The 576,716-nt window shown below is 41.1% G+C and overlaps 5 protein-coding genes across 14 annotated transcripts; 4 read left to right on the forward strand and 1 right to left on the reverse strand.

The window, feature by feature from the left end:
* The first annotated feature begins 24,171 nt into the window (after positions 1-24,171).
* LOC140121563 (T-box transcription factor T) lies at positions 24,172-43,861 on the forward strand. 3 transcript variants are annotated; one of them, XM_072141280.1, is made up of 9 exons: positions 24,172-24,386; positions 38,351-38,634; positions 39,763-40,027; positions 40,138-40,272; positions 40,433-40,494; positions 41,600-41,658; positions 41,751-41,927; positions 42,813-42,945; positions 43,430-43,861. In XM_072141280.1, exons 2-9 carry the CDS (start codon positions 38,429-38,431, stop codon positions 43,695-43,697), a joined length of 1,305 nt encoding a protein of 434 aa, XP_071997381.1. In that variant the 5' UTR covers positions 24,172-24,386; positions 38,351-38,428; the 3' UTR covers positions 43,698-43,861. The 3 variants fall into 3 exon arrangements, with proteins under 3 accessions (XP_071997381.1, XP_071997383.1, XP_071997382.1); XM_072141281.1 differs by lacking the exon at positions 24,172-24,386 and adding an exon at positions 37,549-37,830; XM_072141282.1 differs by lacking the exon at positions 38,351-38,634.
* Positions 43,862-75,997: 32,136 nt separating this feature from the next.
* LOC140120493 (T-box transcription factor T-like) lies at positions 75,998-83,309 on the forward strand. The gene is made up of 8 exons (XM_072139516.1): positions 75,998-76,238; positions 77,264-77,528; positions 78,138-78,272; positions 79,133-79,194; positions 79,288-79,349; positions 79,475-79,651; positions 81,577-81,709; positions 82,532-83,309. The coding sequence occupies exons 1-8, from the start codon at positions 76,033-76,035 to the stop codon at positions 82,794-82,796; spliced, it is 1,305 nt and encodes a 434-aa protein (XP_071995617.1). The 5' UTR covers positions 75,998-76,032; the 3' UTR covers positions 82,797-83,309.
* A 45,559-nt stretch (positions 83,310-128,868) lies between these two features.
* On the forward strand, positions 128,869-375,452 carry PDE10A (phosphodiesterase 10A). 5 transcript variants are annotated; one of them, XM_072141287.1, is made up of 24 exons: positions 128,870-129,313; positions 129,421-130,046; positions 249,381-249,515; positions 308,011-308,136; positions 323,117-323,142; positions 331,137-331,260; positions 333,190-333,239; positions 335,873-336,013; positions 340,715-340,870; positions 343,349-343,399; positions 344,110-344,168; positions 346,659-346,710; positions 347,681-347,823; positions 347,909-348,001; positions 350,226-350,412; positions 351,952-352,094; positions 352,681-352,764; positions 354,271-354,421; positions 355,631-355,786; positions 357,555-357,727; positions 358,855-358,966; positions 359,145-359,225; positions 361,477-361,565; positions 365,408-375,452. In XM_072141287.1, the coding sequence occupies exons 4-24, from the start codon at positions 308,112-308,114 to the stop codon at positions 365,517-365,519; spliced, it is 2,208 nt and encodes a 735-aa protein (XP_071997388.1). In that variant the 5' UTR covers positions 128,870-129,313; positions 129,421-130,046; positions 249,381-249,515; positions 308,011-308,111; the 3' UTR covers positions 365,520-375,452. The 5 variants fall into 5 exon arrangements, with proteins under 5 accessions (XP_071997384.1, XP_071997385.1, XP_071997388.1 ...); XM_072141283.1 differs by lacking the exon at positions 249,381-249,515 and having other exon boundaries at positions 128,869-129,313; XM_072141284.1 differs by lacking the exon at positions 249,381-249,515 and having other exon boundaries at positions 128,869-129,313; positions 331,140-331,260.
* Positions 375,453-388,038: 12,586 nt separating this feature from the next.
* On the forward strand, positions 388,039-414,263 carry C3H6orf118 (chromosome 3 C6orf118 homolog). 4 transcript variants are annotated; one of them, XM_072141291.1, is made up of 10 exons: positions 388,039-388,164; positions 392,920-393,621; positions 399,074-399,196; positions 403,248-403,307; positions 403,407-403,531; positions 408,284-408,348; positions 408,519-408,784; positions 410,569-410,622; positions 411,704-411,765; positions 413,747-413,846. In XM_072141291.1, exons 2-10 carry the CDS (start codon positions 392,971-392,973, stop codon positions 413,754-413,756), a joined length of 1,416 nt encoding a protein of 471 aa, XP_071997392.1. In that variant the 5' UTR covers positions 388,039-388,164; positions 392,920-392,970; the 3' UTR covers positions 413,757-413,846. The 4 variants fall into 4 exon arrangements, with proteins under 4 accessions (XP_071997392.1, XP_071997393.1, XP_071997389.1 ...); XM_072141288.1 differs by lacking the exon at positions 413,747-413,846 and adding an exon at positions 413,950-414,263 and having other exon boundaries at positions 388,040-388,164; XM_072141289.1 differs by lacking the exons at positions 388,039-388,164; positions 413,747-413,846 and adding exons at positions 388,318-388,830; positions 413,950-414,263.
* Positions 414,264-476,150: 61,887 nt separating this feature from the next.
* LOC140121567 (scavenger receptor cysteine-rich domain-containing protein DMBT1-like) lies at positions 476,151-542,496 on the reverse strand. The gene is made up of 28 exons (XM_072141293.1): positions 542,394-542,496; positions 539,377-539,409; positions 536,577-536,606; positions 532,361-532,393; positions 529,800-530,114; positions 516,740-516,784; positions 515,045-515,086; positions 514,814-514,967; positions 510,283-510,494; positions 508,911-509,225; positions 507,596-507,628; positions 504,217-504,258; positions 503,986-504,142; positions 500,440-500,651; positions 499,209-499,526; positions 498,571-498,603; positions 493,065-493,106; positions 492,834-492,990; positions 491,486-491,697; positions 489,804-490,118; positions 485,692-485,721; positions 483,960-484,113; positions 482,729-482,949; positions 482,301-482,439; positions 481,681-481,901; positions 479,723-479,898; positions 477,517-477,905; positions 476,151-476,553 (listed from the first exon to the last, which is right to left on the reverse strand). The coding sequence occupies exons 1-28, from the start codon at positions 542,446-542,448 to the stop codon at positions 476,292-476,294; spliced, it is 4,347 nt and encodes a 1,448-aa protein (XP_071997394.1). The 5' UTR covers positions 542,449-542,496; the 3' UTR covers positions 476,151-476,291.
* Positions 542,497-576,716: the final 34,220 nt, after the last annotated feature.

A 576,716-nucleotide genomic window follows, 5' to 3' on the forward strand; every position in this document is an offset into this window, starting at 1 on the left:
TTCCTTAGTGATGTTTACACAATAAATATTATTTTAACCCCCTTACTTTATAATTTTACTCAGTTTTATTGCTGTTTTAGCTCTTATCACTCAGTGATTTTAATTGTAAAATTCCAGAGTGTGGGTGGGGACACTCTAAGCAGACACTTCATGATTCCTCTGTGCTATAAGATGCAGTGTGCTGACAGTGTCCTTATATTATCAGGGAACAGGGTTTATCCACACTTTTACTTAGTTTCTGAACATTCTACTGGTATCTGACACATAGAAAAAGAGATGATACAGATCAGAGAAGAGAGATGAGGATATCCATGAGATGGCTATGAAACATAATAACACTCTCCGCCAGGGGCGTTGCTTGGGTAGTAAAAGATTCGGGGCACAGGCCCCAATGCATGTGTATTGCATTTACAGTGATGCCCCCTCCTGTACATAACCCCCTCTATACAACTACAGAAACACAGGAGAAATCCCTACTTGTTACATCCAGTGACTGCATGTGATGTGTCCTCCGTCTTCTCCATTAGTCATCACCACGTCTTATGTTCCTCATTGTCCCTACATCTTGGTTCCCTGATGGCGTTATCCTGCTGCTGCCCCTAACAATCTCCCCCAAATACTGTCAGGCTGCACTCACACATTTGTCTTGCATTCAAACAACACCATGTGCTTGTTACCAATCACATGTGTTTCACTGGAAAACATGAGAGATCAAACCGAGGCCTGTCCTAGTGTCACATGTGAACGTGCCCAAAGAAATGTGCCCCACACAGTTACCCCCAGTAATGTGCCCTACACAGCCACCCAGTAATGTCCCCCACACAGCTCCCAGTATTGTCCTCCACACAACCCCCAGTAATGTGCCCCACACATTCCCCCAGTAATGTCCCCACACATCTCTCCCCAGTAATGTCCTCCATACAGCTCTCTCAGTAAGTAATGTGCCCACATAGCTCCCAGTAATGTCCCCCATACAGCCCCCAGTAAATAATGTGCCCCTCTCTGCCCCCCAGTAAGTAATGTGCCTACACAGCCTCCCAGTAAGTAATGTGCCCACACAGCCCCCCAGTAATGTGCCCACACAGCCCACCAGTAAGTAATGTGCCCACACAGCCCACCAGTAAGTAATGTGCCCTGCACAGCCCCCAGTAAGTAATGTGCCCACATAGCCCCCCCAGTAAGTAATGTGCCCACATAGCCCCCCAGTAAGTAATGTGCCCACACAGCACCCCAGTAATGTGCCCACACAGCCCACCAGTAAGTAATGTGCCCACACAGCCCACCAGTAAGTAATGTGCCCTGCACAGCCCCCCAGTAAATAATGTGCCCACATAGCCCCCCCAGTAAGTAATGTGCCCACATAGCCCCCCCAGTAAGTAATGTGCCCACACAGCACCCCAGTAAATAATGTGCCCACACAGCCCCCCCCAATAAGTAATGTCCCCCACACAGCCCCTCATGTTCTCCCCCTTCCCTAGTCCCTATCATGGCTCCCCCCTCACCTCACAGATGCAGCTCTGTGCCCTATTTTCCCTGGCAGGTCATGTGATCATTACATCATCACAGGTCCTTCAGCAGGAGACAGAGAGCACTGCAGTGTGCAGATAAGAGAAGCTATTCATGAGAAGAATGTGACCATAGTCCTAGTGTCACATGTGAACGTGCCCAAAGAAATGTGCCCCACACAGTTACCCCCAGTAATGTGCCCTACACAGCCACCCAGTAATGTCCCCCACACAGCTCCCAGTATTGTCCTCCACACAACCCCCAGTAATGTGCCCCACACATTCCCCCAGTAATGTCCCCACACATCTCTCCCCAGTAATGTCCTCCATACAGCTCTCTCAGTAAGTAATGTGCCCACATAGCTCCCAGTAATGTCCCCCATACAGCCCCCAGTAAATAATGTGCCCCTCTCTGCCCCCCAGTAAGTAATGTGCCTACACAGCCTCCCAGTAAGTAATGTGCCCACACAGCCCCCCAGTAATGTGCCCACACAGCCCACCAGTAAGTAATGTGCCCACACAGCCCACCAGTAAGTAATGTGCCCTGCACAGCCCCCAGTAAGTAATGTGCCCACATAGCCCCCCCAGTAAGTAATGTGCCCACATAGCCCCCCAGTAAGTAATGTGCCCACACAGCACCCCAGTAATGTGCCCACACAGCCCACCAGTAAGTAATGTGCCCACACAGCCCACCAGTAAGTAATGTGCCCTGCACAGCCCCCCAGTAAATAATGTGCCCACATAGCCCCCCCAGTAAGTAATGTGCCCACATAGCCCCCCCAGTAAGTAATGTGCCCACACAGCACCCCAGTAAATAATGTGCCCACACAGCCCCCCCCAATAAGTAATGTCCCCCACACAGCCCCTCATGTTCTCCCCCTTCCCTAGTCCCTATCATGGCTCCCCCCTCACCTCACAGATGCAGCTCTGTGCCCTATTTTCCCTGGCAGGTCATGTGATCATTACATCATCACAGGTCCTTCAGCAGGAGACAGAGAGCACTGCAGTGTGCAGATAAGAGAAGCTATTCATGAGAAGAATGTGACCATAGTCAGAAGATTTACGGTTGAATCCAGGGGCAACCAAAATTGTAAACACCGGGACTGATAGAGACAGGTTGAAATTATATCTCTGTAGTGCTGATATTAGAGAATATTTACTTTGCTATCCTGTGTATATTTAAGAATCTTGTCTTTGTTGGTATAGCCCTTTAATGCATTTATATTGGAGATGTCCTAATCTGTTCAGATACCGAGAAGAGCTAATTAAAAAGGTAGAAATAGTGGTCCAGATGAAGTTGAAATTATATCTATTTATGTGTATTTTTGGTCACATGGGGGCAACACGGTTTGGGACCATTAATCAGGCTTGATATAATGCAATATATTGTAAAAATGGGTTTTTGGTGCACGCAATCCGATTGTGGCGCATTGCCGCAGGCTTGCATGCGACACAAATCGGGGGCAAGGACGCCGGACAACCCGACTGATTCGGACAAACCGCGGAATTTAAAAACCAAATTGTGTCGCAAGATCAGCACTCACATGTACCGGGAAGAAGAAGGTGAACTCTGGTGGACCTGAGCGGGGAAGCGACACATGCAGGAAATTGGACGCATGATCTTAGTGAATCACGTGAGACCCGAATCCTCGTCAGACATTCCGGACCGGCGGCGTCAACGAGACGGGTAAGTAAATGTGCCCCATTATATCATAAGCATCAGTATGCAATCAATATCTTACCCATGTAGTAAAGTGCCTATGAGTGGAGGTGAGGCACTGGAACTTTATGGATAACAATAAGATTGACTGTTCAAGATATTAGGCTGCTGCATTGCCTGAATTTATCAACCAATGAAGAGTGTGGTGCGGTAATGTATGGAACTGCTATTGTATTGTTTTAAATGTGATAAAATTAACTATTTTTTTTACCAAAAAGGTTTGTGGATTTGGATTTGGACCAGCGTACATTCGTTTTTCTATTCGTTTTTTTTGTTGGCTGCAGCTATTGCTGAAGGGGTTTCCTGGTGGGATGTTTCTTGTTTTTTTATCCATTATTTTCTGACGTGCTCTCTACCAGTATGATAGGCCAGTATGGTTGAATATATATTTTGTTATTAATGGAGGAATGTTTCCTCCCTTGCTACTGCAAAGACATATACAACAAACACAATACAACACAAAACTTTATTGATCTCAGTTGGGAAATTGTTTTGTACACACTGTTGAGCCAGGGAATTGGGGAAAACAATGTAAACACGTAATACACAATTAAACAATTAAAAAAAAAACAATAAAAACAGAAAAAGAAAACAAATAATACGGCATGGTAGCAATAGGAGCACTAGGAGAACGTATATGTGTGCCGGATATTGGTGGCGGGGGATGGGGGCGTTGGGGTACGCGGCGGTGGGTGCTTTCCTTCATTTTGTGGGTGTCGATAGATTTATTAAATATTTGAATCGCCTTTTGGATGAAGGAATTTTGGAACCTTGTGGTTCGGCAGTTTAATTGGCGGTAACGATCACTAATTGTACTTAGTTGATTTGCTATGATTAGATACAGCAGATGCAATTTGTTGCTTATTATTGCATTGACCTTGGACGGTGGCCTAGTGGATCGCATTACAGCCTTGCAGCACTGGGGACCTGAGTTTGTATGTTCTCTCAGTGTTTGCATGGGTTTTCTCCGGGTCCTCCGGTTTCCTCCCACACTCCTCGTAGGTTGACAATATTGTGAGCCCCATTGTGGAAAGGGACTAATTTGCCAAGTTCTTTGCAGCGCTGCATAATCTGTGTGGGCTATATAAATAACGGAATTATTATTATTGTGGGTGCATCTATTTTCCAAATTCTCCAAACATAGGGGTAGGGGTGTGCCAACTATGTTCTGAGCCTTCTTAATGATTTTTGAGATCCTACCCTCATCTCTTTTCTTGATGGAGCCCCAGCAGGTGACAGCAAAGAAAATTACGCTTGCAATCAAGGACTCATAGAACATTTTTAGGATCTTGTTGCATACAATGAATGATTTGAGTTTCCCAAGGAAATACATTCTCAATGCTGCTTTCTTAACAGCAAGGTTACAGTTTCCTGCCCAGTCCAGTTTGACACCCAGGTACTTGTAGGTACTGACTTTTTTGACGGCTTGGCCCTTGATGGAGACAAGTTTTGATGCTGATTTATTCCTTCGTGGGTCGATAATCATTAAAGGGGTTGTCCGGGTATAAAAAGTTACTTAGGGCTGGGCTGGGGCGGGCTATTTGGAAATAATAAACGTGTACTTACTTACTCTGGCCCCGCTGATGTCCCGTGCCATGGTCCATCTAATCCGTGCCCCTGTTTGTTTACAGGTGCACAGATGCCGCGTACAGGGAGATTCCGGACGGCGATGTGGCCAGCTCCTCCCATCCGTCCCTATCTCTCAGCATTGAAAGCGCTGGGAGATGGTGTCGGATGGGAGCTTCCAGCCATCCTTGTAAACAAACTGGAGCACAGATCAGAGGGACCACGGTGCTAGAGGAGATAAGCACAAAGTATTATTTTTAAATAGCCCGCCCCACCCTGGCCCTAAATTATCCCCTAGCTCGGATAACCCCTTTAATATCATATATTATCATATAGTAATGATAATATAATTTGATATTTATAAGAAATATTAGATCTGTGCTTGCACCACCTTCACCTCTACCCCTCCTGGAATGATCCACAATGTCAGTTTGAAAATATTTAATTGTATATATAGTGAGATTCCACAATTTCTGCCTAAGGCTCAACTATTGGTAATACAGTATCCTTCTTGAGAGATGTTTGGATTCACCATAACGATTTCTTAACTTCTCCATGAATCTATTCAGAGAACAGGTCACCATCCAGACTTGAAACACTATTTGTTTTTTCTCTTTATTGCCCCAAACCAGAGATTGCACTCTTCCAGTGTTTTTGCATGAAAACATGGCATTGCCTGTATTTGTAAAGTAATAATTATTTACTTACATTTAAAACATGTAAAATGTGCATCTAAAATCCTGTATACAAGTCATTTGCCAGCCATACACACCCTTTATGGCTGGTGAATGGCTCATATAGAGGATTTTATATGTGAATTTTACATGTTTTTAATGTGAGTAGACTACAATATGTATAACAAGATCTCCCCAAATGAGCAAATGAGATTCATAGAAAATGTTTTATCGTTTTATCATTTAAGGAATCATTTAAAAAGATGAATGGAACATATAGGAAATCAAATATTTTTATGGAGAGACTGCATCAGATGTACTACCTGTCCCATAGCAACATGGCAGTAACCAGAAGGTAAGGCTGTCCATTTTTATTAAGGCTATCATCAAAATTGAGTATTATAAACTAGGGACACTTGCTCATGGAACCAAACATGAGCCAGAGGGGCTCTAGGGGGTATTATTAGCGCCCCTCCTGCTGTACACTGTTTCGCCTTCCACCTGCACAGCCTATGAAGCTACAGCACAGAGGGGCTCTGGGAGCACCCCCCCCCCAAGCCCTTATGACTCATTAGCATAATTTTAAAAGTTGACAGTGCATGGATCTGTGAGTAAGTGTCCCTGGTTTATCATTCTCAATTTTAAAGGTAGAATTTCTTTAAGGATATACAGTGGTGCCTAGAGTTACTCCAGGGAAATATTTTGAGTGCCGTCCCTTGAGTTAGGATATATTGTTTCTCTTAAAGGTGTTGTCCCAAGTATATAAGTTATCCCCCTTCCACAGGATGGAAGATAACTAGCTGATCAGTGATGGTCTGACTACTGGGAGCAATCACAGGAAGCTCTCCAGAGAACAAGGATACATTTCTCACTAATAGGTGGATTGATGCACCCTTGCCTCTCCATTCAGTTGAATGTGAATGACGTTAATAGCCAAGCATGGTGCTCAGCAATGTCCAACTGCTCTGACAGTGCATGGAGGAAAAATTCTCTGGATCCTTATTCTCTGGGAAACCGGATCGCCATTCTCTAACTAGCTGGATACCCAAATGAATTGAATCCTCATTCTCTGGGGAGCCTGGGTTCCTGTTCTCATGATTGTGAGGGTCCCAGTAGTCAGACCCTCACTTATCAGCTAGTTTACTTGTACTTGGGACAACCCCTTTAAAGCAATTATACAGTTGGCAAAAACTTAGTTTTTGTACTCCTCTGGCTCAACGCTGTTGGATAATAAACAATAACTGATGGACTAATTTTACTTAATTTCTATACATAAATCTCATTGACAAAAAAATACATACAACTGTTAAAATAGATAAATGCAACCAATCAAACTGCTTCAATTTTCCAAAAAAGAAATGAAAGCAAAAATCTGATCTGGTGTGGACATAGACATTGTATATCAGGGATCATTATGTAGAGTGAATCCCAGACAGTAGCTGGTGGGAGTCCTTGTAAATTTTAGGAGAAAGTTTTTGACATTCTGGTGGCTAATTCACATTTCATTAATTTGCAACTGAATACAAATTCTGCTGTTGGTTTAACTTAAGAGAGCAAGACAGGCTTTTGTTGCCCCAAGGCTTTAGCTAGTGCACAGTGCAAGCTATCAGGAGGAACAGACAGGGAAATGGCAATGGCAAGTGAAGTGTGCCAGGGTCAGTGTTATGTAAATGTCTTTTGTCTTCTCATTAATGTAGTTCAGAATTATAACAAAAGGGGAACAGGGATAGGAAGTTCATTTTGTTATGTTTTAGCAGCTTTCATTTCAAAGGGAAATTCAGCTTCTTCAGCGTGGAGACTTGGGAGAGTGTCTGGAGTCTAAATACCATAATAAACTGTCTGGGCATAAAGTGCCCAGGGGAGCTACTATATGATGCTGCAGACACTACATTAGGAGGCCTTTATGGGAAGGCACATCTACGTTGGGGTTCTTTACCTAAATGACAGACGTTATTTTTCCAATTCACATGAAAGAAATGTAGTTGTATTTATGGCATTTTGACACCCAGTGTGCTGGACAATGTTGACAGCATCAAATGTTCAACATTGTGTAAAATATTGTAAGTTTTCATTTATAATGTACACCATGTAACCCTGCACATCCAAAATATTTGAGTAAGCCAGAACCACCAGTTTTACAATACAGCACATTAGACTTTTTCACATTTCTCCATCTACTAACAAATCAGCAAATGTTCCAGTTTCAATATCTATTCCTGTGGTTTTATTGCATTTGTAAAAAGGATGCCCTGGAGCTGTAAAAAAAAAACCCAGATAAGCTATAAAAAAATCAGAATATCAGTTAACTATGACTGCAAATACACCTTTGTATACAAAATTGTGCAAATCAATAATATAGTTTTTATAAACATCTTATGTTTATAAAGCATAGTATTATTATTATTATTATAAACATATCTCTTTGGTTACAGACTACAAATAAACTATGTAGTCAAATCTTGTAGACATGTGTCAGATTTTTTCCTTCTTTCAAGAGAACCCATCATGCAAAATAACCCCCCTAAACTAAATATATTTTCATAAACTGCCATTAGAGAGCATTGCCTCTATCCCTTCATTGTCCCTCTACATGCCTGTAAACCTAAGCAATGAGGTCCTAAAGCTGTATGCAAATGACCTGTGAAATGTCCAATGAAGCATTAGCATATTCAAGCTGTCCACTCTATTCATGAGTGGGAGGTACAGCCACACCCCCAGTGCATGACTGACAGCCTGTATAATGAATGATGTGAGGCTGTATAATGATGTGCTTCCAGGTGCTGGTGGCCACGCCCCCTGCAGCCTGTGTGTGCATGTGTGTGTGTGTATAGGAGAGATACAGCAGCTCCAGGCAGCCATGTTACAGCAGAACATGTCAGATTCATGTGTAGCTGATGTCTGTGTCTCTCACCTGTATATTAGGAGGATGCAGCATGTCAGCAGATGCAGCACACACACTAGCCATGCTTTACTATACATTACACACAGACATGAGCAGGGGGAGGAGAGGGGAGGGGGAACAGGGGTGACATCACTGCCTCTGACCATGTGACCAGCCTCATTTACATGATAAAAAATAGATGATTTTACAATGATTAATGTATGAAATAACTAGATAAAGGCTGGGATGGGATCCTTGTGAGCTGCTCCAACAGGTAGTAGTGCCAGGACAAGTGACACAGACCCGATGACAGGTGTCCTTTCAGTTCTGCACATCCTACAGATAGGAATGTTTTTATCTGTACAGAAGGCATAAGTTATGGTGCCTTTTTTCATTAAGATAAATACATTGGGGGGAATTTATCATACACCCGTTCTGACCCGGCGTAGTTTTGCAAGAGTCTCCATACACCGGCCACACCAAGAGATATAACGCACTTCATTTCTCCATTCCTTACTCTTATCCCCAGGGGGTAACTAGGAGAGTTACAGAATTTACCACTGGGAATAACTGTGTTTATAATTTTTTTTTAACTTTTTTTTATGATTGTTTTTTGTGTGTTGGAAGCTTTTGGGACTTTTTATTGATTTTTAATTTTATTTTGAATAATTTATTTCTTTTTTATTTTTGTGTTATTTTTAAACTTTTTTTTATTTCTACTATAATGCTGCATGAACAAATGATTATATGACCACTTGTTCATACTGATGCACTGCAATAACCATGTATTGCAGTGCATTAGGAATGTCAGCTTATGCACTTGCATAGGCTGACAGGCAGACTGCCTGGTCCAGCCAGGGGCTGGATCAAGCAGGCACATGTGGTCCAGAAAGAAGATGGCACCCAGCAATTGCATTGTGGGGTGCCGTTGGGGAAAGGGAGGGAGCCCCCTCCCTCACCAGGTATGTAAATCTCACTTCACAGCATCGATCATAGGATCTAATGGGTTAAACAGTCCAGATTGGAACTTATTAGAGAACCCTCAACTTACAGATGACCCCTAGTTACAGATGGACCTGCTTTATCTCTGTGACCTCTGATTAGGCTGTCTGGATGCTTTACTTTAGTCGCAGGCTGCAATGATCAACAATGTCTGTAATGAAGTTTAATAAAATTTTTTTACAATTATAAAATATACTAGTTCCGACTTACATACAAATTCAACTTAAGAACAAACCTAAAGAACCTTTCTTGTACGGTCAGTCAGTTGGGCCCCTCATTTCAGCACTGAGATCCCCACTGATCAGCAAGTTAGGCCCTATCCTGTGAGAAAACTCCTTTAACCCCTAGGCGCACCAGGACGTTATAGTACGTCCCCGAGGCTAGATGCTTAGCGCACGGGGACGTTCTATAACGTCCTGCTTCTGGCACCGGCTCACGAACGGAGCCGGTACCAGAAGCAGCGGCTGTCAGCTGTCTAGTACAGCTGACAGCCTGCGCTAACACCCGCGATCGGAGCCGGCTCCGATCGCGGGTGTTAACCCCTTACACGCCGCGGTCAAACATGACCGCGGCGTGTAAGGGTGTTTGCGCTATGGATCGGATCCCCCGTGCCGCTTACCGGGGGATCCGATCCACTTCTGGGCAGCTCCGAGGACTGGCATGTGCCCCGGAGCTGCCCGGTCTCCATGGCAGCCAGACCCCTTCCGGGTCTGACTGTAAACTGTCTGAGCATGCGCAAGCTTGCTCAGACAGTTTACACTGCTCTACAATAAAATGGTATTGTAGAGCAGTGTATTGAACTTAAACCAGTGATCAGAGCATCACTGGTTCAAGTTCAAGTATGTATAAGTAAAAATATGCAAAAACACTTAACACTACACATTATAATAAATAAAAAATAATTACATAAAAATATAAGCCCCTAAAATGTCACTTTCCCATAAAAACACTTAATAAAGTATAAAAAACACAAAAACACAAAAAACCCTGCATATTTGGTATTGCCGCGTCCGTAACAATCTGTATAATAAAACAGAATCATTACCGGACCCGCACGGTACACGCCGTAGAAAAAAAACGCAAAAACGTTCCGAAAAAAGATAATTTTTAATTAATACCCTATAAAAAAATGCTCTAAAAAGTAATTTAAAAAATGTTATGCACTCCAAAATAAGCCCACTAAAAATAACAACTCTTCTCGCAAAAAATAAGCCCCTAACCAGATTTGTCAGCCGAAAAATAAAAAAGTTATACATATGAAAATATGGTGATGCTAAAATGAATAAGATTTTCTCCAAATTGGTTTTTATTCAGTACAATTGAATAAAATACACAAAACCCCCACATATTTGGTATCCCTGCGTCCGTAACAATCTGTATAATAAAACAGAATCGTTATTAGATCTGCAAAGTGAACCCCGTAAAAAACAAAACAAAAAAAAGCTCCAGAAAAAAGATCATTTTCAATTAATACCCTATAAAAATGCTCTAAAAAGGGATTTAAAAAATGTTATGCACTCTAAAATAAGACCACTAAAAAGAACAATCCTTCTCGCAAAAAATAAGCCCTTAAACAGATTTGTGAGGCGAAAAATAAAAAAGTTATGCATATGAAAGACGGTGATGCTAAAATTAACAACATTTTTGCCAAATTACTTTTTATGCAATAAAAATGGGAAAAAAATAAAAAATCTATATAAATGAGGTCTTTTTGTAATCGTGGCGACCCATAGAATAAAAATAATATACTATTTTTATGGTATGGTAAACAGCCAAAAAAAAAAAACCATAAAAATCTTCCTGAAAAGTGATGATTTTCATTTCCTCCACCAACAAAGAGTTAATAAAATCTCACCAATTAGCCTATAGATTCCCCCAAATTACGTACCAGAAAAGTGCATCTCATGTGGCAAAAGAAATAAGCCCCTATAGGTCCACAATAAAAAAAAGAAAAAAATTATAGCCTGTACAATGTGACATAGCAAATCTGATGTGGATGGCGCCTCCTTCCCTTCTATGCCCGGCCGTGCGCCCATACAGCAGGTTACCAGCACATATGGGGTATCCGTGTACTCGGGAGAGATTGGGTAACAAACTTTGCGGAGCCTTTATTCATTTAATCCATTGTAAATGTTTAATTTTCCACCCAAAATGGGTGTATTGTGAAAAAATATTACAATTTGGAGACTGCACCTCCATTTTGTTTTAACCCCTATAAAACACGTAAAGCGTTAACAAACTTCTTAAAAGTGGTTTTTCATACGTTGAGGGGTGTAGTTTCCATAATGGGGTAATTTATGAGTCTCTCTATTATTTAGGCCTCTCAGTGTCAATTAGAAGTTGAGCAGGTCCATCTAAATACAGGTTTTGGTGATTTTACAAAAAATGTGAAAAATGATACCTAAATTCTGAGCCTCAGAACATTCTAGTAAAATATGTGGAATCTTAAAAAACCATGCCAGCATAAAGCAGACACTTGGGAAATGTAAGTTATGAATTTATTTGGGAGCTATGACTATCTGCATCAAAAGTAGAGAATTTAGAACGTTGAAAATAAAGAATTTTTCCAAATTTTTGCCAAATTTTGTTTTTTTTCATAACTAAACACAAAAGATTTCATCCAAATTTTTTAACTAATTTGAAGTACAATGTGTCACGAGAAAACAATCTCAAAATCCCCTGGATATCTCATAGCGTTCCAAAACTATAACCACTTATAGTGACACAGGTCAGATTTGAAGAATGGGGCCGCGTCCTTAAGGCCAAAAGAGGCTGCGTCCCAAAGGGGTTAAGCAGAGTGTATATTGTTCAGAAAATTATGGCGATTCTGCTAAACTTTGTAACTTACTAAATTAAAGTGTAACAAAATTCCATAAATCAATAGTGCAGATGATAATAGTAAACTTTGTAGTATATATTCTTAAAAAAATATGTTCTGTTTGGTTAAAGAAACATTTAACCCTGGAATTGTAACTCTAAAATTCAGACCCATATGATAATAAAATTAGTACTAATCAATCATTATCTTGCTTATGTGTCTGATGTGGCTGGACCACAGATGATTCAGATAAACTGCTCCCTGCAGGAGATAAGAAAGAAAAGTTGCTTTACTTGAAGTTAACTATCATCACCTGAATGATTAACTCCTGAAATAAAAGAAATTGATTTTAACATTTATTTACACTTTAAAGGACTTCTACCACCAAAATGAAGGATTGTAAACCAAGCACACTGACATACTGGTGTGTGCCCCCTCTGCAGGATCCATTATTCTTTAAGCTTTCTATGCCCTTGTTTTTAAGAAAAAAAAGGCTTTAAAAATGAAGCAAATGGGCCTAAGGGACTCCAATCTCCATTAACACCTATGGAGCCTGGAGCTTCTCAGGCTGATTTGCATAATTTTAAAAGCTGTTTTTTGTTTAAAAAAAAAAAACAGGGCATACTAAGCTAAAAGAAGAGCAGAGAGGCACAAACCACTATGTCAGTGTTCTTGGTTTACAATCCTTTATCCTGGTGGTAGATGTACTTTAAGGAAAGAAGCTACTGTCTGCTGTTTTCTTATTCTTCTTTCTACGGTAGTAAGTATTGTATCTGAATTTCATTACATAGTTTAGACATAAGGAAATCAGACTGAAAATCTGTCCAGTGACTGTCTGCAAAGAGTTAATTTATTGGGAACATCATCAGGTTCCTTTTTCTTTCAGCTGTCAGTAGTGTATCAGGGGAGAAATCTTATTTACACAAACTGCATATACAAGGAAGAAAGGCATGGTTAAAGAAAGGACAAGGAACATAGGAGGTGATTTATCAGAAGTGTCTGAAAGCAAACCAATGAAAGCTTAGCTTTCATTTTCCCACAGCTGTTTTTAAAATTATAGGTGACCTCTGATTGGCTACAATGAGCAACTAGAACTGTTTTGCTCTCAAACACTTCTGATAAATCTTCCCCATAGTTCTATAATAATGTATATTATCCCCTTGGTGCACCTGGACATTATAGTACGTCCTGGTGGCTAGATACTAAGCGCACCAGGACGCACTATAATGTCCTGCTTCTGGCACCGGCTCACGAACGGAGCCGGTACCAGAAGCAGCGGCTGTCAATCACAGCTGACACCGCGCTCTAACACCTGCGATCGGAGCCGGTTCCAAGCATGACCGTGGCGTGTAAGGATGTTTCTGCTATGGATCGGATCCCCCGTGCCACTTACCGGGAGATCCGATCCTCTTCCGGGCAGCCCTGAAGTCTGCCTAGTGCTCCAGGGCTGCCCGATCTTCTGTGCAGTCGACCCCTTTCGGGTCTGACTGCAAACTGTCTGTGCATGCTCTGCATGCTCAGACAGTTTACACTGCTCTACAATGAAAAAGTATTGTAGAGCAGTGTATTGAACTTGAACCAGCGATCAGGGCATCACTGGTTCAAGTTCAAGTTTGTATAAGTAAAAAAAAAAGTGAAAAACAGTAAAGTTAACACATTAGAATAAATGCAAAAAAACCAAACACACCAAAAACCACCACATATTTGGTATTGCTGCGTCCGTAACAATCTGTATAATAAAACAGAATCATTACTGGACCTGCACGGTAAACGCCAGGGAAAAAACGCAAAAAACGTTCCAAAAAAAGATAATTTTTAATTAATACATTTTAAAAAAAATGCTCTAAAAAAAAGATTTAAAAAAGTTACGCACTCTAAAATGAGACCACTAAAAAGAACAACTCTTGTCACAAAAAATAAATTCCTAACCAGATTTGTCAGCCGAAAAATAAAAAAGTTATGCATATGAAAAGATGGTGATGCTAAAATAAACAAAATTTTCTCCAAATTAGTTTTTATTCAGTAAAATTGATTAAAATACACAAAACCCCCACATATTTGGTATCGCTATGTCTGTAACAATCTGCATAATAAAATGGAATCGTTATTGGACCCGCACAATGAACCCCCGTAAAAAGCAACCTCAAAATTGCTCCGTAAAAAGATAATTATTGATTAATACCCTTTAAAAAATGCTCTAAAAAGTGATTTAAAAAAGTTATGAACTCTAGAATAAGACCACTAAAAAGAACAATCTTTCTCGCAAAAAATAAGCTCTTAACCAGATTTGTAAGCCGAAAAATAAAAGTTATGCATATGAAAGTCGATGATGCTAGATTACTTTCTATTCAGTAAAAATGGGAAAAATTTTCATTTCCTCCACCAACAAAGAGTAAATAAAATCTCACCAATTAACTATAAATGCCCCAAAATTATGTACCTTAAAAGTGCATCTCATGTGGCAAAAAATAAGCCCCTATAGGTCCACAATAAAATAACAAAAAAAAATTATTGCCTGTACAATGTGACATAGCAAATCTGATCTGCATGGTGCCTCCTTCCCTTCTATGCCCGGTTGTGCACCCATACAGCAGGTTATCACCACATTTGGGGTATCGGTGTACTCGGGAGAGATTGGGTATCAAACTTTGTGGAGCCTTTTTTCATTTAATCCATTGTAAATGTTCAATTTTCCACCCAAAATGAATGTATTGTCAAAAAATATTACAATTTGTAGACCACACCTCCATTTTGTTTTAACCCCTATAAAACACCTAAAGGGTTAACATACTTCTTAAAAGTGGGTTTTCATTCGTTCAGGGGTGTAGTTTCCATAATGGGATCATTAACAATTCTAGCTATTATTTAGGCCTCTCACAGTCAATTAAAAGTTCAACAGGTCCATCTAAATATTAGTTTTGGTGATTTTCCCGAAAATTTGAGAAATGGCACCCAAATTCTGAGCCTCATAACATTCTAGTAAAATATGTGGAATTTTAAAAAACCATGCCAACATAAAGCAGACATTTAGGAAATGCAAGTTATTAATTTATTTGGGTGCTATGACTATCTGCATCAAAAGTAGAGAATTTAGAACTTTGAAAATAAAGAATTTTTCCAAATTTTTGCCAAATTTAGTTTTATTTCATAACTAAACACAAAAGATATCATCCACATTTTTAAACTAATTTGATGTACATTGTGTCAGAAGAAAACATTCTCAAAATCCCTTGGATATCTTATATTGTTCTAAAGCTATAAGCACTTATAGTGAGTGACACAGAGCAGATATGAAAAATGGGACCGCGTCCTTAAGGCCAAAAGAGGCTTAGTCCCGTAGGGGTTAACAGATTTATTATATACTAGTTATCATCTGCAAGATTGATTTAAGCAATTTTAATAATAGTTAAGTTAGTTAAGTTAACTTTTTAAGGAATGTTTTTTTACAATTTTTTCCATTTAATGGCCCTAACTGCTTTTTGTGTTAAGCTGTCCAAAAAGTGTTTGATGTATCTTTTTAGTGACACATAACGCTTGTTATTACTATTTCTGGTTACAATTTTTATTTTCTTTGCATAACTGTAAAAAAAGTGTAACACAGTGAAAAAAGGTGCCAAGCAGCTTGTAAATACCTTTACACCAATTTGGATAAAATTAGAGCTAAATGTGTGGTATAAATTGGCTTTTGGTGCATTTTCATTTATGATCCTTTTCATATTGAATTGCAGATTTTCAATGTTTTGTTATTTATCTTAACATTTAGTCATCATAAATTACAAAAATACTTTGTAATATAATAGAGCTTTGCGTAATTTGCTGGGCATGACTCTCTTTACCTAAATTTGCTTTTCTCTGTTTGGTGCTAATTTGGACAGACTACTTGAAAAAAATGGCAGGTTGCAGACTCTAATGAAGAACACAGTGTCCATGGTCTGGTCAGTCATCTGCTGGTATTTGTCTCAATGCTTGTTCCAGTTATTGGATTCTAATAGATAACTAACAACAATATTTATCTATGTAATTGTTTCTGAAATATACAGGCAGTCCCTAGGTTACATACAAGATACATTCTGTAGGTTTGTTGTTAAGCTGAATTTGTATGTAAGTCGGAACAGCTATATTTTGTATGTGTTACTGTGGACAAAATTTTTTTGTTCCCTGTGACAATTTGATTTACTCAGTTTAGAGTTGTTACACTGATTAACAATAAAGCCCCATTGCAGACACCTTTGATAAAACTTACAGCTATTCATTGGAGCCAGAGGCCAAAGTTGAGTACACTACTAGCATCCAGAGCTCCTTCTGTAACTAGGAGTCTTCTGTAAGGTGCGTGTCCTTAAGACTGGAACTGCCTGTATATATCCTTTTTGCCAGTAGCATTTGTTCATGTAATAACCAGTTATATGTGCATTCATTTATTATTATATTTCCTGTTATATTATCCAGTGTATAGTAAATATGGGAATGTGATTTATAATTCACCCATTTCATATACTGTATATACTCAAGTATAAGCTGAGGCACCTAATTTTACCACAAAAAACTGGGAAAACTTATTGAATTGAGTCAATAAGCGAAGGGTGGGAAATACAGACGCTGCTCTGCAACAACATATCCAGCAGCCTCCCATCACTAATGAAATATCCAGCATCCTCGCCTCACTAATGAAATGTCTAGTAGCAGCCTCCTCTCACTAATGAAATGTCCAGTAGCCTCCCCTTACTAATGAAATGTCTAGTAGCAGCCTCCAATCACTAATGAAATGTCCAGCAGACTCCCTTCATTAATTAAATGTTCAGTAGCCTATCCTCATTAATACAATGTCTACAGCAGCCCCCCATGAATGAAATGTCCAACAAAGCCATTCCCCCAGGAAAGAAATGTCCAGCAGAGCCACCCCCCTATCAATTATTGAAATGTCCAGCCCAGCCTCCTTAAAAAAAAAATTAATACCCACCCTCCGGTGTGCACCCTCCGGTGTTCTCCCCCAACTCTTCTCTTCTGGTCTTTGCGTTCGCCAGCAGCACTGGGAGATGCATGTCTGTGCGTTCTCCCTGCGCACACACTATGATGTTACCAGACAGCAACATTGGGGTGGCATATAGAGCGCATAGATCTGCATCTCCCTGCGCTGCTGGCGAATCCCAAGACCAGAAGAGGAGAGATGTTAGAAGAAGAGGAAGAAGGAGATGAGCGCCAGAGGGTGAGTATTAAGTTTCTTTTTTTATAAGCCATGTATGGCTTTTTCAGCAAAAAAATTGTCTGGCTATATACTGGGGGGGGGGGGAGGTTGTTGGCTGGCAGTCTATATACTGAGAACAGAGGCTGCTGGCTATACACTGGGAGAGGGCAGGGGCTGGCAGGCTATATTATACTGGGCTGCAGAAGCTGGCAGGCTATATACTGGGGGGCAAGAGCTGGCTGTATACTAGGGGCAGGGGCTGGCAGGCTATATACTGGGGGGCTGGGGCTGGCAGTATACCTGAGGGGCAGGGGCTGGCATGCTATAAACTGGGGATATGGGCTGGCATGCTATATACTGGATGGCAGGGGCTGGCTATATACTAGGGATGCAGGGATTGGCAGGCTATATACTGGGGGCAGGGGGCTGGCTATATATGAGGGAAGGGGCTGGATGTATACTAGGGGGAATGAACTGGCTGGCTATATACTGGGGGACAGGGTCTGGCTGTATACCTGGGGGGTAGGGGCTGGCAGGCTATATACTAGGTGGCAGGGGCTGGCTATATGCTAGGGGGGGAATGGGCTGGCTGTATACTGGGGGGCATGGGCTCGCTGGCTGTATACTGGATTTCCCAACCTAGGCTTATACTAGAGTCAATAGGTTTTTCAATTTTTTTGTGTTAAAATTAGGTACCTCGCCTTATACTCAGCTCATCTTATACTCAAGTATATATGGTACTTTTTGACAAATTACAAATAATAAGAGAAACAAATGCAAATATATAACATAAAGGATGGTATGATGATAAAGAAATTAGTGACATGGCATTTAACATTATCAATTGATTTCTATATATGAAAATAACAGTCGAAGGAAATAGGTTTATCACTAAAGCCCATTTCGGTATTTTGGTTATTTTGGTCAATATTTTTCAATAGTATTTGAAAGTAATACTCAGAAATGGACCCTACATAGAAAATACCTACCTCTGGTTGTCTATAACAAATATTGATGTAAAATACTGACCAGAATACTGCGATGTGAAACAGGCCTTTTATGCGATGTACAGTAATAGAAATTCATGATGGATAAGACATTTTGTACAGAGTTTAGTAGGCCTTATATCAACTCACTTTTTAAATATTTTCCTGACAAAATATTACCTTAATCCCTTACTTAAATATAGATTGACTACTTTTATCTATATGGAAATAATAAAATGGATGCCCCGCAAAGTACAACTAAGGACAAGACTTCACCTTCTGAACAATATCCACAACTTCTGGTGTCTATGGGTCAAGAAAAAAAACAAAAATATGTAATGGAAGAGAAAGCAAATCTGGAACCAGTGAAGTGAGTACTTAAGCTAAGAAAAAATAAAATAAAATATATATATACATATATATATATACACAATACTATATACAGTGCCTAAAAGTAGCATTCAACGGGGGTTTTTGAGATTTAGCAGGTTTGATAAGAAGCAAATAAGTTAGAGCCTTCAAACTTCAAACAAGAGCAGGATTTATTAACAGATGCATAAATCTTACAAACCAAAAAGTTAGGTTGTTTAGTTATATTTTAATAAATTTTAAACATAAAAGTGTGGGTCAATTATTATTCAACCCCTAGGTTTAATAATTTGTGGAATAACCATTGTTTGCAATTACAGCTAATAATCGCCTTTTATAAGACCTGATCAGGCCGGCACAGGTCTCTGGGAATCTAGGTTCTTTGGGTGTCTCATGTGGACTTTAATCTTGAGCTCCTTCCACAAGTTTTCAATTGGGTTAAGGTCAGGAGACTGACTAGGCCACTGCAACACCTTGATTTTTTCCCTCTTGAACCAGGCCTTGGTTTTCTTGGCTGTGTGCTTTGGGTCATTATCTTGTTGGAAGATGAAATGACGACGCATCTTAAGATCCTTGATGGAGGAGCGGAGGTTCTTGGCCAAAATCTCCAAGTAGGCCGTGCTATCCATCTTCCAATGGATGCGGACCAGATGGCCAGGCCCCTTGGCTGAGAAGCAGCCCCACAGCATGATGCTGCCACCACCATGCTTGACTGTAGGGATGGTATTCTTGGGGTCGTATGCAGTGCCATCCAGTCTCCAAACGTCACGTGTGTGGTTGGCACCAAAGATCTTGGTCTCATCAGACCAGAGAACCTTGAACCAGTCTGTTTCAGAGTCCTCCAAGTGATTATGAGCAAACTGTAAACGAGCCTTGACATGACGCTTTGAAAGTAAAGGTACCTTACGTGCTCGTCTGGAACGGAGACCATTGCGGTGGAGTACGTTACTTATGGTATTGACTGAAACCAATGTCCCAACTGCCATGAGATCTTCCCAGAGCTCCTTCCTAGTTGTCCTTGGGTTAGCCTTGACTCTTTGGACATGCCTGGCCTCGGCACGGGAGGAAACTTTCAAAGGCTGTCCAGGCCATGGATGGCTAACAGTAGTTCCATAAGCCTTCCACTTCCGGATGATGCTCCCAACAGTGGAGACAGGTAGGCCCAACTCCTTGGAACGGGTTTTGTACCCCTTGCCAGCCTTGTGACCCTCCACGATTTTGTCTCTAATGGCCTTGGGATGCTCCTTTGTCTTTCCCATGTTGACCATGTATGAGTGCTGTTCACAAGTTTGGGGAGGGTCTTAAATAGTCAGAAAAGGCTGGAAAAACAGATAATCAATCCAAACATGTGAAGCTCACTGTTCTTTGCCTGAACTACTTCTTAATACTTTAGGGGAACCAAACAGAATTCTGGTGGTTTGAGGGGTTGAATAATAATTGACCCATACTTTTATGTTTAAAATTTATTAAAATTTAACTGAGCAACATAACTTTTTGGTTTGTAAGATTTATGCATCTGTTAATAAATCCTGCTCTTGTTTGAAGTTTGAAGGCTCTAGCTTATTTGCTTCTTATCAAACCTGCTAAATCTGCAGGGGGTTGAATACTACTTGTAGGCACTGTATATATATATATATATATATATATATATATATATATATATATATGAAAATTCAGCAGCACAGTCCTCAGCAACAAAATGTAACGGGTTCTATCCTTCTACTCACACCAGTCAGAGTCGATTTGATATCCGGTAAAAAGAAATACGCAGCACTCCAATGTTGTGAACAAACAAATAAAGTGTTTATTCCACCTCCAGCAACGTTTCGGCTGTTAACTCAGCCTTTGTCAAGCAATGTGTGTCAGGTTTTTTACAGATATATATATAGTCACAGTGCAATGACATCATACATACACGTAAACATTATATACAATGCATGATACATATAATACAGTGCATCAGTGATTCAATTTTCAACAATCAATTAATAGTGCATACATATAATAGCATTTCATGAACATATATACTTGTGATCAAGTGACCATTTGTGTACAAGATTAGATTTTGTTATAAATAAGTGTGTCTGTTAAGGAGGTCGCACTGGTTTCGGGCGCCATCTTGACTACTGTCTGCCATCTTAGATACAGCGGCCACCTTGGGGGGGGGGGTATGCTTCCCTTTTAGAAGCTATAGAGTTAAATGTTTTAATTCAGCTATTTTTCTCATTTAAACTGTTGTTTGCCTTTTCACAATATCCTTGGCATTTCTTACTGTCCTTCAGGCCTCTGTATTCTTGTTATTTATTTTGGTTATGAAGAAGCTTCTAGGAGCCATTGTGTAGATAAGCATGGCTGTAAACAAGGCCTAGTCATTTTTCCCAGAATGTGCTGGTACAAAAACATAATGGCCAATAGAATCTAAGTGTCTTATCAACACCCCAAATGCTGATCTCTATGTGCTAAAATATAGCTGTATCTGTTTGAAATAAACAGATTGATTTGAGTGCATCGGAAGACCGACTGTGTCTTGCATTTACTCATCCTCCCTCAAAGGGTTAATTAGGACTCACCTTACAAAAGTCAAGAGGGCTGTTGGGGCCCTGCATAAAAATCCCTAACAGTGTCGTTCACTTGTGTGGGGGCCTCCTCCTGGCTGTAAATCTTTTTCTGTTAATAGCCCATACTCTGCGGTGAGTTTGTTAGGTTCTAGGTATCCTTTGGGGTACCGTAATCACAGAATTGTGAGTTTAATTATATTTTGGCACCTTACTTGTCAGCACCGCAAATATCTTTATAAGACTTATTCCTCATACTCATTATAGCCTACATACCGATACGATAACTATATTTCCCGATATATTTCACATGGGTCTTGCCAATAGTTTCTATTCCCTTACCTAATATGGCACCTTCAGATACACAGATTAGGCGCACGCATGAGTGAGAAAACAGCTAGTGTTAGTTTTCCCTATCAGAGGAGATGTAAGGGAATCCTTATCCAAGATGGCGCCCGCTGGAGTCACAGTTGACTATGCGCATGCGCGACATGCGCATTGGGTGATCTGCTCTCCACTACATTTCTCTGACATGCGCAATGATGTTTGTGGGACACAGACAGCGTCGGATCTGTTTTGATTTACAGCCAGGAGGAGGCCCCCACACAGGTGAATGACACTTATTTATAACAAAATCTAATCTTGTACACAAATGGTCACTTGATCACAAGTATATATGTTCATGAAATGCTATTATATGAAGGTACTATTAATTGATTGTTGAAAATTGAATCACTGATGCACTGTATTATATGTATCATGCATTGTATATAATGTTTACGTGTATGTATGATGTCATTGCACTGCGACTATATATATCTGTAAAAAACCTGACACACATTGCTTGACAAAGGCTGAGCTAACAGCTGAAACGTTACTGGAGGTGGAATAAACACTTCATTTGTTTGTTCACAACATTGGAGTGCTGCCCTATTTCTTTTTACTATATATATATACATATCTATATATATATATCTATATCTCTCTCTCTCTATATATATATATTTTATATATATATATATATATATATATATATATATATATATATATACACACAAAACTATCATAGGACATTTCAGTGTCGATATGCACCACACAGGGTGAAAGAGTATAATCAGACATCAAAATATTAAAGAACACATATACAGATGTCACAGCAGTATACATATTCACACTTTAACCATCCAGACTACATCCATTTACATATGAATTTAAACTATTTCTTTGATCTCTTTCTCTAGTTGTCATCGAGAAAACAAGAAAATGCATGCAGACATTGAATCTGTTCCTCTATCCATGAAAGAAGTGCAGATGACATGCTCTGTCTTGGTAAATATAATTAAAAAAAAATAACCTTAAAGGGAACCTACCACCACAATTCTACCTATAAAGGTAGAACGGGTGGTAGGTGGATGTAAGGGACATGAGGATAGCACACGTTACTCCTCCTACCCTGATGTGTGCGGGGCGCAGCTCCTCGTAGCTGTGCGCGCTTGTCCAACAAGCCGGCTTCTGCGCATACGCAGTAGCTCCGGCCTCGGAGCTGTGGCTCCTCAGCCGCGGGCCTGAGGAAAGTTTACCAAAAGTTAGCGGGGACATGAGGATTAGCTCTAAAAAGAACTATCCTCGCGTCCCTTACATCCAGCTACCACCCGTTCTACCTTTATAGGTAGAATCGTGGTGGTAGGTTCCCTTTAAGGTGGTTACAAATAGACAAACATTCTCTGCATAATGATGTGCTGCTGTATTGGCTGGGATTGTTACCCCCTATGGCCTTATTTGGGGGGCATCAATTTACTGCCATGATAGCTGACAGTCTCTTAGCCTAGTCATAGAATAGTCTAAATTAGACCCTGACAGAGAAAGACACAATATAGACAATCAGTGCCTGCCCCCGAGTATATTGCAGCCAGTACCTGCCCCCCAGTATATAGCAGCCAGCAGCCCTCTCCCCAGGATATAGCAGCCAGCAGCCCCCCGAGGATATAGCAGCCATCAGTCCCCCCAGGATATAGTAGCCAGCAGCACACTCAGGATATAGCAGCCAGCAGCCCCCCCATTATATAGCAGCCCCCCCTATATAGAAGCCAATAGCCCCCTAGTATATAGCAGCCAGCAACCCCCCCCAGTAAATAGCAGCCAGCAACCCCCTGTCCCATTTTACATCCAGCTGTCCGAGTTTCCCAAATTCATAAAAAAAAATAAGTGAAAACACACCTTTCCGGCGCCCCCCGCAGGTCTTCTGTTCTATCTGTATGGCAGAAGGTTCGTGCGCCCCACAGCTCTGATGTCAGCCGCTGCTGACATCAGAGTGTGTTTCGGCTGTGGACACACACAATACTATTGCAGCCCGGTCAGAACCTGTGATGTTGCCGGGACCTGCCGCCACTGCCAGACAGATCGTGGAGAAGACCTGTTGGGGGTGCCGGAAAGGTGAGTTTTCACTTATTTCACTTTTTTTTTACTCGAGTACAAGCCGAGTTTGAATTTTTCAGCACATTCTTTGTATATATGGTATTATTCCCTGAGGTACACCCTGTAATAGCAAAAAAGCATCCCAATGCTTGAATCAGTACTATTTAGCCACATATGAAAATTTTAATAAAAAGGGATCAAAATGTCATACTATCCCAATATTGGTATAAATGAAAATAAAAGCTTGTCCTGCAAAAAATGACAGCTTACACAGCATCTTCAGAAAGTGGTGATACAATGAAAAATATATACCATATATATTTGAGTATAAGCTGAGTTTTTCAGCCTAATATTTGGCTAGAAACTCCTTTTCTAGCCATTGATATCCCAGCACTTGCCCCCTCTCTCCGTGCGATGCTGTCGTTCTAGTCGTGACGTCAGCGGCTCGCTGACATCATAATGTGTGTGCCGATGGCGACACACACACTAGAATGTCAGCGAGTAGCTGATGTCACAGCTCAAGCAACAGCACCGGACGGAGAGAGGGATCCAGATCCAGAACATAAATGGCTAGAAAAAGCCCTGCCAGGAGTGGGGCGTCGGAAGGTGAGTGCAGTGCCATCGCTCTAGTCGTGACGTTAGCGGCTCGCTGACAACACAGCTTGAGTGACGGCACCGCACAGAGAGAGGGAACTGGAGCCAGAACAACGATGGTTAGAAAAGGACCTGCCAGGGGGGTGTACACTTTTTTTTTTCTTAAAAGCTGGGCATCGGTGAGGGGCTGTATACTGGGGTTACAGGCTGTATAGTAGGGACAGGGGGCTGCAGGGTATATACTGGGGGGCAGGGGCTGCAGGATGTATACTGGGGGGCATAGGCTGCAAGCTGTATACTGGGGAGCAGGGGCTGCAGGCTGTATACTGGGGGGCAGGGGCTGCTGGCTGTATACTGGGGGGCACGGGGTTCCTGGCTATATACGGGGGGGCAGAGGCTTCAGGCTTTATACGGGGGGGGGCAGAGACTTCAGGCTATACACTGGGGTTCAGAGGCTGCAGGCTATATACTGAGGGTCAGAGGCTGCAAGCTTTATACTAGGGACAAGGGGCTTCTGGATATATACTGGGGGAAGGCATTTCCTACCCTTGGCTTATACTCGAGTCAATTGTTTTTCCCATTTTTTTGGGTCAAAATTGGGTGAGGAATGAAAAGCAATTGTGCTACAAAATGGCATCGGGTAGCAGGGGATGATCTAGTTCTTTACCTTTACCTGTAAGCCATGAATAAGATATCTAGATTACTGTGATGAATAGCTAGGAAACCTAATTTTTGGGTGGAAATTAGATATTTTACCATAATTTTTTTGCTGCAGCTAGACAATCATTTAACCCCTTGACAACTTGGCGAGCATATGTCAGACTTCCTAGGGTAGTTTAACTCTAGGTTGTCTGATTAATCAGACCATATGCTCCAATACTACAGTATGTCAGTATATAGGGATTTAACACATCATCTGTTACAATGTGCCACTAGTACATTGTAACAGATCTACTTAAAATACAGAGTCTTATAAAGATGATGATAACTTCACAGAGAGCGACTAACTAAACCAAGATCCTAAGCGCTGCCAGGCGTTGACTGCTGCCAGCAGCTTTGGCGGCGGCAATCAAAAGGAAAATACCCACGATCCGATCTAGCACTGATCACAGTGGTTATCGGTAGGTGTTTGTTGCAGTATGCAGCTATCACCTAGCCTATATGGAGAGGGCTCACTGTTACCGATGTGTCACGTACTGATAATTCATATGTCCGTAAGGGGTTAATAAAAGTTGGACAAACAAAAAATATATAAAACAATAAACATTTAGCTATTGCAATGTCCATGTACATAGATTGCATGATATTTGATCTCCACAGTAAAAGGCATAAAAAGAAAATAAACCACATTGCTAAGAACAAAATTAAATTGTTGAACAATAAAAATCAATGAAAACGTCAAACCGTCACATATCCTAACACGGTGCCATCACAAAATAACCTTAACTCCCAAAAAACAGGACTATGTGGGTGGGCATTTTGGCCCAAAACAGGATGGTCACTTAATGTTTAACCCCTTAACGCTCTGCGCCGTAGCTCTACGGCGCAGAGGTATAAGGGATGTATGAAGAGGGCTCACGGGCTGAGTCCTCTTCATACAGAGGTGGGGGTTTTTGCATTTTGCACAAAACCCCCACCGCTAATAACCGCGGTCGGTGCTTGCACCGATCGCGGCTATTAACCCTCTAAACGGCGCCCGCAAAGTCGCGGGCGGCGTTTAAAAGACGGCGGCGCGCGGGCGCCGCCATCTTTTTTTCGATCGCCACGCCCCCGAACGTCATCGGGGGGCGGCGATCGGTTACCATGGTAGCCTCGGGTCTTCTTTTGACACGAGGCTACATGGTTTATGCAGGTTCGTTACAATGAGCCAGTGGCTCATTGTAATGTAAGACCTGCAAAAACGCCATATATTGCAATACTGTAGTATTGCAGTATATGGTAGGAGCGATCTGACCATCTAGGGTTAATGTACCCTAGATGGTCTAAAAAATAGTGAAAAAAAAAAGAAAAAAAAAAGTTTAAAAAATAAAAAAAATTAATAAAATATTAAAAGTTCAAATCACCCCCCTTTCCCTAGAACGGATATAAAACATAACAAACAGTAAAAATCACAGACATATTAGGTATCGCCGCGTCCCAAAATGCCCGATCTATCAAAATATAAAAACGGTTACGGCCGGCGGTGACCTCCGAGGCGGGAAATGGCGCCCAAATGTCCGAAATGCGACTTTTACACCTTTTTACATAACATAAAAAATGAAATAAAAAATGATCAAAATGTCGCACAGACCTCAAAATGCTAGCAATGAAAACGTCGCCTCATTTCGCAAAAAATGACCCCTCACACATTTCCGTGCGCCAAAGTATGAAAAAGTTATTAGCGTCAGAAGATGGAAAAATTTTTTTTTCTTTTTTGTACACATTCGTTTAATTTTTGAAAATGTATTAAAACACAATAAAACCTATATAAATTTGGTATCACCGCGATCGCACTGAACCAAAGAATAAAGTAGGCGTGTTATTTGGAGCGAAGAGTGAAAGTCGTAAAAACTGAGCCCACAAGAACGTGACACACGTGCGGTTTTTTTTCAATTTTTCCACATTTGGAATTTTTTTTCAGCTTCGCAGTACACGGCATGTTAAAATAAATAACATTACGGGAAAGTAAAATTTGTTACGCACAAAATAAGCCCTCACACAGGTCTGTACACGTAAAAATGAAAAAGTTATGGATTTTTGAAGTTGGAGAGCGACAAATTAGCCGAAAAACCCTCCGTCCTTAAGGGGTTAAAGGACTGACAGCAAAGGTGTGACTGATTGGGGAAGAGGGTATAGATTAAAATTCACTAGTGACTGCTAATAAAAAAAATGTTCCATAATTTCTCAAAAAATTGGTAACAAATGTGCACCAACTTTATGATCCAGGAATCCAGGATGAATGACTGGAATTGATTTGGTACATCTTGGCTGCCTGTCCATGTTTACATCAATTATGTTTTAGCCAATATTAGTAAATCTGCTTCACTGACTTCCCCACAGACTTTAATCACTGCTAAGTTCCAGGCACAATCATATTCAGTTTAGGTCACAATAGGGTGAGTCTGAGATACCCTGCTTTATACAATGGCATGAATTGCTATCCTGAGATTTTCTTCTGTTCCAGGTGTCAAGACAAAACAAGTTCTGGACTAATTACACATAAAAAAAACATGTTTCATCTAAGATTAACAATTGTCCCAATAAAATATGTCTATTTTTAAAGAGATACATAATTTACTAAGAACCAAGTGACTTTGACCTATTCTCTATGTTGAAAAATATAAATGAATTCATTAAAGGTCTCACAGGGAAAAGGTATTTTTAACATTGGAAATGGATTCACAAGAAGAGATGAGGTATACCGTTCAAGAAATTATATATTTAACTTTACAGACCAGATGGCACTTTTAACCTTTTAACAGGAAGACATACAGCAAAGGATATTTAATATGTCTAATTTCTACTTTTATCCTCCCCAATCTTGGGACAATGTTATGGACAAATTTCAAGAAGTGATTGAGCTTGGATTTAAAAAGTTGTATAAACACTCATAATTTGAATGAGAAACAGCTTTGAGCACTGTAGGAATTAAAGGACAACATGGATCAATACGATGGCATACAAGGCAGGTACTGTCGTTATGTCTAGAGTAATGTATGAAACCGAACTGAAATATTATTACTGGACAGTGTCACCTATAAGTACCTTCCTGACAATCCTATTCCAGTGTTTTCCGAGACCCTAAATGAATTATTAAATGATGGTGTTGGTATTTTTGTCATCTAAGCAAACTTTTAGTGGATACCCCGGTGATCTCTATCTCGCACAATGTAAAAAATGGGATTATCTCTCTGTGTTTGGAACCTTATTAAGGAAATAGTGAAGCACAACCATATACGATATTGTTGTTCCCTTGTGTGTGTGGTTCCTTGCGGATGGCATAGTAAGCCGTTCATACATAAAGGTTACTAGATTGGAAAACAGAGGCCCACATTTACTAATGGCCGTGAGCCAGTTTGCCGTGCAAACTGCTTGCACTGCTTGGTGCACCCTGCACACTACTCAGGCAAACTACACCTTGTGCATTTTGCACTGTTCTTAGTAAATATGCCACAGAGTGCTTTAACACTGACAGATTTAACAAAATACATAATGTGAACAATATGTTATATAATATGAATTGCTTATCTCAAATAAAGGGAGTAGAGCTAAGTTTTTCCAATGTAGTTTCTATAGTGTTGCAGCAATTATAATAATCAATATTTAGAGAATGAGCTGTTATAATTCTAATCAATGTTATTGGAAATGTTGAATATGTTATGTATAGTGTTGAGGGGACCCATCAGGTTCAGTGGAATCAAAATTAAAAAAAACTGTTGGATCCAGGTTCGGGTATCAAACCCAGACCTCACACCAGTGACACTCGTAATCCGTGTCATCACTGGTTGCGGGTGTTTACTGTTTAAATGTTGCTGGCAAAGTCGCATTTAAACTACTGTGGGCAGCACTGCGCCCAACCATTTTGTGGAGGATCATTGCTTACGGTGATGTTATCAGAAAGCAGCGATCCACCCCAAAATGGCAGCAAATTGAGCCACCAGCATGCTGCTGTCGGTGTGCGGGGCTTAGACATTTAAATGGCGCTGACAACTTTGCGTTAACAGCAGGGGATTTGAGACAAACCCGCACCCGGTCAGAAACTGGTACACTACCCTACATGCATTAGTTCTTTGATCGATCAGCACACCACTGCTGTAAATGCAATACTCTATAATGGATCAGTGCCCACGGACAGAAAGTCAGGTAAATTTTTCATTGGTCACTCATGGAAATTTGCAGAAAACTGGTGTAGAACCACTGAAAATTCTCCCGTCTAATTGATTATTGAAGTACAGTAATGGAAGGTAGCCACCCCCCAGGCACTACGCTTCATTTTGCGTGAGCTGTATTGGACTTGAACCAGTGATCAGAGCATTGCTAGTTCAAGTCCAAGTTTACATGGTTCCCTTGAACTTCGGTTCTCCCGTATGAAGACTGGTGAGATCAAACCTGTTTCTTCTTATATCCCATATGTTATTTGCCCTTGATTATGCAAAATTGTGACTATTGTGATTTTGGTGGCTGTGAGACACAGAAAATGTGCTTACTATACTAGGTTATTGTTTTTAAATTGTTGCAAATACATATTTTATATGATAAGTTATCAATTAAAAGTTAAGTTTTAAATTTGGTGGCATCTTGCTATACATACCTGATTTTCCATTTGATTGCGAGGCCATTAGCTTGTCTGATACATAATTGCCGTGTGGGGCAGTGGTGACTAGCTTTATTGCTTACTTCTTCAAGTCCAAGTTTGTATAAGTAAAAAAATAAAAAAAATTTGGGCACAAATACCCAAACACACACACATATTTGGTATATGCACTTCTGTAACAATCTGTATATTAAAAAAGAATCATTACTGGACCCACATGTCAAACGCCGCAAAAAAGACCCCCAAAACTTTCAGAAAGTAGATCATTTTTAATTAATACCATTTAAAAATTGCTCCAAAAAGTGTTTAAAAAATGTTACACTCCACAATAAGACCACTAAAAATAACAACTCTTCACACATAAAATAAGCCCTTCACCAGATTTGTCAGCGGAAAAATAAATAAGTTATGCATCTGAAAACAAGGAGATGCTAAAATTACATTTTCTCCAAATTAGTTTTTATTCAGTAAAATTGGGGTAAAAATAAAAAAATCTATATAAATGAGGTATTTTTGTAATTGTGGTGACCCACAGAATAAAAATAATATACTATTTTTATGATATGGTAAAGGCCAAAAAAACAGAATTAAAAAAAATCTTACCAAAAATTTATGATTTTTATTTTTTCCACAAACAGTTAATAAAATCTTATCAATTAACTATAGATTCCCCAATATTGTGTACCAGAAAAGTGCATCTCATATGGCAATAAAATAAGCCCCTATATGTCCAAAATAAAAAAAAATAAAAAAATTGCAGCCTGTACAATTTGACAAGGCAAATCTGCTCTGAAAGGCACTCCTTCTATTCTATGGTCAGCCGTGTGCCCATACAGCAGGATACAACCACACATGGGGTTTTGGTACACTCGTAAGAAATTGGGTATCAAACATTGATTTTTATTTAATCTATTGTGAATGTTTAATTTTCTGCCCAAAATGAATGTATTGTCCAAAAATATTACAATTTGTAGACTGCACCTCCATTTTGTATTAACCCCTATAAAACACCTAAAAGGTTAACAAACCCTTGTGTAGTTTCCATAATCGGGTAATTTATGAGTCTAGCCATTATTTAGGCGTCTCACAGCCAATTGAAAGTTGAGCAGGTCCCTTTAAAAACGGGGTTTGCTGTTTTTCCAAAAGATGTGAAAAATGGAACTTAGCCCCATAACATTCTAGTAAAATATGTGGAATCTTAGAAAAACAAAGCAACATAAAGCAGATGTTTGGTAAATGTAAGTTATGAATTAATTTGGGTGATTTGACTATCTGCTTCAAATGTAAAGAATTAACAACTTTGAAAAAAATTATTTTTCGGAATTTTTTCCAAATTTCCGTTGTTTTCATAACTAAACACAAAAGATATCAACCAAATTTTTAAACTAATTTGAAGTACAATATGTCAGGGGAAAACAATCTCAAAATCCCCGGGATATGTTAAAGCATTCCAAAACTATAATCACTTAAAGTGACACAGGGCAGATTTGAAAAATGGGGCCGTGTCCTAGAGGCCAAAATATGCGGAGTCCTGAGTCCTGAAGGGGTTAAGAACTCAAACAGTGAAACACACAAAAACCGAATCGATGTGCTGTAGATCAGCATCTCTCATGCTCTTTTGTGTAATAAAAAGTGAACAAATGATAACTCCAAAAGATGTAAAATGTTCATTTGGTAAACTGGAGCTAGTGGAATTTAGAGAAGGAAAGAAATCTTGTGGTCCAAAGGAAGGAAGTGCACGTCTCAGAAGTAATTAGAGACTGATTTCTAAACATAGAAGCCGTCCTCATCTCATTGTTATTCAGAAAGGCTGAGGCACTTTGCTAAGAAGTGTGGATGTAGTGCCCAATGTTTGTCTGCATTTAAAAGACCATAGTGATGCTGGGATTCCTGTGAGGCAGACATCCCTCGATTTTGCATGTCCTGAATTGCAGGAATAAGTCTAAAGTGTCAAGTGTTCGAAGGAATCAAACGATTTGTAAATTTATTCTTATGGGTTATCAAGCTTTTTTTTATTTTCTGTTTCCATTTCTTGCTCCCCACCCTTTTTTTTTATTTTTCTGTGTACAGAGCTGTATGAAGGTCTTTTTTTTACTCAACAAATTGTCTTTTAGCCATCGTAGCACTTACAGATGTTCTCAAAAAACATAGCCTGTATCAGGACAAAATAAAAGAGTTTTTGGTTATGGCAGTAGTATTTCTTTTACAACTTTTATTATTTATGTTCAATGGCAATTATTATTTACAGATCCATGGAGCCCGCATAGGGGCAAAATTTTTACCTTCCCTGGCGAATATTTTTATGAGTTGATGGGAAGAATAATTTATTTTCACAGAAAATTCTTTGGAGATGTGGTATGGCCGTTACATCAACAACCTCCTCATTATTTGGGGGGGGGGGGGGGGGGTCGTCGATGAGATGCCCAGAACCTCATCACACATATGAATGATAACAATTATACTTTATCATTAACTGCCCATATTGATCCATTAACAGTCCCTTCCTTGATTTAACATTCAAGATATCTCAGAATAAGATTGTTGTAACTACATATCATAAACCAACTTCTGTTAATTCTATTTTACATACAGATTTTTGCCATCCTTTCCATGTTATAAAATATCTACCCAAAGGCGAATTTATTCGTTCAAAAAGGAATTGCTCTGACAAAAATGTCCTATAAGACCTATAATTTTGTAGACATAACAAATATTTATTTTTCTAATAATACCCAGAAATATTACAGGATTTCTAAATATATCAACTGTAATACTCCTTGATTTGATCGCTGGTTCAAGTCCAATACACTGCTCTACAATACTTATTCATTGTAGAGCATTGTAAACTGTCTGAGCATGCAGACGCATGTGCAGACAGTTTACAGTCAGACCTGGAAAGGAATCTGACTGCTGGGGAGATCGGGCACCTCGGGGCTGCCCATAAGTGAATTGGATCCCGGGTAAGTAGCAAGGGGGATCCGATCCAGAAGCGGGACGCTATAGTACGTCCCTGTGCGGGAAGTATCTTCCCGCGAGGACGTACTTTTGCATCCTTGTGCCCACAGGTGTTAATGAATGTCTTGTTAGTCAGTATTTGTTGGGATATACTGCAATATTTTGTAACATTGCCAAGTATTATATATTATAATCGTCCTATTAATCGATCATGGTTTAGTATGGTTATCTGTCAATCCAACCCAAAGTTTAACTTATTCTCACTCATGTCTTTCCCCTCCCTTATGTGATGTCATTCTCTAATGTTTCCCTAATTGGCTGTCTCATAGTACTATTTCCTATTTAATATGTTGCTCGGAACGCGTCTGTAAATGTGTTTTTACCTTGTGATGTGAAAGAATAAACGCTACTTTTAACGAAGAATCTGCTTGTGCTGGAAGAATTTTTAGTTTTTCCTAAATTGTCCTTCCAGCTGACAGTATTTAACCCCTTGGCCCACCATGGCATTCCCCATGGTGCGCCAGTGGGTATATGAAGAGGGCTCGCAGGCCTTATACATCCAAATTTATATAGGTTCTATTTTGTTTTAATAGATTTTAATAGATCTTTGATGCCAGCATTTGAATCGTTAAATTCCTCTAGTGATTGGTATTTGCTGCATTATGCAGCAGATACCCATTAAGTATGAAGAGGGTTCAGCCTGTGAGCCCTTTTCATACTTCCCCTGCCACAACATGACATTCAGGAACATCCAAATGCAGGAAAAGGGCAAAAGAACTCCAATTACCAGATTTTACCCTCTTAAATTACTGGCCCCCTCAGGTAGATAATGAAATATCCTTTCTAGCCTCACCTGCTTACATCTCCTCCAGGGTCATGTGAAAATAAGAAGAGTCATATTTTACCTTAGTTAAGTCACATTTAAAGGCTGCGGGAGGAGCATCACTTCAGAGGTTCTTAGGTTCTATAGTAACTAGAAACATGTTTTGGAGGTTCTTATTAAATATATAAATAAGAACCTGTGAGCAACAGAACCAGCAATATATACAATTAAAGAAATAGGCAGTTAAAAAAGGTAAGAACTAAACCATAATCTGCAGCTGGCATTTCCAACTATGTCTTTAACTGCCTGTATCTCTGGTTCTGTAGCTCACAGAATCACAAACCTGATATAATCTGAAAGCTGAGATTCCTATCTTTAATATGACACAATGGTGAGCATTCATTATTTTTGACACTTCTTTTTTTTGCACCTGATTTTTAGCAGTGATTTATACAGTTATATGGTGGCGCACAACCTTAATGTATTTGGGGCACAGTCAGAAGAACAAATGAGTGTCAGAGATGTGTAACCACATAGATTACGAGGTTTAAAAGTTGGTAGGCTTTCCTTTTGGAGCTAGAGGTGCAGAAAAATTGATATGATATATGATTCTTCTGCTCATTTTGACATGACTAAGGAGAAGATGTTTTATAGGTAAATGGGGGGCCTAAAGGGACTGGTAGTTTACTGGGGTAAAATTTGGTGTCCCTTTAACCTGTTAGCAACCACCCTAGAGGTCTAAGCATCATCAGATCATAACTTTTACATTTTCAGTCATTAGCTGTATGTTTTTTTTTTGTTTTTTGCAGGTTGAGTTAAATGGCACCATTTTAGGGTACATACATTTTAATGATGAATGTTTATATTTTATTGATTAAAAGAGGATTGGGAAAAATTGTGTTTCCTATCCCTTCTTAGATGTTGTTTATGTACACCATGGGGGATATTTATCAGAATATTCTGCTTTGCTTTCTCAAGTATTCAAATTGTAGTGCAGCATATCAAACCCTGTCAGTATTACTTACAGACAGTCCATAAGACCCTACTTATGGTCTAAAACAAAAAAAAATACTAATTAAAAAACCTTGGGCCATCATTATGTCCCTGGCATCGATGTAGTTAAAGTCATCATACCTGTGTCCAGCAGATAAAGTGCTCCGATTCCAAAGTTAAAAGAAACTGGAAGGTGCTGACTAGGCTGGGGCCAAACCAAAGTAGCTAAGACCAAAAAATGAATTTCATTACTTTCCACTTTTTATATGAGACCTCTTGTTTTATGACACACAGATACATATTATTAATATGTATGCTACTGTTGAGAAGTTAGGTATCTTCTAAGAATTTTTTTGTTTGATTTAGCAGCCATCTATCTCTTTCCCATGGTACTGAAGGTTTGGAACTGTTGGTCATAACTATGCAAACACAAGGCTGTTCCCCAGAATATTTCCTCTTTGAAGAATATAGTCCACATCTAGAAATTATAAACCATTTTAGGGGTTTGAAACTTTCCATAAATGCTATATAAACTATACTAATAGTTCTAAGGTCCTGTATAAAATAAATGGAAATGCCAACATATATCTAAATACCAAGTTTCATAATAAACACAGAGGGGCAGATTTATCAGGACCTCTGCTCCACGTCAGCGCCCCACGTCAGTGCGCCACGTCATGTCATCTTTTTGCTAGCACTTGCAATTATTTGCCCCAATCCGCCACCTTCACGCCAGTGGGGTGTGAAGGGGGGCATAGCCAGCTGAGTGAAGGGTTCGGCCTGCAGGGAGTGGGCCGGCACGGGGCGTTATTGTCACCACGCCAGCGCACTTGCTGCCCCTGGTGACTTTTCACATGTGCAAAGTTGCCGGCTGCGCTTATCTCTATGCTAGGACCTGGCGGCAGCCTGCCCGATACATCAAGAGGTGGATGCATATGATAAATGTCCCCCAGATAGTCTATCCATTTACTTTAAAGGGTATTCTGGGAATATGAACGTCTGATATAAAAACCCATAATACTATAAATAAATGAATACAACAAAACTCAATGTCAGTATTCATTAAACAGAGCTTAAATAGTTTGCTTTTATGATTCACAGAGTTTTATGGGCTTTCTAAAGTAGTCGGAGTTATGACTAAGATGGCCACCACAGGATACTACAATTCCAGTTCTCAGTAACAGCTCCACCCTCTTAAGCTCTGCTCCCAGTGATGGTATAACAGACTGTCATGCTCTGTTACCATAGTAATGATGTATAACTACCATCACTGCACATTGCCCCACTACGATGATGTCTTCCCACTAAACTGGCAAATACACTGCAAGCAACCAAATAACATAGTGATGATTTCATGACCTGTCCAGGCAGGTGCAGGACATGTGATGTGGACATGTGACCAGCGGTCATCTTCTGTCCTGTGTCTCCTCCACAGGGACAAAATCAATGGACTGAATAAAGGTCCAGTAGCATTTTAATTCTCCATTACAGTGTATGTCCACAGCATTTTTCTGCTAAGGGGAGCAAAAATTTAAATAACAAATATCGGTAATTATACATAAGCTTATATTTTAATCAACCTTGTGAATATTCATTATGATTATTCCTGGGATATCCCTCTAAGAATCACCAAGGTTCATCCAAATGGCTTCTTTGATGTCTCTGTATACATTGTGACCAGACACGTGCTCTGAAGCTCCAAGCTGCTCCACTAACACTTGTACAATGTATGTTGGTTACCTTACAAACAAGCAGCAGCAATGCAGTTCAGTAGGAAAGGTTGAGTTGTGACCATTTTATGTGATAAATTGACTATAATGATTATTATTAGGGATAGTTCACACAGAAGTATTTTACAATGGAAAATACAGGGTCAAAATCCATTGTCAAGCTTTCTGCAGCAGATTTTTAACCAATGCCCTATATAGAAAAAAAAGAATCATAGAAAAAATTTTGGGTGGCTGCTTTCAATGGGAGAGGGAATGCGGCATGGGATTTCCTAGAAGACTAGGAGCTCTGAAACATCAAGTCAGAAATTTAGATTTTAGCAAAATATTTCCATTCTTGGATATCAAGCAGGATCTTAAAATCCTGAGGAATAAATCATTTACTAGCATTTATACACTATGAAAACATGGAGGGTCCGGGATACGTCAAGCTGCAGTTTTCTGAAAATCTTTGATATTTGTCAGAGGCAAATTAAATGCATATGATACAATAAGGCACAACACAATTCTAAAAGTTTTTTTTACTGCTTTGTACAACTTTGAAGTTCTATGAAGCAAACACATAACCACATGAACGGCATTGAATCAATTTAACTATGTCCAGCACTAAAGCTATTAGTACTTGTAGGGCTGCATAAGCTAGTCTGTACCCATGAAAGCATGGGAAAAAACGTTGTCTGCCTGTCTGAAAATACCCTACTTTTCCATGATAATAAAACAATATATAAACTCATAAGCAATGATAGCAGAGCACTTCTGTAAAACATAGTAAATGAATTATTGCTACTTTTAACAGAAAGTATTGCAATACTTTCACATAAAAAACAAAAAAATCATAGGTTTTACACTACATTGCTTTTTATCTTCAGCTTGTGTGTAGAGAGGCTGGAATGTTTAAAGAGATCCCATTGAACTGTTTCCTGTCCATTGTCACCTTCTCCTTTCCATCCACAGATTCTCACAGAAAGTAATAAACCACCCCCACCACATACACGGTAGACACAGACAGAGAGACTATTTTCACATGCATTATTTTGGGAGATGGGAAAAGACCCACAAAGTTAATTACAGTTATAAATTTTGTGTCCTATCACTTTCACCTGGATGTTCCAGTGAATTTCAAAACATGTGAAGAAAGTATAAAAAATATGATCTAAGTTGCTGTCTCTAAATTCACTTTGATTCATGCATCTTCCACAAGGAGAGTAATCATAGCATGCCATGGAAATTATGGCAATAATATGACAATCTATTTTTCACGTTCAGATCTGGCTGGATATTTCACCTTACGTTGCAAAGAGTTGGGGATATCCATAGTTAGAACCCACAAAATAAACTCAAATTCCATTGGATATAAAAATGCATAACGCAAGTAAATATACATACATCATTTTCTAGAGTGTGTAGATGACATTTATGCTTCTGCTGAAATACTAATAAGATATATACTATAAGATAATACTATAAGGTACTTGGATGTTGCTATGGATAAACATACCCTTAAAGCGCCTTTGTTTAAGGCAATAGTAAAGTTACTAGTAATAGAATAGGTCTGTACACTATCTACTAGTTCACTTCAATAAATGTGTAGAATGAAATGTGCTATTCCCACTTTATATGGTTATGGCATGTCTTTTAGGAATTGCCACCATTTTTTGATCACAGGCATCGAAACCTAAGGGACCCTCTTGGAACAGCATTTACTTGCATTAGCACATGACTAAATTATCACTGTTGAGCCTTCATTCTGAAGATAGGTGGACATCCTAAAGGTCAGATTTGCACTCATGATATCTCAACTCTTTAGATCTAAAGGAAAATCACACAGAATTTAGAAATTACATTTTCTATTTCTAATGTTTTGGTAATTGTGAAATTGGATGTTGATTTTTGGCAACTTAAAACTTTTAACAAAAAGATTTAAAATTAAAATTTTGGCCAGGTGTTGTCCTTACTTAATTGCTATTGGGCCTCTCACACCATTTCCTCACTGCAGCACTGGTCTTTGATAAAGGTGCAAACATTTGGAGATTTGCATAAAGTACCTCTGACTTGCAATTAACTTCAGAAGATTATCACAGTGTGAAGGCTTCACCAATCACAGTTCTCACAAAGGGACATCAAAGGGAGCCCTAACCAATCACTGCTCTCTTTGCTCTGTGAGTGATGTCACCACTCCTTGGGCATGACTATTTATTGGAGTGTAAAGCAATGTAATGTTGATTGGTGAAGTCTTTGCTACTGAGGTCAAGTGGATTTACTATCTCCAAATACATTATCTACTGATCACAGACAATTGACAGCAAACTGATAAGACTTTTGGATCTGTGGAGAACATTTTCATTCTTGGTGGAGGAACAACCTTGAGGGATGAGTTTAAGTGCAACTGAGAATTGTGGAAAGAACCTACAGTACAGAGTAGATCATCTTCTCAGTGCAGTGGAAAATGAGCTTCAAGCTGGCAGCGAGAAGGGGGATCCCACAGAGAGAGAACTCAAAGTATCTTTGGAAGACCAAGACCTTTGGTTGAGGTTCAAGGAGCTTACCAATGAGATGATTGTCACTAAAAATGGCAGGTAGGACTGGTCACAAAATTGACAATATTTATCTAACTTGCATTTGAAATGTTTATTTTACTTTGTGAAGTTGTTGCTATGTTCATACTCATTCTAGTGTATAACAATAATTCACTGACATGTTTTTTTCTACAACTGTCTATTCAATATATATGTACAGCTTTTAAACCGATTCCTGTAATTGATGTATAGCTAATGCACCCTATAATTTTGTGCTATTATTATATAAATATTATAAATGATAGCACTCATACTTAATAACACTTCATATTTTACATTGCCTATTAAAATAGTTATCAGTCAGACTATGTGACTGCAATAGCATGCAGATAAATAGTTATATTTATAGTAGAAATAATTCTTGTGCAATATAAATTTAGAATGCTCCTTTAGTGACAAACGAGCTGTAAGCCAGTCATAAACCAAAGGAGCACTGCAGCGAAAAACTTCTGCCAACATAAATGGATGCATGGTTACTAATGACACTTTAAACCTATAACACTCTTACCAGTAAATGCACAAACAATGACATAGTTTTAAATACAATAATAATAATAACAAACCGTTACACAATAATAATACACAGTTACACATTCTGTTTCATACAAACCAAAACACATGAAAGAACATGAGGCCCTATAGATCATAGAATACATTAGAGTCAAAAGCTTCTGAACAGGTATGGCTGTAAACTAACTATAATCTGAGAAACCTATCCATGTATGGCTGAATGGCTGATAAAGGTGTTCTGAAAGGTCTTCGAGATATTGTATTACTTCAGTAGCAAAGTCATTAAAGTTACTTCCCGGCAGATGAGTTGTTTGACCCCAAATTAAAGACAAAGGAAGATACTGAGCTCAAAGGAAATTAAAGTGGGAGGATAGTTCATTTCCTTTTTAACGCCACCTTTTCAATGACTTTATTTGTCTTTGGATAAAAAGACTCAGGTACATCCCACCCACCCATAGAGAAGGTAAGCCGCCTGTTGGCTGGTGCTACTGTATCTACTGTACTGGATTTCATCTTCTCTATGCTGCATATTATAGGACTCTTATTAAATTCATTATTCATACTTTGAAGTTAATATATAGAATTTTTCTGTAATCACGTATTTCCTTTTCTTTTTAGGAGAATGTTTCCTGTGCTAAAAGTGAGTGTGTCTGGCCTAGACCCTAATGCTATGTACACGTTCCTGCTGGATTTTGTGTCTGCAGACAACCACCGATGGAAGTATGTCAATGGAGAATGGGTTCCTGGGGGGAAACCTGAACCGCAAGCTCCCAGCTGTGTCTACATTCATCCAGATTCCCCAAATTTTGGAGCCCATTGGATGAAGGACCCAGTTTCTTTTAGCAAAGTCAAACTCACCAATAAAATGAATGGAGGAGGCCAGGTAAATAATCAGAATAATTTTCTATATTGTAATGGTATTTGAAATAATCACTGCTTTTACTGTGTAATTTCTTACAATAATGATCATTCATTATTATTTTTTTGTTCCAGATTATGCTAAACTCATTGCATAAATATGAACCCCGAATTCACATAGTAAGGGTTGGTGGACCCCAGAGAATGATCACCAGCCACTCCTTTCCTGAGACCCAATTCATTGCTGTGACTGCCTACCAGAACGAAGAGGTGCCTATCATGGACACTTTATTTTACTCATTAACTTAACATTAACTCTTTGCTTTTAATTCCTAGTCATAAAAGGATCTAATTATGAAACTGAATGTGTGTTCCACATTTAAAACGTCTCTAATGTTTTAAAGATGTCATTTTTTTTGCTCTTTTTTAGATTACTGCTCTTAAAATAAAGCACAATCCCTTCGCCAAGGCATTTCTGGATGCAAAAGAGAGGTATGACTTTTATTGCAGTTTTTTTTATAGGTTCGTGGACTTGGGGCATATCTCTTCCAGACTCAAACTAAATTTAAAGCAATAGTCATTTTACTCCCATCTCTTTAAATAATTAGAAGAAATGATGGTTAGATATACAGATTCTATTACAATCCTGTATATCTTGTGTTTCATTTTTATGGTTTTACTATATGAACCTGGGGGAGCACATTCTTCCTATTAGTCACTCTGCTACTCATATACTTCTGTGCGCTCATACACTTACTCAATTGTAGCAATGTGAGGGCAACCAAAGGTTCCCTTATGTTCAGCATCTGCCTGGTACAAAAGGCAGAAACAAAAGACACTTAGAAATAGAGGAATGTTTTAGTCCCAAAACAGCTGCTGTGCAGGTGTGTTTTGTAGAGTGCAAATAATAAGGCTTTGCTGCAGAAGATAGTGGAATGACTTTACATAACAATGATATAAAATGCCATTTAATTCTATTAGTACAGAAACCCTTTAATGGGAACCCGTCACCAAGTTTTATCCCAGTTAAACTAACCCCCTATGGTAGGGGATGATCTATCTAGAATTCCCTCTTTTATATGAAATCTCACCATCTTACCTATAAAAAAATCATCACCAAATGAATGTTAAAATGAATAGAGTAGAGAAGAGTCAAGTTTAGGGGTTGCATGGATATTGTAGCTTCAGACCCCTCTATTTTTGGTTTTATAGTACCTAGAAACTTGTTTTTTATGTCACGTAAAGATAATCTCGTCTTGCCTCAGGATCAGGCAGTAAAAAAACATAAAAATTGGATTTTTATCTACAGCTGAAATTTTAAACTGTGTCTTTAACTTTCCATATTTTTGGTTCTGTAGATCACAGAACCACAAGCCTAATGCAATCTGGAAAGGGGAGATTCTTATCTTTACTATTTTACTAGGTCCTATAAAATTAAAGATAGGGATGTTTAAAGTGACATCCCCCCCTGCAGCCTCAAAACTTGAGTTTAGGGTAAATTTGGTGGCAGGCTAACTTTACGAATAGATTTTAATCCATTGTATTGATTTTGTGCTGATTTTTTAAGACTAAGTAATAAAAAAATGTCTGTTTTTAGAAGTGACCACAAAGAACTTTTGGAGGAAGCTATCGATGGTCAACAAAGCTACTCACAAAGTAAGTGTACATCTCATAGATTGAAATTATTATCTATAGGTAAATTTAATATGTTTTGCACAAAAACTTAATGGATTTTATTGTTACTTTAGTAGGCAGCTGGCTCATTCCTGGCACCGGATCTTTATGTTCTCCTGCAAATCCACATTCTCAATTTGGAGGCCCCATCGCTTTGTCCTCTTCTCATGGCTGTGACCGATACTCCTCCTTGCGGAATCATCGAACAGCTCCATATCCAAACCCATATTCTCACAGAAACAATTCTCCAAGTAAGTTCCAATGATTTAAGAGGGTACCATTTACAATTTTAAATCAATGAGGGATGCAATAAATTCTTTACTATCTCTTTTATGTTAGTTCTTAAGATGAATTTGTAAGTAAGTCAAAACTGTATATATTTATAATTGTAGATCCAGACAAAAATTTTGTTGTAATTGGACCAAGGATTATCAATAAAGTAAAGCAAGATAAAAAAGGGGGATTTCACATACCCTGGCTTATCCTGAAGTAGTTGAGGCTCACAGAGGCGGAGTGCACACATGCAGCTGGCTTCATACATAGGTAATCTATTTGTAGCACATCCAGGTAAAACAAGTTTATATTCCTTTATTTATCATCTTTAAAAATGTACAAAGGTGTACATGTAGGTCCAAACATCTACGTGTTGTGGCTATTGCTTAAGCCTTACTCTATATACCATGAGTAAGGCTTAAACAATAGACAAAACGCATAGGTGTTTGGACCTACATGTACAACTTTGTACATTTTTAAAGATGATGAATAAAGGAATATAAAATTGTTTTACCTGGATGAAACACTTCATTTTAGATTACACTTTACAGCTGATTATTGCAGTCTGGGACTATCCAGAGAACTTCACCGGAGGTCACAGTGGGGAGAGGGGTCCGTCTTTAACTAGGTTATCTGTAAGTCGGGTGTTCTTATGTAGGGGATTGCCTGTACATGTTTTCTTTTATCAGACATGAGAAATTAAATAACACATTTTAGAAGAATAAATTGCCATATTATGTATCTGCATAATGCTTTAATGGGTACCTTTTGGGGTTTTTATGGCGTAAACAATGGATGCAAAGATGCAGATTTTTTGTGCAGCTTTTTTCTTGCTTCTATTATTATGGGATTTTTATTTTCAGCAACGATACAAGATAATTCATCTTCCTGTCTGTCTATGCTCCAGTCACATGATAACTGGTCTACTCTTCAGATGCCTGCTCATACCGGAATGCTCCCAATGACCCACACCACTGCAACCTCAAATAATTCCAGGTAAATATCTGTGTGCCTATCTATCTGTCCATCCATCCAGCTCATGTATTAACTCATTGGGGGAGATTTATCAAAACTGTTTGAGAGAAGAACTGTTCTAGTTTCCCATGGTTACCAATCAGAGCTCAGCTTTCATTTTCCCACAGCTGTTTGCATGGGTAGCTACAACAGTTTTACCTCAGAAACTTCTGATAAATCTCCACCATTGAGTACAATAAATTAAATACTCCTATATGAAATTATGTATCTTTGTGAAAAATGACAAATTTTAAATTCTTTTTACAATTTAGACATAGGCATAACATCATATACATGACATTTAAACACACACATATTATATATTATATATGTATATATATATATATAAAAACACATATTAATATACATAATATAATACAAACATGTAAAATTGTAATTAGAATTACCATAGTAAGACACAGTATCCTGGAGAAATTTCTAACTTTAACAATTTTAAATTTTGCAGTCAGTATCCAAATTTGTGGTCCGTAAGCAATAGCACCATTGCACCAGTTTCTCAGTCAGGAGGAATTTCTAATGGATTGGGTTCCCAGTACTTACGAGGATCTACAGCTCATTACTCATCTCTTTCCCATGGAGTTTCCTCACCATCTTCTGGATCTCCATTATATGAACATGGGGCAACTACAGATATTGTTGAGAACCAATATGAAGTCACAAACCATTCAAGATTATCATCACCATGGACCCCTGTCCCACCAACTTCAATGTAAAGAGACACCTTATGTGACTTTATATGAGAAACCGCCATGTATTTAGACATGGTTCTTCAAGGCCAGCGGAGGACTTGGGGTACTGAGGCACTATATTAATTTTTTGAAGAGCAGACTACTCAATGAGGAATTGTAAACCTATTGTAAATATAGACTGAAACCAATTTGACTCTCTCCTTTGTCAATATTCAAAATCTCGTTCTGTATTTCCATTATTGTTTTATATATTTCTTACAAGATACTTCTACTTTCTTTACAGCCCTAGAGTGATAAGTCATGTATGAAAAATTATTTATTTACTGAAATGAGATTGTTCTCATAATTGTTCATTGACCTCTAATGAAAACAATTCCAAAAATACTTCAAATATTTATTTAATAAATGTAATTGCAATGTTTTAACTGTAGATAAGTCACAAAACCAACTACAAGATTTCCAAAGATTGACTTTACACTACTTCACTTTAGTGGTATGAATATCTGTTTGGATAATGTACTCAAACATAAATCTATGGTTAGAGAAGAATCTAAAGCAGGCCACAGGCATTAGACAATTTAGCCTTTATATGGACCAAGTCAGAAATTGCAATAAGCAGTTTTGTGTTTTGGTTTCTGAATTTGGTATCTGTGACCAGTTTCAAGATTCCCCTATTTATAAGAAAGAAAACAAATAATTAATAACATTATAAACATTTCTGGCATCCACTATAGTTTAAGATTTGCAAGGTCTATTTTTAGAGATTTTGTAATTGCACATTTAAAAGACTCATTCCTTTTTATGTTACAGTTATTTCTATGTCAATAGTCGATGTGTGTAAGTTTGTCTAATTATTCTGTGCTTTGTCAGTGCAACTGACCTAGTCTTGTATTTATACCTGATGCAATGTCAAGGTTTGTGTGTATTTCTGTAAATATGTTAATGTATGCTCAGTGACAATCAGATAAAAAGAAAACATGGACAAAGCATATTGTACATCTCTTAATCATTTCTGGTTGTATTTCCAACATTGGGACAAGCTTATGGAGGATTTTCCATAATTGTAGCCAACTTTAAATCTTTGCATCCTTAAAATTGGTTGTCCGACTGTTTTTAAAATCCTGCAGGTGGGCTGGGGAGGAATTTACAAAGTTGTACTCCTGATACAGCCCTGGGAATAGGGCTGGCCGGAAGCTGAACTTCCGTGACCCTAGAGGATAGGAGCATGGTCCAACAAGGTGGTGGCAGGGTACACCGGGAGCGACGGGGAGGTGAGTACAACTTTGTTTTGTTTTTTAAATCCCTCCCCCACCTGCCTGCAGAATTTTAAAAAACTGTCGGACAACCTCTTTAATACTGATTCACCTTTTTACTTAGCCCAACCATTCCTGAGAAAGCAGTGCATTTACATCCTGCGTACAATGGTCCATGCCCTTTTGGGCACACTTCTTTTAGAAAAGGGAGTTGTGAATTCCAGAAAACTGGTGCACAAGGCTCCAAAGTTCTCATCAGGCTTTCTAGTGCCATGTGGCTATCCAATGCTGACACATATCACTGCCTGCATGACAGTAGAGAGCCTAACCATGCGTGGATAGAATGCTCAGCTGGTGAAAAAAAAACCTGTTTTAAAGGAATCAGGATTGGCACCTGATGCAGGGGAAAAACAATGCCCTCACAATTTAGAATACTTATCACTTATGCCCCTTGTGATACATGGAATGCAAACAAATGAGAAAATGACGCTTTTGTTGCATTTACAAATGTAACACAAGCACTGCATCAGAGCTAGGTCCCACAGCATATGCGTTTCCATGGAAATATATGCGATTTGTAAACAGCACCCTGTATCTTGCATTTACAGTAAACAATGCAAAACACCAGGTGCTGGTTATCGATCATGTGCATTTCCATGGAAACGCATATGTAATTGGGTCAAGCCCCGCCCCCGAGTGCTTACTTTGAATTTGTAAATGCAAGTACCACCTTTGACTGCACCCTAAGGGGTTGGGTTTTGGATTTATGACAAACAGCTGTTTTTTATGCTGGAGAATTTTCCTGGAGGATCCTCTACAAAGAAAATATAGATTACATGTGGATGTTCAAAATCCATCTAAAGCGAGGATATCCTAGATCTACCACAGCAGCCACTACTTGGACAACTTCTTTCACACATCAATAATTTTTTCCAGTACTTTCCATCAGAATTGACAAATAAAAAACATGAACTTAAATAGAGATAAAGATATAGCAAAAAGATTTTTATTTATTACTTTTTACTAATAAGATACAAATGATACTATATACTGTACGTGAAGACTCAGTGCTCAGGGAACTTGTTTGATCCGAAATCATAAATTTCATCAGGTTTCCGATTTATTAATAAAAAAGCTACGTGTTTCAGTGCAGAACTTGTACCATCATCAGGCAATACATCTGCACAAGCATCGGTACTGCATATGCACCATGCACATCATGTATACCCAGACATCTCCTATGTTGCTAATTTCTTAATCACTCCCTGTTCCTTTTCAGCAGTGTCTGAAGTCAGGTCTGTAAGTACATGCTGTACAGATGCTCCAGCCACAATAGTAACATAAAGTGCTGGGGAGCGTCATGGCTGGCACTTAGGGGAGTGACTACAGCAGGGTTATGGAGTTGGAACAGGAGCTTTGCAGAGACACCCACAAAACAGTTTTGTGGTTATTTGTGTTTAAATAAAAAGTGCTTTTGGGGGGAACAATGATATATGGGAGTAAAAGGTACAGGTAGATTGCAATTAGGTATGTAATGAGCCCTACATAACATTATGATTTGTTTGGGTCAGTAAATCATGCTGACAGTTTGGACATCTACAGTGACACTCAATATCTACTTGTCCCTTTATGTAAGGCTAAGTGCACATAATAACAGTTTTTTGGGGTTTGAGAGGGCCACACAAACAGCCACCAGCTCACAGCCCCAATAGACCTCTATTGTGCACGGGCATGTTGTGGTGAGTATACCGTGTTTCACCGCATTGTAACCAGACCGGGTTGCTGCACCGCACATTATAGAGCAGGTTCAAATCCTGCCCCAATTTTCTGCCCAGCCTTTTCTTCCCTCCCATTTGCACCTGGTGGAGAAATATGCACAGCAGGCAAACTTTTACAAGTGTTGCAAGTCCTCCACTGGCCACGTTGAGGTGGTGTAAAGGGGGAAATAAATGCAATTGCTGGCAGTTTGCTAGCAACTGAAATTACTTCAGGGCTGCTGCATCAGTTTTCTGGCTTAGAAGCCCTTACAAATCTCACCCAAGGAGGGAGAATTGTCATATGCCGGCACTCCTGCTGATAACGGTCATTCCCCCGTTTGTCAAGCCGGATACATTTGATGTATCCAGTGGACAGCACAGTAGGCGAGAAAAACGATGCCAGGTCTGCTGGTGAACACCACCCGCCCCTCTATGCTCCCTCCAAGCCCACATAACACAGCAGTACTCCATGGATACAGTAAAAAAATGAAATATTCCATAATACAGGATTTCACTATCTACATTAAGAATATTTCTTATAGGTAAAATAATAAAATCTGTTTTTTGGTGGCAGCCTTTGTTGTTGTTTATTGATGGCTTATCTGTAGGATAGGTCAAAGGGTTAGAATAGGGGACTCGTGGAATCAGATGATGTTGGCACACAAGGAACGGAGCCAGGCACCAATCTCCCTTCCCTGTGTGATGGCTGGTGCAGGGAAACACTCCTATACACACATTCCTATATATTTAAATATGAGCTGAGATGCATTCCCTGTCGCCAGTTATAGAGAATGGAATCAGATGATTGGTGGGGGAGTGTCGCTTCCCAAGTTATCTGCTATTGATGATCTATCCTATGGATAAATCCAATATCAAATATACATCAATGTAAAAGGCTTTTTAGTCTTTGTGGTCATGTACAGTAAAGTAATGTTACTTCATTTAATATGCATATAATATGACAACTTTAGCTTATTGAAGATAATGCTCTAATTATATTTATTAATCAAATTAAAAGAAAACATGTTATTTATTATTCAAAGGGTATAAAAACAAAGTTAATTAAAGGGGTTGTCCGAGTTTAAAAAAAATATATATGTGGCCGGGAGCGGACTGACTAAAATAATAAAGCTGTACTTACCTTCCGGTGCCCTCCCGTATCCGGCGCTGCTGTCGCTCCGTCCAGGCGCCATGTAAACAAACATGGCCGCCGGAGCAGCGCTGCGTTCAGCTTCCGGCCGGCCGTGGCCGGGTACGCCTATCAGTCCCTATACACAGCATTGTGTATGGGGGCCGGAAGGTTGTCGTGTCCGGCTGGAAGCTGAATGCAGCGCTGCTCCGGCGGCCATGTTTGTTTACATGGCGCCTGGACCGGAGCGAAAGCAGCGCTGGATACGGGAGGGCACCGGGAGGTAAGTACAGCTTTATTATTTTAGTCAGACCGCTCCCGGCCACATATATTTTTTTATCAAAACTCGGACAATCCCTTTAATGTTATCTTTTGGCTAGTGTATGTTAGTATGATAGTATGAAATGAGGGCAGGTTGCAACAGGACTCATCATTTCAACACACAATATTTTGGGTGGTAACTAAGGTGGAATTTCAATCCACTTTTGTCACAGGCTCCTTATGACTAATATAACATGCCCATGCTAAATGTTTGCATTGCTTCTGTGTAGTCATCATGTGGGCCCACCAAATATTTGTCAAGCTATCCATCCATTTTCATTGTGCTCTTTTTTAAATGTTAAAACTTTTTACCTGAAATGATTAGTAGACCTATTTTTTTTTAGAATAGCTTTATTTATCACTTTTCCAGAACATTTAATATATTATAAAACATGTATCAAGTCTTTGGTACTTTCAGGTAATTTGTGTCTACAATTTGGTTAGTGTCAGATGTAATATGCTTTCTTTGCTAAGGAGTAGTTCAATTAAAGGGTTTCCTGTACCTTAAAATTATTGTAACAAGTTTTCAAGTTGGGGGGGGGGGGGGAGTTCAGGGTATATCAAGCTGATAGACCAGCAGTCCAGTCCAACAGTCCATCTATTGGGACCCTCACTGATCACACAAAAGGGACCCCGAGGCAATCCAGAGAAAGCTTCTCACTGAAACAAAAATCAAACAAGATACATACTTAATACCTGGCAACTTACACCTCAAGTAACTTGATGTTCACTTAGTTTGAAGAAAACTTTTACTTTACTATAACTTTATAGATCCATAGATGGCAGAAGTAGAGGCCATTGACATTTTGGGAAGGGGGCCCGATCTTCAGAAACTGTTCCCATCCCCATAATCTGCTATTGATAACTTATTCTTTTGATCAGGCGTTAATATTTGAATCAGGCAGTAAAAATGTATCATATTAAAGTCCCATTTTCAGTCCCAAATTTTTAAATGTAAGCCAAAGTGGACTAGATGGTTTCAGTGGGAGGTGATGTGGTCTCCTGTGGCCTGACAAATTAGTGATTAAGAGAATTCCCTTTATTGCCTTTGGTACACATATCACTAGAACCTGGATGGCAGTACTAGTAAGCTTCTGTCTGCGTACAGATCAGTGAGGTATCACTGAGGTTTTCATAGGAACACTTTGTTCAGACATGTTAAACAAGCCATGTGATTTACATAAAGCCTCTGCGATTTGGAAAGGTCAAGCAGGGATGAACCCGTAGCAGATTTGTTCACACAATGAAAATTTAAAATGATCACACTATTAGCGCTTTTAGTGTATTTTTAGTGCAAAAAACACATCTGTTTCCAAACTGTTTGTGGACATTATCGTATCTGCATCAGTTTTTTTTGTGTTTAACCACAGTTTTGGCAACATTTGGAACCCATTCAAATGGCAGGAAAAACACATCTGTTTCCAAACTGTTTGTGGACATTATCGTATCTGCATCAGTTTTTTTTGTGTTTAACCACAGTTTTGGCAACATTTGGAACCCATTCAAATGGCAGGATTGTAATCAGTATATTTCTTCAGTATTTGAAAGCCAAAACCATCATGGGACATAACATGGGGAAAAGCTGCAAATACTGTATTTCCAATCTAGCTTTTCTCTGTTTCTCTGGTTTTGGCTTAAGAGTCCAGATAGGAATAATGTTATCTGATATTGAACTTCTTTTCATTTTCAGGTATAGGATAAAAGATTTTTAAAAAATGTGTTATACTGTCTAAGTTAAAATAGACGTTTTTAAAATGTGTTGTTATTTTCAGTGTGGGCGATGCTACATTTGGCACAGTTGCTGGTTATATATTCTGAGCGGGACATTAATTATAATTTTTTAGATTGTTTTCAAAGGACCCGAAGATGCACCGGAGCATCGAAAGCAAGAAGAGGACCTGTGGGGGTCGTCAGAAAGGAGAGTACAGTGTTAATTTTTTTATAGACTCTAAGTTAGGGTTTTTCAGCACAATTTTTGAATTTTTTTTTAAAAAACTCAGCTTGTACTCAAGTATATATGGTACTTATTTTTTATAGGACATCATATAATGTCAATTATATGTCAATCTTAATGTGCAGGCTCCATTTCATATACATTATAATACAAAAAAAGGCAGATACGCATTTGAGCAAAAAAATGTATATATATATATTTTTTTATCACATCTTTTAGTCTCTACACTTACAAAAATGTATAGTCTGGACATTGTACATGCATTCACTTTTTTGTGGAAAAATGAAGCTAGGAATGTTCTATCACATCTTTTCTCAGTATAGATTCCTTTTGGTCGCAAATAAAATTTACTTTGTAGGGGAATAATTTGTGACAAATTAGGTGCAAAATTAGGTGCAAATGAATCGGTTGTGCGACAATTCAAAACGTATTTCCTAAGTCAAAACAAGATCAATCACAAATGACAAGACAAGAATGGAAAAGGAACAAACCAGTTGCAAAAATAGGCAAACTTGAGACACACTGGGGCAGATTTATGAAGCTGTCTGAAAGTCAGAATATTTCTAGTTACCCATGGCAACCAATCACAGTTTCCCTTTAAAATTTTCATGAGCACTGGTAAAATGAAAGCTGCACTCCCCCAATGTATATCATACAGCTCACCTCTCCACATATAGTAAACAGCCCCCTGCATAGTACACCCCCCCCCCACATAGTACAAGGGTACACAGCCTCCCCACATAGTAGACAGCCCCCCCACATAGCACATAGTGCCCCCACATAGTACACAGCTCCCCCACATAGTACACAGGCCCCCACATAGTATGCAGCTCCCTCACAATCTGTACAGCCACCCCACAAAGTATACAGCTCCCCCACATAGTACACAGCCCCCCCCCCCACATAGTATATACCCCCCTCCCTCAGCACATATTATACAGCTCCCCCCGACTCACCGGCACATAGCCACCAAAAATTTGAATAAAAAGTGATAACAATCCCCAATATCTTGTCAATTGATGAACACCTTAAAAGGTCCATACATCAAGGTGTGAAAAATTTGTCGGCTTCAGGATATGGCGATTCAGCTTTTTTTCTCTTAAAAGGTTTTAATTTACAGAATAATTAATCATTATTTATTATTAAAATATAACAAAACAATATACATTTTATATCTACTTAATTATACTGACCCAAAGAAAAGAGGAGATTTGCCATTTGGTCTGCATAGTAAAAGCCACAAATTCAAAGCACATAAATACAAACCGAACTGCAGAATTTGGAATTTTTTCCAGCTTCCAAGTACAGAATATAAACAATGACACTAGGAAGTACAATTTGTCCCATGGATAACAAACCCCTCATATAGTTATGGTTTACGGAAAATATGGAGCAAAAAGTGGAAACTAGAAAATGGAAATGCAGGTTCAGTGAGACAGATTTCCAATAGCTATTTAAAATAATGTAAATGGTTCAGTTCCAATTTTCTAAATACTATACAGTTTTTTCTGTATTATATAGGCACATGTTGTTTAGTATGTAAATAAATGTATAGTGGAGATGAAAAATTAGTTGAAAGGAATTTTACTGACATCTACTGGTGACTTTTAAACCTTGAGCTACATGCAATGCATTTAATGGGATCTTTAAGAGGCGAACTTTAGGTTCATCAACATCAGATAGTGGGGGTGCAAGACCTAGCAACAACACGATGAGCTAAAGGGGAAGAGAGTTAGTCTTGGTCACGACAGAGTATGTTTTGTATCTGCATCCACCCAAATTGTATTTGAACATACCTTTATTCTAGACAACTGCTTTGTGGAAATATGTATCCAAAATGTTCATAACACAATAATTAAAATTAAAGGAAACCTACCACTTGTAGTGGCAGGTTTCCGATGGCAATACCGGGCACCAGCTCAGGGTGAGCTGGTGCCGGAGCTTATTTTAGTTAGTGTTTTAAACCGCGGTATCGCGGTTTAAAACACTTTTTAAACTTTATAGCCGGCGCAGGCAGGTACGCGCTCGGCGCTTACCGTGCATGCGGCTACATAGGAAGTGAATGAGAGCCGCGTGCACGGTAAGCGCCGAGCGCGTACCTGCCTGCGCCGGCTAGAAGTTTAAAAAGTGTTTTAAACCGCGATACCGCGGTTTAAAACACTAACTAAAATAAGCTCCGGCACCAGCTCACCCTGAGCTGGTGCCCGGTATTTCCATCGGAAACCTGCCACTACAAGTGGTAGGTTTCCTTTAATGCATATTAGATGGTGCCGATCGGTTGCCATGAAATCTGTGGGCCTTTGTTGGCAGTTATGTTGCAGTGTATTTGTATCATCGAGAAGGCCACCAAAGGTTCAAACAGCCAAGATGATCTAAACAGGTCAACATTAAACATAATGTAAATACCTTTACCTACAATGCATGTAACCTAAAGTCTCAAAATGCTTGATCCATCAAAATATAAAAACCCCTATCCCATTTGGTAAATATCATAGTTGAAAGTCCAAAATACACCACTTTTTCACCATCTTACCAATATGGTATCACTGAAAACGTTGGCTCATCCTGCAAAAATTATGCAGCTCCATTCTAATGCACTTTTTTCCAGCTTCCCAGTACATTGGACATGCAATTCATCCTGCAGAAAAAAGGAGCTCTATAAACTAGATAAGTAAAACAGTAATGGCTTTTCCTGACAAAATCCTCTGTTTTGTCCAAGAAGTTGGCTTTTGTTTGCATGCATTTAAAAAAAAACATGTTAATTGTCTGTGCTGCTTACTTCTCAGCTCTCAACTTTGTGCTCCTTCCCAGGTGCAGAGCTCACAGCGGTGAGCTGATATCAGTGTGGGAGGGAGGAGCTGTAGAGGAGCACAAAGATGGGGGCTTAGTGTTGAGGAGTAAGCAGCACAGAGAAGTCTGGTGTTCTCTTTTGAAATGTATACAAACCAAAGCCAAGCTGGGGATTTTGGGAAGCCAGGTACTTTAAAACCCATAATCATATTGTAATGCAAATGCTTAGAGACGGCAGAAGGGCATATTTGCACTGCAGGTGTGATGTGCTTATCCAACCTGTCTTTCATGAAAATGAAGTCCCTGGTGACAGGTTCCCTTTAGTCCCTCCCCAAACTAGGATGTAATTGTATCATTGTATCCTTGTATCATTGGGGGAGTATATCTCTGTGATTTCTTTAAAGCACATGCTGTGTAAGGGACCATTTTGACAATCTGCAATGGACCTGGTATTAAAGTACTTGAAAGAAAAGATTATGAAACAGCTCTAAGATCAGTATTCTGGTCAGTATTTTAAAGAATATTGAAGTATTTTGTTACATATTGAAGTATTTTAAATCAATAGTTTGAAACCAAAATCAGAAACGTAGCTTAAACTCAAAAGATGTTCAAGTCCTTCCTTGAAACTTTTTTGCTGTAGGAACTACTCTTTTTTTTAATTTTAATAAACTGCACTTTTAGTTTTGTACTGAAACTTCTAAAGGAAGGTTAAATTATATTTCCTTAATCTGAATTAGTTGAACTACTATTATATTTTAAACTGGGGATGATAGTACATAAATTATAAAGGTATGTGGTGAATGATGGTGGTGTATGACCTTCTTCTGCAATGATCATATATGGTGTCTATATTACTGGGAGAAATGGAGGCTGAGATTTTTCACACAATGCTGTAATGTGCTTTTCTCATCTTCAACCTATAACATTGACATGGATCATTCTGTCATCTTGTTAAATTAGACGGCAAGTTTAATTTACACTTTGCATTCTTTCCTCAAATACTGCTTTCTGGAAAAAGATCACATGATGATCAGTAAACCTGAAAACTATCCTCAATTTGCAGCCGCAGAATTTTGTGAAAGGTGTGTCAATTACAGTTGTCCACTGCAGTTTCTGTATCTCAGTGATTTTCAACCAGTGTGCCGCGACACATGGTCGGGTGTGCTGCGGGGAAAGTTCCCCAAACTATGGTGCCCCCTGTGTTTTGTTTCCCGGCGATGCGCAGTCACGCCTTCTTACAATGTAGGAGACGCGTACAATAACACATGTGCAAGCTTTGAAGCTCGCGGAACAAAATGACGTCACCGAGGTCGGCGCATCATCCTGAGAGCGGAGAGACTCTCGCATTTGCCCGCCGCCAAGGTAATGCCCACCAATAATGCTGACTATATGAGCTTTTGCCTGAGTATATGAACTGTTGGCAGAAAACTCAGCATATGAGCTGGTACTTTTATTACTCCAGCAGTATACTGCATATAACAATGAGAAAAGTAAAATGAGAAATACTATAGTCATGAGGCTGGAGTACTACAAGTACCAGCTCATATGCTGAGTATATGAGCTGGCACTTGTACTCTGGCCTCATGGCCATAGTACTTCTCATCGTACCCCTTTATTTTGCAGTATATGAGCCACATAATAATCAGCACCATATACAGTACTAAATACAGGGAGAAACTGAGAACTGTTGAGGAAGAGCTTTGTGTGTGTCTTTCCACCATTCCTGCCAGGATATCCCTTTTGTGTTTATTGAAACAGGCCCAGGTTTCACACTGAGTGAGTAAAATAAATTTAGAATCTATATTATTAACTATATGTATAATATGACTGTTTTAGTGTCATTTTGGCTATTTTGGTGGGTGGTGTGCCCCAGGATTTTCTAAGTATAAAAAGTGTGCCGCGGTTAAAAAAGGTTGAAAATCACTGCTGTATCTAATGGCTCATGCCCATGTTAGTGAGTCTGTTCCGTTTAAAAGAAGAGCATGTCCAAGTGTAAACCGTTTTCATGGACTAAAAAGTACAATAAAAGTCAATAGGTCAGGGAAAAAAAAATCGATGTTCAAGAAAAACGGATGGTTGCTAGAATGTACTCTTGAAATTCATCAGATTTCTTATGGTACATACACACGCAGTATGCTCGCTGTGCGGGCATACCGCCGTTTGCTGGAGAGGAGGTGACCCCTCCTCCCTCCATAAAAAACAGTGGCTCACGGCCGCACACTCACAAAAAGATAGAGCAGGCTCTATCTTTGTGCGGTGTGTGGCCCAGATCGTTGCCACACATGTGTGGCACCGTATGCCCGCTGTGCCGCTATTGCCATCTATGGGGACGTATATGCGGCCGCATGTACGTCCCCGCAGACGGCCATGTGAATAAGCCCTTACAAACAGGAAAAAACTGATGCCAAATGCTTTCTTATATCCGAGAATCAGCTTGATCATAATTGGAAAGTTAACATTCTTTTAATTTGATCTCCAAAACAATTTTTTAAATATTTTATTAAATATTAAAATTTTCACATAATACACATAGCTATAGTACCACTAGTAGACCCAATGATAATACATCCAAATAATGCACCTGGAAATGTGTATGTTTTTAGATAATAAAAACTTACAAACACATGGAAAAGGTTAAAGATAAGGCAGCTGTCATGGGTGCCCCTGCAACCTGTTCCAGCAGTGTCTCCTGTGGCTCAGAGCACCTGTCTCCGAAAATTTAAAGGGCCAGTGCGCCACTAATTGGCGTTGGCTGGCTGCCAATTCTGTTAAATAGCCAGCCCATTCCTGTGTTCCTGGCCGGATCTTTGTGCCGGTCCTGACCTACCGCTACGTCCCCGACTCTGATCCTGTGCTGTCTGTCTCAATCTCCTGCCTGCCCCTGATTTTGCCTTACAATTGTGTACTGCCCCTTGGCCGCCACCGCAGACAAAATCGGGACTATGGAATGGCCTGGTGGTACCACACCGCAACAAGTCCAACCTGCTTTGCGGCAGGCTCTGGTAAAAAACAGGTACCACTTAGACTCCGGTCCCAGGTGTTGGCTTCTGTCATCGTCCGCAGTGGTCCAATGGGTCCCTTACCCCTGGTGCCTGACAGCAGCAACGGGTGATTACCTAGGCCCCCTGGCTGTACTTGGTGTATCTTATCCTCCTGTTACACCCTGCCTGTGCTGGGACCTACTTACCCTGTGACATAGGCTTCTGACAGGTTATATAGTGAGGGTTGCTTCACTTGTTTATTTTACTCTTGTATTGCATGTTGACTTTTTTATTTACAAAATTTGTTTACATAAACACCATGTAAATTTCTAACAGCCAGAGGGGGTTTGTGAGGTTGACTATATTGTACTCACCTCACCGAGTCGTGTACAGTGGGCTTCATTGCACCTTTTAAGTGACACTCTCTTTCTTTCTCGCTATATGAAAGCAGCAACTACACATTTCGGTGGGTTTTATTTCCCATTCCTTTTTTTTACCACAGCTGCAAAACCTTCTTAAAGGAATTTTAGTGTAAAAACCATGTGTACAATGTTAAAGAGAACCCGTCAGGCAAAATAACCCCCCTAAACTAAATATATTTTCATAAACTGCCATTATAGAGCATTGCCTCTATCCCTTCATTGTCCCTCTACATGCCAGTAAACCTAAGCAATGAGGTCCTAAAGCTGTATGCAAATGACCTGTGAAATGTCCAATGAGTCATTAGCATATTAAAGCTGTCCAGCTTATTCATGAGTGGGAGGAACAGCCACACCCCCAGTACATGACTGACAGCCTGTATAATGATGTGAGGCTGTATAATGGTGTGAGGCTGTATAATGTTGAGCTTCCTGGTGCCGGTGGCCACGCCCCCTGCAGCCTGTATGTGTATGTGAAAGACACAACATCTCCAAGCAGTCATGATATAGCAGATCCTGTTAGGTACTTGTGTAGCTGATGTCTGTGTCTCACACCTGTGTATTAGGAGGATGCAGCATGTCAGCAGATGCAGCAAAGACACTAGCCATGCTTTACTATACATTACACACAGACATGAGCAGGGGGAGGGGAGGAGAGGGGAGGGGTAACAGGGCTGACATCACTGCCTCTGACCATGTGACCAGCCTCATTTACATAATAAAGAACAGATGATTTTGCAATGATTAATGTATGAATTGACTAGATAAAGGCTGTGATGGGATCCTTGTGAGCTGCTCCAACAGGTAGTAGTGTCAGGACAAGTGACACAGATCTTATGACAGGTGTCCTTTAAGAAAATTCTGTTCTCCTAAGGTGCTACGTGCTACAATACACTAGTATAAATTAATGTGGTTTCCAAAACTGAATATAGCAGAAGTATCAGGTATTATGGAGTTTTCCCAAATATTTTATTCTCAGACTAACTGCTGTATAACAATCTGAAAGGATAACCTCCAACCTGCTAGTAGGGGATAGCTTATCACACAAAGTACCTCAACTTCCCACCAATGGCTTGCCCTGGAAATTACTCATGGGGGGAGAGGGTGCAACCCACTAAGATGCTATGGCCTCTGCAAACTCTGGAGCAGCATTAGTGAAACCGACGCAGGGGTTCATAAAGGTCTCTCCTCTTCACCTATCTTTATCTCAGCAGATTCACCACCTTTGTTCTCTGGAAAAGGCTTCTCCTATACCACCAAAACATTGGCTTGGATTGGCAGGCATGAAATGAAAACATAAGTTAGAGGTGTCTAATCATAAGAACAAAGGCCAAAAACTGATCAACCGATTGAAATTGATCAAATACACAGCTCCTGTAGGACAGATTTCTAATTCCACAGCTCTTGTAGGATCAAAGATAAGGAAGCCATACACAATGGTGCTAGACAAGGGTCACGGGGACACCCGTGACAATGACGTTTTCATTGCTACCATTTTGAGCACTATATGACCTTTTGATCACTTTTCATTACATTTTTTATGTGATATAAAATGGTGTAAAATTGGCGTTTCGGACATTTGGGCACATTTGGTTATAGGGTTCACCATTGGGATTCATTGTTTTTATATCTTGATATTTTTTTGCGATGCGGCAATACCGCGAGAACATGTTTGTGATTTTTACTATTTATTAAGCTTTATATTAGTTATAGGAAAAGAGGGGTGATATGAATTTTTTTTTTTTTAAGTATTCCTTTTTTAACTTTTTCTCCTTTATTTCTTTTATTCTGAGACTTTTTGGGTACATTTGATATATTTGCGCCTAAATAGACAAGCTGCCTGATATATCAACCTCTAATATAAATAAAAACTCATAAAGGATAATCTCTCACTTTATAGCATCTCTGTGAAACAGAAAGGAAAGCATCTTACTTTTGCCCCATACATGTTTTACTGGATATGGAAAACAATTCATTTGAATTGTGAAACAATTTAATACTACATTGTCACCGGCAGTAGAAATGTCTGATCAGCTGTAGCCATTTTCAGCCGAGACACCTAAAATTATTATTAGGGGTGTATCATTGCAGTTTTCTAGGGTATAAATTTTGCTAAATATTTGCACCTTTTTCTGTGACCTTTATCCTACCCACACCACTCTTTACATCACTTAACTTTTGCCAGATTTATCAAATGAATCCAGATGTATAACACAGATTCATCAAAATGTACAATGCATCGTTCCAGAGAAGTAAAAGTAATAAATATGTACACATGTAGGTGAGGTAACTAGTAAATTTTTATTTTAGAGAAAATATTGGGGGTCATTTATCTTATCTTTGTTTGTTTTGGCTAGTTTTTGCTTTTGTGTTTTTTCCGTTTGCTTCTTTGGTAATTTATCAAGATCTATCAGATTTCTTTTTGCGACATTTGTTACGAATGTCTCAAGTCACTTATTTCCATTTTCTAAGTTTTCCTTAAGTATAGTTTTGTCTGGAGTTTTTTCGCCAAAAAATGTTCACCATTTGAGACTATTTGGAAAGATAAATGTCATTTGCAACATTTAGTACATCTGGAATAGAAGATAAATGTGCCTTACTGGTGATAAACAAATGTCTGGTGGACTTCAGTGCACATTTCAAAAAGTCTCCACAAAACCACAAAAATTGCAATGCACCAAAAAAAAGTCTAAAAAACACAGAAAAAAAGGAAGAAAAATAAAGACCCCTATTGGCTTCCTTTACATATTTCCAATTTTAAGGATAAGAGGGTATAAACCCAGGATGAATGTACATTTCATGAATTGGGTCATTTGTTCACCTGTATACTTCCACTTACTCGTTCTGAAATGAGTGAACCTCCAGAGAATGGCACCAAACTGTGAGTAGGCATTTTGTAGGCATTGTCAGCCTTTCATCTCGTCTTCTGACTTATGGAATTGTAGACCACATGTCCTGTGTTTGCATTGACTGTTTGAATGTACTGTACACACAGCATGTATTAGTCTTTCCTAACAGAGTATGGGTTTTTCTGCCTTTGGAAGAATGGCTTCCCCAAAAGTGAGGCGAAAGATTGTATTACACATAATTTCTAATCCAATTATCGGAAAATGATCTCATCTTTTTTGTAACAGCTGTAATATAATAATACAGTAAATATACCATAAAATATTGGGCCAGATGTATCACAGCGCACTAGTTCTGTTTTTGCGCCTAAATGAGGCACATTGTTGCACCTGAATTATCACAAGCTACAACCATCTGTGATGAGTTGAGTTCATGCTTGTTATTAATCACTTGTGAGTCTCAAGTTGATTTTGTGACTGCACTTTACTTTAGGTGCAATATGCTGTATATGCCCATATAGGTGCCCTATGCTGCATATGTATATGTACCTGTGGACGCATCTCTGCCCGCTGTTACAGCAGAGAGAAGAAAGAAGAGGACGGGGACGGGAGCATCAAGGAGCCACGCCGTGCATTAGGAGCGCCGCAAGGTGAGTATGTAAGTTTATTTTTTTAGACGACAAAGGGCTGCAGAGGGAGTTTCATCAGAAGAGGGGGGCCTGGCTGCATTGAGCATTTGATAACTGGGGTGGGTGGCTGTATGGGGCATTTAATCATTGTGGGGTCTGGCTGCATGGGGCATATCATAACAGGGGGTCCTGGCTGCAAGGGGCATTTCAAAACTGGGATGGCTGACTGCATGGGACATTTAATAAACGGGGGGCTGGCTGCATGGGCCATTTCATAACATGGGCGGCTGGCTGCATGGGGCATTTCATAACTGTTAGGGGGCTGGCTGCATGGGGCATTTCATAACAGGGGGGGATGGCTGCATGGGGCATTTCATAACTGTGAGGTAGGCTGGGAGGAGGCTGTGACCAATGCATTTCCCACTTTAGGCTTATACCGGAGTCAATGGGTTTTCCCAGAAATTTGTGGCAAAATTAGGGGCTTTGGCTTATACTCGGATCAACTTAAACATGAGTATATACGGTATGAACAAATATGTAGCCTCCTACAAGCTCCACTCTGCTTCTCTCCCACACCCCAGCATAGAAATGGCACAGCAGAGCCCAGGTGTGTGTCTAGCTGCACCCAGCGTTGCTCCTCAGCAGTGGATTCTCCTGGAAGGGAATCCTCCATTCCTTATCTTCTGCTGCCCCCCTGTAATTCTGGCCAGTATTCCTCCTCAGACACCAGTCTGGTCATCCACAAATTCTATGTCTCTGCCCCACACACTTCTTTGTGCTGTCTGCAAGCTCCCACACTTCTCTACTATCCTGAACTATAAACAGAGGCTGCATATAGTGTGAACACTGGTTGAGCTCTGCTGCTGTACTATACATGTGCTACACTGCTCTGCACAAGAGCTCAGTGCTTGCTTCTCAGTCTATGCCAGATTCAGGCTGGAATGTTTTTTTACCTAAATTGCACCTAAATAAAAAGTCGCTAATAATGAATTTATAGTAGGTGCAGCAAAACATCTGGGTTGATAGGATAAATGAGGGAAACATGGTTATTTTTCATGTGTGGCTAGTTTGGTGTTTAGGCACAAAACAACAAAAAAAAAACAAACAAGTAATACATCTGGCCCATTGTCACATAAAGAAATCCAAATTTGCTGAGGAAATCTTCCTGTCTCTAAATAAGCCCTCATGTTAAATTGACAAACTGGGTATTAACCCCTTATCACCGACACTAGTTTTCAGCTCAATGACCAGACTCTATTTTTCAAATCTGACATGTATCATAATAATTGGTTATAACTTTGGAACGCTTTAACATATCGAGGTGATTTTGAGAATGTTTTCTCGTGACACATTGTACTTTTTTTAGTTTTGCGTTTCGTTCTGAAAAAAAATGAAAATTTGGCAAAAGTTTGTCAAAATTCTTCATTTTCCAAGTTTGAAATGTTCCGCTTTCCAGACAAGAAATAAAACTACCCAAAAAGCTTGATAATTAACATTTTCAGAATGTCTTCTTTATGTTGGGATGATATTTTATGCGTCCTGTCATTTTTCTATGAGGCGCAGAACTTTAGGTGCGATTTTTCTCATTTTCATGAAAATTGCTAAAACTCACATTTTGAAGGACAACTCAGCTTTCAAGTGACTTTGTAAGGCCTATATGATAATAATACCCTATAAATTACCCCACTATAGAAACTTCACCCCTCAATGTATGTAAAGCAACTTCTATTGAGTCTATTAACCCTTTAAGTGTTTCACATGGGTTAAAACAATATGGACCCGCGATTTAGAAACTTTTGAATTTTTTTGGAAAATACATTAATTTAGGCAAAAACTGACAGTTTCATAATAAATAAAATGATGAAATGCTCTGCAACGTCTAATGCCCAATTTCTCCCGAGTGTACTGATACCCCATACTTGGTGGTAAACTGCTGTATGGGTGCACGGACGAGCATAGGATCAAAGCAGCGCTATTCACAGCAGATTTGTATTGTCACATTGTACAAGCTATAAATTTAAGTTGTTTTTGGTAATGCGAACATATGAGGGCTTATTATTTACGTGGTGAGATACAATGTATAGATAATTAATTTTGGGGTTCTATAGCTTATTCATGAGATTTTATTAACTATTTCAAGGGTGACACAAACAAAATCATCAATTTTTATTTTGGATTTTTAGCACTTTTTTTCCCCGCTCGCCGTAACGTAAAAATAATATTTTATCTTTATTCTCTCGTTCACTACGATTACGGTGATACCTCATTTATATCCTTTTTCTTATCTTTGCTCAATTTTGCTGAGCAAAACCAATATTGGAGAAAATCGCATTGTTTTTACTATTGACAACTTTTCAGGCCATATTTTTCTGTTTTCAGATCTGGTTGAGGGCTTATTTTTTGCAAAAAGAGTTGTTCTATTCAGTCATATTATATTAGGGAACGTAGCTTTTTTTATCACTTTTTAGAACATTTTTTGTGATGGTGTTTGATGAAAAATTGTATATCACGGGAAGTTTTTCGTAGTTTTTTTTTTTCGTCATTCACCGTCGTTCAATATTGATTTAGATTTATTGTACAGATTAATACGGACGCGGTGATACCAAATATGTACATTTTTTGTGTGTTTTTGTGTTTTATATACTGTATTTGCATTATATGTGTAACTGGCGAGATTATGGGACTTTATTTTATTTATTTAATTAATTATTATTATAAAATGATTTAATCTTTTTTTTTTTTTTTACTTTCATACATTTTCATACATATCTGATCACTTTAACACGAACGAAACTAAGCTCCGGCACCAGCTCACCCTGAGCTGGTGCTCGGTGTTTACAGCTTACACCTACCATTTGAAATGGTAGGTTTCCTTTAACGTACACTCTGCACTCCATCTTGCCAAAAAAGCCCCATAAATGAAGATGTTTTTTTAAAAACTGAATGATCACATGGTCATAACTATTCAGTAGTAGTGATGGGAATTACAGCTCTTCTTAGTGAGCTGGCTCATTAGGCTCTGCCTAAGAAGAGCCGTTCTTTTGGCTCCTGAACGGCTCCCTATTAAATGCATAATAGGGAGCCGCAGGCCAGTTAATCACCCCCACACCACTCCACTTTTAACCCAATTTGATCAGGTTAAAAGGGACATGGTGAGCCATTTTGGGGGCGGGGTTTAGGGAGCCATCGGCTCGCTGAGGTGAGCTGGCTCACGTCATTCACATGAATAAGCTGGCTCTTTGTGCCGGCTCGTTCGCGAACAACCCATCACTATTGAGTAGAAGCACCTTTTGAGCTAGTATTGCCATGAGACTAGTACAGCCATAAGCAGCTTTGCAGCCTGGTTGAACAGCCAGCAAGCTGCCCTGAAAAGTCTGCTCTTTTGAGTATTTTTGAACTAGACTTTCTGTAGACCACCTTGGATCTTTATATTAACTCTTATTATTATTATACTATATTATATTACTGTCTCTGAGCATGCAGTATACTGACATTAATCCTAAAATTACCAAAAACCATCAAAAATACATACTTACACCAACCACCATTAATGGTAGTACATCTGTAATATGGAAACAAACTTGTGCATCCTCACAATGTAAACATATATATGGTGAAGCGCTAGAAAACAACGTCAAATTACCTTCAAGAAAAAAGAGCCAGCGCCATAAATCAAACTTAATCTCAAAGATATATGTATAATAAAATACAAATGCTTTATTGGTATACATTAAAACCATCTAAAATGCACTGAGAGTTTGCTTCATTGTAACACTGTGGAATATCGCAGTGTACTCCCCTCTCTATTGCCTATAATGAAGGCTAAATGCGGGCTAGGACAAAAGTGCAGATAAATATGCTCAGACCATCAATACAAATATTGCACAAGATGACATGAAAAAAAATTTAATAAGTAAACATGAGTTATATCAGCACAGACCAATAGCCTGGAGGAGAAAGAGATCCCTAGTCATTTATATATAATGGGGAACATTTACTGACCCGTCCGAGAAGTTCACCGATGTGATGTCCGAAGTCTGACAATCATGCACTCTGCTGCGATTCACTAAGATCGTGCTGCCGATATGCTGCATGTGTCGCTTCCCCGCTCAGATCCACCGGAGTTCACCTTCTTCTTCCTGGTGCATGTAAGTACAGGCGGTCCCCTACTTAAGGACACCCGACTTACAGACAACCCATAGTTACAGACAGACTCCTCTGACCTCTGGTGAAGCTTTCTGGATGCTTTGCTTTAGTCCCAGATTACAATAATCAGCTGTAAGGTGTCTGTAATGAAGCTTTATTGATAATCCTTGGTCCCATTACAGCAAAAAATGTTTAAACTGCAATTGTCACTGGGGCCAAAATTTTTTTTGTCTGGATCTACAATTATTAAATATACAGTTTCGACTTACATACAAATTCAACTTAAGAACAAACCTCCGGACCCTATCTTGTACATAACCCGGGGACTGCCTGTACTTGATCTTGCGACACAATTTGAAAGTTAAATCCCGCGCTCAGTCCGAATCAGTCCGATCGTCCTGATATCTGTTGCATGAAAGCAGGCACAGCTGCACCACAATTTGATCGCGTGCGACACAATCCCCTGTTAAATACAGTCGTGCAAAATGGAAAACAGCATAAAATCCAACTAAAGTGCGGACCCTTAGTAAATAATCCCCAATGTGTTCCTGTTCTGTATTTTCTGTGTCTCATATATTGTAAAATAGGTTTCTAAATTCTTTCTATTTTCCATTTAATTTAATACCTTAATTCAAACCTCTTATGCACATATTCAGGACTTCTCCCGAACTGCACCTATTCTCTGGAATGCCCTTCCTCAAACTATCAGACTAATACCCAACCTCCAAAGTTTTAACTGTGCTCTTAAAACCCATCTTTTTAGGCAAGCCAATTACGGGACGGAAAAATAGCCAACAATAGGATCATTTCCATTACATACAGGAAATCTTTTTCCCATTAATCTACTTTTATACAAATTAGATTATTAGAAAATGCCAAATGATGGTAGGAATATGAATGGGTTTGTTACTTCCAAACAAAGCAAACTTTAAAACATGTACTACACAAAAAGCCCTAATGACATTTACAAAACAAAATATGATATGCCATTTCATGTGTAATAAGACAGATAGCTGTAAGAAACATTTTCCTTTTATAACACATCGTTTGCCATTTTACTACAGATCTTAAGTACAGTTTACAAAAAAGAATGGTTACCGGATGGTTAAAGGGCAGCTGAGCACACAAGGGCACATGTGACTTTCTGAACTGTTTAAGGGTTAATTGGATAGAAGTTGTTTCATTAGATAATGGTTGTTCTCACATAGGAGCAAAATCTCTACAGATGGGATGGAAACAGAAAAGTTATGTTACAGATGTGGGGTGCAAGAAGTAAACAGTCACCTTGTGCACCACGTAACATCCTGCCAGAAGACTTTCTTCTCCTGATTTACTACAGCAAACATTATCTTTAAGACACACTTTTAGATAAAAAGTAGGTTGTTAAATAGGCTATAACTTGCACAGGTGTCATCCTCTAAAAAAGAACACTGTCTTTAAGTCTTAAGATACAGGCCGCTTACATACATAATCACATCACTGTACATTACTGCCCCTTATCTGAAAGATCTGACATCATAGTGATTTATTTTAAGGATGTTGTAAAAAAAATGTAACCACTGCCTGCCACAGCCAGTGTTAAGTTGCTAATAGAGCCCTATTTTTTTCAAATATGCTTCACTTGTTTTTGGTAATAACTTTGGAACACTTTACCTAAAACATGTGATTTTTACAATTCTTTCCTTTTCCATTAGATATTAACTTACATTTACTGTATGCTGGTAATTTACAGGCCTATATCATAGAAACATTTCTCTTCAGCTCTTTTCATTTCATTTGCATATGGTTTTTTAGGTGACTTATTTTAGGTAAATGGTTAAGTTTAAACATAAAATATGGAATAACAATACTGTTAAAGGATACCATAAGGAATCTACATATTAATGTAGTTTTGATGGTAGGCTTCTCCTAACATTCTTTGCCCTAATCTATCGTTCCCTAATCATACTACCTGATCTAAACTTTATCTAACTAATATGAAACTTTTCAGCAGAGCCTACTGGGGTGTAGAGAAACCTATCAGAGCAAAGGCTACTCCATGGCCCAGTAAACTATAATATCCCATGTCCCTTTGCATCCTCAACACGTTGCTGATACTGCTTGTGCTTCTTCATTCTCTGCACATGTGTAGTAGTTAAATCCCTTAAGAATTCATCTGTAGAACACAGTCCGAATATTCAACAAACCCTCAGTACGCAAACACCTGGGAAATGAAGAGTATTTATAAAAATGGTTCGGGAATGTGCATACAAGTCCCTATGAAGGGGAGGATAAAAAAAGAGTTCCTGGTGACAGATTCCCTTTAAGGACATTAGTAATGACATTAGTAAAGAGAAATGGTCATTTGGAGTGCATAGTGAAGGCCAGGAGTAGTTTCTAAAATGTTGTTACTTTCTGTGGATTCCACTACACTAGAAACTCAGCGGTTTGCAAAAGGGTCATGGTATTCAAAAAACTATGCCAAGTAAATCTGTGATCTATAAGCCACGTAAATGCATGTTTCCTTTTCTGCCCTGCTGTGCATCCAAAAGCAGTTTATACCCATAAGTATAAAATGAAGTGGGTTTTCCCGGATACAATACAGTCATATACACTCACCGGCCACTTTATTAGGTACACCTGTCCAACTGCTCGTTAACACTTAATTTCTAATCAGCCAATCACATGGCAGCAACTCAGTGCATTTAGGCATGTAGACATGGTCAAGACAATCTTCTGCAGTTCAAACCGAGCATCAGTATGGGGAAGAAAGGTGATTTGAGTGCCATTGAACGTGGCATGATTGTTGGTGCCAGAAGGGCTGGTCTGAGTATTTCAGAAACTGCTGATCTACTGGGATTTTCACGCACAACCATCTCTAGGGTTTACAGAGAATGGTCCGAAAAAGAAAAAACATCCAGTGAGCGGGAGTTCTGTGGGCGGAAATGCCTTGTTGATGCCAGAGGTCAGAGGAGAATGGGCAGACTGGTTCGAGCTGATAGAAAGGCAACAGTGACTCAAATCGCCACCCGTTACAACCAAGGTAGGCAGAAGAGCATCTCTGAACGCACAGTACGTCAAACTTTGAGGCAGATGGGCTACAGCAGCAGAAGTGCCACTCCTTTCAGCTAAGAACAGGAAATTGAGGCTACAATTTGCACAAGCTCATCGAAATTGGACAGTAGAAGATTGGAAAAATGTTGCCTGGTCTGATGAGTCTCGATTTCTGCTGCGACATTCGGATGGTAGGGTCAGAATTTGGCGTCAACAACATGAAAGCATGGATCCATCCTGCCTTGTATCAACGGTTCAGGCTGGTGGTGGTGGTGTCATGTGTGGGGAATATTTTCTTGGCACTCTTTGGGCCCATTGGTACCAATTGAGCATCGTTGCAATGCCACAGCCTGAGTATTGTTGCTGACCATGTCCATCCCTTTATGACCACAATGTACCCAACATCTGATGGCTACTTTCAGCAGGATAATGCGCCATGTCATAAAGCTGGAATCATCTCAGACTGGTTTCTTGAACATGACAATGAGTTCACTGTACTCAAATGGCCTCCACAGTCACCAGATCTCAATCCAATAGAGCATCTTTGGGATGTGGTGGAACGGGAGATTCGCATCATGGATGTGCAGCCGACAAATCTGCGGCAACTGTGTGATGCCATCATGTCAATATGGACCAAAATCTCTGAGGAATGCTTCCAGCACCTTGTTGAATCTATGCCACGAAGAATTGAGGCAGTTCTGAAGGCAAAAGGGGGTCCAACCCGTTACTAGCATGGTGTACCTAATAAAGTGGCCAGTGAGTGTATGTGAGAATAAATTACAGTTTGGGCACCCAGCGGGGCACAGAAGGTATGGAGTGAAGATTATACTGGACTAGACATTTGATTAGTCCCTGAGAAACAAGATCAATGCAAACCCTAGAGAATGACCCTCTTTTTGAAACCAAATGCTGGAAGTATTTTACAAAGGAGTAAAGTTATAATTTTAGCCCAGAGATGTTCCATTGATTTTTTTTTTACATGTAGAATGTGGACGCTTTACAGAGTACATTGGGTACCCCAAATCATATAAAGTTTTGCCACTATCTTCTAGTTTGGGGGTGTGAATAGGTGGGGCATTCTAGGGGGGTCAATTCTGGTTCCCTTTTCTTTTCTGATGTAATCCCACGAAGTATATACATGATAAAAAAAGGAGTATAAAAAACTCCTTAAAACCTTGGATTTTATTCTTAAAAGTTATACTCACAAGAGTATGTTTAAAATGCGCATAAAACAGTATACAAAACGGGACGCCAGCTCCACTCGCTCGCCCAGCTGGTGTTCCGTTTTGTATACTGTTTTATGCGCATTTTAAACATACTCTTGTGAGTATAACTTTTAAGAATAAAATCCAAGGTTTTAAGAACGTACTATGCGATTTGACGCCTACCTTCTCTTTTAGTTTTTGCCACCACACTGTTGAGTGAGTTTAAGGAGAAAACTGCACCTTAAGGACGTTCTGAATAGTGACCTACATTTTGTTGCAAAACTTTCTTCATCGGTAGAATATAATTGAAGATCTATGAAGGAATTTTGAACAACAGTCGTATTGGAATCATTGGGAGCGCCGGTCAGAGTTTTTTATACTCCTTTTTTTATTGTTTAAAGTGGGACTTGTTGGATCGGTCTCGGACTGTGGTGTTAGCTCCTGTGGTATGGAAGTGTGCTGCACTGTGTTTTTATAAGTATATACATGGGTGGAAATAGCCCATTGATTAAATATTATTAACCCATTTTTCTGTTATAGTTTTCTAACTTTCTTTCACAGTAGCATATATAACATATTACTTTTTTTGTATGGGTCGGCACAATTATGTATATAGTTTTTACTGTTCACAGTAATTTAGTATAAATACTAAATAGGGGAGAAAGATAACATATACATTAACATGTATATGAATAACAGATAACAGACAACATTTACATTACTTGCTAATAGATTTCTTGCAGGACATGTTGTACCTTTTTTAATTAATATATATTTTTTGATTTTTACATTTTTTTCCCAATTTTTTTTACAGATTTCACAATGCAGGTTCAGTAATGATTTTATTATGCCGTACACCCTCCCTGTACTTGTCACTTTGAAATAAAGGAGTTCTGTCACACAAGAGCTGGTGGGTCTTTTTGTATTGCGTACAGGTTATTACAATTTCCACAAAAACAAATATGTGTTGTCCGTGTCCTGAGTTCACTTTTTAAGGTGATCCATATAAGTGATCAGACCCCATAGGGCTAAAATACCCTAGGGGACATGCAATAATTGCAAAAAGAAAGAATTATAGAACTATCTAATTTCTAAGGGACCATATGGGACTCCACAAGACCATAATGTAATTGTTGTGTACAGTTAATTCCCTTTGTATGTCTTTAGCAGTGTGACCTGATGTCCACTGGTGGTGAGGCATGCTCCCAGACTAAATTACTGTACATATCACAAGACTGTTTGCTGTCTTCAACAAATGAAAATACAGCTGTATTTGCAACCCAAGAGGTTAACACAGCTAGCAGCTAAAGGCCATGCTTTATTTGTCACTATTAGAACAAACTATTTACTGTCTGCCCATTTATAAAGCACACTGTGCATTTACATTTTATCTAAATTATTGTGTCCCATCGAAGAGTAGAATGTATAGCTTTACTTTAAAATGGGAGAACCTCATTTTTTTATTCCTTATTTCAGATTTTTCTAACAATAGAATAAAGACAAGACAGAGCACAATGAAGGGAAAAGGTATCAATACCAAAACAAGGGAAATGGGGGAGGGGTTGAGGCATACAACAGGTAACAGGAAAACAGGCATACAAGCCATGATTTAGTCACTACCCCCAGACCAGAGTCAGGAATTGTTACTTCTCTGCCCTCTATGCCAATTTCTGCCCTGTCACTGTGCATTGCCTGTAGCGTATGCTTGTCCAGGCTCAGGCTATTATGCTATTCAATGCTAGGTCAGATCTGATGTAGAAGCCTGCACAGATTTATCAAGGGGCTGAGACTCTTTATAGTTCCAGTGAGTTTTTTTTTTGGGTGGGGGGGTGTAATAACAGGAGGTAGACATGTGATCCATACTTTGTGACTAGTTAGGTCTCTGTTACAGACAGTTCTTTAGGTGGACATAATAGGGACATTTCCCTTATGTATGCAATGTTATCAGCCATGCAACATACATGCGGCAGGGTTACCCTCTGGAGCACTGCACTGCATTAGCTCCAAAACCCTCAATGCCACAATCCACAGTTTGTAGTAACATGTGCAGTTATAGAGAAATGCCATTTTAGTAAATTCTATATCTGTAAATGTGTTTTGCATAAGAGTTGAGGAGTGAGGGAAATATAGTCGCAAAATACTGTTGAAACTAGGGATTTCTGCATGTAAGCATGAAAAATAAGTTTTATTAAGAGACAAAAAATAGTAGAATCCAGAAATGGCAAGGTTTCTCTAATACGAAAAACAGTGAATTTATGGAATAGCCATCCTCATGTGCTGGTCACAGCAGGGACCGAAGAAAGCTTTGAATAGGGAATACACACCGTCTTACAGCAAATAACATAGATGATATGTAATAAAAAATTCTGGACTGGTTTCGGCAAGGTCTAATTCAAGGTAATTTCAAATGTATTGCAGTATATTGTATGAGAGTTCAGACCCCCTTGGGTAATTGAACCTAAAAAATAAAAATAAAATAATAAAATTTCAAATCACCCATCTTTCCCTAAAACAGAAAAAAAAATAAACATACACATGTGAGGTATCGCCAGGTCCCAAAAATTATTATTCTGTGTGGTATGTCCCATAAAAAAAAAATCTTTGCCAAAAAAGTGATCAAAAGGATGTTCAGTTTACCCTGGAAAAATGACACCTTACAAAGCTCCGTACATTAAAGTATGAAAATGTTATTGGCGACAGCATATGGTGAAAGGCAGACTTTTTTTGTGCAAAAGATTTACATTTTTAATTGTATTAAACATATTAAACTACGGCATATACTCGAGTATAAGCCCACCCAAGTATAAGCGAGGCCCCTAATTTTACCAGAAAAAAAACTGGGAAAAGCTATTGACTCGAGTATAAGCCGAGGGTGGGAAATGCATTGGTCACAGCCTCCCCAGTATATAGCCTGCCAGCCCCTGCCCCATAATGTATATCCAGCAGCTGCCCCCCAGTATATAGCCTGCCAGATCATATTCCCTAGTATGTAGCCAGCCCCCTGCCCCAGTATATAGCAGGCAGCCCTTGCCTTAGTATATAGCCAGCAGCCCCAGCCCCAGTATATAGCCAGCAGCCCCTGCCCCAGTATATAGCCAGCACCCCCAGCCCCAGTATATAGCCAGCACTCCCAGCCCCAGTATATAGCCAGCAGCCCCTGCCCCCAGTATACAGCCTGCAGCCCCTGCCCCTATATATAGCCAACCACCAGTCCCGTCATGCAGCTGCCCCCCTACCCCGTTGTGCAGCCAATTGATTAAAAAAGGTGCGGCGCACACATGTGACATCACACGGACTTGCCACTGTTGCCCCTGTGCCGCTCTGCGCCTGGACAGATCGCACAGAAGACCTGCGGGGACCACCGGAAAGGTGAGTTTAGATTTTTTTTTTTACTCGAGTTTAAGTCATTTTTTGTGCTGGAAAACTCGGCTTATATGGAATATACATTTGGTATTCCCATGATCATACTGACCCACAGAATGAAGACTATAGGGCTCATTTACTAAGGGTCCGCAGAGTGCATTTTCGTTGGGTTACCCGACGATTTCCATTTTGCGACACATTTAAAAGGGGATTTTGGTGCACGCGATCGGATTTTGACGCATCATCGCCGACTTGCATGCGACACAAATCGGGGGGGGGGGGGGCGTCCGAATCGGGGATCTCGACAGGACCAATTAAGTAAATTTTCCCCAATGTGTCATTTGTGTCACAGTGAAATCCATAAAAAGATCCCGCTAGAAAATGGTGCAAAAGCGTTTTTTCATCAGTTTTACTGCATTTCGAATTGTTTTCCATCCTCTCAGTACGTTGCATGGGATATTAAATACTGACACTGGAAAATACAATGGGGGAGGATGTATTAATGCACTTGCGCCACAATCCTGGTGGTTTTGTGCCTAAATGTGAAAAGCCTTCACCACACTTATCAAGGCTTTTTAGACCTGTTTTTAGCCATTTTCCAACTTGTCCGACTGATGGGGCATGGTCTTTGGAAAAAGGGCATGGCCTATTTGAATGTTCCGTGCGCCAAAAAATTGTGGCACAGAGTTTAGACCACTTTAAAGTAAGTCTAAAGTGGAAACCAACAGTCTTATCCTACACCAGATTTATTAACACTTTGATAAATTTGGTGCAGAAAATGACTAGGGTTTTCCTCCACTAAGCTGACGGAACCTGGGACACATTGATAAATCCCCCCCAATGTGTTACACAAAAAAAAAAAAACGCTCTGTAAACAAATGAAAAGTTATGGCATTTGAAAGGAGGGGTGTAAAGGTACTTAAAAAGGCATCTACAGCAAAGGGTTAAACTGCTAGCCTCTTCAATTAGGGTATAAAATATCCTTTCTACAATTCCTTCTTTTATGTGAAATCTTTCCCATTTACCTATAAAAAAAATCTCCTCCAAAGTCATGTAGAAAATGTGCAGAAAAGAGTCATATTTTTCCTGCGATAAGTCAACTGTCATATTAACTATCTCATCAAGAACTGAACATACAGATAGTTGGACGTAGTTGGAAATGTGAGCTACAAATAAAGATCTAGTTTCTACCTATTTCTTTAACTTTTGTTCAGTAGCTCACAGAGTCAACAGCCGGTTGCAAACTAAAAGATGAGATTCTTTTTCTTAGTACACAAGTCTCACATTTTAGGGCAATTTGCAAATTTGCTAATTTTTTGTGACTCGTGGCACACATGTCCGAGCAGGACTCGCAGTATTTATCTTATAATTCCAGATGTTTAGTTGCAGGTTTGTTGTATTGACTATATGTGACTTTTTAAAATGTCGCCAAAAAATGTGCAAAAACTGTCTGGTCTCCGGTGGTGAACCTTGCACCGCATCCCCCATTACAGGCAGCAATGTTAGTCTAATAAGCACAGGTCTAATTTAACACAAGGAAAATCTACCTAAGGCTGAATTTACACAAATGTCCAGAGCGATGGAGAGAAGAAATGCACAGTGTATGGGCCATCTACACGAGGGAATGGGACATGTACTTTGTGTGTGGCATCGTATCCCCCTGTGCGACCATTGCCATCTATGGGGCATATATGTACGGCAGCAAGCTTGCGGCGGCCATACATACGCCCCCCCCCCCATACGGTCGTGTGAATGCAGCCTAAAACGAATAAGACTAAAAACTAGAAAGAGAATAAATAAATCTCCTGCATGTTTCTAGGCACTATAGAACCAAAGATAACAGCGTCTGAAGTCACATCATCAGCCCTTACCTACAGCCTTCAAACTTGACCCCTCTCAGGAAAAATATGACTCAGCTCTGCTTATTTTGATATAACTTTGGAGGAGATTTTTTTTATAGGTCAACTGGAGAAATTTCACATAAAAGAGGGAATTCTACAAAGTATTTTTAAGACCCTACCTAAGGGGGCTAGTAGTTTAATAGGGTAAAATCTAATGACACAGCAGAATCCCTTTAAAAGCAAATCCTAAAACCCTTTCCTCACAAGCAACCCGTTTCCTCAAACAAGTACAATATCACATTCCCTTAAAAAAAAAAACTAAGTAAAATAGAAAACAAAAAAAAAAATATCCATACAATTAGATACAGTTGAACTGCAGTTATTTTCTTTTAGTTCAGCTCTCAGTTTTACATTTAAGCATTTTCACTAGAAAGAAAACTTTTCAATTACTCCCTTGGTAATTACTAGCTAGCCATACAGCAGATATGTATATGGTTTGCTTATGGATTTGCATACTTCAAAGCCATAATAGGGAACTGCCTAGGTCTTATAAAAGACATTCATAAATATTTAATTAAAGACATTGTGTCAAATTTCAATCTGAGTAATTTCTAATTCTTTTTCTGTATGGTTTTCTTTCTCACTACTGTATTAACCTCAAACTCATTTCTACAACAGGAGGTATTTGATGAATTCTCCTCGCATACAATGCTTCTAGTACAATGGATTGCAGTGCAGTGAAAACACCTTTGCTAGTCTAAGCCCTTAGTGTATTTTGATCTCCTAAGGCAGTGATGGCAAACCTTTTAGACACCGAGTGCCCAAACTACAACCAAAACCACGTATTTTTCGCAAAGTGCCAATGTGACAATTTAAGCAAACTGATTACTCCCCGATCTTTCACAGGTTTGAATTGTATAGGCATCTGAGCACATACAGTAGAAAGAAGGAGAAGTTTGGATTATCATTGTAGCTTCCTTCTAGAGTCCTGGGCTGCAAGAGGCCTTAAGTCCTGTCTGAGAAACACTGCCCTTGGGTGATGGCTCGGGTGCCCATAGAGATGGCTCGGATGCCCACGGAGATGGTCTGAGTGCCACCTCTGGCACCCATGCCGTAGGTTCGCCACTACTGTCCTAAGGCTTATATCACATTGACATACAGAATCACAATCTCCTTTCTTGCTCACAACAACTGTAGCAAAAAACACTTTCCCAATATATTCTGTATGTGACACAAATCTTTTACCATTTTTTAAGAAAATTATCTAGGTATGTGTAGTGTATGTTTAAAAGTAAGAATTCAGTATTAAACAAATCTGCTATTAAACCACAATGGACAGAGTTTTACCCTTAAACTTTCCAATTTTTGCTGCATTGTGTGAATGGGATTTTTAACAATCCTATTCATTCCAATTGCTTACATGGACACTGTAGCATTTTACATGACAAACAACACATCACAATACAAACCAAAAACAGAGCAGGTGAATTTTAATTATCACACAGTAAAATAAACAGCTCTTGCATTTACTGAGTAAATGTGCACATTGATTGATGTAGTTCCCAATTTTCTTTTATCTATTTATAAATGATAAAATATAAAAAAAAACAAATGACCCTAAAACTTCCCTTTAAGTAAACATTTATTAGCATATGTCTAACATTCCAAGTATTTCAGACTTGGTATCTGTACCAAAATGTTGGAACTTCTAGAGTGCTGCCTGCTTTTTATTTTATTTTTGTATGAATTATTGCATTTCTTAGAGCTTATTTAAAAAGGTATGTCTGTTGAGGATCAGCTTTATCTCTTTTTTTGTCCATGTAGGTTTTTTTTTTTACATCCGCTCGGTATATGTTTTTCCTTCTTTTTTTCCATCCCAAAAAAGAAAGCCAATGGTTTGCATTTATTAAAAGACAAAACACCTTGCTCCCCAGCATCATCAATGGAAAAAAATTAAATCAATTTTTTTTTATGATTGGAAACTCTAGAGAGCCGCAGTCACTCCCACTTCTTGATATGTAGATTCATTTGTTGTTACACTGCAATGTCTGATTTTATCTATGTAAGAACCAAATAGGAACTTATCGGTTAGATAACTGTTCTTGTTTTGCCTTTTCATCCATCTATCTAAAGCATATAATGTATGTCTTTATTCATACGTTCAGTCAGATAAAGTAGTTTCTTAGAGTCTAAGATTTCCCATAGAGGACTACAGATTTCTTTCCTTTTGAAGCCTTAAGGGAAAGGAAGAGAATTATTTCCTGTTTTTCCCAGGTGTTAGAAGGTAGCCAGCACACATTCACCTAGACACCCTTTGCTAGATTTAAAATTTTAATTCTGCCGGGTGTTAATTCCTAATGAAGGCTATTACACTGAAAGAGGGTTATGGTGGCTTGTGACACACCTCTTCCTCATGGCACCTGTGGTCTTCCTTGTAGGTGCAAACATTTAGATATTTACATACACTCTCACTTAATCTGATGGGTAATCAATGTGAGAATTAGGTGAGATGCTGAATTCACCAATCACAAAAGACATAGACTAAGATCAAAAGAAACTTTGCACCAATCATGACAATCTCTGCAGGGTAACTGAGTAGTATGTCAGTGTGATCACAGCTACAGTAGACCTAAGTGCACTCTGGTCTTGGACAGGAGCTAGTCTTGTCATTGCATTGTGCAATCTGATAACCATGAGTACTAGTGGCACTGAAAACTTTGCTAAAAGTTTACCATGCAGGACTGATCATCTTCTTACTGCTGTAGAAAATGAGCTTCAAGTGGGTAGTGAGAAAGGAGACCCTACAGAAAGAGAGCTTAAAGTTACCCTAGAGGAAACCGACTTATGGAAACGATTTAAAGAGCTGACGAATGAAATGATAGTCACCAAAAATGGAAGGTAAGTGTATGCTTTAGGGCCTGTATTTGTTATTCTTAGGCAATAGATATAATAAACCGAACACTAACATAGATTTAAATTGTTGTAACTCCTTTGCATCAGTTTGTGTATATAGTTTGTGTTAACATATATCTATAAAACAATCAAGACAATTGAGCCTAATAATAGATCACTTTATATACTAAATATTTAATGTTTAACAATAAAAACAACTACAGTTATGTACAAGATAGGTTCTGTAGGTTTGTTCTTAAGTTGAATTAGTATGTAAGTTGGAACTGGTATATTGTATAATTGTAACTCCAGAAAAAGTATTTTTTGGTTTCGGTGACAACTGGGTTTTCACAATTTTGGGCTGTCATGGGAGTTCAATAAATTATCCGCATCAAGAGAGCTTAAGCATGGGTCATAGCATGCAGAAAGGTCTGTTTGTAACTAGGGCTTGTCTGTAAATCATGTGTCCTGAAGTCAAGAACTGGCTCAGGCAGTCCCTGGGTTTTGTACAGGATAGATTCTAGTGGTTTGTTCTTAAGTTGAAATTGGAAGTCGGAACAAGTATATTAAGTAAGTGTATCTCCAGCCAAATAATTCCTGTAACACCTTACAGTTGATCACTGTAGCCTTAACATAAATTACCAGAGCTTCACCAGTGGTCTAAGCGGACTGAGAAGTCTATAAATTGGGGTTGTCTGTAAGTGGGGGATCCTTAAGTCGGGGACTGTCTGTATTTTACTATTTAAAGACAGTATACTTCTATTGGGATTTGGTACTTCTTAGCTGACAGCAATGTATTGATTAGGAAAACCTATTTGTCCCCATGAAAAGTGGCTATTTTGATTTAATCAATGTTGAGGAAATTGATCATTCACATAAATTAAAAACATTTTTTTGCATTGAGCATAGGCTTCTGAGTATAGAACAATATAACTTCTAGAAGTTGCTTATTGTGATCATAATATTTCTGACAGATGTATTCTTTTATTACATATTTTATAGTAAAAATAGTTTTTTTAATATTATTTTAGGAGAATGTTTCCTGTTTTAAAAATAAGTGTCACTGGTTTAGACCCAAATGCTATGTACTCCTTCTTGATGGATTTTGTGACAGCTGATAACAACCGGTGGAAGTATGTCAATGGAGAGTGGGTGCCAGGAGGCAAACCTGAGCCACAGGCTCCAAGTTGTGTCTATATTCACCCAGACTCGCCCAACTTTGGAGCCCACTGGATGAAAGCCCCTGTTTCCTTTAGCAAAGTCAAACTGACCAATAAAATGAATGGAGAAGGACAGGTAACATGTTTTTTTTTCCCTTTGTTACTTATTTCATAAAAAACAAGAACCACAGGAAATACCTACTATATATTATACATTTTTTTAAATCAAATGTTTTTATTTTATTAGTTACTATTATATAACACAGGTAAAATTCCTATTCCCTTTGTAGAACATGGAATGGTAATCTTTTCGTCATAAACCTGGCATTTACAACGTTAAATTAAAATATTTTTTAATAGGTATATTATTTGATTGAGTTTGTTTAATAATATTTCTTTGACATACAATCATAACATCACATAGATTTTATTTTTTCTTACAATGTATTCTACATATACTGGGTGTGGCCTCCTAGATAACACTGCTGTATAGCAGTATAATATGTAAAAAGGATGTGTACAAGAGGTAAGACAATACCTTTGAGAAATGATGCAAAGAAGTCAGTATGTCAATGTATCATACTAGTATCTGGGTAAGTCAAGGTGCAACCCATGAGGCTAAGTTATCAATGCTTACTAGGCTTATCATAGCTACAGTAGCATCCCATTGAGAGACCATAACTGACCTGCACCCTCACATGTGTAAAAACTTGCTAAAATAATAATGTGTTATACTGTTTTTCAGATTATGTTAAATTCATTGCATAAATATGAGCCCAGAATTCATATAGTACGTGTTGGTGGTCCACAAAAGATGATCACCAGCCATTCATTTCCAGAAACCCAATTTATTGCTGTGACCGCTTACCAGAATGAGGAGGTAAGAATGGAATTATATGTGTATGTCATACTTTTATCTTAATACAACTATTTGAGACTTTTATGTTTTTTGTTAATTGTCTCTTTGCTCCTTTTGAGAAAATATTGCAGAAGTATTGAACTATTTTAATAATGTTTTGTAAGCATGTCACATTTTACTTTGCAGCTGCTGGCTAGTTGGATCACCTTATAACTGTGTATGATGTATTCCATAGTTTATCTGTCTAGATATCTTTACAAAAAATTTTTTGGTAATGTCATAAGCAATAAGTAAGATTACTCATAGTTCTCCATTCCAATGGCGTAGTTTATGAGAACCTACACCCCTGAATCCTCACCTACTTCTGAAAACTCACACCTATGTGTTGGGTAAACAGACTTTTCTCCATAACAATTTTTCCACCTAGACATCTATTTATTAGTCCGTTTTTCGTCATTTCAGATGTCACACTTTTAAAAACTCATCATTCTTTTTTAATGCCTGGAATTTGCATCATTAGGAATCCAGATTTAAAAGGGTTGTCTGAGAAAAATATGGCTGGTCTCTTCCAGTAACAGTTCACTAGCTCAGCTCCATTTAATTGAAAAGGTCTAAATTGCAATACCAGAAACAGTCCATGAATTACTCCATGCATGAGAGTGGCCTCCCATTTATTTAATAAACGCCATAGAGGGCGCCTTCCGTTCTCTGCATGAGGCTTATCTGTATGCGAAACCAGGACAGAAACTGCATATATAATATTTATTGAATCAGATTTTAAGGTGAACAAAATTTGATTAAACATTTTAGTTTAGATGCCCATTCAGTAAATAACAGATCATTGATCTGATCAGTTGATTATTGTGTTTTCTTTCTTTCAGATAACAGCCCTTAAAATCAAGCATAATCCATTTGCAAAGGCTTTCCTTGATGCTAAAGAAAGGTTAGTGTATATGGAGTTACTATAGTATGCTGTAGTGTGTTAAATCAGATTAAGTAAGGAAATAATAATTCAGTCTTTTTGGGGATTTACTAGGACTGATCACAAAGACTTCATTGATGAAGCAGAAAACAATCAACAATCGGGATATACTCAATGTAAGTGTCACAAATATCTCTTTTGGTAAATAGTGTGATAGTAACATAATTATGTATCCGTGACACAATTCGGTAAAAATAAATAAATATATTTATAAAGAATAAAATGATTCCTTTTTTCCCAGTGGGCAGCTGGTTGATTCCTGGATCCAGCTCGCTATGCTCTTCTACCAATCACCATTCTCAGTTTGGAACTCCATTACCACTTACCTCTGCTCATGGCTGTGAAAGATATACCACACTAAGAAATCACAGAGCATCGCCATATCCAAGTCCTTATGCGCACAGAAATAACTCTCCCCGTGAGTATGCTTCAAGATACTGAACACAAAATATGTTTGAATTGTGACAATAATATTAGGATTGTAAGGGTTACACACAATGGAATAATAATTCCTGCCTCCCTAGCTGTCATTTAAATAATGGGGCAGATTTATTCAGTGTCTCAACATATGATGCACTAGATTTGTCAAAGTATCTAATCTGGAATGGTAAATATGGAACTCCTCCCCTCCGTGCTACCAATGGCATGACCATTTTACCAAGATCACACCTCTTTTGAAGCCACAGTCGCAAAAGTGTCGAAAGACTGTTGGAAACCTTTTGCTCCAAGTGTTGCTAGGTGTTTCAGACAATTTTTTTGCACAAATTATGACAGAATTTTACATATTGATACACTGCCACAATATAGAACACTTGCTGTTATTAGGGGTCATTTATTTTTAGTCATTTTTCATATTTCATTTCTTTTTTTGGTTATTCTGGGTTTTGGACTTGCTTGATTTCTCTTAGAGGTTGATATATGAGGCAGCTGAGTCTGTGGGGGTTTTGCGACTTTTTGATAAAGAGTTGCACGAAAGTCACACAAACTCTTCTACAACCCCTACAATCCCTAGTTTTATCCTACACATAATCGGGACTGGAGTTTACAGGCGGTCCCCTACTTAAGGACAACCGACTTACAGACAACCCATAGTTACAGACTGACTCCTCTGACCTCTGGTGAAGCTTTCTGAATGCTTTACTATAGTCCCAGATTGCAATAATCAGCTGTAAGGTGTCTGTAATGAAGCTTTATTGATAATCCTTAGTCCCATTACAGCAAAAAATGTTTAAACTCCAATTGTCACTGGGGCCAAATTTTTTTTTGTCTGAATCTACAATTATAAAATATACAGTTTCGACTTACATACAAATTCAAGTTAAGAACAAACCTCCGGACCCTATCTTGTACGTAACACGGGGACTGCCTGTATTTGCAACTTTTTAACAATGGTTTTCCCTTAAATTTGCACCATTTTATACATCCTTTTATACACCATTTTATACGTACACGTCTGTATTTTGGCCCCTTAACAACCAGGCTCTTTTTTGTTTTTGCATTTACATTTTTCAGTCCCCCCCTTCAAAAATGTATAACTTTTCTATTTTTCCATGTAGAGAGCTGTGTGAGGGCTTGTTTTCTGCGCAACAAATTGCGCTTTATAGTGACAGTATTAATTATTCAATGCTGTATACTGGTAAGCGGCAAAAAAATTCCAAATGCAGTGGAATTGGTGAAAAAAACGCATTTGCACCGTTTTCTTGTGGGCTTGGATTTTACGAGTTCCACTGTGCACTCCAAATGACATGTCTACTTTATTCTTTGGGCCGGTGTGATCATGGGGAAATTTGTATAGGTTTTGTAATGTTTTCATATATTTGTAAAAATTAAAACCTCCTGCACAAATGTATTTTTTCATTTGCCATATTCTGGCGCTAATAACTTTTTCATACTTCAGTGTATGGAGCTGTGGGTAGTGTCATTTTTTGCAACTTTTGATGACATTTTCAATGGTTCTATGTTTAGGACTCTACAGCCTTTTGATGACTTTTTATTGAATTTTTTATATTTTTGAAAATGGTAAAAAAGGGCCATTTTCGACTTTAGGTGCTATTTTCAGGTATGTGGTTAAATGCCATGAAAAAACGTTATTATATTTTGATAGATCGGGCATTTTAACACGCAGTGATATCTAACTTGTTTATGATTTTACTGTTTATTTATTTGACTTCTAGTGAAAGGGGGTGATTAGAATTTTTAGTTTTTTTTAATCTAATTTTGCTAGTTGAGTGGCAAATATGCAAATGCACCAAAAAAAGAAAATGACGCATCTGTTATTATATGTAAGTGGAATGTATTCTGATTTTAATATAGATTTTGTATTCTGTTTTTTTTTTCCTATAGCAAGTTACACAGATAACTCATCGGCCTGTCTTCCAGTATTTCAGTCCAATGATCACTGGCCTGGCTTGCAAATGCAGACCCACAACGGAATGTTATCTCTAAACCATGCAAATGGCACTCCATCCAGTTCCTGGTACGTATAGCTGTGTTAATAATAGCAAAGGTTTTTGTAGAATGTAACAACAAAAGTAAAAGATCACATCATCCTCTAAATGCTACCTTATTACAGAGTACATTCGCCTTTAAAGGCTACCTTTAAAGGCTACCGATTATAGGCCTGCTACATCACAATTTCTTGACATTTATTACAAATTTATTTTTACATGAAGATAGTGTATTTCATGTAAATTTATAAAAACATCAATAGGATAATACATATAAAATACATCTGACAATATCACCTGGTTTGTAATATGTAAAAACTGGCAGCAAAAAATAAATAAAGCTGTAGTATATACAAACAATAATAACATCCCCCCCTGTGCTCACCCTATAACTTTCAAGTTAAGTTAGTGTGTAGAAGCACATAGTTTTGTATAAAGGTCCTATAAAGCACAATCCTAAGTATTTCAACACTAGATTTGTACCAAAGAGACTTTGAGAAAAGATATGTTGTGACTTGCTGCTTTTCAATCACAGATCACTATCATAACATTATAACTAACTACCATCTACTGTATACTTGTGTATAAGCCAAGTTTTTCACATTCAAAAAATGTGCTGAAAAGCCCCACCTCGCTTATACGCAAGTCAATAAAAAAATAAACTTACATATTCACCTTCCGGTGCTGCCGATGCTCCACGCAGCTCCCTGATGCTCCTGTTCCTGAGGGTCCTCTTCTTCCTTCTCTCTGCTGTTTGAATGTATAATTTTTCTGGAGGATTCATCTCAGCCATGTATATTTTCTATTTAATATTCAATTCATTAGTGAATAATTTTCCTCATTTTTTTCAGTCAGTATCCAAGCTTATGGTCTGTGAGCAACAGTACTATTGGATCATTGTCACAAACAGGAGGTATTGGGAATGGTCTTGGATCTCAGTACATAAGAAGCTCTTCTGCCCACTATACACCATACAATCAAATAGTTCCGTCACCTTCTCTCGGATCTCCTTTATATGAAGGTGGAAGCACAGACATTGAAGAGAATCAGTATGATGTCACAGCACATGACAGACTGGCACCATCATGGGCACCACTGACACCACCCTCATTGTAAATGCAAAAGACAATTTATTTAATGGACCCTAAAAGATGAATAGCAGGTGGTTGTTATGAACATATTACTATTGCTCACATATTCATTCAATTTTAAATAGTTGCAGAAGGACAAGAAAATCTCTTGAGACATCCTCCAAGCTGCTAAGTTCAAGGATTCGCTGAAATGCAAGATGTACAATACACAATACAAATCATTGGTTATTATTTGTTTCCAAAGCTGGTTCTAAGTGATTACATTTAATTCTCTAGCTTCTGATTTTGGAGGCAGAAGAAGGTCTTGTCTAATGGTAGCCTTGTGGTAAAGAGTCAGATTTAGGCATAAATCTTCTTATGCCTTCAACTATACTGGTTTATGACATACGTGCACACATGTGATATAGATCTGTGCTGTCAGATTTGAAATTCAGGTAACTATAGATTAAATTCTAGCTTCAGATCCTAATGTGACTATAGGCACATTACACTTGTGGATTTTGTAAATTATGAAACATGCTCCTGCTTTCTTTTTATATAAAGAGACTATTTTATGTGTAGTGTTCATGCATGTAAGTCTGTTGCCTATAAGTGTTATGTAAAGTTCTTCTAAGTTAAATGTTTTTGTGCAGTGTTATTGTTTTTGTCTGAAAAAGACAAAATTATCCTATCAGTTAAAAGTAATAGGACAACAGCATAATGCGCCATTTTTCTGCTGGACTTTCTAGTGCAAACTGCTTGCAAAAGTATTTAATAAGTGTCTGCACCACATTAGTGGCCCAAGCTACTGTTTTGTGGCACGGCTGCACTATCCTTCATGCAACAGAAATTTCTGCACTGAAGGGGGCATTCTGGTGCTCAGTCAGACCGTATGTTACATTTAACATGCAAAGTCCGACAGAAATGTGTCTTGTGTCCTATGTTAAAGGTGCACCAAAATAAAAGTGCAGTACAGATGGCACCAGATTCATGCAGAACAAGCGCCAGAAATCCTTAATCTAGCGCCCCCTGCACAAGACACAGGCAATCTGCATATAGTGCAGTTTGCACTGTTCTTAGTAAATGAGTCCCGATGTGCTCAAGAAGTTTCCCAAATGGAATCCATGTAATAGTCAGTAGTCAAAAATTGCTGGATTAATGGTAAAAGTAGCCCAACTTTTAAAACAGCCAGATTCCAGGTGTCCCATACAACTCGCAGTCAGCTGTCACAGTTGAAGTTGGATACGACTCTCAGGTTGCATTTATACCTTGCAGTAAAAACTGGATCTCAACTGCATTGTAATCAATTTTGATGTGATTTTAGGTGCATTTCTTAACGTAAAAGGTGAAATATATGAACAGGTAAATGTAGTTAAGATTTAGTTTTAACTGCAACATGTGAACGCACACTAATCCTAACAGATTACATTGAGTAGCTGGCTGTCCCGTCAGTCTACCAGCAATGACTGGGAGCTAAGGGTTACTATGGGGAATGGAGACCTGGTCCTCCAGGTCTTCTGTAAATAATGATGAAAAAGGGATCAATTGCTGATGCATTCAAGTTTTAAGCCCTCTCATAGAATATAACGGACATATTGTTGAGGAAAGACAAACAAGGATATGGAGCCTTTTTCAAATACAGACATGAAAACCATAGGTGTATCCACTCAGTGTGCATGGACGAGCCCGAGATCATGATACCGGACAACAACGACGAATTTCCAGCACTATACTTCATGGATTCTTTAAAATACATCAATCCTTTATTTTGTTCTCTAAAATCTTGACAATAATAGCAGTGTACCTTCTAGTACAGCAAACAAATATGTACGAGTGACGTGTTTCCACCCATGCCGCTTTAGTCATGATCTGACTAGGTGAAATCTGAGAGCCTATCGTGGTACCCCACCTCGTGACAAATCTGACACCTGCTGCTAGGATACCATAAAACTCCGGATCTTGTGAAAGAATAGGTACATTTTTGCTGATGATAAGATTTATAGCAGTAAACAGTTTACTGTATGTTGTCACAAAAGTGATAGGCATGTCTTTTTTACTGTTCCTGGATATCTGTGCTTTATCCTTAAAGAGGACCTTTCACCCTGAAAAACGGCACTAGGAGTTGCTTACTAAAGCGCTAAAACAGACGCTAAAACAGATGTTTGCGTTATTGGATCCGATAACGTTAACAAACACAGCTGCGCTATACACTACAAACTTGGCCCCGCTCATTAAATAGGCCATGTCAAGCGGCAGTCACGCCCCTAATCCCGCCCCCAGACCCGCCCCCTTATAAATATGCCGGACTGCTTTGAGAGCCCGGTGTTTGTTAGTGTTATCAGAGGTTTCCGATAAGGCTAACATTGTAACACTGCTGCGTTTGTTTTAGCACTAGAGTAAGCAGCTCCTAGAGCCGTTTATCAGGGTGACAGGTCCTCTTTAAGTAGTTCCTCACTAGTTACATTATTTATTTTTCTTTTCGCTCTGTTAATCCTGTAATCATTGTAACTCCTGTCTGAAAGTCTGTTTTTGATTGAATGTACTTCTTTCCTATAATCTTCAATACTAGAGCTATTCCTCTTCACTCTGACCATCTCTCCATATGGGATGTTATCAATTACATGTTTGGGGGGCTAGATGAGGCTAATAAAATTGAATTCCCTGCCGTTTCTTTTCTATATGGACAAGACATAATAACCCCTGTTGATCCCTTTAACCTAAAATCCAAAAACATGATTTCCTCTTTTCCAAATATATGAATAAATCTGAGATTCATGGTATTGCAGTTATAGTATGCCATCATTTGTTCAAATTCTTGTTCTGAGCCCCCCCAAATCCAGACTAAATCATTTATAAAGCTGCCCATCCATTTGATAAGATGTTTAAAGGGATTGTTAGGGGAGAAAACAAATATTTCCTCCCACTGGGTCATATAAATATTTGCAAGTGAGGGGGAAAACCTGGCACCCATAGATGCCCCCTCACCTGCAAATAATATATACCATAAAAAATTGAAAAAATTATGGTTCAACAGAAATGTAGTAATCATGAGGATAAATAATTTCAGTTCTGGACTGTAAGTACTATATGTATTGAGATGTTTTTCCAAAAAATAAATCATGTGGTATGGATGGGTATAATGCCACTACATCACAGGTGGCTAAACCATATCCATCCTGCCATTCTAGATGTTTGGGTGGGTGGTGGAAACACATTTTTATGGCTTTTTGGGAGTGAATGAAATACATTAGTGACTGGACAATGCACATACAAATAGTCCTTTAATCTCTTGTTGATGGCTCCTAATTAGAGATGGGCGAATTTGTTGAAATTCGGTTCAACCCAATTCGCCAATTTTTTAAAAAATTTATTTGACCTGAAACTAATCAGGAGAAATCATGTTAAACAGGTATTTCCTGGGTGCAGAGAGACTGTAGGGTGTTTTAGGACAATGTGCCATATTCAAATATGTAAAGGGAGCATGGTTTGGTCTTCAAACAATGTTGTGTTTTAGTATGACACACATGACAGCCGCCGCTATTAGAATCGCTTCACTCTTCAATTCCATGGGCACTTACAGAGGCCAACTTCACCAAATAAGTGAAACGGGAACACAACCTGACAAGATAACATCTGTGCCAGCTCGAAAGGACTGAGCTGAGGTCCAAGATCCCACTATAACATCAAAGATTGCACTCTTTTTACACTGCCATCAGAAGATTCCATAGATTATGACAGAACCTGTTCTGTTAAACGCGGATACATGTAGAAACCCCCCAAAAGAGTGGAAAAGTTGTCGGCAGTAATTTTACATTGATGTCAGTGTCCGCTTTCAATCGGTCAATAATCCATCAATATTGCTAAAGCCAAAAACAAGCAGGAGTGGATCAAAAACAGAGACGACCAGTAAATGGGGTATTTGCATGTCCTCTGTGTTCTGTTTCCACTTCTGCTTTTGGCTATCAATCCTGAGGCTTTTCATTCCTTCTGACAGATGAAATGAAGGGGAAATCCAAACATGGTGGCAACGTCATAGAGTGGTGGAGTGTGAAAACAGCATTATGGAAATTACAGGGTTTTCCAGGGAGACAGGGGTCACTTTATTCTACATGCACATGTGTTTGTGCTACAAGGTGAGCACTTTTAAACTGTTCTTTTAGACCTTTTGCAAGCAGCTTTTACAATATCACACGAGGAGAGCGCTCCTGTCTTTTTTTGTCTCCCTTCCCCCAACTGGAGATCTGGGGTCGGTATATCTACTGATCACCTAACCCCCGATCCCTCTCTCAGGTATCATTCGCAGAGTGTGGAGGTGGCAGCAACCTGGTAGGCCACAGAGTGGCACAATGACAGAGTGTGGAGGTGGTGGCAACATGGTAGGTCACAGAGTGGCACAATGACAAATTGGGGAGGTGGCGGACATTTCCAGTCACTGGTAAAGATGGTGGGAGGCAGATGGAGCAACTGGCAGTAGATGTGTGGCATCAGGTGGGTGGCAGAATCAGAACATTTGGGGGAGGTATCATGGCTGATCTAATCTGAAGCATAAGGAATTGTGTGTTGAAATCCTAGCCGATCCAAGCCTGATTCATCTTGACAAAGGTCAGTCTCTCCACATTAAGGGTGGAAAGAGGGTTCTCCTTGGGGTAACGATGGCCCCTGCCACACTGAACACCCGCTCTGATGCCACACTACTGGCTGGGCAGGACAGCTTCTCTACTGCAAACTCTGCAAGGTGGGGTATACAGAAGCACAAGAATTGACACCCTGCGATATGAGCAGAAATCACTACAGAAAGTATGTGGATTTTACACAGATTTCTTCCCTTTAGCAACAAAAAAGAACTACAATTAGGGGTATACAGATCCCCCAAAACGGACACCATGGGATACGAGCGAAAATCACTCCAGCAACTATATGGATTTGACACATATTTCTTCCTATTCAGTTCAGCAACAAAAAAGAACTGCTAGTTGGGGTATACAGATCCCCCAAAATGGATACCCTGGGAGTGGAGCAGAAATCACTACAGAAAGTAGGTGGAATTTACACAGAATTCTTCCTATTCACTACAGCAACAAAAAAGAACTGCTATTTGGGGTATACAGATCCCCCAAAACAGACACCCTGGGATTGGAGCAAAAATCACTCCAGAAACTAAGTAGATTTGACACGTATTTCTTCCTATTCACTTCAGCAACCAAAAAGAACTGCTATTTTGGGTATACAGATCCCCCAAAACGGACACCCTGGGATACGAGCAGAAATTACTACAGAAAGTATGTGGATTTTACACAGATTTCTTCCTATTCACTTCAGCAACAAAAAGAACTGCTATTTGGGGTGTATAGATCCCACAAAACGGAAACCCTGGGATTGGAGCAGAAATCACTACAGAAAGTATGTGGATTTTACACAGAATTCTTCCTTTTCACTTCAGCAACAAAAAAGAACTGCCATTTGGGGTAAACAGATCCCCCAAAATGGACATCCTGGGATTGGAGCAGAAACCATTACAGAAAGTATGCAGATTTTACTCAGAATTCTTCTTATTCACATCACCAACAAAAAAAGAACTGCTATTTGGGGTATACAGATCCCCAAAACGGACACCCTGGGATAGGAGCAGAAATCACTCCAGAAACTATGTGAATTTTACACTGATTTCTTCCTATTCACTTCAGCAAAAAAAAAAAGGAACTGCTATTTGGGGTATACAGATTCCCCAAAACGGACACCCCTGGATCAAAAACCACTACAGCACAGTACAGTACAAGCAGCTAGAAGCTGGAGACAGCACATGCAGTGTGAAATGCCAAGATTGAAAATGGCTGCCTGTTTTTATAGGGCTGTGTGACATCACATTAGCCTGCTGGCTTATGACTTACTTGCTGATTGGCTTACAGGTCTGCAGATGTCATCGTAGGTGTTCCTTTCTCCTTCTTAGAGCTGTGATTGGTTGCCATGGGCAAATATTCTGACTTTCAGACAGACACTTGATAAATCTGCCCTATTGAGTATTACCATAACCACAGACTGCAGCTCAGTGCAGTCAATATGTCTTCCCGACCCTAAACTCAGAATATCCAGGGTCAGGTCCAGGGGCAACCAAAATTGTGTACACCAGGACCACAACAGGTTGGAATTATATCTGTAAAATGCTGTATTTTTGATAATAACAGTGAATTAGAGAATGAGTTATCTTGTTATCCTGAGTACATTTAACCCCTTACCGACATGTGACATAATACTACGTCATATGCCGGGTGCGGTGCATGGAGAGGGTGCATATTGCAGCAAAGGCTTACCGGTAGCCCCCATGATCGGTGCCAGCAGTTCCTGATCTGTCGCCATGGCAGCCTCGGGTCTTCTGAAGACCCGAGGCTGCTTCGGGTTAACCCATTCATTACAATTACATTACAATCCCCATATACTGCAATACTGTAGTATGGCAGTATATGATAGGATCGTACAGACAACCTAGGGTTAAAGTACTCTATGGAGTCTGAAAAATAGTAAAAATAAAAATTTAAAAAAAGTATAATAAAAAAACCTAAAAACTCAAATCACCCTAAAACTGATATGAATATAAATGAACAGTAAAAATCATAAACACATTAGGTATCGCCATGTCCGAAAATGCCCGTTTAACCCCGTAACTGAAAACCGTGCCCAAAGTCGAAAATGGTACTTTTTTGCCATTTTAAAAAATTCTATAAAAAGCGATCAAAAAGGTCGTACAGTCCTAAAATGATAACATTGTAAACGTCATCAAAAGTCACAAAAAACGAAACCTCCCAAAGCTCCGTACACCAAAGTATAAAAAAGTTATTAGGGCCAGAAGACGGCAAAATCCCCCAAAAAATTTAGCACAGGAGGTTTTAATTTTTGTAAATGTATGAAAACATTATAAAACCTATACAAATTTGTTATCCCCGTAATAGTACCAACCCAAAGAATAAAGTAGACATGTAATTTGGGGCATACAGGGAAATCCGTAAAATCAAAGCCCCCAAGAATACGGCACAAATGCGTTTTTTTATTTCTCGTGTCAGACTGCCACCTTGTGGGAAATTAGTGAAAGAGTAAAAAAAAAAAAAAAACAGGACTTTCAAAGGAATATTAGTAGTGTAGACTGATGGAACTAAATCTATAGATATATATGCAGATGTATACAACACCCATAGGCCCATTAGCAAAAATAGCCCACAATACACTGATTTATACTAAGAATGGACACAGCAATAATATTTGTGTTGAATATTGCCATAAAGTGGTTTTGGTAAATTTCCTTACCTATGCAACCTAAATATAACAAATTAATGTCATTAGTTCTCTTATAGGAGCTATAGTGTTCTATCTTGGTCTAATTTGTACAAATTTTTTCTAAAGTGTACAATTTATAATTTACATGCATCAAAAAACTTTTTAACTTATTTTACTCAAATATAGATATATTATTAATCCACCAGGTGACATACCAATACACTATTAAAAACATATATACATTAGACATATTGATTAAAAACAGTGAAGGGACAGGGTTTCACAAAATTGATATAATTAAAATGATATACAGGCAATCGCATGGTTACATACAAGATAGGTTCTATACATTTGTTCTTAGGTTGAATTTGTATGTAAGTCAGAACTTACATACACGTCAGATACTGGCTGAACTTTACGGTGTTGTCGCCCAGCAATCTCAGCAGATTGCTTCCCAAGGAGAACTTCTAGGCAAATTTGCTACCGCCCTTCAATAGCTGCTTGGCTCTCAGCCCCAGCATCAGGCTCCTGTGACTACTCCTGCGGCAGTTCCAGCATCTGCCCCTGCGACTTCTCCTGTCATCCCGGCTTGTCCACCGGCACCATAGCTTAGGCTAAGACTTTCTATGCCTGATAAACACAAAAACTGTGCAGAGGTTTCATTACACAGTGCTCGCTGCATATAGAGTTAATGCCATCTCAGGTTGTCACCGAGTGCTCCAAGGTGGCATTCATCCTCAGCCTCCTCTCAAGGAAGGCCCTGGCCTGGGCTACTCCTCTATGGGAAAGAGTTATGGTCACCCATAGTACTGTCCTGGCTGAATTATGGTCTGTGTTTGAGCCTGCATGAGCCTCCTCAGTAGAAACAGTGCTACTGAACCTACGCCAAGGAGACTCATCTGTGGGTGAATAAGCTGAATAATACGGCCTTATCTGCGACCTTTAAAAAAGGACTGCCTTCACGGGTCAAAGATCCATTGGCCGCCCATGATCTGCCAGCTACTCTGAGTGGTCTCATCACCCTGACCACTTGGATAGATGTGCGGTTCTTGGTATGAGCTGTAGAGTTGTTTCACGAGCGACCTCTAGTCCGGCTTCCACGTCTGCCTCGATTGGCTCCAGTTTTTCAAAAGCCGCTCCAGCCTCCGGTCGCACAGTCTGCAGTGGAACCTATGCAGGTTGACAGAGCCGACTCACGCCTGGGGATCATTCCAGACATTTTCAAGAAACCCTCTGTTTGTACTGTGCCAGTTCCAAGCACCTCATCAGGACTTGTCCAGTCCATCCCCAACATCCGGGAAACAACAGCAAGACTGGTGAGATCCTGCGTTGGGGCCCTGAATGCCAATCTCGATACATGGTGGAATCACTTCTGGTCCTGTGTCTTCTGTGTCTTCCAAGTCTCTGGAGGGTCTGTCAGCTTGTTACCAGGACTTTGCGGATGTTTTTTCTAAGAAACAAGCAGAGACTTTGCCACCGCATGGTCCCTATGATTGCCCTTTGGATCTCCTTCCGGTTGCCACTCTTCCCAGAGGTCGTGTCTATCCTCTTTACCAGGACTTTGCGGATGTTTTTTCTAAGATACAAGCAGAGACTTTGCCACCGCATGGTCCCTATGATTGCCCTTTGGATCTCCTTCCGGGTGCCACTCTTCCCAGAGGTCGTATCTATCCTCTTTCTGTTCCTGAGACGGCTACACTGTCCGAGTACATCAAGGAGAACCTGCACAGGGGTTTCATATGCAAGTCCTCCTCTCCAGCTGGTGCAGGTTTTCTCTTTGTCACCAAGAAGGATGGCTCCTTATGTCCCTGCATAGACTTTCGCGGGCTGAACAAGATCACGGTTAAAATACGCTACCCCATGCCGTTGATTACAGAACTCTTTGATCGCCTGCGCGGTTCCAGGGTGTTCTCCAAGCTGGATCTCTGTGGTGCTTACAATCTCATCCGGATCCGCAAAGGTGATGAGTGGAAGACGGCGTTTAATACCCATGACGGGCACTTTGAATATTTAGTAATGCCCTTTGGATTCTGTAATGCCCCTGCCAGACAGCCCAGCACCTGAATCCCAGGCAAGCTCAGTGGTCATTGTTTTTCTCTCGCTTAACACCTAATTTCTCTGGACCAGCTTGTCTGGTGGATCTTCGGCAGCTACCTCCCGGCAAGAGGTTGGACCTGCTTTCCGGAAGAGGATTCTGTCTTGGGGGCATTCTTCTCATGTGTCTGGGCACCCAGGGGTGCAATGCTCTGTGGCCCTCAGCTCCCGCTGCTACTGGTGACCAGACCTGGTCAAAGATGTTCAGGAGTTTGTGGGATCCTGCTCCTCCTGTGCCCGCAACAAAGCATCTCGGCTGGACTGGACTGTTACTTCCGTTGCCGATACCCAGTCAACATTGGGCTCACGTGGCATTGGACTTTATCACCGATCTGCCTGTCTCCTCAGGCAGTACTGTCATCTGGGTGGTGACGGACTGGTTTTCCAAAATGTCCCATTTTGTTCCCTTTCCAGGTCTTCTGTCTTCCCCACGGCTTGCCAGTTTGTTCTCCAAACATATCTTCCAGCTGCATGGTCTTCTGCTACACATTGTGGCTTATTTACTAAGGGTCCCGCGGCCACATTTCCATCAGGATTTCCAACTTTTCGGGGACAGGTATTTAGTAGGGAATTGTGTCGCACGCGATTGGATTTTGATGCATCGGCGCCGGCTTTCATGCGACAGAAACCGGTGGGTGGGCCATCGGACAATACGACGGATTCGGACTGAGTGCGGGATTAAACACCCACTTCCGCCTTTATCCGCCTTCCTCCATCAATGCGCATTCCAGTTGTCTTGAACCGCTTCTCTCAGCAATCTCCTCCTCCTGCTCCTGAGGCAGTTTCCCAGTATGGCTATGAGGTTAAGGAGGTTCTGGACACAAAGATCATGAGGTGGAAGATCCTGGAGAGATCCCGGGCCTGAGGAGAGATCCTGGAAGCCCTAGGAGAACATTTTTGATCGGACTCGCCTCCAGAGGTTTCTTGGGACCAAAAAGAAGAGGAGGAGCCCAAAGGAGAGGAGGGGCACTGTCACGGGCACCCCCGTGATCCATGTTGCGGATTGCAGGTGTTTTCATGCCCCTTAGGACCTGCATAGAGAAAACATACCAAAAAAGTGTTTACCTGAGGAATAGACTAATAACCCACATGTGGAAAATTAAACCACCTCCTGCAAAACTGATCACAATGCAGGCGACAGATGCAGTCTCTTGGGTCTCTTTAATGACCCACCAGAATGATACAGAAGAAATCCTTCCCCAAAATATACCAATAAACCTACTAGATATAAATATAGAGAATTTAAACACCACATCATGGTACACTAAAGGCATACATTCATTTGCAGAACTACTTACAAATGGCAAAATCTCCTCATTCAATATGCTCATGCAAAAATACTTTGTCCCCGTAACAGACTTCCACAAATATCTGAGGATACGTTGCCTATTGCAAGTCACCACACATAAACTATTGATCCTGCGATGTATACAAAGTTTAAAATTGCACCAGACATAGAAAAGGGTATAACCTTTTTTACAACATAATGGAAAATTCAAAAAAATTCACAAAACTTTCATACATGCACCAATGGGAATTAGATTTAAATGCTACCTTCTCAGACACCCAATGGATAAAAGCAATTCAAACAGCAAACACTTTACTTAGATGCTCCTCACACCAAGAAACCATCACAAAAACACGCATGAGATGGTATTTCACTCCTTCACGTTTAAACAAAATGTTTCCTACAACTTCCCCAATGTGTTGGAGAAGCTGCAGTGGCAGAGGTTCCCTACTACATATTCTATGGTCATGTCCAGTAATACAATCACTATGGCAAGAAGCATATAGAATACTGTCCACCTTATTTAAAACAACCATACTGTTTTCCCCTGCTTTGGCCTTGCTTTTGATAGGAATAGATAAACTCCCTCAACCCTATAGAGTGGTAACCACACACACCCTTATGGCCACCAAGCTTGTCATAACTAGACATTGGAAAGAGGTAACCTGCACGAACATATGTGACGTAGTGAACCAAATGAACACCAACTGCGTTTATGAAAAATACATACATCTCCAAGAAAACAGATACCACAAATTTAAAAAAGATTGGTACTTATGGATAGCGAGCCCTTACCACCAAGAGTAAATTTTGAGTTTTCTCAGGTCACTGTTGTTATGGTTACTATTTTTGTGTTTACGACCGTTTACATGTTAACCTATGTCCATTATGCCTTTGAATGATATGCAATAAAATATTTGATTGTATTATTAATGCCAGCTTTAACATACAGAACATATCTATGCAAACTAAACCTGTACCAAAGCAGAGAGAAATCAAGCAACAAGACTCAAGGTGATGGACTATAAATAAAATTAAAGACAAGAATCCCAATGTACAAATTTTTATGTTGGAATATTATATGTATGTTTATGAAAAAATAAATAAAAACAAGTTTAAAAAAAAAAAAGAACTCAACTTCCATTTTCCCACAGCTCTTAACAAAATGAAATCTGTGCTCTGAATGGTTGCCACAGAAAACTAGAACAATTCTGCTCTCAGACACTTCTGATAAATCTCCCTCATAGTGTGAAAGCTGCATAATGCCATGTTCACAACATTGGATTGTGTTTTGAAATATCTACTCCCCGAACACAGATGTGTGTAGACCTAAATGCCTGTGTCTGAAAAGCAGCAACAAGTCTTTTCTTAGCATAGCAAAACATGTGTCGCTACTTACCAAAACACAAGCATCTAGGTCTGAAGATATCTCTGCTCAGGGAAGAGATTCTCTAGATGCGCTTGATATACATTTCAAAAATACAGTTCAATCATGTCTTGTGAACGTGGCCTTAAAGTAGAGCAATTGATGCCTCCCCATCTTATTGTGCCCCTCTGATCTCCTACTCAATTATGACTTCTTATCTCTCCCTCATTTTGTGGCCCCTCATCTACTCCTCATATTGTGGCCCCTCATCTACCCCTCATATTGTAGCCCCTATCATCTACCCCTTATATTGTAGCCCCTATCATCTACCCCTCATATTGTGGCCCATACCCTTCCATGTTCCACAGCAGCTCCTCTCTTCTTCTTCTCTACTGCTGTGTAAAGCAGGCCGGCATGGCATCATCATATTGCGTCCGCCAACCTGCTGCAGATAGCAGTTGAGAAGCACAATGATAATGTGGAGAGCTCTTAGCTCTCTGCAACATCATTGCTTTTAACTTCATTGGAAGAGCATAGAGGGAACAGCCCTGAACAGCAAAAAGAGGCAGTGTTGACTTTTCCACTCACCTAGCAAAGTTAGATACACAAGAATTTTTCAGTGTTGCACCTGATATACACTCACCGGCCACTTTATTAGGTACACCATGCTAGTAATGAGTTGGACCCCCTTTTGCCTTCAGAACTGCCTCGATTCTTCGTGGCATAGATTCAACAAGGTGCTGGAAGCATTCCTCAGAGATTTTGGTCCATATGGCATCACACAGTTGCCGCAGATTTGTCGGCTGCACATTCATGATGCGAATCTCCCGTTCCACCACATCCCAAAGATGCTCTATTGGATTGAGATCTGGTGACTGTGGAGGCCATTTGAGTACAGTGAACTCATTGTCATGTTCAAGAAACCAGTCTGAGATGATTCCAGCTTTATGACATGGCGCATTATCCTGCTGAAAGAAGCCATCAGATGTTGGGTACATTGTGGTCATAAAGAGATGGACATGGTCAGCAACAATACTCAGGTAGGCTGTGGCGTTGCAACGATGCTCAATTGGTACCAAGGGGCCCAAAGAGTGGCAAGAAAATATTCCCCACACCATGACACCACCACCACCAGCCTGAACCGTTGATACAAGGCAGGATGGATCCATGCTTTCATGTTGTTGACGCCAAATTCTGACCCTACCATCCGACCCTACTCATCAGACCAGGCAACGTTTTTCCAATCTTCTACTGTCCAATTTCTATGAGCTTGTGCAAATTGTAGCCTCAGTTTCCTGTTCTTAGCTGAAAGAGTGGCACCCGGTGTGGTCTTCTGCTGCTGTAGCCCATCTGCCTCAAAGTTCGATGTACTGTGCGTTCAGAGATGCTCTTCTGCCTACCTTGGTTGTAACAGGTGACGATTTGAGTCACTGTTGCCTTTCTATCAGCTCGAACCAGTCTGCCCATTCTCCTCTGACCTCTGGCATCAACAAGGCATTTCCGCCCACAGAACTGCCGCTCACTGGATGTTTTTTCTTTTTCGGACCATTCTCTGTAAACCCTAGAGATGGTTGTGCATGAAAATCCCAGTAGATCAGCAGTTTCTGAAATACTCAGACCAGCCCTTCTGGCACCAACAACCATGCCACGTTCAAAGGCACTCAAATCACCTTTCTTCCCCATACTGATGCTCGGTTTGAACTGCAGGAGATTGTCTTGACCATGTCTACACGCCTAAATGCACTGAGTTGCCGCCATGTGATTGGCTGATGCAAATGAGCGAGCCAGAGGGGCTTCAGGCTCCATTAACACCAATGGAAACTGGAACCCCTCGGGTTCATTTGCATAATTTTAAAAGCCATTTAAAAAAAAAAACGTGGCATAATAATCTAAAATAGGAGGAGATCTTGACAGAGGCGGCATACACCACTATGTAAGTATGCTTGTTTTACAATCCTTGATCCTAGTTGTAGATGTCCTTTAATGGAAGAAGATCTGAGGAGTGATGACGATGTCCTAGACCCAACATGACTTAAAGTTTGGAGGAAGTGGCTGTGGTCATAAAGCACTAGGTAGCCAGCAGAAGATGTCGAAGGATGGAAAGGCGCATCGGGCATCGCATAATGTTGCCTGCTACCACCCACTGTGCCCAGGGCAGAGCACACAAAGGCTGTCGGAGACAATCTGTCATGGTATTGTATTAAGCAATGCACAGAAGACAAAAAATGTGTCATTGGCATGCCACCAGTCCATGAAGCAAGCAACAATCTGAACACCAAATGTATGACCAGGCCACAACAAACAAAACACCGGAGGTGAGTGACACACCAAAAAAAAAAAAACATGGAAACCTGTGGCTCCCTCTGCTGCTTCGGTTGTTTCAGCCTATAAAACTGCCTTCCGAGTGACAAGGCCACTGTCTCCCCACAAAGGGAGGATGTGACAGCATCACCAAACCTGTGCACACCATTCCAGGGAATGCCGTGTGAAATGAGAATGCTACGGATGTTAAATTTATGTCCCTCCCACGCTATGCAAGGATCAATACTTTCAGTTGTAGTCGTATCAAAATGGGCAGAAATCGATTTGTCTGATATCTTCTAATACCAAGGGATCCTCCAGGAGAGAGGCGTTGAGCTTCCACTGCCACTGAAATTCTGAGGGGTTTGGGTTTCAAGTGACAGTAGGTGCTGTTTCCAAGACACTTGTCGTCGACGTCAGCACAAACTTAGGCTTCTACGGGTAGTGCCACTGATTGTCCCAGTGGGACGTTATCCTCTGTGGGAGCAGAATCAGGAGGGTCTGCAGCAGATATGGAGGATATGTGACGTCGTCTCAGTGAATCTCTTCTTCTTCTTGGTGGTGCAGAAGCATTTCTTGAGTGGTCAATTGTGAGGCAGTCACGGACTGTGGGCGAAGGCATATTCAGAAAAAGGAATAGTCCTGGCAGGTCTTCCGGCTGCCTCAGGAAATAGTTGCTGCCATTATGTTTGCCAATTAAATGAAATGGGTGTCCCCATCTGTAGGTGGCCTCTAGCTCTTTTATGCCCTGCAGAAGCGGTTGCAAAAGATGTCTCATGTCCAAAGTGTGAGCTAAAACGTCAGGGTAAATGTGTATCTCGGAGCCCTCCACCTGGATAGTGCCCTCCGACCAGGCAGCTCTGATGATCTTTTCTTTGTCAGTGAAGTAGTGAAATTTAAACACATCTCTAGGCATGGTGGAATCCAAAGTAGTCATGCGTAAAACTCTGTGGATAGGGTCTATAAGCAGCTCCGCTGGGGAGCGACATAACAATTTGTTAAAGATAGTTGACACACCTTCAGACAAGTTGTCATTAGGGAGATTTTCAGGAAAACCTTTGATGTGGACATTATTTCTCCTGCCTCTATTTTCCTGGTCATCCTGGAGGAGAGTCACATGCTGCAAGTGCTGTCTAGAGCTGCTGATATCCCGCTCTAGCACAGAGAATCTTTCATTTAAAGAGACATTTTCAGTGTTCACAGTGCGGGTTGTTACTGTCTCTAAATCTTCTCTAAATCCCTTCAGTGCATGCTGGTGAGATGTTTCCACTCTTTGTAGCACAGAATCATGTGGTAGGGTGTGGAGAGAGGGAATGGCTTGCTGATAAGGCCAGCTCCAGTACTTGAGGTGGTTGTGAGGAGCGTGTGTCCTCACACGGAGTGCCAGCAGTGTTCACCCGCTCGTCTCCGCTGTTCCCCCGGGGAGATGTCTGGCTGCAGGAGCGGGCGCTATATTGGATTGTGCCAGCAGGTTCGGCGTTTCCCGCAGCTGGCACATAAAGAGTTCCAGGCTCGTTTCTAGAGCCGTCACCTTGCGCCCTCCGGACCCGGACCGTCCCGCGCTCCTTCCCTTCCTGTTTGGCATGCCAGGTGTCAGGGAGAAGTGTCAGTATTAGCGCCTGTCATCGCCTTACTCAAGCCACGCTCCCCCCCCCCCCCCTCCTTTTGATCATTTTTTATTCAAATATCCATGGGTCAGAAAAAAGGGGAAAAAGTGGCGATTCGGACATTTGGGCGCCATTTTCCATTTGCGCTATTTCCATATAGCAATTTTACTGTTGATGTCTAATAGCCTTCCATCTGCTGGCTATTAGAAATCATTACACTTGGCAAGCCTACAAGTCTGACGTCACGGGGGGAGGCGGACGGCCATCCACGATAGTGGCGCCCATGGGATGGTAAGTTAACAATAGTAACAGCCGGGTGTCAGTTATTTTATACTACAGTGTATGTCTGGAGGTCTGGAGGTCTCTGTAAACTACTGTATGTTATGTTGGATTTGGGGTACCTTGTTAAAAACTAATTGCTAGTAACACGATATAAACTTGAGTGGTATAAATAATGAAAAGCTGTTAAATAAAGTGTTAAATTAGTAAGTATATTGAACTCATACGATTAAGACAACAGCTGGTGTACATAGTGTGGGTTTGAGTAAAGTTCCTTTGCCAAGAATGATGTAAGCCATGCTATACCAGTTTGATTTTGTTTTGTTGTGTTCGTAAATATGTCATTATTATATTGTTTTATTATGTTAGCATTTTATTGCTTCAGATGTATCTGATGACATATATGCAATATGTTTAATAGGTTATGTGGACATTATCACACATATTACTTGTCTTTAGGATTAATGACATTTTGCATCAGAGTTCAATCAGTTTTCAGTCAGAGTTTGTTCAGTGTCTCAGTTTTTCACACATGTTTTTTTACCATTTCAATGCATTTTCACTTGCAGATAATGCACATGAAAAGGACTCAGGACTGAGCTCTATCTTTTCTATTGTAATTGATGCATGAAAAAGGCATTGCACTTGCATGTGTCACAGAGTGCAATGTGTTTTTGATGTGTCTCCATAGACTTGTATGGTGCATTTTTCATTCACGTGACTTGCAAAAGTAGAGCATGTCGAGATTTAAACGTGCGTTAAAAACGTGTGTGCGTAAAAAAGAATGCAAGTCTGAAAAAATCCATAGATTACAATGGGTAAAAGTGCAATGCAAGTTCTGTGCATCAAAAGCAAGCGCAGAACACATGCGTGAAAAACTCAAGTGTGAAAGGGGCCATAGGCTTACACAAGTCATGATATAGGATTATATCACACAGTGATCAGATAACAGATTGTAAAAATAACTGTGTACATCTTAGCCATGGATGTCAGTTCTTCTTTAAAGTTTGACCATAAAGTATTGAACTGTTAACAATGCAGGACAAATAATCAGTGGCGTAACTAGGAGAGACAGGGCCCCCTAGCAGGCTAATGCATGGGGGCCCCCCTTCCCACTTAAAAAATATACATATTAGTATACTCACACATGCGTGTGGACTGGAGTGGGCCGGCGCGGGGCGTTACTGTCCCCGCGCCTGCGCACTCGCTGCTGCCGGCGAGTGCCCGCGACTGCAGCTGGCAGCCCGATACATGAAGAGGCAGAAGCCTCTTCATGTATCGGGCTGCGAATTTGCAGCGGTGGGGCTATCATACGCTGGCGCACGAGCGCCAGCGTATGATAAATATCCCCCATACAGTGTATACAGACACCATATACACATCACAGATACTGCATATATACATCACAGTATACATTATATACATATTATGCTGGATAATGTGCAGTACAATATAGATATAATGGTGCGCATCCTCCATTCTTTATTGTGTCAGGTCGGATGACGGGGCCCCCTGACACTGCGGGCCCCATAGCGGTTGCTATGGCTGCTACCGCTGTAGTTACGCCCCTGCAAATAATGATGTCCTGCAAATCACAACTACCACTCCATCTTCCCATAACTTCTGAGGGCACTTTAACCCTATGTTACCATCACCAATATTCACTGCAGTAGATAAGGAATTATTCAGCGAGGTTTTTTGCACTCCCCCAATAGTTAAATAATTATAAGGCTAAGAAGGATGTAATAAAGTAATTATAAAAACATTATAAAAAAAAAAAAAAAAAACGACTCTTCAGGGCTAGTTTTCCAAAAGTTTCCCCATTGCCGCCAGAGTTTAAGCATTTTAGTTCTGTGCTTCATGATATTAAAAAATAAATAAAAATTAATCATGAGCAGAATCTCTTCTTTCAAATTAATTTAAAATTATGTTTCCAGGTGCCATGGCATCCAGCAAACCGCGCAAGCACAACCAGGCATGGCGCTAGCTGTCAGACTAGGTAAGTGGTGGCGAACTTACCCTGCGACATCCCTGCGGGCTAAGGCCCTGCCTGAAGCAGATAAACCGCCCTGATAAGGGCGAACCCACTATCAGGAACCTAACTGATGGTCCCTGAGCGACCCTACAACATGACAGGGGAAACTTACTTTGTCTGGCAGCTGCTGGGTGGTGAAGTGGACAGGTAATGGAAATACAGGTATAGGTCAGTGTTCACACTGGTAACAGAAACCGACACAAGACTAAACAGGTAAACGGAATACAGGAATAGACCAGTGTTCACACTGGTGCACAGAATACTATCACAGGACTGAGACAGGGACAAAACAACAGATATATACAGGTCTTCAGGCAGATAATCACAGGTCAGATCCAGATACAGGTACAGGCCGGATAGGGTACATTCACACGCGGTATGCCCGCCGTGCGCTGGAGTGGAGGAGGAGGTGACCCCTCCTCCCTCCATAGAGAGTAGCGGGACACGGCCGCACACACGCCAAAAGATAGAGCATGCTCCATCTTTTTGCGGTGTGCAGCCCGGATCGGTGCCGTGCCGCTATTGCTGTCTATGGGGAAGTACATGCGGCCGCAAATTTGCGACCACATGTACGTCCCCGCAGACGGCCATGTGAATAAGCCCATATACACAGGTCAGGTCAAGATCAAGCGGGTTATATAAAGGTCAGTTACAGATCAAGAGGGTAATATACAGATCAGGTACAGATACAGATACAGGCAGACAAATGGAGACAGGTAAAACTGAACTAGAAACACAGGGAAAATAAGACTCAAAATAACCAGCAAGGTGAGATGGGAATGGGCAGGTATATGAGACCGATCCCGAACACGCCTCCAGCAGCACACTGGGGGAACTGTCCATCAGGCTAGTAACCCTTGCTGGGCAGGAGAGAAATGCAAGGAGCAGTGTGTGGCTCAGTTAATCCAACCACAAGCAGTAAGCCACTGTTCACATACAAATAAACGCCTCTATTCCGCCAACTATGGATAGTGCGGCATAGGCATGGACATTACACATGGATCCAGAGATATTTAGGTTTAAAGTGAGAATATCAGGGACAATTTTTATATATAAAAATCAATCCTGACGGCATTTTAACAGTTAATATCTCAGTTTTTTGGACACTTATAAACACAAATATGCATTCATATAAAAGAGGAGACTCTCTTCTTTCATACTAAAAATGAAGTGAGATTCTAGGCGTCACGGGGCCAGAGATATAGCCCCCTGAAGTGTGCCAGATACCTAGCCATCAGGCTACAGGGAGAATTTGCTGCACACAGGAGCTGCTGCACCTCACAGATAATGGAAATATTCACTTTGTATGTACATTTTGATAAGGGATAATATCAACTAATATTCTGCGAATTTTTGCGAAAATTGAGTGATATGATGAACATTTGATCCTCTTTGCCTAATGTGGCTACATATTAACACCGCTAACCCAGAACATGTCCATAAAGTTATATGTAAAACCAAAAACACACACATGTTCTGGAATAAATACAATGGCGCACATCTAAAAGTGACTTTTTCTATCTCATTAGAGGGGTTTATGGATACAAGGCAGCATACAATGATAGATCTGTGTGACGTTCAGTGCAGTTTTCTAGTTTGGTGTCCCCTGTGGATTTAACGTTCCCTTTGCTGCATATTTTGGTGAATATACACATGTGGGGTAGGTATGATCTCCTCACATCTTGCTGGATTAGGAAAGTATGTTTTCTTTATATAGGTATTTTGGATTTGTACATATTTCAGAGGAACTTTTGAATATTCATGCAAATTTAGCATTTTATTGCCGCTGAATTTAAAAGTTATTCTGGTTTACATGGTGATTTCTGGAAAAAATTGATTTTGACAGAATAGAAGCTTTTTATTTTGTGTTTGATATATTTTTAAACACATTCGTGGATAGCAACCAAATATTAATTCCCAGAAGTTGCCCAGCTCCTATCAGGTTCTGGAGGTGGGGTTGTGGCTGCATAAATTGCAGCTTCACTAGTCACCTGTGCCAGTGTTTGAAATCCCTTCATTGCTTGCTCCTTGCTATAGGTTTAACTTGCTCTGTGTCTGAATTGTGGTGACCCCAGCTAGTTTTTGACGTCGACCCTTTTGTAAATCTGTTCGTGTTTTCCCTTCCTGCACTTATCCAGTGTATTTCGAGTCTTCAAGTAGTTGCCCCACGGTTTAGCGTGGAGGGGCTAGAGGAAGGGAAAGAGGTTGGGGCAAGCTCAGGGCACACTATCCCCTGTCTTCTGTGTTACCCAACCTTAACACGTACGTTATCAAGGCATCTTCAGTGCACTTTTTGTTTAATAATTTGTGTTTGTCACAAAGTTACTTGAAGGTGGTCAAATGTTAATTGTCAAACGCATGGTTGCCAAGACTGGTTGTCTGCTTTCAAAATTATAGGTTTGAGGGGAGCTTTTACTTTTTAATCTGTTTTATTATAATATATTGCAGGTTGTGACTGTCTTAAAAGTTCTAGCTGAAAAGCAGATATTTAGTTATTTCAGTTTTAGTAATATTATGTTGATTTATTTTTGTGAACATATCAATATGGGACATTTGTGAACTCTAAACATGTCCATCTATTACATTTAGGAGATGTGAAGGTAAATATTTTCAGTTTGGAGCACATTTTTGGCCATCAAAGTAAAATTTTAAGTATTTTTTATAAAATGTTTCAGTTTGAATCAAAATTGCGCCTCTGTCTATAAACTCTTATGCAATTTTGAAAATGGGGCAAGTGTCTGCTTTCAGAAAATATGTGGTTTGCTGCAGTGTACTTTAATTCTTTTTGCTGTAATTTTGATTTTATTCTAAACTTTAACCCCTTAACGCTCTGCGCCGTAGCTCTACGGCGCAGAGGTATAAGGGAAGTATGAAGAGGGCTCACGGGCTGAGTCCTCTTCATACAGAGGTGGGGGTTTTTGCATTTTGCACAAAACCCCCACCGCTAATAACCGCGGTCGGTGCTTGCACCGATCGCGGCTATTAACCCTCTAAACGCCGCCCGCAAAGTCGCGGGCGGCGTTTAAAAGACGGCGGTTCGCGGGCGCCGCCATCTTTTTTTCGATCGCCACGCCCCCGAACGTCATCGGGGGGCGGCGATCGGTTACCATGGTAGCCTCAGGTCTTCTCTTGACACGAGGCTACATGGTTTATGCAGGTTCGTTACAATGAGCCAGTGGCTCATTGTAATGTAAGACCTGCAAAAACGCCATATATTGCAATACTGTAGTATTGCAGTATATGGTAGGAGCGATCTGATCATCTAGGGTTATTGTACCCTAGATGGTCTAAAAGATAGTGAAAAAAAAAAGAAAAAAAAAAGTTTAAAAAATAAAAAAAATTAATAAAATATTAAAAGTTCAAATCACCCCCCTTTCCCTAGAACGGATATAAAACATAACAAACAGTAAAAATCACAGACATATTAGGTATCGCCGCGTCCCAAAATGCCCGATCTATCAAAATATAAAAACGGTTACGGCCGGCGGTGACCTCCGAGGCGGGAAATGGCGCCCAAATGTCCGAAATGCGACTTTTACACCTTTTTACATAACATAAAAAATGAAATAAAAAATGATCAAAATGTCGCACAGACCTCAAAATGGTAGCAATGAAAACGTCGCCTCATTTCGCAAAAAATGACCCCTCACACATTTCCGTGCGCCAAAGTATGAAAAAGTTATTAGCGTCAGAAGATGGCAAAAAATTTTTTTTCTTTTTTGTACACATTCGTTTAATTTTTGAAAATGTATTAAAACACAATAAAACCTATATAAATTTGGTATCACCGCGATCGCACCGAACCAAAGAAGAAAGTAGGCGTGTTATTTGGAGCGAAGAGTGAAAGTCGTAAAAACTGAGCCCACAAGAACGTGACGCACGTGCGTTTTTTTTTCAATTTTTCCACATTTGGAATTTTTTTTCAGCTTCGCAGTACACGGCACGTTAAAATAAATAACATTACGGGAAAGTAAAATTTGTTACGCACAAAATAAGCCCTCACACAGGTCTGTACACGGAAAAATGAAAAAGTTATGGATTTTTGAAGTTGGAGAGCGAGAAATGAGCCGGAAAACCCTCCGTCCTTAAGGGGTTAAAATTGCTCTGGACAATAACACGACAGAAATGCCTGGCAGTGAAAGGGTTAATACTAGAGATGAGCGAACATACTCGACCGAGCTTGATGCTCGTTCGAGCATTAGCGTACTCGAAACTGCTCGTTGCTCGGACGAATACTTCGCCCGCTCGAAAAAATGGCAGCTCCCGCCGTTTTGCTTTTTGGCAGCCAGAAACAGAGCCAATCACAAGCCAGGAGACTCTGCACTCCACCCAGCATGACGTGGTATCCTTACACGTCGATAACAGTGGTTGGCTGGCCAGATCAGGTGACCCTGGGATAGACTAGCCGCTGCCCGCGCTGCTCGGATCATTCTGTGTCTGGATGCCGCTAGGGAGAGAGCTGCTGCTGGTCAGGGAAAGCGTTAGGGTGTTCTATTAGAATAGTGTTAGGCAGGAGTGATTCAACAAGAACCCAATAGCCCTTCTTAGGGCTACAAAAACGTTACACTTTTTTTTTTGTTGTTTGCTTGTGGCTGGGCTTGCTGGCACTAGTAGTGCAGCTAGTACCATATTGTGAGGAATTTGCAGGGGGACTTGCTACCGTTGTGTTTAGCTCTTAGTGACACACATATCCACCTCAAACACCAAAGTGGGAAAATTTATTAGGGGTTTGATTTCAATTAGGCACAGTCTGGCAGTTTCTTTTTATTTTACGTTTATTTTTTCATAACTCAGCGTCATCTCATCAGTGTGCTTTCATACTTGGCTAGAAAATAGCCAAAGGAGAATCCAAACGGCTTACTTACGCCTACAATAGCGTTATATATATTTTATTTCTGGTTGATCTGCTGGTGGCTGTCCTTGCTGCAGTGCATATACTAGCCAATTGTGAGGAATTTGGAGTGAGACTTGCGACCGCTGTGTTTAGCGCTTAGTGACGCACATATCCATCGCAAAGACCGAAGTGGGAAAATTTATTAGGGGTTGGATTTCAATTAGGCACAGTCTGGCAATTTCTTTTTATTTTACGTTTATTTTTTCATAACTCAGCGTCATCTCATCAGTGTGCTTTCATACTTGGCTAGAAAATAGCCAAAGGAGAATCCAAACGGCTTACTTACGCCTACAATAGCGTTATATATATTTTATTTCTGGTTGATCTGCTGGTGGCTGTCCTTGCTGCAGTGCATATACTAGCCAATTGTGAGGAATTTGGAGTGAGACTTGCGACCGCTGTGTTTAGCGCTTAGTGACGCACATATCCATCGCAAAGACCGAAGTGGGAAAATTTATTAGGGGTTGGATTTCAATTAGGCACAGTCTGGCAGTTTCTTTTTATTTTACGTTTATTTTTTCATAACTCAGCGTCATCTCATCAGTGTGCTTTCATACTTGGCTAGAAAATAGCCAAAGGAGAATCCAAACGGCTTACTTACGCCTACAATAGCGTTATATATATTTTATTTCTGGTTGATCTGCTGGTGGCTGTCCTTGCTGCAGTGCATATACTAGCCAATTGTGAGGAATTTGGAGTGAGACTTGCGACCGCTGTGTTTAGCGCTTAGTGACGCACATATCCATCGCAAAGACCGAAGTGGGAAAATTTATTAGGGGTTTGATTTCAATTAGGCACAGTCTGGCAGTTTCTTTTTATTTTACGTTTATTTTTTCATAACTCAGCGTCATCTCATCAGTGTGCTTTCATACTTGGCTAGAAAATAGCCAAAGGAGAATCCAAACGGCTTACTTACGCCTACAATAGCGTTATATATATTTTATTTCTGGTTGATCTGCTGGTGGCTGTCCTTGCTGCAGTGCATATACTAGCCAATTGTGAGGAATTTGGAGTGAGACTTGCGACCGCTGTGTTTAGCGCTTAGTGACGCACATATCCATCGCAAAGACCGAAGTGGGAAAATTTATTAGGGGTTGGATTTCAATTAGGCACAGTCTGGCAATTTCTTTTTATTTTACGTTTATTTTTTCATAACTCAGCGTCATCTCATCAGTGTGCTTTCATACTTGGCTAGAAAATAGCCAAAGGAGAATCCAAACGGCTTACTTACGCCTACAATAGCGTTATATATATTTTATTTCTGGTTGATCTGCTGGTGGCTGTCCTTGCTGCAGTGCATATACTAGCCAATTGTGAGGAATTTGGAGTGAGACTTGCGACCGCTGTGTTTAGCGCTTAGTGACGCACATATCCATCGCAAAGACCGAAGTGGGAAAATTTATTAGGGGTTGGATTTCAATTAGGCACAGTCTGGCAGTTTCTTTTTATTTTACGTTTATTTTTTCATAACTCAGCGTCATCTCATCAGTGTGCTTTCATACTTGGCTAGAAAATAGCCAAAGGAGAATCCAAACGGCTTACTTACGCCTACAATAGCGTTATATATATTTTATTTCTGGTTGATCTGCTGGTGGCTGTCCTTGCTGCAGTGCATATACTAGCCAATTGTGAGGAATTTGGAGTGAGACTTGCGACCGCTGTGTTTAGCGCTTAGTGACGCACATATCCATCGCAAAGACCGAAGTGGGAAAATTTATTAGGGGTTGGATTTCAATTAGGCACAGTCTGGCAGTTTCTTTTTATTTTACGTTTATTTTTTCATAACTCAGCGTCATCTCATCAGTGTGCTTTCATACTTGGCTAGAAAATAGCCAAAGGAGAATCCAAACGGCTTACTTACGCCTACAATAGCGTTATATATATTTTATTTCTGGTTGATCTGCTGGTGGCTGTCCTTGCTGCAGTGCATATACTAGCCAATTGTGAGGAATTTGGAGTGAGACTTGCGACCGCTGTGTTTAGCGCTTAGTGACGCACATATCCATCGCAAAGACCGAAGTGGGAAAATTTATTAGGGGTTGGATTTCAATTAGGCACAGTCTGGCAGTTTCTTTTTATTTTAAGTTTATTTTTTCATAACTCAGCGTCATCTCATCAGTGTGCTTTCATACTTGGCTAGAAAATAGCCAAAGGAGAATCCAAACGGCTTACTTACGCCTACAATAGCGTTATATATATTTTATTTCTGGTTGATCTGCTGGTGGCTGTCCTTGCTGCAGTGCATATACTAGCCAATTGTGAGGAATTTGGAGTGAGACTTGCGACCGCTGTGTTTAGCGCTTAGTGACGCACATATCCATCGCAAAGACCGAAGTGGGAAAATTTATTAGGGGTTGGATTTCAATTAGGCACAGTCTGGCAATTTCTTTTTATTTTACGTTTATTTTTTCATAACTCAGCGTCATCTCATCAGTGTGCTTTCATACTTGGCTAGAAAATAGCCAAAGGAGAATCCAAACGGCTTACTTACGCCTACAATAGCGTTATATATATTTTATTTCTGGTTGATCTGCTGGTGGCTGTCCTTGCTGCAGTGCATATACTAGCCAATTGTGAGGAATTTGGAGTGAGACTTGCGACCGCTGTGTTTAGCGCTTAGTGACGCACATATCCATCGCAAAGACCGAAGTGGGAAAATTTATTAGGGGTTGGATTTCAATTAGGCACAGTCTGGCAGTTTCTTTTTATTTTACGTTTATTTTTTCATAACTCAGCGTCATCTCATCAGTGTGCTTTCATACTTGGCTAGAAAATAGCCAAAGGAGAATCCAAACGGCTTACTTACGCCTACAATAGCGTTATATATATTTTATTTCTGGTTGATCTGCTGGTGGCTGTCCTTGCTGCAGTGCATATACTAGCCAATTGTGAGGAATTTGGAGTGAGACTTGCGACCGCTGTGTTCAGCGCTTAGTGACGCACATATCCATCGCAAAGACCGAAGTGGGAAAATTTATTAGGGGTTGGATTTCAATTAGGCACAGTCTGCCATTTCCTTTTTATTTTACGTTTATTTTTTCATAACTCAGCGTCATCTCATCTGGCATAGCAGTGTGCTTTCATACTTGGCTAGAAAATAGCCATAGCAATAGGATAGCATTGTTTGGTTTTAAAAAGTAAAAAACACAAAAAAAAAACTAAAAAACACAAAAAAACACAAAAAAAAGTTAAAAAAAAAATTAAAGTTATAACTTTCATTTTCAAAATGTTTAACCCGAGGGCTAGGGGTAGAGGACGAGGACGAGGGCGGGGACGTGGGCGTCCAACTACTGCAGGGGTCAGAGGCCGTGGTCCTGGGTGGGGTGAGACACCACCTGCTGATGAGGGAGCAGGGGAACGCCGCAGAACTACACTCCCTAGGTTCATGTCTGAAGTTACTGGGACTCGTGGTAGAGCACTGTTGAGGCCAGAACAGTGCGAACAGGTGATGTCGTGGATTGCCGACAATGCTTCGAGCAATTTGTCCACCAGTCAGTCTTCCACGCAGTCCACCCATGTCACCGAAATCGGCACTCCTCCAGCTCCTGCACCTCAGCCTCCTCCCCCCCAGTCTGCCCCCTCCCATGAAAATTTGGCATTTGAACCGGCATACTCTGAGGAACTTTTTTCTGGACCCTTCCCACAGTCACAAACCACTTGTCCGGTTGCTGCTGAGCAATTTTCCGATGCCCAGGTTTTCCACCAGTCGCAGTCTGTGGGTGATGATGACCTTCTTGACGTAGTGGAAGAAGTGTGTAAAGAGGTGTCCGACGATGAGGAGACACGGTTTTCAGACAGTGGTGAAGTTGTTGTCAGGGCAGGAAGTCCGAGGGGGGAGCAGACTGAGGGATCGGAGGATGATGAGTTGACAGACCCAAGCTGGGTTGAGAGGCCGGGTGAACACAGTGCTTCTGAGACGGAGGAGAGTCCTCGACCAGAACAGGTTGGAAGAGGCAGTGGTGGGGCCAGACGGAGAGGCAGGGCCAGAGCAGGTGCATCAGCGCCAAATGTGTCACGTAGTGAAGCTCCCGTGGCGAGGGCTCCCGCGGCGAGGGCTAGATTTTCAGAAGTCTGGAGGTTCTTTAAGGAAACACCGGATGACCGACGGACTGTGGTGTGCAACCTTTGCCAAACCAGGATCAGCAGGGGTTCCACCACTACTAGCTTAACTACCACCAGTATGCGCAGGCATATGAATGCTAAACACCCCACTCAGTGGCACCAAGCCCGTTCACCTCCGGCCGTGCACACCACTGCTCCTTCCCCTGTGTCAGCTGATAGTCAGCCCCCTGCCCAGGACCCTGGCACAAAAACCCCATCGTCGCCTCCACGATCCTCCACAGCATCCACCAGCGTTCAGCTCTCCATACCCCAGACGCTGGAGCGGAAACGGAAATATAGTGCAACCCACCCGCACGCCCAAGCCCTTAATGTCCACATCTCCAGATTGCTTAGCCTGGAGATGCTGCCCTATAGGCTAGTAGAGACCGAGGCCTTTCGCAACCTCATGGCGGCGGCCGCCCCTTGGTATTCGGTCCCCAGCCGCCACTACTTTTCCCGATGTGCCGTCCCAGCCCTGCACCAGCACGTGTCAGACAACATCATCCGTGCCCTGACCAACGCCGTTTCTGACAAGGTCCACCTGACCACGGACACGTGGACGAGTGCTGCCGGGCAGGGCCACTATATATCGCTGACGGCACATTGGGTTAACTTGGTGGAGGCTGGGACCGAGTCTGACCCTGCGGCTGGTCATATACTGCCGACGCCGAGGATTGCGGGGCCTACCTCGGTCCAGGTCTTTCAGGCCTACTATGCCTCCTCCTCCTCCCACCCCTCCTCAACCTCCTCCTCCGAACTACCATCCGTGGGCATGGCGCCATCAGTCGGTAGCTCTAGGCACAGCAGCAGTGCCGTCGCTAAGCGACAGCCGGCGGTGCTCAAACTGCTGAGCCTAGGCGATAAAAGGCACACCGCCCAAGAGCTATTACAGGGCATCACGGCGCAGACTGATCTGTGGCTGGCACCGCTGAACCTGAAGCCAGGCATGGTTGTGTGTGACAACGGCCGTAACCTGGTGGCGGCTCTGCAACTCGGCAGACAGACACATGTGCCATGCCTGGCCCATGTGTTAAATCTGATAGTTCAGCGTTTCCTCAAGACATACCCCAATCTGTCTGATTTGCTCACGAAGGTGCGCCGCATCAGTGTGCATTTCAGTCCACCACAGATGCTGCCACTCTCAGGGCAGCGCAGCGCCGCCTCCAACTGCCCGCTCACCGACTGTTGTGCGACGTGCCCACGAGGTGGAATTCAACATTAACCATGTTATCCAGAGTTTACCAGCAGCACAGAGCGATTGTAGACTGCCAGATGTCAACTTCCGCCAGAACTGGTAGTCAGGTCAGTCAGCTTCCTCAAGTCTACAATGAGGAGTGGACGTGGATGTCTGATATCTGTCAGGTGCTGAGTAACTTTGAGGAGTCAACACAGATGGTCAGTGGCGATGCCGCCATCATCAGCCTCACCATCCCGCTGCTTGGCCTGTTGAAAAACTCTCTGATCAGCATGAAGTCGGAAGCTTTGCGCTCGTCACAAGAGACGGGGGAAGAAGATTCCCTTGTTGATAGCCAAAGCACCCTTAGGTCTGTTTCTCAGCGCATATCGGAGGAGGTGGAGGTGGAGGAGGATGAGGAGGAAGAGGAGAATGTTGGCGAGACACAAGAGGGGACCATTGTTGAGTCCTTCACTGTTCAGCATGTATGGGCAGAAGAAGAGGAGTTGGAGGAGTTGGAGGAGGAGGAAATGGACAGTCAGGCCAGTGAGGGGAGTGAATTCTTACGCGTTGGTACTCTGGCGCATATGGCAGATTTCATGCTAGGCTGCCTATCCCGTGACCCTCGCGTTCAAAGAATTTATTCCAGCACCGATTACTGGGTATTCACTCTCCTGGACCCACGGTACAAGCAAAATCTTTCCACTCTCATCCCTGGAGAGGAAAGGAGTGTGAGAATGCATGAATACCAGCAGGCCCTGGTGCACAAGCTGAAACACTATTTCCCTTCTGACAGCGCTAGCGGCAGAGTGCGTAGTTCTGCGGGACAAGTAGCGAGGGAGAGTAGGCGAGCAGGCAGCTTGTCCAGCACTGGCAAGGGTACGCTTTACAAGGCTTTTGCCAGCTTTATGTCACCCCAGCAAGACACTGTCACCTGTCCCCAGTCTCGGCAGAGTAGGGCTGATCTTTACAGAAAGATGGTGAGGGAGTACGTAGCTGACCATACCATCGTCCTAAATGATCACACAGCTCCCTACAACTACGTTTCAAAGCTGGACATGTGGCACGAACTGGCGCTGTACGCCTTGGAGGTTCTTGCCTGCCCTGCCGCTAGCGTGTTGTCCGAGCGGGTTTTCAGTGCAGCTGGTGGCATCATCACCGATAAGCGTACACGCCTGTCGACTGACAGCGCTGACAGGCTGACGCTTATTAAGATGAATAAAGCCTGGATTTCTCATAATTTCCAATCTCCACCAGGTGAAGGAAGCTCAACCTGAATAACGTATCCACTCCTCCTCCTCCTCATTTTCCTCCTTCTCCTCCTCTTTGTACACTAAAGCAGAGGAAACTGGCTATTTTTTGACAGGGCCCACTGGCTCTAGCTATAGTACTTTATGCATTTAATTTTTCTGGAGGGCCACCTACCCGGTCCTCTGTTTTAAACAATTTTTGGGAGTGCCACATACAGGCACTCAATCTATTCAATTTTTCTGGAGGGCCACCTACCTGCTCCTCTGGTTTGAAAACTTTTTTGGACTGCCACATACAGGCACTCAATCTATTTCATTTTTCTGGAGGGCCACCTACCTGCTCCTCTGGTTTGAAAACTTTTTTGGACTGCCACATACAGGCACTCAATCTATTTCATTTTTCTGGAGGGCCACCTACCTGCTCCTCTGGTTTGAAAACTTTTTTGGACTGCCACATACAGGCACTATCCAAATTAAATTGTCTCCATAGCAGCCTCCACACGTTGTCTCCATTGCTACCTCCAAAAGTCGTCCATATAGCTGCCTGCATACATCGTCCCCTTATCAAACGAGGTGTGTCAGGCAGAAATTTGGGTTGTTTTCATGGATTCCACATCAAAGTTGTTAACTTTGTCGCCACCCTGCTGTGTTATCCACAAAATATACTGGCAAACTTTTAACATTTACAGATATTATTTCAGCGCTTCTTGCGCATCTGTTTACATTCCCCTCACCCGCCATATCCCAAACTTATAAGAACGCTACTACACTTAACTTGGTGCAGGCTGGGACCGAGTCTGACCCTGGGGCTGGTCATATACTGCCGACGCAGAGGATTGCGGGGCCTACCTCGGTCCAGGTCTCAAAGGCCTACTATACCTCCTCCTCCTCCCACCCCTCCTCCACCTCCTCCTCCTCCGAATTACCATCCGTGGCCATGGCGCCATCAGTCGGTAGCTCTAGGCACAGCAGCAGTGCCGTCGCTAAGCGACAGCAGGCGGTGCTCAAACTGCTGAGCCTAGGCGATAAAAGGCACACCGCCCAAGAGCTGTTACAGGCCATTCCACATCAAACTTGTTAACTTTGTCGCCACCCTGCTGTGTAATCCACAAAATATACTGGCAAACTTTTATCATTTACCGATATTATTTCAGCGCTTCTTGCGCATCTGTTTACATTCCCCTCACCCGCCATATCCCAAACTTATAAGAACGCTACTACACTTGATCTTATACAAAAGGTTCTTAGAAGTGCTGTTTGGGGAGTAGCCTAGAGACAGGGGCTTGGATTGGCGAAAGCTCGCCTGGAAGCGGAGCGCCAGCTCCATGCCAAGATCCAACTAACATAGTTTTAACTGCAGCACCTTTAATCTACTACTAGTTCACTGCCTCCATACATGGTCCCCTTATCAAACGAGCTGTGTCAGGCAGAATTTTGGGTTGTTTTCATGGCTTCCACAACAAACTTGTTAACTTTGTCGCCACCCTGCTGTGTAATCCACAAAATATACTGGCAAACTTTTATCATTTACCAATATTATTTCAGCGCTTCTTGAGCATCTGTTTACATTCCCCTCACCCGCCATATCCTAAACTTATAAGAACGCTACTACACTTGATCTTATACAAAAGGTTCTTAGAAGTGCTGTTTGGGGAGTAGCCTAGAGACAGGGGCTTGGATTGGCGAAAGCTCGCCTGGCAGCGGAGCGCCAGCTCCATGCCAAGATCCAACTAAAGAAGGAATATGGAAAAAAATGAGCACTATCGGGGCGCCAATTAGATACTCCACTGAAACAAAAATAGTGTCTAGGATATTAAATTTATTGTTAAAACAAGCCAAAATACAAAAAAAAACATAAATAGATATGATAAAAGACAAGTCCTAAGACGCGTTTCGGGTGCTTGGACCCTTTTTCAAATATGGACAAGTAATCTTTACTTGTCCATATTTGAAAAAGGGTCCAAGCACCCGAAACGCGTCATAGGACTTGTCTTTTATCATATCTATTTATGTTTTTTTTTGTATTTTGGCTTGTTTTAACAATAAATTTAATATCCTAGACACTATTTTTGTTTCAGTGGAGTATCTAATTGGCGCCCCGATAGTGCTCATTTTTTTCCATATTCCTTCTATACAATACTGGTGGTCACCACGGCTACCGGTCTCTTTTGAGCACTGGGAGCGACTATTTACTCCTCCTTGGATACTAGTGTCATACCTTTGGATTTAATTTGGAGCTCATATTAAACCCCAGGTTGGGTTACCTATGCATACCATCAAGGATTTTAAAAGGTGAGCACATTTTATGTGTATATTATCCTCCAAATACCCAGACGATATTACTCGAGGCGCCGTCCTCTGTACCTTTTCTTTTTTCTTGCTCTTGTGTAAGATCCAACTAACATAGTTTTAACTGCAGCACCTTTAATCTACTACTAGTTCACTGCCTCCATACATGGTCCCCTTATCAAACGAGCTGTGTCAGGCAGAATTTTGGGTTGTTTTCATGGCTTCCATGTTAACTTTGTCGCCACCCTGCTGTGTAATCCACAAAATATACTGGCAAACTTTTATCTTGTACCGATATTATTTGAGCGCTTCTTGCTCACCTCCTTTGGTTCCTCTCTGCCACCCATTGGTTTGAAGCCTGAGTCCATTTAGGGTATGTCGCCATGCCACTCTCTAGCCTGCCGCTGCTGCCGCTGCCTCTGCATGCCATCCCCTATAGTGTCAGGGTCAATTATTGGATGTTTTAGATGCTATCTGGCTTCATTCTGTCACTCTGTCATGGCCATGCTGTTGCCCATAATTTTGGCATAATGGTGCGATTAAGCAGCCTCAGAGGCATCCATGCATGCTGCCCCTGCTGTTTCCTGTCCATTTCCGTGGTGTTTCCATCCTTTTCTGAGGTTCCCAGGTGTTTGGCCAAGCTTCCCTGTGCAGAGCCTTGGTCCCCTTGAAAAATGCTCGAGTCTCCCATTGACTTCAATGGGGCTCGTTATTCGAGACGAGCACTCGAGCATCGGGAAAAGTTTGTCTCGAATAACGAGTACCCGAGCATTTTAGTGCTCGCTCATCTCTAGTTAATACCCCTTGGTTGAATTCCTGGGTGAAGATGCTTATAATCTATCTCATATAATCTGACCATTTATATATCTCACTTTTTCTCTATCTATTTTTCAATCAATCTTCTCTCTCTCCTACTGTATTTATAATATATACCGTATATACGCGAGTATAAGCCGACCCAAGTATAAGCCGAGGCCCCTAATTTTACCACAAAAACCTGGTAAAACCTATATATTTTTTTACTCGAGTATAAGCCGAGTAAAAACTATGAAAAACTAGGCTTATACTCGAGTATATAAGGTATATATATTTCTACTTTATAGTTCTGCATCTAGAAATCTTTCATATTGATCTTCTATCATAATAATTATAATCAATAATTCCTTTACTGATATAGTGCACACAGATTATGCAGCACTGCACAGAACTTGCCTAATCATTCCCATTTCCCATTGGGCTCACAATATAATCAACCTACCAGTAAGTTTTCGGAGTGTGGGAGGAAACCGGAGGACCCGGAGGAAACCCACACAAACACAGAGAGAACATACAAACTCTTTGCAGATGTTTACCAGCGCTGTAAAATGCAAGCAGTTTGCACTAAAAAAATGTGCAAAGTCCAACAGAAAACTGGTGCCTCAAAGAAAAAGTAGAAAACGCAAACAGAGGACGGTGCCTTGGGTGATAACGCTGGGCGATGTGAATAGAAGAAATGCAAATATAATAATAATTGCATTTGCATAAGAAGAAATTATTATTGTAGTAATGTACCATATATACTTGAGTATAAGCCTAGTTTTTCAGCACAAAAAAATGTGCTGAAAACGCAAACTCGGCTTATACTCGATTAGAAAAAATATATCTGGCTTCCCCCCGCTGCTGGCTATATACTGGGGGATATGGGCTGGCAGGCTATATACTGGGGGGCAGGTGCTGGCTATACACTATGGGGCAGGGTCCAGCAGGCTTCCCCCGCTGCTGGCTATATACTGGGGGATATGGGCTGGCAGGCTATATACTTGGGGGCAGGTGCTGGCTATATACTATGGGGCAGGGTCCAGCAGGCTATACCATTGCATTTCCCACCCTCGGCTTATACTCGAGTCAATAGGTTTTCCTTTGTTATGGTAAAATTAGTCCTCGGCTTATACTTGGGTTGGCTTATACTCGAGTATATACGATAATTACATATATATCCTTTAAGCTGTATGTGTATATATATATATTTTTTACCTATACTTTATTTATTTACTTTATCAATGTAACACCATGTATTATCGTTTATTATTATTATTACTATTTATTCATGTTAATGACTCATATTAATTTATTTCCTATCCCATTTATTCATACTTCCCAATCCCTTATTTATGGTTTTATATTCCATAACATTAATTCTACTCAGCCCCTGTTTTCCTTCCATTATTATTCACCTCTATCATCTTGGCTGCTGCTTCAGCCATAATCATTGGCCATTTACCGGCTACCTAGCCACTATACGGCATGTCTAAAGCGCATGCGCCAATGGTCAGTGCCGATACCCGCACGGCTCGGCTCCTCCCACTTCCGGTCTTTGGCACAGTTATGCTCCATCTATCGTAATATAAACTCCTCCGCTAGCCCACTGTTATGCCTCAGAATCGACGCTCTCTGCTGCATCTTCGGAGTAAGCACCGCTTTCTCTTGCTAATATGCTGATTAAACGCCATCACCTTTGTATTTACCTTTAAATGCTTGGGATATAGAAAAGGGCAGGAGGTCAGGCGGAGCCGCTAACTGAATGCCCGCCTTGACCTGTGGTAAATTGGGCCGGCTTAAGGTTAGGGAGGGGTTAGGGGTCGGGTGGAGTGTAAGGAAGTGAGGTCAGTAAAGGGGAGGGTAAGGAGGAACAAAAGCAGACGGCAGGTACCACGTGGCAGCGCGCCCGGAGGTTGCGGCCTCCAGAGCGCCTGAGTCCGTCGCATCGGGACGCCGGCAGCAAAGTGCAGAGGTGGGAGCGGCTTGCTCTAGCGCGGGCTCGGCGGGGCAGAGTCAGGCGGCGGGGGGGGGAAGCATGGCCAGCCTTCCTCCAACCAGTCACCAGTGCGGTCTCAGAAGACCAGACGGAATGCTGTAGGAGGGAGCGGGCGCAGCCGGGGGAGGGACGCTGGAGCTGCGGCTGCGTCCTCGCTTCAGGCACTGAGCGATGGGAGAAGGCAAACCAGGAGTACGGTTTGTCAGGTCCATCGGCGCAGGTCTTCATCTCGCCATTGCGTTCCTCAGGCCAGGAGCGGGGGAGGAGGCGGACGCCCCGGGTGTAACCTTCCACCAGAGCCGTTTCACTTCAGACACCGGATGATAGTGCGCTGAGCCTTGCGGCCAGCCATGCATCAGCGCTGCAGACGGCAGAGGAGTCGCACGTACAGCAGTCGGCGCTAGTTGATGATGCTGTTTCACTTCACGCCGTGGAGGAGGTCGAGTCCCAAGTCGAGTTCGAAGATTCCTCTCGCCCTGGCCCAGGCCCGACGGCTGCTCCGCTTCCTACGCGTCAGCCTGGTCAGTTACTTATAGCACCTATGTTGTCTTGTCCTGTTATGTCGTCTCCTTGTCATGTGCTAGCCAGTCAATCGCAGGGAGTGGGTGGGGGAGGTGGATCTGCCAGTCAGTCAGATAATCAGTTGACACAGTTCTTTCAGGGTATGCAAGAGTTATTGCAAAAATGCGCGCCGGCTGCGAGGGCAGAGCGGCCCGCAACTGTATCTCCAGTGCAGGTGTGGGCGGTGGAACCACCAGTGCAATTACCACCCGCATCACCCCTTCTAGTGTCGCCCGTCGCACCGTCCGCTGCCACACCTGTTGCGTCGGATGTCAAGTAAGATGACGCAGCGTGCAGGGAAATTTACGTGTGCTTCGGAAGCGCGTTGGGATCGCATTTGAAGCAGGAGGTGAAGGAGAAGATATGGAAGGATGAGTATGTCGAAATATTTTCATTGTTGCCTGGAAAAGTTTAATTTGGATCAGGGAAGGCCTGACGACAATAAGGAGGACGAGGAGAAGCGCCGTTACCGGTTAATCCCTCTGACTTTTTCGAATTGGTGGCAGGCGTTCGCGATCTTGGCTAGCATTATCGGAGAGAAGACGCCGGAGCATTGTTCGGCTCTTTTTAAGTACATGGATACGATTGGTGAAGCGTATAGACTGTATGGCGGACTAGCTTGGCTCCGATATGATGAAAAGTTTCACCAGCAAAAAGCTATTAGACCTTCCCTGCGTTGGGACCAGAAAGACATTGACTTATGAATGAGTTTGATGACGGCAGCATGGGATGGGGAGCAGTCCTTTCGGAGTAGCACCCCCAGAGCAGGCCAGCAGCAAGAAGCGTCCACGGCGGGGCCAAGGCCAGGATGCTGTTGTCAATTCAATGAAGGCGCCTGCCGATTTGCCAATACATGCAGGTTCAAGCATGAATGCTCCCACTGCGGGGGCAATCATGGTTACAACAGATGTTTTAAGTGACAGCGACCGGGTGCCGCCGAGCCTGCACGAAAAGGGGAAGACACCAGTGAACCTAGAGCCCATGCTGCCGTGGCTAAATAAGTACCCGAATAGGAGGGCGGCGGTTTTGCTGCAGGAGGGTTTTCAGTTTGGTTTTAGTATCCCAGGTGAGCAGAGATTTGATCGTAAGGGTGGGGGGAATTTGAAGTCTTACAGCATCCGGGAGTGGTAGGGGAAAAATTAAGTAGAGAGGTGGCGTTGGGGAGGATGGGGGGCCCATTTTGGGACCCTCCTTGGCCGGACTTACAGGTGTCACCTTTGGGTGTGGTGCCCAAGAAGGAGCTCAATAAGTTTAAATTGATCCATCACCTGTCCTATCCTCATGGCGATTCAGTGAATGATGGGATAGGGGAGGATATGTCATCGGTATCTTATGTATCATTTGACAAGGCGGTAGAGTTGGTGAGGAAGTGCGGGCAAGGAGCGCTGATGGGTAAGACGGACATAGAGGCGGCCTTTAGGTTGTTGCCGATGCATCCAGATTCTTTTCACTTGTTGGGTTGTGTTTGGGATGGGAGTTATTATGTGGATTGTTGTTTGCCTATGGGTTGTTCCTTGTCCTGCTCCTATTTCGAGTCATTTAGTACCTTCTTGGAGTGGGTGGTTAGAACGGAAGTAGGGGTGGATACTATTATCTACTTTTTGTGCATAGGACCGGCTGGTTCTAGGGTCTGTTCAGTTCTGTAACACACCATGGAGCGGGTAGCGGCTTATTTCGGGGTGCCCTTGGCCCATGAGAAGACAGAAGGGCAGACGACGGTGCTTAGTTTCCTAGGTATTGAATTAGATTCGGTAGCGATGGAGTGCAGGCTTCCACAGGCGAAGCTGGTAGATTTACGCCAGGCTGTTGAGGACGTCAGATCATTGCGAAAAGTTGGTCTGAAGCAGCTCCAATCAACATTGGGCAAGCTGGCGTTTGCCTGTTGAATAATTCCGATGGGCAGGGTCTTTTGCCGCCGCCTGGCGGTGGCCACGGCGGGGTTGAAGCACCCCGTGCATTTCATTCGCATGACGGGAGCTCTTCGGGTGGATTTAATGGTGTGGTCGCAGTTTTTGGAGCAGTACAATGGAAGGTCGATGTGGTTGGAGGATTGGGTGAGTAATGCGGATTTAGAGTTCTTTACTGATGCGTCGGGGTCATGGGGCTTTGGTGCCATTTTTAAAACCCATTGGATGGCGCACGAGTGGGCGGTGTCTCGGGTTGAAGCGGGGTTTTCTAGGAATCTTGCATTGTTGGAGCTGTTCCCGATCGTGGTAGGTATCGTGGTATGGAGGGATGAGTTTGAAGGGAAGAGGATCAATTTGCATTATGGCTGTGGTGCAGTGCATCAGCTTCTTCGCCTCCTGTAGTGAATGTGTTGCGTTTTTTGGTGTTGGAATGCTTAAAACGTCACGTTTGGCTGTGTGCGGTGCATGTTCCGGGGGTCAGGAATTGTGTTGCTGATTCCCTTTCTCGTTTCCAGTGGGACAGATTCCAGCAGCTGGTGCCGGAGGCGGATCGGTGTCCTCATACCTGTCCTCAGCGGTTATGGGACCTGCCGTTCGGGCAGCGTTGCCCTTTTTGAGATCATCAGTGGCGCCATCTACGTGGAGTGCTTACTCGGCTGTGTGGAATGTTTGAGCGGAGTTCTTGAAGGAAATGGGAGTGAATCCAGGTGCAGGTGATATGTTGCCGGTTCTATTTTTGTACGTAATCAGGTTGTTCGAGGCCGGGGTCACGCCATCGGCAGTAGTGAAGCAGTTAAAAGCGATTGCTTTTTGTTTGAAATTTCACGGTGTGGAGGACGTGACTAAGGCGTTTGTTATTAGGCAGGCCCTAAAAGGCTATAGGAGATCTCACCCTAGACCTCCCGACGCAAGGAGGCCAGTGTCATTTGCCTTATTGGGAAGGTTGGTGGAGGTAATGCCTAGGGTGTGTCGAGATGAATATGAAGCGGTGTTGCTATCCACAGCTTTTTCGTTGGCATTCTTTGTGCGTTCAGAGTCGGGGAGTTGGTGAGCAGCTCAGCGAGGAGCCAGGACAGGTTGGGAATGCAAGATGTGCGTTTGCTGGGGGACAGGGTTTGCTGTAAATTGAGATCCTTAAAAACTGATCAGGAAGGGAAGGGGGCGGATGTGGTGCTTTATCAGATATCGAGGTCTGTGGTGTGCCCGGTAGGGCTGCTGTGGCGCTTCCTGGCTGTGCGCCGGGAGGACCCGGCAGCTTTGCTGGTACATCGTGATGGCTTGGCTCTGTCATGGTACCAGTTCACTGCAGTTTTTCGCAAGGCGCTGGGGGTACTGGGGCTTCGGGCATAGGAGTTTGCAGCACACTCGTTTAGGATAGGGGCTGCTACAGAAGCGGCACAATGGGGCCTTCCAGCGCAAAGCATTCAACGGATAGGTAGATGGAGGTCGGGGAGGTACAGGTTGTATGTTCGTCCTTCTCTGGTTATGTAGTGATGTTGTGTTGTATTCTTTTTCAGATCCGGCCCCTCCTTGCCTCGTTTGGATCATAGGGCATTCCTTTGTTTTTTGGGGAGCTAAGAGGGCTGAAGTACGTCCGCAAGGTCGGCAGTTGGGTCTAGCAAGACAGGATGCCGTGGTCAGGTGGATTGGGATTAGAGGGATGGTTTGGGGATCTTTACTTCACCAGGTGCATTATTATTCGCGCATGGACGCTGCCCCCGACATTTTAGTTGTCAGCCATCTCATGATTCAGCCGCCATCTTGTGTAATCTGCCTGCTTGTCCCTGACTCTTGTCTTTCTCTACAGCTCCAGCCTGAAGGTCACGTTTTGATTAGTGGGACGCCTTCACATTCTACATTTAGTCATAAAATCCTGTTTCCCTTGAGAACAAGGTTTCTAGAAGAAATGATACATACATTTCATCAACATTATTTTGGTAAAGGTAGGCTAAGTGGAGGTGCTCAAAGTATATTCAAGCTACCCCCTGCCCTCACTTACCTCTCCTGGCTCCTGTCTGTGCTTCGACTCCCAGTGTGTAGGCCACACGCTCCTGCCCCTAAGGGGCGCACACGCAGACTTCTCAAGCCTTAAAGGGCCAGCGTCCTCCTGATTGGCTCCTGCTTATCCGCCTCGCCCTTATAATCTGGCAGCTCCCTTCACTCCCTGCCGGATCTTCAAGTCTTCCCACTGAAGTGAAAGCCTCCTGTGTGTTTCCCGAGGTCCTGATTCCTGTGCGTTTCCAGACGCCTCCGAGTTCCTGTGCGTCTTCAGACGCCTCAGAGTCCGGTGGTCCGCGGCCTGTGCTCAGTATCCTGTGGTCCGTGTCCTGTGCTCAGTATCCTGTGGTCCGTGTCCTGTGCTCAGTATCCTGTGGTCCATTCCCGTACAGCTGTGCTCCTGCTGTGCTCTCCAGGGTTCCAGCCCAGTGGTGGTTCCGGCCCAGAGGCAGTGGTGACCTACTGCATTCCTTTGCTTTTGCCGTGCCTTCTAGGGTTCCAGCCCAGCGTTTCCAGTGCTCCTCTGCGTTCCTGCTGTCATCTCAATTTGTGACTGTTTTCTGCATCCATTGCCTTGGCCGCCACCGAGGGTCCCATACCAACCCCCACAGTGGTCCAGAGGGTCCACAGACTCTGCCCTCAGAGACTCTTCCTGCACCCCTGTGCGTGATAATGAACATGTATGATTTATACTAAAATTGCCCCTATGTACATAAATGTCACTACTATAATACTCCCCCTATACACAATAATATAACTCCTATAATTCTGACCCCCTACATACAAGAATATAACTGCTATAATGATCTTTTATTTAAAAACTTGCATCAAAATATACAATTAATTCACAATAAAATCATAAAATAAAGAATACAGGTAGAAAGTAATTTCACATAATAATATAACAGACATCACACAATTCTCATCAGCCTAAATCAGGTTCCAGTGCCCCCAGCTCCCCACCTTATGCTCACACGGCCAGCTTCTCCTCCCAGTTTACTTTCCCTTCATCAACAGCTCCAAACACAACTCACAGAATATTTATGTTCTCCTCTACTGTCCTGAAAGGAAGAGAGAACCCCACTGTCATCACGCAGTCACAGAGCCTCACTCTTCTCCATGTTCACGGCTGAGTTAGACACCTTGGAGAAAGCTGCTATCTGCCGCTGTAGAGCCACACACAGTAATTTCTAGAAGACATAAAGACTGTCACCCCTTAAAAAGGCATCTAGACTAAAGACATATAGCATGGGGCTGAGAGAGCTGCCTTGTCTCACACCCGACATGATCCTGACGGGTCAGCAAGGTGACATTAACTAAAGGCTAGCTCTTTGCCTCCTCATAGAGGACCTGTAGTCACATGACAAAACATAAAGTAAGGTCATAATCTAACAGCAAATAGTACAAGCAGCCACGGTGGACTCTATCAAAGGCTTTGCTCTGGGCTGACAATGTATGCCCCAGTATGATGCTGCTTCACGTAGGCCACCGCTTCCCTCACCAGCAGTAATGAGTCCTCTATAGTCCAACCTCTCACACCACGTCTCGTTGTCAATGATCAGCTCAGCTTCCACCTCACTCAGCCTGAAATATAATATCTTAGACAGGATTTTATAATCTGTTGGTGATCCTGTGGATAGGACCTAACTTCTATTTGTGGGAAAACCTCTTTCAGGTTTCCCTTCTTTGCCAAGAGAAGGAGAACAGATTTAGGTGCCATGCAAACGACCGTATAAAAATGGCTGTATAGAAATAGGTCTGTAATTCGGCCCCATGCATTTCAATGGGCAATACGGCCATCCATGTACATGGCTGTATTGTACACCGTACCATAAGCAAGCCTTATAAAAATTAGAGCATGTCCTATTTTTCACTGTATTTCCGTTCCGTATGGCCCATAGAACTCAATGGGAATGTATAAAATACAGGCTAAATATGTGCCGCATAAGGCTGTGCACCGAATGCTGCCGTATATACCTGCAGTATCCAGAACCAGTGAAAGGTGCATTCTGTCATCCAACCAATAGTCAGCCATCCACCATCATGGGTTCATTGCAAAGAGGCCCACTGAGGCTCTGTTGCACGGAGGCCTACTGAAACCTGGAGCCGTCCCTGATTATTATTGTAGTAAAGTCTCGGGTCACCTTTCATAATCAGGGAAAGCTGGGTGATAAATACCTCCCACCCTCTGGGTTGAAGAAAGAGGGACAAAAAGAGTGCCACACCATATATTTTTTGCATAATAAATAACGCGCCTTGCTCCTCCCCTAATCCCAACTCCTAGCATGCCCACACAGTATAATATTTAGAATAAGGTCTCTTGCACAAGTATATTCTCATCCTGTATAATGGCCATTTCTCCTCCCCTCCTATTGTGCTCCCTTTCTCTGCTCCCTCTCTTATTATGAACCAGTCTCTGCTCCCCCTCCCCTTTCATTGGTCCCCATTTCTTATTACCCATCCTTATTATGCCCCTTATCTGCTCTCCCTTTTATTGTGCCCCTCCCCCTCTCTGCTACTCTTCTTATTGTGCCCCCCCCCCCTGCTCCCCTTTTACCCCCTTCTCTGCTCCGGTTCGTATTCTGTCCCACCTCTTTGCTCCCCTTTTTAATGTCCTTCTCTGCTCCTCTCCAGGGGCTCCAAGATGACGAGGCAGAGGGGGCTAGATCAGCCACCGATTGCCCCTCCCCTTGATAGCCCCCACCTTCCGCTCCTCATTATTGTGGAGCCCTAGGGAGAGGAGAAAGAAGGACTGCGGGGGAACAATGGAAAGGGGAGTAAAGTTTTTTTTTAAAAAACAGAGGAGGCAGCACACTGAAGGTGCAGAGACGAGGCCAGGAGGCGGGACAGCACAGGAAACTCTCCAAGTAGATAGTAAATAGTCCAAGTGACTCTTGGCTGATATTAATTTAGTAAAGTCTCAAGTCACTTTTCGGAAGCAGGGGAAAGCTGGGTGATAAGCCATGAGGGAGTTTCTCCAAGGTCACTGATAGTAGGTACATGTGAGCTGTGGTAGATAGTTACCGTGCCTCTCGGATGATATTAATATATTAATACAGTGAAGTCACCTTTCAGAAGCACAGGAAAGCTGGGTGATAAGCTATGAGGGCGTTTCAAGCAAGATGAGATGTGATGGATAGTTACAGTGCCTCTTGATGCAATAAAATCTCATATCACCTTTGGGAAAATGGGAAATTTGTGTGATAAGCTATGAGGGAGTTTCTTCAAGGTCACTGATAGTAGGTAAATATGAGCTGTGGTAGATAGTTACCGTGCCTCTCGGATCTTTTGCCCGGTGCCCCGGATCTCCCTGGGTCAGCAAGCCCCGCTGCCCGGGTATCCACCTCTCTCTCTTCACGATCCATGTCCTCCGGACATAGATCGTGATGGGAGGCTGCACAGTGTACACTGCTTTCCCTGCAGGACCTGTGATGATGTCACGATCACATGACCTGCAGGGGGAAGCAGGGCACAGAGCTGCACTTTGAGGTGAGAGGGAGAACATAGGAAGGGCTATGATGCACATTACATGGGGATCTGTGTGGGGCACATTACAGGGGCATCTGTATGGGGCACATTACAGGGGGATGTGTATGAGGCACATTACAGGGGGATGTGTATGAGGCACATTACAGGAGGATCTGTATGGGGCACATTACAGGGAGATCTGTGTGGGGCACATTACAGGGACATCTGTATGGGGCACATTACAGGGGGATGTGTATGAGGCACATTACAGGGGGTTCTGTATGGGGCACATTACAGGGGATCTGTGTGGGGCACATTACAGGGGGATGTGTATGAGGAACATTACAGGAGGATCTGTGTGTGGGGCACATTACAGGGGGATGTGTATGAGGCACATTACAGGAGGATCTGTATGGGCACATTACAGGGGGATCTGTGTGGGGCACATTACAGGGGGATCTGTGTGGGGCACATTACAGGGGGATCTTTGTGGGGCACATTACAGGGGGATCTGTGTGGGGCACATTACAGGGGGATCTGTGTGGGGCACATTACAGGGGGATCTGTGTGGGGCACATTACAGGGGGATCTGTGTGGGGCACATTACAGGGGGATCTGTGTGGGGCACATTACAGGGGGATCTGTGTGGGGGACATTACATGGGGATCTGTGTGGGGGACATTACAGGAGGATCTGTGTGGGCACGTTACAGGGGGATCTGTGTGGGGGACATTACAGGAGGATCTGTGTGGGCACGTTACAGGGGGATCTGTGGGGGCACATTACAGGGGGATCTGTATGGGGCACATTACAGGGGGATCTGTGTGTGGGGCACATTACAGGGGGATCTGTATGGGCACATTACAGAGGGATCTGTGTGGGGCACATTTCAGGGAGATCTGTGTGGGGGACATTACAGGAGGATCTGTGTGGGGGACATTACAGGGAGATCTGTGTGGGGGATATTACAGGAGGATCTGTGTGGGGGACATTACAGGAGGATCTGTGTGGGGGACATTACAGGAGGATCTGTGTGGGGCACATTACAGGGGGATCTGTGTGGGGCACATTATAGGTGGATCTGTGTGAGGCACATTACAGGGGGATCTGTGTGGGGAACATTACAGGGGGATCTGTGTGGGGCACATTACAGGGGGATCTGTGTGTGGGGCACAAATGCAGGGGGATCTGTGTGGGGCACATTACAGGGGGATCTGTATGAGGCACATTACAGGAGGATCTGTATGGGCACATTACAGGGGGATCTGTGTGGGGCACATTACAGGGGGATGTGTGTGGGGCACATTACAGGGGGATGTGTGTGGGGGACATTACAGGGGGATCTGTGTGGGGCACATTACAGGGAAATCTGTGTGGGGGACATTACAGGGGGATCTGTGTGGGGAACATTACAGGGGGATCTGTATGATGCACATTACAGGGGCATCTGTGTGTGGGCACATTACTGGGGACATTACAGGGGGGATGTGTGTGGGGGACATTACAGGGGGTATATGTGTGGGGACATTACTGAGGGACATTACAGGAGGGATGGATGTATGGGGCACATTACTGAGGGAGATTACAAGGGGGCTGTGTGTGGGGACATTACAGGGGAGCTGTGTGGGGCTCATTACTGGGGGACATTACTGGATGGATGTGTGGAGACATTACTGGAGGACTGTGTGGAAGACATTACCTTGGGGGAATGTGTGGAAGACATTACTGGGGGCTGTGTGGAAGACATTACTGGGGGATGAGTGGGTGACATTACTGGGGGGGACATTACTGGGGGCTGTGTGAGGACATTACAGGGGGTATATGTGTGGGGACATTACTGAGGGACATTACAGGAGGGATGGGTGTATGGGGCACATTACTGAGGGAGATTACAAGGGGGCTGTGTGTGGGGACATTACAGGGGAGCTGTGTGGGGCTCATTACTGGGGGACATTACTGGATGGATGTGTGGAGACATTACTGGAGGACTGTGTGGAAGACATTACCTTGGGGGAATGTGTGGAAGACATTACTGGGGGATGAGTAGGTGACATCACTGGGGGGGGCATTACTGGGGGCTGTGTGAGGACATTACAGGGGGGCTGTGGGGACATTTCTTGGGGCGTAATCACAACTGGCATCAGGAAGGGCCTAGGTTTGATCCCACATGAGTTTCCAGTGAAATAGATAAGAGCGCCTGGTCTCTTGTATTTGTTGAAATGCAAACGTGTGAGTGCAGCCTTACAGTATTTTGGTTTTAGGTGCAGTTTTGTTAATTTAACAAGTGAAAGACATGAACTGAACAAGTGAATTTGAGTTTGAAGGGGAAAACTTCCACAAATGTCTTTCACTTGTTAAAATAACAAAATTGCACCTAAAACCTTCTCAAAGCTGATTGCGATGCATTTGTAACTGCAACATGCGAACATAACTTCGGAGAACCAAGATTTTGGGACAATGAAGGACATAAGATGTCTGTGTGGTGAACTCCACAGGAAGGAGACGTGGTGATGCCGGGCCTAAGGGTGGTGGCACATGTGACGTTTTGAACCCATTTTTGTCCATTTTTAATTAAGATAATTGGATAAAAAAGGAAGCGTTTTCAAAAACGCATGCGTTTTTCAACGGACTGAAAACGCATGACTAAAAACGGGTTCAAAACGTCACGTGTTCCACCACCCTAATAGTGAAGTGGACATTTCACCACCAGTCACTGGATGTAAGTCAGGATTTCTCTGGTGTTTCTGTAGCTGTATAGCCCCTCAATAAGGTTGTTATTGACACAACCACATGTGAGGGGGTTATTTACAAGAGGGGGCATTACTGAAAGTCTGATACAAATGCATTGGGGCCCGTGCCCCGGATCTTTTCCCACCCTAGCAACGCCCCTGATATTAATACAGTGAAATCAACTTTAAGTAAACTTGCAGTAAAATCTCATTTCACTTTTGGGAAGATGGGAAAGCTGGGTGATAAATTGTGAGGTAGAAGATACCCTTGAGAACCTCCTGGCTGTTATTTATACAGTGAAGGATCAAAGCGGAAAAAAAATAATAATAACATTTTGACACTAAATGCAATCTGAGTCCCAAAACCTGCAAATATATATAATATTTTTATATATATGGGGTTGATTGTCCTTAGTAGCCTTCAACAAGGTGAAGTGTTTGCTAGTCCAGTGTCTCTGAGGCCAGCTGTTCACTTCTGACAGACTGATAAAGCTGTGCCCAGTGTTTGCGATCTGTCCCTTTTAGTCAGGAGGTAAATGGCAGGCATTGTGCAATGGGCAGCAGAAGTGCTCTGATTTATAGGGATAAGAAAAAAAATCCCATTAGGCTCGCATTCAGAAAGGAGAGCGGGGGCCATTTATGTCACTGGAGGCGGCATTGACGCAGACAGCTCTGACGTCAGCACAGGCTGAGAAGGAGGGGGAGGATGGGGCTGCAGGCACTGAGTGCTGCGCAGAAATGTCATACAAAGCAATGGCACGTCTAACATATACGTACATAGTCGATATGTAGAAACTCATACTGCAATACAAATATAATTCCTAGACAAGGAAACTTTCTGCTTCATGACACAAGGAGCTATATGGAGCATTTCTTATGGATGCTCCGGACACAGTGACGTGATCAGACTGCTTGCGTCTGTGCTCCATTAACATCTCAATGACTGGCAGTGGAGCTGCTGACGTCATTGCCTCCTGTTGGACTTGAGATTCTCCTGAACCTCGGCTTCTTGTAGAAAGTCTCAAGTTCACAGAGGATCCAGGCTGCTACAGAGACAAGACTGGCTGGAGATTTCCCATACATACACATTGCTGGACGCACAGCCGAGGATCCCCTGCAGTGTATAGCAATGAAGGCAGGAGGCGATGCATCATTACCTCAGGTAACATGAGTTGCAGGAATAGCCACCTCTGGATGTGTGAGTATATAGAGCTGTGCTGGTGCACTTTAGAGTTATACTTGAGTGATGGCTATTTTCCCCCCAAACAGAGCACACTGTTGGCTTTCGCTGGAAGGAGGCTTAGGGACAAGTTGATGGTTCCAGCATCTAGAAAGTCCATGGAGATGACAACTACTGACTCCTTATGCAGTGTTGGACCTTTATGTGGCGCAGGCAGCAGGACACAGTCCCCTCTTTACCTAAAATATGGTCCTATCCCGGTGAGAAAGACACGTGACCTGCTACCAGGAATTTGGGGAAGCACATTCTACTGACAATGTTCTGGTTCTTATCCGGTTTTCCAGTAAAGAATGCCCAATGCTAGTAGTAACCGTGTCCGTGGCTAGACTCCCATTCACTCCTGTGTGTGCTACTTTCAGCAGCTGGAAAACAGGAGAGAAGAAGAAGAGAGAATCGAGAATTGCATTGATAGAATTGTGATTTGTAGAATTTCTCCTCATAGTCCCTGCCTCCTACTTGCTCTCCAGCCACTCTAAAGTCTCTCTCTCCCCATATCGAAGCGAGTTCTTGTCACATTACACCACCACTCAATCAATCCATCATCCCTGAAGCACCATAATCTCAAGATCACTCTGATCGCAGATGTCGAAGAAACGCAAAGCAACAGATAGTGAGTGGGCTATCCCCCCGATGGGGCTGGACACGGCCGAGTCAGGTACAGAATGCCATCCTCTCCCTTTCTCTCTGCTGGTATGTTTCAGGGCACTCTCCGGTCAGCAGTACTGTTTCTGCACATTCTTGGTTGTGTGCTCAGTGGCGAAAGGTGTTTTCAATTCTATGGGGGAAGACATGAGTGGGTGGAATTGGGGGACCTTAGAGGGGGTTCTACTGGTCTAAAGAGCTGACAACTTTCAGAAAGAACAGTGAAAATGGGATCTGCCAGTTGTTGTATTACATGCTTCCTTGTATTTTATTCCTCTGGTGTTTTATGGGTCTTTAGCCTTTTGCTTGTTCGTAGGCCTAAGCATTTTTTACAAGAGACGTAGTGATGTGAATGTAGTGACGGTCACTAGGACTGTTGGCAGTGAAGTTGGCTGGGAGCTTTTTGCCATATTTATGTTTTATGAATATATGAGATTTTCAGCAATATGTTTCTTAGTGAAGAAAAATAGTAGAGCTACAGTAATAAATTGTATCAGTAAATACATCACAATAAACATTTTCCAATAAAATGTACACTGTCTCAATTACATGAGGTGGGTGAGTTCAATACAAAGATCTAGTTGTCTTCTATTATAAATGGGAAATGTACTTAAGATAATGCCTACCTATAGTGTTTCTCTCTACGATACATCTGGAGGCAATAATGCAGATGAAGTCAGCTGTCACTGTGTATGACTCCATTTTACACTGTCTGTTCTGGTGTTCTGATAAAATAAAGACACTGTAGGACTGTACACATGAGGATTTGATGGTCAGTGGCAATTATCTGCATTTCTTCTGTTGTTCCGCTTTGCCTGATCAGCAGGTGGTTCCAATGTGTAGATCTTCTATTTCCTCAAAATGGAGTCAATATTAGACTAGTCAAAATAGCATAGATAGATCACCAGTTTTGTGCCAGGCTAAATATATACAATACAATATAAATATATACAATATAACAGTATAACAGTTATCATATATTTAGGAATAATTACAGAAATTACCCTAAGACTACATTCACACAATGTGTGTCCGCTGTACCGTAGCACGGCAGGCACGTGTCGGTGCCGGGGAGAGGAGGAGCGCAGCTCACCCACGCCCCTCTTCATAGTGATATATGGCACACGGCGCCATATTTTGGGTAAAGGTAGGACATGTCCTATCTTTCTACCGCCTACGGAACGGAACAGTGCTGCACCGTACCACTCCCATGCGGTGCAGTGTTCTATGGGGGACTTATTTGAATGTAGCCTAAGTGTTTTCTACTAGATGTAAAGGTGCTATTATAAAAAGGTTTTGTAGCATGCTTTATTCTGTAGTGGATGTACTAAAGGAAAGTGCCACATTTCCTTAAGGGTGCAATCAGGGTCGGACTGGGGTGCATAGGGCCCACCAGTGAACTTGATTCTGGGGGCCCACCTACTGCTACAAGTCAATATTGCATGTACAATATAAGGCTATGTATTTTAAAACACAATTCAAGTGCAACCTCCAAATATAGCATATAGCTATAATAACAACTATTAGTGCCAAAAGACGCAAAATGAAGATTTTTTTTTTGTACAGGGGGTTTTAATTTTTGTAAATGTATAAAATACACAGGAGGTTTTAATTTTTGTAAATGTATGAAAATACACAAGAGGTTTAATTTTTGTAAATGTATAAAAATATTATAAAAACCTATATATATTTGGTATCCCCGTGGTCGCGCAGACCCAAAGAATGAAGTAGATATGTTATTTGGAGAGCATAGTGAAAGTGGTAAAATCCAAGCCAAAAAAATGGCACAAATGCATTTTTTCACTAATTTCACTGCATTTGGAATTTGTTTCCCCACTTCCCAGTACACGGCATAGAATAATAAATATTGTCACTATGAAGTGCAATTTGTTATGCAGAAAACAATCCCTGCATAGCTCTGTACATGGAAAGATTAAAAAACTTATGGATTTTTTTTTTCTGCTGGTGACGTATTTATGTTGACGTGTTTTTATTTATATAGAACCAATCTTTGCAATATTTTTTTTTTTTAATTTCTTTTATTTCACCATCATAGTATTTTTACAGAAAGTCTGGGACAAAAGACAAATACATCTTTACACATAGGTACATATTAAAGCCTTTGTTTAGACTGCTACTATGTACCTTGTATTAACAATATTATAAAAATTGCATTATCATTGGCTCTCCTTTAATTCTACCCTGCCCTCCTCACCCTAAAGAAACGGTTTGGGGCATTTCCCCCTATTACTCAATATACCTTTCCCAGAGAGGACCAAGGAGAGGAAGTGGATCCGTCGTTATGTTCCCCAGACTTCCGCCATGTCCAGAAAAAAAAAATTTCTACCTCCCTTCCCCGAACCCCCCCCCCCCCTTGTGGCTGGTGGTCTTTAACTGTCTATACCTCCTTCTAAAAAGGAAAAAAAGAGAGAAAAGTAAAATTAATAGATAAGTAAATAAATAAAAATTTTTTTTAAAAAACATGCCAGTATGGTTGCTTCGAAAGAATAAGGCTTTCTAGATCCTCTGGTCCTGGGGGGATACAGATCCAGTCCTATTCCGATATTACTTATCCCCAGACCGCTTCCCCATAGGACCCCTTGCCCAGTGACCTATAATATGTCTTCTCATAGATCCCCACCTGTTTAACCAGCTCTTCCCAGTTCCTGAGAGCTGGTGGATCCTTGCTTCGCCATTTCCTAACCACTAACAATCTACCTAAAAACAGCATTTTGTTGCACCTCTCTCTTTCCACCCCCGGGGAGCCACTTCAGATCGACCATCCCAAACAGAGCTTCTATTCCTGAGATTTTCCTGTTCCCCGTACACCTTTTCTCCACTTCTCCTATGACTTTCCCACAAAAAGGTCGGATTTTGGGACAATCACAGATTTTATGGAGGTAACCTGCTTTTGGATTCAGACATTTCTCGTAATTATCGTTTTCCCTCAATCCCATTCTATGCAGTCTCAAGGGTGTGTAATGTAGTCGCTGAACTATGTTGAATTGAACCAGTCTGTGGTTCCCACTTAGTGACGAGCGTTTAATATTCTTGTACACCTCTAACCAATTTCGATCCTTCAATACTACCAACTCCTTTTCCCAACCTTTCCTAGCAGGGCAGAGGCTGGTGTTCTACTTCTTTTTCCAAAAACTTTTATATAGTCGTGACATAACCCCTCTGTGACCTATGCCTAATCTAATAAATTCCACACCCTCATGGATCTCCAGGTCCAATCTATCCCTTTCAATTTTGTGACCCGCGTGATACAATTGGTACATCCTAAATGCTCCCAACCTTCTTACTTATGTTACTTCCTGTAGCCCCTCCAAAGTGATCTGGCCTTCCTTTACTATTTGTGCTATGTGTTTAACCCCTTGCTTAATCCATAAGTGTTGCTCTGGTATGGTTAAAAATTCCTGAAAGTTCAAATTGTGCCAAATTGGGCTGAAAGCCAGCACCCCCTTAATATTCCACCACTTCTTTGCTGTGACCCAACACTTATTCAAAATATGACTCATATCTATGTCCCGGTATATACTTTGTGTTAGTTCCCCTACTCTCTAATAACTCCAATATATCCCCAAATTTCCCTTCACTCATACCTAATAAGTTTTTAAATGCTGCACACTCTTTTTTGGTAACCAAAAGACTTAGTTGAGATGCCACAAAATATCCTCCAAAATCTGGTATCGCCAGCCCCCCTAGTTCTGATGGATTATACAGGTAGGAAATTTGTAGTCTAGCTCTTTTTCCTCCCCAAATCAAATCCCCCAGAATACTCTCTATTTTTTTAAATACTCTCTGTTGGATCCATACCGGGGAGCAGCTAAGCGGGTACAACAGTTGCGGGAGTACCACCATTTTAATCAAGCTTCCTCTGTCTGCCTTGGAAAATGGTATTTTCTTCCATCCTTTAGCTCTTTTCTTTTCAATTAGTGGGGTAATATTTAAATCAGTAAATCTGCCTACTTCCTCGGAGACCTGGATCCCCAGATATTTAAACGAGCCCCCTCTCTCAAGCTTCTTCATTCTGCATTCTTGTAAATTTAGTTCTGCCCCTATTGGGAGTACTATTGATTTTTCCCAATTTATCAGTAAACCGGAACATCTCCCACACTCCTCCACCACCTTAATCACCCTAGGTATCCCTTCTCTCGAGTCCTGCAACATTAGCAGCACATCGTCTGCATATAGTGATATCTTATCCCTCTCCCCGCCACTCTAGGGAGTGATCCCACCGGAGGGGGTTTCCCTGGCACCCTGTGGGCCCGTTCTATTGCAAAGGTTTTAGAGAGTCCCTCTACTTTTAGCTCATCCGCTAACCATTTTTCCAGGAAAGACTCTAAATCCTTTCCTCCTGTGTCCTCTGGGAACCCCACAAATCGGAGATTGCCTCTTCTAGACCTGTCCTCCAAGTCTGTTAACTTTTCTTTGAGGTATTTATTCTTCTTCTCTAACTTCTCTGTCCTTTTACCTATGGCTCTTTGCTCTTTTTCTAGAGCTTTCACCTGGTCCCTTGTTTCCGATGAAAACTCGAATCTCGAATCCTGCCAAGGTCTCCTCTAATTAGGGAAATGTCGGTTTTCACGTCACTGGTTTCTTTTTTTAGTTCCTCTAGTGAGGAGTTCAGCTTCTGAACATTGGCCATAATTTCCCTCAAGATAGGATTGGACTCTCCATCCTCTTCTTCCCCCCGTAATGCCTCATACCTAGAACCACCGCCTGCGCCCCCCTCCTCTTGGGGGTCAGGCTGAGTCTGAGAGGATTTCCCTAGGTGTCTAGTTTTGATGCTAGGAGATTTCCAAAGTTTGTCTAGCTTCCCAGCCTGGTCTGCTTTCCCACCTGATTTATCTTTCTCCTTGGGGGAGGATAAGCCCCCTGATTTCCTTCCTTGAGTTTTAGGAGGCATGTTTACCAACCTCACACTCCCCGATCTCCTAGAGGGGGGGGTATACCGGAAGAAAAAAAGCAAGCCAGCAAAGCAACACAAAGAAAAAAACAAAATCGGAAAAAAAAACAAAATCGGAAAAGAGGCAGTGCAACAAACACAAATGGGGGAAATACAGTGTTCAATATGTAGGACCGCCTCTCAAACGAGGGGCTCCCCTTCCCTTGTTAAACACACAGAAATAATACGTTGGTTAGTAGTCCTAAACCAGTCCACTTAGCACATTGTTAGAGAACCACTGGTGTTAGTAACGGATATTCCATGACAGTTCACTAGTAGACGGCCGTCTTTGGGTTTGTCGTTGGACCCCCTGCCGGCCGCAGACTTTAGCCAAGCAATATTTTAGCAAGCTGGGAAAAGAGGATAGCGTAGACAGCCGATAGTGGGGTTAGAAGAGCCCGAGGAGCTTATCCGACAGTTTAGTGTCCGTAGGCCAGCCCCCTTGACAGATTTTCGTCCGGGTTTTCTAGAAGGGGAAGACCAATTTTGGCAAGCGGTAGGTAGGCCCGAAAGCCCCCGCTAGGGTTAATAATAGATGTTCCAAAGCAATTAGTCGCCAGTCAGTGGACACTGAACCATCAGTTGGCAGGATAAACCATCTCCTAGCTGTGGGACGTTTCCAGCCCAAGTGCAGTTAGTACAGGAAAGAAATCCACAAAAGGTTAGTGGCACGGCAGCATAAGCAGCTAGTAATTGCATTAAAAACCGCCTCTGAGAAGCGCCCAGCTTTTTTTCATTGGTGTACTTTGCTTTGGTTTCTCCAGTTTAGTTTAGTCATAGTCCCTGGTTTGGACAGGATTTTCGGGCACAAAGCAATCTGTAAAAAATGGACACATTGGGGCAGATTTACTTACCAGGTCCTGTCTTGATCCCGGCCTGATTCACTAAGATTGTGCGCCCGAGTTCCCCATTAAAACGCATTAAGGCCCAGGATGGAACTTGGCAACGAGTTGCAGATCTACAAAACAAGGTGGCGCAGGTGTTTAATACACAAAAAAACTGACTAGTAATATATCAAAGCATGCTAATTTTTTTTAACATTATTTTTTTTAACAGGTCTTTTCTTTGCATACCATATCATAAGGTTAATTAAAATATTCTTCCTTCTGGGAAATGTCACGGTATAGATAATTATCCTTTATCTATAGGATACATCTCAGAACAGTTGAGTTCTAAGTGACCCGACCACTAACCAAACTACAACCACAAGAATAGAGATTGCTTTGCCCCATATGAATGGAGAAGCAGTTTGTGCACGCGGTTACCAATCCATTCACTTCTTTGATACTGCTGGAGCCAATTCTTATGATGGGGATTCCTGCATTTCAACTTTTACCAAGCAACCAATTTTCTAAGTAAAGAAAGGTGCTATTGATATGAAATTATCCACTATTATCTGTAAAAAGCTATCCAGTGCACAATATGAAATAGATCCAACCATAAATGTTCATAAATTATGTATAACAATTCCAAAAGATCCCATATGTATAATGATCCCAAAAGAAGGAATGAGAGCAAAATTGCAAAAATTATTAGGAGGGCTGAGGGAATACTTGGCTCGCATCTAGGTTGATTTGAAGAGGTCTGGGACGACAGTTGCATCAATAATTTTGCTTCGGTCACAATTAACAAATCACACCCGCTGTATCTATTCATTCAGCGAGCACTACCACCTAATAAACTGCCGTACTGCAAGGTTTCGGAAATCTTTTGTCCCAATAGCTAAAATATACAACAATCCATTATTACCAATATATGTAGTTCAGGCAGTTTGTGTATAACATAATGTCCCAAAAGGGATCGATAAAGTTATATTGTATTGTATTAACAGGCAAGTCAGACGAAGCGCTGCTGCGCGAAACAGCTGTCATGCACCCTGTATATTTGTGAGTCTCTGCGTCTATCCCTCCCTTTGCATGTATTCTACACACCATGTTTTTTGTGAGTATCACTAATAAACTGGAATGAAATAAGGAAGAACCGTGGTGAGTGCCATTCTACTGTTGTTTCCATTTTAAAGAGTTTACGGTTTCTGTTGAATAAGAGCACCACCTGCTTATCCACTGAGTCTGGCTTATCCTGTACATAAATCCGGCATTTATAAAAATGGACATTTAATTATATGAAGTAGTGCCATCCCACCTATCCTTCTCCCTCCATTTATATTGTATTGTATTGCATTGATTTAACCAAGGGAAAAAGGAAGGGAAGGCACAGAAGGTGAGCCATAACAGTACAAACACCAAGCTGTTCCTCACTCCTTGTTAATCCTAACCTAGATATTGTACCAAAATGGATGAAAACAAAGTGGACTACCAATAAAGAAACAAACGGAAGGTAAGCTGTTGAACCACAATAAAGCAATGCAAAATATGCTAGCAAGCTCCAGAGAAGACTTATAGCAAGCACTAGGAAGAGGGCAAATAAAACTGTTGTGGAAGTTCAAAGTACTGATAATTGGACCTAACATCTAACCCAAACAGAAAACAGACCAGCAGGGAAGAAGAGTGAATGGTTTTACCAATCATGAGATACAAAAAGGACTCAAAAATACACTCAATTCTTCACTCAGTCAGCCTGCAATTTTAATGCAGGAAAATGCTCCCATCACACAGCAAGACGTGTAAAGAAGTTCATTAAAACAGAAAACATTGAAACAATGAAATGGTCAGCCTAGAGTCCTGTTCTAAACCCAATAGAAAACCTCTGCTAAATACTTGGTGGCAAAGTTATGGCCAAGAAACCTACAACTGTCACAGAACTGTGGAAAAGACTGGTAGAAGAATGGACCAAAATCCCACCATAGTGTGAGAGACTAGTGATGTCCTGGGGCCACAGGTGTACTGATATAATTCAAAGCAAAGGCCAACACATATGCCACGTAAACGCAAACGTCACATGAATGAAAGTGCAATGCAACCATCACATGAATGCAATTGCAATGCAAACGCACATTAACGCTACACGAATGCAAATGCAACACAAACGCCACGTAAAAGCAGATGCACCACAAACACCACATAATCGCAAATACAACAAAAACATGACACAAACGCCACAAAATCACCACGTGTCTGCAAATGCAACGCAAATGCCTTGTAATTGCATAAGCCACGTGAATTCAAATGCAATTTAAACACCATGTAAATGCAAACGCTACATGAATGCTAAAGAAATGTAAACGTGACACAAACGGCATGGAAACTCCACATGAATGCAAATGCCATGTAAATCCAAACGTGACATGAACTCAAATGCAACGCATGCGTCAAGTAAAATGCAATGCAAGCGCCACGTAAACAGAAGGCAAACTGCAGGTACATAGAAACGGCATGTAAATGCAATGTAAGCGAAAAACGAAGCCCAAATGTAAACATCATGATTGCGCAATTGTCATGTAAATACCTTTGCATCATGTTTATGTTTGCAGTAACATTGCGTTTTGCGTTCCCATCACGTTTACATCATGTCGTCAATTGCATTTACATCAAGTTTGCAGAATGGTAGCGCTATGTGTATGAGCACAGCCGATAGATGAGCATAGAGATATCCCAGTTCACTACTGTTCATAGCAGACAACGCCTGCTGCTGATTGGACAATATAAGAGAAGATTAGCCTAACACACTTCCCCTCCTCCAGCTCCTCCTCCTTTTTGATAGAACACAGATTACAATACTCAGATACCAGCACTGATATCTCTGCAATCATGAGGACTAGAAAGAAATTCAGTGCCCCTGAATTCTAATCTCCATATATTTGAAATAGCAAAAGATACTTAGAAAGATTCTAAGGAGACTGAATAAAGAAGCGAGATTCTAGGTGCCACAGATCTGAAGTTATACCCCTCTAAAGTATGCCCCCCACCAACACCGATGAAGAGCCAGCAGAATGCAGGGAGAATTTGGAGGAGGCTACACACAAGAGCTGCTTGAACCTCACAAATAAGGTAAATATTGACTTTACGGGGGTCATCTATCTTTATTTTTCTTCTTGTTTTTTCTGTCTTTTTAGAGACATTGTTTGGCGCTTTGCAATTTTTGCGCCTTTTTGTGGACATTTTTAAATGTCCACAGGACATTTGTTTTTTGTCAGTAAGACACATTTATCTTTGATTCCAGATGTGCTAATTGTCGCAAAAAACTCCAGACAAATCCATACTTAAAAAACTTATAAGATGGAAAGAAGTGTCTTGAGACATTTGTGCTAGTTTTTTGAAACATTTGTAACAAATGTCGCAAAATGAGATCTGAAAAATAAAGACATTTAACACAAGGAAAAATTGAGATTGATAAATTACCAAAGAAGTAGACAGCAAAAACTAGCCAAAACAAACAGAGATTAGATAAATGACCCCTTATATATTGCTAAACTTTGATAAGGTATAATGGGCCACATTTATCACTTTTGTGCGCCTAAGTGTAGTAGTTGCGCCTAAATTCTGGCACACTGTTTTTCCAGAATTATCACAAGCTACAACCATCTGTGATAAGTTAATTTACTGCCTCTTATTAATCACTTTACTTTAACACAGTTTAGGCACAATTTTGGCACAGTTTCGGCGCAATGTTAGATTCGGGCAGTTACATGTGATCCTGCTACAAGCTCCACTCTGCTTCTCCCACATCCCAGAATGAAGATAAGGCCCCTTCCACACTTGCGTTGCAGATAACGTCAGAGTCTGATCAGGGTGCGATCAGGGTTTGGTCAGTGAAAAACTGACATTTTGCATCAGAGTGCAATCAGTTTTCAGTCAGAGTTTGCTCAGTGTCTCAGTTTTTCACGCGCATTTTCAATGCAATGTCAATGCGTTTTTCACGCTTTTCTATGGCAATTGATGCGTGAAAAACACATTGCACTTGCATGCGTCTCCATAGACTTGTATGGTGCGTTTTTCACGCTCATGACTTGCAAAAGTAGAGCATGTCAAGATTTAAACGCACGTTAAAAAATGCAAGTCTGAAAAAGCCCATTGATTACAATGGGTCAGAGTGCAATGCAAGTTCTGCACTTCAAAAGCACGCGCAGAACACGCGCGTGAAAAACGCAAGTGTGGAAGGGGCCTAACACTTACAGCAGAGCCCAGGTGTGTGACACCCGGTGCAGCAAAGAATAACTGGGTGCACAGTTATTCTTTGCTGCACCCCATGGATTTAACGTTCTACTGCTTATTACCGTGAATATACACATGTGGGGTATGTATGAACTCTTAACATCTTACTGTTTTTAGGAAAATACATTTTCTTTATATAAGTAGTCTGGATTTGTACATATTTTAGCTGAAATTTTGAATTTTCATGTAATTTTTATATCTTAACACTGCTTACTGCAAGGTTGCATAAAGGTAGTTGTGTGTGATTTCTGAAAAAATATGATTTTGACATAATGGGAGCCATACATTTGTGGATTCAAACCAAATATTGCATGGTTTTGTTTTAGCATTTTTGGGAGTGTAAATTCTGGTGTGTTGTGTTTTGTGTTATATACAAATATGCTAACTTTGTGTAATTATTTTTACATCCCTATTTGTAAACCTCTGCTTTGATTTAAGTTTTAGGTAAAAATGTATGTTTTTATTGCATTTTCAATTTTTTTTTATAATTTGTGTTTGTCACAAGGTTGCATGATGGTGGTACGAGCTGTTAACTGTTAATCAAGGAAAATGCAATCACCAGGTTGTCAGCTTTCAAAAAGTATATAGGTTTTGTGGGTGCCTCTACTTTTTAACCAGTCTTATTGCTATATTTTGCAGGTTGTGACTATCTTAAAATTTCTAGGTGAAAAGCAGATTTTTTATTATTTAAGTTTTAATGAAACTATGATGATTTTTTTATGCAATCATATGACTATGAGGTAACTGAACTCTATACTGGTTCGTCTACTACATTTAGGAGATGTGGAGCTAATTATTTTGTATTTGGGGGAAAATTTTTGCCATGAAAGTCAATTTTTATGCGTTTTTTAAATAAACTTTTACAATTTGAATTGATATTGCATGAAGGTGCCTATGTCTATAAACTATTCAATGCAATTTTGAAAATGGGGCAAGTGTCTGCTTTCAGAAAATATATGGTTTTTTGGGGTTTAGTATAATTCTTTAATTTTGTTTTTATTCCCTGATCATAAATAAAGTAAAAGTAATGAGTGTAAACACCTCCATTTTTCATAAAAATATACCGGTAGTATAAAAATGCATGCAGTAAAAATTAGCTGGGTTCCACATCTCAAATGCCATGTAAATGATAGACCTTAATATTGCAATACAAACTATGAGCCAAAACCTAATTTACTGCATACAAAGTCTTGTATTAAGAGTCTTAAAGGACATCTACCAGCAGATTTAGGAGTGGTAGAGAGTCACCAAAGCAAGGCGTGCAGATTTTATCCTCAGACGGAGCCAGGAGGCGCTCAGCTAGTAGAGGCCTGAACGCCTCTGTCTTATTTGCATATTTTTATAAAGTACTTTATTTGGTGTAGTGGATGTGGAGGAACAAGACCGAATTGCTGCCACTTAACCCCTAAGGTAACGAGCATTGCTTTGGTGACAGTCTACCACCCCTAAATCTGGTGGTAGATGTCCTTTAAATGTGCTGTCCAATTTAAACATCAGCAAAAGATTGGGGCAAGAAGACCCCACAGTATACTATTATACCATGTATACCATGTGCATTTAGAATAATAGGCCATGTAGTATATCATTTTGTCAGGACTTTTAGAGTGACAAATGCACAGAGAATCCCTGTTAACACATAACAGGGAGGGTTGTCATATAAAAACTAACATGAACGTGCTTGGTCCATGGAAATAGGACCATGTACTTGATGGATCCCATGGTCAAGTGCAGTGTAGTAGAAGGGAGTCTTTGCATCTTAGTGATATATTATACAAGGAGTCCCTGTCTTCAGGGCAGAACCAACACTAACACCATTTTAACAGACAGGGACTTCCTGTATCATAGTTAATTTTTCACTGTGATGCAAGGACTCTGTGCACCGCACTTTGCCTGGTACATGAGATCTGACTAGCACATGGTCTTGTTTCCATAGATAGAGCACATTCAAGTGTAGGTAGCTTAATGCAGAGGATGTAGAATAAAACAAATACAATACAGCATGCCACATTTGTAGATGCACTACAATGTGGAATGCCAAGGGTATGCCATTGTTTATATTTTATGCCTTTGTCCAGAAGCATCTTCTATATTCACATGTAATAGAGTTAGTGTACTGACATCATATAGTAAGTTACTGTCACTAAGGTAGTGAATCTGGTTGTCAAGGAAACCTCAAGGCTGTTCTGCAGTCTACATTGCCTCACATAGTTGATGGATGAGGAAGAAATGTCATAGTAGATATTTTGATATTAAAATAAGAGGCTCAGACCATATTCTTTTCAATTTTGTAAGCAATTTTTTAAAAACTATCGTTGAGCAACTTGGTAATTAATCATATAATGGGGGATCACCATGCCTTGTCCGCATGTAAAAAGCCCTATTATCAGCATTTTTGTTGGTTTCTGCCTCACACGCCGATTTGGGTCTGACAGGGTGGGGAGCAGAGCGGGGTTGGGCTGGCCGGCCAAGGCCTCTAGGATATCCGCATACTGTATGCCAGCTTGGGGAATATTAACTGGGGTTCAATCTGCCGGTCTAAATAAATTCCTCCCAATATCTTTAGTGAAGTATTTAGAATCCACAGTGCATAGGGGTTTTGGTGGCAGACCCAATTGGGCACATTTTCTTGTTTCTGTTTATAAAGTAGTGGTCACGACATCTAAAACATATAACAACATTTTGAAGATGTCTTATTTGACAGTTAATGAGACTTATTTGCATTAATTTTCAGCTATTTTCCCACCTAATGGAAACCGAATTACCATATATACTCGAGTATAAGCCTAGTTTTTCAGCACAAAAAAATGTGCTGAAAACCCAAACTCGGAAAAAAATATAGGTTTTTCCAGGTTTTTGTGGTAAAATTAGGGGCCTCGGCTTACACTTGGGTCGGCTTATACTTGAGTATGTACGGTACCTGTAGGTCTTTGCTTTTTTATCACTTTCTTGGGCTCCCTAGGGGTTTTTAACCCTATGCGTGTGATCTTTCATTCAATGTATTCTGGCAGACTGTAATAGGATGAAGACAAATAAGTTAAGAAATGTGTTTTTCCCATCAGAGAGAAATGTATTTACTGTTGCTGAGAGTATTTGGTAGTGTTCACTGTCCTTCTATGAGAACATATGGTATTAATGTAAAGTGCTGTTGTAGTGATTTGTATTTGAGTATTTGTATTGTAATATGCTGTAATAGTCTACTTTATGTTTTGACGAGCACAAGCGTATGATAAATATCCCCCTTGGTTCATGCAGCTAAATTGTGGTGCACATAATTAATAAATGTGGTGCAAACTCCAACTTAGGCTACATTCACTTCTCACCCCCGCCCCTCTTCATAGGAATATACAGCGCAGGGCGCCATATTCCGTAGAAAGATAGGACATGTCCTATCTTTCTACGGGCTATGGAATGGTACGGTGCTGCACGTCTGCTGCGCCTTACTCTCCCGTAGGGCATCGTGAGGCCATAGAAGTGTATGGGGGACAGATATATGCCGCATAATCCTCCGCCATACGTTTGTGTGAATGTAGCCTAAGCACTACACTCCCCTTTTGGTGCACATTTTTCTGCCTTGTCAGACAGAGAAGACAGTTTGCAGGTTCATTTCTGTGCAAAGTCAAGCGCAAACACTTTAATAAATGTGGGCCAATGTATATTATATGATGTCCGATTTCCTACAGAGGGCATGTACATAGGTGCTTTCTTTGTAAGAAAAATTATTCTACTTATTGTATAGATTGATGTTGTTGCCATCTTCTTTCATTCTTTCCAATCACTTTTCCATAAGAGGATTTTCATGAAGCTTTGGTTAAAGCTGTTTTATCCTCAGTACATTAAATCGCATAAAATATGAAACAAAAAATTATTGCATCAAGAATTCAAATATTTACTATTTTGTGGCAAAAAGAACACAAAGAATGTTCTCATATTCTACATATGGATACATAAAAGGTAGATTTTATACTAAATCTGAATGTGTGTCAGAATTCCAAATTGTAAAAAGAAGATAAGCCTCTTTAGGATATGTGGAAAATGAAGCTTAAAACTAAGAAGATTAAGCAATGTTTGGTTTACAATTTCTTATAGCAGGCGCAGACATGGGGCAACTTAGAGCACATGTAAATCAGACGTCTTTCATGCACATTCTAGATGAATATAATAAGATAAATAGAAATGTATGCTGTGCTATGCAACTACCTGGCACAGGATAGACCTGTGAGTGGAGAAGGAAAGCCTTCTGTTTCACTAAAGGTTACAATTTTCATGCAGAATGACATGCTCTGTGCAGCGCTGCGGAATCTGTGTGTGCTATATAAATAAAGGAATTTTTTATTATTATTTTACACAATGCTGTGCACTGACCTATATAAGGACAAGACATGCATTATGTGGCAGAAAGCAGAATGCTATGGTCCATGTCCCACTGTACAGGTTCTGTAAACCGCATCTCTTCATTCAATACTACAGAGCTCAGATGTGATGCTGTACTGTGTTCAGTGAAGAGATCTCACACAGCAGTGCAATCAGGGACGTAACAATGACGGTCACCACGACCAGGCCCATTGGGGAGAGGGGCCCGCACCAGCACACTGCCGTGTGGACTCAGCGAGATGACAGGTGCACTTGGGCGTAGCAACACGCCTGCCTGCACACTTTTTTCTGTGACCCGCCCACTTTCTTTTTCTGCTCGCATAACTCCAAGGCAAGCTGCCTACCTGCCACCATTGACACTGTTTTGTCCACCCGCCTGTCCGCTGCCATGCCCACCACCACGGTCTACCTACTGCCGCCAGCCCACACAAGCCACGGCCCGCTTGCTCGTCTAATGCCATGGTCCGCTTGCTCGTCTAATGCCATGGCCCGTCCACTCACCCATTGCCACGCACCACCCGCTTCCACAGCCAGCCAACCGCCCGCCACCACAGACACCTGCCTGATAGCGTGCGTGTATATGGTGTGTGTCTATGTGCTGTGTGGGTGTATGTGCTATATGAGTCTATGTGGTGTTTGTGTATATACTTTACATATGTGTGTATATGTTTCATGTATATGTATATGTTATGTTATATAGAATTGTTTCCCCTAAATCCCTTCCTCATCCAATCCCTACCCTTCCTTGGTTGAACTTGATGGACAAGTGTCTTTTTTCAACCGTATAAACTATGAAACTATGAAACATGTCTGTATATACTGTATGTGTTTGTACGTGTATAGAAATGTGTGTATATGAAAGTGTATAAATGTGTGTGATTGTGTACACATGTGTACAAATATGTATATATATATATTTATTTTTTTTTAAGGGGAAGGGGGGCCCCAAGCAGAAGTTTGCCATGGGGCCCAGCCTCTCCTAGTTATGCCACTGACCAGAGTGATCCATCTTCGTCTTGCAACTATTAACAATTCACACAAAGGTGTGGTTAAACTTATCCTGAGGGCTGCAACCTGATAATGTAGTCAGAGCCACCAACAGGGGGAAATACTGAGACTTGGGCAGTTTTAGAAAGGGGTGCAAGCTTCCCAGCTCAGGATTGAGGCCCCACCCACTAGACCTCACATACTGTTTAATAAGGAGCTTTCTTCACTCTGCTTTCTACTTACCTCTTCATACATCAAACTTACAAAGGAAGCAGCTCTCCGCACAGACCTTACCCCACCTCTGTAACATGACACAAGCTGCAGTTGGAACTGAGTTAAGGGTAGGAGGAAGTAAGAGAACAGGCAACATGACATTTAGCCAACAGGGAGAACTCAAAATTTGTGCCCTCCCAAAGTTATGTTGAAAGTTGTTGCAGGACCTCATAATATTCATCTCAGCTGAAGAACAACCTGATAATAAACTCCTCAGCTGCAGCAGAACATCACCATACATTCCTCAGCTGTTGCAGAACCTTGTAATACACACCTCAACTGCTGGAGAACATCACAATATACACCACAACTGCTGCAGAACGTACCATGCATAGACAAACACGTAGAAACAAGCATGCTGACACACATGAATGTATATGAAACAAGTGACTATATCCTTAGCACTCCCCTGTGCTATATTCTGTGCTATATTATGTCTGCTCATTGTCTTCTCCAAATGACACCTCTCCTTTATTAGGTCGGTAATATTACATGGATACCAAATTTATATAGGTTTTATTAGGTTTAATAGATTTTTTAAATATTGAAACCTTCTGTACAAAAAAATCATTTCATTTTGCCGTATTCTGCAGCCCTTTTTCATACTTTGGTGTACACAGCTCTTTAAGGACAAAATGCTACCATTTTGGAGGCCGTATGACTTTTTGCACTATTTATTATAAATATATTTATTAACTTGGGGAAAGTCAATAGCTGTTTTTTTATTTCATTTGTTTATTTTATAAGCGTTCCAGGGAAGAGGAAGGTGATTTGAAGTTTTGACGTTTTTAACATTTTTAAAATAATTTTTATTAGTTGTATTCATTTTTTATTTACTCTTTTAGATGATCTAGGGTGTTTATTGCTTTTGCAATAAACTGCAATGCAACTGCATATTGCAGGCTGTGATAAAGAATATTAATTGGCAGCCATAGGAGCCTTCAAGAGGCTCCCAGCTGTCATGGCAGCCAACCAGTAACCCTTGAAAAGTTCAGCCCTTTACTCCCATGCGATATTAGAGACTCCTGGTATCATACAGAGTTGGATTAACAGGAGGTCACCCAGAGCGTATCCCCCAGGGCCCCTGGCATCCTGCTGCATCATCAGCAGTATTAGTATCTTTTGTCCAATATAGTACAGTCTCCCTGTATAATGCTTCATCCTTGCTCCAAGTCTATGAGCTGAGCGACAGGAAGTGGGCAGAGCCACATGCGTGACTGGGGGCAGAGTTTTGCAAATAAAGGGATGTGTCCTCCAAAGGCAGTCGGGACCATGGAAAAAGGAGGAGTGCGCTGTGCAACTAAATGGTGAGAGTAGCAGGAATGTGCAGAACTCAGATGTATATAATGTGTGTGGGACTAAACAGACTACTGGATCATGTTCTTGGGGAGGGGAAAGTTTGAGGTAGGAGTGATTTGCTTTTTGGTTTACATGGGATTTGCAGGTAGCAGTCTATTTTAGAGGGTAAAAGAAGGAGTGTTTTTATTTTACTCATTTGGCATGGTGTCACCCGTTACTACCTAGCTCTGTTTGTGTACAGAGGCTGGCAGGGATGTCACATTCACAGTGCATGTGCTGGCTTCAATCTGTGACTGCGCAGCTGTTGACATCACTGCCAACCTCACAGTGCAGATGTTGACACCACATCACTGCCACTACAAACAAGCATCAGTGGTAATGGCCACTGAGCTGCAGAGAGAGAGTGACTAGGTGTATTTTTCTAATCTTGGAAACCCCTTTAAAGGGGTCTATGTTCTATGCAAATGCTCAGCGTCAGTGTTCCATCAACAGAGATATACTGGGGATGGGCTGGATGACTATATACTGGGGATGGGTTAGCTAGCTGTATACTAGGCGCTGGCTGACTAGCTATATATTGGGGAATGGGCAGTCTATATACTGGCAGCAGGGGATTGGCTGTCTATATACTGGGTGCGGGAGGGTGGCTAAATACTGGTGGCATGGGCTGACCGGCTGTATACCGAGGACTGGCTGGCTATATACTGGGGACTGGGTGGCTATATACTGGGGGGGCAGTGGGCTCGCTTGCCATGTACTGGGGGGCAGGTGGTTGGCTAGCAATAAATTGGTTGGAGGCTGTGACCAATGCATTTCCCAGCCTAAGATTATATTCGAGTCAATAGGTTTTTCCAGTTTTCAGTGATAAAATTAGGTACCTCGGCTTATATTCAGATCAGTATATATGGTAAAATTGTATCTTTCTCGTTTATTGCTTGCCTAGTACTAGATAACCACATTGGCTTTTCCTTGTTATTCTTATGCTTTTTCTAATATAGTATATGTTTTTCACAGGACCTACTTAGAATAATTTTGAAAATGTCCCATTCTTTTGGATGATTTTGGTTTTGAGAACATTGTCCCAGATTATGCCGTTAAAGCGGTTGTCCCACGAAGCAGATTGGTGGAAGTCTCTGTGATGCTACCACCACGGACCATGAGAACACTGGTCTGGTGTACCCTGTAATATCCCGAGATGACTGAAGAATGTGGTCGCACATGCGCAGGCTGCCCTGTTCATCTCTATAGAGCTGACGGATATTGCTGAGCTCTATAGAAAGGCAGCTAGTCTCCTCTTCGACATGTACAAAGTATCTGCCATAATAACATCCTGCTGCAAAGAGTTCCACAGTCTTACTGCTTTTACAGTAAAGAACCCTCTATGGAGGTTGTAAAACCGCCTCTCCTCTAGGCAAAGCGGATGCCACTTTGTCCTGGCTTATATTTGAGTAAAAAAATGAATACTCACCTTTCCAATGTCCCCTGCAGGTTCTCTTCCTTCTTCCGGCAGTGGCAAGTCTGGGTGCGCTAAAGCCACGTGCACACTATGACATCAACCGCCGCTGACATCAAATAGTTTGCACTCCCAGCGCAGGACCTATCATGGTTGGCGCTCACACCATTATGTCAGCAAGCGGCAGCCTTCAGAGTGTGTGCTACCAGCGTGCACGGAACTGCCGAGTATTGAGTTTACTTTTTTATATACTGGGGCAGGGGCTGGCTGTATACTGGGAGCAAGCTGGTTGGCTATATACTGGTGGCTGGCTGATTAGCTATATAGTGGTCGCGTGCTGGCCAGATATATACTGGGGATGGGCTGGATGGCTTTATACTGGGGGCTGGCTCACAGGCTGGTTATATACTGGGGACATCCTGGCCAGATATACACTCACCGGCCACTTTATTAGGTACACCTGTCCAACTGCTTGTTAACACTTAATTTCTAATCAGCCAATCACATGGCGGCAACTCAGTGCATTTAGGCATGTAGACATGGTCAAGACAATCTCCTGCAGTTATAACCGAGCATCAGTATGGGGAAGAAAGGTGATTTGAGGCCTTTGAACGTGGCATGGTTGTTGGTGCCAGAAGGGCTGGTCTGAGTATTTCAGAAACTGCTGATCTACTGGGATTTTCACGCACAACCATCTCTAGGGTTTACAGAGAATGGTCCGAAAAAGAAAAAACATCCAGTGAACGGCAGTTCTGTGGGCGGAAATGCCTTGTTGATGCCAGAGGTCAGAGGAGAATGGGCAGACTGGTTTGAGCTGATAGAAAGGCAACAGTGACTCAAATCGCCACCCGTTACAACCAAGGTAGGCAGAAGAGCATCTCTGAACGCACAGTACGTCGAACTTTGAGGCAGATGGGCTACAGCAGCAGAAGACCACACCGGGTGCCACTCCTTTCAGCTAAGAACAGGAAACTGAGGCTACAATTTGCACAAGCTCATCGAAATTGGACAGTAGAAGATTGGAAAAACGTTGCCTGGTCTGATGAGTCTCGATTTCTGCTGCGACATTCGGATGGTAGGGTCAGAATTTGGCGTCAACAACATGAAAGCATGGATCCATCCTGCCTTGTATCAACGGTTCAGGCTGGTGGTGGTGGTGTCATGGTGTGGGGAATATTTTCTTGGCACTCTTTGGGCCCCTTGGTACCAATTGAGCATCGTTGCAACGCCACAGCCTACCTGACTATTGTTGCTGACCATGTCCATCCCTTTATGACCACAATGTACCCAGCATCTGATGGCTACTTTCAGCAGGATAATGCGCCATGTCATAAAGCTGGAATCATCTCAGACTGGTTTCTTGAACATGACAATGAGGTCACTGGACTCAAATGGCCTCCACAGTCACCAGATCTCAATCCAATAGAGCATCTTTGGGATGTGGTGGAACGGGAGATTGGCATCATGGATGTGCAGCGACAAATCTGCGGCAACTGTGTGATGCCATCATGTCAATATGGACCAAAATCTCTGAGGAGCTTCCAGCACCTTGTTGAATCTATGCCACGAAGGCAGTTCTGAAGGAAAAAGGGGGTCCAACCCGTTACTAGCATGGTGTACCTAATAAAGTGGCCAGTGAGTGTATACTGGGGATGGTCTGGCTGGATGGCTATATACCAGGGGTGGGGAGGATGGCTATATACTGGGAGCTGGCTGACTAGCTATAAACTGGGGACAGGCTGGATGGCTATATACTGGGGGCTGGCTGGCTATATACTGGGGGCAGGGGTCTGTCTGGCTAAATACTAGAGACAGGCTATATACTGGGGACTGTGGTGGCTATAAACTGGGGGCAGGGGGCTCACTAGTTATATACTGGGTGCAGGGGACTGAATAGCTTTATACTGAGGGGTTGGCTATGTATGGGGGGGCAGAGGGTTGGCTAGCTATATACTGGGTGGAGGCTGTGAACAGTGCATTTCCCACCATCGCCTATACTCGAGCCAATAGGTTTTTTTTTTGTGTTAAAATTAGGGGTCTCAGATTATATTCAGGTTGTCTTATACTCATATATATTCAGTGTCATTGTATTCAAAATTCCCCTAACAGAGCTTGGTTGCTCTCCTTTCCAACCGTTCCAGTTGTACTACCGTATATTCTGGCGTATAAGACGACTTTTGAAGACAGAAAAATCTTCTGTCTTCTCTGGGGTCGTCTTATACGCCGGTAATCCCGACCGCCCGCCGTGTATTCACGGCGGCGGTCGGAACTCGGTGCATGGAGAGGGCTCACGGGCTGAGCCCTCTCCATAGCCGGTAAGTCTTTGCTGCATATTGCAGCAAAGGCTTACCGGTAACACCCGCGATCGGTGCTAGCACCGATCGCAGGTGTTTTCACAGCATGGGCTGCCGGCAAAGCTGCCGGCAGCCTCAAAGAGATAGCGGCGCATGGGCGCCGCCATCTTACCTGGGATCGCTGCTCCCCGTGATGTCATCGGGGGCGGCGATCCGTCTCCATGGTAGCCTCGGGTCTTCCGAAGACCCGAGGCTATTTCGTTTTAACCCCTTCATTACAATGTGCACATTGTAATGAATAAGGAAAATCCCAATATACTGCCATACTGTAGTATGGCAGTATATGGTAGGATCGATCAGACAACCTAGGGTTAAAGTACCCTAGGGAGTCTGAAAAATAAAAAAATTAAATAAAAATAAAAAAAAGTTAAAAAAATAATAATAGAAAAACCTAAAATTTCAAATCACCCCCCTTTCCCTAGAACTGACATAAATATAAATAAACAGTAAAAATCATAAACACATTAGGTATCGACGCGTCCGAAAATGCTCGATCTATCAAAATATGATAACGGTTTTTCAATGCGTGTATCCCCGTAACGGAAAATAGCGCCCAAAGTTGAAAATGGCACTTTTTTGCCATTTTGAAAAATATAAAAAAATCTATAAAAAGTGATCAAAAGGTCGTACAGTCCTAAAAATGATATCATTGAAAATATTATCAGATTTCACAAAAAATGACACCACCCACAGCTCCGTACACCAAAGTATAAAAAAGTTATTAGCGCCAGAATTTGGCAAAATAAAAAAAAAATTTGGTATCCACGTAATTGTACCAACCCAAAGAATAAAGTAGACATGTCATTTGGGGCGCTCAGTGAAAGACGTAATATCCAAGCCCACAAGAAAATGGCGCAAATGCGTTTTTTCACCATTTTCATTGCATTTGGAATTTTTCTCCCGTACATGGCATGGAATATTTAATAAAATAAAAATTTAAGGTACAGTATGGTAACATTTACAGTAAAATGGACGATGGTAATGTTGTTGTATGCCTTATGTTTATGAGCGACAGTTTTCCTGCTATATACCTGCATGTCATAAGAATATAAATTAAAAAAAGGACCATGTTAAATTCAAATCTGTTTTTTTTTTAAAATTTTTACCGGTGTTTTGTATGCGTGGAAAAGGGGTAGTCTTGTTCGGCGAATATATCTTAAACTCTATATTTTAAACAGGAAAGTAGGGGGGTCGTCTTATACACCAGGTCGTCTTATACGCCGGAATACACGGTAGGTCCTTTTAATACACTGATGCCCAAAGCTGTACACAATGGGACACATTTACTAAGGGTCTGCGGACCGCATTTTCATCGGGTTTCCCAACTTTTTCCGCTTAGCGCCGCATTTGACTGGGGTTTTTGGCACATGCAATCGGATTTTCATGCGACACAAATCGGGGGTGTGGTCGTCAGACAATCCGACTGATTCGGACTAAGCGCGGGATTTAACTTTCAAAATTGTGGCCCTTACATGCACCGGGAAGAAGATGGTGAACTCCCACGGACCTGAGCGGGGAAGCGACACATGCAGAAAATTGGACGCACGATCTTAGTGAATCATGGCAGCTCCGAATCCTCGTTGGATAACGACGTATAAAAGCAAAACTATGTCCTTATCATGAGAATCTATTCCTCTCTTGATACATCCCATAATTTTATCTGCTTTAGCAGCAGCTGCGTTGCACTGGTCACTAAAATTAAAGGGGTATTCCCATCTGGGCATTTACATTTAATTTAATTAATTTGCCACATGTAAACATTTTTTCGATTGGATGTTATTAAAAAAAAATGTTCCTGTGTAAAGATAATTTCTCATAAATGTTGCCATGTTGTCCCTTAGAAACGAGAGAGCTTCCTCGGATACGACCACCTCACATTTTGGCAGCAGTGGCTGGAAATGCGCTATTGAGTCATGCCTGACCACCTGGATTCAGCGATCATCACCACAGGACGGCTGTGGACCTGCAGTAACGCCCGAACTTTTCATATACAAAAACCTTTTGTTTCTTTGGGCAGTCCCTCCAGCAGAGGTGGCCATATCCAAGGAGTCAGTCTTGTACATTTTTTTTAATAACATATAATTGAAGAAATGTTTATATATGGCAGATTGCTCAAACTGAATGTTAATGCCCAGACGAGAATACCCCTTTAAGTTTACCATCCACCAATACCGCCATGTCTTTTTCAGCTGCAGTTTTACTAAGTATTTGACTGTGTAAAACATAATTATACCTTTTTTTCATGGCCCAAGTGCAAAACCTTACATTTATCTACAGTAAACCTCATCAGCCGTTTCTGTCATCCCACAGGATGGGCTTGAGGCAAGATTTGACATATACCCAAACCCCTCCCCCCCTTTTTTTACACAATCATATCTAAAGAGACTGTAACAATCTATTTTAATAGCCTAGTCATAGCACTGCCCAGCCATGTTTCACAGATACCCTTGCTATCATATTTGACCTCCAACATTATCTGGCATTAGTGTACAAAGACTCTACATGGTTTTCCCTTTTCCTTTTGTTCTTATTCGCTGGTCTTACCCCAGGCGCCCTTCTGCCCCCGTTTACCATGAATCTTCTCAGTTTTCCATCAACACTTTCTTGCTTAGTACACATGTAGTTGTTCTCCCCCATAGGACTTTAGTTTAAACAATCCTCCAAACTTCTCGCCATTTTTCCTCCAAAACAGCTGCACCCTCCAGCCATCCTATTGTAAAGCCTGAAGCAGACAGCAAAGTCAGCCCCGAAATAATTTTTGAGGACCTTTCACCTACCTCTTACTTTGCATTTGTGCCAATGTGGACCATGTTCGATGTGCATAGTCTTTCTGACAGATTGCCCTGTCAGTTCCCCTAATAATGGAATCTCCCACTACCAGCACCTGTCTGACCTTGCCTGTGCTCCCATTACCCTTCTTACTGGAGCAGACAGTCCCCTGGTTGCTAGAAGCCATGGCTTGCTACAGCATCTCTACCCCTGAGCTGATATCCCCCTTATCCTCAAGCTAGGCAAACTTATTAGGATGCACCAGATCAGGACTAGACTCCCTACAACTCTTCTTTCTACCTGCCTTCTACATGTTACCCAACTAGCTGCCCCCTCACTCTGTACCTCCATACTTCCATCCCCACAGCCATCTTCCCCAGAGAGTTTGTGCTCAGGGAGCAGCAAACTCTGTTCCATATTGTCAATTGCCCAAATCAATGAAAATTGCTCACTTCCACTTCCAGTTTACCAATTTTCACACATCCCACACAGCAGTATGCACCCTTGTTCAAGGAAAGCATACATGGAACAGGATGTACTCTATGTAGCATTGGTACTTATGAAGTCCATTACACTAATGGGGAGTACACAAGTAATAAGGATTTAGCAAAGTAGAGTTCACAGGAAAAATATCACATAAATTCAGCAGTTACCTCCAAAAGTCCCTCAATCTTAAGTCTCTTAATCAGGGTCGGACTGGCCCAATGTTGTACAGGGGAAAGCACTGATGGCCCTGTATGCGTTAAGATAGTGTTAACAAATGTAAATGGTAATATAATTTGGCAAATCACCTCGCCTCAGCTGTTGTAACGCGTCTGAACGCAATGAAAAAACAACCAAAGAGCAACGTGTGAACACGCCCTCAGGCTGGTGCCACACATGGCATTTTGATCCCCTTTCTGGGCCGCTTTTAAGCAGCCCGTTAAAAAACGCATGCATTTTAGACCCATTTTAATTGAGATAATTGGTAAAAACGGTCACAAAACCGAAAACGCAAGCGTTTTTTTAACGGACTGCCTTAAAAAAACGGCCCAAAAATGGGTTCAAAGCGCCACGTATGCCGCCAGCCTAAGTCACACTTTGGACACCGTACACACTTTAATGCACGCTTGCAAATGCTCCCACACTCTTTTTTCTGTTTGCTTTTTAATGGTTTAGATGCCAAAATTAAGCTCCTCCTTTCTTTTCAAAAAAGCTCTGTTATTTTAAGAGGCCAACATTTACTTTATAAAATAAATATTAAAAATTGCCAGGCCCCAGCTATTTATCGGCCACCTTTAATTTGGCCCTGACATCATATATAACAATTATATACGGAGTCCCGTCCCTGGGGTAGTGTTCAGTCCATGGAATCGGGCCACCACATGATCATTGTTTCACGGATTGAACACAGTCAAGCACACAAGCCTAGCAATGTAGTGTGGCCTTTGTGGGAAATCTTTTTTCTTTCTTGTATCTAATCCTTTGTGCGTTACGGACAGATGCAATAATTATTTGATATTTAATTTGAACATAAAATAAAAAAAAGAACTATCATACCATATTACTTGTAAAACGTCATGTTTGGAATGGTTAAAATAATATAAGGGATTATATTGCCACCTAGTGGCATAATACTTTAGAGACAACTCATGCGTTCATAAAACTTACTAAATTAACATTTTTGTCATGTTTTGTCATTAGATTCATAACTTTTATGACATAGAATGATCTAAATTAGAACCTACCAGGTCAGATGTAATTTAGATGTAGCAAATTCTCTCTATATATTTTAAGGACCTAGATAAAATAAAAAAAGGAGAAAAAAAGGAAAAATATAGAAGTTCAAATCACCCACCCTTTCCCTAGAATTAAAATATTAATAAACAATAATAAACATGCTAGGTATTCCCAAAATAACTGATCTATCAGAAAATATAAAAATGGTTATTTCCTGCAGTCAGCACCGTAATGAAAAAAGTATGCATTGCCTGAATTGGCCATACTAAATTATAAAAAAAAAAGTGATCAAAAGGATGTTCAGAGCCCAAAATAGCATCAAAGGAAATGGTAGCTCATCCTCATACAAAGCCTGTAAGAAAATGGTACAACTGTGTGTTTATTTTTTAATTCTACTACTTTTGGAATTGTATCCAGCTTTCTAGTACAGTGCATAGGATATTTAGAGCCATGGTTGTAAAGGCTCAAATGTCCAATACACATGATATAGTCATTACTGCAGTCCCCGAACTCCAAATCACCTGACAAATAAAATCAGCAGTGTGTTAGACACTTAGAGGAAATCAAACATGCATAAATCAGGGTCACTTACTCATAGCCCGCGGTCACATGTACCACTAGGCGTCCGTTCATAACGCAATGGTAGCAAACAGGGGGCAGTCCTCGGCCCGAACGCACATGCGTTTCTCTGGAAAAGCATGTGCGTTCTGGCCGAGGACCTCCCCCTGTGCGCTAGCATCGCATTATGAACGAACACCTAGCGGTACGTGTGACCGCGGCCATAGATCCAGGAACTGGGGCTGTGGTTATCTTCTTATATTTATTTTCTATGGCCTTCTTCCTTCTAAAATCAACTTAAAATTATGCTAATGAGCCTGTAGGGTCACTTGGAAGCCCCTCAGTTTCAGATTTACAGGCTGTTACACTTTCTTACCACCTTTTGTTCCTGCTCGGCACCCCGCCTCCCTCTTCTTGATGTAATCTCACAGCATCAGAGGTGCTCATTAGAATAATTTTAAAAACTTTTAGAAAGAAGTAGGTCATGGATAAGAAATATTAGAAGATCTGCACAGTCACAGTGCCTGAATCTATAGGTAATAGCTCCTGGTTTATCTATCTTTATATATATATATATATATATATATATATATATATATATATATATATATATATATATATATATATATTGTGGCAGGGAAAGCTGCCACTATAGTAGATTTTGGTATAGAATGAATATGTTGTTGGATGGATGTGGGAAAGCTGGGTGTTTTGCTAATGAGGATTAATTTGCATCCAGGTGAGAGTCCTGCATAACTACCTGGTGCAGACTTCCCAGATTATCTCCATCCTGAGGGCGCCTTCCCACGTGGCGTTTTTCTTGGGTTTTGAAAAGCATCCAAAACAAAAGTTTGAGGGAGGTCTGCCTGAAACACGTGCGTTTCATTGCAAATACATGCGTTTTTTTGCAAACATATATGCGTTTTGGCCAAACACCCTCCCACTTTCGTTTTGGATGCTTTTAAAAACGCAAGAAAAACGCAAGAAACAAAATGCGTTTTTAAACGCATCTAAAACAAAAGTGGAAGGGTGGTCTGTCTGAAACGCATGCGTTTTGGCCAAACCCCCTCCCACTTTAGTTTTGGATGTGTTTAAAAACTTGAGAAAAACGCACCATGAGGAAGAGACAGGCTACGTCAAAGACCTGTGGAGCTGTGGCAGTGAACTGCCTGGCCAGGTTCGGAATGGCCCAGCGGAGGACCGGAGAATTCTACGATGGGCCCCAACAATGGCGGGGATCACCTGGGGAAAGCAACGACTGCAATGCCGTCCTCAGGGAGGAGGGGCACAGGATGCCCTCAGGTAGAGCTGCCATGTGTTGCTGAGGTATGTGAAGCTGAGCCAGTGCAAAAGGGAAATGAGGGGGTGCAGTATAACATGTATGTAATGGGGGGGGGGTTTGCAGGGGTGTGTTGGGGTGCAGTGTTACCTGTATTTAATGTGGGGTGCAGGGGAGAATATGGGGTGCAGTGTGACATGTATTTAATGTGGTGTGCAGGGTGGCATTTATAAAATGTGGGGTGCAGGGTGACATGGATGTAATGTGGTGGTGCAGAGTGACATGGACGTAATGTGGGGGTGCAGAGTGACATGGATGTAATATGGGGGAGCAGGGTGACGGAGATGTAATTTGGCAGTGCAGGTTGACACGGATGTAATGTGGGGGTGCTGGTTGACACGGATGTAATGTGGGGTGCAGGGTGACACAGATGTAATGCAAGCTGCAGGTTGACACAGATGTAATGTGGGGGTGCAGGTTGACACAGATGTAATGTGGGGTGCAGGGTAACACGGATGCAATGTGGGGGTGCAGTGTGGCAAGGATGTAATGTGGGGGTGCAGAGTGACATGGATATAATGTGGGGGTGCAGAGTGACATGGATGTAATTTGGGGGTGCAGGTTGACACGGATGTAATGTGGGGTGCAGGGTAACATGGATGCAATGTGGGGGTGCAGGGAGACACGTATACAATGTAGGGGTGCAGGGTGGCATGGATGTAATGTGGGGGTGCAGGGTGGCATGTATGCAATGTGGGTGCAGGGTGACATGGATGTAATGTGGGGGTGCAGAGTGACATGGATGTAATGTAGGGGGTGCAAGGTGACATGGATGTAATGTGGAGGTGCAGGGTGGCATGCACTGTGGCTACTTGGGGGGGGCAAGCACTGTGGCTATCTGGTGGGGGGCAAGCACTGGGGCTACTTGGGGTTAAGACTGGCTACTAGGGGCATCCCTGTGACTTCTGGCTACTGGAGCATCATTGGCTTCTTGGGGCTACCTTGTGACTACTTGGGGGCAGCCATGTGACTACTTGGGGGCAAGCACTGTGACTACTTGGGGACAGGACTATATGCACTATAGGAGAATAATTGTGATCTCTAGGGGAACAATAGAACACAATTACATTTGTCATAAGAAGGTGGAGGAGATGATGATAAAATTTCGGTTTCTAAATCTTTAGAGCACAGTTCTGGCTCCTAGAAGCTAATGTATCCTCCAGATAGAAGGATAGAGAAAGTACAGAGAATTCCTCCGACTATGGACGTCATGTGTGAGTTGCTGGATTTACAGTATTTGCTGGTGTTACACAGTGTCTCCCCCATCTGCCTGTACCCCCCTTCTCCCCTGGTCTGTATGTATACAGAGATACAGCAGTGATGTCACCACCACAGCACCCCCTGTGCAGCCTCTGCCTGCAGCCTTTGTAAGTGTTACACTGACCACAGCCAGGACCTGCAGCGCTGCCAGTTGTGATGTCACTGCTGCGCCTCTGTATACATACAGACCACAGGTGATGGGGGGCACAGCGATGGACTGAAGCGCCAGAGGGGGGTAAGTACAACTGCTTTTTTGTTCTTACACCCCCAAACCCCTTGAATTATGGAGAGCACTGTAAATGTTAGTGGATCAGTAGCTTAGGGTTAGTGGGGCTGGGTATAATTGGCTTAGGGTTAGTGGCCACATTTAGGTTCCTGATGGTTGCATTCACACACTGCATTTAAATTACATTTAGGAACACAATTTGGGGAGGAGTGTTTCCCGATCGCATGAGTACAACGCACATTAGGGCATGTTCCATCTTTCCCCGTAATACGGTGCCGTGCGCCATATGTCACTATGGAGAGGGGCAGGGGCAAGCAGCGCTCACCCCCTCCTCCTCTCCCAGGCGCCGCCGTGCTACAGTATGGCGAGCACTCATCGTATGAATGTAGCTTAAAACTGTACAACGTTATCTGCAACGTTTTACACTTCTATTAGTAGTCTGGTATTCTTTCTAGCAAAAAGATAGGGTGGGCCCCAAAAATTACTTCCTCTGGTGGGCCCAACATACTCCAGTCCGACCCTGTGCCTGGCAGTAGGCCAGCACCTGGTGTGGTAGGGAACCCCGATATATAGTTAGTGCCGGAGACGCTTAGGCTTTATTTTTGTTGTTTTGTTTATTTTGTTTAACTGCTGAATAAAACTGGCTGAGATCAGTTGTACCCAAATCACACAGAGTGGACAGTGAACTTAAGTCACGGGTGCCCCTGTGATCCATCACCCGAGTCGTAGGTGCACCCGTGCCTCTCTCCGCTACGCCCGGTTTTCCACTCACCTCCCCAGGATCCAGTGATGACTCCAGCAGTGCGGCACGTGCGTCCCCGCCTCCTAGGGTGTGCAGATGGCAGCTTCAAGAAATTTAAAGGGCCAGCACGCTGATAATTGGCGCTGGCCGGCCAGCCATACTGCTTAAATTCCAGCCCATTCCTGTGTTATGCCAGATCTTAGTGCCTCACTGTCTTAGAGAAAGCTCCATAGCGATTATCCTGTGTTCCTGTGTCTCCTGCATTCCTGTGTCTCCTGCGTTCCTGTGTTACCAGAGTCCCTCCGTGTTCCCGTGTTACCAGAGTCCCTCCGTGTTCCCGTGTTACCAGAGTCCCTCCGTGTTCCCGTGTTACCAGAGTCCCTCCGTGTTCCTGTGTTACCAGAGTCCCTCCGTGTTCCTGTGTTACCAGAGTCCCTCCGTGTTCCTGTGTTACCAGAGTCCCTCCGTGTTCCTGTGTTACCAGAGTCCCTCCGTGTTCCTGTGTTACCAGAGTCCCTCCGTGTTCCTGTGTTACCAGAGTCCCTCCGTGTTCCTGTGTTACCCGAGTCCCTCCGTGTTCCTGTGTTACCCGAGTCCCTCCGTGTTCCTGTGTTACCCGAGTCCCTCCGTGTTCCTGTGTTACCCGAGTCCCTCCGTGTTCCTGTGTTACCCGAGTCCCTCCGTGTTCCTGTGTTACCCGAGTCCCTCCGTGTTCCTGTGTTACCCGAGTCCCTCCGTGTTCCTGTGTTACCCGAGTCCCTCCGTGTTCCTGTGTTACCCGAGTCCCTCCGTGTTCCTGTGTTACCCGAGTCCCTCCGTGTTCCTGTGTTACCCGAGTCCCTCCGTGTTCCTGTGTTACCAGTGTTCCTCCATCTTGCTGTGTCCTGTGGGCCTGTGCTCCCGTACCCATCTGCCTGGAACTGCCATTGCTGACCCCACATTGGACCTGACATTGCATCTCTGCCGCCTGCCCTGACCTTGTGTCTGGATCTTACCAGGAGACTGTCTCCTGCTAGGGTTCCTTGACCTCGGCTGCCACCACGGGCTAGTCGCACCTGTGGAACAACCTGGTGGTACCCTACCACAGCAAGTCCATCCCGCTTTGCAGCAGGCTCTGGTGAAGACCAGGTGCCATTTAGACTCCGATCCAAGGTGTCGGCTAGTACCACCATCCAGAATCCTGACAACTTACTTGTGTGCTGGTGAATTGTGGCCGGCTGCCCCAGGAGACAACGATCCCGGACCTGATCCCTTACAATATATATATATATATATATATATATATATATATATATATATATATATATATATATAAAGAATATACTTTATATAAATATACCAGGAAGTGTATATATTAAACTGGGGGGGGGGGGCTTTATATGAGGGCCGTATTTTGATTAAACCGGGGTCTATATATTGAGGCCTTTGTATGTATTAAAAGAAGCTGTACATAAATAAACTAGAAGGGGGCTTTATAAAAATAAACTATGAGGATATATATAAATTAGGGGGGCTGTATATAATTAAGGTAGGTGAACTATTTAAAAATTCATTAGTCATGGTAGTAATGTATATAAAATCATTAATTTATTGACTGTATTGACTGGCTGTATATAAATTTATTATAGAGTGGCATATATAATTATTAAAGGAATTGATATATTATTAATGAAACATAATATAGTATACAGGCAGTCCCCGGGTTACGTACAAGAAGGTTCTGCAGGTTTGTACTTAAGTTGAATTTGTATGTAAGTCAGAACTGTATACTTTATAATTGTAGCCCCAGTCTTAAGTAGGGGACCGCCTGTATATTCTAGTACATTGGGAGGGCCACACTGGATATTTTATATATGGGGGACAGTGATCAGTTGTGTTGGGAGGAGATATTTAGGAGTACTGGTGACATTATACTGTAAGTAACTGATATTTTTACAGATAAAGTATGGGAGATGTTCTGCATGGAGCTTAAAAAATCTGGCAGCAAATTCAGCTGAGATAAGTTATGGCTAGAACTCTTCCTGATGGAGCAAATTGTCACCTAATGAACTAATGTCTGTGTCACTGACTGACTACTAGTGTGTGACAGCATCGGGCTGTGTAGTGTCAGTGAATCAGTGCCTACTGATTGGGAAACTGTTATCGATAGTTAGTAATGTTATCAACTTTTTTAACATTTTAATCAGGTTTTAGATGTGTTTTAAAGATTTGCCTGTAAATGTACTGGTCCGAATAATCCAGGGGATCAGGGGTAAACTGCAGGATAGGAGTGGGGGGTCGCCATTCCAATTTTTGCTACAGGCAGCAAAAATGCTAGAATCGCCATGCATGCGCCAAATGTTAAAAAGTGTCATAGGGAAAGACTTAGAAGCCACTAATGGAAGTCCTGTAAGTACTGCAGATAAGAGCTATATAAACGCCACCCACGAGCATATCATTTATAAAGCCCTGTGCCCTGTATTCTTCTAAAGTTTATATTCATTCATACATTACAATCTTTCCAATTTCAAAGGGCTTGTCCACTTTCAGCAAACAAAAATATTAAAATAATAATATAATTTATTTTTACATATACTTTTGGTTGGGTTATGGGTATGTGTGATTTATTTTTTTACTTTCAGCAAATAATTGATATTGTTTGTGTAAGTAAAAATTATACAATTTTCCAATATACTTTCTTTTTCAATTGCTTGCAATTCTCTAGATCTCTGCTTGCTGTCCTGCTATAGAGAGCTTCATTGTTTACTTACAGTGGATAGAAATCTGTCTATGGTCATGCGATGAACTTGTAGGTGCACAAGCCTTAATATCACACAGCTCTGATCACTCTCTGTGATACTAACTGCTTGTGGTGAAGGTCTCAGAAAAAATTCTTTAACAGAAAGAGTAAGCTCGTTTCTGCTACTGTTATCAGACAATAATCTTTTAGCATATCTATACGGTAAGCTTGGTTCTGTTGCTGCATCTAAACAGTAGACTTGGTTTTGTTACTGTGTTTAAAGAGTAACCTTGGTTCTATTTCTGTATATACTGAATACAGTGAGCTTGATTATGTTGCTGTATTTATACAGGAAGCTTGGTTCTGTTATTGTTTAGAAACGTTAAGCTTGGTTATATTACTATATCTATACAGTATGCGCGATTCTGTTGCTGTATCTATAAAATAAACTCACTTCTGATATTGTATGTAAACAGTAAGCTTGGTTCTGTTGCCATATTTAAACAGTGAGCTAAGTTCTGTTACCATATCTTAATTGCTTTAGGTTTTGTATGTTTATATGTATTGAAGACTGAGTCACCAGACCTATTTTTAAAAGGAAGGATTCCTTGTTCATACAGAATAAAAACTACTGCCTTAGTGTACCTGAAGCATATTGAACATTAACAAGAGTACTGCTGGCAAAGCATGCATGTACATGGGAGAATAGAAGGACTTTTTAATGCTTTATAAAGAGTATTGTAGAGGAATTAGCTGTACATCACCAATACAGTCAGGGCAGCATCAACTCCAGATAAGGTTTTGACCATAAATTCTAATTATTTACTCTAAGCATAGAGATAAAATACAAGAAACAAAGGTGTGTTTCACATAATACATGTATAATAAAATGCTCAATTTTATTCTGTGACAATAACTGTTAGGTTTTTATTTGATTATACACAAATAATCTGTAAAATTGACCACAAAATGTCTGTAAAAGTGTAGAATATAAGTATGTCCACTAGAGGGTACTATCACATTGAACATTTAAATAAACCATTCTGCTAAAAAAAATTTCTATATCTAATGTTTGAACTAGGTAAACTAGGTATATGTAAAGACTGTAGTAATCCAGCACTACAGGACTAAGAATTTCAGAGTAGTGTTCTCCTTTATTCAAACTTAAATAGCATGAGTGAAAACATGAACTTCCACAGTGCACACTCAATGGGCCTGATACATTATTGTTAGAGATGAGCGAGCACTAAAATGCTCGAGTGCTCGTTATTCGAGACGAACTTTTCCAGATGCTCGAGTGCTCGTCTCGAATAACGAGCCCCATTGAAGTCAATGGGAGACTCGAGCATTTTTCAAAGGGACCATGGTTCGGGAATAAAATGTGTTAATTAATTGAAAAAGAATGTCTTCTGATAAGTTAGCAGATGTATGCAAACATCTGCAATCTATTCTTCACTGTTCCGCGCGTATATTATCTCCCGACAAGTTAACAGATGTGAAGAACAGTGAAGAATAGAATAAAAACAGTGAACACAGGATCATTTAAGTGAAAAACACAGTGAAGAATAGATTACAGATGTTCTGCACATCTGCTTACTTGTCGGGAGATACGCTGTCCCGGGATCCGCTGCTCTTCTTCCACTGAAGTCTCCCCGATGTCTCCGTGCCCCTCGATGTCTCCGTGCCCCTCGATATCTCCGTGCCCCTCGATGTCTCCGTGCCCCTCGATGTCTCCGTGCCCCTCGATGTCTCCGTGCCCCTCGATGTCTCCGTGCCCCTCGATGTCTCCGTGCCCCTCGATGTCTCCGTGCCCCTCGATGTCTCCGTGCCCCGATGTCTCCGTGCCCCGATGTCTCCGTGCCCCTCGATGTCTCCGTGCCCCGATGTCTCCGTGCCCCGATGTCTCCGTGCCGCTCCCTGATGTCTCCGTGCCGCTGCCCGATGTCTCTGTGCTGCCGCTGCCCCATGTCTCCGTGCCCCGCTGCTCTCCGTGCCCCGCTGCTCTCCGTGCCCATGTCTCCGTGCCCCATGTCTCCGTGCCCCGCTGCTCTCCGTGCCCATGTCTCCGTGCCCCATGTCTCCGTGCCCCGCTGCTCTCCGTGCCCCGCTGCTCTCCGTGCCCCATGTCTCCGTGCCCCGCTGCTCTCCGTGCCCATGTCTCCGTGCCCCATGTCTCCGTGCCCCATGTCTCCGTGCTGCCGCTGCCCCATGTCTCCGTGCTGCCGCTGCCCCATGTCTCCGTGCTGCTCCCCGGTGTCTCTGTGCTGCTCCCTTGTGTCTCCGTCCTGCTCACCGTGTTCTGCAATGTCTTCTTCACACATATATATTGTTCTTCACATGCTATTTTGTTCGCACCGTTCCGCGCGTATCTTCCGACAAGTAAGCAGATGTGCCGAACATCTGTAATCTATTCTTCACTGTGTTCTTCACTGTGTTTTTCACTTAAATGATCCTGTGGTCACTGTGTTCACTGTTTTTATTCTATTCTTCATTGTTCTTCACTGGGTTTTTTTAATTAAATGCTCGATCTCGAGCAGGGGAAATACTCGTCCGAGCAACGAGCCGTCTCGAGTACCTTAATGCTCGAACGAGCATCAAGCTCGGACGAGCATGTTCGCTCATCTCTAATTATTGTGGAAAAAATACACGTCACTCAATGTTTCGGAGTACATGGGTGCACAAGTAGGTTACTACACCATATATATAGAGAAAAGATAATGTGGCACTCCTTATAGGTCAAAAATTGAGGACAATTTATTTAATCCAGAATAAACAGTATAGCAATCCAACAAAAATTATTATTTTGCAACGTTTCGGTCTTATAAAATCAGACCTCCGTCAGGCACTAGAATAGAAACAATGAATACATGATTATCTAAATGTTGCAGTCTCATCTCCATTTCTACTTATACCTTGCAATCCGGTAATTTACAGCCCACTTGGGGTCATTTTGCTCGTTACCACCATTGATGTACCACAGTATATCAGATACAATACTTTATTTCATGTGTCTTATCTTGGGAACAGTCATCCATTGTAATATTGTATTTCACCGCTGTACTGCATAGCTATCTTTTGATATATGACATGGGTGTCAGTTTTCTGACACATAGACCTGCATTATTTAAAAAACAGGGATTGGCAGCACTCCAGATACCTCCACACGATAACTTCATTAAAATTCTTCTTTATTAATTGAAATTACCGCACACATGTAGAATGGACAGTACAATGATCTACGCGTTTCGACACGACCGCGTCTTAGTCATGATCCTATTGTAACAAACACATTAACAGAAGTATATATGCACTAGCTTACCCACTGAAGAGATCATCCGGGCAGGAGGGAGGTGCTCGGTCTTTGCCGGAAACCAACGGAAAAATTCAAGGTCATAAGGCGCGGGTAAACCGAAAGAATGAACACACTTCCGGGATCCGAGAAGTCACATGATCTGAAACAGATCACATGATATGTACAAGCCCCCTCCGGCTTGTACATGTACATATCCGACATGAATTTGAAGTTTACCCATTCTTTTGGGGGGTCTTGTGTCAATTTTTTGGATATTTGTCTGAAAGGGAAAAATGAAACTATCATAGCCAGTCCCTACAGAAAAGACACGGCTGGGAATTCCACCTTGCTAGCCTCCTCATTTCACCCACCACATGTAGTTAAAAACATCCCATACGGGGAGATGGTGAGGCTCCGTAGGAACTGTACAGAGGACAGCACCTTCCATAAAGAAAAGGACATTCTAATAGATAGGCTTAAACAAAGAAAATATAAGCACTCAGATCTGAAAATTGCGGTAGATAAAATATCTGAAGTACAACAACAGGAACTCCTCAAAGATAAAAAAGCACCTGTACCAAAGCCCAAACATAAACAGGGGTCTCAAAACCTAGTTTTTTCGACCTGTTATAGTAAACAGTTTTCCAGAATTAAACAAATTATATACAAGTATCTCCCGATACTATACGCGACATTTGTCGGACATAGACAGTGAGAACATTAACATTTCAACACTTTCCAAACACTTTAGGGATGAACACAACAAAAATACCAGGGGATTCTTTTGGTGTGGCATTGAAAAGGTTTTCAATCATAAAAGAGGAGGCGATCTAAAACGTAAATTACTTAACAGGGAAACCTTCTGGATGTTTGTACTCCATAGTCGACATCCAGAAGGATTGAATAAAAGGTTGGATTTGATCTTGACTTACTGACATTCAAAATTCTAAATGTTGTTATAATCCACAAATATAATATCCTTTCATCATATATGGTTAATTCTCTTCCAACCTGCGAAATCAAATGCATAAACTTGTAGATATTGGCAAGATACATGCAAAACATATAATTATTCATTGGTTCTACGTCCACCTTGTATATCCTCATAATAAATTTATTTTAGGATCGATAGTACCAGATTACCAATATATATTGAACTATCCATCCCATATCTGATGTAAAGGATTAGGAAACAAGGGGTGGACGTATTGACATCAGAGCAGTAAATCAGATCGCTATTTGCCTTTTATAGAAAACTTACCATACTTTCCAACTAACTTGGTTCCATTTTTTCTTTTAACATGTGAATCATACTACAATCGATTTTAACATATTCTTATATTGTTTCGTGAATGTATTTGCACTTTTACATTTATGTCTTACATGTCCGGACCGGAGGGGGCGTGTACATATCATGTGATCTGTTTCAGATCATGTGACTTCTCGGATCCCGGAAGTGTGTTCATTCTTTCGTTTTACCCGCGCCTTATGACCTTGGATTTTTCCGTTGGTTTCCGGCAAAGACCGAGCACCTCCCTCCTGCCCGGATGATCTCTTCAGTGGGTAAGTTAGTGCATATATACTTCTGTTAATGTGTTTGTTACAATAGGATCATGACTAAGACGCGTTCGCGTCGAAACGCGTAGATCATTGTACTGTCCATTCTACATGCGTGCGGTTATTTGAATTAATAAAGAAGAATTTTAATGAAGTTATCGTGTGGAGGTATCTGGAGTGCTGCCAATCCCTGTTTTTGAAACTATTTCGATCCGGCAGTCGAGGATCCAAGGAGCGTGCACCACTCACACGTAACTATCAACCAAGAGGAGGTTCCATGTGATTGGGTGAGCGGACAGTTTTTCTTATTTTTTGTTTCCATGAAATAGACCTGCATTACGTTATAACTTGTGTCTCTGGTTTATTACAGTGTTGTTCATACCAGCATCTACATGCCCGCAATGCCATACAATTTCAAAATTATTTAAACCAACTATTGCCACCACACTGGCCATTTTCCAAGTTCTCTATATATCAATCTGTTGGACCATATCACTGTTATTATACTCTCTTGTTTACTTGCAACATTTATATAATCATGTATTCATTGTTTCTATTCTAGTGCCTGACGAAGGTCTGATTTTATAAGACCGAAACGTTGCAAAATAATAATTTTTGTTGGATTGCTATACTGTTTATTCTGGATTAAATAAATTCTCCTCAATCTTTGATATATTATTGTATCTGCCAGTTGTTTTGTTCCGATTTGCGTATAAAAAGTGTCTTTGGAGCTTTGGAGCACATGTATTTTTTATGTTATGTATTTAAAAGTGTCGTGGTTGCATTTTGTCAGACATATTATAATACAGTGCACTTAAAGGGGCGCTGTAGTGCACCAAGAAAATTAAGTGCAACTGACCAGATTAACTAAATGTGTGCAACATTATTAAATAATGGGCCAGATTTATCTTCTTCTGTTTCTTTTCAGCAAGCAGAAGATTGAGGAATTGATTCAGAAATTATATTGGAAAATTGTAGAACTTTTTACTACACAAAAATATATATATTTATTTATTTGCTGAATATGAACAACCTCTTTAAAGGGGTTTTTCCACAGGACAGGGCCTAATTTGCTGATCGGTGTGAGACCCCCATAGATCAAGAGAACAGGGGGTCCAACGGGGTCTGAGGTACTTCCGTCTGACCACTCGTTTCTCCCCAAGATGAATGGAGCAGACAGTCGCACTTGTCCGTTCTGCTCCATTCATCCTCTATGGAGCTGAAGGAGATTGCCAACATTCTGGTACAGTGGGCAGGTAAAGGGCGGGAGGACCTGGGTAGTTTCATATAATGTTTTCTAAAAAACAAAATAAAAACTTGCAGTGTGACCTCTCTCTTCCCACTCTAGGAACTGCTACTTGGATCACATTTCCCCCAATTTCTCCCTCCTCACTAGCCCCAGAAGGATATTGCTGTTCCCTTGCTTTTCAACTCATAAATCTACAATAAGTAGAGATGAGCGAGCACTAAAATGCTCGGGTACTCGTTATTCGAGACGAACTTTTCCCGATGCTCGAGTGCTCGTCTCGAATAACGAGCCCCATTGAAGTCAATGGGAGACTCGAGCATTTTTCAAGGGGACCAAGGCTCTGCACAGGGAAGCTTGGCCAAACACCTGGGAACCTCAGAAAAGGATGGAAACACCACGGAAATGGACAGGAAACAGCAGGGGCAGCATGCATGGATGCCTCTGAGGCTGCTTAAATGCACCGTTATGCCAAAATTATGGGCAACAGCATGGCCATGACAGAGTGACAGAATGAAGCTAGATAGCATCTAAAACATCCAATAATTGACCCTGACACTATAGGGGACGGCATGCAGAGGCAGCGGCAGCAGCGGCAGGCTAGAGAGTGGCATGGCGACATACCCTAAATGGACTCAGGCTTCAAACCAATGGGTGGCAGAGAGGAACCAAAGGAGGTGAGCAAGAAGCGCTCAAATAATATCGGTACATGATAAAAGTTTGCCAGTATATTTTGTGGATTACACAGCAGGGTGGCGACAAAGTTAACAAGTTTGATGAGGAAGCCATGAAAACAACCCAAAATTCTGCCTGACACAGCTCGTTTGATAAGGGGACCATATATGGAGGCAGTGAACTAGTAGTAGATTAAAGGTGCTGCAGTTAAAACTATGTTAGTTGGATCTTGGCATGGAGCTGGCGCTCCGCTGCCAGGCGAGCTTTCGCCAATCCAAGCCCCTGTCTCTAGGCTACTCCCCAAACAGCACTTCTAAGAACCTTTTGTATAAGATCAAGTGTAGTAGCGTTCTTATAAGTTTAGGATATGGCGGGTGAGGGGAATGTAAACAGATGCGCAAGAAGCGCTGAAATAATATTGGTAAATGATAAAAGTTTGCCAGTATATTTTGTGGATTACACAGCAGGGTGGCGACAAAGTTAACAAGTTTGATGTGGAAGCCATGAAAACAACCCAAAATTCTGCCTGACACAGCTCGTTTGATAAGGGGACCATGTATGGAGGCAGTGAACTAGTAGTAGATTAAAGGTGCTGCAGTTAAAACTATGTTAGTTGGATCTTGGCATGGAGCTGGCGCTCCGCTGCCAGGCGTGCTTTCGCCAATCCAAGCCCCTGTCTCTAGGCTACTCCCCAAACAGCACTTCTAAGAACCTTTTGTATAAGATCAAGTGTAGTAGCGTTCTTATACGTTTAGGATATGGCGGGTGAGGGGAATGTAAACAGATGCGCAAGAAGCGCTGAAATAATATTGGTAAATGATAAAAGTTTGCCAGTATATTTTGTGGATTACACAGCAGGGTGGCGACAAAGTTAACAAGTTTGATGTGGAATGCCCTGTAATAGCTCTTGGGCGGTGTGCCTTTTATCGCCTAGGCTCAGCAGTTTGAGCACCGCCTGCTGTCGCTTAGCGACGGCACTGCTGCTGTGCCTAGAGCTACCGACTGATGGCGCCATGCCCACGGATGGTAATTCGGAGGAGGAGGAGGTGGAGGAGGGGTGGGAGGAGGAGGAGGTATAGTAGGCCTTTGAGACCTGGACCGAGGTAGGCCCCGCAATCCTCTGCGTCGGCAGTATATGACCAGCCCCAGGGTCAGACTCGGTCCCAGCCTGCACCAAGTGAAGTGTAGTGGCGTTCTTATAAGTTTGGGATATGGCGGGTGAGGGGAATGTAAACAGATGCGCAAGAAGCGCTGAAATAATATCCGTAAATGGTAAAAGTTTGCCAGTATATTTTGTGGATAACACAGCAGGGTGGCGACAAAGTTAACAACTTTGATGTGGAATCCATGAAAACAACCCAAATTTCTGCCTGACACACCTCGTTTGATAAGGGGACGATGTATGGAAGCAGCTATATGGACGACTTTTGGAGGTAGCAATGGAGACAACGTGTGGAGGCTGCTATGGAGACAATTTAATTTGGATAGTGCCTGTATGTGGCAGTCCAAAAAAGTTTTCAAACCAGAGGAGCATGTAGGTGGCCCTCCAGAAAAATGAAATAGATTGAGTGCCTGTATGTGGCAGTCCCAAAAATTGTTTAAAACAGAGGACCGGGTAGGTGGCCCTCCAGAAAAATTAAATGCATAAAGTACTATAGCTAGAGCCAGTGGGCCCTGTCAAAAAATAGCCAGTTTCCTCTGCTTTAGTGTACAAAGAGGAGGAGAAGGAGGAAAATGAGGAGGAGGAGGAGGAGTGCATAAATTATTCAGGTTGAGCTTCCTTCACCTGGTGGAGATTGGAAATTATGAGAAATCCAGGCTTTATTCATCTTAATAAGCGTCAGCCTGTCAGCGCTGTCAGTCGACAGGCGTGTACGCTTATCGGTGATGATGCCACCAGCTGCACTGAAAACCCGCTCGGACAACACGCTAGCGGCAGGGCAGGCAAGAACCTCCAAGGCGTACAGCGCCAGTTCGTGCCACATGTCCAGCTTTGAAACCCAGTAGTTGTAGGGAGCTGTGTGATCATTTAGGACGATGGTATGGTCAGCTACGTACTCCCTCACCATCTTTCTGTAAAGATCAGCCCTACTCTGCCGAGACTGGGGACAGGTGACAGTGTCTTGCTGGGGTGACATAAAGCTGGCAAAAGCCTTGTAAAGCGTACCCTTGCCAGTGCTGGACAAGCTGCCTGCTCGCCTACTCTCCCTCGCTACTTGTCCCGCAGAACTACGCACTCTGCCGCTAGCGCTGTCAGAAGGGAAATAGTGCTTCAGCTTGTGCACCAGGGCCTGCTGGTATTCATGCATTCTCACACTCCTTTCCTCTCCAGGGATGAGAGTGGAAAGATTTTGCTTGTACCGTGGGTCCAGGAGAGTGAATACCCAATAATCGGTGCTGGAATAAATTCTTTGAACGCGAGGGTCACGGGATAGGCAGCCTAGCATGAAATCTGCCATATGCGCCAGAGTACCAACGCGTAAGAATTCACTCCCCTCACTGGCCTGACTGTCCATTTCCTCCTCCTCCAACTGTTCCAACTCCTCTTCTTCTGCCCATACACGCTGAACAGTGAAGGACTGAACAATGGTCCCCTCTTGTGTCTCGCCAACATTCTCCTCCTCTTCCTCCTCATCCTCCTCCACCTCCACCTCCTCCGATATGCGCTGAGAAACAGACCTAAGGGTGCTATGGCTATCAACAAGGGAATCTTCTTCCCCCGTCTCTTGTGACAAGCACAAAGCTTCCGACTTCATGCTGATCAGAGAGTTTTTCAACAGGCCAAGCAGCGGGATGGTGAGGCTGATGATGGCGGCATCGCCACTGACCATCTGTGTTGACTCCTCAAAGTTACTCAGCACCTGACAGATATCAGACATCCACGTCCACTCCTCATTGTAGACTTGAGGAAGCTGACTGACCTGACTACCAGTTCTGGTGGAAGTTGACATCTGGCAGTCTACAATCGCTCTGCGCTGCTGGTAAACTCTGGATAACATGGTTAATGTTGAATTCCACCTCGTGGGCACGTCGCACAACAGTCGGTGAGCGGGCAGTTGGAGGCGGCGCTGCGCTGCCCTGAGAGTGGCAGCATCTGTGCTGGACTTCCTGAAATGCGCACAGATGCGGCGCACCTTCGTGAGCAAATCAGACAGATTGGGGTATGTCTTGAGGAAACGCTGAATTATCAGATTTAACACATGGGCCAGGCATGGCACATGTGTCAGTCTGCCGAGTTGCAGAGCCGCCACCAGGTTACGGCCGTTGTCACACACAACCATGCCTGGCTTCAGGTTCAGCGGGGCCAGCCACAGATCAGTCTGCGCCGTGATGCCCTGTAATAGTTCTTGGCGGTGTGCCTTTTATCGCCTAAGCTCAGCAGTTTGAGCACCGCCTGCTGTTGCTTAGCGACGGCACTGCTGCTGTGCCTAGAGCTAGCGACTGATGGCGCCATGCCCACGGATTGTTGTTCGGAGGAGGAGGTGGAGGAGGGGTGGGAGGAGGAGGCATAGTAGGCCTGAAAGACCTGGACCGAGGTAGGCCCCACAATCCTCGGCGTCGGCAGTATATGACCAGCCGCAGAGTCAGACTCGGTCCCAGCCTCCACCAAGTTAACCCAATGTGCCGTCAGCGATATATAGTGGCCCTGCCCGGCAGCACTCGTCCACGTGTCTGTGGTCAGGTGGACCTTGTCAGAAACGGCGTTGGTCAGGGCACGGATGATGTTGTCTGACACGTACTGGTGCAGGGCTGGGACGGCACATCGGGAAAAGTAGTGGCGGCTGGGGACCGAATACCGAGGGGCGGCCGCCGCCATGAGGTTGCGAAAGGCCTCGGTCTCTACTAGCCTATAGGGCAGCATCTCCAGGCTAAGCAATCTGGAGATGTGGACATTAAGGGCTTGGGCGTGCGGGTGGGTTGCACTATATTTCCGTTTCCGCTCCAGCGTCTGGGGTATGGAGAGCTGAACGCTGGTGGATGCTGTGGAGGATCGTGGAGGCGACGATGGGGTTTTTGTGGCAGGGTCCTGGGCAGGGGGCTGACTATCAGCTGACACAGGGGAAGGAGCAGTGGTGTGCACGGCCGGAGGTGAACGGGCTTGGTGCCACTGAGTGGAGTGTTTAGCATTCATATGCCTGCGCATACTGGTGGTAGTTAAGCTAGTAGTGGTGGAACCCCTGCTGATCCTGGTTTGGCAAAGGTTGCACACCACAGTCCGTCGGTCATCCGGTGTTTCCTTAAAGAACCTCCAGACTTCTGAAAATCTAGCCCTCGCCGCGGGAGCCCTCGCCGCGGGAGCTTCACTACGTGACACATTTGGCGCTGATGCACCTGCTCTGGCCCTGCCTCTCCGTCTGGCCCCACCACTGCCTCTTCCAACCTGTTCTGGTCGAGGACTCTCCTCCGTCTCAGAAGCACTGTGTTCACCCGGCCTCTCAACCCAGCTTGGGTCTGTCACCTCATCATCCTCCGATCCCTCAGTCTGCTCCCCCCTCGGACTTCCTGCCCTGACAACAACTTCACCACTGTCTGACAACCCTGTCTCCTCATCGTCGGACACCTCTTTACACACTTCTTCCACTACGTCAAGAAGGTCATCATCACCCACAGACTGCGACTGGTGGAAAACCTGGGCATCGGAAAATTGCTCAGCAGCAACCGGACAAGTGGTTTGTGACTGTGGGAAGGGTCCAGAAAACAGTTCCTCAGAGTATGCCGGTTCAAATGCCAAATTTTCCTGGGAGGGGGCAGACTGGGGGGAGGAGGCTGAGGTGCAGGAGCCGGAGGAGTGCCGATTTCGGTGACATGGGTGGACTGCGTGGAAGACTGACTGGTGGACAAATTGCTCGAAGCATTGTCGGCAATCCACGACATCACCTGTTCGCACTGTTCTGGCCTCAACAGTGCTCTACCACGAGTCCCAGTAACTTCAGACATGAACCTAGGGAGTGTAGCTCTGCGGCGTTCCCCTGCTCCCTCATCAGCAGGTGGTGTCTCACCCCGCCCAGGACCACGGCCTCTGACCCCTGCAGTAGTTGGACGCCCACGTCCCCGCCCTCGTCCTCTACCCCTAGCCCTCGGGTTAAACATTTTGAAAATGAAAGTTATAACTTTAATTTTTTTTTAACTTTTTTTTGTGTTTTTTTGTGTTTTTTTTTTTTTGTGTTTTTTAGTTTTTAAAACCAAACGATGCTATCCTATTGCTCTGGCTATTTTCTAGCCAAGTATGAAAGCACACTGCTATGCCAGATGAGATGACGCTGAGTTATGAAAAAATAAACGTAAAATAAAAAGGAAATGGCAGACTGTGCCTAATTGAAATCAAACCCCTAATAAATTTTCCCACTTCGGTCTTTGCGATGGATATGTGCGTCACTAAGCGCTAAACACAAAGGTCGCAAGTCTCACTACAAATTCCTCACAATTTGGTAGTAGATGCACTGCAGCAAGGACAGCCACCAGCAGATCAACCAGAAATAAAATATATATAACGCTATTGTAGGCGTAAGTAAGCCGTTTGGTTTCTCCTATGGCTATTTTCTAGCCAAGTATGAAAGCACACTGCTATGCCAGATGAGATGACGCTGAGTTATTAAAAAAATAAACGTAAAATAAAAAGAAACTGGCAGACTGTGCCTAATTGAAATCAAACCCCTAATAAATTTTCCCACTTCGGTCTTTGCAATGGATATGTGCGTCACTAAGCGCTAAACACAAAGGTCGCAAGTCTCACTACAAATTCCTCACAATTTGGTAGTAGATGCACTGCAGCAAGGACAGCCACCAGCAGATCAACCAGAAATAAAATATATATAACGCTATTGTAGGCGTAAGTAAGCCGTTTGAATTCTCCTTTGGCTATTTTCTAGCCAAGTATGAAAGCACACTGCTATGCCAGATGAGATGTCGCTGAGTTATGAAAAAATAAACGTAAAATAAAAAGGAAATGGCAGACTGTGCCTAATTGAAATCCAACCCCTAATAAATTTTCCCACTTCGGTCTTTGCGATGGATATGTGCGTCACTAAGCGCTAAACACAACGGTCGCAAGTCTCACTACAAATTCCTCACAATTTGGTAGTAGATGCACTGCAGCAAGGACAGCCACCAGCAGATCAACCAGAAATAAAATATATATAACGCTATTGTAGGCGTAAGTAAGCCGTTTGGATTCTCCTTTGGCTATTTTCTAGCCAAGTATGAAAGCACACTGCTATGCCAGATGAGATGACGCTGAGTTATGAAAAAATGAACGTAAAATAAAAAGGAAATGGCAGACGGTGCCTAATTGAAATCAAACCCCTAATAAATTTTCCCACTTCGGTCTTTGCAATGGATATGTGCGTCACTAAGCGCTAAACACAAAGGTCGCAAGTCTCACTACAAATTCCTCACAATTTGGTAGTAGATGCACTGCAGCAAGGACAGCCACCAGCAGATCAACCAGAAATAAAATATATATAACGCTATTGTAGGCGTAAGTAAGCCGTTTGGATTCTCCTATGGCTATTTTCTAGCCAAGTATGAAAGCACACTGCTATGCCAGATGAGATGATGCTGAGTTATTAAAAAAATAAACGTAAAATAAAAAGAAACTGGCAGACTGTGCCTAATTGAAATCAAACCCCTAATAAATTTTCCCACTTCGATCTTTGCGATGGATATGTGCGTCACTAAGCGCTAAACACAAAGGTCGCAAGTCTCACTACAAATTCCTCACAATTTGGTAGTAGATGCACTGCAGCAAGGACAGCCACCAGCAGATCAACCAGAAATAAAATATATATAACGCTATTGTAGGCGTAAGTAAGCCGTTTGGATTCTCCTATGGCTATTTTCTAGCCAAGTATGAAAGCACACTGCTATGCCAGATGAGATGACGCTGAGTTATGAAAAAATAAACGTAAAATAAAAAGGAAATGGCAGACTGTGCCTAATTGAAATCAAACCCCTAATAAATTTTCCCACTTTGGTGTTTGAGGTGGATATGTGTGTCACTAAGAGCTAAACACAACGGTAGCAAGTCCCCCTGCAAATTCCTCACAATATGGTACTAGCTGCAAATAAAAAAAAAAAAAGTATAACGTTATTGTAGCCCTAAGAAGGGCTGTTGGGTTCTTGTAGAATCACTCCTGCCTAACACTATTCTAATTGAACAGCCTAACGCTTTCCCTGACCAGCAGCAGCTCTCTCCCTAGCGGCATCCAGACACAGAATGATCCAAGCAGCGCAGGCAGGGGCTAGTCTATTCCAGGGTCACCTGATCTGGCCAGCCAACCACTGCTATCGACGTGTAAGGGTACCACGTCATGCTGGGTGGAGTGCAGAGTCTCCTGGCTTGTGATTGGCTCTGTTTCTGGCCGCCAAAAAGCAAAACGGCGGGAGCTGCCATTTTCTCGAGCGGGCGAAGTATTCGTCCGAGCAACGAGCAGTTTCGAGTACGCTAATGCTCGAACGAGCATCAAGCTCGGACGAGTATGTTCGCTCATCTCTAACAATAAGTAATATTTTCTAGATTTGCTAATACTGTTATAACGCTGTGTGGTCTCTTACACTTATGTTATACTCTTTTATAGCACAGTAAAATTGCAGCAAGAGAGAGATGGAGGGGTGGGGATTTCATCATATGCTGGCAGGCCCAGCGCCAGCTTTTGATAATACAGGCAGTCCTTGGGTTACGTACAAGATAGGTTCCATAGGTTTGTTCTTAAGTTGAATTTGTATGAAGTCAAAACTGTATATTTTATAATTGTAGTTCCAGACAAATTAGTTTTTTCTCCCAGTGACAATTGGAACTTAAAAAATTTTTGCTGTAAAGGGACCAATGATTATCAATAAAGCTTCCTTACAGACACTTTACAGCTGATCATTGCAGCTATGGTAAAGCATCCAGAGAGCTTCCCCAGAGATAACAGTGTGCACAGGAGTCCGTCTTTAAGTAGGGGTTGTCTGTAAGTCCGGTGTCCTGTAAAGTAGAGGACCACCTGTAAATCCCACAGTTTTTTTTTCTTCTGTGTTAACTTCATCTTTTGTACTTGAGGCAGGTGCATTGCTTTACATAAAGATTTGGATTGTTTAGTCTCTAACTTGGCCTATTAGGCAGATACTGATAGTAAACCTGGCTGGGGTTAGGGTCCAGGGATCAAATTCGCTTGGGTCCAATGGTTACCTATGGGCTTAGCAATCCCAGATCTGAGGTTTTTCCGATCTTTCATTTCTCTGCCGTTATTAAGAAGCTTTGACTGTAGGATCATAAATGACAGTATTTCCTAGTCCTTTGTGCTTTTGGAGGGCAGATTTTGCAGGAATAGATTTCAGGTGCTATTTTGTACTTGCAGAGCCCCTGAGATACCAGAATAGTAAAAGCCCTCATAAAGTGAACCCATTTTGGAAACTTTAACCCTCCAGGAATTCATAAAGTTATATAGTAAGGATTTTGACCCTACAAGTCAAAACTTCTATTAGCCAAAATAGCATAGGATTATATTCTGACAGCTGTGCTTATTCGTGCTGGATGGATTGAGAGCAACTAGTAATATTTGTTTGTGCTGGATGGATTGGGGCAATATTTGTTGCGCTGTTTTGGCTTTTAGGAGTACAGACCAGCTCTATAGCCTGAGTTAGAGATATTTTGTCCCTATAGCCTGCTACTCAAACAGGATATACCAGATTTAAGCATTCCTCTTGAGAGACAATCACTTTTGTAGCTGGTGAAATATACCATTCAGAATGCACATGGGCAAATCAGTCCATTTTTAAAGAAATTTGTCTGAGAATTTTCACTTTGACTATTAAGAGCTAATAATTCTTCCTCATATTTGTGAGAGTAAATGGCAGGCAGCCATCTAATCAGACCAAACATACACAAAAGGGGAGACATATTATTCCCTTGGTGTGAACATCCTGTCCAGAAGCACCCCTCCTGCTCCAAACAATAGAACCTGCAGAAAACACACTGGACTCTCAAGTATGCAAAACTATTGTCATGTATGAGTGGAAAGCAGACGGGATACAATGTGATACTAATAGGCGATCGCTAGAAACGTAAGGAATGATACAAAAATCCTGTCTGCCTTCACAAATAAATAGCCACGATTAAGAAATTCCACGTTGTGCTACTAATCTGTATTAAACATAAAGTTGATAACAATATGCACACATCCATGTACAACTGTCTCCCTAAAAAAAAGTATTAAATAAATAATGGCAGAGAGGTTTCTATTTATATAAATAAACTGAATAAAAAAAACCCTGAACCAATAAAATGAGCAAAGATGCATAAGTAGGTCAATGATCACTGCTTAGTGGTTACAGGATGCACGGCTTATGTATACCGAAGAAAACAAAACTTGTGGCCAAAAATGATGTATTTCTGATCAGAGCTCAGTAGTCATAGAAGGCATAAAGGAAGGTTGCATCTGCACAGTTTATGTTAATGCAGATGGAGGAGAGGAGGGTGGGTGGATGTTGTTGGGAGGGTTTACCAGCACATGCACGCTCATGATCAGTAGAAGGAGAATATCAGTCCCGGCAGCATGCGTAACGCTTCAGGACTAATCACATGCTTCAGGTCCTCCAATTACTTACCAGGAATGTATACATCCCAACTTTTCAGGAAGAAAAAGAGGCACAAAATCTGATCCCTAGGCCATGCCCCTTTTCTGCTTATACATAAATTCACAGTCAATCTTTTCCTTTTTTACCAATATGAAACTGTGCCAGCTTATGTGTTCCGACATGTACCCCCACCCTGCACTCCACTATTTGTGACATCTAGTTATTTGTTCCTTGTGTTCTCCTTTACTTTCATGCATTGGTACAGTATATTTACTTTGTATACCTTGGGGACTTTGTGCATTTTGACTTCTTTGATATGGTGGGTTTATTGCATTTAGATTCAGGGTAAATTTATATATTTGCTTGGGTAAGGTATAGGGGAGTGGATCTGGAGCCCTGCCTTGTACCGTCAGGTGCCCAGTTTTGTAACATGTACATTACATATTTTAGATTTTTGCACAAAAGCTTTCCAATCCCAGTACCACATTATAGAACCCAACAAAGTTGTGGGAAATTTGACTTTCATTTGAATTATGCAGTATTCAGTGGATTTTTGTAAAAAAAATCCCCTGCCTGCTTGAGAAATAACACCAGTCAAATTCCAAAACCCAGGAATCAGCTAAGCAAGAAAAACAGGAATCAAAAGTCACAAATGATAAATACCGCCATTGACTACTTTTCAGTCAAAAAAAAGTTTGCATTTCAATAAGGGTAGAAGATCTCACAGCAGCTGTGTCTGGATATTCTCAAAGAAAGTTTGGTTTTGCTGTAACAAAGTGTATATTTTATCTTTGTATTGTGCCAAAAAATTACAGTTCTCACACTCTTGGTTGCTGAGATGATCACATTGAAAGTGAAGACATTCTCTCGAATCATTCACTGGCAGTCAAATGTCTTAATCCCAATATTGCATCCTGTGGGCAGGAGGGGTGCTGTTTCTGGAAGAAAGCAACTATGTTTTTCTAATTCTGGATAACCTTTAACCCCTTATCACCGACACTAGTTTTCAGCTCAATGACCAGACTTGATTTTTCAAATCTGACATGTCTCATTATAATTGGTTATAACTTCGGAACGCTTTAACATATCCGGGTGATTTTGAGAATGTTTTCTCGTGACACATTGTACTTCATGTTAGTTATAAAATTTAAGTGATAAGTTTTGCGATTCGTTCTGAAAAAAAGTGAAAATTTGGCAAAAGATTGTAAAAATTTTTCATTTTCCAAGTTTGAAATGTTCTGCTTTACAGACAGGAAGTAAAACTACCCAAAAAGCTTGATAAATTAAATTTACGGAATGTCTTCTTTATGTTGAGATAATATTTTATGCATCCTCTCACTTTCCTAGAATGTTAGGAGGTGCAGAACTTTAGGTGCGATTTTTCTCATTTTCATGAAAATTGCCAAAACTCACATTTTGAGGGACAACTCCACTTTCAAGTGACTTTGAAAGGCCTAAATAATAGTAAAACCACATAAATTACCCCACTATAGAAACTTCACCCCTCAACGTATGTAAAACAACTTCTATTAAGTCCATTAACCCTTTAAGTGTTTCACATGGGTTAAAACAATATGTGTGAAGGGGAGCTTTATAGTTTTATACATGAAGGGGAATATTTGTATATGAGCTTATAGTTTTATATTTTTATACTTTTATACTTTTATATAGCTGGCAAATACTAAAGTTTTTCCTCCTCAGCAATATGCTCAGATATATTACTTAAGATGGCGCCGGCATCCACACAGCCAAAACCCTATTTCCAGGAATAGAACAACATTCCCGATTCCAAGAAGGCTTCATCACTCATATCGAAACTCAACGCCCAGGACATTATCTGCCCAAATACTGGAACTGACCAATCAGGGCACATCGGATGCTAGAAACATTTGCTTAATCCTTGCCCACTATGATGCTGCATGATGTATAACCACACCTTTCTCTCTTCTGTATAAATCTGCTAACACGGAAATAAAGTTAGTCTTGCTGTCATGAAAGCAGTAGTGCGGAGCTTGTTTGAGATTGAGACTGAATAATCTTATATCAGATTCTATCTTGAAAACGTGCACACTTGCTCTGTCTAATTTGAGGTGACTGACGGGACCGGTTAATTGTCTATTACGACCCTGACATATGGACCTGCGATTTAGAAACTATGGAATATTTTGGGAAAATACATTCATTTAGGCTAAACTGACAGTTTCAGAATAAATTAAATGATGAAACGCACTGCAACGTTTGATGCCCAATTCCTCCCGAGTGTACTGATACCCCATATTTGGTGGTAAATTGCTGTACGGGCGCACGGCCAAGTATAGAATGAATGGAGGCGCCATTCACAGCAGATTTGTATTGTCACATTGTACAACCTATACATTTTTTTTTTTTTTTTGGTAATGCAAAAAAAATATGAGTGCTTATTTTTTACAGGATGAGATACAATGTATAGATAATTCATTTTGGGGGTCTATAGCTTATTCATGAGATTTTATTAACTATTTCAAGGGGGACACAAACAAAATCATCAATTTTTATTTTAGATTTTTAGCATTTTTTTTCCCCCGCTCACTGTAACATAAAAATAATATTTTATCTTTATTCTCTAGTTCACTACGATTGCGGTAATACCATTTATATAGTTTTTCTTATCTTTGCTCAATTTTCCTGAGCAAAACCAATATTGGAGAAAATCACATTGGGGGTCATTTACTAAGGGCCCGATTCGCGTTTTCCCGACGTGTTACCCGAATATTTCCGATTTGCGCCGATTGTACCTGAATTGCCCCGGGTTTTTGGCGCACGCGATCGGAATTTGGCGCATCGGCGCCGGTATGCACGCGACGGAAATCGGGGGGCGTGGCCGAACGAAAACCCGACGTATTCGGAAAAACCGCCGCATTTAAAAAAAAATTTGTGTCGCGAAAATTTCACTCACCTTCATCTTGGATAGGCCGGTGTATTTCGAGGCATTCCAGCGGACTTCAGCGCAGCAGCGCCACCTGGTGGACGTCAGAGGAACTGCTTTGATGAATCCCGGCCGGACCCGAATCCAGTGCAGAGAACGCGCCGCTGGATCGCGAACGGACCGGGTAAGTAAATGTGCCCCATTGTTTTTACTATTGACAACTTTTTAGGGCCATAACTTCTGTATTTTTCTGTTGTCAGACCTGGTAGAGGGCTTATTTTTTGCGAAAAGAGTTGTTCTTTTCAGTCGTATCATATTAGGGAACGTAACTTTTTTTGATCACTTGATCAATTGTGCAAACATTTTTAAGGTGCTACGCTAAAAAAGGAAGTTATGGCCCTGCCAAAAACGCTGTTTGGCCGGGGTGTTTCTGTAATACTGCAAATGTATTTATCTTTTTTTTTTCCACAATGTAAAGCTTTAAAAATCTAAAGTCAATTTTTGGCAACTTTATATAATGGCCCGTATTTCAAAAGCAGGAGTGGATCCTACAGAGATAAAGTATAATGTAAAGATCTATGCATTGGATATGTAAGATTCACTCCTGGTTTTGGCTCACAAATACTACTCTCAAATTACTTCTGGGTGAAAATGTCATAAAGGGGTATTTCCACGAAGATAAGTTTCTTAAATATACTCAGGATAACAAAATAACACATTCTCGAATTCACTGTTATTAAAAAAAATACAGCATTTCACAGATATAAGTCTCTGCACACAATTTCAGATGCCCCTGGTTTCCGACCCTTAAATTGTAAAGTGAGGGGTTAAAAATGAACTTTATTGTGTAAACATCACTAGGGGATTGAAATCTAATTTAGGGCTCATTTAGATGTATCTTTTCACCCAAGTGTAACTGTAAATGCTGTGCTTATTCGGTTTTACAAGCAGTTTGCCTCACTAATGTGCAAGGTGTGCCAGGTTGTTTTATACTGGCTCACAGTCTCCCCACATTTCTGTTGAGTCACTATAATAATTGTGCAGCACAGACTGACTCTGCATTGGAATGCCCCATTAGGTGAAGAATTTTGTGGCGTGGCGGACACAGTGTAGCCGTGCCACCAAACTGGTGCAAACATTTCATAATTATATGGGCAAGCACTCAGTCCATTCTTTTCAGTGCAAAGTATGACAGAACACTGAAGCAGCCAGTTTAATCGATCGGGCACAATGTTTTGATTTTTTGGGGGATTACATGTTAATGGTACATTAGAAAATTGATAATAAACTTCTACCATTCATTTTTAATGTGTCTGGTAACCTTTAAATTAGCATTTTCTAAATGTTTGAGAAAAGAAAGTGAGGTTGATAAAATGTATGTTTTTCCATAAATCGAAGTTTAGTTTAAAAATAACTTTGGTTTTCCTACACTTTTGCAGCAATTCGATCTTTATTGGCAGATATAAAAATAGACCACTGCCTGTCATCAGGAAGCAATATTGTAGTTACAATCTTGACCTTGGCAAAGAAATACTCAAATAACAAGAAACTGCTTCTGTTCAGTAATCTACAGTCCAGATTACTGTGGTTTTGCAGTGCAGTACATATGGGATACCATCAATATATTAGCTTGTTGTCTTTCATTTATTTTATTATTAGGTAATTGTTATATTGAAAACAAATTGCCTAAAATGTTTCTTATGATTTAAGGGCTTTTTACAAAAAAACTAAATTTTGCAAATAGATACGATTACTGTACATTTGTTTGGTTCATAAAAAGTGTGGCACTGGTATCAATGGCTGATTATCATGTACATGTGTTGAGCAGCTGCCCAGTGCTAGATGGAGCCCATGGCATCTTAAACCCCTAATCAAACTAGATATGGTCTAGAGCAGTGGTGGCGAACCTATGGCACTGGTGCCAGAGAAGGCACTCGGAGCCCTCTGTGTGGGCAACCAGGCCATCATCCCAGAATGAAGTTCACCAGACAGGACTCAAAGAATCTTCCTGGAGAATCTTCCTACAATATTAGACAAATTTGCCCTCCTCCTTTCAACTGTGTTGGTGTCCTTAGGAGGCTGAACGATTGAAAATTGTCAAAGAAAAAGAAATAAATTACTGCTTAAATTGCTGTGCTGGCACTTTGCAATAAATAAGCGGCTTTTAGTTGAAGTTTGGGCACTCCGGCTCTAAAAGGTTCGCCATCACTGGTCTAGAGTGTCCAGCCATATAGACCTTTTTTCTCTTGCTACATTTGTTATGGCTCCTAACATGCAGGACACATTAAGATGCACTTCTCTTATAATATTTACACAAATATACAGTCATATGAAAAAGTTTGGGCACCCCTATTAATCTTAATCATTTTTAGTTATCAAAATTTGGGTTTTTGCAACAGCTATTTCAGTTTCATATATCTAATATTTATGTAACTTTTCTGTTGAGGTGCCCATACTTTTGCACCTGTCAAATTTTGTTTTAATGCATAGTGCACATTTTTCTGAAATATTACTATGTCCATCAGTTATTAGATGTATCAAACTGAAATAGCTGTTGCAAAAACCCAAATTTTGATAACTAAAAATGATTAAGATTAATAGGGGTGCCCAAACTTTTTCATATACAAACACAAACTTAGGCCTCACTCATACGGCCGTTATGAAGGCTATGATTTGATCGCATCATTTGCGACCAGATCACGGCCCCCATAACTTTTATGGTCCCGCTGACAGTGGGGTGAGTACACAATGTGTGTTACCTCACCATCACCAGGTCTGCCTGTAGAGGGAGGAGGAGCTTTCATCACCCCTCCCGACTCTGTGCTCACCCCGGATCCAGACCAAGCGAGTACACAGCAATGTGAATGTACCCTAAATGTGAGCCTTGTATTTATAAGGGTTTTCTAGGAGGAAGACTGTATTTCATACTCATGACCTATCCAGAAGTGTAAGCTATACATGGAATTGAGTCCATGCAAGGATACCTGAATAAAGGCAGAGCTGCAGTACTCCACAGCAACTACAGTGCAGTGGATGGAGCCTCCAGATCATCCACTGTTTAGCTTATGTGGGTAAAGGCAGTGCAGAAAAGTTAATTGGTACAGGGTTTAGGTGTTGTAACCCACCAATCTGATACAAAGGATAAACCATCAGGATCTAATACTGCCCAAATCTTTTTCAGATCCTAACCTGTAACATATAAACCCACAAATGTATTTGATTCATTATTAAGGAACCTCAGATTACCCATTGAATATAGATTTTGTATATAGTAAATAAGAATTAGTTTCTACTCAACCTTCTACCTATCACGTTATTCCCAGAATTAAATTGACTATAGTAATAAAGATGTTTTTGGAATATGTCCACATACTTTTACTTGCATCCTACATTAACATTTGTAGTATGTTCCCAGAACTACTTTTCAGCTTATTGTCATTTCTAAATCCCTTACAATCTGAGATTTCCTCTTGTGTATCCCATCTACTGTCATATGCATAGGATGATGTATTACAACCTAAATGGACAGTACTATGTTTAGCATTTTTTTTATTAATCCTTCCCTACTGAGATTCTATTTTTCTCTTTAACCGGTTAAGGACCGGGCCCTTTCCTGTTTTTTCATGTCCATTTTTCACTCCCCACATTCAAAAATCTATAACTTTTTTATTTTTACACGTAAAGAGCTGTGTGATGGCTTGTTTTCTGCGTAACAAATTGCACTTCATAGTGATGGTATTAAATTTTCCGATCGCGGGTGTTACCAGTAAGCCTTTGCTGCAATATGCTGGTTAAAAACTTCTACATCACTGAACTGCGTAGTACAAATAGCAGATATAAACAGTGTAATATTCCAGCAGCATTTAACAAGACATCGATTGCAAGACAATTACAGGGACACTGAACGTAGAGATACATTATAAAAGTACTAAATAAATATAGCTGCCCTCACTGTCTTCACTCACTGTCTGAAATTTCTACATAATCTTGATAGAAAAATGTTACATTTCCAGAACACATTGGTTAGTCTCCTTCTGATCCATCTTCCACTAGGGCCGGTCGGAAGGACGAGTGTCAGGATTCGAGGTTGTGGATCCTCTGGACCACTGCGGATGATGACACAAGCCACAACCTGGGACCGGAGTCTAGGTGGTACCCGGTTTTCACCAGAGCCCGCCGCAAAGCAGGTTGGTCTTGCTGCGGCGTGGTACCACTAGGTCGTTCCACAGGCGTGACTTGTCCGCAATGGCAGCCAAGGTCGAGGTACAGAAACGGCAGGCAATCTCGTAGTCGGGGACAGGCAGGAGGTCAGGACGGGCAGCACAGGATCGGAGTCAGAGACGTAGCAATAGGTCAAGGCAGGCGGCAAAGGAGCGAAGTCAAAAGCAGAACCAGGGTCACAATGGGAAATCACATAAACAGCACACGGCATAAACAAAGCTTTCTCCAAGGCACAGAGCACAAAGATCCGGCAGGGATCACAGGAAGAGGCAGGAATAAAAGATTACCTGAAATGGCCAACGCCAATTAGCGGCGCGCTGGCCCTTTAAATCTGCAGAAGTTGGTGCGCGCACGCCCAAGGAGCAGTGGCAGCCAGAACTGAAGAGGCCAGGACAGGAGCCGGGACCAGTAAGTAGCGTTTGCGGCGCACAGACGGGGAGCGAGAGGCACGGATGACCCCGCGAGATGGATCGCGGGACCACCCGTGACGACGAGCTTATCAACAGGAGTGGGAATGAACAATTTGTTGCTCTACCTTACTCTGTAAATTTCATCTATTTAGCCAACAAGCATCTCTTGTAACTCTCACATATACATATGCTGTAGGCTTTAAAGGACATTTACCACCTGGATGAAAGACTTAATGCAAATGAGCATGAGGGGCTCTAGGCTCCATTATCACCTATTGAGTCTGGAGCCCCTCAGGCTCAATTGCACACAGTCCTTCATTCTGGTGGTAGATGCCCTTTAAATGAGGTGAGCAGAATAAGCCTTGGCCAGGCAAATCTCCTGTGAGAACAAAGGATCAACCATTTTGAAATCCAATGTACCTGATTCCTATTTCCTATGAAAACTTTGGGCCAGTCGGGTGATCTACATGCACATTCAGAGGTGGGATCCAAGTAGCAATCTCTGGCTTGCACAAGATGTTTGCAGCAGGCCTGTGACTTTGGAAGCTGCCGACCTCCCCCCTTGTACAGGCAATGCTTAAATAGGCCTTTGAGCTGTGATACATCTGGTCAGGTATAGGGGCCCGCAATTATGTCACCATTATAACTCCTGGCTAAGGGGGCATGATAACTACTGAATTGTTATAACTACTGGCTTCAGAGGGCATTATAACTACTGAGTACTGGTGACATTATTACTACTGCCTACTGGGGCATTATTGATATTGAGGGTATTTTAACTGGTTACTGGGGCATTATAACTACTGAATATTGGGGGCATTATTGCTATTAGAGGAACTGCTGGCTACTGAGGACATTATAACTACTGACTACTGTAGGCATTATTACTTCTGGTTATTGGGGGCATTATTACTACTAGTTGCTGGGGGCAATATTGCTACTGGGGGCATTATAACTACTGCGTACTGGGGTCATTATTGCTATTAGTTGCTTTCTAACTCCATTATAACTAGTGGCTATTGTGGAGCATTATTACTACTGGCTACTGGGGGCACTGTTACTACAGGGGACATTGTTACTAGTGGCTACTGGGGGCATTTTTATTACTGGCTACTGGGGGAACTGTTATTATTGGGAGCATTATTCTACTGCTGGCATTGTTACTAGTGAATACTTGTGGCATTATTGCTACTCGGGGCATTGTTACAAATGGCAAATAAGGGCATGGTTACTACTAGCTACTTGACGCAATGTTGCTACTTTCAGGCTTGTCTACTGTGAGGGTATAGTTACAATACGGGCTACTGAGGGGGTCTTGTTGTTATTTTATTAATTAAGGTGTCCTAATACTATATTGTCTACAGTGGAACCCTGTTGCTATCGTAGCTACTTTGGGGGTACTTTTACTACATTGCTTACTGTGAGAACACTGACACTATATTGGCTACTGTGGGGCACTGTGACTATTGGCTACTTTAAGGCACCATGACGACATTGGCTACTTTCTGGCTCTAGTTTATGACTATATTGGGTGCTGCTGGAGCAATGTTACCACATTGTCTGCTAACGGGGTCCTCTCTATATTGGCTACTGTGAGGCATAATAGCCATCTTTAGGGGAGCCAGAGAACATTTACAGAACAAATTACATTTGTGATAAGAAGGTGGAGACGATGATAATGAAGTGAGGAACCTAAAATGGAAATGAGGAACTTTAAATGTTTGTGTTGTAAAATCAACAGAGACCAGTCATGTCTAGAAGAATCTAAATTTGTGGTCTAGGTCTAGATGAGAGAGAAATCCCGCTACTGAACACATCATATGTGTTTCACCAGATTTACAATAAGTCTTTGTATTACCAAAAGTAGGGATCAGCAGGATTGCTTTTTATCCCCTGCAGTCCTTTTTTGTTTTTGCACCCCACCTTCAAAAATTTCAATGTACAGAGTTGTGGAATGGCTTGTTTTCTGCGTAAAAAATGTCATTTCTAAATTATGGTAATATTCTATGCCATGTACTGAGAAGCAGGAAAAAAATGGCAAATGCAAGTGAAATTGGTGAAAAAAACGCAGTTGTGCCGTTTTCTTGTGGGCTTGGATTTTACGGATTTCACTGCAATATGCAGCAAAGACTTACCCACTGTGGAGAGGGCTCTCCATGCACCCGACGTTTGACATACTATAACGTCACATGTTGGGAAGGAGTTAAGTTTGGGTTCAGGTGTGCCCCAAACGACCGAACATATTGCCAGATGCAGCCATACAAATCGATGCCCTTGCCTACTATACATGGCTGTGATTGGTTAGGGGGGACACCCTGGACCCGAACCCCCAAACATTTACATATTATATTTACATAAGTATTATTTTAAGTATTGTAATTCTTTATTGTAGTAGGTATTGTTTTCCATGCAGAGCAGTACACAACTTGTTACAAATTTTGAATCCTACCCTTGTGCACATTCGTCATAGGTTGATTCTGTCAAGATATGCCAAGTTTTATCTATAATTGATAGCAGCTGATTATCAAGATCATTCTCCAGTAGTGGAATAGTGAAAGAACTTTATTTATAAACAGAACTCACAGAATTTCTCAGCATACAGATTAACAAGGGGTCCCCAAAATTTTTAGCTAGGGGGCCCTCTCAGACCGTTGGAGGGCCGGACTAAAGTTTAAAAATAAATAGTGGTACATGTAACCACACCCGTAATACACTGGGCCCCCCTTCAATTAATTAATTAATATACTGCACCCCCTTGTGAACTATTTTATATATTTGCCCAATGAATTAATTAATTGGATTAATTAATTATTAAATAGACTGGGACCCCTCTCCATTAATTATTGAATATGCTGCTCCACCCATTAATTACTAGACTGCCCCTGATAATTATTTATTTCATATGCCCCCACCATTAATTATTTCCTATGCTTTCCCCCACCATTAATTATTTCCTATGCTGCCCCCACCATAAATTATTTCCTATGCTGCCCCCCACCATTAATTATTTCCTATGCTGCCCTCCACCATTGATTATTTCCTATGCTGCCCCCACCATTAATTATTTCATATGCTGCCCCCTACCATTAATTATTTCATATGCTGCCCCCACCATTAATTATTTCATATGCTGCCCCTCATAATTATTTCCTATGCTGCCCCTCCACCATTATTTCAAAAGCTGCCGCCACCATTATTTCATATGCTGCCCCCCACCATTAATTATTTCATATGCTGCCCCCACCATTAATTATTTCCTATGCTGCCCCCAACATTAATTATTTCCTATGCTGCCCCCACCATTAATTATTTCTTATTCTGCCCTCCACCATTATTTCCTATGCTGCCCCCACCATTAATTATTTCATATGATGTCCCCACCATTAATTATTTCATATGCTGCCCCCACTATTAATTATTTCATATGCTGCCCCCACTATTAATTATTTCCTATGCTGCCCATCATAATTATTTCCTATGCTGCCCCCCCACCATTAACTATTTCATATTCTGCCCTCCACCATTAATTATTTCCTATGCTGCCCCTACTATTAATTATTTCATATGCTGCCCCCACCATTAATTATTTCCTATGCTGCCCATCATAATTATTTCCTATGCTGCCCCCCCCCCCCCACCATTAATTATTTCCTATGCTGCCCCTCATAATTATTTTTTTCCTTTGCTGCTCCCGCGTCTTCTTTCTTCTGGCAGCTGCCGTACAGGAAGGGGTAATCATGAGGCCGTGCATACAGGTTCAAAGAGCGATCCATCCACAGTAATAGTGCTCGGGCGGCTGTTTCTGGCCACATCAAGCACTATTCTGTGACAGGCAGGAGCTTCTTGTCTGGACGGAGGCCCCTGCCCGACTGCTGAAGGCCGCATGTGGCCCACGGGCCGTAGTTTGGGGTCCCCTGGATTAACATGTCTGTATTGCTATCAGTCCATCTGCAGCAAGCAAGGAAATGTGTCTGTGCTGTTTCTTCCTGTCTCAGAGTTTTGTTGTTTTTTTAACAGCTTTTTTTTAACTTTTACACTGAAATATTCCTAGACAAAGGCTCATAAATGCAATACATACAAAAGTAGGTGTTGCATACAGTAATACAGTACCGTATATACTCGTGTATAAGCCGAGTTTTTCAGCACAAAAAATGTGCTGAAAAACGTCCCCTCGGCTTATACACGGGTCTATTACCCAAAAAAATTACCCACTTAAAAAAATAAAATTAAATACTCACCCTCCGATGTCAGCGCGGCTCCCCAATGTCGGCGCGGCTTACCGATGTCCCCGATGTCAGCACATCCCGTCTTCTTTCTTCTCCACGGCTCCTCTTCTCTCTTCTTTCTTCTATCATCGATGCGGCCATGTATTCTTCATGGCTGCGCATACTATGACATCAGCAGCGGCCGCGTCATAGTATGCGCCTGCTAGAAGAAAACATGGGCGCGGGAAGAGTGAAGAGGAGCCGCGGAGAAGAAAGAAGACGGGACGCGCTGACATTGGGGACATCGGTAAGTCGCGCCGACATCGGGGAGCCGCGCTGACATCGGAGGGTGAGTATTTAAGTTTATTTTTTTAAGGGCCGTGGGGGCAGGCTGTATACTACTAGGGGCAGGCTGTATACTACTAGGGGCAGGCTCTATACTACTAGGGGCTGCTGTATACTACATGGGGGCTGCTGTATACTACAGGGGGTCTGCTGTATACTACTGGGGGCTGCTGTATTCTACAGGTTGGCTGCTGTATACTACTGGGGGCTGCTGTATACTTCTAGGGGCTGCTGTATACTACTAGGGGCTGCTGTATACTACTAGGGGCTTGCTGTATACTACAGGGGGCTGCTGTATACTACAGGGGGGCTGCTGTATACTACTAGGGGCTGCTGTATACTACTAGGGGCTTGCTGTATACTACATGGGGCTGCTGTGTACTACTAGGGGCTTGCTGTATACTACATGGGGGCTGCTGTATACTACAGGGGGGCTTGCTGTAGACTACAGGGGGGCTGCTGTATACTACTGGGGGCTGCTGTGTACTACTAGGGGCTGCTGTATTCTTCTGGGGGCTGGCAGGCTGTATACTACTGGGGGCTGGCAGGCTGTATACTACTGGGGGGGGGTTTGACCAATGCATTTCCCACCCTCGGCTTATACTCGAGTCAGTAGTTTTTCCCAGTTTTTGGTGGTAAAATTAGGGGTCTCGGCTTATACTCGGGTCGGCTTATACTCGAGTATATACGGTATTATTATTCAAACAATAATAATGGTTAATCTTATTTAAGGTGTTTTTATACAGATCCTTGTTGTAATGCATAACATGGCTAGATGATAAGTAGTTATTAGAAATTTGCCTGTACTGTACTGCTTTATTAATATATAACTTTCCTCATTTTTTCCTGATATTGCTGCCTCACATATAGACCAAGTATTTTTTGCATTTACTTTTTCATGCATTCGTAGCACTTTTTATTTTAGGCATGGCTTCTATCTTTGTTGATTGGAATTTGAAGAGCTTTGTGAGGTTTATTTTTTTTTCGAGTCTTTTTGAGCTTTTCTGTCATTGCATGCACATTGAAATCAGTGAAGCATCAGCTGAAAAAAAACCAGACAAAACAGGACCTAAAGATTTTCAACGCTGATGTAATAAACAAACAATAATGGCCACGATAGAACCGCATTACCTAATCCAGAGAAACATGTTTTACCAAGAAGGATAAACAGACAATAGACAATATCGACAAGATGACAAAAAATGTGACATAGGATACAAACCAGAGGTTCAAAAGCAAGATGTTCAAGTGAACAGGAAATGAATGTGACCAAGGCATGTTTGAAAAATCTGAGCAAACACTGTGAACTGGAAGGGAATTAGTCATCATAATATAACAAAGTGTCATAAATTGAACTTTTATGGAGCAAGATTAGTTGAAGCTGCAGAACTGTGTATGATTTGTTATTTCTCATATTCATTTTCCTTCAAAAAGGTCTGACTGCACAGTAATTAACTTTTATATTGTGTTGCACGCCCTATGTCAGTGGTGGCGAACCTATGGCACGCGTGCCAGAGAGGGCACGCGGAGGCCTCTCTGCTGGCACGCGTACCATCTCTCCAGTCTCATCAACGATACCTACGCGACCCAGTTCACTCCGATGCCTGCCGGGTCCCAGCGCTCTGTTGAACGCACGGCCTCGGCGTCACGCTGCCTACTTGTTCGCGCCGACGTCTGTGCGGCACCGGCTCACTGCCTGCGGAGTCCCAGTGCGCTGCATGCAGAGTCGCGGGGTCCCGGCGCGCGATGCCTGCTTGTCCCCGTCCCGCTGCCTGCGGAGTCGCAGGGTCCCGGCGCCCGATGCCTCCTGCCTGCTTCTGTGCTCCGACGGTGACGTCACCCCATCCTCGCCGACACTTGTCACGTTTCCGCTGCTGCTGCACTTAGTGAGGCCCTCTATGTGTGTCTGTCTATACTGGGGGGGGGGGGGGGGGGTTTAGGCCCTATTTCTATTCTGGCATGGGGGGGTGAGGCCCTATTTCTATACTGGGGTGGGGGGAAGGACCTGTCTTTATCCTGGGGTGGGGGTGAGGCCCTGTCTCTATAGTGGGGTGGGGGGAGGCCCTGTCTTTATACTGGCTATTAGGCACTGGGTATTACCCCTAAACTCACAACGCTGCAGCATTTCTTCTGTGTTGTGTATATTATTTTCGGAGAAAATAAAACTTTTACTTAAAGAGCGACAGCCGCAGTACACAGCCATACATGGAGCTACAGCCGAAGTACACAGCCATACATGGAGCTACAGCCATAGTACACAGCCATACATGGAGCTACAGCCGCAGTACACAGCCATACATGGAGCTACAGCCGCAGTACACAGCCATACATGGAGCTACAGCCAGGGGTCAGGAACCTTTTTTACTGAGAGAGCCATGAACGCAACATATTTTAAAATGTTATTCCGTGAGAGCTGTACCATATGCACATGCCCCCCAGTAGACAGGTAGTCCCAGTGTCACGGGGGCCCCTGCTATCTAGGTCTTGGATAGCAGGGCCATAAAGGGCCAGTGGGACACTGATTGGCCTGCCCACTCCTGGGTTCCTGTAAAGACCGACAGCTCCCAGCATTCCCCGTCGGATCTTAGTGCTTCATGCCTATAAGGAAGCTTTCCACAGTGTTTCCTTCCCAAGTGTTGACCTCCTATTGTGACCACGGAGCTGTTTCTGATTTGGCTCCTTCGCTGCCAGCCCTGACCTCTTGCTCCGTCCCCAACCTCGCATCATTGCCGCCTGCCTTGACTGTCTGCCTGTTACGGACCACAAGACTGCCTAGTGATCCTATACCTCGACCCTGGCTGCCACCGTGGATAATTCGCGCCTGTGGAATGACCTGGTTGTACCACGCTGTAGCAAGACCATCCTGTTTTGTGGTGGGCTCTGGTGAAGATCGGGTGCCACTTAGATTCCGGACCCAGGTGTTTGCTTACATCATTGTTCGCGGTGGTCCAGGGGGTTCACTACTCCAAATCCTGACACCCACCACATGCCTCCCTGTAAATAGGTAGCCACAGCACGTGCCCCCCCCCCCAGTATATAGATAGCCACAGCACATGCTTCCCAGGAGAGAGGTAGTCACAGCACATGCCTCCCAGTACATATTTAGCCCCAGCACATACTGACAGTAGATGGGTAGCCACAGCACATACTCCCAAGTAGATAGGTTGCCACAGCACACACCCCCAGTATATGGGTAGCCACAGCACATAATCCCACTAGATAGGTAGCCCCAGCACATACTCCCAGTAGATAGGTAGCCCCAGCACATACTCCCAGTACATAGGTAGCCACAGCACATACCCCCCAAGTAGATAAGTAGCCACAGCACATGCCCTCCAGTGGATAGGTAGTCACAGCAAAAAAAAATTAATATTCACTTACCAGTGCTACCTGCAGCCAGCTCCTTATTGCTCCCATGCTCTTCTCTTTGACCCAGGCTTATGCGATGGCGCCAGGGTCATACAAAGGACGTAGGCAGCGGTAACATCGCTGCCTGTGTCCAGTGATCAGTCTAAGACACACAGCAGCCATCACTATTTATTAAAGATCTGTCTGAGAGCCAGATGCAGCCAACAAAAGAGCCATATCTGGCTCCCGAGCCATAGGTTCCCTACCCCTGGATTATAAGTTTATATTTCATCAAAGACAATACTATATCATGTAATAAAAAGTTCTTTATAAAATGCAGAAGTTGAAAGCCTGGTGAGTAATAGGCGTCTACCATCAGTATACCTGATGGTAGATGTCCTTTCAACATTCACAATATAATAAATAATGAAAAGCTCCACAAAGTTTGATACCTAATGGTGTATGCTGATATCCCATGTGTGGTGGTAACATGATGTATGGGCACACAAGAATGGAAGGAGTGCCTTTCAGAGCAGATTTGCTTTGTGAATTTGTACAGGCTATAAAAATTCTATATACAGGCGGTCCCCTACTTAAGAACACTCGACTTACATACGACCCCTAGTTACAAACGGACCTCTGGATATTGGTAATTTATTGTACTTTAGTCCTAGGCTACAATAATCAGCTATAACAGTTATCAAATGTGTCTGTAATGAAGCTTTAGTTATTCTTATGACAATCCAATTGTCACAGAGACCATAAAGTTCTGGCTGGGATTACAATGATAAAATATACACTTCCGACTTACATACAAATTCAACTTAAGAACAAACCTACAGACCCTATCTTGTATGTAACCCGGGGACTGCTTGTATTTTGTAATGTAGACATGTAGCGGCTTGTTTTTTACAGGACGATGGTATCAATGAAAATGTTACTTTGTTATCACTTTTTAATCTTGTTTTTATGAGTTGGATGTGAAAAAATTTTCATACAAAATATTTATGGTGAATTTCTCTTTTTATATGTGGTTTTATATTAGAGGGCATATGAGGACTTTTATTCTTTTTAATGATTTTTTTTTATTTGTACATTTTTTTTTTTTACTCTTCTTACTGGTGGATCATGCTTTTAAGCTGAAGGCCTTCAATTACTGGCACCTAGGCCAGTGACGATCAAAATGATAGGCACCCCTGGCAATGACAATCATTGGCACCCCTGGTAGTCTCAGAAAAGCGCTTTAAACACCACCATCTCCATAAAGTGCAGCGCCAAAAGGGCTAAATAGCCAGATCCCAGCTGTTACTGTGGGAGCTGATCCCACAGCTTCTGAGCCTTGTGATCAGCAAAACGTAATTATAAGTCTAATCGCCGAAACTACCTGCAACCTTAGATGTACGGGTAGGGGTTAATATGGTATTTCCACCTTTGAGAAAGTGAGAGGTGTTGTTTGGGAGAACCACTATCTGTCATACAGACTGGCATTAAAGATGCATGGTAAAAGCCCTGGATTTGTCTGCAGTAACCCAAGGGTTAATGCAGACATGTAGTAAGCAGGAGTAGTCTGTTAGAAGTAATAGTACTTTGCTGTGCCCATACATAGTTGATAGGAGTAATAGAATGCGTGGTATCCATCTATACAGGATAGGAGTAGTAGTACCGTGCTGTGTTGGTATATATAGATTAGGAGTAGCAGTACTGTACTGTGTCCATATACGGCATACAGATTGGAAGTAATAGTACTGTGTTGTGATCGTGTATACAAGATAGGAGTATCAGTACTGTGCTCATAAACACCTCACTGGAGTAATAGTACTGTGATATGCCTATATTTGCAGGATATGAGTAATAGTATTTTGTTGTGCTATACTCAAAGTAGGAATGGAGATTAAAGATACACAGACAGACACATATACACCTACCGGCCACTTTATTAGGTACACCTGTCCAACTGCTCGTTAACACTTTCTAATCAGCCAATCACATGGCGGCAACTCAGTGCATTTAGGCATGGAGACATGGTCAAGACAATCTCCTGCAGTTCAAACCGAGCATCAGTATGGGGAAGAAAGGTGATTTGAGTGCCTTTGAACGTGCCATGGTTGTTGGTGCCAGAAGGGCTGGTCTGTGTATTTCAGAAACTGCTGATCTACTGGGATTTTCACGCACAACCATCTCTAGGGTTGCAACGCCACAGCCTACCTGAGTATTGTTGCTGACCATGTCCATCCCTTTATGACCACAATGTACCCAACATCTGATGGCTACTTTCAGCAGGATAATGTGCCATGTCATAAAGCTGGAATCATCTCAGACTGGTTTCTTGAACATGACAATGAGTTCACTGTACTCAAATGGCCTCCACAGTCACCAGATCTCAATCCAATAGAGCATCTTTGGGATGTGGTGGAACGGGAGATTCGCATCATGGATGTGCAGCCGACAAATCTGCGGCAACTGTGTGATGATATCATGTCAATATGGACCAAAATCTCTGAGGAATGCTTCCAGCACCTTGTTGAATCTATGCCACGAAGAATTGAGGCAGTTCTGAAGGCAAAAGGGGGTCCAACCCGTTACTAGCATGGTGTACCTAATAAAGTGGCCGGTGAGTGTAGACAGACAGACAGACAAAAGGGCAGACATGAGGACACACATCCCTACTTATCAAAACACTTTTCCTGTGTCTTCTTCCTCATACAGTACTGCCCTTCCAGGACCTTTGGAGGACTCACAGGTACAGTTATAGGTACATAGAACTACATGAACGATGGGGAGTGGCCCCCCCCCCCAAGGTTCCAGGGCCTGGAGCCACCAACCACATTGACCCCCTGGTAGCTATGCCCCTTGTAAGGCTATGCTTACATCAGAAAAACAACAGAAGATTGATATGCCTCATTAAAATCCTGCGCATGGCCAGTGCGTGTTTCTCCCACATTGCGAGATTTTTAAAAAACTGCTGGAGGACAGGGAGGAAGCAGAGATACAGGTAGCACGCCAGGTACATGCTTAACGGAGGGAAGTAGGCAGGGTTTTCATGATGAGACCTGGTGGGTGAGTGTTTAACTCCTCTACCCCGAATCCCACCCCCCTGACTGTTACCTGTCTGTGAATGTAAGTTTATATTTCAACATAAAGTCAGCTTTATAGGATTATAAGGACATGCCTGGACAACACTGAAGAGCCCCTATAAGGTATGTTTGTGGGTCCACCAGCCATGTGGCTGGTGACAGGTTGCCTTAGATTTTACCTCTGCTGGCACAAGATGACATGGGCAGGGTGGTCCTATCTCCTATGGTGTGTGTGATCACATGTCGGTAAGGAGTTTATTTTAATAAGCAGTAAAATTATATAAAACTTTAACAAAATATTTTATAAATGTGTACATTGCCTCTAAAACTGGAATTGGTGACTTATTGACAGAGGCAGAAGGTGCATGTACTTTTGCGAAGTGTCTTCAGCAGATCCTTATGTTTTCTGCCTTCAGCAGAAACACAATTCCGGTTATGCTATTAAAGATCCATGTTTTTTAAACATTGGAAGGGTTTATGTGAGTGAAAACACGTTAAAAGGGTCATTTGGACCACACAATAAAAGTGAACATAAACCTTGCCTAGTGTATGTCATAACTGTGTTTTTTGTGCTACATTTGGAATATTTTTATGTTTTCAAGTACAATGCATGCAATGCATTAACATAACAATGCACTGTTATACAGCAGCAATATATTGTATGAACAATCAGATCCCAGGGGGACTGAAATAAGAGTAAACACAATAGTGAAAATTTTTTTTTTATTAAATTAAAATTAAATTTGACACATTACACAAGTTTGTATGTTAATGTATAAAAATTTGCCAAAATACCCACAAGAAAATGCATTTTTTATGACAATTTCACAGCATCTGGAATTTATTCCAGCTTTCCAGTGCATTGAATTGTGCCACAGGTAAATAGCCCTCATATATTTCTGTAAAAGGTAAAATAAGGGGAGTAAAAAACAGAAAAACAAAAAAGAGTGGAAGCCTGAACGAGTTAAAACGGAAATTAAAAAAAAAAGCTTGGTCTTTAAGGGGTTAAATAATAGGCAGTTATGTACCACAGAGTTCATTTTTGTCATGAAAGTTTTTCTTATCGCTAGGAAATGGCATTGCTATTTGATCAGTTAGGGTTATTACATTAGGGCCCTTGACTCATTCTGAGAGTGAGTGTGCCTCAGGAAAGTTTAGGAGTAACTTTTGATATGTTGTTGGGCATGCAATTTAAATCCCTTCTGCAATTGGATTAGTTACTCATATCTTGCTCCTTCCTCTTATAATCAGCAGTCTTCCCTTTGCTATCAGCCTCTGTCAGTGATCCCTCAGATGGCCTTTGCTATGCACATTCCATCCCCACTGTACTGAATACGGGGGTAAGAATGTACATGTTAGCTCCACCCCCTCTCTCCCTGCAGTCATGTGCTAGCAGGAGCCCTAAATAATGTAATAACAAAACACCTACATTCTTACCTCTCCCAATACACCATCAACTTTCCTTATACTTGTATACTGTATAAACAAATGATCCACCAGAAGCTGCAGCTCTCGATCACAGGAGTGTCCACTCCCCTCCCCCATTCACCTCACACTCAGCAGCAGAAAATGGCAGACAGGAAGCTTGAGAAAGGCTTCAGCTTCACTACGGAATAAAGTCCACAGATTTTTTTTCCCTATATCGGAGTGCTGTTATTTCTTTCTTTTATAGATAGATAGAATGAATAGATGCACAAGCTATGGTCTTATTGGTCAGCAGCACATGATGTGATGACATCTACTCATTGTAGATCCTTTCAGAGCTGGAAACCATGGTTGTTATGGCCCAAAAAGGTACTAAATGGGTACAAAATACTTTGAGGGATGTTTTTTTGTTTGTTTGTTTTTTTGCTCAGAATGTCTGTTACACTGTAAGATTAAATTACTAAGGAATTTCATAAGAAGATTAAGAGAAACTAGGACATGCAATGGACAAGATTTGCTTTTATGTATTTTTACATAGAGAAAAAAATGAATGAATAATGCAGAATTGTACAATTACATGGTATTATATTATTATACCATTCTTAACCTACGAGTTAGCTTCAGAGGTCCCCAGAACAGAATAGGCCTACTTGAAACTCCTGGAATGAACACACCTTTAATGCTTCTATTCTTCATGCTCTGAGGAAGGATGCTATTTTCCAAGGCAACAGTCAGCATTTTGTCTTTATCACCATGGGAATCTTTCACAGGTTTTATATTGAATGGCATCCTTTCAATAGTGTAGTCTACAGTGATGTTTGGAAATCCTGCTTTTTTTTTTTTTTTTTTTTTTACAGAAGACTGCTTCCTTTTTTTACAAGCATGATAAGCAAAATGCAAAACATAATCTTGCAAATTGAAAGATTTCACTGTCCACCTTAGTACAGGCAGTCCCCGGGTTACATACAAGATAGGGTCTGTAGGTTTGTTCTTAAGTTGAATTTGTATGTAAGTCGGAACTGTATACTTTATCATTGTAATCCCAGCCAAATTTTTTTTGGTCTCTGTGACAACTGGATTTTAAAAATGTTGGGTTGTCATAAGAACCAGGATTAACACTAAATCTTCATTACAGGCACCATTGATAACTGTTATAGCTGTTTATTGTAGTCTAGGACTAAAGTACAGTAAATTTCCAATTACCAGAGGTCCGTTTGTAACTAGGGGTCGTATGTAAGTCAGGTGTTCTTAAGTAGGGGACCGTCTGTAATAAAACAGTTTCACCTCCCCAGCTTGAGGTATAGTTCAACAATGAATTTTATGGTTCGCGAGAACAAGAGTTGCGCAGCCACAGATTGAGGATCCGTCTGTCAGAAACAGCAGGCTACAATGATCAACTTCACAGTGTTAAATAAGAACCGTCAATATGTTATAGCAGTCCCAAGGGAGAAGGTACCGGAAAGTAGATCATAAAATAATTACGTTCATATGGAATTCAAGTTCTATCCCTCCTGGATTCTTAAGTTGCATTTAATAAATGAAAACTACAAAATAAAAGTTAAAAAATAAATCCCCTAAATGTTTCTATATTTTGAGCGATATGTTACAATAAAAACAATTGACAGTCTACTAAAAACTATACACAGATAAAATACACACATGACAATAGAAAAAGACTGCCTGTGCCACAAACACGTGCAGGAATAGAACCTGGCTCAATCTTTGTCATATATATGAGCCTATAGAAATGAATGGGCATGTGTGCTGGCTGCTAAAACCACGGCTAGCACACATCCCGATTACACGTTCATGTGCTTTAGATCTTCCTTATACAGTAGCCAACAAATACACAGTGGTCTCTGAAGTAACAATTGCCCTGGGGCTAAATGAAATACACGGACAATCCCTTAAAGACCAAGTTTTTCTGTTATTTTGTTTTAGCATTTTTTATTCCGCTCCACCCACAAGCCGTATCTTTTTAATTTTTCTGTTTAAAAAACTATATGAGGGCTTGTAATTGGCAAAACCGATTTGCACTAATTGCAAATTCCAAATGTGGTGGAAATAGCATAAAAACACAGGTGTGCCATATTTCTCTAGGCTTTCTTTTTACAGCTTTGAATGCGTGGTCAAGATGACACCTCTCCTATTGTTTGGATCAGTATGATCACAGAGATACTAAATACATTAATACCTTTAAAAACACGTTCAAAAACCTTGAATTAAAAAAATGCCTTGCATCACCTTATTCTGACACCCGTAACTTGGTGTCTTTGTTTGCTGGAAGTGATTAGAGTTTCATATACGCCCCCCCATAAAGGGCAGTGGACGCACGGCGCCGTATAGGAGGCATGCGCCATATATCGCTGTGGAGAGACGCCGACATGTGCCTGCCGTGCTACTGTACGGTGGACACATTGTCGTGTGAATGTAGCCTTATTCCAATTTTTATCTGTTGCAAAATGACAAAACAGTGCCCATTCTGACATTAGGCGCTATTTTCTGTTACCGGGTTCACTGCCAAGAATAATTGTATTAATTATATTTTGATTGGAGATTTTGGGATGCGGCTATACTGTTTATGATTTTACTTTATTATTTTTATATGTGTTCTAGGGAAAGGGTTTTTTTTAGGTAAAGGTTTTTTAATGTTTTTAAAAAAAATTTTTTTGCATTTTTTATGTTTGTTTTTACTATGGTTTAAGGCCCCCTAAGCTACTTAAATCATAGGGGTCTGATCATGTATACAACTGTATGGCACTGTGTGGATAGCGGCTTGTAGTGCAGGCATAATATTTAACAACTTTTTCTTGCTAAAAAGTGTGTCATATGGCTCTTAAAGTTTCATTTGATATAGATGCTTTTACAAACTATTGATTGAAAGTGTATAAGGTCATCAGTATATTTATTCTAGAAGACTTTTCAAACTTCTGGCTTTCAAATTATTAGTGACAATGTACATACCACATACTGTCATAATGCGTGAGAACCTAATTTGTATATATCCTCTAACCCAGGGCTACAAAAATAGAGGAAAGTTTCCATAAACTATTGTAAACTATTGTTCCCAACTGACTGTATGCTAGCTATGCTGTCTATCACCTCTATACTGTGCTGGAGAAAATTTTTCCTGAATTGGAAAATTTGAACTAAACTGAACTAAATTTAAACTAAATGTAGTTTTTATTATCATTATTTTACTAATTTGCACCCATATTAAGAGCTATTTTATAGAGGACACATATTGCTTTTCCACTGCAGAAAAGTACTACTACGGTAATTAAACCTACTCCAGACCAAGTGCCATCTGAAGCAGTACTAAAGTGTCATAAGTCAGCTCTGATTGGTCAATACCAGCTCTATCATCAGATGGAGCAGCAGGTAGTTCCTGCAGTCAAAGACCAACCATATGGTTAACAAGCCGAGACTGAGACACCCCATATTTTGCAGTGGCAAAGATTTGTTAGATACTGACAAGCTACTTAATGACTTAGTTTTGCCTGGTCTATTAATATGCAACCTACATGCTTTCACTACGCTAGGAAAAAGCATAATGGGCATATTAACTTTTTTTTATGTATAAGGTATTTTTTGCTCCTTCATTCATGTATTTCATAGACACAGGAGGAAATGTACCTACACCCTTCTTGGCTGAAAGGTGGACACCTCTCAGCACTCTTACACTCTTGTAATTTCATGCAATTTTTATAACATGGCTGATTCATGATATCAAAGGGGGTGAAGGGGGGGTGTCAGCCCTCAGGCCAGCTAACCTGTAGAAGCCGACCGTGACACCTAATAGTGCTTCCGATGGGCGTCACCATCTAAAATGGCAGTCATAGTCATCACCTACGTACTGACATATGTATCTATATTTATGTTGTCTTCCATTGAAGTCTTTGACAGCCCCCTTATATATGTACCCCCCTCCCCTCCGCCCCCAAATATTGACAGTCCTCCCAGATCTAATTTGATAGTGCTGAGAGGGGAAGAAGGAATAGCTCTTGTGCCAAAGAGAAATTCTGGTTAGTATACAGTAGAAGTTTTGTATTTTTAAATACCATGAAATTTAGTAAATTGGTTATATGGCATAATCTACCATTTGCAATATTGAAATTTTTTTTATTTTGCTGGACAAACTGTTACATGTTACAGTTTCAGTAAACATATTTCGTTCTAGAAAGGTCACTTTAGGCAATTTAATTAGGGCTGAAACACTCACATTGCAGTAAATTTCACTGGCTGGGACTTACCCGCACCTCCACATCCACTTTTAAATATATACTCGTGTATAAGCCGAGTTTTTCAGCACAAAAGATGTGCTGAAAATCCTCAACTCGGCTTATACACGAGTCAATAGGCAGCCCAGCACTTATAAAATAATAAACTTATTATTGTCCGCGCTGCTCCCCCGATGTCCGCGCTGAACAATGTGTAATAACACCCCCTCCCCCCATAGATCTTAATTTTTTTTCTAAAATATGAATGAAATATTCTCTTTGGGAATTTATTTTTTCCTAATGAAGTTCTCTGGAATTTTCTATTCTTTGTGTTGTGTTGTGCACAGCAATTGTCACAGCAGCCAGGAGTGGTGGAGTATATTGTAAGAGGATAACACATTTAATCATTTATTTCAAGGGATTAATCTCTTTTACTATACACTATCACACACTCTGTTTGTCCCTTGCATCTGGATTTCATCAATTTCTATCTCTGGCAGACAGTCCCACAACTGATTTATTCAATGGATTAGATAATATTTACATATGTTACCTTTGGCCATTGTCAGAATGTATTAATTATTCTGTCAGAGTGTTGTTTCTATTGTACATTTTGTACTAAAAGTCTTCTAAGGTATTTCAGCTATAGTTTAGTTTAGCACTGCGTATGTTAACAAGATGTAAGAGATCCAAAAACCAGTTTTGTATTTCATTTTTCTTTGTCTAAGTGAACATGGTCCAGTTTTTTTTTCTAAGTTTCCTTCCATACTCCAAAACAAACTGGTAGGTTGATTAGATTGTGAGCCCCATTTGGCACGCGGACTGATTTGGCAAGCTCCATGTAGCGATTCGGAATCCGCAGGCGCTATATAAAGAAAGGAATTATTATTAATAACAATAGTTCCAAGTTCCCATATCTTATACATTTTTTTAGGTTAAAGAGAGTAGATTCATAAGTCTCTTCCATTCTCTGATATTAGGAGGTATTATCTATAAATGTTGTTACATTTTGGTGTATATAAAATGTTGTTACAGGCTTCCTGGCCATCAAGCATCCATTTAGAATTACCGTATATTCTGGCGTATAAGACGACTTTTGAAGACAGAAAAATCTTCTGTCTTCTCTGGGGTCGTCTTATACGCCGGTAATCCTGACCGCCCGCCGTGTATTCACGGCAGCGGTCGGGTCCCGGTGCACGGAGAGGGCTCACGGGCTGAGCCCTCTCCATAGCCGATAACTCTTTGCTGCATATTGCAGCAAAGGCTTACCGGTAACACCCGCGATCGGTGCTAGCGGTTGTTTTCACAGCGGGTGTTTTCACAGCGTGAGCTGCCGGTAAAGCTGCCAGCAGCCTCAAAAAGATAGCGGCGCATGGCGATCCGTCTCCATGGTAGCCTCGGGTCTTCGGAAGACCCGAGGCTATTTTGTTTTAACCCCTTCATTACAATGTGCTGATAGCACATTGTAATGAGTGAGGGAAAATCCCCATATACTGCCATACTGTAGTATGGCAGTATATGGTAGGATCGATCAGACAACCTAGGGTTAAAGTACCCTAGGGAGTCTGAAAAATAGTATAAATAAAAATAAAAAAAAAGTTAAAAAAAATAATAATAATAAAAAAACCTAAAATTTCAAATCACCCACCTTTCCCTAGAACTGACATAAATATAAATAAACAGTAAAAATCATAAACACATTAGGTATCGACGCGTCTGAAAATGCCCGACCTATCAAAATATGATAACAGTTTTTCAATGCGTTTAACCCTGTAACAGAAAATAGTGCCCAAAGTCGAAAATGGCACTTTTTTGCCATTTTGAAAAATATAAAAAAATCTATAAAAAGTGATCAAAAGGTCGTACAGTCCTAAAAATGATATCATTGAAAATATTATCAAATTTCGCAAAAAATGAAACCACCCACAGCTCCGTACACCAAAGTATAAAAAAGTTATTAGCGCCAGAAGTTGGCAAAATCAAAAAAATAATTTTTGTACAGGAGGTTTTCATTTTTGTAAATGTATGAAAACATTATAAAACCTTTATAAATTTGGTATCCCCTTAATCGTACCGACCCAAAGAATAAAGTAGACATGTCATTTGGGGCGCTCAGTGAAAGACGTAATATCCAAGCCCACAAGAAAATGGCGCAAATGCGTTTTTTCACCATTTTCATTGCATTGGGAATTTTTTTCCCGCTTCTGAGTACATGGCATGGAATATTTAATAAAATAAAAATTTAAGGTACAGTATGGTAACATGTTGTTTTATTTTTACCGGTGTTTTGTATGCGTTGGAAAAGGGGTAGTCTTATACGGCGAATATATCTTAAACTCTATATTTTAACAGGAAAGTAGGGGGGTCGTCTTATACACCAGGTCGTCTTATACGCCGGAATATACGGTAGTAGCTTTGTAGTTTTTCCCCAAGTGAGACCCACATTTGAACTATATATACCAATTATTACCACATTTTTCTGACTATAGGAAGCACCTTACTATCTGGTGGTCACACACACATCTCTTCACAATTTCCTCTCTGCTACATGGACAGATCTGCTAGTATAAAGAGCCACCACTTCTCAAGCATAACCTCCTCACCACCTGTCTAGAATCACACACCACCCTTCTTCCTCGCCACCTCCTGTGTATAATCAGTCCCCACTTTTCTTGCACAGCTCCCTCCACTATTCCAGCTTTCCTGCAGCCCCACAGCTACTCAGCAGCAAAACACAAAGATGGCTATGCTTCCGGGTCATGTGACCAAATGGTGTCATTCAAGATCCTACACAAGTATGTTGCATAAGACTGTGAGTGAGAGGGATCAGTGCAGATTCTCTGCTGCAAAATCCGGTGCAATGGATTATCAGCATTTCACTCAATCTCCCGGGGCAGCAGTCAGGAGGGTTTAAAAGTACTGGATCCTCCTGACTTTGGGCCATATGACACAGGCACTTTTTTAACAAGACATTTACTTAAAAGTGTGTCTTAAAGGAAACCTACCACTTGAAATGGCAGGTTTAAAAAGAAAACACAGAGCACCAGCTCAGGGTGAGCTGGTGCCGGAGCTTATTTTTGTTAGTGTTTTAAACCGCTGTTTCGCGGTTTAAAACACTTTTTAAACTTTATAGCCGGCGCAGGGAGGTACGCGCCCTGCGCCGGCTATAAAGTTTAAAAAGTGTTTTAAACCGCGATACAGTCGGTGTTTTCTTCTTAAACCTGCCATTTCAAGTGGTAGGTTTACTTTAAAGTGGGAAAATATGGTATATTCATCAATATCTCCATATCGTCCCTATACAAACGTTTTTTTTATTGAAATACAAAATACTACACATAAAAGGCGTCCCTAACAAGTCAAACATACCAATGTTGCAAAATAAAAAGCAATCAAAAAGATGTATGAAGCAAAAAATGGAATCAATTAAAACAAAAACACATTCTGAAAAAAACAAGCAATTCCACATATCAGTCAGAAAAATAAAAATATCATGGGTCTTGTAAGGGGACAACACATTATCATGAATAAGCAATCAGACGATTGCTTGTTCATGTCCCATGGTGGAACAAGTAAAAAAGTAAAAAAAAATGTTTTTCAATAAAAAATAAGTTTATAAATCAATAAAAATGCCCATAAGCCCCATATGGGGCTTATAACATATAAAGAGACATATAACGCTCCAAAAAGTCTAAATCATAACACAAACCCCACATATATAGTATCATCGCGTCCGTTACAACCCGTAGAATAAAATTTATTAACTATTGAACCTGTACAATGAATGCCGTAAAAAAAACTTTAAACACCTGCCAAAAATTACCTATTGAATCCCACAAAAAAATGCAATAAAAAGTAATCAACAAAACATATGTACTCCAGAATGATACTGTTGCAAAGTACAACATGTCCTGCAATAAACAAGCCATCAAACAGCTTTGTAGCCAAAAAAGTAAAAATGTTATGCCACTTGGAAGACGGCGATGCAAAAATGATAGATTTTCCACCACATTAGAGATTTAATTGGCAAGTTAAGTAAAACATAAGAAAAAATATTAATGTCTGGTATCTTCGTAATCGTATCAACCCATAGAATAAAGATAACATGATTATTAGGCTATACGGAGAACACAAAAAAGAAAAATTAAAAAATCCAGTACAGAGTTGATGCTTTTCTACGCGTGACCTCAAAAAAAGTTCCTACATTTTCAACAATAAGGGATATCAACCCCAAAATGGGCCAATGAGGAAACTAAAATTCTTCCTTTCTTCGCCTTGCCGTGCGCTCATAAAACAAGTCACGGCCACGTGTGGGGGGTCTTTGTACTCGAGATAAATTTCATAACAAATTGTATGGTGGGTTTTCTTTTTTTATCTTTTGGAAATGCGTAAATTTTAGGGCTAAATGAATGTATAACTGACAAAATTTCACCTCCATTTTGATTCAATTACTATGAAGATCTCAAGGGGTTAACAATCTTCCTAAAAGCTGTTTCTGATAGTTTGAGGGGAGCAGATTTGCAAATTGGTTGATTATATAGGGGGTTTTAATGCTAAATATGTAAAATTTCATTTAAAAAAGTATTTATCCCCAAAACAGTAAATTGTGAAAATACGGGGGAAATGTTATTCAGCAAGTTATTTAGGTGGTAAATCTATCTGCCTGAAAACGCAATGATTTCGAATTTCGAAAATGGCACATTTTTCAAAAAATTCATCATTTTTTTTGTAAATAAACGCAAAACTTATAAGCCAAATTTTACCACTAAAATGAAGTACAGCATGTGGGGGGAAAAAACAATCTCAGAATCGTTTAGATAAGTAACAGTGTTCAAAAGTTATAACCATATAACCAGACGCAAGTCAGAATTCATAAAATGGGACTGAGCCTTAAGCTACAAAATGGCTGCAGCCTTAAGGGATTAAAATATAAGCTAATGTGTAATTTGTTATTTAAAATTTTGCTCCCCTTCGCAGAAAAATGCTGCTGACATACAGTGTAATGAAGAATTAAAATGCTGCTGACCCTTTAATTAGTCCATTAATTTCTGCTGTGCAGAGAAGAAACCGGACAGAAGATGGCACACTAGGTTTGGCTGTAGTGGGTGTTTTTGCAGTGCAAGCAGTATGGTCAGTTTTGTGGTGACACGTCATCTCAGTGAGGTAATGTGCAGTGATGGCAGTTACACATCAATAATACTATGGTAACAGAGCAAGAAAACCTGTTAGATTATCACTGGGAGCAGAGCATAAGAAGGAGGAGGAGTTACTGAGAACTAAAGGATCTTGGGAGTGGTAGTTTTATGTGGCGGCCATCTTGGTGATAACTCTGTATACTTTAGAGAGGCCATAACATTTTCTTAAATCATACAATGAAACTATTTAAGCTGTTTTGTGACAGATGGTATTGATTTTTGTTATATTCATTTATTTATAGCATCATATGTTTTTGTATCAGACGTTCATATTCATGGAATACCCCTTTATATGTCCCTGGTGACTTTTCCAGCAGCATTTAAACAGTTAACAACCAAGATTGGTGGCATCACCAATAGGTTTTACTGGTTTTTAAAATTTTTAATTTTGAAGGGCCAACCCCTAATTTTAATGGGTCAGCTCATTATTACCTTCAAGTAACACATTGATGTCAAAATTTGAAAAAAAGCTAGTGGAACTTACCCATCTCAAATCTCAAAACTGTCTTAACAAGTTTGTCTATAGTTTTAAAGAATTAGAATTGGTCATCTATATTGGTGAATTTTGAAGGAAAAATAATATTGGGAGAAGCCAACTCTGTAACTGTATATTTGAACCCAAGCTTCTAGTTACCGATACCCTTTCCAGAACTTTTTCTTATTACAAAGATGAATGGGGGCTCGTTTTCTGTGTAATATTTTGCACTTCCTGGTGGCACCATTTAATATTCCATGCAATAAACTGTGAAGCTGGAAATAAATCCAAGTGTGGTAAAAGCTCATTTGCGCCATTTTCTTAGGTGCTCTGTTTTTATAGATTTCTCTGTACGGTCCAAATGACACCTCTTTTAATTTTTTGGGTCAATGCAATTATGGATGTACCATATTTGATTGACCCAGAACCCAAAAGGCCCCAGTTATTTAAAAAGTTTTGTTTTCAGACTTTATTCACTTAAGAGCACGGTTGTGCTTGAAATGCGTGATATGATGTTACCTGTACCCTGTACCTGTGCTAGATTTGTTTTATAAAACAATTGGAATAAAGTTTTAAGACAAAACTTTTTACATAACTGGAGCGTTTTGGTGCTGGATCAATCTGATATTTTGCTGCACTTCTTACTCCGAGGAGGGATCTACAGCACATTCTGTTGTTGCCAGTGACTGTCCCTGAAATTCTGGTAAGCTGGACCTTTTTTGCTAATATGTACCATATTTATATGTGGTTTATTTTGTTTTACACCTGAATAATTGAAAAATCTTTTGTACAAATGTTTTTCAACACATAGAATAATCATTTTTATAATTTGATGGGTTGGGCATTTTAGGATGTGGGGATACCATACATGTATATGATTATTCTTGTTTTTATTTATCTGTGTCCTAAGGAAAGGTTTCATTTTAACTTTTAATTAAAAAAATTATTTTTAATTTTATTTTTCCTATTTTGTTTTATACTCCTAACGTTGAATGCCAGGGGGTCTAAACTCTCATATAAAATACTGCCTCTTGGTGCTAATTCAGATCGTTTTGACAGGCCAGGGAGCCTCAGAGATACTCCCTTAATGATGTCACTGGAGGTGACAATTGGATCCAAGGTGGAAGCCCCATTGAATGTGATTGTGGCACCTAAAGGGTAAACACTTACGTGTTAGCAGGGGCGTAACTACAGTGGTAGCAGCCATAGCAGCTGCTATGGGGCCCGCAGAATTATCTGCACTTTCTGCTTGTAAATTCAGAATTTTTCCATGTATTTTGTTAAATAATTACTACATTTGGTAAATGTGTGTGTTAAAATTTTCATTTGCTGAGCTATGCTATGTTATGTATCTTGCATTTTATTAATTTATTTTTAAGTAGATGGTGGGGAAACTAATCTAAGCATTATTGCATCAAATCTTTACTGTCTGAAAAAAGGCTAGCATGGGAAGGAGTAGAAGTAGAAGCTCTGTGGAAACCTACTAACTGTATTTGTGAAAAATGTGGTGACAGGTTCCCTTTAACTCTTTATGTGTATTTTGACAAAATTATTGTTTCTTTAACTTTGAGCATCATAATCCACAATGACCTTTAGTTGAGAGTCAGGTAAATAAAAACAATGTCTTATACATGCCATTTTCTAGACAACTAACTGCTCAGCAGGAATTCTCGACTGCTGTACTCATGGTATTTTGCTTGCTCACCAGGTATATCTATTTCTGCTGTGAACCTTCTGCCTGCCACTAAAATCTAAACATTTCCCTAGTGTGTAAAAAGGTTACATTCATTCAAATTCATTGGCAGAGTTCATAGTTCCATTATATAAAATATGTCTGATTTTGCTTATTTGTATTTTTTTTTAAACTAATATTTCTGTTATTCCATGATGTAAAATGTTACAGAAGAAAATAAAAAAAAAATAGTAAGACAATAGCTCACATTTATTAAAGTGTTTTCTGTCTGACTTTGTACTGAAAAGAAAGTGTAAACTGCAGCACATGTATTTATAAAGTGGCTGCACCAGTTTTGTGTGGTGGCTGCACTGTGTACGACAAGATAGAATAAAGGGGCGTGTAAGTACTTAGTTGGAGCTTGCGCCACATTTATCACTGATGCGCGCCACAATTCTCTCTGCGCCACAATTCTCCAGCATAAACAGAGTGCACCATAAATAGTGACTGAGAGTGGGGGAATGGGTTAAAATCTCCCTGCTGTGTCCTATACCCGTGCTCACTCAGCAAGTATTTTCTCTTATAATTGGTGGAGCAGTGATCCTATGCAGTATTGAGCCGGTAGCAACCCTGGTATTAATCCTTCTACGCGTCTACTGTCTTTGTTGCGGTTTTATTCAGTGTTTTTGCTCCAGTATGAGGATGAAGCTCAACCCTTGTGCAAAATTAATTGACTTTTTGTAGATTCTAAAACTGCGATAGAAACCAGTTTTCAGGTTTTTATGTATCATGTAGATGCAATTTGTATAAACCCTCTATAGTACTCATACTGTACAGTAAATAATTGCAGATACGCAGCAGACATTTGTATTGTGGTGAATTCACAGCATATCTATACTGACCTCGGTCGGCCAAAAGATGTCTTTATGTAAATAAATGTTTTAATCGTGTGACTTGTGACTTCACAGTGTACTAAACGCATATTGAATAATAAACCTCTATTTTCCACTGGATCTTTACTATAGTGCTGGAATTATTTATTTTCTTTTAAATTCTTATAACCTTGGACCAGGCTGCAGTTTCTGACATCCTCCATTACAAAGAGTGCTGCTGACCATTATTATTGGTTTCTATGTGCAGAAATGTCAGCTGTACAAGGAGGGGGATCATTCTATGATACATGGATACACCCGAGGAGGAGTTGTTTTGCGAATATCCTATAATGTTACTTTCTGTTGCTTTTAGTTACTGCAAGGTAAACATAGACATTGTCATGGTTATATTTTAGATTAGAATATATGGACATTTTTGTAATATCTATCAATATCCAAGGAATTTTAAAGCAAAACATCCATGCTACTGCATTGATGGTATGAAATGAGCTGTATGGTGTAACTAAAGCTATGTATTCTTAGGCTAATCTTGCTATAAAGACACTCAAAGCAGTCATTCAATTCTGTCTGCTAGGTTTGGAAATTAACAGTGCCAATAAAAATATTGTCTGCTACACATAACCATTGCCAAAACTGAGCAGAGGTAGGGCCCTGATGAATCTGTTCCAGCTCTCTGACGTACATTTTCCACCCGGCTTCTGAACTGAGCTAAGGAGTGGTAGATATAACATTTCATATTCTCTCAAGAGAGCGAGGTAAAAAAAGGAAATGAGAGAAAAAAGGATATAATGGACAAACACGATGACAGTGCTGACTGTGGTGGCTACTGTTCTGACGTAGGCTCCCTTTTGCCTTCCCTCTCCTATTTGCTTACTTCATTACAGTGATATACTTTTATTCATCAGCCCATTCTTTTCAGGTTGCTGAAACTAGTGACTCAGAAAATATGCTCAATAAAGAATTCATTAACGGAGATTAACGTCAGCACATACCTTACATTTTTTTCTCTGCTTAATTCAATAAATTGCTGTTATGTGACAAGCAGGAATCAATTAAAAGAAAGAGTTAAGAGGATCTAAGAGTTCCTCCAATCCTCCTACTCTATGATTTCTGCTGTTGGAGAAATGCAGTTAGTGTAAATGAAGTTCTGCACTGCGTCATTGAAAGAATTTAGCTATTAATCTAACACTTTAGGGAAGTCAGATCATTTATCATACTATGGCAACAGAGAATATTTTCTTTATTATTTGAGAAAATTATCAATATATGCCAATTTCCATTCATTTAAGCTTTTATGGACCATATCATAGAACACTAGATGTGTTACCTATCTTTCTACGATGGTTATTACAATTTTTAACATTTACTTTCATGCTAAAAGAATGTGTGTGACCTTATTATGTACATTAAATTTATAATACATAGTTTCTGTTTTTTATTCTTTTATTTGATGGCTCACTATAAATAACACTTTACATATATTACTCAGGTGCTGGTGATATGTGGATATGCAATTATGTATGTTTTTTATCTTTTTTAAAAGTTACTATTGTCCAGGTAGTCCCATTGAAATCGGTGGAGCACAGGATGAGCTTTTCTCCTATGTTTCACTGGCTCCTATAGGATTTCAAATTTTTAAAGGACAGTATCACAAGGAATATTCCTTCAATTGCTTCCATATGCAAATGATAATTTAAAGCCTCTGTCCACATTGATCAAGTCAGGGCCACTGGCATCTTTCCAGAACCTAGGAATTATCTGAAGAACCATATGAAGGTGTTAAAGGTCTTTCTTAATTTTATAAATGGAACCTGATAAAATAGACAGTAGAGCCTGCACAGGTTTACCAGAAGTCAGCACATAGGGTTGTCAAGCTGTATAACTTATCTCTGTAGGGGCCATAAGGTGGCAACTTTACAGGTTATCAATCCTATATAATTTTAAAGGGGTTCTAGATAATATTTTATTATTTTGCTCTTTCAACCAACAAGAAACTGATTGTTTAAATATCAACATAGATTAACTTCCTACATATTTCAAATTATATTTCCTCTTACAAAAGAAATCTCCATCACATTTCTGATACAAAAAGTATTCTTAATCAAGTCTATGGGCCACTTGTATCTTTTTTTGCTTGCCTTTTTCTTCCTTATTTTCACCATGGTTCAGTTTTTTGCAGTGTTCCCTGAGTTAGCACCCGATTCCAGATGTGTTCAAAAAGTCTTTTGGTTTTGCGATCCCTAAGTAGGGGAGAACACTACCAATGGCAGGTTGTGTAAATTAACCAACTTACGATAGGATCCAGTTGGTGTCTAATTTAGGAACAAAGTGCATGACATAGTGTAAGAAGCAGTGAAACTGTTAAAATCATAAGGTAATGGCAATCATTAAACTGTTAAAATCATAAGGTAATGGCAATCATCTAAGAAAAACTGGATGATACAGAGTATTACATCATCCACAAAATGTGAAGAATCAGAATACATTAATAAATCCTTTGTAGATGACACTATTGATGTTGCTCCCCAGTAATATTCACACTAGCCCCTGTCTTCCCTGTGAAAATGCCTCTCTTAGTTTTGGTGCCCATTATGCAAATTAGCCTCCAAAATGTCAGAAAACCCTAGGCTATCTACTCCAGCCCAGGACCACCCACCTGACAATAACACGCATAAAATGGGGTTAGAAAACCAAGAAAAAGGCTGGCACAGTGCTATTATGGAGAGAGTCTTCTGGTAAGTTTAAATTGTTTATTCCAAAAACTGTAAACACGTTTCGGGCGGAACACCCTTCTTCAAGTACAAATGGAAATAGCTAATGGATCCAGCGCACAATAGCACTGAATGGATCCAGCGCACAACGATTAGCTATTTCCATTTGTACTTGACTGACAAAATTACTATACATTAATAGGATTAAAACTTACTACACTTTCAAGGTGGATTTTTATCAATGTTATTACAGTTTTTCCCAGGCAGTTCCTTACATTGAGAAAGCTGTCCACAAGGCATTTTTCTGTGAATGGAAAGAATGTTACTGAAATTAACAACATCCCTTTTATAGTACATGGCATTTGGGCAGAATACTATTAGTTTGTGCAGTTACGTAAAAGAACTTGTATACTTACATTAGTAATTTTGTCTAATGTGTCAATATGTAATGGAAGAAATCTTGAGTTATCGAGAAATGAAAGCAAGAGAAGATTGTCTCATTAATGTGTAAAGTACAAGGTGGCCACGCATGACCGTTCTGCTCCATTAATCTCTATGGAGCTGACGGGAATTTTCGAGTGCTGCGGTCGGTGAACTCCGTCAGCTCTACAGAGAATAGTGGGACAGAACGGTCATGTGCGGCCGTCTGCTCCATTACTCTTATGGAGCGATGAGTGGTCGGCCGGACCCCTTGTTCTCGCGATCTGTGGTGGTGTCAGCAAGTTGGGCCCTATCCAGTGGGAAAACCCCTAGTACTGACAGTAGTAGTTGTATATAAAAGAAGTATAAAATTGTCCACATGCCAAACTCCTCTATTATGAGAGCAGGCAGAATTTGTGTTCGCTGAGCTTGGCCCTTGGTATTGAGCAGTTTGAGGCAAGTGACTGGGGGCAGTGTTCTAACCTTTTTTGTAACAAAAGTCTGTTTAGTTGTGATTGTGTTTACATAGGCAAAATGCTTCACATTGAATTTCAGAAGCTGACAGCTTTGCTTAGATATGCTCAAAATCTGTTTGGAAGTTGTCACTCAGGGGGTTGTGTTTTTGTGTTAAACATTTGCTTTATTTTTGCCGTATATATGAAAATGTTGCATGCCATTTCTGACACCTGTAAATCATACCCTATAATATGCCTATACAATATTTTAAGAGGAAACCTAATATATCTGGACTTGCTTAAAACTGTCTCAAGAACCTTTCCTATGTAGTTAACATCTAGATAGTTGTATCTTTTTTTCTTAAAAAATTGTAAACAGAGCCTGTAAGCAACATTACAGTATATGTTGGTTAACCCAGATGGAGGGGTTGTCCGAGTTTTAAAAAAAAACTATAGGTGGCCGGGAGCGGGCTGCTTAAAACAATAAAGATGTACTTACCTTCCGGTGCTCTCCGGTATCCAGTGCCGGAGCAGCGCTGCATTCAGCTTCCGGCCGGCCGTGGCCTATCCTATCCATCCCTATACATAGCATTCTGTATGGGGGCCGGAAGTTTGTCGGGTCGGCCGGAGCGACAGCAGCCCTGGATACCGGAGGGAACCGGAAGGTAAGTACATCTTTATTGTTTTAGGCAGCCCGCTCCGGGCCACATATAGTTTTTTTTTCAAAACTCGGACAACCCCTTTAATGTGAGATTATTTGGAATTTTTAATAAATCTGGTATTTCTTTATTCAGATGTAAATAGAAATTCTCCTTCTATAATACTCCATAACTATTGTTGCCTGATCTTTCTTCATGGTATCACTATTGGGGCACCTGGATTTCTGTCTGAATTATTAATGATGCTTATTCTATCACATTAAAATCGCAAGAATTCCCAAGTTTTTCTTGTGCAAAGCTGGACTGGGTTTGTGTTTTGGCACAATTAAGCAGTGATTTGCTATTTTTGTCTCTTCTATGAGCAGAAAAGAAACATGTAAATATCTAATGCAGCTCTATTACTTCTATACATTGAAAATCATATCATTTTACCTTCAATGCTTTAGTGTAACATAATATAACATAATACATTGGCTTCTTATTGAATTAACTGTCCCAGGTTGCTCTGAAGGATTTAGTATGTAAAACAGGGACAACTCAAGGGAGCATGGTTGGGTATTGGTTTTCTACAATGAGTCTGTGTGATAGCATTGAGTTTAATGGGGATATTTATCAGGGTTCCTGTGCCCTGAAATAATCGCAAATGCTAGCTTATAGCTAGAATTTGCAATTATTTTCCCCAGTCCGCTACCTTCATACTAGGGGTGCGTGGAGCGGCGTGAAGAGGTGGCGTGGCTGAGGGGGTGGAAGAATTCGGCAGGGAGTGTGCTGGAGCAGGGCGTTCCTGTCCATGTGCCTGTGCACTCTGCAGACAGCATCTGCATTTATTTCTACGCCAGCTAGGGTGCATTGCAGAACCCAGGCGGATATATCAAGAGCCTCTTGATGTATCAAACTGGGCAGGACGCACAAGCGTCGCAACATGATAAACAACCCCCTAAGTGTAAATTCTCTACATTTCATGTTTCATTTACCTTCTTGGTCACTCAGAATCTCAGCTTGCTTTCCCGAAATTGCTGATTTGCCAATTGCATAGATATTTCTGCCTTCCACCACATCAAGCTGTCCGACAGTGTGTAGATCTTTTGTTGGCACGCCTATTTGTCAGGTCTTCTATGCTACTCTGAGATCATCATAGGGTTGAGTTATAAACATTATATGGTTTAGTAAATACACAGAAATGGCGGGACATAGAGAACACTGCTTCTCCACTCACAAAAAGTGATTGACAGATTATGTCTGAGTATATGCAGTATGCACAAAGTCCAATCAATCAATCTCTGTTTCAAAAGTGTCCCGTTTTACATTCCGACCACAGTGTCCAGGATGGGACTATTTTCATCATAGTGATCTAGATGCATGGAGCCCCTTTTAACCCAGTAAACAGCAGCAGCATCAAACTGTAATCATGTAACCATGTAACCATGATCCATTACTATATAACTAGGTAAGAAGTCCTGGACACTGTAGTCAGTCCACACTATAATAGTGTGGTTTATACTACAGGTCAGCTCCTACACGAAAATAATGAAAATAACCTTTACTGCCGTTATGCCAAACTATTAGGCCGAGTAAGGTTGCTAAAAATTTACATAACCCCTGAAATGTACCCATATAACGGATAGGTAAGCCAGGGGATAATGGATAAATAGCTGCTGGATTTCTATTTAGTTTGTGTGTATAGCTGGCAGGCTATATACTGGGGAAAAAGGCTCCTGGCTATATTCTGGGGGGCATGCACTGGCTGGCTATATACTGGGTGGAGGCTGGGACCAATGCATTTCCCACCCTAGGCTTATACTCGAGTCTAGGCTTTCCCAGTTTTTTTTTGTTTTTTTTGGGGGGGGGGGCTTTTAAAGAACATCTACCACCAGGATCAAGTATTGTAAACCAAGCACAATTACATACTGGTGTGTGCCCCCTCTGGCAGGATCTCCTCTTCTTTTTTGTTTTGGCTTATGCACTGGTTTTTACAATTATGCAATTTACCCTGAGAGACTACAGGCTCCATAGGTGTTAAAAGGACATCTACCACAAGGATCAAGGATTGTAAACCGAGCACCAGTGACATACTGTTGTGTGCCCCCTCTGGCAGGATCTCCGCTTCTTTCTATGCCCTTCTATCTTCTCACTTTCTATGCCCTTGTATTTTTAGAAAAAAAAGGCTTTAAAGGACTTTTCACTAATAAGGCTTATAACAAATTCCCATAGCACTATACTGTGGCCACACTGTTCTTAGCTAAAAAAAGAAAAATGCATAGTTCCTGTACTAAGAAAATGACGTTTGTAAGCCTACCTGGCACCCTGCCCACGGGAGAGGGCAGGAGGGACTTGCTAGAAGACATGAGGAAAGAAACACCCTGCCTTGCATGAATAGCTCACGCACTTGGACTACCATGCTACTACAGGCAGGGCGCCGCTGCCAAATAGGCTTACAAATTTCATTTTCTGGGGATAGGAATATGCATTTTTTAGCTAAAAACAGCTGTAATAGACTTATTAGTGAATCAGGATCTTTTTAAAAATCATGCAAATGAGCTTGAGTGGATCGAGACTTTAAAAAGCTTAATGAAGAGCAGATCCTGCCAGAGGAGGCACACACCAGTATGTCAGGGTGCTTGACTTACTATCCTATTCTCCCCAGCCCTAATTTTATCTAAAAGTAGTCAACCCCTTTAAGAAATTATAGAGGATAAATGATAAAACAGGAATGTAACAGTTTACATTTGGGCCCTGATATTTGTAGTATTTATTTTGTCTTGGCCTTACCTGTGTATGGACTATTGCACAGGCAGCTAGCAGTGTTTTCCTGTTGAGTGAGCTGTGTCCTCTTAGTTATTCAACTGTCCAACCAGTCATTCCAGTTGGATAATTAGCAGTTTTAGCTTATTTACATCTAATGTGTGGCCACAATTTATTCAGGAATGGTTATTCTACCAAAAGTACTTTAAAGATGCAGCAATAATATTAATAAATCAAAGAGCACCAAATCAAAGAAACTGTAGCCTTGGTATAAACAAGTCCACAATAAAATAGTATATCTGGTAAACCAGGTGGAGCTAAACTTGTATTGCCTGCTGTACCATTTCAGAGGCATATTAGTTGTAGATCATTGCTTTAACAGCTGTTTGGTTCTCTCAGGGCCATTTCAGTCAATTAACAGTAGGGTTTCACCTTTGTAATCATAGCCAGGAAAAACAGTTCAATAGCAACACTACGTACTAAAGCAGACATTCATAATTTACATGTGACCATCCTGGACAGCAACAACACTTAGCTTACGATAATGGCACTGTAAAGTTCAAGCCATAGATCTGCAGCTGTGTGCGTCAAACATGCACCTTCGAGTTCTTACCGTTATGTACATAAAATGTCTAGTATTTGCATCAACTGTTTGATCATCACTTTCCTGATATCATTATCACTATCATTATAGGCTAAAATATTATATCCTACCAATCTTATTTATGGAGGGCGACACTGCCCACCATTCTAGTTTCTTAAGTTTGTATGTGTGGACTTTTTCTGCCTGTATGGCATTGTGCACGCAAACTCATGCCACAAATAACATCTTTAGGCGCCCATGGCAGGAGAATAGTAATGCCAAGCCTCAAACATGGGCAGGAGTAGGACATACTCTGAGTTGTGCAGCTTGGGCAGTTGGTTTATACTCAGAGGCGAGGAAACATGAAAAGTTCTTTTTATTATCTCCTTATATATAAAAAACTAAAATTTCTAATGGGGTCTATTTCTTTTTATCATGACTGTAGTTTTATTGTCATACTACGTTTTGTCTTCTATGCTGCATGGAAATATATGGATTGTCTCTGTATCTCAGTACTCTGCATACATTTGTTCACATAAACCTGTGTTGTATGTTAAAGTGAACCTGTCACCAGGAATGTCATTTTCAGCTGGTGCCAGGTTCTAACAGCTTATGCTATGCTGATATTAAAATGTCTTTGTCAGCATTCTGAATACTGCAACTACTCTATAAAACTTCACATTCACATTCCCCCACCAGTCCTGGTGCAGCAGCCTAAGTTTCAGTCTCCTCATGCATTCTTCATCTCCACCGCCCTCATCCAGGTCCTTCCACCCCTCCCATCATCCTTTCATGTGCATTGAGCAGGCAGGGGTGGGAGCTGGTGAGATATAGATGAAGAATGCATGCGGAGACTGAGACCCAGGCTGCTGCAGATGATACCCCACCCCCTATGGGATTCACCACATGCTGCTGGCAGTGAGACAGAATTCAGAATGCTGACAAAGGCATTTTAATATTAGCATAGCTTAGGGTATTGGAACCTGTCACCAGCTAAAAATGACATTCTTGGTGACAGGTTCACTGTAAGCAGTCATCAAGCAGCCCTATATAATTTGTAAACTATTTATATTACTTTCCCCCAATTCTGATTTATAAATGTAAGACAATGTATTTCTTGTTTACATCCCTTTGTGTAACCCAACCTCCTTTTGTTAAGATTTACGGTAATGAAAATTGCTTACCAGTTCTGTCTCAAACTTCAATGGCACACTTCACATTTCTGTACATCAATGTAGGGCTGTGAAACTTTTATTAACACAAATTCATAGCAGCCATGGATTTTAACAAATTCCCAATGAATAGTAAAGGGCAGCATCTGGAAAAGGGCCGTCGTGCCATGTGTAAAGTTCTTTCTTTATTAATGCCCACACCAGATCAAACTCCCCATGCGGCCTTTGTTGCTGCCGATCATTGCCATAGTAGACTGGTCTCTGATTAAGTACCCCAGACCTGCCCAATGATAGTGCCGCAAGAACCTGATAAAATAGAATATGGTGAGGTGCTTTCATACTAAATTCATGAAAAAAATTGGGTTGTAATTTCTCCTTGAACCCCTTACAAAAATTAAAACTTTCGTATCAAGGTGACTTGGTAAGGGTTAATCTCATTATATAACATTATGACTAGAGATGAGCGAGCACTAAAATGCTCGGGTACTCGTTATTCGAGACAAACTTTTCCCGATGCTCGAGTGCTCGTCTCGAATAACGAGCCCCATTGAAGTCAATGGGAGACTCAAGCATTTTTCAAGGGGACCAAGGCTCTGCACAGGGAAGCTTGGCCAAACACCTGCGAACCTCAGAAAAGGATGGAAACACCACGGAAATGGACAGGAAACAGCAGGGGCAGCATGCATGGATGCCTCTGAGGCTGCTTAATCGCACCATTATGCCAAAATTATGGGCAACAGCATGGCCATGACAGAGTGACCGAATGAGGCTAGATAGCATCTAAAACATCCAATAATTGACCCTGACACTATAGGGGACGGCATGCAGAGACAGCGGCAGCAGTGGCAGGCTAGAGAGTCTCATGGCGACATACCCTAAATGGACTCAGGTTTCACCAAAGGAGGTGAAATTATTTCCTATGTGAACAAAAGGTTGACGGTATATTTAGTCGATAACACAGCATGGTGGCGACATAGTGACCAAGTTCCATAACGTATTTGGTGAAACACCCGAAAAATGAGCCTGACACAGCTCTTTTGATAAGGGGACGACATGTGGAGGCAGCCATGGAGACGACTTCCATGATTAAGAGCGACAGTATGGGGCATTCATATTGCGCTGCTATGATTGCAACTTCAGGTCTCCAGCATGGCGGCGACAGATGGGCCGAGTTCCACTATGTATCTGGTGAAACACCAGAAAATTCTGCCTGACACAGCTCGTTTGATAAGGGGACCATGTATGGAGGCAGTGAACTAGTAGTAGATTAAAGGTGCTGCAGTTAAAACTATGTTAGTTGGAGCTTGAGATGGAGCTGGCGTTCCGCTGCCAGGCGAGCTTTCGCCAATCCAAGCCCCTGTCTCTAGGCTACTCCCCAAACAGCACTTCTAAGAACCTTTTGTATAAGATCAAGTGTAGTAGCGTTCTTATAAGTTTAGGATATGGAGGGTGAGGGGAATGTAAACAGATGCGCAAGAAGCGCTGAAATAATATCGGTAAATGATAAAAGTTTGCCAGTATATTTTGTGGATTACACAGCAGGGTGGCAACAAAGTTAACAAGTTTGATATGGAAGCCATGAAAACAACCCAAAATTCTGCCTGACACAGCTTGTTTGATAAGGGGACGATGTATGGAGGCAGTGAACTAGTAGTAGATTAAAGGTGCTGCAGTTAAAACTATGTTAGTTGGATCTTGAGATGGAGCTGGCGCTCCGCTGCCAGGCGAGCTTTCGCCAATCCAAGCCCCTGTCTCTAGGCTACTCCCCAAACAGCACTTCTAAGAACTTTTGTATAAGATCAAGTGTAGTAGCGTTCTTATAAGTTTAGGATATGGCGGGTGAGGGGAATGTAAACAGATGCGCAAGAAGCGCTGAAATAATATCGGTAAATGATAAAAGTTTGCCAGTATATTTTGTGGATTACACAGCAGGGTGGCGACAAAGTTAACAAGTTTGATGTGGAATCCATGAAAACAACCCAAAATTCTGCCTGACACAGTTCGTTTGATAAGGAGACCATGTATGGAGGCAGCTATATGGACGACTTTTGGAGGCAGCTATGGCGATGACGTGTGGAGGTAGCAATGGAGACAACGTGTGGAGCCAGCTAAAAAGACTACATGTGGAGGCTGCTATGGAGACAATTTAATTTGGATAGTGCCTGTATGTGGCAGTCCAAAAAAGTTTTCAAACCAGAGGAGCAGGTAGGTGGTCCTCCAGAAAAATTAAATAGATTGAGTGCCTGTATGTGGCACTCCCAAAAATAGCTTAAAACAGAGGACCGGGTAGGTGGCCCCCCAGAAAAATTACATAGAGTACTATAGCTAGAGCCAGTTGGCCCTGGCAAAAATAGCCAGTTTCCTATGCTTTAGTGTACAAAGAGGAGGAGAAGGAGGACAATGAGGAGGAGGAGTGCATACATTATTCAGGTTGAGCTTCTTTCACCTGGTGGAGAATGAAAATCCGGAGAAATCCAGGCTTTATTCATCTTGATAAGCGTCAGTCTGTCAGCGCTGTCAGTTGACAGGCGTGTACGCTTATCGGTGATGATGCCACCAGCTGCACTGAAAACCCGCTCGGACAACACGCTAGCGGCAGGGCAGGCAAGAACCTCCAAGACATACAGCGCCAGTTCGTGCCACATGTCCAGCTTTGAAACCCAGTAGTTGTAGGGAGCTGTGTGATCATTTAGGACGATGGTATGGTCAGCTACGTACTCCCTCACCATCTTTCTGTAAAGATCAGCCCTACTCTGCCGAGACTGGGGACAGGTGACAGTGTCTTGCTGAGGTGACATAAAACTGGCAAAGGCCTTGTAAAGCGTACCCCTGCCAGTGCTGGAAAAGCTGCCTGCTCGCCTACTCTCCCTCGCTACTTGTCCCGCAGAAGTACGCCCTCTGCCGCTAGCGCTGTCAGAAGGGAAATACTGTTTCAGCTTGTGCACCAGGGCCTGCTGGTTTCATGCATTCTCACACTCCTTTCCTCTCCAGGGATGAGAGTGGAAAGATTTTGCTTGTACCGTGGGTCCAGGAGAGTGAATACCCAGTAATCGGTGCTGGAATAAATTGTTTGAACGTGAGGGTCACGGGATAGGCAGCCTAGCATGAAATCTGCCATATGCGCCAGAGTCCCAACGCGCAAGAATTCACCCCCCTCACTGGCCTGACTGCCCATTTCCTCCTCCTCCAACTCCTCCAACTCCTCTTCTTCTGCCCATACACGCTGAACAGTGAAGGACTGAACAATGGTCCCCTCTTCTGTCTCGCCAACATTCTCCTCCTCATCCTCCTCCACCTCCTCCGATATGCGCTGAGAAACAGACCTAAGGGTGCTTTGGCTATCAACAAGGGAATCTTCTTCCCCCGTCTCTTGTGACGAGCGCAAAGCTTCCGACTTCATGCTGACCAGAGAGTTTTTCAACAGGCCAAGCAGCGGGATGGTGAGGCTGATGATGGCGGCATCGCCACTGACCATCTGTGTTGACTCCTCAAAGTTACTCAGCACCTGACAGATCAGACATCCACGTCCACTCCTCATTGTAGACTTGAGGAAGCTGACTGACCTGACTACCAGTTCTGGTGGAAGTTGACATCTGGCAGTCTACAATCGCTCTGCGCTGCTGGTAAACTCTGGATAACATGGTTAATGTTGAATTCCACCTCGTGGGCACGACGCACAACAGTCGGTGAGTGGGCAGTTGGAGGCGGCGCTGCGCTGCCCTGAGAGTGGCAGCATCTGTGCTGGACTACCTGAAATGCGCACAGATGCGGCGCACCTTCGTGAGCAAATCAGACAGATTGGGGTATGTCTTGAGGAAACGCTGAACTATGAGATTTAACACATGGGCCAGGCATGGCACATGTGTCAGTCTGCAGAGTTGCAGAGCCGCCACCAGGTTACGGCCGTTGTCACACACAACCATGCCTGGCTTCAGGTTCAGCGGTGCCAGCCACAGATCAGTCTGCGCCGTGATGCCCTGTAATAGCTCTTGGGTGGTGTGCCTTTTATCGCCTAGGCTCAGCAGTTTGAGCACCACCTGCTGTCGCTTAGCGATGGCACTGCTGCTGTGCCTAGAGCTACCGACTGATGGCGCCATGCCCACGGATGGTAATTCGGAGGAGGAGGTGGAGGAGGGGTGGGAAGAGGAGGAGGCATAGTAGGCCTTTGAGACCTGGACCGAGGTAGGCCCCGCAATCCTCGGCGTCGGCAGTATATGAGCAGCCCCAGGGTCAGTGGACCTTGTCAGAAGCGGCGTTGGTCAGGGCACGGATGATGTTCTCTAACACGTGCTTGTGCAGGGCTGGGACGGCACATCGGGAAAAGTAGTGGCGGCTGGGGACCGAATAGCATCTCCAGGCTAAGCAACTTGGAGATGTGGACGTTGAAGGCTTGGGCGTGTGGGTGGGTTGCGCTATACTTCCTTTTACGCTCCAGCGTCTGGGGTATGGAGAGCTGAACGCTGGTGGATGCTGTGGAGGATCGTGGAGGCGAAGATGGGGTTTTCGCACGGGAGGTGTTTGGGCCGTGGTCCTGGGCAGATGACACAGGGGAAGGAGCAGTGGTGTGCCCGGCCGGAGGCCGGAGGTGAACGGGCTTGGTGCCATTGAGTGGGGTGTTTAGCATTCATATGCCTGCGCATACTGGTTGTAGTTAAGCTAGTAGTGGTGGAACCCCTGCTGATCCTGGTTTGGCAAAGGTTGCACACCACAGTCCGTCGGTCATCCGGTGTTTCTTTAAAGAACCTCCAGACTTCTGAAAATCTAGCCCTCGCCACGGGAGCTTGACTACGGGCAACATTTGGCGCTGATGCACCAGCTCTGGCCCTGCCTCTCCGTCTGGCCCCACCACTGCCTCTTCCAACCTGTTCTGCTATAGGACTCGTCTCCGTCTCAGAAGCACTGTGTTCACCTGGCCTATCAACCCAGCTTGGGTCTGTCACCTCATCATCCTCCGATCCCTCAGTCTGCTCCCCCCTCGGACTTCCTGCCCTGACAACAACTTCACCACTGTCTGACAACCGTGTCTCCTCATCGTCCGACACCTCTTTACACACTTCTTCCACTACGTCAATAATGTCATCATCACCCACAGACTGCGACCGGTGGAAAACCTGGGCATCGGAAAATTGCTCAGCAGCAACCGGCCAAGTGGTTTGTGACTGTGGGAAGGGTCCAGAAAACAGTTCCTCAGAGTATGCCGGTTCAAATGCCAAATTTTGCTGGGAGGGGGCAGACTGGGGGGAAGGAGACTGAGGTGGAGGAGCTGGAGGAGTTCTGATTTCGGTGACATGGGTGGACTGCGTGGAAGACTGACTGGTGGACAAATGGCTAGAAGCATTGTCCGCAATCCACGACATCACCTCTTCGCACTGTTCTGGCCTCAACAGTGCTCTACCACGAGTCCCAGTAACTTGAGACATGATGAACCTAGGGAGTGTAGCTCTGCGGCGTTCCCCTGCTCCCTCATCAGCAGGTGGTGTCTCACCCCGCCCAGGACCACGGCCTCTGACCCCTGCAGTAGTTGGACGCCCACGTCCACGCCCTCGTCCTCTACCTTTAGCCCTCGGGTTAAACATTTTCAAAATTAAAGTGTAAACTTCAAATTTTTTTTTTGTGTTTTTTTTTTTAACAAAACGATGCTATCCTATTGCTATGGCTAGTTTCTAACCTACACTGACAGCACACAACTGGATTTTGTGCTGTGCCAGATGACTTTGAGTTATAAGATAAATAAATGTAAAAAATAAATAAATCAGCAGACTGTGCCTAATTCAAATCAAACCCCTAATAAATTGTCCCACTTCGGTGTTTGAGGTGGATATGTGTGTCACTAAGAGCTAAACACAACGGTCGCAAGTCTCCCAGCAAATTCCTCACAATATGGTACTAGCTGCACTAGTAATGCCAGCAAGCCCAGCCACAAGCAAACAAGAAAAAGGAAAATATAACGCTATTGTAGGCCTAAGTAAGCCGTTGGGGTTCTCCAATGGCTATTTTCTAGCCTACACTCAAAGCACACTGCTTTGCCAGATAACTTTAAGTTATAAAAAGAAATAAACGTAAAAAAAAATAAATCAGCAGACTCGGCGTAATTCAAATCAAACCCCTAATAAATTGTCCCACTTCGGTGTTTGAGGTGGATATGTGTGTCACTAAGAGCTAAACACAAGTCTCCCAGCAAATTCCTCACAATATGGTACTAGCTGCACTACTAATGCCAGCAAGCCCAGCCACAAGCAAACAAAAAAAAGGAAAATATAACGCTATTGTAGGCCTAAATAAGCCGTTGGGGTTCTCCTATGGCTATTTTCTAGCCCACACTCAAAGCACACTGCTTTGGCAGATTACTGTGAGTTCTAAAAAGAAATAAACGTAAAAAAAAAAATCAGCAGACTCGGCGTAATTCAAATCAAACCCCTAATAAATTGTCCCACTTTGGTGTTTGAGGTGGATATGTGTGTCACTAAGAGCTAAACACAAGTCTCCCTGCAAATTCCTCACAATATGGTACTAGCTGCACTACTAATGCCAGCAAGCCCAGCCACAAGCAAACCAAAAAAAAAGGAAAATATAACGCTATTGTATTGTATTGAGGTGGATATGTGTGTCACTAAGAGCTAAATACAAGTCTCCCTGCAAATTCCTCACAATATGGTACTAGCTGCACTACTAATGCCAGCAAGCCCAGCCACAAGCAAACCAAAAAAAAGGAAAATATAACGCTATTGTATTGTATTAAGGTGGATATGTGTGTCACTAAGAGCTAAACACAAGTCTCCCTGCAAATTACTCACAATATGGTACTAGCTGCACTACTAATAGCAGCAAGCCCAGCCACAAGCAAACCAAAAAAAAGGAAAATAAAACGTTATTGTAGCCCTAAGAAGGACTGTTGGGTTCTTGTAGAATAACTCCTGCCTAACACTATTCTAATAGAACACCCTAACGCTTTCCCTGACCAGCAGCAGCTCTCTCCCTAGCGGCATCCAGACAGAGAATGATGCGAGCAGCGCGGGCAGGGGCTAGTCTATTCCAGGGTCACCTGATCTGGCCAGCCAACCACTGCTATTGACGTGTAAGGGTACCACGTCATGCTGGGTGGAGTGCAGAGTCTTCTGGCTTGTGATTGGCTCTGTTTCTGGCCGCCAAAAAGCAAAACGGCGGGAGATGCCATTTTCTCGAGCGGGCGAAGCATTCGTCCGAGCAACGAGCAGTTTCGAGTACGCTAATGCTCGAACGAGCATCAAGCTCGGACGAGTATGTTCGCTCATCTCTACCCAAGACACATAATTTTACCTTCATTAACTTTGAAAACATATTGACTTGAGTATAAGCCAAGGGTCGAATATGCATTGGTCACAGCACCCACCCCCTGGAATATAGCCAGCTTTCCCACAGTAGTATACAGCCAGCACAGCCTGCCCCAATAGTATACAGCCTGCCCCCAGTAGTATACAGCAAGCCCAGCATTTTTTTTTTTTATAAATTAGATACTCACCCTCCGGTGGCCGCACTATGCAGCGCTGGTCGTCTTCAGGGCCATCTTGTGTCTTCTGCTGGGCGCCGCCATTGATATTCACCCGGCCGGCGCCTAGTATGATGGGCTGCTGCTGACGTCATGCTAGGTGCCACCCGGGAGAAAAACAATGGCGACGCCATGCAGAAGACAGAATACAGGCGCGGATGCCTGAAGAGGAGCCGCACGAACATCGGGGGAGCAGTGCTACGCATCGGGCCCACCGGAGGGTTTTTTTTTTTTTTTAAAAGAAAACATTGACTTGGGTATAAGGTGAGGGGACGTTTTTCTGCCCTTTTTTTGTTTCAAAAAGCTCAGCAATCCATTAAGCCATGAAATTCCCCCCAAAAAAAAAACAGGGAAGATTTGAAACCTGAAGCATCATAAAGGCAAAAATACACTGAGTACCATAGGGGATAAAGTAGCACACCATTTACACGAGACCATTGCCAACATGAATTTGATGGAACAACAGGTATTCCTTCTGAAGGGAAAATAACAAAAAAAAAATGAATTTTGGCAATGAGACACACATTGATCATCAAGTTAGGTATCAATCACACCGACGTTCATGGGTATTCGTCCGAGCAACGAGCAGTTTCGAGTACGCTAATGCTCGAACGAGCATCAAGCTTGGACGAGTATGTTCGCTCATCTCTAATTATGACATAGTGCAAGAAAAAGCAGTGACTACCTATTTACTGAAATGAGCACACCCTGCTTCTTCTCTGGTTTTTAATCAACTGTTCATGAGTAAATAATGATATTAGGATTTTGTATTAGTGTTACAAACCATTGTGTAAGGTATAGGAAATGTCAACCAGTTTCTTCTTGTCAGTTAAGTTACAGGATGTTGCCATTGCATCATGGAATGCCACAAGACAATGCTTCACAGTAAAAGCAAGTTATATAACTACCGTAAACCCAATATTCCTATTTCAGTTTTACAAAGCATCTATTATTTATAGGGAAACAATAAGGTATACATAGAAGGTTATCAGCTTTATCAATTAACCAGTAACTTTTAAAAAACATTTTCAATCTGTTTGCCACCAAATTCTGTTGTAATTTGCAAAAGCCTTGAAACTGTCTTCAGCACATTTAGCAAGGATTTCTGACACTTTTATGAAATGTATGACAAAAGGGGCATGATCTACAAAAAGTGGCATGACTTGGTGACGAAAAGTGTGCGCCACAAATAATGCTACTGCATCAGAAATTTGGCAAAAATTTTTGCACACCTATTACAATTGACCACCTCCCCAAGCCATGGTAATATGCTACGCTACATGTTACGCTAGATATCAACATACATTTTGTATATTCATCCCTGCATGACAATGGTAACTTGGTACAGCTCCAGCCTGCCATATACGGCCACGTATATACGTCCCCCATAGGCCGGCAATGGGCTCACGGTGCCGTATGGAGAGGTACAGTTTTGCATACATGCAGCATTGCATCGTTCCATAGCTGGGAGAATGATTGACGTCCTATCTTTCCCCGGAATGTGGCGCCATGCCCCATGTTTCTCTATGGAGAGGGGCGACATGTGCCCGCCGTGCTACAGTATGACAGGCACACCATAGTGTGAATTTAACCTTATGTAAAGACTCCTTTTGCTGTGTCATCAAGTTTACCCCATTCAAAGCTTTCCACATGTGAGCCAGTTCTACGGGTCTTTGTTTTTGTAAAAAAAATTCTCTTTTTGTTTAGTTGTAAAATATAATTTAAAAAAGACAACTAAAAATGAAAAAAGAGAGTACAGATTGAGACGGAGGAGAGCAGAATAGCATTGTTTGGCCTCATTAGAGGCGTTTCTGGAATGACAGGGTTGGAAACCAGAGTGAGATTAGATTGTTAAAGAGTGAGGTTCCCCTGCACACAAAAGTAGTCCATAGAATTATATCAGTGTGCTGGTCAGATTCCACAGACCAAGCAGGATGTCATAAATGGGTGTCCTTGCATCATAGTCAAATATCATGTAACAAGTCCCTGCCAGCTGCCAGAACAGCAGTGCAGTTGGCGGATAGACTATTCCTTTGGCCAGGTGGCACTAAAACCCTTTTACACTGTAATGTACATTTTGCTTATGTGGAAGTTTTCATATACCAAATAAGGTACACAGATATAATGATAACTAAGCTTAATCAAGTCATCATTACAAAATTAAGATTTTAGTAGAATATTTCCTTCAAACATTAGTTGACAACAAACTTATCCTTAGGTATAGTCATAAATAATGTTCACATTTTTCATCAATTTAGTTAAAGCCATGAAGATGATGCTTCTAATGTGCAACTGGATCTACTTTATTGTGATGAAAAAGTCATGTACAAGTGTAATGGAAGGATAATCAATTACAGAGCATCCTGTATGTCTGCGGTGATACAAATAATGTACTTTTCTGTCCTTCTTACAGACCACAATGAGTGGCAGATAAAGCAAAATGCAGATAGCAAACAGCAGCAGAGATTAAGACAAATGGAAAATTGTGAAATCATCATGTTATTCTTAATGGTTTTAGTTTCAGTAGAGAATATCAATAATTGTAGTGCTGGAAAAAGACATACACATATTAAACAGTGAAATCTAATCTGTGTACATAGTAAACTGGGCTGATCCTTTGGAATTTTGTTTTTATGTGCCAATGTAGAAATAGAAATTCCAATGTAGAAATAGAAATAGATATTTCTGTAAAAAAATAAATAGGTTTATAAGTATCCAAATTGTGACCTGAATTGCAAATATTAAATTATTACACCTTTGTAGACCCCTACAATTTTGCAACTCGTTATTTCTGTTTTGGGAAATTACAAACAGTCTTGGCTAAAAATCTTCCACTGTTTGGTTTCTCCAACTCCTGTGGGGATCTATTTGTTTCCATGGTAAAATACAAGCTGAAACAAACTCTAGATACAATTATTTTCATGATTACCTGATATTTTATTGTATTAAAGTCTGGACCCATCTAAAAAATAGCCCACAGTCAATCTTAATAACTGGTTATCAAAACATTCTCATTCTATACAAAAAAGTAGCCACATTAGACATATGAACAATGTGTCCCAGACTGGATATAAATGTTTGAATAGGCCCTAAAAGGTATCAGTTACTCAAACTATTTATCATTCATGAATTTAGATTTGCTTGATTTAGCGTGATAGAAAACCATAGGATGACATTGCCATTTGCTAATCTATTTCCATTTCAGCAGGATAAACAACCTATGTTCATCAGAATTGCTGAGAGCTTGTACAGTTTCCAGGCCCAAGCATGCATACAAAGACAAAAACATATGCTTGATTCTTTTGCTCGTCAACCCTGGCACATGGGAAAAGCAATCTCATAGTGATGGTTGTCCCAAAGCATCATCATTGCATCTTTTGAGACCATACGAAAGAGCAGTGAAGTCATCAGCTGATCCAGTTAGACTCATATCGTCTCTGACAAAATGCCCTTAGTGAATTTACAGCTCTAGAAACTAGTCAACACAGTGAAAACATTATATTATACACAAATAAGCACACAATATTAAAATGTTTCATTTATATAGGTATACTGTTAGGAACTGTGGAGAAAAACTGTGTATTACACAAAGCACATTTTTGTCTTGCAAAATCTAGGGGTTAAAACTTCTATGCCCAAAAAGCTTGCGTTCCTCCAATCCTGTAGAGATTTTGGATTATTCCTGCCTACTCTAAACAATTTGCTTTCAGTATTGCTCTTAATGCTGCAGCTGGAAAGGCAGCATGTGTGCAAAATATAAATTAAACTAATAACATTCAACCTCCGTTGAACCTTTAAAATTAAAAAAAAATGATTGCATTTGTATTTTTAGAAACTCTTTTCAAAGCAGCAGTAACTCTCAAAATACGGAGGCAGGTCATTCAAATCTATACAACTATGTAATAAAATAGAGGAAGAAAAATTTTAATACATTGGATTAGAATGTATGCAATTTCCTTACAATTATAAATATCATATATTACACCCCACTTGTGGACGTTACTTGTATGGGTGCACAGCGAGGTGCAGAAGGGATTTAGGGCCATGCATTATTCAGTTTTGCCGTACAGAATATAGTGTTTTTTAGTTGGTTCACAGACCCAATTTATGAGCTAAAAAATGTTGCCTTATTTTTTGCGGGATTAGATGCATCTTTCAGTTATTCTATTTTGGGGTGGCTATTCCCTATTGATGACAATGTATAACATGTTATCTTTATTCTATGGGTGAGTACCATTATGGTGATACCAAATTTATATGGATTTTTTTGCTTATGTTTTACTTATTTTGTAGAATAAAACCTAGTGTGTGGAAAAATTCTATATTTTTTTCATTTTTGTCATAACAGCTGGTTGAGAGCTTGTGCAGGACATTTGGTGTGCTTTCTAACAGTGCCATTTTTTTAAAGATACTTTTTGCTTCTAATAGTTTATTTTTTGAGACAAACATCTTTAAAAATTATGCAAATGAGCCTCAGGGGTTGTCTGGCTGTGTCACAGAAGCCCCTTCTGGCTCAACTGTTTGCTAATTGCCTCCTTTAGGAACACACCATCATGTAAGAGTGCTTGGTTAAGAAGAACACCCATGCGCCAGAGTTTATAGCTACTCTTAAACTACTCTACGCTCAACCAGTAGCCTATCCAAAACTCCCCACACTCAACTCCACCTTTATTAAAATTGCCAGAGGCACACATCATGGATGCCCATTGTCTCCAGCACTTTTTGCTCTAGCAATGGAACCCATGGCGGCGGCAATAAGAGCAAATCCCAACATCCAAGGCCACTAAACAACACATGATACCTATAAGGTCAGTCTCTTTGCAGATGACTTACTTCTATCCATCACTAACCCCCACACATCTCTCTCAAATTTACTACAGCTCCTCAATAGATTTTACTCAGTTTCTCTGTGTATGCATCTAACTCAAGGGACACAATCAGCTCTAACTGATTCCTTTGGATTCAAAATACAATGTCACTATATCACATACTTAGGAGTACGCTTAACTACCCACAAGTCCACATTGTTGCGCTGGAATTACGCACCACTAATACAACAATTTCAAGCAGACTTGAATAATTGGTCGAAAGCTTCGCTCTCCTGGCTAGGCCGGATTCACACAATAAAAATGATGACCCTACCTAGGTTTTTATACCTCTGCATATAATTACCCATTCCCATACCGGTAAAAACATTTAAACTCATTCACTCGCAAATCTCCAAATTTGTATGGGGCAACAAATGCCCTTAGCACTCTCCACACAAAAGGCTAGGTGGCCTACAAAGCAGCACAAATTGCTCAATTTGCCACCATTGCAACTCTCAAAAATGCCCCCAGATGGATCTCACTTGAATCGCAACTCATATACCCAGCATCCTTGCCAAGCCTGTTCTGGATGACAGGTCCCCTGCCAACCTCACTACAAGCCACTTCCCCTTTCTCACTACACTCATTAAAGCTTTGGCGTTCCATTAGATTCCAACAAAAGCCACAATCAAACCCCTCTCCATTACTACCATTGTTTAATAACCCTGCCTTTCCCTAGGCATGGACCGTGGGGTATTCAGGTGGTGGGAGGCAAAAGGTAATTCCCACATTATGCACCTGATGTCTAGGGGCAAAATTCTATCCAGCAATGAAATTATTATTAAGCTTGTAGTACCCCCCTCTGAACACTTTCAGCTTAATCAATTACTACACTTGTATGATCTATACCCCAAGGCACTGCCAAAGACTCCTGAACGGCAATCAGAAGCATTTGCCCGAATAACCCATTCGGTCTAGGGACAATTTCCCTCCTTTACTCAAAGTTGCAATTCATGGATCAGTGGGAATCAAATTTAAGCTGTGAACTGTCCTTGGCAAGATGAGGACATTGTTGCTCCACTCTGGCGAAGGGCAGCCAGCAGGTACAATTGAACAGAAACCTCTAGATTATAGAGTTTATTATGTTCCCACCCATCTGGCCAATATGCCCCCCCCACCTACCCAATACCTGCTTCAGATACTGTAATGCCCGGGGTGATATGGCCCACATATGGTGGGACTGTCCCCTGGTGGCCTCTCTCTGGAACAGCGTTAAGACCCTTATCCGCTCTGTATTAGGTAATGCAACCCCTGGTAACCCCAGCTGTATGCCTTCTAGGGGATAAACCAGCAAGGGTCAAAAATAAAGCCCATTGATTGACTCAGTTTATAGAATTGGCAACTAGAATCCATATAGCGGCAAAATGGAAAATACCGGATCTGTAATTTATTGCGGTGAAAAACCTATTGATGTTGTTCGAGAGGATAGAGGCAACCAGGACAGACATACTTCCTGTATTTGAAGGTATTTGGAATTCATGGATTACTGCACAGGGTTCACCTACCCTTGAGAGGGCTCTGACTTTGCCCCCCTAAGGAGATTGGTAGATTTCACATGGCTCACCAATACGTATGCTTGTTACCACTCTCACCTTTAGCGACCACCTTTACTTATCTTGTACTACCTCCATTCTCAGGTTGCTCCAACCCCCCACCCAACCCTTTGCCCTCCCCCACCCTCCTTCCCCATTCACTTGTTCAGTTTGTTTAATACAGTTGCTGATTATGCATCACTGTGAAATAACTTCTATGAGATCCCCCTTCGAGGGGCATATGTAATGTCATGACCTATTGTAAGGCACTGTTAAGCTTTTAATTCAATAAAATCTTATTGAAACTAAGAAGAACACTAAGAAGGGAACCATTTCTGGGAAATTCCCAGAACATTCTCCCTTTTATTACCTGATTCACAATAAGTTGAAGAGTAAATGAGCAAATTCACCCCCTTATCAGTGAATAATCTCCTAAGTGGTTCAGTAACCATTGCTATTACTATGCAGGAAGGGAGGTGAGTAGGACAGTGGAGCCAGCAGTTTACTCTTTAAATGCTGTGGTTAAAGAATTATATATATAACAAAAGAATGATAAAAATATGCTGTGGTCAACCTGACAACACCATCTAAAGGAGTTCTTTTACAGTACCATCACTGACTGCTGTCTGCACTGGAAAAATGTACTTCATTAAGCCTCCTGGTCTGTCCCCTTCATTAGACCTACAAGGAGGGTCTTAAAGGGAACCTGTCAGCAGATGGCGCAGTTTCACTGGTAACATGCTGCAATGCCTAGTACATTACATAACTGTTAATTTCAGATCTCTGCTCCCCTCCATTCCTGAAATATCCCCTGATAAAGCTTACCTGGCTCCCTGCCAAGCAGTTCTGGCCAAGTCCCGGGTTCATGGCTCTTTTCAAATCTAACGTTCCTTGGTTTATCAACATAGCGCTAGGCACAGCCCCTGCTCGAATATTTTATTTCTAACCCTCCCACATCCTATCAGTGGTTAGGAGCTGATAGGATGTGTGAGGGTTAGGAATAAAATATTAACGAGCGGGGCAGTGCCTATCGTTATGGTAATTAACCAACAATGTTAGATTTGAAAAGAGCCATACACTAAGTTATATAATGTACTAGGCAATGCCTATTGCAACCTGTCGCCAGTGAAATTGTGCCTACTGGTGACAGGTTTTTGCGAATTTTGATGGCGTTTTCATTGCTATAATTTTTGGGACTGTGCGACCTTTTGATCACTTTTTATTAATTTTTTTATATTTTTCTAAATGGCAAAAAATGCAATTTTCGAATTTGGACGCAATTTTCCGTAACGGGGTTAAACGCAGTGAAAAAACGTTATTATATTTTGATAGATCGGATATTTTCGGACGCTGCGATACCTAATGTGTTTATGATCTTTACTGTTTATTTATATTTATATCAGTTCTATTTTTCAAACTTTCTAGGGTAATTTAACCCTAGGTTGTCTGACCGATCCTACCATATACTGCCATACTGCAATATGGCAGTATATGGGGATTTTACTCATCATTCATTACAATGTGCTGATAGCACATTGTAATGAATGGGTTAAAACGTAGTAGCTTCGGGTATCCGGAACACCCGAGGCTACAATGGCGACGGATCGCCGCTCCCCATGACGTCATCGGGGAGCGACGATCCGCAGCAAGATGGGGGCCGCTTTGCCGGTGGCGATCGAGGTGAAAACACCCGCGATCGGTGCTAGCAATATGCAGCAAAAACTTACCGGCTATGGAGAGGGCCCTCTCCATGCACCAGGACCCGGCGCACGCCGTACTAGTACGGCCCGCGTTGGGAAGGGGTTAAAGACCTGGCCCTTTTTTTTGTTTTTTCATTTCCATTTTTCACTCCCCACCTTGGTGAAAATACACATTAGCGCCGTTTTCATGTGGGCTTGCATTTTACAGCTTTCACTGTGAGCCCCAAATGACATGACGTCTTTATTAATTGGGTCAGTGCAATCACGGGAATACCAAATTTGTATAGGTTTTATAATTTTTTTCATACATTTACAAAAATTAAAACCTCTTGTACTAAAAAATTTGGGGGGATTTTGCCATCTTCTGGCAGCAATAACTTTTTTAGACTTTGATGTATGGAGCTGTGGGATATGTAATTTTTTGCAACTTTTGATGATGTTTTCAATCCATTTTTCGGACTGTATGACTTGTTGATCACTTTTTATTGAATTTTTTATCTTTTTCAAAATGACAAAAAAAGGGCCATTTTCAACTTTGGGTGCTATTTTCTGTTAACGGGTTTAAACGCAGTGAAAACCCATTATTATATTATTTATTGTGTTTATGATTTTTACTGTTTATTTAAATTTATATCAGTTATAGGGAAAGGGTGGTGATTTCAATTTTTGGGTTTTTTATTACAATTTTTTTAAAACTTTTTTTTATGTTTACGTTTACTATTCTTCCGACCCCCTAGGGTACTTTAACCCTAGGTTTTCTAATTGATCCTACCATATACTGCCATACAACAGTATGGCAGTATATGGGGATTTTCCTCCTCATTCATTGCAATGTGCAAATAGCACATTGTAATGAAATGGTTAAAACCAGACATCCTTGGCTCTTCGGAAGACCCAAGGTTGTCGTGGCAACCAATTGCCACTCCCCAATGACCTCATGGGGAGGGAGGATCATCACCAAGATGGTGGCGCCCATGCCCCACCATCTTTTTGAAGCCACCATCAGCTTTGCTGTCGGAGATCGACAGGATAACACCCTACTAGCACTGATCGCAATATGAAGCAAAGACTTACCGGCTATGGAGAGGGCTCAGCCCGTGAGCCCTCTCCATGCACCCGGCATGGGCGGTACTATTACGGCACACATCGTTAAGGGGTTCATGAATTAACCCTGTTAAAAGAAACCATGAAGAAAGGAAATACAATATAAAGTAAATCCATGACATCTGTTAGAACCTGGCTTATGTGCAGGGCTGGACTGGCCCACTGGTGTACTAATGGAAACATCTGAGAAATAAAGGAGAAAAAGGTGTGAGCCTATCTGCTCATGAAGCTGTAGCAATAGCAAGTCTAATCCATCTGGATATGATAGGAGATGCGGCTACACCTATTTTTTCTTTCAAAAAGAATAAAGACTGTCAGACTTTCGCAAACTAGCTCTTCTGTCTAGGTATTGGATAAGAGTATGTATAAAATTTAAAGAATCTCTAGGAGGAGCGGTTTTGCCTGACATGGGTCTATACTATGAAGCCTCTATATTAGCCTGTATAGTAGACACAGTTCTAAGCTCACCATCTAAGTTATGGGTGAAGTTAGAAGCCTCCTTAAACTCAACATCTTTGGGGGCGTCCCTATGGCTTTCTACCGCAACACGTTCTCCATCCACGGTCCACACACCCCTCTATAAAACGCTCCTTAGCACCTGGGACCTGATGAGGAAACGCCACTCATTGACATCCATACCAGGCCCTATGTCACCAATATTCTTAGATCCTAGATGCCCCTTGAGAGACATGACACCAGAATTGTTTGGACTCCCACCGAACACGGTGGTGCAAATAAGACATGCACTGGTCAATCGGGATATGCAGTCCCTAGAGGGGTGGTTCCCCACAGATATGAGGGGTAGTAGATGGTTTATGACTAAACAGTTGGGTAGTTTTATCCAGTTTTTAGGCCCTACACAATCCCTCACTCAAGAATTGACATTTATAGAACAGATTTTCACGAATAAAGACGCACCTAGACACTTGATCTCTACGGTCTACGGGTGGCTGCTGAGGGAAAGGGCTAAGAAAACGCCAGTCCCATATAGACAAGCATGGGAGAGAGCTCTGAACAAAACATTCTCCGAGGAGGATTGGGATAAGGCGGCTATCTTGACTCACAAACTCTCTGTATCATCACAAATTCAAGAGACAAATTTTAAAATCATGGCTAGGTGGTACCGAACCCCAGTAAAGTTACACAGGATGTTCCCCTCGGTACCTGAAATCTGCTGGAGGTGTAATCGGGAGCAGGGTTCCATGCTGCATATCTGGTGGTCTTGTCCTGGGGTCCGGGACTTGTGGAAGGGAGTTTGTGCCCTGTACAACAAATTGTGGTCGGATACTATTGCGCCACTTCCAGAGCTTGGGTTATTGTCTATGATTCCTAGTTCTATCTCAACGGTGAAGAAAGGCTTTCTGAGACACTGCATTGCTGCTACTCGCCAGATAATTCCCAGGCTCTGGAAGTCAAGTGTGTGCCCATCAAGAGCCCAGTGGGCAGAAGCCCTGAACAAAATAATGAGGATGGAGGAAATGAGAGCCATGGAGGGATTGGTGGACTCACAATTTGATAGGTACACCAAGGTTTGGTCTCCTTGGATAGAGTTCCGCAGCTCAATGGAATTTGCTTCTTGGATAGAGGGAGTATAGACTGAACAGGTAAAATTTAGGATCAAGTGGGCGAATCCTCGTACCCCTTACCCCCCCCCCCCTTCCCTATTGTATTCCCACCCCTGACCCTTTCCTATCTCCCTTCCCATTGTTCCTAATGTGTTTTCCCGGTATATGTTCGTTTTATGTTTTTTTTTGTTAATGTTGTTAGTTTTGTTAATCAAAATTGGTCTTTCACAATACCCTTAAATATAGATCTTCATAGAGGGATGGCCTCTTTGGTGGCACTCACACAATGTTTTTGCTTTCCATGAAGCGGCTATCCATACTATGTTAGTTGTACCATTGGTTGTATGACATTTGTCTTATGTACACTAAGATATACATGCTGATATGATGAGTACCCGATTCACCGTTGTCACTTTGAACCTTGTTATTTGCCAATTTCAATAAAAGTTTATTGAACAGAAAATCTAAAGAATCTAAATCTAAGGAAACAGCTTATCTTTTTCTAATGATGGATTATTACAAAATATACATTTGAAAACCACACCCTTCAAGACCAAAATCATGTTCCCGATTTTCTTCAGTGCTCTGAGAGGCATATAAAAGTCTGTAGTGACTTCTGAGACAGGGCGTCTAGGGCCCATTACCTGTTCTGATTTAAATGGGGAAAAAAAACCTCTTGACCTGCCTCTTCTGAGTGGAGGCAAAAAAATTCTAGGCGTTTCCCATAGTCTGGATATGTTGAGAATGACATCACAACATCCTGAGTGGTGATTAGAGTGTGGGGGGGGACTGTTAAGGTAGCACTTTAACAGCTAAGTGTAAACACTCCAATAACATCGATTAGCTGCTGCAGCCGCTGACGTATGCAGCTCTCCTTCCAATGTCTCTGCCATAAAGAAGTCCTCTTTTAGCATTATTTTACCACTAGAAAGGGGGCTCTTCGGAGAAATGTAACCCCTAAACACACACACTAATGCCAGCCCAGCTTGAAATGTATTTGCTTTGTTCCGTCAATCTTCTTCCGTCATACAGAGACTGAGGCTGTCAGAATTTAACCATTTCATCACATTGTGAAATTGAACATTTTAATGAATGATGAGGAAAATCCCCATATAGGGCCATACTGTAGTATGACAATATATGAAAGGATCAATCAGATAACCTAGGGTTAAATTACCCTAGGGAGTCAGAAAAATTGTAAAAAATAAAAAAAATGTTAAAAAGTTAAAAATAAATTTAACCCCTTAACGCTGAAGCCACTTTTCACCTTCCTGACACGGCCCATTTTTTTAAATCTGACAAGTGGTTATAACTTTGGAACGCTTTAACATATCCAGTTGATTTTGAGATTGTTTTTTCGTGACACATTGTACTTCATGCTGGTTGAGAAATGTAATCAATATATTTAGTATTTATTTATGAAATAAATGGAAATTTGGCAAAAATTTTGAAAAAAACAATGTTTTCCAAATTCAAAATTTTCTACTTTTTGGAAAGTTGGTCATATCACTAAAATAACTTGATAACTAACATTTTCCATATGTCTGCTTTAACTTGGCATCATTTTTCAAACATCTTTTCCTTTATTTAGGATGTTAGGAGGCTTATAACTTTAGATGCAATTTTTCAGATTTTCACGAAAATCATCAAAACCTACTTTTGGAGGGTCAATTTAGTTAGAAGTGACTTTATAAGGCCCACATGACAGAAAACCCCCACAAATGACACCATTTTAGAAACTACACCCCTCAAAATATTCAAAACAACCTTTGGGAATTTTGTTAACCCTATGAGCGTTTCATGAGGGTGAAAGATAAATGAAAGTGAAATTAGAGAAATGTAATTTTATCTTACTATAGATTCATTGAACACTAAAATTTGCACCTTTACAATGGGTTAAAAAGGAAAATGCATTTTACAATGTTTAGGGCAAAATCTCCGATCACGGGTGTTAGAGGCGGGTGTTAGCTATAATATATAGCCGACACCCGCAGCTTCTGGCGCCGGCTCCGTTCAGGACGTAATAGTACTGCATTTTGCGGGAACGCACCTCCCGCGATGCAGTACTATTACGTCAAATGTCGGGAAGGGGTTAAAAACACCCTAAAAATTCTAATCACCCCCTTTTCCCTAGAACTGATATAGATAAAATTCAACAGTAAAAATAAACATTTTAGGTATCCCAAAATGTCCAATCTATAACCCCGTAACAGAAAATAGTGCAATTTTTTTGCCATATTGCAAAATCTAAAAAATTTTATAAAAAGTGATCAAAAGTTTGCACAGTCCTCAAAATGGTAGTATTGAAAACATCTCATTTTGCAAAAAAATGACACTGTACACAGCTCTGTAGCCTACAAGAAAATGGCACCAATGCATTTTTTCCCACTATAATAAATTTTTCCCGCTATAATTTTTTAAAAAAGTATAGGTTTTTGAAGGTGGGGAGTGAAAAATAGAAACATAAAAACAAAAAAGGGGTTAAGGAGGAAGGAGGCCATGTATAACAAATACTAGAAGATTACCACAGTCACAGTGGTAATATTATATAAGATTACCACAGTCACAGTGATTTATCATGATGTATTTTGATGGTATATCTTCTTTAACCCCTTCCCGACGCGCGCCGGGTCCCGGTGCATGGAGAGGGCTTGCGGGCTCGCTTACCGGTAACACCGGTGCGATCGCCGCCAGGCAATGCTGCCGGAGGCTTCAGAAAGATGGTACCGCATGGGCGCCGCCATCTTGCCGCGGATCATCGCTCCCCGATGACGTCACGGGGAGCGGTGATCCGTTGCCATGACAGCTTCGGGTCTCACGAAGGCCCGAAGCTGTCTCGTTTTAACCCATTCATTACAATGTGCTATCAGCACATTGTAATGAATGAGGAGTAAAATCCCCATATACTGCCATATTGCAGTATGGCAGTTTTGGTAGGATCGATCAGACAACCTAGGGTTAAAGTACCCTAGAGGGGCTCAAAAATTGTAAAAGTAAAAGTAAAAAAAAGTTTAAAAAAAAAAATTATAATAAAAAAACCTAAAAATTCAAATCACCCCCCTTTCCCTAGAACTGATATTAATATGAATAAACAGTAAAAATCATAAACACATTAGGTATCGCCGCGTCCGAAAATGTCCGATCTATCAAAATATAATAACGGTTTTTCGCTGCGTTTAACCCAGTAACGGAAAATAGCATCCAAAGTCAAAAATGAAATTTTTTTGCCATTTTGGAAAATATAAAAAAATTAATAAAAAGGGATCAAAAGGTCGCACAGTCCTAAAAATCTATGTGAAAAGAGCACAGTGTCCTGGCACCATACGACCAAACACTCCTACTCCGGTTTACACGGGTGAGGGTCCTGGCAGGTGAGGTGAGCCCAATAGCACAGTCTGAAGTGGTGCTCAGCTGAAGTGGTATAGCAACATAAATCAATAATTTGAAGAAGACGAAGCGGCACTCACCGGTAGCGTGCAGAAACTCTTTTATTAGCGGTGTGTACAGAGGCAGAACGGGGCCTGGCATGGGCCAGGCCCCGTTCTACCTCTGTACACACAGTCCTAAAAATGATAGCAATGAAAACTCCATCAAAAGTTGCAAAAAATGACACCACCCACAGCTCCGTACACCAAAGTATGAAAAAGTTATTGCCGCCAGAAGATGGCAAAATCAAAAAAAAAATTTATGTACAGGAGGTTTTAATTTTTTTAAATGTATGAAAACATTATAAAACCTATACAAATTTGGTATCCACATAATCGTAGCAACCCAAAGAATAAAGTAGACATGTCATTTGGGGCACACAGTGAAAGCTGTAAAATCCAAGCCCACAAGAAAACATCGCAAATGTGTTTTTTCACCATTTTCACTGCATTTGGAATTTTTTTCCCGCTTCCCAGTATGCAACATGGAATATTAAATATGGTCACTATGAAGTGCAATTTGTTACGCAAAAAATAAGCCATAACAGAGCTCTTTATGTGGAAAAATAAAAAAGTTATAGATTTTTGAAGGTGGGGAGTGAAAAATGGAAGTGAAAAAACTAAGTCGGCCAAGTCATTAAGGGGTTAAATGGTGGCTCTAAGAAGTGCAATTTGTCATGCTTATAACAAAATATTACGGAATTTGAAATGCAGGAAGTGAAACATGGAAAAGCAAAATCTGAAAAGTGACAAATCCTGAAGTGGTATATAAAAAAAATAAACAGCCTAGAAATGTGGTCATAGAAAAGCCTTTTTTTGTAATGTGTTGTCATCATTAAAATATAGAACAAATAAATATTCATAATTGGTTTCTCCATAATTGATCTGACCTGGAGAGTAACATTATGATCTCATTTATACTGAACACTAAAAATTAAAAAAAAAAGCGCCAGAATTGAATTTTACCCTCAATTTTGGGTTAACAGTTAATCAAAATGGTAGCATTAAAATTAAGCAAAATAAAAAAGCCTCCTAAGACTATCAAGAATGAAAAATGTAAAAGCTATAGTTTTTTAAAAGAAATAACAAAAAGAGCCAGATAATCTCCAAGCTCTTCCATGTTAAATTGGCATAATTATTAATATATTCTGCTATGCTGCTCTTTAGTCTGGAAGTAAGAGTTCTCCATGCAGACACTGCCAATTAAGGCTGCTGTGCAGACATGTGGAGACTTATAGCCACTGACGCTCCACTATGGGGATTCTGGGAAAATATGCAAATATGTTTCCCAGGATGGGATAAAGAAAACCACACCTCTTTTAATTACTTTATAAGGCTGCTCTTTGTTATAAAAAGAAAAATGATAACCTGGCAGATCCATCATCCAGTGCGTTCTATTGCACAAAGCATATGTCTCATAGCCTGATAATGTTTGACAATCGGATAAGCCTGAATAAATAAAATGAAGAAATAATTAGGATTTCTCCACAATAATTGTTTGTAACAGTGATTAGGATAAGGGTCCAGTTAAGATAATGCACTATACAGAGTTATTGCTACAACATTACATAGATTTGTCCCATAGTAGCAAGGAACACTTGACCTTTATATTGTGTTCAGTTCCTGTATACTAATCATTGTCTATTTGGCGTTTTCAGGGGAAGCATATGAAAGGTACTCAAGAGATTTCGGATACAAAAGTTTTACATCGACCGTACTTTATTTACTGTCCAAGAAGTTACTGACCAAGAAGTTAAAGCAACAACCTTTTGTTTTCTAACTTACTGATTGTATGCTAACAAGATGAAGGCTTTAAGTGTACTGGGAAAAAGCTTTTGGTGTCCACAAAAAAAAACTAATTCAGTAGATTTGAGGATCCAGCTTTGTATTCATCTTATAATGTGAAGTAATGATTTGTTAAATCATATGCCTGATAGCAAAATTACAACCACAGCATATGCTCAGCTGGATTGCAATAGTGACATACGCTGTCATTTGTGCACTAAAAAAATAAAGAAGCAGCCAAAATGCTTACTTTACCAGACATATGCCAGGTGACATCTAATTTGGCTTTCCAGGAAGGCCTGCATATATTCACGTTACATGTACAACTTTTTGTGATTTTTTTTTTTTTGAAAGTTTAATCTGATAAGATGAAGGGAGATTCTCTTAGGTGTAAAAAATGTTATTAAGTAGAAATATGCCACAAAAAGTTTCAAACAAAGAAGAAAAAACAATCCAAATATTAGGTACATGTGTCCCAATGACAGATGATTTATGGGTTATATACAGTGGCATATAAGAACTTAACTCCTTAAGGCAGGGACGCCAAAATCATTTTCACCATTGACCACATCAGCCTCATGGTTCGTCCGCGAAGCGGGAGGTTCTGCGCATGTGCAAAACACAGGTCAGCGGCTGCGTGGTATCGGCTCCAAAGCCGGAGTTACTGCGCATGCACAGAAGTACGGCTTCGTGCTGCGCACTGAAGATGTCTACGTAGGAGGATCAAAGAGGCTATTGGGGGGTGGATATTACCCTGTGGGGTGTGGGTATTTGCATATTACCCTGATTAAAGATTAGCAAAGATAGAGGGGAGCAAAAGAATTAGCCCTAAAAAGGGCTATCCTTACATACATTAGATGCACCTACCACCGGATCTACCTTAATAGGTAGATCCGTAGTGGTTGGTTTCCTTTAAGTATACAGCATTACCATTATAATCAGCCATTTCAGGGAGGCCACAAAGCTGAACATATTGTTAAATAACCAGCGACACCCTAATGGCCAGTATGTGCCCTTATAGTAGCAAATAGTCGCATTGTCAACTGGTAGCCAATTGTGTCAGTGCCCCCAAGAGTCAAAGAGCCCTACAGTAGCCAATAGTCTAAGCCATAGAAAAGGGAACATTTTTATGGCCTCTTTTCTCTGGCCCCACATATAAAGGCCCCCTTTCTGTAGAATCCCCTTCTCTCCTCTCCCGATGTATGTTGTTCTCCCGGTTTCAAAGCCACGTACAGCCGCTGAACAGAGGAGAAGATAAGAATGCTGCTGCTTCAGGGTATTTGAGTAATTGAGCACCCAAAGTCCTATGGTGCTCTCCAGAATAGAGCAGCATAGGGGCAGGGGGATGGGCCACCCATAACTTAAGAAAACATGCATAACTTAAGAAAAAACACTTCTATCGGACAAAGCCCCATTTTTCAAATCTGACGTGTGTCATTTGGATCAGTGCTTGTCTCCGTTATCTTAACAGAACATGTGACTGATCTGTTTTTAAAAAAGAGCATGTCCTATTTAGGGCCCTTTTTCACTGATCGTTTAGTAGGGTGAGACATATCACAACTCTAAGGCGTGTTTTTGAATCCTAAAAAGTTGCACTTATTTCAATGGACTATTTTTGGGTGCAAAGATTGTGCCGGAATGGTGCAATTTTTGGTTCGCAAGAGCACACCTCAGTTTGTATTAAAGTTCATGGAGTGCTGGATTGAACATTATCTTGTAAATCAGTTGGGAAAAAAGAAAATAGCCCATATTTATTAATAGCGAGGCAAACTGCACTGCGGAGTGCGCCAGATTATTGAAGACTTTTCAAGTGATAAAGAGGCGGGCACAACTATAGTAAAATGGCCATGCATCAGAAATAACAATACAATATGAGGAAAAAAGTACAGGCAGTCCCCGGGTTACATACAAGATAGGGTCCGGAGGTTTGTTCTTAAGTTGAATTTGTATGTAAGTCGAAACTGTATATTTTATAATTGTAGATCCAGACAAAATAATGTTTGGCCCCAGTGACAATTGGAGTTTAAACATTTTTTGCTGTAATGGGACCAAGGATTATCAATAAAGCTTCATTACAGACACCTTACAGCTGATCATTGCAGTCTGGGACTATAGTAAAGCATTCAGAGAGTTTCACCAGAGGTCAGAAGGGTCTGTCTGTAACTATGGGTTGTCTGTAAGTCGGGTGTCCTTAAGTAGGGGACTGCCTGTAGATACAGTACATGGCCCCAAATATTATATAAAAAATACAAAGCTTTATTAATCAATCAAAAGCACCACAAGGCACACACAACACACAGAATATAAAAACACTTAAATAGGTTTTTCAAAAACACACCTGCAACCAGAGACAGAGATGTCCCTTTAAATGCCCCTCACCCCTGCTAAATAACATGTATCAAAACAAATGATAATGAAACAATTGACAGATTGTAAGACAAATAGATTAGAGCAGCAATGAAACCGACCAATTTATGCAAACAGTACACAAGAATATAACTAAATAGAGCACATAATTAAGGTCGGTCCAGCAGATAAAAGGATAAATGCAGGTTAGATGTGAGAGCATCCGAGGAAATGCACCACACAAGTTGTTACAATCTTGTTCCTGAATGCTAAACTCCACTACACATGGTCATGAAGGGACATAACACCAAGCTTGGAAGGAAAAGAGACTACGTGGATTTGAGAGGGCTGATTTTGCCAAAATAGATTTCAGATAGTCTATTGCAAAACCCTTGACAGTAGTGGATTATAATATAGGCGATTTGGGCTGTAGCCTAAGGCCCAAACCTTCTAGGGGGCCACCCAACTACTCACCAAATTTTATACTGAGAAGGACCTTATAGTACTGATTCTAGTACCATATGTAGGAAGTGAATTCCAGACTTGTAGTGGTTCTAATATTCATACGGCCCAGGGTCCATGGCAGTCTTATTCTGCCCCTGACGCTTGAGATAATGTCAGGCGTCCCTGGAACACCGCGGGATATGGTACTAGCCGACACCTGGGACTGGAATCTAAGTGGCACCTGGCCTTCACCAAAGTCCGCCACAAAGCATGATGGTCTTGCTGCGGCAAGGTGCCACCAGGTCATTCCACAGGTGTGACTAGCCTGCGGTGGCAGCCAAGGTCGAGGTACAGAATCAGCATTTATGCTCATCAGGTCAGGTACAGGCACGATGTCAGGGTTGCAGAGTCACAGGTCAGGTCCAAGGTCACAACAGGAATTCTAGGCAGAGCGGAAATGGGCACAGGAACAGGGAGCTTTCTCTAAGGCTATGAGCTCAAAGATCTGAAGGGGAGTGATGGGAGCCGCCGGTCTTTATGGGAAACCCGGAAGTACCCACAGTTACTTTCTAAAATGTAATGTACCATAGCTTAATACCCAGTGAAAAGAAGTGAGATGGTACAAAAGAAAAATGAATATTTTTCTACAAGTATGTCATGAGTGGCTCCTGCCACTGTGAAACGTCAACCCTCTGGTTATTATTTTGTGATTATGGATTTAGAGAGCATACTTAATATTGCCCTATTCTTTTTTTTTCTAGAAATATAACAAAGAGCAGGAGTGAGATATCACCATGCACACAGGAGACCTAATTTGGTCATTTACACTGAATGATGAGAAATTGCAGTCTCTTAAATGGAATAAAAATGTAACCCTCAGCATACGACCTCATTTTAGAAACTACAACCCATAATAATTTTTTTCAAGCATTTTCACTTCAGGGGTGATTTTGAAGTTTTAAACTACTAAGGATATTGCAAACTGAAAATTGCAATCTTTCCAGATGTTCACCATGCCAATGATTAATAAGTTGTGCCCAGAATGTGTAGACTCTAAAAGCTGAACATGGGTTATTCCTGGTGAACACTTTGGGGCAAATTTACTTACCCGGCCCATTCGCGATCCAGCGGCGCGTTCTCTGCTCTGGATTCGGGTCCGGCCGGGATTCATGAAGGCAGTTCTTCCGCCGTCCACCAGGTGGCGCTGCTGCGCTGAAAATCATCTCCACGCGCCGGAATGCACCACCTCGGACCAGGTGAAGGTAAGCGGTCACCAAGCGACACTTTTTCGGTTTTTAAATGCGGCGGTTTTTCCGAATACGTCGGGTTTTCGTTCGGCCACGCCCCCCGATTTCCGTCGCGCGCATGCCGGCGCCGATGCGCCACAATCCGATCGCGTGCGACACAATCCCGGGGCAATTCAGGTACAATCGGCGCAAATCGGAAATATTCGGGTAACACGTCGGGAAAACGCGATTCGGGCCCTTAGTAAATGACCCCCTTTGTGTTCTTTGTTGACACAAGGTGGGCAAAAGATATCACTGAGTGAAAAATGCAATTGCGACTTTTAGGCCCCTTCCACACTTGAGTTGCAGATCACGTCAGAGTTTGATCAGGGTGCAATCAGTGTTTGGTCAGTGAATAACTGACATTTTGCATCAGAGTTCAATCAGTTTTCAGTCAGAGTTTGTTCAGTGTCTCAGTTTTTCACGCACGTTTTCAATGCAATTTCAATGCATTTTTCACGCGCAGGTAATGCACGTGAAAGGACTCAGGGCTGAGGTCTATCTTTTCAATGGCAATTGATGCGTGAAAAGCTCCATAGACTTGTATGGTGCGTTTTTCACACGCGTGACTTGCAAAAGTAGAGCATGCTGAGATTTAAACGTCCGTTAAAAAAAAACGTGTGTGTTTCCTTAAAAAAAAATGCAAGTCTGAAAAGATCCATTGATTACAATGGGTCAGAGTGCAATGCAAGTTCTGCTCTTCAAAAGCACGCGCAGAAAACGCGTGTGAAAAACGCAAGTCTGAAAGGGGACTCTCTTTTTGATTGTTCAGCTGCTCATTTACTACTGAAAAATAAATTAATGTCACACTAGGGGGGTCAAAATGCTTAATGAACTACTTTATAAATTCCTTGAGAGTTGCAGTTTCCTATCAGTTTAATTGTCTGGAGATTCTACTACAATGGCAACTAAGAAGTTTTTCAAGAAACTCCTTCCCTTCATGGTCTGCTGAATAGCCAAAGTGCAGTTTATGCCCCTATATAATATAGCATAGGAAATATGTCCCCTTTAATGTTTGAGTCAGCACCAAATGCTTTTTACAGTATATTCAACAAATTTAGCAGTAAAAACTCCCCTTGTTTGAATATGCAAAATCATAAATTTTGTCTGGATTTTACTTTGGCTGTTTTTGTTGTAGTTTTTCTGTGTTTGCTGTGTGTGTTGAGAATGTGTACCATTTTAAAGTACTTTTCTGAAGCAAAATCTTACTACTGCGCCGCATCAGCAGGAGATTGCAGCCCTTTGTGTCCGGCTGCTGCCCTGGCTGAGCTGTATTATCACAGCTTAGCCCTAGTACATCTGAGATCGGAAAAAAAAGTTTAAAAACATACAAAAATCCCCTGCCCCTTTTAAATTAAAAACATAAAATCACACATATGGTACCCATATCAACCCAGGCTAAAAATCCATAATAGTATTTTATTCCCAAAAGGATTTCACTATTCAAATAAAGGTTGTTAAAAAACCCTATAAATTTCATATTGCTGTGAGCATAATGACCAAGAGAAAAAAGTTTTAATGTTATTTAGGTCCCTTAAATTATTATGTATTAGAAAAAAACAATGTCTGATTTGCGTTCTTTTTTAAATATACCGCACAGAAAGGGTGAATAACAGTTAAATACTTGGGCATATGAAACCCAAAACTACATTTTGTCCTGAAAAAGCAAGAACCTCATACAGCTACGGTGACCAAAAAATACAGCTTGTGGAAGGCATTGATAAAAGAAAAACTATATCCTGGTCCTTAATATATTAAACAAATGCCGAGATAAGGGTCTACATTTTTTTGTATTTTTTATAATGGCTAAGGCATGTGGGAAACTTTAGTTTTTTGTATGTGCATCTTTGATCAGTCTTAAATCAGTCTATGAATAAGCAAAGACTGAAATGTCAAATCCTGTCTTAGGCAGGACCCGGCAACCATTTACATCAGTTCTGATACCAACAGCTGCCATGACTATGATCGGCACTATCATGGATCTGGCTGTTAGCTTTGCTTCTTAGCCCATGCAATCTCCATGACATACTGGTACATCATGGTGCGCTAAGGGGTTAAAAAGCAGAGTTACTTTCTGGTCACTAAAGCATAAGATCTATAGTACTCACCAGGAAAATGACCTCATGGGAAAGAGTTAACCCAGACTATTTGCATTTGCTTAATTTTTTCTTTTTACTTTAGATGCACTAGAGCAATAGAAAGGGTTGCAAAGATGAACAAAACCTTCAAGATTCTGAGAAGATAATCCATCAGTTCTAAGAAGATAAAACAAAAGGTTACATCCAGTATGGCTGCACTTGCATTGACAATGCCCCTGTAAGTAAAAGAAATGTAATTAATACATTTTGGTTGTTGCTTTAGCTTCAGGTAAAAGTATATATATGGCCATATTTACTTTTGGGTGGAAATCTTAACACATCTTTGCATGCAGAGATATAAGTGCTTCATGCTCTACAGAGAATTTCTGATGATAAAACTTCCTAATCTAATTTCTGTTAGGTTCTAATTTTATTGGGAAGTTGTGTCAAAGGACATCTACCATCAGATCCACTAATAGTAGACTAACCCTACCCACAAGCCGGTAGTCTAGATCAGTGGTTTTCAACCTTTTTTGAGCCGCGACACACTTTTTATACTTAGAAAATCCTGGGGCACACCACCAGCCAAAATAGCACAAAATGACACTAAAACATTCATATTATACATATAGTTAATAATATAGATTCTAAATGTATTTTACTCACTCAGTGAGTGAGTGTGAAACCTCTTCCTCAACAGTTCTCAGTTTCTCCCTGTTTTTAGTTTATGGTGCTGATTATTATGTGGCTCATATACTGCAAAATAAAGGGGTACTATGAGAAGTACTATGGCCATGAGGCCAGAGTACAAGTGCCAGCTCATATACTCATATGAGATGGTACTTGTAGTACTCCAGCCTCATGACTATAGTATTTCTCATTTTACATCGCTGCACATTGCTGGGAAACATAACACAGGGGGCACCATAGTTTGGGGAACTTTCCCCGTGGCACACCCGACCATGTGTCGCGGCACACAGTTTCGTCTGAAATATAAACTCAAATCCCTTACAACAATCTCAAACGCCTTCGGATTTCTTCTTCTCTGAACTTCTTTTATAATAATACTGAACCTTTCAATTTCGCTAAAAAGGAGTTTTAAAAATTGTGCTGAATACCAAAGCATCTCACGCATTCAGTCCCACCTGGTGTCGCTCGTTGAGATTGCAAAGAGCCAGTGAAGTCAAGGACCAGGCGGGACTAGACGAGTGAGGGGGTTGAATAAATTCTAAGATCAGTGGCGCTCTTGTGTTGTAAGGTGGGTCATCTCTATCTATTTAGCATCATTGTTAAAATTCTTTTTTAGTAAGGCCCCTTCCACACTAGCGTTTTTCAAGCGCGAGTTCTGCGCGTGCTTTTGACGCGCAGAACTTGCATTGCACTCTGTCCCATTGTTTCCAATGGGTCTTTCCTCATTTGCGTTGTTTTGCACGCGCGTGCTTGCGTTTGTTTTGACGCGCGTCAAAATCGCAGCATGCTCTACTTTTGCGTTTCACGCGCGTTTTTCCCGCCCCATTCAAGTCTATGGAGACGCATCAAAAATGCATTGCACTCGCAAGCATTGCAAGTGCAATGCGAGTGCAATGCGTTTTAAATGTATGGGTTGCTAGGTGACATGAATAATTCCCCTGCTCGAGCATTTCATTAAAAAAACACATTGAAGAACAGTGAAGAATAGAATAAAAACAGTGAACACAGTGAACACAGGATCATTTAAGTGAAAAACACATTAAAGAACACAGTGAAGAATAGATTACAGATGTTCGGCACATCTGCTTACTTGTCAGGAGATACGCGGGGAACGGTGCGAACAAAATAGCATGTGAAGAACAATATATATGTGTGTAAAGAACACATTGCAGATGTTTCCATACATTGTGTTCACTGTGTTCACTGTTTTTATTCTATTCTTCACTGTTCAGCACATCTGCTAACTTGTCGGGAGATAATATACGCGCAGAACAGTGAAGAATAGATTGCAGATGTTTGCATACATCTGCTAACTTATCAGAAGACATTCTTTTTCAATTAAATAAAACATTTTATTCCCGAACCATGGTCCCTTTGAAAAAGTCCCATTGACTTAAAAAACGCAAAAAAACACGAACAACACGCGCGTGAAAAACGCAAAAACGCTAATGACTCCAAGGAAAAATGGAACAAAAACGCAGCCAAAAACGTCAGTTTTTCACGCATTGCACCCTGACCTGAAATGCAACGCTAGTGTGGAAGGGGCCTAAATCCCCACATTTCAGGATTATAAAAAAAATATGTTCAGAGAAGAAGAAATCTGAAGGAGTTTGTGAGTAGGACTAGTCTACCATGAGTGAATGTGATGGTAGATATCCTGTAAACCAAAGCATCAATTGTGTTAATCTATATTTTAGACACAATTTACTACCAGACTACCAGTAATTCAACATTTTTAGAACCTATGCTCCCAAATATTATTGCTTAAATTTAACAATATATAATCCCTTATGATTTACCAATGTAAGATGCATTTGTTTTATAGGTGTAAATTCTAATGATCTCATACCACCCAAGCAAGAGATTCCATAATCTGTAGGCGATGCCATTTCACGACACTTTCTCTACATTAGTACAGGATGACAATTCGGACAATTGCTGGAAGAAATGCCTTAGACACAGCATCTAATAGAAGAGAGGCAAGAGAGTATGTAGCCTTTTCAGGCAATTATGTAAACTAACCATTCAAAGGGAGGACTCTTTTTGGGTTCTGGTCCCGCGTCAGACAGACTGATTACTGCTGATGCCTTGGAAGCAGCTCAGGATGTATTGTATCTTCGTGAAAAGACATTTCTGAATATGCACGCTGTATGTTAAACTGCAGCGTGTTCTAGACGGATAAGGGCAGCTCCAAAAGAGATGAAACATTTTGTAAATAAATCATCCCCATTTCAGAAGCTTGTGCCCTAACATCAACAATCAAACATATAAGGTGAGGAGTAAATTAATTCTGCCATGAATTAAATTTTATTTACAGACCATTCAGTCATCTCAACATAAGTTGAAGAGTAATTAGCTTATACATCAAGACACAGGTCTGAAACAAAAGAAAAGTCTACATCAGAATAGCTATAGGGAGATGTGAAAGAAGATGCCATGAAACAAATAGAGAGACTGCGGCACCTTCAGGGTTATATTGGTTATAATTTCTAGTATTTACCTTTGTGCCACAATTAATTAATTGCCACTTACTACTGAAAAGATATCATAAACATCATCATAAAAATGCATGTGAGGTTGTGTACATATAGTGCAGTAAGAGATGCACCGTAAATAACTGATTTTAACTTTGGTGTGTAATGTTTCATAAATTAATATTTAAGTTAATTTACAGTGTATCACATGTAAATACATGTGATAAACATTTTTTATCACATAGTTTAAATTGTAAAGTACCTCATTTGTCCAATGCACAGGACCTCATTTATACTTCAACCTCACCCATATGAATAGGACCCAATCAATAAGGACACACGAATAGGTTACATGGTCAGCCTATTGACTTCAATAAAAATAGTGCAAGGTATATTTTCTCTGTGGTGGCAGTACAGGTATATTGAACACTTGCTGCTTTTCTTCCCCAATGATTAGAGATGATTATAAGGTGCCCAAGTGGCAAAGAAAACTGATCCTGTGTATCATCAAGCGATTCTCTTTCCAAAAAAGAGACAATTTTCTTTTTTTATTATTATTTATTTATTTTCTTTCATTTTTTAGCACCATTGACTCTAAGGCTCTCTTTCTGTAAAACATATTCTACTATCCTAAATAAACCAAATAGTATAGTATTTTGCATACTTTTTTTTATCACATTGAAATATATATAAATAGCTCTGCTTATGTAAAAACTATTTTGATGATGTAGCACAAAAATCAGCCCAACCATTCTTTCTGTAAATAGAGAAATATTAGATTGTTATTAGAGGAAAGCTCGCATTTCCTGCTCGCATGAAGAAATAATGCGAGCACACCACCCTGCAGTCTATTCAACACTGAGCAAGGCACATACTTTGGTTAGGGTCATCAACCTATAGTCTATCTAAAAAATCGATTTACTCACATATGCAAATGAGTCTCCAGTGACACCCCTACATCACTGTCACAATTTCGTTCCCAGACTAACTTTAATTATGCACACCTCCATCTTTGTAAGCGCCCTCCTTCTGTTGTCGAGAGCCGTGACGTCACTTATCGCTCATGGGCGCACACAAACTATTGCGCAGCTTGGCGTTTCTCAATGCTCACTGAAAGCTGCAACCTCACCCAGCTCATCCAAACACATGCACACTCAGTTCAGCCAATGCCTTCTAAACAGACAGAAAACTGGGCTGATTGGATTAGGCAGAAGATTTTGAATCAAGGGGAAATAGGAGGTATGCACCCATTTAATAGCCGATTTACATCTGGCTAACATACATCCAAAAGCATATTTCCCATGGTTCTGGCTATAGTCCAGACACCATTTTATTTTTATGCTTAGACGGAACATATGTTGACTGTTTTGTAGCATGAATTTTACATTTCCATTAATAAAAACCTCCTTCTCCAATCTTTAAATGCCAACTAGAAGAAACACTGCTTATGAATTAAGAGGGCTAAGTTTTGGGATCAACCCTTATCAGGTATAGTAGTTATATAATGTTGGCAGGCATAATAATCACCTGTGGTTGTTGTGAGCGCTTCCTTTCTTTGTCACATCACAAATTAGTTAATTTACAGGACTTGTCATTTTTTCTGATAATAACTTGTATTCCACATCAAATAACAATTGTGGAGCATCTATTTTTACTTTTTGTTGTGTTGTTTACAACCATCTGCTACCTTTTCTTTAGTTAGAAAGGTTTGTCCCTGTTGTATTAAGATTTTTATTAAATCAAAAGTCAAGGTGAACCTGAGAAACTTTCAAATACTGTAATTATATATTGTTACAGAAAGTACCTATTTCTCCTCTTCTGGTCCTTTTCTCCAATATCTCCGATACCAAAATTTATTTAGAAATCTTTCTTTAGCCCATTACTGCTGATGCCATTTTTTTGTTTTTTCATTTTCATCCATAACTTTTTTTTTCTGTGCACAGAGCTGTATAAGGGTTTGTTTTCTCCATAACAAGTTGTACTTCCTAGTGACAGTATTTTTGTTCCATGTTCCATGTACTGAAAAAAATACAAATGCAGTGAAATTAACAAAAAAAAAACAAAACCCACATTTGTGCGATTTTCTTTGACCTCATGCTCCATATGACACATCCACTTTATTCTTTGGGTTGGTACAATCACAGGTTTACCAAATTTGTATAAATTTTATTTTTTAAATAGACTTTTAAAAAAATAAAACCTTTTCTACAAAAAATGCCTTAGTTTTGCCATTTTCTGATGCTTATAACTTTTTCATATTTTAGTGTAAGGAACTATGTAAGTTGTCACTTTTTGTGGGGACTGTATGACCTATTGATAACGCTTTTTTTCTCATAAAAAAGTAGTGGATTCAGACATGTGGCCACTATTATCTGTGATGTGGTTCACCGCTGGGAATAATTATTTTTATATTTTGACAGATCGGGACTAATGAGACACGGGGATACCTAACATGTTTATGATTTTATTTGTTAATTTTTATATCAGTTCTACGGGGGGAGGTTTGATTTGAACTTTTAGTTAATTTTTTTCATGCGACTTTGGGTACTTTAACCCCTCTGATCACTCATGCCCCACAATGCAATATGACTATACTCCGCCATGGGGTAGTTTTGTACATGATCTGTATTGGCTTGGCACATACAGGCCGTTACAGATCTATACGTATCAAATACGTATGAAGAAGGCTCAACCCATGGGGTTTAAGGAGAAAAAGGCAATAGAGGTTGCTGGAGCTAAATAATAAGTTTCTGATCTCACCTAAGTGCATTTTTGTACCTGTACATGTGCAGATTTCCTGCGCATCATGCAGTAAATCCACATGTATGAGATCTATGAAAAGCCCATATACACATTGCAGAAAAATTCTACATTGCATATTTGTGATCCACAGAAAATAATTGACATGTCTGCACAAAATGTGTCTGTTTACACTGGCTGGAGTCTGTAGCCCATACACTGCCCAAGGTTACCACCATCTTATGTGTGTAGGTTTCAATGTAATGTGGTCATCACCTTGCAGGGAAAGCAGGCAAGTCATGCTGTAAGCAATCATTCATTCACACAGCAGTAAGCACAGCAAACCTAGTACTAAACAAAGATAGCAGGAACTTCCTCGTTGGGAAGACACTCGGAAATAACATTGCTGATGGGAAGAAAAACTAAAACCACTTGTGAGCTGAGGAATGATATACAAGTGCTACATTGGCTGATATTTCTATTCTTTAGCCTTGGCTGCTTATTAGCTTAGCTAGGGTGTAATGGGAGCCTGAGGCTGCTGCTCTGTCCTCCCCCCATACCTTTCAGTGTCATGCAATGCTGCTGTGTTCGATCACGGAATCTCTCTTGTCCATAAATGCAGTGAATCTAATACAAAATGTGGACTGGGAAATGCAGATACCTGCAATTTCTTAATCTTTGAGCAGAAAAAATATATTTCTTAAACCGTCAAATATGTAATTTCAATAGTTAATAGGGTTGTAACGAAAAGTAGTACACAGAGCCCCAGTCCTAGTTCAGAGAGCGAGTCTGTATGTCTTTGGGATCTTAAGTAGTCAAGCTTTTGTAAACCAATGTACCCCCTCCTTTCCTTCCTTCTCACAGCAACTTCTTGAATTTTTAACCATTAATTTAAAAATTATAATGTATAATAATAAAAGATTGAGTTATTTCTATAATAAAATAAAAAACAGGTAGTAAAATGTAGTTGCAGAATTTATTTATGACCATTGTATAATTTTACAAAAAATCTAAATTATTTTTCGCGTGAAAAGATTTAATTAATAATATATAAATATGCATAAAAGTAACTATTTATTGGCCACTTCTGCAGGATTTTATTTCTCGTTTACCTTCAATCCATCAGGTTTCTTATCTTTAAGAAGCTGCCAGTCCTTACAGAAAACACATAGGCACAACATTGGCATGGTTTCCCTTGACAAATATTGATTTTATATGGCAGCATACCGTAGTTATCTTTGTTAAAAAACCGTTAAAAAGAATTAATTAATATTCCTCTATGTAAATAATTACTGTTTTAATAATTACAATAATTATACACTAATTATTAATTATAAAATTAGTGTGAATGTGTGAATATAGAAATATATATATGTGTGCATTTTAATTCTCTCTAAGAAATTATTTTAAGCGTGGCAAAATCATTTACAAATATCACATTAATAACTAAAATATTTTTGTTTTAAATATTTATGAGAATATTGGACATTAATTATTATATATTTGAGGCAGGATTACGTCTAACACTATACAAAATTATACTAACAAACTGTACTTAAAAACAATAAATAAAATATGAGACTGATTGAAAACATTTACCTATAAGCATAACCTGAAATCTTGATGTGCTACATACAAGTAAACCCAAACCTGCAATTGATTTTTCTATAGATGACCTGACTGGCATTTGTGTTTCACGGGAAATACCGTATATACTCGTGTATAAGCCGAGTTTTTCAGCACAAAAAATGTGCTGAAAAACGTCCCCTCGGCTTATACACGAGTTTATTAACCCAAAAAAATTACCCACTTAAAAAAATAAAATTAAATACTCACCCTCCGATGTCAGCGCGGCTCCCCGATGTCGGCGCGACTTACCGATGTCCCCGATGTCAGCGCGTCCCGTCTTCTTTCTTCTCCCACGGCTCCTCTTCTCTCTTCTTTTTTCTATCATCGACGCGGCCATGTTTTCTTCATGGCCGTGCATACTATGACGTCAGCAGTGGCCGCGTCATAGTATGCGCCTGCTAGAAGAAAACATGGGCGCGAGAAGAGTGAAGAGGAGCCGCGGAGAAGAAAGAAGACGGGACGCGCTGACATCGGTAAGTCGCGCCGACATCGGAGGGTGAGTATACTACTAGGGACAGGCTGTATACTACTAGGGGCAGGCTGTATACTACTAGGGGCAGGCTGTATACTACTAGGGGCTGCTGTATACTACATGGGGGCTGCTGTATACTACAGGGGGGCTGCTGTATACTACTGGGGGCTGCTGTATACTACTAGGGGCTGCTGAATACTACTAGGGGCTTGCTGTATACTACAGGGGGGCTGCTGTATACTACTGGGGGCTGCTGTATACTACAGGGGGGCTGCTGTATACTACTGGGGGCTGCTGTATACTTCTAGGGGCTGCTGTATACTACTAGGGGCTGCTGCATACTACTCGGGGCTTGCTGTATACTACTAGGGGCTTGCTGTATACTACAGGGGGGCTGCCGTATACTACTGGGGGCTGCTGTATACTACTAGGGGCTGCTGTATTCTTCTGGGGGCTGGCAGGCTGTATACTACTGGGGGCTGGCAGGCTGTATACTACTGGGGGGTTTGACCAATGCATTTCCCACCCTCGGCTTATACTCGAGTCAGTAGTTTTTCCCAGTTTTGGTGGTAAAATTAGGGGTCTTGGCTTATACTCGGGTCGGCTTATACTCGAGTATATACGGTACATGTACAGGAGACCTCCAGGATCACTTTATAGATTGGAATGTGGGAAAAGTTCACCTGTAATAGGATCTGTCCCCATGTTTCCAGTGTCCATCATGACAGGGAAAAAAACCCTATTGATCTGTATGTATAATGTATCTGCCAGGGAACAGGAATATGGTGGATCAATGCATTAGTATTGAACCTTAACTCATATCTATGACAGAATATACTGTACATATATACATATATATATATATATATATATATATATATATATATATATATATATATATATGATGGGGTACATTGTGTGGTACTCCATTACAGCAGTGAGCTCCTGCCACTATTACCTATGGATGTAGAGGCAAAGATGCTGAAGAATAGCTCTCATATATGATAGTACAATGCAGGCCGGCACTGTCCAGCTGCTCCTGCTGAGGAGTTGAGTATAGTGTTATCTGCCATTATGACACCGTCTGCTTATACCAAGCTCAGTGGCTCCTCCTGGGATAAGATGTTAGGGTGCAGTGGCGGATTAAGACAACCATGGGCCCTGAGCTGTATAAAGATGTTGTGGGAGTTTTAAACACATTGGTATAGCCTGTTACCCCTGAATTGAATACATAAAGCACTCCTTATTCATTAAAATAGAGCTCTCCTAAGGGGGTTGCATTCACACATGGCACCGTGTCTAAAAAAACACAACACTAGTATCCTAGGGAAGGCCTCAGCCCGATCACATATGCATTTTCAGTACGTATGCGATTGGTAACCAGCACCCAGTGTTTTGCACTTCAAAAATACAAGACACCGGATGCTGGTTACTGATCGCATTCGTTTCACTGGAAAACCATATGCAATTGGGCTGAGGCCCGCCCCCAGATGCTAGCATTGTGTCTGCAAACGCATTGCTAGTGCCATGTATGAATGTGCCTTAAGGCGTTTGATGTGTTTTGAAATGCATTACAGACACATCTGTATGAGTAACAAAATGTGATTTCTTTTTTTAATATTAGTAATGATGAATGATGTGAAATGTTGTTACATACAAAATACATGTTTTTTTTTCCTGATGCGTTTGCAATGTGTTTCAAAACAAAATGCAAACGCATCATGTAAGTTTAGCCTAAATAATATATTGTGTCCTCTAATTCATATATACAGTACAACCTATTATTACTTTATGTAACGCACCCTGCTTATCAATAATCAGCCCCAATGATTTTATTTACTGCGCCACCCTAATAAATGAATATTTTTAGCACCGAGCACTATGAATTTATATATAGCCTGCTTATATTTTTTATTTAGCCACCTTATTTACTTACTGCCCCCTTGTACAGCCACCCCAGTTTAATTATATACAGCCACCCCATACATGCCCCCCTTTTTTCCAGGACAACTATATAGCTCAGACAGCCCACAGCTCTCCCCCCCCCCCATCCCAACTAACAGTTCTCCTCAACAATAAGCATCCGACACCCAGGGCCCCCATCAAACTTACAACCCATCCCCTAACCACTTACTGGCTTCCAGAAACCTTTTGAACTTCCAAGGAGAGCTGGCAGTCTGCTGAACATGTCCTGCATATAGCAGCGGAGACTGACAGGAAGCAGGGGAAGTGCCGGACACTCTCAGTGATGCACGAAGTACAGCACTATATATTAACTGTTTAGTACCCTGCACACAGAGAGTGTCTAGGAACAGTTGTGCCGCTAACATTGCAGAGCTCAGCCCAATTTTTATGGGGTATGGGCGGCAAAGGGGCCCCTGGGGAGCCGGGGGCCCCGGGCGGTCACCTATACCGCCTATATGAGGATCTGCCATTGTTAGGGTGTGTATGACAAGTAGGGTGAGCCTTCCTGACCTCTGAGCAGTATATGTGTGACCGTGTACATGGTCCTGCCAGCAGCTGTTCCCCCTTTCACCATGTAGTCCATTCACAGCGTACAGCTGTGGTATATGAAGGCTGGAGCATTTAGGATGGAGTTGCTCCTGGCAGGTTCTCCCACCAGCAACTCCATTCTATGCCATTCACTGGTGAGGAGGCTAGAATGGAGCTGCTTACAGGAGTTACCAATATGAACTCCATTCTAGGACCTCTAGAAAAATATCAGCATAAGAGATCACAAGCTCGCAAAAAAAATATATATATAACTTTTTAATTGGTCTTAATTAATTTCATATATTTTCATTCATGTAATAATTTTGAATGATTGCTAGAACCTAGAAGATTTTTGTGCAATTCAAGTGGCAGTTTTTCCCCATTTTGCAAATTTACACTACACATAAAAAAGACTTCAATTTTTTTTGCATTGTCGATTGTATTATATTAAAATAATTGCATTGTATTATAAAAAACTTAAAATACCATTCTCTTTACATTGTTGAAAAAGTATGCAAATCATGATATAAAACTAAAAACCCCCTGTGCAATAAGGAAGGAAGGAAGGAGGTAGTCCATACATCCACTCCGTTCTAACTGGCTTTCTACTGATCTGACTAGAATGGAGTCAATATAGGTTTTATGATGTTGGTGTTTTAAGGAGATCCTCCCAGCTGCATCTCCATTTTAGCTAGATCACTACTGAACTTACTAGAATAGTTGATTTGTACGGCGCTGCAGAATTTGATGGAGCTATGTAAAGATTTTTATTAATTTTTTTATTTAGTTATTATAAGGAGGTTCATGATCTTGCTGCAGACTGTAAGTGTTATAAGAAGGTCCTCCCTACAGCATCTCCATTCTAGCTGGATTACTATTGAACTGACTAGTATGAAGTTGCTATAGGGAAGTTCATGATCTTTAGACTATAGGTGTCATAGGGAAGTCCCTAGCACAGTGATGGCTAACCAATGGCACTGGTGCCAGAGGTGGCACTCAGAGCCCTTTCTGTGGGCACTCAGGCCATCACCAGAGATGACTCCAAGTATCTTCCTGCAGTCCTAGACAGCCCAGGACTTGCTGTGCACAGGGGTTCTTTTAAAGTGACAGCTCTACCAGGGTCTATTTTCTGCTGTATTGGTGTCCTCAGAGTGCTGGTATCAATGAAATCTGACAGAGAAGGGAGTATAAATCACAAATTACATTTCTGTGTTGGCACTTTGCGATAAATTAGTGGGTCTTTGTTGTAGTTTGGGCACTCAGTCTCTAAAAGGTTCGCCATCGCTGCCCTAGCACAATAAAATAAAATGTGTCTATAGGACCCCACTGACTTTTCATATGGTATTTTGGCTTTCCATCATTTTATTCAGAATTTGTGACAAAGAAAATGTCGATGTGAACACAACCTAATGTAAATATAGAAATATACAGCTAGGGGTTGGGTGGAGGGGGCACATGTTAGGCTTCTTTTCTTTTTCATTAGTGATATCCCCAACCTATACCCAATACATTAACTGTATAGTCACATTAAAGGATAAGTACCACTTCACATGAAAAAAAAAGAAAACCCTTTATTGTCACACAGGGAGGGGATGGCACTATTTCTTTTTGTGAAACTCCTAAATTTCCTACCTGTTTAGCCCCATGGCAACATCCACTCTGAGCTCCACAGTAAAGTGCATATGGTTAACTCTATATGTCAATTATGGATTTATGGTCCATCCCGGCCAGAGGGCAAATAATATCTGGGTCAGAGAAGAGGGGAAAACATTTACCTGGGTCTCAGTCTGTTCTTAAGGCCTTGTAAGAGAAGATATACAGAACTCTCAATGGGAGCATAGTAAATAGGTCATGTTTGGTCTCAAAAGCCACTGGGGATCCAGATAGGTCTGATGGGAACAGAAATAATGATGTGACCTCCCATTAAGAAGTTAGAACTTATCCAAGGTCCTGGGTCTGGTCCAGGTAGGAGATTTTCTAGAGCCATGTACGGGAATTAAGGGTTGTGTCTATGCTTCTAATAAAGGTAAGTCGCCTCTTCTGCCCATATTTCTTACCCTGGGAGATTACCATCACAAGATCATAGAAGGCAGGAATTATTGTAAAGTCTGGACTATTCTTTCTTCATTAGTTCAGCACAAGGAAACTGACTCACTGAGTTGTTTAGACTTGTAATACTTCACTTGTAATCTATACTCTGTTAACTGTATATATATTCTATTATGCCCTTAAGGCAATTTAATATTTAAATTTACCTTGCATTGTTCTTTTATCTGGATCCACAAATATATACGCTACTTGGGTTAACTTCTGTCCTGATATAATCCCATCACGGACCAGGCTTATATTAAACGAGGGTTGGTGACAGTCTACTGTGTTGAAAAGTCTCTGTGTCACTGAATCTAGTGAAAGGAGACTTCCAGCAGTTCAGGGTTGTGGGAAAGTTTTGTGCCATACCAGAGGGTGGACAACTCCATTTCACTTCCTGTGCCTCCCAGAACCCATGCTTTCAGGAGGGGTCTATGAAAACAATAACTAATTGACCTTGCGTAGACTAAGGTATAAGGTCTAGAGCATCACACAAGGTATAATTGCTCAATGTGCGATTGCCCAGTGTAGTCAGGTGGGAGGTGTTACCTTTATTTAACCCCTTAATGCTGCAGTCCTTTCCCATTTTCTACTCTCCACCTTCCAAAATCCATAATTTCTATTTGTCATTTAGAGCAGTATGAAGCTTTTTTCTGAAGAACAAACCTTGTGGTACCATTCAATGTTCCTGGAAAAACATTTCCTAACGCGCAGGTATTACAGGTTTGCATTTACAACTTTCATTCTGTAGTCCATATTACTCATCCCCTCTATTCTTTGGATCAGCGAGATCCTGGACATATGAAATTTTTATTATGTTTTAATACCACTACTTACAAATGCCAACTGTATGACTTGATATCTGTGGTACACATAGCACTTCCTAGTGGCGTAATTTCATATTAAGTGCAATATACTCAAAAATAAAATAAAATTTTAATTTTTCAAATGAAACCTATGGTTGGAGATTTCAAAATTTTTTATTAATTTTCAGTTTTCATAAACTTATTCAAAAAAATAAAATGTTGGGAAATTTTTTTTCTTTATATCGCCATATTCTAACCCCAATAAATATTTTACAATTTGGTGTGTGGTACGAGAGGACGTATTCATCAATAACATTTTAGGAAACGTACAAATAATTTTTATTTAATAACCAAACCCACAACTTTTTTTTTTTTGTACAAATGTACTGAGCTGTGTAAGACTGTTTAACACACTCCATGACCAGCTTATGATGACAGACTGTCCTGTGTCGTGGGCTGGCTCACTGCACGGATGGGACTCCTGAAACAGCCTTAAAAACCCCTTTTTCGTATTTCAATTTTATTCTCCACTTTTCCGTTTTTTCTGTTGTTTTCGGGGATCGCGCCGCTGGGACAGAGATTTAGAAGGGGACTGTGTTGCACCCGATCGGATTTTGGCGCATTGGTGCCCGACTTTCATGTGACCGAAATAAGGGGGCGGGCCGTCGGGCAACCTGACTGATTCTGACAGAGCGTGGGATTTAACTTTAAAATTGTGTCGCAAGCCATGCACCAGGAAGAAGAAGGTGAACTCCGGTGGACCTGAGCGGAGAGCGACACATGCAGGATATCGATCGCACAATGTAGGTGAATCGTGGCAGAGTTCATTCTCGTCGGACACTCCAGATTGGGTAACAAGCAGGACCGGATAAGTAAATGTGCATTTAACACACCCGCAATAGGTTCCAGTACCAACCATGGGTGTTACAGGTAGGATGTTTGCTGCAATATGCAGCATACACCTGATCTGTATGGGGAGAGCTCAACCTGCACATCCTCTCCCTTAACAGCCTTGTGAATAATAACAAACATAAAAGGATTTTTTTCATTTTTAGTTTTACTTGGGGTTAAAGTTGGTACAGTAGTTTTTTTATTGGTCAAATTGACTCAAAATTTCTTAGTGTTGGTCATTTTGATATGCAATTTGTATAGTTGTAAGTAAAGGGGGCAGATGTGTGTGTTGGGGGGGGGGGGGGGGTTGTTACTAATTTGTTATTAAAGGGAATCTTTCACCATATGTTTCACAAATACAGTTAGTAGTAGGTTCCCATACAGCCCTATTACACTCTTCTTTTAGCTAAAAAAATTGTCTTTCTTAGAGCCCTCATATAATCAACTTTATAATTTTACCTGGTATCCAAGGATATCTATAGCGAGTTGAGAGGGGCGTGGCCTATCTGGCTAAATCCAGAAACTTATCCCCATTAGCATGTAGCAGTAATGTCATGTGACCATGGAGACATCATCTCAGGTATTTTAGCCTCCTAACATTAGCAACCATTTGCAACTGTACACCATGAATATATCTGATCACATGAAATCAGCGTATGCCTGAATGGAGAGAAGTAGAAGTCTATGGAGGCATGCCACTAGCTGTATGTGTGAAAAATGTGGTGACAGGTTCCCTTTAATGTTTCTTTCTCTATATTTATTTATCTTTTACTTAAGATGTCCCCCATGAGGGCATGTTTTATTCATTTTTATCTATAAGGGCCCCAGTTACAGTTGAAAGCAGCCCCTTAATCCACACCTGAATGTCATTTTTAGCTGATGATTAGCCTATGCTATGCTGATTTAAAAAATGTCTCTGTTAGCATTATGAATACTGTCACCACTTTATACAACTTTTTTCACATCTTCAACCTGTGTGTGCTTGTGTCAGTCTCCTCTCCTCCACACTAAGCAGCTCTTTCCTCATTTCCTGTCATGTGCATTGAACAGGCAGAGGGGGAAGGGTGATGTGAAGTAAAGAAAGGATATTTTAGACTGACACAGGCTACAGCTGCCCCTACCCCAGGACTCCCCACACACTGCTTACAGGGAGCCAGGTAATGTGAATTAAACTTATATAAAGTACTGAAATGATTCAGAATGCTGAATCATTTATTATTATTTTTTATTTACTTAGAGCTTTGCCCCTCTGCCACAGGCATTTTGCAGTATGAAATGCATCAGATGATTTTGTCTGGTTTCTGATCCATGTGTAATACCTGCAGACTTAAAGGGAACCTACCACCACAAATCTATCTATAAAGGTAGGTGCATGTATTAGATGTGAGGATAGCCCTTTTTAGAGCTAATCCTCACATCCTGCTATCTTTTTTTAAAATCTTTATTGCCCTAATATGTAAATTTTCTAAAGAGGCTACTGGGGCATAGAGTAGCCGGAGTTGAGGCTACACGTCTCGGCTACTCCACACCCCAATAGCCTCTTTGTTCCTCCTACCCTGACATCTTTGGAGTTGGGCTCCTCGTAGCTGCGCGCCCTCGTCAGAGAAGCCGGAGTTCTGCGCATGCACAGTAGCTCTAGCTTCAGAGCAGTGGCCGCACAGCCGCGGGCATGCGTTCTCCCCACACCTCAGTAGCCTCATATTAGGGCAATAAAGATTTTAAAAAAAGATAGCGGGGACATGAGGATTAGCTTTAAAAAGGGCTATCCTCACGTCCAATACATGCACCTACCACCCGATCTACCTTTATAGGTAGATTCGTGGTGTTAGGTTCCCTTTAAGCCCTTTTTGCCCACAAGAAAGTTTGATGACATGCTGAGACATCGCTGAGAGTTAAAGAGATCAAACTCGCTTGTGCGCATGAGGCCTTACTGCTGCTGTAAATCCTGCAGCCATTAACCCCTTAAGGACGGGGGGTTTTTCGCCTCATTTCTCGCTCTCCAACTTCAAAAATCCATAACTTTTTCATTTTTCCGTGTACAGAGCTGTGTGAGGACTTATTTTGTGCGTAACAAATTTTACTTTCCCGTAATGTTATTTATTTTAACATGCCGTATACTGCGAAGCTGAAAAAAAATTCCAAATGTGGAAAAATTGAAAAAAAACCGTCACGTTCTTGTGGGCTCAGTTTTTACGACTTTCACTCTTCGCTCCAAATAACACGCCTACTTTATTCTTTGGTTCGGTGCGATCGCGGTGATACCAAATTTATACAGGTTTTATTGTGTTTTAATACATTTTCAAAAATTAAACGAATGTGTACAAAAAAGAAAAAAATTTTTTTGCCATCTTCTGACGCTAATAACTTTTTCATACTTTGGCGCACGGAGATGTGTGAGGGGTCATTTTTTGCGAAATGAGGCGACGTTTTCATTGCTACTGTTTTGAGGTCTGTGCGACATTTTGATCATTTTTTATTTCATTTTTTATGTTATGTAAAAAGGTGTAAAAGTCGCATTTCGGACATTTGGGCGCCATTTCCCGCCTCGGAGGTCACCGCCGGCCGTAACCGTTTTTATATTTTGATAGATCGGGCATTTTGGGACGCGGCGATACCTAATATGTCTGTGATTTTTACTGTTTGTTATGTTTTATATCTGTTCTAGGGAAAGGGGGGTGATTTGAACTTTTAATATTTTATTAATTTTTTTTATTTTTTAAACTTTTTTTTTTCTTTTTTTTTTCACTATCTTTTAGACCATCTAAGGTACATTAACCCTAGATGGTCAGATCGCTGCTACCATATACTGCAATACTTCTGTATTGCAATATATGGCATTTTTGCATCACATTCATTACAATGAGCCACTGGCTCATTGTAACGAATATGCAGCTGCCAGATAGCCTCATGTCAAAAGAAGACACGAGGCTACCATGGCAACTGATCGCCGCCCCCCGATGACGTTCGGGGGCGTGGCGATCGAAAAAAAGATGGCGGCGCCCACGCGCCGCCGTCTTTTAAACGCCGCCAGCGACTTTGCCGGCGGCGTTTAGAGGGTTAATAGCCGCGATCGGTGAAAGCACCGACCGCGGTTATTAGCGGTGGGGGTTTTGTGCAAAATGCAAAAACCCCCACCTCTGTATGAAGAGGACTCAGCCCGTGAGCCCTCTTCATACATCCCTTATACCTCTGCGCCGTAGAGCTACGGCGCAGAGCGTTAAGGGGTTAAAGGAAACCTATCTGAAGGAAACCCATCACCAGATATTACCCATTTAAACTAAAATCCTGCTCATCTAGGGTATGAAATGTCCCCTAGATACACTTTTTAATGCAAAATCTCACCCTTTTAAATCTTATCCAAATTCACGTAAAAAGGAGCCGAGAAGAGTTACCATATAAACTGGAGTATAAGCCTAGTTTTTCAGCACAAAAAAAATGTGCTGAAAACCCAAACTCAGCTTATACCCGAGTAAAAAAAATATACATCAAAACTCACCTTTCCGGCTTCCCCCGCTGCTGGCTATATACTGGGGGAGGGGGTTGGCTAAATACTGGGGGATATGCGCTGGCAGGCTATATACTGGGGGGCGGGTGCTGGCTATATACTATGGGGCAGGGTCCGGCAGGCTATATACTAGGGAGCATTTCCCACCCTCGGCTTATACTCGAGTCAGTAGGTTTTCCCAGGTTTTTGTGGTAAAATTAGGGGCCTCCGCTTATACTTGGGTCGGCTTATATACGAATATATACGGTATATTTGCCAGAGATTAGTAAAGTTTAGAGGCAGCCGGAGGAGTGCGACTTCAGACCCCTCCATCTTCAGTTCGATAGCACCTAGAAACATGATGTTTTTTTACAAATTAAATATAAGAATCCCAACATAGGCCCCTCACACTGACACGCTTGATCAGTGCACATCGCACCACACTCACAGCATGTGCTGGATTAAATGTCCAACCCAAACAGCAAGCAACCGGAACTGGACTCATCACATCAATTCAGTTCCAGTTTGCAACGTTTGGGCCAGAAATTCCTGCCAGCACACGCTGCGAGCGTCAGTGTAGCTACAGCATTCTTAAGGTATGTTTGCTTCATAATGCATGAAATCAAATGGTAGATTTCCTTTAATACCCGGCCTGAGGGGTTAATAGTTTAATGGGGTAAAATCTAGTGACAGGTTCCCTGTAAGTTGCATATACACTGACCATTAGATAACATCCGTGATATTTACACAAATATTGAATCTTTTCTTCATGCCGCTTAGCCCCCTCTGTGCAAATAATCTCTGAGGTCACCAGTGATATAAGGGTAGGCATGGTCCCATGTAACTTTCACCTCATAGCCCTCCCAGGTAATGTACACCTCATGACACTGCAGCTCTCCCCAACAGACATGCAGTCCCATGCAACGTACACCTCATGACACTGCAGCTCTCCCCAACAGACATGCAGTCCCATGCAACATACACCTCATGACACTGCAGCTCTCCCCAACAGACATGCAGTCCCATGCAACATACACCTCATGACACTGCAGCTCTCCCCAACAGACATGCAGTCCCATGCAACGTACACCTCATGACACTGCAGCTCTCCCCAACAGACATGCAGTCCCATGCAACGTACACCTCATGACACTGCAGCTCTCCCCAACAGACATGCAGTCCCATGCAACGTACACCTCATGACACTGCAGCTCTCCCCAACAGACATGCAGTCCCATGCAACGTACACCTCATGACACTGCAGCTCTCCCCAACAGACATGCAGTCTCATGCAACATACACCTTATGCCACTTCATCTGCATGACATGCAAGTCCCATGTAACATACACTTCACTCTACTTCAGCCCTCAAACAGACATGCAGTCCCATGTAACATACATCTCATGACACTGCAGATACCCAGACATGCAGTCCCATGTAACATACATCTCATGACACTGCAGATACCCAGACATGCAGTCCCATGTAACATACATCTCATGACACTGCAGATACCCAGACATGCAGTCCCATGTAACATACATCTCATGACACTGCAGATACCCAGACATGCAGTCCCATGTAACATACACCTCACACCCCACATGGAATCCCATATAAATACATTACACCTTTTCAGCCCCCAAACATAGATGCAGCACTATGTAAAATACACCTCAAGCTACTGCAGCCCCCCCCCCCAAAGGACCTGCAGTTCCACATAACATACATGTCATTCCACTTCACCCCCCCCAAAAAAAAAAAAAGATTTGTAGGGTCATTTCCTCCCAACAGACATGCACTACCGTTCAACATACACCTCATACTACCTTCGCCCCAGCAGACAGGCAGTACCGTGTAACATACACCTCATACTACCTCAGCCCCAGCAGACATGCAGTCCTATGTAACACACATACGAGCAGACATCTCCTCCACGTGTAATGAGACGTTACAGCGCCTCTGCTTCCTGCAATGTGAAGAGACAGCGTACAAAGCCACACCCCTCTTTCCCGAGAGCCCCCGCCCCATGACGTGACGTCATACCTACCAGGAGCAACTTCATTCTAGACACGACCCTGCTGCCACCCCACCCTCTTCCCTTCACATCATCGCCGAGGAGTGCGGAGGGAAGCGTACAAAGTCTGGTGGGTGGAGGCAGCTGGAGTCCCAGGCATCACAGGGCAGCGGTGCCCGGCGTCCCGTCAGTACACACTGCCCAGCTGTGCCCAGTGCGGACATCTACAGGGGGGCTTCTTCCTCTGGATCCCGCTCCACGTCCTATCAGTGGGGGCAGACATGGAAGATGGACCCTCTTCTGAAGGCTGCTTTAGGAGGTTCACCGACTGCTTTTTAGGCGCCAGTAAGTAGCCCTCCATCATCTGAAGCATTGGTGCGCCCAGCACTGCTGCCTGTGTTATGGTGCCAGTTAGGTGACATGGTGCTGAGATTGTGGGTGACGATGGTTGCCTGGTGCCATTGTGCCATCTTCTGGGTGTGTGCTAAACAATCCCAGCACAGTCCAGCAGCTCAATGCCTGCTATCTTTGCCCATTGTTTACACAGGGGGTACATGTGCATTTGGCATCTGGTGCAGGACCTTGTTCATTTTGGGCATCTGTGATTGGGCCAGCGTATGGCGCCGCTCTTGTCTTTGCATTTTACCCTAATGCTAATTGCTACTTCACTTTTTCGTGTGTAGATGAGAAAGTTTGGCATGACGTGGTGTGCCCCGTCCAGTTACAGTGATGCTGGGCACTTTGTGATAGTAGTTGCAGACCCGATCTGTCATTTTATCATCTTATATGTATTTACATTTCTGGGCATTTCCACATCTGCTAACTGTCCGCCAGACGTGTGCAGACCTGACATGTCACACATCTACCTGCTTAGTATTATCTATGATGGATGTGATATTACGTGTGTGAGGAATACATGCTCTGGGTGCTTTTCTGCCTCTGCATGTAAACAAGAAAGTTTTCAGTCATTGACCTGTTATCTAGCAGTGACATACAAAGAGTATCACATTTTTGGCCATTTTTTCCCCCCTTATTTACAACTATTTTAGGTGCATGTGCACTTTTACGTCATTCTCCCTACAAAGCCACGGTTCAGTTTGTTGTTGCAGTTATCGCTTGGTTCCAAAAAAAAGTTGCTAAAAAGTCATACATTTGGTTGAAAATCCACACCTGCTCCTGACCAGGTGGAGGAAATGGCTTACAGATGTTTTATAACTTTTTTAAGATTTTTTTTTTTTTTTTTGAGACATTGGTAAGTCACTAATGACCTTAACACCTCAACAGATGTGTATTAATAACAAAAAAAGCCATTAAGATATATCTTATAATCAGACCCCCCCCCCCCCAAAAAAAAAAAAAAAAAAAAAAGAGCCACCCCACAGAGCCATACTTAATACATGTGCCCCTATGTGTGCAGGAAACTTGTAGAAGGTTGCATCCTATCATATAAATCTTTCACAAAATTCCTGTGCATGATGGACACCCAAGTGGAAGCCCAATGGACTGTTACAGTCAATAGAATCTTTCTTTATCTCTGTTTTCTATAATGGAGCAGCACATTGGTATGGATGTGAATGAAGCCTGTATTTACATAACACGTCATGACAGTTTATTTATGTATCTAATTTAAATAATTGTTACCACATAAAAATGAAATGGAATTGCTGCTCTTTTTATAAAAGCAGTACTGGGACGGTAGTCCTTGTGATCTGGATCGTGATAAGTAAGGATCCCAACCACTTGTGCACATGAGCGTGCTCAATTTCAGGCCAGACGGACACATGGCAGTGTGTGAGATTCACTTACAGCCAATGAACCCCCTCACAGGCACCAAAATGTCATAAACAATGGGCTATGTTTATCAGGGATTCTATGCATATCCGTGATATCCCTGATATTCTATAACGAACCATCAGCAATTGTGATCATTTCGCCCTTCACGCCATCGCCACAGCAAGGTGATGAGGTGCGTAAAGGGGATAGGGAGTGGTCTGGCGTGGGCCATTTTTGTAATGCAGGTGCGCACTCGCTGCCATTTGAGAACGTTCATTAGTGAATGTTTGCATTCTATGTTTATTTCTATGTCAGGTAGGACCTGGCATAAGATTAAAATATATCCAGACCCGCTGCCGGATACATCAAAAGGCGGCGCCAAAGGTGGTGATTTCATCATACGCCAGGGCACAATAAATTTCCTCCAATGTGGGTACGCAGGAGGCATTATGTCATTCTAGAACAATGCCTTTAAGACTATATTTAAATGTGGAAAATGTGTTGCAGAATTTTCTATGGCTAAAAATCGGTGACAGTCAGAGAAATTTCTGTAAAAGCCTGTTTGGCAGCAGTCACATAAATCCCCACATCTTATTTAAAAGACATCTACCACCAGGATAAAGGATTGTAAACCAAGCACACTGTCATGCATGTGTGTGCCCCCTCTGGCAGGATCTGCTCTTCTTTTAGCTCCTTATGCCCTGGTTTAAAAAAAAAAGAAAAAAAAAAACACTTAAACATTATGCAAAAGAGCCAGAGGGGCTCCAGGCTCCATTAACAGCTAAAGAACCTGGAGCCCCTCAGGCTCATTTCCATAATTTGTAAAGCTTTTTACTGTTAAAAATAAGGACATAAGGAGCTACAAGAAAACCGGATCCTGCCAGAGGGGCCACACACCAGGATGTCAGTGCTTGGCTTACAATCCTTCCTGGTGGTAGATGCCCTTTAATGTCCCTTATAAAGGCTTGTTGGTGACCCCTATGTTGGATTTGGGAAGGGTATTCAGATCATAAGGTATCTACTGTATTGGTGATATTTTACCACGTCTTCAGTCAGAATAGGTAGCAAAGTTGTTGGCTGGAGGCAGTTTATCACATAGTGGTCACACCAGGTCACTGAGCATAATAACTTATCGCTCAGTGTCCGATATATCGGAAGCAGAGCTAATGCCGGCTCAGCATCAGATCGGAGCTGGGCGGGCATCAGAATACACTGGGTGTTAGCTGTAACTAGCTGACACCCCAGTGCAACACGCATGGTCAGAATGATTACTTGTTCGTGCCCCATGGGGGAAATAATAAAAAAAGTTAAATAAAAATTAAGAAGTTGATAAAAATACCCCAAGAACTCCACATATATATCATCACCCCCTCTGTAACAACCCATAAAATAAAAAAAGATCATTATTGAAAATTATGATTTTACCTTACATCCTTCATCCCACAAAAATGCAATAAAAAGTGATAAAAAAAAACATATGTACCCCAGAATGATACTGTTCAAAAGTACAACATGTCCTGAAAAAAAACAAGCCATCATCCAGCTCTGTAGCAAAAAAAAGTAAAAACTTTAGGCTACCTGGAAGAAGGCAATGGAAAAATAATAGATTTTTTTCCCCCCACATTAGGTTTTATTTGGCAAATTTAGTAAAACATAAGAAAAAATATCTAAGTCTGGTATTCCCGTAATCGTAATGGGTAACGACCCATAGAATAAAGATAACATGATTATTAGGCTATACTGTGAACACAAAAAAAAATCCAGTACAGAATTGATGTTTTTCTACTTCTTCCTTAAAAAAAAGTTCAAAAAATTTTCAACAATAGGGGGGATACCTACCCCAAAATGGTAACACTGGAAAATGGATCTCAATTGCCGTCACATGGCCCCTATAACGAAAAAGCGAAAATTGCTGCAGGGCTCTCCTTTTTTTCTGCGCCTCGCAGTGCCCCCATAAAACAAGTAACGCCCACATGTTGGGGGTCTCTGTTTTCTGGAGAAATTGTAGAGCAAATTGTATGGTGGGTTTTCTCTTTGTCTTTTGGAAATGTGTTCATTTTAGGGCTAAATGAACGTATAACCAGCACAATTTGACCATTCTAAATTTCACCTCCATTTTGATTTAAAGGGAACCTACCACCACGAATCTACCTATAAAGGTAGATCTGGTGGTAGGTGGATCAATAGGACGTGAGGATAGCCCTTTTAAGGGCTAATCCTCACGTCCCCGCACTTTTTGATAACGTTTATGAGCTTTATATGCAAATTTTGTTATGTGGCTACTAGGGCATGAAGTAGCCGCAGCTGAGGCTACAAGGCGCGACTACTCCACGCCCCAGTAGCCTCTTTACTCCTCCTACCCCCAATCTTCTGCATGCGCAGAACAGCAGGCCCGCGACTGCTTGATCAGTGCTCCGAAGCCGGAGCTGTACAGGCGTGGGCCTGCTGTTCTGCGCATGCGCAGACAGCATGGTCGTCGGATATTGCCGCCGAACATTGTGGGTAGGAGGAGTAAAGAGGCTACTGGGGTGTGGAGTAGCCACGCCGTGTAGCCTCAGCTGCGGCTACTCCACGTCCCAGTTGCGCATAACAAAATTTACATATAAAGCTAATCAAAAAAGTTATCAAAGTGCGGGGACGTGAGGATTAGCACTTAAAAGACCTGAATGTGCAGGTTCTGGACTGAGCACAGTACTGGGAGCCCTTGCATCATAGTGAAATATAATGCAAGGACTCCCTGTCTGCTGTGGAACTGCAGCGCAGATACTGTAACAGTGGTTTGAGTTCATCTCTAGGCAGCTGACCTATATGTGTAGTCTGAATTTAGGGGACAACTTTGTCCTTTTTTTATCTAGCTGGAAAAATACTTTGATGCCCATTGTGTAAGGATGGTGTAATTTGTCCAATAAAAGGCAATGTAATGTCTGCACCTACCGCTGTATACATAAATGATGTAACTGGTTTAATAAATGATGAAGACTTGTGAATTATTTATCAGCCATTTGGAAGTTTTATTACATTCCTGAAATCTCTGATAATCTCTGGCCACAATAATTGTTGCTTTTGTGGTGTTGATCACTGCTGAGGTAACCTTCCCACCACTCTGATTTCTACATGTAATCTTCTTTGATTTATAAAACCTCATAAATGTAACTAATGTGCTTGATAATATGGCGCGCACGTCACTCACCCCTAAGACGTTGGAACGTTGTGTGGAGAAGTATTTGTATACACAAGGCAAGATGTGCTTTTGGATAACTGCACATGACAATATACATGGAAAGGTATGAAGAACCGGTATATTGCTGGCAGATTGCTGTGTGTGATGGATTACATTGTGTCACTTCAGAACAGGACCTGGAGAAAGCCACCTCTGTCTTCAGATATTTTCTCTTATTCAGAAAACAGGTGACTACTTTTTACTGTTCCTTTAGCTTTCTTCTTATTCATTTTTTTTCTTTCATTGGGAAAAAATAAGCACTCTCAACTATTGCCATAAAAACAAACCAAAAATCTGACAAACCCCACTGCAAGTTGATGGGAATCTTTTAGAATTGATTAGGATTTATATTAACCCCCTAAGGACTAAGCCATTTTATCAGGTATTCGGACCAAGCCCTTTTTTCTTTTTTTTTTTTTTTTTTAAATGTTCCCCGTGTCATATGTGGTCATATGTTAAAACTTTGGAGCGCTTTGACATATTTTTTTTCATGTTTAGTTATGGAACAAACCCTGAAACGCACACCAGGGCGTAATAGTACTTCCTTGCGGGAAGATACTTCCCACACCAGGACATGGGACATGATATTACGCCCAGCTTATGTGTGTCATCTGTATATTCCAGCTGTCACCGCTCTCTGACACTCGCCAACAAGGAGCTTCCCAATGTCCTGAGCAGTCAGATCCCTTCCGGGTCTGACCTTAAACTGTCATGTGTGAGCATGCCAGACAGTTTACACTGATCTTTAATAAATTAGTATAGTAGAGCAATGTATTGGACTTGAACCAGCGATCCGGGCATCACTGGTTCAAGTTAAATTTTTTAAAAAGCAAAGAAAGTAAAAAAAAAAAAAAGTTTAAAACAAAAAAATAAAGAATAAGACCCTAAAATGTCACTTTCCCATACACACTTAATAAAGTATAATAAAAAAAACAAATACCGTATTTTCCGGGCCATTAGGCGCACCGGAATATAAGGCGCAACAGTCCGATGCGCCTTATATATGTAATAATTCCATATATAAGGCGCATCGGACTATAAGGCGCAGGGTTCGGGGGTGTGGCGGAGGTCTGGGGGCGGAGCGGATACCCGATGAGAAGAGACGCGACGCGACCCGGAGACGAGACCCGACGAGACGCGGCGACGCAGAGAGGTGAGCGGGGGAGGGGGAGGATGGCAGCGGACCATACTTACATAGGTCCCCGCTACCGGAGACAGCAGATCTCCAGCGGGAACTGCAAACCACGCGGCAGAAGTTGTTCGTGCCGCATGGTCTGCAGTTCCTGCTGGAGATCTACTGTCTCCGGTAGCGGGGACCTATGTAAGTAGGGTCCGCTGCCCTCATATAGGGTGCACCGGACTATAAGGCGCACTTTGGATTTCCAAGGAAATCCAAGGCTTTTAAGTGCGCCTTATAGTCCGGAAAATACGGTACACGAAAAAAACCTGACTTATTTGGTATTTTCGTGTCCGTACCAGTCTGTATAATTAAACAGAATCATTATTAGACCCGCACCCTTAAAAAGTTATTAAAAATGTTAAAAATAAGACCACTAAAAAGAACAACGCTTCTTGCAAAAAAAATAAGCCCTTAACCAGGTTTGTCAGACGAAAAATAAAAAAGTTCTGCATTTGAAAAGACTGATGCTAAAATTAACGTTTTCCCCAAATTGGTTTTCATTCAGTAAAATTGGGGGGGGGGGAAATGAGGAATGTTTGAAATCCTGGTGACCCATTGAATAAAAATATAAAATTTTTATGGTATGGAGAACAGACAACCCCCCCCCCCCCCAAAAAAAAAAAATCTTTCCAAAAATTGATGATTTTCATTTCCTGCACGAACAAACAGTTAATAAAATCTCACCAATTAGCTATAGATGCACCAAAATATGTACCCGAAAAGTGCATCTCATGTGGCAAAAAATAAACCCCTATAGGTCCACATTAAAAAAAAAAGAAAAAAATTATATCCTATACAATGTGACACTGAAAATGTGATCTGGATGGCGCCTCCTTCCATTCTATGCTCGCCTGTGCGCCCATACAGCAGGTTACCACCACATATGGGTTATCAGTGTACTCAGGCTATCAAACTTTGTGGAGCCTTTCTTCATTCAATCCACTGCGATTCTCCACCCTAAATGAGTGTTTTGTCCAGAAAACATTACAATTTGTAGACTGCACTTTCATTTTGTTTTAACCCCTATAAAACACCTAAAGGGTTGACAAACTTCTTAAAAGTGCTTTTTCATATGTCGTTCTTAGTTTCCATAATGGGGTCATTTACTAGTCTAGCTATTATTTAGGCCTCTCACAGTCAATTGAAAGCTGAGCAGGTCCCTCTAAATACGGGATTTTGAGATTTTCCAAAAAATTTGAAAAATGGCCCCCAAATTCTAAGCCTCATAACCTTCTAGTAAAATACATGGTTTCTTAAAAAAAACATCCCAACATAAAGCAGTTATGTAAGGGAAATGTACGTTATGAATTAATTTGGATGCTATGACTATCTGAACTTTAGAACTTTCAAAATTAAGAATTTAGCAAATTTTTTCCCCTAAATTTATGTTTTTAAATAACTAAACACAAAAGATTAAATCCAAATGTTAAAATTATTTTGAAGTACAACTTGTCACGAGAAAACGATCTTAAAATCCCCTGGATATGTTAAAGCGCTCCAGATCTATACCCACTCTTAGTGACACAGGGCAGATTTAAAAATGGGGCTGTGTCCTAGAGACCAAAATAGGTCCTGATGGGGTTGAAGCCGGATTTGAATACAAAAAGATTTATCTCAAACAACTCTATCTCAAACAAGGAGAAGGCTGATCAGAGATGGAGCCAAAAGGCCCATGAAGACTCTGGAACTGTAGAGATCTACATCTGAGGAGGGAGAGTCTGTCCATAGGACAACAGTCAGTCATGTACTGCACACATCTGGCCCTTATGGATGAGTGGCATTTCTCAAAGATATCCATAAAAAGACTTGCTCAAATTTTACCACAAGCCACCTGGGAGACGCCAAACATGGTGGTCACACATGGTGGAGGCAGTTTTTACATTGGCTCGGGTAATTATTGTTAATTTAAAAAAAAAAATATAACTGTTTATTTTGTCCCATTTGATCACTTGTGTAATATACTTCCGTACTGATGTTCAGCAGCATATTACATTAGTCAGCCTATGAATTCTGAATGGGCTTGCAACATTATCTAACAGGCATTTACTGAAGGGAGCCCTAAGGTCCTTTACAGGACTCCAGGCTGCCATGGAAGCAGTTAGCACCCCCCTTGTCTAACGTGGAGGATGCTGGCGATCCCAGCTGTAAGTGCAGAAGCCACTCTCTGCTTAGCCCATTGCTAGGACGTACATCAGGATGAGGCAACATAACGCATTTCCTGATGTACATGTATGTCTAATTGTGCACAGAAATCTCTCCCTCTATGTCTATACTTTACGGATACATTGTTTATAGTTCGTGTTTTGTAGATGAGCAAAATGTTTTCCCATCCTTTACATGAAGTGCATCCATTTTATATCGGATAACAATGTCTGCAAATGTGTGCTGTTATACTGGAAATTCAATTCATTTGCAAATAACCTTTTGCCTACTTTAGCTCTTCTTACCTGATCAATAACTTATGGAAAGTTCAGAGTATATAGAAAACGTGCTCCTCCCTTATCCTTTCCAATAGATTAGTTCTAGTCAGTGTAAAATGTACATACATTTGTGGTGGAAGATCATTCTGTACATGTACACTGGAGATCAAAGCAATGTATGATCAACACCAATGTTTGTATGATTCTTTTCAGAAGTCATGTTGGCTCCATTGATCAACATTTGATGGATTTTTTGTAAGGCATTCACCGTGTCACAAGAACAGTGTTGCATTCACTCTTACATGTAGCTGTATGAGAGCTCCCACTCCTGCTGCATAAAGTAATCCCTAAACCCTGACACTTTCTCCACCACCTTTCACTAACTTTTTTACACACTTTTGGGTTTGGTCGACAAACATACGGGCACGTTCACTAGGGCACGTCCGCCAGTTTTCTGGCAGACTTTGCACGTTCTTTTAGCTGTAAACTGCTTGCACAGGTATTTAAGACCAATTTGTGGCGCGGCTACACTATTCTTCATGAGACACAAATTTCAGCACTGAAATGGGCATTCGAGTGCTCAGTTGCACCAGGCGCCACATTTAGCATGCAAACTCTGACATGTTAAAGGTGCACCAAAAAAAAGTGCAGAACATGCGGCAGAAATCCTGAAACTGGTGCACTCTGCACACTACAGACAAACTGCACGCAGTAAGTTTGCACTGTTTTTAGTAAATGTGGGCCATAATGTTTCCCATCAGATTCAAATAAATGAAACTTACTTTTGTCACTAAAATGAACTGTGAACCACTTTTCCACTGTCCACACAACATGCTACTAAACATTTTTGATTCTTTTTTTTTTTTTTTTTGCTAATGAGAGGTTTGGACTTTCAGTCCAAATCGAGACACTATATGATGAGACAGATCCTTACCCTGCTGACCCAGTGAGCAATTGTTGAAACAATAACCCGTGGAGATTCTCCACAATATCCTGTATTCTCTTGCATTTGTCTTTTGACGGCCACCAGCCTTCTTGGGGAACTTGAACAAGTGTGTGGACTTGGAATGACCAACTTTTCTTTCTATGGCTGATGGGGCCACCCCTTTGTTTTGCAGCTTGTGAAAACATCACGTTAACACATGTTTTTTTGTTAACACAATGTTAACATGTTGGTTAACATCACTTTAGTTTTTGCGCTTTGTAAACTCAAATGTTAACAGCATGTAATTAGGCAATTCACTACTACTCAGCTGTTGTATTGCGTTTCAAAATGCAATGTGAACACAGCCTCAGGCTGCCACTTAAATAGGGTTTGTCAGATAAACTGGCACCTGGTGCTAAATTCTTTAACACCAGATGCCAGTATTAACCCTAATGACTTAACCCCTTAACGCTCTGCGCCGCAGCTCTACGGCGCAGAGGTACAGGTAATGTATTAAGAGGGCTCACAGGCTGAGTCCTCTTCATACAGAGGTGGGGGTTGTTGCATATTGCAGCAAACCCCCACCGATAATAACCGCGGTTGGTGCTTGCACCGATCGCGGCTATTAACTTTTTGATTGTCGCCGGCAGCATTTAGAAGACGACGGCGCGCGGGCGCCGCCATCTTTATACCGATCGCCGCTCCCCCGAACATCATCGGGGCGGCGATTGGTTGCCATGGTAGCCTCGGGTCTTCGTTTGACCCGAGGCTTAATGGCTTCTGCAGATTTGTTACAATGAGCCAGTGGCTCATTGTAATGCATCATGTGCAAAAATGCCATATATTGCAATACAGAAGTATTGCAGTATATGGTAGGAACGATCTGTCTATCTAGGGTTAATGTACCCTAGATGGTCTAAGAATTAGTGAAAAAAAAAAAGTTTAAAAAAAGTTTAAAAAATAAAAAAAATTAATAAAATATTAAAAATTCAAATCACCCCCCTTTCGCTAGAACTGATATAAAACATAATAAACAGTAAAAATCACAGACACATTAGGTATCGCCGCGTCCCAAAATGCCCGATCTATCAAAATATAAAAACGATTACGGCTGGCGGTGACCTCCGAGACGGGAAATGGCGCCCAAATGTCCGAAATGCGACTTTTACACCTTTTTACATCACATAAAAAATGGAATAAAAAATGATCAAAATGTCGCACAGACCTCAAAATGGTAGCAATGCAAACGTCGTCTCATTTCGCAAAAAATGCGCCAAAGTATGAAAAAGTTATTAGCTTCAGAAGATGGCAACATTTTTTTTTCTTTTTTGTACACATTCGTTTAATTTTCGAAAATGTATTAAAACACAATATAACCTATATAAATTTGGTATCACCGCGATCGCACCGAACCAAAGAATAAAACTGACGTGACGCACATGCGTTTTTTTTTTTCAATTTTTCCACATTTGGAATTTTTTTTCAGCTTCGCAGTACAAGGCATGTTAAAATACAAGCACAAAATAAGCCCTCACACAGGTCTGTACACATAAAAATGAAAAAGTTATGGATTTATGAAGGTGGAGAGCGAGAAATGAGGGAAAAAAAACCTGCGTCCTTAAGGGGTTAAAGGTATTTTCGAGTGTTTTCCACTTTACCCTTCAGTATGTTGGGATAAATATTCAACTAAGGCTACATTCAAAAGGGCGTTGGGGGACGTAAATACTTCCCCCATAGGCTGGCAATGGGCGCACGACGTGGTACGGTGCTGCACATGTGCGGCACCGTACCGTTCCATTCCATGTCCTGTCTTTTCCCATATTTCGGCGCCTTGTATCTCTATGGAGAGGGGTGGGAACGTGCAGTGCTCACCTCCTCTTCCGCGTGCCCGCCGTGCTATGGTATGGCAGGCACACGTGTTTGTGTATGTAGCCTAAAATTACTTGAAGCCACAAAACTAATGGTAGGTATATCAATAGAGATAGCCGCTGCCACGTCCAGTCCGCTGAGGTGGAGTTCCACAGATGAAAGTAATCCAAATGAGTGGATCTCAACAAGAAGATTCACATGTACAAATCTTTTTACTGATTTCATGCCATTCTCTTAACTGGCCTTTGGCTGCTTTAACCATTGGCTGATATTTTTAATAAACCACAATTAGCATCTGCTTTATGGGATTCACTCATTTGGAAAACCTTTATCCAAGTAAGCGATGATATACCATATATACTCAAGTATAAGGTGAGTTTTTCATCACAAAAAATGTGCTGAAAAACCCCAACTCTGCTTATAATAGAGTCAAGAAAAAAACCCAAAAAGTGTACTCTCCTTCGATTGCCCCCACTCCCCCCCGGCAGGTCCTCTTCCATACATCGGGCCCTGGCTTCGGCTCCATGTCCTGGTCTATCAGAGGTACCGATGGAAACTCGGACCCGATGCTGGAGACGCAATGGATAGAAGAGGGCCTGCAGGGGGTTTGGAACGTGAGCACACTTTTTGTCTTTTTCCTACAGCAATTATATTGGGGGCAGGGGCTGGCAGGCTATATACTAGAGGGGGCTAGCAGGCTATATACTAGAGGGGGCTGGCAGGCTATATACATATATGCATTTCCTACCCTCGGCTTATTCTAGAGTCAATACGTTTTTCCATTTTTTTGTGTTAAAATCAGGGGTCTCTGCTTATACTCGTATTCGGTATTCTGTCTATCTGCTAAGATGAAGCCATCAATGCTCAAAAAGGGAGGGGGCTATTACTATTTACTATTACTAAATTTGGTATTGTTAGAATAATAGTTATTTCATCAGTGCATTGTTACACAGTGTAACAGTGCAGAGTTACAGTGTAATATAAAGTTTTGCACATGTTCTGTATGCTGAACTATTTTATCTTGCAATAACTGATAAAAGAACTGATGAAATAACCGAGATGTAAAATGGCCCTTATCTTGTTTATGTCCTACATAAATAACAAGTCAATGGCAGTCATGCTGCCCAAGTTTCTTCTCTCTCCCCAGAAAATGTTAATAAATCCACAATGTATATTCCATTTAAAAACTACTGATGGTCCAGCAGACAACAAGCTAGGATGAGGGAACTATGCCAGAAAACTATGGCTTCTGGTTGGATACTACAGCTGTCACACAGATGGATGGGTAAAGAGATGACTCTTTAAGTAGAAATACCGGAAGCACTTTTAGAGCTGCAGTCTTGGATTCTCAAGGTTATGTTACTACTAGCTACTACACTAACAAAGTATTCTATAATTTCATTACTCTCACAGTTCTACACAGCTCTTAGTTCATCCGAGAAAACAGAGTCAACCCCGAGCATGCAATAGATCATGAGGGGATGCACATGTTTAATTTCACACATTCCTTTTGAATGTGTATGTCGTGTGTATGACGGAAGTGATTTCTCGCAGTACCATTATCCATATATAGTAGGTGCTGAAAAAACTACCACATCTCAAATGAACACTTCCTAAAGTGTGCATTAATGCTTCACATTACCTCCTGCAATCTTTCAAAGGTTTATTATTGGGGAGAGCTGTAGTGCATTGCACATGGGCTTATGCAAATGTAAAAATGTAACATAAGCAAAACCTATTGCTAATTCAATACCAATAAAGGAGCTAAACAAAAACATCTTACTGATCAATCGTCTTCAATTTTTTCTACCCAGGGGGTTGTTAACATAGTCCAGTGGTGGTGAACCTATGGCACGGGTGCCAGAGGTGGCACTCAGAGCCCTTTCTGTGGGCACCCAGGCCTAACACAGAGTTTGCCAGATAGGACTCAAGGCTGCCTCCTGTGGTCCAATACAGCCCGGGACTTGCCATTTTAAAGCGACATCCTTGGCTGCCAGGGTTACAGCAGGAACAAGAAGGTGCGGATAGAGAGAGATTATTGTTGGCGCTCCTGCTCTGAGAGTCCTGATTCTTCCTCTTCAGGGAACCCTGGAGGGAAGCTAAATTCCATATTTCTCCATCTTTCTATTGTATTGGTAAACTCATGACCCCAATACGATTGAAACGTGATACAGCAGGGATTAATAAGTTACTGCTTAATTTGTCATGTTGGTACTTTGCGACATATAAATAGGTTTTGGTTTTACTTTGGGCACTCTGTCTCCAAAAGGTTTACCATCACTGGACATAGTCCAGCTGGGTCATATGGACTGACAGAACACCGTAACCTCTAATCTATCCATATAAAAGTTCCTGGCTGGGGTGTACTTTAGGTGTGTGTGTGTGTTGTGTGTTTTTTTTTTTTTTTTTTTTTTTTTTATTAACCCAACTATGCAAAGTTGATGGAGACTTCAAGAAGGTTTTGAATATTTGTTCTAGTAAAGTGCAATTCTGAGTGAAAATGTAATTCTTTCTAGCAAAATGTTGTTGATTTATAATTCCTAGAGTTGTCAGAGTAGTCGGTGGAATGGGTATTAGATTTGTCAGTACTTGTAGGGCAGTATTGAGCTGTGGGACACATTCGGATTGCAATTTACTTGTAAATTTCCAGAATTGTTTTTTCAGGAGAGGGGAAATGTCCTTTATCACCGTTTTTTTTGTTCAGACTGTAAGATGCACTTTTTAGCAAGAAGAAATCTTGCTCTGCTAGTCCAAGGGTCAGAAGGATCTAGAACTGACTGCTATAATGGAGATTGGGTAAATCACTCTCTGGTTGTCCCGACAGGCTTATCAGGGTCCTGATGTCCAGATGTGATGTGCAATCATGTGACTGTTCAGTGCTTCCTGCATCATTGCAAGGCCCTGTAACCCTTTCATTGATCTCTGATATAAGTCGGGACAAAGCCAGTGGATGCGGCCAGAGAGCAAATTGCAGCTAGGCCAGTATAAAATAAAGGTGAGGGTGTGTGTGTCTGTCTTAGGTTGTTCATGTGAATGTGTCTAGCAAGGCTGAGTGTGCTGTGCTTGTGTGTGACCAATTTTAATTGGTGTCAAATATATATTTTTTCTTTCTTTGGATGACTTAATCTGTGATGCATCTTATAAAGAGGATTTATAGTCTGAATAATATGGCATACCTATAAATGATATAAATCATAGTAAAATATTGGGGGTCATTTACTAAGGGCCCGATTCGCGGTTTCCTGACGTGTTACCCGAATATTTCCGATTTGCGCCGATTTCCCCTGAATTGCCCCGGGATTTTGGCGCACGCGGTCGGATTGTGGCGCATCGGCACTGGCATGCAAGCAACGGAAATCGGGGGCGTGGCCGAACGAAAACCCGGCGGATTCAGAAAAACCGACGCATTTTTAAAAAAATGTGTCGCGGAGCTTGCACTTACCTTCACTCAGCCCGGCTCGGTGTATTCCAGTGCGTTCCGGGGAACTTTAGCGCAGCAGCGCCACCTGGTGGAGGGCCTTAATAAATCCCGGTCGGACACGAATCCAGCGCAGAGAACGCGCCGCTGGATCGCGAATGGACCGGGTAAGTAAATCTGCCCCATTGTGTCCTAAGTTTTGTTTAAATGGAATCGGTGGCTTTTATAATGGGCACAGGCAGAGGTTGCATCAACGCCTGTAAAAACGTCCACGATTCTTGTACTGGCAGTTTTGCTCCTCAAAGAAACTTTTGGGTGAATAAATTCACCTGAGCGTTTCCTGCTTGCTGAAGCTCCCAATCCCCATAGATAGTCATGTGACCATAACAGTGTCATTCCGTATTGGCTGGCCATTCTCCGGTCACATGACCTTGCACAGCTTTGGCAGGAAGGAGCCCTGCATACAGAGCCATAAACCAGCGCCAGCCCGATCATTTCTTGTAATGAGGCTGATACAACCACTTCCCTGTCACAGCAGTTCCCTGTCCCTGGGATTCCCTATGTAAAGGGGTGACATGAAATCTTCTCTACATGCCTGTCGTGGTTTCATCCATAGTCTGGTCTGCGTGGCGGCCATAGTCAGGTGTGGGAGGTTGGAAACATCATCCATAGTCTGGGCTGGGGGGAGGCAACTTCAGCCATTGTCTGGGCTGGGGGGTGGTAATTTCAGCCATAGTCTGTAGGTCGAAGTTTCTGTGGAGATGAAAAAATGGTTGTGCACCCCTTGATTAACCCGTTGATTGTTTTAGACGGTATTAACAACTGTAACAAGTAACAATTTTTTCCAGCAATGATACCTTGTAATAGCACCTAAATGTCTGAATCATTTTTTTTTTTTTTTTTTTTTTTTGCTATTTTGCCTCCAATAAAAATTTTAATTAAAAAAATCAAAAGGTCGTACAGTTTTCAAAATGGTTTTGTTGAAAACTGCTTCCTATTCAACAAAAAGCGACACCTTACACAGCTCCATAAAGCAAAGTGTGAAAAAGTTACGGTTGTCAGAGCATAGTGATGCAAGGCATTTTATTTTTAATGCAAGGTGCTTTTTTAAGGTATTGAGACATTACTAAACTATATAATATGCTTTTTAATCCTAGTTTTTATCAAAGTATTCATTTTGGGTTGGTTAATTTGTATGGCAGGTCTCTTTAAGCACAGAAAGCACTGGCTTTAATGACTTTCTTGTATAAATAACCATTTATTAAAAAGGACCTGTTACCTATAAAAACGGCACTTGGAGCTGCTTAGATGTACCTAGCAGACACTGCCGCGATGTACATTAGAAACGCCGGACCGCGCCTGAAGCGGTCCGAAGTTTTCATGGGGGGGGGGGGGGGGGTCCGAAGCGCTGACTCTTCCCTGGATTGCCCTGCCTACTCCATAGGCCAGCAGTGACTGCCCCTAAACCCGCCCACTCATGAATATGCCAGTCTGCTTCCAGCGCGGTCCAGCGTTTCTAGTGTACATCACGGCAGTGTCTGCTAGTGTTATAGGAGGTTTCCGATAACACTAGCAGTGTAACACTGCTACGTCTGTTTTAGCGCTAGTAAGCAGCAGTGACGTTTTTACAGGTGACAGGTCCTCTTTAACATTATTTACGGCAATGAGTTATATACTCCTTGGCTAAAAATAGTCTTCAAAAATGGTAAGAATAGTATTATTACTCTTTTTGAAAAATGTGACCTTTGGATACAGGAAGCTAGTACAGGCGGTCCCCTGCTTAAGGATTACAGGTGACTGCTAGTTACAGATGGACCTCTTTGCCCACTTTGACCTCTGGTGAAGCTCTCTGGATGCTTTACTTTGGTCCCAGGCTGCAATGATCAGCTGTAAGGTGTCTGTAGTGAAGCTTTATTGATATTCATTTTTCCTATGACAGCACAAAGCTATGAAAATATAATTGTTTGTCTAATCTAATTTAGTTTGGAGTTTAAATTCTAAAATATACAGTTACGACTTACATTCCAATTCAATTGAGTCAGAATTAGAATCTTATTGATGTGTGCAAATATGTGAGCTTGAAGCTATGTATATTGAGAAAGTATTTGGTTATTAAAAAGCTGCCCAGGCTCCTAACTCCACCCGCTAAAAGTAGTTTTTCCAAATGGAAGTATGTAATGGTGCCTGAAAGCTGGTGAATCCTTGAGAATTTGACACACAAGTAATGAAGGAAGATAAAGAGAACCATATCAAACAAAATTAGGCATAGGACATGTTAGTACTTAATTCTAGAGCCAATTCTGGTGGTAATCCAGCTGGGATTGGACCAGAATTGGTAAATATGGTGGTGCATCTTTACTGTTCCATCTTGGACATGATGGTTGGCAGAGTTGGGAAGATGCTGTGCCTGGTGTAAAGCGTCCATCATTATACTTCCAAGCTCCTAATGTGTCAGATCAGGACATCGGGATGGAAAAGCAGATTCATCCTATAGCACATGTCTATGTAAGCATTTTCTCTTGGGTTTATAAACTTGTGTAGTTCCTGTAATGTCATCATTCTATGGTAGCGAGTATTGGTTAACCCTTAGGGTACACTTATTCTCCAAGCTGTACGGCTGACACGCAATGCAGATTTATTATGTACAGGAAACACTTTACTTTGTCTAAATCCTCATGGAATAAACTGCTCTTGGCTCCACAAGCGTCACACGTGCAAAAATAGTAGGATGCTCTTCCGCTGCAACCTTAACTGCAAAAGGTGTAACCACAAGTGTCCAGAAGAGTGGAAACATTTTGATATCTATTACAATATAGCTGACATTCACCATGCTACTTTGTATAACAAAGCTGAGAAACCTTAACCCCTTAGTGACTATGCCTGAAATAACGTAATGACCAGACACCTTTTTTATTTTGTGCATGGGATGGTTTAAAGTATCAAGGCATTAAAGGCAGCAGGAGGTATAGGGTCATGATGTCAATTACCCTGTGTTGGTTGATACTGTTGCTTCAGTGGCCACTTTAATAATAATAATAACTTTATTATACCAAAGGGAACTTAAAGTGTCACATCCGCAAATACACAGTACAACCAAAAAAGGCAAAAACAATAAGACCTGCATACAACCACATGCACTATAAGAAAAGCAAGGTACACATAATTAGAATATACATGTAGGTATATACAGTTAAATTAAATAAATCCCCCCAGCTGACCTTTCTAAACACATTGCACACAATCCTGACTTGGTCTACCTTTCCTCATATTGTTCGACAACTTGAGAGGAGCTTTTTAAACCTCTGACCTGCACCGCATAAGAATAAAACGGCAACTGAAACCACTCCTCTGCGACTGGATTACCTCATACATAGGGTGGTTGATATTATCTCTGATCTTAGCTAATTTCCTCAATATTCCGCACTGTACCAATTTCTCCCATTTCTCAAAAGACGTGCCCACTATCGAGGAAGCGTTCTTAATTATCTTGTCCAACCTTTGGCAATCTCTACTAGAGTTACAGTTACCCCAAGCTGCTAGTGCAAAAGCAAATGCACTCATCATAACATTAAAGGGTTCAGAAAAAAAGTTTAGAAATGTCAATCCCCTAGGGATCCTAACATGCAGAGGTCACACTAAGATTTTTCCAGGAGGGTAATAATGCTCCTCTCACCATTTTTTGTGGAGTACAGGCAGTCCCCGGGTTACATACAAGATAGGGTCTGTAGGTTTGTTCTTAAGGTGAATTTGTATGTAAGTCGGAACTGTATATTTTATCATTGTAATCCCAGACAGAACTTTTTTGGTCTCTGTGACAAATGGATTTTAAAAATGTTGGGTTGTCATAAGAATCAATATTAACACTAAAGCTTCATTACAGACGCCTGTGATAACTGTTATAGCTGATTATTGTAGCCTAGGACTAAAGTACAATAAACTACCAATATCCAGAGGTCCGTTTGTAACTAGGGGTCGTATGTAAGTCGAGTGTTCTTAAGTAGGGGACCGCCTGTAATTTCAGCCAAGGAGGAGTATGAAATTTTCAGTAATACAAATCTATAACTCCTAGTTGTATATAGTGTTAATAGACTATTGTTCCATTTGACTGTTTGTACTCTGCAATGCCTTATTTTAGGTAATTTCCCCTTCCAATCTTTCAACTAGAATATTGAGATTGTTCTTGCAGATATTGATTTAAATCGAACAATATGGATCGGAGAGAAAATGGTTTTTGACAGCAGCCTCTGTTGGCCTACAACTTTCCTGCCCCCCCCCCCCCCTTTCGATAGATTTCATTGGGCACATGTAATCAGATACTTTAGTGAGGTGACAGTCTGTCTTGGGTAACCAAGAAAGATTCGGCAGACCTTTTTCATCTGTTTTGGAGAACAGGAACAGGTAGGGCAAAAAGAGCCATATAAGCACAGGGTGAACGTTCTGCAAGGTAAAGGATCTATGTATCGATTGTATAGTCGGTGCTGGCATAGCTTTGCGCCACTTTACGCCCCAGAATATTTGGTTGATTAGCCTCTCCCACTATGGTGTCATGTAAAACTTCCAGAAAGTGGTAGATTTCTCACTAATTCTCCCTCACTAATTTGTTCTGTTTCTTTGGAAACTTTCAAGCTGTATTCATTTCTGAGCAGCTGGAGTTTGCATTTGACTTTCCCTGAGTTCCCTGTTGGCTTGACTGCTGCATAGAACAGCTGAACTGCAACAAAAGGAATTTAGGAAGTCTACTGAAAGCCAAGGAAAATTTCCTACAGCTTTGAGTAAATAAAGAAACAAGATTGTTTGCAGTGCAGGAGAGATGTAACAGAAATCTGTGGATGGAAAGATCCAGTTCCTGTAAAATTTCACCAAATAATTACAAATATTCGGGTATCCACCTGTACAAGAAAGATTTCTTAAAAGTGATTTTTTTTTTTGGCAGAAACTGTGGTTATGGTTTAACCCCTTCACAACTGCCATACAGCTATATACGCCCTGTTTGCACATGTCCCGTGCAGCACATGTATCCGCCACATGGTAAACGGTCGTATCATCGGAACTATAGCACCTAGAAACGCACATCTGGTGTCCTGGTAAAGAGGAGAATGTCCACTTAAAAATATTATTGTGTTTCAATGTGAAATTGAACAGGAGATATCCACTGTTAAAGTTACAGTAAAAAATGTGATTTTTAAATTCAGAACTTGATTCCTGACTGTAACTTTAACAGTGGATATCTCTGGTTCTGTTTCACCTAGAAACACAGTCCTGACATTATCTTACAGGGGAGACTCTACTCTTTAATGGTAATGAATGTATTCGGGGATGGATACCATCACAGGATCCACAGAAGGACTGGTGTAATCGATAATGTAGATGCTTCATTTATTTTGTAAAAGACATGTGTTTCTTCTCAGGACTAGAGCCTTCATCAGGTGTACGGCACCTTTAACACACTTTTACCAAACAAAACTAAGCATTTACATCCTCAGTTGCTCCAGACCTTCTGTGGTTCCTGACAGCTATGGCATTCCATGGGTGTATCCTGGGCACTGAGTTTCAGACCAGGACCCGGGCTACGAGGCTGCACCAGTCTGTTCATATTCAATGATGCGCTTATCCATAGTGCCTGAGGTAAGAGGCCAAATCTAAGTGGCACCTTAGGTGTTAATAGTAATCACTTGAAAAAAGAAGGGGGAATTAGTATATTATGTAGTAGACACAGTACATCTAGCATTAATAATATAGTTACATCCTGTCTTTTTTGTATATGCTTGGCTTATGTGCCAGGAAAATCCCTCCACCTGCACAGTATACATTGTATACTATGGAAAATGCACAAAGGGAAGGCACAACAAGCGGAGTCCTTCCATCATGCTCCTCAGCGCTCAGCAGAGGCCATTGGAGCCTTCTCTGGCGGATGCAAAGTATTGCAACCCTCCCCCGACCATACGCTCAGCAATCCCCAGTGATGTCCCTGTCCATATAAGGACAGTTGTGTCACTAGGGTGTCACCAAACTGAATATTGGTAGTGGCCAATCACAGCCCACTGCCGACGTTCACTCCTCCTCCCACTAGGGGTGGAGGAACATAACTACGTAAGCCACTGTATGAGCATATAGTGGGGTACATCCGACCTCTCCATTGTAGGGGTACATCAGGAATCCTCCCAACACAGAGCACTTACAATATATCAAATATTGGCATACTGTGATATCTCAATACTTGACACAGGCTTGCTCAGCGAGTGAATCAAGTCTTTGAGCAAGTTGGTACAATTTTCCAGCATATATCTGCACAAATGTTATGTAACATCATAACCTCAAATAGCCCTATCCTAAGCTAGCTTGAGAGATTGTGCTACATATGTCTGGCTCAATTAATCCTGACTCTTTTTGGAGAAGATGTGAAATTTCTGCTGCATTTGGCTGAACTTGTGTATTTGAATCTCCTGACCATCTTTGGCATTGAAGGGTATGGATCCCTCCTTTAGTATTAATGCATTCTTGTGAAAATGTTATGGCTATACTCAGATTATTAGGTTGAGGTGCAGTTAAAACCTAATCATCACTTTATTTGATGGTTTCATTGAGAGATATATTACCTTTTTGTTTTACCTCAGGCACTATGGTAATATTATATATTACCTTTTTGTTTTGGAGGAATTCCCATCTATCTTCTTTAGTCTTCCTGTCTCCAAGCAGTGATAGTGGACTTCCTATTTCTTATCTTGGAGTTTCCTATGTAAAGGGACAATTGTTGTTCTATTTTATTTGAAATAATGACGTTGCTCACATCAGTGAACATAAAGGTATGGGTAGCTACTGGTTTTGTCCATTATAATAAACAGCATATCAAGGTAATCCCCCGATCTTGTACTTCTAAAAAAGTCATCAGTTTCTATCAATTCTATTTCCCATCCGAATTGGGAAGAGGGGTCCTTATAGAGAGCAGGGTCCTGTGCTCCTTGCAGAGTTTCTCAGGGAATTTGCGGAGAATGCCATTGCTCTATATTTGGAATATGTCTGCCGTTTCCTTAACAGTGGCATTAATAACCCATCAGAGAATAATGAAAATGAGAAAATAAAGTTTTAATAAGTGCTGGATGCTGTGTAATGTTATTCTTGAATTTTAGAATCTAGTAACATTTGGTGATATACAGTCCTAAGAACAAGTCCATCCTCTTCAATCTCTCTAGTATAATCTTGTGTATAGACGGGACAGCTACATTTTCTTTCTCCTAAAGTTTAATTGAGGAGAACGCTTGACCATATGATGTCTCCCTATACATGGGTAGCATGTTGCAGATCAAAAGAGAATATTCATCAAGATTGACTTTGTGTGTAAAGTGTATGCATAGCAGGATGAAAGTACATATGGAGCTGCTCTCCATTATTCTTCCGTCCAGTTAAGAAAAAGCAGGAAACCACACATGGACTCGGGATACTGAAGATCTACCATAACTACTGTACAGTATTTCTTCATACTGCAGTCTGTTTTCCTGCATTGATCAGTGTAACTTTCAACCCTGATTTCTCACTGTTTAATTTTGGTTGCATGTGCCACGCTTTGCACTCTGATAAGATAAGAACCAAATGGTACGGAGCCATAAGGCTTGGGGTCCCCACTGAGTGTGTGACGCACACAGCTCTCCCCTGATGTCTAACAGCTGATAAGTAACAGCCTGGCTATGTGCCTGAGCTCTGTAACATGAGGGAAGAAAAGGCTCTTTGTACGAGGCACGGAGGTCCTGCTGAAGTATATTTTTCTTTAACATCTTGATGCTTTTGTTTGATCTTAAGTCAAATTGTATTCCGCTTCAACTTTGAATTAAATATTATTTATAAAAGGTTTAGTAGAGCGGGTATTGTGCTTTCCAATGCCATCCTGGTTAAGTACATGACCACCAAATCAATAAGGACCTGTTTTTTCCCTAGTGACTTGGTTCTTACTGCACATACAGAAATGGAAACGTTTGTTAAAATGTGGTGGGAATTCTTTTTAATCCTTAAAAAAAAAAAGTATAGAGAGAGACCATTATCTCCTGTTATCTAACCACTTTAGCGCCATTTTTATCATGAATTAGCTCAAGGTATGTCATATATTTATTCTTAGATTTTTTGTAGAACATTTTTATTTGATTTTGCTATCCATTAAGGCATTTTACATGGTTACATATCAAAATTTTAAAAAGACATATTCTGTAATGGTATGCTTTCAGTCTCAACAAGGAATTTCTAAATTGAAAACTGTATAAAAGGGTGCTGTAGACGTTGAAGGGGAAGGTCCATGTTTCCCTATTGCTAGTATCCTTACTGGAATTGTCAGAGTTCCTAGCTGGGAAGGGGGTCAGTGGGTCGATTATAATTGGAGCGCTCCTAAGGTACCCTTTTGGTATGCATTGTTGTACCATTTTGTCAAATGTGGAAGGGTTGTACCAGTTCTATTATTTCTGCTCTTTCCATATGAGAAGTGATGTAGGTTCCCCATTTATGAAAAAAGTCTTAGCTTGTTTCTCTTTATGGAGTAGCGATTCCTACATATCCATTGTGAGCAAGAGACCCATTTGTGCCTTCACTTCCGCTAATGTTGCTGTGGCTGGTGAGATAAAGTTTTTCATGATGCATCATTTTGCCATCAGAAGAAATGCATGTATGTTAAGTCTTATTGTGGGCAAAGTATCTCCCTGTACAGGGTCTAGTGGCATCTCTGTTCTCCAGAATGTGGAGATGTGCCTTTTTATTGCTTACCAGAAAGCTTCTATTTGCTCGTATTACCAAAGTCCATGCCACAGATCTGTTCAGTACATTGCACTTTGGGCAGGCGATTATTCTATCAGTGTGCCCAGGTGTTCTGGGTAAGTTCTGCACAGTGCATAATTCTGGAAAAGGTTTCTCTCCACAGTTCACTAAAGACACATTGGGGCACATTTACTTACCCGGTAGTGCGCCCGATGTCCACTAGGTGTCGCTGCTGCGCTGAAGTCCGCCGGAGTTCACCATCCTATTCTGGGTGCAGGTAAGTGCGTGTCAAGCGACACAGGTTTTTTTTTTTTTTTCTTAAATTCCGCGGTTTTTCCGAATCTGTCGGGTTTTCCGGTGGCCACGCCCCCCAATTTCCATCGCATGCATGCCGGCACCAATACGCCACAATCCGACCTCGTGCACCAAAAACCCAGGGCAATTCAGGGGAAAACGGCGCAAATCGGTAATATTCTGGAGACCCGGCGAAAAAAACCCGATTCGGGCCCTTAGTAAATGACCCCCATTGTTTGACTTTCTATCAGGAAATTTAGGGGCCCAGCTTTTGCTGTAAACTTTTGATCAATAAGGGCTTTTTAATGTCCTAATATAAGGTAGATATGGTGTGTGTGCTCTGACCAGGCGCTAGTAACAATGTAAATGAGGTTTCAGAAGCTTTTCTGGTAATATCCCTAAATATTTTATTTCTAGGTTTTATCATTTGATTGACTCATTTTCTATGGTAGATGAGCTTTTATACATGTAACTGCTTCAAAAGAACAACAATCTCTAAATTATCTTAAAGGAAAATGACTGCTGCTTCTACCTACAATGGTTACCCAGTATATTTGGGAGATATTTTTGCATGATTTCTTCTCCGCTAACCATCTTTTGTCTTTTGTTCTTTTTTGGGCCAGGAACTTGATTTTGCCTCAGGTTTGTGTGTTAAAAGGTACGTGTCAGTAGGGGGTTAATCCGTTGAGACCCCTACTGATCATGAGAATGTGGGTCTTGTTCCCCTAATGACAAATAAGCACCCTGCTGTTTTGCCTGTGCTTTGTGGCAATGCTGGAGAAACCTAAGTACAGCTCTGCTATCTATACAGTGCTATAGATAGAGGATAACCTGCCAAATATGATGCAGTTGAAATTGTTCTGTATAAACATGGATGTAATGCTAATAATTTCCAGCTGAATGGTTGAGGCCCAGTCGCTGTTGCAACCTGTGTAAAAGGTTAGTGATGATTTCACATACAGGTTTGCATGTGACTGCAAAGGCATTTTCTGGCCTTAGTGAACCGCTAATGACCACCAAGACATGACTCCTGAAGCCATCTATTGCACACCATCATGTGCACACTGTACTGATGGAATTATATCCAGGACAGGCCACAAAACCTACCCACTTAGGTTCATATGTACCACAAACCCTTAGAAAGTGTTCTGTGAGCCTTCTGTGGACAATCCGTGGCCCATGTTTGGCCCAGTCAGGACTGCACTAACTGGGAACAGGAGCTGCATTTTTGGTTTGTTTTTCTTACCTCTGCCCTGACAACTCAGGATTTTTCCTGAGGATTGATTAAATCCAAAATAAAGCACCCATCAGAATTCCTAGTATGTTCTCCCCCCCCCCCCCCCCACTTAAAAGTGCCTTTCCGTATACCGCTCTTACCAATATTTCTGTAAATGCACCCCCAATGTCTCTTTTTCTCTAGCAGGCCTCATTTTAGTAAAAAAAATCTAATATATATAAATGATATTCTCGCCTATGGGCAATCCACCGCCACAGCCCTCACCTCTCTTGTACCCTCTGTGGCGCTGTGAAGCTGGCGGACACAATGGCATCATCACATCACACCTATAATCCTCTGCTTCACACAGCAGTGGCAAATGGCCACTTTCTTTGCCACTATTGCAGTCCAGTCTGAGGCCTGAGGATGAGCTGCTGTGGCTGCTACTGTTGAAGTTCCACCAGTGCTTATCCAGTATGTTGAGAGTAGGAAGCGGTATTTGTCAGGGGAGAAGGATGGCCCATGGGGGGATAAATGTTTAACCTGTTCTCCGAGATTTTACAAAGAATGAAATCTAGATCAGCTACCGTGGCTCAACAAGCACTTACTTTAAACTATCAGCAGTTGTATTCTTTATGCGCTTTTACATTTTACGTCTTAAAACATCTAATGAAATGTGTGAAAGCTCTCATGATGTAAACTATGACTTGGTAAATCGTTGTAGTTTAACAGAAAAACAAATCGTTTTGAAACTCCTCTCTGCAGTATACTTCTAGATAGCATAAATGTATCTGGTTTTATGGATTACGTAAGGTGCACATACCCCGTGCAGGTACCATGTGTGTAGACGTCATGACATAGCACAGCCTGCTATATCTAAACACAGTTCTCGTGTCATTTTAAAGAGAAGATTGTGTTTCTAGTTTTCACCAAACTGGAGATATCTAGGTGTCACTGTTCTTAATTTATTACCGTTGGAAGTGTTATCCCTGCAGTTTGTAAGTGGGAAGCGGTGCAGTAAAGGAGCTGCACAAAGACCGAGCTGCCAGTTTGTAGAACTGCATGCATCTGCTGCTGAACCTGCGGAAGGATAATAGATTGAAGCTGTACATAATTTATTATGATATTTTGATAAAGGTTTATTCAATTTTACTGGGTATTTAAAAAAACTAAAAATTGAAAAACAGATTAAAAAGCATATTTTTTTACCTTTTTAGTTATTTGTAAAACTATCCTAAAGCCTGACTTGGACTTAGAAACAAAATATAAATTGTTATGATATACAAAGCTCCACAAATATCATCAATTTAAAAAGAGCAGAACAGAGCAGAACTGCAAAAATGAAGCTGGGCATTCAAGTACCAATTGTCATTTATCCTTTTAATGATCCGTGTCCAATTAATCTTTATCTGGCACTTATATTTTCTAACCATCTACCAAGTGTTATACTGTCCTGAAGATGATATAGGTATAGATGTGTCCAGCCCTCAAATCCTCATAAATGTGTGCCACCTCTTAGCACAGACATGTACACAAGCTCAGGTCCCATCAGAGGTCGCACTCACATTTTTCCAGAAGGGTAAAAATACTCCTCTTATTATTTTTGAGGAGTATTTTTAGCCGAGGAGGAGTATGAAAATTTTGGTAACTCATAGCTCATAATGTGAATAGACGCTATTTATACGAAAAAAAAATCTGTCAGTATCTTCTGTGCTACTCACCACTCACACTCACAGCACACAAAGCCGCGGCTCACACTCAACACTGCTCTCAGGTCCCGCCTGGATCACATAAACGCTGGTCGCTGTGGGCAGGCAGAGCTGGAGCATGATGAGGAGCAGCAGCTTCGCGGCCCACATGTCTCCCCTAGGGCTGGCGCTCACTTAGCTCCCACAAATCGTTGCATCCTGCTGAGCGGTCCGGGAGCCGCACCGCACCGCACAGCCTGCGCGCTACAGGGAATAATGGCCAAACGTAAATTTACGCATGGCAATTATTTTGGGGGGGTAATGGCGCCTCATTATGCGTCTATAACGCGTGGTGAGGCGTTAATGTGATCTCTGGGTCCCATAGCAGTCTGATTCTAGGACCGAGCACTGTTGTATGTCTCTGACCTATTACAATTACAGTTTGGGGCTGCTGTTCTCCTTTCATCATATATCACTATGTTGCTCAGTCTCATCTACATTGTGTTCAATTTGTGAATTGTGGCCAGGTCAAGGATTAACGGACCAAGCCTTGTGTATCTCCAGACTTAATCTGCCCTGGTGACTTTATATGCACAGGGGAAGTTAATCCTCTCAAACCTCAAAAAAAGCCTCAAAAATCCATTTTTTACTGAACTATCAAATGGTGTAAAACATTGTTGAACAGAGTAATAAATTTGGTACAAATAAGTAACCTTCTAAGTTCTAGCTTTTGGCATGCAAACAAAGCAAAATAAAAAAAATGGTTTGGTCATTAAAGTCTGTTTAACCCTTTAACGACCTGGCCCTTTTTTGTATTTTCATTTTTCACTCCCCACCTTCAAAAATCTGTAGCTTTTTAATTTAAACATGTAATGAGCTGTGTGAGGGCTTGTTTTCTGCACAACAAATGGCATTTTATAATGGTGGTATTAAATATGCCATGCCCTGTACTGGGAAGTGGGAAAAATTCCAAATACAATGAAAATGGTGGGGAAAAAAACCCCTTATTTGCGGCGTTTTCTTGTGGGCTTGGATTTTACGGCTTTCACTGTGCGCCACAAATGACATGTCTACTTTATTCTTTGGGTCGTTGCAATCACGGTGATAACAAATTTGTATAGATTTTAAAATGTTTTCATAAATTTACAAAGATTTAAACCTGCTGTACAGAAAATTAAGGAAATTTTGCCATTTTATGGTGCTAATAACTTTTTTATACTTTGGTGTACGAAGTTGTGGGTTATGTAATTTTTTTTTTTGTTGCTTTTGATGACTTTTCCAATGCTACCATTTCTCAGACTGTCGACCTTTTGATCACTTTTTATTGAATTTTTGTTTTTCAAAATGGCAAAGTGCCATTTTCAACTAGTGCACTATTTTCCGTTATGGGATTAAACGCAGTGAAAATTTTTTATTATATTTTGATTGGGCATTTTTGGATGTGCCGAAACCTAATGTGTTTATGATTCTTACTGGGTGACTTGAATTTTTAGGTTTTTTAAATAGTAAAAATAAAAAAAAAAAAATATATTATAATTTTCAGACCCCCTAGGTTACTTTAATCCTAGGTTATGTGATTGATCCTACCATATACTGCCATACTACAGTATTTGCTCCTCATTCATTAAAATGTGCAAATCTGACCACACCACGCTCCATGGACTTCTACTCCTCACCATCTTCCATGAAGGCTGCTGTGATTTCATTTAATCACATACATGATGTACAGTTTGCTATTGTTAGGCTAAAGTACCCACGATGATGTCACATGTCATGAAAGTAACACAAGGCTCTGTGTAAAAGAAATTGACACAATATTTCCTATAAGTAAATAGAGCTTTATATGTCTGTAGTTGAATATTCGCAGACAGTCCCCAAGTACAAAGGGCAGAGCAGTGATTTGAAGAGACACCGAGCTGTCAGTCCGAATAATAAGGGGGGTGGTTCACTGCTGGAGAGAAGAGTCAAACCACTAGACATAAGACAGCAAAGCTAATTTGCATATCAGAAAAAATGACTGTAATTAAGGTACAGTGCCCCACTGCCAGCTACTTTTAGGTGATATGGAGAGGACTTGTAACCCTTTACCAGCAGGAATTGTTAGGGCAGTAAAATTCTGGTGACAGGTCTTCTTTAACCCCTTAGCGCTCCGCGCCGTAGCTGTGCTGCGCAGCTTCCCACTATTGGCGCTCAGCGCAGTACAGCTACTGCGCGAGCGCATACTATTTTAGAATTGTCACCACGTCGCGAGACGTGGTGACATCGGGCTGAAATTTGGGTGACAGAGGCAGGAGGAGTTCCTGTCTCCGTCACCCGACCAATCAAATCGGTCCCGCCCGCCGATCGCCGTGATTGGCCAGTCAAACCTGACTGGCCAATTACAGCGATTTTAGGCTAAAAAACGTGCTTTTAGCACTTTCCTCTTCCTCCAGCGGCACCATTTTGGTTTGGTATCGCTGGAGAGAGGAAAGAGCGTTACTGTGTGCACCAAAATACACTTTTACACTATAAATAGTGTTCTGATCCTTATCTGATCCCTATTGTTCCCTACAAATTCCCATCCCTATCTGTTTTTTCCTGTGTCCTGTGTGTTCCCTGTGTGATCGCCTTGTCAGTGCGCCGTGTGAATAGCGCTGCACAGAATCTTTAGCAATCTTAGCGGTAGTTAGTTTGTCTTAGGGCAAGCTAGGTGCATTTGTAGCGCCTTTTTGCGCGGTGCACATAGGTTTTTTTTCGGTGCCTGGTAATATTTTTTTCCAGAACGCCGTAGGTGTACCCATACTTAGCTATTTTTTGTGTGTGCCATCTGTGCGGCTGGTCCGTGTGGCTTGGTGTGCATTACCTTTTTTTTTTGTGTGCTATCTGTGCGGCTTGTCCGTGTAGTTTAGTGCGCATTATTTTTTTTGTGTGCTATCTGTGCGGCTTGTCCGTGTAGTTTAGTGCGCATTATTTTTTTTGTGTGCTATCTGTGCGGCTTGTCCGTGTAGTTTGGTGTGCATTACCTTTTTTTTTTGTGTGCTATCTGTGCGGCTTGTCCGTGTAGTTTAGTGCACATTATTTTTTGTGTGTGCCATCTGTGCGGCTTGTCCGTGTAGTTTGGTGCGCATTACCTTTTTTTTTTGTGTGCTATCTGTGCGGCTTGTCCGTGTAGTTTAGTGCACATTATTTTTTGTGTGTGCCATCTGTGCGGCTTGTCCGTGTAGTTTGGTGCGCATTATCTTTTTTTTTTGTGTGCTATCTGTGCGGCTTGTCCGTGTAGTTTAGTGCACATTATTTTTTGTGTGTGCCATCTGTGCGGCTTGTCCGTGTAGTTTGGTGTGCATTATATTTTTTTTTTTGTGTGCCTGCTAGACGGTTTATCCGTGTAGTTTGGTGCACATTATCTAATTTTTCTTGTTCTCTATTTTTTTTTGTGTGCAATGTCTCAGAAGACGTACACCGTGTTGGAGGCATATAACATGCTTGCCTCTGACACCGAGTCAGCTAGTGGGGATGATGGTCCCTTTTACCTATCATCATCCTCCTGCTCATCTTCCAGTGACCTGGAAGGACCCCCAAGAAGGCGCCGTAGGGTTCCAGGGACTTCTGCAGGAGAAGTGCCTGGGACTTCTGCAGGAGAAGTGCCTGGGACTTCTGCAGGAGAAGTGCCTGGGACTTCTGCAGGAGAAGTGCCTGGGACTTCTGCAGGAGAAGTGCCTGGGACTTCTGCAGGAGAAGTGCCTGGGACTTCTGCAGGAGAAGTGCCTGGGACTTCTGCAGGAGAAGTGCCTGGGACTTCTGCAGGAGAAGTGCCTGGGACTTCTGCAGGAGAAGCGTCTGGGGCTTCCACTGACCCCACATGGGTAGCCCCAGATAATTATACCCCTCAGGTCCCTGACTTTTTGGGCCATCCTGGCATTAACTTTGACACGACAGGGCTCAGAGCTGTAGACTTTAAGTTTTTTTTTGATGAGGAGCTGCTAAATATTATTATATTTCAGACAAATCTCTACGCTGCACAACATATTGCCCAAAACCCCACGTCCTTTTATGCACAACCCTACAGGTGGACCCCTGTCACTGCAGCAGAGATGTACAAGTATTGGGGCATAATACTCCTTATGGGGATAGTAAAGAAGCCTTCAATCAGGGACTACTGGAGCACAGATATACTGTACCACACCCCCATGTTCCGCATGGCAATGAGCAGGATGCGCTTTGAAGCCATCCATAAGTTTTTGCACTACACTGACAACACACAGTGCCCACCCAGAGGTGACCCCAGTTATGATCGGTTATTTAAGGTCAGGCCCATATTAGATCATTTTAGTGCCAAGTTTGCCCAGGCATATACTCCCGCCAAACATGTGAGCATAGACGAGTCCCTGGTACAATTCAAAGGGAGACTTCAATTCCGCCAGTACCTGCCCAATAAGAGGGCAAGATTTGGTGTGAAAATGTATAAGCTGTGCGAAAGTTCATCAGGGTACACATACAAGTTCAGGGTATATGAAGGGAAGGACTCCACTATAGTGCCCCCAGAATGCCCCCCCTTCCTGGGTGTTACAGGGAAGATAGTGTGGGATTTAGTGCACCCACTGCTGGACCAGGGCTACCACCTCTACCTGGACAATTTCTACACCAGCACCACCCTGTTCAAGTGCCTCACTTCCAGAAATACTGCGGCATGCGGCACTGTACGCAGAAATCAGAGAGGTCTCCCTAAGTCGCTGCTTGGGCAAAAACTTAAAAGGCACGAAAGCAGGGCACTATGCAGCGACTCTGTATTGTGTGTTAAGTACAAGGACAAGAGAGAGGTCCTTGTATTAACCACAATACATGAGCACACCACCACCCCTGTCCCAGTACGAGGTGCCAGTACAGAAACCCCCAAGCCAGACTGTATTTTAGATTATAACAAATACATGGGAGGGGTGGACTTGTCTGACCAGGTGCTTCAGCCGTACAATGCCATGCGGAAGTCGAGGGTGTGGTACAAGAAGCTGGCCGTGCACATCATGCAGATGGCATTGTATAATGCTTATGTGCTGCATCGATATGCCGGCCAGAGGGGAACTTTCCTGGAATTTCAAGAGATGGTAATAAAGTACTTTCTTTTTGGAGACCAGGAAGGGGGGAGTGCTAGCACATCTGGAAGTGAGGCCACATCACGTATTGTACCAGGGCAGCACTTTCCAGCAGGGGAAGGTCACAAAAGAGGTGCAGTGTGTGCTCCAAAAATGGCATTCGGAAGGACACCATTCATCACTGTGAGACATGCCCAGAAAAACCAGGGTTATGTATGAAAGATTGCTTCCGAATTTATCATACATCCCTGGATTTTTAGAGTACCCTGTTGTTACCCTGACGCACAGCTTATACATCATGCCGCACCTTCCCTTCTAAGCCCTGCCATGTGCCCAGCCTGTAGATTACTGCCCCGTATGCTTTTTAGGGTGTTTGTCTCCCGTGGCAGCAGCTGGGCACAAAATGACATAATAGATATTTTTTTACTATGCACTATCCATTATGCACTTTTTCAGGGGTCCACCTGTGGGGTTAAAATGCTAACTATACCCCTAGATTAATTCATGGAGGGGTGTAGTTTCCAAAATAGGGTCAGTTCTTAGGGGTTTCTACTGTACTGGCCCCTATTGGCATCTACAAATCTTTCATGATGCCAAAAAGAAAAAGTACAATGTCTGTGCTCCAACAAGTTATTCCCTTTTGAGCCCTGCCGTGTCACCATCCTACAGATTATTGCCTCCTATGGGGTATTGCCCTAACCGGGGTAACCCGCAGAATGATTTTTGATGTGTTTTTCCCCAGTGGCATGAGTTGGGCAAAATACTTTTGTCACTTCAATGGCATATTTGATAAATTGCAATACAACTGTTTCTCTGCACTACTCACTTTGTATTACATTTGAGCCAGCACCTTGGGGGTTAAAATACTCATACAAGCCTACATACATTCTTTGAGGGGTGCCCTTTCCAAAATGGGTTCACTACTTGGGCTTTCTATTGTACTGGTACCTCGGGGGTACCCCCCATTACCAATCTAGTGAAAACGAAGCTTGAAAACCTAAATTGTGCTTCTTTCTTCCTGACCCCTGCCGTGTGCCCAGCCTGTAAATTATTGGCACATGTGTGGTATTGCCGTACTCAGGACAACCCCCAGAATGATTTTTGGGGTGTTTGTCTAAAGTGGCATGGGTTGGGCACAGTATATGAGGCACAAAAATGACTTTTTTGAGATAAAAACGCAATTTTCACTCTGCACCATTTACTTTGCATTCAATTTTGACCAGTGTGTTGGGGGTTAAAATGATCATACAAGCCTACATACATTCTTTGAGGGGTGCCCTTTCCAAAATGGGTTCACTACTTGGGAGTTTCTATTGTACTGGTACCTCGGGGGTACCCCCCATTACCAATCTAGTGAAAACGAAGCTTGAAAACCTAAATTGTGCTTCTTTCTTCCTGACCCCTGCCGTGTGCCCAGCCTGTAAATTATTGGCACATGTGTGGTATTGCCGTACTCGGGACAACCCGCAGAATGATTTTTGGGGTGTTTGTCTGAAGTGGCATGGGTTGGGCACAGTATATGAGGCACTAAAATGACATTTTTGAGATATAAACGCAATTTTTACTCTGCACCATTTACTTTGCATTCAATTTTGACCAGCGTGTCGGGGGTTAAAATGCTCACCACAACCACCGATAAATTCTTTGAGGGGTCTAGTTTCCGTAATGGTATCATTTATTGGGGGTTTCTATTGCACTGGCACCTCACGGGCCCTGCCAACATGACATGGCACTCCAAATCCAAACGTGTGAAAACGGAGATGGAAAATCAAAATTTCACTCCTTCTGTTCTCATCCCTTCTGTGTGCCCAGTCTGTAAATTATTGGCACATGTGTGGTATTGCTGTACTCGGGACAACCCGCAGAATGATTTTTGGGGTGTTTGTCTAAAGTGGCATGGGTTGGGCACAGTATATGAGGCACTAAAATGACATTTTTGAGATAAAAACGCAATTTTTACTCTGCACCATTTACTTTGCATAAAATTTTGACCAGCGTGTCGGGGGTTAAAATGCTCACCACAACCAGCAATAAATTCTTTGAGGGGTCTAGTTTCCGAAATGGTGACATTTTGGGGGGTTTTCTATTGTACTTTTACTTCAGGGGCTCTTCAATTACACTGTGGCACCACAAAATATTTGCAGCCAAATTGGCTTTCCAAATTCCCAGTATCGCTAACTCTGTTCTGGACATCGCTGTGCAGGGAAACAGCAGCTGACATCCACATGTCTGGTATTGCCGTACTCGGAAGAAGCAGGGCAAGAAATTAGGAATATATATTTACCTCAAATTCCTTCTGAATGTATCCATTTTAGGGCTAAATTGGAAAGATTGAAATCAAAAATTGAAATTTCAAAATTTCCACTCCATTTTCATATGCTTCCGGAAAAATAATTAAAGGGTTAACAGACTTCTTAAATGCTGATTTGAATAGGTTGAGATGTTAGGTTCATAAAATGGTGTTACTTGTGGGGGTATATAGTACATAAGCCTTTATAGAGCACTTCCAAACTGAATTGATCACCAAAAAGTTCGCATTTTTCAAATTTCAAGAAAATCTGAGAAGTTGCTACTAAAACTTCAAACCTTCTCACATCCATAAAAAAAATGGAAACTTAAAACAAATAATGGATATAAAAAGAAGACCAATGGCAAAAGGTTTCTATCAAAAAAAATTTGTGGTATCACTTTTTGTCTAAAAAGTATAACATTTGAAACTTTGAAAATAGTCATTTTTTTCAAATTTTTCCTAAATTTTTGAATTTTTACCCCCCAAAAAAGGAACGGATCACCGAAATGACACTACTAACATAAACTACAATGTCTCACGAGAAAACAATCTCAAAATCACAGAGATATCTTAAAGCGTTGAAAAGTTATTACCACAGGAAGAGACACTGGTCAAATTTCCAAAAAAAGTTGCGAGCCTTAACCTGCAAACAGGCTGCGTCCTTAAGGGGTTAAGAGCTTTTTACTTTGTGTGTTATATATTTGTAAACACATTTGTGGATTGCAAACAAATATTGCATGGCTTTTGGGAGTAAACATTTTTGATGTTGTGGTATATATAACATGCTCACTTTGACTTATTTATTTTAGAAAGTGGTTTCGGAAATGGCACTTTGTGTAATTCTTGATGTTTCCTAAGCTGCCAGTTACTTGGGGTCGGTGAGGTGTAAGTATGAAAAAACAAGGAGGAATTTCAGTCTGTTTGCATTGCATGGTCGCCAAAACAGGAAGCTTTTTGGCGACCGTGTTGAATTTTTTGTCATTGACACGTATTTATTTACATGAATTCACAGGACAATGGATGTAAAATGTGTGGAAGTAGACTGAAGGCCCGAGAGTACATAGGCAAGCCAGTCATTTGGGTGTTTTGAGCGTTCCTCACTGTTATTCTTCTATTCTTCAGTTTTTGTGACTGTATTCCTGAAAATAAAGTTCTTATTCTGTAGGGGTAATTGCGAGTGATTTTGTCCTTACTTCCTTGTGACAAAAGAATCTTCTGAAATTGTTTCCTGGAATAAGTCTGGGGCTAAATCATGGGAAGCAGTAGTTAGGGTTAGTAGTTATTGGGGAAGATTTATTCAAATTGGCAAGTTCAGCAAATCTCATCTCTTCCACCAGGATGAAGCATAGTAAACCAAGCATACTGGTGTGTGCCCCTCTGTCAGCATTTGCTCTTCTTTTAACTTCTTAAGCCCTTGTTTTTATGACAAAAAAAAAAGATTTTAAGAATTATTAGGTGTGAATGGAGCCTGGAGCCCCTCCAGCTCATTTGCATAATAAAAAGGAAAACAGGGACTTAAAGGAAAACTACCATTTCAAATGGTAGGTGTAAGCTGTAAACACCGAGCACCAGCTCAGGGTGAGCCGGTGCCGGTGCTTAGTTTCGTTAGTGTTAAAACCGCGGTATCGCGGTTTTAACACTTTTTAAACTTTTTAGCAGAAACTGCTTCGGCGCTGCGTGCGCACGATCGTGCGCGCGCCAACATAGGAAATGCCGCAGGCGTTGCGCGTGCAAGGTCGCGCGCAGCGCCGAAGCAGCTTCTGCTATAAAGTTTAAAAAGTGTTAAAACCGCGATACCGTGGTTTTAACACTAACGAAACTAAGCACCGGCACCAGCTCACCCTGAGCTGGTGCTCGGTGTTTACAGCTTACACCTACCATTTGAAATGGTAGGTTTCCTTTAAGAAGCTAAAAGAAGAGCTGGTTCTGCCAGATAGGGCACCCACCAGCATGTAAATGTGTGCTTGGATAAAATCCTTCATCCTGATAGTAGATGTCCTTTTAATTTAATAAAAAAAATATATATACAAATGTACATATTGGGGGACATTTACTTACAGTGTCGGTGTCTGCATTGGCTTTGTTACCGACCTGCTCTCGGTAAGAAGACACACATTTAATATTGTAGAGCTGTGCAGAGACATTTCTGGCGCCGAGACTATTTTCTGTCCCTGGGACAAAATCTGTCCGAGCACCAGAAATGTGTCCAACAGTCCCTGCTAGACCAGTTTTCTTTTGGTCTACTTTCCGTCAGTTTACACCGCCAAAAAAGGGCTGCGACACATAGTAATTGTGTCTGAGTTTCCACTCCGCCAAAGCCACGCCCCTTTTCGGAGAACAGTCGGAGCAGACGGAAAAAGTCATTTTTTCTGTCCCCGACAGGTAATAAATAGGTCTGAGAGCAGAACATGTGGTGAGAGCGCCACAAAACTGGCGGAAACGCCATAGTAAATGTCCCCCATTGGGTATTGACACATTCATTACAAACTGTCCTATGTGCAGCACACTGTTTAACTGCCAATGTCTGCCTAACCACTGCAAAAAATAAAGAAAAAGCAAAGCGAGGTTTGATGTACCAAGCAAGGACGTTTGAGACATCTACCATCATGAAATCGGATGGTAGATGTCCTTTAACCCCTTCCAGACATTTGACATTATAGTATGTCACGGGCAGCAGGGATTAACTGCATTGTAACATACTATTATGTCAAGCTCCTGACACCGTCTTCTGTTCGATCCGTCGGACAGCGGCATGTCTGTGTGGGGCAGCTGCTGACATCACAGTGTGTGCCAGCTGTCGGCACAAATAATACTGTTCCAGTGGCGGCTGACGTGAGCTGCGATCGGAGTCGGCTCCGATCGCAGGTGTTAGCGCAGGCTGTCAGCTGTGATAGACAGCTGACAGCCGCTGCTTCTGGTGCCGGCTCAATTCATGAGCTGGTGCCAGAAGCAGGACGTTATAGCACGTCCCCATGTAGCCCCGGGGACGTGCTATAACGTCCTGGTGTGCCTAGGGGTTAATTACAACTGTTTTTATGATATGCAAATTAGTAGATTATAGTCAATTTATCCAAATTGACAGTGCATTGTCTCTTTAAATCTCTTGCCCGAGTAGACAGGAAGTCCTCTCCCTGTCCACTTCCTGCCCTTACCAGAATGCTGTCCCTCTCACTGCATGGTGAATTTAGCATTGTGCACTGTGTAGTAATCTGCAGACCTTCTCACCATTTCAATCACCATGCGATGGGCCAAGCGGCAGTTCGCGGACAATATAGACATGGGCAGATTAGGTTTGGGGAATGATTTTAATGGTAGGATGAGGTGGATTTGAACAAAGACACAGTGGGGGTGGCAAGTAAGATTTCTTGATGACAGTTTCACTTTAAATAAAATGGTGAAAAAATTACATCATTATAGTAGGTCTTGTCTGACCTCATGGCAAACTTTTTCTTAAACGCAAAACAACACAAATAACTAAATAAAAAGACTCCAAATATAGGAAAAGCTTAAAGCATTTCCATAGTTTTTCCAATTATCACAAGTCATAGTTACATTTAAAATGAAATCCTTTACGTTAAGACTTTTTTTTTCACTTTTTGTAACATAAAACCAAAATAAAACAGAAAAATTTAATTCTAGTGAAAATGACAATTTATCAAAACTAGTGCAAACTGCACTATTTGTCTTCATTAATCTGGCACACCCTGCACTCCTCGGGAAGTGTGCACCTTTAACATAGAGCGTGCGACACAAATCTGACGAGTCACTGTAAGAAATGTGGTGAAGGTCCAAATCTGCTCTGAAACGTCCCTTATAGGTGCAGAATTTTGTGGCAATTTCCAATGCAAAGTCAGAGAGAAAACGTGCGCAAAGACTTTAATAAATGTGGGCCAGTGTGTACACTTATGTAAGCTTACTGTATGCTTTCTGTTTATCCTTCCAATTGTTAGGGAACACTAGAACTTCCGTCCCCAACAGAACTAATTAGCTGCTGTACATTCAGCCTCTGTTTATGAAAACAACCGTGCGCTCCCCAGAGGAGGTCTGCTTTATTCACATCTCTCTTCATTCTTGTTTCTGTAAAGAAACCTTCTGCACATAGATTCTTGACCGTGTCCCACCCTACAGTCTACAACAAGAATACGTTCTGGGCACAATGTTTGCAAATGGTGTAAAAATCTAATTGAAAATTTCGTTTTTCCAATTCCCTTTTAATTGTTTTTGATGTACTGTATTTTGATATTAATAAATAGGAACAATACTTCAACAACAAAAAAAAAGTTATCCACCGAGTACAAACCTGACTCACTGCAGAGAGACTTTTCAAGTATACGTTGGTCATCTGAAATAGGGCTTTATAGCAGCCTTACTTATCAAACATCGCTAATGACTGTTTGTTTCCTTGAGACCAAAAGGATAAGCCAAGTTATAGCCGTATGACTCAGCATCTGCTTTTGAGGAAGGATTTGGGATACCCCAATAAATATTATATCGCTGGATAGTCTTATTGAAATCTGTTGCGTCAACTGACCTACTGTATATAATCTATGTAATCTAATTTGTATGGTAATCTTAAGTAGTGGCGGTAATGATGGTGAACTTTGCAATATACTTTTATATAAAGAAAAAGCTTCTCTGTCCCAAGATGTTGCACAGCAGATGGATAAGGAGAGAAGGCTAAAGATTAAAATCCAAATTATGTTTTGGAGTTGGTTGGCTCTAGTGCTGTATACATTTCCTTCTACCCTTACCGGTACATAATCCTGGTTATAGGGATCAACACATGTGTGGCCACCTTTTTTGGGGGAGAATGTGCCAGAGAGTCTGGTAACTTCATGTCCTGTCATTTTATTTTAGATTTGACGGATGAGAAAGTAAAGGCATATCTGTCTCGCCACCCCCAATTGCTGGATGAATTTGTCTCAGAAAGTGTTGCTTCTGAAACTGTAGAAAAATGGATGAAGAAGAAGAACCTAAAGGAAGGTATGAACTGATCTTACAATTCTCCTTGTTTATTTGGTATAAGGATAGCCATCTTACTGTTTGTCCTGAAAAGCCTGCCACATCCTACAGAAGAATGTCCATGTATCTGAATTCTTTCAAACTGCTCTCTATGTTTTGTCCTCCTAGTCTAGCCCTTCTAACCTGATTTTACTTAGACCTTTAAAGGAAACCTACCACTTACAAGTGGTAGGTTTAGACACATATACATGGCACTAGCTCAGGGTGAGCTGGTGCCAGATCATATTTTTGTTTGGGGAACAAAGCCCCTATCACCGTTTTATAAGTTATATTAACTTATAACTCGGCGCACTGCACTTGGGCACAGCGCACCATGCGCGTGCCCGTGCGTGCGCCGGATTCTAAAGTGCTGGAGAGCCGGTGACGTCACCGATCTCCCCGGCACATGCACGCCTGCGCAACTTAGCACGGGGAAACAGATGGTGCTAAGTTGCGCAGGCGCGCGTGTGCCGGAGAGCTCGGTGACGTCACCGGCTCTCCATCACTTTAAAATCCGGTGCACGCACGGGCACGCGCATGGTGCGCTGTGTCCAAGTGCGGTGCGCCGAGTTATAAGTTAATATAACTTAGAAAACGGCCATAGGGGCTTTGTTCCCCTAACAAAAATATGCTCTGGCACCAGCTCACCCTGAGCTGGTGCCATGTATATGTGTCTAAACCTACCACTTTTAAGTGGTAGGTTTCCTTTAAAGAAAATCTACCATCAAAATCCATCGTAATAAACCAGGGACACTTGCTTATAGGTCCTGGGACAGTGACTAAGATAATCTTCTTATATTTGTTATCCATGGCCTCCTTTCTTCTAAAATTATGCCAATGAGCCTGAGTAACTCTAGCTGGTGTAACCAGAGCCTGTCCATGCTGTAGCTTCCCAAGCTGTTATGGTGTTCTGGAGCACTTCCCCCTCCCACTGCTTCCTGAAACCACCTCTGCTGCATTACAATTACATTAGGCAGAACGAGGGGGGGGGGAAGTACTGAGGAAGCAGAGGGGGAGACAACGTGACATCCTGTGAAGCTGCAGCACGGAGCACCCCATAGGTTTTGTTATATAGTTGAACATGGGGGGAATGTGAATTATTGGGCTGAGGGTGACTAAGATTACACAAAACAAAACACTTATGTGTTGAATTGTAGTAGTTTGGTATTGATAAAGAAACCAATGTATATTTCTTTCAGAATGTATTCACACCTGGTGTTTTCAAGATGTGTATAATTATAATGCGTTAACATAGCGTTTATGTAAATGTAATGTTAATGGAATGCAATTAGGTAAAACTCCTACAAACAACCTTTTGCATTGTGTTTCAAAACCCAAGTGATCAAATAATCACGTGTTCATGTCCCATCCTTTGACAAAATAAAACAGTAAAAAAAAGTAAAAAATAAATGGTGCAATTAAAAAAAATTATTAAAAAAGAATAAAAGTCTCCTGAAGTCCCATACCATATAAAGATCAAATCCAACCCAAAAAATTGAAAACCGTAACACGGTGAACACCGTAAAAAAAAATGCAAAAAAAAAAAAATTCTCATCTGACCTTATAAAAAGCTTGTCACATAAAAAATAAGCTGTAAAACAGCTCTGTAAACAAAAAAATACAAATGTTATGCCCATTGTTACATGGTGATGCAAAATCAAGCTAATTTCTAACAGTGGCCTAAAAACGCCACGTGTGCCCTTAGGTATTTTTAATGCGTGTGTTTTAAAACGCATGGCAACAGCTAAAGAGAGTTTTTCCTAATCAAATAGCTGTTTATATTTTTGTTTATATAACTGTAATCAATGTTAATAAATGTATTAACATAATGTTAACGCATGTGTGTGTTAGCACAATATTGATACGTGTTAACTATTGCGTTTTGTAAGTGCAATTCTTAACAGCTATTTAATTAGGCAAATATCTATTTGAAACGCATGCATTAAATGCCTTGTGTGAGTGCACCCTCAGATGGTCACACTCCACTCCAAAGAGCTGAAACTAAATTGTACACTGCACCAGGCTGGAAAGACTGACCTGCAATAGGCAAGCAGCCTAATGTAAACAATAATTAGAAAATGGAAGACATACAAGACCTCTGATAATCTCCCGCGATCAGGGGCTTCACGCTGACTAAATACTTTTTTCCCAACTGCAAATAGCCTTTGCATTGCGTTATAAAATGAAATGTAAATCCCATGTGTGAATGCAGCCTGATACATAAACACTAAAATATGATTTATTTATTATTGACTTAAAGGGGTTGTCCGGGAGTTGTGAAAAAAAACTTGTTGGTTTCAGCTTCCGGCCGGCCTATCCGTCCCTATTCACAGCATTGTGTATGGGGGCCGGAAGGTTGTCGGGTCCGGCCGGAAGCTGAATCCCGGAGGGTGCCGGAAGGTAAGTAGATCTTTATTTTTTTTAAGCAGCCCCCTCCGGCCACCTTTAGTTATTTTTCACAACTCTCGGACAACCCCTTTAAATATTGAAGAATGATCTATCTGGCTTAAAAGAAGTTGTTGTAATATTGTAAAGGTTGGGAACGTAACTGTTAATTGCTAGGAATTGCTGAAGAAATGAGCAGTAGTTGTCTGTAGTTTGCATTTGTTATCTGGATGACGTCTAGTAGCAGTTCATCTGTGCGTAATGCAACTTTGAGTGAACTATGAGCTCCCAGCTGTGTTTATTTTTATGTCTCTGATCAGCATTATGACATGAAAATTGCTCCAAGTAATGTACCATAAGCAGCATTTCTTTTAATGGGAGCACAAACATGATTTTTTTTTTTCCCAGGGAAAAATACTAGGAGTTCTGGGAAGAAAATAAAATGTGTTGCCTAAAAACACAATTTAAAGAGATCCTGAACCACATCCATCTAGTCCGAAGCTTAAAATCCTTTAATAGGTGCCAGTGTATACCTTTACTTTTTTTAAGGGCACAGTCACATGCAGCAGTTGAATTGCATTTAAAAACACAATACGAGCCCACCAGGGTGCTGGTTACCGATGTCTTATCTGCCAGAGTTTGTGTAAAGAATCACAAAGCATGGACAGTTCTCTCTGGTTAGCAAGTTTTCTCATTCATTAATATTGACTTGTCACTAATGAACTATATAGCTTTTTGCCTAGTGACAAGTCACAACTTGTGTATCATGACTTCTACAGGTCAAGGATTCACAATTTACTACTTGTTCAAAGCTGGCCTTGACAGAGGACTATGAAATGGCACAGTACAGCACAGGGACTTCTTTTTCTCTCCTGTTATTTTGAGCAGAATAGCTGTTTTGAACCCTTTTTCAGAATGTAGTATTTTATGTATGTATAAGGCATTGGTTTTGGTTTTTTTACCTTCTGACATCTCTCATAATTCCTGTACAAAGACACCTTGCAATATGTAACAGGAGGCCAACGTACTTCTTGCATCCACACTAGTTACTATCTTGTAACTCTCTATCCTGAGGGTACATCCACACATTCAGTTTTTCAGATGCAGTTTTTGAAGCCAAAAGCAGATGTGGGTGATAATGGGTTAAGACAAATAACTAATAAGTGCTCCTCCTCCTACTTTTACTCCATTCCTGGTTTGGACATCAAAAACTGCATCTGAAAAACTGAATGTGTGGTCGCACCCTAAAGATATGACTTTTTTATGTTATCAGTCAAAGAACGGAATCAAACTCAATCCAAGCCCTGCAGTAAAATCCTTTGTAAACGGAATATTATAATATTACCTATGAACTTTTCTCTACAGTTTATTAACAGTAACAACAGTTTTGCGTGTGCAGTGACTATTAAATAAAATGTGTTTGCTAATCCATGTCACATTTTTCTGCTTGTTTCACTGGGAAAACAAAGTTATGGTTGTAGAAGATGAGAGCAACAACAGTGTTGTCTTTCAGAATTGCTTAGGCAATACACACAGTAACTAGATGTTATATAATCCTGAGTACAGTACATGTTACTACTTTCCTTTTTTTAAAGAGCGAGATAACATCTTCAACATTAATACTTTATATTTAATTCGGGAAACTTTTTCTTTCATCTATTTTCCATTGATCACTACAGGTTCTCCCCCCCCCCCCATTTCCGGTTATACTAGTTACAATAGCAAAGGATATTATCAGGAGATTTGCTGGAAAATAATGAACTCATTTGAACTTTCATTTCTTAGCATTGCCAATTAGTAGACGTGTAGCCTATAGAGCATGTCATTTCTTAATACTCTTGGCTGCACAGTGTCAAGAAATGATCGATTATAGAAAAACTATTTACATTTCTATTGTATTAGCAATACAATCGCAAACCTTATTAGCGATTTGCTGAAGTTGCTGTTCTATTGGTTCAGATTAACTTTTACTTGGTACATGCCTTAATGAGTTTTGGGCACCCATGATCCTGTTGCACATTCAATCTTTCATTGGGCCACTTTTGTTAAGTACTTTCAAGTTAAAGTGGAGGAAAGTCCAGCACCTAATGGATAGTTTTAAACTTTCCATTTATATAAACAAATTAGTAGATACAGAATGCGTGTACAGCCAGAAAAATGGGCTGACGTGGTCTTGTTTCTGCTTATGCCTTTCTTAAATATACTCAGGATAACAAAAAAAAAAACGCATTCTCAAATTCTCTATTATATATCCAACCAGTCTCCTTCAGTCCTGGTAACAATATTTTTGGTTGTGCCTGCATATGACAGTAAATCTATGGCCAGATTCTTCTCATGAATAGCTTCTTCTATCTGCTCACTGCAGTGCTCTCTGCCCTCCCCCCTACATTACAAGACCAGTTTGGACACAGGCCTTTCCTGCCAGCAAGCAGCAGTTTGCAGAGACTTAGGCTACATTCACACTAACGTATGGGGGACGTATATACGGCCGACGTATATACGGCCGATATACGTCCCCCATACACTTCTATGGGCGCACGGCACCCTACGGGAGCGGTACGGTGCGGCACCGTACCGTTCCGTACCCGGGAAAAAGATAGGACCTGTCCTATCTTTTCCCGTAATACGGCGCCGTGCGCCATAGGTTGCTATGGAGAGGGGCGGGGGTGAGCTGCGCTCACCTCCTCCTCCTCTCCCCGTACACTGCCGTTGCCCGCTACGGTACGGTACGGTACGGGCGGGCAACGGCAGTGTGAATATAGCCTTACTCTACAAACTACAGACAGATAAGGCATTTAAAGCAGAGCTGTGTGTTTTATTGATTTGGTGAGGTTGCAGAGATGAAGGGTCATTGTATCCATCTCATGACTCTGATTTCTCTTTCCGGCAGTCAGACTCCTTCCAGGTGTGACTGTAAACTTTGCACTGCTCTACAATGAATTAGTATTGTAGAGCATAGTATTGGACTTGAACCAGCGATCTGAGCATTGCAGGTTCAAGTTTGAATGGAGTAAAATAAGTTAAAAAAAATAAATAAAATATAAGCCCCTATTATAACACATTCCCATACAAACACTTAATAAAGTATAAAATACACAAATACGCAAAACAACCCCCACATATTTGGTATCAACTTGTCCGTAAAAATCTGTATATTAAAAGAGAATAGTTACTGGACCTGCACGACAAATGCAGCAAAAAATTTTGGAAAAAGATAATTCTAAATTTAATACCCTTAAATTCGTCAGCTGAAAAATTAAACAAGTTGTGTATCTGAAAAGATGGTGATGCTAAAATGAACAAGAGTTTCTTCACATTAGTTTTTATTCAGTAAAATTGAATAAAATATACAAAATCCACACATATTTGGTAGTGCTGCATCTGTAACAATCTGCATAATAAAAGATATTCATTACTGGACCCCCACGGTGAACCCCGTAAAAAAGAAAATAATAATTCAACAAATTTTATTTAATCAGCTGAAAAATAAAAAAGTTATGCATTTTAATAGACTGTGATGCTAAAATAAGATTTTTATTCAGTGAAATTGGGAAAAATAAATAAATCTATATAAATGAGGCATCTCCATAATTGTGGCGACCCACAGAATAAAAATAATATACTATTTTCACGTCGAAAAAAAAACGAAACAAAAAATTCTTACCAATTGATTTTCATTTTATCAAATTGTACAGGCTATAATTTTATAAGGCAAATCTGCTCTGGATAGCATTCCTTCCATTCTATGCCCGGCCGTGTACCCAAACAGCAAGCTACCACCACATATGGGGTATTGGTAAGCTCAAAATAAATGTATTGTCCAAACATATTACAATTTGTAGACCATACCTCCATTTGTTTTAACCCCTATAAAACACCTAAAGGGTTAACAAACAGCTTAAAAGTGCCTTTTCATACATTCAGAGGTGTAGTTGCCATAATGGGGTAATTTACGAGTTTTGCTATTATTTAGGCCTCTCACAGTAATTTGAAAGTTGAGCAGGTCCATCTAAATAGGGGATTTGGAGATTTTCCAAAAAATGTGAACAATGGCCCCCAAATTCTAAGCTTCATAACATTTTAGTAAAATAGGTGAAATCTTAGCAAACCATCCCAACATAAAGCAGACATTTGGGAAATGTCTGAATGTTATGAATTAATTTGGGAGCTATGACTATTTGCTTCAAAAGTAGAGAATTTATAACTTTGAAAATAAATAATTTTTCTACATTTTTGCCAAATTTCTTTTTTTTTTCTCATAACTAAACACAAAAGATATCATCCAAATTTGTAAACTAGTTTGAAGTACAATGTGTCACAAGAAACAACAATCTCAAAATCCTGCGGATATTTTAAAGCGTTTCAAAGCTATATAGTGCATAACAAAAAATGCCAAAAGGCCAATTTAACCCTTTTTGTGCTAACTAAAATTTAACTCTTATTTTCTAAGTTTAAAATATTTGTAAGAAGACATTACATTAGTAATGTACATTTGGCTCAGTATTTTTGTTTTAAAATATATCAAGGAGGAGGGACCGTGCCACCTGAAATTTTTATCTCTTTATCTCCTTATGAGACTATTTTCTATACATGGGTGCAGTGTCTTTTCAGCCATTCACTCTGATTGTCACACAGACAAGGGAAGACAACAAGGGAGGGGGAATTTTTAGGATTGGGGTAGGGTGGAGAGGTAGGAGCACACAGGTCTGTGTATCGCTATTAGCCCAGTGTTCAGTAGTTTTCGGTATTCATTCAGACCATTCCTAGTCCTCCCTCTCAGCAGCTTGCTTCGTATTTAAACCCTGTTCTGGTGGCTACCTCAGTTAGCTGTATATTGTGGCCGTCTCTCATTCCTTGCTTTAAAACCTGAGCAAGGGAGGACTAGGAATAGTTAACAAGCACCAGAGACTACAGGACAGTAGCGAGTATGTGATCTATACCCAAATAGTCGAATAGAGTGGATGCTATGTGTTAAACATCGGATAGAGGAGAATAGGGGTTAATAAACACTTGTAGAGAAAAGAGAGAAAAAGCTATTTAACTAGACGCCCTGAACAGGGTCTGAATGAATACCTAAAACTACTAATAGCGATACACAGACTTGTGTGCTCCTACCTCTCCACCCTACCCCAATCCTAAAAATTCCCCCTCCCTTGTTGTCTTCCCTTGTCTGTGTGAGAATCAGAGTGAATGGCTGAACAGACACTGCACCCATGTATAGGAAATAGTCTCATAAGGAGATAAAGAGATAAAAATTTTAGGTGGCATGGTCCCTCCTCCTTGATATATTTTAAAACAAAAATACTGAGCCAAAATACTAATGTAATGTCCTCTTACAAATATTTTGAACTTAGAAAATAAAAGTTACATTTTAGTTAGCACAAAAAGGGTTAAATTGGCCTTTTGGCATTTTTTGTTATGCATTGAAATTGAGTTAACCCAGCTACAAACAGGTTCAATTACTTGTCCGGAAAGCGATGTAGTGAAACGGGGCAGATTTGAAAAATGGGGCCGTGTCCTAGAGGCCAAAATAGGCTGGAGGCGGAGGGGAGTCCTGGAGGGGTTAATTGTTCTAATAAATAAACTGAAGTTTTAAGTTCTCCACTGGGTGCTGGACTTTTCTACCCTTCTGCTTGAAAGTTTCTTTGTAGGACTCGATTTGTCCGTGCCTGGACGGAGGTGATAATGATTCCTGTTGAGGGCTACCAAATTTTTTTTTTAGTTTTACATCTGTTGGGTAATAGCACCTGTACAGACAGAATTTTGTCAACAACATTGAGTCATTCAACTGGGTACCTGAGCCTCTAGGGGTGAACGCTAAATAAAGCAGATGGTCTATATGCTCTACGTTTAAACATGGAAGCATTGATCCATTTAGTTAACGCATTCCAGGCACTCGATAACCTTTCATTGCTCCATATAATGATGGATAATGACCAACTGGCTCTGCTTGCTCTCCAACTATTCATAATGTGTTCTAGTGGGTGTTTGTTTGTTCTGTGCATGCATTTTAATAAGGGAAGCCATCTATGTCTTGATCCATGGGGAGAACAGATAATACAGGTAGGAACCTCAGGTTTCCAATTAAATTCTACTTGGTGAAAGGCTCTAAGGAATGTTACATGATACCCTCCTCTCATTCAACCCATTACTAAACACACTGCTCCTTTAGAGGGCACCAAAATGGAGACTCAGTAAGATGATCAAAGGATTGATAATTGAGAATAGAGTCGTTAAATATGTTTTTCCATATAATGTTCATATTACTAATGTATGAGAAATCTGGAACTTAGCAGCTTTATAATGTGTAATATATCCACCAGCCATAAAGATAAATATTTTTTATGTCATGTGGCTTAGCAACATTAATAACATCCCACAGTTGTGGATTTGTGTCCCTGAAGCAATTCAAAAACAAATCTCAATCGTAAATGTGCACAAGTTCCAGTAGCTTTGGCTAATTTTCCCATGATGCCTGTGTTACTCGGCGGATTGCTCCAAACTCTGGTGAGAATTGACTTTATGCTGGCCACTAATTATTCTGCTCCTCTTCTGTTCATGTTGGCGACCAATTCCCATATGAAACGGCAGTTTATATATTCCTTCTACTTCCTCATTAGGTGAATGAGACAGTTGATGACGCATTAAACATTGATTAAATATTTTTTGCACGGTAACTCAACAAAAAATATTTAATGGAATACAAACAAACAAACCTTAAAAAAGAGGTGACGTAACTTTGTCATTGTGCCTTCAAAAAGAAATGTAACTTCAACTTTTAGGTTTGTAAGTAATATTTTAATAATTATCAGAGTTTCAGTTTATAAAAACTTCCCAAATTACTTGCAGTGCCAGTTCTGCTTTTAAAGGACTTCTACCACCAGGATGTGGGATTGTAAAAATAGCACACTGACATACTGGTGTGTGCCCCTTGTGGCAGGATCCACTTTTCTTTAACCCCTACGGGACACAGCATCTTTTGGCCTAAAGGACGCGGACCCATTTTTCAAATCTGCCCTGTGTCACTATAAGTGGTTATAGCGTGGGAACGCTATGAGAAATCCAGGGGATTTTGAGATTGTTTTCTCGTGACACATTGTACTTCAAATTAGTTTAAAAATTTGGATGAAATCTTTTGCGTTTAGTTATGAAAAAAAACAAAATTTGGCAAAAAATTGGAAAAATTCTATATTTTCAACGTTCTAAATTCTCTACTTTTGATGCAGATAGTCATAGCACCCAAATAAATTCATAACTTACATTTCCCAAATGTCTGCTTTATGTTGGCATGGTTTTTTAAGATTCCACATATTTTACTAGAATGTTCTGAGGCTCAGAATTTAGGTATCATTTTTCACATTTTTGTAAAATCACCAAAACCTGTATTTAGATGGACCTGCTCAACTTCTAATTGACACTGAGAGGCCTAAATAATAGCTAGACTCATAAATTACCCCATTGTGGAAACTACACCCCTCAACGTATGAAAAACCACTTTTAAGAAGTTTGTTAACCCTTTAGGTGTTTTATAGGGGTTAAAACAAAACGGAGGTGCAGTCTGAAAATTGTAATATTTTTTCACAATACACTCATTTTGGGTGGAAAATTAAACATTTACAATGGATTAAATTAAAAAAGGCTCCACAAAGTTTGATACCCAATTTCTCCCGAGTACACCGATACCCTATATGTGGTGGTAACCTGCTGTATGGGCGCACGGCTGGGCATAGGAGGGAAGGAGGCGCCATCCAGATCCGATTTGCTATGTCACATTGTACAGGCTATAATTTTTTTCTTTTTTTATTGAGGACCTATAGGGGCTTATTTCTTTTGCCACATGAGATGCACTTTTCTGGTACATAATTTTGGGGCATCTATAGCTAATTGGTGAGATTTAATTAAAGCTTTGTTGGTGGAGGAAATGAAAATCGTCAATTTTTAGGAACATTTTTATGTGTTTTTTTTTTTGGCCGTTAACCATACCATAAAAATAGTATATTATTTTTATTCTATGGGTCGCCACGATTACAAAAATACTTCATTTATATATATTTTTTATTTTTTCCCATTTTTACTGAATAAAAAGTAATTTGGCAAAATTGTTGTTAATTTTAGCATCACCGTCTTTCATATGCATAACTTTTTTATTTTTCACCTCACAAATCTGTTTAAGGGCTTATTTTTTGCGAGAAGGATTGTTCTTTTTAGTGGTCTTATTTTAGAGTGCATAACATTTTTAAATCACTTTTTAGAGCATTTTTAAAGGGCATTAATAAAAAATCATCTTTTTTTCAGAGAGAGTTTTTTGAGGTTGTTTTTTACGGGGTTCACTTTGCGGATCTAATAACGATTCTGTTTTATTATGCAGATTGTTACGGACGCAGGGATACCAAATATGTGGGGGTTTTGTGTATTTTATTCAATTGTACTGAATAAAAACTAATTTGGAGAAAATCTTATTCATTTTAGCATCACCATCTATTCATATGCATAACTTTTTTATTTTTTGGCTGACAAATCTGGTTAGGGGCTTATTTTTTGCAAGAACAGTTGTTCTTTTTAGTGGGCTTATTTTAGAGTGCATAAAATTTTTTAAATCACTTTTTAGAGCATTTTTTATAGGGTATTAATTAAAAATTATCTTTTTTTCGGAACGTTTTTTGCGTTTTTTTCCTCCGGCGTTTACCGTGCGGGTCCAGTAATGATTCTGTTTTATTATGCAGATTGTTACGGACGCGGCAATACCAAACATGCGGGGTTTTTTTGTGTTTTTATGTTTTTTATACTTTATTAAGTGTTTTTATGGGAAAGTGACATTTTAGGGGCTTATATTTTTATGTATTTATTTTTTATTTATTATAATGTGTAGTGTTAAGTGTTTTTGCATAATTTTACTTCTACATACTTGAACTTAAACCAGTGATACTCTGATCACTGGTTTAAGTTCAATACACTGCTCTACAATACTATTTTATTGTAGAGCAGTGTAAACTGTCTAAGCATGCTTGCGCATGCTCAGACAGTTTGCAGTCAGACCCGGAAGGGTTCTGGCTGCCATGGAAACCGGGCAGCTCCGGGGCACATGCCAGTCCTCGGAGCTGCCCAGGAGAGGATCGGATCCCCCGGTAAGCGGCACGGGGGATCCGATCCATAGGGGGAAGACCCTTACACGCCGCGGTCATGCTTGACCGCGGCGTGTAAGGGGTTAACACCCGCGATCGGAGTCGGCTCCGATCGCGGGTGTTAGCGCAGGCTGTCAGCTGTACTAGACAGCTGACAGCCGCTGCTTCTGGTACCGGCTCCGTTCGTGAGCCGGTGCCAGAAGCAGGACGTTATAGTGCGTCCTGGTGCGCTAAGTATCTAGCCACCGGGACGTACTATAACGTCCTGGTGCGCCTAGGGGTTAAGCTTGTTATGCTCTTGTTTTTAAGGGTATATGGCTTTAAAAATGATGTAAACGTATGGAGCCTGGAGCCCCACAGGCTCATTTGCATCAGTTTAAAAACTTTTTTTAAAAAAAGAGAATAAAATCTAAAAGAGCAGATCCTGCCAGCAGGGGCACACACCAGTATGTCAGTGTGCTACGTTTACAATCCTTCTTCCTGGTGGTAGATGTCCATTAAGTCCCTGCTGGTACTTTCAGGATGATGTCCATTTTAGATGAGCACATTAGCCAATAACTGGCCTTGGCTGTTATACATTCAAGTGTTACTGCTGACCCAAAAAGTGGCTGTAACATTCTTGTGAAGTATTAGTATTACCTAGAAGGACCTGGACTGTAAGCAGATAAGCAATTTCCATGAAGAGTAATATGCACTAGCCAAACATATAAACAAAAATACTAAGTGGACAACCTGTTTAAAAAGAGAGAGGGGATTCCCTGGAGCAGGGTCTACTGCCAGTGATTTTGTGATAGAAGAGAAGCTTTTATGATACATAGTGACGCTAAAATAAATGCAGTGAATTTAAAAAAAAACTCTTATTAGGTCAAATAAAGTACACATAACTAGTTAGTGTCACTATTGTGTCTCCACCATTACCCCAATATACTCTGACCTGCAGATGAACTCTTTATATCTTGCTCTCTTCTGCCCACTCATCTAATAACCTATGCCAGTGATGGCTAACCTATGGCACTGGTGCCAGAGGTGGCACTCAGAGCCCTTTCTGTGGGCACTCAGGCCATCACCAGAGATGACTCCAGGTATCTTCCTGCAGTCCCAGACAGCCCAGGACTTGCTGTGCACAGAGATATTTAAAGTGACAGCTCTACCTGGGACTCTTTTCTGCTTTATTGGTGTCCTCAGGTGCTGGTATCAATGAAAACTGTAAAAGAGTAGAGCTATAAATCACAAATTAAATTTCTGTGTTGGCACTTTGCGATAAATAAGCGGGTCTTTGTTGTAGTTTGGACACTCAGTCTCTAAAAGGTTTGCCATCACTGACCTATGCCATCACCTATCTAAGTGTTAGAGTCCTGTATCGCACACCTCATTCTCTACACTCCCACATCATTCTCATCTTTGTCTCTCTTTACTGCCCTCTTAACAAATCCCACCATAAGAATCTGCGGTTGGTCACCAATCTATTACCTGTGCATTTGATCAAATTCCATTTGCATCCATTCCCAACCTTTTAATGAAAGTTCGTGTCGGCTCTACTCAGTTCAATACTGTCGACCAAAGAGTTACGCTCACGAAACTGCCCAGGCAGGGGTTTCATCTGTTACGCCTTAGTCATGATCCATGAATGGAATGGATCATGACTAAGGCGTAATAGCCGAAACGCGTTGATCGTTTCTTCACTGTATCTGTACCCAAATTTGCCGATGCACGAATAAAGGATATTTTAGACCGTTTGGAGACTTGCGTTGGAATCCATTTTGTTCTATCAAGTTATTCCCAACCTTTTGTGTTTTTCTCAGCTCTAACTCATCTGCTAAACTTTTCGCTAACCACTTGCACGAGAACTTATTCTAAAAAAAGCAATCTCTGCTGAACGATTACCCTATCCCACTACTTCCGATTGCTTCAAAACTCTTGAAGCTACATGTCCACCTGGAACGATTGTCTTGCCTTTCCTCTAACTCATCCTCAGTTCACACCTGCGCTCAGCTCGTGCAGTTTCTTATTCTGTTGTAATTAGCTTAACTCCTATGCTAATGAGCCTCAAATATATATCTATGGCTTTGACCATAGATATGCAGCCACAACTCCATAGTTTCTCATTTACATATCCTCCTTCTCCTTTCACTTTTTAAAACTCAGTATGGACAGAATATAGCTCAATAGCCAACAGGCCTAACAACACAACTCATGTCTCCACACTCACCCCATTCCCAAAAATCCACAACCTTGGAGTAACTTCTGACTGCCTTATCCTTTAAACCCCCACATCCAAACACTCAATTCAAACATCCGACTTGACTTCAAGAACATTTCTCACACCCAAATCGACAAACTTACAAGTCCACGCCTTCATCATCTCATGCTTGGACTACTGCAACGTTTTTCTGTGATCTCTCAGCTAACTTTTTAACACCCACCCATCCAAACCATCCTTAACTCTGTTGCCCAGCTAATCCATCTCTCTCCACATTTCTCATCTGCCTCTCATCTCTGCCAGTCTTTCCACTGGTTGCCCATTGCATACCAAATTCAGTTTAAAATGTTAACAATGACTTATAAAGCCAGAACCTGTTCCCTCCATATATCTCTGATCATCCAATACTGTCCCACACTGTCCCTTCTGCCTTTGTCTCCTGATATTCCATCTTTTTGCAATCGTCTCTAGGACTTCTCCCCCTTACTGTAGAACTTCCACTGCGGGGGTCAACCGGTATTCTCTGTCCCATAAAGCTTCACATAGGACTTTCCTCCATTTGGCTTATATCTGATATTGATTGGCAGAATAAAATTTGTAATTCTTAAAGGGCTTGGCCACTTTCAGTTTATAATTGATATTTTTTGTGTAATGAAAAGTTATACCATTTTTCAATATGATCTCTGCTTGCTTTGCTTCTATAGAAAGCTTCACTATATACTTCCAGTGGATAGAATCTGTCCATGGTGTGTATGGGACACGCAGGTGCAAGAGCCTGTTTCGACGTAGGAAGTTGCGCAGGCGCGCGTGTGCCGGAGAGCTCGGTGACGTCACCGGCTCTCCAGCACTTCAGAATGGTGCGCTGTGCCCTAGTGCGGTGCGCCAAGATAAATGTTAATATAACTTATAAATCGGTGATACAACTCACCCTGAGCTGGTGCCATGTATATGTGTGTAAGAACTACCACTTTTAAGTGGTAGGTTTCCTTTGACACGTGTTGGAGCAAAAGATTGAGCATGGGCCTTGCCGTTCCATTCTTTGAAGAAATTATGTCATGATTTGCCAAGCACAAGTCTCTGATATCTCTTGGACTTTTACCGTGAACTGGAGTTTCCACAGGATGGGTCTAGTCAAACTTTATACAATTACTTTTAAATATCTGATACAAAAAGAAAACGGCTTCTGTCATTGCTACATTTTATGTTATAGAAATGTACTATATTTTGTATTTATTTGTTTCAATTTGTTTTACAGACATGATCCCCGCAGAAGTCAGCAGGGTAAGCAGCTTAATTTGATCAGTTTTCATCATGTAAGTTGCTTAGGTAAATGTACTGTCATTGTGAATACGAGAAGCCTACACTTGTGTAGTATGGTGTAAGAAAGATCCAAGAGCTGTGATCTGCACTACATTTATCTTTTAGCACAAACACAATGGTGCCAGATTTCTCTAGAGTACTACTTGCTGTTGTGCCAATAATCTTTATGTCAACAGATCTTTCAGTTTTCTTTGTACTAACACGATTTGGTCACAACTGGATGGGCATTGAGGTCACTTGTAAGATCCTAGGCAGCCAAGCAAGTTAAAAGCTACTTAGGCTTTCATTGAAGCAGTCCCTAAATCTGTTTCTGTTGAAAGCTTGGCATGAAGAGACCCCAAGCAAGCAAAATAAGTCCCCACATTTTCTAATTTTGACCTTTCCAAACAGTCCAATGTTTATGTGGCCTAAATGCAGCTTGATACATACAGTATATTTTATTCATCCCATTAACGGGGAACGTCAGTACTGACTTGCGATACACTTTTTATGGAGTAGGGCCTAGTATTGCAACGAGGCTCCCCGGCCTGTCTCTTAGTAAGATCTGTAGTGTTCTGCTCCCAGCAGAAAATCTCCATATACTGCAATACAGCTGCGTCAGACACCCAGAATTCTGGTAATCTAGGGGGTCCTAAGATAAAGTAAAAAAATTAAAACGAAAAAAAAAGGGTTTTGTATTTTTTACACCCCTTTCCCTAGTTCATAAATAAAAATAAACAAATTACAAACCTGTTGGTTATTGCCATGTCCCAAAATGCCTCAAATGGAAAAATTATTCCCAACAGCGAACTGTGTAATCTGACATTTTTTTGCCTTTTCACAACACCTAAAAATTTTAATTAAAGGTGATCAAAAGTACCCTCTAACCCTGAAACTCAACACCTGACTTGGTAAGACTGTCCCTTTTTAAATTGTCTTTGATCAAATTTTGTATTAAGTTTGATCATTGCAGTTTGTGGTAAATGAATTGCACCATTTTTAAATGTAAATGGTAAAAGTTTAGTTTTACAGCCAGTACCTTGCTGCTTTGATCATTTGATTTAAGTTGGTACACATATTATGTGAATATAATACTAATAACACTTAAAACAAGACTTGTAAATGAAAATACAAAAATGGCTGTGGTCTTAAGAGGTTTCAATAGTCAATTCTCTGAAATTCTGATTTTATGTCATTTTACCACCCACAACAATTTAATAAAATTATCAAAAGTTTGCACATTTCCAAAACTAAAAATGTCAGCTTGTCCTGCAAAAGCTTACACCTTTGGCTTCATTCAGACACCTGAATGAGGGAAGTTTATATGTCAGATATATGTCCCCCATAGACAGCAATGGGCGCAAGTGCAGCACCGTACCGTTCCGTACCCGTGAAAAGATGGGACATGTCCTATTTTTTTTCCTGGAATACGGCGCCCTGCGCAATGTTCCTCTATGGAGAGGGGCGGAGAGCGCTGCTCACCCCATCCTCCTCTCCCATGCACAGACGTGTGCCCGCGGTGCTACGTTACAGTGGGCACATGTCAATGTGAATGTAGCCTAAGACCTAGGACAATTTTTACACACTTAAAAATATAAGTCCTCCCCTGAAAAAAAGACCTAGCGGCGGTCATTGCTACAGCTCCACCCACGCTGTACATTAGTATTAGTAGATCATTTAGATACTACAAGATGCTGTGACATGGGGGAAGAATTCATGGGATAAAATCACTGCGTGTTGCTCTGAAAATGCTACAAGCAACTACCTGGACAAGAAGTGTTCATTGAAAAAAAGTGCTAAACATAAAAGATTGGGGCCAGTGATTTAAATCAGTCACAAGAAATTCGGCATAAAATTTGGAAGTTCGGAGAGTTATAAGGATATTACGGGAGTTTAAAAAAAAAAAAAAAACCCTCACCAAAAAAAACACACAATCAGTGCTGGCATCAATCACAATTGTTATCTGTTTAAATGCTGCTGGATCGTAGTGACCTCATTGGAGAGAGGCAATCCTCCCAAAAACTATGGCGGCCTTCCCCCATCAGCATGCTAGTGTGGTGCGCGGCATCAGTACTAGTATGGCGCTGAGCCGATGCCGGTATCGGGGTTCACGAGATGTCAGCAGTAATCTACTGCTGACTTCCCCGAGTAACGCCCGCGGTCGTTGTGGGCCATTTAAACTCCCTTCTGGGGTCTTTTCCCCACGATTAGGGGGTGCCATTTGTTCCTATGGCAGCCCTTAAGTCCGATCAGGACCCCAGGGTGCCTGTAGGCAGTGCCATTAAGATGGTGTTTCTGACATCATCTGAAAGGCATGGTGTCAGCCTATGTATGTGCATAGGTGACACTGCTAATACCCTGCATTACATCAGTATTGCAGAGTATTATCATGAACAAGCAAACAGATGATTGGAACTGATAAAAAAAGTAAAAAAAAATAAAAATTATTCAATAAAAAAAATTATAAATCAATAAAAATGGCCATAAGCCCCAAAACATATAAAGAGTCATATAATGCACAAAAAAATCTAAATCTTAACACAAACCTCACATATATAATATTACCGTGTCCGTAATAGCCGGATGAATAAAAGTAAATAATTATTTAACCTACTCAATGAACGCAGTGAAAGAAAACTGTTAAAAACCCGCCAATTTATGATTTTTACCTATTTGATCCCACAAAAAATGCAATAGTGATCAAAAAACATCTTTACTGAATTATACTGTTGCAAAATACAACATGTCCCACAAAAAACAAGCCATCAACTAGCTCTGTAGTATGCCACTTGCAAGTGCACAAATATATATATTCAAGTCTGGTATTCCCGTAATCGTATCGACCCATAGAATAAAGATTACATGATAATTAGGTTATACAGTGAACACCAAAAAAAAAGTAAAAATCAAGTACAGAATTGATGCCCCAATAAAGAAAAAGCGAAAATTTTATAGCCTACAAAAGGGGCCAATGAGGAAACTAAAATCCTGGCAGATGCAGGTCCCTCCTTCCCTTCTGCGCCTCGCTGTGCGACCATAAAACAAGTAACAGCCACGTGTGTGTGTGTGTGTGGGGGGGGGGGGCCGCTGTACTCAGGAGAAATTTCATAACAAATTGTAAGATGGTTTTTCTCTTTTGAAAATGTGTAAATTGTATGGCTAAATAAACGTATAACCAAGAAAATTTGACCATTCTAAATTTCTCCTCCATTTTGATTTAATTATTATGAAAATCTCAAGGGTTTAACAATCTTCCTAAAAGCTGTTTCTGATAGTTTGAGGGGTGCAGATTTGAAAATGGGTTGGTTATATAGGGGGTTTTAAATGTAAAACATTAAAAAAAATGTCATTCAAAACTGTAATTATCCCCAAAATAGTCAATTTTGAAAATACAGAAAACTGATATTGGATTTGTAAGCCGCGTGACATCAAAATAAATTATCCAGACACTTAAAATTTTTAGAAAATTTAAAGTGTACATATGGGAAATGTAATTCAGCAAATTATTTAGGTGGTAAATCGATCTGCCTGAAAACACAATGATTTTGAATTACGAAAATGGAAAATGTTTCAAAAAATTCATAATTTTTTTTCCTTTTTTTTGTAAATAAACTCAAAACTTATCAGCCAAAATTTACCACTAAAATGAAGTACAACATGTGAGGAAAAAACAATCTCAGAATCGCTTTGATAAGTAACAGTGTTCAAAAGTTATAACCATATAAAGAGACGCAGGTCAGAATCCAAAAAATCGGGCTGAGCCTTAAGCTGTAAAATGGCTGCGTCCTTAAGGGGTTATAGAAAACTACCATCACAATCAAGCGCAACAATTTAGGGCCATTTTACTCATAGATCCTGGCACCACGACTGTGGTAATTTTATTTGTTATGTCGGCCTCCTTCCTTCTAAAATCAATGAAATGACGATAATGAACCAGGACTCTAGGGGGTATTTCCAGAGCCCCTCCATGCTGCAGCTTTACAGGCTGTTTCACTATGCAGAAGCTATTACATCAGACAAACGGAGGGGGAAGTGCAGGGGGGGGGGGTTCTCCGTCTTTGGCATGTGCCATGAATGTCTACTGGATACATGGAGCACATCAAGACAGTGGAAAAGGTAATCCAGCACCAGCTTAGGGGGACAGTTTAAAACATAGCCTATATCTTTCTTTTATTGAAAAAGTGTTAAAAAGACATAAGAACCAGTTCTGGAGTAGCCACCAGTGTAGACAAAACAAATCTACACATTTCAAGCACTATTCTGTGCCCTTATGTGCAACTGCGTATACTGGGGAGATAAATACGGAACTTCTCCTTTCACTAATTACACACCTTGACATGTGCCGTTGTTTCTCTAATAAAATACAAGTTCACATATATAAAAATCACTACAAGTGGTCCTTTACTTAAAGTAAACCTACCAGTAAACCTACCAGTTAGAATGGTAGGGGTAAGCTGTAAATACCGAGCACCAGCTCAGGGTGAGCCGGTGCTTACTTTTGTTAGTGTTATTAACCGCTGTATCGCGGTTTTAACACTCTTTAAAGTTTTATAGCTGTAGCTGCTGAAGCATCCGCGATACAGCGCTTAATAACACTAACGAAAGTAAGCTGCGGCACCAGCTCACCCTAAGCTGGTGCTCGGTATTTACAGCTTACCCCTACCATTTGAACTGGTAGGTTTCCTTTAAGGATACCCGACTTACAGATGACCCCTAGTTAAAGACCTCTGGTGCAGCTCTTTGAATCCTTTACTTTAGTCCCAGGCTGCAATGTCCAGCTGTAAGGTGTCTGTTATGAAGCGTTATTGATAATCTTTGGTCCAATTATAGCAAAAAAAATGTTAAACTCCAGTTGTCATTGGGGCAAAATGTTTTTGTCTGTATCTACAATTATAAAATATACAGTTTTGACTTGCATACAAATTCAACTTAGGAATAAACCTCCGGACCCTATCTTGAATGTAACCCGGGGACTGTCTGTATAACAAATTTGCTCAATGTTACATAAAAAAAACAAAGAGTAAATAAAAAAACTCTTAACACATTCATTGTCTACATGTAAACTATGTACCTGTAAGGCTTTTCCTGTAAACAATGAATTTGGGAGTTTTCTTAGTTTTTTTTTTATTGGAACATTGGGAATTTTTTTTTTTTTTTTAATGGGAACTTGTGTTTTACTAAAGAAACAACGGCACATGTCCAGATGTGTAATTAATGAAAGGGGAAGTTGCCTAATTATCTCCCCAGCATACACACTTGTATATTAACCATGTGTAAAAGCCAGAGCATGGAGGAACTCTGGTAACACCCCCAAAGTCCTTCTGCCTCATTAGCATAACGTTAGAAGTGATTTTAGAAGGAGAAGAAGTTGATTTATAGAAGAAGGCCATGGATAACACATATAAGAAGATTACCACAGTCGCTTTCTCCTATAGTGAGCAGTGTATTGAAGTCCCATCCACATCATATAGATAAGCAGTGGAGGCTTATCTATAAACTTTTTCCATACCTAGGGTATATTTCACTAAAAGAGTCAGCTCTCTAAGCAGTGTTGACTATTCAGGGACTGTCTGTAAAGAATTAAAGGAAACCTACCATTTCAAATGGTAGGTTTAAGCTGTAAACACCGAGCACCAGCTCAGGGTGAGCTGGTGCCGGTGCTTAGTTTCGTTAGTGTTAAACCTGCAGCATTTCCTATGTAGGCGCACGCACGATCGTGCGCACGCAGCGCCGAAGCAGTTTATGCTATAAAGTTTAAAGTGTTAAAACCGCGATACCGCGGTTTTAACACTAACGAAACTAAGCACCGGCACCAGCTCACCCTGAGCTGGTGCTCGGTGTTTACAGCTTAAACCTACCATTTGAAATGGTAGGTTTCCTTTAAGTCATTAGTAAGATCATTGGATACCTTTTATTTATGATCTGTCGGGACAGAAAGATGCTTGGATAAGGAAGAAAGTCAGGGAAAAAGAAGGGAATATGAAGATATTCCTATTTATAAAGTATATTACAATGTTTACTATTATCATATGCATCATTGCTTTATGCAAGTTTTAATAGTTTAGTTGTGCTTTAATATAATGTACAAAAGCCTTTGGTGGTAGTAATAGCTTCAAGGTGCCTCCTTTATGGAGAAACTAATCACATGCATTGCTCAGGTGGAATTTTGTCCCATTCGTCAGTTGGTTCAGTTGACTTCTGCTATGACCTTTCTTAAATTTTCTTTAGATTTTCTGGTGGATTATGGGAGGGGACATTATAGGTTTTTAAATTTTTTTATTGAGTTTTCACCTCAGGTGTGTGTGGGGTCTTCCTCTCATAATTCTGGTAGATGGCAGCAGATTTATATCAAGATTGCCTCAGTACAATTGTCAATTCATCATTCTTTCAATTACATGATGCTAGGCAGTACAGTAAGCTGAAAACTGAATACCACAAGGTTCCCACCTCCAAACTTCACTTTATGTTCCCCCTGCCACTTTGCTCATGCTGGATATATCTAGAGGCTCCAGCTTCTTTGTAAATCCAGCAGATGGCCGTGTGGCCTGGCGTACAATTGCTCTATAACCTGCTCTAGGAACTGTGGTATAGTATAGAGATAGCAGTATATTACGGATTGACAATAGGGTGATGCTTTAACTGGGAGCCAACAGGGCACAATCTTCCATAGACATCTTTACCACAGAAAAGAATGAGGAATTTGGGGAATCTGCTGTTGCCTATGGTCTTTAGATTGGAATTTATCTTAGTCATTTTTGTCTTGGTAACTACACCAAAATTCCAGTTTTTATATTCCAGTAGTTTTCTTTTCAGTTTCTTACAATGACAACTTGCTCCATGTAGGGCTAGACTATTAATGGGGTCATATGATTCATATATTTATCAAAATCGCCCAGAATAAATGACAAAATAGGCTGAGAGCTCATTTCTCATCTCTTGGCCTTCCAGAGATAGGGGAATATTGAACTTGGCTTCCCCTCTGGGGCAGAGCTAAAGGAGGGGGGGGGGGTATCAAGCTAACATCAGGGTTTGATAACTTATCCCTTCAGCTCTTGGAGGATGTTTGTGTGTTTCTTTCTCTAGAGATAGCGGATAGCAAAGAAATGAAAGGCAAAGTGAAATAGGGGGCAACAAAGTCAGATGTGATCATAAAACAATGGGGTGGTCTAATTCCTGTCTCTTTCACCATATGGTTGGCACCTTTATATCTGGATGTTTTGTGTCTTTTTTTTCATTTGCATTGTCAGCTCCATTTAGCAAGTTGTATACCTTTTTTTACTGTTTCTGTCCTCCCGTCAAAATAGAGAATTGAGCTACCTCAGTTTCACTTGGAATAACAAGTTTTTAAACCCATAGTGTGAGGGCGCACAAAGTGCCAAGAACAAAATAAGGGCTTCTTGCAGATGACGATTCGACTTTTCCAGTTAATATTTGGGTTTCCCTATTTCTCTATAGCAATGTGATTTTTTTTTTAAATGTTATTTACATACAATGCCACTTTTTATTGTATATTTTACCTGTTTTAAACCATATCTTGAAAAAGGACACAAATTGGATGATGTTTCTAGTGTAGTGGCCTGGTATAAGCCTGCAGTGATTGGCCACTAGACACTTGTTCATTACACTTGAAGCATTCACAAGCAACATAACTTTGTCACCAAAGTATGATATCCTCGCCCAGATTCAACCTAAAGTTAACAAAAAATAAAGTCCCTAAGACATTGCTTTTCTATAAACTTGAAAATAAATACTCAAATCTCTGGTCGGCTCCTCCTGGATCTCAAGTCGTCATGGATCCTGGTCCCTTTAGAGCGGAAATGTTATTGCACGGGGCTGGGGATAACTGGCTCAGGAGAGGAGAGTATTTGTTATAATATTTCCGAGTCTTGGGAAAACATTTGTAGGCACAACATTGCAGCAGTTGTAGACGGCTCCTGTGTGAGCATGTTGTAACAGTGTTTCTTTTCTCCCTTCAGCAGTACCAGGACACGAATATGCAAGGAGTTGTGTACGAACTAAACAGTTACATGGAACAGCGGCTAGATGCTGGAGGAGACAACAAGTTACTTCTCTATGAATTAAGTGATATTATCAAAACAGGTAAAGCCACCAGTGTACAGGTGTCATTTATTTCTTTTTTTAAGTTGGAAGTTGGACAATTTGGCAATTAGCGAATTCTAAAAAACTCTTCATCTTTATTCAACTCTTCATTTTAGCATGTGCTTTAGCTTCTGTCTACACCAGCTTGGAGCTGTGGTAAATTTCTGCGCAGGAATTATTAAGAAATCGGAATCTCTTAGTAAATCCGACATGTCCTGCACCAGCTTCCCGTAGACTTTCTGTGCTCCTGACGTTTAAAATAAAAAAAAAAAAAAACTGGTCGGGGGCTGTACTTTCCTTCTCCGACGCTCACGCTGTCCTGCGTTTGTTTACAGAGGCAGGCACACTCCACTTTGACAACGTCCGCCCGTCTGGCTCGGCAACCAGTCCCCTTCTGCCACACCTGATGCACATTGAAACTAATGCTATAGCAGGCGTAGAGGCAGTGGAACTCTTATGTTGTGCTGCTGATCGTTAAAATCTTTAAAATATCTAATTAAACTGACAGCAATGCAAATGATAAAAAACATTTTTGATTTACCAATACTTTTCTAATAGGAATAGTAGAGGAACTTTTCGAAGTTCAAAACTGGTGTTCGCCATATGTGGCTTTTGTATGCCATGAATATGCCTTCCAAACTTAGGCTACATTCACATGAACATATGGGGGATGTATATATGGCCGAAGTATATACTGTGTATATACGGCCCCCATAGACAGCAGTGGGCTCACGGCGCCCTACAGGAGTGGTACAGTGCGGCACTGTCCGGTTCCGTAGCCAGGAGAAAGATGGGCCATGTCCTATCTTTCCCCCGTAATATGGCGCCGCGGCTATTTAGTTGTTACATCTATACAACATTACCATTACAATCAGCCATTTGAGGGCAACCACAAAGATGAACACATTGTTAAATAACCTGAGATACCGGCATGGGATGTATGTGCCAAAGAAGCAGCAGTCGTCTTCTTAATTTCTTTTTGCGCCTGCGGTAAGCATCGGCTCAGAAACAAGCAGACCTATTATGTCACCACATCACTTCTGCTGGCACATACAACTGTCACACACAGGACAAGAGAAGACTGCCGCTGCTTCACGGAGGCAGGGAAAGGTGAGTATCTGAGTGCAGCATAGTGGCCAGGGGATAGGCCGCATAACATAAAGCCGTGGGCTGGAATTGGCCTGCGGGCCTTGTGTTTGACACCTGTACTGTAAAGAATTTTCCAGCTCCCCAGTGGACCAAGGTTGTTTAATGGAGGAGTCACCACTGTGTCCTGTTATTCACTGCAGTGGTGACTCTGACTGGAATATCAAAACTTGAATGGGAGATGCTGCTTTTACTGGGTGTTGATGTTTGATTGGATTTAATGTTATTTTAAAGGAAATCTACCATCAAAGATCATAGATTCAGGCAATGTGACTGTGGTAATCATCTTCTATTTATTATCCATGGCCTCCTTCATTCTATGCTAATGAGCCAGATTGGCTACTGGGGCAGTTCCCAGAACCCCTGCATGCTGTAGCTTCATGCTGCTCTTTCATCACTTTCCCCTCCCTCTGCCTAATGCAATCTCACTGCAGTAGAGGAGGTTTTAGCACACAGTGGGAGGGGTAAGTGCCCGTTGCACACTGTAACAGCCTGCAATACTGAGGGGCTCTGGGAACTTCACCTGTAACCTTTTGTTAGCATAATTTTAAAAGTTGATTTTAGAAGAATGATTACCACAGTCGTGGGACCTGAATTTATGAGTGCCTCTGGTTTATCCACACTTGTTTTGATGGTATATCTCCTTTAATACAATGCAGTTTTATGTATGAGCTTTATGATCCCTTTAATTTTTTAATATTTACTAGCACAGATAATTTTGCATTATGTTTATGCCTAAAGGTTGTAAGTTAACTTGTTTACTCTCTCCCTGTCTCTAACCAGCAACTAAAGCGGATGGATTTGCACTATATTTCCTTGGAGAATGCAATAATGTAAGTTCTGTGTGTATTTATGTATGTGTGTATATTATAATATATTCTCCTTATCTGTGTTTTTTCTAAATAGCAGCATTATTTTATGTACATTTATAATGTAAAGGGTTATTCTTGTCTGGACACTCAAATTTAATTTTACTCACCTGCCATCTATAAAGATAGATACTGAAATAAGAAAAACAGCAACACAGTCTTTAGTAAAGTCTCACCCACCAAATAGTGTCCAGATAAGGATTCCAAAATGGTAGAAAAAAGTTGTATTTATTCCACCACCAGCAGTGTTTCAGCTGTATATCAGTTGGATGTTATTAACCCCCCCCCTTTCTTTCTCTATCGTGTCATTACACATATAACACACAAAGGAAAAAAAATACTATCCTAGATATATAAAAATACAACTTTATAATTCATACTGTTTATATGAGCAGAGCTCCTTCTAAACATTCACAATCACTTTGCTGGGAGCTACCCAGAATCTTTAAGGGGGAATAAAGATATATCTTTATAAGCAGCGTATTTGATATGAAACAAATAATGAGAAACTCTGGGCAGTGAGTATATAAAAACAAAAGATCTTCTACTCAACACGCAATGAATATGTATGTATGGCTTTTCATATACAATATAATATTTATATAATATTGCAATGAAAAGCCATACATACATATTTATTGCGTGTCGAGTAGAAGATCTTTTGTTTTTATATTCTCACTGCCCTGAGCCATACATAAAAGTTTTTTTTTTTTTAATTCTGGACTACCCCTTTGAAACAGATTTTATAGTTATGTATTTTTCTGTTTCTCATTATTTGTTTCATATCAAATAGGCAGCTTATAAAGATAAGGTGTGCTGATTTTTACCGTGGAGACATCAGAGTATCTGTTACAAGCCATCTCATTCTCTGCATATGTTGTTCATGCCATTCTGTCAGATTAAAATTTCCTATAAATAAGTTACAAGAAAAAAATCCTAAAAGATAAGCTAATTTATTCCATGTACCTAGCTCAGAATGGCAGCTAATAAAAGACCATAAGGCTCTAACTTTTTAATTATATATTGCAATATATTTACTGAAACATGTCCATTGCGCTGTTTTACAGGCTTTCAGCACCATCTAGTGGTTTAAAGTAATCAGTGCATTTTATTTGATCAGTTTGTATAAATACTATATTGGTAAAGTCACAAGGAATGTTGAATTGCAGGTGAAGACTTGTTGGTGAAACAGTGAAAGAAACGTCAGGATCCCTATAATTATTAATCTTCCACACCATGAGGACATGGGGAGATCCATAGTATCATTGATATCTGAATGACCATATAAATCTATAACAATCCTTGTGTATGTTTGTATATATATGTGTGTGCATATAATATATGTGTAAATACATCGTCGGATACATAGATTAGACATATTTTTAAGGGTGCTTACACAGTGTGGATACTTCTAGACCTGATCCACAGGTAAAATGCGTAATACATGGGGATTCATTGTTGCAGATCTCCTCTCTTATTAAAAAAGGAAATATGAGGAATATTGAGAAGTTGTGGAACGTCTCAAACCCTGGACATTTTATCATCTTTCCTTTCTATGTATGAGCATACATACCAGAAACTAGTGTGAACATAGCCTAAGAACATATGCTCCATTTCTGAAGTCTCCTCTAGCAATTTACTATACATTACACACAGACAAGAGCAGGGGGAGGAGAGGGGAGGGGGAACAGGGGTGACATCACTGCCTCTGACCATGTGACCAGCCTCATTTACATAATAATGAAAAGAGGGTTTTAGAATGTTTAAAGGTCTATTCCCACGAAGACAAGATTCTTAAATATACTCACGAATAATGCAGCATTTCACAGATATAATTCCAGTTCTTGTGTACACACTTTTGGTTGCCCCAGTAATACATTTCATCTGCATTTTTTTTTTTTTTTTTGGGGGGGGGGGATTTCGGAAGGGGGCTGATTGTGAAACCTAACTTTGGCCAATTAAATGAGTGGTGTCAAACTGGAAGAGTAAATGATAATATGTACCAGACTTGTATAAATGGTTACTCAGAATTCCTTCCTGTATAGTGCAGAAAGCATGTACTGTATATTGTAAGTTTTATTATCTGATAGAACATGAGTAGGAGGAAGTGAAGGGAACTCTATTTGTCATAATGTTTTTTTTTGTACATTCCTTGAATCTGAACCCCTGACTTGTATGAGGCATTGACGTCAAAGTAGCAGATGTATACAATTAAAGTGCCAGTAGCTCACAGAACAGGAGGAGCGTACTAAGTGCTCAGGGCCTAGTATAGTGTGGAAATATGTATTGATTTGGGGTCAAATAACATTTTATCTAAAAAGATATCCATTGTCCATGAATTACATGTGATTTGTATAAAAACTGTAAGGTAAATTAGTGTTAATTATTTAGACAATAGTATAATTGGTAATAGTGGAGCAATGGCAGTGTTGCTGGATCTGTGTTTTGACTGCAGAAGATGCAGTATTTATGCTTATTTTCTAATAAGAAGTTAACACTAGTATACAGTGGACAGAGGCATACTATGTTTTGCTGTATGTTACAGTGTTGTTTATCATGCTATGTCTCATTTCTAATTGTTTATTCTATATTTTCAGAGCCTATGTTTGTTCACACCTACTGGAACAAAGGGAGGACAGACACAACTTATTCCTGCTGGACCAGTTGAATATGGCACCACAATTGCTGCCCATGTAGCCAAATCTCGAAATACTTTGTTACTAGAAAATATTATAGGGGTATGTATGTTATTTTCAATTTTGAATTGGGGTTTTTCCACAAAAGAAAATTCTTACATCTTAATCCCCTAGTGATTTTGACACAATAAAGATCATTTTAACTTACTTTACAATTTACTCATTGTTACTGCTGTTTTAGCTCCTATCATCCTCTATGCTGCTCAGTGTAAAATCCTACGGTGTGGGCGGGGCCTCTCTAAGCAGACACATTACTGAATTATCCATCTAGTTCTGTGAGGTGACAGTGTGGTTATATTATCAGAGTACAGGTGTATATGCACTTTCATCTGGCTTCTGTACGTACACACTGACACACAGAGAGATGCATGAGATTGCCTATTGCACACACAGCACTGCTACATCTCAGATCATGAGATCCATTAGATGCCTTTTAGACAAAAATCTCTCCTACATCCCACAGATATGCGCCTGCCTCCCCTTCCCTGGATCACTTATCTCCTTTCAGTTTGCAGCCTCTCTCTCTGCTCACCATGTTCTGACAGGCTGTAAATCAGTCACTGGGGGTCATTTACTAAGGGCCCAATTCGCGGTTTCCCGACGTGTTACCCGAATATTTCCGATTTGCGACGATTTTCCCTGTATTGCCCCGGGATTTTGGCGCACGCGATTGGATTGTGCCGCATCGGCGCCGAAAATCGGGGGGCGTGGCCGAACGAAAACCCGACGGATTCAGAAAAACTGCCACATTTTAAAAAAAAAAAGGGGTTGCGGGACTCGCGCTTACCTTCACCAGGAATTCACCTCGTGCATTCCGGCAGACCTCGGGGAACTTCGGCACAACAGCGACATCTGGTGGACGGCGGAGGAACTACCTTAGTGAATCGCCGGAAGACCCGAATCCACCGCACAGAACGCGCCGCTGGATCGCGAATGGGCCGGGTAAGTAAATCTGCCCCAGTGTCTCTGAGCTCCGTGCAGGGGGCGCGGCTACAGACACGCAGAATAGACAGATCAGTAGCACGATCTCGCACAAAAATCCAAGATGGCTGCCGATCCTAAGTAAGAAGTAACTGGATTGTGTCTAGGGACCACTGAAATTGTGTACAGTAGGACTGATAGAGACAGGTTGGACTTATGTCTGTGAAATGCTGCCTTTTTGTTAAAAACAATGAATTACAGAATATGTTATTTTGTTATGCTGAGTACATATAAGAAACTTTTCTTCATGGGAATACCCCTTTAATTTGTTAGCACATTGTTATGCATGTTGTGTGTACAATAGAGAAAAAAAGAGAACACACAGAGGAGATCCAGACAACCCTACGCAATTGTAGGGGCTCACCTCGATAAATATATAGGGTAACAGAGAGGGCCATGTTCATAGCTGCTAGGGTGAGTGCTAAAGCCCACTACCTAAATGCCGAACACCTTCCCAAAAAATGGGGGTCAGATCATTGTAAATAAAGCAACAGAAAAACACAGCATTGCATACGAGCGCTTACATCATATAGTGAAGATTCTTCAATGGTAAAGATGAACTAGTAGACTCCTCTTCATAAGGTGTCAGAAGGGTTTAATGATATAAAAATGATAAATTATAAAATAAATGCACACAGTCGTAATATGACACAATCCCGGTCCTCGTGGCCCTCCCCCAGATACAAAACTGTAGTGATCAAAGCTATCAAATAACATGTGTTCACTGGCACCTAGAGGAATTCTGGAGGCAGCGTTCCACATGGAAGATGGAGGACCAGTATGTGAGTGTACCGAGCCTGCATTGTGTTCAGAAGGCGTCCTGGTTGCTAGAACATCCAATGTATCTACCAGCACACAAGGAAAATGTCTATGTTATGAACAAAACATTGCTCTAGTATAGTGGTGGCAAACCTATGGCACAGGTGCCAGCAGGGCCACTCAGAGGTCTCTCAGTGGGCACCCAAGCCAATACCCCTAACAGTGCTACTTTAAAGTGACACATCCTGGGCTCCCTGGGCAGGCAGGAGGAGCAAGGAGGTGTGGACAGAGCTAGATTATAAATGGTGCTACTGATCCTGGCCCAGCCAGTACACCAAAATGAATCGAAGCAGTGAGCGAGCAGAGAGCAACACATTACTGCTTAAATTATTATGTTGGCACTTTTTAATAAGTAAATAATGGATTGTAGTTTGTAATAAAGAAAACCTGTGAGGAAAGGCAGTATTGGAATAGATGTGGAACATACTTAAGTGATAATATAACAATAATGAAGAATAATAAAGGAAAAAAAAACAAAAAGGAGAGGATAAAAAGGGGAGCAATCAGAACACATTGGGGCAGATTTATCAAGCTGTCTGAAAGTCAGAATATTTCTAGTTGCCCATGGCAACCAATCACAGCTCCCCTTTAAAATATATTTATGAGCACTGGTAAAATGAAAGCTGAGCTGTGATTGGTTGCCATGGGCAACTAGAAATATTCTGATTTTCAGACAGCTCAATAAATCTGCCCCATTGTCCAAACTGTCATTCAGGCCCAATGGTATTAGACTCTGAAGCTTAACGTATTGAATTTTTTTAAGCTTCAGAGTGTAGGACGGCCTGTAGAGTTTGGAGAATGTGTTCTGATCCTCTTTTATGTTCCCCTTTTTTGTGCCCTTTTTTATTTAATTTTTTTTTTTTGTGATTATATGTATTGTGTATTCAACTCCTATCACCTAGGTATGCTCCACAGCTATTCTCGTACTGGCTTCTCTCACAGGCTTTATTGTATGCTAATATAATGACTAGGGCAATGTATTTTTCAAAATATATTCAATTTTGCTGTGTGCTGGTAGTTGTTCTAGCAACCAGGATGTTTAGTTCTTATACCATTTGCAGTAACCTAGCGATTGAGTGCCTTCTGATCCCGGTGCATTCAGGTTGCACTCTGCTTCCGGTTTTGTGAATTTTTATAATGCCATTATGTGTTTTATAAGGCTCTCAGATATTTTTTTTTTTTTCTGTTTATGCTTTCTTAAAGCTGTATGTATGATACTTGTAAGTGGGAGGGTGGGGGTGCAATTGGGAAGCCCACCCTAACAGATGCCCAGTCATATACAGTGGTGGCCAAAAGTATTGGCACCCTTGCAATTCTTTCAGATAATACTCTGAACAAAACATGATCACAATCAGAAATTCTTTGGTATTATCTTCATTTAATTTGTCTTCAATGGAAAACCACAAAAAGAATAGTCAAAAAGCCAAATAGGATATAATTCCTCACCAAACATAAAAAAGGGGACAAAAGTATTGGCACTGTCTGAAAAATCATGTGATGCTTATCTAATTTGTGTAATTAACAGCACCTGTAACTTACCTGTGGCCCCTAACAGGAGGTGGCAATAACTAAATCCCACTTGCAGCCAGTTGAAATGGATTAAAGTTGACTCAACCTCTGTCCTGTGTCCTTGTGTGCACCACATTGCGCATGGAGAAAAGAAAGAAGACCAAAGAGCTGTCTTGAGAATCAAAATTGTGAGGAAGAATGAGCAATCTCAGGGCTACAAGTCCATCTCCAAAGACCTGAATGTTCCTGTGTCTACCGTGTGCAGTGTCATCAAGAAGTTTAAAGCCCGTGGCACTGTGGCACCTCCCTAGATGTGGACGGAAAAGAAAAATTGATGAGAGATTTCAACGCAAAATTATGTGGAAGGTGGATAAAGAACCTCGACTAACATCCAAACAAGTTCAAGCTGCCCTGCAGTTGCAACCCGTACCATCTGTCGGCGTCTGAATGAAAAGGGACTGTATGGTAGGATACCCAGGAAGACCCCACTTCTTACACAGAAACATAAAAAAGCCAGGCTGGAGTTACCTGAGAAAGCCTAAAATGTTTTGGAAGAATGTTCTCTGTTCACATGGGACAAAAGTAGAGCATTTTGGGAAAACATGACAGAGGTTCCCTGATGTTTTGGGGTTGATTTGCTGCCTCTGGCACTGGACTGCTTGACCGTGTCCATGGCATTTAAGTCTGAAAACTACCAACGAATTTTGCAGCATAATGTAGGGCCCAGTGTGAGAAAGCTGGGTCTCCCTCAGAGGTCATGGGTCTTCCAGCAGGACAATGACCCAAAACAAACTTCAAAAAGCACTAGAAAATGGTTTGAGAGAAAGCACTGGAGACTTGTAAAGTGACCAGCAATGAGTCCAGACCTGAATCCCATAGAACACCTGTGGAGAGATCTCACAATGGCAGTGTGGAGAAGGCGCCTTCACATCTCGGGGACCTGGAGCAGTTTGCCAAAGAAGGGTCTAAAATTCCAGCAGAGCAGTGTAAGAAACTCATTGATGGTTACCAGAAACGGTTGTTCGCAGTTATTTTCTCTAAAGGTTGTGCTACCAAGTATTAGGCTGAGGGTGCCAATACTTTTGTCCGGCCCATTTGATTCTTTTTTTCTCATTCTCTTTTGTGTTTTTTTATTGCAAGCAAAATAATTGAAGATATTAATACCAAAGAATTTGTGATTGCAATTTTCTGGAAGAAAATGATTATTATCTGACAGAATTGCAGGGGTGCCAATACTTTTGGCCACCACTGTATATGTCAATTGAAAGTATTCTTGTATTTGAGAAATGCATTTCATAATTTTTTTTTATATCAGATAAGTCTACTTGTTTCTTTTTACGCCTATACTGGCAACTGACATGTAGGCAACAGTAACATATGAATAAATATATATGTATCGGTAAAGTAACATGTATTAAACCATCTGTATTTTAGGATGAAAGGTTTCCAAAAGGTACTGGACTGGACTCAGGGACTCGTATCCAGTCTGTTCTTTGCTTACCTATAGTTACAGCAATTGGCGATCTCATTGGAATTCTGGAACTTTATAGGTATTGGGGAAGGGAAGGCTTCCGGTTATGTCACCAACAGGTAAGCCTAGTGTAATATTTCTCTTATTCCTGCATCTATCGCAGTTGATGGTATTCCTGACTTTCTGCATGCATTTTATTGTATAGATTGGGTTAATTTATTGCAATCATACCAAAAAGAAACCAGAATGGCCACAAAACACCAATGTATAAAAATATAATATTCTTTATTTGGAAATACATACATAGGTTTGACATATATACCCTCAAATGGGAAAATGTAAATACATACAATACATGGGGGACACAAGTAGCCCAAGATGAAAGAAAGGGCAGCACAGGAGACCAGTGGCTACCCCTGTTAGCCCAGGGTCTGAGTAAAGTTGTTGGTAATAATAATAATGCAGTCAAATATTTAGACTCAAATAAATGGGGGAAAAAGTGGCAACAAAGCATTAAAGGTAAACCGTACACAGCACTGGAGGATCCATCCAGTGTTGGAAAATAGTCATATTGCTATTGCACACTCACCTGAAGTCATGTTGGACTGACACTGGGCAGATCAGGGGAAAGCCAAAGGATGCACCCCGACGCGCGTTTCGCACAAATGCTTTGTCATTTATTTGAGTCTAAATATTTGACTACATTATTATTATTACCAACAACTTTACTCAGATCCTGGGCTAACAGGGGTAGCCACTGGTCTCCTGTGCTGCCCTTTCTTTCATCTTGGGCTACTTGTGTCCCCCATGTATGGTATGTATTTACATTTTCCCATTTGAGGGTATATATGTGAAACCTATGTATGTATTTCCAAATAAAGAATATTATATTTTTATACATTGGTGTTTTGTGGCCATTCTGGTTTCTTTTTGGTATTTTTGACTTTATAGTTGGAGAGGCCCTGATGATCTGCAGAGAAGTGTAGGGGTAAAATCTCCCATTTTATGACTTTACAGAATATTTTCACAACTATTAGCATGTTGTGTAATTTATGACATTAAAAGCGCCTTTTCATGAAAACCAAATTACATATGATATGGCTTAAATAATTTTTTTGCCACACTGACTGGACAAGAGAAACATAATAACCCAACACCAAAACGATCTCAACAGCAAAGCACAACACTATTTAGATCTTGAAGATCTATAGGGAGAAAGCCAGTTTGTCTGATAAGACAATAAGATAAGTCTTATAATAAGATAAGTCTAATAATAAGATAAGTCTGGCCACAAGAGGCTGTAAAAGAGTTTACCCTACAAGGTTATTGTGGTAGTGTAGTGTACCTCTTGGAGAGATTGCCAGAAGTGCTTCTACAATGCATCTGGAGACATTTTACGCATTTGACAGACTTTAAAGAGGGGGGGGGGGGTCCTCCTTAAACTGAGAGGAAGAGAATGATGGTTATTCCAATAAGGATATACAAAGTCTAGAAAGATTGCCAGTAGGGTGCATTGCACAATTTCCCCCCAGTAAACGTCCTTTTGCTGCAGTATTTTAGTCCTTTACTTATATCATTACATATAAAGTGTCATTCGTTTCCATCTTCTCCTCATTTCTCTTGTTTGCTCTGTGTGTGTGTGTTATATTATATATGTGTGTTTAAAACTAAAAGATTACTCTGTTGAATGGGGTATTAGCTTTCACAGCCTTAAAGTATATCGACTATAAAATCTAGTTTTATAAACCAGGTCTTGCTCATAGATCCAGGTACTGTGCCTGTGGTAATCTTCTTATATTTGTTATCCATGGCCTCCTAATTTCTAAAATCAACTTTTGATATAATACTAACGAGCCAGAATGAGCCTTCATTACGAGAGGAGCTTTGTGCTGCAGCTTCAAAGGCTGTTACATCGGGCAGAGGGAGGGAAGAAGTGCTGAGGGAGCATTAGGAGGGGATATTGGTGTAACAGCCTATGACACTGCAGCTTGGAGGGAGATTAAAGACCCCCAGAGCCCTTCTGGCTAATTTAGTATAACTTTACAATAAGGTAAGGTTGCTCATGGACAGTTGGAGATGACCCTCCATCTTACATAGTTTATACAGTTGAAAAAAGACACCTGTCCATCAAGTTCAACCAATGAAGGGAAGGCACTGGATGAGGAAGGGATTTAGGGGAAACATTTCTGTATAACATAACTGTAAATGTTATTTAGGTGTAAAAAGGCATCTAGACCCTTCTTGAAGCTCTCTGCTGTCCCTGCTGTGACCAGCGCCTGAGGCAGGCTATTCCACAGATTGACAGTTCTCGTAGTAAAAACGCCCTGTCGCCTCCGGTGATTAAACCTTGCTTTCTCCAGACGCAGACAGTGCCCCCTTGTCTTTTGAGTTGATTTAACCTGGAACAACTTTCCATCATATTTTTTGTATGGATCATTCATATATTTATATAAATTATGTCCCCCTTAGTCATCTTTACCCTCTCCAGGGCATCCTTTTTATGGTGCTGTTTCCTTCTTTGTATGTATTAATTTCTACTTGTAGGATATGAACACTGATCTTATTCACTTTTTATTGTTTTCTCTTTTATAAATTAGGTGGCGACTGCTAACCTTGCATGGGCTTCAGTAGCAATACATCAAGTACAAGTAAGTACCTATGCCCCTTTCCCAAATTCTTAAAGGGAACCTGTCATCAGAAATTGGCCTAATAAACCACTACTAGTACGTTGTCAAGCAGTTTAACAGCTTTTAGATCATGTTTCTTTTATGACCCAGCTTGGTGGCATTATCCAGAAAATCAGCTTTGAAGTTAGATGCATAAAGTCAAGGAGGCGGAGAGTTTAACATTGAAGTCAAGCTCTTCCTGCCTCTGAACACCTCCTCCAATGTGATTGACATCATGTACCGGACTTCAGGTGATCTAATTAATGATGTCCCTGGACGCAGGACCATCAATTACAGTGAAGCCGGGTTTCATGGTAGGGAAAACTTGACTTAAGTGTTAAACTCTCAGCCTCCTTGACTTCATAAAACCGATTAAATCTCACTTCAGAGTTGATTTTCTGAATGATGCCGACACAATTGGCCATGAAAGAAACATCATCTAGAAGCTGCTCAGCTGCTTGATAATATACTGCTAGTGGATTAGTAGGTCAATTTCTGATGACAGGTTCCCTTTAAGGTATTTTTTGATCTTGTAGGTGTTTGTATCTGTTGTGTATGAGGGCAGCATGACTGATCCTTTATTCCCTCTCAAGCTGAATGCTGACAGCAGTGTTGGAGCTTTTCTTATTCAGTAATTGTAGATGTCCAAACTTTATAGGGTTTCAACCAACAGCTTTCATTTTTTATTTTAGGTGTGCAGAGGATTAGCAAAACAAACAGAGCTGAATGACTTTCTACTAGATGTGTCCAAGTAAGTCAGTTACATCTCTTATTTTACTGGTCAGCATGGTCCTATAGCAGTGTAATGCTTTGAGAAGTCAGAACTGGTATATTTTTTAATTGTAACTCCAGGCGAAACTTTTTGAATTTCATTGAATTTTCAAAATTTTGCTCTGTCATGGGAACAATGATTCTCAATAAAGCTTCATTACCTTTATAGCTGATCATTGCAGCCTGGGACTAAAGTAAAACCCCCAGAGAGCTTCACCAGAGGTCACTGAGGGCAGAAAGATCCATCTGTAACTAGGGGTCGTCTGTAAGTAAGTCTGGTGTCCTAAAGTCGGGGACCACCTGTAAAGCCCTCTATGACTTTGTCCGACAAATGGAAACCATTTGCATTTTATCAGTAACACACTGGGGCTCATTTACTAATGGTCCGTCGGACGCATTTTCGGCGGGTTTCCTGACCATTTCCGTTTTGCATCGAATTGCCCCGGGATTTTGGCGCATGCGATCGGAAGAAGAAGGTGAACTCCGGTGGACCTCGGCGCAGAAGCGACGAATGCAGGAAATCGGGCGATTTATTTGAATAAATCTGTAAAAAGATGGAAAAATATGGACTCTTCCCCAAATACTTTTATTTTTTAAATACTTGCAAAGGATGATAGGGAACTACTCGTTGAGGGAAAAAAAAATATTAAGGTCGTATGTTAACTACTTGTTAAAGGGAACCTGTCACCAGGGACCTCATTTTAACTAAAGACAGGTTGCAAAAGCCTATTACTTCTCTAAGTATTTGCATTACAATATAATTGTGTGTTATTTACCTTTCCCCCTGACAGAATCAGTTAAATCTAATGAACAGGCTCAGGTATAGAGGAGGCCTAAAAGGTCTAATAAGGTTAGTTATTACACCTACACAAAGTCCATAACCTGCTCACATAGTATGGCCCCCTATATAATGATCCACACCTGGACTAATGCCCCACAAGCTCCTCAAAATGTGGTCCAAAATTACCCCTCAAAATGAAGGGAGGAAGGGCGCTATTAAAGTCACAAATAACTTGCCATGAAATATCATAATCTTTATTAATACCAAAAATTAATGATAACATTAACAAACCATGAGAACAAATAGTGGCCTCAGTGTTGAGGGTGTCCACGGGATACAGTACAGAAATAGATGGTAAAACACAGAAAACAAAAGAAGATAGTCTAAACCCGGACAAAGTGAAGGTGGTACATATTTATATACAGCGTATGATAAACCAGGCAGTCAAAAGTATAAAACCTGGGAAATGCTGTCTTATATATGCAGTGTATGCTCAGCTTAGAGATGGTCACTGGGATATACTAAGGTGTGCAGGGACCTCTCAGTTTGGACTGTCAGTTCTTACCTAGTAGGCGTGATGTACTCCACTGTCCGGGAAGACCACCGCCCCGAGGCGAGTTTCGGCCCTCACTGAGCCTTTGTCACCCCATTTTGTGGACCACATTTTGAGTTCCCTGACAGAATCCTCTGTGTATTCCTAGGGGTTGGGCTCTGGTTTGGATGCATTGCAAAAAACAACACGTCCATGTTGCAGACTGCTCAGCTCTTAGCCCCCACCTAGTGCTCCTGTACAGCTTCTCCCTCTCCCACTGATGTCAGCTCACCAGGCCATGAGCTCTGTGAAGGAGCAGGAGGGAGGAGCTTTACAGGAGCACAAAGGTGGGGAGAAAGAGCTGAGCAGTCTACAGCATAGACAAGAAGGCCGGTTTTAGACCCTGAAAAAAACTAAAAATGGGGCCCCAAAATAAAATATGAATAGCCACATTCAGTAAGATGCTCCTTGAGATGTAGATATATAGATAGACAAAAATCGAGATAGAAAAATCGTTTTGATAGACAGATATATAGATAGGAAATAGATAAAAAGACAGATGATAGATATATAGACAGGATATAGATGATAAGCATCTTCACCCGGGCATTCAACCAAGGGATATTAAAGGAGCAATACATCCTGCAAATGCCCAGACTCATGTAGTTTTTTGAAATGCATCTAAACCCGATGCAACCCGAGCACAACCCTGGGACTACACAAAGGATTCTGTCAGGATTCTCAAAATGTGGTCCAAAATTACCCTTCAAAATGAAGGGAGGAAGGGCGCTATTAAAGTCACAAATAACTTGCCATAAAATATCATAATCTTTATTAATACCAAAAATATAACACACAATTATATTGTAATGCGAATACTTAGAGAAAGCAGAATGGCATATTTACAATGCAGCTGTAATGGGCTTCTGTAACCTATCTTTACTGAAGATATGAGGTCCCTGGTGACAGGTTTCCTTTGACATCTGACCATAAGTTGCTTGATGTAAAGTGGTTCTAATCCTGCAGTGAGATACCCTGGCAAGTCATTTAGCAAATTATTGATAATGAGTTCGGTGCCTACGTGTAATTATTTGGTTAACAGGTTTGTGTTTTTTCATAAGTGTCACCTTCTGAAATGTAATTTTCTTCTCTTGCAGAACATATTTTGATAACATAGTTGCAATAGATTCTTTACTTGAACATATTATGGTGAGTAAAATTTTTGGTATAGATCTCATGTAATTGACCTTTTATATACTACTACCGTATAAACTCGAGTATAAGCTGAGACCCCTAATTTTAGCACCAAAAACTGGAAAATCCTATTGACACGCGTATAAGCCAAGTATAAGCCTGCCAGCCCCCAGTAGTATCTGCCGGCGGGCAGATCGCATGGACGCGTCTCTGCCAGCTAATACAGCATAGAGAAGATAGAAGAGCAGCCGTGCCGAGCATTGGGGACGCCGGAGGGTGAGTATGTAAGTTATATATACAGTATATTGATTTTGTCCCTACAATACCATATTAATGCACTTCCATTTAAAGTACGGATAGGGCTGCTTGGTGACGTTGGCAGATGCTGTGTGTCAAACAATTGCTGTGTTGTTCTGCAACAGAGCCACAATTGTAAGTAACTGCTGTCTGTTAGCTGCATCTGGAGCCTGAGAGTTTTGGGTGTAGTGTGACTTTGCATGGTATCATGTATTTAAAATTTGGACACAGCAGTTGTAGTGGCTAAAGCTGCCATGTAGCCCTAGACGAACAAGCCTGTTGCCTTTGTCAGGGGAATACATTTTCATTGTAGCACGGTGGGCACACGGCAGCGCGGGGAGAGGAGGAGGAGGTGAGCGCCACTCGCCCCCGCCCCTCTCCATAGGAACATATAGGCCACGGCGCCATAATACGGGAAAAGATAGGACATGTCCTATCTTTTCCCGGGCTGAGGAGCGGTACGGTGCCGCACGTGTGCTGCACCGTACCGCTCCCGTACCATGCCGCGAGTCCATAGAAGTGTATGGGGGATCTATATCGGCCGTATACACGTCGGCCGTATGTACGTCCCCCATACATGTGTGTGAATGCAGCTACAAAAAACAGTAATAAAATGTTTGAACTAAGAAATGATTGTGGCAATGTTTCAACCAAGAAAATAAAAGATAACCTTTTGTTTTCCTTGTAGATATATGCAAAGAACCTGGTGAATGCAGATAGATGTGCGCTCTTTCAGGTAGACCACAAAAACAAAGAGTTGTATTCTGATCTCTTTGACATTGGTGAAGAGGATGATGGGAAACCCGTCTTCAGGAAGACCAAAGAAATTAGGTAAAGCAAAAAGACCATGTTGTAGTGGAATGAACTGTATTATTGTGTCCCGTTCAACTTCATTTTCTTCCATTGCCTTTTATAGATTTTCCATTGAAAAGGGTATAGCTGGTCAGGTAGCCAGGACTGGTGAAGTTCTGAACATTCCTGATGCCTATGCAGATCCGCGCTTTAATAGGTAATAAGAATATATTCTGTATATAGAATTGCATACATTTATGTATGCCTTAGGCATATATTACCTGTGCATTCAAGATGTTTACTGATGTGGCTGCCGCAGTGTTGGCTGCCAATTGTCAGTGATATAACATTCAATACTACTCATACATGACACTGAATGGCAGAGCATGTGCAAGCTAGTATAATATTTTCATGCAAATGTATAAAAAAACATTTTTACATACAATTATTATACTTTTTTTTTCTACTTCGTATCTGTTCATTTAATATAAATTAATCTTTGTTGCAGTGCGAATAACTTCTGGTGTCTCGGACTTAGTCTATAGTGGATATTTTGCCTCACTGCATACACAGGTCTTGTCAACTCTTGAGGATTTTGCTGACAAACTATGTTCATGCAATCCATATGATTTGTAGGAAATATGTTACATTTTTCAAATTGTTATGCCATAAAATATGAACAGATTCAAAATATGTGGAACATGACCTTTCAAAGAAAAGTTAAAGGAAATATTACCAGCAGAAACCGAAAATATAAACTGGCATCACTTACAAGTTGCTCTTTTCATTGATTCTGTAGTGATTATGACCAGTTATCTGTGGGTGATGCTAGAATAGAACCCCCCCCCCCACTACCACTCTTGGGGAGATGATGGGGGTAGAAACGGACACAAGAGACATTGATGCCTTAGTGCTCAATCTCATCCTCTCAGTGAGCATTCAAACCATGTATTTTTATACTGAAATCCTGGGACTGCCCCTCGCAAGCTAAAAACACACAAATGATGACATAAGTGCACACATAATGCCATATAAGCCCTTAACGTAAAGCTGATGATCAAGCTAGAATAAGCAACTGATTATAAAGACAGCTAGACACTTTCCCCTTACTCGCTAAGAGTCCAAGCTACAACTGACATTGTTGTCAGAATGTCTATTCTTGGGGAAGTGCCAATGACCTAGCACAGGCACATGGCACAAACTGTGTTCAAATACACTGGTTCCAATTCTAAATTAATTTGCATTCACATCATCCTTGGTCTGCATATACTTTTATGTTTCTTTTTTTATAGCCTTGTTTTCCAAAAAAAAATTAACTTTAAAAAAATATGCTAATGATCCTTTCTCTGTCGTCTCACGGCTCGTCTCCAGCAGCCATTTCACCCGCCTACATCTTTCTCCAGCCATGCCTTTAAGCCGGTGACTTCACCCATTCTCTACAGTTCCTGCACAGTTGGTTTTTCATTGCTCAGCCCGTTTTCGAACCACACATGTATGAGAATTGTAGAAAGCTGGGTGACCTCACTGACTGAAAGGCATGGCCAGAGGAAGGAGTGAGCGAAGTGAAATAGCTGCTGGAGGCGTGCATATAAGAGAGTTCATTGTTTAGAATCAAGGCTATAAAAAAACCATATGGAGACAGAGGGTGAGAAGAGCAAGTTGTAAGTGACACTGGTTTATACTTCCTGTTTCTGTAGGTATATTGCCTATAAAGATGACTATAAACTAGTGAGAGCAAGGGGTTACCATTACCTGGTTGTATATTGTTTTTAATTTTTGAACGGAAAAATTGGAATACAAAAAATACAGTAAACGATTCTTTCAACCTTCATAATTGGCTTATGTACAATACATTTCGACAGCTCTGACTTCGGCATGGGGTTAACAAAAAAGGAATTGGAAAACAGAACAGAAACTAAAGAACTTACCTTTGTCCTTCCCTCCAGCGTCTCTTCGCAGCCAATCTCAGTTGATGTACAAAAGCTGCAGATGGGACGATAGCATGTTACTGCTGCGGCTTGGCATTTGCCTCATTGGTGTTCACAATGTTACCACTGCAGCCTCTCCATTACAAAAGAGACCAATGGGGATGAGCGGCACCTGGGAGGAAGACAAAGGGAAGACGTTTTTGTTTTGTTCTTTCAGGAACTGCAAATTTTTAATTTTATTTTAAATCATTAAAACCCCTTCAATATGTTTGTCTAATGCATGTCAAAATTATGATTGATGAAAGTCTGCCACATGCAGCCTTAGCCGGAATTCTGCATTAAATTAATGGTTTACCTTGCAACGTGCGAAATCTTCAAGATTTTTTTGTCTTTGGCAAAATTGGTCAAATTGACCTAATTTTTGGATATAGTAATTCATTTATTAGCCATGGGTTGTTTTTAAATCCTAAAATGCTAATATTTTATGTCACTGCCATTTTTGTATTTCTGCAGAGAAGTAGACCTCTATACAGGTTATACAACAAGGAATATCCTGTGTATGCCCATTGTAAGCAGGGGGAGTGTTATTGGGGTTGTACAAATGGTGAACAAACTAAGTGGAAGTGCCTTCTCCAAAACTGATGAGAACAACTTCAAAATGTTTGCAGTTTTCTGCGCTTTAGCCTTACACTGTGCAAATGTAAGTTTGTTTTGGTTGCTTTTCTCCCTTCCTCCCTAATATAGAAAAAGTCATTTATTTCTAAATTTGTTATTAAAGATATAAATTGTTGATTTAGACCTACAAACTGTCACCAACTAGCTATCTATGATGACCGTCACATATTTCCTTCTATATTCTGGGGAGATTCAACATTACACAGAAAAACAACTGTACACTGTATACAAATGACCTAAGAAGGTACAGGATGGAGAAAAGTCACTTTGACTCATTATGGATAAGTACCATATTTTTCAGACTATAAGATGCACTTATGTAGCAGAGCTGAGTGTGAGCGTATGGTTGTAAAAGAGCTGTGCATATTGTGCTTGTTTGTGACCAATGGTGAATTTTCAATTGATGTAAAATATAGTTTTCCTTTCTTTTAGATAACTAAATCTGGGGTGCGACTCATAGTCTGAAAAATAAGTTCCCATTAGCAGCTACCATTCAGTATGGGACATACAATAAGCTAAAAGGAAATATGCCAGTGTGATTCTTCTCCATCCCTGTGACTCCTTAATGATCAATTCAATATAGCAAAGATCTATTTCTGTGTAATGCTGGATCTCCCACCTTATAGAAGGACATAAGTGTAGACTTTACGCTGTCCTAGATAACAGTTGGGTGCAGATCTCGCACTAACATTTTTCTGGAAGGGTAATAATACTCCTCTCACTATTTTTGAGGAGTATTTTTAGCCGAGGAGTATGAAATTTTTAGTAATACAAATATATAACTCCTAGTCATATATATATCTATTAATGTCTATTAACGATCTAATAAACATCTATTAATACAAGAAAATCATTAAAGCCCGAGTTTTTTTGGTGCACAACTTTTCCATTGTCTTAACCTATAGAGCGGACAAGGGCTGATACCGGCATAGGGCACACTCACTACGCATAGGGCACACTCACTACACCTAGCATACCCACTACACCTAGCACACACACAGCACACCGCATACCCACTACACATAGGGCACACTCACTACACACAGCACCTGGCACACTCACTACACACAGTACCTGGCACACTCACTACACACAGCACCTGGCACACTCACTACACATAGAGTGCAGTGAGTACAGTGTGGTCGGTGTTTGCACTCACCTTGCCCTTCTCTCCGGTCCCGCTAGAATCACATAAACGCTGACACACAGGCCTGGTGGAAGAGCTGGAGCAGCAGCCCACAGGTTTCCCCCGTGGCTTGCGCTCTTGCTGGGGGTCTCTCACTGAGTCGCGTGTCCTGCGGAGCGGCCCGGCCGAACCACTCGAGCCTGCGCGGTACAGGAAATAGTTGTCATGCTTACTTTGACGCATGGCAATTATTGGGGGGGGGGGGGGTAAATAGCTCCTCAGCATGTGTCTATGACGCTTGGTGAGGCGTTAATGCGACCTTTGGTTGGGCGGTTGGTTTGTGGGCCTGAATCCTTGTGACAGATTCCTTTTATGGTAGTCTTCAAGACTATGATTTTATTTTATTAATTTTTTATCTCTTGTGAATCCATCTTTTAGATGTACCATCGAATACGCCACTCTGAGTGCATTTACCGGGTGACGTTAGAGAAACTGTCTTATCACAGTATCTGTACGTCAGAGGAATGGCAGAACCTCAAGAATTGTACCCTTCCAGCAACTCTTTGTAAAGAGATTGAATTGTGAGTACAGTCTTCAGAGCTATTAACATGTTTGAGATACAGTAGACGATTAAACCTTCATTTACCCATATACCTGTTGGAAAATAGCTGACCTATGAAACAGTTTTTTAGTTCATGAGCACAAAAGTCACAGCTTCTCAGTGTCTCTTTGCTCTTGATATATTGAGTTAAAAGAATAATAAAAAATCTTTAGACACACTCGTATATCCAGGCACCGTGACTGGGGTGATCTTCTCATATTTGTTAACCGCAGCCTTCTTCTTTCTAAAATCAACTTTTAAATCTAAAAGACGAGTCTACAGTGCTCTGGGGGTGTTACCAGAGCCCCTTTGTGCTGTAGCTTCACAAGCTCTTAGACCATGAAGGAACATTTTCTCCCTTCCAGTGGTATCAGCATGTGAAGCTAGAGCATGGAGGGGCTCTGCCCACCAGAGCCCTTCTGGCTCATGAGCATCAATTAGCATCAGTTAATAAGAAGATTACCATGGTAATGGTTCTGGTTTGTCACGATGGATTTTTATATTGGATGGCATGTAACGTTGTTAAATGAAATACATGTTTAATCCTTCTCTCTTGTATGTTCTAGATACCACTTTGATATTACGCCCTTTGAGGACCTATGGGCTGCCATTTATGTGCATATGATACATCAATCTTGTGGTAAAACTTGGTAAGCCTCTTGTTTACTAATATTGTTTGAGGTTCACTTTTTTGTCCAAGTTTTTCTGAATGCGCTGATCTATGAATGTTATGGCAGTTCACTAGAGCTAGAAATGGATTTCAGTGGTAGAAGCTTCCCACTTTATGTTGAAAAAGTAGCAAATTTTTTTATGGGTGGCTGATTTTTTTCCCGTTTATGGGGTAATAATTTGTATATTCTGATGGAACAGACATGTTTTTGATTAAGTTCATTTAGAGTCTAATACAGATCATACTATGACTATAGAGAGACTGTCATAGAAATATATTGCTGACCCCATATAGGTCAGGGGGGCGATGATCTAATCCAATATGCTGCAACTGATCACAAGTGCTACCCTTACAGTGAATAATAGAGAAGTCATCCACCCTGTATGGTGATGGCTCAGCCATCTCCATACAGCTTTCACAATGAAAATCTCAACTATAAAGGAAATCTACTATCAAAATCAAGTATGGATAGCCTAGGGACATTTACTCATAGATCCAGGCACAGTGACTGTGGTAATTTTGTTATGCTGGCAGTCCCCGGGTTACGTACAAGATAGGTTCTGCAGGTTTGTTCTTAAGTTGAATTTGTATGTAAGTCGGAACGGTATACTTTATAATTGTAACCCCAGGCAAAATTTGTTTGGTCTCTATGACTATTGGATTTTAAAAATGTTGGATTGTCATCAGAACCAGGATTAACAATAAAGTGTAATTAGAGACGCCTATGATAACTGTAATAGCTGTTTAGCCTAGGGCCAAAGTACAGTACAGTAAATTACCAAAATCCAGAGCATAGGGCTAACGTACAGTACAGTAAATTACCAAAATCCAGAGTCTGTTTGTAACTAGAGGTCATCTGTAAGTCGGGTATTCTTAAGTAGGGGACTGCCTGTATTTTTATTTGTGGCCTACTTCTTTCTAAAATCAACTTTTAAAATTCTTGGGCTGTTACCAAAACCCCTCTGTGCTCTAGCCTTACACGTTGTTACAATGTCTCCTCCTGCTCCCTTAGCACTTCCTTCCTGTCTGATGTAATCTCACAGCAACAACAGAGAATGTTTCAACACTTAGTGGGAGGGGGTAACAGCCTGTGTAACATCCAGAACCCTTTGGGCTCATTAGCATAACTTTAAAAGTTGATTTTCGAAGAATCCACGGATAACATATAAAAACAAAAATTACCACAGTTACAGTGGGTCTATGAGTAAGTGACATGCTAGATTTTGATGGTAGAAACCAGTAGGACCAGAAAAATGGGAACTTAAGAACCTTTTAGGCAGTGCGAGCTGCAGATAAAGGACAAACTATGTCTGTAACTTGTCAGATTTTTACAGCTGAATTCTCACCATTGAAGTAAGAAAAGCAAGTGAAAATCTAAGCATGCCTGGTGGGGCATGTATAAATTTACATAAAAGAAATCTCATCGTAGTACCACTAAAATGTAAGACTAGTTCTGATTTTTTTTTTTAATTTTTTTTATTTAAAGCTTTGAACTTGAAAAGTTGTGTCGCTTCACTATGTCGGTAAAGAAGAATTATCGACGTGTACCTTATCATAATTGGAAACATGCAGTAACCGTATCACATTGCATGTATGCTATACTACAACATAACAAAGACTTATTCACTGATTTGGAGGTATGACATCATTAATATTTGTGCTGTTACGGTTTATTTGCAACATTTACATGTGTATTGCACTTTGCATAAACAAAGTTTGTTTCCATGCTTTCCTGAAAATTTATAAGTATACTTTAATTTGGGTATATTTCATTTTACTTGTATAATATAAAATTGGCAACATAATTTAAAAGTGGCAACAATACAATAATTACCATGTCTGTCCATGCAGTTTTTACACAATGTCAAGTTTTATCTACACAGACTATGGGTGGTTTGGTGTGCCAGAGGAATGAAAACATTTTTTTTTGTAATTCAGAAGTGAATAGTGCAGGTTATAAAAGTAATTTTTGCTACATACTTAATTAAGAAAAAGTTTCTCCTTCCACTCTTCTGTGGTGTAAAGTTTCTGAATGTCTTCTCAAGTGCATACACAGCAGGAGAATTATCTAGCTAAGCCATCAAAGAGTAACCGTCATTTCAGATGATTTTTGATATTGTGGGGGAGGGGGCTGAGCCCTCTTCATACAGAGATGGGCTTTGCTGCATATTGCAGCAAAGACCCATCGCTATCACCCGCTGTCGGTGTTTGCACAGTCCTCAAAATGGTAGCAATGAAAACGTCGGCTCATTTTGTAAAATATGACATATCACACAGCTCCGTACACCAAAGTATGTAAAAGTTATTAGCATCAGAAGATGGGAATTTTTTTTTTCTTTTTCGTACACGTTCGTTTATTTTTTGAAAATGTATAAAACGCAATAAAACCAATAAAAATTTGGTATCACCGTGATCACACTCAACCAAAGAATAAAGTAGATGCGTCCTTAAGGGGTTAAAATATCATCATCTTAAATGTTTGCTTATATGTTGCAGTGCTAATGATTTGCACATTTTTTTCATTAGCCAAGGCTCTTCCTTCATAGTTTTGTGTGTACAACGGCCAGCAGTATAATATTTAGAATAAACATATAAGGATATTTGTATGTATTTTTAACTGTGCCATTCCATAAACACCTGGGAACATGCCATCAATTACAGAAGATTTTTATTTGAGGGGTATAGACTAGAATTCTGAATTGGTTCTTTTGAGTTCAATATGTGGTGACATGTTTATTATTTTTCTGTACTGTGAAAATAAACCACATATAAAAAAAATAACCTCAAAATACAACAGTATCAAACAGCAAATTACTTTTATGTAACAGGTTTCTCTTTTGTTCTAGAGGAAAGGGCTTTTGATAGCATGCTTATGTCATGACTTAGATCACCGGGGTTATACCAACAGCTACCTGCAAAAATTTGACCACCCTCTAGCAGCATTATATTCCACCTCAACAATGGAGCAACACCACTTCTCCCAAACTGTGTCTATTTTGCAGGTAAGAACAGTGAAAATGTCATTGTCAGGTAAAGTCAGGTAAAAGTACAAAATAAAACAATTCCAATACATTGCCTATCTTAGACAGCATCGCCTGTGCCTAGTAGAGAGAACCTCTCATCTTTCCTGACGTGTCTGGTTTGTTTAGCATATCCAGTGAAGTGGAACCTTGGATTAGCGGTCACTTGGTCTGCAAGCGTTTTGCTAGACAATTTTGCATCTCCCAGTAATGTAATACATTTCATTATGTGAGCCCTACCTACCCTGTACTGTACTGCACTTCTCTCACAATATTGTATGACACAATATTGAAGTAGTAGAAGAAATAAATGTTTCTTGGATGGGGAATGGATCATCTCTTGTTTCAATGATTTCCTGTGGGAAAACTTGCTTTGATATACAAGTGATTTGGATTATGAGCACTTATTCTGCTTGTAATCCAAGATATTTGGTCATTGTGGAACCAATCATCTGGGTTTCATTAATTTCCTATGGGAAAACTTTCTTTGATATACAAGCGATTTGGATTACAATTTACAAGAATCTTCCTGAAACAAATTATGTTGGTAATTGAAGGTTCATCTATTCTTCTATTCTGTGACAAACTGGTTCTTGAATATCGTTCTTATAGAACATTTTTTTCCTCTTTTATCCCTCCTATATATTTACAATTACATTAACTATTTCTCTTGTTAATCTGGTATGTCCTTTCACAGTCTGATACTCAGCCCCAATTGGAGAGTTACAGAAGCATGCTCCCATTCTTTCAAAAACTCCTGAGAGAAATAACAGAGGAACTACATTTAATGAATAATACATTATTTACCAAAATGAACATTGCAGGAAAGATGAAGACAATACTATAAAAGTAGCAAACCATTTAATATGCTGTTTACTATGACAAGGATTTGCTGTAGGCGTCTCATACACAACGGTCACATCTCCTAACCCAGTTAAAAAGACTATCAAATGTGAACATTTTTACTGCGGCAATGTACAAAATCGTGTAACGTTTTGGCTTCAATGTCGGCCTTTATCAAACATGTGCTGCTGGAAACAAGTAATTGCACATCAAGCTTCAGAGACGTGCTCATGTGCAATTATATACAGAGCTCATAGCTGACTCTGGTCCTTTCTTGTAGCTGAAACGTTAAGCGATTTTGAACATTGACGCAATTAAAATTTTGATATTGCATCAAGCTGGTGTCTGGATCTTTATTCTGAATTCATATGGGGTAAGAATCCTTTCAGTGCACCCAATCCTCAAATAAGGAGTGCGATTACAGGACTTCTTTCTGGAACATAAATAAAATGATCTCCCTTAATATATAGGAGTAAATGTAGGAACTTCTCGCCTTGCCTATAGTAAAGGAGGCAAAGAACAGTATATCAATTGGTGTGCCTCCTATTGTAGTTATCATATTTATCTTTGCATGAATATTGCACACAAATACCTTTGCATGTAGGTAGGAAATCCACCTGCTTATATGGAATAAGGAAGTATGAGAAATGGTATGACTGTTGCATGTATTCTGGATGCAATTCTTATATTCTGTGATAAGAATATAAAACCATGTGACATAAAACTCTGGTATCCTTCATGTCTCAGCGTGCTAGGATAATGCCATCTCTCGTACAGCTTTTTTCTTATTAGTTAGTCTTTAGAAGGCCTATAGATTTCTAGATGGTTAACAGTAGTCAGAATTTGGTTACATCACTGGAAAACACAGGACATTGTGCTGTTTATCTATCTTTTATGTTTCACATAGCTGGAAGGGCACAATATCTTCTCTAACCTGAGTTCCAATGAGTATGAGCAAGTATTGGAGATAATCCGCAAAGCCATTATTGCCACGGACCTTGCCCTATACTTTGGAAATAGAAAACATCTGGAAGACCTTCACAACACAGGGGCCCTCAACTTTAACAACCAAGTACACAGGTAAAGAAGTAGTTTCAAGTGGAGTTTAATGACCTGTTTTGGTAATGCAGTCCACCCACTTATTCCCTTACAGTCCTAGTCAACCATTCTCTACACCTGCGGCAAAGTAGCTATAGCAGTGTAAAATCTTAGACCGTATTCTATGCCTACTTTGTGACTACTGTTTTACATGATTAAATGAAATAATTGAAAGTTAAGCACATCCATAGGCCTCATGCACAGGACCCAGGCATAGAACACAACCAAGTGGGGTAGTATGATTTTGGTGTTAACCCCTAACACGCCGCGGACACATTCCCTATACACATATAATAAAGTAAAAAAGCCTGAAAATTATTGGACCCGTACGGTGAACGCCGTAAAAACAAAAACCAAAAAACTCGCCAAAAATGTAAATTTTTCATAAAATCCCTTCACAAAAATGTTCCAAAAAGTGATCAAAAAAGTTATTTGCACCAAAATGGTACCACTGAAAAGGACAACTCAACACATAAAAAATAAGCCCTAAACTAGCTCTGTCAACCAAAAAATATTAGTTATATCCCGAAAAAGATGGCGATGCAAAAACGAATGAGATTTTCTTTATATTCATTTTTTCCAGTAAAATTGTAAAAATAAATGAAAAACTATATAAATGAGGTATCACCGTAATCGTAGTGATCTGTAGAATAAAAATATTATAGTATGTGTAAAAAACCACGGAGGCTTAAGGTAGACATTCGGTGAATGTTAGTTATTACATTTCGAAAACATTTTGAATTTCGAAAATTGAGAATTTTTCCAAATTTTCACCAAATATCTGATTTTCTCATAAATAAATGCAAAACATACCACCAAATTTTTTTAACTAACATGAAGTACAATGTGTCACAAGAAAACAATTTCAAAATCACTTTGAAACGCTTTAACATATCTAAGTTATAACCACTTATAGTGACACAGGGCAGATTTTAAAAAATGAGCCGTGTCAGGAAGGTGAAAAGTGGCTTTGGCGTTAAGGGGTTAAAACCACTAATATAGAAATAACTCAGAGGATCATAACTAAGATTATTATATGTAGTATGCAGGCAGTAAATGGTTCTGCTTTGTGTAAATGTGCTCAATTTCCATCTGGTGTTTTGTTTTAGGGATCGTTTAATAGGTTTGATGATGACGGCATGTGATCTTTGCTCAGTAACCAAACTATGGCCGGTGACCAGAATGATCGCAGATGATATATATGCTGAATTCTGGGCAGAGGTAACTTCTTGAATAAGTATAAATAAGTGTACAGGCAGTCCCCAGATTACGTACAAGATAGGTTCCATAGGTTAGTTCTTAAGTTGAATTTGTATGTAAGTTGAAACTGTTTTTTTTTTTTTTTGCCTCAGTGATTGATGTTGATTATTGTTTGAGTAAATTTATTTCTGTTTTAAAGGGCGATGAAATGAAAAGGCTAGGTATTTCTCCAATACCAATGATGGACAGAGACAAAAAGGATGAAATTCCTCAGGGGCAGGTACTAATAATTAATATATATACACTTAATATAATTAATTTGTGGTGTGCAATGCATAAGTGGTTAATAATTTACTGTAAACCTATTAAAATGTAATAAAAACTGAAGATGCTATTTGCATAAATGCTCACAACAGAGGTTGCTCTGCAATGGTGCTTAATTTGGAATTTCCTTACAATTAAAGTTCATAATCAGTGGTACATTGTCCCTCTCTATTATTAAAAATTAAGAAAACTGTAAAAAAAAAATAAAAAAAAATCCCGAAAAGTACAATAATGCAGCACTCCTGGAACAGTGTATTTTATTTAGTTCACATAGCAACTTTTCACCTTATTAATAAAGGCATCTTTAGCATAGTAGTGAAAAGGGGCTAAAAGTGCTAACAGGCCATATATAGCAGTGTTACATAATCATCAACAAAAGTGAATATACATTCATAAATTTAGTAAATGCCTACTGTATATCATACATTCACAATGTACAATGTAATCCATAGTGATAATATATATAGTTCATAATATGATTATTACATTTCCTTTATGTAAAAATGAGAAATAAAAAAGCCATCGCCTGTTGTGCCATGTTTAACTCTTGAGGAACCAAAGCTATACACCAAATACCAGTAATACACCCGGTTATTGCATATGAATACTAGGTTCCTCTGTGAGTAGTATTTTATACGATTGAGATTGATTCTGAGGTTTGCTAAATATATTCTAGGGTTCAAATTTTGTAGGGTGAAGTTTAAAGGAACAAACTGGGGTCTAGGTGATAATTATGATTGCACACATTGCTCCCCTGGACTTCTGGATGTGCTCCTGGTCATCTGTACCTGAAGCTGAACCTTTTTTCTAGCCCTTTTAAGATTTAAGAGCAGCCATTGTAACCTGTTCACCGGCACTGTCTGCTGAGTGTAATAGTGTCAGTGGTGAAAGAAGAATACTACTGCCAGACAGCAGCAGCCTATCTTCTGTGAAATGGTCAGATATGGCTGCAGTACCAGGCACCCCCTATGGGGTGAAGCAAATCCTCATTTTTTTTTATCTCCGAGAACCTGTAGTCTCTCTAAAAGTCACTCTTATTGAGGAGAAAAACTATATGGTTCCCGTTTAATTTCCACTAGGACCCACTGTATAAAGTCACTAAAAATAGTTGCTCTACTCTTGCTGGGAAATCCAAAAGGATGCAATAGCGTTGGTTGGCTCTCACCACACCATGAGAAGAAAGAGGAGATGATTTTAGGATTGGAACATGTTCACATCTTATTAACCCTTTATTTACACTGTTGGCAGTGTTTTAATCTTCATTAGCATGCAGTTTCCATTTTGATATTTTGTGAAAATGTTTATATTACATGGTTGTATTTCAGTAAGTGGTTTACAATCCTAAATGCTTGTAAACTTTCATTGTTTTGCTCCATAATAAAATAAAAAAAAACTGGTAGGCATCCATTAAGGTGTCTGATATACTTCCAATGTAACACATGCATTTTAGTGGCATCTGTAATGCAGGCTACTGTTGGAGCATCCAATGCAGATGTGAAGATAACCCAACTCTCTTTATTAATTAGATCTATAAATGGAGGCTAATTTTTTTTACTTTGCCTGCAAAGGTCTCCTCACTTTCATCATAACAGGAGCTTAAAGGGATTTTCCCACGGGATAGGGCCTAACTTGCTGATCCGAGGGGGTCCGACCGACCCCTCTCTGCTCCTCAGAGTAATGGGGAGCAGACGGTTGCACCTGACCGTTCTGATGCATTAATCTCTATGGGGCTGAGGGAAATTGCCCAGCGCTGTGCTAAGCGATCTCCGTCAGCTCCGTAGAGATTAATGGAGCAGAACGGTCAGGCGCGGCCATCTGCTCCAACTCTTATGGAGTGACGAGAGGTTGTTCTTGTGATCTGCGGAGGTCTCAGCACTGAGACCCCCATTGATCAGCAAATTAGCAGCAAATTACCCCATATAATGACACCCAATACATTTTCTTTCTGTTGTGCAATTTCTACCTGCTTTGTGTTTATTATAGGTCATATTCCCTGTGATTGTGTAATCCGTTAATAACAATAATAAAAATGAATCTTTATTTATATAGCCCCATGATATTTCGTAGCGCTTTACAAATCATAGGGGACATATACAAATATAACTTTACAATACAGAGTACAAACAGTCATATGGAATATGAACAGGAGTGAGGGCTTGTTCTGTCTGCACAAATATACTGATGTGGTTTTTTTTTTGTGTATATAGATTGGATTCTACAATGCAGTTGCTATTCCGTGCTACACAACACTAACACAAATATTTCCAACAACAAGACCGCTTCTTAACGCTTGCAGGTAACTATAGTTTTACACAAACCCTGGATGGACATAGAAGCCATGGAATTCATTATTGATGTTGTTTGTAGAGATAATCAAGAACGTAAACATAACATTTATGTGCTGAATCTGGGCAAACTGCTGAATGCATTGCATCATCACAAGTGTATTTAGGGTTCCATAGAAAATACAAAAATGTTGATTTAATGTTAATTTAAATGCTAATTTAAATGTTAAATGTTTTCGGACCACTCGGCCTATCCAAATGTATTCTGACACTTGTAAATGATTTCTGTCCCCAACATCCCTCTTTCCCTTCTCAGCCCTGCATGTGTGGGGCAATTCTACACATTTCTGTAATTTCACTTTCATTTATTTTTCACCCTCATGAAATGCTCATAGGGTTAACAAACTTCCCAAAGGTTGTTTTGAATATTTTGAGGGGTGCAGTTTCTAAAATGGTTTCATTTCTGGGGGTTTTCTGTCATTTTGGCCTCATAAAGTCACTTCTAACTAAATTGGTCTCTCCAAAAATAGGTTTTGATGATTTTTGTGAAAATCTGAAAAATCGCACCTAAAGTTATAAGCCTCCTAAGATCCTAAAAAAAGGAAAGGATGTTTAAAATATGATGCCAAGTGCAGACATATGGAAAATGTTAGTTATTTTGGTGATATGACCAACTTTTCAAAAAGTAGAAAATTTTGAATTTGGAAAAAAGTTTTTTTGCAAACTTTCCACCAAGTTTCCGTTTATTTTATAAATACTAAACATAATGTTTACATTTCTCCACCAACATGAAATACAATGTGTCACCAAAAAAAACAATCTTAAAATCAACTTTACAGCATTCTAAAGTTATAACCACTTATAGTGTCAGGAAGGTGCAAAATGTCATTAAGGGGGTTAAGGTAAAAAACCCCTGATCTGATCATTGCAGCCTGATTGCCATTGCACCCAAGCTACAATGATCAGATCAGCTGTAATGTTTTTAAACCCTGATCTCTGCACATGTTTTCCACCTTAATGACCAGGATATTTTCTGTATTTTTTTCATTAATTCCTTCTATAAGCCATAACTTTTTTGTTTTTCCGTCACTATATCTGTAATGGGGTCTTGTTTGTTTGGTCTTTTTTAAGTCGAAAATGTACTCTTTAACCCCTTATCACCGACACTAGTTTTCAGCTCAATGACCAGACTCGATTTTTCAAATCTGACATGTCTCACGATAATTGGTTATAACTTCGGAACACTTTAACATATCCCGGTGATTTTGAGAATGTTTTCTCGTGATACATTGTACTTCATGTTAGTTATAAAATTTAAGTGATACGTTTTGCGATTTGTTCTGAAAAAAAGTGAAAATTTGGCAAAAGTTTGTAAAAATTCTTCATTTTCCTAGTTTGAAATGTTCTGGTTCCCAGACAGGAAGTAAAACTACCCAAAAAGCTTGATAAATTACATTTACGGAATGTCTGCTTTATGTTGGGATGATATTTTATGCGTCCTCTCACTTTTCTAGGATGTTATGAGGTGCAGAACTTTAGGTGCGATTTTTCTCATTTTCATGAAAATTGCCAAAACTCACATTTTGAGGGACAACTCAGCTTCCAAGTGACTTTGTAAGGCCTAAGTAATAGTAAAACCCCATAAATTACCCCACTATAGAAACTTCACCCCTCAACGTATGTAAAACAACTTCTATTAAGTCCATTAACCCTTTAAGTGTTTCACATGGGTTAAAACAATATGGACCTGCGATTTAGAAACTATGGAATTTTTTTGGAACATACATTCATTTAGGCCAAACTGACATTTTCAGAATAAATTAAATGATGAAACGCACTGCAACGTTTGATGCCCAATTCCTCCCGAGTGTACTGATACCCCATATGTGGTGGTAAACTTCTGTACGGGCGCACGGCCGAGTATAGAATGAATGGAGGCGCCATTCACAGCAGATTTGTATTGTCACATTGTACAACCTATACATTTTTATTTTTTTTTGGTAATTCAAACATATGAGGGCTTAATTTTTACGGGATGAGATACAATGTATAGATAATTTATTTTGAGAGTCTAAAGCTTATTCATGAGATTTTATTAACTATTTCAAGGGGGACACAAACAAAATCATCAATTTTTATTTTGGATTTTTAGCATTTTTTTCCCCCTGTTCACCGTAATGTAAAAATAATATTTTATCTTTATTCTCTGGTTCACTACGATTGCGGTGATACCTCATTTATATAGTTTTTCTTATCTTTGCTCAATTTTCCTGAGCAAAACCAATATTGGAGAAAATCGCATTGTTTTTACTATTGACAAATTTTTAGGGCCATAACTTCTGTATTTTTCTGTTGTCAGATCTGGTTGAGGGCTTATTTTTTGCGAAAAGACTTTTCAGTCGTATCATATTAGGGAATGTAGCTTTTTTTGATCATTTTTTAGAACATTTTTTGTGATAGTGTTTGATGAAAAATTGTATATTACGGGAAGTTTTTCGTGGTTATTTTTTTCATCGTTCCCCGAGCCTGTTCAATATTGATTTAGATTTATTGTACAGATTAATACGGACGCGGTGATACCAAATATGTACATTTTTTGTGTGTTTTATATACTGTATTTGCATTATATGTGTAACTGGGGAGATTATGGGACTTTATTTTATTTATTTATTAATTATTATTATAAAACAATTTAATCTTTTTTTTTTTTACTTTCACTTATTTTCAACCTTTTGGCTTGAATAAGCGATCATCCGATCGCTTATTCAAGCCTCTACACTGCAATACACTTGTATTGCAGTGTATAGTGTAAGTAACTGAGCATGCCGCGCATGCTCAGTTACTTACAGCCGGGTCCTGCCAGGAAGGCAGAACCCGGCGAGAAGAGGAGCCGACAGCCCCGGGTCACTGGTCGGGACCCGGGGCAGCGGCAGGAGGGATCGGATCCCCCGGTAAGCACACCGGGGGGGTCCGATCCACGGGGGACACACTTGCACGCCGCGGTCATGCTTGACTGCGGCGTGTAAGGGGTTAAACACCCGGGATCGGAGTTTTTCCGATCCCGGGTGTTAGTGCCGGGTCTGGGCTGTGATATCACAGCCCGACACCGGCACTATAATAACCCGATGTCCCGAAATCTTCTTCTGATGCGGCGCCGTAGAAAGGCGTCGCATCAGAAGAAGTACCCTTAATGACCGACGTAGATTCCCGATAGGGCGGTCATTAAGGGGTTAATAGCACAACTTTGGGTTTCATATGTCCTACTGATGAACTTTTATGAACTCTTTCTGTGCAGTATATGAAGTAGTAGTGAATATTAATCTGATGTTTTTTTTCTTATAAAAGGTTTCTGCATTTAATGTAGAACCTAAATAACATATTTCTTTCCACTGGGTCAGTACGCATACAGCAATACCAAATGTATTGTTTGCTATACCTGCAAGCTGCGCAAGACAGAAGATCTTGTGCCTGTGCGAGAATTCCAGACAGCCAGCTGACGTCACCGGCTATCTGATCATGAAGAGCCATTGGAGTCATGCATAACAATGAGGCAGGGGGCATGCCTAAATTAGGTTGTCGGAGGAGACAGGAGGTGCTCTCGTCGGACGGGACTCTGAGCCCCTCTGGCTCATTTTGAATATTTTCAAAAGCTTATTTTCTTGCTCTGTTGGAGGCCTCGCAGGCCCCTACAGGTAACAAGAGTGCGTTATGGTGGTAGATGTCCTGTAATGGCTGCCATAAATAGGTGATATGGCATTGCAGTTTCCTATACTTCCCATTGTCCTTTTAAGATGTAATAATGCTTTAATGTTGAAGTGCTGTCCATCACACTTTGTCTTTATCCTTTGCCTAGGGATAATCTTAACCAGTGGGAGAAAGTATCTAGAGGAGAAGATACTACCATGTGGATTCCCACGGAGCCAACGGATTCATCAGATTCTCTTCCGGTTAAGATTGATGACTGATTGGCAGTGGCACGGTCAGATGTGGCCTGAAAAAGGGCATCAAGCACCATAGAAGGGAGAACACAAACTTTATATTTACAATACACATTTTCACTTATTTAAGGATAATATTTTTTAACACATAAGTAGACCTATGTTGTCACAGGCCCTTATTTGGGAACCGACTGTTGGAATCAGTGATGTAGCTCCTAACTGGCTGCATATCTCCTCATTGGGTACTTTTTGCTTTAAGGTCTCCTGGTACTATAATGCTGGAGAAACAGCATATTACTGATATTAGGACACATTTGTTGAATTTCCCATCAGATATTCAAAGGTTTTAGTTATGAACTGTATAAGCTTTTGTAAAGGCAAAGTTTCTTATTTTTAGAAAGGTCTCTTAGTTGGTCCTTTTTTTAAGAGCCACTCTGAGAATTTCTGGCACTTAGTAAGCCTTTGAAAGGTTTAGCTGTTAAGTAATTTATATTTTGTACTGTATGTAGGTTAATATGAGCACTTGTTTTTACTTTTGAGGTCTGCAAAACTGTGTGTAAAGATTTCAATGCATTGGGGTTTGTAACCTATAAGGTCTTTATGAATGGCGCATTTTCCCTTTAAACATTCAGAATTCACATACAGAAAGAGGATAGAAATATGGGGTGGATATTTTGAGATACATTTAAATTATGTTTCTGAAGATAATCTTAATGCTGTAGGGCTGGTTAAAAAAATGTATGGCTTTATGTACAGTGAATGAAAATTGGACAGCGTAACCTCCACTCTGAATCTACTAGAAGAGTAATGAAAGTCGACTATATTTTGAAGTAACAATTATTCAGCTTGTATTACTTTTCCAAAAAATCCAGTCTCCTGCCAATCACAATAATATACAAAACAAAGTTTCCAGAAGAATGTTTTGTGAAGGAACAATGGAACTGAAACAGAAGAACTCTAAAACTCCTAGTCCAACAGTAGTCGAAGAAATGCTTTTCTTCATCATCTAATATGACTAAAGAGAATTCAACAGTAGTACATCACACAGTATTTGTGTCGGCCTATTTAGGATTTTCAGCAGTCAATATGATAGCTACATAGATCCATAAAAATATGTATGTTTATGTATGATGTGGATGACATAACCACCTGCTCACGCCATTACCTGGATGTTGCTGTATGAATCCTAGATGGCAATATGTGTGTGAATTTATGGATTCATCTACTAGTGTTTAAATTCTAATTTGACAGTAAAGATTCTTCTGCATTATGTAAGCAGTCCCACTGACAACAGCCATTACCCTTGTCACTCACATAGGTGGCAAAAATGATTGATGATACTTTAGACTTTACTTTATAATGCAAATTGGTGAAAAGGTTTCTTAAAGTTCTTGCCACACTCGCCCAGACCACCCGTAACTGCTCTTCATAAAATTTTTTTCTTCTTCCTACATCTTGCAACTGCAAAAATCATCTTTTTGACTCGGGAAGCTATATGCAAATGATGACTGTGACAGCATCATTTAGTTTCTTGTAATCTGTCCCCTAGGTCTGTATACACCCACACCTTCCTGTAAACACAGTCATGCCCCAAATCCCAGGCAAATCCCACACTCTTCTGAGACTCTGTGTAAGCAAAATACTCGGGCCACGCATACGCCGGCGTGTCAGGAAGATCAAGAAGAGGCTGGCATCCAGTGCACAAGCACAGGAAAAGGAAACGGAGCGGGGGCAGGTTAAAGGGCTGAATCGAGGGAGTAGGTGAGGGTAGTACCCAGACAAACTCATGATGAATAAGCTGGACAGGCCTGAGTTGGGTCAAATGGACCTATAGGAGGTAATTTGCATAATCTGGGAAAGAGGATTATAAAAGTTTTACACTAAACACTGATATTGATTGATTGAAATGTATCTAAAGATGCTGGGGAGAGTATTTTTAAAATGTTCTTTAAGATGATAACATTATATCCAGTATAAATAGATAAAAATGCTGTAGTAATGAAAGTAAATTATTCTGTGCAAAAAGTAAACCTTATTGACTATTCATACTACAGATGTCCCAGGTTGATGTCTGAACCCTTACAAATACAATTTTTTTTGAGGAACAAAATTTCTTTTTTTATATAAAGAAAAAAGTAACACACTGTCAGATCTACTAAACAGTCTGTGTTAATATCTCATTTCTTCTGTCATGAGCGTGACTCATGTTTTTCTCTGATATGTGAAGTCTCTGACATATTGTAAAGCCAACAATAAGGGGAGATAAGCTTTCCTGGTGCATACACCTAAAGTTTCATATAAGGAAGTGCGAAGAGAACCTTATACATTTTTTGTGTTGCTGTGTTTATCACAGGGAGTTAATGAAAAAGTTTTGGTTAGATCCATAACTATATAAGTTGGGCATGTTTGTCAGTACCATATACTACTAAGGCTACATTCACACGAATGTGTGCCCTCCGGTAGCACAGCAGGCACACGTCGGCCCGACCGGGAGAGCAGGAGTAGGTGCTGCTCACCCCTTCCCCTCTCCAATTGCCGGCCTATGGGGTGATGTATATACCGTACGTCCCACAACTGCCGTGTGAATGAAGCCTAAGATTGTACTGCTTTATAGAAAAAGCCAGTAATGTATGAGATGGCTTTGGAATAAAAAGTTTAATTGAAGTGTAAAAGCAAATCTACCCAACCCATGGGATCAAATTTGGTCAACCTTTTCATGCATCTAGGAACCTCTGGACTTTCCAATTTCCATATATCAAGAGAAACAAGCAACAGGCATTTTGATTTTACCTTGTAAGATCACTGATTTATTCGCCTGTCTGCCCCTTTTTGTAATCCTCTCCATCTTACAGTCCTTAAAGCTGTGAAATAGTGAATGCAGTAACACAACAATATAGGCTGTTCCCTAGTACCACAAGATAAGTAATGAAGTTTTGAAAGTCGCATTGGGGTTCTTTGTAAAATATAAGCTGTTGGGGTATATGCTGCACTGTGGCAGAATATACCTTGCTGTAACTCTTGGCCACTAGTCTCTACCACTGCACCTCCCTGTTTTCAGATCTTGCACAATCTATTAAGATACCACTTGGACCAAAGATAACAAGATTAGTTGGCTGGAAACTGCTACAGTTACAGTAAAAATCCATTAACTATAATGGACTGGTAGTTTTCCAGGCATTTTAGTGCAATGTACTTGCAAAAAATTATGCACAAAGTCAAGTGGTAGTTTATAATTGACAAACCATTTTATCAAGGTATGGCGATTGTATGCAGTAGAGAAATATTATGAAATACCTAAACTAATACTTGTCCGCTCTCATTTATGGTTTGTCTCCGATTGTCCGTTGATTTTTGAGAGCATAATATCAGATTAAGATATTTTGGAGCTGATATCATCCCTGCCACCCTACCACAGGAAATTGGAATCTGCAGGGATGATCCGGTGCATCATCCTTAGCACTCAACTGCAGAAAAGCTGCATGTGACAATATTTTCCCATAACCAGAGCACAAAATCATATTACATATTTTGTAATATGAGATTTTTCCAGCTGGAAGCCAGGGGTAATGCCATGGATTTGAGTTCATATGAACAGGTACAGTTCTTCTAGTTAAATGAAAGAGCTGGGATGCTACTACAGTAGCCTTTCCATAGCATTTACACACATCTGCTGGGAACTGAAGAAGCACTAAGTTATCTGGAAGTATATTGGAAACAGTGATACCGCACTGACAGACTACTGACCCGATTACAGTTTACATTATTATTTTATTATTGATTTACTATAATATTGTTACATATTGAAAAACAGCCATATTTTCCTTGGTGACTTCACTTTTCTAATGGCATATATAGATAGTACTGGTAATGAAAATAAACTGTGATGCTAGCTACTGACTCTCAATATGTGCTGTGTGTGTGTGATATGTGTTATAATTATTTTTGTCTTATTTAAGTCTACCTTAAGTCCTAGACTGTAATGTTTTGTAAAGCAAACACTCACTTATTTTAATCACCATTTTACAATTTGTATAGATCTTATCTGCAAATTAAACTGAGAATGGCTGGCAAAACATATTAGAGTCTTGTTCAGCTGATCTTTTTAGACCTTCCACACGCATGGCTCAACAGAATGTGGACAAGTTCTGAATAGACGAGAGGTGAGACGGTCACTGCTGAACACTTCTTGTCTCTTCCAGACAACATTCCAACATGCTTTAACCCACCAATGACATCTGCTTTATTAACAGTCAAGAGGCCACAGGCACAATACAGTTGATGCTATCCAGTGGCTTAGGTGCTGCATGTAGCCCCTAGTCCCTATTATTTGTCTCTTCACAGCCTTATTAGGTGTTTACCATCTGCACTGGTCATTTATGTACCAGAAAAAAATTTGCTAAACTTTTTTTTTTTTCTTGATGGTTTACGTTTAACATTCTATTTTACCTCATGATCATATATCCCAATTGTAATGGAAACCATGATAGAGTGCTTGATCTGTCAAACAATGGACATCAACTATGCCCTGCAGAAACCTAATGGGATAATTTGGTTTCTGTGGAAATGGGATTGTTGTTTTTTATTTTTTATTAAGTTCAACCAAATATGTGATGGTGACTGTTGGCAAAGAATCCAACACTGATGTGAAGAGTCTAATATGTCCCTCCTTTATTTTTTAGTTCGATGTGGCTCCTGCTGTAGGACATTTTGTATGTACCCCACAAAAATCAGCAAATTTGGTTGACATGCATCTAATGTGTTTGGCCACCCTAACTATGCAAACATTGTACTACTTAGCCTGCACTTTATACCGTTACAAACTAGATAAAGCAGCATTTGTATTTTGCTAGTTGTTGCTGTAAAACTGCACGGAGCACACTTTGCTTAATGCCAATCAGCAAAGAATGCTGGGAGATTTCAGCCTTTGGGTCTGCTGAAGGCAGCTTTCATACTGCAGAGATATTCTTGTAAGTCTTTGATCATTCTTTCTGACAATTTTTAGGAATCATTTCACAGAGTGCTTATTCTAGAAATTCATGGTGGAGCAAGTCTGTTGACTGTACGGAAAAAAAAGTCACATGTTTTACAAAATATAAATACAATTTTATGTCCATTTATGAGCTGTAAACGGTGCACATATGGGAACATATACTTTGTAAAGTTTATAAACTTCAGTAATATCTCTCAAAAGCCTTTAAAAAAAAAAGCCTTACGTGACCTGCATATTTTAGGGACTGAATAGATTAAGATTTAAGTACATTTTTGTAAATTTGCATCATGGCATGGAGGCTAGTCGCACACCATCGCTAGTAGTGTCTATTAGTCTATTCCATTATGCTGTAGAATAACAGACCCCTAGAACCGAGCATAAACAGAAGACCGTTTACCATCCGTTCTAATACAATTGTATATAATGTGTGCAAGTTTACTTTCTGTTACGCACTTGTGAAAATAACTAAATCTCATTTATTTTTTCCATTATAAGTAATGGAAAAGTAGCAGCCTCAATCCCCAAAAATCTATTCAGGTTGGAGGAGGGGGTAGTCAGCCCAGATTACACAAAGCATAAAGAATGCATATGTTTTCTACATAATTGAGCTATTGTCTATGTTTGCAACAGGCCAAGTGTAGTCCTTTATCTGGTCCCAACTTTTCTATAGTCGGTGCTCTGGAGACCTTTAGTAATGTACCTCTATTTGAAAAGCCTTTGGCTATTATTATATCTAAGCGTTCTAGGTTACATCTCTGACACCATTATATCCCATACACAAGATCCTGGCCTTAATCTTGTAGACACACAAAGAAATATTATGTCTGCATTAAGTGTACACTTTTGTTTGGTCCTGCTAACTGTAAAGCTTAGTGGTTGCATAACCAAAGTTATGGACTAGGTCTGAAATAGTATATTAAATTATATTTATTAATTCAACATTTTGATAATGGTGTGTACCAAATATGTACATTTTGGGTTACATATCTAGTTCCTTCTACCAAAAATGAATCAGCACTATACTGATGATAAAATGAATGTATTTTAGCAGCTGTTAACAAGGAATTCTTGTTAATCACCCTTCCTATGTTTTGTGAATGGAAGAAACTTTTAATTTCCACCTCTGTACCCCACCACTTGTGTTACATTCACTGGCATGAAAAGCATGCATAACACATGGCATAGATTGTTCATTCAGTTTGTGTCATACAGGTTTGGTACGGATCGTTGGTTGTCGTTGACAGAATTTGCACTACTGTAACTTTAGGATTTAATTGGCTTTTTATTGTCTTGGCTTCCATTCAGGTGTTTGCCTGCAGCTTAGCACTAAATAGTATATCTTTATGCAGGAAATATCCATTGCCATATATTGGTGCCCAAACTCTTACTGTTTGAGGTAAATGTCTGAATATGCACCTTAAACTACAGCCCTTGGTGCTATGCTAAAATAGCTGAGTGATAAATGCGTTAGGTGGCTGTCAAATGAATAGTTGGCACTCTTGGGGAACATTCATCCATGTATCCTTTCAAATAAATGAGAACCTTTTGAGCTGTTTCATAGAACTTATTGTACCTCTAACATTGTATGAAATCATTTATGCTTTGACTAATGACTGATAATTGGTTGAAATTGATAATTTTTTTAGTGCCTGCACACATGCCAAAATACATGTGATGCATATCAATATTTTTAATTAGTTTTTGAAATTTTCTTGTTTGAAAGCCAAACTTAGCAATGGGTTCAATGGAACTAGGAAATAAAAATAGACAATTTTTACTACTACTTCATCCTTTATCAGCTGTCTTGGTTCAAAAAATTTAGCCGACAGAACTGTTTCCACCGGACTTTTCTTAGCAATTTTGTCTGTGGCAAAAAAACTGGGTTTCATTCAGCATGAAGAATTTATTGATTTAAATTTCATCCCGTTTGGTGCGACTGTAAATTGCTTTGGGCTAGCCTCCAGTGATTACACTGCTGCCAATCCACAATGATTCTGCCCGTCCACAGCCTTAGAGCTTATTCACACAACAGTGAAAACTGCTATGTGTGGTCAGTTTTTTATGGACAGCACAAGACATAAAATCCAATATTTTTAATGGAACAATTGGCATTTTTAGAACAGACCATGTTATCCGCTGCATGTCTTAATATAAAGCTTTTTCTCATTGATCATCATAAACCACAGACTATTGCAACCTAAATATGAATGTAGCCAAAGTTTGCTTCAGTCTATCATCCATCTGGATCCTTATAAACTATTCTATGAGTAAGCCATGAAAAACCGTTCTGATTTGCCCATGCTTTATCTAAAACAGGGGTCGAGAACCTATGGATCGCAAGCCAGGTGTTGTTCTTTTGATGGCTGCGTCTGGCTTGAGAGCCATAGGTTCTTTAATAAATAGCTGATCACAGTATGCAGGCAGCAACGTTATCACGGTCTGCGTTCTTTGTGCAACCAAGGCAAGGCTGCCATCATTGCTTAGGGGACGGCACTTGGGTCATAGAGAGGAGTGGGCGCCTGCATCTGTTGCCTAAACTACGCCAATGCCTGTGTCATATAGAATGCAGGAGCAAAGAGAAGCTGGCAGGTAGGCAAGTAAAATACGGTAGGCTAGCCATTCAAAAAAACATGGCGCAAGGCTGTTTTTCACTGTTGTGTGCGGTTGGACTATGAGTGATGTATGAAAAATAATGTCACATAGTTGCAACTTAGCTGTGAAAAAAGTATGAAGAAGTTTTTCCAGGGCCATGAATCAGCTCTGTTGTTTTATGTAATTTGGGAACCCATCTATAGTATCATTTTAGTGGATTACCTTAACTAATGATGTGTTGTGTTGTACAAAGCGGCCTTAAGAAAATATGCAGTGCAGGTTTTCAGACCAAACCATACCAATTTGTTCAGTGTGTATTTTTACCCTTTGTCGAATATTGTAGGTATTCTATTGCCTTCACGACTACATTCCAAAGAAAGCTTTCTAACTTAACCACCTAATTTCAGGCTTTTTTTCTGCAGAAAAATTAGGACAAATTCTGCTGGAAATGAAAAACCAACCTGTATTCAGCCTAAGGGCACATTCACATGGCCGTCTGCGGGGACGTACATGCGGTCGCAAATTTGCGGCCGCATGTACGTCCCCATAGACGGCAATAGCGGCGCAGATGCGGTGCCACACATGTGTGGCACCGATCCCGCCCGCACACCGCAAAAAGATAGAGCATGCTCTATCTTTTGGCGTGTGTGCGGCCGTGCGCCGCTATTCTCTATGGAGGGAGGAGGGGTCACCTCTTCCTCCTCTCCAGCACACGGGCATACCGCTGTGTGAATGTACCCTAAGGTCGGTTGTACATGAGTGACTTTCTGTTAACAGGATTACCCAATGTGTCTGCAGAATTTCCGAGCCCAAATGTACAACTATGTCGGAACAAACTCTCACGTACAACTGTCCTTAGGCTACAGCTAGATCCAACAATTCTACAAGCAGTTTTAATGTACACACCTTTGCCTAGGCAAATATATAACTTGGCCCAAAGTGGAGAGGGATACTTTTCTTTCTTTTCATATGTGGCTCGCTCCATAGAATACAGGACATTATGGATATTGCAGCAGTGGAAGAGTCTTTTTATTTTAATCTCTTTTTAGGTATGTAGTTCTTATGTATAGAATTCAGACTAATGTATAAGGCTTTTATCTCAAAGTTTCCCTCATTCTGATAACTGGTTGTGGGCTTGGCTCCTAGTAGTACTCGATAAAATTTCCATCCTTGCTGCCTGGCTTTACAAGTGACTTCTGCACTCACCATATGACTTATTGACATGAATAAGGCACACATTAGAATATCTAATTATCCGTGTCATATTATGTACCAAGTAAAGTTGTTACATCGTTTTCTTCCTCTAGTAAATAAAAAACCACAGGATTATGTTCCGATAATCTTACATTTCTATGATAACTAATCACATCAAGCCTAAATATTGGAAATTGTGAATGTGTTTTCAAATTGAAAGCAACAGAATTGTTCAAATAAAATATAATCAAATTAATAAAAATTATAGCAGTTTACGTTGCTTGCTGACCAAAAACTGTGCTCCATATATAGAAATACGGGTTATGTTTCATTAGAAAAATAAATAAATAGAACACCTATGAGTTTAAAAATGAAAGAAAAAAAAAATCAGTCAAATAGATTCTTTTATGTAAACAGACTACAGTACAAAATTTTTGGATCTGCTGATCCAAAGTAATATGTAGACTGTACTTATTTTTTATATAAGTATATATATGTGTATATTGCATATGTAAAAATGGTGTGTTAAAATTATAGCGAACAAAATATGCAAGTGCAATAATTTGAAAATGTCTTAACTTTGCATATGACTTATAAATAATGTACATGTGTATTTTTCCTTTTTGTTATTTTCTATATTTAAGTTTGTACAGTAGATAACTAATATGCTGTAGTTGTAAATACATTTAGAAAAACAAAAATGCTGATATATAAATATACATTGTATGCTACTTAGAACAAAACTTCTGTGGATATGTAATAAGAAATATAAAAATATATTTTATGTATTATACTTGTAGACTCATACATATATATTTCAAATTGCTCTTAGATTTAAAAGCAATTTATTTGGCAGTGAAAATGAGGACAGAGCTTTTTGTATATTTTTTTTTATTGAATATATTCTTTGCTGTTGTGGAAAGTTAATGTATCATGGAACATGTGTTATAAAAAGAAGCAGCTACAAAAATCTACATTTATTTCTATCAATTTTAATTACCGTAACACTAGTATTTTCTATATGGAAATTCCAGAAACAATATCTACTGGTAAACTGTGAAGCATGTGGACTTTCCACATGTTTTATGATACAATTTCCAGGTTTTAGCACTTTTAGTGGAAACTTTAGACAATGATGCTGTGATTTTCATTTCTAAATACAGTAAAGAATTTAATAAACTCAACTTGGTGTGTGTCTTTATTTACAGAAATACTTTCAACACAAAAATATATTTTATAAATATTCACTATCGGTGAAAAATTATGAGTTAATTTCACTTATGCAGGTCTATCTCTTATGTAGGCTGGTAGTGAACAGGAAAGTAACGTATGAGACATTATTCTTTTGACTGAACCAAGAGCCTACACTTTTTAAACAATGAAGTAAGTCTGGTAAGTAGCAACAAGTGTTTGCCTTGTTAACCCCATAGCGCAGTGATGGCGAACCTTTTAGCAGCCGAGTGCCCAAAAAGCAACCCAAATCCCTCCTTATTTATCTCAAAGTGCCAACAAAAAATTAAAGCAGTAACTTATTGCTCCCTGTTCTTCAACAACTTTCAATCATATTGGCCTCCTGAAAATTAAAAATTTGCATCATTTTAGCTGCTTTCCAGTGTCCCTCTGTGCTCAGAGAATTGTGGGGCCTGCAAGAGGTCCTCCAAAGATAATTTGGCCCTGTCTATTCATTCTCCCTCTTTCTACAGTCCCAAGTAGCGAAGTAAGTATTAAAATATGATCAAAAGCAGCATCTTTTAAGTTTCTTGGAACTGCAGGAAGATTCTTTGAGTCTTGTCTGGTGTGCTGGGGAGATGGCTCAGGTGCCCACAGAAAGAGCTCTGAGTGCCGCCTCTGGCACCCGTGCCATAGGTTCGCCACCACTGCCATAGCGCAATAAGACGTACCCTTACGTCTGAGCCCTCTTCATACTCGCCGGCTGCTTCCTTCACAATGAAGCAAACGCCCCTGTCGCTAACACCCGCGATCGTTGCTAGCAAAGAGCGGTGATCTGTTGCCAGCTCACCTAAAGCAAGTTTTCTCGCCAAAATCACTGTTTGTCTGCTGTATTTACCAATCCAACTTAGGGGTGCTGAAAATAACTGTCAGCATGTCAGTTCACAAGTTTGTTCTATAAGCTATATAACCCATTTTACACAAGTATAGCCCACTGATTAATATTTAACTTCAATATACTTAATGAGATCATCTTTCTAATACTAGGCAATACTATGTATCTAAATACAATGGTCATTTATTTTTTTTTTCTCTTAGATTTTGTAGATGTATACAAAAATTTGTGACATTTCCACTTGCCCATTTTGCCTCCACAGAGTAAATCTGTGTAGCCCCTAATGTCTTTTAGAATCTAGATGTCGACATTTAAGAAAAAAAAGTTACAAATTTATGTGTAAATAAGCTCTTCTCCCGAGCAGGCGTAGGAAATGGTCGCTGAAGAATTTGCAACTTTTTCAGATGAAAGTTGCAAAAAGAAACAGATGCTAGAATACAAAAAAAACATTAGGGATATTTGGTTTTCGCATGACATTTATGGAAAATGTAAAAGGTTCAGATTACTATTATGATATATTTTTACAGTAGGGCATTTAAGTATAAGCATGCAATGGTGATTTCCCCATCTGAAGAATTTATTGAAACAAAAGCAAACAGTAGTGTGTATACTCCCACAAAAAATTTCAATGTCTCAATAACTTGTCATTTGGCCTTGATAATCAATTATAGCTTGACAATGACATTTCATGCTGTTAAAAGTCCTCTAATTATCTGCTGAAGCATGGCATTCTGCTATTCTTCAAGGGTGGCCCCTAACCCCTTGACAATGGACGTAGAAGTACATTACGTGAGGCAGTGACATGCTGCATCATGACATACTACTACGTCCAGCTTCTGGCACTGGCTCCAGAATCTGCGGATGTAAGCTGTGGGTGTTAACCCCTTACATGCTTTGGGTCACTCATGACAATGGCATGTAAGGGGCATCTGACGTGATTTGGACCGCCCCCGGTGCAGGAGGGAGGGGCTGATGCCGAGACATTACAGTGTGAGACGGGAGAAGATTTTACCGAGAAGAATCTATCCTGCCCAACCATAACTTCAGAAGTTTTACTATTGGATCCTGGGGCAATCAAAAGTGTATACCAGGTCTGATAGAGACGGGATGGAATTGTGAAATTGTGTATTCGATCTCTCTTTTATGTGTCTATCTCTCATATCTATCTATATATACACTGTCTGTAAATTATAAACTACTGTCTGTTATTCTTGTTCAGGGCTAAAGAGTATCTTGCTGGATGTGACTGTTCACAAAATAGTTTTATTTTGGGGCACCACTTTTAGTTTGCACCCAGGGCCCACTTAAACAGTCCCTGCCCCATGGAGAATCCAAGGCGTTGGCCACTTCCTCATGTAACCTGCAAGTGTGTGTGTGTGTGTGGGGGGGGGGGATATACAGTAATTTACCACTGTACATCAATTAATAGTTCTTTACCACTTTCTTGATATGTAAAGTAAAGCCTCCTGTCTTGTACCTTAGCAGCCAGACATTCCTGTCCAAAAAATGGTTGTAGTCTACAGTAAAAATCTTTTGTGTTTGGTGAAACAGTCTATGCTATGTTTATATTTACTATCTCTATATAGCGAATATGAAATAAAGGGATGTTTGAAGAGAGATATTTCTAGCGGTTTCTGAATGGCGTCTTTTTCTCACTGAAGATTTAAGTTGTGTCTTTTAACCAGTTACAAGAATATTGGAATATGACAAAAGCGACAATAAGAAACACGAGAACTCAGGTCAAATTGTCCTTTTTTTTTATATTGGTAAATTACCAGGTAAATATCCTGCCACTCTTACTTACACACCCTTTACAGAAAACATTCACTAAAAAAGACCAAACGCACCTGCTGCTGGGGAGCTATGCACAGAAGCTTCCATCTGTCTGCTGGTGGCGCGCTGGCAGAGAGCTCTGTATAAAGGAGGGTAAGTTGTGGATACTGAGGGCGTGGAGTAGCCTTGGCCCCCAGAGTTTTTTCAGGCTACTCCACCCCCCAGTAGCCTTAGAAATTAGTCAGCATGTTCCAGCATCATACTATATTTCTGCAGCAGCTGCATCCCTGAATTAGTGAATAACAGGATGCAGCTGCTGCCTGGACAGGGAATCCACAATGGAGAATATCTCAGAAAGCACATTCCCAATGGTAGATTTCCTCTAAGGGTGATGCTACACGTGGTGTTTTTTTCCGTTTTTAAGCATGAGTTTTCAATCTGTTCAAAAATGCATGCGTTTTTTAAAAAAATATCCATTTTTTACTGTTCTATGCCATTCCATGTGTTTGGCTGCTTTGAACCTGTTCATCTATAAAGCAGCCAAACTGATGTGTTTTAAAAAAAATGCATGTTTTTAAACAGACCAAAAATGCCTTTTGTGGCATCACCCTTTGGGTCATTGCCGATCGTGATGGGTTGGGGAAGGTGGGGCAGAGAATTCCCAGACTATAAAAATATTTATCTCAGTAAACACTGTAACGGAACAATAACATCCAAATATAAGAATTGCCGTTTTCCAGTTTGCCACCCATTAAAAAGCGACAAAAGTGTTCAAAGGACATACAGTATTAAAATGGTATCAATGAAAACCTTATCTTTGTTCAACAAAAAAAATGTACCTTAGGCAAGCTTGACATCAACTTGCTTGGCCCTTGGAAACAGGATCAGGAACTAGTCTGACGCTACAGACCAAGTACAGTGCAGTGGACAGGAGTCCTTGCATCATAGTGAAATATGATGCAAGTAGCCCCTGCTAGCCAACGGAGCAGAGTTGTAGAGTAATCGTGATTACAGTGTCAACAGTGTCTGTCGGCAGACAAGGACCACTTGTATCATATTTCACTATGATGCAAGGACTCCCCTCCACTGCACTAGCATGTTCATCTGTAGCCGGCCTTACACTGCTGAAAAAGTTACAGGTGTAATTAGATACTAAACATAACTAAGCTACAGAGATCCAAAGAGCATTTGTAATAAGGGCAGAACAGTAAAAGCCCTGAAAACAAAGTCTCTAAGAAAATGGCATTTTTTTCATTTCCACCACATCTGGAAAATTTTACCTGCTTCCCAGTAAAAAGTATGAATATTAACCCTTTGCCACAACTTGACAAGGTATTACTGCGTTTTACAGCAAGGAGTGTATGGAAAGGGTCACAGACTGATCTATCTCCTTACAGGATGGGTGTTTTACAACTACCTCTTATACCTGTGATCTGTGCAATCTACATTTGCAGGTCTTAAAGGGGTATTCCAGGAAAGTATAATTCATGTACAAAGGAGTCCACAAAATATAAGCTAATATGTAATTATCCAAGAATAGAGAAAAAAGGTTATTTGCTCTAGCCAGAGCCCCCAAAGCTTCTTTTTTTTTTGTTTGTTTTCTTATGTTCTTAACTCTCCTTAGACCAAGCCACAGCACTGTCTCTGTTCAGACCGACACCACCGCGTTATTCACAAACCTTCTTCTAACATCCTTATAAGACAATATTGCTAGAAGGAATATACAGGCACATGGTGGAGTATGTTCATACAAGTTTAAAATTTATTGCAATGTTCATGATGGCCGCTTGTCACATGTCCTGCTCCTGCCTGGGCAGGGTCATGTGATCATCACTACGTTTGGCTGCAGTGGGTTGTTTGCAGTGTATCCAGTATGTCCAGTGTTGTGGTGAGACGTCATCTCAGTGAGGTAATGTGCAGTGATGGCAGTTACACAACATTACTATGGTAACAGAGCAGGACATAAGAGGGAGGAGTTACTTAGAACTAAAGGATCTTGGGACTTGTAGTTTGCATACTCTAGAGAGGCCATAAAATTTTGTGAATCACAAAATCATACTGTTTCAGCTCCATTTTGTGACTAATGACATTGAGTTTTGTTAAATTCATTTATAGCATCATGAGTTTTTGTATCAGACTTTCATATTCCCGGAATACCCCTTTAACCATTTAAAGAAAATCTACCACTTGTTTTTATATATATCTTGTTTATATAAAGTATATCAACATACTTTGAGAATGCTGTAGCAGAAACACATCTTGTTTAATCCCTGAACCAAGTGGTTCTGCTCAAAAAACAACTATATAATTCAGGACCTTGGGAAAGCTGGGTGCAGACTGATAAACACAATACATGGAGCTTGCTGAACTGTTCAGACAGGACTTGTCAACCTGAGCTGGATGAGTGATACACAGCAGCTGGGGGATGGTGCAGCAACTGAATACTTCTGTGCAACATAGTGAGTATAGCGTTCTCTGAAGCAGTGCACAATAAGGGTAAGAAGAGGAGCCCCGGAGCAGTCACAGGAGTGACAGAGCCTCATTATCCTAATTTTATAATAGTGTTTTTAAGCAAAACCATTCGGTTCAGGGATTAAACAAGATACTGTATTTTTCTGCACCAGTGTAGCTACAGCATTCTCAAAGTATGTTTGGTTGATAATGCATAAATGCAAATGGTATATTTCCTTTAAATTCTGTCGCTAAAGCTAGTGGCGAGGTCTTCAGGGGCAGTTATCAGTTGCGGACAGTGGAAGTCTTTCCATTAAAGAAACCTTAGACTTTCTGCACAGGGTACATATTGTCAGGTGAAAAATCACCATAAAATATGCATATTTTTATTAGCTTTTACATGCAGATTTGGATTGTGTATTAAGTTTCTTACATGGATTTGCACGATTTTCCGCTTCCAGATTCTTTTCACCCCTTTTGTTTTCACCTGTTTTCATCAGTTCCACAACATAATCTGCACTTGATTCAAATTTTAACATGCCCATAGACTATAATGTAAAAAATGCATGCAAAAAACTTCAAGGATACATAAGAAAAGTGACATGATAATTATATTCCACCCTGAGCAACAATTTCCATGCAAACAAAAAAACACATTGTTGATATTACATTTTCGTAATCACATTAACTTTAATTCAAGTATATTGCGTTGAAGATTTTTTTTTCTGCAGCAAACTTGGTACGTAATCTGCAACATCTGCAATTCCTTTCCATAGAACCGATATACAAATATAACCATAAAGATTATTCCCAGTGGTGGCGACTTCTTACACAACTCCATATATCATAGTTGCAAAAAGTTATTGGCATCAGAACTCCATGCCCCAGTAGCCTCTTTGATCCTTCTAACAGATATATTCAGAGCACAGCTACGAGGAGCTGCACGCACTCGTCCGTGAAGCCAGTGTTCTTCGCATGCGCAGTAGCTCCTGCTTTGGAGCCAAGGTCACGCAGTTGCTGGCCTGTGTTCTGCGCAGACGAGTCCGTGCAGCGTGTAGCCTCAGCTCCGACTACTCCACTTTTTCGACTTTGGGCGCGGTTTTCCGGGGGTTAAACGCAAAGAAAAACCGTTAGATTTTTATAGATCGGCCATTTTCGGGTGCGGTGATATCTAATGTGTTTAGGATATTTACTGTTTATTTATATTTATATCAGTTCTAGGGAAAGGGGGGTGATTTGAGTTTTTAGGTTTTAAATTATAATTTTTTTTTAAAACTTTTTATTTTTATTTTTACTATTTTTCAGACTCCCTAGAGTACATTAACCCTAGGTTGTCTGTAGGATCCTCTCATATACTGCCATACTACAGTATGATAGCGCATTGTAATGCATGGGTTAAGCCGAAGTAGCCTCGGGTCTTCGGAAGAGCCCTCTTATTGAAGCCGCCGGCAGCTTTGCCAGCGGCATACAGCAGCAATATGCAGCAAAGACTTACCGGCTATGTCGGTAAGGGGTTAAACTTTCTAAAAGATTGTGGGGACTAAAGGATTAGCCCTAAAAAGGGCTATCCTTACATTCGTTAGATGCACCTACCAACAAATCCACCTTAATAGGTAGATCCGTGGTGGTAGGTTTCCTTTAACCCCTTCACGCTCCGCGGCGGATATATCCGCCACGGAGCGCAGTGACTTAGCGCTCAGTGGCGGATATATCCGCCAAGGCGCTTATGCCGGCTCGGCTCTGGATCAGAGCCGAACCGGCATCGGGAAACACGGGGTGCCGGCTGTAACTAATAGCCGGCACCCCAGTGTAACACCCGCGATCGGAGTTGTCTCCGATCGCGGGTGCTTAACCCGTTAGATGCCGCGGTCAGCGCGACCGCGGCATCTAACAAGTATCTGGGGGGTCTTTCCCCCACGATCAGCCCCCCCGAACCGTTTTCGGGGGGCGCCGATCGTTGCTATAGTAACTCTGGGGTCCGATCTGGACCCCAGAGTTACTAGCAAGAATTGCCAGTAAGATGGCGTCTGTGACGTCATCTTACTGGCAAAGTGCCAGCCTATGCAAGTGCATAGGCTGACACTGATAATACTCTGCAATACATCAGTATTGCAGAATATTATCATGAAGAAGCAATCAGAAGATTGCTTCTTCATGTCCCATGGTATAAAAGTGAAAAAGTAAAAAAAAAAAAGTTATTCAATAAAAAAATAGTCATAAATCACTAAAAATGCCCCAAACCCCCAAAACATATAAAGAGACATATAACTCAAAAAAAAGTCTAAATCATAACACAAACCCCACATATATAGTATCACCGCGTCCGTAACAACCCGTAGAATAAAAGTAAATCATTATTGAACCCCCACGATAAACGCCGTAAAAAAAAACTGTTATAAACCCTCCAAAAATTATGATTTTTACCTTTTCAATCCCACAAAAAATGATATAAAATGCGACCAAAAAACCATATGTACTCAGACATGATACTGGTGCAAAGTACAACATGTCCCGCAAAAAACAAGCCGTCAACCAGCTCCGTAGCCAAAAACGTAACAAAGTTATGCCACTTGGAAGATGGCAATACAAAAATTATAGATTTTTCCCCACATTAGGGTTTTGTTTGACAAATTTAGTAAAACGTAAGAAAATATATTCATGTCTGGTATCCCCGTAATCGTATCGACCCATAGAATAAAGATAACATGACTATTAGTCTATACGGTGAACACCAAAAAAAAAAAAGTCAAAAATCCAGTACAGAATTGATGCTTTTCTACTCCTGCCCTCAAAAAAAGTTCCTAAATTTTCAACAATAGGTGATACCAACCCCAAAATGGTAACAATGGAAAAAGCATCTCATCCCGCAAAAAAAATGCCGTCACATGGCCCCAATAACGAAAAAGCGAAAATTTTATAGCCTTCAAAAGGGGCCAATGAGGAAACTAAAATCCTGGCAGCTGCAGCGCCCTCCTTCCCTTCTGCACCTCGCTGTGCGCCCATAAAACAAGTCACAGCCACATGTGGGGGGTCTTTGTACTCAGGAGAAATTGCAGAACAAATTGTATGGTGGGTTTTCTCTTTTTATATTTTGGAAATGTGTAAATTTTAGTGCTAAATGAACGTATAAGGGAACAATATGACCATTCTAAATTTCACCTCCATTTTGATTCAATTACTATGAAGATCTCAAGGGGTTAACAATCTTCGTAAAAGCTGTTTCTGATAGCTTGAGGGGTGCAGATTTGAAAATGGGTTGGTTATATAGGGGGTTTTGATGCTAAATATGTAAAATTTCATTCAAAACTGTATTTATCCCCAAAATAGTCAATTCTGAAAATCCGGAAAAGCGATATTCTATTTGTAAGCCGCGTGACGTCAAAATAAATTATCCAGATATTTCAGAAATTATGAAAATGTAAAGTAGACAAATGGGAAATGTTATTCAGCAACTTATTTAGCTGGTAAATCTATCTGCCTGAAAACGCAATGATTTAGAATTTCGAAAATGGCAAATTTTTCAAAAAATGTATCATATTTTCTTTTTTTTGTAAATAAACGCAAAACTTATCTGCCAAAATTTACCACTAAAATGAAGTACAACATGTGGGGAAAAAACAATCTCAGAATCGTTTTGATAAGTAACAGTGTTCAAAAGTTATAACCATATAAAGCGAAGCAAGTCAGAATCCAAAAAATCGGGCTGAGCCTTAAGCTGTAAAATGGCTGCGTCCTTAAGGGGTTAAAAAGAACCCGTCATGCAAAATAACCCCCCTAAACTAAATATATTTTCATAAACTGCCATTAGAAAGTATTGCCTCTATCCCTTCATTGTCCCTCTACATGCCTGTAACCCTAAGCAATGAGGTCCTAAAGCTGTATGCAAATGACCTGTGAAATGTCCAATGAAGCATTAGCATATTCAAGCTGTCCACCTTATTAATGAGTGGGAGGCACAGCCACACCCCCAGTGCATGACTGACAGCCTGTATAATGGAGTGAGGCTGTATAATGATGTGCTTCCTGGTGCTGGTGGCCACGCCCCCTGCAGCATGTGTGTGTGTGTATAGGAGAGATACAGCAGCTCCAGGCAGCCATGTTACACCAGAACATGTCAGATTCATGTGTAGCTGATGTCTGTGTCTCTCACCTGTATATTAGGAGGATGCAGCATGTCAGCAGATGCAGCACACACACTAGCCATGCTTTACTATACATTACACACAGACATGAGCAGGGGGAGGAGAGGGGAGGGGGAACAGGGGTGACATCACTGCCTCTGACCATGTGACCAGCCTCATTTACATAATAAAGAATAGATGATTTTACAATGAATAATGTATAAAATAACTAGATAAAGGCTGGGATGGGATCCTTGTGATCTGCTCCAACAGGTAGTAGTGACAGGACTAGTGGCAGAGACCTGATGACAGGTGTCCTTTAAAGGATTTTCCGAGGGTGTGAAAAAAACCCTATACAGGCAGTCCCCGGGTTACGTACAAGATAGGGTCCGGAGGTTTGTTCTTAAGTTGAATTTGTATGTAAGTCGAAACTGTAGATTTAATAATTGTAGATCCAGACAAAAAAATGTTTGGCCCCAGTGACAATTGGAGTTTAAACATTTTTTGTTGTAATGGGACAAAGGATTATCAATAAAGCTTCACTACATACACTTTACAGCTGATTATTGCAATCTGAGACTATAGTAAAGCATTCAGAAAGCTTCACCAGAGGTCAGAAGGGTCTGTCTGTAACTATGGGTTGTCTGTAAGTCGGGTGTCCTTAAGTAGGGGACCGCCTGTACACGCCTCCTCTGTCGCTCCTGGTGTCCCTCACCTCCGCCGTCCGTTTACAAGGGCACGGCACCTCCACTCTGACAACTTCTATTGGCCTGGCGCTGTGACATCTGGGTGTGCCAGACGGGCAGTGTTGTTGGAGCAGATTTGCCGTCCCCATGTAAATAAACGGTGGCACAGCAGTGAATGATGGCAGAGGTGAGTATAGTTTTATTTTTTTTAGAGCCATAAAACAGAGCCTATAGGAAAATGGCGCAAAAGCATTTTTTTTTCCAATTTCACAGTATTTCTATTTTTTTCCAGTTACCAGTATATAGCATGGATACTAAATACTTTCACTATGAAGTACAATTTGTTACACAGAAAATAAGCCTCATACAGCTTTGTAAGCAGAAAAATAAGTTCTGGCTTTTGGAAAGTGGGGAGAAACAAACCCATAAGGAAAGAAAGGGCTGTGGTATTAACCCCATAAGGACGCAGCCATTTTGTAGCTTAAGGCTCAAGCCCGATTTTTTGGATTCGCTTTATATGGTTATAACTTTTGAACACTGTTACTTATCTGAGAATGTTTTTTCCTCACATGTTGTACTTCATTTTAGTGGTAAATTTTGGCTGATAAGTTTTCTGTTTATTTCCAAAAAAAAAGAAAATATGATGAATTTTTTGAAAAATTTCGAAATTCGAAATCATTGCGTTTTCAGGCAGATAGATTTACTACCTAAATAAATTGCTGAAAAACATTTCCCATTTGTCTACTTTACATTTTCATAATTTTTGAAATGTCTGGATAATTTATTTTGACGTTACGCGGCTTACAAATCGAATATCGGCTTTTCCGGATTTTCAGAATTGACTATTTTGGGGATAAATACAGTTTTGAATGACATTTTACATACTTAGCATCAAACCCCCCTATATAATCTACCCATTTTCAAATCTGCACCCCTCAAGCTATCAGAAACAGCTTTTACGAAGATTGTTAACCCCTTGAGATCTTCATAGTAATTGAATCAAAATGGAGGTGAAATTTAGAATGGTCAAATTGTGCCGGTTATACGTTACACATTTCCAAAAGATAAAAAGAGAAAATATAATGTGTTCTATAATTTCTCCTGAGTGCAGAGACCCCCCCACATGTGGACGTTACTTGTTTTATGGGTGCACAGCGAGGTGCAGAAGGGAAGGAGGGACCTGCAGCTGGCAGGATTTTAGTTTCCTCATTGGCCCCTTTTGTAGGCTATAAAATTTTCACTTTTCCCTTATTGGGGCCATGTGACGGCATTTTTTTTGCGGGATGAGATGCTTTTTCCAGTGTTACCATTTTGGGGTTGGTATCACCTATTGTTGAAAATTTAGGAACTTTTTTTTGAGGGCAGGAGTAGAAAAGCATCAATTCTGTACTGTATTTTTTACTTTTTTTTGTGTTCACCTTTTAGCCTAATAATCATGTTATCTTTATTCTATGGGTCGATACGATTACGGGGATACCAGACATGAATATTTTTTCTTATGTTTTACTAAATTTGTCAAATAAAACCCTAATGTGGGGAAAAATCTATCATTTTTGTATTGCTGTCTTCCAAGTGGCATAACATATTTACTTTTTTGTCTGGTTGATGGCTTGTTTTTTTGTGGGACATGTTTTACTTTGCACCAGTATCATTCTGGAGTACATATGTTTTTTTGATCACTTTTTATAGCATTTTTTGTGGGATTGAATAGGTAAAAATCATAATTTTTGGAGGGTTTATTTTTGGGGGTTCAATAATCATTTACTGTTATTCTACGGGTTGTTACGGACGCAGGGATACTATATATGTGGGGTTTGTGTTATGATTTTGACTTTTTCTTTTAGTAATATGTCTCTTTATATGTATATTTTGGGGCTTTTGGGCATTTTTAGCGATTAATTACTTAATTTTTTTATTGAATAACTTTTTTTTTTTTTTACTTTTTCACTTTTTTTTACCATGCAACATGAACAAGCAATCCTCTGATTGCTTGTTCATGATAATACTCTGCAATACTCATGTATTGCAGGGTATTATCAGTGTCAGCGTATGTACATGCACTGAGATATATCGGACGCTGAGCGTTAAGGGGTTAAAAGGTTACAGACCCCCTATACAGGACAGGGATTGGTTTGGGAGGCATTTCAGACCCAATAAATTCCTCAGTCCGTCGTACATCCACCTGCATGTAATATGCAACAAACACTGTGTACAGCGCCGCGGTTTTAGTGGTGGAGGGTTATGTAAAGTGCGGCTATGGCCTCTTCATCTGTTGTATTCAGGTAGTTTGCTACAAAAAACATATTAGTGGACTCATTCATTTTATAAGGTCATCAATCCCTATTTTTTTAAAATAAATAACTTCTCATTTATTTTTTAATGCGCATTTATAGACACATACATAACTGCACATTCCCCATTTATTGGACATTTACGTGTAGAAGGCTTTTAGGTACATGTTTTTATGTGACTTCAATAAAATGTTATACTTTGAAGCAAGTTGCAGAAGGCTCAGTGCGACAATGTGCCGCTGCGTGTGAGGTGACAGAACTCTCCACCCCTGAAACCACATTCACTTCATGCTGAGCATCATGTGCCAGACCCGCGCGCGCCTCCAGAACATTGCTCCCCCTGCTGGTGTAAAGACCTATTACACACAGCGCGCTCTCTACTGCTGCAGGGCGGAAGGGAGGAGCGCGGTCCCCGGTTCTGTTTATATCATCACCAGGACAACCAGGCGGCAGCGGTGGCAGTGTCCTCTCCGAGGAGAGTGAAGTCTAGTGATCTCACTGCTGGAACGGTCAGTGCCATGATGATAGAAGGGGATCTTCTCTGCTGCTCATTCACCTCATACATCGCTGCTCACCTATATAAATGATCATCAGAGTTGTGGGAAACTTAGAAAAACTCCTCCTACTTAATCTGGTCACACCCCTATAAGGATAAGCATTGTGTGTGGGAGTAAGGGTTGGGTACCTGGGGCCCCCCACCACTGATTAGCAAAGGGGGCCTCCACTGAGCCCTGCTCTATGCTCAACTGTATCAGCATGGGGGCACCAATACAGTTGGCTCCTAAGCAGCAAAGGAAGTCATAAACACTCTTTGCTCCTGGCTAGCCTGGTCACGGGCAGGGCAGAGCTTCACGAGTGAAAGGGCATGGCCTCCAAGATGCTGGACTGTGGAGTAGTAATGGGAAGCGGCTCTTTGTAGTGAGGTTGTGTGGCTCCGGTCACTATAAAGAGCCGGCTCCTGAATGGATCCGTATGTAAGTACGTAACAAAACGTTTTCAGGCATCCAGCCACCCATCCGCACTCCACTTATTCCTGTTTTTGGCAAACTGTATGCGGCTTTCACATGTCTTTGCACTGAGGAGAGGTTTCCGTCAGCACACTCTGCCATAAAACCCCGTCTGGAGGAGGGCTGCAGTGCTAGTTGTGTGCTTATCGATGTTCTGCAGCAGCTGAGGTGTGTATTATAATGCTTTACAGTAGAAGAGAAGTATGTATTATGATGATAGGTTGGCCCTGCCCTCAGGCTCCACCAGATAAATCAAGGTGCTTTGGCCTCTTGATATACCCGGCAAGGTGGGTGCATTATTGTGCGTCTGGCACAGTTCTGCGCCAGGTTTCACATAGACCCGATGCTGGCCTTAGCTAATGTGACATGCCCCTGCTTAATTGACTTCTAGAGAATTGCTATCATTTTAAAGTGCAGCATTTATTTTATAGAGAGAAAAAAAATTGGGGGGACCCCCCACCATTTTTTCGCTCATCACTCCTCTTTCTATCCAATGCAAATTTTGCAATACAAAGTTGTAATCTGCTCATAATAGGCACAATAGACGCACATGATGAAAGACAGAATTGTGATAAATGACTCCTTTTGAGGCACATTTGTCGGCCTGTACGTCTGAAATCTGGAAGAGAAGAGTCATGTTTAGAGGCTGCAGGGAAAGCACCTTTATCTTCAGTGCAAAACTACCTACAAAAATGAGAATATTGGGGCAGATTTACTTACCCGGTCCATTCGCGATCCAGCGGCGCGTTCTCTGCGCTGGATTCAGGTCCGGCCGGGATTTAATAAGGTTCCTCTGCCGTCCACCAGGTGGCGCTGCTGCGCTGAAAAGCATCTGAACGCGCTGGAGTTCACCGGCTCGGGCTGAGTGAAGGTAAGCGCGTCCCGAGCGACACATTTTCCGTTCTTAAATGCGGCGTTTTTTACGAATACGTTGGGTTTTCGTTCGGCCACGCCCCCGATTTCCCGGGGCAATTCAGGTACAATCGCGCAAATCGGAAATATTCGGGTAACACGTCAGGAAAACGCAAATCGGGCCCTTAGTAAATGACCCCCATTATTTTTAACATAACACCAGCAATATGTTTCTAGGTCTATAGAACACAAGATAGTGGTGTCTGACTCACCTCCGGCACAATCTGAATGTCTGCTGTTCATTGTCACGAATTTGGAGGAGATTTCTTTTTAGAGTTAAATAACTAAGGTTTTAACTTGAAAGATGGAATTCTAGAAAGGATATTTCTTAAAATCTGATGACAAAGTGCCTTTAAAAGTCATTCACAAAAAAATGCTGCTGATTTATATTGCTGTTGCATATTGAATACCAGCAGGCAACAAGCAAAATATTTGTGATAGATGGGTCTCACACCGAAGAAACACCATTTATAAACCACTGCAGAAAGCAAATGTATAGACTTCTGGTGGATTATGTATCAATAATATATCATTGAAGCCATGTAAACCCTGGCTCTGGAGATTGGGGTCATCTCATTACATCTCAAGTGGTTCCCGGATTCCCCCTGTAGGCTTGTGACATGACCAGCTAACCAGGATTTTTCCCTGTAGAAATCTTTGGGCAATACTGATCTTCTGTACATCTCTGATTACAAATGGCAATTATTAGGAAAAAATTATTTTCCACTGCAGTGTACATAACTAAGCCTTGTTGATCTTATTAGCTCTGACACAACAACAACATGCTGGTGACTTAGCGTGTCTGTGTTATTCACAAGTGTTATTAGTATCTTATTAAATCACTGAAGTCTGCCATAATATTGTATTCTTTTATAAGACAAATAAGGCACTTAAATATTTCTGCTTATATTATTAGTATTGTTATTGTACACTCACCGGCCACTTTATTAGGTACACCATGTTAGTAACGGGTTGGACCCCCTTTTGCCTTCAGAACTGCCTCAATTCTTCGTGGCATAGATTCAACAAGGTGCTGGAAGCATTCCTCAGAGATTTTGGTCCATATTGACATGATGGCATCACACAGTTGCCGCATATTTGTCGGCTGCACATCCATGATGCGAATCTCCCGTTCCACCACATCCCAAAGATGCTCTATTGCAGTGATGGCTAACCTATGGCACTGGTGCCAGAGGTGGCACTCAGAACCCTTTCTGTGGGCACTCAGGCCATCACCAGAGATAACTGCAGGTATCTTCCTGCAGTCACAGACAGCCCAGGACTTATTGTGCACAGAGCTATTTTAAAGTGACAGCTCTACCCGGGACTATTTTCTGCTTTATTGGTGTCCTCAGGGGCTGGTATCAATGAAAACTGTGACAGAGAAGGGAGTATAAACCACAAATTAAATTTCTGTGTTGGCACTTTGCGATAAATTAGTGGGTCTTTGTTGTAGTTTGGGCACTCAGTCTCTAAAAGGTTCGCCATCACTGCTCTATTGGATTGAGATCTGGTGGCTGTGGAGGCCATTTAAGTACAGTGACCTCATTGTCATGTTCAAGAAACCAGTCTGAGATGATTCCAGCTTTATGACATGGCGCATCAGATGTTGGGTACATTGTGGTCATAAAGGGATGGACATGGTCAGCAACAATACTCAGGTAGGCTGTGGCGTTGCAACGATGCTCAATTGGTACCAAGGGGCCCAAAGAGTGCCAAGAAAATATTCCCCACACCATGACACCACCACCACCAGCCTGAACCGTTGATACAAGGCAGGATGGATCCATGCTTTCATATTGTTGACGCCAAATTCTGACCCTACCATACGAATGTCGCAGCAGAAATCGAAACTCATCAGACCAGGCAAAGTTTTTCCAATCTTCTACTGTCCAATTTCGATGAGCTTGTGCAAATTGTAGCCTCAGTTTCCTCTTCTTAGCTGAAAGGAGTGGCACCCGGTGTGGTCTTCTGCTGCTGTAGCCCATCTGCCTCAAAGTTCGATGTAGAGAGATGCTCTTCTGCCTACCTTGGTTGTAACGGGTGGCCTTTCTATCAGCTCGAACCAGTCTACCCATTCTCCTCTGACTTCTGGCATCAACAATGCATTTCCACCCACAGAACTGCCGCTCACTGGATGTTTTTTCTTTTTCGGACCATTCTCTGTAAACCCTAGAGATGGTTGTGCGTCAAAATCCTGAAATACTCAGACCAGCCCTTCTGGCACCAACAACCATGCCACGTTCAAAGGCACTCAAATCACCTTTCTTCCCCATACTGATGCTCGGTTTGAACTGCAGGAGATTGTCTTGACCATGTCTACATGCTTAAATGCACTGAGTTGCCGCCATGTGATTGGCTGATTAGAAATTAAGTGTTAACGAGCAGTTGGACAGGTGTACCTAATAAAGTGGCCGGTGAGTGTAATTATGGTTAGACATGAAACAAAAATTGCAGAAAAACAGCCTCTCAGCTGCATTGTGTAAATGTGACCTCATAGTGGATAATGTATATTTTAATGCTGTGGTTTTCTTATTCCATTTCCTCTGTTGCAATACATTGAAACCTCTGCAGGAAAAACACTCCTTTAAGAATACCCCCTCCCTAAAAGACCATTACATTCTATGGAGGTTGCTGCTTATGAAAAATTGTGTGGTGTGCTCAAATAAGTTTCACTGTATATCTTATTTTGTCACAATTCAGCTATAGCTGAAGTTTCCCTTTCAATGTTTGAAAATCTTAGTCTAGTCTAGCAGACTGTGATAGTGTAAGAATACGGTAAGGTTATGTCCACACAACATAGCTTGTGATTAAAGCGTATGCAATCTGGCTGCAATAAAGATCTATAATGAGCAATGAATATCGCTTGAATTTTTCCCTCTCAACAGTAAGAATAGAGTCCCCAGTAGTGACAGCAGCGCCACAAAAAACCTATTGGTAAATCCAAGGAAAACACGAGACTCCGCAACAGTGCTTGGTAAAAATATTCGTCTTCCACTGAAGAACTCTTTATTTTCGGCCTACATGTCATGGCTAAGGGTGCATTGTGCACCAGAAACATGTAGGCTTTTATGACCTCATATGCACTTGTGGGGATTATGCTTGCCACGTTTTATTGGATTTGCCGAAAATAAAGAGTTCTTCAGTGGAAGACGAATATTTTTACCAAGCACTGTTGCGGAGTCTCGTGTTTTCCTTGGATTTATGTGTAGCACCAACACAGGTGTGGATCTCCAGCACGTGCGCAACCAAAGAGTCACGGTGAGCTGTATTTTTTCCTTTCTTTGTTGATTCAAACCTATTGGTAGTTGAACTCTTAATAGAACAGGTTTTTTTGTTTTTCAGGCCTGGCGGTCTATGTTTTCACTGGAAAATTAATTAAAAACAGCTTGTATAATGTTAAACACAAAGCAACAAGCCCAAATCATACCCCTTGATGTACTTCTGGATGGCGTAGAAAGAGCAAACAAGAAAGATTCCTGGGATTATACAGGTGGACATCTAAATCATAATCATCTTTGCAAGCCAACAATTGTAGAACGGAAGAGTTTCTGGAGAAGTGGAAAAATACCCAACCAACAGTATGAAAAAGTGAAGAAAATGAATGACTCCTTTGTAAACTTTACATTAAATACAAGTTTAGTAAACGAGGATCCAACAGTCAAGTCAATGTGTGCAAGCTCTGCAGCCCTTAAACAAACCGGCCCATTTACACCAATAAACACACCATTTGCAAGTTCTGTTCTGGACACCCGTTCTCAAACAACTTTCCAAGAAAGTCCGGAACACAAAGAGAATGGAGAGTCACCATCAAAAAGTAAATTGGTCGAACTGCCAGAAATAAAATTGCTGAAGGGAGAAAGATCACATACATCCCAGAATCCTAAAAAGGAATATCGATTTGTCCCAGCCTATTTCACAGGTCTCACAAAGTCTGATCAATTTAATATGTTCTTACAGTTTGACCGAGATATTCTTCAAAAGCAAGACATATCAAAAGACTTCTGCAATAACTTGACTGAGTGCTATGAGAAGAAGCTAACCAAGGTATGAACATGAGGTATCAGAATTATTAATGTGTGGTTACATGTGCAGTTTTATTGCTGTTTTTTTCATTAATTCCATTGTGAATTTCTTGTGACTCCTTTGCCTTTAGAATCATTGGCCCCAATTTCTGACATGTAGCAATGGCATTTTCCTAACAAGAGCCCTCTTGTCCATGTAGCTGTTTGTATTGCATCTATCAGCTCTCTCTTCCATGCAGCTCCCCCTTCTTCTCAATGCTGCATTTTATTGGCAATTTACAGAATCAGTCCATGAGTAAGAAACAGATTCTGATGTGTCCTTATTTAGAAATTGTAGTCACTGAAAAAATAGGAATATCTAAACGATAACTCTTATTTCTATGTTTAAAAATCTTAGTGTAGCTATTTGCTACACAAAAATACAATTAGCATTATGTATTCTTACAAGGCTCGAAGACTATATAAAACCGTAAGTAGAAGTATGCATAGCTTATGCAATGTGCATGTTATTGCTGGACAGAAGCATTGGATTACGGTGACACCGACAGGCAGGTGGTATCCACTATGATGGCGGCAAAGACCCCAAAACATCTGTACTAGTCAGAATAATTAAATCCTATCTAACTCACTTGTCCAGTAGTGTGTCCTATGCCTTTATAGGTAAGTTACGTCCTCGTGTAACCCAGTGAAGTCAATAGTTTCCGGACAATAAGGATTGTGCACTGCTAACTAGGAGACCACACTGACGGATGCCCACAACGCTTGCCTAGCTGCATCTTTGTGTTGCATGGCCTTGGCCTTCAGTTAAAATAAAGTATATGAAGTACCCATAATTAGGATACAAACAGCATTAGCGATATTGTGATACCCTGTGCATTGGGGTATCTATATAACTTCATATGATGTTAAATCAAGGATATTTTTCCTATCCAACAGTAAAAAAAACTATTTTATGAATTAAGTGCACGCCACAATATTTACATCCAGGTCAACCAAGTACCATCTGACTTCAACTATAGCAGTTGCCTTTCCTGGGGATAAAAAAGTCTATTCTTGGCCGTCTCTTTAACTCAAAATAGTTGCAACTGTATTGTCCTCAGATCCAATAATCAGAATATCAAGAGAAGAAATTGTCTGAATACTTTCTGAATATCTCATGTGAATTTGAGGCCAATTTTGTTTCTATTTAGAACTGAAATGAATGGCTCAAATTTATCGATTGCGCCCAACCATATAAGGAACACATCATTGATATGTTGTGTCCAAAACACAATATATCTTCATATCATTAGACTCAGTGACCCTGAGCTGATTGTGGTACTTGTAATCAAACAAAAATAGTTGTGTGTCAGAATATATCTTGTAAGATCTAGAACAAACAAGTTATGTCTTAGTTCAAATCTGGATCTAGTCTCCAAAAAAGATGCAATAGCCTGGAGGCCAACGGTGGCAAATGTATAGAGCTTCCACATTAATGCTGGCCAAACACATATCTGAATCTAATAGTATCCCCTCTAACTTATTCAATAAGTTATTTGTATCACATGTAAATGAGGGTAATGGCAAGACAAAAGCCCATAGAATCCGATCAACATAAACGCCCATATTTTGAGTAAGGTTGTCAACTCGTGAGACTATTGGTCTACACTTTAGGGGTGAACAGCCTTTGTGGACCTTTGGTAGTCCATAAAAAGTTGCTGCCTTGGGGGCAATATGAAATCTAAATCTTTGTCATCAATTAGACGATCCCTCCTTACTTGTTGTACAATACTTTCTAATTTCTCTCTATATTGAGCCATTGGATCCCCTCGTAATACCTCATAAAATTCTGCATCCCTGAGAATTTTTAGACACATATTACAGTAATCAGAAGCCTCAATATAATGTTCCCACTCTTGTCCAATGGTTTAAACGGTTTGACCACTTTAACCGGTTAAGGACCGGGCCCTTCACTCACCACCTTCAAAAATCTATAACTTTTTTATTTTTACACGTAAAGAGCTGTGTGAAGACTTGTTTTCTGCGTAACAAATTGCACTTCAAAGTAATGGTATTAAATATTCAATACCGTGTACTCGGAAGCGGGAAAAAAATTCCAAATGCAGTGAAAATGGTGAAAAACCGCATTTGCACCATTATCCTGTGGACTTGGATATTACGTATTTCACTGAGCGCCCCAAATTACATGTCTACTTCATTCTTTGGGTTGGTACGATTAAAGGGATACCAAATTTATATAGGTTTTATAATGTTTTCATACATTTACAAAAATTAAAACCTCCTGTACAAAATTTTTTTATTTTTTTTATTTTGCCATCTTCTGGCGCTTATAACTTTTTTATACTTTGGTGTACAGAGCTGTGGGTGGTGTCATTATTTGCGACATTTGATAATATTTTCAATTATATCATTATTAGGACTGTACGACCTTTTGATTACTTTTTAAAGATTTTATAAATATTTTTCAAAATGGCAAAAAATTGCCATTTTCGGCTCTGGGCACTATATTCTGTTACGGGGTTAAACGCATTAAAAAAACGTTAATATATTTTGATAGATCTGGTTTATGATTTTTACTGTTTATTTATATTTATGTCAGTTCTAGGGAAAGGGGGGTTATTTGAAATTTTAGTTTTTTTATTATAATTTTTTTTTAAACTTTTTTTTATTTTTCTTTTTACTATTTTTCAGACTCCCTAGGGTACTTTAACCCTAGGTTGTCTGATTGATCCTATCATATACTGCCATACTACAGTATGGTAGTATATGGGGATTTTCCTCCTTATTCATTACAATGTGCTATGAGCACATTGTAATGAAGGGGTTAAAACGAAATAACCTCGGGTCTTCGGGAGACCCGAGGCTACCATGGAGACGGATAGCCGCTCCCCGATGACATCATGGGGAGCGACGATCTAGGCAAGATGGCGGCGCTGCATACTTTCTTTATCAATTCTTCCTGGCGGCGCAGTATACTTTCTGTATCAATTCTTCATGGATTTTTGCTTGCTGAAGATCTCTGCTTGTTGTTTTCTTGCTGTTATGCAAAAGGAAAATTCATTGTTTATTTCCTTTAGATAAACACCAGTCCATGGTCATGTGATGTCACAAAGTTGCATGGCTCGTTAGCTCAATTGATTACACTGTGTGATATAAAGAGCTGCTCACCTGTGTGGCATCACATGACCATGGACTGTTGTTTATCTAAAGAAAGTAAATGATGAAGCTTCCTGTTGCATGACAACAAGCAGAGTTCTAGAAAACTATGTAGAATTGATACAGAAACGACAAGGGATTTGCTACCAGATGCAATAGTGCCTGAATCTCTGATACCAAATATTTGGGTTTGATTGAACTGTTTGGACACAATTAACCCCTTACCGACATGTGACGTAATAGTACGTCACATGTCGGGTCCCGGTACATGGAGAGGGCTCGCGGGCCGAGCCCTCTCCATAGCCGGTAAGTCTTTGCTGCATATTGCAGCAAAGGCTTACCGGTAACACCCGCGATCGGTGCCGGCACCGATCGCGGGTGTTTTACCGCTGATCGCCGCCGGCATGCGGCGCCATCTTTCCGTGGATCGTCGCTCCCCGTGACGTCTCACGAAGACCCGAAGCTACTTCGGGTTAACCCATTCATTACCATGTGCTGTCAAAAAACAGTAAAAATCATAAACACATTAGGTATTGCCGCGTCCGAAAATGCCCGATCTATCAAAATATGATAACGGTTTTTCACTGCGTTTAACCCCGTAACGGAAAATCGCGCCCAAAGTCGGAAATCGCACTTTTTTGCCAGTTAAATTTTTTTTTACAATTCTATAAAAAGTGATCAAAAGGTCGTACAGTCCTAAAAATGATAACATTGTAAACGTCATCAAAATCCGCAAAAAACGACACCACCTACAGCTCCATACACCAAAGTATGAAAAAGTTATTTGCCCCAGAAGATGGCAAAATTCCCCAAAAAAATTTTGTACAGGAGGTTTTAATTTTTTTAAATGTATGAAAACATTATAAAACCTATACAAATTTGGTATCCCCGTAATCATACCGACCCAAAGAATAAAGTAGACATGTCATTTGGGGTGCACAGTGAAATCCGTAAAATCCAAGCCCACAAGAATACGGCACAAATGCGTTTTTTACCAATTTCACTGCATTTGGAATTTTTTTCCCGCTTCCCGGTACATGGCATGAAATATTAAATACCAGCATTTTGAAGTTTAATTTAAGTGAAAATAAGCCATCACACAGCTCTGTACATGGAAAAATAAAAAAGTTACAGATTTTTGAATGTAGGGAGTGAAAAATGAAAACGCAAAATCGAAAAAGGGCCGCGGCGGGAAGGGGTTAAGAAAGATGTGAATATTAATAATGTCCCTTTGTGCGGGTAAAGTTTTATGGCAAGGTTATGCATATGGTTATGGGTGGAAAGGTTAATCATCTGTGGAGGATTTGTGCTATAAAAAATGGTGAGAGGTACCTGTAATCACCCTTGTGTAGTGAGGGGTGTTTGTGGCACCATGTCTGTAAGTTCAGTCTTCAGTGGTCTCTATTTTACTGCATTGACTAGGGTACCTAACTGTGAGAATTGTGAGCTCCATGTACTGTTGGGGTTTTAGTGGCTGTGGGCCATGTTGTTATATTTTTTTGTCCACCTCCTCTCCCTGCATCCTGCTTTGAAGCACCATAACCCCCTCTATTCCCTCTTCCTTTCCCGCCTCTTCCATTGATTTTTGTATTGCGCAATCCAGATTGTGTTTCTAACTGCCATAGATATATTCTCAATTAAAGTTACAGCAGAGAAACAGAATCTTAGTGCAAGATTTTACTCTTTATAATGACACCTTCGTTTCTAGAATATAGAAGGTAGATAGAAAAATTGTGTCACACTTTCTTAAATTCTAGACCTGCTAGACTTTCTTGACATCTGGAATATATTTAGTATTTTTCCTTGACTGAAGGCTAATGGGACCTTATGCAAAGGTTCGGCCTGGGCCCTTGAAAACAATTTCTTCTCACGCTCTAAAGCTGCGGCTCATCTGTATTTTTCAGCAGCATCACATGACTCATCGAGGCATTACTAACAGTCCGGCTCATTGCTAGGGTCTTCAAAGATGAGAGACTCAAGCTACAATATATACACACCCCCACCCCCAACTGTGTGCTAAAATTCTCTACTGCCATGAGATTACATCAGACAAAGTATATGGGGAAGTGCTGAGTCAGCAGGGAGGAAGGTGAGACAGTATAACAGCCTGTGAAGTTACAGCTTGGAGGAACTCTGGTAACATCCCCCATAGCACTTCTGATTATGATCTTAGACGCAAAGAGGTCATGGATATCATGCTTGATTTTGGTGATAGATTTCCTTGTAGTTGTAGTATTTTGCACTCTAAATTAAAGGGCTGATAATATAAACATGTGAAGCATTTAATCTTTTCTTCTTTTTTGTTATTGAGAAATCAGGAACTCTTAAAGATCGCCAATATTAGACCTCCTCATTTTGCCCGTCTACAAATCTTCAGTGAAACATTTCAGAATATCTGCAGTGATTCTTCAATATTTGGAAATATTCTAAGTAAAATTAAGGTAAATATGTTCAAAACATTTCACAAATGTTTGTACTCAAAAAAATCAACTAATCAGAGTTATTAGAATCTGAGAATTACAATCTGAGAATTAGAGACATGGAAGTTGTGCTGTTTCTGTTAGCTGTGGGCTACAGTTAACATTCTATCCATGTATTAAAACTTTTGTTGTATAAGATCTTTCAATTGCAAGCCTCATACACACGACTATAATGGGGCCGTCACCATAGTAGTCAATGGCACCTGGTCATGGTGTGGTAATTCAGATCACCAGTGACTGTCTCTCTGCTGTCTCTAACATCATGACCTGTCTCTTCTTGAAACTTAATCTTTCTAAGACTGATCTTTCTTGTCTTTCCACCAGAGTCTATCCTAACCTCTCAATCTAATCTGTGGGATCACAATAACACTGAGGCATCAGGCCCGCTGTCTTGGGTTTGTGCTTTACTCTGACCCCTCCTTTGCACAGCCTATTAAATCACTTGCTCGGTCTTGCGGCATGCATCTCAAAAACATCTCTAGAATCCGCCCATTTCTTACAACTAAAACCTCCAAAATGCTAATTGTCGCTCAGATACACTCTCATCTAGACTACTGGAACTCTCTACTAATAGGTCTTCCACTCACTAAACTCTGTACTCTGCAATCTGTTTTTAATGCAGCAGCCAGGCTTGTCTTTCAGACAAAGCGCTCCACTGATGCCAACAGTTAGTGCCAGTCTCCTTCTGAATAAATCTTAAAATAATAACTCTCATCCACAAAGCTCTGCATAATGCTTCACTTATTTACCTCTCCTTTTTCATCTCAGTCTACCGCCCAACCTGTGCTCTATGATCTGCTAGTAACCTTAGATTAATCTCTCCAGGAAAAGTTTGACATCCCGTCTTCCTCCCAATATCACTACCTACAAATCCGCCACTTATTGCAAACCCTAGGAAGCTCCGACACAGTCTCCAAGCCTACCCCTTTTGAATACCTATGTAAAACCACCACGCACACTTCAGGACTCATCTCTGACATTTATATGATTCTATTACATCCTGACCCAACAGAGGAGGTATCACACCCTTACATGGCCAGGTGGGAACGGGTGGTGGGATCCCCGATCGCACAGGAGACCTGGTGTTGTATATGGCATTATGCAGCCAAGTCATCGACGTGCACTGTTTACAAGGAGAACCAGTATAAGCTGTTATACTTCTGGTATCATACACCTGCGCAATTACATTAGATATTTCCGGAAACTCAGGACATCTGCTGGCGCTGCAGGGAGACAGGTAGTGACTTACACCATATCTTCTGGTCTTGTGCGAACATTCGGCCGTTTTGGGAGGAGGTCAAAGACCTGATTCATGATATACTTTCAGTTTCGATCCCTCTCACCCCCCTGTTCTACTTGCTTAACATAGCCCCGCAGCCTCTACCTAAGCTGTCCATGAGGTTAGCCTTACATATCCTTACGGCAGCCAAGTGCTTGATAGCACAACACTGGAAGAGGTCGAATCGGCCAACCAGAGGGTCCCTCTTGGCAAGAGTGAGAGAGGTCCGGAGTATGGAATCTATGACCGCTTCAATGGATGATAAAATAGATCGTTTCTCTAAGATCTGGGCCCCATGGGATGCATATTGGGCGGGTATAATAAACCAAAGAGATGATTGACCGGGAAGCAGGCACAGCTTATAGAGAGATCTCTACTTCTTCTCCTCCTCCCCTCTTTCCTTATGTATCTTTGTCTGACGTCTCCCCCACGGTTTAATGATTTGTTGTAATGTTGTTTATTGGGCTCCGAATGAGCTCTCCTTTTTGTAATGACTACATGCAAGATGTATATGACAGATACAAAGCTGACTACTGATCTATGTAACTGATGACTTAAGGTTAACTTTTACAACTGATTGTTGACTATGGTTGATTTTTCTTTTTTATTTCCTGTTCTGTTATTGCTTACGATATCTGGATTTCTCATACGAGTATTGTATAAAATATTTTAATTGAAATAAAAATACAGTTAAACAAAAAAAGATTAATCTCAACCTTAATTTGAATGTCTCACTGACTTCACTAGGTTCAGTTTACCTGTGCAGGGTGCGCCAGATTCTTGAATTGTGGCTCGCGTTCTTCATGAATTTGGCTCTCCCTGAACTTCTTTTGTTGCACCTTTCGCATAGGGCGTGTGACACATATCTGTCGGACACTGCATGATAATGTGGTGCAGAATTTTGTGTCTGGTACACCCACGACACGTGTATTGTGGACACTTCATAAATACATGTGCAAGCAGTTTGCACTAAAAAGAATGTGCAAAGTCAGACAAAAAACTGGTGTTGGGGATTTAATAAATACATTATACATGGTATTCCAATACATATGGTTTATTTGCCTATGTGGAAAATCCCAACAAATAAAAAAACCTATGATACAAGCAGGGACGTCACTAGCCCGTGCCCAGGCCGGTTCCCACGAGTCTCCCCGGGCAGCAGGATATTTGTCCCGCTGCCCGGTCATTCCTCCCCACTCTAATCATGATCTTTCTCCTCTAGACATAGATCATGATGAGAAAGTGTGCATTACTGCTTTCCTCTGAAGATCCTATCCTCAGGAGAATATTACTGCCCGGAGGCTGCAGGACCTGTGATGATGTCATGATCACATGACCTGCAGGGGAAAGCACTGCACAGAGCTGCACTACCTAACTAGTGAGGGGGAAACATGATATGGGCTTAGGTAGGGGGAGAACATGTGGGGCAACTGTGCGGTGCACATTACCGGGATGGAAGTGTGTGGGGCACATTACTAGGGGCTGTGTGTGGTTCACATTACTGGGGAAAACTGTGTGGGGCACATTACTGGGGGTAACTATCTGGGAACATTACTCGGGGGAAGTGTGTGTGGCACTTACTGGGGGGTAGTGTGTGGGGCACATTTCTTTGGGCATGTTCACTCGTTGCACTAGGAGGGACCTTGGTTTGATCTCAAATGTGTTTCCAGTGAAATGCATGTGATCGGCAACAAGCACCTGGTGTCTTGTATTGTTTAAATCCAAGACAAACATGTGAATCCAGCCTTACAATATTCGTGGGAAAGTGTTAGGGGATTACACTCTCAGGGTACACTCTCAGGGAACCAACATGTAGGGACAGTGAGGAACATATGATGTGGTGATGCCTAATGGAGAAGATGGATATGGCAAGTAGGGATTTCTCCTGTGTTTTCTGTAGCTGTATATACCGCCAGTAAAGCTAACTTTGAAGCAACCAAATGAGGGAGTTATGTACAGGAGTGGGCCTTGCAGGGCAAGTTCAAATCCCAGGGTCAACATCTGCAAAGAGGTTTGTATGTTCTCTCCGTGTTTGCGTGGGTTTCCTCCGGGTCCTCCGGTTTCCTCCAACACTCCAAAACATACTGTTAGGTTGATTAGATTGTGAGTCTCATTGATCGATTGTGAGGACGGATTACGACAAGCTCTCTGCAGCACTGCACAATCTGTGTGCGCTATATAAATAAAGGAATTATTATTACTAAAAGTGCAATACATATGCACTGGCCATAAGTGGCCAGTGAATAGAGGTAGAACATTGGCCTGTATATACCCATACCAAACAAATCATGAAGACTTATCAACTTTATGTTGGGGGTTGTGCTTCATTATTAGTAGGTGGGGACATAATGATTTTTCTCTTGGTCCTTTCCTCTGCTTAGCAGATACTACACATAACAGTATCATCAGGAGCAACAATACAGGTCTCTTGCAAAGTTTGAGACTACAGATTACATTTTATATGGAACATATACAGTAAAAGAATAACAACTGTTTTGGCTTATGAAGGTATTTTCACCAATATATATATATATGCATTTTTCTATGAATGAATGTGTCAGAAAAAAAGCATTTCCAATGGACACATATCATGCTGACATACTGATGGTTTACTAGTTCAAGATATAAATAAATATTGTATACCTATTAAATAGCTCTTCAATGTTTGTGCTAATAAATCATTTACAGTATATCTTACATTTTTTTTGGTTTTATTTTTATCTCCTCTATTAGGCTGCCTATGATTCGTATGTTGACTTTTTGTTGGATACTCAGTTTTCCCCACAACATGAGGTAATAATCCATTGGAATGTATTTTCTACACAAAAATAATGGTCTTTTGATGATGATCCTCCCAGATAAAAAGCAAAATTCTGTTTCCTAATGTTTTAGATTCTAATGTCTGAAATAGCTGGCATGAAGAAGCGACCCGTGAAAACAGAGGATGTAGAAGAGGTCATGCAGAATGTGAGGGAACTTGAGAACAAGGCTTATGTTGCCTTGGAGCACAATGACCAGTGAGTAGCGTGCTGACATTTTACAATACAGAAGTATTTTCTTGTTTTGTCATTTTTCCATATCAGGGTGAGTCTAATAAAATATTTGATGTGCAAAATAAAATCATTGAGACAGACTGATGATCTGCTAAGAGATATTTGAGATTTCCTGAAACTTGACAGTCTTATTAAGATTACTATCTCTGCATAAATCCTAAGAAGATTCATATAACAGTGCTGGGAGTACTTCAGCAGTGCCATGCTGCGGCAACTCAGATAATTGGGATCATGGGAAGATTCAGCAGTGGTCTACAGGTTCAGAATTCATACATGCTGTAGTCAGTGGAGGGTGTGAAAAAGAATAAACTGATTAGAAGCTACTTCATTAGTTTTACATATAATGCACAAAAACAAATTGCCATGTTTTGGCCATGTCTCAAAAGCATCTTTTAAAAGACTAAAAAAAAGTTGAAGATTTGCAGAATGTAAATTCTGCCCAAGACCAAGACCGGTCCCGGGCCACGATCAGAGAATTCTTAATTAGACATGCCTCTGCCTGCTTTGCCAAGAAGCTGCGAAGAGAAGAAGACAAAGCCATGGGGAGTAGAAGCCGGAGGTAAGTATAGATTTTATTATATTAAGGGGCTCTGCTGTGGACATTTCATTAATGGTGGGAGCTCTGCTGTGGACATTTTATTAACCCCTTCCCGACAGTTGACGTAATAGTACTGCAGGCCGGGGCCAGAAGCTGCGGGTGTCGGCTGTATATTGTAGCCGACACCTGCCTCTAACACCCGAGATCAGAGATTCCTCCAATTACAGACAGGTGTTAACTGCTTACACGCCGTGGTACTTACCGGGGGGGGGGGGGGGCGCTGCTCCGATCGCAGCCCTGGGGTCTGCCGTTGCCCCGGGGCTGGGCAATCCTCTCCCGGAACCGGGTCCTGCTTGGAGGCAGCATGTGCAGCATGCTCAGTGTGTTACATGTAGCCAACCTGTTAAAAAATAAAAATAAGTTTATTAAACACTTAATATAATTTCTGTAATAAAAATAATTAATTAAAAGTGATCAAAAAAAGTTATGTGTGCCAAAATAGTACCACTGAAAAGGACAAATCAACAGGTAAAAAATAAGTCCTAAACCAGCTCTGTGAACCAAAAAATATTAAATATCTTTGAAAAATGGCGATATAAAAACGAATTAGATTTTCTTTATATTAGTTATAGGTTAACAAACTTCATTAAAGTTGTTTTATGTACATTGAGGTGTGTAGATTCATCCTACAAAAATAAGAGGACGCATAAAAAAACATGTCTATGTAAAGTAGACATTCGGTGAATGTTAGTTATTAAGTTTTTTTGCTGTTATGACTAAGAGTGGAAAAAGTAGAACATTTTGAATTTTGAAAATCGAGAATTTTTCCAAACTTTCACCAAATATCTGATTTTCTCATAAATAAATGGAAAACATATGTAAAAGAAGAACATATGGGTCTTTGGATACACGAGGCTTTAACAGTCCCTGTCAGCGTTGTAAGGTGATTTCCAGATAATATGAGTCTTTGTTACCAGCGCTGGAAATGAGTGAGTAACAAATAAAAGACACACTGGGGCAGATTTAATTACCCGGTCCATTCGCAATCCTGCGGCGCGTTGTCCGACGGTGATTCGGAGCTTGCCGGGATTCACTAAGGTCGTGCACCCGATATCCACTAGGTGTTGGTGCTGCGCTGAAATCCGCCGGAGTTCACCTTCTTCGTCCCATTGTATGTGAGTGCTATTCTTGCGACACAATTTTTTTTTAAATTCCACGTTTTTTCCCGAATCCGTCGGCCGATTTCTGACGTGTGAAAGCTGGCGCCGATGCGCAACAATCCGATCGTGTGCGCCAAAATCCCAGGGCAGTTCGGCGCAAATCCGAAATATTCGGGAAACCCGACGTTAATGTGACTCAACATTAACTCAAGGCTGTTTATTTTTGGCACTGAGATCCTTATGCAGAAAATCATAAAGGCACTTTGCATAGGTCGTGCAAGTACACAAGTGGGCAATGCTATTGGGTGGTTTGACCCAGGAAATGCAACACTATTGGATGCAAGCACACAAAGGAATGTAGAACCAGTGGCTGTCTTCACACAAACAAAATGCCCAGGTGCTCCTCTGAATACCTTCCCCTAGGTAGTGCTAACGAGCGCTAAGTCTTTGTGTTTTCTACCTTACTCTATTTGTATAGAAACCCCACCCAAACTTTAGTTTCACTAGGCATTTTATGTGAAAAATGGCTCCTGAGACCAGTGCGATCTCCTTAACACATAAAACCTAAATTTTTCAACTAACGTGAAGTACAAAGTGTCACTAGAAAACTTTTTCAAAATCGCTTGGATATGTTAAAGCATTTCAAAGTTATAACCACTTATAGAGACACGTCAGCTGTGAAAAAAATGGGCCCTGTCAGGAAGGTGAAAAGTTGCTTCAGCGTTAAGGTGTTAATGGAGGGGAGCTCTGTGTGGACATTTTATTAATGAGGGGGCTCTGTTGTGGACATTTGATTAGTGAGGGGGGCTATAGTGTGGACTTTTCAGTAATGAGCGTTGGCCTCTGCTGTGGACATTTGATTAGTGAGGGGGGCTATACTGTGGACATTTCAGTAATGAGGGTTGACCTCTGCAGTGGACATTTTATTAATGAGGGTTGACCTCTGCAGTGGACATTTCATTAATGCGGGGGGGGGCTCTGCTGTGGACATTTCAGTAATGAGGGGGGCTCTGCTGGATGTTTCAGTAATGAGAGGGGCCTCTGCTGTGGACATTTCATTGATGGGGGGGCTCTGTTCTGAACATTTCATTAGTTAGAAGAGGCTGCTGTTGGACTTTTTTTTATTGGTGTGGAGGGGCTGCTGGACATTTATAAAACAATAGCGATTGAATTTGCTACCCTAGGCTTATACTTCAGTCAATAAGTTTTCCAATGGGCCCCGGATACAAAAAGGTTGGGGACCACTACCCTAGGGGATATAATTATTAATGTGTTGATATAAAATGTCCTATTTGTTGAAAAATTGCAAATCTCCTACAGGGAGATGATTAACTTGAGGGGTGTAATTTCCAAAATAGGGTTTGGTTTTTTTTTTCTGTTCTGGTATCTGTTTTGCAGTTTTGCACCTGAAAACTATTCCAGCAAAATCTTCCTTCCAAAATTGTAGTTCCCACATTGCCACTGTCGATCCACCACATATCATTACAGTTTATGGCCATATATTTGTTTTTAAAATATTCAGAAGAAATAAATGCAATAAAAACTTCTGTGGACAACCATGGGAATAAAATGGTTAGTATACCACTTGAAGAATTTTGTAGTTGAATGGGTATTTGGGTTGTTGGCTATTCCCACTATTTTGGCCCCTCTGGGGCTCCCCAAATGCATCATAGGACCTGAAAATTCAGCCAAATCTCTATTATAATGTTTAAAACTAGCATTGACAGTGAGGGGTTAGAGAAAGACTGAATATTAATTTTGTGTCTACTTGCTGTCAGCACCTTCCCTGCTGTCTTCATCTCCTCTTCACACATTCTAAAGTGACTCAATCTAAATGCTCACTGTACCTCTATATTTGTGCTCAAATAGGGAAAAACAACAATTTTTCTAAATAGTAGTAAATTTGTAAGTAGGAAGTGACTCCTAGTTTTGTCAGCAAAAAACATTATTTAATCTCCTTGAATAGTTTGTTCAGCAAGATTCTAAGGATTTGGATCATTAGAATCTCGGGAAATATTTATAAAGTTTACTTTGAAATTAAAAGTTAAAACCTTTAATTTCAACCATCTCCATACTCTTTTAGCATTGGCCACATATGCACTGTTGAGCCAACCTGACCTTCTGGATTCAGTGATCATTACCTTATGACGGCTGTGGGACATGCAGTAACTCCCAGCCATTTTATATACAAAAACTATTTGTTTCTCTGGCAATCACTCTAGTAGTGGTGGTCGTATCCAAGGACAGCTGTCCACCATTTCTAAGTGATCTTATGACTACATTTATGGGGAATTTTCTGCACACAGGAACATTTTTTTAAATAACATCCAATTGAAGAAATATATGTAAATGACAGATACATTAAATTAAATGTGACTGTCCAGATGACACATTTGAGAGAATACCCCTTTAATTTGTTAAAGCACCTTAGTTTCTAAACACATGCTAACTGGTGCTACAAATGTAAATTCATGAGTTGTTTTTAATATACCTTATATACTCGAGTATAAGCCTAGTTTTTCAGCACAAAATTTGTGCTCAAAAACCCTAACTCGGCTTATACTCGAGTCAACTAAAAACATAAAGACAAAACTCACCTTTCTGACGTCACCCATAGGTCCTCTTCTGTCTGAGACAGTCTGAGACAGAAGAGGACCTATGGGGGACGTCGGAAAGATGAGTACAGTGTTATTTTTTTTCCTTCTACAGGGGCTGGGTAGGCTATATGCTACAGGGGTTGGGTAGGCTGTATGCTACAGGGGCTGGCAGACTATATACTGGGAGGCTGTAACCAATGCATTTCCCACCCTCGGCTTATACTCGAGTCAATAGGTTTTCCCAGTTTTTTGTGTTGAATTAGGGGTCTCGGCTTATACTCGGGTCGGCTTATACTCGAGTATATACGGAACATTATTTAACAGTTTGGCTTAACAGTAACCTTGACAGAATGAAGAAAATGTTCTTAATGTAGTATATTTGCAGATGTTGCTTTAATTCTCTCTTGCTTTATATCTTTAGACTTAGAAATTACTTAAAGACTGAGTTGAGCAAAGCGTCCATAAGTGAAACACTGTGTCATGAAGGTAAATCTTTCATATAAATGAAGCTTAAAACTTAATGTAAAAAAGACAAGCATATTTTTTAGTGATATTTTTATTGGCTAACCAAAAATGATGTATTTGGAAGCTTGTAGAGCAGAAACACCTATTATTTCTATTTGACGTTTTATTACTTTCTTCTACTGTGTATCTAGCTCAGGTACATTCAAGAGAGGCCGATTCAGCCAGTGAACAACATCATGGTAGTGAGACCAATTCAATCTGTGAACAACATTATTCTAGTGAGAGCGATTCAGCCAGTGAACAGCATCATTTAAGTGAGGCACAGATATTTGTGGCAAAGAGAAGTGAAGTACTCGAAACACTTAAGGAGGTGAATGCTTTGGAGAAGAATATTAAAAAGAATCTAACTCATGCTATAAATGCAGAGGCTACAGAAGAATATATTAAAGATATACAGGTAATTTACGGTAACTCATCAATAAAAATAGTTTTTTAATTTTTTTTTATCACAGAGCTTTATTGTGGCATCAACTTTGTTTCAGTGTGTTAGGCTTTACATAGGTCAAAATTCCATATTCTTTTAATTTTTGTTGACAGATACATTTTTGAGCTTGTGGAGTTTGGAGTCTTAGGAAATACATGTAGTAAACACACTGTGAGATCCAAAGGCAAAACCATATAGAGGGCAGAGCGAACCAACTCTTTAACTGTGGCCCAAAATCTAGGAACATGTGTGCAGTCCCAGAAATCTTATTTCTTGGCCACAGCACCAAGAAAAAGGGCAGACATATGGGAATAAGGGATCTCGAAGGAGATAAGAATGGAACTCTTAGCAGCTCTGGTCCATATTGAAATCTACACATCAAGAGGGAGTCCTCTCCTCAAATACCATTACCATTTCTTCATGTACAGCTGAAACGTGATGATCGCTGAGCTGGGATAAGGAAGCAGTCATACGCTCAATTCTCTCTTGCAGCTGCACAATCTCTGCACGGCTACAGACTGACTTTTTAAGCGCCAGGGTAACTGCTGACCTTCATTTGTACTCTTCACGCTCCCCGTATTTTATTATATTGGTTTACTCCCATTTTTTATTATTAACTGAGCCTTGAAAATTCACATTTCATGGCCCATTTGTGCAGAAATCCATAATTGGCCAAAATTATAAAGTGGCAAGAGAAAATGAAGTGTGGTCTGCAAAAAGCAAGTTTAGAAGGCTTCCAAACAATAGCACAAATTTACCTTTGCTTTTCATACAACCTTCATGTGTGGGCATTTTTAATAAATTTGGTGATCAGTCACTCCAACTTTTCTTAGACCAGTGCAAATGGTCATTAGTGAATTACTATCTTAGTCAAAGTTCTATGAATGGATATTGGTTGTTAAAGCTATAGGTCCAATAAATGATATTAAAAATATATGTTGACTTTCTTGCAGTGGCGTAACTAGGAGAAGCGGGGCCCCACAGCAGGCTTCTCCATGGGGCCCCCTTCCCACTTAAAAAAATATACATATTTGGATACTAACACCTGCAAATTACACTTACACTTTATACACTCAAGCACACACAAATAGAGAATATACACACAAATACAGTGCCATATACAACCATACAGCATCTATACACATACAGTATATACAGACACCATACACTGTATACACATACAGCAAATACACATGATAGATACAGTATCTACATCACATATATGTTATATACATATTATGCTGTACAGGGTGCAGCATAATATGTATATAATCGTGCACATCCTCTACTATTTAGTGTATCAAATCAGATGGTGGGGCCTCTTGACACTGCATTTTTCTAAGCTCCTGAGACACCAAAAAGCACAGTTAGTAGCTGTAGCCCGATATACAGGCCACTGACTGATTACAAGTTTGTAGACACCTGTGATGCTAATTAGTGGACACACTGTAATTTAACATGTCCCTTTGTTCGCATTTTTTTCAGGGGTACCATTATTGCTGTTCAAGCCTGTTTTAAGAGTTTTTTATTTTTTATTTAATTCTGTTGAAGCATGGTTGAAAAGCAAAGTCTGCCTTTCATTTGTTCATTTTCATAGAAAGCTTTATTTAATTTGTTTACTTTTGCCAGATTCAAGTTATTTCTGTGACCATTGTGGGTTTTTCTTTCATTAATTGAGGGGTATCAACAGATTTGTCCACATGTGCATATTATCATGTTTAGAGCTACTGTACATCTCATTTATATTTTCTTTCCAGACAGAGACCATGAAGCTTAAGTCATCAAATGATTTTCTTCTTCGGGCAACCAGGGTATGACTTTTTCTATGACGTATAATTGAAAATAGAAATTAGACCCTAAAGATATACTGCCAGGTGTTTCTGGAAATTTTGTTGTGTTATTGGGCAGAACAATTTTTACAGTTTTATGTGTAAATGTACAAATAGAACTGAAATTACAGCGTAAATAATTATACTAAACCCCATCAACCCATATATTTTCTGAAAGCAGGCTCCGTTCGTGAGCCGGTGCCAGAAGCAGGACGTTTTAGAACGTCCCCGTGCGCTAAGCATCTAGCCCCAGGGACGTACTATAACGTCCTGGTGCGCCTAGGGGTTAATGCTCAAAACCACCTTCATGCAGCTTTGCAGCAAACTGTGAAAAAATTCAAAAATTACATGAAGATTCTAAATTTCCAATAAAATATGTACAAATACAGACTACTTATATAAAGAAATGGTACTTACCTTAAAACAGTAAGATGTAATAAGTTCATTCATACCCCATGTGAATGTTCAACAATATATGTAGCAAAGCGAATGTTAAATGCCCCAAACAACTTTTTTTTAGAAGATTGCACTGAGCTTCACGCAGATATTGTACACTCCATTGCACAACACAAAATAAAAAACTATATACCCATAAACCGAGTTGATGAGATAACAAAGGTCACTTTTTGCTGGTATTTATTGCGGTACTGTGGCATTTATAATTTCCGTGGTAGCATTTTGTGCTGTACTATGGTTGTTGTAACATCTAGGGTTCTACAACACTCTATTGTTGGAGTTACTGGTGCGGACCCATAAAGCTGAGTAGTGTAACAATGGGGCCCAACAAAAGTTGTTCATCCTAGGCCTAAATCCTTTCATCAGAACAGACCTTTAAAGGACATTTCATAATTTTCCCAAATTCATATGAAAAAATATTTATCACATATTGCATTGATCCAACTGTACCAATTTATTATATATTTTTGGTCCATTTTGTTATGACTACAACTTCACCTAAATGGACTCTGATTCTATAACTTCGACTTCACAGCTGCTTATATTGGAATTGGTATGCATTAGCTGATGTTTAGGTTAAATAATCACTTTTCTGAATTATTTACAGGATGTTGACACTGAAATAAAGAGAGTGCTACTGAGACAGAAATTCACTTTAGATAAGCAAGCGTAAGTATATATTTAAAGCATAGCTGTTTTAATATCCATTTTTGCTGTACATATTGTGAAATTGCTGCTTGAGCCTATAAGCAGAAGCAGTAAAATAACATAATAATAACATAAAAATTATTTCATATTTTTTAAGAAGAATACTCCATCCTTTGTTCCCCACTCTGTATATCTTCCTCCTCTTACACTGCCCCCATATTCACCACACATACTTCCTTTCTCCAAATACTCACCTCTTCTTGTTCCTCACAGGAGGAATCTCTAACCTTACATATTAATGGCTTGTAATAGCTAAATGTTGGAGTGGAATGCTGACAGCTCTCTGCTTCACCATTGTAATTCTACCTGCATACTGGGGACAGCAGGATACAGCCTGAAATCTGGGACTGTTCTGTTCAATCTAGGCCCTGTGTTCTTATCCATTCCAATATGTTACATGTAAAATCTATTGATAACTGACACACAGGGGCACAATCTCACAGCCAAGTACTGTGCTCCTTTGGCTGTTACTTACTCTTTTTAATCGCTAAAGGCGGTCGCATATCAGATATGACACTTCCTTTCATTAATATGTGGGGGTCTCAGCATCTGGACCACCTTTTCAAAATTAAGATGTAAGGCTCAGTTTACACTATGGTTGTGATTTCCGTTTCTAGTATCCGCCTTGAAAATTAAAAAACTGAAATAGAATGGATCAGTTTTAAATCCCATTGAAATCAATGTAAATTTTTACGTCATGAGTTGTACAGTGATCCGTTATTCTTCAGTTTTTTTCACAGAAAAAAAGACGGAGCTTGCAGTACATTTTTCCGGTTAAAAAAACCTGATTCATAATGGATGATGTCAGACTGACCATAACGCATGACATTAATTTTTTTTTTATATTGAAGTCAATGGGGACGAATAGTGTAATTTTTTTCCTTTTTTTAGATGAAGAAATAGACAGAAATAGTTAATACATAGATTGTAAGACACAATCTGTGAATGGGCAATATGTTTCCCCTGGGCTTTCCTATTATGCAAGGTCTTAATGCGGAGGTTGTGTTTGTTCAGCTGCAAACACTGTAAATCCAGAAAGTATGGCTCAAACAAGGTTTTTATTGGAGCAGTTGTTTAAAACTCTCCAGGGTCGGATTTATATGGGATGGATTTGCAGGCTGGTAGTGGGGCTGTCCATTCCACCTCGCTGTTAGGCTAGGACAGGTTGTGTTGCTCAGCACCTTGTACACAGGTGGTGGGAGCAGCCCAATCAGGTGCATAAAGCTGCTGAGCAGAGCTGATAGAGGAGGCTCCCTGAAAGAGAGAGCGCACACAGCCTTAACTTCCATGCCTGGAACAGCAATGACCTTGTGGGTGACTTTAATTTTTAGTGGTGAGTTAGGGGAACTCTCTGTTTAGCTAGCACCCAGATGGGTAGGATTTTGTTTATGTTTTTGTTTTGTTTTGATGCCTGAATGTGAAGGCTGTTTTATTTTGTACCTGCTACTTGAATATATGCAGACAAGAGCTGTTTTGGACTGCACTTTGGTGTTGCTGTCTTGAACTGCATCACAAATTTCCGCTACCACAGTCTCTATTGGGCCACATATCCCACAAGATATATAAATAGCAAAATAGATAACAGATAGATTATAGATAAATGTGAGGTGTAGAGAGAAAGATAGGTAGGCAAATAGAAATGATAGACCAATCGGTACTTAGAAATGAGAGAGTGGTAGGTAGATAGATAGATAGAAAAGCTAGATCGATAGGTAGGTAAAAATTAGACATCTATAGATGACAACTATTAGGAGGGATAGATAGATTGAATTGAGGGATGGATAGATAGAGAAGATATAGATCGATGTATTGAAAGTAAAAGTAAAAAAGGACTTTTATAAAAAGTGGACTGTAATATGCAGCCAATAAAGAAAAAAATGATTTTCAAAAAATACTGATACTGACTGACACTGTCAATTTATCTACCTTTATTTATCATCAGTTCTTTTTAAACAGAGATGAAGAATGTATATGCCGATTGTAGTGTGAACTTCTTAAAAACCTCTTGTGAGGTCCACTTTTCCTAAATGGAACATTTCAGTATGGCAAGTTTATTTCTGTCTTGTCATTGTTGGACTATGTACTTTATCCTATTGTTCTTACAAGATGCAGTCTTTGAAATTTGTTTTTCTTCTTCTTTTTTAGAGAGATTAATATCCTGATTGAGTCCTTCGTAAAACCATCAGATCTATGAGACAACTTGTTTACAGATGTCCTCATTCATGAGCTTCAATATATTGATTGCATTTTCTGCCCTATTTTCATGCGTGATAAGTTATTGTTCAAAGTTTTGTTTGTTTTTATTAATACTGAAGTTATTTTGTTTGTGTCTGGTTAAAAGCAGGTGTTACACAAGGAAAGACTAATAAATAGTAAATTTAAAAAACATATTTTCACAACATTTTACTTAGATATTTCATTTTCTAAATACATTCATTTTAAAGAAAAAAACTACTGTATTTTTCAGACTATAAAATTCACTTTTTAGCAAGAAAAAATATTACTAAAAATGCCTGCATCTTATAGTCCGAAGGTCACGAGAATCCAAAACTACCAGACCCTCCTGACCGCTGTCCTGAGATAAGCAGAAGTCCTGACATAGCATTTTATCTCATCTCTTAGAGAGCAGGGACCTCAGAACTGGTCTCTCTCCTTCATCTCCCAGCATGTTAACAAAGCCGCACTACCCACTGGAAGTAAACATAAAAGCTTTCTATAGAATGACAGCAAGCAGAGATCTGGAAAACTGTGGAATTGAAACAGAAAGTATATTGGAAAATTGTATAACTTTTAATTACACAAACCAATTCAATTATTTGAAACCCCTTGAAATTTTACATTGGTGGAATTTTCTTTATTGCTGTCGTATAGTTAACTTAAACATGTCCTCTCAAAGAAGGCCTTAAATAGCTACTTTATTTTAGCTTTAGTTAAAGTGCATGTGCTTTTTCTATCTTCTGTTTGCGATCTTTCCTGAGCTCTAGAAACAACTGATTAACGCAATTTGGTTATTGATACTCAGAAATTTATAGCAGTTGTGTGGCCATAAACAGCAATAGTCTCTAGAGCCTACTAATCAAGTTCTGTGTAAAATTTTCTAGACATGCTTAGTGCAGTTACAGGGTGTAAATATGATGTTACATTATAGAGTGAATGCAATGATGGTGTTTTCTACAGAGTAATCTTTTCTAGTGTTTGATGTAAATCAGGTGACTGCTGCAAAGGAAATTAAGCTTTTAAGAAATTAAGTTTTTTTAATCAGTGAATTTACTGAACAATTTGAAATTATCTCGTTTTCATAATTTTTAAAATGTCTGGATAGTTTATTTTGATTTCAAATTGAACATTGTTTTTCTGTATTTTTAAGTTGATTTCAGAATTGATATTTTTGGGCATCATTATTTTTAATGAGATTTGAAATAAATAATAATAGAAAGCCTCCATATATCACTCCATCTTCTAATCTCCATTTCAAACTATCAGAAACAGCTTTTAGGAAGATTGTTACCAAAATGGAGGTGAAATTTAGAATGGTCAAATTCTAAATTACGAAAGATAACGCTATAAGCCGAGCCTTAAAGTGAATGGCACACTCTGGACTCGATCTATAGTATTGTGTAAACTAACATCTGGGTCATGTGTGTGATGTATTACTAACTAACGGCAACAAAGTTTGATGTGAATAAAATACCTAAAAAACTTTCACAAGAATGGAAAACAGTATAGTATCCGGGAAAGCAGAGGAGGAGGAGAAATGGGAAAGTTAGAAGTTGAAAAACAATATAACTAACGAAAAAGAAAAAAAGATCATTCTCCTTCCCTGTTCTATACTTTATTCTCTCCTGCCCACTGTATCCCTAGGTCTAAAAAGCAGCAGAAACTCTTAAGCAGCCTATGGCTGCCTAAGCCTATGGAAGACTACAACTTGTGGTTCCTTCTAAGTTGCTTTTTTTGCAATTTTTTTCTATCTTTTATCTGTCTCTTCCTATAATAAAAATTTACTGCACCAGACAGGTAGAGATATATAAAATCAATATAAAAAATGGCATATAATCCCAGAAAGTTTTTTGAAATATATATGGTATAATAAGAAGGCTGTTGTTTTGGGTAGCAATGATTGTATTTTCTGACTCAATGTTAATTTAAAAAATGACAAGATATTAGAAAATAAAGTAAGGCTTATCTCGATTATTTAAGACATACAATACTTTGAGACATGCAGTTGAAAATTATATCCCTTCATGTGAATGTTCTGATCTCTCCCCCTAAAACGTTTCTAGCCTGTTCAACAATCTTTCATTCAAATTGTAATGTAGCATTTCTCCAGGAAACACATATATTACAACAAGATGAGAAGAGATTCAGTACCGAAAAATTTTCAACAATTTTTTATTAGCATGCAGATTAAAAAAAAGGCTGGGGTTTTGATAGCAATCATGAACTCCCTATGCTTTAAAATAGATAAAAAAGAAATAGATCCAAAAGGGAGATATATCATTCTAGATGGAAAAATTCTCATTGTTGTGTACACAATGAGAATTAAATCTTTACACAATGAGAATTAAATCTTTATGCAACGAATAGAGGCCAAGTTAAGTTTCTATGAACAATTTTTAGTATTTTAGAAGGATTTAAGTTAACCTAATTATTGGTGGAAATTTCAACAGTGCAATAATAATGAAAGAGAGGCTTCAAATCCACAAACATATAATGAAATCAAAACAAAAGGGAGAGGCGATACTTGTGCCCCATGTGTGAAAAATTGTGATAAAATTGGAGTAGGTGATGTTCTCAGAATTATGTTCACCTATCCTGGTTGTACATTCGGTACAACACGTGGAACCGCTTTTGGTGTTGAGTTGTTTAGGCGCCCGTCCTGGACTTAGTGGCAGGGCTTTTGCCACAAGAAATGGTCAATTCCTAACAATGGTGGTTTCCAGGAATGTTTCTGGCGCCAATCACTCAAATGTCAAATATTCATTGTTCAATTCCTTTATTGATAAGCTGTGTAAATACGCATTTCAAACCTGAGCTAGAATCTTCCTCAGTTACGTGAAGCTTCAGATTACTACATGCATGATATTTGGCGATATATACATGCCCAGGAAAAGGACTTTACTTTTTTCTAAGAAGGTACAAACATATTCTCGAATAGATTTTTTCTTAGCAGAGCTCTAATTAGTAGGGCAATAAAAGCTGAGATAAAAGATCTAATTTGGTCAGATCACTCACCAATAACATTAGTAGTAAAACTAGGGATGAGAAATCATAGAAGACAACAATGGAAAGAGTCAGCAAAGCAACTCCAGAATAATTTAAAAAAAGGATCAAGAAGTAAATAGAATCTGGCTTCTAAATAAATCAAAATTTTAGAATAAGAGCGTAAGGAAAACCCCAAGGATTCCATCATGCAGAATCTCTGTAGGGCAAGACATGAGGGTTCTATTAATTGAGAAATATAGTGAAAACCTTAGGAAAACAAAGGCCAACCAGTATGCGCTAGGCGATGAAGCGGGAAATTCTAGCGAACAAGATTAAAAAAAAACTAGATTATCTTATAATATTAAGGTCATGAGAAATAAACAAGGTAATTTAACATACAACCCAGAAGAAATCATTGAAGTTTTTCCTGAATTCTATTATGATCTCTACAGGGAAGGTAAATTTTACTTCACAACAAGCAAAAGATGAGTTCCTTGGCCATTTGAATTTGCTGGCCCTAGATAACCAGCAAAATTCGATATTAAATGCACCGATTACCGAAAATGAAGTATCAGAAACTATAAAATCTTTAAAGATAAAACCCCTGGCCCAGATGGACTTATAAATGAATATTACAAAGTATTTTTGGACATTATATGTCCACATTTAACCACTCTTTTAAATACATTTGGCAAAGGAATACAAATTCCGATGGAAATGCTTGAAGCCAAAATATCAGTGATACCTAAAGAAGATAAAGATTCAACAATTCTAACAAAAATCTAACAGCTATCGCACAGTTTCTTTATTGAAAACTGATTTGAAGATTTTTTTCCGCAATCTTAGCCAAGAGACTAGAGAGTAAGGTGATCAAATTTGTGTAAAGAAAATATATACAATTTTCCAATATACTTTAGGTATCAATTTCTCAAGGTTTTCAAGATCTCTGCCTGCTGTACTTCTATAAAAAGTTTCTATGATACAATAAGAAAAACATCCAGCTTGAAAAATAGATTTAAACATTGCTTTTATTTTTAACACAAAAAGTTTAAAAACATTATGGCACCAACAACGGACTTTTTAAACTTTTTCCACACTTTCTAAAGTTGTACACTTTCTATGCGTAGAACAGTCATCTAGTCAGGGAGTCATCCTTTCAGTGAAGGAGAAATTGATGACCTGTAGAGAGCGGTCATTCAGTGATGAGACTTCCCTCTTGACTAGATTACAGTTGCTCAGCAGAGAAAAATCAGATACAAATGATAAACTAAATATATTTTTCACTCAACTATATATAGCTGGTCCTCCTGCTGTATAACATTCTGGATTACACTTCATTTTCATGGTACCTGGTGATATGGATATCAGCAAAAACCATAATAATTAAAACAAAACTAGTACTGAAACAATTTATACATTGTCCACTAGATGTCACTAAAGTTACAGGAGAACATTTTATTTCCCCAATAAGATCAATTGTAGTTTTTTTTTAGTTGATTCCATAAAATAAAAGATTTTCACACAGTGTGTATGTAGATGTGACATTCTATTTTACAAATCTGTAAATAAAATATACAGTGAAATTGAGTTGGTATCTATTAAGCAGGGGAAGTGATGGGAAGTGATATGCATTGCCCTAAATACAGAAATACACTCAGCACAAAGTATTTATTCCACCATGTTGCATTAGCTGCAGACGTTTTATGTATTCTACTATATTAATATTATTTTCTTGGTCAGAATTTGTTGATCTATACATTTTGCAGGAGTTCACTATGTAATTTACATAGACCAGGCACAACATTAAAGCCAGGTGAAATGAGCACCATTGACCTTCTTGTCAAGAGGAGGAATATATAAGGAGCAGAACAACCTTGACAAGAGCCGAATTGTGATGGCTGAATGAGTGGGTCAGAACAACTCAAAAATGTCAGGAAGGTTCCTGGTTGCAGTTGTGACAGGACAATAGCTAGCATATAAGGTCCAATCCAATGCTGCTGTAGCACAAAGCACTGAAACCCTTTATAGTGGCTGTGATGGAAATATGTCAGTGCATCATAACTTTCCGCATATGACATCTAAAGACATCATGGGATAACATGTATAACATGGTATGGTCCCTCCATAAATAAAGTCAAGGATATTTAGAAATATTACTCATGCCTCAATATTTTACACCACACAACTAGCATACATGCATTGATAAATCTCACATATACATCTTAGAATAATAAAAAATGGATGCCTGGAGCTGGAGAAGGTACAAGAATGAATGTACTCAGTGGAAGCTGTAAAAATCTCTGTAGCTCTCGTTTGTTGTGTCTCTTGGAGAATGCAGTAAATAAATGTTGGGCCTTCTCCCCTTGGATTCCATAGCAGCTACATTGACCTACTACATACATGGAAGGTATGCCATTGTGTGCAACCACAAATTAGAGTACCCATGAAGTTTTCAACCAAAAGTGCCTATAGAGGGCATGTGAACTTTAGATTCGGTAGAGAAAGCAAGAAACAAGGGAGCCTTTACTCTGTATGTGACTTTCTCTATTGGGAAAGGAACTGCAAGGGGCTACACAGTGGGGGTAAGGATGGGGGGAGAATAGAGAAAAAGCAGTGTAGGCACAGATTCCACAATTTTCATTGTCCAATGACACCTTCATTGAAAAGCCCACTTTCAACCTGTTGAATTTCTAGGAGTTTAACAGAAGGAAAAGAACAATGATTTGATTTTAGTATGGAGGTCTCATGGTAAGAGCATTCATTGTATCACTGCTAGTGTGATGATTTGGGAAACCATCTTAATGACAACCGGTCACCTTTAGTAGTAATACAAGGGGCTCTAACAGTTGAGCAATGTGGTGCAGGACGTCCTGCAGACACATATGTGGCCTCTAATGGCAGGGCTTCCAACTGTTTTTTTTTTATCTGGGTAATGTTTTCCCAGACACATGGAGGGTTTCATAAGAAATCATCAACCAAACCACAAGAAACCGGAAGAATGCATAGTGTAGACCATAAAAGTTGAACTAAAATAGTCTATTGATAATTATTAAATATTAGAGTAAAATACATATACAGACTAGGAAGTTGACTACTAAGTGGGCGTAAGCCATAAGTGGCACAACGGGGCAAGATCCTACATACAAATGTATGAATACCGTATGGCGTTCGTATCCCTAAATCTTATCCCCACCGCTGATACCTGTTTCTTATGTAAGCTGGCTTGGTCTATTTTATACCTATGTTCAGGATAGTTATGTTATAGCTTACTGGGTTCTCTTTTCAAGAGGGATGTAGCATTATTTATTAATTCATTGTGTAATATAACATATACAGTATTCATACATGTGTATGTAGGATCCTGCCCTGTTGTGCCACTTATGGCTTACACCTTAGTAATTTTCCTAGTCTGTATATGTATTTTACTGTAATTTTTAATAATTATCAACAAAGACTCTATTTTAATTTGTGCATATTACCGTATATGCTGCAGATGTAGGATATGTTTGCAATTTTTTTTGTTTCGTAAGAAATGTCTAGATTTCAACAATTTCCGGGCTTGCACAGTTGCCAGATTTATAACCAATCAAACATTTTTGGGTCCAGCTGAAAGCAACCTACAAGTGTGTGGGATCTACAGCTGAGCATCTCCTATGTACAAATGTGTTGCAGTATACCTTATGGAACCTGCATACTTTTATGCCTAATCATATATTAACTTACACCCAGGCCCAACTGGGGACCAGATTCTCCTTTCAAATGTGCAGTTTTTCTCAATATACTTCTGCTCTTATATAAAAATCATTTTTTTATCACTGTTGTATTAACAAATAGCAAGTGTCATTTGATTCCAATAATAAAAGGGAAAATTGGTGCATTATATTTTAAAGTGTATCTGTGATGTAAAATTATGTTTAAAAGTGGCAACATTGCTGTAGGCAATTAAGTGACTTTGTCTATATCATGGTTTCACTCTTAAAACTTTGCTAATTGTCGAAGTTGGACAATGTTCCTTGGTTAATTACATGAGTTGTGTTTGTTAAAATGAAGTGTTACCATTATTTTCTATGGTAGTTCTGTGATTTGTTACTCACTAGAAACTTTTCTTTTGAGTCATGTGAACAGTTTTAATTTGTTCAGTAAAAGAATACACAGGGTTAAGCCGCAGAACTTTCTTTAAAAAGAATGTTGTCAAAATAATGCAACAGATGGATAAGGACACCCTGGATGGATCTCAAAGCAGGAGTCAAATATACAATCATTTTTCATGTCTTGGAAAACCTCATTGTCTCCTTCCCTGTGGTGTACATCTGTCTTTGCCTGGTAATATTAAAAATAAGGGCTTACTTGGCAACTTTTACTTACAAGGTTTGCCTTTATGTGTCTTTCACTGTATCGTATTAATGTCTTTTTCATGCAGTCTATGATCGCATAGATAATACCTTTACATTATTTTTTATGATGTTTTCATACTTAAAACAACAGAATCGAAAGAAAGTAAAGGAAATAAAAGGCTTGTTCCACCGTGATATAAACAAACAGAAAAGTGAGATATAACTTTTATTATTCTATATAAAACGTATACCACAAATATCAATCTTATGTGTAGGTGTCACCACGTACAGCCAAAATGATTTCTTCTTTGGACCATGGAAGAAACCAACAAAGACAAGGTTGCATATAATAAAACATCCTGTCCAGAACCAATGGTTCAGCATTATGTGATCCTGTGAAGAAAGGGTAGGATATATTCGTCATTTTACCTCGTTCTAGCAGTATGTGTTCTTGGCCTCTAGTGGAGTCAACAGAGGGTGCAATATCAGGGCTGGAACTAGCTCTCACACAGTGCCCCAAAATCCTTTTTCTCTTTTAGGAACTCAACAGAGGCATATTGGTAGTTAACAGGACCTGGTCATGAACAAGGGCTTGTCTGTATGACTCGATCCAAAGATAATTTGAATGATTTCCATGTCACAGTGGTTTACATGTGGTAACTGCATCCTTACCAAACCCGGCGCCAGACTCTTAAGGATGCATTTTTCCATATGCCAACCGCTGTGACATGAAAGCACATGGTTATTTTATCTGCTGTTTGAGCAAATGGCATGGCAGGATTGTGGGACATCAAGCTTTTGGAGGGTAGATTATGAAGAAATCATTTTATGGTTATTTGATGAACCAGAACAGTGGAAACCCCCAACAATATACCACATTTTGGAAACCAACCCCCTGAAGGAAGTTAACAGTTGGCACCACTATGAAAAGATTGCTCTCTAGTTATTATGCCATGTTTCCTGATTTTATTAACACCCTTCACATGGCCCTAAACATATGTGTGAAAATAAGACAAGAATCAGGATTGAAAGAGTGCTAAGTGTAGTTGTGGTCTAATTTGGTGACTTAAAGCATTGGCTGGAAATTGAAAAGGCTCTAAAATAAAATAAATGAACCCTCATATTGGAAACTACACCTAAAGTAATTAAAAAGGGCTAGATTGAAAATTCAGCACTGGTGCTTTCAAAAAGTTTCATTTACAATGTATTGCCGATTACAAAGGCACTGAGCTGAAATAAAAAATGTTACACATTAGATAACATTTCAACGGTTAATATGAGGTGCCCAGAATATTTCTACAGAAACGCACCGAAATGGCATATTCCTGGTAAAATAGCAATTCTCACTTTTCACTGTTCAGCTGTTCATTCATTTCTGGAACAATTCCTACAACTAATGGTGGGTCAAAACAATCACTATTCCGCTTGATAAATTCTATGATGGATGTAGCGTCCATATTAGGCTTACTTGGGGATACCACTATGCTAGCACCTTAGCAGTTATGGAAAAATGGCATGGCATCCAAGGTTTCCAAAAACAAGATCTGTGATCTAGAAGCCAAATATCACTCTTTCCCTTTTGCACCATTTCCCACAAGTGCAGTTTATGCCCACATTTATAACATTGAGTTGGTTGCAGCTACAATACTGTCAGATGTGGCATAAACTGCTGTCTGGGCACCAAGCAGGTTGTAGAAAGGAAAGAACTCTATTTGGGTTTTTGTGATCAGTTAATGGTGTTCTTTCATCATAAGCTTCTAGATTCCATATATAAGCTTCTAGATTCCATATGTATCCCTCTTTTGCCCTTTACCCTATTTTTCATGGCTACATTTTTCAGTAACACCATTTTCGGTTGGCCATACTTTATGGATGAACTTTAATATCTCTTTCAGAAAGCGAGAAAAAATTACAGAATTGATTTAACATTATTCTGTTTTCACATAGATAACATGTTATGGGGTAGTAAAATTATGGCAATACCTCATTTATATAGTTTTTTTTAAAACAAATTTTGTAGCATAAAAGCTAATTATGGAAATATTAATAGTATTTGCTTTGCTATTCGAAAGGCACAGCATTTTTTTTTCTGTTGGTGGGGTTAGTTGTGGCCTTATTTTTTGCAGGATAAATTGTATCTTCTATTGCTCTATTTTGATCACAATTCCAAGTTTTGCAAGTATCATTTTTTTGACAGGATATTTGTTTATGTACACCATAAACATTTATGTACATCTTTTTATATAAAAAAGTAAAAAACCTTTTTTGTACTTCCCTATTGCAATTAAACAAGCAAACATCTGACTGCCTATATACAGTACATATTTGATTTTGCTATATTCTTATATACCATTAAAAAAAAGAAGCTAGAACTCCTTTTTTGCTCCTCCCTTTTTTGCATATTAAAGAGAAATCAAGAAATAACACAAAATTTAACTAATAATACATTCAACAATCTACTGTAGTTGGTGTGTTGTATATTGATAGTTCGTCAAATGTGGGGGCTTAGAGTTGAGCAATCTGCAGCACAGATAAGTTACATGTTGTTTTTTTGAAATGTATCAAAACCAAAACCAACCCCAAGGACTACACAGAGGATTCTGTCAGGATGCAATGTAAGTTAAAGAGGACCTTTCACCACCTCCCACATGTAGAGATCATCATACATCATCTGCTACACCGATTCAGGAGCACTTTGAATTTTCCTTCTAGCCCCCGTGGTTGCAGAGATATTGGGGCTCATTTACTAAGGGTCCCGCGGGCGCACTTTCGTCTGGTTTCCTGACTTTTTCCGTCAAATTCCACCGGGATTTTGGCGCACACAATTGGATTTCGGCGCAAACACGACGGCTTTCACGCGACAGCAATCGGGGGACGTGGCCGTCGGAGACCCGACTGATTAGGAAAAACCGCGGAATTTAAAAACCGAATTGTGTCGCAAAATCTATCACTCACATGCACCGGGGATAGGTTGGTGAGCTCCGGCGGACCAGGGCGCAGCAGCGACACCTGGTGGACATTGGGCGCACGAATCGCCGTAAGAATCAGACTCGTCTGAGAATACGCCGCTGTATCGCGACAGGACCGGGTAAGTAAATGAGCCCCATTTTTCCCAGTTTCTGACTATTGTCATCTGTGTTTGGTCAGAGAGGAGGAGCTGGGGCTGGGGCTAGAAGCGTGTGTTATGCAAATCTTTTCTTATACTGTCCAATCAGTGGCAGGCAATGTCAGAAAACCTATTATGAATATTGAGCTGTGAGTTTTTTCTATGTTCATCTAATTGCTGTGTTCACACACATTTTGCTAATATTCTGTTGACATTGGGGCATATTTACTAAGGGTCCGCGGGAGTCGCTGGGTTTCCCGACTTTTTCCATTCTGCTCTGCCTTTAACTGGGATTTTTGGCGCACCCAATCGGATTTTGGCACAATTGTGGCAACTTTCATGTAACACAAATCGGTGGCGAATCTGACGGATTCGGACTAAGTGTGGGATTTAAAATTCAAATTGTGTCGTAAGCCATGCACTTACATGCACTGGGAAGAAGATGGTGAACTCTGGCGGACCTGAGCGGGGAAGCGAAACATGCAGGAAATTGGACGCACGATCTTAGTGAATCGCGGCAGCTCTGAATCCTCATCAGACAAAGCACCTCAAGGATTGCGACAGGTAAGTAAATGTTCTTACACGGTTACGCTTCGCAGCATTTTGGGCACACTTCCACCTATGTGCCGTTTGTCTCACATTTATGTTTGCATATGCAGATTTTCTATTTATGTTGAATTTGCGTTGTGTTCAAACTTATGTGGTATTTGCGTCACGTTTATGCTGACATAGTATTTGCATTTATGTCGAGTTTGACTTGTGTTTTTGCTTATGTTTATGGCGCATTTACACATCTGTGCCATCACTTTTGCGTTTACACTTACATTGACATTGCATTTGCTATTATGTCTTGTTTGCATCGCGTTTATGCATATGTGGTGTATGCGTTGATGTCTCGTTTGCACTTACGTTTACATAGTGTTTGCAATCCATTTACATTGCATGCGTGTTTACCAATGGGTGTAACATAGAGACATTCACCACTGACAGTATGAGAGGCAGTGTGGTCAGATCTCGGGACTAATAACTCAAAAACCGTGGGGGCTAGAAGGAAAATTCAAAGTGCCTGTGAATCTATGTAGCAGCCCCTACAGAATGGTTTGCAAATCTCCATATAAGTGGGGTAGTGAAAGGTCCTCTTTAAAACACAAAATCATATCGTAATGCTAATGCTTAGAGAAGGCAGAAAGGCATATTTGTAATGCAATTGTAAGGGGTTTCAGTAACCTGTAAAATTAGGTTCCAGGTGACAGGTTCCCTTTAAGCAATTTTTGGACTAAGCAGTTGTGAGAATATACTCTTATTGTCCGATTCTAAGGAAATCCCATTGATCCTATACAGGACGTCCAAACTGTCCCTGACATAGGGTAAACACTCCACAAGGGTCTTTAGATAGAAATCAATAAATTTGCATGACAGGTCCCCCATCTCTGAGACTATTGGATGCCCCGGAGGATCAATGGGATCCTTATGTATCTTCGGAAGTAAGTACAGGGTGGGACCCTGGGCTCCTCGACCACCAGTCCTTTGAGTAATTTGTTACGGATTGTCCCCTTCTCATATGCTGACTCAAGAATAGTAGACAACCGAGTTAAAAAACTACTAGTGGGATTATACGTTAATTTACAATGGGCGTTATGATTTCTGAGCTGTTTAAATGCCTCTTTTCCATATTTACTTTTAGACCATACTATCACATTAATCCCCTTGTCAGCCGCTTTGATAACAATTTTATCATAGGTTTGTAGCACAGAAAGTGCCCAAACATGGGTTCCAATGGAGCCACAATCAGCCATCATAAGAGCTCAGGATTTTAACTTCAGATCCAAGAGCACTTTCATACCACTCAAAAGGGACCACACAGTAGAAAACTTTATTTTTCTCATCTATAGGGACTTTATGAAATACATGAAAAAGATGCAAAAGGACACAATACACTACCCCAATAATTTCTCTAGCCTTGACCGCCAAGCACTTGATTCTCTGATGAGTGACAAAAAACTTATAGTCATACCGGCAGACAAGGGGGGAGCCATAGTGATAATGGATAGGCAGGATTTAAGTTAATGAAATTCTCTCTCAACTTGCTGATTCATGGGTTTTCGTAAACTAACCCAAGATCCCACCACAAGATTATCTACCAAATTCAAACGACTATTGGACAGCTATCTACAGGCCAAAACTATTGATCAGAAAACATAGTTTTTTATACAACCAAAACTCCGCAATCCCTGTCATCTGTATAATTCCCAAGATTCATAAAAAACTTGACAAACCACCAGGCAAACAGATAGTCGCCTCTACCGAGTCATCCCCCTTTTATATTTTTCTTGAAAAAATTCTCACTCCACTGACCAAACTGTCTCCTTCATTTCTCCTCGACACCAATGTCTTCTTGACATACATCCATAATCTCAAACAAGTTCCAGCCTATATACTAGTATGCAACATGATAAAAGTCTCTTTGCTGTCTCTAAATTACTAGGCAAGCCACAATATCCACCCCAAGTCAAACAACTATGTCTAGATCTCCTTACACTGGTACTAGTTGAAAATTATTTCATGTTCCAGGACTCGTTTTATCTCCAAATATGTGGTAAGGCCATGAAGTCCAACATGGCCTCCCATATGCAAACAGTCACATGTCTGATTTCGAACACCACTTTGTTTATCCCAATGTACTTTATAAAACCTACATCATCTTATGGGAAAAATATATTGACAACATTGTTTGCATATAGGGAGGGCCACTCAACACCCTCTCGGCCTTCCATTCACACCTCAATCAAATTTGGCCAGAACTTCAGTTCACGATCAACCACACATAAATTTTGTACACCAATATGAACCGACAATCTTCAAATTACAGAAAGCCAAAAAAAGCCATTGGTCTATTTTAAGGAACCCTGACATACAAGAATTCACAAATCACTTTCATCCATGTAGCATACGTTTACCCAACCTTAAGGATATACCAGTCAGGGCACACACAAGTTTGGTACTTTCTCCTGACTCAACTGCATGCAATGCAATAACGTGCAGAAAGGTGACAAGATTTTTCATCCCTGCACAGGTAAATCCTACCACATCCAAGACTATTCACTTGCGAGTCCTCATTTGTCATCTATGTAATTAAATAACCTGTGGCCTTGTATATGTTAGCGAAACTGTTCAATATATACAAGACCGCATATCCAAACATTAATTCAAAATTCGCTGCAATAAGCTGTTGTTACCCCTACCATATCACTTCACCAAACCAGACACAGAGTCTCCCAACTTAAATTCCAAGTAGTAGAACATATCCCAATCCCGAGACGAGGGGGTAATAGAGTCAAGCTACTCCTGCTCCACAAAGCATTTTGGATACATTGATTAGATGCTATGACTCCACATGGACTAAATACTTGGTTTGACTTAACACTATTGTTATCCACTATCATTTATTGATTTCTAATTATGTTTCATTTAATCCCACAGATACACTGAATTTAAAGCCCTCATTGCTAAAGTATATTCTTTTCTTCTTTTCCTTTATACTTACATGTATACAATATTTTATACACATCTTACAATGTACATCATATCACTCATCTTTATACATACACTGCCCTTTATCCTTTCTCCTCACATTACACCACTTATCCTATATCATTATATTCCTCAACACCCATTTTTCCATTTCTATACTACACACACGTTACCTTTGTCATCTTACTTCACACACCTCATACCTCCTCTATTCTCAAACCTCATCATTTTTTGGCCACTTACCATTGCCCCATATAACTAGCTTTATCTTTCTTTCCCTTATTTTTATCATACACCTAACTTTCTTTCAGTCTCCTTCTTTCCTCGCTTTGCTCCATTCTCAGCACGATCGCTCAGGCTCCTGCTGGTTTCACATGTGTTCTACACTGAAATGCAAGGGGGCCGCCTCAGAGCAGGAACATCACTACCGGCTTCCGGCCACCCTCCATATCTCACCAGGCGATCACACAGAACACTAGCATGCTCCTCTCAAGCTGGGGTACCCACTCTCCTGTTCTTTCATTGCTCTCCCCCTGTTCTGTGACCACTTATAAACCCGTCCTTGCTGATAATCTAATACATCATGTTGAAATTTTCCTTCCATTTCTCTAGATCTGTCTCCAAATCCTGGTTAAGTTTGATTACTGTATCATTAGAGAGTTAAAGTTTAAATTTATTTTGAAATCCTTCTAATTCAATCTCATTATATCATAGATCATAAATATTGCACCTGGAAACCTAAACTGATACACTATTACATCATGATAGTAGTGCTTATTAACCTGCAATGACATATTATTTTGTCTGTTTTTTTTCATATTTGTTTCTGTTGATTTGGACAGGTCAGACCAGTTTTAGCCCCCATTTGGCACCCATTATTCTTTTGTCCTTTCTTGGAGCACTATTGGGACGTCATAGCTGCTACTTACTAGGAACAGTTTACAATTCATGCTATTTTTGGTGATCCAGCCTTTTCATCTTGTTATCACAACCTTGTCAATAAGAAACGTACCCATGATAATTTTCCCTGCTTTGAATACCGTAATTTCAAGAACTGATAATAGACTTTTAGCCTAATATATTATGAATTATGCAATGTTATTAATGTCTTAATGTCAGTGATGTTAATGTTATGGTTGTCCACTTTATAGTAAGTTCTATTCACCCAATGACTATACAAAAAATTATCAAACATGGTGACAGCTCACTGCATTTTATACATTTTTCTATACTATGTGCTAGCATGTTTAGTTCAAAGGGGCAAATAATACTGTGCTATTTTTGGTTAGTCACCTTGAACCTCCCTTTATATGCATGCTAAAAGACATGTAAGATACTTATCTTTGAGTGATTTTTGTCTAATTAATGCAAATTAATTCTAAAATGACATTTGGTTGACACAGATAATTGCAAAGAAGGTTTGTGAGTCATTGCATTGATTTAGCATCATCTCTCTTACTTGTGTGACCTTCTTCACAATCATGGCTTTTCTAATTCTGCTACAGTGCACAGCACACCGAGACATTGAAACTTTGATTTTCAGCTTGGTACAATTGTTTAACTCCACTGCCATAATATGTTTTCTTAATTAGTGATCACAGATAAACAAGGTTGAGTCAATAGTTAAGAAAATACTTAACAGTAAATAGTATAATATTACAAATGGGGCACCTTGTAGGACCATGATATAAAGAAGAAATAAAGAATTGTAGTGATTAATCCCTATCATGCTTCTAGCTGTTTTCCACTTATTTCCGTACTTTGCATCAATGAACACATTACAAACTTTTACTATACATCTTTCACAATGTATAACAGGTAAAGTATGTGTTTAGAGTATAAAAAGTATATAGAGTGTATATCATATTCGAAGTATAAGGCTAGCGGATGGAAAAAGCAGCGGTTTGTGAACTGCCTGTGCTATCCTACTGGTTTGACTTTGGGCTACACACTAAAGCTGTTATCCCTGGACTCTGGGATTACCCCCATCACCCCTATACAAGAATCTGGACCTTGCTGTGGAGAAATTTCAAGGCTGCTACCTCCTGGGTGGTCTTAATGAAGCTATTAATACATTTTTGCTTGTATTACCACTGTTTAGTAATACAAAAAGCAAATACAAATAATCCCAACAATATTATTATTGAGGAACAGACCGAAAAACAAGGACATACATTTAAAACATTTAAAAAATGCAATATACAAAAATACAGAAGCACAGACCTAGGTGACCACTGACCAAACACTTGGTAATGTCTACTGACCTCCCTCAAGGTAAACAAGACAACAAGTATCAAATAACACAAGAGTATGTGAAAAATTACCTTGAATAACAGACCCATAGCAGCACTATTAAATCAACATAGTATGAAAACCAGGGATCAATGATAATCTCCAACTGCAAAGCAGGGACAATTCATACAACCTTGATAACAGATAAAAATTAATTAAAGTGCCACATGGAAGAAAAAAGTGCAAAGTGCTAGATATCACCAAATGCCGAACAATCCCAGGTATAAGTGCCCGTTCAAATAATGTAGTGCCGAGCTGCTATGGAGTAGGCATACAGGTGGGAGGAAAGTGTGACCAGTGGTGGAGGGCTACCCTGATGTATCATCGTTAAAAAACGACTTCCTCAGGGGTAAATAGCCACAAAAATGAACTGCTCACCTTAAATACACTCTCCAAGACAGCAAGAAACGTGGCCAGTGTGATGCCGGGAGGGCGGCGCAGGACCGGAAATCAGGTACTTTCGATGAGGTTTTAACCCCATGTTACAGCGCTTGCACACCCCAACCAGGGCCCTGTGTTACATGGTAACTAGGAAACAGGCAGATGTCTCTCATGGTCACTAAACATATCGCCCTGAAATACTTAGTAGCAGCGACATACAAGTGGTATCAGCGTAAGTATCAACAATACTAGGACAGAATAGAAACAAAAGATGGGTACAAAAGAGTACCCATTAATTTATGACAATACTATATGTCTAATAAGTTACAAAGATATGTAGTGGCGCAATTATCCTAGGAAGAACACCCTAATGCCAAAAATGGCATATATGACTGCGATTTTATGAAAAAAGCAAGTGAAAAGGGCAAATTAATATAATAGATATTGGAGATGGCAAAAATTTGTACCTAGTATTATACTACAATGAAGTAGCTAGATGGACGTAACAACAAAATGTGATGGCGCACCTGTTGGTGGACGGACAGCATCGATGTATATATCATATATTGTTAAAGATTTTGCACTCGAGCACCACTCTGCACAATGCCCATCCATTAGCCGTGAATGCTGTCCAACGCTTACTCATATAGATCTAAGCAATGGTGTCCCGCAAGTCACCATAAAGGAGAGTGTATAGAAGGCAAACATAAACATACAAATATTATCATGTCAATCACAAACCATGTAAAACTCACTCCCCATAGTAATTATTTGACAAATGCCATTGATCAAAAAATGCTGTCAAAAAGTAGGGTATTACCCATGTTATTAGAGGTTGTAACAACCTACAGATATCAAAAGAAATTTTTTCTATACTTCAAAAAACATGATAGAGGAACAGTCCACGAGAGTCTCTCGTATAGATGTCCATACAAGGTAGAGGAGAAATAGGTCCTGGTGTCACAAAGCCAAAGTAATGGAACAGCACCAAGTCCTATTTACTTTAATGTAATTTATTTCCATCCAAAAACAAGGGTATACATGCGATACCTGATTGGGATCCTTGCAAAAATCCTTGATTCTTCTTCCAGAGTTGGCTTTAGTGGTGAGTATCCAAACAGAGTCAGAAGTGCCATCTTCACTAATCGATCCTACTGTGGTAATGGTACAATCAGGTCATATCGGATTCATGCTTGTTCACTGTAACAAAATATTAATTAGTAACAAAGGAAAAAAACACCGGATAATGTCAGAAGGCCTTAGGGGCCCGAGCTTAAGGGGCCATAGGGGCTCAAACTATAGAGGATGGAGGCATGGAAGACTGTCCCCACCAATGTATATCTGTGAATTAGGAGGACCAATAAGGTCCAATTAACCAACCTAAAGTGCGGGAAAAAAATAAAAAAAGGTGTCTAAATATTACTATTTATCATATTTAGAGTATACAAAAAAAGAGTCTATATAGGACAGTGTTCACACTATCCAAAGAATGCGTCGGCACTACCGGACCTGTGCGCTATAGCAAGTAGGCAATGACACTTGTGACATCTACTGGGTTTTCGCGGTATCACGGATGGTGCTCATCTGCTGAAACCAGTGTCTTCAAAAAGCATAAAGATAGGAAAAACAAGCGGCACTCACCCAGGTACTCTTCGTTTTATTTGCATTTCGTAGTACAGGGAGGTTTTAGCAGGACAAATCACGGCAACGGGCCGATTATCACACTCCTGCGCTTTGTCAAGCCGTATGTGAGACACCAGTGGCTGTGGGAAATTAAATGCCCAGACCGCTGACGTCAACCAAGATAAGTGCAAACCCAATCACCCAAATAAAAACAGCATATGAAAGAGCAGCACAGCTATACAGACACCAGCTCCTACATAGGACAAGAAATAAAAGGAGAAACAAAGATAGATTCACTTTTGCTTTTGATTTCAGCCCCAATGGAGATAATATACGTAAAGCTATCAAAAAAAATTGGAGCCTACTCGAGAGAGATCCTGACCTGAAAAAATTGACAGAAGATAGACCTATAGTCACGTTTAGATGCAATCCCACGATGAGAAATTTGTTGGTCAGAAGCAAATTCAATGATGCAAGTAATACTTGGTTAGAGAGAGAGAGACCCCAAAAGGTAATTTTGCGTGTCACCACTGTAACTTTTGCAGATACCACTTAAGAGCAAAAACTCTCCAAATAGGAGTTATCACTACCACAGTTAAACAATTTATAAGCTGTAAGACTGACTACGTGGTTTACGTCATTTTTTGCCCTTGTAGACGATTCTATATTGGAAAAACCATTAGACCTTTATTTATCCGATTTAGGGAACATCGCAGATCAGTGACATCAGGTAAAGGCTCACAAAGTTTCATACCACATATATGTGAGCCACATGCAAGCGATGTCACCACGCTTTCTTTTTCAGGGATTGAACGAGTAATGTGCAACACTAATGGAGGAGATTGGAACAGAGAATTGCTCCGCTGCGAGGCAAGGTGGATCCTCCGCACGGAGGCAGAAGGCCCGAATGAGTTAAACGATAAAAATTATATGGCAGTTTTCCTTTAGGTATGAAATACGAAATATATTTGACAATTGCTTTATATGTACCTTGATGTTAAACTACAATCTTCTTCATTGTTCTTTACAGTGTACATTAGAAATAACGGTTGTTTTTATTTGGGTGATTGGTTTTGCACTTATCTTGTGTGGACGAGGATCGCAGTGGTTTCAAGCGACTGGGGAGGTGGTTATTTCCCTTCCCAGCTGATCCGATCACGTGACACCGCCCATACACACACCTCTTTCAGTCACATGACATTGTGTATTGGTTGACGTCAGCGGTCTGGGCATTTAATTTCCCACAGCCGCTAGCGTCTCTCATACGGTTCAACAAAGCGCAGGAGTGCGCGAAACGGCCTGTTGCTGTGATATGTCCTGCTAAAACCTCCCTGTCCTAAGAAATGCAAATAAAACGAAGAGTACCTGGGTGAGTGCCGCTTGTTTTTTCTATCTTTATGATATTTATCATATTTGTTGATATATACTTACACTATAGTGTGCTACGTAACATGGACAAGATATCCACCCATAACTGCAGGACTTCAATGGTGCCGCACGATATGCTTCATAGTTGTAGAGACTTCAGTCCATCTTCAATATTAACGTTGTTTATAGAAGCCATTGAAGAGAAGCTCTTCATTGAGGCCCTGTGGGGAAAGGCATTTTAATTCAAAAATCCAATGTGTTTCCCGCCGCAGGAGCTCAGGTATGACATTTCCACCCCTAAGGTTGGGAAGGATTTTGTCGAGACCCACCACCTGTAACCCCCCTATCTTACTCCCATGGAACATCCGAAAGTGTGTCGCCACAGAAGATAAGGTTTTTTTTCTTGTGAGAAATGCAAGTGTGCATTGTTTATACTTTATATATGCTGCTGGATTCCTTAGTTCTTGTGTGGTCTGGCCGACATACACTTTTTGACATGGATAGGTAAGAGCATAGATGATAATTCTTGATCTACAATTGATGTAGTTAGACAAGGTAAACTTATGTTGATCAGGGAGATTCACAAAGTCACTAGTAGGAAAAATCTAGAGGCACACCAAACATTCCCCACAGGGATAAGATCCCTTAATCCTTGAGTCTCTTCTCAACAGTTGGATGAACAAAGTGGCTCCTTTTTAGCTGGTCCTTTAAATTGTAAGCCTGCCTGGCTATGAGTTTAGGTTTCCTGTCCAAAAAAGGCTTCAAGCGGGGTTCGGAGTTTAAGATGTTCCAATTCTTGGTCAGAATATATTGGACATCCTTCCACTGGTTGTTATATCTAGTGCAAACCCCCAGATGGGAATTGGGTCTTGGTGGTTTAGGGTTCAGGAGATCGGATCTTGATGTGTCCCGTGCCCTGCAAAAGGCTCTAGATATAATTTTTCTTGGAAAATTTCTGCTCCTGAATCTCTGAGTCAGGTCCAGTGCATTTCTTCCAAAGTCTGTCTGTAATGTACAATTACGCCTCAGCCGGATAAATAGCAAATACAAAAGTACAAAACATATTCAACCTTGTGCTGGGTAGCATTCAGGCGTGTTAGAAATTCTTGCAACCTGGAATCCAAACCGCCCAGTGTGCAAAGACCATGACTTTCTGAGTAAAGACTTCATGAATGGCTGCAAATGTGTGATGGCATATCATGTAATGTTTCTGGGAACCTCCCCCTTCATCAGACATCTATTGGTCCCAGTGAAGATAGCAGCTGGCCAGCGAAAAGGTCAAAAACAATCTTAAGTGAAGGCAAGCAATGTAGAAGCAATGTTAGCTAACAGGTGGAGGTTTGTGGCAGTCAGCATAGGATCAGAAACAAGCCGGGGTTGCATACAGAGGAACACGGAACAGAAACAGAGTCACAGAACAAGCCATGGGTCACGCATGGGTGGTCAATAGATGCAAATACAGCATACAGCAGGACATTCCTTAAGTGTTAGTGACATTCCTTAATTTCATAAAGGAAATCTAACATTAAAATTAAAGATGATAAACCACTTTGTGCAATTTGTATCCATGGCCTCCTTCTAAAAGCAACATTTAAAATTATGCTCATGGGGCGAATTACTCTTTCTGTAGCATCACAGGCTTTTCCACTGTGCAGGAAAACATTTCCTCCCTGCTTTCTCAGCACTTCTGTGTTCCATCTGCCTGCTGTAATCTCACATACAGGAAGAGGGTAAGTGCTCCTTCACAGTGTAAGAGCCTTTTAAGCTGCAGCAAAGAGGGTCTCTATTAATGCCCCCTAGAGCCCTTCTGGCACATTAGAATAATTTTAAGTTGACTTTAGAAGGAAGGAGGCCATGACTAACAAATACAAGAAGATTACCACAGTCATCACCACCATCTATGAGTAAGTGCCCCTGGTTTATCATGCTCGGTTTGACAGAAGATTTCCTTTAAGATGGAGAGAGAGTCAGGATGCCTGACGGAGGACTAGGTACGAAACAGGGATTGCTGGGGCATAGGAGAGAAAGGCAGCTGTAAGTACTCTTGAGTCGGGGGAACGTGTCCAGGAGCTGAACCCATTGACAGCATTTCAGAAGCCGTCTAATCTTCTTTGAACCAGAACAAGAGAGAAACCTGTTTTCCTGTCTCTCTTCTGGTTAAAAGCCTTTCCAGCCTACAAGATAAAAAGTTCTCCTACCGACTCTTTTGCAGTCCAAAATCTCCTTGACCTCAAAGACATCAAATAAACCACCAGTAGAAGAGGAAGCAGGAACAGAATATCTTCAGAAGCAATGAAGGACCACTCTAAGGAATTAGGGGTTCTGAGGGTTGGAGGCAGGCATAGTTAGTAAGGATCAATTTGTTGCAGAATACTTTTGTAGAGTGTTGCAAATTACTTTTAGAAGACAACCAGATATTAGTACCTAGTGAAAACTGAAGATGATGTCTTCTAATTTTGTCAACATTTTCTTCATAGATATCAGAGCTTTAGAGATAGCAGACTGTGTTTGCCGTCAGATCTGAAGAAACGAGTTGTAGTAACAGCAGGAACCTCAGAGTTAGGTGCCATAGAAAGAGGTACACAAGGATGTTGACTGTAAACAATGTAGATTGGAGGTGCAGAAGTAGACTCACTAGTATGATTATTATATTATTATATGTTATTATTATTATATCCAGGGAAGCAGCTGTACCCAGTCATCAAGTTTAGAAGATACAAATTGCCAAATATATCCCTCAAGAATTTGATTGACATGTTCAACTTGACCATTCAATTGTGGGTGGTATGCGAAAGCTAAGTTCAGTTGTACATTTTAGAGTTTACATAGGGCTCTCCAGAATTTGGATTTGGAAGTTTGGACAACTAGTAAATGCGTTGAATAAACACATGCCAAACAAGAAGCAGGTGGAAGGCCATCAAAAGTAATGAAGTGAAGTGTGTTACAGAAACCTTACACAATGACCTAAATAGTGGTATAGCCAGCAGAGAGAATAAGATCTGAAATTCAATCTATGGCAATATGCTGCTATGTGCTATAAGGAATTGGCCTGTGTAAAGCAAGCCCACAGGTTTGGAATGGGTGCTCTTGTTCTGGGCACACATAGTACATGCAAAGACTTATTCCTACAAGTCCTTGGGGAGTGTAGGCCACCGTTATTGGTGAGCAATGTCCCGAGGAGAGAAACTTTTCCCTGTCAGCAGTACAAACACAAGTTTTTTAAGAGAAAATTAATGATAAAACAAAAACTTTTTTCCACTCATGGTTAGTGGTTGGGTGAAGCCATTTATTTTCAAACTACTTTGTTTTGTCTTTTTATATCATAATAACAACCAAAAACATCCAAATGACCTTGATCAAAAGTTCATATACTCTAGCGATTTTAGCCTGTTAACATGTACAGAAGTTGACACAAATTGGTTTGAATGGCTTAAGGTCCTCACCTGTGACCTGTTTCCTTGTAATCCATGTGTGTGCATAACAGCTGAGTAAATTTATGGGATCCAGACAGACTATGGCAACTTTTATCCAGCGACTGATGTTTATGGATTGTGAGTCATGGAAAAAGCAAAAGAATTATCAATGGATCTATGGGAAAAGCTGGTTGACCTATATAAATCATTGTGGTGAAAAGATTTAAGACATGAGAAAAAGACTCTAAAATTTGTCTGCTATTCTAATATAAACACAGGCCCAGGCCAAGGGCATATAACACAAGCAGTGATCGCACAGACCCCCTCATAAAATTAATGGAGGAGGGAGAAGAGCCCTTCTACATCCTTTCACTAGGTCAACCATAGGTGATGGTCTACTCAGTAAAGATCACAGGTATAAGTCCCCATCTGGATTTATAAATCAAAGGAATTGTCTCGGGTGTCCCCATGATCCATACCGCGGATCACAGGCACACCCATGGCCCTCTCAGTGCAGCGGTCCCCGATGCAGCTGTCCCGCTCCCCGGCTCGAACTCACCTCTCCATGCTCCTGGCTCTGCTCCGGAAACTGTCAAGTTTTACACCCTAGCCTCAGATCTCTCCTGGAATGATGCGGCCTTGTCAGCTACCTTCAAGGAAGGATTGTCCCCCGGTGAAAGACGCACTGGCTGCCCGTGATCTGCTGGCTACTCTGAGTGGTCTCATCACAGATAGATGTGCGGTTCACAGAACGTGATGGAGAATTGCGTCACAAGAAACCTCAAGTTCAGCTTCCACGTTGGCCACATTTGGCTCCGGTTTTCCAAAAGCCTCACCAGCCTTCTGCCGCACAGTGTGAAATGGAGCCTATGTGTCTTCGGGAAGGACTTTGCCTTTACTGCGCTAGCCCCAAGCACTCCATTCGGGGTGGTCCAGTCCCTGTTATTCTCTGCCTCCCTCAGCTCTCTGGGTGAAACACAGCTAAATTGAGAAGGGGCAGGGGGTGATCACTACTCACCCCTCTCCATAGAAAGCTGAAAGGGCACACTGCAAATAAGTCCAAAAATATGACATACTTCGGCGGTTCGACACCCTAGCCTGGTCGTTTTGTGGTGAGATATGGTGATGAAGTAGAGCCAGCCTTAAAGCAGAGATGTATTCAGGTCAGCTACAGAGAGTTCACTCCCAATCTGTATCAATCTTTTGCCTGCAGGGAGGTTTGTAATTTATTCCTATAAACACTTTCCATGTATGTGCACGCTTAATCTGATCAAACCTAAAATTACTGAACTGACATTCTAAATTCAGTGCAATGATTTTAGGTTTGGTTTGGTAAGTTCTGCAACAAGTTGTTAATCCAGACTTATTTAGAACTAAACACTTACATTCGAGAACATGCAACACATATTTTGCTGGATAATAAGACAAAGTGTGTAGCTAGCTCCCAAACAGAAGTGTCTAAATGCACCGACATTTGGGTAACTTCTGCTCATGTGCTATGCACAATTTCAATTTAGGTGTGCATAACAATGTTCTTGAGCAGATGAAGTGTGTGCTATTGGGTTCTTCAGCAGCTGAGGTGTGTATTATGAAGTTTTATGGCTTTTAGTTTTATGAAGTTTTAAGTTTTATGGCCCCATACAGAGCTCTGTACGGGCTGAGGAAAACCACAGCTGTGTGTATGAGCCCATAAAAATACATACGGCCGGCGCACATGTGAAAAATATATTACGGTATTACTTATTTTGTATTTTGAAAGCTCATATTTATTGAATCAAGCACAACAGATTATTGACACAAGCCTCAGAATAAAATAATGCAAACTAACACATAAAACTTATTTAATATTTCTAAAGGTTTTTTTGTAATCCGTTCTTTGTGGGAGAAGTGTGATAAACCCCGTGTCTTTAAATGAGCAGAATATTAGTATGCCTGCATACAGTATTATGTCTACCTCTCTCCACTTGCAAACTGTGATTGCTATCTGTTAATTGAATTTCATGACAGTAATTCTGCCGTTATTACTACTGGTGTGAGGACCGTGACCTTATTTCACATTGATTTCATAACTCATTAAAACACTATATCCAGTGAGGCTGCTGCCTGTCTCTGTACCAAAAAAATGAATAATTACTAGAGATGAGCGAGCACTAAAATGCTCGGGTACTCGTTATTCGAAACGAACTTTTCCCGATGCTCGAGTGCTCGTCTCGAATAACGAGCCCCATTGAAGTCAATGGGAGACTCGAGCATTTTTCAAGGGGACCAAGGCTCTGCACAGGGAAGCTTGGCCAAACACCTGGGAACCTCAGAAAAGGATGGAAACACCACGGAAATGGACAGGAAACAGCAGGGGCAGCATGCATGGATGCCTCTGAGGCTGCTTAATCGCACCATTATGCCAAAATTATGGGCAACAGCATGGCCATGACAGAGTGACAGAATGAAGCTAGATAGCATCTAAAACATCCAATAATTGACCCTGACACTATAGGGGACGGCATGCAGAGGCAGCGGCAGCAGCGGCAGGCTAGAGAGTGGCATGGCGACATACCCTAAATGGACTCAGGCTTCAAACCAATGGGTGGCAGAGAGGAACCAAAGGAGGTGAGCAAGAAGCGCTCAAATAATATCGGTACATGATAAAAGTTTGCCAGTATATTTTGTGGATTACACAGCAGGGTGGCGACAAAGTTAACATGGAAGCCATGAAAACAACCCAAAATTCTGCCTGACACAGCTCGTTTGATAAGGGGACCATGTATGGAGGCAGTGAACTAGTAGTAGATTAAAGGTGCTGCAGTTAAAACTATGTTAGTTGGATCTTGGCATGGAGCTGGCGCTCCGCTGCCAGGCGAGCTTTCGCCAATCCAAGCCCCTGTCTCTAGGCTACTCCCCAAACAGCACTTCTAAGAACCTTTTGTATAAGATCAAGTGTAGTAGCGTTCTTATAAGTTTGGGATATGGCGGGTGAGGGGAATGTAAACAGATGCGCAAGAAGCGCATGATGCGCAAGAAGCGCATGATGCGCATGGAGCTGGCGCTCCGCTGCCAGGTGAGCTTTCGCCAATCCAAGCCCCTGTCTCTAGGCTACTCCCCAAACAGCACTTCTAAGAACCTTTTGTATAAGATCAAGTGTAGTAGCGTTCTTATAAGTTTGGGATATGGCGGGTGAGGGGAATGTAAACAGATGCGCAAGAAGCGCTGAAATAATATTGGTAAATGATAAAAGTTTGCCAGTATATTTTGTGGATAACACAGCAGGGTGGCGACAAAGTTAACAACTTTGATGTGGAATCCATGAAAACAACCCAAATTTCTGCCTGACACACCTCGTTTGATAAGGGGACGATGTATGGAGGCAGCTATATGGACGACTTTTGGAGGTAGCAATGGAGACAACGTGTGGAGGCTGCTATGGAGACAATTTAATTTGGATAGTGCCTGTATGTGGCAGTCCAAAAAAGTTTTCAAACCAGAGGAGCAGGTAGGTGGCCCTCCAGAAAAATGAAATAGATTGAGTGCCTGTATGTGGCAGTCCAAAAAAGTTTTCAAACCAGAGGAGCAGGTAGGTGGCCCTCCAGAAAAATTGAATAGATTGAGTGCCTGTATGTGGCAGTCCAAAAAAGTTTTCAAACCAGAGGAGCAGGTAGGTGGCCCTCCAGAAAAATTGAATAGATTGAGTGCCTGTATGTGGCAGTCCAAAAAAGTTTTCAAACCAGAGGAGTAGGTAGGTGGCCCTCCAGAAAAATTGAATAGATTGAGTGCCTGTATGTGGCAGTCCAAAAAACTTTTCAAACCAGAGGAGCAGGTAGGTGGCCCTCCAGTAAAATGGAATAGATTGAGTGCCTGTATGTGGCAGTCCAAAAAAGTTTTCAAACCAGAGGAGCAGGTAGGTGGCCCTCCAGAAAAATTAAATGCATAAAGTACTATAGCTAGAGCCAGTGGGCCCTGTCAAAAAATAGCCAGTTTCCTCTGCTTTACTCTACAAAGAGGAGGAGAAGGAGGAAAATGAGGAGGAGGAGGAGTGGATAAATTATTCAGGTTGAGCTTCCTTCACCTGGTGGAGATTGGAAATTATGAGAAATCCAGGCTTTATTCATCTTAATAAGCGTCAGCCTGTCAGCGCTGTCAGTCGACAGGCGTGTACGCTTATCGGTGATGATGCCACCAGCTGCACTGAAAACCCGCTCGGACAAGACGCTAGCGGCAGGGCAGGCAAGAACCTCCAAGGCGTACAGCGCCAGTTCATGCCACATGTCCAGCTTTGAAACCCAGTAGTTGTAGGGAGCTGTGTGATCATTTAGGACGATGGTATGGTCAGCTACGTACTCCCTCACCATCTTTCTGTAAAGATCAGCCCTACTCTGCCGAGACTGGGGACAGGTGACAGTGTCTTGCTGGGGTGACATAAAGCTGGCAAAAGCCTTGTAAAGCGTACCCTTGCCAGTGCTGGACAAGCTGCCTGCTCGCCTACTCTCCCTTGCTACTTGTCCCGCAGAACTACGCACTCTGCCGCTAGCGCTGTCAGAAGGGAAATACTGTTTCAGCTTGTGCACCAGGGCCTGCTGGTATTCATGCATTCTCACACTCCTTTCCTCTCCAGGGATGAGAGTGGAAAGATTTTGCTTGTACCGTGGGTCCAGGAGAGTGAACACCCAGTAATCGGTGCTGGAATAAATTCTTTGAACGCGAGGGTCACGGGATAGGCAGCCTAGCATGAAATCTGCCATATGCGCCAGAGTACCAACGCGTAAGAATTCACTCCCCTCACTGGCCTGACTGTCCATTTCCTCCTCCTCCAACTCCTCCAACTCCTCTTCTTCTGCCCATACACGCTGAACCGTGAAGGACTCAACAATGGTCCCCTCTTGTGTCTCGCCAACATTCTCCTCCTCTTCCTCCTCATCCTCCTCCACCTCCACCTCCTCCGATATGCGCTGAGAAACAGACCTAAGGGTGCTTTGGCTATCAACAAGGGAATCTTCTTCCCCCGTCTCTTGTGACGAGCGCAAAGCTTCCGACTTCATGCTGATCAGAGAGTTTTTCAACAGGCCAAGCAGCGGGATGGTGAGGCTGATGATGGCGGCATCGCCACTGACCATCTGTGTTGACTCCTCAAAGTTACTCAGCACCTGACAGATATCAGACATCCACGTCCACTCCTCATTGTAGACTTGAGGAAGCTGACTGACCTGACTACCAGTTCTGGTGGAAGTTGACATCTGGCAGTCTACAATCGCTCGGCGCTGCTGGTAAACTCTGGATAACATGGTCAGTGTTGAATTCCACCTCGTGGGCACGTCGCACAACAGTCGGTGAGCGGGCAGTTGGAGGCGGCGCTGCGCTGCCCTGAGAGTGGCAGCATCTGTGCTGGACTTCCTGAAATGCGCACAGATGCGGCGCACCTTCGTGAGCAAATCAGACAGATTGGGGTATGTCTTGAGGAAACGCTGAACTATCAGATTTAACACATGGGCCAGGCATGGCACATGTGTCAGTCTGCCGAGTTGCAGAGCCGCCACCAGGTTACGGCCGTTGTCACACACAACCATGCCTGGCTTCAGGTTCAGCGGTGCCAGCCACAGATCAGTCTGCGCCGTGATGCCCTGTAATAGTTCTTGGGCGGTGTGCCTTTTATCGCCTAGGCTCAGCAGTTTGAGCACCGCCTGCTGTCGCTTCGCGACGGCACTGCTGCTGTGCCTAGAGCTACCGACTGATGGCGCCATGCCCACGGATGGTAGTTCGGAGGAGGAGGTGGAGGAGGGGTGGGAGGAGGAGGAGGCATAGTAGGCCTGAAACACCTGGACCGAGGTAGGCCCCGCAATCCTTGGCGTCGGCAGTATATGACCAGCCGCAGGGTCAGACTCGATCCCAGCCTCCACCAAGTTAACCCAATGTGCCGTCAGCGATATATAGTGGCCCTGCCCGGCAGCACTCGTCCACGTGTCCATGGTCAGGTGGACCTTGTCAGAAACGGCGTTGGTCAGGGCACGGATGATGTTGTCTGACACGTGCTGGTGCAGGGCTGGGACGGCACATCGGGAAAAGTAGTGGCGGCTGGGGACCGAATACCGAGGGGCGGCCGCCGCCAGGAGGTTGCGAAAGGCCTCGGTCTCTACTAGCCTATAGGGCAGCATCTCCAGGCTGAGCAATCTGGAGATGTGGACATTAAGGGCTTGGCCGTGCGGGTGGGTTGCACTATATTTGCGTTTCCGCTCCAGCGTCTGGGGTATGGAGAGCTGAACGCTGGTGGATGCTGTGGAGGATCGTGGAGGCGACGATGGGGTTTTTGTGCCAGGGTCCTTGGCAGGGGGCTGACTATCAGCTGACACAGGGGAAGGAGCAGTGGTGTGCACGGCCGGAGGTGAACGGGCTTGTTGCCACTGAGTGGGGTGTTTAGCATTCATATGCCTGCGCATACTGGTGGTAGTTAAGCTATTAGTGGTGGAACCCCTGCTGATCCTGGTTTGGCAAATGTTGCACACCACAGTCCGTCGGTCATCCGGTGTTTCCTTAAAGAACCTCCAGACTTCTGAAAATCTAGCCCTCGCCGCAGGAGCCCTCGCCACGGGAGCTTCACTAGTTGACACATTTGGCGCTGATGCACCAGGTCTGGCCCTGCCTCTCCGTCTGGCCCCACCACTGCCTCTTCCAACCTGTTCTGGTCGAGGACTCTCCTCCGTCTCAGAAGCACTGTGTTCACCCGGCCTATCAACCCAGCTTGGGTCTGTCACCTCATCATCCTCCGATCCCTCAGTCTGCTCCCCCCTCGGACTTCCTGCCCTGACAACAACTTCCCCACTGTCTGACAACCGTGTCTCCTCATCGTCGGACACCTCTTTACACACTTCTTCCACTACGTCAAGAAGGTCATCATCACCCACAGACTGCGACTGGTGGAAAACCTGGGCATCGGAAAATTGCTCAGCAGCAACCGGACAAGTGGTTTGTGACTGTGGGAAGGGTCCAGAAAACAGTTCCTCAGAGTATGCCGGTTCAAATGCCAAATTTTCCTGGGAGGGGGCAGACTGGGGGGGAGGAGGCTGAGGTGCAGGAGCTGGAGGAGTGCCGATTTCGGTGACATGGGTGGACTGCGTGGAAGACTGACTGGTGGACAAATTGCTCGAAGCATTGTCGGCAATCCACGACATGACCTGTTCGCACTGTTCTGGCCTCAACAGTGCTCTACCACGAGTCCCAGTAACTTCAGACATGAACCTAGGGAGTGTAGCTCTGCGGCGTTCCCCTGCTCCCTCATCAGCAGGTGGTGTCTCACCCCGCCCAGGACCACGGCCTCTTTTCCTGCAGTAGTTGGACGCCCACGTACCCGCCCTCGTCCTCTACCCCTAGCCCTCGGGTTAAACATTTTGAAAATGAAAGTTATAACTTTAATTTTTTTTTTACTTTTTTTTGTGTTTTTTTTGTGTTTTTTAGGTTTTTTTTGTGTTTTTTAGTTTTTAAAACCAAACAATGCTATCCTATTGCTATTTTCTAGCCAAGTATGAAAGCACACTGCTATGCCAGATGAGATGACACTGAGTTATTAAAAAAATAAACGTAAAATAAAAAAGGAAATGGCAGACTGTGCCTAATTGAAATCCAACCCCTAATAAATTTTCCCACTTCGGTCTTTGCGATGGATATGTGCGTCACTAAGCGCAAAACACAGCGGTCGCAACTCTCACTACAAATTGCTCACAATTTGCTAGTAGATGCACTGCAGCAAGGACAGCCACCAGCAGATCAACCAGAAATCAAATATATATAACGCTACTGTAGGCGTAAGTAAGCCGTTTGGATTCTCCTATGGCTATTTTCTAGCCAAGTATGAAAGCACACTGATGAGATGACGCTGAGTTATGAAAAAATAAACGTAAAATAAAAAGAAACTGCCAGACTGTGCCTAATTGAAATCCAACCCCTAATAAATTTTCCCACTTCGGTCTTTGCGAAGGATATGTGCGTCACTAAGCGCAAAACACAGTGGTCGCAACTCTCACTACAAATTGCTCACAATTTGCTAGTAGATGCACTGCAGCAAGGACAGCCACCAGCAGATCAACCAGAAATCAAATATATATAACGCTACTGTAGGCGTAAGTAAGCCGTTTGGATTCTCCTATGGCTATTTTCTAGCCAAGTATGAAAGCACACTACTATGCCAGATGAGATGACGCTGAGTTATGAAAAAAATAAACGTAAAATAAAAAAGGAAATGGCAGACTGTGCCTAATTGAAATACAACCCCCGGGCCCTAATAAATTTTCCCACTTCGGTCTTTGCGATGGATATGTGCGTCACTAAGCGCAAAACACAGCGGTCGCAACTCTCACTACAAATTGCTCACAATTTGCTAGTAGATGCACTGCAGCAAGGACAGCCACCAGCAGATCAACCAGAAATCAAATATATATAACGCTACTGTAGGCGTAAGTAAGCCGTTTGGATTCTCCTATGGCTATTTTCTAGCCAAGTATGAAAGCACACTGATGAGATGACGCTGAGTTATGAAAAAATAAACGTAAAATAAAAAGAAACTGCCAGACTGTGCCTAATTGAAATCCAACCCCTTATAAATTTTCCCACTTCGGTCTTTGCGATGGATATGTGCGTCACTAAGCGCAAAACACAGCGGTCGCAACTCTCACTACAAATTGCTCACAATTTGCTAGTAGATGCACTGCAGCAAGGACAGCCACCAGCAGATCAACCAGAAATCAAATATATATAACGCTACTGTAGGCGTAAGTAAGCCGTTTGGATTCTCCTATGGCTATTTTCTAGCCAAGTATGAAAGCACACTACTATGCCAGATGAGATGACGCTGAGTTATGAAAAAAATAAACGTAAAATAAAAAAGGAAATGGCAGACTGTGCCTAATTGAAATACAACCCCCAGGCCCTAATAAATTTTCCCACTTCGGTCTTTGCGATGGATATGTGCGTCACTAGACGCAAAACACAGCGGTCGCAAGTCTCACTACAAATTGCTCACAATTTGCTAGTAGATGCACTGCAGCAAGTACAGCCACCAGCAGATCAACCAGAAATCAAATATATATAACGCTACTGTAGGCGTAAGTAAGCCGTTTGGATTCTCCCATGGCTATTTTCTAGCCAAGTATGAAAGCACACTACTATGCCAGATGAGATGACGCTGAGTTATGAAAAAAATAAACGTAAAATAAAAAAGGAAATGGCAGACTGTGCCTAATTGAAATACAACCCCGGGCCCTAATAAATTTTCCCACTTCGGTCTTTGCGATGGATATGTGCGTCACTAAGCGCAAAACACAGCGGTCACAAGTCTCACTCCAAATTGCTCACAATTTGCTAGTAGATGCTCTGCAGCAAGGACAGCCACCAGCAGATCAACCAGAAATCAAATATATATATAACGCTACTGTAGGCGTAAGTAAGCCGTTTGGATTCTCCTATGGCTATTTTCTAGCCAAGTATGAAAGCACACTACTATGCCAGATGAGATGACGCTGAGTTATTAAAAAAATAAACGTAAAATAAAAAGAAACTGGCAGACTGTGCCTAATTGAAATCAAACCCCTAATAAATTTTCCCACTTTGGTGTTTGAGGTGGATATGTGTGTCACTAAGAGCTAAACACAACGGTAGCAAGTCCCCCTGCAAATTCCTCACAATATGGTACTAGCTGCACTACTAGTGCCAGCAAGCCCAGCCACAAGCAAATAAAAAAAAAAGTATAACGTTATTGTAGCCCTAAGAAGGGCTGTTGGGTTCTTGTTGAATCACTCCTGCCTAACACTATTCTAATAGAACACCCTATCGCTTTCCCTAACCAGCAGCAGCTCTCTCCCTAGCGGCATCCAGACACAGAATGATCCGAGCAGCGCGGGCAGCGGCTAGTCTATCCCAGGGTCACCTGATCTGGCCAGCCAACCACTGCTATCGACGTGTAAGGGTACCACGTCATGCTGGGTGGAGTGCAGAGTCTCCTGGCTTGTGATTGGCTCTGTTTCTGGCCGCCAAAAAGCAAAACGGCGGGAGCTGCCATTTTCTCGAGCGGGCGAAGTATTCGTCCAAGCAACGAGCAGTTACGAGTACGCTAATGCTCGATCGAGCATCAAGCTCGGACGAGTATGTTCGCTCATCTCTAATAATTACCAATCTAAAATGACTACAAGGACACTATACTGATGTTCTTTAAAATTCCAGTGTCTATACCAGCCTAGTGCAAGTGTAAGTTTCTATTTTATGATGCTGTGTTACCAGCGCTTTTGTGTTGCCTTCATGCTGCATGCACACAAGCGAGTTTGATGCATCCAACTGGCATCAAAATCACGGAGTGTGCTGGCTATAACGTCCCATCCGAACGCTTGACATCCGGAAGTGAACTCAGATGTCGCATTTAAATTCAGTTTTGGTTGCTCAGCATCCGCGACTGATGTTCCAGCTGGCATAAGCTGTAAGTTTGATCAAGGCTTGGCGCATCAAACTTGCTTGTGAGTAATAGGTCTTAGGCATGTACGTTTCTTTGCCACTTCTAATACATAGACCTGATTATCTCCGTAGTTCAGGAGTCAGTTCATACATGTGCCATCATTCATAAAATTGACCTTTTAATATATATTGGTCTTTGTGGTAGTTAAAGTAACTGTGCCAAGACGCAGTATTATTTGGTACATTTATAGTGGTACTATCTGACGAATGTATGGATTATTTATACATACAGGCGGTTCCCTTCTTAAGAACACCTGACTTACATATGACCCCTAGTTACAAACGGACCTCTGGATTTTGGTCATTTACTGTACTTTAGTCCTAGGCTACAATAAACAGCTTTACCAGTTATCAATGGTGCCTGTAATTAATATTTATTTTTTATCCTGGTTCTTATGACAATCCAACATTTTTAAAATCCAATTGTCACAGGGACCAAAAAAAATTTGACTGGGGTTACAATAATAAAGTATACGGTTCCGATTTACATACAAACTCAGCTTAAGAACAAACCTACAGAACCTATCTTGTATGTAACCCGGGGACTGCCTGTATACTATAATATATACATTGGTGTTTATGACTGCAAAATAATTATCAAATAATATACACTAGTAGAGTGTACTATTGAGACAGAGTAACCTTTATTAACTTTGATGTTTTTTGTGCAGACGGATATTTATTTCTGGCATAATGTCTAATAATTCAATGCAATAAAAACAGTTTAGAGAGTTACATGCTAAATGAAAAATATGCATAGTAAATGAAAACATATATTCAAACAACGATTACAGACACTTAAAATGTAACTAAGCCTTTGAAGCATTTTTTTTTAAATTTAAGGAATAAATAGAGAAGGTCCTAACGGTGCTACTCTTACTATACTTATGCAAGCGGTAACAAGCTTGTAAACAGTGCAAAACAGCGGGTGCTCAATACTGATGCAATTGGGCCAGGCCTCTCACTGATTTTAAGCACAATGCAAATGCCGCGTGTGACCACAACCTCACACAAATTGTTTTACCCTTCAGGATCATGGAACTTATTTTTTTTACACCGTCCGAGAACTAAAAATTGTAACATTTTTCTTTTTCCATGTATGTCGCTGTTTAAGAGCTTTTTTTTGCGAAACGAGCTTTACTTTTTGGTAGTGTCAATTTGTCTAGCCTATAATTTACTGATTTAAATTTATTATATCTTTATGGAGAGGATGAAAAATAGACTTATTTTGGCATTTATTCTTAATTTAAAAATTTAGAGTTGTTTACTGTTTGACATAGCATGTTATCTTTATTATGTGGGTCAGTACAATTCGGATGTTACCTAACTTTTTTATGTGATGTGTTTTAATTTTCATTGGCATTGGTTTTTAGAAACAAGGTCATAAAAATGCAGCTTTTTTATGCCATTTGTTGGTGAATTGTGAATATGGTATAAATAGTTAATCTAGTGATTAAATCTTGTTTTCTCCAGATGCAAGGCATAAAATACAGAATAAACTGGTGTATATAGGTGCACTATCCACAGAGTTCTTTAGGATATAAATTTTGAAGTATAAACTTTATTTTATTATGTACAGGAATGGACTACGCGTTTCGAGGGTGCACCACCCTCTTCATAAGGTCCATAGAAATACACTCTAAAAAGTTACAAGTTATATATGTATATAAGGATAAAATCAACAGAATAAAATGAAGTAAAACAGTGCATAGTGGTCATTGACCTTAATGACTGCACATAAGTGTAAACATGGATTGGGTAGTTAGTAATGGACTGTTAGGCATAAACATAGTTGCAAATGGAAATTGTATGCAGGATAAAATGTATTGTTTTTGTTAGTTTACCTCGAGGCTGGGAGCGCTGTATCTAGCAGCTGTTTGTGCTACACGTTAAAATGTGGCTACATGAGACAAAAAGAGACCAAAGAGGAGCATGATAACTCTGACTGTTCTTAACCCCTTAACACTCTGCGCCGTAGCTCTACGGCACAGAGGTATAAGGAGTGTATGAAGAGGGCTCACGGGCTTCTTTTGACACGAGGCTACATGGCTTCTGCAGATTCGTTACAATGAGCACAGTCAAAGTCGAAAAAACTGAGCCCACAAGAACGTGACGCAACTTGCAGTTTTTTTTCAGTTTTTCCACATTTGGAATTTTTTTTCAGCTTCGCAGTACATGGCATGTTAAAATAAATAACATTATGGGAAAGTAAAATTTGTTACGCACAAAATAAGCCCTCACACAGGTCTGTACACGTAAAAATGAAAACATTATGGATTTTTGAAGTTGGAGAGCGAGAAATGAGCGGAAAAACCCTGCGTCCTTAAGGGGTTAAAGGGGATAATGCCTGGGGGGTAAGTAGAGAGTTGTCTCACTTTGTAGTGTAGTCTTCTGAAACACTAGCACTCTCAGCCAGGACTGTATTAGCGGCAGTAGTGACTGGAAGCTTTATATGCCTTTATATGCTCTAGAAAAATGCTTCTTGGGCAATACACTAACGAGGACTGGCTTTTTATTGGATGTGGCTTGTATAATGAGGAGTATAATGAGATTAAATGGAAACCTGGGGGATTGAAAGTTTTGTTGTAAGAGTTGTTCGTCAATGATTATTGTTTGTGGGAATAAATATATTAAGTCTGAGTAGGAAGGGGGAAGTATGTGCTGACACATATCGATGGTATGTCCTTGTAACACAAAGATGGGGCTAAAATGTTATATTTGGGGGTGTAAAAAGTAAATTGCTAGGTTGGGCAGGAATGGGATGTTAGCATCAATATGGAACAGGGAGTTTCACTCCCAAGGGAATCCTATACTGCAAGGGACAGAAATTCATAGAGAGTTAGAATATAGGGATATGTGATGAAATAAGGTATGACTGTAAACTTAATTTTAATATTAATATTAAAAGGTAAACATAAATGTGATTCTATTGTAGAACCAATTTTTTAGTATGGAAGTTAGTGGGAATTGCAAGGTGCTAGTATAGTTATGTATGATGTGGTAGGATGTGAATCTGAGTTATGTCTGTTCGATAGTTTCATTCAGCTCATTTGGGCATAGGGTATCCAGCTTAAAGATCCAATAGTTTTCTCTTTGTATGACTTGGTGGAGTCCATCTGGATGAGAAATAGGAATCTGTTCTATGGGCGTGAATTTGAGTAGAGTGCTTATCTCACCACAACAAAGATTTCAATGTCGTGAGACGCTGAGTAAAGGGAAGCCTGAGCCTACTTTGCTTCTGTGGGTGTTCATGCACTGCTTCAGATTTCGAGTGGTGGTGCTGCCTATAAACTGAAGGGAGTAAGGGCACTCTATAAGATATATCGCACAATCTGAGCTGCAATTAATAAAGGAGTTGATCCTGAATATTTCACAAGTGGTGCTTGAACTGAATGACTTTGCCCTTTATTATTTATAATGTTGCAGGTTTTGCATCTAACACTGCCGCATTAGTAGGCTCCTTTCAATGAGGGAAATAGGGAAGGACCTACTTTCCCCTGCTTTTTGTGCAGATTATTAGGGGCTAGGATGTTTTTAACATGAGTTGTGAGTTGTGGTTTTGCTGGTAGGAATTTTGAGATATATGGATCTTTCTGCAAAATATTCCAGTGGGTGGTTAGAATGGATCTGATTAGGTAATCGTCTGTTATGTAAGTGGTGATAACATTAGTTTTGAACTGGGTCTCTTTTCCTTTTTCCAATGGGTAGACAGCACCAGACAATTATTTGTGAAAGTCTGCTTGCTCTTTTGTATGCATTTAAAAAAAGTTTAGTTAGGTACTCTTTTTATAGAAATTGGTCTTGGAGAATTTTGAAATGTGTTTTGAAGGCACTCAGTTCTGTACAATTTTTTCTTATTCTCTTGTACCGGCTGTATGGGAAGTTGTATAGCCATTTTTTGCAGTGTGAGCTGGTAAAATCTAAGAAACTATTACCGTCTACTGATTTGAAGAACGTTTTGGTTGCTAGATTATATTCCTCCGGGTCTGCATAAATAAGCAGGTCTAAAAATTAAATTTGTATAGGGGACATGTTGACGGTAAGGGAGATTCCCCAAAGGTTTGCCATTGATCTCCTTGACAAAGTTCTGGGCTTCTGTTTCTGAACCCTTCCAAATTATGAACAAGTCATCAATGTAACGCTTGAAGAATATGATGTGATAGTTGAATGAGGGATCTCCATTTCCAGTTCTTGAAAAGAGTCCCATGAAAAAATTAGCGTAGCTGGGCGCAAATCTTGTGCCCATATCTGTGCCTTTAATCTGTGAGTATGTTTCGTTCTGAAATGAAAAGGTATTATGCACCAATATGAATCTAATGCTTTCCAAAATGAATTTTATTTGCAGTAAGTGTATGGAGGGGTCCACTCTGAGGCTTTGAGATATTGCTTTAATCCCCAGGTTATGTGAGATGTTTGTGTACAGGGATGATGCTTCCATAGTGACCAAGAGGTAGTCTGATTTCTATTCTATGTAATCCAAATTCAAGGATTAGTTGGCAGATTGGGAACATTGTGAGCATACTATGATTGATTACATGTCAAAGAGTTAACCTCTGAAATAATGGGGCGGCCTGGTGGTTATTAGGTCCCTGTGTATTTTTGGTTAGTAGTAAAATAGGGCTTTGCACAGATTTTTTTGGGTAGTATAATCTCTTTCTTTTTTGTTGAGGAAGCCCTGTTTGTATGCTTGATTTACTAGTGAAGTGAGTAGGCCTAGATATTTAGCTTTGCCATGGCAATGTATCAGCGCTCTCCATTTGTGGAGGGTGCTGATATGGGGGAGAGGTGTAGAGGATCGCTTCACTTAAGGGGTTATACAGCCGCTGAGTACACTAACTGCCGCCGATGCGGCAGGAGTCTGGCTGCCAGTGAATGGTGGGCTCCTGCTGCTTCTGAGCCCGTTCTATTTCCATGGCAGTATAGTACATTGTGGTGCTTTAAAGCAGCCCTCATAATGACGTACTTTATGTCCCAGTGTGGGGAGGGGTTAAATTTGGAAGAAAGGCAAAGTGAAAAAAAAACACACAGAAACATATTTTTTTAATAAAGTATATTAAAAAGTTTACTATTATCATCTGCACTTTTGATTTATGCCATTTTTGTGTCAATTTTAATACATCAGCACCACAGTGTGCTGCACCACACAATGCAAAAGAGAACTCCAGTAAACTAGCTACAAAAAATATTTTGGTACCAGAAGCCCCAATATATAAGGTAGGTTTTCAAACTATTATTTAATTTTTTTTCTAATTATTTGACACCAAAACTTTACACAGTTCTGAGGAAGGGATTGTTCTAAATATAAGAATTACTTTCTCAACCCCTTAACGCAGAGGACATTTTTCATTTTTGCATTTTATTTTGTACATATCTTTTTTATTTGTCCATGTAAAGAGCTGTATGAGGGCTTGTTTTCTGTGAAATGAATTGCACTTCTACTGAGAAGTGGGCAAAAAATTCGAAATGCTTTCACAGTGCACCTTCATTCTTTGGGTCGGTGCGATAATGGGGATACCAAATTGGTATAGGATTTATAATGTTTTCATACATACAAAAATTAAAAATGTACAAAAAAAATGTTTATTTTGCCATCTTCTGGCTCTAATAACTTTTTCATATTTCTGTGTACGAAGCTCTGGTGGTGTAATTTTTTGCAATTTTTGATAACATTTTTAATGCTACCATTTTACGAATTGTTCAGCCTTTTGTTCACTTTCTATTGAATTTTTTATATTTTTCAACATTGCAAAAAAAGGGCCATTTTTGACTTATTTTCCGTTTCTGGATTAAACGCCCTGAGAAAAAGTTCATTGGGAATTTTGTGACACGGCGATACCTAACATATTTATGATTTTTAATGATTCTTTATATGACTTCTAGGGAAGGGGGGTGATTTGAATTGGTAGGTTTTTATTTTATAATTTTTTAAACTTTTTTCAATTTTTTTTTACTGTTTTTCAGACCCTAGGTAGTCTGACCCTACTGTTTTTTTCACACCTTAGGTTGTCTTTAACCCTAGGTTGTCTGACTTATCCTACCATATACTGCCATACAACAGTACTCAAAATACCCAGGTTGGGGGGCTCAGGGGTAGAACCAGAGTTTCCCCGTAGACAATAGTGCAGAGCAGAAATGAAGAAGTGCAATCTCGTGTAGTATGATTAACCACATATATTCATAGATACAATGACCTATAGACTCTCACCTGATGGTAAGTTGTAATGGGCACTTCACAAGTATGGAGTCGAGCAGCCAGTCCTGAGGGGCCACGCTCACAGCAAGGGATCAGGATCCCGGAGGCGTGCAAACAAAAGCGGTAAGATCCCAAAGGGTGAAGTTGTGGACCGGCGCTTTGAAAATTATTACAGGTCCAGATGATGTGAACCAAAACCGTTTTAATTATTAAAAATGCAACGCGTTTCTGCTCCGGACCTGAGCCTTCGTCAGGCATGAAATAACATACAGGACCTTGTAATAATTTTTGAAGCGCCGGTCCACAACTTCACCCTTCGGGATCTTACCACTTTTGCCATACTACAGTGTATAGGGATCTTTCGAAAACCTGAGGCTGTCATCGCAACTGGTCGTCACCACCCAATGACGTCACGGGGGAAAGAGTGGGTTGGGGGGTATCTGATCCAAGATGGCCGGGCTCACGCCAATTGCCCATGGCAGCTTTGCAGGAGGCATTTAAAGGGTTAACACTCACAGTGCTTAGCCCTCTGATATAAAAAAAACTAAAGTGTGAATAAGAATAAGGCATACACACATAGTCTTAGGACTCGTGATGTATCTGCCGGCTATACGATGCTTGTGTAAAACCGATACATCTCCTCCACACACTGTATACGTTTATAAAGTTTTTGTAAATTAGAACAGCAAAGTTTCAAAGTAAAAAAGAAAATGTTGTGCATTGGAAATGTCAGAACTGATTGACAGAAGTCATCAAGCCCTCCACAAAAGGCCGCTTTCTAAATGATGTAGCAGCCTTATCTGGCGGCCTATCTGCACGCTCCCTCACTCTATCAATGCTGGTGATGGCAGCTGGAGAGATGAATTTAGATAACTATCCACTTGTGGTTGATAACAAGTCCCTGAAATGTCAGGAAGCACAAAGGGCAGCATTGATTGTTTCCACACTCCTGCATTCTCCTTTCTTCTCTGCTTATGTTTTTATCCTTCCTAATAAAGCAAAGCCTATGAGCAGTATAATCTGTCTATAGAAAGGCCATTGTGTTTGTTGCCTTTATATTAAATTGAATTTATCATCGTCTAGACTCCCCCTTCTCTAACACTAGTACCTTAAATATGAGACATTTGAGACAAATCCTTATCTAAGTGTCAACCAACTAAATATTTTAAGCGTCTTCATAAATACATATTAAATTTTATGTAAATATTTTGGCTTTTGAAATGTTATTCACAAGTATAATGCATTTCAATGTTTATTTCATCCTTTTGCTGAGACATTTCCTTTCTGCTTCATTTATAGAGATGATAAACCAAAGTGCAGCTTTATATTAGTAGAACTAATGTATGCCAGAGGAAGTCTTAAGACTATTGAGACATATTTTAGGTTTGTATTCTTCTTCTTCTCTTCTCCTCTCCACCCATAGGCTTTTTAAAGGTTGATATGGGGCACTAAACCACAAGTCCATGAGGACCTGTAGTTGGTTAGAGCCAGCAGGCCCGATGTGATGATGTAATCCCATCTATCTGTGTTTTTTATTTTACTGTGGGGACAAAATAAGAGAGGGAGCTGCTGGAGTCACAGAATAGGGTGAGTTGGTGGGGGGGGGCACAATGAGAGGGGGGAACTGCTATGGACACTATAATAGCTGATGGGGTAAAAATAAGAGGTGGAGCTGCTGGGGGTAGTAGAAGAGAGGGAGCTACTGGAGAGTCACTATAAGAGCGGGAGCTACTGGAACATGCAAAATAAGAGGGGAAACTGCTGTGGGGTGCCCTATAAAAGGGGGAGTTGCTGGGGAGGCAAAATATGAGGGGGGCTGCTATAAGGAAGGGAGCTTCTGGGGGCTCACTATAAGAGTGGGAGATACTGAGGGCATCAGAGCGGGAGCTGCTGGCAGGTGGGCACAATAAGAGAGCTGCTTGGAGACATAGTAAGTGGGGGTTATAATGGTTAAGCTGCTGTGTGGACACAATATGAAGGGGAGCTTCTGGGGACCACAATATGAGGGGTGGTTGCAGGGGGGCTTTAATACCATATATGGGAAAGCTGGGGGAACAATAGCAGATTGGCTAAACAGAGGAAGCGCAGGGAACAGACTGTGATAGGGATTTAGAGACACTAAGGCAGAGCAAAGGTCTTAGGGCAACAAACATTTCTGCAGTGTGCTATGGGTGCCACCTCTTTTGTCCTTTCTCTCCCTCAAAAGTTGGGAGGTATAACATCAGGGTTGGACTGACCCACCATTGTGTTGGCAGACGCAGAGTGATGATCTCATCAACTGACGGCATCAAAGTCACAGAGGAAGATGAGAATAGGAGAGCTGCTGAAGATGGGGATAAATTAATATGTGATGTTTTTAAAATTCATTTGAAACAAGAAAAAGAGGACAAGTGGGGGCCACAATATGGGGGGTATGAGAGGGGGCCACAATATGGGGGGTATGAGAGGGGGCCACAATTTGGGGGGTATGAGAGGGGGCCCACATTAAAGAGGAATATGAGAGAGTGTGTACAATGTAAGGGATATGAGAGGAAGCCCACAATATGGACGGATATGAGAGGGGACCCACAGTATGGGGGGATATGAGAGGAGGCCCACAATATGGGGGGGTATGAGAAGGGGCCCACAATATGGGTGCATGAGAGGGGGCCTGCAACATGGGGGTATGCATGGAGGCCACAATATAAGAGATAGATGAGAGGGGCCGCAATATGAGCAGGAGAAGAGAGGGCAACAATAAAAGGGGAAGATGTGAGGCCGCAATATGAGGGGGAGATCAAAGGGACCATTATATGAAGGTGAATTGAGAGGCCACACTATAAGGGGGAGATAAGAGGGGCCACAATATGATGGGGGAAATGAGAGAGAGCACAATATGAGGGGGAGATTGGAGGCCATAACATGAGTAGATGAAAGTCCATAATATGAGCAGCCACAATATGAGGAGTAGATGAGAAATCACAATATGAGGGAGAGTTGAGAGGGTCCACAATATGAGGGGTAGATGAGCGGGTCCACAATATGAGGGCGTGATGAGTAACCACAATATAAGGTGAAGATGAGATGATCCACAGAAAGCGGGGAGATGAGAGGGGCCACAATATGAGCAGGAGGTGAGAGGCCACAATAGGAGCTGGCAGAGGTAGGGCAGGATTATAGGTGGGCGTCCTGGGCCCCCACCACTTTTCCCTTAAAGGGGCCTCCACCAAAAGTGGGTGATTGCCCACAGTGTATTCGGGTCCTGGCTCTCCAGACTGAGTCCTGTAGATGTCCCCCTGGCTTCAGTCCATTGTAGAGTGAGGGAACTATATATATCTACTGTATATAGTGGGTGAAAAATTTGAATAACTTAAAAAAACCCCACAAACTAGGTATTGTAAAGTCCATAGTGACCTACACTCACCGGCCACTTTATTAGGTACACCATGCTAGTAACGGGTTGGACCCCCTTTTGCCTTCAGAACTGCCTCAATTCTTCGTGGCATAGATTCAACAAGGTGCTGGAAGCATTCCGCAGAGATTTTGGTCCATATTGACATGATGGCATCACACAGTTGCCACAGATTTGTCGGCTGCACATCCATGATGCGAATCTCCCGTTCCACCACATCCCAAAGATGCTCTATTGGATTGAGATCTGGTGACTGTGGAGGCCATTTGAGTACAGTGAACTCATTGTCATGTTCAAGAAACCAGTCTGAGATGATTCCAGCTTTATGACATGGCGCATTATCCTGCTGAAAGTAGCCATCAGATGTTGGGTACATTGTGGTCATAAAAGGAATGGACATGGTCAGCAACAATACTCAGGTAGGCTGTGGCGTTGCAACGATGCTCAATTGGTACCAAGGGGCATAAAGAGTGCCAAGGAAATATTCCCCACACCATGACACCACCACCAGCCTGAACCGGTGATACAAGGCAGGATGGATCCATGCTTTCATGTTGTTGATGCCAAATTCTGACCCTACCATCCGAATGTCGCAGCAGAAATCGAGACTCAACAGACCAGGCAACATTTTTCCAATCTTCTACTGTCCGATTTCGACGAGTTTGTGCAAATTGTAGCCTCTGTTTCCTGTTCTTAGCTGAAAGGAGTGGCACCCGGTGTGGTCTTCTGCTGCTGTAGCCCATCTGCCTCAAAGTTCGACGTACTGTGCGTTCAGAGATGCTCTTTTGCCTACCTTAGTTGTAACAGGTGGTGATTTGAGTCACTGTTGCCTTTCTATCAGCTCGAACCAGTCTGCCCATTCTACTCTGACCTCTGGCATCAACAAGGCATTTCCGCCCACAGAACTGCCACTCACTGGATGTTTTTTCTTTTTCGGACCATTCTCTGTAAACCCTAGAGATGGTTGTGTGTGAAAATCCCAGTAGATCAGCAGTTTCTGAAATACTCAGACCAGCCCTTCTGGCACCAACAACCATGCCACGTTCAAAGGCACTCAAATCACCTTTCTTCCCCATACTGATGCTCGGTTTGAACTGCAGGAGATTGTCTTGACCATGTCAGGTGTACCTAATAAAGTTGCCGGTGAGTGTATAATGTAACTGTATATTTACTGATCAAAAAGATGGATATAGCCCAAATAGTACCAATTTCACTGTTACCTTATCCCACATTAAATACACCATAATCAGGCTCTTTTCATTGAGGAATAAAATAAGTTATAGCAAAAATAAGGTGTTATTATGCTAAAGTAGTAAAATAGAAGAAAACCTGTACATATTTGGTGTCTCCTTAATCATACTAACTAATATCCAACATAATCATACTAAATTATTATGCTATTTTAACCTAAACATTGCAAAATACAGCTCTGTATAAAACCAGCCCTCATATGCCCATATAAGGTAAATTATAAAAATGTTATGTCTGTTGGAAATTGAGCATGGAAGAAAGCACTTTGTCCTGAAGGTCGTTTTAAGCATTGTCCTTTGTGTTGAGTCGGAACTGGGCATTGTTTCAGAACCTAATGTGAGGTCTCTAGATATATCCACAGCATGCCTTGTTAGGTGGGGAACATGTTGGAGGGAAGGGACTAAAATCGATGTTAAAGGGAACCTGGAGGAGTTGGGGCTAGGCGGCAGACCCAAAAGCATCTAACCTGCGTTACAACAAGATAAGCATTTTCATCCAAGGGAGGAGTGTGCATAGCAGTACTGAGTGTGCTTGGTGAGTTGAGCTAGCAGAGCTGAGTGTTATTGTGCCTTATATTCATGTCATGATCTTTCTCATCCCTCTTTTTCTATGTGTCAGATATTTTTTAGAATCTTTTAGAAACCATGTACCATGATAAACTAAGCACATTGTCAGAACATTTCAGCTAGTGCAGACCCACAGAGCTGAAACTTACAGTGAGCAGCTAATACAGTGATAGGAGCAAAAGCAGCAATACAACTGAGTAAAAGTAATGGATTACATATTTTCTTCATTATGTTAGCATCACTATGAGATTTCTTTCATGGCAAACACCTTTAACTAGATACTGTAACACAATCTATACGTTCTGAAATTCAATATAGTTCATTGGATTGGATTGATTTCTATTAGTTAAATCAGTTTAAATTTACTCGTACACAATTTAAGGGCAGTCTTATGTGAATAAATTGATATTTAATTTTTTGTCTTGCTCTCCTCAAGTATAAATGGTCCTACTGTAAGATCAATTGCATTAAATGGAGCAGCTAAAGCCCTTTTACGTCTGTTTACACGTCCCTGATATCAGCGGTTGTAGCTATTTTTTGGCCACACAGTCACTTTACATTGGATGTACACTTGAGAAAACTTAGGGATAAACCCAAAAGCACGGAATTCCAAAAGGAGCCTGGGTTGAAGACACTGATGGGTATGTCACATAAGTCAAATCTTTAATGGATCTATATGAACAAGAGAAATAAGGTTTTTTTTATTAACAAATATCATAAAATATTTCTGTCATGCCAGTGGTGTGCTATTTTCAGATTGTTGAGTTTCAGATTGTTGAGAAGTGTCAGTAAAATTTTTTTATGTTCCTTAAAGTGGTTGGCCATTTTACCTCATGTCTTTTGTAATGTGTGTGTAAGTGTGGGGGCAGGATATTAGGTAATTTATCAATATACATCTATTAAAAATTCTACACGGCTTTCTGGATAAGTCAGGTAACGCCTCAACCCCTTAAAGCTATCTCTGGATTATCCTTAATATTTTCATTAACAAACCTAGGGGCAATTTTTAGATGCAGTATTATAGATACACAGTGCTTCCATAATAAATTATAATATGTATTGCTTCAAAGGTGTATTTACACTATTAATACCCTCCTTTAAAACTCCTAACAATTGGTATACATTAATGCACCTGCTTGAGAAGGGCTCCCAAATATTATAGGAACCTTGTCCTAGTAGATAATAAAGTGATCCTGTAGTGATATGCTCATTCTCATGATTACTTTGCCCATACATTGTAAGGACCAATGCACACAGCCGTGGTTGGTTCATGGTTCACAGAATGCCCACAGTGTCCAGAAATGGACTCCTTGAATCATAGTAATATATGATCCAAGAAGTTCCCTCTATGGAAAAGCAGCACCAAACTGTAATCATGATTATTGTATGACACTGCTGTTCCACAGGGCAGTAGGGTCTCCTTCCATGAATGTATCACTATGATATTCTGTCCAGGATACTGTAGTTTTTGAAACATGACATGACACAGTCCAAGAATCATGGCAGTATGAATCAACCCTAAGGCTCTTCTAAGAGTCAGAGCATTTGAACCTTAGGGTGTGGTCACACATGTTCATACATTGCATTTAGAAACCCAATGCAAGTGCAAGGAGACTGGCCTCGATTGGTAACCAGCTCTCAGTGTAGTGCATTTAAAAACTGAACAATGTAAACAATGCAAGACACTGGGGGAGATTTATCAGAAGTGCCTGAGAGCATGAGTGTTCTAGTTGTCAAAGGCAACCAATAAGAGCTTTCATTTTATAAACAGTTGTGGGAGGATTAAAGCTGAGCTCTGATTGGTGGCTATGGGCAACTAGAACATCTCTGCTCTCAGACACTTGTGATAAATATCCCCACTGGCTACTGGTTGCCTATCACATGTGTTTCCATGGTCGCGTGTGACAGCACACTGGTGACCACACCAGTGATGTTAGTGTTGGGTTATTCAGCATTCTTGGAGTTACAAATTAACCTCAAAACCTCAATTAAAAAAAATTATTAATTTGCTAAATAAACAAATGTTTTTTTCTTACAATTATAAAAACTACATGAAAAACATTTTCACATTATTAATATTAATACTAGAGGTGGGCAAATTTTACAAAAATTCGATTAGCCGAATATGGTTCGACCTGAATTGAATCATGACGAATCACTTTAAAAAACTGGTATTTCCTGGCTGCAGAGAGCCTGTTGTAGAACGTTGTGCCATGCTCTAATATGCATAGGGAGCGTGGTTTGGTCTTCAAACAATTCCATGTTTTAGTATGACACGCAGATGACAGCCGCCGCTCTTAGAATCGCTTCACTCTTTAATTCCATGGGCACTTAGAGAGGCCAACTTGACAAATAAGTGACGCAGCCTGACAAGGTAATGTCTGTGCCAGCTTAAAAGGACTGTCTGAGGGCCAAGATCCCACTTTAATATCAAAGAGTGCACTCATTTTACACTCACATCAGATGATTCCATAGATTACTACAGAATCTGTTCTGTTAAACGCTGATACATGTAGAAACCTCCCAAAAGAGGGGAGAGGGAGTCGGCAGTAATTTTGCATTGACGTCACTGATCATTTTGCCCTTCTTTTCATCCGTCAGTGTCTGCTTTCAATCGGGCAATAATCCATCAGTATTGCTAAAGCCAAAACCAAACAGGAGTTGATCCAGAATAGAGATGACCAGTAAATGGGGTATTTGCATGTCCTCTGTGTTCTGTATCCTCTCCTGCTTTTGGATATCAATCCTCAAGCTTTTCATTCCTTCTGTCATGAAATGAAGGGGAAAACCAAACTTAGTGGCAACATCATAGAGTGGTGGAGGGTGAAAACAGCATTATGGAAATCACAGGGTGTTCCAGGGAGACAGAGGTCAGTTGGCAGCAGCATGAGTAGGCGGCAGAGTGGCACAATGACAAATTATGGAGGTGGGGACAGGGAACGAAGTTCTTTGCACTGCGTAATATGTGTGCACTATATAAATAAGGGAATTATTATTATTATTCTGGAGGTGGCAGCACAGTGTGGCATAATGACAGAGTGTGGAGCTGGTGGCAGCAGCAGCAGGAGGTCAGAGAGTGGCACAATGAAAAATTCTGGAAGTGGCAGCAACATGGTAGACCAGGGTGGCACAATAACAAAGGGTGGAGGTGGTGGCAGCAGCAGCAGGAGGTCAGAGAGTGGCACAATCACAGTGTGTGTAGGTGGGCGGCAGCAGTAGCAGCAGCATGAGGCCAGAGAGTGGCACAATGACAAATTCTGGTGGTGGCAGCAACATGGTAGGCCACAGTGTGACACAATGACAGAGTGTGGAGGTGTCGGCAGCAGCAGTAGCAGCAGGAGGTCAGAAAGTGGCACACAGACAGTGTGGAGGTGGGTGACAATTCCAGTCCCTGATAAAAATGGTGGGAGGCAGATGGAGCAACTGGCAGCAGATGTGTGGCGTCAGGCGGGTGGCAGCATCAGAATAGTGGCTGAGGCAGGTAGTTAGAATCCAGACTCATTTCTTAACGTTTGGGGGAGGCATCATGGCTGATCTAATCTGCATAAGGCATTGGTGTGTTGAAATCCTGGCCTTTCCACGCCTGATTCATATTGACAAAGGACAGTGTCTCCACATTATGGGTGGACAAGCGTGTTCTCCTTGGAGTAAAAATGCCCCCCCCTGCACTGAACAGCTGCTCTGATGCCACACTAATGCCGCACACCCGACTTACAGACGACCCCTAGTTACAAACGGACCTCTGGATGTTGGTAATTTTCTTTACTTTAGCCTTAGGCTACAATAAACGGCTATAGCAGTTATTAAAGGCAATTAAACTTTATTGTTCATTTTGGTTCTGATGGCAATCCAAAGTTTTTAAAATTCTGTTGTCACAGAGACCAAAAAAATTTGTCTGGAGCTACAATTATAAAATATACAGTCCCGACTTACATACAAATTCAACTTAAGAACAAACCTACAGAACCTATCTTGTACGTAACCCGGGGACTGCATGAATACCGTATTAAAAGAAAACAAAGGAACGTGATAAAACATGCATGAAACTGATAAAAAATAAAAGTGCAAAGTGAAAAGTGCTATGTGCTGTGAAAAATGAGTGATGAAGGGAAAATATAATAATACTTAACCTCCAATTAGGCGGTTGCTGTGCCTCACAATGTGAATGTACATGAACCTTAGGTTGCTGAGCATCAAAAGAAACCTGTATGACAGCAAAAGAATGTGCAAAACAGCAAAACGCAAAAACACATGCAAAAAGCAAGGAATAATAATAATGACTAGAATATATAATTATTTGTGGCCCCCATGTCAAACTGCAATGATGACACTCACTCTGACATCAACTACAAAACAGTATATATTCTAAACACCAACCTCTGATGCATAAATAAAAAATAACGATATAAACTCCAAAATCGGTTGATAATTGTCCAAGCCCTGCTTCTGGCAGTGTCGACTGGATTGCTTTGTGCCCAGCCTGTCAATTATTGGCACATGTGTGGTATTGCGGTACTCGGGACAACCCGCAAAATTATTTTTGGGGTGTTTGTCTGAAGTGGCCTGGGTTGGGCACAATATATTAGGCACCAAAATGACATTTTTGAGATAAAAACCCAATTTTTGCTATGCACCATTTACTTTGCATAAGATTTTGACCAGCATTTTTGGGATTAAAATGTGCACTACAGCCCTAGATAAATTCTTTGAGCAGTCTACTTTACTAATTGGTGACATCTTTGGGGGTTTTCTATTGTACTGTTTAGAGATGAGCGAGCACTAAAATGCTCGGGTGCTCGTTATGTGAGACGAACTTTTCCCGATGCTCGAGTGCTCGTCTCGAATAACGAACCCCATTGAAGTCAATGGGAGACTCATTTTTCAAGGGGACCAAGGGTCTGCACAGGGAAGCTTGTCCAAACACCTGGAAACCTCAGAATATGATGGAAACACCACGGAAATGGACAGGAAACAGCAGGGGCAGCATGCATGGATGCCTCTGAGGCTGCTTAATCGCACCATTATGACAAAATTATGGGCAACAGCATGGCGATGACAGAGTGACCGAATGAGGCTAGATAGCATCTAAAACATCCAATAATTGACCCTGACACTAAAGAAGACGGCATGCAGAGGCAGCAGCAGGCTAGAGAGTGGCATGGCGACATATCCCAAATGGACTCAGGCTTCAAACCTATGGTTTGAAATGATTTCCTATGTGAACAAAAGGTTGACGGTATATTTAGTCGATAACACAGCATGGTGGCGACATAGTGACCAAGTTCCATAACGTATCTGGTGAAACACCCGAAAAAAGAGCCTGACACAGCTCGTTTGATAAGGGGACGACATGTGGAGGCAGCCATGGAGACGACTTCCATGATTAAGAGTGACAGTATGGGGCATCCATATTGCGCTGCTATGATTGAAACTTCAGGTCTCCAGCATGGCGGTGACAGATGCGCCGAGTTCCATTATGTATCTAGTGAAACACCTGAAACTTCTGCCTGACACAGCTCGTTTGATAAGGGGATGATGTGCTGTATATCCTCTCGCGCTCCAGCGTCTGGGGTATAGACAGTTGAAAGTTGCTCATGGAGACATTGGTGGACACTGTGGAGGATCGTGGAGGCAAAATGGACAGGAAACAGCAGGGGCAGTATGCATGGATGCCTCTGAGGCTGCCTAATCTTGGGATGGAGCTGGCAGTCTGCTGCCAGGTGAGCTTTCGCCTGTCCAAGCCCCTGTCTCTCGGCTCCTCCCCACCCAAAATGGGCCTGGGGGCCAGAAGCGTTTACTTTGAAAAAATTATAATTTTCAAAGCAGGCAGAGGGCTACAAACAGCACTTCTAAGAACCTTTTGTATAAGATCAAGTGTAGTACTGTTCTTATAAGTAATTGGCTTGGTTATGGCGGGTGAGGGAAATGTAAACAGATGCGCAAAAAGCGCTGAAATAATATCGGTAAATGATAAAAGTTTGCCAGTATATTTTGTGGATAACTCAGCAGGGTGGCGACAAAGTTAACAAGTTTGATGTGGAAGCCATGAAAACAACCCAAAATTCTGCCTGACACAGCTCGTTTGCTAAGGGGACGATGTATGGAGGCAGCTATATGGATGACTTTGGGAGGCAGCTATGGAGATGATGTGTGGAGGTAACAATGGAGACAATGGGGGATATTTATCAGGACCTCTGTGCTCCGCCAGTGGCGCAGAGGCCCTGAAATAATCGCAAATGCTAGCTTATTGCTAGCTTTTGCGATTATTTTTCACAATCCGCCACCTTCACGCCAGTGGGGCGTGAAGGGGCGTGAAGGGGGGGGGGGCGCGGCCGGCCGAGCGGGGGGCGCGGCCAGACTGGAGTGGGCTGGCGCGGGGCGTTACTTTCCCCGCGCCTGCGCACTCGCTGCTGCCGGCGACTTTTCATACGTGAAAAGTCGCCGGTTGCCCTGGCGTAGGAAAAACGCTGCGCAACTGGCAGCCCGATACATCGAGCGCCAGCGTATGATAAATATCCCCCAATGTGTGGAGGCAGCTATAAAGTTTTCAAACCAGAGGAGCATGTAGGTGGTCCTCCAGAAAAACTAAATAGTTTGAGTGCCTGTATGTGGCACTCCCAAAAATTGTTTAAAACAGAGGACCGGGTAGGTGGCTCTCCAGAAAAATTAAATACATAGAATACTATAGATAGAGCCAGTTGGCCCTGGCAAAAAATAGCCAGTTTCCTCTGCTTTAGTGTACAAAGAGGAGGAGAAGGAGGAAAATGAGGAGGAGGAGTGCATACACTAGCATGAAATCTGCCATATGCGCCAGAGTCTCAACTCGCAAGAATTCACTCCCCTCACTGGCCTGACTGTCCATTTCCTCCTCCTCCAACTCCTCTTCTTCTGCCCATACACGCTGAACAGTGAAGGACTGAGCAATGCTCCCCTCTTCTGTCTCGCCAACATTCTCCTCCTCTTCCTCCTCATCCTCCTCCACCTCCTCCGATATGCACTGAGAAACAGACCTAAGGGTGCTTTGGCTATCAACAAGGGAATCTTCTTCCCCCGTCTCTTGTGACGAGCGCAAAGCTTCTGACTTCATGCTGACCAGAGTGTTTTTCAACAGGCCAAGCAGCGGGATGGTGAGGCTGATGATGGCGGCATCGCCACTGACCATCTGTGTTGACTCCTCAAAGTTACTCAGCACATGACAGATATCAGACATCCACGTCCACTCCTTGTAGACTTGAGGAAGCTGACTGACCTGACAACCAGTTCTGGTGGAAGTTGACATCTGGCAGTCTACAATCGCTCTGCGCTGCTGGTAAACTCTGGATAACATGGTTAATGTTGAATTCCACCTCGTGGGCACGTCTCACAACGGTCAGTGAGCGGGCAGTTGGAGGCGGTGCTGCGCTGCCCTGAGAGTGACAGCATCTGTGCTGGACTTCCTGAAATGTGAACTGATGCGGCGCACCTTCGTGAGCAAATCAGAGAGATTGGGGTATGTCTTGAGGAACTGCTGAACTATGAGATTTAACACATGGGCCAGGCATGGCACATGTGTCAGTCTGCCGAGTTGCAGAGCCGCCACCAGGTTACGGCCGTTGTCACACACAACCATGCCTGGCTTCAGGTTCAGCGGTGCCAGCCACAGATCAGTCTGTGATGCCCTGTAATAGCTCTTGGGCGGTGTGCCTTTTATCGCCTAGGCTCAGCAGTTTGAGCACCGCCTGCTGTCACTTAGCGACGGCAATGCTGCTGTGCCTAGAGCTACCGACTGATGGCGCCATGCCCACGGATGGTAGTTCGGAGGAGGAGGTGGAGGAGAGGTGGGAGGAGGAGAAGGCATAGTAGGCCTGAGAGACCTGGACCGAGGTAGGCCCTGCAATACTCGGCGTCGGCAGTATATGACCAGCCCCAGGGTCAGACTCGGTCCCAGCCTCCACCAAGTTAACCCAATGTGCCGTCAGCGATATATAGTGGCCCTGCCCGGCAGCACTCGTCCACGTGTCCGTGGTCAGGTGGACCTTGTCAGAAACGGCGTTGGTCAGGGCACGGAAGATGTTGTCTGACACATGCTGGTGCAGGGCTGGGATGGCACATCGGGAAAAGTAGTGGCGGCTGCGGACCGAATACCGAGGGGCAGCCAGTGCCATGAGGTTGCGAAAGGCCTCAGTCTCTACCAGCCTATAGGGCAGCATCTCCAGGCTAAGTAGTTTGGAGATGTGGAAGTTGAGGGCTTGGACGTGTGGGTGGATTGCACTGTACTTCCTCTTGCGCTCCAGCGTCTGGGGTATGGAGAACTGAACACTGCGCATGGAGACATTGGTGGATGCTGTGGAGGATCGTGGAGGCGAAGGTGTGGTTTTCGTGCGGGAGGTGTTTGGGCCCGGGGTCCTGGGCAGGGGGCTGACTAGCAGAGGCAGCAGATGACACAGGGGAAGGAGCAGTGGTGTGCCCGGCCGGAGGTGAACGGCCTTGGTTCCATTGAGTGGGGTGTTTAGCATTCATATGCCTGTGCATACTGGTGGTGGTTAAGCTGGTTGTGGTGGAACCCCTGCTGATCCTGGTGTGGCACAGGTTGCACACCACAGTCCGTCGGTCATCCGGTGTTTCTTTAAAGAACCTCCAGACTTCCGAAAATCTAGCCCTCGCCACGGGAGCTTTACTACGTGAAACATTTGGTGCTGATGCACCAGCTCTGGCCCTGCCTCTCCGTCTGGCCCCACCACTGCCTCTTCCAACCTGCTCTCGTCGAGGAGTCGCCTCCGTCTCAGAAGCACTGTGTTCACCCGGCCTATCAACCCAGCTTGGGTCTGTCACCTCATCATCCTCCGATCCCTCAGTCTGCTCCCCCCTCAGACTTCCTGCCCTGACAACTTCACCACTGTCTGACAACCGTGTCTCCTCATCGTCCGACACCTCTTTACGCACTTCTTCCACTACGTCAACAATGTCATCATCACCCACAGACTGCGACCGGTAGAAAACCTGGGCATCGGAAAAGAGCTCAGCAGCAACCGGACAAGTGGTTTGTGACTCTGGGAAGGGTCCAGAAAACAGTTCCTCAGAGTATGCCGGTTCAAATGCCAAATTTTCCTGGGAAGGGGCAGTTTGGGGGGAAGGAGGCTGAGGTGGAGGAGCTGGAGGAGTGCTGATTTCGGTGACATGGGTGGACTGCGTGGAAGACTGACTGGTGGACAAATGGCTAGAAGCATTGTCCGCAATCCACAACAACACCTGTTCGCACTGTTCTGGCCTCAACAGTGCTCTACCACGAGTCCCAGTAACTTGAGAAATGAACCTAGGGAGTGTAGCTCTACGGCGTTCCCCTGCTCCCTCATCAGCAGGACGCCCATGCCCTCTTCCTTTACCCATAGCCCTCGGGTTCAACATTTTCAAAATTAAAGTGTAAACTGTCATTTTTTTTTTGTGTTTTTTTTGTGTTTTTGTTTTTTTAACAAAACAATGCTATCCCATTGCTATGGCTAGTTTCTAACCTACACTGACAGCACACAACAGGATTTTGTGCTGTTCCTGATGACTTTTAGTTTTGAAAAAAAAAAAAGAAAAGAAAAAGCAGACTGTGCCTAATTCAATCAAACCCCTAATAAATTGTCCCACTTAGGTGTTTGAGATGGATATGTGTGTCACTAAGAGCTAAACAGAACGTTTGCAAGTCTCCCTGAAAATTTGTCACAATATGGTACTAGCTGCACTACTAGTGCCAGCAAGGCCAGCCACAAGCAAATCAACCAAAAATAAAATATAGAATGCTATTGTAGCCCTAAGAAGGCCTGTTGGATTCTCGTATGGCTAGTTTCTAGCCTACACTGACAGCACACAACTGGATTTTGTGCTGTGCCAGATCACTTAGAATTATAAAAAAAGAAAAGTAAAAAAAAAAAGAAAATCAGACTGTGCCTAATTCAATCAAACCCCTAATAAATTGTCCCACTTAGGTGTTTGAGATGGATATGTGTGTCTCTAAGAGCTAAATAGAACGTTCGCAAGTCTCACTGCAAATTCGTCACAATATGGTACTAGCTGCACTACTAGTGCCAGCAAGGCCAGCCACAAGCAAATAAACAAAATATATATATAACGCTATTGTAGCCCTAAGAAAGCCAGTTGGGTTCTTGTATGCCTAGTTTCTAACCTACACTGACAGCACACAACTGGATTTTAAGTCACTTTAAGTTTTGAAAAAAAAAATAAAAAATCGTCAGACTGTGCCTAATTCCATCAAACCCCTAATAAATTGTCCCACTTAGGTGTTTGAGATGGATATGTGTGTCACTAAGAGCTAAATAGAACATTCCCAAGTCTCCCTGCAAATTCCTCACAATATGGTACTAGCTGCACTACTAGTTCCAGCAAGCCCAGCCACAAGCAAACAAAAAAAAATTAAATATAACGCTATTCTAGCCCTAACAAGGGCTGTTGGGTTCTTGTAGACTCACTCTTGCCTAACAATAAGCTAATATAACACCCTAACGCTATCCCTGAAGCAGCAGCAGCTCTCTCCCTAACGGCATCCAGACAGAGAATGATGCGAGCAGCGCGGGCAGGGGCTAGTCTATTCCAGGGTCACCTGATCTGGCTAGCCAACCACTGCTATGAACGTATAAGGGTACCACGTCATGCTGGGTGGAGTGTAGAGTCTCCTGGCTTGTGATTGGCTCTGTTTCTGGCCGCCAAAAATCAAAACGGCGGGAGATGCCATTTTCTCAAGCTGGCGAAGTATTTGTCCGAGCAACGAGCATCAAGCTCGGACGAGTGTGTTCGCTCATCTCTAGTACTGTTACTTCAGGGGCTCTTCAAATACACTGTGGCACCCCAAAACATTTGTAGCAAAATTGGCCTGCCAAAAACCCAATAGCACTAATTCTGTTCTGGACATCACTGTGAAACAGCGGTTGACTTCCACATGCCTGGTATTTCCATACTCGGAAGAAGAAATTATGGAAATAAAAAGACCAATGGCAAAAGGTTTCTACAAAAAAAATTTGTGGTATGACTTTTTGTCTAAATAGTAGAACATTTGAAACTTTGAAAATTGTCATTTTTTAAAAATGTTTCCTAAATTACTGAATTTACACCCCCCAAAAAAGAAACTGATGACCAAAATGATACTACTACCATAAACTACAATGTATCATGAAAAAAACCTTCTCAAAATCACAGGGATATCTTGTAGTGTTGAAAAATTATTACCACAGGAAGAGACACTGGTCAAATTTAAAAAAAAGCATTAAGCCTTAGCTTACAAACAGGCTGCGTCCTTAAGGGGTTAAGAGTATACGAATGCAGTTATCACTGATACTGCACTTTAGCAATAAACAAATGTAATTATCACTGACATTGCACTTTAGCATTAAAGGGCACCTGTCACCAGGAGACCCATTTTTAGCCCCCCCCCCCCCAGTCCCCACAGATAGAGATGGGTGAATTTGTTAAAATTCGTTTCGCCCTGATTCGCCGGATTTTTCGGAAAAATTAGATTCGACCCGAATCAAAATGAATCACGTTAAAAAACAGGCATTTCCTGGCTGCAGAGAGCCTGTAGGGTGTTGTAGAACATTGTGCCATGCTTAACCCCTTATCACCGACACTAGTTTTCAGCTCAATGACCAGACTCGATTTTTCAAATCTGACATGTCTCACGATAATTGGTTATAACGTCGGAACGCTTTAACATATCCTGGTGATTTTGAGAATGTTTTCTCGTGACACATTGTACTTCATGTTAGTTATAAAATTTAAGTGATAAGTTTTGCGTTTCGTTCTGAAAAAAAGTGAAAATTTGGCAAAAGTTTGTAAAAATTCTTCATTTTCCAAGTTTGAAATGTTCTGGTTTCCAGACAGGAAGTAAAACTACCCAAAAAGTTTGATAATTAACATTTACAGAATATCTGCTTTATGTTGGGATGATATTTTATGCTTCCGGTCATTTTTCTAGGATGTTATGAGGTGCAGAACTTTAGGTGCGATTTTTCTTATTTTCATGAAAATTGCCATAACTCACATTTTGAGGGACAACTCAGCTTCCAAGTGACTTTGAGAGGCCTAAATAATAGTAAAACCCCATAAATTACCCCACTATAGAAAGTTCACCCCTCAACATATGTAAAACAACTTCTATTAAGTCCATTAACCCTTTAAGTGTTTCACATGGGTTAAAAAATATGGACCTGCGATTTAGAAACTATGGAATTTTTTTGGAAATACATTCATTTAGGCCAAAACTGACATTTTCAGAATAAATTAAATGATGAAACACACTGCAACGCTTGATGCCCAATTCCTCCCGAGTGTACTGATACCCCATATGTGGTGGTAAACTGCTGTACGGGCGCACGGCCAAGCATAGAATGAATGGAGGCGCCATCCACAGCAGATTTGTATTGTCATATTGTACGACCTATAAATTTTTATTTTTTTTGGTAATGCGATCATATGAGGGCTTATTTTTTATGGGATGAGATACAATGTATAAATAATTTATTTTGGGAGTCTAAAGCTTATTCATGAGATTTTATTAACTATTTCAAGGGGGACACAAACAAAATCATCAATTCTTATTTTGGATTGTGAGCATTTTTTCCCCCCCGCTCACCGTAACGTAAAAATAATATTTTATCTTTATTCTCTGGTTCACTACGATTGCGGTGATACCTCATTTATATAGTTTTTCTTATATGGTCAATTTTCCTGAGCAAAACCAATATTGGAGAAAATCGCATTGTTTTTACTATTGACAACTTTTCAGGGCCATAACTTCTGTATTTTTCTGTTGTCAGATCTGGTTGAGGGCTTATTTTTTGCGAAAACAGTTGTTCTTTTCAGTCGTATCATATTAGGTACCGTAACTTTTTTTGATCACTTTTTAGAACATTTTTTGTGATGGTGTTTGATGAAAAATTGTATATTATGGGAAGTTTTTCGAGTTTTTTTTTTACGTAGTTCACCGAGCGGGTTCAATATTGATTTAGATTTATTGTACAGATTAATACGGACGCGGTGATACCAAATATGTACGTGTTTTGTGTTTTATATACTTTATTTGCATTTTATGTGTTACTGGGGAGATTATGGGACTTTTATTTTATTTATTTATTTAATTATATTATAAAAAGATTTAATTTTTTTTTTTTTACTTTTTTACATTTTCTACTTCTTGGCTTGAATAAGCGATCATCCGATTGCTTATTCAAGCCTTTACACTGCAATACACTTGTATTGCAGTGTATAGTGAAAGTAACTGAGCATGCTGCGCATGCTCAGTTACTTACAGCCGGGTCCTGCCAGGAAGGCAGGACCCGGTGAGAAGAGGAGCCGACAGCCCCGGGTCACTCGTCGGAACCCGGGGCAGCGGCAGGAGGGATCTGATCCCCCGGTAAGCACAGCGGGGGGGTCCGATCCACGGGGGACACACTTGCACGCCGCGGTCATGCTTGAGTTTTTCCGATCCCGGGTGTTAGTGCCGGGTCTGGGCTGTGATATCACAGCCCGACACCGGCACCAGCGAGACCCGGTGTCCCGAAAACTTCTTCTGATGCGCCGCCGTAGAAAGGCGTCGCATCAGAAGAAGTACCCTTAATGACCGCCGTAAAAACCCGATAGGGCGGTCATTAAGGGGTTAAATATGCATAGGGAGCGTGGTTTGGTCTTCAAACAATGCTGTGTTTTAGTATGACACGCACATGACAGCCGCGGCTCTTAGAATCGTTTCACTCTTCACTTCCATGTGCACTTACATAGGCCAACTTCCCCAAACAAGCGAAGCGGGAACGCAGCCTGACAAGGTAACGTCTGTGCCAGCTCGAAAGGACCGAGCTGAGGGCCACTCCCACTATAACATCAAAGAGTGCACTCTTTTTACACTGACATCAGATGATTCCATAGATTACGACAAAACCTGTTCTGTTAAACGTGGATACATGTGGAAAGCCCCCCAAAAGAGTGCAGAGGATGTCGGCAGTAATTTTGCATTGACGTCACTGATCATTTTGCCCTTCTTTTCATGTGTCAGTGTCCTCGGTCAATAATCCATCAGTATTGCTAAAGCCAAAACCTAACAGGAGTTGATCCAGAACAGAGATGAGCCGCAAATGGGATACTTGCATGTCCTCTTTGTTCTGTATCCACTCCTGCTTTTGGCTATCAATCCTGAAGCTTTTCATCCTTCTGATTATGGTGTATTTAATGTGGGATAAGGTAACAGTGAAATTGGTACTATTTGGGCTATATCCAACTTTTTGATCAGTAAATATACAGTTACATTATACACTCACCGGTCACTTTATTAGGTACACATGTCCAACTGCTCGTTAACACTTAATTTCTAATCAGCCAATCACATGGCGGCAACTCAGTGCATTTAGGCATGTAGACATGGTCAAGACAATCTCCTGCAGTTCAAACCGAGCATTAGTATGGGGAAGAAAGGTGATTTGAGTGCCTTTGAACGGGGCATGGTTGTTTGGTGCCAGAAGGGCTGGTGTGAGTATTTCAAAAAATGCTGATCTACTGGGGTTTTCATGCACAACCATCTCTAGGGTTTACAGAGAATGGTCCGAAAAATAAAAAAACATCCTGTGAGCGGCAGTTCTGTGGGCGGAAATGCCTTGTTGATGCCAGAGGTCAGAGGAGAATGGGCAGACTGGTTCGAGCTGATAGAAAGGCAACAGTGACTCAAATCGCCACCCGTTACAACCAAGGTAGGCAGAAGAGCATCTCTGAACACACAGTACGTCGAACTTTGAGGCAGATGGGCTACAGCAGCAGAAGACCACACCGTGTGCCACTCCTTTCAGCTAAGAACAGGAAACTGAGGCTACAATTTGCACAAGCTCATCGAAATTGGACAGTAGAAGATTGGAAAAACGTTGCCTGGTCTGATGAGTCTCGATTTCTGCTGCGACATTCGGATGGTAGGGTCAGAATTTGGCGTCAACAACATGAAAGCATGGATCCATCCTGCCTTGGTTCAGGCTGGTGGCGGTGGTGTCATGGTGTGGGGAATATTTTCTTGGCACTCTTTGGGCCCCTTGGTACCAATTGAGCATCGTTGCCACGCCTCAGCCTACCTGAGTATTGTTGCTGACCATGTCCATCCCTTTATGACCACAATGTACCCAACATCTTATGGCTACTTTCAGGAGGATAATGCACCATGTCATAAAGCTGGAATCATCTCAGACTGGTTTCTTGAGCATGACAATGAGTTCACTGTACTCAAATGGCCTCCACAGTCACCAGATCTCAATCCAATAGAGCATCTTTGGGATGTGGTGGAACGGGAGATTCGCATCATGGATGTGCAGCCGACAAATCTGCGGCATTTGTGTGATGCATCATGTCAATATGGACCAAATTCTCTGAGGAATGCTTCCAGAATTGAGGCAGTTCTGAAGGCAAAAGGGGGTCCAACCCTTTACTAACATGGTGTACCTAATAAAGTGGCCGGTGAGTGTATACGGTTGCAGTTATCACATTCACTGCACTTAAGCAATAAACATATGCAGTTATTATTGTCACTGCACTTTAGCAATAAACATATGCAGTTATTACTGTCACTGCACTTTAGCAATAAACATATGCAGTTATTACTGTCACTGCACTTTAGCAAAAAAAGGAAGTAGTTTCACTAACACTTTACAAATAAACAGATGCAGTTATCACTTTGTCATAGTCCTTCAGACTGAAAAGGGCAATTATTTCAAATGTTTCTGCACATCACAGAATGATGTGATGCGGGTGAATAAAGAGGGCATATTACAGCAAACACTTACTGGTAACACCTGCGATTGGTGTTAGCACCGATTGCTCGTGTCAACTCGTCCACCCCCGCGGGCAAAGCTGCTACGCCTTCAAAAAGATGGTGTATATCGACACACCCTGTGACGTAATCGGGGGGCAGGATCTGTTGTCATGACAGCCTCAGGTCTTCCTAAGACCCGAGGCTGTCTAGTTTTAACCTATCCATTACAATGTGAGATTGTAATGATTGAAATGAACTTTGTTACATTCTGTCCTACCATATGCAGGAACATCTCATGTCACTACATGTGCTTGTGTACGTACCAGGCATCAAGACAGCCCAGCTGGCGGACTGGCACTATTTATTGTCACTTGATTGGCATTGAGTGTCAAAATTTGTTAGAACATTCTGTCTTCTTGCAAGTTGAATATTACATAGTATGGTGTACGCTATAGGCAAGAACATAGGGTACGTGTTTATCCCCATTGTTACTGTCACAGTTATCTTTGTATGTGGCATCTAGTATAGATGCTTTTGCCTGCTTCTTTATATCGGATTTATGTTTTTTATCATTATTGTTGTCATTTTAAGGCATATCTTATAAAAAAATTATATTTTAATGTTCACGGCCATGCTGGTAGCTATAAACATTATAAAACCTTTAAAAATGTGGTATCCCCGTGATCGCACCAACCAAAAGAATAAAGTAGACATGTCATTTGGGTTGCACAGTGAAAGCTGTAAAATACAAGCCCACAAGATAACAGTGCAAATGCGTTTTTTCACCAATTTCACTACAAATTTTCTTCCCGCTTCCCACTACATGGCATGGAATATTAAATACTGTCATTTTGAAGTGCAATTTGTTACGCAAAAAACAAGCCCCCACACAACTCTCTATATGGAAAAATAAAAAAGTTATAGTTTCTTGAAGGTGCGGAGTGAAAAATGGAAATGCAAAAACAAAAAAAGGGCCTTGGCATTAAGGCAGTGGTTCTCAACCTGTGGGTCGGGACCCCAGCGGGGGTCGAACGACCAAAACCGGGGGTCGCCTAAAGCCATTGGAGCCGCAATTTTACTGTGTTTTTACTGCGAGTTGCATGGTTTGGGGTCACCACAGCATGAGGAACTGTATTGTGGGGTCACAGCATTAGAAAGGTTGAGAACCACTGCATTAAGGGGTAAATTAGATGCTTTCCTTACGACTGTAGCCTCTCCCACTCTGTCTCCTCTTTGCAATGGTGCTTGAACAAGTGACTCTGATTGGCCAGGAGGGACATGTGACCCTGCTGTATAAGAGGCACAGACATGCCCATAGTGGGCATGACTTTTGGGTCCACTCATCACTAATGTCGACCCATTAATAAATTATTTCATAATTTGGCCTATGGTTAGGACGTGTGTTTTCTTTTTGTTTTGTTTTTTTTAAATATAATTTTGGTTGCAGTAAAAGATAAAGTAATTATCACAGCAAACCATTTATTTATTTACTTTTTTTTTGAAAGTCACATTTAATGATAACATTTTTCTAGATTCTCTACAATACATTCTTAAATACTAAATTGCTAAGAATAAGTAGATGATTACATGAATGAGTTGCTAATTATTTTTTTGTCTTGCTCTCCTCAAGTATAAATGGTCCTACTGTAAGATCAATTTCATTAAATGGAGCAGCTAAAGCCCTTTTACGTCTGTTTACACATCCCTGATAACAGCGGTTGTAGCTATTTTTGGGGCACACAGTCACTTTACACTGGATGTACACTTGAGAAAACTTTGGGATAAAACCAAAAGCACGGAATCCAAAACGAGCCTGGGTTGAAAACACTGATGGGTATGTGACATAAGTTGAGTCTTTAATACATCTGTAAAAAGAAGGAACATTTTCTTAGTTATGCACTGAATACAATATATCTTAATATACCTGTCTGAACACAGAGGAATGCTATTGGTTTTCTTGAAGTCCTAGGCTAACACCCTAATATGTTTCTCTTTCCTCAAATCTTTGCCTGTAGATACAATAGTGAAGCTGTATAAACAAGGGAAGAGGAATTATACTCAAACCTTAAGGAAACCTTTTCCTTTGTCTTGAACACACAGCCTGCAGATTGTATTGCATTTTCATGGTGATATGTTTTCTTAAAACTTTATTCATAGTTTGTTTTTATGCTTAAACTACGAGTTTTTATATGCAATCAATAAGTAACTTTGACTTTTATCACACAAAAATAGGTATTGGTGAGGATGATCAATAATCCACACAAATAATGCTTTTATATTTTCTGGATGTCTTAGTCCCTCAAGGTGATTGAAGTGTATTTTGCCAACTCCAATTAAATTCAATATTTCATTAGTTCCTACTTAAAGGCCATCTACCATCAGGATCAAGTACTGTAAATCAAGCACACTGACATATTAGTGTGTGGCCTTTCTGGTAGGATCTGCTCTTTTTTAGCTTCTAATGCCCTTGTTTATGCAAAAAAAAAAGGCTTTCACAATTATGCAAAGAGTGTGAGGGGCTCCAGGTTTCATAGATGTTAATGGAGCCTGGAGCCCCTCAGGTATATTTGCATACATTTTAAAGCCTTTTTATCCATAAAAACAAGGGCAAAAGAAGCTTTATGAAGAACAGATCCTCACAGAGGATGCACACATCCTTCATCCTTGTGGTAGATTTTTATTAAAGGGAGCCTGTCCATCAGGGATCAAATTAGCACTAAAGACAGGTTGCAGAAGCCCATTACATACATTTTCTCCAATCGTTCAGTTGGAAAGGATTGCACTACTACATGCTATATATTAAACAATAGCAAAGAAAATAACTTTACCCATTGCGTATTAAGTCATAAGTCCGTGTCACAAAATCGTATGGATCCGGCGAGGCCACACATGTATCCACAAAGAGAGTGAGGTTGCTGTCATGTGTATTTAGTGAGGCCTGAAGATACAAGTTTTGATTCAGTTGCACATAGAAAGGGTAATTATAGACCGGATAGTTGAAGCTTGGTGAGCTGTAGAAGTTTAGTGTTGTAGAATATAGACCGTATTGTGTCAAATCTTGCCTTGAGGCACCATTTTCATGATACATGATCTCCATCATGGTATTTTGGAACATTTGACATTTGAGGTTCACATGGAGTCTTCGATTACGGACAATAATGTCATCTGAATGGTAGCCCACTAGTGTGTTAGAATAGCGAATGGTATCATTTCCTCCCTATCAAAAGAAAAGGAATATTAACTATTACACATCTGGCTAAACAGGGTACATAATATTATACTTGGAATGGTTTATGCAAGTTTCTAGTTTTCTAAATGAACAATAAAATGTTTAACAGTTTACTACAATAATCAAAACTGCTAAAAACCATCTTTTGACAGTTGATGTTATATACTTAAAGCTCACTGACTATAGAAGTATTCATACACATGCTAGTTTCCTAATGATGCACTCATGAGAACACAAAAATTAGCATACAAAAAAGTGCAGTATGTAATATTTTTTATTGTGTGATTTTCTCAGGACCCATAGCTAGCTAGATTTACAGCTGTTAAAGGATTTTTAAAAAATGTATTTCAGGTTTATGTTACAAAAAGTGGAAAAGGGGCCTTTTTTCTAATGCATAGTACTTTTTTTTACATTTTAAATTATCTTAAAATGACTATTATAAATTCCTAATTGTGTAATGCTCTTTATGATATATTATATGTATAGTTTCAGGTATGATGGCAGTGTTTCATAATGTGGGTAGGGAAATACGCACTATGCCCGACTATGCCCGTTCTGGTGCAGAGTCAGACCGCACACCATATTTACAGTGACTTGACAGAATTGTGTAGCATGCTCTATGTTAAATGTGCACCAAAGAAAAGTTGGACTAGGGTGCCCCATATTAATGAAGACTGTGCACTAGTTTTGATGAATCTGGTGCACTATGCACACTCCACAGGCAAACTACACATAGTACAGTTTGCACTACTTTTGATAAATGTGGCCCAATGGGGCAGATTTACTTACCCAGTCCATTCGCGATCCAGCGGCGCGTTCTCTGTGCTGGATTCGGGTACGGCCGGGATTTATTAAGGTAGTTCCACCGACGTCCGCGCTGCTGCGCTGAAGTTCCCCGAAACGCACTGGAATACACCGAGCCAGGCTGAGTGAAGGTAAGTGCAAGCTCCGCAACACATTTTTTTAAAAAATTGCGGCGGTTTTTCCAAATCCGTCGGGTTTTCGTTCGGCCACGCCCCCCGATTTCCGTCGCGTGCATGCCAGCGCCGATGCGCCACAATTCGATCGCGTGCGCCAAAATCCCGAGGCAATTCAGGGGAAATTGGCGCAAATCGGAAATATTCGGGTAACACGTCGGGAAAACGCGAATCGGGCCCTTAGTAAATGACCCCCAAAATACTTCATTAGGCTGCAAAGCTAGTTTCTTTCGATTATATGGGACTGCCATCAGACCTTACATTTTTTAACAGCATTTTGTGAAATACTTTACAGACATGTCAATGCTCTAGGCAACGATAGACTGGTGGTTTTACAGCAGTTGGTACATATAGATTACGAAAGGAGATGAGTGAATCATTCAAGATTCGAGGTTGCTGAAGTTTTGCAGAAATCTTCAGTGGATGCGATCTGAACCAAATTTCCTACGATTTTTCTGGAAATGGATGTGTAACTTCTCTAAAACACTGTTTAATTTTCTAAAAAGGTTCTATCTCGTTTTGGTCATTTACACATTTTTCTTTAGGTTTGGGACTAGCGTTAAGTTGAGTGTTACGGTTATAATCCTAATATTAACCTTAGCCCTAACTTTAACATTGATCCTAACACTAGCCATAACCATAATGACAACATTTGAACAAACTCAGATAGTGCTAGAATGGTTCATTAGAAGTGAATCATAACAAATGTTGATTCAGTTAAGAGCAATAAACGGCAGATTTGTACCAAATCTACTAATAGATGAATAGATGTGCTCATATCTTATTACTAACTTTGTAAATTGTTGATTGCAACATTTTCAGACTTACCTGTCTAAGTGTGCCACATTGATCATATGGTACATCAAATATTAACAAGTTTCCAAAGTTTTGTGGTCGGCATTGAGGATCATTTAGAAAAATGTCATTAGATGAATATCCTAAAGACTGTAAATATCCAATTCTTAGTCGTACCTCCATGTAGCTGGATGAGCATACCAGTGTAACTATTAAGAGGAAAGTTACAAATATAAACAAGTTTAGAATCCCAAATATACAAATAGATAGAAGTACCTCTCTATGGTACATAAACAGCTGTACATACCCTCCATTCTCAAACATTCTACTTGTAATAACAATTGAATTTTTCTAAGATGAAGAAACATATTACTGTCTATGTCTGTGACATTTAGAGCAATACATTGGCTTTATATAAGACAGTTTATATAGGATTGCGTGGAAATGCTCTGCTCCTTCCTAATGATTAAAATTTTTCCCCCAAAAAGTCAGTCATTTTAATTGATATTTTTTCACAGGCAGGCAAATTTATCCCCACAAATACATTTTCCAACATGGAAAAAGCCAAACTTTGCCTACTGGCTTGCACCAAGCATGGCTTTCAGGTAGCCAAGTGATATTATTTAGGTTAAATAGCTAAACCAGTAGATCTATTCCAAAAGGAAAAGCACTGATCCTCCCAACTGTGGAAAGCACTGTGTATTTTAGCTCTTCCTCACCATGGCCTGGCTAGTATACTCAGTTATATTGCTCTTTTAGCTCTTATAACTCAGTGATGGTCATTGTAAAATTCCAGAGTGTTGGCTAGAGGGATTTGTCTGACCATAGTCAGAAGATTTATGGTCGGATCCAGGGACAACCAAAATTAATAGAGACAGCACTGATAGAGACAGGTTGGAATTATATCTGCAAAATGCTGTATTTTTGTCAATAACAGTGAATTAGAGAATGTGTTATTTTGCTATCCTCAGTATATTTAAGAATCTTGTCTTTGTGGGAACACCCCTTTAAAGGAAATCTACCATCAAAATCATGCTTGATAAACAAGGGACATTTACTCATAAATAGTAGCACAGTGTCTGTGATAATCTTTTTGTATGTGTTATCCATGGTCTCCTTCCTTCTAAAATTAACTTTTAAAACTATGCTAATGTTTGTGTTGTAACACTGTCTAACCCACCACTGCATCCTTAGCACTTGTGCAGTGATCAAGAAGTGCTCACTTTACAAGTGCCGAAGTATGGGTGAGGGTAAAACAGTGTTATAGCTTGTTAAACAACCAGTATCACAGAGGGGCTAGAGTAGCACCTCAGACTCATTTACATAATGTTAAAAGTTGATTTTACACTTTTCTTGTGCAGAACCATACTACATTATTATAGTGCTGCGGAAAGCTCACATTGGAAACTATGGTGTGGGGTTTAGGCACTAGAACTGCATATGCCAAATTTATGGGATCACAAATTGAATTATTCCATAGCGAGTTAAGCTAAATAATTGTTCGATAGTCTTAGATGTACCTGTTTATGCTGAGGTAATGGTAATGTAATGTGGGTAAGGAATGGTATATAACTTCAGCTCTGCTTCTTCTATGTACACAAAGATTTATTTACAATATTGTTTATGGTAATAATGTTAATAAAAATGTTACAGTATTTTTTTGTTGGGGGGTTTCCTTTCTGAGACTTTTTCCCCTTCCCCTCACCTCCTTCCCATTTATCCCCTTTTTGTTTTGTTTTACTTTGCCTACATATTGTTACTGCTGACATTTTGCTTGTGCTTTGTTGGTGCAATGTTTGCACCTCTGGTTCTTACATTTGTTCTGTTTTTCTGTGTTTTGTTCTGTTTAATAAAACATGACGAGATGTGATAGTTAATAATAAAGAGAGAAAATGTTTGTGTTACTTCTAGTATTGTGTAGGCACTGGCCATAAATGGTTTCTATCCCAGTGATTATATTATATTAACTGTGTATTGCACAGCATATTTACCATTTTGAGAGTTTTGAGAAATAGCATAATAACTAGCCCGGAATCCACGGATAAGGTTATTGTTGCTCCCTCTGCTGCTGTAGACCACACTCAAGCCATTTAAAGAAGAGGTAAAATTCTGCCTTGATGTTCCACAAAGTTTTGCCAGTAATGGGGAACCATGGGGCGTTCCATCATATATGGACACAGAGCCAGATAAACAATTCAATGAGTTCTCAAGGCTGTTGTGAAAGATAAGAAAACAGAAAACTTATATCACTTGCAATTTCTAGTATGGACATTGAGAAGTATGACTCTAGTTAAAATCATGCCCTGCACAGGCCCAGTTATTTAAAATTATAGTTATATTCTATTACAGTTAAAAGGATAAATAAATTACAAATATATTTTGTAATTTTTTTTCATTTCTTCATTAGTATTTACTTTATAGGATTTTTTTGTCTTTAATGTTTCTACCCGAAAATTATAGGTTGTACTTGATGAAAATATGTCTTCTGTTCTTATGTACTTATTTACTAAGATATCATGACATATATAAAAGCCCAATTTGAATATTTACCATATATGAAATTGTCAAATCATTTCAAATACATAACAATTATTACAAAATTAGTACTTACGCAAAATCATCAAAATAGATCTGTATAATGCTATTTGGGGCTTGAATATGCCAAACACATTCTGCAGGGTTACGCGAGTGTGGATAAGCAGGACTTTCAATAACACCAAAAGGACTTCTCAGGATCCCACCACAGTTAACTGCATGGAGAACATATTAGTTTTTAAATCAGATTTTCCATTAAATAGAAACAACAACTTTAGAAAACCTTTCGAAATGTGACAACCATATGTTGTTTGTATGCTGAACCAAGAGATTGTGAACTGTCTGGAATAAAGATGTATAACTGTGTGTTTGAATAGGGATATGGCAACAGAAAATTTCTCTACGGTATTCTATATTTGACATTTCACCATTAGTTTGACTGTAAATGAATGCCAGTGATCAAGAACAGGTTTATAATTCTTTTGCATCAAGGGCACACAGTACCTGGAGAACTGGTATTTCTCACTACTGACGAGTAAACAGCCCTGAATCCAGTACTTTGTACACTTCCATCAGTTTGGAAAACAACACCCATCACGTTTGAGGTAGAAGTAAATCTTGTATAGTTGGCAGCAGCGCATATTTTCCCTAACAGTGGAGAACTGTGTGGGGGGCCATCATATATCGTCACAGAGTCCCAAGTGCAGGAGTTACTTGTTTCCAGGCTGTTGTGTAAGGAATAGAGACACACAATTAATATGAATTCTATTTGTGAGAAAATTAGGAGGCTAGAAAGTTGTAAAAAACACAATTTGATAGAAGTATTGTATATATTGAATATATACTGCATAAAGAAAACCGTGGGATACAAAATCCACTTCTACATTCATTTCCATAATGACACCTACATAAAAAATATAACATATTAATGCAAATATGATGTTGCCGTATTTTTATTTATTTATGCTGTTGCTTTTCGAAAACTTTAAAAAAAAAATTTTTTCATTGATAGTTAATAATGACATAAGAATTCAATTGCAGACATGTTTGTTGTTTAAGAATTGCCTTAGCTCCAAAAAAATCATAACCATAGTCAAAAATGTGACCAATCAGTCTACCCACTGGGGGTGTATGCTGATTGATACACGATAGACTGGGTCATACCAGGACTGTGGGTTCTGAATTGCAGCATAATTCTATGTAACAGGCTGAACTGAGGTCCAGAGTATGGCAAGTCCAATCCATCCATGATAAATGCTTCCCCCCCCCACATACAGTGGGACAGATTTACTTACCCGGTCCATTCGCGATCCAGCGGTGGGTTCTCCGTCGAGGAGTTGGGTCTTCCGGCGATTCACTATGGTAGTGCGCCTGATGTCCACCAGGTGTCACTGCTGCGCTAAAGTCCGTCGGAGTTCACTGGAGTTCACCGTCCGTTGCTGGGTGCAGGTAAGCGCGTGTCACGTGACACTTTTTTTTTTTAAATTCCGAGTTTTTTCCGAATCTGTTGGGCCACGCCCCCCAATTTCCGTCGCGTGCATGCCGGCGCCGATGCGCCACAATCCGATCGCGTGCGCCAAAAACCCGGGCCAATTCGGCGCAAATCAGTAATTTTCTGGAAACGCGACGAAAAAAAAACGATTCGGGCCGTTATTAAATGACCCCCAGTGTATCAAATTAAATTGAAAGGTTCTTTGCAACTAGAATATATTCACTTTATCATATGAACACTTACTCAAAATATAAGAAAGACAGATCCACAATATGTCCAGGGGCAACTCTAATCTCCCATACACAGTAGGCATTGTTAGGATATAGTCCAGGAAACAATGGGCTTGTAAGTACCCCTGAAGCAGCATTTAAAATTCCTCCACATGTATAATTAGGTGCTACAATACAAAATACAAAGCATATGTATGACCTGATGCATTTAAATACAAATACAAGAAATAGCTAAATTGATGTCACCCAGGGTGAGACAGAGACAGAGTGCTTTGTAAGTTAGGCAGGAGGTAAAGTAATATAGAAGTATAGAGTGTGATTTATTTTTTTCCACAAGCTAGTTTGGTGTGAATTTGTGGGGTGGGGGGAGGGGGGTTGGGTTTGGGATATCTGCTTCCACGCTTCTACTGCTTTTTTGCAACCTCTAGATTTTGCATGTTGCACTGTTTGAAACAATCCACAAACTTTACCCTACACATTAAAGTCTATTTTTTGATAAAAACAAATTATTAATGAATACATTTTTGGGCCAAATATTTTTACATTTATAACTTAGTCGTTAGTGTCTCAAACATGAAACTTTTTATAGTGCAGGGAATGTGACATTTACCACGCACCTTTATATGGCATAACTAAGACACAAAACAACACACTGGCTCACAGAAGCTAAAAAAAAGATAAAGCCCCCCATGGATAAATATCTTTAGCTTTATCTTGCTAAATCTAGTTCAGCCTAGTATTTTGTAGTGTTATAAATTCCATCCATACTTCAAATTAAATATGAGGATTAATACACATACAGCTAGCCTTATCCACCTTATATTGGATATTTTGAAGAGGCCTAGGTGGCATTCATTATTACTAATTATTTTTGGCGCCCGATTCTAGTGGTGTTCTGCATTGTGACATTATATTGTGGCGCAAGACCGTAATATATAGAGTGTGAGAAATCTCAAACCACATTAATGAAGGGTTTCAGAAGTTGGTTTGACTTGCTTTTTATTGGTACTATTAATGTGCCAAATATTGCAGCAAAAGAGGTCGGGAAACTAGAAGTGTCGGATTCAAAAGCAGCGCTCAAATTGAGCAACAAAAAAAGCTGCATGAGTGTCAAAAAAAGAAGATTTTTGTGGCTCCAACACTCTGTTGGAACAGGGACAGATGACAAAAGCTTGGGATTGACACACAAAAAACAGGCACAAAACCATTACCATACACACTCACAATGCTATTATAATATCATGGTAAGATTATATATATATATATATATATATATATATATATATATATATATATATATATATATATCTTAAAACAGGGTAAAACAGGGAAGCATATTTGCAAACACAGAGCTTGTTTTTACATTCATGTACACTACATTACAATACATTACATACATGGAATGAATAATTCCTAACTTATTGTTATTATACGGTTCATTTAGTAACAGGGCCAGTACATTTCAATAAAACTCATTTCAAGAAGTTGCATATTAAGCAAATCCAACAATTGTCAATCTCTTATGACATTAACGCTTCTTTTCCCAAAATGAAAACACAAAGGTGTTCAAGCTATTGTTACTAAATCCAATGTGCGAGAATGTCCATGGAAAGCAGGTACTTATAAAAAAAATGGGTCTTTTAAAGGGGCTCTGGCTAGGATGTTATTAATAATATATAGTAGGTAAGCATAAATGTACTTGATTCAGTACTACTTTTGTATAAATTCATATATTTTCATCTTACCTGTGGTTGGCATAGCGGTAGTGGCAGCGCCTGAAAATCAAAACACATTCATTATTTGTATAAAAGTTCCTTTATGTTAAAAATCTTATGAAAGGTCTGCCCCACTGTCCTAACAAACCTTTTATTTTTCATGCATTAAAATGTCTAAAAACTTTATATTGTGCTGTCTTTCAATTTCTTTTGTGAAAAAGGTATGTCTTCACAGTGTGGCACTCCCACAATGATTAGGGCTGGATCATAGGGGGGGCACACAGGGCGTGCTCCCCGGGACCCCCACCACTTTGCCCTTAAAGGAGCCCCGCCAAATGTGGGCGAATCGCCCAAAAGTATATTTGGCTCCCGGCTCCCTGGGGAGCTGTATATAGTGATTGCTGGGGGAGCTGTATATAGTGGTTGCTGTGGAGGCTGTACATAGTGATTACATGGGAGCTGTATATAGTCACTGCTGAGTGGGCTGTATATAGTGATTGTTGGGGGGCTGTATATAGTGATTACTGAGGGGGCTGTATATAGTGATTACTGAGGGGGCTGTATATAGTGATTGCTTGGGGCTGTGTATAGTGATTGTTGGGTGCTGTATATCGTGATTGCTTGGGGCTGTGTAAAGTGATTGTTGGGTGCTGTATATCGTGATTGCTTGGGGCTGTGTATAGTGATTGTTGGGTGCTGTATATCGTGATTGCTTGGGGCTGTATATAGTGATTGTTGGGTGCTGTATATCGTGATTTCATGGAGCTGTGTATAGTGATTGTTGGGTGCTGTATATCGTGATTGCTTGGGGCTGTGTATAGTGATTGTTGGGTGCTGTATATTGTGATTGCTTGGGGCTGTGTATAGTGATTGTTGTGTGCTGTATATTGTGATTGCTTGGGGCTGTGTATAGTGATTGCTGGGGGCAATATATGGTGATAGTCGGGGGAGCTGTATACAGTGATAGCAGGGGAGCTGTATACAGTGACTGCTGGGGAGCTGTATACAGTGCTTGCTGGGGTAGATGTATATAGTGATTATTGGGAGCTGTATATAGTTGTTGCTGGGGGAGTTGTATATAGTAGTTAATGGGGGAGCTCTATATAGTGATTGCTAGGGGGGTGTATATAGTGAATACTGGGAGATGTATATAGTGATTCCTGGGGATGCTGTATATAGTTATTGCTGGGGAACAGTATATAGTGATTGCGGTTCCCTGTCTAGACTGTATTCAATGGACCCCCACCAGATTTTGCGACCAGAGGCCCCCACCAACCTTAATCCGACGCTGAGACAAACCCATCTGGTAATACCCAGTGGTCAACGTATTCATAATTTTTCAATGCAAATAGCAGAAGTATGAGACAACCTGGAGTTATAAGAAATGTTATTCCAATTTTTATGGGGAAACTACACTCACCGGCCACTTTATTAGGTACACCATGCTAGTAACGGGTTGGACCCCCTTTTGCCTTCAGAACTGCCTCAATTCTTCGTGGCATAGATTCAACAAGGTGCGGGAAGCATTCCTCAGAGATTTTGGTCCATATTGACATGATGGCATTACACAGTTGCCGCAGATTTGTCGGCTGCACATCCATGATGCGAATCTCCCGTTCCACCACATCCCAAAGATGCTCTATTGGATTGAGATCTGGTGACTGTGAAGGCCATTTGAGTACAGTGACCTCATTGTCATGTTCAAGAAACCAGTCTGAGATGATTACAGCTTTATGACATGGCGCATTATCCTGCTGAAAGTAGCCATCAGATGTTGGGTACATTGTGGTCATAAAGGGATGGACATGGTCAGCAACAATACTCAGGTAGGCTGTGGCGTTGCAACGATGCTCAATTGGTACCAAGGGGCCCAAAGAGTGCCAAGAAAATATTCCCCACACCATGACACCACCACCACCAGCCTGAACCGTTGATACAAGGCAGGATGGATCCATGCTTTCATGTTGTTGACGCCAAATTCTGACCCTACCATTCAAATGTCGCAGCAGAAATCGAGACTCATCAGACCAGGCAACGTTTTTCCAATGTTCTACTGTCCAATTTCGATGATCTTGTGCAAATTGTAGCCTCAGTTTCCTGTTCTTAGCTGAAAGGAGTGGCACCCGGTGTGGTCTTCTGCTGCTGTAGCCCATCTGCCTCAAAGTTCGACGTACTGTGCGTTCAGAGATGTTCTTCTGCCTACCTTGGTTGTAACGGGTGGCAATTTGAGTCACTGTTGCCTTTCTATCAGCTCGAACCAGTCTGCCCATTCTCCTCTGACCTCTGGCATCAACAAGGCATTTCCGCCCACAGAACTGCCGCTCACTGGATGTTTTTTCTTTTTCGGACCATTCTCTGTAAACCCTAGAGATGGTTGTGCGTGAAAATCCCAGTAGATCAGCAGTTTCTGAAATACTCAGACCAGCCCTTCTGGCACCAACAACCATGCCACGTTCAAAGGCACTCAAATCACCTTTCTTCCCCATACTGATGCTCAGTTTGAACTGCAGGAGATTGTCTTGACCATGTCTACATGCCTAAATGCACTGAGTTGCCGCCATGTGATTGGCTGATTAGAAATTAAGTGTTAACGAGCAGTTGGACAGGTGTACCTAATAAAGTGGCCGGTGAATGTATGGGGGACATTTATCATGATAATTTTTTTGTTTTTTGTGCAATTTTATGGCACAGTTTTACCTCTAGTTTGTGACTTTATATGTTTAATTTTTTGTATATTATTTATTATATTTTGATAGATCGGGCATTTTTGGACACTGTGATAGCTAATTATTTTTACTGTTTATTTATTTTTATATCAGTTCTAGGGAAAGGGGGGTGATTTGAATTTTTAGGTTTTTTTATTATATTTTTTTTTTAACTTTTTTTTATTTTTACTATTTTTCAGACTCCCTAAGGTATTTTAACCCTAGGTTTACCATTTCTAGCATTTATCGAGCCATATGATATATCTGAAATACAACAAGCTCCTAAGACAGTCTAAAAAAACTACTGTCCCAGTTAGGACGTTCACCTACGAGAAAGCGATAGCCCATACCTCAAAGAATAAGCAAAATAAAACCCTGGTCATAAGCCCTGGAATAAGCAAAATAAAACCCTGGTCATCTGGACATGGACCTAACTGAAGTACAACCTAAGGCCGCACCCACCTAAGGGGGACATATATGTACGTAGCAGATCGATGCTTTCACTTACAGCCTCCTTCAGGTGAGGTAGAAGGACCCTTACAAAAGACTTCATTATGTGTGATGCTAAGTCGGTGAATCGAAAATCACCAAAGTCTTTTGCTCTTTTGGTTTTTAGTAGGGGACGTACAGTATACATGAGACTTTCCAGATGTTTGGTACAGTTTTGTAATGCAGGCTGAATTAAACAGATCAGCAAAAGGATTGTATAACTCTTTGGAGTAGGTTTTAAGTAGCCAGGGGTAGATGCCATCGGCCCACTAGCTTTGTTAGGGTTCATGGCCACTAATACACCTTCCACTTTATCAGCAGACACTTTCACCACACTTTTTGTTGGTTTGTTGGTGGTTTTGTGGTTTGTTGCTTGCGCCGGGGAGTGCCCATCCGAGAGTCCATTAAAGAACTCATTCATACCATCTTCCTTTTGTTCCTATTCTGAGTTGTGTGTTAGTTTGTCACCCATGTCTGTGATCTTCCTCAGACCCGCCAAGATGTCCAGTGTATGGTTCTTACCCAGCTTTGCCTCTAGGCTTTTCCCATAGGTCTTATTACAATCTTGGATTTTTGTTCTTAGTAAAGATTGGATAGTTTTAATGGCTGCTCTATCTTTTTTTCTTGAAAGCAGACTTTTTCTTATTTAGCAGACATTTAAGTTATTTGGTAACCCTATAGAACCATTATAGAAAATCCTCTCCTTTTACTTACTAACAAAACTAACTGGTACTCAACCAACATGCACAGATAACAAGCATACACTGAAAGGTAGCTCACATTTATATGTGGCATAGATAAGAGGAGATTTTGTAAATGTATTACTTCTTGGTTGTATGTATGTTAACAATTTTGAATAACTTATTAAAACAAAAAAACCTGTCTCAATAAGCCTGAGTAATGATAAATCTCCTTTGATATTTCTTAATTAAATCTCTGGAAACTTACCGGAACAGATGACTCCAGCATCCTCTCCATGATTGCAATTATGGTTGCCCCAGCCTCGGTGACCACACTGCCACAGGTACTGTTCATTTCCAATACAGTTTACATCATCTAGCCAAATGTTGCCAGATCCTTGTCCAAAATATGCTCCATGTGGAGCAGAAATGGCATATCCACAATTCATCTGCCTGCATACAACATTTGCATCATTTCCGTCCCAATTATCATCACATACTGTTCCCCATGCATTGTTGTAGTAGATCTCTACTCGTCCAGCACATGTCTGGTTTCCATTCACAAGACGTATAGGGTAATTCTCTAAGAAAAATAAAATTATAGATGAAACACCCATTAGAGAAATATTGTACATTTGATTAAGACAAATCCACTGAAGGCCTAATATGATAACAGAAATCGTAAGTAACTATCATGCCCACGAAGACTAGTTTCTTATGTGTACTCAGGATAACGAGAAATACATTCTCTAATTCACTGTTATTAACAAAAATACAGCATATAACAGATATAAGTCCAACCTGTCTCTGTCAGTCCTTGTGTACACAATTTCAGTTGCCCCTAGACACGACTCTGTAACTTTTGACTTAGGGTTGGGTGGCTGCCATCCTGGATTCCTGTGTGATGGCTGTAGAACTGAGCTTCTGTCACTCTCTGTCTCTGTGCCTGTAGCCACGCCCCCCCTGCAGCATTGTGTTCACACTGACACTCACCACATCGTGAGGAAAGAGAAGCTGCAAACTCCATGCATATAAGTGATCCCGGGAAGGGGGAGGCAGGCTCATATCTGTGAGAACAGAGATGTACCAGAGCTGAACGTGTAAAAGTCTGTCAGCCTGTGTCTGTCTGTGTAATAGGCATCACATGCATCTCATCATCTCTCATCTGTCTTATCTCTCTTTTTTTGGGTCAGTGTGTTAGTACAGTGTCAGAAGCCAGATGAAAGTGTATATACACCTGTACCCCGATAATGTAACCACATGCATTTCACAGAACCAAGTTGGATCATAAGGTGTCTGCCTAGAGAGTCCCTGCCAACACACTGGAATTTTACACTAGCCATCACTGAGTGATATGAGCTAAAACAACAATAAAACTGAATTAAATTGTAAAGTAAGGGGTTAAAATGATCTTTATTGTGTAAACATCCCTAGGGGATTGAGATTTGAGAATTTTCTTTCGTGGGAAAACCCCTTTAAAGAGAACCTGTCCCACATTTGCACATTTACTGCCAGTCATGGGTTCCTATAGTGCTCTATTAACTGACTGACACCCTTCTTTTAGCTAAAACTTGTTTCGCTTACATCCATAAAAATCATCTTTTATCTTATTTGTCTTGTTTTTTAAAAACAGGTTTTCTGTGGCGTGCCTTTGTGACTTTTTGTGAGACTTTTCAAAATGTTACAAATAATATATTCAACTCAAATAAAATTCAACAAAATAATAAATTAGACACATCAGAATAAAAGTCACATACACTGCTAAAACCCACTAGAAAAATGAAATTCAGAAATTGATACATCTGCTGTAGGTAATGATATTGATTCATTAATTTTTTTTTAAAAGTTGAAGGTCAAAGTGAGCCCGGTATGGAGGGGCCAAAGCTTGATATTATCTATTAAATGTTTATAGTTTTGGTAGTCCTATTTGTTAAACATTCTATATGTTACCTGTAGTATTTCTAGGAATGGAGTTGAAATAGGCCCGAAAGCCTGACCTCTGAACTGAAGAGTCACTTCTGAATTCAATGCCAAGAGTATTGGAAGTTGAAGAATAAGAAACATTTGGAAAGTTACAAATAGTGGCCAGTTCAGAAGAGTTTCCAGGAAGCCCATCATATATCTTTACCCAATCATAAAGACAGCCTGATGTATACTCTAGTCTGAAAATAGGGAAATAAAATGAACACAACAAACAGACATCAAAGTCCAGTTTATCTCTGTGATACATGTGGCACATTCACAGCAAACACTTCAAAATATTGGCTACGTATCCAATTACATTAAATGAACTAAATCCACTTCAAAAATTATTTATCCTAATCAACAAAAGAAGCTTGGAACCTTACAATAGGCCACAATCTTAACAGGATGAATCGGAAAAATTATCAGCAAAATATTAGCAGCGTCATCAGCAGCTCATGCACTGGGGTATGATGTAGTACTCACCCCTCTGGCACTGGATACATCAGGAAGCTGCATATAATATACTACAGCGTATAATACTATACCAGGCCATGAAAGTCAGGAAAGTTTTCAAGCTTTAGCAAGTTCAAGTGCATTCCTGCCACATGTTGGAACAGTAAGCCCTCCTGGCCATCTATGCCCACTCGGCCTAATAATGGCCTAATAATAAAGATGGCATGAAGGTGGAATGCAATCATTAGCAGACAGCTATTAATTGAAATTATTTCAGGGGTTGTACACTAGAACATACAAGCCCTGATAAATATCCCCAAGAGTTTATCTTGTCACATTTTATCTTAAAGTGGTTTTTGACTTGTCACCAGGGACCTAGTTTTCACTTAACACAGACTGTAGAAACCCATGACACCTGCAGTACAAATATGCCTTTCTGCCTTTTCTAAGCATGTGCATTACGTTACAAAGCGTTTGGCTTTGGTTTGGATGCATTTCAAAAAACAACATGTGACTTGTCTGTGCTGCAGACTGCTTAGCTCTTGGCCCCCACCTTTGTGCTCTTGTACAGCTCCTTCCTTTCCCACTGATATCAGCTCTCCAGGCTGTGTACTCTGGAAAGGAGCATGAGGGTGGAGCTATACAGGAGCACAAAGTTGGGGCCAAGAGCTGAGGAGGTCCCTAGTGACAGGTTCCCTTTCAGTTCAGCTGATAGGTAGCACCGATGTCTACTAGTAGTAATTGTCTACTTTTCTATTCTTTTGTCATATTTCCTGTAGGGTTCTAGCTATTCATCAATCACCTTTGGTAAAAATCTTGAAATCAATTAACTTTGAAAAAGAAACTATGAATTATAATAAACAAAGTAAAATAAACATACTCAAAATATGTGAATGAGAGCTCCACGAGGTAACCCAGAGAAGTCTGAATTTCCCATCTGCAAAGAGCATTAGCAGGATACAAATTGGGATAGAAAGGGCTGGTAATGACCCCAGAGAACTGAGTAATGCGACCGCCACAACTAGTGAAGTTTTGAACTGGAATAAAAATAAAAATAGTTAATGTTCCATGATTTGATTCCAAATAAAAAACTATAAAGAATAATACATACCTGGTGTCCAGTTGCCAGCTGTGCCTCCTAGAGTTATGTTATCTATGACAGATAGGTTTAGATTAAATACAGATATTGATGAACATATTTTCAAATAAAAAACAAATTATGTTTTGTTATGATAAAGGAGATATCATATATACCATGCCTGTTACAAAATGGTTTAAAAAAATGAATCAGAGCATAAAGACAAAGAAAAATGATAGAAGGTGTTATGGCTTAATTACTTTTTGGATGCCATATATGGCAGTTTGAAGAGAGGGGTGTAACGCTATTAAATGGCATCAATTGTTGTAGTTTTGCCTACATGTTCACAGCAGAGCGCATATGTGACTGGCAGTCATCAAGCTGCAACATAAGTTATCACTAGAGATGGGCAAATCGATTCTAATGTGGTGGAATTCGATACGAATTTCACTAAAAATTCTATTCGTCACAAAGCTGAAGTTTACGCTGATTCACGGGAACAAAGTTTTTTTCCCTCTTTTTTTCAGCTAAATGGGCACGAGCACAATGTGTTACATGGGGCAGAGTACTCTGGGAAGGAGAAAGGAACACCCCTGATGACATCTGCAGACCTGTAAGCCAATCAGTGACCAGCAGGCTTATGTGATGTCACACAGGCTCACAGCCCTTTGCAATCCCAGCATTTTACACTTGATGTGCTGTCTGTAGCATCTAGCTGCTGCTACTGTACTGTGCAGTAGTGATTCCTGCTCCAATCCCTGGATGTTCTAAAAGGGGGATCTGTATTCCCCAAATAGAAGTTCTATTTAGTGACAAAATTGAATAGGAAGAAATCTGTTTCACATTCATGCATCTGCGGTAGCGATTTGTGGACCAATCCCTGGTTATTCTTTAAGCTGATCTGTATACCCCAAATGGCAGTTCTATGTAGTGACAAATTCCCATACCTTTTTGTGGCTATAGTTTAGAGCCAGATTTACGTGTCAAATCCACATAGTTTATAAACCACTATGTCAGACAGAAAGCTGGCAGGTGGAGCAGGCAGAGGTCGCAGCACAGTAAGGCAGCATGACAACAGCAGTTGTTGAGCCAGGCAATTGAGAAGAGACAACTGTATGCGTCCAGCCATCCTAAGGTGCAGAAGCTGACAGTGCTCTTGTCCAAGTTGTTGGTACTGCAGTCCCTCCCTTTCCAAGTCGTGGACTCTGCACCCTTCAGAGAACTAATGGTTTGTGCCGAACTGAGGTGGAGAGTTCCAAGCCGAAATTTTTTTCCAAAAGGGCAGTGCCAGTCCTTCACCAATATGTACAACAGAAGGTGGGCCAGTGCTTGAGCTTATCAATTTCTTCCAAGGTACATGGCAACTGTAACTATGGTCAGGGCCAGTACATGTCCTTTACAGCCCACTAGGTGAATGTGCTTCCTGCCCAGCCACACCAACAACTTCCACAAGAGACGGCGCTTTCTCCTTCATGTTATCAAACTGCTGCTCCCGCGCCAGTGTCCACCTCCTATTCCTCCTTCTCCACCATCACCTCAGCCTCCACAAGTGCTGCTCCATCATACCACATGTGCAGGGCACAGCGGTGTCACACAGTTCTACACTTGGTTTGCCTGGGCAAACGAAATCACACAGGGGAGGAACTGCTCCATGTCATGCAACAAGAAATCATTGTGTGACTTTTTCCGCGACAACTAAAGATCGGAACAATGGTGACAGACAATGGGAGAAACATGGTGTCTGTGCTGCACCAAGGAAGGATGGTCCATGCGCCCTGCATGGCACATGTGCTCAATCTGGTTGTCAACAAGTTCCTGAAGTCTTCCACCTATCTGCAAGACATTCTAAAAATGGCCAGGACTCTGTGCACGCACTTCAGCCATTCTTACAAAGCCAAGCACACCCTCCTCAAGTTGAAGCATCAGAACGGCCTAGCCCAACATAGTCTGATGTTTCCACCCACTGGAATTCCAGCCTACATATGTTACACCGCCTGTATGAACAGAGAAAAGCCATTAATGATTTTTTGATGATGCAAGCGGCCCAGAGTACTCCCCTGTGTAACTTTGATGTCAGCCACTGGCAGCTCATGCGTGACACCTGCCGTTTGCTCAGGCCCTTTGAAGAGGCCACGATATTTGTCAGTTGCCAGAACTGCGGGATGAATAACGTCATTCCACTGCTTCATGTCCTGGAACTCATGCTGGAAAATCTGTCTGGTCAAGGCACTGGAGAAATGGAGACTACATCTTATGGCCACATGAGTCTGGTGGGGGCTGAACTGGAGGAGGACGAGGACATTGGAGCACAAGCAGAGTCTGGTGCGATTTGTGGTTTTTCTACTCAGGTGACAGGAGAGGAGGAGCAAGAGCATCGGGAAGAGGTAGAAGACGAGGCAGATGACCCAGAAGCAACGTGGCAGTGTACAGTGGAAATAGAGGCCGGAGTCCCTCAGAGTCACTGGCGCAGATGGCCCGCAGCATGCTGTTTTGCCTAACTAGTGACAGCCGAGTAGTCAACATCCACCATAAGGATGACTTTTGGCCCTCTACCCTCTGGACCCTCGCTACCAGTCAAAAATGGGTGACTTTGTTCCAGCTGCTGAGAGGGAGGAACAACTGGCATACTATAGAGAAATTCTGTGCACACAGTTGGCCGCTGCCTATGTGTGCCACTGTCCATCCTCTGTCAGGTCTGACTGGACGGATTCCTGGCAGTCATCGCTCACGTACTACTGCCACGGCTACTGTGGGAAGCTGTGGGGTGGAAGGGGGTAGCAGTAGCAGTTCCATCAGCAGCAGCTTAAGTCTAGATTCCTTATTGAGCAACTTCCTTCACCCGCCTAGTGAGGAGGGTAGCCGCCACCAGCAGCAGTAGCAGGACATGGAGCAGATCCTGCACCAGCAGGTGGTGGCCTACTTGGACAGCACTTTACCACTTCAGGTAGAGGATCCCATGGACTACTGGGCAGCCAAACTTGAAGCGTGGCCGCAACTTGCGGAGTTTGCAGTAGAGAACCTGCCTGCCTGGCCAGTAGTGTGGCATCAGAACGGGTGTTCAGTGTGGCGGGGGCCATGGTTACCCCAAGGAGAACTCGCTTGTCCACCCGTAATGTGGAGAGAATGACCTTTGTCAAGATGAATCAGGCTTGGATCGGCCAGGATTTCAACTCACCAATGCATCAGATTAGATCAGCCATGACGCCTCCTCCAAACGTTGAGAAATGAGTCTGGGTTCTAACTACCTGCCTCAGCCACTTTTTTGATGCTGCCACCCGCCGGATGCCACACATCTGCTGCCAGTTGCTACATCTCCCTCCTACCATCTTTACCAGGGACTGGAATTGTCTGCCACCTCCACACTATATCATTGTGCCACTCTGTGGGCTCCTGCTGCTGCCACCTTCACTCTATATCATTGTGCCACTCTGCGGGCTCCTACTGCTGCTGATGCCACCTTCACACTATATTATTGTGCCACTCTGCCTTTCCCTGCTGCTGCTGCCGCCGCCACCTCCATGCTTTGTCATTGTGCCACTCTCCAGCCTACTCATGCTGCTGCCAACTGACCGCTGTCTCCCTGGAACACCTTGTGATTTCCATAATGCTGTTTTCACTCTCCATCGCTCTATGATGTTGCCACTTTGTTTAGTTTCCCCCTTCGTTTCATCTATCAGAAGGAATGAAAAGCTTCATTATTGATAGCCAAAAGCAGGAGTGGATACAGACTGCAGAGGACATGCAAATATCCCATTTACTGGTTATCTCTGTTTTGGACCCACTCCTGTTTGTTTTTGGCTTTAGCAATACTGATGATGGATTATTGACCTTTTGAAAGCGGACACTGACGGATGAAATGAAAGCAAAATGATCAGTGACGTCAATGCAGAATTACTGCTGACATCCTCTGCACTCTTTTGGGGGGTTTCTACATGTATCCATGTTTAACAGAACAGGTTCTGTCATAATATATGGAATCATCTGATGTCAGTGTAAAAAGAGTGCACTCTTTGATGTTACAATGGGATCTTACCCTCAGCTCCGTCCTTTCGAGCTGGCACTGACTTTACCTTGTCAGGCTGTGTTACCGCTTCACTTATTTGGGGAAGTTGGCCTATGTAAGTGCACATGGAAGTGAAGACTGAAGCGATTCTAAGAGCGACGCCTGTCATGTGCGTGTCGTATTAAAACACAGCATTGTTTGAAGCCCAAACCACGCTACCTATGCATATTTAAGCATGGCACAACGTTCTACAACACCCTACAGGCTCTCTGTAGCCAAGAAATACCTGTTTTTTAACGTGATTTGTCATGATTTGATTTGGGTCGAATCAAATTTTTTTCAAAAAATTCGCTCATCTCTAGTTTTCACCCTTGATGGTGGGTTCCCTATTTGTCCTCATCAGTAGCCCAAGGAACAGCACAAAATGTTTTTATATTGGAACGTAATTGTAAGCTGTAAATCATTAGTGTAATACAGTAGCAGATTAGTGTATGGGAATTTTGACAATCCCATGAATTCTGCAGCAGAAACTTCGATTTATGATCTGGAGCAATGAAATGACATGTCAATTATTTCTGCAGATCCTGCTTAATGCAAAGGATAAACTAGCCCCACATCAGCAGCAGAAATCCAGCTTGAAACATATCAGAACAGGATGATTTCATATCACAAATGTGGTAACACATATAAAGGTCCCCCCGTTATTCTTTTATATATACAATGCCCCATAATTTACATATGCACTTTGTCCCCCCTTCATGAATTTACATATACATAGGGACCACCCCCTAAACCCTATAAAGAATTTCCATACATTTAGTCACTATTTTGTAAAATAAACAACTGAATCCTGCTTGTCTCATGCAGTTGGCATGATGACCCCATCACGTTGCCTATGTGTCAGCCTATGCCTTGCACCTTTATTAGGTCCCCTGCTGTCCTGCAAAGAAGACGGCAATGCAATCACAGGGTGCAGGGAGGAGAGGGAGCCTGCTCCCTGACCAGGTACGTACATTCTGCGGTCACAGCATTGACTGCGATATCTAAGGGGTAAAACAGGCTGGATCAGAACTCATTGTGCTCCGGACTCTTAGAGCAGGGTCATATGACAGCCAGGTCGCTGCTCTTCAAGTGCTAAAAAAAAAACGGCAGCCCTAGCCCAAGTCTCCTTCGTGACTGATTGTAGAAACCCATATGGGTGGTCACTTAGTGGTTAAATTGTCCTATACAATGTTGATTTCACTTGTAGAGTGAATTGATAGTTTAAGGGATTGTAGCTAAGGTATAGTGCAGGATTTATCATGGCATGTATGCCAGAATACCAGCCCACCAGCCATGATTAAGATACAATTCCCATTACAACTATGTAATGTAGGCCACTTTGATATGGAGGTGGCAGTGCCTGGCTCCATATAACTGCCCAATAGTTTTTGACATAGTCCAGTTGAGCGTGTGTGAAATTGATAATATAAAAGGTAATCACAAATGTATTTGATTCAGTTCCACTTAGTGTCAATAAATTAATTTGGGTCTTACTTGTTGTGGCAGGCCTGGGTGTAGAGAGAGAACCTGAAAATCAAAATATGATCTTAGTATCAAAGTGCATTTATGTTAAAAATGCTCAGCTCTCCCAAAATGTTTGTTTTGGGAAATACTAGTCCTCATACATTTACATTTGCAATTTACAGAATACTTTGTCTACTTTCTGTTGTTCCTGTTTTATCCATTCATCACAGTGATAAATTTAGCGCAGCAAAAATGTTGTCGTACCTTGCGACACATTTATAAATTCCACCCACTGTCTCGAAATTGCCTTCCTTCCAATAGCAGAAAATATTTATTTCAATGTCTGCTACTAGAGGATGTGGCTGTTGGACAGAATGTGATGTGGATATAGCATCAAAGCGGCTGCAGTTCCTGTAGAAGCAATGAAGTCCAGCTGGGGAGGCCTGAAAGATTCTTAGCAGGTGCAGCCGTTATACCTGTGTGGGTCCATAAACAGGTAACCCTACCTACATGTCAAGTACTATGGAATTTCATTCTTGTTTTAAGCAATAAGATGACTATGCATTTCATATATGTAATAGAAGTGATTACTTCGATTTATTTATTTCACTTATTTCATTTATTTCTGACAATATTTCATCAGTCCAAAGATATCTCTTGAAACTTACCAGAACAGATGACTCCAGCATCCTCTCCATGATTGCAATTGTGGGTGCCCCAGCCCCGGTGACCACACTGCCACAAGTACTGTTCATTTCCAAAACAGTTTACATCATCTAGCCAAATGTTTCCGTAACCTTGTCCAAAATATGCTCCATGTGGAGCAGAAACGGCATATCCACAATTCATCTGCCTGCATACAACATTTGCATCATTTGTGTCCCAATTATCATCACATACTGTTCCCCATGCATTGTTGTAGTAGATCTCTACTCGTCCAGCACATAGCTGGTTTCCATTTCCAACAAGTCGCATAGGGTAATTCTCTAAGAAAAAAAAAAGTCATAGATAAAAGGCAAACCACTGAAGGCCTGGTATGATAACAAAAATCATAAGTAATTACCATACTTTGATGGCAAATAAAATATTTCTGGGACATCAGTTATGACAAATATACCAAAATGATTCTATTAAAAAATATGACCTCACAGAATAAAAAGATTATGGCTTTTAAAGTTTATCGGCACAAAAAACATATTTCTAAGATGTGTTTTGCGCAAATAATAATACATAATCTCCACACATATGTGCTAAAAGGTAAAGGACAACAAAGAGAAAGGCCCTAAATTTAAACTGTAATGACATTTGTGGAATTATAGTTAATTTTGAAAATGTTACTCTCCCTCAAATGCATTGACAAAAGTTATAGGTTTCTGTCCTATTAAAATTAAACTTGTCCTATTAAAACAAAGGGGCAATGAATCATCAGGGAACTTTAATGTGTTGGCTTTTGGCTGTTCTGCTTTATTCCTCTTGTTATGAAACTAGCACATGGTTGTTGTTAGATTTGTCTAATTCATTTAGGATTGGTGAAACTCACAACACTGAACAAGAGGGTGAGGATTTTCCCGATTTACCAATTTTGGATGTGCCTTGTTTTTTAAAACCAAGTTTTGTGTGGTGTGCTCTTTGTGCAACTTTTCAAAATGTTACAATTAATAAATTTGATAGAGTTCCAAAAATTCCATAAAACAAAAATAAATCAGAAACATCAGAATAAAAGTCACATAAACTAAATGAAATTTAAAGATTAATACATCTGCCGCATAGTCCGTAAATAATTATATTAATAGAATTTTTTAAAAAAGTTGAAAGTCAAAGTGAACCCGATAGTTGGGCTAAAGTTGATTTTATATATTATCGTGTATAGATTAGCCTGAGAAACATTCTAAATGTTACCTGTAGTATTTCTAGGAACCGAGTTGAAATAGGCCCGAAAGCCTGACCTCTGCACTGAAGAGTCACTTCTGAATTCAATGCCAAGAGTATTGGAAGTTGAATAATAAGAAACATTTGGAAAGTTACAAATTGTGGCCAGTTCAGAAGAGTTTCCAGGAAGCCCATCATATATCTTTACCCAATCATAAAGACAGTCTGATGTATACTCTAGTCTGAAAATAAGGAAATAAAATGAACACAACAAACAGACATGAAAGTCCTGTTTATCTCTGTGATACATGCAAACACTCACAGCAAACACTTCAAAATAGTGACTGCATATCCAATTACAGTAATTTTTGAAGCTGAACTAGAGCTATATCCACTTCAAAAATTATTCATCATAATCAACAAAAAAGCTAGGAGGTTCAATGGAACCTTACAATAAGATACAATCTTCATTGGATGAATCTGAAAACATATTTTCAGCAAGCTCAGCAGAAGCTCATGCGCTGGCTTATGATGAAGTATCCACTCCTCTGGCACCATTGGATACATCAGGAGTCTGCGTCCCCCATAGGCTGGCAATGAGTGCATGGAGAAATACGGGGCTGCACATGTGCGGCACCATACCGTTCCGTACATGGGGAAAAGAAAGGACACATCATATCTTTCCCTATGTTACGGTGCCGTGCTATGGGGAGGTGAGGGCCCACCCCACCTCCTCTCAATGGTGCAGGACATATGCCCGCCCGACTACGGCCCAGCAGGCATACGTTTATGTGAATCCAGCCTTACTAGCTTTATTATTATTATCTCCATGTTGTGATAATAAAGAGCTAACCTAAACATAGGTCTTCTGTACAAATGTCCCATATGGCTCTTTATTGTTCACATTCACATAATTGTGTCTTGCTTTAATGTTGCAAATATAGTGGAAAAGTCTGTATTGTGGATTCTACTGTATTATGTGGTTCTTCTATCCTTCTATAGAAAGCTTTATTGTTCACTTCCAGTGGAAATAATATATAATAAGACACAGCATTCATTTCTCAATTGAAGTACCGTATATACTCGAGTATAAGCCGACCCGAGTATAAGCCGAGACCCCTAATTTTACCACCAAAAACTGGGAAAACCTATTGACTCGAGTATAAGCCGAGGGTGGGAAATGCATTGGTCACAGACCCCCCCCAGTATATAGCCAGCCAGCCCCCTATAGTATACAGCCACCCTAGCCTGCCCCCAGTAGTATACAGCCAACCAGCCCCCTGTAGTATACAGCCAGCCCAGCTTGCCCCCAGCAGTATACAGCCAGCCCAGCCTGCCCCCAGCAGAATACATCCAGCCCAGCCTGCCCCCAGTAGTATACAGCCAGCCCCCAGTAGTATACAGCCTACCCCCGGTAGTATACAGCCTGCCCCCAGTTGTATTCAGCTTGCCCCCAGTAGTATACAGCTTGCCCCCAGTAGTATACAGCCAGTCCCCAGTAGTATACAGCTTGCCCCCAATAGTATACAGCCTGCCCCCAGTAGTATACAGCCTGCCCCCAGCAGTATACAGCTTGCCCCCAGTAGAATACAGCCTGCCCCATGTAGTATACAGCCACCAGCCCCCTGTAGTATACAGCCTGCCCCCCAGTAGTATACAGCTTGCCCCCAGTAGTATACAGCTTGCCCTCAGTAGTATACAGCTTGCCCCCAGTAGAATACAGCCTGCCCCATGTAGTATACAGCTTGCCCCCATGTAGTATACAGCCAAACCCTGCATTAAAAAAAAAAAAAATTATATACTCACCCTCCGGTGGCCCCCGATGCGCTGCTCCCCCGTTGTCCGCGTGGCTCGTCTTCAGGCTTCCGCGCCCATCTTCTTTCTTCTGCAGGGCCCAGCAGAAGAAATATGCTGCGGAAGCAAGAAGAGGAGCCGCGCGGACATCGGGGGAGCACTGCTGCACATCGGGGCCACCGGAGGGTGAGTATATAAGTTTATTATTTTTAAAGTATTTTTTACTTATTTATTTGACTCGTGTATAAGCCAAGGGGACGTTTTTCAGCCCAATTTTTGGGCTGAAAAACTCGGCTTATACACGAATATATACGGTAACTATGGAAGCATTCTATAGAAAGACAGAAAGGAAAGATCTAGAAAACTGTGAAGAATTGATATAGAGATTATACTTTCGTTATACACACATTGGGGCACATTTGCGCCAGTTTTCTGATGGACTTTGTATTTTCTTTTAGGTGTAAACTGCTTGCACAGGTAAGTGTCTAGGCACAATGCAACACAAATTAGGGAGCAAGATAAGAGAAAAAAACTCTGCTCACCCAATCACATAAGACCTCCTTTCCATCTAAAATCGTGAGGGAATGGTGCACGCTCCTAAAGATCCTCGACCTCCAGGACCACAGATACTTGCAAAAACAAAGATTGGCAGCACTTCATACACCTCCACGTGTTACTTCATTAAAAATCTTCTTTATTTAGAAAAAATCGCATACATCGAAATGGACAATACAAAGATCTACGCGTTTCGACGCGACAGCGTCTTAGTCATGATCCTATTGTAACAAACACACTGACAAAAACATAAGCACTAGCTTACCCAATGAGAAAGGCAATCTGGACAGGAGGGAGGTGCTCCATACCGACCGGAAACCATAAACTTGAGAGATCCCGGAAGGACTTTCATTATCGCGGTTTATCTGCGGCATATGGTCCTACTCACGTTTATGGTTTCCGGTCGGTATGGAGCACCTCCCTCCTGTCCGGATTAACTTTCTCATTGGGTAAGCTAGTGCTTATAAGTTTTTGTCAGTGTGTTTGTTACAATAGGATCATGACTAAGACGCTGTCGCGTCGAAACGCGTAGATCTTTGTATTGTCCATTTCGATGTATGCGATTTTTTCTAAATAAAGAAGATTTTTAATGAAGTAATACGTGGAGGTGTATGAAGTGTTGCCAATCTTTGTTTTTACAAATTAGGGAGCGTTCCAGCGCTCAGTTGAACCGTGCATTGGATTTTAAATGTAAAGTCCTATGTTAAAGGAGCACTACAAAAAAGTTGATGAACTCTGTCGGGCCAGTGCAAGGAAACAACCGATTCATAATTTCTGGTGCACATTCTTAGTGAATCTGTCAGTGCAGTTTCACACATCCTTAGTAAATGTGTCCCAATATCAATTATATGCTGAAATGTTTTGTTACACAATATCAGTTATTTACTAAAAGTGGACAACCCCATTTCAGGTAAAGTGAGAAAAGGTGCAGGTCCTTTGAGAGCTTCAATATTCGCAATACTATTATCTATCTAGTCCCAAAAGGGTCTAGAAGTGAGCTGACCAAATAGGAACATTTTTGCCATGTGGATGTTTTTTACACACATTTATTATGTTAAATCTCTAAAACTTGCCTATGCCATTAGCCATCCATTGGGCATTCTTTTTATACATTTTGTATAGGGTTCTGGTTATTCATCAATCACCTTTGGTAAAATTCTAGAAGTCAATTAACTTTGACAAAGAAACTATGAATTATAATAAACATAGAGAGTAAAATAAACTTACTCAAAATATGTGAATGAGAGCTCCACGAGGTAACCTAGAGAAGTCTGAATTTCCCATCTACAAAGATCATTAGCAGGATACAAATTGGGATAGAAAGGGCTGGTAATGACCCCAGAAGACTGAGTAAAGCGACCACCACAACTAGTGAAGTTTTGAACTGGAATAAGAAAAAAAATAGTTAGTGTTCCATAATTTGATTCCAAATGTAAAACTATAAAGAATAATACATACCTGGTGTCCAGTTGCCAGCTGTGCCTCCTAGAGTTATGTTATCTATGGCAGATAGGTTTAGATTAGATACAGATATTCATAAAAATATTTTCAAATGAAGGACAAATTATGTTTTGTTATAATGATGGAAAAATTATATGTACCATGCCTGTTCCAAAATTGTCTAAAAATTTAGCCCAAAAAAATTAATCCAAGCATAATGACAAAGAAAAAATATGATAGAAGGTGTACCGTAATTATTGTGGCTTAATTACTTTTTGGATGCCATATATGGCAGTTTGAAGAGAGGGGTGTAATGGTATTAAATGGCATTAATTGTAATAGTTTTGCATACACGTTCACAGCAGAGCGCAGCTCTGATTGACAGTCATCAAGGTGCAACAAAATGTATCACCTTTGATGGTGGGTTCCCTATGTGCCCTCATTAGTAGCCCAAGGAACAGCCCAAAATGTTGTCTAGAATATTTTCGTATTAGAACATACTTGATGGCTGTGGATATTTATTTTTGTTTTTGTATTTCACTTGAAAATTCATTAAAGCATTTGTTTAATACAGTAGCAGATTAGTGTATGGGAATTTTGACATAACTATGCCCCACATCAGCAGCAGAATTACAGCTTGAAACGTGTCAGAACAGGATGATTTCATATCACAAATGTAGTTAAATATATGAAGGCCCTTGTTATTCTTTTATATATATAGTACCCCATAATTTACATATGCACTTTGTCCCCCTTTCATGAATTTACATATACACAGTGACCACCCCCTAAACCATATAAAGAATTTCCACACATTTAGTCACTATTTTGTAAAATAAACAACTGAATCCAGCTTGTCTCCTGTTGTCGGTGCAGTTGGCATGATGACCCCCTCACGTTGCCTGTGTCATATATTTGGAGCTGCACAAGGGCTCAGAAAAGGAGTCCTGTGCACCACACTCCTACACACTACCCACATTTTAAAGATTCAAGAACAATAAATAAATATACTTGCACACATAATACACATTTATACAAGCGTATAAACATACAGTACACATATTCACATACCATACCCAATATATACGTACATACAGTGCACACATTCACACAATATACACACCTTAGATATATATAATTCTACTGGACTATTACAGGTTTTGCAGCAATGCAGAAGAATGGGACTATATCACAGCAGAGGGAGGAATCAGCTGGAGGAGCACCGTAGGGAGAAGAACAACAACCCCCTCCAAACCTGGGGGGGCTGAATAGTGAACTACTTGGCTACAGACGCAAATTAGCTTAGCTTCTGTCTGCTTAACTAGGTGCGTAGTCTAAAGCAGGATGTGGCTTAGCAAGAAATGATAAATTTTGCTTGGAAACATGCAACCCTAGCACCCTTTCACTCCCAGAGCTGCTACGGCGGTAGTGTTGTCATTTACTAGCTTCCACGTCACGACACGTACAAGTAGCAATGTGTGGGGCGCTGTTACTTTTACAGAAAATGCCTTTCCACTTTCTCCATTCTGCACAACTCAGTGCCCTCCAGATCACCCCTCTACACAATGAATGCCATTCCTTATGGAGAAAAGGGATAGAACACACTGATGTGGCTATACCTTTGATGCACCAGAAGCTGATTTAAACATTGAATTATTGTGTTAAAAGAAAAAGGTTTTAAGTTTCTAAATTGTCCTATGCAATGTTTATTTCACTTGTAAGGTGAACTGGCAGTTTAAAGGGCATCTACTACCAGGATGAAGGATTGTAAACCAAGCACACTGACATACTCGTGTGTCCCCTCTGTCTTATGCCCTGGTTTTTACAAAAAAGAGGCTTTACAAATCATGCAAATGAGCCTGGAGGTTACTGGAAATTGTAGCCTCTCACGCTCATTTGCATAATTTTAACACATTTTATTATTTAAAACAAGGGCATGGGAAACTTAATGAAAAGCGTATCTTGGAAGAGGGGGCACACACCAGTAAGTCAAGTGCTTGATTTACAATCCTTCATACTGGTGGTAGATGTCCTTTAAGGGGTTGTAGCTAAGATATAGTGGGGGATTTATCATGACATGTGCAACATCCACCACCGGGGCCTAGCCTTTTCTTGGGGCCTAGAGACAGCCGGGACCCGCAGTACCTGAGTGGCTGGCGGTTGCGGCCTAGACACATACTCCAGACACCAAAGGGTTGCCCCAGGGAGAACCGCTATAGCAGCCTCTCCCTCATCATTTCTTGCCAACACCACCCTGCTGGAGACCTGCCAGGCTGTAGGACAGCCCTCCGGTTCCCCATACCAAGCACCGTGACACTAGCTTGGTATGGGGAACCGGAGGGCTGTCCTACAGCCTGGCAGGTCTCCAGCAGGGTGGTGTTGGCAAGAAATGATGAGGGAGAGGCTGCTATAGCGGTTCTCCCTGGGGCAACCCTTTGGTGTCTGGAGTATGTGTCTCTGTGTGGTGGATAGGGTGCCCGTTATGGTGACAGCCGTAGTAGCAGGGACCACACGGAGGCAGACGTTGAACAAAAATAACTTACAGTTCTTTATTGGAACTGACAGGAACAGTAGCAACATGCCTTTACAAATGGTAGAATGCTGGAGATGCAGTTGGAGGGAGCCACAGGAGTAGATCTCCAGCCTGGATGCAAGGGCAGGCTGGGAGGTAGCTGTGTCCTAGTAGGATGCTTCAGCTTGTCCTGGGTTGCTTCAGATATCACCCTTGAAGGTAGGATGATACCCCTTTCCTCTCACTAACTAACTCACTACACTCTTCAGGCAGGGAGCCGAGCTCTGCTGCTCTGGTCTGGTGCGCTGGCTGCACTGACTCACTGGATTAACTCCAGTCTTCTTCTCCCTCTAGAACTTTCCGGACCAGGGGTTTTATTACTCCCACTGGTCAGGTGGTGGTCCTCTTCCAATCGCATCCCAGCTTACAGACATAATATTAGAACACATGTGATTGGCTGACACATATTACATCACATTTAACACTTAACTCCTGCCTTACCAGGCAGACTCTACCGCTGCAGTGTTCCCCTGTGTTATGTAGTGACCTGCTGTGGGGTTGATCAGACCCTACACAGGCTGCAAGCTACATGGTGGGACGTATTCGCAACAACCCCTCTGCCTTGCATCGGCAGGGGTGTTGCAAATGTATGCCAGAATACTACCAACCGACCATGAATAAGTCACAATTCCCATCACAGAGCTAAGAAGTGCAACTATGCAATCTAGGCCTTTGACATGGAGGTGGAAGTGCCTGGCTTCATATAACTGCCCCATAGTTTTTGACATAGTCCACTTGTGTGTGTGAAATTGATAATATAAAGGGTAACCAAAAATATATTTGATTCAGTTCCACTTAGTGTCAATAAATTAATTTGGATCTTACTTGTTGTGGCAGGCCTGGGTGTAGAGAGAGAACCTGAAAATCAAAATATTGTTATTAGTATTAAAGTGCGTTTAAGTTAAAAATACTCAGCTCTCCTAAAATGTATGTTTAGGGAAATACTAGTTCTCAAACATTTACAATTTACATTTACAGAATACTTTGTGGTAATTTATCTTATCTCTGTTTGTTTTTGCCCAGTTTTTGCTTTTGTCTTTTTTATGTCTGCTACTTTGGAAATTTATCAATCTCACTTTTTCCTAGTGTTAAATAGTTTTTTTCAGATCTTTTTGTGACAATTGTTACAAAAATGTCACACAAATGTCTTAAGTCACTTCTTTTCATTTTCTAAGTTTCTGTCTAAAAAAGAGGAAGAAAAATAAAGATAAATGCCCCCTATGTCTACATGATGCTGTTTTTCTTTTGTTCCAGTTTTATCCATTCGTCACAGTGATAAGTCTGGCACAGCAACAGTGTTTTCTAGCTCTACACTGGCGTACCTTGCAACACATTTATAGATTCCACCCACTGGGGGTCATTTACTAAGGGCCCGATTCGCGTTTTCCCAACGTGTTACCCGAATATTTCCGATTTGCGCCGATTCTCTCTGAATTGCCCCGGGATTTTGGAGCACGTGATCGGATTGTGGCGCATCGGCGCTGGCATTCACGCAACGGAAATCGGGGGGCGTGGCCGAACGAAAACCCAATGGATTCGGAAAAACCACCGCATTTAAAAAAAAAATGTGTCGAGGAGTTTGCACTTACCTTCACTCAGCCCGGCTCGGTGTATTCCAGTGCGTTCCAGGGAACTTCAGCGCCACCTGGTGGACGTCGGAGGAACTACCTTAATAAATCCCGGCCGGACCCGAATCCAGCGCAGAGCACGCGCCGCTGGATCGCGAATGGACCGGGTAAGTAAATCTGCCCCACTGTCTCTAAGTTGCCTTCCTTCCAACAGCAGATTATATTTATTTCAATGTCTGCTACTATGAGGCTGTGGATGTGGCTGGTGGACAGAATGTGATGTAGATATAGCATCAAAGAGGCTGCAGTTCCTGCAGAAGCAGTGAAGTCCAGCTGTGGAGGCCAGAAAGATTCTTAGCAGGTGCAGCCGTTATACCTGTGTGGGTCTATAAACAGGTAACCCTACCTACATGTCAAGTACTATGGAATTTCATTCTTGTTTTAAGCAATAAGATGACTATGCATTTCATATATGTAATAGAAGTGATTACTTCTATTTATTTATTTCACTTATTTCATTTATTTCTGATAGACAATATTTCTTTAGTCCAAAGATATCTCTTGAAACTTACCGGAACAGATGACTCCAGCATCCTCTCCATGATTGCAATTGTGGGTGCCCCAGCCCCGGTGACCACACTGCCACAAGTACTGTTCATTTCCAAAACAGTTTACATCATCTAGCCAAATGTTTCCGTAACCTTGTCCAAAATATGCTCCATGTGGAGCAGAAACGGCATATCCACAATTCATCTGCCTGCATACAACATTTGCATCATTTGTGTCCCAATTATCATCACATACTGTTCCCCATCCATTGTTGTAATAGATCTCTACTCGTCCAGCACATAGCTGGTTTCCATTAACAAGTCGTATAGAGTAATTCTCTAAGAAAAATTATAGATGAAACACCCTTTAGAAACATGTAGTACATTTGATTAAAAACAAAACAAAAGCACTGAAAGCCTGGTACGATAACAGCAATTATAAGTAATTGTGATTATTTTCTGGAATTTTCTGGAACAAATTTTATGACAATTCTTTTTTCTTCCTTCCGTATCCCATGTGAAATAATAAAAATTACATTCATAACCTAAACCTAAACCAGTATTCATGTAACCAGTATTCATATTCATGTAATCATTCCATTAAAAATGCCCTCACAGAATTAAAATGTAATGTCTTTTTACACACAAAAACATATTTCTAAGATATTTTTAGCTCAAAAAATAACACATAAACTCCACAAATATGTGCTAATTGTAAAGGCCAACAAGGAGAAAGGCCCTAAATTTAAACAGCAATGGCATCTTTGGAATTGCTGTACATTTTGAAAATGTTACTCTCCCCCAAATGTATTGACAAAAGTTATAGATTTTTGTAAATTGTCCTATTAAAACTTTACCTGTAAAAACAAAGGGGCAATGAATAATCATGGAACTTTAATGTGTTGGCTTGTTGCTGTTCTGCCTTATTCCTCTAGTTTATGAAACTGTCACATGGTTGTTGTTGTTAGATTTGTTTAGGATTAGTGTACCTTATGAGACTGACAAGAGGGTCGGGAGTTTCCTGATTTTCCAATTTTGGATGTGCCTTGTTTTTTAACACCAAGTATTTTGTGGCGTGTCTTTTGTGCAACTTTTCAAAATGTTACAATTAATAAATTTGACATCAATGGACCATAGAGCACAAAAAATTCCACAAAACAAATTAGGCACATCAGAATAAAAGCCACATAAACAGCTAAAACTCACTAGAAAAATTAAATATAAAGATTGATACATCTGCCACTTAGTACGTAGATAATAAAATTAATAGATTTTTTTTTTTTAAAGTTGAAAGTCAAAGTGAACCCGGGTATGGATGGGCTAATGTTTGATATTACCTTCTTATGTTTATAGTTTAGTCTTGGTAGTCTTATTTGAGAAAAATTCTATATGTTACCTGTAGTATTTCTAACAACTGAGTAGAAAAAGGCCTGAAAACCCGAACTCTGCACAGAAGAGTCACTTCTGAATTCAATGCCAAGAGTATTGGAAGTTGAAGAATAAGAGACATTTGAAGAGGTGCAAACAGTGGCCAGTTCAGTAGAGTTTCCAGGAAACCCATCATATATTTTTACCCAATCATAGATGCAGCTTGATGAAGTCTCTAGTCTGAAAACAAAAATAAAAACAAATTAAAACAAAAAAATCAAACATGAACAGTATGAATTTTATTTGAAAAAAGAAGGCAGTGTATGTGAATAGTATGTGTCCAGTTTTTACTGTTAATAATACTTAGAGTAAGGCTACATGCACACTGCCATGTGCCCGCTGCACCGTAGCACGGCGGGCACACGGCAGCGCAGGGAGAGGAGGAGGAGGTGAGCACAGCTCACCCCCGCCCCTCTCCATAGTGATATATGGCCGCGGCGCCGTAATACGGGAAAAGATAGGACATGTCCTATCTTTTCCCGGGCTACGGAGCGGTACTGTGCCGCACGTGTGCTGCACCGTACCGCTCCCGTAGGGCGCCGTGAGCCCATAGAAGTGTATGGGGGACGTATGTCGGCAGTATATACGTCCCCCATACTGTGAATGTAGCCTAAGTCATAGAAGCTTAACTGCTTTTCCTTTACTTATGGAATTAATACACATGTAATTACAGCGGTGTACAAAGCATTGCGGACCAACGTGTCTCAACAGTTAAGTCTTAGTCACAGTTACTTTTCAGACCAATGAGTTCTTTCATGCTACATCAAGCATTTTTGAAGAAACTCTTAGGGAATCTTTGACCCTGTCCTGTGTGAATATTTGGCAGTGCGTACAGATGGGGAAATTCACAACAAAATAATTCAAAATATTGGCTATATATTCAATGACAGAAATTCTGATGCTGAGCTAAAGCTTTATCCACTTCAGAAATACTTTTTCTCTGTGGATAATTAACAACTGAAGCTAGGAAGCTGAATGGAACCTAAACCAGTCAGATTGCTGCCTTCCATATCTCCACGGATCTCTCCACGGAAGAGCTATCCTTCAGTATAAATGTCCCAGAAAACTCTTTTATGCAGAGCCAAATGCACATAATTGTGTTTTGCATTCATGTAGCAGCCATAGTGAAAAAGTCTGTATTAAAGGGGTTTTCCCACAAAGGCCAGTTAGGCCCTATCTACGGGATAGGGCCTAACTGGCCTTTGTGGGAAAATCCCTTTAAGGATCCTATGGTACTATGTGGTTCTTGCATTTCTTAGTAAATTAAGAGTGGGTTTAAAATTTGCAGCTTTTAAGCAATGACAGAATATCAGTGAATATGTCAATCATTTATATTGTGTTTGTTCCACAGATTTGTGCAAACAAAATGAGTAGTCCTGTTTCACCCAAGGAAAGGACATAGGTGAAGGGAAGGGCAACATGAAATGAGAATTCAATAAAATTACAATTACATTACTTTGCTGTAAGAAGGTATTTGAAATCTTGTTACCCCCCTGAATACATATGGGGGGGCATTTATCAATTTGGGCGCAGGGTGGCGTGGGAACCGTGCTATATTCTTCAGTGGGATGTAAGTTTGTGGCTCAAGGGATTAATGAATCTGTGCACAAGCAAAAAGGTTTAGAACTCCCTGGACTAGCTTTTAGCTGCTCTAGTTTTGAGCCGCAAATTAGGCCACAAAACGAGTCATAAAAATAGAAGCGCCTGAAAAGTGTTGGATTCACAATCGGCACCACAATTTTTGCCCAAAAAAGAACAAGTCAAGAGTGTTGCAAAAACACACAATTGTGGTACAGACACATAAATTAGGCGCAACAGGCGCATCAAGGGGGTAAAAAAAATTCTTTCAGTTTTTAGTTTGAAAGAAAATAATGAATGCTCCCCACAAATTTTTTTGCTTAAAGGAAACCTACCACTTTGAAATGGGCATTATGATCCACACTAACCTGCACATAAGGTGAGATGAGCTGGTGCTGGCACATATTTTCGTTTATCAAATAACAAAATGCATGCATTATAACACTAGATTGGGTACTTTGCTAATAACCCACTTGGTGCTTGACTAGGGGAGGTATGCAGAATGCCGTCCCCGCCTCCCCCCACCCTCACTTCTTTGTTTCTGAGAGCCGGTGATGTCACTGAGCCCTCAGGAGCATATTAGAGCATGTGCATTGCCGAAGTCTCGCGATAGCATGCGCAACCACCATGAGACTTCCGCGATGCGCATGCTCTAATGCTCCTGAGGGCTCAGCGTATGGCAGCAGTGTCCCTCACTTTATGGCAGCAGTGTCCCTCACTGTATGGCAGCAGTGTCCCTCACTGTATGGCAGTAGTGTCCCTCACTGTATGGCGGTAGTGTTCCTCACTGTATGGCGGTAGTGCTCCTCAATGTATGGCGGTAGTGTTCCTCACTGTTTGGGGGTAGTGTCCCTCCCTGTATGGGGGTAGTGTCCCTCCCTGTATGGGGGTAGTGTTCCTCACTGTATGGCGGTAGTATTCCTCACTGTATGCCGGTAGTGTTCCTCACTGTGTGGTGGTAGTGTCCCTCACTGTATTGCGGCAGTGTTCCACATTGTATGGCGGTAGTGTTCCTCACTGTATGACTGTAGTGTTCCTCACTGTATGGCGGTAGTGTTCCTCACTGTCTGACTGTAGTGTTACTCACTGTATGGCGGTAGTGTTCCTCACTGTATGGCGGCAGTGTTCCTCACTGTATGGCGGTAGTGTTCCTCACTGTATGGTGGTAGTGTTCCTCACTGTGTGGCGGTAGTGTTCCTCACTGTATGGCAGTAGTGTTTCTCATGGTATGGTGGTAGTGTTCCTCACTGTAAGGGGGTAGTGTTCCTCACTGTATGGGGGTAGTGTTCCTCACTGTATGGTGGTAGTGTTCCTCACTGTATGGAGGTAGTGTTCCTCACTGTATGGGGGTATTGTTCCTCACTGTATGGCGGTAGTGTTTCTCACTGTATGGTAGTAGTGTTTCTCATGGTATGGTAGTAGTGTTTCTCATGGTATGGTGGTAGTGTTTCTCATGGTATGATGGTAGTGTTTCTCATGGTATGGTGGTAGTGTTCCTCAATGTATGGGGGTAGTGTTCCTCACTGTATGGCGGTAGTGTTCCTCACTGTAAGGCAGTAGTGTTCCTCACTGTATGGTGGTAGTGTTCCTCACTGTATGGCGGCACTGTTTCTCACTGTATGGCAGTAGCTTTTCTCATGGTATGGCGGTAGTGTCCCTCACTGTGTGGCGGTAGTGTTCCTCACTGTATGGCAGTAGTGTTTCTCATGGTGGGGTAGTAGCGTTTCTCATGGTATGGTGGTAGTGTTTCTCATGGTATGGTGGTAGTGTTCCTCACTGTATGGTGGTAGTGTTCCTCACTGTATGGTGGTAGTGTTCCTCACTGGTCTCTAAAAGGTTCTCCACCACTGGTCTAGGCCCTACACTACTTAATCCACAGCTGAGACTAGCACTGAGCTCCATAATGAACCACACAATTTTAAAGGTATTATGAAAGGCAGCTGAGAATCCAGTATTTTGAGTTCTAATGCTATTTATTATATTTCCATAAGAGTTTTGAGAAAACTCTTTTTAAGGATATCACACTGATCTTGAATGCCATCTTACATACTGTCAGTCATTTTAAAGACTCAGCATTCATTTCACATAACTTTCACTAAAGTTTGGGTGGTGTTTGTCCCTCAGCACACAAGGACTTAGTGCTCGCTAGAACCACCTAGAGCAGTGATGGCAAACCTTTTAGAGGCCGAGTGCCCAAACTACAACAAAGACCCGCTTATTTATCGCAAATTGCCAACACAGAAATGTAATTTGTGATTTATACTCCCTTTTCTGTCACAGTTTTCATTGATACCAGCACCTGAGGACACGAATAAAGCAGAAAATAGTCCCAGGTACAGCTGTCACTTTAAAATAGCTCTGTGCACAGCAAGTCCTGGGCTGTCTGGGACTGCAGAAAGATACCTGGAGTCATCTCTGGTGATGGCAGGGGTGCCCACTGAAGGGGCTCTGAGTGCCACCTCTGGCACCAGTGCCATAGGTTAGCCATCACTGACCTAGAGGAAGGTATCCAGGTGAACATCTGGACATTTTGTTTATGTGAAGACAGTCAATGGTTCTACATTCCTTTGTGTGCTTACATCCAATAGTGTTACATTTCCAGGGTCAAACCACCCAATAGTATTGCCCGCTTGTGCACTTGTACGCCCCTTTCAGAGTGTGTTATGACTTTCCATATAAGAGTTTCATTGCCAAAGAGAATAAAGCAGTCTTAAGCTAATCTTCAAAAAGGACAGTGTGTCTTTCCTGGTTTACTCCATTCCAAGCTGGAATACAAAGACTCTATAATTTGAAAGTCACCTTTACAATGTTAGGGGTTTGAGCCCCAGATAAAAATCTCTAAGACTCTTTAAATCAATCCATCAGCTTTAAAACATGAACTATGAATTATAATAAATATAGAAAGAGTAAAATAAACTTACTCAAAGTTTGTAAATGAGAGCTTGACATAATAACCTACAAAAGTCTGAATTTCCCATCTGCAAAGAGCATTAGCAGGATACGAATTGGGATAGAAAGGACTGGTAATGACCCCAGAAGACTGAGTAATGCGACCGCCACAATTAGTGAAACTATCTGGAATAGTCAGAATAAAAATTATTAATGTCCTATAATTGAATTCTAATTGAAAGAGAGTAATGAATAATATGTACCTGGTGTCCAGTAGTCAACTGTGCCTCCTGGAGTTATGATATCTAAGAGAGATAGGTTTAGATGAAATTATAAAATACTGATAAACATTAACACGTAATCATGGTTTTGAGGGTTTTCATCAAAGTATACCCTTAAAGGAAACCTTCCAATTAAAAGTGGTAATTTTTCACACAGATACATGGCACCAGCTCAGGGTGAACTGGTGCCGGAACATATTTTTATAAGCAGAATAAAGCCAGTATAAAAGATTTAAATGTTAATATAACTTATATCTCAGCGCTCTGCACTAGGGCATGGAGCAGCATGCGTGCGTCCGTGTGTGCGCCGGATTCTGAAGTGCTGGAGAGCCGGTGACGTCACCGAGCTCTCCGGCACACTCGCGCCTGCGCAATTTAGCACGGCCTGTTTCGCCGTCTGAAGTTGCGCAGGCGCGAGTGTGCCAGAGAGCGCATGGTGCGCCGTGCCCTAGTGCGGAGCGCCGAGATATAAGTTATATTAACATTTAAATCTTTTATACTGGCTTTATTCTGCTAATGAAAATATGTTTCGGCACCAGCTCACCCTGAGCTGGTGCCATGTATCTGTGTGAAAAGCTACCACTTTTAAGTGGTAGGTTTCCTTTAATAGAATACTTTGATGGGTCTTCTTTTGGCATACACATTTGACCAACTCATCTGTATCTACACACACATTCACACAGTGATATTTTATTACTCTATAGAATAATATATTGGCATTATATATTGATAGCTCTATTGTATATAATGTATTTGTACATATATGGAACAGTTATACAAAAATTTGGAAATCTTAGTGTATGAGACACAAATGATTCTGGGTTTATTCAGAAATTCGCAAAAAACTTGCTGTGATGCAGCACAGGCTTTTTACCTAGCATACCATGAGTAACATATCATAAAGGAAATCTACCATCAAAGTCAAGCATGATAAACCAGGGACAATTACTCATAGTTCCATGCACCATGACTGTTGCAGTCTTTTTACTGTATATTTGTCATCCATGGCCACATTCCATCTAAAATAAATTTTTAAAACTATGGTAATGAGCCAGAAAAGTTATGGGCATGTTATCAGAGCCCCTCCATGATATAGCTATACAGGCTGTTATGATGTGAAGAAGCACTTCCTCCCTCCCATCTATGAGTAAGTGCCCCTGGTTTATTACACTTGATATTTGATTTCAGATTTTCTTTAAGTTTACTTCCTAGCATTACAGTTCAAAGCACAAAGTACATATTGAAAACCTAACTCTACATCACAATACAATGCTACTCTTGCACACAAGCACAATGAAAACAATGCACACCAAAACGCAGGTTGTCACACATACGGTGAAGTCTGGTAGAGAGTAAATAGAGGGAGTAGATAGAGTTACCCCAGCTGTTATGTTATGGGTATTTTATATCTGTCAGCTGCTTTTGTTGGGCAAAGCTTATACTCGAGTATAAGCCTAGTTTTTCAGAACAAAAGAATGTGCTGAAAACCCAAACTCGGCTTATACTGGAGTAAAAAAAATATAGGTTTTACCAGGTTTTTGTGGTAAAATTAGGGGCCCGGCTTATACTTGGGTCGGCTTATACCTGAGTATATACAGTACTTATTTCTTTTGCCTAGAATGAATGTCTCATATGTTATTTCACTATTATAAGCTTAAATCAAAAATTGTGGCTTACCTTCAATAGTGGGTGAGATGGTTGAATTTAACACATATTGAGAATCTAAAAGAGAGTTTATAGACCATTAGCACAATATACGGACAAAATATAATGGCTGAAAACAACAAGTTGCTGAGTTTTTAACTCCAATTGTTTCCTAACAACCAGCAGCCTACAGACCTTATAGTTGGATAAACCCACAGCACTTATGTGCAAATGGAGGTATATGTGTTGTATATATCATGTTGAAGTGGCTGTACCAACTTTGTGACTAGGGAATAACAATCTAATCAGTGAGGGCCCAACTGCTGGTGACCCCATTCTAACTAATTGAGGCAGATTGAGCACACAGAAAACTTAATCACCCATAAGGTTACAAGGAAGACCAGCTCTTATACACTCCTGAATGCACTGATTCCTTGAGTAGATTGGTGCACGATTCTAGTCCATAGCCGTGGGGCACATAAACCTCAGAAATGAAAATGCGATATCGGCACTCACTTCAGGGAATCTTCCAATTTGAGCTTTATTTTTCAGTATAAAAGCATACAGAAAGCATAGGCACAGGAGTAATCATCAGGTTTCAACGCTACGGCGTCTTAGTCATGATTATACTGTCGCAAACATGTGTAATCTTTTGTACTTTCAAACTACCTGCCCCCGTGTCGTCGGTGAAGGGGTGGTTTCCTCCAAAGGAATGGTCAGCTGACCAAAAACCAAAGAGAAACACTTCTCCATGAAGACCACGGAAGTAGGTAAGATAAATACATCATTAAATAGAATAAATACTAGAATATTATATTGTTCTTGTGGTAACATCAGATACATGTCGTCTGATTCTGACTTTCAACTGACCCCCTGTGTGACCAACATACTGATTGTTACAGTCCTTGATTTAATCATATACAGGCAGTCCCCGGGTTACATACAAGATAGGGTCTGGAGGTTTGTTCTTAAGTTGAATTTGTATGTAAGTCGAAACTGTATATTTTATAATGGAAGTTCTAGACAATTTTTTTTCTTTTGCCCCAGTGACAATTGGAGTTTCAAAATTTTTGGTGTAATTGGACCAAGAATTATCAATAAAGCTTCATTACAGACATCTTACAGCTGATAATTGCAGCCTGGGACTATAGTAAAGCTTCCAGAGAGCTTCTGCAGAGGTCACAGTGGGCAGAGGGGTCCGTCTGTAACTATGGGTTGTCTGTAAGTCGGGTGTCCTTAAGTAGGGGACCGCCTGTATATACCATTCTAAGTATTACAGTTTAAATATAATTTAATAGGGAAACTTTCCCCAGTTAATGATGAACAAAACGTATTGCCTACTGTGATATAAGAATAGGCTTTGCATTGTCTGTGGCCACATTTCAAACTCCCAGGATAATTGAGCTATGTCTGAATAGCACCATGACTGATAAACTAGGAGAAATCTTGGATCTTGGGGGTGCGTTTAGCTACACATTTAATTCCCACCTCAATCAGTGGTGCTAGTTCAGAATACTGAAGCAGAATGGAAACATATTTATGAATAATTTTCCTAATAATTGAAAATTGTGTGCTATAAGCAGTAGAATTTTTTTTTTTGTTTTTTAACAGCGGTTGCTGTGTATAACTATTCTCCAATAGAAATTCTTGTTTTTTAACCTTGTCTATTGTCTTTTCAGCTCTATTTATGTCCCATGGTTATATGTCCCGATTATATTATCTATTCTTCAAGGTTATTTTTTCTTTTCAAAATCTGCAGCCTCACTACAATTTTTTCTAAAGCGCACCATTTCTCCATATGGTATATTTCCAGTCACATGAATAGGAAGGCACAGTGTTGCAAGGAGGGTAGTTTTCCTGGAAATGTCCATCCTATACGGATTAACTTTAACTTTTTCTTTCACCCTTTGTAAGAATGACATCCAGGAAAGAAATACCGTTACACCCAAAATAATGTGTGAATTTCAAATTCATATCTTTGGAGTTAAGATAATTAACAAAAGGGTTAAAGGTGGATTCTGAACCATTTTAAATCCACACCAGGTTGTCTATGTATCTTCCTGCCCATACAATATACTCCTAGGGGGATATTTATCAGGACCTCTGCGCACCGCCAGTGGTGCAGAGGCCCTGAAATAATCGCAAATGCTAGCTTATTGCTAGCTTTTGCGATTATTTTCCCCAATCCGCCACCTTCATGCCAGGGCGCGGCCGGCCGAGCGGGGGGCGCGGCAGGAAGGGAGTGGGCCGGCGCGGGGCGTTACTGTCCCCGCGCCTGTGCACTCGCTGCTGCCCGCGACTTTTCATATGTGAAAAGTCGCCGGCTGCGTTTTTTTCTACGCCAGGCCCAGCCTGGCATAGGTTAAACGCTGCGTTGCTGGCAGCCCGATACATCAAGAGGTAGAAGCCTCTTGATATATCGGGCTGCGAATTTGCAGCGGCAGGGCGATCACACGCTGGCGCACGAGCGCCAGCGTATGATAAATATCCCCCCTAGTATGGATTAGCAGGGGAAAAAAATCATCAATTCCTCCCATTGTGATAAATAAATATTTGCAATGGAGCAGGGAAACTTAGCCCCCTCCACTTATAATAATATGTACCATCAAACATGAAATAATTATTCTGAAGTAAAAATTCTGTTGCTAATATATTTATGTGCTATATTTATCCGTGTGTTTATGCAGATAATCTTTAACCCGTTCACGACCCGTGACGTAATAGCACGTCACAGGTCGGCCACGGGTGCATGGAGAGGGCTCACGCGCTGAGCCCTCTCCATAGCCAGTAAGTCTTTGCTGAATATTGCAGCAAAGGCTTACCGGTAACACCCGTGATCAGTGCCAGTTTTTAAATGACAAAAAAAGTGCCATGCGCCGCAATCCTTTTGAAGCCGCCGGCAGCTTTGCCGGCGGCTTCAAAAGGATTGCGGCGCATGGCACTTTTTTTGTCATTTAAAAACATTTAAAAATTCTATAAAAAGTGATCACAAGGTCGAACAGTCCTAAAATTGATAACATTGTAAACGTCATCAAAATCCGCAAAAAACTGCACCACCCACAGCTCTGTACACCAAAGTATAAAAAAGTTATTAGTGCCAGAAAATGGCAAAATCCCCCAAAAAATGTTTGTACAGGAGGTTTTAATTTTTTTAAATGTATGAAAACATTATAAAACCTATATAAATTTGGTATCCCCATAATCGCAACAACCCAAAGAATAAAGTAGACATGTCATTTGGGGTGCACAGTGAAATCCATAAGATCCAAGCCCACAAGAAGATGGCACAAATGCATTTTTTTTACCAATTTCACTGCATTTGGAATTTTTTTCCTATGGTATTCAATACCATCTCTATGAAGTGCAATTTGTTACGCAGAAAATAAGCCATCACACAGCTCTGAACATGGAAAAATAAAAAAGTTATGGATTTTTGATCATGGGGAGGGGAAAATGAAAATGAAAAAACAAAAAAGGGCCAGGTCCTGAAAGGGTTAAATTGTGGGGAATAGAGGAATAAAGGGCAGTTACATCACATGTAGCCCAGTTATATCCATCCTGCCATTTGAATTTACTCATGATTTGTAAAACATGCTTAATGTCTTGCAAGAAAGTTGGAGAGACCCTAAGTGAGTGGTTGTAAAAAGTGATCCAGCCACTCCCCCAATCTCTCACCCAAAATGCCAATTCCTGCCACTATGGGTCTAAGGGGAGATGGAAACACACCCTTATGGATCTTGGGCAGTGAGTGGAAGATTGGGGTGACTGGATCCTCCACAAATAGATATTATTTTTGATTAGAACTAATTACTCCTAAATATTCACCCTCATCTTATAAACTCTGTAATTTGCACTGAAAAATTCCAGTCGGATTTTCCTGTAAAGTACGATAAGTAATTTTTTCATTAAGGGATTTCATTTAAGGGCATATTCGAGAACAACAACTGCTCCTCCTCTATCCGCTGATCTATAAACAAGATCGGTGTTATTCATAAGTTGCCTCAATGCTCCTCTTTGGCCCCCAGACAAATTGTGTCGTGGTCTGGCAGAATAAGTTCGTTTTGTGTGTTTCCTTTTAATATTCTAGTATACCATATATACTCGAGTATAAGCCAAGTTTTTCAGCACAATTTTTGTGCTGAAAATTCCCCACGCGCCTTATACTCGGGTATACAAAAAAATAAACTTACTACTCAACATTCCGATGGCCCGGTCATCCCCTCTTCTTCTTCATGCCACAGGTCCGCAACAGCTGTGTGGCCACGCCTCTTCTGTCTTCATGCCGGCTGCAGGTCCGTGACAGCTTTGTGTGCACGGTCTGGCCAGTACACAACTGTGATGTCAGCCTCTGCTGACATCACAGAGTGCGCTGGATGGGCTGTGCGCAAGGAGCTGCCGTGCATCTGGTGCCTCCGCATTTGAAGACAGTAGAGGCACAGCCACGGAGCTGTCGTGGACCTGTGACATGAAGATGAAGAGGAGCCTGAAAGTACAAAAGAGTAACACATGTTTGCAAGGGTATAATCATGATTAAGACGCCTTAGAATTGAAACGTGTTGATTACTCCTTTGCCTATGCTGTCTGCATGCTTTTATATTGAAAAATAAAGCTTGAATAGGAAGATTCCCCGAAGTGTGAAGTGAGTGCCAATATCGCCTTTCATTTGTGAAGATTGAGCACACATCCTGCCACTCCATTGAATACTGTGGGAGTGTAAGATGTTGCAGTATACAGTGATCTGTGGGATTACCATTCACTATGAGAGTCTATGAAAGTGATGAAGATGGGCGAGCACTGTTTATAGCAATATATACAGATCCAACTCTCATGAATTAGTGAGAGGGCACTTCTTTCATATAAAAAAGCAGTATAGTGTCCTGGGAACCTAACAATCTAGGATACAACAAATGTTTTACTGAAAAAAAATATTCTTCACTTTTGTTTTAGTTGAATGTGAACTGTATACAGTGAGCTCTCTCTAGTTGCAACTATGGGACAGCATATTTATCATCCAATAAAAGATTTGCTGCAGACAGTTCTCCAACAAGAAATGCAGTATATAACAATGGGATAAATAATATGAACATTTTCAAAGTTACATTTATAGAGGGTGTTACATGTGGCAGTAATTTTTTATTCAATTGCATTAGAGTGCTGCCAGATTTTTTTAACATCCACTAGCCAAAATCCACAATAATCTATACTTTATACATAAATACTAGAGATGAGCGAGTATACTCGTCCGAGTATACTGCTCGGTCGAGTATTAGCATACTCGGACCGGCTCGTTACTCGGACGAGTATCTCGCCGGCTCGAGTTCGAGCATTAAATTAATAAAAGACACAGAAGAACAGTGTTTACACTGTTCTTCAACACATAACACATGTTTCCAGATGTAATTGTAAGAATACATTAATAAAACACTATTCTTCACTTTACAGGTGTTCGCGCGTGTCTCCCGCTAAGTTCGGAGATGTGCGCCGAACATCAGCAATGTAAAGAATAGTGTTATTTGAATGTGTTCTGCAATGTGCACTTAAATGCTCGTGTTTTCACTGTTTTTATTCTATTCTTCACATTGCTGATGTTAGCGCGTATCTCCAAACTTAGCGGGAGACATGCGCGAACATCTGCAAAGTGAAGAATAGAATAAAAATAGTGCAAACTGTGAAAACAAGAGCATTTAAGTGCAGAACACATTCAAATAACACTATTCTTCACATTGTTGATGTGCGCGCACATCTCCGACATTATCGGAAGACTTGTGCTAACATCTGCAAAGTGAAGAATAGAATAAAAACAGTTAAAACAGTGAAAACAGTGAACACAGGACCATTTAATTGCAGAACACATTGAAAGAACACTATTCTTCACATCCAGATGTTCGGCGCACATCTCCTAACTTAGCGGGAGACACGCGCGAACACCTATAAAGTGAAGAATAGTGTTTTTTTAATGTATTCTTACAATTAAAACATCTGGAAACATGTGGAATGTGTTATTATTTACTGTTCTTTTAATGTGTTGTGTTAGTGAAAAAATGCTCGGGTCTCCCATTGACTTTAATGGGGCTCGTTATTCGGTACGAGCACTCGAGCATCGGGAAAAGTTCGTACCGAATAACGAGCACCCGAGCATTTTAGTGCTCGCTCATCTCTAATAAATACATAACAAAAATCTTAAGAGTGCGACCCCACTAACAAATGATCTTGATGCAATAGTGGAAGAAGATGAGGAAAGGGACATCTATTAAAAGCCTTCTTTTCAAATGTTTTTAACTGGGAAAATCATATTGCAGATTACATGCTAAATATACCTAAAACAGACAAATCTCAAGAACCAGGTTGCATACACCTCTGGGTGCTACGAGATTTAAGTATGGTGCTAGATAGACCCTTGTTCTAAAAAGACAAGAAATATCAGTGCCTCTGTTGCACCGACTGCCTTATAAGCACACAGATTATACTGGGAATATCATGGAAATGGAATAATGGAAATAAATAATAAAGGTATATTGGAAGTCACAGATCATTTCTTTACAACATGCTGCAAGCAGATTATGATTCTTGGTGGAGGGAGATTCCCTTTAAAGGGGTCTCCTGCTGCAGGTCCCTCCTATTTATCAGTGCAGAGACATGTAATAAACATCCTGAGTTTGCAGATGAAAAAAGCATCAGGGATAATTAAGCAATTGTTGAACATTTAGGGATTATTATTAACTCTATTAACTGTATTCAGACCGCAGGTCTGTATGCAGGTCCGGAGTCTGCAGCGACGTCTTTAGACCCGGTGTCAGAGACACTCGGAGACACTAAAGAGACTGAAGATTTGTTCAGTTTGTTACCACTTCTCCCTTCTCTGCTCCCCACAGCATCGCCCTGGTTCCATAGTCTCAGAGGTCACGTGACTGCCGGGTCTAAAGGGGTTAATCAGTGCTCCTCGGTCTAATTAGACATAGTACAACATTAACCCCTTCCCGATGCACGCCGTACTAGTACGGCGCGCGCCGGGTCCCGGTGCATGGAGAGGGCTCGCGGGCCGAGCCCTCTCCATAGCCTGTAAGTCTTTGCTGCATATTGCAGCAAAGGCTTACCGGTAACACCCGCGATCGGTGCTAGCACCGTTCGCGGGTGTTTTCACCTTGATCGCCGGCGGCAATGCTGTCGGCGGCTTCAAAGAGATGGCGCCGCATGGGCGCCGCCATCTTGTCGTGGATCGCTGCTCCCCGATGACGTCACGGGGAGCGGCGATCCGTCGCCATGGTAACCTCGGGTGTTCCGAATACCCGAGGCTACTTGGTTTTAACCCATGCATTACAATGTGCTAATTGCTGTACAATTGCATTACAATGTGCTAATACTGTAGTATGGCAGTATATGATAGGATCGATCAGACTACCTAGGGTTAGAGTACCCTAGGGAGTCTGAAAAATAGTAAAAGTAAAAATAAAAAAAAGTTTAAAAAAAAAAATTATAATAAAAAAACCTAAAAATTCAAATCACCCCCCTTTCACTAGAACTGATATAAATATAAATAAACAGTAAAAATCATAAACACATTAGGTATCGCCACGTCCAAAAATGCCCGATCTATCAAAATATGATAACGGTTTTTTCACTACGTTTAACCCCGTAACGGAAAATAGCGTCCAAAGTCGAAAATGGCATTTTTTTGTCATTTTGAAAAATATAAAAAAATTAATAAAAAGTGATCAAAAGGTCGCACAGTCCCAAAAATTATAGTAATGAAAACGCCATCAAAATTCGCAAAAAATTACACTATCCACAGCTCCGTACACCAAAGTATGAAAAAGTTATTGGCCCCATAAGATGGCAAAATAAAAAAAATATATTTTGTACAGGAGGTTTTAATTTTTTTAAATGTATGAAAACATTATAAAACCTATACAAATTTGGTATCCACGTGATCGTACCGACCCAAAGAATAAAGTAGACATGTCATTTGGGACGCAGAGTGAAAGCTGTAAAATCCAAGCCCACAAGAAAACGTCACAAATGTGGTTTTTCACCATTTTCACTGCATTTGGAATTTTTTTCCCGCTTCCCAGTACACGCCATAGAATATTAAATACCGTCACTACGAAGTGCAATTTGTTACGCAGAAAATAAGCCATAACACAGCTCTTTATGTGGAAAATTAAAAAAGTTATAGATTTTTGAAGTTGGTGAGTGAAAAATGGAAGTGAAAAAACTAAAAAAGGCCAAGTCGTTAAGGGGTTAATCAGAATCCCAGTCACAGGTGGTGCTTATAGATGCCTCAGTTACAGGGGAAAAATTGTAAAAGAAACAAAAATTAAGTAAAATTAATTTTTTAAAAAGTGAAAATGTCCCCCAGGGTTCTTTTATGACCTCATGGGGGACATATAAATTAAAAACACACACACAAAAAATTTTTTATAAATATTCATAAAATTAAAATGACATTTCCCCATATAATAAAAAAATGCCCCGCTACCCTACAAAAAGCATGTAAACGCCTTAAAAAAAAAATCAAAGCAAAAATTATGATTTTTGCGCATCCAACTAAATAAAAGAACACCAGAAAAAGTGAGCAACAAGTGATATTAATACCAATAAAAACAAGAACAACTTGTACCGCAAAAAATAAGCCCTAAAACAGCACAATCAACAAAATAATAAAAATATTACACCTCTTAGTAGATGGCAATGCAAAATCAAGGGATTTTTCCTCTCCAAATGAGTTTTTAAGTCAAACATAAAAAAGCTATGTAAATGGGATTTTACCATAACCGTTCTGACCCATAGATCATAAGTAACATGTTATCTATGCTATTTGGTGCATAAAGATTTTCTTGAGATGTTCCTCCATAAAAACCTAATCAAGGCTAGACAACAGGGTATTGCGCCCCCAAATAAAGTGTTACTCCAAGCTTTGAGGGGACTAGTTTTTAAAATGGATACAGACTTTGGAGGTTTGTGGGGAGTTTCTAATAAATAGAACATTGAAAACCCTTACTAAGATGAGTTGTCCTCTAAAAATATTGAATCTTAACTTACCGTATATACCGGCGTATAAGACGACTTTTGAAGACAGAAAAATCTTCTGTCTTCTCTGTGGTCGTCTTATACGCCGGTAATCGTCTTATACGGCGGCATGGAGAGGGCTCACGGGCATATTGCAGCAAAGGCTTACCGGTAACACCCGCGATCGGTGCTAGCACCGATCGCGGGTGTTTGCACAGCGATGGCTGCCGGCAGCCTCAAAAAGACATCGGGGGGAAAATACTCACCCTGCGTTGGCCCCGATGTCCACGCTGTGCTGTCTTCAGTCTTCCGCGCCGTCTTCTTTCTTCTGCTGGGCGCCGCCATGTCTTTCCCCAGGTCGGCGCCTAGTATGACGTCAGCAGCGGCGTGTCATACTAGGCGCCTGCCGGGGAAGATCAATGGCGGCGCCCGGCAGAAGAAAGAAGACGGCGCGGACATCGGGGGAGCATCGGGGTGAGTATATGTTTATTTTTTTTTTAATGCTGGGCTGTATACTACTGGGGGCAGTGCTGTATACTACTGGGGGCAGTGCTGTATACTACTGGGGGCTGTGCTGTATACTACTGGGGGCAGTGCTGTATACTACTGGGGGCTGTGCTGTATACTACTGGGGGCTGTGCTGTATACTACTGGGGGCTGTGCTGTACACTACTGGGGGCAGTGCTGTATACTACTGGGGGCTTTGCTGTATACTACTGGGGGCTGTGCTGTATACTACTGGGGGCAGTGCTGTATACTACTGGGGGCAGTGCTGTATACTACTGGGGGCAGTGCTGTATACTACTGGGGGCAGGCTGTATACTACTGGGGGCAGGCTGTATACTACTGGGGGCAGTGCTATATACTACTGGGGGCAGTGCTGTATACTACTGGGGGCAGTGCTGTATACTACTGGGGGCTGTGCTGTATACTACTGGGGGCAGTGCTGAATACTACTGGGGGCAGGCTGTATACTACTGGGGGCAGTGCTATATACTACTGGGGGCAGTGCTGTATACTACTGGGGGCAGTGCTGTATACTACTGGGGGCAGTGCTGTATACTACTGGGGGCAGTGCTGTATACTACTGGGGGCTGTGCTGTATACTACTGGGGGCAGTTCTGTATACTACTGGGGGCAGTGCTGTATACTACTGGGGGCTGTGCTGTATACTACTGGGGGCAGTGCTGTATACTACTGGGGGCAGTGCTGTATACTACTGGGGGCAGTGCTGTATACTACTGGGGGCTGTGCTGTATACTACTGGGGGCTGTGCTGTAATGGTAATGTTGTTGTTGTATGCCTTATGTTTATGAGCGACAGTTTTCCTGCTATATACCTGCATGTCATAAGAATTTACATTTAAAAGAGGACCATGTTAAATTCAAATCTGTTTTTTTTAAAATTTTTACCGGTGTTTTGTATGCGTTGGAAAAGGGGTAGTCTTATACGGCGAATATATCTTAAACTCTATATTTTAAACAGGAAAGTAGGGGGGTCGTCTTATACACCAGGTCGTCTTATACGCCGGAATATACGGTAACTTAAAAATTTGGAAAATCACTGTTCGAACTGTTGGCTTTCTAACGTCCTTATATAATAAATTAACATATAAAAAAGTATGTCAGCATAAAGCAGACATATGGTAAATGTTAGTTAGCAACCAATTTGGGTGGAAAGACTAACTGTATGATGAGTATATCCTTTAGAAATCAGAAAAAAAAGAACTTTTTCAAAGTTTTCATCAAATTTCCATTCTTTTTATAAATAAGTGCAATATATTTCAACCTAAATATAGCATTAATGTACAACATGTCATGAAAAAATAGTCTAAAAATAAACATGGTTGAAATAAACCATTCTAAAGTTATAACTGCATAACATGGCACAGGCTGATTTGACAAATGGGGCTGTGTCCTAAGGGTGAAAACTAGAATGTTGGGACTTAAGGAAAATATATGTAATTGTATTAACAACTGTGCAGATTAAGTCACAGTTTAATATTTATATTAGAACTTGAGCAGATAAATGGCTAATGACGTTTAATGTAAATAAATGTAAGGTTATCCATTTGGCCTGAGGAAATAAAGTTATGTAGTAAATGGTAAAACATTGGATAAAACAGTTTATGTGTCCCGGCAGCCACTAATCTTGCAGGTTGGATGCAATGCCGCTTCACCAGCTTCCTTAAGCACTTAACCCACAAGCCCCCTGGTCTTTACCAGAGCCCGCCACAAAGCTGCCAAGAGCCTGCAAGATGCCAGTAGGGAAGCGACAAATGGTAATTGCTCAGCAGGTAATGGCTAATATACAGTAGGTCTGGGGCAGAGGACAGGTAGGACTATGTTCTATCTCCCATCTGTTATCTGGCAAACAGCTGATATATACCAAGCTCCAGGCTTCTCTGCAGTCTTTTTCACCTAGGACCCTGTAAATAAGATGGCGCCTGATGGCTGGTTCAAGCAGCAACATCGTTGTTTAGTAAATTATTTATTAAATTATTTTATATTGTTCCCTTATATAGAATGGCTGGACCATTATACAACCTCTTGTGTCACCCCTTCATCCTCATAGTCTGTAAGCTCTTTTGAGCAGGGCCCTCACTCCTATTGTTCCATATGACTGTTTGTTCTTCGTAATGTAATATAGTTGTACATGTCCCCTATGATTTGTAAAGCACTACGGAATTTGATGCCGCTATATAAATAAAGATTATTATTATTATTATTATTATTATAGATGACAAGGCAGAGCCCAGAGTAAGAGTCAGAATGCAGGTAGTGATCATAAACACTAGGTACATGGCACATGGCACTGAGCAGGCAGAGGGCTGGAGCATGGAGTAGAGACCTATTACTGACAAGTTGCACAGGAAACACATTTATAGCCCATCTTAGGGCACATTCACATGGCCGTCTGCGGGGACGTACATGCGGCCGCAAATTTGCGGCCGCATGTACGTCCCCATAGACGGCAATAGCGGCATGTGTGGCACCGATCCGGCCCGCACACCGCAAAAAGATAGAGCATGCTCTATCTTTTGGCGTGTGTGCGGCCGTGCGCCGCTATTCTCTATGGAGGGAGGAGGGGCTGCCTCCTCCTCCTCTCCAGCACACGGCGGTATGCCTGCACGGCGGGCATACCGCTGTGTGAATGTACCCTTACATAGTAGATCACGTAAACCCAGGAGGAAGTGGCAGGATAGGGCTGCAGTGCGGATCACCAGCCACCAGAGGGAGTTCAGTGAACAATCTGCATATTCACCACCAGAGGGAGTTAGAATGCAGAATCATGACAGCAAGTAATGTGCATGCTTGCCACCAGAGGGAGACAGAATGTAAAAACAGCAGAATCATGGCAGTAAGGCAGATGCTGCAAAACAAATAAGATTATGAGGTATGTCAAGAGAGACATAGATACACATGCCCTAACACAACTCACTAGTCAGAGCACACATGGAGTTCCTCATATAGCAGTATACATCAATTATTTGAATGGGCAGTACTGAGTTTTTCCTGCAGAAATTTTTATACCTCTGCCTGTACTCATGACAAAAGGACATCATCTTCAACTAGAGGAAATAGATTATAGTTCTACCATAGCCATAGATAGAGATTCTTTATAATGAGACTATGGAACTCTGGCCCACAGGTTGTTGTTGATTGAGATAATAGACAAGTACAATAGGGGGCTTGGATGCCTTTCTATGGAAGGATAAATATCATGTTGTGGGAACTAGAATCTCAAAATGGGACACTCACACAGGGATTTTGTTTGACTTCCACTTTAGAATTTGGAAGAGTTTTTCATCCTTATATGTTTTTTGTCTTCCTCTGGATCAACACTGTAGGATTATAGGTGGGACTTGATGGACCTATATCCTTATTGAACTTAGCTATCAATGATACTATTATTTCCACTTAAAAAAACAATAAAAACAATAACAATTACATATTTTATGCTTCCAAATCTCACACAAGGATATTGGATTGAAAGACTTTTGAGAAGTGAATCAGCCAGAGGTGTCGTTAAGATCAGAGACTGAATGTTTAGCTTTTTCTTATTTTTGACATATGTTAAAACATACCTGAACAGATGACACCAGCATCCTCGCTGTGAGCACAATTATGGGAGCCCCATCCTAAGTGGCTGCACTGCCACAAGTACTGTTCACCTCCTGAGCACTGCACATTATCAAGTAGGATTGTCCCGTAACCTTCTCCAAAAAATGCATATGGTAAGGCAGCAGTTCCATATCCACAGTTCATTTGTCTGCATACGACATGTGCATTATTTATGTTCCAAATGTCATCACACACGGTTCCCCAGGTGTTGTTGTAAAAGATCTCTACTCGTCCAGCACAATTATCAATACCACCAACAAGTCGCATAGGATATATTTCTAAAAATAAAAATAAACAGCTTGATGAGGGAATCAATAATTAAATAAAATGAATTTACTGTACTTATTAATTTAAGTACATTACAAGTTATTATGACAAATAACCCACAATGATCTGAAGCACTAAACCATAAAAATGCTTATATAGTGATTTAACATTTGGCAGGTATGTTTCTCCAGTATCTTGTACTGAGATCTATAGATGTCTTTTGCACATCATATTTAACGTAATGGGGCAGATTTACTTACCGGGTCCTGTCGCGATCCCACGGTGCGTTGTCCGACGAGGATTCAGGTCCGGCCCGATTCACGTAGCTCGTGCGTACGAGTTCCTGCATCCGTCACTTCCGTACCAGGTCCGCTGGAGTTCACCTTCTTCTTCCTGGTGCTTGTAAGTGCGTGTCTTGCGACACATTGTTAATTGTTACATCCTGTGCATCGTCCGAATCCATCGGGTTGTCTGACGGCCCGCCCCCGATTTCTGTTGCGTGCAAGCCGGCACCGATGCGACACAATCTGATCGTGTGCGCCAAAATCCCAGGGCAATCCAGCGCAAAACGGAAAAACGACGGGAAACCCTACGAAAATGCGTCCGACGGACCCTTAGTAAATGAGCCCCAATGACTTAACCTGAAATTGGTTTCATTGGCACATGAGGGGCCAGATGTATAATTTGTTTTTTCTGTTGATTTTGCTCCTTTTCATATTGTCACACAATTTTTGTGCCAGTTTTCCAACTAAACACCAAACTCGCCATGCATCAAAAATAACCATGTTTTCCTCATTTATCTTACCAATCCAGATGTTTTCCTGCACCTACTTATCATTCATCATTAGCTATTTTTTCATTTAGGAGCAAATTATCGTAGGCACAAAAACACTCTAGCCTGAGGGTGGCATACACTGAGAAGCAATACTGAGCTCTTGCGCAGAGCAGTGTATCCCCTGTATATTACAGCAGTAGAGCTCAGCCAGACACTACGTGCATCCTCTTTTTACAGGTTATGAGTAGAGATGAGCGAGCATTAAAATGCTCGGGTACTCGTTACTCGAGCCGAACATTTCCTGATGCTCGAGTGCTCATTTCGAGTAACGAGCCACATTGAAATCAATGGGAGACCCGAGCATTTTTTAGTAAAATTAAAAACTGAACGAGCACTGTTCAGTGCAGATGTTTTCACTAAAAGAACAGAGTGAAAGAACACTGCAGAACAGATTGCAGATGTTCGCGAACATCTGCGATCTGTTCCGGAGACACGCGTGCAGAACGATGTTCTCTGCAATAGTATTTGAAGAACAATATGTGTGAAGAACAACTTGCAGATGTTTGGAAACATCTGCAAGTTGTTCTTCACACATATTGTTCTTCAAATACTATTGCGGAGAACACCGTTCTGCAAGCGTGTCTCCAGGACATCTGCGATCTGCTCCGGAGACACGGTGTTCTCCGCAATAGTATTCGAAGAACAATATGTGTAGAGAACAACTTGCTGATGTTGTCAAACATCTGCAAGTTGTTCTTCACACATATTGTTCTTCAAATACTATTGCACCGTGCAAGCGTGTCTCCGGAACATCTGCGATCTGCTCCGGAGACACGCGTGCAGAACGGTGTTCTCCGCAATAGTATTTGAAGAACAATATGTGTGAAGAACAACTTGCAGATGTTTGACAACATCTGCAAGTTGTTCTCTACACATATTGTTCTTCGAATACTATTGCGGAGAACACCATTCTGCACGCGTGTCTCCGGAGCAGATCGCAGATGTTCGCGAACATCTGCAATCTATTCAGCACAGTGTTCTTTCACTGTGTTCTTCAATTAAATGATTAAATTAAATGTTTTAATTGTATTTTTTTACTGTTCTTTACTTTTTTTTTTTAAATTAAATGCTCGTTATCGAGCAGGGCAAATACTCGTCCGAGCAACGAGCCGGTCCGAGTATGCTAATACTCGACCGAGCATTAAGCTTGGACGAGTATACTCGCTCATCACTAGTTATGAGCTATTATGAGATATTATGATAGTATATAGTCGGAGATCAGCTGTCAATTTCCCACGCCAGTTTGTAAAATGAAAGCTGAGCTCTGATTAGTTGCCATGAGCTGTTAGAACAGTTTTACTGACACTTCTGATAAATTTCCTTTTATTTAAAAACGTATCCTTACTATTTGTATGATATAAATAAGCTGTGATATGTATACATTATAAATTTTAGCAAATAAACCTACTAAAAAATAGTTACCTGATGTGGTGTTTAAGTTTGTAAAGAAGAAATCTGTGCAAAATAGAAATATTCAATATTATTGAAGCTAATGTTAAAGATTAATAAATCTCACAAAGCAATTTTTCACTATAATTAAAATATATTTTGCAATATAATTTACAGTATTATCACAAAAGTGTGATCAATAGTGATAAAAGATCATTTTTGAGCTGACAATAGTAGGAACTCACTAGACACCCGTATAAATTAACATCTTAAAGGAAACTTACCTTTAGGAATCTACCATCAGAAGTAGATCTCATAGTAGATTCCTCCAGCCCTAATCTGTAATTTAATAGTCCTGGAACCCAATTTGTTAAAACTTTATTTTATTAATATGTAAATATGTCAAGTATCTGCTAAGGCTACTGGGGGTTTTGGTGTAGCCTGGCTGGGCGCTGGGAGCTAAGACTACTCCACACCCCAGTAGCCTTAGCAGTGGCCCTTCCTTGCTCGTCCCCTACACACTTCAGACTTGCACCTGCGCCAGCTGCTTCTATGGAGCTACTGTACATGTCTGCATGGGAGCAGTGAGTATTAGCCACATAGAAGCCGGCAGCGATTTGACTGCTTATGTGCAGGTGTGAGGATAAAGAGGAACCCACCGAGGATGCACAAGGAGGCAGAACTACTATGGCTACTGGGGAGTGAAGTAGATCTGATGGTAGATTCCTCATGATATGTTTCCTTTAAAGGGGTGTTCCCAATTCGGCAAATTAATGGTATTGTTTTTGTATAATGAAAAATAATACAATTTTTCAATATACTTTCTGGATCAATTTCACATGGTTTTCTAGATCTCTGCTTGCTGCCCTTCTTTAGAAAGCTTCATTATTTACTACCAGTAATCAGGGCTGTGGGTTATAATGAGCCGTGCACCTGTGTGACCATGGTCAGATGTTTGTCCACTGGAAATAAACAATTAAGCTTTCTATAGAAGGACAGCAAGCAGAGATCTAAAAAAAATGTGGGGAATTGATAAAAAAAATGTATTGGAAGTTTGTATAACTTTTTATTATTCAAACAGTATCCATTACTTATTGACATGGGAACACCCCTTTAACCCCTTAAGGACGGAGGGTTTTTCGCCTCATTTCTCGCTCTCCAACTTCAAAAATCCCTAACTTTTTCATTTTTCCGTGTACAGACCTGTGTGAGGGCTTATTTTGTGCGTAACGAATTTTACTTTCCCGCAATGTTATTTATTTTAACATGCCGTGTACTGCGAAGCTGAAAAAAAATTCCAAATGTGGAAAAATTGAAAAAAAACCGCACGTGCGTCACGTTCTTGTGGGCTCAGTTTTTACGACTTTCACTCTTCGCTCCAAATAACATGCCTACTTTATTCTTTGGTTCGGTGCGATCGCGGTGATACCAAATTTATACAGGTTTTATTGTGTTTTAATACATTTTCAAAAATTAAACGAATGTGTACAAAAAAGAAAAATTTTTTTTTGCCATCTTCTGACGCTAATAACTTTTTCATACTTTGGCGCACGGAGATGTGTGAGGGGTCATTTTTTGCGAAATGAGGCGACGTTTTCATTGCTACCATTTTGAGGTCTGTGCGACATTTTGATCATTTTTTATTTCATTTTTTATGTTACGTAAAAAGGTGTAAAAGTCGCATTTCGGACATTTGGGCGCCATTTCCCGCCTCGGAGGTCACCGCCGGCCGTAACCGTTTTTATATTTTGATAGATCGGGCATTTTGGGACGCGGCGATACCTAATATGTTTGTGATTTTTACTGTTTGTTATGTTTTATATCCGTTCTAGGGAAAGGGGGGTGATTTGAACTTTTAATATTTTATTGATTTTTTTTATTTTTTAAACTTTTTTTTTTCTTTTTTTTTTCACTATCTTTTAGACCATCTAGGGTACATTAACCCTAGATAGTCAGATCGCTGCTACCATATACTGCAATACTACAGTATTGCAATATATGGCATTTTTGCAGCACATTCATTACAATGAGCCACTGGCTCATTGTAACGAATATGCAGCTGCCAGATAGCCTCGTGTCAAAAGAAGACACGAGGCTACCATGGCAACCGATCGCCGCCCCCCGATGACGTTCGGGGGCGTGGCGATCGAAAAAAAGATGGCGGCGCCCGCGCGCCGCCGTCTTTTAAACGCCGCCGGCGACTTTGCCGGCGGCGTTTAGGGGGTTAATAGCCGCGATCGGTGCAGGCACCGACCGCGGTTATTAGCGGTGGGGGTTTTGTGCAAAATGCAAAAACCCCCACCTCTGTATGAAGAGGACTCAGCCCGTGAGCCCTCTTCATACATCCCTTATACCTCTGCGCCGTAGAGCTACGGCGCAGAGCGTTAAGGGGTTAAGGATGAGGTATATTTTGCCCCATTTTTTTGTTTTTACTTGCTCACATTCCAGAATTTATAAATTTTTATTTGTCTGACATAGACATTTAAGGCCTTGTTTTTTTGCGGTAATTGTATTTTCCACTGTTTTTATTTTTAGCATAAAATAGCATAATATATAGATCTAAAATGGTTGTGGGACTCAATTTAGATACCCACATGTGATAATATATCCTTGCAATAAAAGAAAGTGAAATGCATATAATATATTCATCAATGTTGTATCATTGTACTGTTTTTTATTGCACGGATAGACACGTGTGTATCAAACATGAATGCCACAGCTCTTTTAGTTCTATATTTTAAGCTATTTTACGATAAGAATACAATATTTTGATAAGCATGTGACATAGTCCTTCTATTTCTGTATATGTGCGGCCCCAGTATTCTATTGATTGTTGTAAAATAGCATAATGCAAAAAAATTATTAATAAGTGAGGGAACAGAATGAAACAGATAACGCTACTTGTTCTTTTATTAAAATGTTTACATTTAAAGAAAACCAAAAAAATTATTATATATGTTAGTACAATTAAAGAGACAAATATGTAAAGGGTTTCTTCTTTTACTTTAGCAAATAAATACACTTTTTGGGGGAAAATGGGGGATATTTGTCAGGGCTACTATGCCAGAAGACTTGCAATCTGCTAGCACCTGCAATTATTTCCTCTTTTAAATCAGCTCCACGCCAAAGGGGCGAGAAGGGGGGTAAGGCCAATGGCGGAGTGGGACGCTGCGGGCGTTCATGCCCAGCAACGGTGCACAACTTGGAGCAGGTGTGCTTTCAAAGCTGAGAATTTGCATGCTGTAGAATATTTGTTCGCCAGGTAGGACCTGAAGTAGAAATAAACACTGCGCAGGTGGCCTCCGTATACATCAGCATTGTTGTACATTATCGTATGATAAATAATCCCCAATATGTTTATGTGTCACCATATACTGAGACCTGTAATTTTTTAATGACTCAATCAAAAAGCATAATGAGGGTTTATTTATTGCAGGACAAGATACAGTTTAAATTGATACTACTTTAGAATACATCAGACTTTTTGATTGCTTATCATAAAACATTTTTGGAGAGGCACTAAAATAGCAATTCTGAATTAGTTTTTTATATTTCTGTTTTTACTTTTTATAGTACTGGTATAACAATATAATATCTGCTTAACCATTTGGTAGGGGGGATTATTTATTTTTTAATTCATTGTATTACATTTACTTGTAATGGTAAATGGGCAATATTTATTTTTTTAAAACATTTTTTCAACCTTTTTTTTACTGTTCCACTAGGGAACTGACGCTTGGGATACCATGATCCCTGTTACAATACACTGCTGTACTTCTCTAGTAAATGTGAAAAATAAGTAACCAAAAGTTGCACAGTTCCCAAAACTGTTATATTTAAACCTGTAACTTGGCATGTCATTTTTAGGTGGTGAAAGGTTCCAATAGCCTATTCTATGCTGATTTAGTCTTTGTGCCTGTCTCAGAAGTCTTTGTGCCTGTGTCCCAGTCTCATCATGCATTCTACCTCTCCTTCACATCATCACCCTCTCTCCCCTGCCTGTTCAATGCACATGATAGGAAATGGGGAGGAAAGAGGGAGCTGGATGAATGTGGAGGTGAAGATACTTAGACAAAGGCACACCCTGTAATGATTCAGAATGCTGACAAAGGAAATTTTAAAATCAGCATGGGATAGGCTATTGGAACCTGTCACCAGCTAAAAATGGCATTCCCGGTGACAGGTTCACTTTAACATTACCCACACGCTATACAAAAAACTGCACGGTTATACTTTCATGGACTATTACCTTTGTTTATTGTGGCAGGCTTGTTAGATGCTGTGCACAAAAGAAAAAATGTGAAAAGTTAGTAGGATATAAGGATAGTATATATTGATAAATATAGAGGGAGGTGTTTTCTTTATTCACTTTATAACTGTAAAACACACTTCTGTGTAAAGAAAAGGCATGATGCTGCATCCAGCTCAGTAAGAATTATAAATGTGAGCATTTTAGGTATGTATGTGTGTCCTAATCTAGAGTCACAGACAGCCTTCATGCATTGCGTGATAGAACCCTTGTGACGTTGCTCATTCCAGAACATAGGAATTTCAGTGGAAACGCATATGCGTTGTGGCAAAGCCCCTCCCTGTTGCAGTAAAATAAATGTCACGTGTGAACGTGGCCATAGGGTCATCCTCAAGGGGGAAGTATTGAATTAATCACGGAAGACATGCCCCACTAATTATGCGCACTGTTAACGCAATGAAATGGGGCAAATCTTCACAGCTGTTTCAAAAAAGCCATGTAAACACCAGGTATGCTTGGTGTAACAATTAAGAGATACTTTACATCCTGGGAAATGTGTGTGTAGCAAGCTCTAGCTGCAATGCCAATGCAATATCGGGCAGCTAGGTCAATCACTAAATAAGTGTTGTATTTCTAAGTGTATTCTGGTATGCCTCTGACGCATCGATCGGCAGGGTCGATGTAGAAACGCGTCAGGCAGGGACATAATTTAGACAGACCTACTATATACAACCACTGATAATAGGTGTTACAGCGGGAAGCTAACCTGTGCTCCTGTGATTGCGCCTACTTGTTTCTTGGTGCATGTTATCGGACTTCGGTTGGCACATACGTGTTTGGATTGCCACCTGATGGTGTACCTTGAAAAGCCTGAATGAATACTTATGGCTATTTCTAGCACACTTTTAATGATATTTTGAATAAAGATATCAAAGACTTTTAAACGTTCTAATCAGGCAGATAATTCCTAACATCACCATTTGCCCATTCTCAAAGCTAGCATCAAGTTGTGGATGTGCCTACTGCTGGACAGGTTCCAACAGTATAATTACATATGGGATGCAGTGATAGGTCCTGTCATGTTTGAGAAGTGGTGTGGGCCTTAGGTGAAATAAGGACCGTCTCATCTGAGGCCAGTGTTTAGCTAAATTCACATGTGGAGTTGACAAAGTTAGAGGTGCTAAGCCATACATGGAAGCAGTAGTTCACATCTACTGGTAGTTGATCCTCATTCCATTGGGTCAAAGATCACAGATTCAGATAATGTAGCCAAAAATCTTGTTTCTTTGGGAAATCTTGTCAAATTTCACTGACCAACCATGGACAGCCACATTTGAAATTTGGGAGAGATGCGGCCACAGAACCTAGCAATACTGGATTAGATAAGCAATATGGCATCAGGTCAGAAGTGTTGTGAAATGTGAAAATACATTACCAGCAGAACTGGGAGAGTGTTATCACATTTCTGAGCTGTTAGATATGTGCACTGAGATGCTTCACGGCTCCTCCTCACTGCTTTTACTGACTGCTGTGGTGTACAACTACAAGTTTCCTATAGCTCATAGTGGAATAGAGGGACAATGTAGAGAGCAGTAGTGTGAGGATACACACCAACACAATTAGAGAAGCTAATATCAATCCACAGTTCTACTGCTTCTAAGAACATGCACAAAGGAATGACAAAACATCTCTCTAAGATAATTCACTGCATCTTAGTTCACATGTTCGGTGGCTGAGTGAGTAGCACTTCTACCTTGCAGCACTGGGGTCCTGGGTTCAAATCCCACCCAGGTCAACATCTACAAAGAATTTGTATGTTCTCTCCATGTTTGCGTGGGTTTCCTCCCACACTCCAAAACATACTGTTAGATTGTGAGCCCCATTGGGGACAGTGACTGATTTGACATGCTTTGTGCAGCGCTGCATAATCTGTGTGCGCTATATAAATAAAGAATTATTATTATTACATGTTCGCTGGTCTGTTCTCTGTTTATCACCTGCTGAGCAAACCTGATCTGTTTTAGACACCAATCTGTTTTTGTTTTGTTTTTTATCCAGAAAGCCATATTAAATGAACATCAGAGAGTGCAGGATATATAATCTAGAAATGCCTTTACCTGAGCAGATAACCCCAGCTTCTTCATGGGGTCTGCAGACATTCTGTCCCCACTCTTTCCGAGTACACTGCCAAAGGTAGTGTTCACTGCCAGCACATGTAACATTATTAAGCATTATTTTCCCTGCACCTTGCCCAAAATATGCATTATATAGTGCTTCAACTGCATTTCCACAGTTTAATTGCCTGCAGACAACATGTGCGTTGTTGATATCCCATCCATCATCACATACTGTTCCCCAGGCATTCTCATAGAAGATCTCTACACGTCCAGCACAACTGTCCCAGCCACCCACAAGTCTCACAGGAAAAATGTCTAACAAAAAAAGAAGTTTAATTTTCAGTTATAATGACATGCAACTTTTGTTGTATAGCAGTTAAGAATCTTCTAATTTACAGTCTTTTCCTAAAATGAAGTAATGTGATATGGTTTCTCTATGGCCTATATGTACACTGTGGTGTGTTTCTAATGGAGGAAATGAAAAGGGAGCTAATGCCTTTCAATGAACCTTTTTTGCTCAAGGCTATTAAAATGCTCATATTAACGTCAATTTAGTCATGCTATCCAATCTCACCAGTTCTGACTTTCAAATATTTTAAAATAAAATGACCCCAATAAACATTTAATGTTCAGGTATTGTTCATTCACCCATTTTGAATTGTCAGCTTTTACAATTTACCTACCATCTTTAACTTGTGTTGTAAGAGTAGACCCCCCTGAAAGACAAAAATATAGTTAACATTATAAACTATGAGTAATAATAAACTTTTCAAAACCTGTAGTAATATGATATCATTAGATATTCCCAATGAATGATGATACATTTTTCTTACTGAGGAAAGTACTAGTAAAGGCTTATCCCCATTTAAAATTGCATGTCTGTGACCCAAGAAGCCTTTACATACCCTAGCAGTGGTAAACTTGTAAGAATCACCACTAATTGCCACACTAGGTCTCTTATTTAAATAAAAGAAGATATGGAATAAGAAGTTAAGGTTTCCAGGGTTGGAAAAGGAAAACAAGTAGCTCTACTTAACTCTACTGCCTAGATAACCCTACCTCACATGTCTGAAAAGGATGTATGGAGCTGGCTCACAGGCTGAGCCTGCTCCATACACAACAGCTAACACTCATAGATGACACCCATGATCAGTGCCAGTGGTTGTTAACCCTTTAAGTGCCAACATCAAACATGGGCACAACTATCTTGGTGACGTCATTGGTGGGTATCAGCTGGTTGCTACGACAGCCAGGACGCTAACTGATGTTTCCATGGCTGTCATAGCAGAATCTGTAATGTTGCCAGCCGTCAGCAGGCTCATTTACAAATCCAGTGATTTTACAATATACTGCAATAAAATAGTATTACAGTATATTGCATAAGCTATCAGACCCCCTAGGGTTCAGGTACCCTATGGGGTATGGAAATACAGTTAAAACATTTAAAAAAATTTACATAAAAAATTTCAAACCACTTCCATTTCCTTAGTACACAAATACAAATTAACAAACAAAATGTCTGATTCCCCACTATTTTGCCATTCCACAAGCAATAACAAACTCTGCACTAAAAGGGGTGCTCTTTTGCGATGCAGAAGGCGCCACTTTTATGTTTAAATTCCAACATTATTGTTGTGCACACCCTTTAAACTGAGTGCACAAAAAAAAAAAACCTGGTGTACCCAGTTTTTGCATTTGCTGACCGAGCTAATACTGCAATACTTTAGTTTTGTTAGTGAAAAAGTGCTTAAATAAAAATTAATTAATAAAATATGTTAATAATTCCATTAACATATAAGTTAAGCATTATTGAACCTGCATGATGGAAAAAGTAAAAAACCCACCAAAAATTATGACTTTTACCTATTTTATTCCACAAAAAAAGGCAATAAAAAGTAATCAAGTAAAAAGTAATAAAAAAATATATGTAATCCAGAATGATACTGTTGCAAAGTGAAACATGTTCCACAAAAACAAGCCATCAACAAGCTCCGTAGCCAAAAAAATAAAAATGTTATGCCACTTTGAAGACGACAATGCAAAAACGAAAGAATTTTCCCCACATTAGGTTTTATTTTGCAAATTTATCGTATTGACCCATCGAATAAAGATAAGATGTTAATTAAGCTATATGGTGAATAACCTCAAAAATATATTACAGAATTCATGCTTTTCTATCCCTCCCCCCAAAAAAATTTTTATACAATAGGTCATAACCACCCCAAAATGATATCACTAGAAAGTACAAATTATATAGCCTATAATTTTATGACCTACAAAATGGCCCAATGAGGAATCTAAAATCCGCTATATTCTATAGGAAAAACTAGCAGCTGCATGGTGCTCCTTTCATTCGGTGCCTTGTTGTTCGCCCATACAACACATAATGTCCACATGTGGGGTGTCTCATAAAAAAATTTAAGATAGGTTTTCACTTTTTATCTTTTGGGAATGTGTACATTTTAGGGTTAAATGAATGTACTACCCATAAAATTAGACCATTCTAAATTTCACCTCCATTTTGTTTTAATTACTATGCAGCGCTCAAGGGTTAAAAATACTCCTAAAAGCTGTTTTTAATAGTTTAAGGGGTGTACGTTGAAAATGGGGGGTTTCATTAAGGGATTTTTATTAATTTATATTTCAAACACATTAAAGAAAATTGATCCCAAAAATTTCAATTTAAAACTTTTTTAGGAAAAAGTTAAAATATCTGTTTGATTTGTAAGCTGTCCAATGTCATACAAGAAAAAAGGGACATTTAAAAAATTATGAAAACATAAAGTTGAAATATGGAAAATGTTAGTTACTAACTCATTTGAGTGGTAAAGCTATCTGCATCAAAGGTCATTGAGAATTTTGAAAATTTTGAAAAACGACAAATTTCTGGCAAATTTTATTTTATTTTTTAGTAATAAATGTAAAACATATCAAGCAAAATTTACTACTATCATGAAGTACAATGTGTCATGGAAAAATCATTTTGGTAAGTTAAAGTGTTCAAAAGTTATAACCAAATAAAAGACACCTGCCAGATAACAAAACAGAGTCTGAACCTTAATGTACAAACTGGCTACGCCCTGAAGGGGTTAACTGTTCACTTTTATATAATATATTTATTGATCCCATGCTCACACATATTCATTTTTATTTTGTATAACCCTGAAGTCAGAATACCAAAGCATTTATCAAATCAAGGTGATTTTCAGTGGAACAACCTATTGGTTTATAAAGAAAATCAACTGAAATACAAGAAATTTCAGGGACAAGCTCAAGGACTGCAAGTATAATAGTGGCAATAGGGCAATAAAGTCTTCTACTCTATGGCTCAATAAAAGGGCTATAAATGATGATTTTTACATTGTGACCTTAAAGTTTTTTTTACGGTAGTTAGTTGTTCCTCTTATCTAGACAATATGTGGTCATTATTTTATAATGCTTATAGAAAAGTGTGAAATTATGTGTATGTGCAAAACAGCCTATTGCATTTTTTAACTTACATTTTAATACTAAGGCTTTTACAATTTGTGCTATTACATTTTGTCATTTAGAAAATGTTATAGAAAAAAATAATGTAACGCTGTTAGTATGCAAATTTACATTTCTATTTCTAGTGAAATACAGCACAAGCAAAATTATAATATAATGCAGTTACATATTGCATCAGCCCAGAGTAAATAACTTTCCCACCGTCACTTACCTGAAAGTAGTAGAAAGCTTACAAGGAGTAGGAGCATCTTTATGACAGCCCTCATCGTGTTCTACAGGATTTTAGTGGATGTAGCTTATATACTTACAGGAGGATATAAAAATCTCATAATGATGACACAACCTGACACACCTTTTCCTTCACAGATTACACTATAAAGTATGATTTACAAATCAGTTTTGGAAATTGATCTGTTTGACTGGACTTTAACCATTAAGTCAATGCCTGATTAAAAGCTGCTTTCAGTGGATACTGATACGTACATAGTTGATAATGGTTAATATTTGTCTATTATGTATAAACAATGAAATATGGATTACTATTATGATACAATGAAGAATCCATGTTATAAATCAGTGTTTCTCAATGTTTTTAAGCCGTCATTGTTGATTTATTAAACATACCTCCGAAAGGAAAAATCCTGGATTTGGGGATCTGTCCCACTGTCCTGGGTGGTAGGAGGTATGTCTGGCACTGCAGCTGGAGCTAATTGCAATGATTATACAGGGAGCTATCGGCTCCCTGCATCACCATAGAGTCTCTACAATTGCTGTGTGCAGCAGAGACCAGCAGGTCTGATTCATAAGTAGCCATGGGAGTGAAAGGCCTACTGCATTGTAATAGGAAACAAGTGTCTGTTGTTTCCTGTTTTTCATTTTTTCTAAATACACAGCAAAAACGAACAGAGAGCAGAAAGGGAGAAATGAGCGAGGGGGTTTTAGAAGGGGAGGTTTTATAAGTAGGGGATAAATAAAGTGTGCAGGTTGCATCTTTTGTCGCACTTTCTTTGACCTAAAGTTTTGCAGTAATGGATTAAAACCTTGTATCAATAAGGAGGAATTTGTGTATTTTTTTTATATTATTTGATTCTCAGGGACCTTCCTTGTGTGCTCAGGTATATATAAACATGTTATCTAATAGGTTGAGTAAACACCACAGTCACAGTCGGACTATAAGGCGCACAAAAAATCCTTTGATTTTCTCAGAAATCAAAGGTGCGCCTTATAGTCCAGTGCGCCTTATATATGAATTGTACTTACAGACAACAGCTGCCTTGAACTGTGCACAGGTATGCCACCTGCTGGTCATTCCTCCTTATAATCAGGTGCGCCTTATAATCCAGTGCGCCTTATATATGAACCTAGACATTTTAGCAGGCATTTATTGATGGTGCCCCTTATACTCCGGTGTGCCTTATAGTCCGAAAAATACTGTAGGTTGGTGCTGGTGTCAGGCTGTGGTATCACAGCCCAGACCCGGCACTAACACCCGGGATTGGAAAAACTCACGCCGGGAAGGGGTTAAAAAAACCTTTTTATTTAAATTTTTTTCTATTTTTTCAGGGTTATTGGGACATATTTACTTTCCCAGTCTGAAGAGTTCACCAAAAGTGTATTGTCTGATGATAATGCACTCTGCCACGATTCACGATTCAAGATCGTGTCCCCGATATCCTGTGTCGTTCCCCACTCAGGTCCGACGGAGTTCACCTTCTTCTTCCTGGTGCATGTAAGTCCATTGTCTTGCGACACAATGAACAGTTAATTGAAAGTTAATTCCCACTTTCAGGCCGAGTCGCGCTTCCCCAAAATTTCTGTTGCATGAAAGCCAGCGCAGCTGCGCCAAAAATCAAACGCATGTGACACAATCCCAGCGCAGACACCTGTTAAATACCTGTCAAAGTCATGCAAAACCCGAAAATGGCGCAAACTCCTACTAAAGTGAACAGTGCAACTCTTAGTGAATAAGCCCCACTGTGTCTGATCACTCATACAATATACAGCGATATTACTGTATTGCAGGATATTATAAATACACAGTATTGCATCTGAATCAAACTCTGGTTCTAAATAAGATCATTCTATGATAACAGATAGTAACTGATCATGGGGGTGATAGCTCTAGGCCGCACTAACCACTTAGGTATCAGGGAATCCAGTGGCCCACACACCTAAAGTCAGGCCCCAGTGACTGGGTAGTACAGTTGAACATCTGCTCTAATGGTCCAGATAAGAATGAGATCCAATCCAGACTGTTTAACCCTTTCCATCCCATGGCCAATGTCGACTGTGGGATCTACTTCCTCTCTCCTGCTATTGAAACCTGTGGTATGTGAATTTGGGGTGCTGATTGTTTTTATGAAAGCAGATGCCTTGCTTTTGCCTTTAAGCCTGCCATGTAACATAGCCTATGAGGCCCTCCATTCAGATTAGGATTGTACTAGGTGCTTTTTATTGAATAATACGGCAATACTTCTTTATTGCAAGGTATTAACCAAGCAACCAAAAGGTCACACGCAGAAGTCCCATAATAGGATTAAAAATAAAATTAATGACTGGCACCTGACTTTTGACTTTCCTTCCCTACCTTCTTCCCTTACCTTTCCTGTTGGCGATGTTCTGTTTTGTTATTAAAAACTTAATGAAAATTTGAATATGAAAAAAAAATTGGAACCAAAAGGGCCCTGATATAGCCCCATCAATAGAAAAATTAAAGTGTAATGGGTTTTAGAAGGGGCAGACAGCAAAAATTATGAAAATCTGGAAATCCTAAAAAAATATTTAGTATGGCTGTAATCTAACGAATCTGGAGAATAAACATCTTGTTATTTGTTCAGCACATTGAACATTTCAAAATTTGTGATATAAAAAGTCTTGTCAGTATTGTTTTTTTCTTATTTCTTCCTAGAAAAAGTAATAGAATGTAATCTAAGCATTTTCCCTATCACCCATCAGTGAGGTTCTGTCCATGTCAAGAATGAATTTCCATCCAATTTCTTTCAGGGGTTTTTGAAAGTTTTATACAGGCAGTCCCCGGGTTACATACAAGATAGGGTCTGGAGGTTTGTTCTTAAGTTGAATTTGTATGTAAGTCGAAACTGTATATTTTATAATGGAAGTTCTAGACAATTTTTTTTCTTTTGCCCCAGTGACAATTGGAGTTTCAAAATTTTTGGTGTAATTGGACCAAGAATTATCAATACAGCTTCATTACAGACACCTTACAGCTGATCATTGCAGTCTGGGACTATAGTAAAGCATCCAGAGAGCTTCACCAGAGGTCACAGTGGGCAGAGGGGTCCGTCTGTAACTATGGGTTGTCTGTAAGTCGGGTGTCCTTAAGTAGGGGACCGCCTGTATAATGTATTCTTACAAAATCAACAGTGACTTTTGACATTGAACTTCCTGGTACTTCCCAGGTTGACGTAATAAGTAATTTCCCATATACACACAATCTATGACCTCTGTACTTTAAGATTGTATTGTTTCTGTATAGGTTAGTGCAGTTTATGCTCCTTTCAATTAAATTAAGCTATATTTAACCCCATAACGCCAAAGCCATTTTTCACCTTCCTGACACAGCCCATTTTTTCAAATCTGACGTGTCACTATAAGTGGTTATATCTTCGGAACGCTTTAACACATCCAAGTGATTTTGAAATTGTTTGCTCAGGACACTTTGTACTTCATGTTAGTTGAAAAATTTTGGTGGTATGTTTTGCATTTATTTTTGAGAAAATCAGATATTCGGTGAAAATTTGTAAAAATTCCTGATTTTCAAAATTCTAAATGTTCTACTTTATCCACACATAGTCGTAACAACAAAAAAATATAATAACTAACATTCACCAAATGTCTACTTTATGTGGACATGGTTTTTTATGCATTCTCTCATTTATGTAGGATTTTATGGGGCTTTGAAAGTTAGGAGTGATTTTTCACATTTTCTTAAAAAAACGCAAAATCCTGCTATTGAGGTACCTGCTCGGGTTTCAAGTCACTTTGAGAAGCCTAAATAAAAGTTAAACCCCATAAACTACCCCATTATAGAAACTACACAGCAATTTTTTTCAAAATGTTTACCAAATTCACCTTTTTTCATAAATAAATTCAAACTATATCAACCAAAATTTGGTAAATCAAAGCCTTCTAAAGTTATAACCTGATGACACAATGACACATGCTGGTTTTGAAAAATAGGCCTTGGTCACTAATAGGGTTAATGTAATATACTGTATTTTAACTTGATGAATGTTATTCTATGATAAATTATGAAAATGTCCTTTTTTCCACCAAGCATTTTTTGAGTAGGATACCCCCATTTTAGGAGGAGAAACATTTGATATTCATTCCTGGATGTGCTCCTTTGTCAGTTCACCTCACGCAGTAGAAACATGTTTCTGAAACAAGTTTCCGGACCTTAACAGCAGGTGACTGGACCCCTGATGCTGTATGCTACCTTGCTGCAGATGGTGCTGCCTCAGGTGAGAGTCTCAACTCGCCTCACGGCTGGTACACCCCTAGTTATAGTCATGCCTAATTAACCATATAAACGCTAGTATTATAAATGGCATATGAAAGGAGTAAGAGACTTAATGATTTTGCACAGGTAGTTAAACTTAAAGTTCATGGGAGTAACCTTCACTCTAATTTAAAGGAGTATTCCCACAAAGTGAAGGAAGGATTGAAATCTAGCTCCTCTGTCAGCAACTGGGTGTGCTCAAGTCCAGCACGGATCACCTCTCTGCTGAGGCTCGATAAACATAAAAAGTGAAGTTTCTGATCCAGCCGTGAACGTTCAAAACGCGTTGGCCAGATTCACACCATGGACTGTAACAATTTGCCTGAATAAAGAATAAAAGTTTCTTCTAACACGGTTGGATCAGAAACTTCACTTTTTATGTATTCCCACAAAGACAAGTTTCTTAAATATACTCAGGATAATAAAATTAACACATTCTCGAATTCACTGTTACTAACAAAAATACAGCATTTCACAGATATAAGTTCAACCTGTCTCTATCAGTCCTGGTGTACTTAATTTCAGTTGCCCTTAGACACGACTCTGCAACTTCTGTCTTAGGGTCGGGGATGCCATCGTGGATTTCTGTGTGACGGCTGTGGAGCGGAGTCTCTCTCTCTCTTCTCCCTGCACTCTAGCCCCACCCCCTGCAGCTAAGGATGGAGCTCACTCATTGATGCACACTGATACATAGATGCTGAGTTCCTGCCCGCAGTAGCAGCGTGAGGAGAACTACAAGCTACAGACAGATACAGTCAAATAAGTTCTTTATCAGGGGAGGCACAACAGATCTAGTGAATAGCAGAGATGTAGGAGAGCTGTCTGTCATTGTGTGCAATAGAAACCTCATGGATCTGATCATCTCTGATCTGTCTCATCTCTCTTTCAATGTGTCAGATACTAGTAAATGTTCAGAAGGTTAATGAAAGTGTATATAGACATGTGCCCTGATAATCTAACCCCATTGTCATCTCACAGAACTAGATTGATCATAATGGGGCACATTTACCAAGGCTTGCATGATGCACTTTTGTCAGATCATGCACGTTCTTTATGGCTAAAACGGATTGCACAGATATTTAAGAAGCGTCTGCCCCTGTATTGTGTTGCATACAACCCTTTTGTGGCGCAGCTGCGCTGGCTTCATGCAGAGCAAATTAGGGGGCGTGTTGTCAGACAATCTGACTGATTCAGACCAAGCGCCGTATTTAACTTTTAAATTGTGTCGCATGGCCTAAAGGTGCACCACAAAAAAGATGCATGATTTTTGATGCACAAACTTAGTGAATCACTGAGCATTAGTGAACTCGAGCATCATTGTAGGTAAATGTACCCCAATGTGTCTGCTTAGAGAGTCCAGAGTTTTACACTGACCATCACTGAGTGATAGGAGCTAAAACAGCAATAAAACTGAGTAAAATTGTGAAGTAAAGGGCTAAGAATTATCTTTAATTTTGTGTTAACATCACTAGGGGATAAAAATTTGAGATTTTTATGTCATGGGAAAACTCCTTTAAACTCAGCAAATGTGTCCTGAGTAGAGATGAGCGAACATACTCGTCCGAGCTTGATGCTCGATCGAGCATTAGCGTACTCGTAACTGCTCGTTGCTCGGACGAGTATTTCGCCCGCTCGAGAAAATGGCAGCTCCCGCCGTTTTGCTTTTTGGCGGCCAGAAACAGAGCCAATCACTAGCCAGGAGACTCTGCACTCCACCCAGCATGACGTGGTACCCTTACACGTAGATAGCAGTGGTTGGCTGGCCAGATCAGGTGACCCTGGGATAGACTAGCCGCTGCCCGCGCTGCTCGGATCATTCTCTGTCTGGATGCCGCTAGGGAGAGAGCTGCTGCTGGTCAGGGAAAGCGTTAGGGTGTTCTATTAGCTTACTGTTAGGCAGGAGTGATTCTAAAAGAACCCAACAGCCCTTCTTAGGGCTACAATAACGTTATAATTTTTTTTTTTTTTTATTTGCAGCTAGTACCATATTGTGAGGAATTTGCAGGGGGACTTGCTACCGTTGTGTTTAGCTCTTAGTGACACACATATCCACCTCAAACACCAAAGTGGGAAAATTTATTAGGGGTTTGAGTAGAATTAGGCACAGTCTGCCAGTTTCTTTTTATTTTACGTTTATTGTTTTAATAACTCAGTGTCATCTCATCTTGCATAGTAGTGTGCTGTAATACTTGGCTAGAAAATAGCCATAGGAGAATACAAACGGCTTAATTACGCCTACAGTAACGTTATATATATTTGATTTCTGGTTGATCTGCTGGTGGCTGTAGTTGTTGCAGTGCATCTACTAGTAAATTGTGAGCAATTTGGAGTCAGACTTGCGACCACTGTGTTTTAGTGACGCACATATCCATCGCAAAGACCGAAGTGGGAAAATTTATTAGGGCCCGGGGTTGTATTTCAATTAGGCACAGTCTGCCATTTCCTTTTTTATTTTACGTTTATTTTTTTCATAACTCAGCGTCATCTCATCTGGCATAGTAGTGTGCTGTAATACTTGGCTAGAAAATAGCCATAGGAGAATACAAACGGCTTAATTACGCCTACAGTAGCGTTATATATATTTGATTTCTGGTTGATCTGCTGGTGGCTGTAGTTGTTGCAGTGCATCTACTAGTAAATTGTGAGCAATTTGGAGTCAGACTTGCGACCACTGTGTTTTAGTGACGCACATATCCATCGCAAAGACCGAAGTGGGAAAATTTATTAGGGCCCGGGGTTGGATTTCAATTAGGCACAGTCTGCCATTTCCTTTTTTATTTTACGTTTATTTTTTTCATAACTCAGCGTCATCTCATCTGGCATAGTAGTGTGCTGTAATACTTGGCTAGAAAATAGCCATAGGAGAATACAAACGGCTTAATTACGCCTACAGTAGCGTTATATATATTTGATTTCTGGTTGATCTGCTGGTGGCTGTAGTTGTTGCAGTGCATCTACTAGCAAATTGTGAGCAATTTGGAGTCAGACTTGCGACCACTGTGTTTTGCGCTTAGTGACGCACATATCCATCGCAAAGACCGAAGTGGGAAAATTTATTAGGGCCCGGGGTTGTATTTCAATTAGGCACAGTCTGCCATTTCCTTTTTTATTTTACGTTTATTTTTTTCATAACTCAGCGTCATCTCATCTGGCATAGCAGTGTGCTTTCATACTTGGCTATAAAATAGCCATAGCAATAGGATAGCATCGTTTGGTTTTAAAAACTAAAAAACACAAAAAAAAAACAAAAAAAAAAAAAAAGTTAAAAAAAAAATTCAAGTTATAACTCTCATTTTCAAAATGTTTAACCCGAGGGCTAGGGGTAGAGGACGAGGGCGGGGACGTGGGCGTCCAACTACTGCAGGGGTCAGAGGCCGTGGTCCTGGGCGGGGTGAGACACCACCTGCTTATGAGGGAGCAGGGGAACGCCGCAGAGCTACACTCCCTAGGTTCATGTCTGAAGTTACTGGGACTCGTGGTAGAGCACTGTTGAGGCCAGAACAGTGCGAACAGGTGATGTCGTGGATTGCCGACAATGCTTCGAGCAATTTGTCCACCAGTCAGTCTTCCACGCAGTCCACCCATGTCACCGAAATCGGCACTCCTCCAGCTCCTGCACCTCAGCCTCCTCCCCCCCAGTCTGCCCCCTCCCAGCAAAATTTGCCATTTGAACCGGCATACTCTGAGGAACTGTTTTCTGGACCCTTCCCACAGTCACAAACCACTTGTCCGGTTGCTGATGAGCAATTTTCCGATGCCCAGGTTTTCCACCAGTCGCAGTCTGTGGGTGATGATGACCTTGTTGACGTACTGGAAGAAGTGTGTAAAGAGGTGTCCGACGATGAGGAGACACGGTTGTCAGACAGTGGGGAAGTTGTTGTCAGGGCAGGAAGTCCGAGGGGGGAGCAGACTGAGGGATCGGAGGATGATGAGGTGACAGACCCAAGCTGGGTTGAGAGGCCGGGTGAACACAGTGCTTCTGAGACGGAGGAGAGTCCTCGACCAGAACAGGTTGGAAGAGGCAGTGGTGGGGCCAGACGGAGAGGCAGGGCCAGAGCTGGTGCATCAGCGCCAAATGTGTCAACTAGTGAAGCTCCCGTGGCGAGGGCTCCTGCGGCGAGGGCTAGATTTTCAGAAGTCTGGAGGTTCTTTAAGGAAACACCGGATGACCGACGGACTGTGGTGTGCCACATTTGCCAAACCAGGATCAGCAGGGGTTCCACCACTAATAGCTTAACTACCACCAGTATGCGCAGGCATATGAATGCTAAACACCCCACTCAGTGGCAACAAGCGCGTTCACCTCCGGCCGTGCACACCACTGCTCCTTCCCCTGTGTCAGCCCCCTGCCCAGGACCCTGCCACAAAAACCCCATCGTCGCCTCCACGATCCTCCACAGCATCCACCAGCGTTCAGCTCTCCATACCCCAGACGCTGGAGCGGAAACGCAAATATAGTGCAACCCACCCGCACGCCCAAGCCCTTAATGTGCACATCTCCAGATTGCTAAGCCTGGAGATGCTGCCCTATAGGCTAGTAGAGACCGAGGCCTTTCGCAGCCTCATGGCGGCGGCCGCCCCTCGGTATTCGGTCCCCAGCCGCCACTACTTTTCCCGATGTGCCGTCCCAGCCCTGCACCAGCACGTGTCAGACAACATAATCCGTGCCCTGACCAACGCCGTTTCTGACAAGGTCCACCTGACCACGGACACGTGGACGAGTGCTGCCGGGCAGGGCCACTATATATCTCTGACGGCACATTGGGTTAACTTGGTGGAGGCTGGGACCGAGTGTGACCCTGCGGCTGGTCATATACTGCCGACGCCGAGGATTGCGGGGCCTACCTCGGTCCAGGTGTTTGAGGCCTACTATGCCTCCTCCTCCTCCCACCCCTCCTCCACCTCCTCCTCCGAACGACCATCCGTGGGCATGGCGCCATCAGTCGGTAGCTCTAGGCACAGCAGCAGTGCCGTCGCTAAGCGACAGCAGGCGGTGCTCAAACTGCTGAGCCTAGGCGATAAAAGGCACACCGCCCAAGAACTATTACAGGGCATCACGGCGCAGACTGATCTGTGGCTGGCACCGCTGAACCTGAAGCCAGGCATGGTTGTGTGTGACAACGGCCGTAACCTGGTGGCGGCTCTGCAACTCGGCAGACTGACACATGTGCCATGCCTGGCCCATGTGTTAAATCTGATAGTTCAGCGTTTCCTCAAGACATACCCCAATCTGTCTGATTTGCTCACGAAGGTGCGCCGCATCTGTGCGCATTTCAGGAAGTCCAGCACAGATGCTGCCACTCTCAGGGCAGCGCAGCGCCGCCTCCAACTGCCCGCTCACCAACTGTTGTGCGACGTGCCCACGAGGTGGAATTCAACACTGACCATGTTATCCAGAGTTTACCAGCAGCGCCGAGCGATTGTAGACTGCCAGATGTCAACTTCCACCAGAACTGGTAGTCAGGTCAGTCAGCTTCCTCAAGTCTACAATGAGGAGTGGACGTGGATGTTTGATATCTGTCAGGTGCTGAGTAACTTTGAGGAGTCAACACAGATGGTCAGTGGCGATGCCGCCATCATCAGCCTCACCATCCCGCTGCTTGGCCTGTTGAAAAACTCTCTGGTCAGCATGAAGTCGGAAGCTTTGCGCTCCTCACAAGAGACGGGGGAAGAAGATTCCCTTGTTGATAGCCAAAGCACCCTTAGGTCTGTTTCTCAGCGCATATCGGAGGAGGTGGAGGTGGAGGAGGATGAGGAGGAAGAGGAGGAGAATGTTGGCGAGACACAAGAGGGGACCATTGTTGAGTCCTTCACTGTTGAGCGTGTATGGGCAGAAGAAGAGGAATTGGAGGAGTTGGAGGAGGAGGAAATGGACAGTCAGGCCAGTGAGGGGAGCGAATTCTTACGCGTTGGTACTCTGGCGCATATGGCAGATTTCATGCTAGGCTGCCTATCCCGTGACCCTCGCGTTCAAAGAATTTATTCCAGCACCGATTACTGGGTGTTCACTCTCCTGGACCCACGGTACAAGCAAAATCTTTCCACTCTCATCCCTGGAGAGGAAAGGAGTGTGAGAATGCATGAATACCAGCAGGCCCTGGTGCACAAGCTGAAACAGTATTTCCCTTCTGACAGCGCTAGCGGCAGAGTGCGTAGTTCTGCGGGACAAGTAGCGAGGGAGAGTAGGCGAGCAGGCAGCTTGTCCAGCACTGGCAAGGGTACGCTTTACAAGGCTTTTGCCAGCTTTATGTCACCCCAGCAAGACACTGTCACCTGTCCCCAGTCTCGGCAGAGTAGGGCTGATCTTTACAGAAAGATGGTGAGGGAGTACGTAGCTGACCATACCATCGTCCTAAATGATCACACAGCTCCCTACAACTACTGGGTTTCAAAGCTGGACATGTGGCACGAACTGGCGCTGTACGCCTTGGAGGTTCTTGCCTGCCCTGCCGCTAGCGTCTTGTCCGAGCGGGTTTTCAGTGCAGCTGATAAGCGTACACGCCTGTCGACTGACAGCGCTGACAGGCTGACGCTTATCAAGATGAATAAAGCATGGATTTCTCCTAATTTCCAATCTCCAGCAGGTGAAGGAAGCTCAACCTGAATAATTTATCCACTCCTCCTCCTCCTCCTCATTTTCCTCCTTCTCCTGCTCTTTGTACAGTAAAGCAGAGGAAACTGGCTATTTTTTGACAGGGCCCACTGGCTCTACCTATAGTACTTTATGCATTTAATTTTTCTGGAGGGCCACCGACCCGGTCCTCTGTTTTAAACAATTTTTGGGAGTGTCACATACAGGCACTCAATCTATTCAATTTTTCTGGAGCTCCACCTACCTGCTCCTCTGGTTTGAAAAATTTTTTGGACTGCCACATACAGGCACTCAATCTATTCCATTTTTCTGGAGGGCCACCTACCTGCTCCTCTGGTTTGAAAACTTTTTTGGACTGCCACATACAGGCACTCAATCTATTCAATTTTTCTGGAGGGCCACCTACCTGCTCCTCTGGTTTAAAAACTTTTTTGGACTGCCACATACAGGCACTCAATCTATTCCATTTTTCTGGAGGGCCACCTACCTGCTCCTCTGGTTTAAAAACTTTTTTGGACTGCCACATACAGGCACTCAATCTATTCCATTTTTCTGGAGGGCCACCTACCTGCTCCTCTGGTTTAAAAACTTTTTTGGACTGCCACATACAGGCACTCAATCTATTCCATTTTTCTGGAGGGCCACCTACCTGCTCCTCTGGTTTAAAAACTTTTTTGGACTGCCACATACAGGCACTCAATCTATTCCATTTTTCTGGAGGGCCACCTACCTGCTCCTCTGGTTTAAAAACTTTTTTGGACTGCCACATACAGGCACTCAATCTATTCCATTTTTCTGGAGGGCCACCTACCTGCTCCTCTGGTTTAAAAACTTTTTTGGACTGCCACATACAGGCACTCAATCTATTCCATTTTTCTGGAGGGCCACCTACCTGCTCCTCTGGTTTGAAAAATTTTTTGGACTGCCACATACAGGCACTATCCAAATTGAATTGTCTCCATAGCAGCCTCCACACGTTGTCTCCATTGCTACCTCCAAAAGTCGTCCATATAGCTGCCTCCATACATCGTCCCTTTATCAAACGAGGTTTGTCAGGCCGAAATTTGGGTTGTTTTCATGGATTCCACATCAAAGTTGTTAACTTTGTCGCCACCCTGCTGTGTTATCCACAAAATACACTGGCAAACTTTTACCATTTACGGATATTATTTCAGCGCTTCTTGCGCATCTGTTTACATTCCCCTCACCCGCCATATCCCAAACTTATAAGAACGCTACTACACTTGATCTTATACAAAAGGTTCTTAGAAGTGCTGTTTGGGGAGTAGCCTAGAGACAGGGGCTTGGATTGGCGAAAGCTCGCCTGGCAGCGGAGCGGCAGCTCCATGCCAAGAACCAACTAACATAGTTTTAACTGCAGCACCTTTAATCTACTACTAGTTCACTGCCTCCATACATGCCCGCCTTATCAAACGTGCTGTGTCAGGCAGAATTTTGGGTTGTTTTCATGGCTTCCACAACAAACTTGTTAACTTTGTCGCCACCCTGCTGTGTAATCCACAAAATATACTGGCAAACTTTTACCATTTACGGATATTATTTCAGCGCTTCTTGCGCATCTGTTTACATTCCCCTCACCCGCCATATCCTAAACTTATAAGAACGCTACTACACTTGATCTTATACAAAAGGTTCTTAGAAGTGCTGTTTGGGGAGTAGCCTAGAGACAGGGGCTTGGATTGGCGAAAGCTCGCCTGGCAGCGGAGCGGCAGCTCCATGCCAAGAACCAACTAACATAGTTTTAACTGCAGCACCTTTAATCTACTACTAGTTCACTGCCTCCATACATGCCCGCCTTATCAAACGTGCTGTGTCAGGCAGAATTTTGGGTTGTTTTCATGGCTTCCACAACAAACTTGTTAACTTTGTCGCCACCCTGCTGTGTAATCCACAAAATATACTGGCAAACTTTTACCATTTACGGATATTATTTCAGCGCTTCTTGCGCATCTGTTTACATCCCCCTCACCCGCCATATCCCAAACTTATAAGAACGCTACTACACTTAACTTGGTGCAGGCTGGGACCGAGTCTGACCCTGGGGCTGGTCATATACTGCCGACGCAGAGGATTGCGGGGCCTACCTCGGTCCAGGTCTCAAAGGCCTACTATACCTCCAAATCCTCCCACCCCTCCTCCACCTCCTCCTCCTCCGAATTACCATCCGTGGGCATGGCGCCATCAGTCGGTAGCTCTAGGCACAGCAGCAGTGCCGTCGCTAAGCGACAGCAGGCGGTGCTCAAACTGCTGAGCCTAGGTGATAAAAGGCACACCGCCCAAGAGCTATTGCAGGGCATTCCACATCAAACTTGTTAACTTTGTCGCCACCCTGCTGTGTAAGCCACAAAATATACTGGAAAACTTTTTTCATTTACGGATATTATTTCAGCGCTTCTTGCGCAGATGTTTACATTCCCCTCACCCGCCATATCCCAAACTTATAAGAACGCTACTACACTTGATCTTATCCGAAAGGTTCTTAGAAGTGCTGTTTGGGGAGTAGCCTAGAGACAGGGGCTTGGATTGGCGAAAGCTCGCCTGGCAGCGGAGCGCCAGCTCCATGCCAAGAAACAACTAACATAGTTTTAACTGCAGCACCTTTAATCTACTACTAGTTCACTGCCTCCATACATCGTCCCCTTATCAAACGAGCTGTGTCAGGCAGAATTTTGGATTGTTTTCATGGCTTCCATGTTAACTTTGTCGCCACCCTGCTGTGTAATCCACAAAATATACTGGCAAACTTTTATCATGTACCGATATTATTTGAGCGCTTCTTGCTCACCTCCTTTGGTTCCTCTCTGCTACCCATTGGTTTGAAGCCTGAGTCCATTTAGGGTATGTCGCCATGCCACTCTCTAGCCTTCCGCTGCTGCCGCTGCATCTGCATGCCGTCCCCTATATTGTCAGGGTCAATTATTGGATGTTTTAGATGCTATCTAGCTTCATTCTGTCACTCTGTCATGGCCATGCTGTTGCCCATAATTTTGGCATAATGGTGCATTTAAGCAGCCTCAGAGGCATCCATGCATGCTGCCCCTGCTGTTTCCTGTCCATTTCCGTGGTGCTTCCATCCTTTTCTGAGGTTCCCAGGTGTTTGGCCAAGCTTCCCTGTGCAGAGCCTTGGTCCCCTTGAAAAATGCTCGAGTCTCCCATTGACTTCAATGGGGCTCGTTACTCGAAACGAGCACTCGAGCATCGGGAAAAGTTCGTCTCGAATAACGAGTACCCGAGCATTTTAGTGCTCGCTCATCTCTACATCAAATCCATCATGTTCATCGCTTTTACTATTCCATGGTTGAACATGACACATGGGTATCTATTTTCAGGCATACTATAAAACTATGTCTGAGAACAATCAAAAACTTGCATTTTCAAAGCTATGTGAGCGAACATATAAAAACTATATAGAGCTTTTTAGTGTGAAAAATCTGATACTTTCTGATAAACTGTATGGATTTTCATTTCATTATATTTGTTGTTTTATACTTTGTTGTAAAACTATGTGACTAAAAGTTGTTCTGGAAAAAGATGGTAAAAATGGTATATATGTAACTGGTTATATTTGTTGCTTAATATGTACATTTTATTGAGTTCCATACTCAATGTTAAGTAAGACAGTTATTCTATCTAAGGAATCCGATGTGAATGAAAAGTTATTACTGCAAATATTCTAGCTTTGTCCTCTGTGTTCCTGGAATTGTGAAACATAAAACTGTTAACAAATGTTAAGGGTGTGCTGACTATGAGGAGAGGGGGATGCAGGAGGTGTCTTTCCATAGTTTGCCTCAGGCAGCAGATACACTAATGGTTAGAGCCTATTATTTAGGACCATACATTGTAAGACCCTTATAAGGGCACAGTGCTCTGCTCCACACGCCTTATGGCTTATTTCATATGTGGAAAATACCCTGTTTCCCCTAAAATAGGACATTTGCCGAAAATAAGACCTAGTAGAATTTTGTTCAAGCTTAGAAATATAAGGCCTTCCCTGAAAATAAGACCTAGCGGCAGCAATTGCGGCTGCTCCCCCATGTTGTACATTAGTATTAGTAGATTATTTAGATAGCACAAGAGGTTGTGACATGCGAGAAGACAAGAAGTGCTGACAAGAAGGGGATCATTTAAGGAAAGTGCTATTGCTAAACACGAGAGATTCCCAGAGAAATGGAGTGACAAGAAATTCTGCATGAAATAAGTTTGGAGAGTTATAAGGATATTAGAGAAGTACATTTTTTTGTCCAACATTAAATGTTAATAATTTTTCATGGAAATATAAGACATCCCCTTAAAATAAGACCTAGTGCCTGTTTAGGAGCAAAAAATAATATAAGACACTGTCTTATTTTTGGGGAAACAGGGTATTTCTTCGAATTCACTTTCTTGCTATAATTTGAATAAATAGATAAATAAACTTTATTATCCCAAAAGGTGTCACATCCGCAATATAGCAGCCATCAGACCATTGACAAAGATAAGAAACATGAAAAAACCACATACAATTAAAACATAAATTACACATAAAATGCGTAATACACAATCACGACTTGGTCTACCCTTCCTTACAGCATTTGACAGCTCAAGGGCAGCTGGTGTTAATGTTTTCTTAAATCTCTCAGACCTGCATCTCAAGAAGAAGTACTGTATAAGCAACCGTTGTGAAGTCAGAAGTTTATCCAGGGTAACAGAAGAACTTCTTTTCCGTATAACGTTTGATAGGATCGGTCACATTCCTGCTAATGTGAACTATTGGACTAATGGTCATCAATTTCTCATTTTTTTGGTGTTTAAATGCAAAATGTTTAGAGAGTCTGTGCTTTAAATAGCCATTTGTGATGTTTGCTCTGTGGCCAGTGATACGACCATGTAGTTGTTTTGTCGTCCTACCAATATATTGCAAGCCACACGGGCACTCAGTTAGATATATAATGTAACTAGATTGACATGTCATAGTGGTTTTAATCGTAAAAATGTTCTTGTGTAACGTTAGACTTGATCTGGGTAGCATTATTATTGATATTGGCACTACATAGACATAGCTTATGTCTGCATTTTTTGATCTTTGGAAAGGCTACTTATGACCGAGTTTTATCAGTTTCATTACGGTGTTGTTTAAATTGGCTGGACATTAAGAGGTTCTTGAAAGGTGTGAAAGCTCTCCTGTAGTTGACTACAGATTTCCTTGGAATACTAGTTGATCTTTTTCCAACAAATGCCAATGCTTTTTTAATATATTGGTGATTTCTTTGGACTTATAATTATACCTGGTAATAAAGTTCAGGTTATAGTTCTAATCTCATTTTGACCATTGTTTTGTGCACATTTTTCTGAGGTTTGGAATGAAGCTTTTGAAGTGGTAAGTCATATCCATCTCTGTTAGATTCCGGCTATAGGTTCGTTTCCCGTTTCCCATTCATTGCCTTTTGTCCTCTCCCGCCCACCGTAGTTTTTATGCGTTCCAATCAGCGGTCTACCTGTTGTTCACTCCCAGCCACCATAATGCCTATTTGCGGTCCAATAGCGTTGTGATAGTGATTATATTTCATTTGTATGTTTTAACCTTGGTATAAATATTAAATACATTTGCCATCCAGCTAAATAGGACTCAGGTTGGACCGCAGAAAGTCCTATTTTCACTACACTATCCATTGGAGATAGAAGTTCTTCTGTTACCCTGGATATACTTCTAGCACTTCTACACCAGGGAGATATCCCCGGCAAGGACGAGGCAGCACCCCACATGTAATCCGACAGTGTTGTGCCTGCCTGCACAACCACCGGAGGTGAGCAGAATACGTTTTAATTCACAAATATTGGAAAACCACATTTATTTGCACCAGGAAGTGCCTGTGTCTTTTTCCCGTTGTGAACTCAGATTGCCCACCATATATGATTGAGGTTTCAATGGTTAAAGTCACTTCATGGTAACATGGCTAACATTTTGTGTAATTTTACTTCTACTTCAAGGGATATTACTGTACTTATTTCATAGGTGATGGTGCCAGATATCAGACTGATATCAATGAAGTGAGTATCCATACAAAGGGGCAAATTTATCAAGCTGTCTGAAAGTCAGAATATTTCTAGTTGCCCATGGCAACCAATCACAACTCCCCTTTAAAATATTCATGAGCACTGGTAAAATGAAAGCTGAGCTGTGATTGGTTGCCATGGGCAACTAGAAATATTCAGGCTTTCAGACAGCTTGATAAATCTGCCCCAAAGTGTTCTGAGTGGACATGAGGGATATAGTATATTTAGATCAAATACATACACAACTACTATCACTAGTTTGGAATTTCAAAAAGTGCCTCTTTATGCATAGCAGATGGTGATAGTAATAGTTTCCTAGCAGCTGACCACTTAACTTTATGTATGCCTGCAAATTCCTCCACTGCTAAAAATACTACTCTGCCTACTAAAATTTAGTGCAATCTCTTTTTGCAGGTTCATATCTTCTGAGGATTATGGCTGGGTTAGTAAAACTTGGGGGTTTTAGTAATGGGACTAAAAAGACTGATTAAAGCCTATGGGTTTATAAAGAGAAAACAGAGACGAGGTGGGAGCACCACATGTGTAAACCCACATTTAGATTTATAATAATGCTCACCTTTCTGAGTTGTTCAGTACAACTCGAATATTAGCGTAACAATCCAACTGGTGATGAGGCTGGCTGTCTGAAGATGTTCATGCATTATGAACCAAACATACCGTGAGAATGCTGTAGCTACACACAGAAGCATATCTTGTTTAATCAGTGAGTGGTTTTGCTGAAAAAATAATTATAATTTTCATTTTAATATCATATTAACGGGAGTGATTGGCGACGATCATGTGGGATAACTCTCATTCATTTTAATCACTTCATATTGAATCATTGTATAATATGAAAACTGTAGATATTGCCAAGTTGAAAGCTGAAGATGTGCAGTCAATCTATAACTGCATTACAAGAGTTGCCTGCGGTTTGGAAAACATGGCTGCTTTCTTCTAAAAACAGCTTTACACCTGACCATATGTAATTCATGGTATTGCAACTTGTCCATTAAGTTTTATAAAGCTCAGCTGCAATACTAGTAAAAATTGTGGTTAGGTGTGGCAATGTTTCTAGAAAAGGACAGGCATCTTTCTAAAGATAAGAGTATCAGGTACAAAGGTTTAGTACATGGTGTACAACTATATGCAGGCTGGTGAAAGGAGAAATATGTTATGTTCTAGGAAGTATTCCGATTTATTTCCACACTAGAAAAGTATATAAGTTGAAGGGGTTGTTCCCTTTAAGCACATTCCAGCTAATTATTGATATTGTTTATGTAATGAAAAGTTATATTATTTTCCCATTATATATTTTCTCTATCAATTCTTCTTGGTTTTCTAGATCTCTGCTTGCTGTCTTCTTGCTATCATGCAACAGGAAGGTTCAGTGTTTACTTCCTATAGATAAGCTCCATGGTCATGTGATGTCACACAGGTGTCATATTGGCTACGGCCGGGCGAGCACACTTGCAGTGTGAAAGTAGCCTTAGTCTAATTATAAAGAAAATTAAATAAATATTTAAATAATATTAAATTGTATAATATATTTTTGTTTGATAAAGTGCAGATGTACCCAAGGAGTCAGATGTGTTGCTACCAGGGGGCAGAGGGGGGTGGGGGTGGTGGCAGTATACTATCTCTGTCCAGAATAGTATATAGGGACAGGTCTAGTTTCTATTATAATACATCTGTGCCGACTTGGCTCTCAACATGGATATATTACTATTGACTTTCCAAAATCTGTAACAGTCCTCCAAGGGTCTGTCACGGGTGCTCCCGCGATCCATTTCGCGGATCGCGGGTACACCCGTGCTCCGCTGCCTGCCGGTCCCCGTCTCCCTGCCCTCTCTTACCTCTCCTGGCTCCTGTCTGTGCTCCGGCTCCCGGCGTGTAGGCCGCATGTCTCCTTGCCTGCAGTCGCACGCTCTCACCACTAGAGGGCGCGCGCGCGGACTTCTCAAGCCTTAAAGGGCAAGCGTCCTCCTGATTGGCTCCTGCTAATCCGGCTCGCCCTTATAATCCGGCACCTCCCTTCACTCCCTGCCGGATCTTCTCCTAGGATTCCCTATGGTTTCCATGCCAGGCTTCCCTAAGCCATTCCTGTGAAGTGAAAGCCCTCCTCAGTTTCCTGTGTTCCACTGTGTTCCAGCGTTACCAGCTATCCTCTGTGTTGCTACCATTGCTGTGACCTGCTGTGCCTTCCAGGGTTCCTGTCCTGCTGTACTACCTTGGCTGCCACTGCGGGTCTCATACCACCTCCCGCGGTGGTCCAGAGGGTCCACTGACTCTTCCAAGAGACTTTTACACACTTCCCCTCCTCAAGTGTGACAGTAAGATCCGGCCATGGACCCCACCAGGGCCATGGATCCTGTCAAGGACATGGACTGTTCTAATGACTCAGACCAATTGCTGGCAGAGGTCCTCACCCAGCAGTCTCAACTGATTTTTTCTTGGAGAAAGGATCTGAGCGGGGTTACCACCCTGCTCCGACAGTTGCTAGACTCCCGGCTACCGCAGACTCTACTTCCGCAGCTTTCCAGTGCTGCTCCGGCTTTACAAGAGCCACTCCAGCCTGCCTCCATGCCTCTGCAGCTGTTTGATTGCCAGCAACCACAAGTCCGGCTTCCATGTCGGCCTCGCTTGGCTCCGGTGTTCCAAAAGCCGGCCGCCGTGCTTCCTCAGCTTCCAAGCTCTAATCCGGTTTTCCAAGAACCACTCCAGCCGGCCGCCATGCTTCCACCGCTTCCAAGTTCTCCACCGGCCTTCCCAGAGGTCGCTCCAGTGTCTCCACCGGCCTTCCCAGAGGTCGCTCCAGTGTCTCCACCGGCCTTCCCAGAGGTCGCTCCAGTGTCTCCACCGGCCTTCCCAGAGGTCGCTCCAGTGTCTCCACCGGCGTTCCCAGAGGTCGCTCCAGTGTCTCCACCGGCCTTCCCAGAGGTCGCTCCAGTGTCTCCACCGGCCTTCCCAGAGGTCGCTCCAGTGTCTCCACCGGCCTTCCCAGAGGTCGCTCCAGTGTCTCCACCGGCCTTCCCAGAGGTCGCTCCAGTGTCTCCACCGGCCTTCCCAGAGGTCGCTCCAGTGTCTCCACCGGCCTTCCCAGAGGTCGCTCCAGTGTCTCCACCGGCCTTCCCAGAGTTCGCTCCAGTGTCTCCACCGGCCTTCCCAGAGTTCGCTCCAGTGTCTCCACCGGCCTTCCCAGAGGTCGCTCCAGTGTCTCCACCGGCCTTCCCAGAGTTCGCTCCAGTGTCTCCACCGGCCTTCCCAGAGTTCGCTCCAGTGTCTCCACCGGCCTTCCCAGAGGTCGCTCCGGTGTCTCCACCGGCCTTCCCAGAGGTCGCTCCAGTGTCTCCACCGGCCTTCCCAGAGGTCGCTCCAGTGTCTCCACCGGCGTTCCCAGAGGTCGCTCCAGTGTCTCCACCGGCCTTCCCAGAGGTCGCTCCAGTGTCTCCACCGGCCTTCCCAGAGGTCGCTCCAGTGTCTCCACCGGCCTTCCCAGAGGTCGCTCCAGTGTCTCCACCGGCCTTCCCAGAAGTCGCTCCAGTGTCTCCACCGGCCTTCCCAGAGGTCGCTCCAGTGTCTCCACCGGCCTTCCCAGAGGTCGCTCCAGTGTCTCCACCGGCCTTCCCAGAGTTCGCTCCAGTGTCTCCACCGGCCTTCCCAGAGTTCGCTCCAGTGTCTCCACCGGCCTTCCCAGAGGTCGCTCCAGTGTCTCCACCGGCCTTCCCAGAGGTCGCTCCAGTGTCTCCACCGGCCTTCCCAGAGATCGCTCCAGTGTCTCCACCGGCCTTCCCAGAGGTCGCTCCAGTGTATCCACCGGCCTTCCCAGAGGTCGCTCCAGATTCTCCGGCTTTCCTAGAAGCCACTCCGGCCTCCGGCTTCCAAGAGCCGCTCCAGCCTCCGCAGTTTCCTAAAGCTGTTCCAGCTTTCCAAGAGCCGCTCCTGCCTCCGCAGCTTTCCAGTGCTGCTGCGGCCTCCCAAGAGCCACTTCAGCCTCTGGTTGTACTGCTTGCAGAGGAGTCTATGCAAGTTTGTCCTGTCTCTGCTTTTCTCCTTAGGTGTTCCGTCACCAAGATGAATTGGAGGAGGCGAAAGAAGAGGCTGAAGAAGAAGAGAAGAGGTGCCCTAAAGGGGGGGGGGGGGTACTGTCACGGGTGCTCCCGCGATCCATTTCGCAGATCGCGGGTACACCCGTGCTCCGCTGCCTACCGGTCCCCGTCTCCCTGCCCTCACTTACCTCTCCTGGCTCCTGTCTGTGCTCCGGCTCCCGGCGTGTAGGCCGCACGCCTACTTGCCTGCAGTCGCATGCTCTCACCACTAGAGGGCGCGCGCGCTGACTTCTCAAGCCTTAAAAGGCCAGCGTCCTCCTGATTGGCTCCTTCTAATCCGGCTTGCCCTTATAATCCGGCACCTCCCTTCACTCCCTGCCGGATCTTCTCCTAGGATTCCCTATGGTTTCCATGCCAGGCTTCCCTAAGCCATTCCTGTGAAGTGAAAGCCCTCCTCAGTTTCCTGTGTTCCACTGTGTTCCAGCGTTACCAGCTATCCTCTGTGTTGCTACCATTGCTGTGACCTGCTGTGCCTTCCAGGGTTCCTGTCCTGCTGTACTACCTTGGCTGCCACTGCGGGTCTCATACCACCTCCCGTGGTGGTCCAGAGGGTCCACTGACTCTTCCAAGAGACTTTTACACACTTTCCCTCCTCAAGTGTGACAGGGTCCTTTATGGTCAGCACAGCAGGAAGATGTAGAGGCGAAGCACATGTGTGAGGTGTTTGCGTTTTATATGTGTCTCGGTCTCTGCCCGGCTGTGTTTCCAGGCTATGCAAGGGGGATCATGTGGAGTGCATGCTGTGCAAGGGGGCAAGTATGTAGGGTGCAGGCTATGTAAGGGGAGATGTAGGGAGTAGGCTGTGCAAGGGGGTATAAAATGTGGGGTCCAGGCTGTGCAAGGGGGTAAAATGTGGGGTCCAGGCTGTGAAGGGGGGATGTAGGGAGAAGGCTGTGCAAGGGGGAGAGAATGTGGGGTGCTGGTTACATTGGCTACTGTAGGGGCATAACTGTGATCTCTAGGCAGACCAACAGAACATTATTAAAATTGTCATAAGAAGGTGGAGGAGATGATGATGAAATGAGGAACTTAACATTTTTGTTTTGCTAAATCTTTAGAGACAAAGTCCGTCTGGAAGAAACCGATGTATCCTACACAGTGGGAGAGATTTATCATTAGGCAAGATTTTGAGAAGTTGTCTATGTGTTAGACTGGCAGGTTTTCAACAGTCGGATTTATAGTCCGGTGTATGTGCAGTGTTAAATGCCTTCTAATGTGTGTGCTCTATGCGAATAGTCTGCACCAGTCAGTCACACACATGTTTAACATCTACTCAATTCTGCCTTTTTGCAATGTTTCTTCTCAGATAACTCAAATATAAAATTGAGCAGAAACTTCCCCCTGTAGTAGTAATGGACCCACATATACCAACTCTTATATGGTGTAGTTTTGCGATTAAAATTGCATTCATTTTGAAAACTCTCAGTTGATACATGTGGTGTTGCACACTATGTGGTGTATTTTTTCTGCCATTGCGTGACTTTAGAGTTGCGTTTTTTCTTGCTTAAAAAAACATCAAAAACGATGTTTGTGCAAAAATTTGCAACAATTATACGCCAAGAAGCTACATAGGACTAATAATAAATCTCCCCCAGTGTGTGAATGCACCCTAATAGTGATGACTGACAATGTCACACATCACACACATGTTGTAAGAATGTATTTACATGTGATGAAGGATTTTGCACAATGAATTTTATAACCCAAGGCAAACGCATCATGTGAACACAGCCTTAAAGGGGTAGTCCAGGAAAATGCACATCTGATACAAAAACGGATAATGCTATAAATGAATGAATATAACAAAACTCTGTGTCATTAGTCAAAAAATTGAGCTTAAATAGTTTGTTTTTATGATTCACAAAATGTTCCGCCACTGGAAACTAAATATTCCATGATCCTTTAGTTCTCAGTACCAGCTCTGCTCCCAGTGAGATAACAGACTGCCGTGCTCACACCATTGTAATGATGTGTAACTGCCATTGCACATTACCTCATTGAGATGATGTCTCACCACAACATTGGCCATACTGGCTGTACTGACACCAACGACGACAGCCAAACTTAGGGATGATCACATGACCTGCCCAGGCAGGTACAGGACATGTGATGTGGACATGTGGCCAGTGGCCATCTTCTGTCCTGTGTCTTCTCCGCACGGAGGAAATTAACGGACTGATTAAAGGGCCAGAAGCATTTTAATTCTTCATTACAGTCTATGTCATCAGCATTTTTCTGCTAAGGGGAGCAAAATTTTAAATAACAACTGATTACATATTAGCTTTTATTTTAAGGATCCATTTGTACATGAATTATTCTGATTCCTGGAATACCCGATTAAGCAGTTTTTGAATCTATTTCTAGCAGTGGATCATTGTAGAGACTCCTCCGGGGTCCAGCACTGCTCCCTTCTAGTAACTTGCTGAGAATTATAGGCATTAGCTTGATGGCACCGTCAGGGGACGTAAGAACTGAGAGTGCCAAGGGCAGCAATAACACTAAATATGGCCCTGAATACAGGTACTTACCTCGCCTGGTTGTACAGTTTATTCATGATGATCTTATGTGATCTGCTTCTGATCACCACAGGAACCCCGACTCCTTCACAATAGTAAGAATCCCAGATGTTTAACCCTTTAAACGCTGCAGTCAAACAGTTTAAATCACAGTTCAACAGTATTTGGCCCACAGAAAAAATAACATTTGAAAAAAATGTGCAGTGCAAACTTTAACTTGTAATCTAGATAATTTAGTTTGTTGAACTAATAAATGTGTTGTAATAAGGAAGTAGACATAAAAAGATAAAATAAGTAGTCTAAAAGTCCTTGTGCTGCCTTTTCCACATATTATTTGAAAATTGTCTGAGAAATAATACTTTGTGTGACTACACTTGACTTAAATAGCCACGGGGTAATCTGAATATATTAAAAAATACAGTATATAGGTGACCTGGGGCTGGGCTGTACCATCTGTACTTAAATTGTCCGGCGCACTCGGTGTCTTGAGGCGCCGCCCGTTGGTGCGTGCCCCTGTTTGTTTACAGGAACAGGTGCGCTTGGCTCCAACAACTTCCACCCACCTGGCATACCCAGTCATACCCTGCCTTTGCACCTGATACACATTGAACCTACTGCTGGGACATGGGATATAATTAAAACCACATGGAGTCATCACAGAAATCGAAAGATAGTCGCCTACGCGTTTCGGGTAGAGGCTCTACCCTTATTTATGGCTAACTTTAGATACAATGATCTTAAATTTAAATAGGAGCGTGTTCCACCAGGCCGGAAACGCCCGATCCGGTCACAGGTGAGAACCGCTAATACCATTACATTCCACAAAAGAAAAAACATATAAACACACATTTAAAAACAATGTACATTAAAAAGTATATAACTACAAGTGAGGATATGTGAGAACAGGAATACTGTTAGATAATATTAACCCTTAAGGTTACGTATTGTGCTGAATGTTAATATTGACAAATGACATCCAGTCTTTTGTTTAACCCCTTTGGTACTCTGGTATCAAGAGAGAAAATCCAGTATGTTTCCCGGTTAAGGAGTTTCCTTCTATGATCTCCTCCTCGCACTGGTTTAGAAACCTTTTCTATGCCCATACAACTAAAGGCACTGCAATCGCCTTTCTGAAAATGTCTAGAAGCCATAGAAATATTTACGGCTTCTTTATTTTTAGCATCTGACGGCGAATTCGAACCTTTAGTGGTCCACTTGTACAACCTACATACTGCACCTGGCAAACGTTGCATGTAATGATGTAAATAACAAATGAAGTGTTGCAATTAATAAAATGACACACTTTAAAATGTTTACCTGTACTGAGGGAAAAGCATGATTATAACAAATACATTTATAGAATCCCACCGTTGAAAGCCAGGTATTCTTTTTATTCTCCCCCGAGCTAAATAAGCTGGGAGACAGAATACTCTCCAACGTGGGTGCTTTCCTTGAGACAAATCTAACATTCCCATCCACATATTTTGCAATGGTATTGTCTGCAGATAACAACGGTAAGTATCTTTTAATGACACTGATAATTTCTGAATACTGGGAACTAAAGGCTGTGGTAAATGTGATCGGGCATTCTTGGGGTCGATTCATGGGTTTGGTTTGATTCCTGTTCTCAATGGTAAGCTGGGTCCTGAGAATTTTACTGACTATATTAGTTGCTCTTTTTAGCATCCAAGTTGGATACTTCCTATTCTGTAAACCCTGATATATTCTCTGATTTTGTTCTTTATATACAGTAGGTTGCGAACAATTCCTTTTTAATCTCATCAATTCGCCTACTGGTATATTTTTTATAGTATGAGAAGCATGACAGGAGGTAGCCTCCAGTATTGAATTAACTACTGTTGGTTTCACATATGGGGTGATCGATACATAATCTCCACTGTTAAGTGTAATGTCCAAGAAATTCATCCTCTCAAGAATACAACAAAAAGTACATTTTAAATTCATCTGGTTCCCATTGATATATTTGTGAAATTCAGAAACCTGCAATTCAGTCCCCTCCCATATCAGGAGCAGGTCATCAATATAACGACCATACCACCAAGTCATATTGTCGAATGTCGCAGAAGCACCCGTGTGACGCTCTGTGCCCCCTCACCCCAGCAGCAGGTTCACTTACCTTGCCACACTCCAGCGACAGTCTCCTCTCTCCGACGCACACGTCCCCGCCTCCTATGGTTTGCGTGCGCCATCTCTCCAAGATTTAAAGGGCCAGAGCACTAATGATTGGTGGGGGCAGGCCACCCTCCTAGATAAATTCCCGGCATCTTCCTCTGCCCCCTGCCGGATCTTTGAGCCTCATGCCTGAGAAAAAGCTTCCTGATTGTATTGCTGCGATTTAGTGATTCCTTGTTGTGACCTTCTGTTACGTTCCTGACCACGATTCTCTGGCGCCTGTCTTGACTTTCCGCTACGTCTCTGACTCTGATCCCGTGCTGCCTGTCCTGACCGCCTGCCTGTCCCCGTCCTGGCTTACAATTTTGTACCTCGCCTTGGCCACTACCATGGACAAGTCGTACCTGTGGAGCGACCTGGTGCTATCACACCGCAGCAAGTCCAACCTGCTTTGGTGAAAACCGGCTACTGATTAGACTCCGCTCTCAGGTGTTGACTTACATCATCGTCCGCAGTGGTTCAGTGGGTCCACTACCCCTGACTCCTGACAGTAAGATCCGGCCATGGATCCCGCCAAGGTTCTCTACGAGAAGTGGCCGATCTTACCACCATCATGGCCCAGCAGTCCCAGCAGATTGCCATGCAAGTTCAGCAACTTAACCAGCTAGCCACCATTATGCAGCAGTTAGTGGCCACCCTGCAGCAACAGCAGCAGCTTCCGGTTCCTGCGGCACCTCCCACTTCAGCGGCCCCACCATCTTCTGCACAACCCAGACTGCGATTATCCATGCCCTCCAAATATGACGGAAATCCCAAGTTGTGCAGGGGCTTCATCACACAGTGCTCTCTGCACATGGAGCTGATGCCTGCACAGTTGGCCACGGAGAGGTCTAAGATGGCATTTGTGGTCACCCTGCTCTCCGGTAAAGCCCTAGCATCGGCTACCCCCCTCTGGGATAGGTCACGGCTAACATCACTAAATTTATTGCAGAATTCCGGTCTGTCTTTGAAGAACCAGATAGAATTTGCATATGCATTTGGTTAACACCATTTGGCACGTTAGCTTAGCCGGTCCGAGGAGTTCACCAAAAGTGAATTGTCCGACGATAATGTACTGTGTTGCGATTCACAAAGATTGTGTGCCTGATATCCTGAATCTGTTGCATCCCCGCTCAGGTACACCGGAGTTCCCCTTCTTTGTGGTGCATGAAAGTGCATTGTATTGCAACACAATTTGAAAGTTGAATCCCGCGCTCAGTCCAAATCAGACGGCTCCCCCCCCATTTCTGCCGCATGGAAGCCAGCGCAGCTGCGCCAAAAAACAATTGCGTGCCACACAATGCCAGCGCAGACCGCTGTTAAATACCTGTCACAGTTGTGCAAAACCCGAAAATGTTGCAAAAGTCCGACAAAAGTGCACGCGCGGACCCTTAGAAAATAAGCCCCAGTGTGTGAATGCTCCCTAATAGTGATGACTGACGATGCCACACATCTTACGCATATTGTAAGAATGTATTTACATGCAATGATGCATTTTGCACAATGCATTTCATAACACAACGTGAACGCATCATGTGAACACAACCTTAAAGGGGTATTCCAGGAATATGAACGTCTGATATAAAAACCCATAATGCCCAAATAAATGAATATAACAAAACTCAGTGTCATTAGTCACAAAATTGAGCTTAAAAAGTTTGATTTTATGATTCAAAAAATGTTCCGCCACAGGAAACTAAATCTTCCATGATCCTTTAGTTCTCAGTACTAGCTCCTCCCTCTTAAAGGGGTATTCTTATCTGGGCATTCACATTCAGTTTCATTAATCTGCCATACATATACATTTCTTCAATTAGATGTTATTAAAATTTTTTTTACCTGTGTGAAGATAATTTCTCATAAATGTAGTCATATGGTCCCTTAGAAACAAGACTGTAGGGCAGATTTACTTACCCGGCCCATTCGCGATCCAGCGGCGCGTTCTCTGCACAGGATTCGGGTCCGGCCGGGATTTATGAAGGTAGTTCCTCCGCCGTCCACCAGGTGGCGCTGCTGTGCTGAAAATCATCTCAATGCGCCGGAATGCACCACCTCGGACCAGGTGAAGGTAAGCGCTTCCCAAGCGGCACTTTTTCGGTTTTTAAATGCGGCAGTTTTTCCGAATACGTCGGGTTTTCGTTCGGCCACGCTCCCCGATTTCCGTCGCGCACATGCTGGCGTCGATGCGCCACAATCCGATCGCGTGCGGCACAATCCCGGGGCAATTCAGGCACAATCGGCGCAAATCGGAAATATTCGGGTAACACGTCGGGAAACCGCGAATCGGGCCCTTAGTAAATGACCCCCTGTGTCTTTGGATAGCACAGCTCACCCCTGCCCCTCTCCATAGGAATATACAGTGCACTGCGCCGTATTACATAGAAAAATTGGACATGTTCTATCTTTCTACCGGCTACGGAATAATAATAACAACTGATTACAAATTAGCTTTAATTTTAAGGAACCATTGTATATAAATTATGTTTATTCCTGGAATACCCCTTTAAGCAGTTTTTGAAACTAATTCTAGCAGTGGATCATTATAGAGACTCCTCCGGGGTCCAGCACTGCTCTCTTCTAGTAACTTGCTGAGAATTATAGGCATTAGCTTGGGGACAGGGGACGTAAGCACTGAGAATGCGAGGGCAACATCAACACTAAATACGGCCCTGTGTACAGGTACTTACCTCACCTGGTTGTACAGTTAATTCATGATGATCTTAATTGAAATGCTTCTGATCACTACGGGACCTCAGCTCCTTAACAAATAGTAACAATTCCAGCTGTTTAACCCTTTAAATGCTGCAGTCAAACATAGCCAAGGCATCCATAGGGTCTGGTCACCCTTTTCTCCCATGTGATACAGCTCACATCTGCCCTGTTCAATACAACCCTTACCCCACTATGACATATATGGCCTTAGGATGGTAAGGAACCGATTACCACCTTATTAAAAAATATTATATAACAAACATAATTTACATATTTTACATTTTATGACATTGATGAGATATAAATGTTTTTTTAAATCACAGTTCAACAGTATTTGGCCCACAGAAAAAGTAACATTTGAAAAAATGTGCAGTATAAACTTTAACTTGTAATCTAAGAAGATAATTTAGTTTGTTGAACTAATAAATGTGTTGCAATAAGGAAGTAGACATAAAAAGATAAAATAAGTAGTCCAAAAGCCCTTGTGCTGCCTTTCCCATATAATTTGAATATTGTGTGAGAAATAATACTTTGTGTGACTATGCTTGATTTAAATATCCAAGGATGAAACTTTTAAACTTGCGGGCTATCCAAGTATTAAAGGGGTTATCTGAATATGTCAAAAAATACAGTATATAGGTGGCCTGGGGGGGCTGTAAAATCTGTACTTATCTTGTCCGGTGCACTTGGTGTCCTGAGCTGCTGACCTTGGCTCCAACAATTTCCACCCGCCTGGCATACTCAGTCATACCCTGCCTTAGCGCCTGATACACATTGAACCTACTTCTGGGACAAGGGATGGGTAGGTGTGCCAGATGGTTAGAAGTTGTTGGAGCCGTGTGCATCCACCTAAGTTCAGTTGTGACAGGTTCTACTAAACAGAAATACAAATGGGAACCCCATTGAAATCAGTGGGGTCCACCCTGTTAAAAATGGGCTAGGTAAAGTACTTACAATAAGAAACATAAAGTAAAGGAAAATTATATAAAGAAAATATGGTTGGTTAAGTGGGTCCACTACCCCTGAATCCTGACACATATCTCAAAAAGATATGATAAAAATAAAGCTCTCTGAAGATATAAGGCTAATATCACACATTATTCACATTAGCCTAAAGAGGTGAATATGGTTATAAACTCACAGGTCCAATGGCTTGTATCAATGATAAACACATGGTGTATAGGAACGGGGTAGCATTGTAGCATAATACAGTATATAATAACATTGTTTGTTTGCAATGGAAATAAATGTGGTTAAAGTACGTCTAGTGACGTACAATGTAATGCAAAATGAGGAACATGCTAGTGAACAGATAGGAAGACATGCAGTGGATAAAGAAAATAACAATGCTGAATAACTGGCGATCAGTAATAGTGTTTAATCTGCGGATCCACAGTGGCATGCCGAAACTTCCAATGTTATTTTTAGAAAAGAAGAACAAATGAAGAGCTTACCAGTTTGCAATAGTTTAACAAGGAAAAATTGTGTATAACAATGGGCGGCGCTGTATCAAAGGAATGGAGGAGCGTGCCGCATGAGAGAGAAGCATATGCAGGCGGCCGGATTATAACCATGCTGCTTCAGCCAAGCTGCGTGATTTTTCCAGTCTAACCTGGAAGTTCGGAAACTGGCATTACGTCAATAGAATGCATACAGGAGCATGCCTGATAGAGGAGGGGGTTAAATGTAGCAATCCTACACAGGATCATGTATGAGATAAGTATGAAGAATTTGAGAAATTGTAATAAAAAGAAAAATAAGGTATTGTGATGGAAATGTCAAGTAATAGGAAAGGGATGAATAAGGAAGAGTAAAAAACATGGAATGTCAACATATGAGGACAAGTGTGTGTGTGTGTACCGTGAAATAGGGCATACAATATGACTGACAGACAACATGACTTATGAGAATAAATTAAACAAATATAGAAGGGAAAGAGATTCAAAACATATGAGGATAAATGATTAGAAGGATACAAGGGAAACAAATGGGGGTAAACTAATCAAAATGATAAAAGTGACATAAGGTGTAATAAACAATACATGAGAGTTAAGCCCCTTCTACACTGGCGTTTTTCACGCGCGAGTTCTGCGCGTGCATTTGACGCGCAGTACTTGCATTGCACTCTGTCCCATTGTATTCAATGGCTCTTTCTTCATTAGCGTTGTTTTTCACGTTGTTTTTCACGCGCGTGCTTGCGTTCGTTTGCATTCAAGTCTATGGGGACGTATCAAAAACGCATTGCACTCGCGAACATTGCAAGTGCAATGCGAGTGCAATGCGTTTTAAACGTAAGGGTTGCTAGGTGACCAGAATAACAGTATTTCCCCTGCTCGCGAACGATCATTTAATTAAAAAAACACAATGAAGAACAGTGAAGAATAGAATAAAAACAGTGAACACAGTGAACACAGTGAACACAGGATCATTTAAGAGAAAAACACAGTGCAGAACACAGTGCAGAATAGATTACAGATGTTCGGCACATCTGCTTACTTGTCGGGAGATACGTGCGGAACGGTGCGCCCAATATAGCATGTGAAGAACAATATATATGTGTGAAGAACACATTGCAGATGTATTTAAACATCTGCAATTTGTTCTTCACACACATATATATTGTTCTTCACATGCTATTTTGGGCGCACCGTTCCGCGCGTATCTCCCGACAAGTAAGCAGATGTGCCGAACATCTGTAATCTATTCTGCACTGTGTTCTGCACTGTGTTTTTCTCTTAAATGATCCTGTGTTCACTGTGTTCACTGTTTTTATTCTATTCTTCACTGTTCTTCACATCTGCTAACTTGTCGGGAGATAATATACACGGGGAACAGTGAAGAATAGATCGCAGATGTTTGCAACTTATCAGAAGACATTATTTTTCAATTAAATAACCCATTTTAATCCCAAACCATGGTCCCTTTGAAAAATGCTCGATTCTCCCATTGACTCGCGCGTGAAAAATGCGCCGAAAACGCAAAAAAACCGCTAACAAAACGCGCGTGAAAAACGCAAAAACGCTAATTACTCCAAGGAAAAATGGAACAAAATGCAGCCAAAAACGTCAGTTTTTCACGCATTGCACCCTGACGTGAAACGCAACGCTAGTGTGGAAGAGGCCTTAGAGTATTATACCCAAATGGAAAACCAGCTTCATGATGGAATAGTTAGTGCTGTTGTATACATCAACAAAAAGTCCAAGATTAACAAAAGTTTGTATATTGTAGTCCTGATTGAGTCCTCTTGGATGTAACTCGACACCCGCTGCGTTCGGGTGACCCTACCTGCTCTATCATCTGAAATTTCAATTGATTTATAGAGTGTCTAGCTTCTTTGAAATGAGCAGGAATGGGGAGTAATGTACTGTATAAACAAACTATAGACATCTGTTTTGAGATGCGATCATGAACATGATGGGGCTTATTTACTAAGGGTCCCGTGGCCGCAATTCGGCTTTCCAACGTTTTCGGGGATCACGCTGCTGGGACAAGTATTTAGTAGGCAATTGTGTCGCATACGATCGGATTTAGTTGCAATCGCGTCGGCTTCCATGTGACACAAATCGGGGGGCGGGCCGTCGGACGATCTGGCGGATTTGGACAAACCACGGGATTTTACTTAAAAATTGTGTCACAAGCCATGCACTTACATGCACCGGGAGGAAGATGGTGAACTTTGGCGGACCTGAGCGGGGTAGCGACACATGCAGGAAATCGGGCGCACAATCTTCTTGAATCGCGTCATTATGCATTGTCGTCGGACTATACACTTTCGGGATCTCCTCCGGACTGGGTAAGTAAATGTGACTGATTGTGTTGGTGCGCCAACCTAACCGATGTCCACAAGGGCATTTATTACATATATGACGTAATCAGACTTGTGTGTGTAATATCAATCAATTGGATATCTTTTACCTGACAGAAAATGGATGAAAGAATCTTCCTGCATTGTGTACATGGAAAGGTACCTTTTTCAGTGTGCGTAAAAAGGTTTGTTATGGTAATTTCAAAGTTGTGCCAAAGCCCACTAATACATTTTCCTAAAGATTAGGTGCTCTTTTAAAACAGGGTAAAAAGGGTTGTTGGAACTCTGTCACTGTGAGGTGTCCCTTCTGAATGATGAGAAGAATAAACAAAAATGTGAGGTGTCGTTTGGACCGTACAGTAAAAGCTGGACATGTGAAGCCACAAAAAAAAGGACTGTATTTTTGTGTCACTTGTACAACATTTTGAATTTTTTTCAAGCTTCCACGTACATTTTATGCTCCATCAGTCCCAGCAGATTGCCACGCAAGGAGAACAGCTCATACAAGACACTGCCATGCTGCAGCAGTTGATCACCACACAGCAACAGCGTCAGTTTTGTGCAGCCTCTCCTGCTACCCCGGTTTGCCTGCCAGCCGCTGAACCTAGGCTGTGACTCTCCATGCCTTCAAAGTATGATGGGGACCCAAAGTTTTGCAGGGGCATTATCACCCAGAGTTCCCTGCACATTGAGCTTATGTCGACTCAATTAATCACGGAACGGTCTAAGGTAGCATTCATCATCATTCTCTTCTCCGGGAAGGCCCTGGTATGGGCTACTCCTCTCTGGGACAGAAAAGACTTGGTCACAGCTAATATCACCTCCTTCTTCGCTGAGTTCCGGGATGTCTTTGAGGAACCAGCTCGAGCATCTTCAGCTGAGACTGAACAGCTGAACCTGCATTAAGGGGACTCTTCTGTAGGTGACTATGCAGTTCAAGTCCGTACCCTGGCTTTTCGGTACTGCACTGAGCCTTTGTTACTGCAACTCGGAGCACTACACAAAGAGAGACTGTCTATGTACTACTTTGGGCCACATCTTCCTTTCTGTTGGGTCTTACATGGTTGCATCTCCACGTGTACATATTTGGAAGATGGGGGAGATTCTTTGTTGGGGCCCAGGTAGCCAGTCTCACTGCATAGTGGACTTTGCTGATGACTTTTCAAAGAAGCAAACTGAGACTTTGCCACCGCACTGTCCCTATAACTGCCCTGTTGATCTGCTGACAGGTACGTCTCATCCTCGAGGTCGGGTGTACCCTCTCTCTGTTCCTGAAACCGCAGCAATGTCATACTATATCAAAGAGAACCTGCAGAGGGGGTTCATATGTAAATCCTCTTCTCTGGCTGGTGCAGGCTTCTTCTTTGTGACTGAGAGTCTTAACAAGGTCACCGTTAAGAATCGTAATTCTTTGCCATTGATCACTGAGCTGTTTGACCGCTTACATGGAGCCAATCGCCTCTACGCCAAAAGTGCCAGTTTCATTAGAAGAGTCTTTCCGTCCTTGGCTACATTACCTCTGACAGGGGTCTACAGATGGATCTTGGTAAGTTGTCTGCGGTTCTTCAATGGCCATGCCGAGTAGGACTACATGCAATTAAGAGATTCCTGGGCCTTGCAAACTATTACTGGCAATTTTTCCCGCACTTCTTCTCTCTTGTGTCTCCTGTTGTGGTGCTCACCAAGAATGGCGCTAATCCTGGTCTCGGTCCTGAAGAAGCCTTCCCAAGATTACAATCTGCCTTTGCCTCAGCTCCAGTTCTTACTCGGCCTGATACAGAGAAGCCTTTGCATCTGAAAGTTGATGCGTCCTGAGTAGGAGCTGGTGCGGTGCTCACCCACAAAGGGCCCAAAAGCCGAACTAGGAGATAGAGAACTACTGGCCATTAAACTCGCTCTGGAAGAATTGCGTTATTTTTTGGAGGGAGCTCACCATCCAGTCTGCGTGTATACAGATCATAAGAATCTCCTTTATCTCCAGACTGCTCAATGCCTCAACCCAAGGCAAGCCCGCTGGTCGCTCTTCTTTTCACGCTGTAATCTCTTGATTAG

Source organism: Engystomops pustulosus, chromosome 3 (assembly GCF_040894005.1).
Source record: "Engystomops pustulosus chromosome 3, aEngPut4.maternal, whole genome shotgun sequence".
NCBI classification, from domain to species: domain Eukaryota; kingdom Metazoa; phylum Chordata; class Amphibia; order Anura; family Leptodactylidae; genus Engystomops; species Engystomops pustulosus.

Coding starts and splice junctions, on each gene's coding strand:
- LOC140121563 (XM_072141280.1), top strand. CDS start 38,429: ATGAGTTTAAGTGCAACTGAGAATTGTGGAAAGAACCTACAGTACAGA. Junction 40,028..40,137: donor AAATGAATGGAGGAGGCCAG/GTAAATAATCAG, acceptor TTTTTGTTCCAG/ATTATGCTAAACTCATTGCA. Junction 41,659..41,750: donor TCAACAAAGCTACTCACAAA/GTAAGTGTACAT, acceptor TTGTTACTTTAG/TAGGCAGCTGGCTCATTCCT.
- LOC140120493 (XM_072139516.1), top strand. CDS start 76,033: ATGAGTACTAGTGGCACTGAAAACTTTGCTAAAAGTTTACCATGCAGG. Junction 76,239..77,263: donor ATAGTCACCAAAAATGGAAG/GTAAGTGTATGC, acceptor ATATTATTTTAG/GAGAATGTTTCCTGTTTTAA. Junction 79,195..79,287: donor TTCCTTGATGCTAAAGAAAG/GTTAGTGTATAT, acceptor GGGATTTACTAG/GACTGATCACAAAGACTTCA.
- LOC140121567 (XM_072141293.1), bottom strand. CDS start 542,448: ATGAGGGCTGTCATAAAGATGCTCCTACTCCTTGTAAGCTTTCTACTA. Junction 539,410..542,393: donor AAGCTTTCTACTACTTTCAG/GTAAGTGACGGT, acceptor TTTGTCTTTCAG/GGGGGTCTACTCTTACAACA. Junction 492,991..493,064: donor AGCTGGCAACTGGACACCAG/GTATGTATTATT, acceptor TTTTTATTCCAG/TTCAAAACTTCACTAGTTGT.
- PDE10A (XM_072141283.1), top strand. CDS start 129,974: ATGTCGAAGAAACGCAAAGCAACAGATAGTGAGTGGGCTATCCCCCCG. Junction 308,137..323,116: donor GAAGAAGAACCTAAAGGAAG/GTATGAACTGAT, acceptor TTTGTTTTACAG/ACATGATCCCCGCAGAAGTC. Junction 340,871..343,348: donor TCCGGTTATGTCACCAACAG/GTAAGCCTAGTG, acceptor TTTATAAATTAG/GTGGCGACTGCTAACCTTGC.
- C3H6orf118 (XM_072141288.1), top strand. CDS start 392,971: ATGTTAAACACAAAGCAACAAGCCCAAATCATACCCCTTGATGTACTT. Junction 403,532..408,283: donor GCCTTGGAGCACAATGACCA/GTGAGTAGCGTG, acceptor TTATATCTTTAG/ACTTAGAAATTACTTAAAGA. Junction 408,349..408,518: donor TGAAACACTGTGTCATGAAG/GTAAATCTTTCA, acceptor CTGTGTATCTAG/CTCAGGTACATTCAAGAGAG.